A 509,743-nucleotide genomic window follows, 5' to 3' on the forward strand; every position below is an offset into this window, starting at 1 on the left:
CTATATAGATGTGGCCTAAAAAAATCCTTTCACAATGGATATGGTTGAGACTGGAGCATAGCATGACAAGACTCGATGTCAGATTATCCTCATGAAAGAACCATCACTGGCATTTTATAATGCCTTATTATCCTAATGTTATTTAAAGACATGGATCAGATACAGTTCCAATGAACATTTCCTCAGAAAGATCTCTTGTGTGCTGCTATCATTTTCATATAGTGTGTGCAAGAATGTAAGAATTTAGATTGTAATTTGATTTCAACTGAAAAAGTAAATCTGTGGTGGGGGCGGCTGTGTGTGGGTGGGTGGGGGGTCGGTGATGGGAGTCTGAAGTATGTATGGAAATATACCCCCCCAACCAATCCAAGTCCACCCTAGCCAATCATCATTAGCATCACAAAGCACACAATGCAGACAATGTATTCTCAACCAATAACTGTAAATGTGGCATTTTAGCATCATCATTGTCTGCTTTAAATTAGCACTGAGAACCATCCACCAGATTGAATACATTTGAATGCATACTCTTTATTGGGCTGCAAAATAGCCAATTAAATTCCTCTGTTGTGTGGGGTAAGTAAGCACAGACAGACACACACTTATGCAAACACATGCACACACGCAAGCACACACACACACACCCATAACCCTGCTAGGAGCGATTGTAACTTTGAAACCTGGATAATTGTCGCACAATACTGTCAAAAGTCATAAATCAAAATACTCTACAAAGATGAAGAGTAAGCACAGGGCATATACATTTGGGCTTCTATCTTTAAATCTACGAATGTTCATTTCATTATTCATCAGCATTCCTCTTTTCTACTTCTATACGTTTGCTGTTCTATTACTATAGATTCAGGCATAACGCAGAGGTCAAGGTGTTATAACACAGAGGTAAAGCTGTTATAACACAGATGAAAATGTGTTACAACAGAGATAAATGTGTTATAACACAGAGGTAAAAGTGTTATAACATGGAGGTAAAGGTGATATAACACAGAGATAAATGTGTTATAACTCATAGGAAAAGGTGTTATAACACAGAGGTAAATGTGTTATAGCATAGAGGAAAATGTGTTATAACAGAGATTAATGTGTTATAATACAGAGGTCAAGGTGTTATAACACAGAGGTAAAGGTGTTATAACACAGATATAAATGTGTTATAACACAAAGGAAAATGTTTTATAACAGAGGTAAAGGTGTTATAACACAGAGGTCAATGTGTTATAACACAGAGGTAAAGGTGTTATAACACAGATATAAATGTGTTATAACTCAGCAGAAAAGGTGTTATAACACAGAGGTAAAGGTGTTATATCACAGAGATAAATGTGTTATAACACAGAGTTTAATGTTTTATGACTCAGAGATAAATGTGTTATAAGACAGAGTAAAATGATTTATAAGACAGAGATAAATGTGTTATAACATAGAGGAAAATGTGTTATAACACAGAGGGAAAGGTGTTATAACAGTGATAAAGGTGTTACAACACAGAGGTACATTTGTTATAACACAGAGATAAATGTGTTATAACACATAGGTAAAGGTGCTATAACTCCTAAATAAAGGTTCTATTACTCAGAGATAAAGGTTCTATAACTCAGAGATAAAGGTTCTATTACTCAGAGATAAATGTTCTATAACTCAGAGATAAAGGTTCTATAACTCAGAGATAAAGGTTCTATAACTCAGAGATAAAGGTTCTATAACTCAGAGATAAAGGTTCTATTACTCAGAGGTAAAGGTTCTATAACTCAGAGATAAAGGTTCTATTACTCAGAGGTAAAGGTGTAACACAGAGGTGTAGAACAACAGTAATGGTGGAACATGAACCGATAAACAAAGCCAGTGGTTTATATGCTCCTTGAGTTTTGTCCCCCTCAACTTCTCTCTTCTCTCCTCAGGATGAAGAAGAATGAAGCCTGTTTTGCAGCTCTACCGCCACGTTAATCATCACTTGTTGAAACATTTAAATATACCCACATTACAGTTCAAACATAACACCAGTCAAAGCGAATACCTTTGTACCAGTATACCACAGAATCTGTAATGACAGTTTCAAGAGCAATACGTGGAATGTAGTTTGTTAACCAAACCCACCCTTTTGGGAATTTACCAGGCTCTTATTTTTCAGACGAGACCACTGTCATTGCCCTGAATGCCACCATATGACAAAGTTTGGCAAGAGAGTTTGACAGTTATGAATAAGACATATAATTGGCAGCCTTCTAGCAGCCTGAAAGCTGTGGGGTTAAGACAGTTTGTCTCTTTAACCCGAGGCTTAGCATGGATAAAGTGATAACATAAGCCTGGCTGGAGAGATAAAGTGGAACAGTCAACCTCTTGGTTGGACACTTCCCAGTTGTGCTGATGTTTTGATCATCGCTCCTGCCCTCTGTTGAGGTAAGCTAGACATCTACTGTTGGGTCTCAGGTCAATGACCTTTAAGCATTGGTACTTTTCTGATTGTCTAATTCTAAATGTACAGTGTATAAAATCTTTAGATACGCTGTCCCTCAAATTGGTTTATTTCAAAACGGGAGTATGACGAATTTGAGAGGATCCGAGCATGGCTGGGGAGATTTGGACAGTCCAGTCTTTCTTAATCCACAGAGAAGATCACTGTTATAAACCCTGCATAAAATCAGGAGACAATGCTAGGTTGTTTTCTGTGTTGGCTTGACTTTCCCTTTTTTTCAAGTCAAACTGAAGACCAGAGAGCAGCCAGCTAGTAAAGCCTTCCCTTCCCCAGCCCAGGCCTCTCAAAACAAGCCTCTTTCTGTTGGGAATCTCCATGGAAACCAAGCAACTTACTTGAGGAGGGATATAAAACCTGCTCTTTGAGGGACTGAAGGAACACCTGCCACCTCTACAGATGGGGGTCAAAATAGACTGACACACTGCCACCTCATAATGAACAGAGGGTTGTGTAACATTTAAATGAGTCCCCGTCCCGAACATCTGCTCATCGTCAATTACTTATTCACTGATAACTCCTATTTTATCTGTTAAAACAGACCCAATCTTTACCGGAAATCACTTGATGCAATAGTGTAGTCATTCATGAGTATTGGTTCAGATTGCAGATCGGTTAAAATGACAGTAATAACTGATATGGACTGTTCATCATTCTAAGATTGAAGATGTTAGGTGCGTAAGGGATTAGGGAATCTGCATCACTCTTGAAGTCCGAGAGCTCTGAAGGTTTTGAAAATAAGATATTTGGTTGTGTGGCCGTTAGTTTGTACATAAAATGGGTTCCATTGAAATCCAGCAACTGCATTTTTCTGATAGCGACACCACACTATCCCTTGGCTGTTACTGTCAAAGCAAAAACACCTGCAGAATAGCCTCGCTGTTGTTATTTTACTGCTGCTCTTTAATTGTTACTGTTTTTTTATTTTTTAAACTGCTGTCACGGCTGTTTAAATGATCGGACCAAAATGCAGCGTCTGTTTCGTTCCACATATTTATTAGATCGTGAAACTTAATGCAATATCAAAATAAACTTAAGGACAAAACAACAAACCGTGACGCAGGAGGAACAAACACACTCACAAAACACAAGTGGGACAAACATCAACTTAAATATGACCTCCAATTAGAGACAACGACAAACGGCTGCCTCTAATTAGAGGTCATGCCAAACAAAAACCAACCTAGAAATACAAAACTAGAAACTAAACATAGAAATACAAAAACGGACAAACACCCCCTGTCACGCCCTGACCTACTCTACCATAGAAAATAACAACTTACTATGGTCAGGACGTGACAACTGCATTGTTAGTTAAGTAAGCATTTCACTGTAAGGTCTACACCTGTTGTATTCAGCGCGTGTGACAAATAACATCTGATTTGATTTGATTTGATTTGAGAACCACGACATAAATAAAATAAAAGTACTGTTAACCACACCTACATTACTGGGATTGTTAGCCACTCCGTCTTTTTGTAACCTTGATTTTTAGGGCTAATTGCCCTGACTTTCCAGAGTTCAGGGGTCAAACAGTTTCCCAACAAGCATTAGGGAACAACAACAAACAAATACTGTGTGTAGTCACACAGGAATTCAATCAACTATTCAGATTTTGCGATTCAAAGGAATCTCCTTCAAGTGTTACAATCACTATAAACAAATCTTGTCCACCACCACTATCACTATCAATACAGTGAGTCCCTCACATTTCACAAGGCCCCATCAACAAGTAGCATGCAGGGGTCATCCATCCAGCCACCCAGCCTCATTTTAGCCTACACTGCCGGAAGCAATATGCTCTGGGATGCATCCCAAATGGTACCCTATTCCCTTTATAGTGCACTATATTAATTTGACCAGGGGCCAAAGGGATCTATATAGAGAATAGGGTACCAGTCCCTCCATGTTCCTCCCCAGGACTCCCCAGTTCTCCCGAGTCCTCCCCAGCACCCCCCCCTCCCCGCTCCTCCCCAGTCCTCCCCGTTCCTCCCCAGTCCTCCCCAGCCCTCCCCACTCCTCCCCAGCCCTCCCAGCCCTCCCCAGTCCCCCCCAGCCCTCCCCACTCCTCCCCAGCCCTCCCCAGTCCTCCCCAGTCCCCCCCAGCCCTCCCCAGTCCCCCCCAGCCCTCCCCAGTCCTCCCCACTCCTCCCCAGCCCTCCCCAGTCCCCCCCAGCCCTCCCCAGTCCTCCCCGCCCCTCCCCAGTCCTCCCCGCTCCTCCCCAGCCCTCCCCGCTCCTCCCCAGCCCTCCCCACTCCTCCCCAGCCCTCCCAGCCCTCCCCAGTCCTCCCCAGCCCTCCCCAGTCCTCCCCAGTCCTCCCCAGCCCTCCCAGCCCTCCCCAGTCCTCCCCAGTCCCCCCCAGCCCTCCCCAGTCCTCCCCACTGCTCCCCAGCCCTCCCCAGTTCTCCCCGCTCCTCCCCAGCCCTCCCCAGTTCTCCCCGCTCCTCCCCAGCCCTCCCCAGTCCTCCCCACTCCTCCCCAGCCCTCCCAGCCCTCCCCACTCCTCCCCGCTCCTCCCCAGCCCTCCCCACTCCTCCCCAGCCCTCCCAGCCCTCCCCAGTCCTCCCCAGCCCTCCCAGCCCTCCCCGCTCCTCCCCAGCCCTCCCCAGTCCTCCCTGCTCCTCCCCAGTCCTCCCCAGCCCTCCCCGCTCCTCCCCAGCCCTCCCAGCCCTCCCCAGTCCTCCCCAGCCCTCCCCAGTCCTCCCCAGCCCTCCCAGCCCTCCCCGCTCCTCCCCAGTCCTCCCCAGCCCTCCCCAGTCCTCCCCACTCCTCATGCTCCTCACTCTATTCATGTGTTAAAGTGATGGCTGCTCCTCACATTCCTCTGAAAATTAACCAGCAGGCCAGAAAAAAGGGAAAATAACAATTGAGAGATTTGTTAATATAAGGTGTGGAGTGTAGAGTAATCTGGGCACCAAGCACCAAATCAGCTACCTACACTCTTAGAAAAAAGGTGCTATCTAGAAGAACCCTTTTTGGTTCCAGGTAGAACCCGTTTGAGTTCCATGTGGAACACTTTACACAGAGTGTTCTACATGGTACCCAAAAGAGTTATACCTGGAACCAAAAAATGGTTCTACTTGGAACCAAAAAGGCTTGTCCTATGGGGATAGCCGAATAACCCTTTTGGAACCCTTTTTTCTAAGAGTGTATGTTAAGGCAGTAAAGAGAGTTGCTGGTTCTGTAAGGGTGATATGTATGTATAGTAAGAGGATTATTTATTTAATTAACAAGGTTATGCAACACCCAATTCCCCTGTGTGAATTTCACCCTTGCACTCAATAACTGGTTGTGCCACCTTTAGCTGCAATGACTGCAACCAAATGCTTCCTGTAGTTGTTGATCAGTCTCTAACATCACTGTGGAGGAATTTCACCCCACTCTTGCATGCAGAACTGCTTTAGCAACATTTATGGGGTTTCATTCATGAACTGCTCGTTTCAAGTCTTGCCATACCATCTCAATTGGGATTAGGTCTGGACTTTGACTAGTCTATTCCAAAACTTCAAATTTGTTGCTTTTTAGCCACTTTCATGTCGACTTGATTGTGTGTTTGGGATCATCTTGCTGCATGACCCAGCTGCACTTCAGCTTCAGCTCACAGATGGATGGCCTGACCTTCTCCTGTAGAATTCTCTGATACAGAGCATAATTAATGGTTCCTTCTATTAAGGCAAGTCGTGCAGGTACTAGGGCAGCAAAGCATCCCCAAACCATCACCCTATCACCAGCATGCTTGACTGTTTGTATGAGGTTCTTACTGTGGAATGCAGTGTTTGATTTTCGCCAAGTATAATGGGACCCATCTCATCCAAAAAGTTGACTCAAGTTTGCCAAAAAGCACCTGGATGATCATCAAGATTCTTGAAAGAATGTTCTATGGACAGGTGATTCAAAAGTATAACTTTGTTTTTGAAATAAATATGTCATTTTTGTGTTATTTGTTCCCTCAGGTTCCCTTTATCTAATATCAGGTTTTGGTTGAAGATCTGATAATATTCTGTATCAAAAATATGCAAAAGTGGAAAAATTTAGAAAGGGGCAAATACTTTTTCACAGTACTGTAGTTGATTTCACAACTAATTATTTTATTGGTGTCATTCACATAACAATAGATAGGACAACAAGGGAGTTGAGTTGGGCACTCTTTTCAATTGAATGTTGGATCAATATGGATGTTATACCGTTTCTGAGTCTAATCTGCTAGTTTGAATCCAGGGCTCAGTTTCCACTGGATTGTGTTATACTGTAAGAACAGTATAACATAGGGACTTTTCTTCAACATTATCATTACAAGAAAAACAAGCAGCTTCTTTTTCTCAGAGCGCAACCCAACACATGAAAGTTATCAAGATTGGTTGCATGGCAACCCTTTGTTGTTATGACATATTGTGAAGTTAAGTGTACCCATATTGGTAAGAAAAACATCACCTCGTCATTGTCTCACCCTAAAGTAATTGCTATGTCACTGTCTGTGGCAACCGTTTTAAAGTGAACATGTTTCATATTAACAAACCTTGTCCAATTGTAAAAGTCATCAATGAATGCTGGCGTGTTACTTTATATTAGTGGTAAAGGTGCAAAAGGTCATATTATCTTTCCGGAGAAAACTTTGATTGGGTCTTGAAAGGCACCGCCATCATTGCTTGGAATCTCAGGCTCATACATTTGCCATTCATTGAGGAGCTGGTATATTATTTTACCCGGGAATGATTATACAGCACCTGTAATCAGTCTACTGCTAGTCCTGTTTGACTAGCCTGTCCCACATCTCTATGTGCTTTAGCCAACTCCTCAGATAATCAATGTCATACAATACATCCATGCTGTATATACTGTTTGGCATGGCAACAATTGTCAGAGGGGTTAAGTAAAGGTACATACAGAACTAGCACCAGGCCAGTGGTGTTAGACAGCTCAATCATAGACATTCTCTTCAGAAGCTTACCCCTTGAGGTCTAAGGGCCCGGGCTGGATTTCTACTAAGCTAACATATGGAATTGTTTTAAGATGGTCATACCAAGGATAATTTAGCTATTTGACCCCTGTAGGTATACTTTTTTTTATAAAAACAATTTATTTGATGAAACATTGATGTTGGCCTTACTGCTACACACATTGAATAACAGATTATTACATGGAAAAACAGTAAAACATTTATCGAAAGGAAGATTGTTTTGAAGTGTCTATCCTATAGCTGAGATATATAATAAAGCTCAGGAAATTAATAATAACATGTTTACAGTGGAATTACCTGTATATGTTTTGAAGTGGAAATGCACTATTCACTTCCATAAATTCTTTCGGCCCGGTACCAGGTTACCTTCAGACGAGTCTCCTGACACTTGTGGGGGTCATAGAGCAAAAGGGAGAACACTCTCCTGTCCGTGAGAGTCTCTCATCTTTCCATAGAGGGGCCATATTAGTTTGTCTGACAAACACAGCTGTAGCTCTGCCACCTTCCACCGCAGATGCGGAAGACCAACATCGGCAGATGTGGTGGATTGAGACACAGCCCATGCAGAGAAATAGATATCTCCAGCTTAAAGATAGAATCTTTAATTGAAACATTAACCAAGTGGCCACCCCACATCTGTTTTGGTAAAAAGCTGAGGGATGGGCCTGGAGAAATGTAACCACTCAAATTCATAGACAGAGCTATCCATGAAATTCCATGAAATTTACATTTTGTCACACCCTGATCTGTTTCACGATCTGTTTCCTCGTTATTTTCTCCTCCAGGTGTCGCTTGTTTTCCCCAGTGTATTTATCCCTGTGTTTCCTGTCTCTCTGTGCCAGTTTGTCTTGTATGTCCAAGCCTACCAGCGGTTTTCTCGTTTTCCTGCTTTGCCTTTTTGCCTTTTTCTAGTCCTCCTGGTTTTGACCCTTGCCTGCTTCTGGACTCTTTACCCGCTGCCTGACCATTCTGCCTGCCCTGACCTCGAGCCTGCCTGCCACTCTGTACCTCCTGGACTCTGATCTGGTTATGACCTTTTGCCTGTCCACGACCATTCTCTTGCCTATTCCCTTTGGATTTATTAAACATCTTAAACTCTAACCATCTGCCTCCTGTGTCTGCATTTGGGTCTCATCTAGTGTCATGATTATTTTAGTTTTAACCATGTTTTAAACCTATATAGTATTCGTTTACATCTACATTGGAGTAAAACACGCTTATATTTGAGTTTCTGATGGGCTACGACAGTGGAACTAAGCTCATTAGGCATTTATAAGTTATATTCTTCAAGAATCATTGGGTATAAATTATTTATTTGTCCAAAAATAGATGTAGCAACTAAGGTTCTAGCTTTAAACAGACAGATTTTGATGGTGAATGTTTGATTATGTAATTAGATGTCAGCGGGGTGTGGACATCAACTCCAGGTGGAATAACTCTCTGTAAAGACTAGATTTCAGTTAGCATGGTGGTTGTGTTGTGCATACTGCGTAGGCCTACAGAATGTGTGAGTGTGCATATGAGTGTGCTAGTCATCACTGCTAGCTAGCCAACTTCTACCGACTAGCAGCACTGTAGAAACTATTACATTACAACGTAACGACTTGATTAGTGTGGTGTTAGTGTTAGTTAGCCAGCTACATAGTTGTCTTTGCTGTCTCTGTATCTAAGATAATTGTGTAGTTTGAGTAATTATCGAGGTGAGCTAGCCAGCCGCGACGCGGCGCCAGACTTAGTCAACACAGCTAGTCATCATTAACCCACTGCTAGCTAGCCAACCGTTACCGACTAGCAGCGCTGTAGATACTAATACTTTACAACGGAACGGTTTGACTAGTGCAGTGTTAGCTAGCTAGCTACTTAGTTGTCTTTGTCATAGCTTGATAATTGTGTAGTCTAGTAATTACCGAGGTTAGCTAGCCAGCCATCGAGGTTAGCTAGCCAGCTATTTCCGTCCCCCGCGACGCCATTTTTCCTAACCCAGCCAACTATTACCGACGAGCAGCATTGTAGAAACTAAATACATTACAAGGAACGTCTTGATTAGTGTTATGTTAGCTAGCTAGCTACAAAGTTGCTTTGTATCATGACAAGGTGTAGTACTGAAACTATCGAGGTTACCTAGCCAGCTACACGTTCAAAGTCAACAACGCAGCCACTGCTAGCTAGCCTACTCCACCAGCCAGCAGTACTGTATCATTTTAGTCAATAAGATTTTTGCAACGTAAGCTTAACTTTCTGAACATTCGAGACGTGTAGTCCACTTGTCATTCCAATCTCCTTTGCATTAGCGTAGCCTCTTCTGTAGCTTGTCTACTATGTGTCTGTCTATCCCTGTTCTCTCCCCTCTGCACAGGCCATACAAACGCTCCACACCGCGTGGCCGCTGCCACTCTAACCTGGTGGTCCCAGCGCGCACGACCCACGTGGAGTTCCAGGTCTCCGGCAGCCTCTGGAACTGCCGGTCTGCGGCCAACAAGGCTGAGTTCATCTCAGCCTATGCTACCCTCCAGTCCCTAGACTTCCTGGCGCTGACGGAAACATGGATTACCACAGATAACACTGCTACTCCTACTGCTCTCTCCTCGTCTGACTACATGTTCTCGCATACCCCTAGAGCATCGAGCCAGCGGGGTGGTGGCACTGGAATCCTCATCTCTCCCAAGTGGACATTCTCTCTTTCTCCCCTGACCCATCTGTCTATCTCCTCATTTGAATTCCATGCTGTCACAGTTACCAGCCCTTTCAAGCTTAACATCCTTATCATTTATCGCCCTCCAGGTTCCCTTGGAGAGTTCATCAATGAGCTTGACGCCTTGATAAGTTCCTTTCCTGAGGATGGCTCACCTCTCACAGTTCTGGGTGACTTTAACCTCCCCACGTCTACCTTTGACTCATTCCTCTCTGCCTCCTTCTTTCCACTCCTCTCCTCTTTCGACCTCACCCTCTCACCTCCCCCCCTACTCACAAGGCAGGCAATACGCTTGACCTCATCTTTACTAGATGCTGTTCTTCCACTAATCTCATTGCAACTCCCCTCCAAGTCTCCGACCACTACCTTGTATCCTTTTCCCTCTCGCTCTCATCCAACACTTCTCACTCTGCCCCTACTCGGATGGTATTGCGCCGTCCCAACCTTCGCTCTCTCTCTCCCGCTACTCTCTCCTCTTCCATCCTATCATCTCTTACCTCTGCTCAAACCTTCTCCAAACTATCTCCTGATTCTGCCTCCTCAACCCTCCTCTCCTCCCTCTCTGCATCCTTTGATTTCCTCTGTCCCCTATCCTCCAGGCCGGCTCGGTCCTCCCCTCCTGCTCCGTGGCTCGATGACTCACTGCGAGCTCACAGAACAGGGCTCCGGGCAGCCGAGCGGAAATGGAGGAAAACTCGCCTCCCTGCGGACCTGGCATCCTTTCACTCCCTCCTCTCTACATTTTCCTCTTCTGTCTCTGCTGCTAAAGCCACTTTCTACCACTCTAATCTCCAAGCATCTGCCTCTAACCCTAGGAAGCTCTTTGCTACCTTCTCCTCCCTCCTGAATCCTCCTCCCCCTCCCCCCCCTCCTCCCTCTCTGCGGATGACTTCGTCAACCATTTTGAAAAGAAGGTTGACGACATCCGATCCTCGTTTGCTAAGTCAAACGACACCGCTGGTCCTGCTCACACTGCCCTACCCTGTGCTTTGACCTCTTTCTCCCCTCTCTCTCCAGATGAAATCTCACGTCTTGTGACGGCCGGCCGCCCAACAACCTGCCCACTTGACCCTATCCCCTCCTCTCTTCTCCAGACCATTTCCGGAGACCTTCTCCCCTACCTCACCTCGCTCATCAACTCATCCTTGACCGCTGGCTACGTCCCTTCCGTCTTCAAGAGAGCGAGAGTTGCACCCCTTCTGAAAAAACCTACACTCGATCCCTCCGATGTCAACAACTACAGACCAGTATCCCTTCTCTCCTTTCTCTCCAAAACTCTTGAACGTGCCGTCCTTGGCCAGCTCTCTTGCTATCTCTCTCAGAATGACCTTCTTGATCCTAATTAGTCAGGTTTCAAGACTGGGCATTCAACTGAGACTGCTCTTCTCTGTGTCACGGAGGCTCTCCGCACTGCTAAAGCTAACTCTCTCTCCTCTGCTCTCATCCTTCTAGACCTATCTGCTGCCTTTGATACCGTTAACCATCAGATCCTCCTCTCCACCCTCTCCGAGCTGGGCATCTCCGGCGCGGCCCACGCTTGGATTGCGTCCTACCTGACAGGTCGCTCCTACCAGGTGGCGTGGCGAGAATCTGTCTCCGCACCACGTGCTCTCACCACTGGTGTCCCCCAGGGCTCTGTTCTAGGCCCACTCCTATTCTCGCTATACACCAAGTCACTTGGCTCTGTCATATCCTCACATGGTCTCTCATATCATTGCTATGCAGATGACACACAATTAATCTTCTCCTTTCCCCCTTCTGACAACCAGGTGGCGAATCGCATCTCTGCATGTCTGGCAGACATATCAGTGTGGATGACGGATCACCACCTCAAGCTGAACCTCGGCAAGACGGAGCTGCTCTTCCTCCCGGGGAAGGACTGCCCGTTCCATGATCTCGCCATCACGGTTGACAACTCCCTTGTGTCCTCCTCCCAGAGTGCTAAGAGCCTCGGCGTGACCCTGGACAACACCCTGTCGTTCTCCACTAACATCAAAGCGGTGACCCGATCATGTAGGTTCATGCTCTACAACATTCGCAGAGTACGACCCTGCCTCACACAGGAAGCGGCGCAGGTCCTAATCCAGGCACTTGTCATCTTCCGTCTGGATTACTGCAACTCGTTGTTGGCTGGGCTCCCTGCCTGTGCCATTAAACCCCTACAACTCATCCAGAACGCCGCAGCCCGTCTGGTGTTCAACCTTCCCAAGTTCTCTCACGTCACCCCGCTCCTCCGCTCTCTCCACTGGCTTCCAGTCGAAGCTCGAAAACGCTACAAGACCATGGTGCTTGCCTACGGAGCTGTGAGGGGAACGGCACCTCCGTACCTTCAGGCTCTGATCAGGCCCTACACCCAAACAAGGGCACTGCGTTCATCCACCTCTGGCCTGCTCGCCTCCCTACCTCTGAGGAAGGACAGTTCCCGCTCAGCCCAGTCAAAACTGTTCGCTGCTCTGGCACCCCAATGGTGGAACAAGCTCCCTCACGACGCCAGGACAGCGGAGTCAATCACCACCTTCCGGAGACACCTGAAACCCCACCTCTTTAAGGAATACCTGGGATAGGATAAAGTAATCCTTCTAACCCCCCCGTAAAATATTTAGATGTACTATTGTAAAGTGGTTGTTCCACTGGATATTATAAGGTGAATGCACCAATTTGTAAGTCGCTCTGGATAAGAGCGTCTGCTAAATGACTTAAATGTAAAATGTAAATGCATATGTGTGTGTGTTCATGTGTTCACGCACGTATATGCGTCTGTCAATCTGTCTGTGTGTCTACAGTATGTGTGTGTGTGTTGGTATAGAGACTAAACCAATCCCATCTGGCTTGTCTTGCTGAATAGTTTGGTGACAGAGCAGTTAGGCCTATGCCAAATGACTTCTGGCTGTCTCAAGTTGCATCCCAAATGGCACCATATTCCCTATATAGTGCCCTGTGGGTCCTGGTCAAAAGTAGTGCACTATGTAAGGAATAGGGTGCAATTGAGGATGCAAACCTTCAGTCTGGCGGGTGGCTAATGCTCAAATCTGTATGGGCCACTGTATAGCTGGAAAAACCTTCCTTTGTATTTCATCATCCCAGTGAAAACTTGGCCTGGACCCCCGGTGTGTTTCCCAACAACATGTTTCTTTCACTGTCAGGCCCTGTCCTCTGAGGAGACCAGGAGAGAGCCACGTGAGGGAGACCTGAGCTATGTGTCTGTGTCTGTGTGGGTGGATGGGTGGGTGGGTGTGTGTGTGTGTGGGTGGAAGTGTGGGCATATGTTTGTAAACATCCTGTAAATATTCGTGGCTTTTTCTGTTGTTTTCTATTTTAATATATGATTTTGTCAATGTAATTTTACTGCTGCAAAATCAATTGCCTCTTGAGGACTTTCAAGTTTTCTGAATCTGAATACAATTTGTGTGTCTACATGTCTGTACATGTGTGTGTGTAATTCTATGTTTCTGTGTGTTTCTCTGAATGCATTTTAAACTGTATTCTGTAGGTGTATGTACATGTATACATTCCATCAGTAGGGCTGCACTAATGACTTGCTTGTAACAGCACATGTAGCGGACAACAACCAACAAATCCAATGTTGACACGGCCTGTTTTCCTCACACCCCACTGTTGACACAGTCTGTTTTCCTCACACCCCACTGTTGACACAGTCTGTTTTCTCCACACCCCACTGTTGACACAGCCTGTTTTCTCCTCACACCCCACTGTTGACACTGCCTGTTTTCTCCTCACCCCAATGTTGACACGGCCTGTTTTCTCCTCACCCCACTGTTGACACGGCCTGTTTTCCTCACACCCCACTGTTGACACAGCCTGTTTTCTCCTCACCCCACTGTTGACATGGCCTGTTTTCTCTACACCCCACTGTTGACACAGCCTGTTTTCCTCACACCCCACTGTTGACACAGACTGTTTTCCTCACACCCCACTGTTGACACAGCCTGTTTTCTCCTCACCCCACTGTTGACACAGCCTGTTTTCCTCACACCCCACTGTTGACACAGCCTGTTTTCTCCACACCCCACTGTTTGACACAGCCTGTTTTCTGCACACGCCACTGTTGACACGGCCTGTTTTCCTCACACCCCACTGTTGACACAGCCTGTTTTCCTCACAGCCCACTGTTGACACAGCCTGTTTTCTCCTCATCCCACTGTTGACACGGCCTGTTTTCCTCACACCCCACTGTTGACAAAGCCTGTTTTCCTCACACCCCACTGTTTGACACAGCCTGTTTTCCTCACACCCCACTGTTGACACAGCCTGTTTTCTCAACACCCCAATGTTGACACGGCCTGTTTTCCTCACACCCCACTGTTGACACAGCCTGTTTTCCTCACAACCCACTGTTGACACAGCCTGTTTTCCTCACACCCCACTGTTGACACAGCCTGTTTTCCTCACACCCCACTGTTGACACAGTCTGTTTTCTCCTCACCCCACCGTTGACACAGCCTGTTTTCTCCTCACCCCACTGTTGACACGGCCTGTTTTCTCTACACCCCACTGTTGACACAGTCTGTTTTCTCCTCACCCCACTGTTGACACAGTCTGTTTTCTCCTCACCCCACCGTTGACACAGCCTGTTTTCTCCTCACCCCACTGTTGACACGGCCTGTTTTCTCTACACCCCACTGTTGACACAGCCTGTTTTCCTCACACCCCACTATTGACACAGACTGTTTTCTCCTCACCCCACTGTTGACACAGCCTGTTTTCCTCACACCCCACTGTTGACACAGCCTGTTTTCCTCACACCCCACTGTTGACATGGCCTGTTTTCCTCACACCCCACTGTTGACACGGCCTGTTTTCCTCACACCCCACTGTTGACACAGCCTGTTTTCTCCTCACCCCACTGTTGACATGGCCTGTTTTCTCTACACCCTACTGTTGACACGGCCTGTTTTCTCCACACCCCACTGTTGACACAGCCTATTTTCTCCTCACCCCACTGTTGACATGGCCTGTTTTCTCTACACCCACTGTTGACACAGCCTGTTTTCTCCACACCCCACTGTTTGACACAGCCTGTTTTCTCCACACCCCACTGTTGACACGGCCTGTTTTCCTCACACCCCACTGTGGACACAGCCTGTTTTCCTCACACCCCACTGTTGACACTTCCTGTTTTCTCCTCACCCCACTGTTGACACGGCCTGTTTTCCTCACACCCCACTGTTCACACAGCCTGTTTTCTCCTCACCCCACTGTTGACATGGCCTGTTTTCTCTACACCCCACTGTTGACACAGCCTGTTTTCCTCACACCCCACTGTTGACACAGCCTTATTTCCTCACACCCCACTGTTGACACAGCCTGTTTTCCTCACACCCCACTGTTGACACAGCCTGTTTTCCTCACACCCCACTGTTGACACAGTCTGTTTTCTCCTCACCCCACCGTTGACACAGCCTGTTTTCTCTACACCCCACTGTTGACACAGCCTGTTTTCCTCACACCCCACTGTTGACACAGCCTTATTTCCTCACACCCCACTGTTGACACAGCCTGTTTTCCTCACACCCCACTGTTGACACAGCCTGTTTTCCTCACACCCCACTGTTGACACAGTCTGTTTTCTCCTCACCCCACCGTTGACACAGCCTGTTTTCTCCTCACCCCACTGTTGACACGGCCTGTTTTCTCTACACCCCACTGTTGACACAGCCTGTTTTCCTCACACCCCACTATTGACACAGACTGTTTTCTCCTCACCCCACTGTTGACACAGCCTGTTTTCCTCACACCCCACTGTTGACACAGCCTGTTTTCCTCACACCCCACTGTTGACATGGCCTGTTTTCCTCACACCCCACTGTTGACACGGCCTGTTTTCCTCACACCCCACTGTTGACACAGCCTGTTTTCTCCTCACCCCACTGTTGACATGGCCTGTTTTCTCTACACCCCACTGTTGACACGGCCTGTTTTCTCCACACCCCACTGTTGACACAGCCTATTTTCTCCTCACCCCACTGTTGACATGGCCTGTTTTCTCTACACCCACTGTTGACACAGCCTGTTTTCTCCACACCCCACTGTTTGACACAGCCTGTTTTCTCCACACCCCACTGTTGACACGGCCTGTTTTCCTCACACCCCACTGTGGACACAGCCTGTTTTCCTCACACCCCACTGTTGACACTTCCTGTTTTCTCCTCACCCCACTGTTGACACGGCCTGTTTTCCTCACACCCCACTGTTCACACAGCCTGTTTTCCTCACACCCCACTGTTGACACAGCCTGTTTTCTCCTCATCCCACTGTTGACACGGCCTGTTTTCCTCACACCCCACTGTTGACACAGCCTGTTTTCCTCACACCCCACTGTTTGACACAGCCTGTTTTCCTCACACCCCACTGTTGATACAGCCTGTTTTCTCCTCACCCCACTGTTGACATGGCCTGTTTTCCTCACACCACACTGTTTGACACAGCCTGTTTTCTTCACACCCCACTGTTTACACGGCCTGTTTCTCTCACACCCCACTGTTGACACAGCCTGTTTTCCTCACACCCCACTGTTTGACACAGCCTGTTTTCTCCTCACCCCACTGTTGACACAGCCTGTTTTCTCCTCACCCCAATGTTGACACGGCCTGTTTTCCTCACACCCCACTGTTGACACGGTCTGTTTTCCTCACACCCCACTGTTGACACAGCCTGTTTTCTCCTCACCCCAATGTTGACACGGCCTGTTTTCCTCACACCCCACTGTTGACACAGCCTGTTTTCCTCACACCCCACTGTTGACACAGCCTGTTTTCTCCTCACCCCACTGTTGACATGGCCTGTTTTCTCTACACCCCACTGTTGACACAGCCTGTTTTCCTCACACCCCACTGTTGACACAGCCTGTTTTCTCCTCACCCCACTGTTGACACAGCCTGTTTTCCTCACACCCCACTGTTGACACAGCCTGTTTTCTCCTCACAGCCTGTTTTCTCCTCACCCCAATGTTGACACAGCCTGTTTTCCTCACACCCCACTGTTGACACGGCCTGTTTTCCTCACACCCCACTGTTGACACAGCCTGTTTTCCTCACACCCCACTGTAGGCACGGTCTGTTTTCCTCACACCCCACTGTTGACACGGCCTGTTTTCTCCTCATCCCACTGTTGACACGGCCTGTTTTCCTCACACCCCACTGTTGACACAGCCTGTTTTCCTCACACCCCACTGTTGACACAGCCTGTTTTCCTCACACCCCACTGTTTGACACAGCCTGTTTTCCTCACACCCCACTGTTGATACAGCCTGTTTTCTCCTCACCCCACTGTTGACATGGCCTGTTTTCTCTACACCCCACTGTTGACACAGCCTGTTTTCCTCACACCCCACTGTTGACACAGCCTGTTTTCTCCTCTCCCCACTGTTGACACAGCCTGTTTTCCTCACACCCCACTGTTGACACAGCCTGTTTTCCTCACACCCCACTGTTGACACAGCCTGTTTTCCTCACACCCCACTGTTGACACAGCCTGTTTTCTCCTCACCCCACTGTTGACACGGCCTGTTTTCCTCACACCCCACTGTTGACACGGCCTGTTTTCTCCTCACCCCACTGTTGACACAGCCTGTTTTCCTCACTCCCCACTGTTGACACAGCCTGTTTTCTCCACACCTTACTGTTTGACACAGCCTGTTTTCTCCTCACCCCACTGTTGACACAGCCTGTTTTCCTCACACCCCACTGTTGACACAGCCTGTTTTCTCCACACCCCACTGTTTGACACAGCCTGTTTTCTCCACACCCCACTGTTTACACGGCCTGTTTCTCTCACACCCCACTGTTGACAAAGCCTGTTTTCCTCACACCCCACTGTTTGACACAGCCTGTTTTCTCCTCACCCCACTGTTGACACAGCCTGTTTTCTCCACACCCCAATGTTGACACGGCCTGTTTTCCTCACACCCCACTGTTGACACAGCCTGTTTTCCTCACAACCCACTGTTGACACAGCCTGTTTTCCTCACACCCCACTGTTGACACAGCCTGTTTTCCTCACACCCCACTGTTGACACAGTCTGTTTTCTCCTCACCCCACCGTTGACACAGCCTGTTTTCTCCTCACCCCACTGTTGACATGGCCTGTTTTCTCTACACCCCACTGTTGACACAGCCTGTTTTCCTCACACCCCACTGTTGACACAGCCTTATTTCCTCACACCCCACTGTTGACACAGCCTGTTTTCCTCACACCCCACTGTTGACACAGCCTGTTTTCCTCACACCCCACTGTTGACACAGTCTGTTTTCTCCTCACCCCACCGTTGACACAGCCTGTTTTCTCCTCACCCCACTGTTGACATGGCCTGTTTTCTCTACACCCCACTGTTGACACAGCCTGTTTTCCTCACACCCCACTATTGACACAGACTGTTTTCTCCTCACCCCACTGTTGACACAGCCTGTTTTCCTCACACCCCACTGTTGACACAGCCTGTTTTCCTCACACCCCACTGTTGACATGGCCTGTTTTCCTCACACCCCACTGTTGACACGGCCTGTTTTCCTCACACCCCACTGTTGACACAGCCTGTTTTCTCCTCACCCCACTGTTGACATGGCCTGTTTTCTCTACACCCCACTGTTGACACGGCCTGTTTTCTCCTCACCCCACTGTTGACACGGCCTGTTTTCCTCACACCCCACTGTTCACACAGCCTGTTTTCCTCACACCCCACTGTTGACACAGCCTGTTTTCTCCTCATCCCACTGTTGACACGGCCTGTTTTCCTCACACCCCACTGTTGACACAGCCTGTTTTCCTCACACCCCACTGTTTGACACAGCCTGTTTTCCTCACACCCCACTGTTGATACAGCCTGTTTTCTCCTCACCCCACTGTTGACACGGCCTGTTTTCCTCACACCCCACTGTTTGACACATTCTGTTTTCTTCACACCCCACTGTTTACACGGCCTGTTTCTCTCACACCCCACTGTTGACACAGCCTGTTTTCCTCACACCCCACTGTTTGACACAGCCTGTTTTCTCCTCACCCCACTGTTGACACAGCCTGTTTTCTCCTCACCCCAATGTTGACACGGCCTGTTTTCTCTACACCCCACTGTTGACACAGCCTGTTTTCCTCACACCCCACTGTTGACACAGCCTGTTTTCTCCTCACCCCAATGTTGACACAGTCTGTTTTCCTCACACCCCACTGTTTACACGGCCTGTTTTCCTCACACCCCACTGTTGACACAGCCTGTTTTCCTCACACCCCACTGTAGGCACGGTCTGTTTTCCTCACACCCCACTGTTGACACAGCCTGTTTTCTCCTCATCCCACTGTTGACACGGCCTGTTTTCCTCACACCCCACAGTTGACACAGCCTGTTTTCCTCACACCCCACTGTTGACACAGCCTGTTTTCCTCACACCCCACTGTTTGACACAGCCTGTTTTCCTCACACCCCACTGTTGATACAGCCTGTTTTCTCCTCACCCCACTGTTGACATGGCCTGTTTTCCTCACACCCCACTGTTGACACAGCCTGTTTTCCTCACACCCCACTGTTGACACAGCCTGTTTTCTCCTCACCCCACTGTTGACACGGCCTGTTTTCCTCACACCCCACTGTTGACACGGCCTGTTTTCTCCTCACCCCACTGTTGACACAGCCTGTTTTCCTCACTCCTCACTGTTGACACAGCCTGTTTTCTCCACACCTTACTGTTTGACACAGCCTGTTTTCTCCTCACCCCACTGTTGACACAGCCTGTTTTCCTCACACCCCACTGTTGACACAGCCTGTTTTCTCCACACCCCACTGTTTGACACAGCCTGTTTTCTCCACACCCCACTGTTTACACGGCCTGTTTCTCTCACACCCCACTGTTGACAAAGCCTGTTTTCCTCACACCCCACTGTTTGACACAGCCTGTTTTCTCCTCACCCCACTGTTGACACAGCCTGTTTTCCTCACACCCCACTGTTGACACGGCCTGTTTTCCTCACACCCCACTGTTGACACAGCCTGTTTTCCTCACACCCCACTGTTGACACAGCCTGTTTTCCTCACACCCCACTGTTGACACGGCCTGTTTTCCTCACACCCCACTGTTGACACAGCCTGTTTTCTCCTCACCCCACTGTTGACATGGCCTGTTTTCTCTACACCCCACTGTTGACACAGCCTGTTTTCTCCACACCCCACTGTTTGACACAGCCTGTTTTCTCCACACCCCACTGTTGACACGGCCTGTTTTCCTCACACCCCACTGTTGAAACAGCCTGTTTTCCTCACACCCCACTGTTGACACGGCCTGTTTTCTCCTCACCCCACTGTTGACACGGCCTGTTTTCCTCACACCCCACTGTTCACACAGCCTGTTTTCCTCACACCCCACTGTTGACACAGCCTGTTTTCTCCTCATCCCACTGTTGACACGGCCTGTTTTCCTCACACCCCACTGTTGACACAGCCTGTTTTCCTCACACCCCACTGTTTGACACAGCCTGTTTTCCTCACACCCCACTGTTGATACAGCCTGTTTTCTCCTCACCCCACTGTTGACACGGCCTGTTTTCCTCACACCCCACTGTTTGACACAGCCTGTTTTCTTCACACCCCACTGTTTACACGGCCTGTTTCTCTCACACCCCACTGTTGACACAGCCTGTTTTCCTCACACCCCACTGTTTGACACAGCCTGTTTTCTCCTCACCCCACTGTTGACACAGCCTGTTTTCTCCTCACCCCAATGTTGACACGGCCTGTTTTCTCTACACCCCACTGTTGACACAGCCTGTTTTCCTCACACCCCACTGTTGACACAGCCTGTTTTCTCCTCACCCCAATGTTGACACAGTCTGTTTTCCTCACACCCCACTGTTTACACGGCCTGTTTTCCTCACACCCCACTGTTGACACAGCCTGTTTTCCTCACACCCCACTGTAGGCACGGTCTGTTTTCCTCACACCCCACTGTTGACACAGCCTGTTTTCTCCTCATCCCACTGTTGACACGGCCTGTTTTCCTCACACCCCACAGTTGACACAGCCTGTTTTCCTCACACCCCACTGTTGACACAGCCTGTTTTCCTCACACCCCACTGTTTGACACAGCCTGTTTTCCTCACACCCCACTGTTGATACAGCCTGTTTTCTCCTCACCCCACTGTTGACATGGCCTGTTTTCCTCACACCCCACTGTTGACACAGCCTGTTTTCCTCACACCCCACTGTTGACACAGCCTGTTTTCTCCTCACCCCACTGTTGACACGGCCTGTTTTCCTCACACCCCACTGTTGACACGGCCTGTTTTCTCCTCACCCCACTGTTGACACAGCCTGTTTTCCTCACTCCTCACTGTTGACACAGCCTGTTTTCTCCACACCTTACTGTTTGACACAGCCTGTTTTCTCCTCACCCCACTGTTGACACAGCCTGTTTTCCTCACACCCCACTGTTGACACAGCCTGTTTTCTCCACACCCCACTGTTTGACACAGCCTGTTTTCTCCACACCCCACTGTTTACACGGCCTGTTTCTCTCACACCCCACTGTTGACAAAGCCTGTTTTCCTCACACCCCACTGTTTGACACAGCCTGTTTTCTCCTCACCCCACTGTTGACACAGCCTGTTTTCCTCACACCCCACTGTTGACACGGCCTGTTTTCCTCACACCCCACTGTTGACACAGCCTGTTTTCCTCACACCCCACTGTTGACACAGCCTGTTTTCCTCACACCCCACTGTTGACACGGCCTGTTTTCCTCACACCCCACTGTTGACACAGCCTGTTTTCTCCTCACCCCACTGTTGACATGGCCTGTTTTCTCTACACCCCACTGTTGACACAGCCTGTTTTCTCCACACCCCACTGTTTGACACAGCCTGTTTTCTCCACACCCCACTGTTGACACGGCCTGTTTTCCTCACACCCCACTGTTGAAACAGCCTGTTTTCCTCACACCCCACTGTTGACACGGCCTGTTTTCTCCTCACCCCACTGTTGACACGGCCTGTTTTCCTCACACCCCACTGTTCACACAGCCTGTTTTCCTCACACCCCACTGTTGACACAGCCTGTTTTCTCCTCATCCCACTGTTGACACGGCCTGTTTTCCTCACACCCCACTGTTGACACAGCCTGTTTTCCTCACACCCCACTGTTTGACACAGCCTGTTTTCCTCACACCCCACTGTTGATACAGCCTGTTTTCTCCTCACCCCACTGTTGACACGGCCTGTTTTCCTCACACCCCACTGTTTGACACAGCCTGTTTTCTTCACACCCCACTGTTTACACGGCCTGTTTCTCTCACACCCCACTGTTGACACAGCCTGTTTTCCTCACACCCCACTGTTTGACACAGCCTGTTTTCTCCTCACCCCACTGTTGACACAGCCTGTTTTCTCCTCACCCCAATGTTGACACGGCCTGTTTTCTCTACACCCCACTGTTGACACAGCCTGTTTTCCTCACACCCCACTGTTGACACAGCCTGTTTTCTCCTCACCCCACTGTTGACACAGCCTGTTTTCCTCACACCCCACTGTTGACACAGCCTGTTTTCTCCTCACAGCCTGTTTTCTCCTCACCCCAATGTTGACACAGCCTGTTTTCCTCACACCCCACTGTTGACACGGCCTGTTTTCCTCACACCCCACTGTTGACACAGCCTGTTTTCCTCACACCCCACTGTAGGCACGGTCTGTTTTCCTCACACCCCACTGTTGACACAGCCTGTTTTCCTCACACCCCACTGTTGACACAGTCTGTTTTCCTCACACCCCACTGTTGACACAGTCTGTTTCCCTCACACCCCACTGTTGACACAGCCTGTTTTCCTCACACCCCACTGTTGACACGGCCTGTTTTCCTCACACCCCACTGTTGACACAGCCTGTTTTCTCCACACCCCACTGTTGAGACAGCCTGTTTTCCTCACACCCCACTGTTGACACAGCCTGTTTTCCTTACACCCCACTGTTGACACAGCCTGTTTTCCTCACACCCCACTGTTGACACGGTCTGTTTTCCTCAAATCAAATCAAATGTATTTATATAGCCCTTCGTACATCAGCTGATATCTCAAAGTGCTGTACAGAAACCCAGCCTAAAACCCCAAACAGCAAGCAATGCATGTGAAAGAAGCACGGTGGCTAGGAAAAACTCCCTAGGAAAAACTCCCTAGAAAGGCCAAAAACCTAGGAAGAAACCTAGAGAGGAACCAGGCTATGAGGGGTGGCCAGTCCTCTTCTGGCTGTGCAGGGTGGATATTATAACAGAACATGGTCAAGATGTTAAAATGTTCATAAATGACCAGCATGGTCAAATAGTAATAATCATAGTAGTTGTCGAGGGTGCAACAAGCACGTCCGGTGAACAGGTCAGGGTTCCATAGCCGCAGGCAGAACAGTTGAGACTGGAGCAGCAGCACGGCCAGGTGGACTGGGGACAGCAAGGAGTCATCATACCAGGTAGTCCTGAGGCATGGTCCTAGGGCTCAGGTCCTCCGAGAGAAAGACAGAAAGAGAGAAAGAGAGAATTAGAGAGAGCATATTTAAATTCACACAGGACACCGGATAAGACAAGAGAAATACTCCAGATGTAACAGACTGAGCCTAGCCCCCCCAACACATAAACTACTGCAGCATAAATAATGGAGGCTGAGACAGGAGTGATCAGAAGACACTGTGGCCCCATCCGATGATACCCCCGGACAGGGCCAAACAGGCAGGATATAACCCCACCCACTTTGCCAAAGCACAGCCCCCACACCACTAGAGGGATGTCTCCAACCACCAACTTACCGTCCTAAGACAAGGCCGAGTATAGCCCACAACGATCTCCGCCACGGCACAACCCAAGGGGGGGCGCCAACCCAGACATGAAGACCACGTCAGTGACTCAACCCACTCAAGTGACGCACCCCTCCCATGGACGGCATGGAAGAACACCAGTAAGCCAGTGACTCAGCCCCTGTAAAAGGGTTAGAGGCAGAGAATCCCAGTGGAAAGAGGGGAACCGGCAAGGCAGAGACAGCAAGGGCGGTTCGTTGCTCCAGCCTTTCCGTTCACCTTCACACTCCTGGGCCAGACTATACTTAATCATAGGACCTACTGAAGAGATAAGTCTTCAGTAAAGACTTAAAGGTTGAGACTGAGTCTGCGTCTCTCACATTGGTAGGCAGACCATTCCATAAAAATGGAGCTCTATAGGAGAAAGCCCTACCTCCAGCCGTTTGTTTAGAAATTCTAGGGACAATTAGGAGGCCTGCGTCTTGTGACCGTAGCGTACGTGTAGGTATGTACGGCAGGACCAAATCGGAAAGATAGGTAGGAGCAAGCCCATGTAATGCTTTGTAGGTTAGCAGTAAAACCTTGAAATCAGCCCTTGCCTTAACAGGAAGCCAGTGTAGGGAGGCTAGCACTGGAGTAATATGATCAAACTTTTTGGTTCTAGTCAGGATTCTAGCAGCCGTATTTAGCACTAACTGAAGTTTGTTTAGTGCTTTATCCGGGTAGCCGGAAAGTAGAGCATTGCAGTAGTCCAGCCTAGAAGTAACAAAAGCATGGATGAATTTTTCTGCGTCATTTTTGGACAGAAAGTTTCTGATTTTTGCAATGTTACGTAGATGGAAAAAAGCTGTCCTTAAAACAGTCTTGATATGTTCATCAAAAGAGAGATCAGGGTCCAGAGTAACGCCGAGGTCCTTCACAGTTTTATTTGAGACGACTGTACAACCATCCAGATTAATTGTCAGATTCAACAGAAGATCTCTTTGTTTCTTGGGACCTAGAACAAGCATCTCTGTTTTGTCCGAGTTTAAAAGTAGAAAGTTTGCAGCCATCCACTTCTTTATGTCTGAAACACAGGCTTCTAGCGAGGGCAATTTTGGGGCTTCACCATGTTTCATTGAAATGTACAGCTGTGTGTCGTCCGCATAGCAGTGAAATTTAACATTATGTTTTCGAATGACATCCCCAAGAGGTAAAATATATAGTGAAAACAATAGTGGTCCTAAAACGGAACCTTGAGCAACACCGAAATTTACAATTGATTTGTCAGAGGACAAACCACTGTTGACACAGCCTGTTTTCCTCACACCCCACTGTTTACACAGCCTGTTTTCCTCACACCCCACTGTTGACACGGTCTGTTTTCCTCACACCCCACTGTTGACACAGCCTGTTTTCCTCACACCCCTCTCTTGCTGTATGACATTACATCATTGGGGGGGTATGAGGGGTTGTGTGTGTGAGTCAATGTATGTGTGTGTATGTATGTGTGTGGGAGTGTATTACAGAGTCTGTAGTCCGCAGTGGCCGTCCGATAGAGTGTGTATCTCTAAGGAGATGGATGTGATCAAGCCTGGGGCCCACCACCTGTTGAACAGTAGAATGTCTTTAAACAGGAACTAGCTCATCGTTTCTGACGGCGTACATTCCCAGCACAGGGCAGATGTTCACCAAATCAGTGTGTGAGTGTTGACTATTACGTCAAGTGTTATGATAAGTGGCGGGGTCCTGTGTACATACAACCCAGCCACAGCTCTAGTTTCCAGGGAGTAAGTATTAGGACCCTCCATGGTGGGCTGCATGAACAGACAGGAGGCCAAGCAGCTAGTGATGTTGCATAACAGGAAGTGAATCCGTATCTAACATATTTCACAGGAGTAGAGAATATAGAATAGCATATGACAAGAAAGGAAACTGGAAGCATATAAACATTATGTAAAGTGACTGGGTCATTTCTTGTCTTTTTAGGTAAGCAAAAGCTAGAGTGCTCCTCTCTGAACAGAGCTGTTGTAGCATCGGCCAAACCAGACAGAATTCACTCAGTAGCACATTGAGTTGGTTCTGTCCTGTTCACTCCTTTCAGAGCCCCTGTGGAGTTTAAGATGTTTACACACGTTTCACAGTAATTCCTGCCTTCACAGCCTTTTAGTCAAGTCACAAGAGATAAAGTACTGACTTGTGAGATTTTGAGAAACAGGTCAGCGTATCTAGGATGGCAATTTCTATGTAATAGTGCAGGAAAAGTGATTATTCCTCAATGTGTGGGAGGAAAACCATGACATTATAATAAGGGTTTATTGGAATTATAATATGATCAATGACTGTACATACTGTAAATGGCCACTACGCCAGACAACATGGTCCCGATAGCATGCAGTAGTTATGCATATTTCTGACGGACATTGCTAGATGTGAGAAAACCAAGCTGAGACTCAGCGGTGTGATTCAGAACAGAAGAGGATCTGAGCTAGTTGGGAGCAGGATTTGACATCCTCTACTTCCTGTCATTGGCCCGGTCGTGGGTCACATGCTGAGTGCGTGGGCGAGATAGCTGAGTGAAAGTGGAATGCGTTAAAGAGGCGAGTGCAGACCCCACTGCTGCGGCACACTAACCCTGTATTAACACGGACATGCACACACCCACACACACACACACATACTCACGGAGACACACACACACGCACATGCACGCACCCACAAATGTAGTCACGAAGACATATGCACACATGCATGCATGTGCATACACACACACACACACACACACACACACACACACACACACACACACACACACACACACACACACACACACACACACACACACACACACACACACACACACACACACACACACACATGCCATGTCTTGCATCGGGTGTCCAGCACTCAACTCTTGCACACTGTTATACATCACCACTTGATGAATGAAAGTATGCCGCCCAATCAAAAGCTAGCGTAGAAACAGTGTGCCGCCCACTTCCTCTAGCATAGAAACAGCCAAGTGCTCCCTCTCCCTCGCTGTTCCACTTCTTCTCTCTTAAAGTCTACTGTATCTCTCTATGTATACCTTGGGTTTAGCTTGCTCTAATGTTTTTGGGCCAGACCGTGTGGAAAGCACCTAAACATTTTAAGAGTGTAATCGAAATCAAGACATCCTCTTACAGAAAGCCTCTAACAAACACTATATATACAAAAGTTTGTGGACACTCCTTCAAATGAGTGGATTTGGCTATGTCTGCCTCACCCGTTGCTGACAGGTGTATAAAATCAAGCACACAGTCATACATTCTCCATAGCCAAACAATGGCAGTAGAATGGCCTTACTGAAAAGCTCAGTGACTTACAATATGGCACCATCCTTTAATTTTTTTTTTTTTTTTAACTAGGCAAGTCAGTTAAGAACAAATTCTTATTTACAATGACGGCCTACACCAGCCAAACCCGGAGAACGCTGGACCAATTGTGTGCCGCCCTATGGGACTCCCAATCACAGCCGGTTGTGATACAGCCTGGATTTGAACCAAGGTGTCTGTAGTAACACCGCAAGCACTGAGATGCAGTGCCTTAGACCGCTGCGCCACTCGGGTCAGTTCGGCAAATTTCTGCCCGGGCTGTTATTGTGAAGTGGAAACGTCTAGGAGCAACAACGGCTCAACCGCGAAGTAGTAGGCCACACAAGCTCACAGAACGGGACCACCGAGTGTTGAAGCGCGTAGCGAGTAAAAATTGTCTGACCTCGGTTGCAACACTCACTACCGAGTTCCAAAGCGCCTTTCGAAGCAACGTCAGCACAAGAACTGTTTGTCGGGAGCTTCAGGAAATGGGTTTCCATGGCCGAGCAGCGACACACAAGCCTAAGATCACCATGTGCTATGCCAGCGAGTCAGCTAGTGTGGTCTAAAGTTTGCCGCCATTGAACTCTGGAGCAGTGGAAACGCGTTCTCTGGAGTGATGAATCACGCTTCACCATCTGGCAGTCCGACAGAATTATCTGCGATTGGGTCATGCCAGGAGAACGCTACCTGCCCGATTGCATAGTGCCAACTGTAAAGTTTGGTGGAGGAGGAATTATGATCTAGGGCTGTTTTTCATGGTTCGGGCTAGGTTGCTTAGTTCCAGTGAAGGGAAATCTTAATGCTACAGCATACAACGTCATTCTAGACAATTCTGTGCTTCCAATTTTGTGGCAACAGTTTGGGGAAGGCCCTACTTGTTTCGGTATGACAATCCCCCCCCCCCCCCCCTGCACCATGCGAGGTCCATACAGAAAGGGTTTGTCGAGATCAGTGTGGGAGAACTTGACTGGCCAACACAGAGCTTTGACCTCAACACCAGTGAACACCTTTGGGATGAATTTGAACGCAGACTGCGAGCCAGGCCATTTCTCCCAACATCAGTGCCCGACCTCACTAATGCTCTTGTTGCTGAATGGAAGCAAGTCCCCACAGCAATGTTCCAACATCTAGTGGAAAGCCTTCCCAAAAGAGTGGAGGCTGTTATAGCAGCAAAGGGGGAGACCAACTCCATATTAATGCCCATGATTTTGGAATGAGATGTTCAACGAGCAGGTGTCTAAATACTTTTGTTAATGTAGTGTAATTGTGAGAAACAACCTCTTCCCTTTTCCTCAGACAGTGAAAGAACCAGAGAGAGCAAGTGTGTGTGTGTGTGTGTGTGTGTGTGTGTGTGTGTGTGTGTGTGTGTGTGTGTGTGTGTGTGTGTGTGTGTGTGTGTGAAAGAGCTCTTCTCATCTCATGACCACTTTTACACATGACAGAGAGGTGTCTGTCCACCTCTGCTCCAGAATGGAGGGATAGGAGGCAGGACTATAAACTGTTTCCACTCTGACACTTCATCTGACAAGGGCTCTACTATAACAGTCAACGTTTACAAGCCTCCTGCTAGGATTTTTAAATGGAGAGAGAAAGGGAGAGTGTGGTAGTGTGTGTGCGTGCGTGCCTGTGTGAGTTTGTGTTAGTCTGTGTCCATGCGCCGAACACAACAGATGTAGACGTTACCGTGAAATGCTTACTTATGAACCCTTTCCCAACAATGCAGAGTTAAAAAGTAAGAACAATTTTGCTAATTAAAAAAGGAAATAGTAACACAATAAAATAACAATAACAAGGCCATCCACCACACAGTTACAGTTGAAGTCGGAAGTTTACAAACACCTTAGCTAAATACATTTAAACTTCCTGACATTTAAACCTAGTAAAAATTCCCTGTCTTAGGTCAGTTAGGATCACCACTTTATTTTAAGAATGTGAAATGTCAGAATAATAGTAGAGAGAATGATTTATTTCAGCTTTTATTTCTTTCATCACATTCCCAGTGGGTCAGAAATTAACATACACTCAATTAGTATTTGGTGGCACTGCCTTTAAATTGTTTAATTAACTTGAGTCAAACGTTTCAGGTAGCCTTCCACAAGCTTCCCACAATAAGTTGGGTGAATTTTAGCCCATTCCTCCTGACAGAGCTGGTGTAACTGAGTCAGGTTTGTAGGCCTCCTTGCTCGCACACGCTTTTTCAGCTCTGCCCACACATTTTCTATAGGGTTGCGGTCAGGGCTTTGTGATGGCTGCTCCAATACCTTGACTTTGTTGTCCTTAAGCCATTTTGCCACAACTTTGGAAGTATGGTTAAGGTCATTGTCCATTTGGAAGACCCATTTGCGACCAAGCTTTAACTTCCTGACTGATGTCTTGAGATGTTGCTTCAATATATCCACATAACTTTCCTTCCTCACGATGCCATCTATTTTATGATGTGCACCAGTCCCTCCTGCAGCAAAGCACCCCCACAGCATGATGCTGCCACCCCCGTGCTTCACGGTTGGGATGGTGCTCTTCGGCTTGCAAGCATCCCCCTTTTTCACCCAAACATAACGATGTTCATTACAGCCAAACAGTTCTATTTTTGTTTCATCAGACCAGAGGACATTTCTCCAAAAAGTACGATGTTTGTCCCCATGTGCAGTTGCAAACCGTAGTCTGACTGTTTTATGGCGGTTTTGGAGCAGTGGCTTCTTCCTTGCTGAGCGGCCTTTCAGGTTATGTCGATATAGGACTCGTTTAACTGTGGATATAGATACTTTGTACCTGTTTTCTCCACCATCTTCACAAGGTCCTTTGCTGTTGTTTTGGGATTGATTAGCACTTTTCACACCAAAGTACGTTAATTTCTAGGAGACAGAACGCGTCTCCTTCCTGAGCAGTATGACGGCTGCGTGGTCCCATGGTATTTATACTTGCGTGCTATTGTTTGTACAGATGAACATGGTACCTTCAGGCATTTGGAAATTTCTCCCAAGGATGAACCAGACATGTGGAGATCCACAATTTTTTTCTGAGGTCTTGGCTGATTTCTTTTGATTTTCCCATGATGTCAAGCAAAGAGGCATTGAGTTTGAAGGTAGGCCTTGAAATACATCCACAGGTACACCTCCAATTGACTCAAATTATGTCAATTAGCCTATCAGAAGCTTCTAAAGCCATGACATCATTTTCTGGAATTTTCCAAGCTGTTTAAAGGCACAGTCAACTTAGTGTTTGTAAACTTCTGACCCACTGAAATTGTGACACAGTGAATTATAAGTGAAATAATCTGTCTGTAAACAATTGTTGGAAAAATGACTTGTGTCATGCACAAAGTAGATGTCCTAACCAACTTGCCAAAACGATAGTTTGTTAACAAGAAATTTGTGAAGTGGTTTAAAAACGAGCTTTAATTACTCCAACCTAAGTGTATGTAAACTTCCGACTTCAACTGTACGTTTGTCAGGAAACGACATGTGCGATGGGGCTTGGTTATCTCTAGAAACCATATTTAATTTGGGTGCTTTAGTTTACAGGAGGATCTGTGCAGCACACGACTGACCCTTGTCACACTGATGATGAGGCCTCACTGTAATGACCTCTAGAAATACTAGAATGTGGTTTGAGGGTCTTTTTCCTGTTCTAGTAATTATATTTCTATTGCCTAGCCTTGCCTTCCTCCACACAAGGCTCAGGGGCCTCTCACTCTCTCTTCTCTTCTTCCAGAGTGGCCTTGATGTAGGATTCTGTGCTGCCTGTGTCTGGGCCTTGAGCTGAGTGGCTGCAGCCTCTCAGACTATCGGTCTGTCTGTTTCTGTAGCTCAGTGGGTAGAGCATGCCGCTTGCAACGCTAGGATTGTGGGTTGGATTCCCGGGACCACCCATATTTAAAATGTTTGGGAATTATAAGTGAAATAAAAAAAAGCATAATTTATTATACTATGTATGTACAGTGCCTTCAGAAAGTATTTATACCCCTTGACTTTTTCCACATTTTGTTGTGTTACAGCATGAATTCAAAATGGATTGTCTTTCTGACTAAGTCTCTAAGAGCTTTGCACACCTGGATTGTACAATATTTGCACATTATTCATTTTCAAATTCTTCAAGCTCAGTCAAGTTGGTTGTTGATCATTGCTAGACAGGCACTTTCAAGTCTTGCCATAGATTTTCAAGCCGATTTAAGTCAAAACTTTAACTAGGCCACTCAGGAACATTCAATGTCGTCTTGGTAAGCATCTCCATTGTATATTTGGCCTTATGTTTTAGGTTATTTTCCTACTGAAAGGTGAATTTGTCTCCCAGTGTCTGTTGGAAAGCAGACTGAACCAGGTTATCTAACAGGATTTACATAAAGTTGACTGTGCCTTAAAACTGCTTGGAATATTCCAGAAAATTATGTCATGGCTTTAAAAGCTTCTGATAGGCTAATTTACATATTTTGAGTCAATTGGAGGTGTACCTGTGGATATATTTCAAGCTCTGCCTACAAACTCAGTGCCTCTTTGCTCGACATCATGGGAAAATCAAAAGAAATCAGCCAAGTCCTCAGAAAAAAATTGTAGACTTCCACAGGTCTGGTTCATCCTTGGGAGCAAATTCCAAACGCCTGAAGGTACTACGTTCATCTGTACAAACAATAGTACGCAAGTATAAACACCATGGGACCACGCAGCTGTCATACCGCTCAGGAAGGAGACGCATTCTGTCTCCTAGAGATGAATGTACTTTTGCGCGAAAATTGCAAATCAATCCCAGAACAATAGCAAAGGACCTTGTGAAGATGCTGGAGGAAAAAGGTACAAAAGTATCTATATCCACAGTAAAACGTGTCCTATATCGACATAACCTGAAAGGCCGCTCAGCAAGGAAGAAGCCACTGCTCCAAAACCACCATAAAAAAGCCAGACTACATTTTGCAACTGCACATGGGGACAAAGATCGTACTTTTGGAGAAATGTCCTCTGGTCTGATGAAACAAAAATAGAACTGTTTGGCCATAATGATCATCGTTATGTTTGGGTGTAAAAGGGGGAGGCTTGCAAGCCGAAGAACACCATCCCAACCCGTGAAGCACAGGGGTGGCAGCATCATGTTGTGGGGGTGCTTTGCTGCAGGAGGGACTGGTGCACTTCACAAAATAGATGGCATCATGAGGAAAGGAAATTATGTGGATATATTGAAGCAACATCTCAAGACAACAGTCAGGAAATTAAAGCTTGGACGCAAATGGGTCTTCCAAATGGACAATGACCCCAAGCATACTTCCAAAGTTGTGGCAAAATGGCTTAAGGACAACAAAGTCAAGGTATTGGAGTTGCCATCACAAAGCCCTGACCGCAATCCTATAGAAAATGTGTGGGCAGAACTGAAAAAGCATGTGCGAGCAAGGAGGTTTACAAACCTGACTCAGTTACACCAGCTCTGTCAGTTGGAATGGGCCAAAATCCACCCTACCTATTGTGGGAAGCTTGTGGAAGGCTACCGGAAACGTTTGACCCAAGTTAACCAATTTAAAGGCAATGCTACCGAATACTAATTGAGTGTATGTAAACTTCTGACCCACTGGGAATGTGATGAAAGAAATAAAAGCTGAAATAAATCATTCTCTCTACTATTATTCTGACATTTCACATTCTTAAAATAAAGTTAGGATTAAATGTCAGGAATTGTGAAAAACTGAGTTTAAATGTATTTTGCTAAGGTGTATGTAAACTTCTGACTTCAACAGAAAGTGCTTTATTGCAAACAGGATGCATGTTATTAGAATATTTTTTATTCTGTACAAGCTTCCTTCTTTTCACTCTGTCATTTAGGTTAGTATTGTGGGGTAACTACAATGTTGTTGATCCATCCTAAGATTTCTCCTATCACAGCTATTAAACTCTGTAACGGTTTTAATAAAGTCACCATTGGTCTCATGGTGAAATCATGGTGAAATCCCTGAGCGATTTCCTTCCTCTCTGGTAACTGAGTTAGGAAGGAAGCCTGTATCTTTGTAGTGACTGGGTGTATTGATACACAATCCAAAGTGGGAGGATGAGAGGCTGGGTCTGGGAGGCTGGGAGGCTGTGGGTGGGTGGCTGGGGGTGGGAGCCTGGAGCTGGGATGCTGGGACGGGAGGCTGGGACTGGGAGGCTGGGTCTGGGAGGCTGGGGCTGGGAGGCTGGGACGGGAGGCTGGGGCTGGGAGGCTGGGTCTGGGAGGCTAGGGCTGGGAGGCTGGGACGGGAGGCTGGGGCTGGGAGGCTGAAGCTGGGAGGCTGAGAGTGGGAGGTTGGGGCTGGGAGGCTGGGGCTGGGAGGCTGAAGGTGGGAGGATGGGACGGGAGGCTGGGGCTGGGAGGCTGAGGGTGGGAGGATGGGACGGGAGGCTGGGGCTGGGAGGCTGGGGCTGGGAGGCTGGGGGTGGAAAAAGTGGGACAGGGAGAGCATGGAGAGCACCCGCATCAGAAGAACTGTGTGTGTGTGTATGAGTGTATGCATGCCTGTGTGTGTGTGTGTGTGTGTGTGTGTGTGTGTGTGTGTGTGTGTGTGTGTGTGTGTGTGTGTGTGTGTGTGTGTGTGTGTGTGTGTACTAGGAAGGCACCATAAGCACCGGAGGCATTCCAGCACTTCCCCCCAACTGTCTCAGCCCTCAGGCCTAGCTTAGCTTCCTGTGGTGAGACAGACCCACAGTAGCCAGACCAGATACCCCACACTGAAACACTGCTGATGAAACACTTAGGCTGAGTCACAAATGGCACCCTACAGTATTCCCTATAGTACACTACTTTTAACCAGGGCCCATAGGGATTTGGTCAAAATAAATACCCTATGTATGGAATAATGTGCCATTTGAGACTTTGTGATCATAACCCAACTGTTGGGTAAAAAGCCTTGCACCCAACCGCTGGGTAAAAACCCTCGCAGTAGAAGTCTAGAAGTTTTCATAAAGTGTCTCAGAGTTAGAGTGCTGATTTAGGATCAGTTTTGTCTTTTAGATCATAATGAATAAGATTACATGGACGGGGGGGGACTGATCCTAGATCAGCAGTCCTACTCTGAGATGCTTGATACATCCAGCAATTGGATCTCTTCAGGTCTAATGGAAAAGGCAAAGAATGTATCAACATAAACAATATACAGTTTCTTCTATATGAATTCAAAACTTGATTTACTTCTGTTAACACAGTTTCAGTCCTCAAGGACTTTAGCTGGAGAATAACGATACAAGGTCTCCATCTAGAGGGTCATATAACACTTGCAGGCACACTGGGGAAAGAGGCTGTTTTATTTGCAAAGGGGCACACTATTACAGCATTCCTAGAATAGGCCAATCAGCCCAACATATTATCAATGCTTGTTATTTTGATATTTACTGACGATTTTGAGCAACAAAGTGGGACAACTAGCATTACACTGGGATGATCTCTATGTATCTGTGGCTTCCAATTTGGGTCTTCATTAATTAGCTTCTATGAATGTAAAGAGATAGTATAGCTAATAAAATGTAATAAAATGAATGATTTGTTTGTTTGTCTTTCTGTTGCTCAACATTTTTATGAATGGGTCACAAATCACAATACTTTCATAGAACATTTCACTACATTCACTACGCTACATTCAGTTGTCACAATAGCGCCATCACTCAGCGACTCCACGGTGTGACACAATGATACTGTCTTTAAACAATGTCCTTTTTCGGGACATTGTCATGTGGTCTCTCTCTCTCTCCTGCTCTCTTTCTCTCTCTCTCTCTCTCCTGCTCTCTCTCTCTCTCTCCTGCTCTCTCTCTCTCCTGCTCTCTCTCTCTCTCTCTCTCTCTCTCTCTCTCTCTCCTGCTCTCTCTCTCTCTCTCTCTCTCCCTCTCTCTCTTTCTCTATCTCCTGCTCTCTCTCTCTCTCTCTCTCTCTCTCTCTCTCTCTCTCTCCTGCTCTCTCTCTCTCTCTCTCTCCTGCTCTCTCTGTGTGTGTGTGTGTGTGTGTGTGTGTGTGTGTGTGTGTGTGTGTGTGTGTGTGTGTGGTGTGTGTGTGTGTGTGTGTGTGTGTGTGTGTGTGTGTGTGTGTGTGTGTGTGTGTGTGTGTGTGTCATATTTCAGAGTGTATAAATGTCTGCCTATGAGTGCCTGTGACAGTATGTGTCTGTTGGCTATAAATTCTTATTTTGAGCATCCTTCTGCATTGTCCTCCCCTGTCTATATTGACATGTCTTCACAACCTAAATTACATTCTCAACCTTTACCAGTGTAGCTCCCTCTCTCTCTGTGTCTCTAAGCCTGTATCTAAGCTATCAGCCATATTTGTCTTTTACTAGCACTGATTTAGCTGATAGCCGGTTTTACTTGCAATGACTATGATATGTGGTTTTCTTACCTACTTTATTTTAAGTCCCGCTGGATAAGTGTCTGCTAAATGATTAAAATGAAATGCACTGTATCCCTGTGCCTGTATTTCACTGAGCCTGAGGACCACAGTGGACGGTGGAGGCCAAGCGTTTCCTGTGCCTGCCAGGTGTAGGCTACCTCTCCACACTCAAGTCATGTGGGAGGGGCCTGGGCTGCTGGCTGGCTTCTTTTATTTCCCTGGCAAATGTTGTCACCACCAGTTCAGTTCCCCTCCCTCCCTCCCTCCCTCATACCTCCCTCCCTTACTGTCACAGTCTCTTTCCAGAGCAGACTACTAACTCCTCAGAGGAAATAGGATACACTAATGGAGGGCCCTGGAAGAAGGACCTTTATCGCTCTGTGCCTCTACACTGCACTACTTACTCTCTCAGGTAAGAGGAAGAAGAAATATACGGTTGGTGTCTAGTGTTACTGTCACTGTGGTCCCCTTGTTGGGGATACCAGCGCAGTGGACAGCTGAAGAGCGGGGATCTTTAGTGGTGTGTCTGAGTATTGGGAATGTCAGATGAAACAGTTATGGTTCATGTTGTTGTCTGGGCATACCTGGTGATTGGTCCATTGCTGACATCTCAGCAATGTTAATTGAATGTCATTTCAAGAGAAATGCATTAAATGTTTTGTAAGTGCAACTAAAAGTAAAGGCCCACATCAACATTGCCCATTATCTTTCATTGGTTTAATCATGATCGAGCCATTAGACTGTATTTGATTTGATCAGTTATTACACGCATAATATAATGATACTTTTTAACCCTTGTGTAGTCTTAACATTCTTGTCCTAAGGGTAAAAAATGACCCGCCTTTACTAAACACCTAAAATAAAGCAGCTTAATTGAATTTTAAACCCCAAATCTATTTTGTATGAAGAAACAACCTGTCATTCATCACAAACTTTGTGAATATCTGGGTTTTCCCTCTTCACAATGCAGAAAGACTGCATTTAATCAGTGGACACCAATCCTTTTTATTATAACACACCTGTAATAATTGTTTTCTTTACTAAAGTAGAGGTTTATTATTATTATTATTATTGCTAAAGGTACTGCGTAGGTGTAAACATACATTTTTTAGCAAGAGATAGCACTTGTATAACCTAAGAAACTAGCAGAAATGTGCATAAAGTAGTTTTGAATGCATTTATTGAAGGAAAACAGTCTTGAACTTTTTTGGCAACATAGTGATATATTCTTATATACTGTACAATGAGGAATTCAACTACAAAATACTAGTCTTCTCCCATTTCCTTTAACCATTGCCCCCACCCACAAGGTGTATAAACAACAACATTAAATAAGAATAAAATAAGATAATAGATACAAAACAAAAATGTGAAGAACATAAATCAATCAACTCTAATTAGCACATGTATGACAGTATGCAAGTGTGTGTGCATGGACTTTGCAGATGTATTTCTCACATGTGCCGCACATAGTATTTATTTCGCAGTCCTTCTTTGGGGGCAGAATTGGCATCCTCCTCTTGCCTGCCCCAGAAACAAGCTTCATGTGGATCAGGACAAGATTCAGCCCCCTGAACAGCTTTCACAAGCGCTGCAGACGCTGCTGTGCGGGGGAGGCACTCCCTTCTTTGAATGTGTGGGGTTACAAGTGCCTTTCCCAGCTGCTCCAAGAACACCCACCTCTTGTTCCGCTTATCAGGCATCCAGGTAGGGTTGATCTTGTTCCATATCACAAAGGCATTGTATATGGACACATCAATGATGTTATGGAAGATGACCAGGGGACACGGGCAGTCATCCTCCTGCAGCTGTAAGTTCCAATCACCTTGTCCAGGTTGTCCATGCCTCCTTTGTTGTGGTTGTAGTCCAGGATGATGGCTGGCTTCCTGTTCTCATGATCCCTGATCTCAGCCGTTTTGTGCAGTGTGCTCAGGAGGACCACATTCTTGTTCCTCTTTGGGAGGTAAGAAACTAGAGTGGTGGTGGGGGTGAAGGCAAACTTTGATGAGAAGGCCTCTCTCCCCCTTGTTGCGAGGAGTGCAGGGGGGAGCTCAGGCTTGTTCTTTCTGACTGTGCCAACCATGGTGATCTTCCTCTTCAGGAGCTGCTGGCTGAGTTCAATCAGTAGCACACATAATCTACATTTCTCATTGTGTGCGTGTGTGTGTGTGTGTGTGTGTGTGTGTGTGTGTGTGTGTGTGTGTGTGTGTGTGTGTGTGTCTTTGTGGTTTTTGTGGTGTGTAAATTATTTTATAACTGCCGGGTCAAAAATGACCCTAAGACAATCTTTGTACTCTGGTGGTGTACAGCTTTCATGGAAATATGAATAAAGGCGATGTTTCACTTTTTCTAATGTTGGGGTCTCTCTAGGAAAAGTCATCAAAATGTAAGTAAAAATATATATAATTTAGGGCATTTTCTCTGCTCTTAAACATAATGGCGGGTCATTTTTGACCCTTAAGACAACACAAGTTAATCATAGTGTAATAGGACAGGAATACTCTTATGCATGTGTCTTCATGCATGTCAGTATTGGTCCATGATGAGTCTATGGAAATCAGACATCTACGTAAACATGTCTGACCAAATTACACGTGATTTCAGTTCTGGGTTAACTGAGATTAATTCTATGGTGGTTGACTAAGTTGTTGCTACGTTGTTATGTCACATTGCAGTAGCTACCGATATTTATGATCTGATTCCCATGTTTCATATACTATATGCTGTCTTTTACAGTTGTAATAAGGGTTTTTTAGCATTTTTATTTCTGGTTCAGTCAGACTTAAGACAGTCAGAAGATGGAGGAAAGACACACTGAAAAGAGTTAATCAACCAGGCCTCTGCTGACTCAGCTTGTCACGAGATGGGACCAGAAATAGGACCAGGCATTTCTATCACACTGACCCATTTCTTTCCTGAAGTCTCCCAAGATGGCAATTTTTTTTCTTCACTCTAGGCACCTGTTATTTGCCAAATAATTATTATAATGGGTCAGTCCATCTTGCATTTGCCAGTATTGCCCTATGGCCAATCCTTCCCTGCTGATGATAATAGATGTCCAACAAATCTCACATGACCAGATAAGCTCACCACCGATGTCCTAACACAACAATGGAGCTCACTTCTAAGAATGTGTTCGTATTGGAGCTCACTTCTAGGAATGTGTTTGTATTGGAGCTCACTTCTAGGAATGTGTTTGTATTGGAGCTCACTTCTAGGAATGTGTTCGTATTGGAGCTCACTTCTAAGAATGTGTTCGTATTGGAGCTCACTTCTAAGAATGTGTTTGTATTGGAGCTCACTTCTAGGAATGTGTTCGTATTGGAGCTCACTTCTAAGAATGTGTTCGTATTGGAGCTCACTTCTAAGAATGTGTTTGTATTGGAGCTCACTTCTAGGAATGTGTTTGTATTGGAGCTCACTTTTAAGAATGTGTTCGTATTGGAGCTCACTTTTAAGAATGTGTTTGTATTGGAGCTCACTTTTAAGAATGTGTTCGTATTGGAGCTCACTTCTAAGAATGTGTTTGTATTGGAGCTCACTTCTAAGAATGTGTTCGTATTGGAGCTCACTTTTAAGAATGTGTTTGTATTGGAGCTCACTTTTAAGAATGTGTTTGTATTGGAGCTCACTTCTAAGAATGTGTTTGTATTGGAGCTCACTTCTAGGAATGTGTTTGTATTGGAGCTCACTTTTAAGAATGTGTTCGTATTGGAGCTCACTTTTAAGAATGTGTTTGTATTGGAGCTCACTTTTAAGAATGTGTTTGTATTGGAGCTCACTTCTAAGAATGTGTTTGTATTGGAGCTCACTTCTAAGAATGTGTTCGTATTGGAGCTCACTTTTAAGAATGTGTTCGTATTGGAGCTCACTTTTAAGAATGTGTTCGTATTGGAGCTCACTTTTAAGAATGTGTTCGTATTGGAGCTCACTTCTAGGAATGTGTTCGTATTGGAGCTCACTTCTAAGAATGTGTTTGTATTGGAGCTCACTTCTAGGAATGTGTTCGTATTGGAGCTCACTTCTAAGAATGTGTTCGTATTGGAGCTCACTTTTAAGAATGTGTTCGTATTGGAGCTCACTTTTAAGAATGTGTTCGTATTGGAGCTCACTTTTAAGAATGTGTTCGTATTGGAGCTCACTTTTAAGAATGTGTTCGTATTGGAGCTCACTTTTAAGAATGTGTTCGTATTGGAGCTCACTTCTAGGAATGTGTTTGTATTGGAGCTCACTTTTAAGAATGTGTTTGTATTGGAGCTCACTTCTAGGAATGTGTTTGTATTGGAGCTCACTTCTAGGAATGTGTTTGTATTCACTTGAGGGGTCTTGTTTATGTAATCAAGAAAGGAGGAGGGGACACTTGAGGGTGGTGCATCAGTAGCATTCAGCTGGCCAATGGTGCTGGTGGCCTTTATTTGGGGTCCAAACAGAGGTGTCAACAGGCGGAGTGTGTGTGTGTGTTTATAATTGTGTGTTTATAAGTGTGTGTGTGTGTGTGTGTGTGTGTGTAGGTGCGTGCGTGCGTGCGTGCGTGCGTGCGTGCGTGTGACAGTGAAGACATCCCCTCACCTTCTCAGAGTCCATTGCCTCAGTTATCTCCACTGTCACTGTCTCTTATCACCACAACAATCCCAGGCTTGTTTAGTGACAACAGTGGCAGCAGCGGGTTCAGCACACTGTCCTGCTTATTTAACAGACCTTCCCCGGCCTTATGCTGGAATACACAGCCACGCTAGCAGGCCACTTGGAGTGTTACATGGATGGGGGAAGGTCGTTTGTATTATTTAGGACATAACACCAGCCACACAGTTCATCTATTGTGATGAACAACAGTGGCAGGGCCTGGACGTCCCCCGGAGAACTGGACTGACTGGGGAGGATGGAGGGAGAGAGAGAGAGGGAGGGAGGAGGGATTGGAGGAGCGGGATGGAGGATGGAAGAGGAAGAAGGAGGGAGGGAGGAAAGAGGGGGGATGCTTGGATAGAGAGAGAGAGAGAGGTAGGAGGAGGAGGGAGAGGGTGAGAAGGAGGAAGGAGAGAGGGGAGAGGATGCAGGGAGGGAGGGAGGGAGGGAGAGGAGAGGAGGAGGGAGATAGAAAATAGAGGGCATTGAAACAGAAAGGGAGAGAGAGTGATAGGGGAGTGGGGAGAGCGAGAGAGAAAGAGGTGGAGAGAGAAGGGCTGGGGGGGTTAACCTGTGGACAGACTACCTGCCTGCTGCTGTTTAATCTGAGCTGGCAACACAACACACCCATCACCTACACCCTTCCTAATTCTAATCCTAATTTAGCCGTTGAACATCAGTGTACCATTTTCAGCGGCTAAATCATTCAACTCAAAGATGTTTGCTTTAATACCTGTTAGTAGTATTATGATAGGCTTGTCAATGTCGAAAAGGAGCCTGCACATGCTGTAAAATAGACTGCTATGGCTTTCATTTTCATGAAAAGCTCATTCATTTGTACGTTCAGGGACTGTATTTATAAAGCATCTCAGAGTGCTGTAGGAGTCCTGATCCAGGTAGGAGTCCTGATCCAGGTAGTAGGAGTCCTGATCCAGGTAGTAGGAGTCCTGATCCAGGTAGTAGGAGTGCTGATCCAGGTAGTAGGAGTGCTGATCCAGGTAGTAGGAGTGCTGATCTAGGTAGTAGGAGTGCTGATCTAGGTAGTAGGAGTCCTGATCTAGGTAGTAGGAGTCCTGATCTAGGTAGTAGGAGTCCTGATCTAGGTAGTAGGAGTCCTGATCTAGGTAGTAGGAGTCCTGATCTAGGTAGTAGGAGTCCTGATCTAGGTAGTAGGAGTGCTGATCTAGGTAGTAGGAGTGCTGATCTAGGTAGTAGGAGTGCTGATCTAGGTAGTAGGAGTGCTGATCTAGGTAGTAGGAGTGCTGATTTGGGATCAGGTCCTCCTGTCCGTATCTCTTTCGTATCTCTTACCCTTAGATGAATACATGTGCGACGTGTTTACACAACTCTCAGCCCCCGAAACATATAGAGAATAGGTACATTTAGAATGGAATGCTAATCAGTCTGGCCCAACATTGCAGTATTTAAAAAAAAAAACTGACTTTATTGTCCCCATGGAGAAATGTTGTTGCAGTATCATGTACATGTTTAAATATAGTAGCCAACAAATTGAAAATTCAAAGTTCCCAACATACAGTATATACCAATGAAAGAGGCAAATCTGCTAGCCTTACCGGGTGGATAGGAACATTAGCCTGTTTAGGAGGGATTTCACTTCTGGTACAAATGATTGTCTAGTTGTGTTTTTCCTGCCGGGTAGTGCCCTAATACCTGCACCTGTCACAATTGTCGTAAGGAGTGGACCAAAACGCAGCGGGAAAATGTATACTCATCTTTTTTATTTGAAGAAGGAAAAACAAAATAAACACGTATACAAAAACAAACGACTCCAAACAGTCCTATCAGGTGCAACAAACACTAAACCAGGAAATAACTACCCACAAACCCCCATAGAACAAACACCCCTATAAATAGGACCATCAATCAGAGGCAACGAGAAGCAGCTGCCTCCAATTGAAAGTCAACCCAATAAACACCACATAGAAATAGACCAACTAGAAATAACATAGAAATACACTAACATAGAACATAACCCAAACAAACACCCCCTGCCACGCCCTGACCAAACTACAATAACAAACAGCCCCTTTACTGGTCAGGACGTGACAGTACCCCCCCCCCCCCAAAGGTGCAGACCCCGGATGCACCTTAAACAACAAAAAAACACAAAAATAAACCCCAACACAAAAATAATCCCCTAACTAAAGGGAGGGAAGGGAGGGTAGCCACCGTCACCGACGGTTCTTGTGCTACACCCCCCCTCCCCAACCTCCTACTACGGAGGTGGCTCAGGCTCCGGCCTTACTCCCCAACCTAACCTGTCCACCCCCGCTAACTGCTTATTATTATTTACCCTTCCCAAAGTCTCTGGACTAAGGCGCATCGCTGAAGACCTCGGGCTGAGGCGCGTCGCTTGGGAGCTCCGGACTGGAGGGCGACTCTGGGAACTCCGCACTGGAGGGCGACTCTGGGAACTCCGCACTGGAGGGCGACTCTGGGAACTCCGCACTGGAGGGCGACTCTGGGAACTCCGCACTGGAGGGCGACTCTGGGAACTCCGCACTGGAGGGCGACTCTGGGAACTCCGCACTGGAGGGCGTCTCTGCAGGCTCCGGACTGGAGGGCCGTCTATGCAGGCTCCGGACTGGAGGGCCGTCTCTGCAGGCTCCGGACTGTGGGCCGTCTCTAGACCGGGCACTGTCGCCGGAAGCTCTGGACGGGGCACTGTCGCCGGAAGCTCTGGACGGGGAACTGTCGCCGGAAGCTCTGGACGGGGAACTGTCGCCGGAAGCTCTGGACGGGGAACTGTCGCCGGAAGCTCTGGACGGGGAACTGTCGCCGGAAGCTCTGGACGGGGAACTGTCGCCGGAAGCTCTGGACGGGGACTGCGCACTGAAGGCCTGATGCGTGGGGCTGGCTTTGGAGGCGCCAGACTAGGGACACGCACCACAGGGCTAGTGCGAGGAGCAGGACGAACTGGACTGGGCTGACGCACTGGAGGCCTGGTGTGTGGGGCTGGTACTGGAGGCACCAGACTGGAGACACGCACCCCAAGGCTAGTGCGAGGAGCGGGAACAGGACGTGCTGGACTGGCCTGATGCACTGGAGGCCTGGTGCGTGGTGCTGGCTTTGGAGGCGCCAGACTGGAAACACGCACCTCAAGGCTAGTGCGAGGAGCGGGAACTGGATACACTGGGTCATGAATAGGCACCGGCGGTCTGGAGCGCACCGCCTGCACAACCCGTCCTGGCTGGATGGTAACAGTAGCCCTGCACAAGCGGAGTGCTGGCACAGGGCGAACTGGGCTGTGCAGAGGCCTGATGGCTGCCGTGCGTAGAGCAGGCGTAGGGTAGCCTGGGCCTAGGAGGCGCACTGGTGGCCAGATGTGCTGTGCAGGCATACTCCTACCCGGCTGGATGCCCACTCTACCACGACACTTGCGAGGGGCTGGGATCGCTCGCACCAGACTGTGCGTGTGCATGGGCGAGATCGTGTGCACTTCCGCATACACCGGTGCTCTCATGATCCGTTGCTCCCCATAATAAGCACGGGGAGTTGGCTTAGGTCTATTACCTGACCTAGCCACTCTCCCCGTGTGCCCCCCCCAAAAAAATTCTTGGGGCTGCCTCTCGCACTTGCCAATCGGCGCGTATAACGCCTCGTAATGGCGCCTTTCCGCCTTGGCTGCCTCCAGCTCCTCCTTAGGGCGCTGGTACTCCCCAGCCTGGTGCCATGGTCCTGCCCCGTCCAGGATCTCCTCCCATGTCCATGAATCCTTATATTCCTCCTGCTGCTCCTTCCTCCGCTGCTTGGTCCGTTTGTGGTGGGTAGTTCTGTCACGATTGTCGTAAGGAGTGGACCAAAACGCAGCGGGAAAATGTATACTCATCTTCTTTTTTTATTTGAAGAAGGAAAAACAAAATAAACACGTATACAAAACAAACGACTCCAAACAGTCCTGTCAGGTGCAACAAACACTAAACCAGGAAATAACTACCCACAAACCCCCACAGAACAAACACCCCTATAAATAGGACCTTCAATCACAGGCAACGAGAAGCAGCTGCCTCCAATTGAAGGTCAACCCAATAAACACCACATAGAAATAGACCAACTAGAAATAACATAGAAATACACTAACATAGACCATAACCCAAACAACCTCGAACCACACTAAACAAACACCCCCTGCCACGCCCTGACCAAACTACAATAACAAACAGCCCCTTTACTGGTTAGGACGTGACAGCACCCAGAGGGGAGTAGTTCAAAGTCTGAGTACAGGGGATAGTTTGGGTCTAAAACGATTTTGTGAGCCTGTTGAGGGCGCTGACCTTAAAGATCTGATCCAAGCCTGTCTGTTTGACTCCAAGTACCTTACTTGGTGTGGTGATAATCCCTCTCAGCATATTTTTCTGGCCGACAACAAACAATACAAAAAGTTCAAATACTCTCAATGAAAGATGTGTATAACTGAGTCAGAATAGTCGAGTCAACATTAAAAGATCCCAGCTTTCTGAGAAAGTACAGTCTCTGCTGATGCTTTGAGTAGATCAGGTCTGTACATTTACTCTACTGAAGTTTATTGTCCAAGAGGACACAAAGATATTTGTTGTCCTCTACAATCTCTATGTTCTGACCTCTGATAGATGTTGCAGAGGTAGGTGTTGTACACTTCCTGAAGTCTATGCACATCTCTTTGGTCTTGTTGGTATGGAGGACCAAGTGTGATTCAACACACCACTCTACAAAGTTATTTAGGACCGGGCCGTGGTGTTCCTCGTCATCATGCAGCAGGCTGATCAAGGCAGTGTCATCAGCGAACTCAACGAGGTGTCTGTCAGGATGGGAACTAGCACAACTATTAGTGTACAAGATGTACAGGAGTGGGGACAAAACACATCCCTGAGGAGAGCCTGTGTTGGTGGTGCGTATGTCTGACCCGTAGGGACCCACCTTGACCCGCTGTGACCTCTGTCCAACAGCCACAAAACCAGCCCCCCATCTAAGGAGAAGTCCCTCATGAGTCTCTGTGCCAGAATGTAGGGCTAGATTGTGTTGAAGGGATTTAGCACCCTCTAGATGTCAATAGACCATGTTGAGGAGAGTAAGAATGGCACCATTAACTCCTCTGCTGAGTTGATAGGTTACTGAAACGGGTTGAGGAACTTCTGGATGGCGCTGAGGATATGACTTAACGGGTAGGAAACACAGAGGCCCAAGACATGAACAGGTCAACTCTGAGATTATTTGTTAAAACGTTCTGTCTTTCTTTCTCTATATCTCACTCTATCTCTCCTTCCCTCCTCTATCATGCTCTGTCTCTCCCCTTCCTTCCCTCTATAATGCTCTGTTCCAACCCTACCTTCCCTCTATAATGCTCTCTCTCTATCTCACCCCTTCCTTCCCTCTATAATGCTCTGTCTCACCCCTTCCTCCCCTCTATAATGCTCTGTCTCACCCCTTCCTCCCCTCTATAATGCTCTGTCTCACACCTTCCTTCCCTCTATAATGCTCTGTCTCACACCTTCCTTCCCTCTATAATGCTCTGTCTCACACCTTCCTTCCCTCTATAATGCTCTATCTCTATCTCACCCCTTCCTTCCCTCTATCCTCAGAAGTAAACTCAGAGATCGTCCATGTTCCGTCCGTGCTCCATGGCGTCAAAGGGAAGTCCCTCCTCCTCTCCGTGGAGACTTACTTCCGATTGGAGGACGTTGAGATCCAGGGCAGCTGGTACCAGACCCGGCCAGGGGGCCCCAAAACCCTGATGGTGACATTCCACAACCACACTGTCATCATGCTGGCCTCAATGAGACACAGGAACCGTTACTTCTTCCAGCCCCCCAACGCCTCTCTCCTGATCCCCAGGCTGGACGAGGCGGCGGAGGGGGATTATCATCTGGACTTGGACATTCACTTCCCCCAGACACAGGAGCTCGTCAGGGCCGAGAGGACCGTCCATGTCACCGTCGATGGTGAGTTAGTGGACACCAGAGAATCTTATCTGTCAGACTGTATTGTCCTTTATAGATTTATTAAAGCAATATAAAATACATATTAAGAGGGTAAGAAATTTATTTTAGCCTTTTAAAAACAAATCAAATTGTATTCGTCACAAGCGCCGAATACAACAGGTGTAGACCTTACTGTGAAATGCTTACTTACAAGCCCATAACCAACAATGCAGTTCAAGAAATAGAGTTAAGAAAAGATTTACTAATTCAATTGAAGTAAAACATAAAATAAAAAGGAACACAATAAAATAACAAGAACCAGGCTATATACAGGGGGTACCGAGTCAATGTGGGTTAGTGGATTAGAATGCCTTATTGCATTCATGATGTCATAATGTGTAGTGCCCTAATATACAGTCGTGGCCAAAGGTTTTGAGAATGACACAAATATTAATTTTCACAGTCTGCTGCCTGTTTGTATGATGGCAATTTGCATATACTCCAGAATGTTATGAAGAGTGATCAGATGAATTGCAGTTAATTGCAAAGTCCCTCTTTGCCATGCAAATGAACTGAATCCCCCAAAAACATTTCCACTGCATTTCAACCCTGCCACAAAAGGACCAGCTGACATCATGTCAGTGATTCTCTTGTTAACACAGGTGTGAGTGTTGACGAGGACAAGGCTGGAGATCACTCTGTCATGCTGATTGAGTTCGAATAACAGACTGGAATCTTCAAAAGGAGGGTGGTGCTTGGAATCATTGTTCTTCCTCTGTCAATCATGGTTAACTGCAAGGAAACACGTGCCGTCATCATTGCTTTGCACAAAAAGGGCTTCACAGGCAAGGATATTGCTGCCAGTAAGATTGCACCTAAATCAACCATTTATCGGATCATCAAGAACTTCAACGTTCAATTGTTGTGAAGAAGGCTTCAGGGCGCCCAAGAAAGTCCAGCAAGCGCCAGGACCGTCTCCGACAAGTTGATTCAGCTGCGGGATCGGGGAACCACCAGTACAGAGCTTGCTCAGGAATGGCAGCAGGCAGGTGTGAGTGCATCTGCAGGCAAAGACTTTTGGAGGATGGCCTGGTGTCAAGAAGGGCAGCAAAGAAGCCACTTCTCTCCAGGAAAAACATCAGGGACAGACTGATATTCTGAAAAAGGTACAGGGATTGGACTGCTGAGGACTGGGGTAAAGTCATTTTCTCTGTTGAATCCCCTTTTCGATTGTTTGGGGCATCCGGAAAAAAGCTTGTCCGGAGAAGACAAGGTGAGCGCTACCATCAGTCCTGTGTCATGCCAACAGTAAAGCATCCTGAGACCATTCATGTGTGGGGTTGCTTCTCAGCCAAGGGAGTGGGCTCACTCACAATTTTGCCTAAGAACAGACCCATGAATAAAGAATGGTACCAGCACATCCTCCGAGCGCAACTTCTCCCAACCATCCAGGAACAGTTTGGTGACAAACAATGCCTTTTCCAGCATGATGGAGCACCTTGCCATAAGGCAAAAGTAATAACTAAGTGGCTCAATGAACAAAACTTAGATATTTTGGGCCCATGGCCAGGAAACTCCCCAGACCTTAATCCCATTGAGAACTTGTGGTCAATCCTCAAGAGGCGGTTGGACAAACAAAACCCCACAAATTCTGACAAACTCCAAGCATTGATTATGCAAAAATGGGCTGCCATCAGTCAGGATGTGGCCCAGAAGTTCATTGACAGCATGCCAGGGCGGATTGCAGAGTTCTTGAAAAAGAAGGGTCAACACTGCAAATATTGACTCTCTGTATCAACTTCATGTAATTGTTAATAAAAGCCTTTGACACTTATGAAATGCTTGTAATTATACTTCAGTATTCCATAGTAACATCTGACAAAAATATCTAAAGACACTGAAGCAGCAAACTTTGTGGAAATGTATATTTGTGTCATTCTCAAAACTTTTGGCCACGACTGTACTGTATGTACTCATTCAGTAACTAGGTTCATTCAGTAACTAGGTTCATTCAGTATCTAGGTTCCTTCAGAAACTAGGTTCCTTCAGAAACTAGGTTCCTTCAGTAACTAGGTTCCATCAGAAACTAGGTTCCTACAGTAGCTAGGTTCCTTCAGTAACTAGGTTCCTTCAGTAACTCGGATCCTTCAGTAACTATGTTCCTTCAGTAACTATGTTCCTTCAGTAACTAGGTTCCTTCAGTAACCAGGTTAATTAAGTGACTAGAAAGATATGTACTTTTTTGGCTTGCTTGGCTGCACTTAATATGTGCCTAACATTATCCTACTGTTTCATCTCTCCCCTTCTCCAGTACCTGTGTCCACTCCAGTTATCCAGAAGACACCATCGTCTACAGTTGTTGAGGACAAGGAGAACGTGACGTGGACCTGTAGGGTGGAGAACGGAACCAGGGTCCAGTACCAGTGGCTGAAGAACAACATGCCCTTAGATGTTAGTGATCGCCATCAGTTTTCCCAGGACAACTCTACTCTGGTGATAAGCCCTGTGAGGAAGAAAGACATTGGACAGTACCGCTGCCTGGCCAGGAACCACATCAGCCAGAGACAGAGCCACACCCTGGACCTCAGTGTCTTCTGTAAGTACTGAAGTTCTATCTAGAACAGAACATCGCTGTAGGTCTGTGTATAATAGCACATTACTGAAGTTCTGTCTATAACAGAACATCGCTGTAGGTCTGTCTAAAACAGAACATCGCTGTAGTTCTGTCTTTAACAACACATTACTGTAGTTCTGTCTATAACAGAACATTACTGTAGTTCTGTCTAAAACAGCACATTACTGTAGTTCTGTCTAAAACAGCACATTACTGTAGTTCTGTCTATAACAGAACATTACTGTAGTTCTGTCTAAAACAGCACATTACTGTAGTTCTGACTTTAACAACACATTACTGTAGTTCTGTCTATAACAGAACATCGCTGTAGGTCTGTCTAAAACAGAACATCGCTGTAGTTCTGTCTTTAACAACACATTACTGTAGTTCTGTCTATAACAGAACATTACTGTAGTTCTGTCTAAAACAGCACATTACTGTAGTTCTGTCTAAAACAGCACATTACTGTAGTTCTGTCTATAACAGAACATTACTGTAGTTCTGTCTAAAACAGCACATTACTGTAGTTCTGACTTTAACAACACATTACTGTAGTTCTGTCTAAAACAGCACATTACTGTAGTTCTGTCTTTAATAGCACATTACTGTAGTTCTGCCTATAATGGCACATTACTGTAGTTCTGTCTTTAATAGCACATTACTGTAGTTCTGCCTATAATGGCACATTACTGTAGTTCTGTCTATAACAGCACATTACTGTATTTCTGTCTATTACTGCACATTATACATTACATTTTTGGTCATTTAGCAGATACTCTTATCCAGAGCGACTTACAGGAGCAATTAGGGTTCAGTGCCATGCTCAAGGGCACAGCGAAAGACTTGTTTAACCTAGTCGGCTCGGGGATTCAAACTAGAAACCTTTCAATTACCTGCCCAACGGTCTTAAAACCTCTTACATCTAGATGTTCCGCTAGCGGAACACCGCTCCAATATCCAATGATAGGGCGCGGCGCGAATTACAAACACGTCAGAAATCCAAAAACGTCAATTTTTCAAACATATGACTATTTTACACCATTTTAAAGACAAGACTCTCCTTTATCTAACCACATTGTCCGATTTCAAAAAGGCTTTACAACTAAAGCAAAACATTAGATTATGTCAGCAGAGTACCAAGCCAGAAATAATCAGACACCCATTTTTCAAGCTAGCATATAATGTCACAAAAACCAAAACCACAGCTAAATGCAGCACTAACCTTTGATGATCTTCATCAGATGACACACCTAGGACATTATGTTATACAATACATGCATGTTTTGTTCAATCAAGTTCATATTTATATCAAAAAACAGCTTTTTACATTAGCATGTGACGTTCAGAACTAGCATACCCCCCGCAAACTTCCGGGGAATTTGCTAACAATTTACTAAATTACTCACGATAAACGTTCACAAAAAGCATAACTATTATTTTAAGAATTATAGATACATAACTCCTCTATTCACTCGATATGTCCGATTTTAAAATAGCTTTTTGGTGAAAGCACATTTTGCAATATTCTAAGTACATAGCCCAGGCATCACGGGCTAGCTATTTAGACACCCGGCAAGTTTAGCACTCACCAATATCAGATTTACTATTATAAAAGTTTGATTACCTTTTGTTGTCTTCGTCAGAATGCACTCCCAGGACTGCTACTTCAATAACAAATGTTGGTTTGGTCCAAAATAATCCATCGTTATATCCGAATAGCGGCGTTTTGTTCGTGCGTCCCAGACACTATCCGAATGGTAAAGAAGGGTCGTGCGCATGGCGCAATTCGTGACAAAAAAAATCTAAATATTCCATTACCGTACTTCGAAGCATGTCAACCGCTGTTTAAAATCCATTTTTACGCCATTTTTCTCGTAAAAAAGCGATAATATTCCGACCGGGAATGTCCATTTAGCTAAACAGAGGAATGAAAACAAACCTTTCGGTCGACGCGGGCACGAGCCTGAGTCTCACATTACTGTAACCAGCCACTACCCAAACGCGCTACTTTGTTTCAGCCAGAGCCTGCAAAGCCACGATTCCGCTTTTTGCCGCCTTCTGAGAACCTATGGCAGCCGTAGGAAGTGTCACAGGACAGCTAAGATCCTCACTCTTCAATAAACAGAGACAAGAAGAACGACACCTTGTCAGACAGGCCACTTCCTGAATGAAACCTTCTCAGATTTTGGCCTGCCATATGAGTTCTGTTATACTCACAGACACCATTCAAACAGTTTTAGAAACTTTAGGGTGTTTTCTATCCAAAGCCAATAATTATATGCATATTCTAGTTACTGGGCAGGAGTAGTAACCAGATTAAATCGGGTACGTTTTTTATCCAGCCGTGAAAATACTGCCCCCTAGCATAACAGGTTAAAATTAATTTTTATGCGGTTTTCTCGTAAAATAGCGATAATATTCCGACCGGGCGACGTTGTTTTCGTTCAAAGACTGAAAATGTAAAAGGACTCTTCACGTGTACGCGCGCACCCGTTTCATTGTTCTCAGATCGACCACTTTCCAAATGCGCAACTGTTTTTCAGCCAGGGACTGCAGAGTCATCATTCAACGTTCTGGCGCCTTCTGAGAGCCTATGAGAGTCTTAGAAAATGTCACGTTACAACAGAGATCCTCTGTTTTTGATAAAGAGGCTATAGAAGGCCAAGAAATGGTCAGAGAGGGCACTTCCTGTTTAGAATCTTCTCAGGTTTTGGCCTGCCATATGAGTTCTGTTATACTCACAGACACCATTAAAACAGTTTTAGAAACTTTAGGGTGTTTTCTATCCAAATCAAACAATTATATGCATATTCTAGTTTCTGGGAAGGAGTAATAACCAGATTAAATCGTAGCCCAGGCATCACGGGCTCGCTATTTAGACACCCGGCAAGTTTAGCACTCACCATAATCATATTTACTATTATAAAAGTTTCATTACCTTTTGTTGTCTTCGTCAGAATACACACCCAGGACTGCTACTTCAATAACAAATGTTGGTTTGGTCCAAAATAATCCATTGTTATATCCGAATAGCGGCGTTTTGTTCGTGCGTTCCAGACACTATCCGAAATAGTAAAGAAGTGTCACGCGCATGGCGCAATTCGTGACAATAAAATTCTAAGTATTCCATTACCGTACTTCGAAGCATGTCAACCGCTGTTTAAAATCAATTTTTACGACATTTTTCTCGTAGAAAAGCGATAATATTCCGACAGGGAATCTCCTTTTCGGCAAACAGAGGAAAAAATCCCAAATGCGGGGGCGGTCGGGGTCACGCGCATAAGCTAGTGTCTCTTGATCGGCCACTTGAGAAAGGCGATAATGTGTTTCAGCCTGGGGCTGGAATGACGTCATTCTGTTTTTTCCCGGGCTCTGAGCGCCTATGGACGACGTGGGAAGTGTCACGTTAGAGCAGAGATCCTTAGTAAATGATAGAGATGGAAAAGAAGTTCAACAAATGGTCAGACAGGCCACTTCCTGTAAAGGAATCTCTCAGGTTTTGACCTGCCATTTGAGTTCTGTTATACTCACAGACACCATTCAAACAGTTTTAGAAAATTTAGGGTGTTTTCTATCCATATGTAATAAGTATATGCATATTCTAGTTACTGGGTAGGAGTGGTAACCAGATTAAATCGGGTATGTTTTTTATCCAGCCGTGTCAATGCTGCCCCCTAGCCCTAACAGGTTAATGACTCAACTTCCCGCACTGTATTTTCCACAAGTGTAAAGACTTCCATCATTCCTGGCCTTCTATGAGTAATACCAGTATGTAAATTCAAACCATAAGAGGGCTCAGTGAGGTCTGAAAACAGAAGTGGCTGCAATTTGCATGGGAGTCTGAGAGGCCCACTGTTCTGTGGCGATACTATCATGTCAGTACTGCAGTATCGCTATCGGGACTCCGTTAGGTTAAGGAAACCAGGCTGGTTGTGGCAGGTTTGGAGGTTAGCCGACGTGGAAGGATACTGTTGACATATGTTCAGACATTAACCCATTCTACAGTTGAAAACAAGACAACAAATGTTGCAGTAGGCCAATTTGCAGTCCAATTATGCTAAACGCATTTGCTAATGGTTGTATGTTGAGATGCAGTCAGAGGAAAGGGATTTAATAGATGGAACTTCTTTGCCTTTGTAACGGCTGTCTTCGTCGTCAGATGAAACAGAGAAGTCATCGTCGGAAAAGGTGGACCAATACGCAGCGGAAGATGTGTTCATCATTAGTGTTTTAATGAAAAACGAGAACACTACAAAAATAAACAAAAGACGACAGCAAACAGTTCTGTTAGGAAAACACACTAACAAAATACAATTACCCACAAAACCCAAAGGAAAAACATGCTCCTTATGTGTGACTCCCAATCAACAACAACGAACTTCAGCTGTGCCTGATTGGGAGCCACACACGGCCCAAAACAAAGAAATACAAAAAACCTAGAAAAATAACATAGAACGCCCACCCAATGTAACACCCTGGCCTAACCAAAATAAAGAACAAAAAAACCCTCTCTATGGCCAGGGCGTTACAGCCTTAACATATTATCTTTTTTAGATAAATATATTTTATTTAGGTTTTTAGACAATAGACCATAGACATAGACAAAAGATAACAGACAACTGAACATATCACAGCCAGGGATCCACTAAAGTGGTGCAGCTGTCTAAGGCTGTCTCAGTGCTTGAGGCCTCATTACAGACACCCTGGTTCAAATCCAGGCTGTATCACAACTAGCTGTGATTGGGAATCCCATAGGGTGGTGTGCAGTTGTCCAGTGTAGGCTGTCATTGTAAATAAGACCTTGTTCTTAACTGACTTGCCTAGTTAAATATTGGTGGAGTGCTTCAGAGATGGTTGTCCTTCTGGAAGGTTTTCCCCCATCTCCACAAAGTAACTCTGGAGCTCTGTCAGAGTGACCATCGGATTCTTGGTCAAGGCCCTTCTCCCCCAATTGCTCAGTTTGGCCGGGCGGGCAGCTTTAGGAAGAGTCTTGGTGGTTCCAAACTTCTTCCATTTAAGAATGATGGAGGCCACTGTGTTCTTGGTGACCTTCAATGTTGCAGAAATGGGTTGGTACCCTTCCGTAGATCTGTGCCTCGTCCCAATCCTGTCTCAGAGCTCTACTGACAATTTCTTTGACCTCATGGCTTGGTTTTTGCTCTGACTTGCACTGTCAACTGTGGGACCTTATACTGTATAGACAGATGTGTGCCTTTCCAAATCATGTCCAATCAATTGAATTTACCACAGGTAGACTCCAGTCAAGTTGTAGAAACATCTCAATGATGATCAATGGAAACAGGAACACCTGAGCTCAATTTTCGAGTCTCAAAGCAAAAAGTCTGAGTACTTATGTAAATAAGGTATTTCTGTTTTTATATTTTGAATACATTTGCAAAAATTTTGAAAAACTTGTTTTTGCTTTGTCATTGTGCGGTATTGTGCGTAGATTGCTGAGGATTTGCATTTATTCAATCCATTTTAGAATAAGGCTGTAACATAACAAAATATGGAAAAAGTCAAGGGGTCTGAATACTTTCTGAAGGCACTGTATGTCTTTAACCTGATTTGTAGTGGTGAAGAGCCCAAAGCAGCCTCACAATAGGATGACATGTTTGGTCATTTAATGACATTCTGAATATATATGTATCTTTTTTATAATTATAATTTTTTTACCCCTTTTTCTCCCCAATTTCGTGGTATCCTATTGGTAGTTACAGTCTTGTCCCATCGCTGCAACTCCCGTATGGACTCGGAAGAGGCGAAGGTTGAGAGCTGCGCATCCTCCGAAACATGACCCTGCTAAGCCGCATTGCTTCTTGACACACTGTTCGCTCAATCCGGAAGCCAGCCGCACCAATGTGTCGGAGGAAACACTGTACAATTGGCAACGTACAATCAGCGTGCATGCCCCTGGCCCGCCACAGGAGTCGCTAGAGCGCGATGGGACAAGGACATCCCGGCCGGCCAAACTCTCCCCTAACCCGGACGACACTGTGCCAATTGTGCGCCACCTCATGGGTCGCGGCCAGATGCACACAGCCCGGGATCGAACCCGGGTCTGTAGTGACGCCTCAAGCACTGCTGCTCAAGCACTGCTCAGACTGCTGCGTCATTCAGGAGGCCCTGACATTCTGAATTATTGCTAATCAAACAATTTATCCTAGCTGCCAAAGGATCCTAGCTTTCCACAGTCCCAATAGAGCTTGAAGTCGATCCTAAAACTATGTTTGTGACAATATGAACCACTCTAATATCTCCTAGATGGCCCCTACAACCTGGCTGTGAAGTCTGACCATGGTCTGCGGACTGGGGAGGTCTTCACAGTGAACCCTGGTGAGCTGGTGTTCTTCGACTGTCAGGCCGACTCCAACCCTCCCAACAGCTGTATGTGGATCTCTAAGACCAACAACGCCACTGAGGTCATCACTGTGGGACTGCGCCTGGAGGTCACCTCCTACAAGCTGGCCCAGGCTGAGGAGTTCCTATGTAGGGCGTTTAACAATGTGACCCAGAAGCAGGATGAGACCCAGTTCACCCTGGTGGTGGCCAGCCTGGGGACAGGTGGGTAAAGCTGGGCTGGGCTGCTAGCCTGGGGTGCTGGAGGCAGCGTAGGAGGGACTGGGAACACACACACACACAGCCCTGGGGTGCTGGCATAGTGTAGGTGGAACTGGGAATCAGGTCTGAGTACACACTGTGCACATTATCATGCCAAAAGGTACCAAGGTGAAGATAACAAAGAAGAGAAGAAGAGACAAGCGTAATGTCAAAGGGACAAATGTAACCTACATTTGTAACCTACGTAGTTTATAAAGTATGACTTTTCTAAATATGAGCAGTAACCTTGCTTACAGAGAGTCCAAATTAAAGGTACATTTAAAACAGAGCCAGTTAATCCACCCACACAAGGGGAATCATAAATATTGTATTTCTCCTTAGTTGCCAAGTACCAGTCACTCTGGCCTGTGTAAAAGTCCACTGGCTCTATGGGAGAGTAAACAGAGAAAAACAACAGCTGGTCTCATTGTTGACCATGTTTTACTGCATGTGTGGAGTTTCTATGCGTAGGTGGTTTCAGTCTCCAAATTGAAAAAGATACACATAATCTTGGCTACTGTATAGCAAATAACGCTGTAAATATATATATCCTATTAAGAATGATCTAAAAGTCGATGAACAAACTAAACACACTAACTGTCCACCAGGTCTGGGTTGACAGGTTTACTCTCACATTGGACTCCTCTCAAATTTGTACAATTTAGTCACTAAACCATCAGGGCCGGTTTCCCAGTCACAGATTATGCCTATTCCGTGACTAACAACCATTCTCAATAGATATTCTCCATTGAAAGAGTTTCTTAGTCCAGGACTGGGCTTAATCTGTGTCTGGGAAACCGGCCCTGTTTAAAGTTTTGAAATTTGACTCTGAATGTAATAATACTAACTTTATTTATAGAGTGTTTTTCAATGACAGGTTAACAAAGTTCTTCTCAAAATGAATAAAAGTACTACAGAAGATACAGAGACAGAAAAATTGAGAAGAAAAACAAAATAGCTATATAAAATCATACATTAGAAGATAGTTTTAGAAAAGTGGGTTTTGAGGAGCGGTTTTAAAAGAGGCCTTGATTCTGCAGGAGTTTATTGGTTGTTCTCTTTCATTTGTAGGAAAGGAGAGATATGTCCAGGAGAGCAGATCATTCTCTCCTCTGGCTGCAATCACTCTGTCCTGTCTGTTCATTTGCTGTATGTTACTGGTCTACTTCAGAAGGAGCTGTCATCATCCCAAGAGAGGTAAATGTTATGGTTATCTTCATAATGACTTAGGGTGATAGCAGCAACTGTAAACACAGTAGAAACTAGACACTACTGTAGAAACTAGACACTACTGTAAAAACTAGACACTACTGTAGGCACTAGACACTACTGTAGGCACTAGACACTACTGTAGAAACTAGACACTACTGTAAAAACTAGACACTACTGTAGGCACTAGACACTACTGTAGGCACTAGACACTACTGTAGAAACTAGACACTACAGTAGACACTAGACACTACTGTAGGCACTAGACACTACTGTAGGCACTAGACACTACTGTAGAAACTAGACACTACAGTAGACACTATACACTACTGTAGGCACTAGACACTACTGTAGAAACTAGACACTACAGTAGACACTATACACTACTGTAGGCACTAGACACTACTGTAGGCACTAGACACTACTGTAGGCACTAGACACTACAGTAGACAGTAGACACTACTGTAGAAACTAGACACTACAGTAGACAGTAGACACTACTGTAGAAACTAGATACTACTGTAGAAACAAGACACTACTGTAGACACTAGACACTACAGTAGACACTACAAACACTACTGTAGACACTAGACACTACTATAGACACCAGACACGGCAGTAGACACTACAATAGACACTACAGACACTACTGTAGACACTAGACACTGCTGTAAACACTAGACACTACTGTTGACACTAGACATTACTGTAGACACTAGACACTGCTGTAAATACTAGACACTACTGTTGACACTAGACATTACTGTAGACACTAGACACTGCTGTAAATACTAGACACTACTGTTGACACTAGACATTACTGTAGACACTAGACACTGCTGTAAATACTAGACACTACGGTTGACACTAGACACTGCTGTAAATACTAGACACTACTGTTGACACTAGACATTACTGTAGACACTAGACACTGCTGTAAATACTAGATACTACGGTTGACACTAGACATTACTGTAGACACTAGACACTGCTGTAAATACTAGACACTGCTGTAAATACTAGACACTACTGTTGACAACAGACATTACTATAGACAGGTGTAGACCTTACAGGTCCCTAACCAACAGTGCGAATTTTAAGTAAAAAACAGGTATTAGGTGAACAATAGATAAGTAAAGAAATAAAAACAACAGTTAAAAGACAGTGAAAAATAACAGTATCAATCAATCAATCAAATGTATTTATAAAACCCTTCTTACATCAGCTGATGTCACAAAGTGTTGTACAGAAACCCAGCCTTAAACCCTAAACAGCAAGTGATGCAGGTGTAGAAGCACGGTGGCTAGGAAAAACTCCCTAGAAAGGCCAGAACCTAGGAAGAAACCTAGAACCAGACTATGAGGGGTGGCCAGTCCTCTTCTGGCTGTGCCGGGTGGAGATTATAACAGAACATGGCCAAGATGTTCAAATGTTCATAGATGACTAGCATGGTCAAATAATAATAATCACAGTGGTTGTAGAGGGTGCAACAGGTCAGCACCTCAGGAGTAAATGTCAGTTGGATTTTCATAGTCGATCATTCAACGATCTCTACCGCTCCTGCTGTCTCTAGAGAGTTGAAAACAGCAGGTCTGGGACAGGTAGCACGTCCGGTGAACAGGTCAGGGTTCCATAGCCGCAGGCAGAACAGTTGAAACTGGAGCAGCAGCACACCCAGGTGGACTGGGGACAGCAAGGAGTCATCAGGCCAGGTAGTCCTGAGGCATGGTCCTAGGGCTCAGGTCCTCCGAGAGAAAGAAAGAAAGATGGATAGAAAGAAAGAAAGAAGAGAAAGAAAGACAGAAAAAGAGAGAGAGAATTAGAGAGCATACTTAAATAGACACTACCGTAGACACTAGACACTACCGTAGACACTAGGCACTACCGTAGACACTACAGTAGACACTAGACACTACAGTAGACACGAGACACTACAGTAGACAGTAGACACTACAGTAGACACTAGACACTACAGTAAACACTACAGTAGACACTAAACACTATAGTAGAAACTAGACACTACAGTAGACACTACAGTAGAAACTAGGCACTACTGTAGACACTAGACACTACTGTAAATACTAGACACTGTAGTAGACACTAGACATTACAATAGACACTAGACCTTACTGTAGACACTAAACACTACTGTAGACACTACTGTAGACACTAGACACTACTGTAAACACTAGACACTATAGTAGACACTATACACTACAGTAGACACTAGACATTACTGTAGACACTAGACATTACAGTAGACATTACAGTAGACGCTAGACCTTACTGTAGACACTAGACACTACAGTAGACACTAGACATTACAGTAGACATTTAAGTAGACACTAGACAATACTGTAGACAATATACACTGCAGTTGACACTAGACACTACTGTAGACACTACAGACAATACAGTAGACACTTGACACTGCAGTAGACACTATGCACTACCTACTGTAGACACTATACACTACAGTAGACACTACAGTAGACACTAGGCACTACAGTAGACACTACAGCAGACACTAGACAATACAGTAGACACTTGACACTGCAGTAGACACTATGCACTACCTACTGTAGACACTATACACTACAATCGACACTACAGTAGACACTAGGCACTACAGTAGACACTACTGTAGATACTATACACTAGACACTACAGTAGACACTAGACACTACAGTAGACACTAGACACTATAGTAGACACTAGACACTACAGTAGACACTAAACACTACTGTAGACACTAGACACTACAGTAGACACTAGATTTTGAAGTTTGTTAACTGTAGAGTACATGCCAATCATCTGCCAATGTTACAGTATGTCAAACTCAAACAGCATCTGTGGCAAAATGACATGTTTTTCTGAGGAAAGGCATTCAACTTAAAAAAGCCTGAAAACTTGCCTGTAAGGTAAAGTACAAATAGTTGTTGTTATTAAAGAGTAAAATATGTAATATTAAAAGCTCTACTGTTTCTTTTACAGTTCTCATGAACATCTATAACAGGTAAGACCATTACTGATCAGTGCTTACACATGAATAAAGATAACCTCTGTCTAGATAGCCTACCTACAGTAAATGGGTTTAATTAAAATGACTTTGCCTCTCCCATGCAGACCTTTGACAGAACAGAGACGCCCACACCGTTCGGGTAAGTTTCCTCTCTGCACCTGCAATGTTTACCTTTTACCCTTACGTTCCTGCCTGTTGTTATGCAGTGTCGTGTACATAGCCCTAGACAAACAATACTCCTCATAAACCCTTCACTAACATAGAACAATTACAGTAATCATACTTGTTTGTCTTATGCAGGCGTATTAGCCCATAAACTCAGTTGCTGATCTCTTCAAGTTTCAGTTGGATCTGTCTGTGCTTTAGTGAACTGAGTTCAATACATTTAACTATGGTGGGACGGTATTCAGTTTTCCCCAAACCAAAAGTGACACGTCCTAAATAAAATAACCTACTAGGAAGGAACAAGAAACAGGATGTAAATAGAGAGGACACTACATTGACACCAAAAAGTCTATCAGGTGAACTACATTTTACTTGCAGGTCATGAGGATGCAACGGAAGACTTCGGCATCTATGAGTTTGTCTCTATACCTGGGAAAATGGAATCTACACAGGTATGTTGTATGTCTTGCAACAATGCAGCCTGGTACAATAGGCCTAGTTTTCTGTAGGAACACCTCTTTGATATTGTAGTGAGCCTCATTAATGAGCCCACACTAGGCTACCTAGCGTGTGACAGGGAGCCTAGCGATTAAGAGCGTTGGGCTAGTAACCAAAAATTTGCTGGTTCGAAACCACGAGCCGACTAGGCAAGGCACTTAACCCTAACTGCTCCTGTAAATCTCTATGGATATGAGTGTCTGCTAATGTAAATGTAAATGTGCAACCCCCCCATAAGGTTAACAGTATTGGAGGAATGCTTAAAGTGTTTTCCTTTCACACATGTGACCCGGGTTCTATTCCCTCTCCCTCCATTTGCTATAACATATAGTGTCCCTGAATGTGTTGTTTGTTTTCATTTCCCAGGCATCCAGCAGATCTCTGGCACACCTAGAGTCTGTCCAGGATTTGCATACCACCATCTATGATGTCATCAGGCACATCCCTGAAACTCCCACGCTGGCTACCCAGAGTCTGCTGGGAAAGCAGTGTGAAGGTTAACCAGAGACCAGAGCATCCCAAATTGCATCCCAAATTGAACTCTATTTCCCTATATAGGAATATATATATATCCCGAGTGTCGCATCGGTCTAAGGCACTGCATATCAGTGCTAGAGGCGTCACTACAGACCCTGGTTCGATCCTGGGCTGTATCACAACCGGCTGTGATCGGGAGTCCCATAGGGCGGCACACAATTGACCAAGCATTGTCCAGGTTAGGGGAGGGTTTGGCAGGGGTAGGCCGTCATTGTAAAATAAGAATTTGTTCTTAACCTACTTAGCCTAGTTAAATAAAGATTAAATAAAAATACAAAAATTAGTGCACTACTAGGGGCGGCAAGTAGTACACTATATAGTGACGCCTGTTAAGAGCATTGGGCCTATAACTGAAAGGTTGCTGGAGTGAATCCCCAAGCTAAATAATCTGCAAATGTGCCAATGAGCAAGGCACTTAAGCCTCTGGCACAGTTTCAACATCCTACTGAATATTTTCTAATAATTATTTACATTTAAAGAACAAGAGCTCATAAATATTTTTTTCTCTCTTCAAATTGTAGATTTATTCAATGTGCTATTTCAAGCTGCCTCTGGAAGTGGGTAAGAATATTTGGATGAAGGAATTATCACATTGCATGTGAGATACTGTCTGATGGAGGTGTTGTATAACATCATCTTTCACCATGTAAATACAACATCTGCTCTACACTGTACTTACTTAATTGTTTTGTTTTGAAAGAAATGACATTTTATTTTAGTGAATATGTTATGAGTCCTATCCTCCTGTCTTTCTGAATGTAGCAATTTTATTGATCAAGTACACTCCACCGGATTGTGAAATGCCAGATGTGTTGTTGCCTGGCTGCAGAGTATTGTACAGTTTCCACTTACAGATATGCACTTTTTGTATTTGAATAAAGATTTATAACAATTTGATTAGCTTGATTCAATAATGAACTATATGATAAATGTTTTCTGCCTCCCACAATGTCTTAAATGAATAACTTTAGTGATGTGAGATGTGTTGTGAACGGTTGTCCGTTATTCTGGTGGTGAATGCAGCGTTATTTAGTTGTGTCACTGGTCTGATCAGGTCTAGTCTGTTGTAGTTTGTTCTGGTCTAGTCTGTTCTGGTTTTGTGAGAGAGAGGGAACAACAGAAGGAGAGTTCAGCATGTGGTACTGTGCCTTCCACCTGCTCCTGCTGACTCCTAGTCACGAATAGTCTGTGTATGTGTGTGTGGGAGGGAGAGTGAGTGAATCTTAATTTAGATGCATGACACAAGCAAAAGCAGACCAATTGCAAGAATACCATCAGCTGTGTGAAATGTGTTAGTTTATTCCCAAAATATGCTGGAGAGTTGGTCCTAGATAAAACTGATACTACTTTCCTTATTGTAGAAAAACTGGGAGGATTTACATTTTGAGCCTGACCGTGGGCAAAATATTGACTAAATGCATTCAGCATTTAGAGTGTATTTTATGATGTCGGCTCCTGGTAGGGAGACCATCTGTCTCTCTCTATGTTTTACGGGAGGATCCACTCTATTCAGCTGCATGACAAACAACACTGGTGCCTGGAGGCAGCACCTCTCCGCGCCTTCATTTGACAGGGAAATAGCCAGTGGTGTCATTAAGCAGGAGCAGGAACTAGACTAGGTTACTCTCTGTGTTGTTTTAACCAGGCTGTACTCCACCAGGTAGTAGGCCCAGTGTTTGGTGCTTGAGATGTGTATGATGTGTATGATGTATGATGTGTTATAATACCCCCCTCAAGTAACCCCATGATTTTTTAAACATTAGGGGTCCTCGCTATGCACATAGCAATTAAATTGCTATTCTATTTAATTAATTGTAGGAAGATAGGCTACATGACCAACAATTTGCTGCATTATGTGATAGGCCACACACACACACACACCTATTTTTTGCCTTTTGACAAGTGCCTCTTTCCAAAGGACGGGACCACATCACTTACAGTAGTAGAGTATCCCACTACTGCCATCTATTGTTCTCAGATGAAGTTGCAGGAGACACCTTGAACTAAAACCGAAAACCTGCTTTACAATTTTGAAAAATAAAACCACAGGAAAGGGGAAGTGGAGATACCTAGTCAGTTGTCCAACTGAATGTATTCAACTGAAATGTGTCTTCTGCATTTAACCCAACCCCTCTGAATCAGAGAGGTGCGGGGGGCTGCCATAATCGACATCCACACCTTCGACGCCCGGGGAACAGGGATGGAGGCATGATAGTATAAGTGGCTTTCATAAATTTAAATGGTCTGATCCCAATAAAAGGTTTATTACATGTATATTTTTTTATGAATCTGTGGGTAGCATTAACTTTTACTCTGCTGGGACTACATTCAATAAACAACGCAATAGAAATGTTTTGGGGACAAACATTTCATTAGTAAAGGACAAGTGGAAAATGTAAAAAAATTGACAAAACTACATATTTTACTGTTTTTGACATGTGGTAAAAACAGGAACATGTAGTTTTAAATTGCCATCACGTCACGCTTTGTAGTTTTCACTAGTTACCACAGCAACAAAGTTAAATGGGGGTATATTGTAAAAATGTATTAAAACAAAAATGTGCTTTTTGGTCTTAATTTAATGTTAGGGTTAGGCATAAGGTTAGCGATGTGGTTAATTTTAGGGTTAAGGTTAGGTTTAAAATCCAATTTTAAGAATATACATTTTAGAAATAGGCTGGATTTATGACTTTGTGGCTGTGGTAACTAGTGACGATAGCTTTGTAGTACCCATTGAACTACACTTCCCAAATATAACAAATAATCACATGATAGATAAATAACATGGCCTCCCTCTCAGAGAGCCGGACCTGAATCGTTGACAGTAACTTTATAATCTAAAATTAACCAATAATCTTTTGGACAAAACAATTATTTCACGATGCAAAAGATAAAGTCACTTATGGCCCGGCAGGTAAGTCCCCGAAGTTTCACCTGTCGATCGCATCGCACTGGCTGTAGGCAGCATGCTAGCCAGGTAACGTTAGTTAGCTACCAGTAGCTGACAGTTGACATCTGATCCGATAACAATGTGCTTTGTAACGATGATCTTGGTCAATTTAAATAACAGAACAAGATCTCAGTTTAGATGGATATTGCTTTCTCATCGAAAGAGGAAACACGATAGCTGGCCCGCTACCAATGTGCATTCGTGCTCAGACGTTTCATTAGCCAGCAGCAATGAGAGGGCAAAACAACGGATAGGGAAGTGGGTAGATATGGAAGTTCTCACCTTGTAATGTTAGCGTGCTAGTACCCAGCATAACGTTACAAGGCCTATCAGTTACAGACATTCTTGAGATCTGTATCTTGTTACTCAATAGCTAGCTACAATGCATTCGGAAAGTATTCAGACACCTTGACTTTTTCCACATTTTGTTACGTTACAGCCTTATTCTAAAATGCAATGTACACGTAATAACCCACAATAACAAAACGAAAACAGGTTTTTAGAAATGTATTCAGACCCTTTGCTATGAGACTCGAAATTGAGTTCAGGTGCATCCTGTTTCCATTGATCAACCTTGAGATGTTTCTACCAATAAAGGACTCTCAGACCATGAGAAACAAGATTCTCTGGTCTGATGAAACCAAGATTGAACTCTTTGGACTGAATGCCAAGCGTCACATCTGGAGGAAACCTGGCACCATCCCTACGGTGAAGCATGGTGGTGGCAGCATCATGCTGTGGAGATGTTTTCTAGCAGCAGGGACTGGGAGACTAGTCAGGATTGAGGGAAAGATGAACGGAGCAAAGTACAGAGAGATCCTTGATGCAAACCTGCTCCAGAGCGCTCAGGACCTCAGACTGGGGCGAAGGTTCACCTTCCAACAGGACAACAACCCTAAGCACACAGCCAAGACAGCGCAGGACTGGCTTCGGGACATGTATCTGAATGTCCTTGAGTGGCAAAGCCAGAGCCCGGACTTGAACCCGATCAAACATCTCTGGAGAGACCTGAAAATACCTGTGCAGCGATGCTCCCCATCCAACCTGACAGAACTTGAGAGGATCTGCAGAGAAGAATGAGAGAAACTTCCCAAATACAGGTGTGCTAAGCTTGTAGCGTCATACCTAAGAAGACTCAATGCTGTAATCGCTGGCAAAGGTCCTTCAACAAAGTACTGAGTAAAGGGTCTGATACTTATGTAAATGTGATATTTCAGTTAATTGTTTTGCAAATGTATTAAAAATAAAAACTGTTTTTGCTTTGTCATTATGGGGTATTGTGTGTAGATTGATGCGGAAAAAACAATTTCATCAATTTTAGGATAAGATTCTAACGTAACAAAATGTGGAGAAAGTCAAAGGGTCTGAATACTTTCTGAATGCACTGTATGTGCAGAGTCAGATGCTGTGGCAATGTGTCAGTCTGGCATACACCTCATAAAAAACTACACCACACAGAGACTGTCTGTAGCAACTCATCACTGACTTCAGCCAAGGGGCATTTTGTCCATTGATTACTGCACATAGTATACAGTTAGCTAAACCTGCCTGTTGTAAAATACCAACTTCATCCTTATTGTTGATAACAGGGCCTGAAAAGCCCACAGGAGAGCATTGCAGACCTCAGCCCAGTGGAGGACATCAGGATCCCAAGCAAGGTAAGCCCTCTTCAGAGATATAGTATAATTCAATTTCTATGAAGTTCGATTTAGTGGTTGTCTCTGATGCTATTTAATTTCACTGCATTCAGACAGTTGTTCGCATTATTGTTAACCAATGACCACTAAACCAGAGTTCTCCCAACCTGTTCTTGGAGCGCTACTGTCATGTAGGTTTTCACTCCAACCGTAATCTAGCACGCCTGATTTCTAATAAATAGTTGGTTGATGAGCTGAATCAGGTTAGTTGCAACTGGGGTCGGATTGAAAACCTACTGAAGGGTAGCCCTTCAGGAACAGGGTTGCAGAGCCCTGCGCTAAACTGTTCAATTGTGTAAAATATACAGTGTTCCTTGCAGTTACCCACAAGTGAAACAGTTTCAGATTATTCAGATACTGCCTAAACCAACTAGCTCACCCCCAGTATGTTAACGAGGCCTATTTCCAATAAACTGTTTAATTTCCTGTACATTTCTACATGAAATCATAATTAGTTCGCCTAACTGTAATTATTAGCATTTTCATTTGTCTGTGTAGCCTAGTATCTTGTTGATAGCCCAGGACTGAATGACATACAATATGAGTGTTGCTCTGTGTCATAGCACATCCTTTGAATGAACAGCTTAGGTTTTGAGACCACTGAAAAGAGGTAGGCTATTACATTTCGGTCTTAGATTTAGCCAGGGTCTCCTCCTGACTGAAGGCAATTTGGTAAGAAACACTTTAGGAGACACATTCTTTATGTAACCACTGTATTTCAGCCCGACGTTACATTCACATTGCCTTATCTAGTCTCTCTAGTCCTTCAAGGGCTGTTGCATCATTATTCTACATCACACTACAAAGAAGCCATTTGTTGGAAAGATCGAAGTTGGTCATTCACCAAACAACACTCCTCACGTCAAGGATAACAATCCGGATAATGCCTAGCTGTACTGCCGAGGCAGTATTTCAGCAGTTTGGACGGGAGAGTGAGCCGTTGCTTAGAAAATGCAATCAGTCACAGTTAGCCATGAGGGGCTACATTTGTCATTAGCCACTAGTTCTGAGTGCGAATTCAAATTGTAAAGAGTGTTCGAAGCGAATAACAAAATGCCCTGTTTATAATGTTAGTCACTCTTTCGGAGACCTACAAGCCACTCTCCTTGACGTTTCTGTGTATTTTTGACCTTCTATGAGCTCCAGCTGAATAGAACTTGGAATGGGACTAACCCCATTATCCACCATGCAAGAAGACGTTTCATTTCCTCTGTTTGAAGCCTGTTATTGACGGCTGCAGCTTATTTTCTCCTACCTGTGTGGGCAGCAGACTCATAGTCTGGAAGTTGACTGCTGACCTCTAAAAGGTACAGATCCATTTTGGCTGTCAAGGTTTAGGCCTAGCCTACGTGGAAGATGTCACACTGAATAAAGGCAGTGACAGGGTCTGTCCAAAATGGCACCCTGTTCCTTTTATAGTGCCATATTTTTAACCATATTTACACAGTCATTTTTTATTATGTAATTCTTTTTCCCATTTGTCATTTTTTATTTAGCTTTTCGTGTCATACATTCATTCCTTTTTAAATTAATTAAAATAACATTGTTTGTCACATGCTTTGTAAACAACAGGTTTAGACTAACATTGAAATGCTTACTTATGGGTCCTTTTCAACAATGCAGAGTTAGATGGTAAAATAAATAAATAATTGAAATGGTGACACGAGGAAAAAATACACAGTGAATAGCGAATAAAAATGAGAATAACTAGCATGACTATATTTAGGGAGTAGAAAATAACATGGTTATATACAGTGAGGGGAAATAAGTATTTGATCCCCTGCTGAATTTGTACGTTTGCCCACTGACAAAGAAATGATCAGTCTATAATTTTAATGGTAGGTTTATTTGAACAGTGGGAGACAGTGTGCTCCTAATCTCATCTCGTTACCTGCATAAAAGACACCTGTCCACAGAAGCAATCAGAAGCACTGTTGTTATTCTGTCTCTCACTGTTCAAATAAACCTACCATTAATTATAAACTGATAATTTCTTTGTCAGTGGGCAAACGTACAAAATCAGCAGGGGATCAAATACTTTTTTCCCTCACTGTATTGTAAGTACCAGTACTGAGTCTATTTGCAGGGGTATGAGGTAATTGAGGCACAGTAGATATACTGTACATATAGGTAGGGATAAAGTGACTAGGCAACAGGATATATAATAGACAGTAGCAGCAGCGTAGGTGGTGTGTGTGTGTGGTGTATGTGTGTAATGCTGTAGATGGAGTGGAGATTTTCTTTTCTCCACCTCCCTTCATCCTAAACACACTTGCTCGTGATACGTTTGCATAGAAGGAAAACTACACCAAATCACCTGCTTGAAGAAAGAGTTTTTATCATCTTATTCTTGAGTTTTGTTGAAGGGTAGAGGATGACAGCACTGAAACAGATTATAGCTGGGACAATACCAGTGTCTCGTTACTTGTTAGTGTCGAGGCAAGAAAACAACTCAAAGCGGAGTAATTTTGGAAACAAACATCATTATGTTGTCGTTCAGAGTCACATTTATTTTCCAAGCTATAGAATGCAATTTGTTTTTACAAAAAGCAGGGTTTCAAAGTACCGACAAGTTTTGTTTGCTTCGTGTTTTAATTGATATACACTGCTCAAAAAAATAAAGGGAACACTTAAACAACACAATGTAACTCCAAGTCAATCACACTTCTGTGAAATCAAACTGTCCACTTAAGAAGCAACACTGATTGACAATAAATGTCACATGCTGATGTGCAAATGGAATAGACTACAGGTGGAAATTATAGGCAATTAGCAAGACACCCCCAATAAAGGAGTGGTTCTACAGGTGGGGACCACAGACCACTTCTCAGTTCCTATGCTTCCTGGCTGATGTTTTGGTCACTTTTGAATGCTGGCGGTGCTTTCATTCTAGTGGTAGCATGAGACGGAGTCTACAACCCACACAAGTGGCTCAGGTAGTGCAGCTCATCCAGGATGGTACATCAATGCGAGCTGTGGCAAGAAGGTTTGCTGTGTCTGTCAGCGTAGTGTCCAGAGCATGGAGGCGCTACCAGGAGACAGGCCAGTACATCAGGAGATGTGGAGGAGGCCGTAGGAGGGCAAGAACCCAGCAGCAGGACCGCTACCTCCGCCTTTGTGCAAGGAGGAGCAGGAGGAGCACTGCCAGAGCCCTGCAAAATGACCTCCAGCAGGCCACAAATGTGCATGTGTCTGCTCAAACGGTCAGAAACAGACTCCATGAGGGTGGTATGAGGGCCCGACGTCCACAGGTGGGGGTTGTGCTTACAGCCCAACACCGTGCAGGACGTTTGGCATTTGCCAGAGAACACCAAGATTGGCAAATTCGCCACTGGCGCCCTGTGCTCTTCACAGATGAAAGCAGGTTCACACTGAGCACGTGACAGACGTGACAGAGTCTGGAGACGCCGTGGAGAACGTTCTGCTGCCTGAAACATCCACCAGCATGACCGGTTTGGCTGTGGGTCAGTCGTGGTGTGGGGTGGCATTTCTTTGGGGGGCCGCACAGCCCTCCATGTGCTCGCCAGAGGTAGCCTGACTGCCATTAGATACCGAGATGAGATCCTCAGACCCCTTGTGAGACCATATGCTGGTGCGGTTGGCCCTGGGTTCCTCCTAATGCAAGACAATGCTAGACCTCATGTGGCTGGAGTGTGTCAGCAGTTCCTGCAAGAGGAAGGCATTGATGCTATGGACTGGCCCACCCGTTCCCCAGACCTGAATCCAATTGAGCACATCTGGGACATCATGTCTCGCTCCATCCACCAACGCCACGTTGCACCACAGACTGTCCAGGAGTTGGCGGATGCTTTAGTCCAGGTCTGGGAGGAGATCCCTTAGGAGACCATCCGCCACCTCATCAGGAGCATGCCCAGGCATTGTAGGGAGGTCATACAGGCATGTGCAGGCCACACACACTACTGAGCCTCATTTTGACTTGTTTTAAGGACATTACATCAAAGTTGGATCAGCCTGTAGTGTGGTTTTCCACTTTAATTTTGAGTGTGACTCCAAATCCAGACTTCCATGGGTTGATAAATTGGATTTCCATTGATTATTTTTGTGTGATTTTGTTGTCAGCACATTCAACTATGTAAAGAAAAAAGTATTTAATAAGATTATTTCTTTCATTCAGATCTAGTATGTGTTGTTTAAGTGTTCCCTTTATTTTTTTGAGCAGTATATTTTACATTTTTTTATGTATTTCGTGGTATCCAATTGGTAGTTAGTCTTGTCCCATCGCTGCAACTCCCGTACGGACTCGGGAGAGGCGAAGGTCGAGAGACATGTGTCCTCCGAAACACAACCCAGCCAAGCCGCACTGCTTCTTGACACAACGCCCGCTTAACCCTGAAGCCAGCCGCACCAATGTGTCGGAGGAAACACCGTACACCTGGTGACCGTGTCAGCGTGCATTGCGCCCGGCACGCCACAGGAGTCGCTAGTGAGTGCGCGATGGGACAAGAACATCCCTGCCGGCCAAATCCTCCCCTAACCCGGAGCACGCTAGGCCAATTGTCCGTCACCCCATAGGTCTCCCGGTCGCAGCCGGCTGCGACAGAGCCTGAACTTGTGGTACAGCTAGCACTGCGCCACTCTGGAGGCCCTCGTGTTAAAATTTTTGCCTTGGAAAAAACATTGCGATACTGGTATTGTCACAGGCCTTAAATAGATGCTTCAAACCGTCTGCTCTCTATCCCAAAGGATCCATGCTGTTCCTTCAAAACGATTAGCTATGGAAAGAAAATATCAATTAATTATGAGGAGTCTAGTCAGCCTAAACAGACACAAACAACACTTAGGCTAACCTAATTCACAAACAATACAATACAATACAACCGGAAAAGTGGTGTGCATATGTATTCACCCTCTTTGCTACGAAGCCCCTAAATAAGATCTGGTGCAACCAATTACCTTCAGAAGTCACATAATTAGTTAGATTGCACACAGGTGGACTTTATTTAAGTGTCACATGATCTCAGTAAATATACACCTGTTCTGAAAGGCCCCAGAGTCTGCATCACCTCTAAGCAAGGTGCACCACCAAGCAAGCAGCACCATGAAGACCAAGGAGCTCTCCAAACAGGTCAGGGACAAAGTTGTGGAGAAGTACAGATCAGGGTTGGGTTATAAAAAAATATCAGAAACTTTGAACATCCCATGGAGCACCATTAAATCCGTTATTAAAAAATGGAAAGAATATGGCACCACAACAAACCTGCCAAGAGAGGGCAGCCCACCAAAACTCACGGACCAAGCAAGGAGGGCATTAATCAGAGAGGCAACAAATAGACCAAAGATAACCCTGAAGGAGCTGCAAAGCTCCACAGCGGAGATTGGAGTATTTGTCCATAGGACCACTTTAAGCCGTACACTCAGTGGCCAGAAAAAATCCATTGCTTAAAGAAGAAAATAAGCAAACACTTTTGGTGTTTGCCAAAAGCAATGTGGGAGACTCCCCAAACATATGGAAGAAGGTACTCTGGTCAGATGAGACTAAAATTGAACTTTTTGGCTATCAAGGAAAATGCTAAGTCTGGTGCAAACCCAACACCTATCATCACCCCGAGAACACCATCCCCCACAGTGAAGCATGGTGGTGGCACCATGATGCTGTGGGGATGTTTTTCATCGGCAGGGACTGGGAAACTGGTCAGAATTGATGAAATGATGGTGCTAAATACAGGGAAGTTCTTGAGGGAAACCTGTTTCAGTCTTCCAAAGATTTGAGACTGGGACAGAGGTTCACCTTCCAGCAGGACAATGACCCTAAGCATACTGCTAAAGCAACACTCGATTGGTTTAAGGGGAAACATTTTAAATGTCTTGGAATGGCCTAGTCAAAGCCCAGACTTCAATCCAATTGGGAATCTGTGGTATGATTTAAAGATTGCTGTACACTAGCGGGACCCATCCAATTTGAAGGAACTGGAGCAGTTTTGCCTTGAAGAATGGGCAAAAATCACAGTGGCTAGATGTGCCAAGCTTATAGATACATACCCCAAGAGACTTCCAGCTGTAATTCCTGCATAAGGTGGCTCTAACCAAGTATTGACTCTGGGGGAGGGGGGTGAATAGTTATACACGCTCAAGTTTTCCTTTTTTTTTGTCTTATTTCTTGTTTGTTTCACAAGAAAAATGATTTTACCACTTTGAAGTGGTATGTTATGAAAATCAAATGATACAAACCCCCCAAATATCCATTTTAATTTCAGGTTGTAAGGCAACAAAATAGGAAAAATGCCAAGCGGGTGAATACTTTCGCAAGCCACTATTAAAAAAAAAAAATAATAATAAAAATGTTAATCTAATTTTACTGCTGGCATCAGTTACTTGATGTGGAATATTGTTCCATGTAGTCATGGCTCTATGTAGTACTGTGTGCCTCCCATAGTCTGTTTTGGACTTGGGGACTGTGAAGAGACCTCTTGTGGCATGTCTTGTAGGGTATGCATGGGTTTCCGAGCTGTGCGCCAGTAGTTCAGACAGACGGCTCAGTGCATTCAACATGTCAACACCTCTCATGAATAAATCTCTTCAAAATAAGTAGTGATGAAGTCAATGTCTCCTCCACTTTGAGCCAGGAGAGATTGACATGCATATTATTAATATATATTGGCTCTCTGTGTACATCCAAGGGCCGGTCATGCTGCCCTGTTCTGAACCAATTGCAATTTTCCTAAGTCCCTTTTTGTGGCACCTGACCACACGACTGAACAGTAGTCCAGGTGTGACAAAACTAGGCCCTGTAGGACCTGCCTTGTTGATAGTGCTATTAAGGTAGAGCAGAACTTTATTATGGACAGACTTCTCCCTATCTTAGCTACTGTTGTATCAATATGTTTTTTTTTATTCGTTTTTTTCCCCCTCACCTTTATTTAACCAGGTAGGCTAGTTGAGAACAAGTTCTCATTTACAACTGCGACCTGGCCAAGATGAAGCAAAGCAGTGTGACACAAACAACAACACAGAGTTACACATGGAATAAACAAACATACAGTCAATAATACAATAGAAAAAGTATATATACAGTGTGTGCAAATGAGGGAGGTAAGGCAATAAATAGGCCATAGTGGCGAAATAATTACAATATAGCAATTAAACACTGGAGTGATTGATGTGCAGAAGATGAATGTGCAAGTAGAGATACTGGGGTGCAAAGGAGTAAAATAAATAACAGTATGGGGATGAGGTAGTTGGATGGGCTATTTACAGATGTGCTATGTACAGATGTGCTATGTACAGGTGCAGTGATCTGTGAGCTGCTCTGACAGCTGGTAGGGAGAAGCTAAGATAGGGAGAAGTCTGTCCATAATAAAGTTCTGCTCTACCTTAATAAAGTTAGTGAGGGAGATATGAGTCTCCAGCTTCAGTAATTTTTTTTGTACAATTTTTGAAAATTATTTTTATTATTTTTGCAGTTCGTTCCAGTCATTGGCAGCAGAGAACTGGAAGGAAAGGTAGCCAAAAGAGGAATTGGCTTTGGGGGTGACCAGTGAAATTGACCATGACAGTTTACAATACAGGGTTACTCCAAGCAGTTTAGTCACCGAAACGTGCTCAATTTCCACATTTAGTTATTACAATGTTTAGGGTTTAGTGAATGATTTGTCCCAAATACAATGCTTTTAATTTGAGAAATATTTAGGACTAACTTATTCCTTGCCACCCACTCTAAAACTAACTAAAAGCTCTGTTAAGTGTTGCAGTCATTTCAGTCGCTATTGTAGCTGACATGTATAGGGTTGAGTCATCCGTATACATAGACACACTGGCTTTACTCAAAGCCAGTGGCATGTCATTAGTAAATCTTGAAAAAAGGGGCCTAGATAGCTGCCCTGGGGGACTCCTGATTCTACCTGGATTATATTGGAGAGATTTCCATTAAAGAACACCTTCTGTGTTCTATTAGACCGGTAACTCTTTATCCACAATATAGCAGGGGGTGTAAAGCCTTAACACACATGTTTTTTCCAGCAGCAGACTATGATCGATAATGTCAAAAGCCGCACTCAAGTCTAACAAAACAGCCCCCACAATCTTTTTGTCATCAATTTCTCTCAGCCAATCATCACTAATTTGTGTAGTTGCTGTGCTTGTTGAATGTCCTTTCCTATAGGCATGCTGAAAGTTTGACAATCCTATTTTACAGTTAACAAAATTGAATCTGGGCAAAAGTTTACTGAGCTTGAAGTTCCTTGGTGTCCAGATCACTAACAAACTAACATGGTCCAAGCACACCAAGACAGTTGTGAAGAGGGCACGACAAAACCTATTCCCCCTCAGGAGACTGAAAAGATTTGGCCTGGGTCCTCAGATCATCAAAAGGTTCTACAGCTGCACCATCGAGAGGATCCTGACTGGTTGCATCACTGCCTGGTATGGCAACTGCTCGGCCACCGACCGCAAGGCACTACAGAGGGTAGTGCGAACGGCCAGGACATCACTGGGGCCAATCTTCTTGCCATCCAGGACCTCTATACCAGGCGGTGTCAGAGGAAGGCCCTAAAATTTGTCAAACACTCCAGCCACCCTAGTCATAGAGTGTTCTCTCTGTTACCGCACGGCAAGCGGTACCGGAGCACCAAGTCTAGGTCCAAGAGGCTTCTAAACAGCTTCTACCCCCAAGCCATAAGACTCCTGAACATCTAGTCAAATTGCTGCCCAGACTATTTGCATTGCCCCTCTCCCCCTCTTTACACCACTGCTCCTCTCTGTTGTCATCTATGCATTGTCACTTTAATAACTCTACATGTACATATTACCTCAACTAACTGGTGCCCCTGCACATTGACTTTGTACTGGCACCCCCCTGTATATAGTCTCGCTATTGTTTTTTTTACTGCTGCTCTTTAATTACTTGTTAGTTTTATCTCTTATTCTTATCTGTATTTTTTTGAAACTGCATTGTTGGTTAGGGGCTCGTAAGTAAGCATTTCACTGTAGTGTCTACACCTGTTATATTCGGCGCATGTTTGAGTTTATTTAATTTTTTACAGGGACAGTGCACATTAATCAACGTTTCAGTAAAAGTGCCGGTTTTAGCCAGCCGGCTAATTTTCAACCAGGGCAGGTTATTAAAAGCAATTACAATACAGACAATCAATGAGCAGTGAGCACAATGTGACTAATACGATTTGATTTGATTTTGATTTGAAGTGTTTGTAATGGGCTGATTGGTTGGCTATTTGAGTCAGTAAAGGGGGCTTAGGTAGCGGAATGACCCTCCAAACCTGGGGGCACACTTTCTAGTAGGCTTAAATTGAAAATATGGCAAATAGGAGTGGCAATATTGTCTGCTATTATCCTCAGTAATTTTCCATCCACGTTGTCAGACCCCGGTGGCTTGTCATTGTTGATCGACAACAATAATTTTTTCACCTCTTCCACACTCACTTTACGCAATTCAAAATTACAATGCTTCTCTTTCGTAATTTGGTCAGATAAACTTGGATGTGTAGTGTCAGCGTTTGTTGCTGGCATGTCATGCCTAAGTTTTCTAATCTTGCCTATTAAAACAAATAATGAAGTAGTTTGCAATATCAGTTGGTTTTGTGATGAATGAGCCGTCTGATTCTATTAAGGATGGAGCTGAGTTTTCCTTTTTTCCTAAAATGTCATTTTTAGGTGCTCCAAAGCTTTTTACTGTCCTCCTTTGTCATTTATCTTTGTTTCATAATGTAGTTTCTTCTTCTTTTTATTCAGTTTAGTCACATGATTTCTCAATACGTTCTCCAATGGGTTGTACAGCTAGACTTATGCCTGAATACTTTTTATTTTCTATGGTTCTCATTTGATCTAGCTTGACCTTTAATGAGTTTGGACAGATGTGATACAAGGAGCAGAGAGAGGGAAAAGAGGTTCATATTTTTACTTTCTACCCCCTATCTACACACCTGTTCCAGGGACTACTGTATGATTTGGCATTGCTGCTTGGAGAAAAGATCAAACCAAGTGGGGTGGGGGGGGGTCAAACTAGAGCCATCCAGGCCTATATAAGGCTGTGGTTCAAACCATACTATTCACATAGCTCAAACTGGTTTGGGTGTGGTTCAAACCATACTATTCATATACGGTACCAGTCAAAAGTTTGGACACCTACTCAATTCAAGGGTTTTTCTTTTATTTGTACTATTTTCTTCATTGTAGAATAATAGTGAAGACATCAACACTATGAAATAACACATGGAATCATGTAGTAACTAAAAAAAAAAGTCTTAAACAAATCAAAATATATTTTAGATTCTTCAAAGTAGCCACCCTTTGACTTGATAACAGCTTTGCACACTCTTGGCATTCGCTCAATCAGCTTCATCTGGAATGCTTTTCCAACAGTCTTGAAGGAGTTTTCACATATATTGTATACTTGTTGGCTGCTTTTCCTTCACTCTGAGGTCCAACTCATCCCAAACCATCTCAATTGGGTTGAGGTCGGGTGATTGTGGAGGCCAGATCATCTGATGCAGCACTCCATCACTCCTTGGTCAAATAGCCCTTACACAGCCTGGAAGTCCTGTTGAAAAACAAATGATAGTCCCACTAAGCGCAAACCAGATGGGATGGCGTATCGCTGCAGAATGCTGTGGTTGTGTGCTGGTAACTGTAATGAACTTATCCTCTGCAGCAGAGGTAACTCTGGGTCTTCCTGTCTCGGTCCTCATGAGAGCCAGTTTCATCATAGCGCTTTTTGCGACTGCACTTTAAGAAACTTTCAAAGTTCTTTACGTTTTCCACATTGATTGACCTTCATGTCTTAAACTAATGATGAACTGTTGTTTCCCATTGCTTATTTGAGCTGTTCTTGCCATAACATGGACTTAGCCCTATCTGGTAAAAGTTCTGTATACCTCCCTTACCTTGTCACAACACAACTGAGCTGTCATCAAGGCAAAGCGTGGCTACTTTGAAGAATTTCAACTATAAAATATGTTTTAATTATTTTATTTTTTTATTTTTGTAATGTTTATTTTTTTAAACAATTTTTTGGGGGTTACTACATAATTCCATTTTTGTTATTTCATAGTTTTGTCTTCACTATTGTTCTACAATGTAGAAAATAGTGAAAGGAAAGAAAAACCCTTGAATGAGTAGGTGTGTCAACTTTTGACTGGTACTGCAGCTCAAACTGGTTTGGCTGTGGTTCAAACCATTCATCCTCAAGATATCTTTTCTAATTCTGCTGTGTTTGATCGACGCATGCTGCCATCCAATGTACACCCAGATAAGTCAGAGAATTGTCGATGGGCGGGTCTAAATTCATTTATCCAGTACCTGCTAGGTGCTGTGGGTCAGAAGACGGCCATCATAGGATTCATGTGACCTTGCAAGGCTGTGTTAGGCTGTTTCTGCTCTTTTGACGACTCATTTGGAATGCAGACCTATACTCATTCCTTAAAAGGAGGCCAGCTCTTTCTCCCTGACAGATAAGTGTTGTTGTGGGTGCCTCTTTGTAGCCCTGAGAGACTTTTCTCTCTTTCCTCTTTTGGGGCCCTTTAGTTGTACAAACCACATTTCATTTACTTCTCTGACTAAGCAGCAGATCACATATGGTAGAATTCCTTTGATATTTTTTTTTTTTTTACACTCAATCTTTTCTTCCCTAGAACATTTTAAGAGGCTTTTGTGGGCTCTTAATAATTCAGGCATTTAATCTAGTCTCCACAGTCCCTTGAAGCGACAGATGTTGCAATCCATTACAATTCACTTCTTTCAAGCCCACTGTGTATCGTGATAATCTCTCTTAAGTGTACACTCGTTCACTACTCAATGTAAATGCATCGAATTGGTGATGGCATATTACCATACACCATTAATTTCCTTTCAAATTCATGAAGGGAAGTGAACAATTGCACACTTCAGGAGTAAGGACAGATAATTAGGATGTACCCTCTAGTGGTGCGTGGGTCAGCTGTTTGTTCACACACACCAGCCCGCAATTTCTAATACCCTTCCGCAACCGCCAGACTAGACACTGAGTGTACAAAACATTAGGAACACCTACCTAATATTGGAGCTCAATTCGTCGGGGCATGGACTCTACAAGGTGTCAAGTGTTCCGCAGGGATGCTGGCTGATGTTGACTCCAATGCTTCCCACAGTTGTGTCAAGTTGGCTGGATGTCCTTTGGGTGGTGGACCATTGTTGATACACACTGGAAACTGTTGAGTGTGAGAAACCCAGCAGCGTTGCATTTCTTGACACAAACCGGTGCACCTGACACTTACTACCATACCCCGTTCAAAGGCACTTAAAGAATTTTCCTTGCCCATTCACCCTCTGAATGGCACACATACGCAATCCATGTTTTAAGGCTTAAAACTCCTTCTTTAACCTGTCTCTTCCCCTTCACCTACACTGATTGAAGTGGATTTCACAGGTGACATCAATAAGGGATCAAAGCTTTCACCTGGATTCACCTAGTCAGTCCGTCATAATGTTTTGTACATTCGGTGTATATGATATGCATTTGTCAGATATACACTGTGTACAAAGGTATGTAGACACCCCTTCAAATTAGTCAATTCGGCTATTTCAGACAAACCCGTTACTGACAGGTGTATAAAATCGAACACCGGAGCAGAAGGCAGACGTTTTACGTGCCCCCAACCAATTGTTTTTTTTGTTTGTTTATCTGCGTTGTTTAACTTCTTTTTGTACGTAATGTTGCCGCTACCGTCTCTTATGACCGAAAATAACATCTAGACATCAGGACTGCGATTACTCACTACGGACTAGCAGAATCCTTTTTCTTCTTTCACGACTCTGACGAGCCCGAGGTGGAGGATATACGGCTCCCTCGGGAACAGGCCCCGACCCCAGTGATCTGCGTGAAGAGGAGGCGGAGAAAGAGAGGCCGGAGAGCGGGCTGCCTTCTGAGAAGTCGGAGGCGATCGAATAAACCCCCGCTTCCCTCAATTCTGCTAGCAAACATGCAATCTTTGGACAATAAAATGGACGAGTTACTGGGAAGATTAAACAACCAACGGGACATTAAAAACTGTAACATCTTATGCTTCACGGAGTCATGGCTGAACGATGACAATATCAACATACAGCTGGCTTGGTTATGCAATGTACCGGCAGGATAGAACAGCAGCGTCTGGTAAGACAAGGAGCGGTGGTCTATGTATTTTTGTAAACAACAGCTGGTGCACTATATCTAAGGAAGTCTCGAGCTATTGCTCGCCTGAGGTAGAGTTTCTCATGATAAGCTGCAGACCACACTACCTACCGAGAGAGTTTATCTATATTCCTTGTAGCTGTTTACATACCACCACAGTCAGAGGCTGGCACTAAGACGGCATTGAATGAGCTGTATTCCGCCATAAGCAAACAAGAAAATGCTCACCCAGAGGCGGTGCTCCTAGTACCTGGGGATTTTAATGCAGGGAAACTTAAATCAGTTTTACCAAATTTCTATCAGCATGTTAAATGTGCAACCAGAGGGAAAAGAACTCTGGACCACCTATACTCCACATACAGAGATGCATAGAAAGCTCTCCCTCGCCCTCCATTTGGCAAATCTGACCATAATTCCATTCTCCTTTCCTGCTTACAAGCAAAAATTAAAGCAGGGGGCACCAGTGACTAGATCAATAAAAAAGTGGTCAGATGAAGCAGATGCTAAGCTACAGGACTGTTTTGCTAGCACAGACTATAATATGTTCCGGGATTCCTCCAATGGCATTGAGGAGTACACCACATCTGTCATTGGCTTCATCAATAAGTGCATCGATGTCGTCCCCACAGTGACTGTATGTATATACCCCAACCAGAAGCCATGGATTACAGGCAGCATCCACACTGAGCTAAAGGCTAGAGCTGCCACTTTCAAGGAGCGGGATTCTAACCCGGAAGCTTATAAGAAATCCCGCTATGCCCTCCGACGAACCATCAAACAGGCAAAGTGTCAATACAGGACTAAGAGTTGTTCTACTCCGGCTCTGACGCTCGTCGGATGTGGCAGGGCCTGCAAACCATTACAGACTACAAAGGGCAGCACAGCCGAGAGCTGCCCAGTGACACGAGCCTACCAGACGAGCTAAATAATTTCTATGCTCGCTTCGAGGCCAATAACACTGAAACATGCACCAGCTCTACCGGGAGACTGTGTGATCACGCTCTCTGCTGCCGATGTGACTAAGACCTTAAGACAGGTCAACATTCACAAGGCCGCAGGGCCAGACAGATTACAAGGATGTGTTCTCCGAACATGCGCTGACCAACTAGTAAGTGTCTTCACTGACATTTTCAACCTCTCCCTGTCCGAGTCTGTAATACCAACATGTTTTAAGCAGACCACCATAGCGCTTGTGCCCAAGAACACAAAGGTCACCTGCCTAAATGACTACCGACCTGTAGCATTCATGTCTGTAGCCATGAAGTGCTTTGAAAGGCTGGTCATGGCTCACATCAACACCCTCATCCCAGAAACCCTAGACCCACTCTAGTTTGCATACCGCCCCAACAGATCCACAGATGATGCAGTCTCCATTGCTCTCCACACTGCCCTTTCCCACCTGGACAAAAGGAACACCTATGTGAGAATGCTATTCATTGACTTCAGCTCAGCGTTCAACACCATAGTGCCCTCAAAGCTCAACAATAAGCTAAGGACCCTGGGACTAAACACCTCCCTCTGCAACTGGATCCTGGACTTCCTGACGGGCTTCCCCCAGGTGGTAAGCGTAGGTAACAGCACATCCGCCACTCAGATCCTCAACACAGGTGCCCCTCAGGGTTGCGTGATCAGCCCCCTCCTGTACTCCCTGTTCACGCATGACTGCACGGCCAGGCACTACTCCAACACCCTCATTAAATTTGCAGATGACACAAAAGCGGTAGGCCTGATCACTGACAACAATGAGACAGTCTATAGGGAGGAGGTCAAAGACCTGGCCAGGTGGTGCAAGGACAACAACCTCTCCCTCAACATGATCAAGACAAAGGAGATGATTGTGGACTACAGGAAAAGGAGGACTGAGCACGCCCCCATTCTCATCGACGGGGCTGTAGTGGAGCAGGTTGAGAGTGTCAAGTTCCTTGGCGTCCCCATCACCAACAAACTAACATGGTCCAAGCACACCAAGACAGTCGTGAAGAGGGCACAACAAAACCTATTCCCCTTCAGGAGACTGAAAAGATTTGGCATGGGTCCTCAGATCCTCAAAAGGTTATACTGCTGCACCATCAAGATCATCCTGATTGGTTGCATCACTGCCTGGTATGGCAACTGCTCGGCCTCTGACTGCAAGGCACTACAGAGGGTAGTGCGAACGGCCCAGTACGTCACTGGGGCCAAGCTTCCTGCCATTCAGGACCTCTATACCAGGCGGTGTCAGAGGAAGGCCCTAAAAATTGTCGAAGACTCCAGCCACCCCAGTCATAGACTGTTCTCTCTGCTATCATACGGCAAGCGGTACCGGAGCACCAAGTTTAGGTTCAAGAGGCTTCTAAACAGCTTCTACCCCAAAGCCATAAGACTCCGGAACAGCTAGCAAAATGGCTACCAAGACTATTTGCATTGCACCCCCCCCCCCCCCCCTTCTCCGCACCACTGCCACTCTCATCTATGCGTAGTCACTTTAATTAACTACTCTACCTACATGTACATGCTACCTCAACTATCCGGTTCCCCCGCACATTGACTCTGTACCAGCACCCCCCTGTATATATTATTTTTACTGCTGCTCTTTAATTGCTTGTTACTTTTATCTCTTATTCTTATCTGTATTTTTTTGAAACTGCATTTTTGGTTAAGGGCTTGTAAGTAAGCATTTCACTATAAGGTCTACACCTGTTGTATTTGGCGCATGTGACTAATACAATTTGATTTTTGATCTCCATATACAAACATTGGAAGTAGAATGGCCTTACTGAAGAGCTCAGTGATTTTGTGATTTTCAACGTGGCACCGCCATAGGATGCCACCTTTCCAACAAGTCAGTTCGTGAAATTTCTACACTGCTAGAACTGCCCTTGTCAGCTGTAATTGCTGTTATTGTGAAGTGGAAACATCTAGGAGCAACATTGGCTCAGCCGCAAAGTGGTAGGCCACACAAGCTCACAGAACGGGAACACCGCATGCTGAAGCGCTTAGCATGTCTGTCCTAGGTTGCAACACTCCCTACCGAGTTCCAAAACTGCCGCTGGAAGCAACTTCAGCACAAGAACTGTTCTTCGGGAGATTCATGAAATGGGTTTCTGTGGCCAAGCAGCCGCACACAAGTCTAAGATCACCATGTGCAATGCCAAGCGTCGGCTGGAGTGGTGTAATACTCACTGCCATTGGACTCTGGAGCAGTGGAAACGCGTTCTCTGGAGTGATGAATTACGCTTCACCATCTGGCAGTCCGACGGACGAATCTGGGTTTGGCGGATGCCAGGAGAACGCTACCTGCCCCAATGGATAGTGCCAACAGTGGAGTTTGATGGAGGAGGAATAATGGTCTGGGACTGTTTTTCATTGTTCGGGCTTGTGCTACAGCATTTAATGCTACAGCATAAAATGACATTCTAGACGATTCTGTGCTTCCAACTTTGTGGCAACAGTTTGGGGAAGGCCCTTTCCTGTTTCAGCATGACAATGCCCCTGTGCACAAAGCGAGGTCCATACAGAAATGGTTTGACAGGATTGGTGTGGAAGAACTTGTCAGGGCTCTGTGCAGCCCAGTCATCAACACCATCAAACACTTTTGGGATGAATTGGAACACGGACTGCGAGGCAGGCCTAATCGCCAAACAGCAGTGCCCGACCTCAAGAATGCTCTTTTGGCTGAATGGAGTCCCCGTAGCAATGTTCCAACATCTAGTGGAAAGCCTTGCCAGAAGAGTGGAGGCTGTTATAGCAGCAAAGTGGGGACCAACTCCATATGAATGCCAATGATTTTGGAATGAGATGTTCGGGGAGCACGTGCACACATATTTTTGGTAATGTATTGTACATCTAAACTCAGCAAAAAAAGAAACGTCCTCTCACTGTCAACTGCGTTTATTTTCAGCGAACATAACATGTATAAATATTTTTGGAACATAAGATTCAACAACTGAGAGACAAACTGAACAAGTTCCACAGACATGTGACTAACAGAATTTGCATAATGTGTCCCTGAACAAAGGGGGGGTCAAAATCAACAGTAACAGTCAGTATCTGGTGTGGCCACCAGCTGTATTAAGTACTGTAGTGCATCTTCTCCTCATGGACTGCACCAGATTGGCCAGTTCTTGCTGTGAGATGTTACCCCACTCTTCTACCAAGGCACCTGCAAGTTCCCGGACATTTCTGGGGGGAATGGCCCTAGCCCTCACCTTCCGATCCAACAGGTCCCAGACATGCTCAATGGGATTGAGATCCGGGCTCTTCGCTGGCCATGGCCAAACACTGACATTTCTGTCTTGCAGGAAATCATGCACAGAACGAACAGTATGGCTGGTGGCATTGTCATGCTGGAGGGTCATGTCAGGATGAGCCTGCAGGAAGGGTAGCACATGAGGGAGGAGGATGTCTTCCCTGTAACGCACAGTGTTGAGATTGCCTTCAATGACAACAAGCTCAGTCCGATGATGCTGTGACACACCGCCCCAGACCATGACGGACCCTCCAAATCGATCCCGCTCCACAGTACAGGCCTCGGTGTAACGCTCATTAGTTCGACGGTAAACGCAAATCCGACCATCACCCCTGGTGAGACAAAACCGCAACTCGTCAGTGAAGAGCACTTTTTGCCAGTCCTGTCTGGTCCAGCGACAGTGGGTTTGTGCCCATAGGCGACGTTGTTGCCGGTGATGTCTGGCGAGGACCTGCCTTAACAACAGGCCTACAAGCCCTCAGTCCAGGCTCTCTCAGCCTATTGCGGGCAGTCTGAGCACTGATGGAGGGATTGTGCGTTCCTGGTGTAACTCGGGCTGCTGTTGTTGCCATCCTGTACCTGTCCCGCAGGTGTGATGTTTGGCTGTACCAATCCTGTGCAGGTGTTGTTACATGTGGTCTGCCACTGCGAGGATGATCAGCTGTCCGTCCTGTCTCCCTGTAGCGCTGTCTTAGGCGTCTCACATTGTGGACACTGCAATTTATTGCCCTGGCCACATCTGCAGTCCTCATGCCTCTTTGCAGCATGCCTAAGGCACGTTCACACAGATGAGCAGGGACCCTGGGCATCTTTCTTTTTGTGTTTTTCAGAGTCAGTAGAAAGGCCTCTTTAGTGTCCTAAGTTTTCATAACTGTGACCTTAATTGCCTACCGTCTGTAAGCTGTTAGTGTCTTAACGGCCGTTCCACAGATGCATGTTCATTAATTGTTTATGGTTCATTGAACAAGCATGGGAAACAGTGTTTAAACCCTTTACAATGAAGATCTGTGAAGTTATTTGGATCTTTACAAGTTATCTTTGAAAGACCGGGTCCTGAAAAAGGGCGGTTTCTTTTTTTGCTGAGTTTATATAATGTCAGATATACAGTATCTGCCTCCTTGGGATGTAATGCAGAGTCTTATGGAGTTGTCTTATTGACATTTTCGGGATCTGATCTTTATTTTTCCTGATAGGTTTCTTCTTATAACTTCTGCCAATTTGGTAGTGTTTTTGTTAGTCAACTTGGCTATAATTAGATACATGCAGCTTCTCTTCTGTCATTATATGTTTTCCTAGAAGACTAAATAAACCCTTCTTCACCAGAATGTCATAAATGGATAGGATGAATGCTTCAATCTAGTTGACGACTGGAAAGTTTATTTTTTTCTCTCTGCTTCTTTCGCGGCGCAAAGATGTTTAGGGACCAGGGAGATAATGCAATGACTCTGAAGAAACTGAAGATTTTATTTGCAAAATGTCCAAATTTCATCAGTTAGATCGGTTGTAAGAAAATAGTATGCTGTTTCAACGACCCTATACGTTTCTGATAAGATTTCAGTTCTGCTTGGATGCATATTTTATGTGGTTGAAATACTATCAGCTTTTATGATGCTGATAAAGACAGATACCGTCTGTAGAGGTGCTAACTGCACATTCACATTCTCTCAAGATGCTGAAAGAAAGAAATCATGTTTCTCTACTCCTGTTCCCGAGTAAAAATGTAGCCATCGTATCTAGCCTACGTGTATCATTTTACTGCAAGAAATGCTTAATTCTGCAGGAATTAATAAAGGCTACCTGAGAGGTTACAGAGCTACAGTCAGTGTCCAGATTTCAGTTCCCGTTTAACCCATCTGAACAGTAGGCTACAGTTCCCTTGATGTGTCATAAGCCTATTTGAAGTTCCTGTCTTGTGACTGTCAAATTTGTATAGCACCTCAAAATGATCACATAGCCAGCACTGCCATCATCCTCTTTTATCACTTCACCTAATCTTTTCCAAACATTACCTTGCTTGCCCTCCCTTCTCTTTATTTTCAATTCTCCATTTAGCAGCTTTTCTTTTATTGAATTAAATTTCGACATGTCTTTTTGCCTCGGTAGATCGACATGAACTGTTTCTACAGGTTCTCTAAAGCATTTGGTGATTGGCATGTAGGCTATTTGGCAGGTGTACAGTTATAGGCCCTGAAGCTTAGGTTTACGCACTAATGCCAGGATATAAATTGCACAAGAATGATACATTTATGGATTTTTTTATGGCATTGTTTTCTCTTCATTCAACCTGCCCGCCACCCACCCGCCCTTCATCCACACTATTTAATGTCCCTAAACCCACACTCCCCGCAGATATAACTGCCGGGACTGCGAGTCAACCCCGTGCATCTATAGTACTGATTGTTCCATGTAGGTTAGTTCTCTGATTCACCACTAGGTGTCCCTCTGGCACCATGTGTACTGCAGAGCTGAACATCTTCACCATTTACCTCACCATCAAACTGACAAGGTGTTCCTCTGGCACCATGTGTACTGCAGAGCTGAACATCTTCACCATTTACCTCACCATCAAACAGACAAGGTGTTCCTCTGGCACCATGTGTACACCTGGCTTCTGACACTCACCAAGAAGGAACCCCTTTCTCTTCTGCTTGATTTTCTCTCTGCATTCAATGACCACTTCAGCCAAACAGCCTTTGGTTCTTTGATAAGGCTCATTAAACAGCCTACTTTTAGGTGCAAATGGCTTTTGAATTTTTGTTTCTGCCCATATTGAGAAAGAGGAACGGCACGATGATGAGACGTTTTAATTTGGACGGAGGAGGATCATTGTTTCATTTTAATCCATCAACGTGAACGTGATCAAAGCTTGATGTTCGATGGCTCTGCTCTGCAGGGTTTAGGGAGAGGCTAATGTTTAGATTGTGTTTGTGAAGCAGAGTGGAGGGAAGAGATGGAGCCCAGAAATGAGTCATTCACCTAGGTTGATTTTGTTGTCTTGAATATATTTTTAAAGTCATGGTGAGAAAGAGTGGGACAAACCGAAAGAGGAAAAGGCAGAGAGTTCAGAGAAGGGCACTATCAATTTGGGGTACCTGAGAGATGAATCTCTTCTGGCCTTTTTCTTATTTTCTCTTTACCAGTATCCCTCCCTCCATAATTTTCCACCCACCCCCTCACTAGGGATGCTGAGCTCCAATGCTCCGCTCACCCACACACTCCATGTTGGCTCCCGCTGTGTTCTCCCTACCCAGCCTCAAATGTGTCAGACCTGCACAGCACGCCTTCAAAACACACCAGGACGGGACGATACCAGGATCGCAATATTTTTTTCCATGGCAAAAAATGAAAACACGAAGCAGACCTCCCTGTTTGGTGCTTTAAAAACCTGCTGTATGTAAAATATTGTGTGCTATATCTTGGAAAATAAATAAATGTGACTCGATGACAACATGTTTGTTTCCAACATTAGGGCTGTTTTCCTAAAGAAGTTAAATCCGCTTCGTGAATTGTTTCCATACTCACGAGTATCGTGATACTGGTATAGTCCCGGCCCACACACACACACACACACACACACACACACACACACACACACACACACGGGTGGTACTCATTCCTCTGTAATATTCCTCTGTCATTTACCTCTGATTCATCTTTAATTTGTATTTATTATGGATCCCCATTAGCTGCTCCCAAGGCAGGATTAAGGCAGTTATACAATTTTAAATACATTACAATACATTCACAGATTTCACAACAAGCCTCTGATTCCTCTCTAATTCACCTCTCATTCCTCTCTAATTTGCCTCTCTTTCCTCTGCTTCGCACCTGCTTCTTCTGTGATTCGCCTCTGATCCCTCTCTGATTCCTCTGTAATTCGCCCCTGATTCTCTTGTAATTCGCCCCTGATTCTCTTGTAATTCGCCTCTGGTTCCTCTGTAATTCGCCCCTGATTCTCTTGTAATTCGCCCCTGATTCTCTTGTAATTCGCCTATGATTCCTCTGTAATTCGCCTCTGATTCCTCTGTAATTTACCCCTGATTCTCTTGTAATTCGCCCCTGATTCTCTTGTAATTCGCCTCTGATTCCTCTAATTCGCCTCTGATTCCTCTGTAATTCGCCTCTAATTTGCCTCTGATTCGCCTCTGATTCGCCTCTGATTCCTCTGTAATTCGCCCCTGATGTCCTTGTAATTCGCCTGTGATTCCTCTGTAATTCGCCTGTGATTCCCTTGTAATTCGCCTCTAATTTGCCTCTGATTCCTCACTTTTACTGGAAAAATCCGGTTTTGAAGCTATTTTCTCGACTAGGCAGGTGTGTTTTGATATTCAGTGCCTGAGATATATGCCCATCTGTCACACCCTATCTCTCTGGCATGGTCAAATGGATGCTGTGAAGGTTATTGAAGAATATCCTAGCATCTTTCTTCCTCGATCAGTCCTTTTGCCTGCCATTGGGATGATTTACCCCCATTCCTCCTGGATACATTTCAGCCTATTTCATAGCTGAATTGCTTTACTATAATGCATTATCTGTGTGTTGCACAGGCTTTGCCCACTCAAATTGGCCAGCGTATCAATCTTCAAAGAGAGGATTGACTGAGAGCGGTATCTATTGATAAGTGCCTATATTCAGGCTCATTAGGGGTCTGTGTAGAGTTCTCTCCAGGGAAACAGCCAGACAGGCTTAAATAAGAAGGTAATCTGTGGACTTCAGGAGCGATAAACCCAATGGACAGGCTCTGGTTCCTAGAGATATTCTGGAGAGTTGTTTTCTCTCACAGAGCCTCCGTTTCCTCCCTTCCCACGAGAGTGTCCCAGCAACCGGGTGCTTTGCAGTCTTACTGACCTAACTGATGCATCAATTTCTCTTTCTCACCTCTCTCTGGTATCTCAGGAGGAGATGAGGGAGATGAGGGAGCAGCCCATCGACCCCCAAGCGGAGCAGGAGATCATTAACAGCATCCAGGAGGTCTACTACTCCAACGACTCCTTTGACATGGTGCAGCACGAGCTGGAGGTGAGTTAGTTAGGCCCACTGTTCACTACAGACCCAGAGGACACAACAAGCTGGAGGTGAGTTAGTTAGTTAGTTAGTTAGTTAGGCCCACTGTTCACTACAGACCCAGAGGACACAACAAGCTGGAGGTGAGTTAGTTAGTTAGGCCCACTGTTCACTACAGACCCAGAGGACACAACAAGCTGGAGGTGAGTTAGTTAGTTAGACCCACTGTTCACTACAGACCCAGAGGACACAACAAGCTGGAGGTGAGTTAGTTAGTTAGGCCCACTGTTCACTACAGACCCAGAGGACACAACAAGCTGGAGGTGAGTTAGTTAGTTAGGCCCACTGTTCACTACAGACCCAGAGGACACAACAAGCTGGAGGTGAGTTAGTTAGTTAGTTAGTTAGGCCCACTGTTCACTACAGACCCAGAGGACACAACAAGCTGGAGGTGAGTTAGTCAGTTAGTTAGTTAGGCCCACTGTTCACTACAGACCCAGAGGACACAACAAGCTGGAGGTGAGTTAGTTAGTTAGTTAGTTAGTTAGTTAGTTAGTTAGGCCCACTGTTCACTACAGACCCAGAGGACACAACAAGCTGGAGGTGAGTTAGTTAGTTAGTTAGACCCACTGTTGACTACAGACCCAGAGGACACAACAAGCTGGAGGTGAGTTAGTTAGTTAGGCCCACTGTTCACTACAGACCCAGAGGACACAACAAGCTGGAGGTGAGTTAGTCAGTTAGTTAGTTAGGCCCACTGTTCACTACAGACCCATAGGACACAACAAGCTGGAGGTGAGTTAGTTAGTTAGTTAGTTAGTTAGGCCCACTGTTCACTACAGACCCAGAGGACACAACAAGCTGGAGGTGAGTTAGTTAGTTAGACCCACTGTTCACTACAGACCCAGAGGACACAACAAGCTGGAGGTGAGTTAGTTAGTTAGGCCCACTGTTCACTACAGACCCAGAGGACACAACAAGCTGGAGGTGAGTTAGTTAGTTAGTTAGGCCCACTGTTCACTACAGACCCAGAGGACACAACAAGCTGGAGGTGAGTTAGTCAGTTAGTTAGTTAGTTAGGCCCACTGTTCACTACAGACCCAGAGGACACAACAAGCTGGAGGTGAGTTAGTTAGTTAGTTAGACCCACTGTTGACTACAGACCCAGAGGACACAACAAGCTGGAGGTGAGTTAGTTAGTTAGGCCCACTGTTCACTACAGACCCAGAGGACACAACAAGCTGGAGGTGAGTTAGTCAGTTAGTTAGTTAGGCCCACTGTTCACTACAGACCCATAGGACACAACAAGCTGGAGGTGAGTTAGTTAGTTAGTTAGTTAGTTATTCCCACTGTTCACTACAGACCCAGAGGACACAACAAGCTGGAGGTGAGTTAGTTAGTTAGGCCCACTGTTCACTACAGACCCAGAGGACACAACAAGCTGGAGGTGAGTTAGTTAGTTAGTTAGACCCACTGTTCACTACAGACCCAGAGGACACAACAAGCTGGAGGTGAGTTAGTTAGTTAGGCCCACTGTTCACTACAGACCCAGAGGACACAACAAGCTGGAGGTGAGTTAGTTAGTTAGTTAGTTAGTTAGTTAGTTAGTTAGGCCCACTGTTCACTACAGACCCAGAGGACACAACAAGCTGGAGGTGAGTTAGTTAGTTAGGCCCACTGTTCACTACAGACCCAGAGGACACAACAAGCTGGAGGTGAGTTAGTTAGTTAGTTAGTTAGTTAGGCCCACTGTTCACTACAGACCCAGAGGACACAACAAGCTGGAGGTGAGTTAGTTAGTTAGTTAGTTAGGCCCACTGTTCACTACAGACCCAGAGGACACAACAAGCTGGAGGTGAGTTAGTTAGTTAGGCCCACTGTTCACTACAGACCCAGAGGACACAACAAGCTGGAGGTGAGTTAGTTAGTTAGTTAGACCCACTGTTCACTACAGACCCAGAGGACACAACAAGCTGGAGGTGAGTTAGTTAGTTAGGCCCACTGTTCACTACAGACCCAGAGGACACAACAAGCTGGAGGTGAGTTAGTCAGTTAGTTAGGCCCACTGTTCACTACAGACCCAGAGGACACAACAAGCTGGAGGTGAGTTAGTTAGTCCCACTGTTCACTACAGACCCAGAGGACACAACAAGCTGGAGGTGAGTTAGTTAGTTAGTTAGTTAGTTAGTTAGTTAGGCCCACTGTTCACTACAGACCCAGAGGACACAACAAGCTGGAGGTGAGTTAGTTAGTTAGTTAGGCCCACTGTTCACTACAGACCCAGAGGACACAACAAGCTGGAGGTGAGTGAGTTAGTTAGTTAGTTAGGCCCACTGTTCACTACAGACCCAGAGGACACAACAAGCTGGAGGTGAGTTAGTTAGTTAGTTAGGCCCACTGTTCACTACAGACCCAGAGGACACAACAAGCTGGAGGTGAGTTAGTTAGTTAGTTAGTTAGTTAGTTAGGCCCACTGTTCACTACAGACCCAGAGGACACAACAAGCTGGAGGTGAGTTAGTCAGTTAGTTAGTTAGGCCCACTGTTCACTACAGACCCAGAGGACACAACAAGCTGGAGGTGAGTTAGTTAGTTAGGCCCACTGTTCACTACAGACCCAGAGGACACAACAAGCTGGAGGTGAGTTAGTCAGTTAGGCCCACTGTTCACTACAGACCCAGAGGACACAACAAGCTGGAGGTGAGTTAGTTAGTTAGACCTACTGTTCACTACAGACCCAGAGGACACAACAAGCTGGAGGTGAGTTAGTTAGTTAGACCCACTGTTCACTACAGACCCAGAGGACACAACAAGCTGGAGGTGAGTGAGTGAGTGGAGTTAGTTAGTTAGTTAGTTAGTTAGTTAGTTAGGCCCACTGTTCACTACAGACCCAGAGGACACAACAAGCTGGAGGTGAGTTAGTTAGGCCCACTGTTCACTACAGACCCAGAGGACACAACAAGCTGGAGGTGAGTTAGTTAGTTAGTTAGACCCACTGTTCACTACAGACCCAGAGGACACAACAAGCTGGAGGTGAGTTAGTTAGTTAGTTAGGCCCACTGTTCACTACAGACCCAGAGGACACAACAAGCTGGAGGTGAGTTAGTTAGTTAGTTAGGCCCACTGTTCACTACAGACCCAGAGGACACAACAAGCTGGAGGTGAGTTAGTTAGTTAGTTAGTTAGACCCACTGTTCACTACAGACCCAGAGGACACAACAAGCTGGAGGTGAGTTAGTTAGTTAGTTAGTTAGACCCACTGTTCACTACAGACCCAGAGGACACAACAAGCTGGAGGTGAGTTAGTTAGTTAGTTAGTTAGACCCACTGTTCACTACAGACCCAGAGGACACAACAAGCTGGAGGTGAGTTAGTCAGTTAGGTCTACAGTTCAGTCCATGCTGCAGCCTAAACACATAAATGAACACTACATAAAGAGAGATCTAAGACCACAGCATGGTAGCAACATGACAACAACATGGTAGCAACACAACATGGCAGCAGCACAACACATGGTACAAACATTATTGGGCACAGACAGCAGCACAAAGGGCAAGAAGGTAGAGACAACAATACATCACACAAAGCAGTCACAACTGTCAGTAAGAGTGTCCATGATTGAGTCTTTGAATGAAGAGATGGAGGTAAAACTGTCCAGTTTGAGTGTTTTGTTGCAGCTCGTTCCAGTCGCTAGCTGCAGCGAACTGAAAAGACGAGCGACCCAGGGATGTGTGCTTTGGGGACCTTTAACAGAATGTAACAGGCAGAACGGGTGTTGTATGTGGAGGATTAGGACTGCAGTAGATATCTCAGATAGGGGGGAGTGAGGCCTAAGAGGGTTTTATAAATAAGTATCAACCAGTGGGTCTTGCGACAGGTATACAGAGATGCCCAGTTTACAGGTGAGTATAGAGCGCAGTGATGTTTCCAATAAGGAGCATTGGTGGCAAATCTGATGGCAGAATGGTAAAGAACATCTAGTCGCTCGAGAGCACCCTTACCTGCCGATCTATTAATGACGTCTCTGTAATCTAGCCTGGATAGGATAGTCATCTGAATCAGGGTTAGTTTGGCAGCTGGGGTGAAAGAGGAGCGATTGCAATAGAGGAAACCAAGTCTAGATTTAACTTTAGCCTGCGGCTTTGATATGTGCTGAGAGGAGGACAGTGTACCATCTAGCTGTACTCCCAAGTACTTGTATGAAGTGACTACCTCAAGTGCTAAATCCTCAGCAACAAGGGATATAAACAGCAACAAGGGAATTTCTACCCACTCTCCCCTTTGTTGCTGTTATTGTCACTGAGACAATATGTGAAGGACCTTCTTTCCACGCTCTTAAAAAGCTATAAGCTATTCTGTCTTTTATGATCTTATTATTTTACATGTTCCATTTAATTCTAAATCAACACTTGTATCTGGAGCTATATTTGTCCATGCAGTCCAATAGAGCCTAGTTTGTTTCGATGACTATCACCACTTAGCCCAGATACCAAGACACCCTACCAGCATACAAAAGCCTTATCCACCACAGGAAGACTGAGGCATATGCCATGTAACAGGCTTGGACCTCCCATAACAGTCCGATCGTCATGTACACTATACATTGTACAATATAGTACCAAACAGTGCAATCAGCGGGGTGTACACTGACTAGTTACAGTGACTTGGTCTACACTGACTAGTTACAGTGACTTGGTCTACACTGACTGGTTACAGTGACTTGGTCTACACTGACTAGTTACAGTGACTTGGTCTACGCTGACTAGTTACAGTGACTTGGTCTACGCTGACTAGTTACAGTGACTTGGTCTACGCTGACTAGTTACAGGGACTTGGTGTCTACGCTGACTAGTTACAGTGACTTGGTCTACGCTGACTAGTTACAGGGACTTGGTGTCTACGCTGACTAGTTACAGGGACTTGGTGTCTACGCTGACTAGTTACAGTGACTTGGTGTCTACGCTGACTAGTTACAGTGACTTGGTGTCTACGCTGACTAGTTACAGGGACTTGGTGTCTACGCTGACTAGTTACAGGGACTTGGTGTCTACGCTGACTAGTTACAGGGACTTGGTGTCTACGCTGACTAGTTACAGGGACTTGGTGTCTACGCTGACTAGTTACAGGGACTTGGTGTCTACGCTGACTAGTTACAGGGACTTGGTGTCTACGCTGACTAGTTACAGGGACTTGGTGTCTACGCTGACTAGTTACAGGGACTTGGTGTCTACGCTGACTAGTTACAGGGACTTGGTGTCTACGCTGACTAGTTACAGGGACTTGGTGTCTACGCTGACTAGTTACAGGGACTTGGTGTCTACGCTGACTAGTTACAGGGACTTGGTGTCTACGCTGACTAGTTACAGGGACTTGGGGCCTCTCTACCTACACCTCCCTCCCCCTGGTTCCCAAACTTGTTATGTGGGACACCTCTCCCCCCTTGATGGGTGTATCTACTCTAGCGTCACTGTGGCGTCTTCTCCTGCTCACACGCCGATGACTTCCAGATTGATGGATTAAACACTCGCGGAGGAAGGGTGTGAAATCTCATTAGATTTAGCAGTGTCGCAAGAACAACAACCTTCCAGATTACAAAATTAGACTTTCAGCCAAGTGGAAAGCAATTACCCATCATCCTCAGTGCTTAGTTTTTTGCTGCTGTCTTTCCCCTTGTTCGTTCTTCACCAATTAAGTAGTGCTCCTCCATTTTACATTTATTATACGTCTAAGCATGTGTGCTATACAATTCTGCCACTTTTTTTTCTTCTCTTTTTAAATGATGAAGACCGTGGAGGCTCTTTTGAAAAATGGTACTTAAACAAACTGGAACTCCAAAGAATTAAGATTAGTTTCTAAAAGAAACAAATCAAACGAAGTCCTGCCCGGCTCTAAGCTGCTGGCATTTGGATTTCAGTTCGGTGTCCATGATAAGTAATCTTTTGGCAGGTGGTTCACTCCACACACCAAAGCATTCCACAGAATAGCTCTATCTTCTAAGAAGTTATTGGGCATTGTATTCTCATTGTATAGTAACAATGCTTTTATTGTGTGTTTTTATGATAGAAACTCCCACCTGAGCTGAACTTGCAGGAGCTGGAGGAGTACAGAGACAAGCTGAAGAGACAACAAGCAGCGGTAAGTGAAGGAAATGACATGAGCAGCACTGGGTCACTCACTCCCACAGATACTTCTCCCTGATTGGTAATGGCTATGCCGTTTATACTGTATCCGTGCACTTCGAAGGCCAACATAACATTGTATGACAACATCTTTAGTGTTCAAAACAAGGACTTAAATAATTGAGTACAGTATATTGCTATGCAACACCTGAATACAGAGAACATAGAAGTGCAAAATCACCAATTTTATGTCATTTCTGTTAACCCTGAGCTTATTGCTTCAACCTGGGCATGTACATACAGTCGACTCCTGTATTGCACATTGGAGAAGTGCAGTCCCAGGTGGATATTGGCATGTTATATTCAGCAAGACTGCTTTACACCGCTACAGATATACTGTGATTAATAGTTAGTGTTAGTGTTTCTGCTGCAGGCCCAAAGTGTTATTAGTAATTATAAACTGGGTGGGTCGAGACCTGAATGCTGATTTGGCTGACAGCCGTGGTATATCAAACCGTATACCACAGGTATGACAAAACATTTATTTTTACCTCTCTAATTATGCTGCTAACCAGTTTATAATAGCAATAAGGCATCTTGGGGGTTTGTGGTATATTGCCAATATACCACGGCTAAGGGCTGTGTCCAGGGACAGCCCTTGCATCATTTTTATTTATTTATTTTTATTGAACCTTTATTTAACTAGGCAAGTCAGTTAACCTCTCTGGGGTAGGAGGGACGTGACCGTCAACAGCCAGTGGAACAGCGTGGCGCGAAATACAAAAACCTCAAAAATGCAATAATTTCAATTTTTCAAACATACAACTATTTTACACCGTTTTAAAGATAAGACTCTCGTTAATCTAACCACATTGTCCGATTTCAAAAAGGCTGTACAGCGAAAGCAAAACATTAGATTATGTTAGGAGAGTACATAGCCCAAAATAATCACACAGCCATTTTCCAAGCAAGCATATATGTCACAGAAACCCAAAACACAGCTAAATGAAGCACTAACCTTTGATGATCTTCATCAGATGACACTCCTAGGACATTATGTTATACAATACATGCATGTTTTGTTCAATCAAGTTCATATTTATATCAAAAAACAGCTTTTTACATTGGCGTGTGATGTTCAGAAAATGTATCCCCACTGAAAACTTCCGGTGAATTTACTAAATTACTCATAAACGTTGACAAAATACATAACAATTATTTAAAGAATTATAGATACAGAACTCCTTTATGCAATCGCTATGTCAGATTTTAAAATAGCTTTTCGGCGAAAGCACATTTTGCAATATTCTGAGTACATAGCTCAGCCATCACGGCTAGCTATTTTGACACCCGCCAACTGCGGGACACACTAAACTCAGAATTACTATTAGAAAAATTGTATTACCTTTGCTGATCTTCGTCAGAATGCACTCCCAGGACTGCTACTTCCACAAGAAATGTTTTTGTTCCAAATAATCCATAGTTATGTCCAAATACCTCCGTTTTGTTCATGCGTTCAGGTCACTATCCAAAGGGTAACTCGAGCGCATTTCGAGACAAAGAAATTCAAAATGTTCCATTACCGTACTTAGAAGCATGTCAAACGCTGTTTAAAATCAATTTTATGGTATTTTTCTCGTAAAATAGCGATAATATTCCAACCGGACAATAGTGTATTCATTCAAAGACGTAAAGAAAAAAAAACAGCGTGGTCTCGTGAACGCGCATATCCTATCTCTTTGTCACCAGGCAGACCACTGAGAAACTGAGCTACTATACTCTGCCCAGAGACAGGAGACGCCTCAATCCGCATTCTGAAGGCTTTAGAGAGTCAATGGAAGCCTTAGAAAGTGCTACGTAACCCCAGAGATACTGTAGTTTCGATAGAGAATCAAAAGAAGAACTACAAATTCTCACAGGCCACTTACTGCTTGGAATTTTCTCAGATTTTTGCCTGCCATATGAGTTCTGTTATACTCACAGACACCATTCAAACAGTTTTAGAAACTTCAGAGTGTTTTCTATCCAAATCTACTAATAATATGCATATTCTCGTTTCTGGGCAAGAGTAGTAACCAGTTTAAATCCGGTATGTTATTTATCCGGCCGTGAAAATACTGCCCCCTAGCCCAGACAGGTTAAGAACAAATTCTTATTTACAATGACTGCCTACTGGGGAACAGTGGGTTAACTTCCTTGTTCAGGGGCAGAACAGCAGATTTTTACCTTGTCAGCTCTGGGATTTGATCTAGCAACCTTTCAGTTACTGGCCCAACGCTCTAACCGCTAGGCTACCTGCCACCCCAAGAAGAACAGCCCTTAGCCATGGTATGTTGGCCATATACCACACCCCGTCGTGCCTTATTGCTTAAAAAGAGCATCATCACTATTGTAGAGGTTCTCTGCAGGTCACCCAGGCCTGGAGGGCAGAGAGCTAGCCAGCAGAGGAACTATATCGGAATCATTTTAGAAATATGCAACCCATATTCTCCCTCGATCCTCCTTCTCTTCCTGCATCCTCCTTTCCTCCCTGCCTCATCTTTCCCTCTGTACCTTCCTCTTCTCTCCCTGAATGTGCTACAATTCTCTACACTTCTCCTGAAGTGTGCACTTGCATACTCCCTGTCATAGATTGAACAATGTGGGAAACTCCCTCAAGCCAATGCTTACACCAATCAAATGCTTTTAAATTCATGATGTGGAGTGTGCAGCTGCACACTTTGGAAGAAGGGTAGAAAATCTGGATCCTTCCTCTCTCCCTTCTTTCTCATCCTTCACTGTGACTCCCTCCCTAGCCTCTTTCTCCTGCTCTGCATTCTGTCTCACACAGCAGAGCTGTCTTTTCAGGGAGCGAGGCAGGGCCAGAGCCATGATCCCTAGCGGTGGTAGGATGAAAGATGGAGGCCTCTGTGGACAGAACACTGACTGTCTGACAGAGCTCTTTAACAGAGCAGACAGCTGGCTGCCAGCCTGAGACCCCTAGGGGTCAATACCAGGACCAGGGGCCTTATCAAGTCTTCTGCCTTACCCAGGCTGTGAATGACTAACCCAGCCTCAGATCGCCTCGCCCCCACCCTGTAGGATGGAGTTCATCGTATGCTGAATTCCAAGTCATCCCCTAGTTAGCAAACGACTCCTAGACACTTCCTGTAGGTATGTACGGTAATAGCTCTATCTTGTCCTCTGATTGTTAAGGTGGAATTTTCACTGTATTGCTTACACACCTATCTGATCCTTTCAAACAAATGCATAGAAGGATGGTTTCTCCTCCATCACATATTCATAGCTTTGCATATAGACTTCCACTGTGCTACATTGTGTACATGCATAATGACATTCCCTATAGGATCTGAACTCTCTCTTTCTGATTGATAACTACCGTAATTTCCGGACTATAAGCCGCAACTTTTTTCCCACGCTTTGACCCTCGCGGCTTAATAAACAATGACGCGGCTAATATATGGATTTTTCCCGCTTTCACATTTTTTTTTTCTCCAAAAAAACACATTCTGTGACGTGCTCAGTTTTTTGGCGGCATGAAACTTTCATTTAGACCAATGAAATTGCCGAACGGGTTAAGGTCAAACAACTTTTTTTGTTTACTGTTTAGATTCAATCGAGCTCTCTCAAACTTCCCATAATTCTGATTACGGTAGTCATTTTGTCACCCTCATCATGGCAAAGACACGGAGAAATGCATATCATGCAGCTTTCAAGTTGAAGGCGATTGATCTGGCTGTTGGAAAAGGAAATGGAGCTGCTGCACGGGAGCTTGGTCTTAATGAGTCGATGATAAGACGTTGGAAACAGCAGCGTGAGGAATTGACTCCGTGCAAAAAGACAACTAAAGCTTACTGCTAATTATTCTTTTTTTGTTACAAGCCGTGTTTTGTTAAAGCCTGTGTAAAGTTCATTTGTTTCAATGTACCGGTAGGCACCTGCGGCTTATAGACATGTGCGGCTTATTTTTGTTCAAAATAAGATTTTTTTTTTTTAATTCAGGCTTATATTCAGGTGCGCTCAATAGTCCGGAAATTACGGTACCTATTGAGAGGGCCTCTCCATCCCTATGCGCTGATGTGAAATTGAATATTTCCCTCGCTGAGGCAGAGGAGTAGATACTGTACTGTAGATAGGAATGGTGCATTGATGCATTCTATAGAACTTCTCCCTTAAATGAGTTCCATCCAAAACAAATGGGTGATTTCTCTCCCCCCCCCCCCCCCCCCCCCCGTTTGGCAGAAGCTGTTGTTCTAGAGAATGGCTGCTATATAGGGAGGTGGTCGAGGTTCGCAGTGTAATTGGCAGCTTTGACACATCGTTGGCTGAGGCTCATCTCTCAGTTAATTACTTGTCTGCTGTATGATTGTCATCCACATTAGAGATGCCAGGGGCTCTGCTCTGACTGTAAGAGGGGGAGTCTCTCTATAACTTCTAGGATTCCTAGTATGTTGCCACCACTATGCTTCGCCATAGGGATGGTGCCAGGTTTCCTCCAAATGTGGCGCTTAGCATTTAGGCCAAATAGTTTAATCTTGGTGTCATCAGACCAGAGAAACTTGTTTCTCATGGTCCGAGTCCTTTAGGTGCCTTTTGGCAAACTCCAAGCAGGCTGTCATGTCTCTAACTGAGCAGTGGCTTCCGTCTGGCCACTCTACCATAAAAGCCTGATTGGTGGAGTGCTGCAGAGATGGTTGTCCTTCTGGAAGGTTCTCCCATCTCCACAGAGGAGCTCTGTCAGTGACCATCGGGTTCTTGGTCACCTCCCTGACCAAGGCCCTTCTCCCCCGATTGCTCAGTTTGGCCAGGCAGCCAGTTGTAGGAACTCTTGGTGGTTCCAAAACTCAACCATTTAAGAGTGATGGAGGCCACTGTGTTCTTGGGGACCTTCAATGCTGCAGAAATATTTATATATATACAATATACAATCCTGTCTCGGAGCTATACGGGCAATTCCTCCGACCTCATGGCTTGGTTTTTGCTCTGACATGTACTGCCAACTGTGAGACCTTTTATATAGACAGGTGTGTGCCTTTCCAAATCATGTCCAATCAATTGAATTTACCACAGGTGGACTCCAATCATGTTGTAGAAACATCTCAAGGAGGATCAATGGAAACAGGATGCACCTGAGCTTTTGAGTCTCATAGCAAAGGGTTTGATTACTTATGTAAATACAGTATTTCTTTTACATTTTTTACAAACATTTCTATAAACCTGTTTTCGCTTTGTCATTATGGTGTGTGTGTGTGTGTGTGTGTGTGTGTGTGTGTGTGTGTGTGTGTGTGTGTGTGTGTGTGTGTGTGTGTGTGAGAACAATATAGATTGCTGTACTCCACTACTACTTATTGTTCAAGTGATTAGCTGATTCATGATAAGTTGGCTACATGGACATGGGTACACACAATACAGCTCTTTCACACAAGCAGGCACACGCATGTGTATTGATCCAGGTGTATTAGGAGGAGGAAGGGGCCGGCGGTATGTATTGATCCAGGTGTATTAGGAGGAGGAAGGGGCTGGCGGTATGTATTGATCCAGGTGTATTAGGAGGAGGAAGGGGCAGGCCGTATGTTTTGATCCAGGTGTATTAGGAGGAGGAAGGGGCAGGCGTATGTATTGATCCAGGTGTATTAGGAGGAGGAAGGGGCCGGCGGTATGTATTGATCCAGGTGTATTAGGAGGAGGAAAGGGCCGGCGGTATGTATTGATCCAGGTGTATTAGGAGGAGGAAGGGGCCGGCGGTATGTATTGATCCGGATGTATTAGGAGGAGGAAGGGGCAGGCGGTATGTTTTGATCCAGGTGTATTAGGAGGAGGAAGGGGCAGGCGTATGTATTGATCCAGGTGTATTAGGAGGAGGAAGGGGCCGGCGGTATGTATTGATCCAGGTGTATTAGGAGGAGGAAGGGGCCGGCGGTGTGTATTGATCCAGGTGTATTAGGAGGAGGAAGGGGCAGGCAGTGTGTATTGATCCAGGTGTATTAGGAGGAGGAAGGGGCCGGCGGTGTGTATTGATCCAGGTGTATTAGGAGGAGGAAGGTGCCGGCAGTGTGTATTGATCCAGGTGTATTAGGAGGAGGAAGGGGCCGGCGGTGTGTATTGATCCAGGTGTATTAGGAGGAGGAAGGGGCCGGCGGTACGTATTGATCCAGGTGTATTAGGAGGAGGAAGGGGCCGGCGGTGTGTATTGATCCAGGTGTATTAGGAGGAGGAAGGGGCCGGCGGTGTGTATTGATCCAGGTGTATTAGGAGGAGGAAGGGGCCGGCGGTGTGTATTGATCCAGGTGTATTAGGAGGAGGAAGGGACCGGAGGTCTGTATTGATCCAGGTGTATTAGGAGGAGGAAGGGGCCGGCGGTGTGTATTGATCCAGGTGTATTAGGAGGAGGAAGGGGCCGGCGGTGTGTATTGATCCAAGTGTATTAGGAGGAGGAAGGGGCCGGCGGTATGTATTGATCCAGGTGTATTAGGAGGAGGAAAGGGCCGGCGGTATGTATTGATCCAGGTGTATTAGGAGGAGGAAGGGGCCGGCGGTATGTATTGATCCGGATGTATTAGGAGGAGGAAGGGGCAGGCAGTATGTTTTGATCCAGGTGTATTAGGAGGAGGAAGGGGCAGGCGTATGTATTGATCCAGGTGTATTAGGAGGAGGAAGGGACCGGAGGTCTGTATTGATCCAGGTGTATTAGGAGGAGGAAAGGGCCGGCGGTGTGTATTGATCCAAGTGTATTAGGAGGAGGAAGGGGCCGGCGGTATGTATTGATCCAGGTGTATTAGGAGGAGGAAGGGGCCGGTGGTGTGTATTGATCCAGGTGTATTAGGAGGAGGAAGGGGCCATCGGTGTGTATTGATCCAGGTGTATTAGGAGGAGGAAGGGGCCGGCGGTGTGTATTGATCCAGGTGTATTAGGAGGAGGAAGGGGCCGGAGGTGTGTATTGATCCAGGTGTATTAGGAGGAGGAAGGGGCCGGTGGTGTGTATTGATCCAGGTGTATTAGGAGGAGGAAGGGGCCGGTGGTGTGTATTGATCCAGGTGTATTAGGAGGAGGAAGGGGCCGGCGGGGGGGGAATTGATCCAGGTGTATTAGGAGGAGGAAGGGGCCGGCGGTGTGTATTGATCCAGGTGTATTAGGAGGAGGAAGGGGCAGGCGGTGTGTATTGATCCAGGTGTATTAGGAGGAGGAAGGGGCCGGCGGTGTGTATTGATCCAGGTGTATTAGGAGGAGGAAGGGGCCGGCGGTGTGTATTGATCCAGGTGTATTAGGAGGAGGAAGGGGCCGGCGGTGTGTATTGATCCAGGTGTATTAGGAGGAGGAAGGGGCCGGCGGTGTGTATTGATCCAGCTGTATTAGGAGGAGGAAGGGGCCGGCGGTGTGTATTGATCCAGGTGTATTAGGAGGAGGAAGGGGCCGGCGGTGTGTATTGATCCAGGTGTATTAGGAGGATGAAGGGGCTGGCGGTGTGTATTGATCCAGGTGTATTAGGAGGAGGAAGGGGCCGGCGGTATGTATTGATCCAGGTGTATTAGGAGGATGAAGCGGCCGGCGGTATGTATTGATCCAGGTGTATTAGGAGGAGGAAGGGGCCGGCGGTGTGTATTGATCCAGGTGTATTAGGAGGAGGAAGGGGCAGGCGGTATGTTTTGATCCAGGTGTATTAGGAGGAGGAAGGGGCAGGCGTATGTATTGATCCAGGTGTATTAGGAGGAGGAAGGGGCCGGCAGTATGTATTGATCCAGGTGTATTAGGAGGAGGAAAGGGCCGGCGGTATGTATTGATCCAGGTCTATTAGGAGGAGGAAGGGGCCGGCGGTATGTATTGATCCAGGTGTATTAGGAGGAGGAAGGGGCAGGCGGTATGTTTTGATCCAGGTGTATTAGGAGGAGGAAGGGGCAGGCGTATGTATTGATCCAGGTGTATTAGGAGGAGGAAGTGGCCGGCGGTGTGTATTGATCCAGGTGTATTAGGAGGAGGAAGGGGCCGGCGGTGTGTATTGATCCAGGTGTATTAGGAGGAGGAAGGGGCCGGCGGTACGTATTGATCCAGGTGTATTAGGAGGAGGAAGGGGCCGGCGGTACGTATTGATCCAGGTGTATTAGGAGGAGGAAGGGGCCGGCGGTGTGTATTGATCCAGGTGTATTAGGAGGAGGAAGGGGCCGGCGGTACGTATTGATCCAGGTGTATTAGGAGGAGGAAGGGGCCGGCGGTGTGTATTGATCCAGGTGTATTAGGAGGAGGAAGGGGCCGGCGGTATGTATTGATCCAGGTGTATTAGGAGGAGGAAGGGGCCGGCGGTATGTATTGATCCAGGTGTATTAGGAGGAGGAAGGGGCCGGCGGTGTGTATTGATCCAGGTGTATTAGGAGGAGGAAGGGGCAGGCGGTATGTATTGATCCAGGTGTATTAGGAGGAGGAAGGGGCAGGCTGTGTGTATTGATCCAGTGTATTAGGAGGAGGAAGGGGCCGGTGAGGTGTATAATCCAGGTGTATTAGGAGGAGGAAGTGGCCGGCGGTGTGTATTGATCCAGGTGTATTAGGAGGAGGAAGGGGCCGGTGGTGTGTATTGATCCAGGTGTATTAGGAGGAGGAAGGGGCCGGTGGTGTGTATTGATCCAGGTGTATTAGGAGGAGGAAGGGGCCGGCGGGGGGGGAATTGATCCAGGTGTATTAGGAGGAGGAAGGGGCCGGCGGTGTGTATTGATCCAGGTGTATTAGGAGGAGGAAGGGGCCGGCGGTGTGTATTGATCCAGGTGTATTAGGAGGAGGAAGGGGCCGGCGGTGTGTATTGATCCAGGTGTATTAGGAGGAGGAAGGGGCAGGCGGTGTGTATTGATCCAGGTGTATTAGGAGGAGGAAGGGGCCGGCGGTGTGTATTGATCCAGGTGTATTAGGAGGAGGAAGGGGCCGGCGGTGTGTATTGATCCAGGTGTATTAGGAGGAGGAAAGGGCCGGCGGTGTGTATTGATCCAGGTGTATTAGGAGGAGGAAAGGGCCGGCGGTATGTATTGATCCAGGTGTATAAGGAGGAGGAAGGGGCCGGCGGTGTGTATTGATCCAGGTGTATTAGGAGGAGGAAGGGGCCGGTGGTGTGTATTGATCCAGGTGTATTCGGAGGAGGAAGGGGCCGGCGGTGTGTATTGATCCAGGTGTATTAGGAGGAGGAAGGTACCGGTGGTGTGTATTGATCCAGGTGTATAAGGAGGAGGAAGGGGCCGGCGGTGTGTATTGATCCAGGTGTATTAGGAGGAGGAAGGGGCCGGTGGTGTGTATTGATCCAGGTGTATTCGGAGGAGGAAGGGGCCGGCGGTGTGTATTGATCCAGGTGTATTAGGAGGAGGAAGGGGCCGGCGGTGTGTATTGATCCAGCTGTATTAGGAGGAGGAAGGGGCTGGCGGTGTGTATTGATCCAGGTGTATTAGGAGGATGAAGGGGCTGGCGGTGTGTATTGATCCAGGTGTATTAGGAGGAGGAAGGGGCCGGCGGTATGTATTGATCCAGGTGTATTAGGAGGATGAAGCGGCCGGCGGTATGTATTGATCCAGGTGTATTAGGAGGAGGAAGGGGCCGGCGGTGTGTATTGATCCAGGTGTATTAGGAGGAGGAAGGGACAGGCGGTATGTATTGATCCAGGTATATTAGGAGGAGGAAGGGGCAGGCGGTATGTTTTGATCCAGGTGTATTAGGAGGAGGAAGGGGCAGGCGGTATGTTTTGATCCAGGTGTATTAGGAGGAGGAAGGGGCAGGCGGTATGTTTTGATCCAGGTGTATTAGGAGGAGGAAGGGGCAGGCGGTATGTTTTGATCCAGGTGTATTAGGAGGAGGAAGGGGCAGGCGTATGTATTGATCCAGGTGTATAAGGAGGAGGAAGGGGCCGGCGGTGTGTATTGATCCAGGTGTATTAGGAGGATGAAGGGGCTGGCGGTGTGTATTGATCCAGGTGTATTAGGAGGAGGAAGGGGCCGGCGGTGTGTATTGATCCAGGTGTATTAGGAGGAGGAAGGGGCCGGCGGTGTGTATTGATCCAGGTGTATTAGGAGGATGAAGGGGCTGGCGGTGTGTATTGATCCAGGTGTATTAGGAGGAGGAAGGGGCCGGCAGTATGTATTGATCCAGGTGTATTAGGAGGAGGAAAGGGCCGGTGGTGTGTATTGATCCAGGTGTATTAGGAGGAGGAAGGTGCCGGCAGTGTGTATTGATCCAGGTGTATTAGGAGGAGGAAGGGGTCGGCGGTACGTATTGATCCAGGTGTATTAGGAGGAGGAAGGGGCCGGCGGTGTGTATTGATCCAGGTGTATTAGGAGGAGGAAGGGGCCGGCGGTGTGTATTGATCCAGGTGTATTAGGAGGAGGAAGGGGCAGGCTGTGTGTATTGATCCAGGTGTGTTAGGAGGAGGAAGGGGCAGGCGTATGTATTGATCCAGGTGTATTAGGAGGAGGAAGGGGCCGGTGAGGTGTATAATCCAGGTGTATTAGGAGGAGGAAGGGGCCGGTGGTGTGTATTGATCCAGGTGTATTAGGAGAAGGAAGGGGCAGGCGGTGTGTATTGATCCAGGTGTATTAGGAGGAGGAAGGGGCCGGCGGTGTGTATTTATCCAGTTGTATTAGGAGGAGGAAGGGGCCGGCGGTGTGTATTGATCCAGGTGTATTAGGAGGAGGAAGGGGCCGGTGGTATGTATTGATCCAGGTGTATTAGGAGGAGGAAGGGGCCGGCGGTATGTATTGATCCAGGAAGGGGCCGGCGGTGTGTATTGATCCAGGTGTATTAGGAGGAGGAAGGGGCCGGCGGTGTGTATTGATCCAGGTGTATTAGGAGGAGGAAGGGGCCGGCGGTGTGTCTTGATCCAAGTGTATTAGGAGGAGGAAGGGGCCGGTAGTGTGTATTGATCCAGGTGTATTAGGAGGAGGAAGGGGCCGGCGGTGTGTATTGATCCAAGTGTATTAGGAGGAGGAAGGGGCCGGTAGTGTGTATTGATCCAGGTGTATAAGGAGGAGGAAGGGGCCGGCGGTATGTATTGATCCAGGTGTATTAGGAGGAGGAAGGGGCAGGCGGTGTGTATTGATCCAGGTGTATTAGGAGGAGGAAGGGGCCGGCGGTGTGTATTGATCCAGGTGTATTAGGAGGATGAAGGGGCCGGCGGTGTGTATTGATCCAGGTGTATTAGGAGGAGGAAGGGGCAGGCGTATGTATTGATACAGGTGTATTAGGAGGAGGAAGTGGCCGGCGGTGTGTATTGATCCAGGTGTATAAGGAGGAGGAAGGGGCCGGCGGGGGGGGGAATTGATCCAGGTGTATTAGGAGGAGGAAGGGGCCGGCGGTATGTATTGATCCAGGTGTATTAGGAGGAGGAAGGGGCCGGTGGTGTGTATTGATCCAGGTGTATTAGGAGGAGGAAGTGGCCGGCGGTATGTATTGATCAAGGTGTATTAGGAGGATGAAGGGGCTGGCGGTGTGTATTGATCCAGGTGTATTAGGAGGAGGAAGGGGCCGGCAGTGTGTATTGATCCAGGTGTATTAGGAGGAGGAAGGGACAGGCGGTATGTATTGATCCAGGTGTATTAGGAGGAGGAAGGTACAGGCGGTATGTTTTGATCCAGGTGTATTAGGAGGAGGAAGGGGCAGGCGTATGTATTGATCCAGGTGTATTAGGAGGAGGAAGGGGCCGGCGGTGTGTATTGATCCAGGTGTATTAGGAGGAGGAAGGGGCCGGCGGTGTGTATTGATCCAGGTGTATTAGGAGGAGGAAGGGGCCGGCGGTACGTATTGATACAGGTGTATTAGGAGGAGGAAGGGGCCGGCGGTGTGTATTGATCCAGGTGTATTAGGAGGAGGAAGGGGCCGGCGGTATGTATTGATCCAGGTGTATTAGGAGGAGGAAGGGGCCGGCGGTGTGTATTGATCCAGGTGTATTAGGAGGAGGAAGGGGCAGGCGGTATGTATTGATCCAGGTGTATTAGGAGGAGGAAGGGGCAGGCTGTGTGTATTGATCCAGTGTATTAGGAGGAGGAAGGGGCCGGTGAGGTGTATAATCCAGGTGTATTAGGAGGAGGAAGGGGCCGGTGGTGTGTATTGATCCAGGTGTATTAGGAGGAGGAAGGGGCCGGTGGTGTGTATTGATCCAGGTGTATTAGGAGGAGGAAGGGGCCGGCGGGGGGGGAATTGATCCAGGTGTATTAGGAGGAGGAAGGGGCCGGCGGTGTGTATTGATCCAGGTGTATTAGGAGGAGGAAGGGGCCGGCGGTGTGTATTGATCCAGGTGTATTAGGAGGAGGAAGGGGCCGGCGGTGTGTATTGATCCAGGTGTATTAGGAGGAGGAAGGGGCAGGCGGTGTGTATTGATCCAGGTGTATTAGGAGGAGGAAGGGGCCGGCGGTGTGTATTGATCCAAGTGTATTAGGAGGAGGAAGGGGCCGGCGGTGTGTATTGATCCAGGTGTATTAGGAGGAGGAAAGGGCCGGCGGTGTGTATTGATCCAGGTGTATTAGGAGGAGGAAAGGGCCGGCGGTATGTATTGATCCAGGTGTATAAGGAGGAGGAAGGGGCCGGCGGTGTGTATTGATCCAGGTGTATTAGGAGGAGGAAGGGGCCGGTGGTGTGTATTGATCCAGGTGTATTCGGAGGAGGAAGGGGCCGGCGGTGTGTATTGATCCAGGTGTATTAGGAGGAGGAAGGTACCGGTGGTGTGTATTGATCCAGGTGTATTAGGAGGAGGAAGGGGCAGGCGGTGTGTATTGATCCAGGTGTATTAGGAGGAGGAAGGGGCCGGCGGTGTGTATTGATCCAGGTGTATTAGGAGGAGGAAGGGGCAGGCGGTGTGTATTGATCCAGGTGTATTAGGAGGAGGAAGGGGCCGGCGGTGTGTATTGATCCAGCTGTATTAGGAGGAGGAAGGGGCTGGCGGTGTGTATTGATCCAGGTGTATTAGGAGGATGAAGGGGCTGGCGGTGTGTATTGATCCAGGTGTATTAGGAGGAGGAAGGGGCCGGCGGTATGTATTGATCCAGGTGTATTAGGAGGATGAAGCGGCCGGCGGTATGTATTGATCCAGCTGTATTAGGAGGAGGAAGGGGCCGGCGGTGTGTATTGATCCAGGTGTATTAGGAGGAGGAAGGGACAGGCGGTATGTATTGATCCAGGTATATTAGGAGGAGGAAGGGGCCGGTGAGGTGTATAATCCAGGTGTATTAGGAGGAGGAAGGGGCCGGTGGTGTGTATTGATCCAGGTGTATTAGGAGAAGGAAGGGGCAGGCGGTGTGTATTGATCCAGGTGTATTAGGAGGAGGAAGGGGCAGGCGGTGTGTATTGATCCAGTGTATTAGGAGGAGGAAGGGGCCGGCGGTGTGTATTTATCCAGTTGTATTAGGAGGAGGAAGGGGCCGGCGGTGTGTATTGATCCAGGTGTATTAGGAGGAGGAAGGGGCCGGTGGTATGTATTGATCCAGGTGTATTAGGAGGAGGAAGGGGCCGGCGGTATGTATTGATCCAGGAAGGGGCCGGCGGTGTGTATTGATCCAGGTGTATTAGGAGGAGGAAGGGGCCGGCGGTGTGTATTGATCCAGGTGTATTAGGAGGAGGAAGGGGCCGGCGGTGTGTATTGATCCAGGTGTATTAGGAGGAGGAAGGGGCCGGCGGTGTGTCTTGATCCAGGTGTATTAGGAGGAGGAAGGGGCCGGCGGTGTGTATTGATCCAAGTGTATTAGGAGGAGGAAGGGGCCGGTAGTGTGTATTGATCCAGGTGTATAAGGAGGAGGAAGGGGCCGGCGGTATGTATTGATCCAGGTGTATTAGGAGGAGGAAGGGGCAGGCGGTGTGTATTGATCCAGGTGTATTAGGAGGAGGAAGGGGCCGGCGGTGTGTATTGATCCAGGTGTATTAGGAGGATGAAGGGGCCGGCGGTGTGTATTGATCCAGGTGTATTAGGAGGAGGAAGGGGCAGGCGTATGTATTGATACAGGTGTATTAGGAGGAGGAAGTGGCCGGCGGTGTGTATTGATCCAGGTGTATAAGGAGGAGGAAGGGGCCGGCGGGGGGGGGAATTGATCCAGGTGTATTAGGAGGAGGAAGGGGCCGGCGGTATGTATTGATCCAGGTGTATTAGGAGGAGGAAGGGGCCGGCGGGGGGGGGAATTGATCCAGGTGTATTAGGAGGAGGAAGGGGCCGGCGGTATGTATTGATCCAGGTGTATTAGGAGGAGGAAGGGGCCGGCGGTGTGTATTGATCCAGGTGTATTAGGAGGAGGAAGTGGCCGGCGGTATGTATTGATCAAGGTGTATTAGGAGGATGAAGGGGCTGGCGGTGTGTATTGATCCAGGTGTATTAGGAGGAGGAAGGGGCCGGCGGTGTGTATTGATCCAGGTGTATTAGGAGGAGGAAGGGACAGGCGGTATGTATTGATCCAGGTGTATTAGGAGGAGGAAGGTACAGGCGGTATGTTTTGATCCAGGTGTATTAGGAGGAGGAAGGGGCCTGCAGTATTTATTGATCCAGGTGTATTAGGAGGAGGAAGGGGCCGGCGGTGTGTATTGATCCAGGTGTATTAGGAGGAGGAAGGGGCCGGCGGTGTGTATTGATCCAGGTGTATTAGGAGGAGTAAGGGGCCGGCGGTGTGTATTGATACAGGTGTATTAGGAGGAGGAAGGGGCCGGTGGTGTGTATTGATCCAGGTGTATTAGGAGGAGGAAGGGGCCGGCGGTGTGTATTGATCCAGGTGTATTAGGAGGAGGAAGGGGCCGGCGGTGTGTATTGATCCAGGTGTATTAGGAGGAGGAAGGGGCCGGCGGTGTGTATTGATACAGGTGTATTAGGAGGAGGAAGGGGCAGGCGGTATGTATTGATCCAGGTGTATTAGGAGGAGGAAGGGGCAGGCGTATGTATTGATACAGGTGTATTAGGAGGAGGAAGTGGCCGGCGGTGTGTATTGATCCAGGTGTATAAGGAGGAGGAAGGGGCCGGCGGGGGGGGGAATTGATCCAGGTGTATTAGGAGGAGGAAGGGGCCGGCGGTATGTATTGATCCAGGTGTATTAGGAGGAGGAAGGGGCCGGTGGTGTGTATTGATCCAGGTGTATTAGGAGGAGGAAGGGGCCGGTGGTGTGTATTGATCCAGGTGTATAAGGAGGAGGAAGGGGCCGGCGGTATGTATTGATCCAGGTGTATTAGGAGGAGGAAGGGGCAGGCGGTGTGTATTGATCCAGGTGTATTAGGAGGAGGAAGGGGCCGGCGGTGTGTATTGATCCAGGTGTATTAGGAGGATGAAGGGGCCGGCGGTGTGTATTGATCCAGGTGTATTAGGAGGAGGAAGGGGCAGGCGTATGTATTGATACAGGTGTATTAGGAGGAGGAAGTGGCCGGCGGTGTGTATTGATCCAGGTGTATAAGGAGGAGGAAGGGGCCGGCGGGGGGGGGAATTGATCCAGGTGTGTTAGGAGGAGGAAGGGGCCGGCGGTATGTATTGATCCAGGTGTATTAGGAGGAGGAAGGGGCCGGCGGGGGGGGGAATTGATCCAGGTGTATTAGGAGGAGGAAGGGGCCGGCGGTATGTATTGATCCAGGTGTATTAGGAGGAGGAAGGGGCCGGCGGTGTGTATTGATCCAGGTGTATTAGGAGGAGGAAGTGGCCGGCGGTATGTATTGATCAAGGTGTATTAGGAGGATGAAGGGGCTGGCGGTGTGTATTGATCCAGGTGTATTAGGAGGAGGAAGGGGCCGGCGGTGTGTATTGATCCAGGTGTATTAGGAGGAGGAAGGGACAGGCGGTATGTATTGATCCAGGTGTATTAGGAGGAGGAAGGTACAGGCGGTATGTTTTGATCCAGGTGTATTAGGAGGAGGAAGGGGCCTGCAGTATTTATTGATCCAGGTGTATTAGGAGGAGGAAGGGGCCGGCGGTGTGTATTGATCCAGGTGTATTAGGAGGAGGAAGGGGCCGGCGGTGTGTATTGATCCAGGTGTATTAGGAGGAGTAAGGGGCCGGCGGTGTGTATTGATACAGGTGTATTAGGAGGAGGAAGGGGCCGGTGGTGTGTATTGATCCAGGTGTATTAGGAGGAGGAAGGGGCCGGCGGTGTGTATTGATCCAGGTGTATTAGGAGGAGGAAGGGGCCGGCGGTGTGTATTGATCCAGGTGTATTAGGAGGAGGAAGGGGCCGGCGGTGTGTATTGATACAGGTGTATTAGGAGGAGGAAGGGGCAGGCGGTATGTATTGATCCAGGTGTATTAGGAGGAGGAAGGGGCAGGCGTATGTATTGATACAGGTGTATTAGGAGGAGGAAGTGGCCGGCGGTGTGTATTGATCCAGGTGTATAAGGAGGAGGAAGGGGCCGGCGGGGGGGGGAATTGATCCAGGTGTATTAGGAGGAGGAAGGGGCCGGCGGTATGTATTGATCCAGGTGTATTAGGAGGAGGAAGGGGCCGGTGGTGTGTATTGATCCAGGTGTATTAGGAGGAGGAAGTGGCCGGCGGTATGTATTGATCAAGGTGTATTAGGAGGAGGAAGGGGCCGGCGGTGTGTATTGATCCAGGTGTATTAGGAGGATGAAGGGGCTGGCGGTGTGTATTGATCCAGGTGTATTAGGAGGAGGAAGGGGCCGGCGGTGTGTATTGATCCAGGTGTATTAGGAGGATGAAGCGGCCGGCGGTATGTATTGATCCAGGTGTATTAGGAGGAGGAAGGGGCCGGCGGTGTGTATTGATCCAGGTGTATTAGGAGGAGGAAGGGACAGGCGGTATGTATTGATCCAGGTGTATTAGGAGGAGGAATGGGCAGGCGGTATGTTTTGATCCAGGTGTATTAGGAGGAGGAAGGGGCAGGCGTATGTATTGATCCAGGTGTATTAGGAGGAGGAAGGGGCCGGCAGTATGTATTGATCCAGGTGTATTAGGAGGAGGAAAGGGCCGGCGGTATGTATTGATCCAGGTGTATTAGGAGGAGGAAGGGGCCGGCAGTATGTATTGATCCAGGTGTATTAGGAGGAGGAAGGGGCAGGCGGTATGTTTTGATCCAGGTGTATTAGGAGGAGGAAGGGGCCGGCGGTATGTATTGATCCAGGTGTATTAGGAGGAGGAAGGGGCAGGCGGTATGTTTTGATCCAGGTGTATTAGGAGGAGGAAGTGGCCGGCGGTGTGTACTGATCCAGGTGTATTAGGAGGAGGAAAGGGCCGGCGGTATGTATTGATCCAGGTGTATTAGGAGGAGGAAGGGGCCGGCGGTGTGTATTGATCCAGGTGTATTAGGAGGAGGCAGGGGCCGGTGGTACGTATTGATCCAGGTGTATTAGGAGGAGGAAGGGGCCGGCGGTGTGTATTGATCCAGGTGTATTAGGAGGAGGAAGGGGCCGGCGGTGTGTATTGATCCAGTTGTATTAGGAGGAGGAAAGGGCCGGAGGTCTGTATTGATCCAGGTGTATAAGGAGCAGGAAGGGGCAGGCGGTATGTATTGATCCAGGTGTATTAGGAGGAGGAAGGGGCAGGCTGTGTGTATTGATCCAGGTGTATTAGGAGGAGGAAGGGGCAGGCTGTGTGTATTGATCCAGGTGTGTTAGGAGGAGGAAGGGGCAGGCGTATGTATTGATCCAGGTGTATTAGGAGGAGGAAGGGGCCGGTGAGGTGTATAATCCAGGTGTATTAGGAGGAGGAAGGGGCCGGTGGTGTGTATTGATCCAGGTGTATTAGGAGGAGGAAGGGGCAGGCGGTGTGTATTGATCCAGGTGTATTAGGAGGAGGAAGGGGCATGCTGTGTGTATTGATCCAGGTGTGTTAGGAGGAGGAAGGGGCCGGCGGTGTGTATTGATCCAGGTGTATTAGGAGGAGGAAGGGGCAGGCTGTGTGTATTGATCCAGGTGTGTTAGGAGGAGGAAGGGGCAGGCGTATGTATTGATCCAGGTGTATTAGGAGGAGGAAGGGGCCGGTGAGGTGTATAATCCAGGTGTATTAGGAGGAGGAAGGGGCCGGTGGTGTGTATTGATCCAGGTGTATTAGGAGGAGGAAGGGGCAGGCGGTGTGTATTGATCCAGGTGTATTAGGAGGAGGAAGGGGCAGGCGGTGTGTATTGATCCAGTGTATTAGGAGGAGGAAGGGGCCGGCGGTGTGTATTTATCCAGTTGTATTAGGAGGAGGAAGGGGCCGGCGGTGTGTATTGATCCAGGTGTATTAGGAGGAGGAAGGGACCGGAGGTCTGTATTGATCCAGGTGTATTAGGAGGAGGAAGGGGCCGGCGGTGTGTATTCATCCAGGTGTATTAGGAGGAGGAAGGGGCCGGCGGTGTGTCTTGATCCAGGTGTATTAGGAGGAGGAAGGGGCCGGTGGTATGTATTGATCCAGGTTTATTAGGAGGAGGAAGGGGCCGGCGGTATGTATTGATCCAGGAAGGGGCCGGCGGTGTGTATTGATCCAGGTGTATTAGGAGGAGGAAGGGGCCGGCGGTGTGTATTGATCCAGGTGTATTAGGAGGAGGAAGGGGCCGGCGGTGTGTATTGATCCAGGTGTATTAGGAGGAGGAAGGGACCGGAGGTCTGTATTGATCCAGGTGTATTAGGAGGAGGAAGGGGCCGGCGGTGTGTATTCATCCAGGTGTATTAGGAGGAGGAAGGGGCCGGCGGTGTGTCTTGATCCAGGTGTATTAGGAGGAGGAAGTGGCCGGCGGTGTGTATTGATCCAGGTGTATTAGGAGGAGGAAGGGGCAGGCGGTGTGTATTGATCCAGGTGTATTAGGAGGAGGAAGGGGCCGGCGGTATGTTTTGATCCAGGTGTATTAGGAGGAGGAAGGGGCAGGCGTATGTATTGATCCAGGTGTATTAGGAGGAGAAAGGGGCCGGCGGTGTGTATTGATCCAGGTGTATTAGGAGGAGGAAGGGACAGGCGCTATGTATTGATCCAGGTGTATTAGGAGGAGGAAGGGGCAGGCGGTGTGTATTGATCCAGGTGTATTAGGAGGAGGAAGGGGCAGGCGGTATGTTTTGATCCAGGTGTATTAGGAGGAGGAAGGGGCAGGCGTATGTATTGATCCAGGTGTATTAGGAGGAGGAAGGGGCCGGCAGTATGTATTGATCCAGGTGTATTAGGAGGAGGAAAGGGCCGGCGGTATGTATTGATCCAGGTGTATTAGGAGGAGGAAGGGGCCGACGGTATGTATTGATCCAGGTGTATTAGGAGGAGGAAGGGGCAGGCGGTGTGTATTGATCCAGGTGTATTAGGAGGAGGAAGTTGCAGGCGTATGTATTGATCCAGGTGTATTAGGAGGAGGAAGTGGCCGGCGGTGTGTCTTGATCCAGGTGTATTAGGAGGAGGAAGGGGCCGGCGGTGTGTATTGATCCAAGTGTATTAGGAGGAGGAAGGGGCCGGCAGTATGTATTGATCCAGGTGTATTAGGAGGAGGAAGGGGCCGGTAGTGTGTATTGATCCAGGTGTATAAGGAGGAGGAAGGGGCCGGCGGTGTGTATTGATCCAGGTGTATTAGGAGGAGGAAGGGGCCGGTGGTGTGTATTGATCCAGGTGTATTAGGAGGAGGAAGGGGCCGGTGGTGTCTATTGATCCAGGTGTATTAGGAGGAGGAAGGGGCAGGCGGTGTGTATTGATCCAGGTGTATTAGGAGGAGGAAGGGGCCGGCGGTGTGTATTGATCCAGGTGTATTAGGAGGAGGAAGGGACAGGCGGTATGTATTGATCCAGGTATATTAGGAGGAGGAAGGGGCCGGTGAGGTGTATAATCCAGGTGTATTAGGAGGAGGAAGGGGCCGGTGGTGTGTATTGATCCAGGTGTATTAGGAGAAGGAAGGGGCAGGCGGTGTGTATTGATCCAGGTGTATTAGGAGGAGGAAGGGGCAGGCGGTGTGTATTGATCCAGTGTATTAGGAGGAGGAAGGGGCCGGCGGTGTGTATTTATCCAGTTGTATTAGGAGGAGGAAGGGGCCGGCGGTGTGTATTGATCCAGGTGTATTAGGAGGAGGAAGGGGCCGGTGGTATGTATTGATCCAGGTGTATTAGGAGGAGGAAGGGGCCGGCGGTATGTATTGATCCAGGAAGGGGCCGGCGGTGTGTATTGATCCAGGTGTATTAGGAGGAGGAAGGGGCCGGCGGTGTGTATTGATCCAGGTGTATTAGGAGGAGGAAGGGGCCGGCGGTGTGTATTGATCCAGGTGTATTAGGAGGAGGAAGGGGCCGGCGGTGTGTCTTGATCCAGGTGTATTAGGAGGAGGAAGGGGCCGGCGGTGTGTATTGATCCAAGTGTATTAGGAGGAGGAAGGGGCCGGTAGTGTGTATTGATCCAGGTGTATAAGGAGGAGGAAGGGGCCGGCGGTATGTATTGATCCAGGTGTATTAGGAGGAGGAAGGGGCAGGCGGTGTGTATTGATCCAGGTGTATTAGGAGGAGGAAGGGGCCGGCGGTGTGTATTGATCCAGGTGTATTAGGAGGATGAAGGGGCCGGCGGTGTGTATTGATCCAGGTGTATTAGGAGGAGGAAGGGGCAGGCGTATGTATTGATACAGGTGTATTAGGAGGAGGAAGTGGCCGGCGGTGTGTATTGATCCAGGTGTATAAGGAGGAGGAAGGGGCCGGCGGGGGGGGGAATTGATCCAGGTGTATTAGGAGGAGGAAGGGGCCGGCGGTATGTATTGATCCAGGTGTATTAGGAGGAGGAAGGGGCCGGCGGGGGGGGGAATTGATCCAGGTGTATTAGGAGGAGGAAGGGGCCGGCGGTATGTATTGATCCAGGTGTATTAGGAGGAGGAAGGGGCCGGCGGTGTGTATTGATCCAGGTGTATTAGGAGGAGGAAGTGGCCGGCGGTATGTATTGATCAAGGTGTATTAGGAGGATGAAGGGGCTGGCGGTGTGTATTGATCCAGGTGTATTAGGAGGAGGAAGGGGCCGGCGGTGTGTATTGATCCAGGTGTATTAGGAGGAGGAAGGGACAGGCGGTATGTATTGATCCAGGTGTATTAGGAGGAGGAAGGTACAGGCGGTATGTTTTGATCCAGGTGTATTAGGAGGAGGAAGGGGCCTGCAGTATTTATTGATCCAGGTGTATTAGGAGGAGGAAGGGGCCGGCGGTGTGTATTGATCCAGGTGTATTAGGAGGAGGAAGGGGCCGGCGGTGTGTATTGATCCAGGTGTATTAGGAGGAGTAAGGGGCCGGCGGTGTGTATTGATACAGGTGTATTAGGAGGAGGAAGGGGCCGGTGGTGTGTATTGATCCAGGTGTATTAGGAGGAGGAAGGGGCTGGCGGTGTGTATTGATCCAGGTGTATTAGGAGGAGGAAGGGGCCGGCGGTGTGTATTGATACAGGTGTATTAGGAGGAGGAAGGGGCAGGCGGTATGTATTGATCCAGGTGTATTAGGAGGAGGAAGGGGCAGGCGTATGTATTGATACAGGTGTATTAGGAGGAGGAAGTGGCCGGCGGTGTGTATTGATCCAGGTGTATAAGGAGGAGGAAGGGGCCGGCGGGGGGGGGAATTGATCCAGGTGTATTAGGAGGAGGAAGGGGCCGGCGGTATGTATTGATCCAGGTGTATTAGGAGGAGGAAGGGGCCGGTGGTGTGTATTGATCCAGGTGTATTAGGAGGAGGAAGGGGCCGGTGGTGTGTATTGATCCAGGTGTATAAGGAGGAGGAAGGGGCCGGCGGTATGTATTGATCCAGGTGTATTAGGAGGAGGAAGGGGCAGGCGGTGTGTATTGATCCAGGTGTATTAGGAGGAGGAAGGGGCCGGCGGTGTGTATTGATCCAGGTGTATTAGGAGGATGAAGGGGCCGGCGGTGTGTATTGATCCAGGTGTATTAGGAGGAGGAAGGGGCAGGCGTATGTATTGATACAGGTGTATTAGGAGGAGGAAGTGGCCGGCGGTGTGTATTGATCCAGGTGTATAAGGAGGAGGAAGGGGCCGGCGGGGGGGGGAATTGATCCAGGTGTATTAGGAGGAGGAAGGGGCCGGCGGTATGTATTGATCCAGGTGTATTAGGAGGAGGAAGGGGCCGGCGGGGGGGGGAATTGATCCAGGTGTATTAGGAGGAGGAAGGGGCCGGCGGTATGTATTGATCCAGGTGTATTAGGAGGAGGAAGGGGCCGGCGGTGTGTATTGATCCAGGTGTATTAGGAGGAGGAAGTGGCCGGCGGTATGTATTGATCAAGGTGTATTAGGAGGATGAAGGGGCTGGCGGTGTGTATTGATCCAGGTGTATTAGGAGGAGGAAGGGGCCGGCGGTGTGTATTGATCCAGGTGTATTAGGAGGAGGAAGGGACAGGCGGTATGTATTGATCCAGGTGTATTAGGAGGAGGAAGGTACAGGCGGTATGTTTTGATCCAGGTGTATTAGGAGGAGGAAGGGGCCTGCAGTATTTATTGATCCAGGTGTATTAGGAGGAGGAAGGGGCCGGCGGTGTGTATTGATCCAGGTGTATTAGGAGGAGGAAGGGGCCGGCGGTGTGTATTGATCCAGGTGTATTAGGAGGAGTAAGGGGCCGGCGGTGTGTATTGATACAGGTGTATTAGGAGGAGGAAGGGGCCGGTGGTGTGTATTGATCCAGGTGTATTAGGAGGAGGAAGGGGCCGGCGGTGTGTATTGATCCAGGTGTATTAGGAGGAGGAAGGGGCCGGCGGTGTGTATTGATCCAGGTGTATTAGGAGGAGGAAGGGGCCGGCGGTGTGTATTGATACAGGTGTATTAGGAGGAGGAAGGGGCAGGCGGTATGTATTGATCCAGGTGTATTAGGAGGAGGAAGGGGCAGGCGTATGTATTGATACAGGTGTATTAGGAGGAGGAAGTGGCCGGCGGTGTGTATTGATCCAGGTGTATAAGGAGGAGGAAGGGGCCGGCGGGGGGGGGAATTGATCCAGGTGTATTAGGAGGAGGAAGGGGCCGGCGGTATGTATTGATCCAGGTGTATTAGGAGGAGGAAGGGGCCGGTGGTGTGTATTGATCCAGGTGTATTAGGAGGAGGAAGTGGCCGGCGGTATGTATTGATCAAGGTGTATTAGGAGGAGGAAGGGGCCGGCGGTGTGTATTGATCCAGGTGTATTAGGAGGATGAAGGGGCTGGCGGTGTGTATTGATCCAGGTGTATTAGGAGGAGGAAGGGGCCGGCGGTGTGTATTGATCCAGGTGTATTAGGAGGATGAAGCGGCCGGCGGTATGTATTGATCCAGGTGTATTAGGAGGAGGAAGGGGCCGGCGGTGTGTATTGATCCAGGTGTATTAGGAGGAGGAAGGGACAGGCGGTATGTATTGATCCAGGTGTATTAGGAGGAGGAATGGGCAGGCGGTATGTTTTGATCCAGGTGTATTAGGAGGAGGAAGGGGCAGGCGTATGTATTGATCCAGGTGTATTAGGAGGAGGAAGGGGCCGGCAGTATGTATTGATCCAGGTGTATTAGGAGGAGGAAAGGGCCGGCGGTATGTATTGATCCAGGTGTATTAGGAGGAGGAAGGGGCCGGCAGTATGTATTGATCCAGGTGTATTAGGAGGAGGAAGGGGCAGGCGGTATGTTTTGATCCAGGTGTATTAGGAGGAGGAAGGGGCCGGCGGTATGTATTGATCCAGGTGTATTAGGAGGAGGAAGGGGCAGGCGGTATGTTTTGATCCAGGTGTATTAGGAGGAGGAAGTGGCCGGCGGTGTGTACTGATCAAGGTGTATTAGGAGGAGGAAAGGGCCGGCGGTATGTATTGATCCAGGTGTATTAGGAGGAGGAAGGGGCCGGCGGTGTGTATTGATCCAGGTGTATTAGGAGGAGGCAGGGGCCGGTGGTACGTATTGATCCAGGTGTATTAGGAGGAGGAAGGGGCCGGCGGTGTGTATTGATCCAGGTGTATTAGGAGGAGGAAGGGGCCGGCGGTGTGTATTGATCCAGTTGTATTAGGAGGAGGAAAGGGCCGGAGGTCTGTATTGATCCAGGTGTATAAGGAGCAGGAAGGGGCAGGCGGTATGTATTGATCCAGGTGTATTAGGAGGAGGAAGGGGCAGGCTGTGTGTATTGATCCAGGTGTATTAGGAGGAGGAAGGGGCAGGCTGTGTGTATTGATCCAGGTGTGTTAGGAGGAGGAAGGGGCAGGCGTATGTATTGATCCAGGTGTATTAGGAGGAGGAAGGGGCCGGTGAGGTGTATAATCCAGGTGTATTAGGAGGAGGAAGGGGCCGGTGGTGTGTATTGATCCAGGTGTATTAGGAGGAGGAAGGGGCAGGCGGTGTGTATTGATCCAGGTGTATTAGGAGGAGGAAGGGGCATGCTGTGTGTATTGATCCAGGTGTGTTAGGAGGAGGAAGGGGCCGGCGGTGTGTATTGATCCAGGTGTATTAGGAGGAGGAAGGGGCAGGCTGTGTGTATTGATCCAGGTGTGTTAGGAGGAGGAAGGGGCAGGCGTATGTATTGATCCAGGTGTATTAGGAGGAGGAAGGGGCCGGTGAGGTGTATAATCCAGGTGTATTAGGAGGAGGAAGGGGCCGGTGGTGTGTATTGATCCAGGTGTATTAGGAGGAGGAAGGGGCAGGCGGTGTGTATTGATCCAGGTGTATTAGGAGGAGGAAGGGGCAGGCGGTGTGTATTGATCCAGTGTATTAGGAGGAGGAAGGGGCCGGCGGTGTGTATTTATCCAGTTGTATTAGGAGGAGGAAGGGGCCGGCGGTGTGTATTGATCCAGGTGTATTAGGAGGAGGAAGGGACCGGAGGTCTGTATTGATCCAGGTGTATTAGGAGGAGGAAGGGGCCGGCGGTGTGTATTCATCCAGGTGTATTAGGAGGAGGAAGGGGCCGGCGGTGTGTCTTGATCCAGGTGTATTAGGAGGAGGAAGGGGCCGGTGGTATGTATTGATCCAGGTTTATTAGGAGGAGGAAGGGGCCGGCGGTATGTATTGATCCAGGAAGGGGCCGGCGGTGTGTATTGATCCAGGTGTATTAGGAGGAGGAAGGGGCCGGCGGTGTGTATTGATCCAGGTGTATTAGGAGGAGGAAGGGGCCGGCGGTGTGTATTGATCCAGGTGTATTAGGAGGAGGAAGGGACCGGAGGTCTGTATTGATCCAGGTGTATTAGGAGGAGGAAGGGGCCGGCGGTGTGTATTCATCCAGGTGTATTAGGAGGAGGAAGGGGCCGGCGGTGTGTCTTGATCCAGGTGTATTAGGAGGAGGAAGTGGCCGGCGGTGTGTATTGATCCAGGTGTATTAGGAGGAGGAAGGGGCAGGCGGTGTGTATTGATCCAGGTGTATTAGGAGGAGGAAGGGGCCGGCGGTATGTTTTGATCCAGGTGTATTAGGAGGAGGAAGGGGCAGGCGTATGTATTGATCCAGGTGTATTAGGAGGAGAAAGGGGCCGGCGGTGTGTATTGATCCAGGTGTATTAGGAGGAGGAAGGGACAGGCGCTATGTATTGATCCAGGTGTATTAGGAGGAGGAAGGGGCAGGCGGTGTGTATTGATCCAGGTGTATTAGGAGGAGGAAGGGGCAGGCGGTATGTTTTGATCCAGGTGTATTAGGAGGAGGAAGGGGCAGGCGTATGTATTGATCCAGGTGTATTAGGAGGAGGAAGGGGCCGGCAGTATGTATTGATCCAGGTGTATTAGGAGGAGGAAAGGGCCGGCGGTATGTATTGATCCAGGTGTATTAGGAGGAGGAAGGGGCCGACGGTATGTATTGATCCAGGTGTATTAGGAGGAGGAAGGGGCAGGCGGTGTGTATTGATCCAGGTGTATTAGGAGGAGGAAGTTGCAGGCGTATGTATTGATCCAGGTGTATTAGGAGGAGGAAGTGGCCGGCGGTGTGTCTTGATCCAGGTGTATTAGGAGGAGGAAGGGGCCGGCGGTGTGTATTGATCCAAGTGTATTAGGAGGAGGAAGGGGCCGGCAGTATGTATTGATCCAGGTGTATTAGGAGGAGGAAGGGGCCGGTAGTGTGTATTGATCCAGGTGTATAAGGAGGAGGAAGGGGCCGGCGGTGTGTATTGATCCAGGTGTATTAGGAGGAGGAAGGGGCCGGTGGTGTGTATTGATCCAGGTGTATTAGGAGGAGGAAGGGGCCGGTGGTGTCTATTGATCCAGGTGTATTAGGAGGAGGAAGGGGCAGGCGGTGTGTATTGATCCAGGTGTATTAGGAGGAGGAAGGGGCCGGCGGTGTGTATTGATCCAGGTGTATTAGGAGGAGGAAGGGGCCGGCGGTGTGTATTGATACAGGTGTATTAGGAGGAGGAAGGGGCAGGCGGTATGTTTTGATCCAGGTGTATTAGGAGGAGGAAGGGGCAGGCGTATGTATTGATACAGCTGTATTAGGAGGAGGAAGTGGCCGGCGGTGTGTATTGATCCAGGTGTATAAGGAGGAGGAAGGGGCCGGCGGGGGGGGGGGAATTGATCCAGGTGTATTAGGAGGAGGAAGGGGCCGGCGGTATGTATTGATCCAGGTGTATTAGGAGGAGGAAGGGGCCGGTGGTGTGTATTGATCCAGGTGTATTAGGAGGAGGAAGTGGCCGGCGGTATGTATTGATCAAGGTGTATTAGGAGGAGGAAAGGGCCGGCGGTATGTATTGATCCAGGTGTATTAGGAGGAGGAAGGGGCCTGTGGTGTGTATTGATCCAGGTGTATTAGCAGGAGGAAAGGGCCGGTGGTGTGTATTGATCCAGGTGTATTAGGAGGAGGAAGGGGCCGGTGGTGTGTATTGATCCAGGTGTATTAGGAGGAGGAAGTGGCCGGCGGTATGTATTGATCAAGGTGTATTAGGAGGACGAAAGGGCCGGCGGTATGTATTGATCCAGGTGTATTAGGAGGAGGAAGGGGCCGTCGGTGTGCATTGATCCAGGTGTATTAGGAGGAGGAAGGGACCGGTGGTATGTATTGATCCAGGTGTATTAGGAGGAGGAAGGGGCCGGTGGTATGTATTGATCCAGGTGTATTAGGAGGAGGAAGGGGCCTGCAGTATTTATTGATCCAGGTGTATTAGGAGGAGGAAGGGGCCGGCAGGGGGGAAATTGATCCAGGTGTATTAGGAGGAGGAAGGGGCCGGAGGAATGTATTGATCCAGGTGTATTAGGAGGAGGAAGGGGCCGGCTGTGTGTATTGATCCAGGTGTATTAGGAGGAGGAAGGGGCCGGCGGTGTGTATTGATCCAGGTGTATTAGGAGGAGGAAGGGGCCGGCGGTGTGTATTGATCCAGGTGTATTAGGAGGAGGAAGGGGCCGGCGGTGTGTATTGATCCAGGTGTATTAGGAGGAGGAAGGGGCCGGAGGTCTGTATTGATCCAGGTGTATTAGGAGGAGGAAGGGGCCGGCGGTGTGTATTGATCCCGGTGTATTAGGAGGAGGAAGGGGCCGGCGGTGTGTATTGATCCAGGTGTATTAGGAGGAGGAAGGGGCCGGCGGTGTGTATTGATCCAAGTGTATTAGGAGGAGGAAGGGGCCGGCGGTGTGTATTGATCCAGGTGTATTAGGAGGAGGAAGGGGCAGGCGGTGTGTATTGATCCAGGTGTATTAGGAGGAGGAAGGGGCCGGCGGTGTGTATTGATCCAGGTGTATTAGGAGGAGGAAGGGGCCGGCGGTGTGTATTGATCCAGGTGTATTAGGAGGAGGAAGGGGCCGGCGGTGTGTATTGATCCAGGTGTATTAGGAGGAGGAAGGGGCAGGCGGTATGTATTGATCCAGGTGTATTAGGAGGAGGAAGGGGCCGGCGGTGTGTATTGATCCAGGTGTATTAGGAGGAGGAAGGGGCCGGCGGGGGGGGAATTGATCCAGGTGTATTAGGAGGAGGAAGGGGCCGGCGGTATGTATTGATCCAGGTGTATTAGGAGGAGGAAGGGGCCGGCGGTATGTATTGATCCAGGTGTATTAGGAGGAGGAAAGGGCCGGCGGGAGGGGAATTGATCTAGGTGTATTAGGAGGAGGAAGGGGCCGGCGGTATGTATTGATCCAGGTGTATTAGGAGGAGGAAGGGGCCGCGGTATGTATTGATCCAGGTGTATTAGAAGGAGGAAGGGGCCGGTGGTGTGTATTGATCCAGGTGTATTAGGAGGAGGAAGGGGCCGGCAGTGTGTATTGATCCAGGTGTATTAGGAGGAGGAAGGGGCCGGCGGTGTGTATTGATCCAGGTGTATTAGGAGGAGGAAGGGGCAGGCTGTGTGTATTGATCCAGGTGTGTTAGGAGGAGGAAGGGGCAGGCGTATGTATTGATCCAGGTGTATTAGGAGGAGGAAGGGGCCGGTGAGGTGTATAATCCAGGTGTATTAGGAGGAGGAAGGGGCCGGTGGTGTGTATTGATCCAGGTGTATTAGGAGAAGGAAGGGGCAGGCGGTGTGTATTGATCCAGGTGTATTAGGAGGAGGAAGGGGCAGGCGGTGTGTATTGATCCAGTGTATTAGGAGGAGGAAGGGGCCGGCGGTGTGTATTTATCCAGTTGTATTAGGAGGAGGAAGGGGCCGGCGGTGTGTATTGATCCAGGTGTATTAGGAGGAGGAAGGGGCCGGTGGTATGTATTGATCCAGGTGTATTAGGAGGAGGAAGGGGCCGGCGGTATGTATTGATCCAGGTGTATTAGGAGGAGGAAGGGGCCGGCGGTGTGTATTGATCCAGGTGTATTAGGAGGAGGAAGGGGCCGGCAAGGGGTATTCATCCAGGTGTTTTAGGAGGAGGAAGGGGCCGGCAGTGTGTATTGATCCAGGAAGGGGCCGGCGGTGTGTATTGATCCAGGTGTATTAGGAGGAGGAAGGGGCCGGCGGTGTGTATTGATCCAGGTGTATTAGGAGGAGGAAGGGGCCGCGGTATGTATTGATCCAGGTGTATTAGAAGGAGGAAGGGGCCGGTGGTGTGTATTGATCCAGGTGTATTAGGAGGAGGAAGGGGCCGGCGGTGTGTATTGATCCAGGTGTATTAGGAGGAGGAAGGGGCCGGCGGTGTGTATTGATCCAGGTGTATTAGGAGGAGGAAGGGGCAGGCTGTGTGTATTGATCCAGGTGTGTTAGGAGGAGGAAGGGGCAGGCGTATGTATTGATCCAGGTGTATTAGGAGGAGGAAGGGGCCGGTGGTGTGTATTGATCCAGGTGTATTAGGAGAAGGAAGGGGCAGGCGGTGTGTATTGATCCAGGTGTATTAGGAGGAGGAAGGGGCAGGCGGTGTGTATTGATCCAGTGTATTAGGAGGAGGAAGGTGCCGGCGGTGTGTATTTATCCAGTTGTATTAGGAGGAGGAAGGGGCCGGCGGTGTGTATTGATCCAGGTGTATTAGGAGGAGGAAGGGGCCGGTGGTATGTATTGATCCAGGTGTATTAGGAGGAGGAAGGGGCCGGCGGTATGTATTGATCCAGGAAGGGGCCGGCGGTGTGTATTGATCCAGGTGTATTAGGAGGAGGAAGGGGCCGGCGGTGTGTATTGATCCAGGTGTATTAGGAGGAGGAAGGGGCCGGCGGTGTGTATTGATCCAGGTGTATTAGGAGGAGGAAGGGACCGGAGGTCTGTATTGATCCAGGTGTATTAGGAGGAGGAAGGTGCCGGCAAGGGGTATTCATCCAGGTGTATTAGGAGGAGGAAGGGGCCGGCGGTGTGTATTGATCCAGGAAGGGGCCGGCGGTGTGTATTGATCCAGGTGTATTAGGAGGAGGAAGGGGCCGGCGGTGTGTATTGATCCAGGTGTATTAGGAGGAGGAAGGGGCCGGCGGTGTGTATTGATCCAGGTGTATTAGGAGGAGGAAGGGGCCGGCGGTGTGTCTTGATCCAGGTGTATTAGGAGGAGGAAGGGGCCGGCGGTGTGTATTGATCCAAGTGTATTAGGAGGAGGAAGGGGCCGGTAGTGTGTATTGATCCAGGTGTATAAGGAGGAGGAAGGGGCCGGCGGTATGTATTGATCCAGGTGTATTAGGAGGTGGAAGGGGCAGGCGGTGTGTATTGATCCAGGTGTATTAGGAGGAGGAAGGGGCCGGCGGTGTGTATTGATCCAGGTGTATTAGGAGGAGGAAGGGGCCGGCGGTGTGTATTGATCCAGGTGTATTAGGAGGAGGAAGGGGCAGGCGGTATGTATTGATCCAGGTGTATTAGGAGGAGGAAGGGGCCGGCGGTGTGTATTGATCCAGGTGTATTAGGAGGAGGAAGGGGCCGGCGGGGGGGGGAATTGATCCAGGTGTATTAGGAGGAGGAAGGGGCCGGCGGTATGTATTGATCCAGGTGTATTAGGAGGAGGAAGGGGCCGGCGGTATGTATTGATCCAGGTGTATTAGGAGGAGGAAAGGGCCGGCGGGAGGGGAATTGATCTAGGTGTATTAGGAGGAGGAAGGGGCCGGCGGTATGTATTGATCCAGGTGTATTAGGAGGAGGAAGGGGCCGCGGTATGTATTGATCCAGGTGTATTAGAAGGAGGAAGGGGCCGGTGGTGTGTATTGATCCAGGTGTATTAGGAGGAGGAAGGGGCCGGCGGTGTGTATTGATCCAGGTGTATTAGGAGGAGGAAGGGGCCGGCGGTGTGTATTGATCCAGGTGTATTAGGAGGAGGAAGGGGCAGGCTGTGTGTATTGATCCAGGTGTGTTAGGAGGAGGAAGGGGCAGGCGTATGTATTGATCCAGGTGTATTAGGAGGAGGAAGGGGCCGGTGAGGTGTATAATCCAGGTGTATTAGGAGGAGGAAGGGGCCGGTGGTGTGTATTGATCCAGGTGTATTAGGAGAAGGAAGGGGCAGGCGGTGTGTATTGATCCAGGTGTATTAGGAGGAGGAAGGGGCAGGCGGTGTGTATTGATCCAGTGTATTAGGAGGAGGAAGGGGCCGGCGGTGTGTATTTATCCAGTTGTATTAGGAGGAGGAAGGGGCCGGCGGTGTGTATTGATCCAGGTGTATTAGGAGGAGGAAGGGGCCGGTGGTATGTATTGATCCAGGTGTATTAGGAGGAGGAAGGGGCCGGCGGTATGTATTGATCCAGGAAGGGGCCGGCGGTGTGTATTGATCCAGGTGTATTAGGAGGAGGAAGGGGCCGGCGGTGTGTATTGATCCAGGTGTATTAGGAGGAGGAAGGGGCCGGCGGTGTGTATTGATCCAGGTGTATTAGGAGGAGGAAGGGGCCGGCGGTGTGTATTCATCCAGGTGTATTAGGAGGAGGAAGGGGCCGGCGGTGTGTATTGATCCAGGAAGGGGCCGGCGGTGTGTATTGATCCAGGTGTATTAGGAGGAGGAAGGGGCCGGCGGTGTGTATTGATCCAGGTGTATTAGGAGGAGGAAGGGGCCGGCGGTGTGTATTGATCCAGGTGTATTAGGAGGAGGAAGGGGCCGGCGGTGTGTCTTGATCCAGGTGTATTAGGAGGAGGAAGGGGCCGGCGGTGTGTATTGATCCAAGTGTATTAGGAGGAGGAAGGGGCCGGTAGTGTGTATTGATCCAGGTGTATAAGGAGGAGGAAGGGGCCGGCGGTATGTATTGATCCAGGTGTATTAGGAGGAGGAAGGGGCAGGCGGTGTGTATTGATCCAGGTGTATTAGGAGGAGGAAGGGGCCGGCGGTGTGTATTGATCCAGGTGTATTAGGAGGAGGAAGGGGCCGGCGGTGTGTATTGATCCAGGTGTATTAGGAGGAGGAAGGGGCAGGCGTATGTATTGATACAGGTGTATTAGGAGGAGGAAGTGGCCGGCGGTGTGTATTGATCCAGGTGTATAAGGAGGAGGAAGGGGCCGGCGGGGGGGGGAATTGATCCAGGTGTATTAGGAGGAGGAAGGGGCCGGCGGTATGTATTGATCCAGGTGTATTAGGAGGAGGAAGGGGCCGGTGGTGTGTATTGATCCAGGTGTATTAGGAGGAGGAAGTGGCCGGCGGTATGTATTGATCAAGGTGTATTAGGAGGATGAAGGGGCTGGCGGTGTGTATTGATCCAGGTGTATTAGGAGGAGGAAGGGGCCGGCGGTGTGTATTGATCCAGGTGTATTAGGAGGAGGAAGGGACAGGCGGTATGTATTGATCCAGGTGTATTAGGAGGAGGAAGGTACAGGCGGTATGTTTTGATCCAGGTGTATTAGGAGGAGGAAGGGGCAGGCGTATGTATTGATCCAGGTGTATTAGGAGGAGGAAGGGGCCGGCGGTGTGTATTGATCCAGGTGTATTAGGAGGAGGAAGGGGCCGGCGGTGTGTATTGATCCAGGTGTATTAGGAGGAGGAAGGGGCCGGCGGTGTGTATTGATACAGGTGTATTAGGAGGAGGAAGGGGCCGGTGGTGTGTATTGATCCAGGTGTATTAGGAGGAGGAAGGGGCCGGCGGTGTGTATTGATCCAGGTGTATTAGGAGGAGGAAGGGGCCGGCGGTGTGTATTGATCCAGGTGTATTAGGAGGAGGAAGGGGCCGGCGGTGTGTATTGATACAGGTGTATTAGGAGGAGGAAGGGGCAGGCGGTATGTATTGATCCAGGTGTATTAGGAGGAGGAAGGGGCAGGCGTATGTATTGATACAGGTGTATTAGGAGGAGGAAGTGGCCGGCGGTGTGTATTGATCCAGGTGTATAAGGAGGAGGAAGGGGCCGGCGGGGGGGGGAATTGATCCAGGTGTATTAGGAGGAGGAAGGGGCCGGCGGTATGTATTGATCCAGGTGTATTAGGAGGAGGAAGGGGCCGGTGGTGTGTATTGATCCAGGTGTATTAGGAGGAGGAAGTGGCCGGCGGTATGTATTGATCAAGGTGTATTAGGAGGAGGAAGGGGCCGGCGGTGTGTATTGATCCAGGTGTATTAGGAGGATGAAGGGGCTGGCGGTGTGTATTGATCCAGGTGTATTAGGAGGAGGAAGGGGCCGGCGGTGTGTATTGATCCAGGTGTATTAGGAGGATGAAGCGGCCGGCGGTATGTATTGATCCAGGTGTATTAGGAGGAGGAAGGGGCCGGCGGTGTGTATTGATCCAGGTGTATTAGGAGGAGGAAGGGACAGGCGGTATGTATTGATCCAGGTGTATTAGGAGGAGGAAGGGGCAGGCGGTATGTTTTGATCCAGGTGTATTAGGAGGAGGAAGGGGCAGGCGTATGTATTGATCCAGGTGTATTAGGAGGAGGAAGGGGCCGGCAGTATGTATTGATCCAGGTGTATTAGGAGGAGGAAAGGGCCGGCGGTATGTATTGATCCAGGTGTATTAGGAGGAGGAAGGGGCCGGCGGTATGTATTGATCCAGGTGTATTAGGAGGAGGAAGGGGCAGGCGGTATGTTTTGATCCAGGTGTATTAGGAGGAGGAAGGGGCCGGCGGTATGTATTGATCCAGGTGTATTAGGAGGAGGAAGGGGCAGGCGGTATGTTTTGATCCAGGTGTATTAGGAGGAGGAAGTGGCCGGCGGTGTGTACTGATCCAGGTGTATTAGGAGGAGGAAAGGGCCGGCGGTATGTATTGATCCAGGTGTATTAGGAGGAGGAAGGGGCCGGCGGTGTGTATTGATCCAGGTGTATTAGGAGGAGGCAGGGGCCGGCGGTACGTATTGATCCAGGTGTATTAGGAGGAGGAAGGGGCCGGCGGTGTGTATTGATCCAGGTGTATTAGGAGGAGGAAGGGGCCGGCGGTGTGTATTGATCCAGGTGTATTAGGAGGAGGAAGGGGCCGGCGGTGTGTATTGATCCAGGTGTATTAGGAGGAGGAAGGGGCCGGCGGTGTGTATTGATCCAGGTGTATTAGGAGGAGGAAAGGGCCGGAGGTCTGTATTGATCCAGGTGTATAAGGAGCAGGAAGGGGCAGGCGGTATGTATTGATCCAGGTGTATTAGGAGGAGGAAGGGGCAGGCTGTGTGTATTGATCCAGGTGTATTAGGAGGAGGAAGGGGCAGGCTGTGTGTATTGATCCAGGTGTGTTAGGAGGAGGAAGGGGCAGGCGTATGTATTGATCCAGGTGTATTAGGAGGAGGAAGGGGCCGGTGAGGTGTATAATCCAGGTGTATTAGGAGGAGGAAGGGGCCGGTGGTGTGTATTGATCCAGGTGTATTAGGAGGAGGAAGGGGCAGGCGGTGTGTATTGATCCAGGTGTATTAGGAGGAGGAAGGGGCAGGCTGTGTGTATTGATCCAGGTGTGTTAGGAGGAGGAAGGGGCCGGCGGTGTGTATTGATCCAGGTGTATTAGGAGGAGGAAGGGGCAGGCTGTGTGTATTGATCCAGGTGTGTTAGGAGGAGGAAGGGGCAGGCGTATGTATTGATCCAGGTGTATTAGGAGGAGGAAGGGGCCGGTGAGGTGTATAATCCAGGTGTATTAGGAGGAGGAAGGGGCCGGTGGTGTGTATTGATCCAGGTGTATTAGGAGGAGGAAGGGGCAGGCGGTGTGTATTGATCCAGGTGTATTAGGAGGAGGAAGGGGCAGGCGGTGTGTATTGATCCAGTGTATTAGGAGGAGGAAGGGGCCGGCGGTGTGTATTTATCCAGGTGTATTAGGAGGAGGAAGGGGCCGGCGGTGTGTCTTGATCCAGGTGTATTAGGAGGAGGAAGGGGCCGGTGGTATGTATTGATCCAGGTTTATTAGGAGGAGGAAGGGGCCGGCGGTATGTATTGATCCAGGAAGGGGCCGGCGGTGTGTATTGATCCAGGTGTATTAGGAGGAGGAAGGGGCCGGCGGTGTGTATTGATCCAGGTGTATTAGGAGGAGGAAGGGGCCGGCGGTGTGTATTGATCCAGGTGTATTAGGAGGAGGAAGGGACCGGAGGTCTGTATTGATCCAGGTGTATTAGGAGGAGGAAGGGGCCGGCGGTGTGTATTCATCCAGGTGTATTAGGAGGAGGAAGGGGCCGGCGGTGTGTCTTGATCCAGGTGTATTAGGAGGAGGAAGTGGCCGGCGGTGTGTATTGATCCAGGTGTATTAGGAGGAGGAAGGGGCAGGCGGTGTGTATTGATCCAGGTGTATTAGGAGGAGGAAGGGGCCGGCGGTATGTTTTGATCCAGGTGTATTAGGAGGAGGAAGGGGCAGGCGTATGTATTGATCCAGGTGTATTAGGAGGAGGAAGGGGCCGGCGGTGTGTATTGATCCAAGTGTATTAGGAGGAGGACGGGGCCGGCGGTATGTATTGATCCAGGTGTATTAGGAGGAGGAAGGGGCCGGTAGTGTGTATTGATCCAGGTGTATTAGGAGGAGGAAGGGGCCGGTGGTGTCTATTGATCCAGGTGTATTAGGAGGAGGAAGGGGCCGGTGGTGTCTATTGATCCAGGTGTATAAGGAGTAGGAAGGGGCCGGCGGTATGTATTGATCCAGGTGTATTAGGAGGAGGAAGGGGCCGGTGGTGTGTATTGATCCAGGTGTATTAGGAGGAGGAAGGGGCCGGTGGTGTCTATTGATCCAGGTGTATTAGGAGGAGGAAGGGGCAGGCGGTGTGTATTGATCCAGGTGTATTAGGAGGAGGAAGGGGCCGGCGGTGTGTATTGATCCAGGTGTATTAGGAGGAGGAAGGGGCCGGCGGTGTGTATTGATACAGGTGTATTAGGAGGAGGAAGGGGCAGGCGGTATGTTTTGATCCAGGTGTATTAGGAGGAGGAAGGGGCAGGCGTATGTATTGATACAGGTGTATTAGGAGGAGGAAGTGGCCGGCGGTGTGTATTGATCCAGGTGTATAAGGAGGAGGAAGGGGCCGGCGGGGGGGGAATTGATCCAGGTGTATTAGGAGGAGGAAGGGGCCGGCGGTATGTATTGATCCAGGTGTATTAGGAGGAGGAAGGGGCCGGTGGTGTGTATTGATCCAGGTGTATTAGGAGGAGGAAGTGGCCGGCGGTATGTATTGATCAAGGTGTATTAGGAGGAGGAAGGGGCCGGCGGTGTGTATTGATCCAGGTGTATTAGGAGGATGAAGGGGCTGGCGGTGTGTATTGATCCAGGTGTATTAGGAAGAGGAAGGGGCCGGCGGTATGTATTGATCCAGGTGTATTAGGAGGATGAAGCGGCCGGCGGTATGTATTGATCCAGGTGTATTAGGAGGAGAAAGGGGCCGGCGGTGTGTATTGATCCAGGTGTATTAGGAGGAGGAAGGGACAGGCGCTATGTATTGATCCAGGTGTATTAGGAGGAGGAAGGGGCAGGCGGTATGTTTTGATCCAGGTGTATTAGGAGGAGGAAGGGGCAGGCGTATGTATTGATCCAGGTGTATTAGGAGGAGGAAGGGGCCGGCAGTATGTATTGATCCAGGTGTATTAGGAGGAGGAAAGGGCCGGCGGTATGTATTGATCCAGGTGTATTAGGAGGAGGAAGGGGCCGGCGGTATGTATTGATCCAGGTGTATTAGGAGGAGGAAGGGGCAGGCGGTGTGTATTGATCCAGGTGTATTAGGAGGAGGAAGTTGCAGGCGTATGTATTGATCCAGGTGTATTAGGAGGAGGAAGTGGCCGGTGGTGTGTCTTGATCCAGGTGTATTAGGAGGAGGAAGGGGCAGGCGGTGTGTATTGATCCAGTGTATTAGGAGGAGGAAGGGGCCGGCGGTGTGTATTTATCCAGGTGTATTAGGAGGAGGAAGGGGCCGGCGGTGTGTCTTGATCCAGGTGTATTAGGAGGAGGAAGGGGCCGGTGGTATGTATTGATCCAGGTTTATTAGGAGGAGGAAGGGGCCGGCGGTATGTATTGATCCAGGAAGGGGCCGGCGGTGTGTATTGATCCAGGTGTATTAGGAGGAGGAAGGGGCCGGCGGTGTGTATTGATCCAGGTGTATTAGGAGGAGGAAGGGGCCGGCGGTGTGTATTGATCCAGGTGTATTAGGAGGAGGAAGGGACCGGAGGTCTGTATTGATCCAGGTGTATTAGGAGGAGGAAGGGGCCGGCGGTGTGTATTCATCCAGGTGTATTAGGAGGAGGAAGGGGCCGGCGGTGTGTCTTGATCCAGGTGTATTAGGAGGAGGAAGTGGCCGGCGGTGTGTATTGATCCAGGTGTATTAGGAGGAGGAAGGGGCAGGCGGTGTGTATTGATCCAGGTGTATTAGGAGGAGGAAGGGGCCGGCGGTATGTTTTGATCCAGGTGTATTAGGAGGAGGAAGGGGCAGGCGTATGTATTGATCCAGGTGTATTAGGAGGAGGAAGGGGCCGGCGGTGTGTATTGATCCAAGTGTATTAGGAGGAGGACGGGGCCGGCGGTATGTATTGATCCAGGTGTATTAGGAGGAGGAAGGGGCCGGTAGTGTGTATTGATCCAGGTGTATTAGGAGGAGGAAGGGGCCGGTGGTGTCTATTGATCCAGGTGTATTAGGAGGAGGAAGGGGCCGGTGGTGTCTATTGATCCAGGTGTATAAGGAGTAGGAAGGGGCCGGCGGTATGTATTGATCCAGGTGTATTAGGAGGAGGAAGGGGCCGGTGGTGTGTATTGATCCAGGTGTATTAGGAGGAGGAAGGGGCCGGTGGTGTCTATTGATCCAGGTGTATTAGGAGGAGGAAGGGGCAGGCGGTGTGTATTGATCCAGGTGTATTAGGAGGAGGAAGGGGCCGGCGGTGTGTATTGATCCAGGTGTATTAGGAGGAGGAAGGGGCCGGCGGTGTGTATTGATACAGGTGTATTAGGAGGAGGAAGGGGCAGGCGGTATGTTTTGATCCAGGTGTATTAGGAGGAGGAAGGGGCAGGCGTATGTATTGATACAGGTGTATTAGGAGGAGGAAGTGGCCGGCGGTGTGTATTGATCCAGGTGTATAAGGAGGAGGAAGGGGCCGGCGGGGGGGGAATTGATCCAGGTGTATTAGGAGGAGGAAGGGGCCGGCGGTATGTATTGATCCAGGTGTATTAGGAGGAGGAAGGGGCCGGTGGTGTGTATTGATCCAGGTGTATTAGGAGGAGGAAGTGGCCGGCGGTATGTATTGATCAAGGTGTATTAGGAGGAGGAAGGGGCCGGCGGTGTGTATTGATCCAGGTGTATTAGGAGGATGAAGGGGCTGGCGGTGTGTATTGATCCAGGTGTATTAGGAAGAGGAAGGGGCCGGCGGTATGTATTGATCCAGGTGTATTAGGAGGATGAAGCGGCCGGCGGTATGTATTGATCCAGGTGTATTAGGAGGAGAAAGGGGCCGGCGGTGTGTATTGATCCAGGTGTATTAGGAGGAGGAAGGGACAGGCGCTATGTATTGATCCAGGTGTATTAGGAGGAGGAAGGGGCAGGCGGTATGTTTTGATCCAGGTGTATTAGGAGGAGGAAGGGGCAGGCGTATGTATTGATCCAGGTGTATTAGGAGGAGGAAGGGGCCGGCAGTATGTATTGATCCAGGTGTATTAGGAGGAGGAAAGGGCCGGCGGTATGTATTGATCCAGGTGTATTAGGAGGAGGAAGGGGCCGGCGGTATGTATTGATCCAGGTGTATTAGGAGGAGGAAGGGGCCGGCGGTATGTATTGATCCAGGTGTATTAGGAGGAGGAAGGGGCAGGCGGTGTGTATTGATCCAGGTGTATTAGGAGGAGGAAGTTGCAGGCGTATGTATTGATCCAGGTGTATTAGGAGGAGGAAGTGGCCGGTGGTGTGTCTTGTTCCAGGTGTATTAGGAGGAGTAAGGGGCCGGCGGTGTGTATTGATCCAAGTGTATTAGGAGGAGGAAGGGGCCGGCAGTATGTATTGATCCAGGTGTATTAGGAGGAGGAAGGGGCCGGTAGTGTGTATTGATCCAGGTGTATAAGGAGGAGGAAGGGGCCGGCGGTGTGTATTGATCCAGGTGTATTAGGAGGAGGAAGGGGCCGGTGGTGTGTATTGATCCAGGTGTATTAGGAGGAGGAAGGGGCCGGTGGTGTCTATTGATCCAGGTGTATTAGGAGGAGGAAGGGGCAGGCGGTGTGTATTGATCCAGGTGTATTAGGAGGAGGAAGGGGCCGGCGGTGTGTATTGATCCAGGTGTATTAGGAGGAGGAAGGGGCCGGCGGTGTGTATTGATACAGGTGTATTAGGAGGAGGAAGGGGCAGGCGGTATGTTTTGATCCAGGTGTATTAGGAGGAGGAAGGGGTAGGCGTATGTATTGATACAGCTGTATTAGGAGGAGGAAGTGGCCGGCGGTGTGTATTGATCCAGGTGTATAAGGAGGAGGAAGGGGCCGGCGGGGGGGGGAATTGATCCAGGTGTATTAGGAGGAGGAAGGGGCCGGCGGTATGTATTGATCCAGGTGTATTAGGAGGAGGAAGGGGCCGGTGGTGTGTATTGATCCAGGTGTATTAGGAGGAGGAAGTGGCCGGCGGTATGTATTGATCAAGGTGTATTAGGAGGAGGAAAGGGCCGGCGGTATGTATTGATCCAGGTGTATTAGGAGGAGGAAGGGGCCTGTGGTGTGTATTGATCCAGGTGTATTAGCAGGAGGAAAGGGCCGGTGGTGTGTATTGATCCAGGTGTATTAGGAGGAGGAAGGGGCCGGTGGTGTGTATTGATCCAGGTGTATTAGGAGGAGGAAGTGGCCGGCGGTATGTATTGATCAAGGTGTATTAGGAGGAGGAAAGGGCCGGCGGTATGTATTGATCCAGGTGTATTAGGAGGAGGAAGGGGCCGTCGGTGTGCATTGATCCAGGTGTATTAGGAGGAGGAAGGGGCCGGTGGTATGTATTGATCCAGGTGTATTAGGAGGAGGAAGGGGCCGGCAGTGTGTATTGATCCAGGTGTATTAGGAGGAGGAAGGGGCCGGCGGTGTGTATTGATCCAGGTGTATTAGGAGGAGGAAGGGGCCGGCGGTATGTATTGATCCAGGTATATTAGGAGGAGGAAGGGGCCGGTGGTGTGTATTGATCCAGGTGTATTAGGAGGAGGAAGGGGCCGGTGGTATGTATTGATCCAGGTGTATTAGGAGGAGGAAGGGGCCTGCAGTATTTATTGATCCAGGTGTATTAGGAGGAGGAAGGGGCCGGCGGGGGGGAAATTGATCCAGGTGTATTAGGAGGAGGAAGGGGCCGGAGGAATGTATTGATCCAGGTGTATTAGGAGGAGGAAGGGGCCGGCTGTGTGTATTGATCCAGGTGTATTAGGAGGAGGAAGGGGCCGGCGGTGTGTATTGATCCAGGTGTATTAGGAGGAGGAAGGGGCCAGCGGTGTGTATTGATCCCGGTGTATTAGGAGGAGGAAGGGGCCGGCGGTGTGTATTGATCCAGGTGTATTAGGAGGAGGAAGGGGCCGGCGGTGTGTATTGATCCAAGTGTATTAGGAGGAGGAAGGGGCCGGCGGTGTGTATTGATCCAGGTGTATTAGGAGGAGGAAGGGGCAGGCGGTGTGTATTGATCCAGGTGTATTAGGAGGAGGAAGGGGCCGGCGGTGTGTATTGATCCAGGTGTATTAGGAGGAGGAAGGGGCCGGCGGTGTGTATTGATCCAGGTGTATTAGGAGGAGGAAGGGGCCGGCGGTGTGTATTGATCCAGGTGTATTAGGAGGAGGAAGGGGCAGGCGGTATGTATTGATCCAGGTGTATTAGGAGGAGGAAGGGGCCGGCGGTGTGTATTGATCCAGGTGTATTAGGAGGAGGAAGGGGCTGGCGGGGGGGGAATTGATCCAGGTGTATTAGGAGGAGGAAGGGGCCGGCGGTATGTATTGATCCAGGTGTATTAGGAGGAGGAAGGGGCCGGCAGTATGTATTGATCCAGGTGTATTAGGAGGAGGAAAGGGCCGGCGGGAGGGGAATTGATCTAGGTGTATTAGGAGGAGGAAGGGGCCGGCGGTATGTATTGATCCAGGTGTATTAGGAGGAGGAAGGGGCCGCGGTATGTATTGATCCAGGTGTATTAGAAGGAGGAAGGGGCCGGTGGTGTGTATTGATCCAGGTGTATTAGGAGGAGGAAGGGGCCGCGGTATGTATTGATCCAGGTTTATTAGGAGGAGGAAGGGGCCGGTGGTGTGTATTGATCCAGGTGTATTAGGAGGAGGAAGGGGCCGGTGGGAGGGGAATTGATCTAGGTGTATTAGGAGGAGGAAGGGGCCGGCGGTATGTATTGATCCAGGTGTATTAGGAGGAGGAAGGGGCCGGTGGTGTGTATTGATCCAGGTGTATTAGGAGGAGGAAGGGGCTGCGGTATGTATTGATCCAGGTTTATTAGGAGGAGGAAGGGGCCGGTGGTGTGTATTGATCCAGGTGTATTAGGAGGAGGAAGGGGCCGGTGGTGTGTATTGATCCAGGTGTATTAGGAGGAGGAAGGGGCCGGCGGTGTGTATTGATCCAGGTGTATTAGGAGGAGGAAGGGGCCGGCGGTATGTATTGATCCAGGTGTATTAGGAGGAGGAAGGGGCCGGCGGTGTGTATTGATCCAGGTGTATTAGGAGGAGGAAGGGGCCGGCGGTATGTATTGATCCAGGTGTATTAGGAGGAGGAAGGGGCAGGCGGTGTGTATTGATCCAGGTGTATTAGGAGGAGGAAGGGGCCGGCGGTGTGTATTGATCCAGGTGTATTAGGAGGAGGAAGGGGCAGGCGTATGTATTGATCCAGGTGTATTAGGAGGAGGAAGGGGCAGGCGGTGTGTATTGATCCAGGTGTATTAGGAGGAGGAAGGGGCCGGCGGTATGTATTGATCCAGGTGTATTAGGAGGAGGAAGGGGCCGGCGGTATGTATTGATCCAGGTGTATTAGGAGGAGGAAGGGGCAGGCGGTATGTTTTGATCCAGGTGTATTAGGAGGAGGAACGGGCCGGCGGTGTGTATTGATCCAGGTGTATTAGGAGGAGGAAGGGGCCGGCGGGGGGGAAATTGATCCAGGTGTATTAGGAGGAGGAAGGGGCCGGAGGAATGTATTGATCCAGGTGTATTAGGAGGAGGAAGGGGCCGGTGGTATGTATTGATCCAGGTGTATTAGGAGGAGGAAGGGGCAGGCGGTATGTATTGATCCAGGTGTATTAGGAGGAGGAAGGGGCCGGCGGTGTGTATTGATCCAGGTGTATTAGGAGGATGAAGGGGCCGGCGGTGTGTATTGATCCAGGTGTATTAGGAGGAGGAAGGGGCCGGCGGTGTGTATTGATCCAGGTGTATTAGGAGGAGGAAGGGACCGGAGGTCTGTATTGATCCAGGTGTATTAGGAGGAGGAAGGGGCCGGCGGTGTGTATTGATCCAGGTGTATTAGGAGGAGGAAGGGGCCGGTGGTGTGTATTGATCCAGGTGTATTAGGAGGAGGAAGGGGCCGGCGGGGGGTGGGGAATTGATCCAGGTGTATTAGGAGGAGGAAGGGGCCGGCGGTGTGTATTGATCCAGGTGTATTAGGCGGAGGAAGGGGCCGGCGGGGGGGGGGGGGGAGAATTGATCCAGGTGTGTTAGGAGGAGGAAGGGGCCGGCAGAATTGATCCAGGTGTATTAGGAGGAGGAAGGGGCCGGCGGTATGTTTTGATCCAGGTGTATTAGGAGGAGGAAGGGGCAGGCGTATGTATTATTCCAGGTGTATTAGGAGGAGGAAGGGGCCGGCGGTATGTATTGATCCAGGTTTATTAGGAGGAGGAAGGGGCCGGCGGTATGTATTGTTCCAGGTGTATTAGGAGGAGGAAGGGGCCGGCGGTATGTATTGTTCCAGGTGTATTAGGAGGAGGAAGGGGCCGGCGGTATGTATTGATCCAGGTGTATTAGGAGGAGGAAGGGGCAGGCGGTGTGTATTGATCCAGGTGTATTAGGAGGAGGAAGGGGCAGGCGGTGTGTATTGATCCAGGTGTATTAGGAGGAGGAAGGGGCCGGCGGTGTGTATTGATCCAGGTGTATTAGGAGGAGGAAGGGGCAGGCGGTGTGTATTGATCCAGGTGTATTAGGAGGAGGAAGGGGCCGGCGGTGTGTATTGATCCAGGTGTATTAGGAGGAGGAAGGGGCCGGAGGTGTGTATTGATCCAGGTGTATTAGGAGGAGAAAGGGGCCGGCGGTGTGTATTGATCCAGGTGTATTAGGAGGAGGAAGGGGCCGGCGGTATGTATTGATCCAGGTGTATTAGGAGGAGGAAGGGGCCGGCGGTGTGTATTGATCCAGGTGTATTAGGAGGAGGAAGGGGCAGGCGGTGTGTATTGATCCAGGTGTATTAGGAGGAGGAAGGGGCCGGCGGTGTGTATTGATCCAGGTGTATTAGGAGGAGGAAGGGGCCGGCGGTGTGTATTGATCCAGGTGTATTAGGAGGAGGAAGGGGCCGGCGGTGTGTATTGATCCAGGTGTATTAGGAGGAGGAAGGGGCCGGCGGTGTGTATTGATCCAGGTGTATTAGGAGGAGGAAGGGGCCGGCGGTGTGTATTGATCCAGGTGTATTAGGAGGAGGAAGGGACCGGAGGTCTGTATTGATCCAGGTGTATTAGGAGGAGGAAGGGGCCGGCGGTGTGTATTGATCCAGGTGTATTAGGAGGAGGAAGGGGCCGGTGGTGTGTATTGATCCAGGTGTATTAGGAGGAGGAAGGGGCCGGCGGTATGTATTGATCCAGGTGTATTAGGCGGAGGAAGGGGCCGGCGGGGGGGGGGGGGGGGGGGGGGGGGAGAATTGATCCAGGTGTGTTAGGAGGAGGAAGGGGCCGGCAGAATTGATCCAGGTGTATTAGGAGGAGGAAGGGGCCGGCGGTATGTTTTGATCCAGGTGTATTAGGAGGAGGAAGGGGCAGGCGTATGTATTATTCCAGGTGTATTAGGAGGAGGAAGGGGCCGGCGGTATGTATTGATCCAGGTTTATTAGGAGGAGGAAGGGGCCGGCGGTATGTATTGTTCCAGGTGTATTAGGAGGAGGAAGGGGCCGGCGGTATGTATTGTTCCAGGTGTATTAGGAGGAGGAAGGGGCCGGCGGTGTGTATTGATCCAGGTGTATTAGGAGGAGGAAGGGGCCGGCGGTGTGTATTGATCCAGGTGTATTAGGAGGAGGAAGGGGCAGGCGGTGTGTATTGATCCAGGTGTATTAGGAGGAGGAAGGGGCCGGCGGTGTGTATTGATCCAGGTGTATTAGGAGGAGGAAGGGGCCGGAGGTGTGTATTGATCCAGGTGTATTAGGAGGAGAAAGGGGCCGGCGGTGTGTATTGATCCAGGTGTATTAGGAGGAGGAAGGGGCCGGCGGTATGTATTGATCCAGGTGTATTAGGAGGAGGAAGGGGCCGGCGGTGTGTATTGATACAGGTGTATTAGGAGGAGGAAGGGGCAGGCGGTGTGTATTGATCCAGGTGTATTAGGAGGAGGAAGGGGCCGGCGGTGTGTATTGAGCCAGGTGTATTAGGAGGAGGAAGGGGCCGGAGGTGTGTATTGATCCAGGTGTATTAGGAGGAGAAAGGGGCCGGCGGTGTGTATTGATCCAGGTGTATTAGGAGGAGGAAGGGGCCGGCGGTATGTATTGATCCAGGTGTATTAGGAGGAGGAAGGGGCCGGCGGTATGTATTGATCCAGGTGTATTAGGAGGAGGAAAGGGCCGGCGGTGTGTATTGATCCAGGTGTATTAGGAGGAGGAAAGGGCCGGCGGTGTGTATTGATCCAGGTGTATTAGGAGGAGGAAGGGGCCGGCGGTATGTATTGATCCAGGTGTATTAGGCGGAGGAAGGGGCCGGCGGGGGGGGGGGGGGGGGGGGAGAATTGATCCAGGTGTGTTAGGAGGAGGAAGGGGCCGGCAGAATTGATCCAGGTGTATTAGGAGGAGGAAGGGGCCGGCGGTATGTTTTGATCCAGGTGTATTAGGAGGAGGAAGGGGCAGGCGTATGTATTATTCCAGGTGTATTAGGAGGAGGAAGGGGCCGGCGGTATGTATTGATCCAGGTTTATTAGGAGGAGGAAGGGGCCGGCAGTATGTATTGTTCCAGGTGTATTAGGAGGAGGAAGGGGCCGGCGGTATGTATTGTTCCAGGTGTATTAGGAGGAGGAAGGGGCCGGCGGTGTGTATTGATCCAGGTGTATTAGGAGGAGGAAGGGGCCGGCGGTGTGTATTGATCCAGGTGTATTAGGAGGAGGAAGGGGCAGGCGGTGTGTATTGATCCAGGTGTATTAGGAGGAGGAAGGGGCCGGCGGTGTGTATTGATCCAGGTGTATTAGGAGGAGGAAGGGGCCGGAGGTGTGTATTGATCCAGGTGTATTAGGAGGAGAAAGGGGCCGGCGGTGTGTATTGATCCAGGTGTATTAGGAGGAGGAAGGGGCCGGCGGTATGTATTGATCCAGGTGTATTAGGAGGAGGAAGGGGCCGGCGGTGTGTATTGATACAGGTGTATTAGGAGGAGGAAGGGGCAGGCGGTGTGTATTGATCCAGGTGTATTAGGAGGAGGAAGGGGCCGGCGGTGTGTATTGATCCAGGTGTATTAGGAGGAGGAAGGGGCCGGAGGTGTGTATTGATCCAGGTGTATTAGGAGGAGAAAGGGGCCGGCGGTGTGTATTGATCCAGGTGTATTAGGAGGAGGAAGGGGCCGGCGGTATGTATTGATCCAGGTGTATTAGGCGGAGGAAGGGGCCGGCGGGGGGGGGGGGGGGGGGGAAGAATTGATCCAGGTGTGTTAGGAGGAGGAAGGGGCCGGCAGAATTGATCCAGGTGTATTAGGAGGAGGAAGGGGCCGGCGGTATGTTTTGATCCAGGTGTATTAGGAGGAGGAAGGGGCAGGCGTATGTATTATTCCAGGTGTATTAGGAGGAGGAAGGGGCCGGCGGTATGTATTGATCCAGGTTTATTAGGAGGAGGAAGGGGCCGGCGGTATGTATTGTTCCAGGTGTATTAGGAGGAGGAAGGGGCCGGCGGTATGTATTGTTCCAGGTGTATTAGGAGGAGGAAGGGGCCGGCGGTATGTATTGTTCCAGGTGTATTAGGAGGAGGAAGGGGCCGGCGGTGTGTATTGATCCAGGTGTATTAGGAGGAGGAAGGGGCCGGCGGTGTGTATTGATCCAGGTGTATTAGGAGGAGGAAGGGGCAGGCGGTGTGTATTGATCCAGGTGTATTAGGAGGAGGAAGGGGCCGGCGGTGTGTATTGATCCAGGTGTATTAGGAGGAGGAAGGGGCCGGAGGTGTGTATTGATCCAGGTGTATTAGGAGGAGAAAGGGGCCGGCGGTGTGTATTGATCCAGGTGTATTAGGAGGAGGAAGGGGCCGGCGGTATGTATTGATCCAGGTGTATTAGGAGGAGGAAGGGGCCGGCGGTGTGTATTGATACAGGTGTATTAGGAGGAGGAAGGGGCCGGAGGTGTGTATTGATCCAGGTGTATTAGGAGGAGGAAGGGGCCGGCGGTGTGTATTGATACAGGTGTATTAGGAGGAGGAAGGGGCCGGAGGTGTGTATTGATCCAGGTGTATTAGGAGGAGAAAGGGGCCGGCGGTGTGTATTGATCCAGGTGTATTAGGAGGAGGAAAGGGCCGGCGGTGTGTATTGATCCAGGTGTATTAGGAGGAGGAAGGGGCCGGCGGTATGTATTGATCCAGGTGTATTAGGAGGAGGAAAGGGCCGGCGGTGTGTATTGATCCAGGTGTATTAGGAGGAGGAAGGGGCCGGCGGTATGTATTGATCTAGGTGTATTAGGAGGAGGAAGGGGCCGGCGGTATGTATTGATCCAGGTGTATTAGGAGGAGGAAGGGGCCGGCGGTATGTATTGATCCAGGTGTATTAGGAGGAGGAAAGGGCCGGCGGTGTGTATTGATCCAGGTGTATTAGGAGGAGGAAGGGGCCGGCGGTGTGTATTGATCCAGGTGTATTAGGAGGAGGAAGGGGCCGGTGGTGTGTATTGATCCAGGTGTATTAGGAGGAGGAAGGGGCCGGCGGTACGTATTGATCCAGGTGTATTAGGAGGAGGAAGGGGCCGGTGGTATGTATTGATCCAGGTGTATTAGGAGGAGGACGGGGCCGGTGGTGTGTATTGATCCAGGTGTATTAGGAGGAGGAAGGGGCCGGCGGTGTTTATTGATCCAGGTGTATTAGGAGGAGGAAGGGGCTGGCGGTGTGTATTGATCCCGGTGTATTAGGAGGAGGAAGGGGCCGGCGGGGGGGGGGGAATTGATCCAGCTCACTCATTGATATTGACAAGGACTCTTCCTGGGTTTCATGCTCTCCTGTGTCCTAAATGACATCCTATTCCCTACACAGTACACTACTTTTGCGGAATAGGCTATGATATTATTCACCATATAGTCCCGGGGTATTCAACTCTTACCTCTGAGGTCACCTAGTGTCCCAGGTCTAAATCAGTACTCGATTGCAGGGGAACAATAGCTGACTTTCAGGTCCAGAGTTGAGGGATTTAGGTGATATTATTCTATTTGGGATGTAGAAAGTATTTTTTTAGATGGCCACCGTGTTTACTTAGCTGCTTGATATACAGTACATCACCACTGTCTGTCTCCCCTTAACGAACTATAGAAACCTCATTTGGTGCAGTACTGGTAAAGTAGGCTGGCTATGAAATCACTAGGGCTGGTGTTGTGCCATTTAGGTAATAAGAGAAATTGAAATGATCCACTTCACTCCCTGCCTCTCTGACACTTAGCATCACAGACCTCAGATGGAACTCTCAAATTCTCAAAGAATGGATTTAGTACATGAGAGAAATCAACATTTAGTTTTATTCAGGCAGTAAGGAAATGAGATGGGGAGACAGGCAGGTAGGATAAGTAATGGAAAGGGTGGACATTGAGCCCCTGTCTCTGATTGTGGTGGGTAGTTGTATGTGACATGTACCGGGGAGTGTTACAACCACGGCTCTGCACGAAATCAACATGTTCCTTTACACCTTTTAGTGTGTCAAATTTGTTGACATAGAAACGTCTCACTCAGTGTATGATTGAGTTATGTTAGGATGCTGCAGTGGTATAGGCTAACGGGTATAGGCTAACTTAACGCCCACTGTTTCTGTCCAGCTTCACGGTCTATACCTTTGGGCTACAAACCGAGGGCGATGACTGGTTGATTGTCTTTCTGAATTCGATGTGATTGGCTGTTGGCTTTTAGACCCCTAACTGCAGCTGGTGAAGAACACTTACAGTAGACTGCGTCCAAAATGGCACCCTACGCCATATATATAGTGAACTACTTTTGATCAGGACTCATAGGGCTCTGGTCAAAAGTAGTGCACACTATATGGTGAATAGGGTGCCATTTCTTACTGCTACCTAGTAGTCTTTCTGATTGACAGCTCTTAGCTAAAATGCATGGGGCGTGAAGCCAGAAAATTGGGCTATTAACTCCGCTCTGCATCCCAGTCAATTACATGTGAATTATACCTCGCCGTTGGGCTCTGTCAGATCACAGGTGATGGGCGGGCTAATCTGTGTGGTGGTGTGGGCCCCTGCAGGTGATTGGGTCTTTTCCACACTGCTGCTTATTGATGATATGGATGTGTTTTTTGAGTGAATTGTGTTTGAGTGAAGAGAAGGGTCTCTGTACCAGGGATGAGCCCTTTCTCTGGATCCCAAATGGGACTGGTGTTGTGCTGTAAGTGCTGTGATTCCTCACACTGAACCACTGCTATGCGTCTAAATATTTTGCTGTGCGATCTGTAATTTTAATTTAGGAGCACCAGTGCGCCTAGAAAAATGAAGGATTCTAGCTTTATTACCTCAAATATTGTTCATTGTGCTCCTACATTTCTTTGGGTGTGCCAACATTTTTCCAATTTAGGCGCACACGTGCTCCTTGTAAAAAGCATAGACCCCTGGCACAGAACTTGTTTCCCAAGCATGTACACACGCATGTACTCATCTTACAAACAGTCATCTTTGCTTTTTATAACCTCATAAAGGTATTAGTATGGTTTCTAGTTTTTTTTATTTCAAAAAATATGGTTGATTTCAGAGGCTATCCCCTCCAACTCTCCATCTCACATTCATTATTTCTCTCTCTCTCTCCTCTCTCTCTCTCTCCTCTCTCTTCTCTCTCTCTCTCCTCTCTCTCTCCTCTCTCTCCTCTCTCTCCTCTCTCTCCTCTCTCTCCTCTCTCTCTCTCCTCTCTCTCCTCTCTCTCTCTTCTCTCTCTCTCCTCTCTCTCTCTCCTCTCTCTCTCTTCTCTCTCTCTCCTCTCTCTCTCCTCTCTCTTCTCTCTCTCTCCTCTCTCTCTTCTCTCTCTTCTCTCTCTCTCTCCTCTCTCTTCTCTCTCTCTCTCCTCTCTCTCTTCTCTCTCTCTCTCTCTTCTCTCTCTCTTCTCTCTCTTCTCTCTCTCTCTCTCTCACTCTCTCTCACACACACACACACACACACACACAGTTGAGCAAGCAAGTGTAGCAGCTGAACAATCCGACCATCTGTTCTGTTCAGGGCTCCAGTTAGCTCCCTTACACCCCCCCTCCGTCTCCGTACAGCAATATATCAGCTCCCCCTCACTGTGGAGCTGTGTACTGAGCATCGACAACGCTCTGGAACATTATGTTCCTAGCTGTGTGTGTCTGTGTGTGTTATCCCCACTACAGCCTTGCCCTAAATGTGTTATAAGTCGGATGCTATCCACAACGAACTAGGCTATGTGTAGCTAGGTGGCAAGTCTGTCCCTTGTGTATTTATTGTGAGTATGTCGTGTTGTGTAGGTGCACAATCATGGCTTCTTCTACTGAGTAAATACAGCATGCTGTGTGAGAGTGTTGGCATGATTTAGTCCAGGGTTAAATTAACCCAACCTGGTAGTTATTTCTACAACCTGGTAGTTAACCCAACCTGGTAGATATTTCTACAACCTGGTAGTTAACCCAACCTGGTAGTTATTTCTACAGGGGATGTTACATTTCTTATTTCATCAATGCAACATTGACCTTTTCTGTCCTTTAGGCCTTGCTTCTCAGAAAACACCAATGAAGACTATGATACACACAATATTTGAATAATGCCAATGTTACATAGAGTACAGCACATACTGTACAACACACAATAGGCTATTCTTAAGTAGCTAGTAGTAAATTATAGATTGAATTCAGTCTCGTAGTAAAGTATAGATATAATTCAGGCTCGTAGTAAAGTATAGATTTAATTCAGTCTAGTAGTAAAGTATAGATTTAATTCAGTCTAGTAGTAAAGTATAGATTTAATTCAGTCTAGTAGTAAAGTATAGATTTAATTCAGTCTAGTAGTAAAGTATAGATTTAATTCAGTCTAGTAGTAAAGTATAGATTTAATTCAGTCTAGTAGTAAAGTATAGATTTAATTCAGTCTCGTAGTAAAGTATAGATTTAATTCAGTCTAGTAGTAAAGTATAGATATAATTCAGTCTCGTAGTAAATTATAGATTTAATTCAGTCTAGTAGTATAGATTTAATTCAGTCTAGTAGTATAGATTTAATTCAGTCTAGTAGTATAGATTTAATTCAGTCTAGTAGTATAGATTTAATTCAGTCTAGTAGTATAGATTTAATTCAGTCTAGTAGTATAGATTTAATTCAGTCTAGTAGTAAAGTATAGATTTAATTCAGTCTCGTAGTAAAGTATAGATTTAATTCAGTCTCGTAGTAAAGTATAGATATAATTCAGTCTCGTAGTAAAGTATAGATTTAATTCAGTCTCGTAGTAAAGTATAGATTTAATTCAGTCTCGTAGTAAAGTATAGATTTAATTCAGTCTCGTAGTAAAGTATAGATTTAATTCAGTCTAGTAGTAAAGTATAGATTTAATTCAGTCTAGTAGTAAAGTATAGATTTAATTCAGTCTAGTAGTAAAGTATAGATATAATTCAGTCTCGTAGTAAATTATAGATTTAATTCAGTCTAGTAGTATAGATTTAATTCAGTCTAGTAGTATAGATTTAATTCAGTCTAGTAGTATAGATTTAATTCAGTCTAGTAGTATAGATTTAATTCAGTCTAGTAGTATAGATTTAATTCACTCTAGTAGTATAGATTTAATTCAGTCTAGTAGTATAGATTTAATTCAGTCTAGTAGTATAGATTTAATTCAGTCTAGTAGTATAGATTTAATTCAGTCTCGTAGTAAAGTATAGATTTAATTCAGTCTCGTAGTAAAGTATAGATTTAATTCAGTCTCGTAGTAAAGTATAGATTTAATTCAGTCTCGTAGTAAAGTATAGATTTAATTCAGTCTCGTAGTAAAGTATAGATTTAATTCAGTCTCGTAGTAAAGTATAGATTTAATTCAGTCTAGTAGTAAAGTATAGATTTAATTCAGTCTAGTAGTAAAGTATAGATTTAATTCAGTCTAGTAGTAAAGTATAGATTTAATTCAGTCTCGTAGTAAAGTATAGATTTAATTCAGTCTCGTAGTAAAGTATAGATTTAATTCAGTCTAGTAGTAAAGTATAGATTTAATTCAGTCTCGTAGTAAAGTATAGATTTAATTCAGTCTCGTAGTAAAGTATAGATTTAATTCAGTCTCGTAGTAAAGTGTAGATTTAATTCAGTCTCGTAGTAAAGTGAAGGCTAGTTCAGTCTCGTAGTAAAGTGAAGGCTAATTCAGTCTCGTAGTAAAGTGTAGGCTAATTCAGTCTCGGTTTGATCAACAATACAGATATTCCACATTGTGAGAATCCTCTTGGTTAAAGACTTATGTTTTAGATACAGGCACCAAAGCCAGCTATTCTTTCTCCATGCTCTACCATAGTATGATAACCGTTTTTCTCAGGTGGGATGGCATTTACAAGCATCTGACTGGGTTATTTTTTTTGTCCTCGCTCTGTAGGTTTCCAAAAAAGTTGCCGATCTTATCCTGGAAAAACAGCCGTCCTATGTCAAGGTATGCTTTCTTCATTCTTTTTCCTTCCTCCTTTCCTGACACTGTATACATTTTAAAGTCTCACCCAAACTCTTCCAGTGTTTATTTACGCTGATTGATATCAACTGTCAATCAGTCATGCCAAAGGAGGTAATGTGGAAAATACCGGCATTACCATTACGGGGCGGCAGGTAGCCTAGTGGTTAGAGCGTTGGGCAAGTAACCGAAAGGTTGTTGGATCGAATCCCCGAGCTGACAAGGTAAAAATCTGTCGTTCTTCCCCTGAACAAGGCAGTTAACCCACTTTTCCTGGGCCGTCATTGTAAATAAGAATTTGTTGTTAACTGACTTGCCTCGTTAAATAAATGTTAAATAAAAAAAATAGAAAAAGATATATGACATACTGCGTTTGCCTTATAGACAGGTTGGTTGTTTAGCAACAAAAACATGCTCAACTATGGGGCAAAACTGACAGTTGGCTTAGAATGCTGACAACATGTCAACTATTTCATCTCCAATTTCTATTGAAAACATAAATTAAGTTGCACTTTTTGTCTCTCAAATACATTCAGTTGTTGGTTAGCTAGTATGGGAGAGTAGCCAGACGGAACCCACTCCTGAGAAAAAGGCACATGACAGCATGACGTGAAAGACTCTGAGAGCATAAGATAAAAACGATGTGGTCTGATGAAACAAATTTTACTCTGGTCTGAATGCAAAGTGCAATGTCCTGGAGAAAGACAGGCACAGCTCATCTGTCATTGAATGGAGCCAAATCGTTTATGAGAACCTGCTTCGAGTGCAAACGACCTTAGACTGGGGCGAAGATTTACATTCCACCAAGGCAATGACTCCAATCATACAGCCAAAGCAACGCTTGAATTGCTTGAGAACTAATGGGAAGTCCTTGATAGAGGTCGACCGATTATGATTTTTCAACTCCGATACCGATTATTGGAGGTCCCCAAAAAAGCCGATACCAATTAATCGGGCAAATTTTTTTATTTTTTAAAAATTATTATTATTATTATTATTTGTATTTTTTAAAAATGTATATATTTGTAATAATGACAATTACAACAATACTGAAGGAACACTTATTTTAACTTAATATAATACATCAATAAAATCAATTTAGCCTCAAATAAATAATGAAACATGTTCAGTTTGGTTTAAATAATGCAAAAACAAAGTGTTAGAGAAGAAAGTAAAAGTGCAATATGTGCCATGTAAAAAAGCTAACGTTTAAGTTCCTTGCTCAGAACATGAGAACATATGAAAGCTTTTGGTTCCTTTTAACATGAGTCTTCAATATTCCCAGGTAAGAAGGTTTAGGTTGTAGTTATTATAGGAATTATAGGACTATTATAGGACTCTCTATACGATTTGTATTTCATATACCTTTGACTATTGGATGTTCTTATAGGCACTTTAGTATTGCCAGTGTAACAGTATAGCTTCCGTCCCTCTCCTCGCTCCTACCTGGGCTCAAACCGGGAACACATCGACAATAGCCACTCTCGAAGCAGCATTACCCATGTAGAGCAAGGGAAACAACTACTCCAAGTCTCAGAGCGAGTGACGTTTTGAAACGCTATTAGCGCGCACCCGGCTAACTAGCTAGCCATTTCACATCGGTTACACCAGCCTAATCTTGGGAGTTGATAGGCTTGAAGTCATAAACAGCGCAATGCATTGCGAAGGGCTGCTGGCAAACGCACGAAAGGGCTGTTTGAATGAACGCTTACGAGCTTGATGCTGCCTACCACCGCTCAGTCAGACTGCTCTATCAAATCATAGACTTAATTATAACATAATAACACACAGAAATACGAGCCTTAGGTCATTAATATGGTCGAATCTGGAAACTATCATCTCGAAAACAAAATGTTTTTCCTGTCAGTGAAATACGGAACCGTTCCGTATTTATCTAACGGGTGGCATCCCTAAGTCTAAATATTCCTGTTACATTGCACAACTTTCAATGTTATGTCATAATTACGTAAAATTCTGACAAATTAGTTCGCAACGAGCCAGGCGGCCCAAACTGTTGCAAAGATCCTGATTCTGCGTGCAATGAATGCAAAATGACACAATTTCACCTGGTTAATATTGCCTGCTAACCTGGATTTCTTTTAGCTAAATATGCAGGTTTAAAAATATATACTTCTGTGTATTGATTTTAAGGAAGGCATTGATGTTTATGGTTAGGTACAGTCGTGCCACGATTGTGCTTTTTTGGCAAATGCGCTTTTGTTAAATGATCCCCCGTTTGGCGAAGTCGGCTGTCTTTATCAGGAAGAAATAGTCTTCACAGTTCGCAACGAGCCAGGCGGCCCAAACTGCTGCATATACCCTGACACATTTTCCCTAGTTAAAAGAAATTCATGTTAGCAGACAATATTAACTAAATATGCAGGTTTAAAAATATATACTTGTGTATTGATTTTAAGAAATGCATTGATGTTTATGGTTGGAGCAACGTGTACCTAAGCGATTATATGCAACGCAGGACAAGCTAGATAAACTAATAATATCATCAACCATGTGTAGTTAACTACTGATTATGAATGATTGATTGTTTTTTATAAGATAAGTTTAATTCTAGCTAGCAACTTACCTTGGCTTCTTACTGCATTCGCGTAACAGGCAGGCTCCTCGTGGAGTGCAATGTAAAGCAGGTGGTTAGAGCGTTGGACTAGTTAACCGTAAGGTTGCAAGATTGAATCCCCGAGCTGACAAGGTAAAAATCTGTCGTTCTGCCCCTGAACAAGGCAGTTAACCCACCGTTCCTAGGCCGTCATTGAAAATAAGAATGTATTCTTAACTGACTTGCCTAGTTAAATAAAGGTAAAAAAATATATAAAAATCGGCCAAATCGGCTTCCAAAAATACCGATTTCAGATTGTTATGAAAACTTGAAATCCCCCTAATTAATCGGCCATTCCGATTAATCAGTCGACCTCTAGTCCTTGAGTGACCCAGCCAAAGCCCAGACTTGAATCCCACTGTAAATCTGTGGAAAGACTTGGTTGCTGTTCACCACTGCTCCCCATCTATCTTAAACAGAGCTTGAGAAAATCTGCCAGGAATAATGGGAGAAAATCCCCAAATACAGATGTGCAAAGCTGACACAGACATACCCAAGACGACTCAAAGCTGTTATCTCTGCCAAAGGTACTTCGGATGTGAATACTTATGTAAATAAAGATGTTTCTAACATTGATTTTCAAGAAATGTACTAACATTTCTATTACATTTTTTAAAACTTTTATATCGTTTTGATTGGCTATGTATAGCCTAGCTATGCTATAATATTATTAGTTTGTATGTCTATATATAGCCTAGCTATCCTAAAATATTATATGGTTATTATATAGATTCTATGGCTATATATTTTTATTTATTTTTTATTTTTATTTCACCTTTATTTAACCAGGTAGGCAAGTTGAGAACAAGTTCTCATTTACAATTGCGACCTGGCCAAGATAAAGCAAAGCAGTTCGACACATACAACAACACAGAGTTACACATGGAGTAAAACAAACATACAGTCAATAATACAGTAGAAAAATAAGTCTATATACAGTGTGAGCAAATGAGGTGAGATAAGGGAGGTAAAGGCAAAAAAGGCCAAGGCAAAGTAGATACAATATAGCAAGTAAAACACTGGAATTGTAGATTTGTAGTGGAAGAAAGTGCAAAGTAGAAATAGAAATAATGGGGTGCAAAGGAGCAAAATAAATAAATAAATACAGTAGGGGAAGGGGTAGTTGTATGGGCTAAATTATAGATGGGCTATGTACAGGTACAGTGATCTGTGAGCTGCTCTGACAGCTGGTGCTTAAAGCCAGTGAGGGAGATAAGTGTTTCCACTTATATACTCTAGCTCTGCTATTATATTATATACTTTGTTTGTATGGCTGTGTATAGCCTAGCTATGCTGTAATATTATATAGGTGTTATATACTTTGTATAGCGATTATGTAGCCTAGCTATGCTATAATATTATTTAGGTATTATATATTGTTTGTATGGTGATATATAGCCTACCTATGACAATATTATATCGGTATTATATCGTTTGTATGGCGATATGTAGTCTAGCTATAATATTTAGGTATATCGTTTGTATGGCGATATGTAGTATAGGTATTATGTTATATAATTTGTGTGGCGATATGTAGTCTAGCTATAATATTTAGGTTTTATATCATTTGTATGGTGATATGTAGTTTAGCTATATTGTTATGTAGGTATTATATATTGTTTGTATGGTGATATGTAGTCTAGCTATAATATTATGTAGGTATTATATATTGTTTGTATGGTGATATGTAGTCTAGCTATAATATTATGTAGGTATTATATATTGTTTGTATGGTGATATGTAGTCTAGCTATAATATTATGTAGGTATTATATATTGTTTGTATGGCGATATGTAGTCTAGCTATAATATTATGTAGGTATTATATATTGTTTGTATGGCGATATGTAGTCTAGCTATAATATTATGTAGGTATTATATATTGTTTGTATGGTGATATGTAGTCTAGCTATAATATTATGTAGGTATTATATATTGTTTGTATGGTGATATGTAGTCTAGCTATAATATTATGTAGGTATTATATATTGTTTGTATGGTGATATGTAGTCTAGCTATAATATTATGTAGGTATTATATATTGTTTGTATGGTGATATGTAGTCTAGCTATAATATTATGTAGGTATTATATACTGCTCAAAAAAATAAAGGGAACACTAAAATAACACATCATAGATCTGAATGAATGAAATAATCTTATTAAATACTTTTTTCTTTACATAGTTGAATGTGCTGACAACAAAATCACACACAAATAATCAATGGAAATCCAATTTATCAACCCATGGAGGTCTGGATTTGGAGTCACACTCAAAATTTAAGTGGAAAATCACACTACAGGCTGATCCAACTTTGATGTAATGTCCTTAAAACAAGTCAAAATGAGGCTCAGTAGTGTGTGTGGCCTCCACGTGCCTGTATGACCTCCCTACAACGCCTGGGCATGCTCCTGATGAGGTGGCGGATGGTCTCCTGAGGGATCTCCTCCCAGACCTGGACTAAAGCATCCGCCAACTCCTGGACAGTCTCTGGTGCAACGTGGCGTTGGTGGATGGAGCGAGACATGATGTCCCAGATGTGCTCAATTGGATTCAGGTCTGGGGAACGTGCGGGCCAGTCCATAGCATCAATGCCTTCCTCTTGCAGGAACTGCTGACACACTCCAGCCACATGAGGTCTAGCATTGTCTTGCATTAGGAGGAACCCAGGGCCAACCGCACCAGCATATGGTCTCACAAGGGGTCTGAGGATCTCATCTCGGTACCTAATGGCAGTCAGGCTACATCTGGCGAGCACATGGAGGGCTGTGCGGCCCCCCAAAGAAATGCCACCCCACACCATGACTGACCCACCGCCAAACCGGTCATGCTGGAGGATGTTGCAGGCAGCAGAACGTTCTCCACGGCGTCTCCAGACTCTGTCACGTCTGTCACGTGCTCAGTGTGAACCTGCTTTCTTCTGTGAAGAGCACAGGGCACCAGTGGCGAATTTGCCAATCTTGGTGTTCTCTAGGCAAATGCCAGACGTCCATGCACGGTGTTTAGCTGTAAGCACAACCCCCACCTGTGGACGTCGGGCCCTCATACCACCCTCATGGAGTCTGTTTCTGACCGTTTGAGCAGACACATGCACATTTGTGGCCTGCTGGAGGTCATTTTGCAGTGCTCCTCCTTGCACAAAGGCGGAGGTAGCGGTCCTGCTGCTGGGTTGTTGCCCTCCTACGGCCTCCTCCACGTCTCCTGATGTACTGGCCTGTCTCCTGGTAGCGCCTCCATGCTCTGGACACTACGCTGACAGACACAGCAAACCTTCTTGCCACAGCTCGCATTGATGTGCCATCCTGGATGAGCTGCACTACCTGAGCCACTTGTGTGGATTGTAGACTCCGTCTCATGCTACCACTAGAGTGAAAGCACCGCCAGCATTCAAAAGTGACCAAAACATCAGCCAGGAAGCATAGGAACTGAGAAGTGGTCTGTGGTTACCACCTGCAGAACCACTCCTTTATTGGGGGTGTCTTGCTAATTGCCTATAATTTGAAATTTATTGTCAATCAGTGTTGCTTCCTAAGTGGACAGTTTGATTTCACAGAAGTGTGATTGACTTGGAGTTACATTGTGTTGTTTAAGTGTTCCCTTTATTTTTTTGAGCTGTGTATATTGTTTGTATGGTGATATGTAGTCTAGCTATGCGTGATAGTAAGTAATGAGATATAGTCTAGATGTAGATAAATGGCATGCTGACTGTGGTGGACATGATGTCATGTGGTGAGAGCTGTTTGACCCCCACTGTCCTGCTGCTGTAGCTTGTCCTGAGTGGGTTCTGCTCTTCCCCCTGTGGGGATAGCCAGACACAAAGGTCAGGGTCGTGGTTAGGCCGACACCCCGGACACCTGCAGTCACACTGATACAGCGGGTGCCACATTTATCATGACAGGAACTGCCAGCCCATTCACCCGTGATGTGTTCTGTGTGTTTCAGCCTCTCCAGTCAATACTGAAGCAACAGTGTGATGTTAGGGGATCCATGGTAACTGTCAGTTTAAGTCTCAGGCAAGATTGCTTGACATGTCATTTCTCCCTCCTCGTCGCCCTTTGAGAGTGGCTAGGCGGGTCTGTTAAAGCCGTGAGGTGTTGGCTGAACCTTATCCTCGGCTCCAGATGTGATGGAGCCATCACAGCTTGATATATAGTTGAATGACCGGGATTGGTGATTTAAAATGGGAGCTGCCCTACCGCGATGCTTATCGGCCAACTTAAAACAGAAGCCCTATAATTGAGTGGCCAAACTAGCCAATGTCTGAGAAAGCGGGAGATTGTCAGGGAGAAAGAGATTGGTACCAGAGTCATAGCCTGCATTCTAATGAATTACCCCCCGATACGTTGTCAGGTAATACAATGCTGACAAAGGAATCAAATGGACTTGGACAGTTGTTTTTCATTATTTTTTCGGTGCGAGCACTTACCCGCCATAGATGTTGCTATTAGTGCTTTGTCTTCCCTGTTGGTGCTGTGGCCCTCACCAACAGGCTATCGGGCTCATGGGGAGTAATAGACTGCGTTGAGCCGATCACTGCACCTTTCCATCAATGACCTGTAATACTAATAACTGCACTATACTGCATTAGCACTATGTACACCTCTGAACAGCACTATGTGCTCTATTCCTCCCTCTGCATCTATAGATACAGGTAACTTCCAAAATAATGTTAACTGTTGAGTAAATGAGGGATACAAAGTGTATTAAAGCAGGTGCTTACACCCGTGTGGTTCCCGAGTTGATTAAGCAATTAACATCCCATCATGCTTAGGGTCATGTATAAAATATATATATTTTTTTAATGTTTACTGTATTTATATTGTGTATGTTGTCTGTGTGTCTGTAGATTGTCTACTGCTGGCAGCACCTGTGTAAATGTAATTGGCCAAAAAAGTGATTCTGATTCAGTTTGATGGCATTGGAGCAGTTTGGTAAATTGAGCAGCTAGCTACTTGGAACTGTAAATTAAACATGAACTCTCGCTCTTCTTTGATGGTAGATTGGAGAACGGAGTGTGTATGTGTGTGCATATTTTTGATTGCAGACACATTTTTCTGAGCAGTCACATTTCCCCCCATACACATACAACCATTTATTTGAATGGGACAGGATCCAGGGCAATGTGTAGGCAGTGTGTTGGGGGCGGTGGCATACATTTCTTTATTTTTAAAATTTTATTTCACCTTTATTTAACCAGGTAGGCAAGTTTAGAACAAGTTCTCATTTACAATTGCGACCTGGCCAAGATAAAGCAAAGCAGTTTGACACATACAACAACACAGAGTTACACATGGAGTAAAACGAACATACAGTCAATAATACAGTAGAAAAATAAGTCTATATACAATGTGAGCAAATGAGGTGAGATAAGGGAGGTAAAGGCAAAAAAGGCCATGGTGGCAAAGTAAAAACAATATAGCAAGTAAAACACTGGAGTGGTAGATTTGTAGTGGAAAAAAGTGCAAAGTAGAAATAATGGGGTGCAAAGGAGCAAAATAAATAAATAAATACAGCAGGGGAGGGGTAGTTGTTTGGGCTAAATTATAGATGGGCTATGTACAGGTGCAGTGATCTGTGAGCTGCTCTGACAGCTGTTGCTTAACCTCTTGGGGCTATGTGGGACGCTAGCGTGCCACCCGTGGTGCACCCTATCAACAGCAGGTGCATTTCAAGAGCGGCAAATTTGAAACCAAATAAATGTCAAAATTCAAATTTTTCAAACATACAACTATCTTACACCCTTTGAAAGATAATGTGGTGATTGACAGAGTCGAAAGCCTTGGCAAGGTCAATGAATACGGCAGCACAGTATTTTTTCTTATCGATGACGGTTACGATATTGTTTAGGACTTTGAGCGTGGCTGAGGTGCACCCATGACCAGCTCTGAAACCAGATTGCATAGCGGAGAAGGTGCGGTGGGATTCGAAATGGTCGGTAATCTGTTTGTTGACTTGGCTTTCGAAGACCTTAGAAAGGCAGGGTAGGATAGATATAGGTCTGTAGCAGTTTGGGTCAAGAGTGTTCCCCCCTTTGAAGAGGGGGATGACCGCAGCTGCTTTCCAATCTTTGGGAATCTCAGATGACACGAAAGAGAGGTTGAACAGGCTAGTAATAGGGGTTGCAACAATTTCGGCAGATAATTTTAGAAAGAAAGGCTCTAGGTTGTCTAGCCCGGCTGATTTGTAGGGGTCCAGATTTTTCAGCTCTTTCAGAACATCAGCTGACTGGATTTGGGAGAAGGAGAAATGGGGAAGGCTTGGGCGAGTAGCTGTGGGGGGTGCAGTGCTGTTGACCGGGGTAGGGGTAGCCAGGTGGAAAGCATGGCCAGCTGTAGAAAAATGCTTATTGAAATTCTCAATTATAGTGGATTTATAGGTGGCGACAGAGTTTCCTATCCTCAGTGCAGTGGGCAGCTTATTCTCCCTGGACTTTACAGTGTCCCAGAACTTTTTAGAGTTTGTGTTGCAGGAAGCAAATTTCTGCTTGAAAAAGCTAGCCTTGGCTTTTCTAACTGCCTGTGTATATTGGTTTCTAACTTCCCTGAAAATGTGCATATCACGGGTCTGTTCGATGCTAATGCAGAACGCCACAGGATGTTTTTGTGTTGGTTAAGGGCAGTCTGGTCTGGAGAGAACCAAGGGCTATATCTGTTCTTGGTTCTAAATTTCTTGAATGGGGCATGCTTATTTAAGATGGAGAGGAAGGCGTTTAAAAAAAATAACCAGGCATCCTCTACTGACGAGGTCAATATCCTTCCAGGATACCCGGGCCAGGTCGATTAGAAAGGCTTGCTCGCTGAAGTGTTTCAGGGAGCGTTTGACAGTGATGAGTGGAGGTCGTTTGACCGCTGACCCATTACAGATGCAGGCAATGAGGCAGTGATCGCTGAGATCTTGGTTGAAAACAGCAGAGGTGTATTTAGAGGGCAAGTTGAATGAATATACATGAATATAGAACAGTTACTATGTCCAAACATCTCAGAGGATGACCTTCATGTCTCCTGATTGTTGCCAAAAATGTCTCTAACAGCCCACCTGGCGTGGAAAACTGTATGAGAAACAGTGATATACACTCTGAATGACCTAAAATGATGTATCCCATATCAGTCTTTCACAGTCAGCCTACCCAAGCTGTACTGTGGCTAATAGTAGACCAACCCAAGCTGTACTGTGCAGTAGGCTAATAGTAGACCAACCCAAGCTGTACTGTGCAGTAGGCTAATAGTAGACCAACCCAAGCTGTACTGTGCAGCAGGCTAATAGTAGACCAACCCAAGCTGTACTGTGCAGTAGGCTAATAGTAGACCAACCCAAGCTGTACTGTGCAGTAGGCTAATAGTAGACCAACCCAAGTTGTACTGTGCAGTAGGCTAATAGTAGGCCTACTATTGAAATGTAATTTAGACTTTTAAGTGTTTTTTTTTTTTTTAATCATGTCTTTGCTCTCAAAGTCACCATTTTTATTGAAAAACAACAAAATCGTATGTTCTAACTCCACAACAATGCTTGAACCACATCAGGAGACCATTTTGAGGTCTGGGAAAAATCTAAGAAATTACTTTTTTACCCTTTTAATTCAAATGTGCAGACACCTAGCTCTGTTGTTTGGTTAGCAGTTTCTGTCACATGAGATGGAGTTTGCAAAAGAAATTACCTCTGGATTGATGCATATAATCATGATATCATTCTGACAGGTTGGGATAGGCTACTATGTAGCTAGTAAACATTTAATAGAGAAGGTTTTTGGGAAAGCCTTTCCATCTACCAGAAGACGGTTAGGCCTATCATCATTGCTATATTGTTCCTGTTCCTTAATTATTTGAAACCTGGACGTTTTTCTTCCTATTATGAAGTGTGTCTTAGCTTGCTTCATAGCAGCCTGTAGCCAAAATCCCACTATGAAAATGTAGGCCTACTGCCATGTGCACATTGCTGCGCCTAAAATGTGAAGAAATAATCAACATTTTTAAGCTGAACATTCTGATCTGTTCCATCTGTCTTATTAATTGATACGGCGTGTACTTCCACCACACTACTTTGATACATATCAGTGGGGATTAAGAAGTGAGTATACGCAATGCTCACTGAAAAATAAGTGGGTATGTGGCGTATGCCTGCGTATACCCTCCACTACACCAATGGGATGCAGTCCACCACTTTAGAAGTACAGCCAAATGGTGAACAGCCCGTCGAGTGTCATTTGCTTCCCATCAAATCTCATAATCTTCAATTTCCGCCCAGGTCCTGGGTCGCTTGAGAAATGTATTATTACCCCAGTCGTCCTTGTGGATGACTTCTACCTATATCATAGTATTTTGAGGGGTTGAATTGGCCTTTTGCACCACTGTGTTTTGAGAAGATACAGTATCTGCTTGGGGCAGTTAGAGCGTTGGGCCAGTAACTGAAAGGTTGCTAGGTCAAAGCTGACAAGGTAAAAATCTGTCGTTCTGCCCCTGAACAAGGCAGTTAACCCACTGTTCCTAGGCCGTCATTGTAAATTAGAATTTGTTCTTAACTGACTTGCCTAGTTAAAGGTTAAATAAATAAAATACAAAATCGCTGCTGTGGTTGTCAGCTCGCTAACGAACAGGTGTACTCCTGGGAAGGTGGGAGATAGGGCAGAGGTCATGTATTATTGCCCAGGCTGCTGTGTGTGTGTGTGTCTCTGTCTCTCTGTAACCTGATGGGGATGTTCTATCAGATCTGCTGGGTGAGCTAAATAGATCTGTCTCCATAGTATAAATGGTATAAATGGTTAACTCTATAGTAGAGACCCCTCGCCGGCCTGTGTGTCTCAGCCATTCTAGCGAAATGGGCTGTGATGTGACCGGGTGTTGGGCTACGGCTTCCATTTGCTCAGTCAGGAAGTACGGTATAGGTGTGTGCGATAAGTTTCTGATGTTTTTCTGTATTTAGCTTGCATTCCACACACGCTGCTTCTTTCACAGACACAAATTATACCACTGAAAACCTAATTGTCATGCTAGGAAGTTTTCTGATGATTCACTGGGATTAAGGCCTTAACCTTGGCTGCCATTGGGGTGCAGGCGAGACCCGAGAGCTGTAGCTAGCTTCAGGTTTTACAATGGGATTTAGGGCCACTGGCCTGGGTATTAGCGAGAAACTTGGCTTACTGGTCGGTCTCACTAATGATGTGACTGTGCCGCGGTGAGTCACTAGTTCTTAATTCTCAGTGACTCAGCAGGGCTGCCACTAGACCACTCCGCCCTTTGGGCAAGGGCACGTCCAAGGACACTATTTGTTCAACATTAGTAATGGAGGTTGTTGAATTTGCTCTGAAAATACTACATTCATACTGTTCAACTACAGGCAACGATATGTCGGTCCTTGCAACTCTATTGCTCATCATGTAAGGCCTACTCTACTGCATAAGGGTTATTTGATCTTGTACACATTTGCGGCTAAAAGCTGAATTGCAGTACAAACGTAAAAGACTTAGATGTCTAGTAAGCCTCAGAGACTGATTCTGCTGGCAACACGGATCTGCATTATGTTTGATGGTGTATGGTCATTCAGTTGGTCTGGGAGAGGTTAGTTTGGGTACAGCCTGAGTCGTGTCCACTTGCATGTAGTAGTAGGCCTAATATGTCCCTCACTTCATGAGGTTAACAGCATCCATGCCCTTAAACAAGGAGTTGTTTGTGACTTGTTTTATGTCAACTGATCCAGCCAGTCAGGAGGCTATTCTCTATCCAGTTTGAATGGGATTGTTTGTTTTAGACGTCTGTTCTGACGTAAGAGCCGTTGCTCTCTGTTTGTCCCTCCTTTATCTACTGCGCTGAATCAATTTTCCACCTCGTATTCCCTCACCAAATAGTTGTTTTTAACATGACAGTATTCTTTGTGAAAATACATACAAAAAAAAAACATAACAGGGTTGTGTTGTCTTTCTCTGAATGCTGCCTCTTTGAGTCGTTGACCAGCCCCAATTATGTTCGCCTAAGATAACGTCAGTTAGCGTGCGCTCTCACCTTAAGGCGATGACAGCTGGCTCTTCATAAAAGAAGTCAGAATATCACTGTTCAGTGAATCCACCAGTAGCTGAGGGCATGTTCATTCTTTGAGAGGTCGCTGTTTGGTTGGCCTTTTCCATGTAAAACCAAACCACTCATTTCCTCTTTCCTTTACAGAACTCTTCCATTTCTCTCGGAATGTTTGTGTTTTTGATATTATGACACACTCATGCACAAACACACACCGTAGGGTTGATATGTTGAAGCCTTTGCCAGTGAGGCACTGGTACTGAATAGAGACAATGTATGGAGGAGAATGTGGTGTGGTGTTTTCTCATGGGTCACAGTGGGGTACGCAAGAGAAACAGAAGAACGTTTGGTACCCTGTGTGGGGGAATGATTCTCCCTGATTCACCCCATTAGTGACAGATGGGGCTCACAGGAAACTGGAGCAGATGAGAGACAATTCAACTGGCTTTAAAAGTTACAGTAACCCTTTATTATACACAGTCCTATTCCAGCTAGCATTCAATTCAATTGTTATCTTCTGTACTGTACCGTAACATTTTACGATGTGCGGAGTGGACTGTTAAAGAAAGAGTTACTTTGGTTGCTGTGTGAATTGTGATTGGGTGGACCAGTACGGAGAAAAATGTATGAAATGTATGCATTCACTACTGTAAGTCGCTCTGGATAAGAGCGTCTGCTAAATGACTAAAATGTAAAATGTAAAAAAATGGTCACTCAATGTGAATGGATCGCTTGTTTTCTGCAGGAGTTGGAGAGGGTGACGTCATTACAAACCAATCTACAGCTGGCTGCAGTGATCTGCACCAATGCTAGGAGGTAAGTACTCAGATGTGACCCACCCTCCTTCTCAAAGCTTGTTCTCTTCCATTGGGGATGCTTAGGGTTGAATATTCCTCAGCATTGAGCCTGCTAATTAATATCATTCCCACTGTGTACATGTACAACAAGTTTACCTGTACTTCAATTCAGTCAGAGTTGCAAAGCATTTTGAGACTACTCTAACAGAACTGTGCCAGGATGGTAAATGTTTTTCATGATGTCACTTCCTGGTTCCAGGCAGCTGAGTATTTCAAAGGAGGACTTCACCGAGGCCAGCCTGGGGCTCCTAGCCAATCAGAGGAGGAGACACCTGCTCACAGGGCTGCTGAAGTCACTGAGGACCATCAAGACCCTGGTAACTGTCCAAGTCACCTTGTTGCTTTAAATCCTGATTCAGACATGGATATCTACATGCAACACAATTCAGTTGTGGGATGTTACTTATTTCGTAATTGAGCGTCAACATTTAGGTTGTGGTTCTTGATAAAGATGATCAATCTTAAAGGCATACTTAGGGATTTTGGCAATGAGGCCCTTCATTCGACTCTGAGGAAGTAGATAAACTTGTGGATACCATTTTTATGTCTCTGTCCAGTATGAAGGAAGTTAGAGGTAGTTGGTGAGCCAATACTAACTAACGTTAGCATAATCTTAACAAGACTTCCAGTCATTTCGCTAACGCTAGTTAGCAGTTGTGCTAGTTAACAACTTACTTCAAACTGCAGACAGAGACAAAAATAGTATCCACGAGTTCATTTGACTCTGGGTAAGTAGATAAAGGGCCTAATTGCCAAAATCCCGAAGTATCCCTTTAACTGTTTTGCTTGTTGTTTTACAGCAAAGGACTGATGTTCGCCTCAGTGAGATGCTGGAGGTAAGAGACTCACGCACGAGTGCTCTAGGAAGCTGAGTTTAGATGAAGCTCGGTTATTAAATCCAGATCGTCATGAATCCCTGAATCCCATTTGTAATGGCAGACCATCCTAGACTCATTCCTGCTGCTGTCACCATAGCCATAGATTTCAATATATTGTAAGGCTAGCGACAGATATACAAATGAGAAGTATTTAGTTGTGGCCCATAGGATTGAAAAGAGCTGACGCTCTGAGTTATCCCAACAAGACCAAGCTACATACTACATGTAGCCCATGTTAGAGTAATGGGTTTAGAGTAGTGGTTACAAAACTTTTTTTTCCACTCTGGCTTACTTCAACACAATATGTTTGTATATTGCTGTATACACCAAAATATGTACTAATCAGGAAGTTAGCCCTAGTCTTTAACCAACCAAATGATGTTTGACAGAGTCAGGTTAATATCTGATATTCTCGTTCTTGGTTTGTGTCTCTGTCCTGTAGGAGGAGGACTATCCTGGTGCTATCCAGTTGTGTCTGGAATGTCAGAAGGCTGCCAGCACATTCAAACACTACAGCTGCATAAGGTATGTAAAGATTCCAACTACTACAGCACATTCAAACACTACAGCTGCATAAGGTATGTAAAGATTCCAACTACTACAGCACATTCAAACACTACAGCTGCATAAGGTATGTAAATATTCCAACTACTACAGCACATTCAAACACTACAGCTGCATAAGGTATGTAAAGATTCCAACTACTACAGCACATTCAAACACTACAGCTGCATAAGGTATGTAAAGATTCCAACTACTACAGCACATTCAAACACTACAGCTGCATAAGGTATGTAAAGATTCCAACTACTACAGCACATTCAAACACTACAGCTGCATAAGGTATGTAAAGATTCCAACTACTACAGCACATTCAAACACTACAGCTGCATAAGGTATGTAAAGATTCCAACTACTACAGCACATTCAAACACTACAGCTGCATAAGGTATGTAAAGATTCCAACTACTACAGCACATTCAAACACTACAGCTGCATAAGGTATGTAAAGATTCCAACTACTACAGCACATTCAAACACTACAGCTGCATAAGGTATGTAAAGATTCCAACTACTACAGCACATTCAAACACTACAGCTGCATAAGGTATGTAAAGATTCCAACTACTACAGCACATTCAAACACTACAGCTGCATAAGGTATGTAAAGATTCCAACTACTACAGCACATTCAAACACTACAGCTGCATAAGGTATGTAAAGATTCCAACTACTACAGCACATTCAAACACTACAGCTGCATAAGGTATGTTAAGATTCCAACTACTACAGCACATTCAAACACTACAGCTGCATAAGGTATGTTAAAATTCCAACTACTACAGCACATTCAAACACTACAGCTGCATAAGGTATGTTAAGATTCCAACTGCGCCGAATACAGTGAAATGCTTACTTACAAGCCCTTAACCAACAATGCAGTTTCATGAAAATACCAAAAAAAGTAAGAGATGAATAATAATTAAAGAGCAGCAGTAAAATAACAATGTGGAGGCTATATACAGGGGGTACCGGTACAGAGTCAATGTGGAGGCTATATACAGGGGGTACCGGTACAGAGTCAATGTGGAGGGTATATACAGGGGGTACCGGTACAGAGTCAATGTGGAGGGTATATACAGGGGGTACCGGTACAGAGTCAATGTGGAGGCTATATACAGGGGGTACCGGTACAGAGTCAATGTGGAGGCTATATACAGGGGGTACCGGTACAGAGTCAATGTGGAGGCTATATACAGGGGGTACCGGTACAGAGTCAATGTGGAGGGTATATAGAGGGGGCACCGGTACAGAGTCAATGTGGAGGCTATATACAGGGGGTACTGGTACAGAGTCAATGTGGAGGCTATATACAGGGGGTACCGGTACAATGTGGAGGCTATATATAGGGGGTACCGGTACAGCGTCAATGTGCGGTAGCACCGGTGTCGAGGTAATTGAGGTAATATGTACATGTAGGTAGAGTTATTAAAGTGACTATGCATAGATAATAACAGAGAGTAGAGGGGGGGGGGGGGGCAATGCAAGTAGTCTGGGTAGCCATTTGATTAGATGTTCAGGAGTCTTATGGCTTGGGGGTAGAAGCTGTTTAGAAGCCTCTTGGACCTAGACTTGGCGCTCCGGTACTGCTTGCCGTGCGGTAGCAGAGAGAAGTCTATGACTAGGGTGGCTGGAGTGTTTTGCAATTAGGGCCTTCCTCTGACACCGCCTGGTGTAGGCACTTTCCTGCATTTGACATTTGCGAGATGCAGGCCGGGTACTTCTATGCGTGCTTCTATGCGTGTTCAGGCGAGCGCTCCGTCAACATTAACAGGACAGAGAAGCCAGACACATGCTCATTGCTCACATGGAGCTCGTAAATGATGGTAAGAAATAAACCTAAACTTGTTTCTCACAAGTGTAGCAGGTTGTGAACCCTGGAAACAACGTTTCCACTCCTAGAATGAGAACGGTAAATTACTATAATTAGTACATGCTTTAACAGAAATTAATGTAACCAACTGACAGGGATTGACTGTTTTACAAACAGTAGGCTACCACATGGGCATTCATAAAAGTGCAATCTGGGCCGACACTGTATAGCCTAGGCTACTATTCTACTTTGCAAGGCGGCATATTGGCCAGGACCAGTGTTGATTAGTCTGTAAATTAAGAAAAGGTTCTGTATCAAGTTATACCATGCCAGGTTGGCAAGGATTTGACACAACATTAGCGCATTATAGGCCTGAGAGTCAGAACAACCTTGTTGACTACTGTTGAATAATTGATGAATAGTCAGACACATCCAATTTTTTTTTTTTAAGAAAACCAATTAATTTATATACTACCAAGCAATGAAAACGTGCATTGTATAAAAGAAAATCCAAACATCAAAACATGTTTTACTGACGTGCCATAGCCTATAGCGCTCATTGATGCTTTAAAAGGTTTATGGTTGCTACTCAGAGAAAGTGCTGGAATTAAAGTAGGTTCCAACAGAATTTAACTGTACAGGCTTTTAACTGTGGATTATAAATTCAACCCCTTTTTCTATCCCAAAACCTTTGTGTTTTACGGACAGTAAATGGACATTTGCTAATGGGTTCAAACCTTCTCATATTGTGGGCTTTAAAACCATCAGTGTGATAATGTATGTTCTGTAATGTACTGAAGACCGCCAGGCAGTCGGACGGACAGGGTTCGTGTTCAGACTTGTGAAAAAACATTATATTAGGTTACTTAATGACCATTTTACCAGGGCCAGGCTCATCTCCCCCTCTCCACCCCTCTCCCCCCTCTCTCCCCCTTTCCAGTGTGCGTTGGTGTGCAACAACAAAAAAGCAGTGGTATTTGAATTAATGACAGACTGCTGTGTGTGATCAGCGAGGTTGCACGTACCAGCAGATGAAACTGGTGGTACTACCCTCAATCGATAAGCCACGGACATAGATAATGGCCTGTCATTATATAATTAGGCTGTCCCCTGTGGGTGGGGGCGGCAGCATGCATTCTCACTGTTTTTCTCTCTCTTTAATACCCTATCTGTCATTGTCTCTCACTCTCTCATCCTCTTTCTTTCTCTCTCTCATCCCCTCATCTCTTTCTCTCTCTCATTCCCTCACCTCTTTCTCTCTCTCATTCCCTCACCTCTTTCTCTCTCTCATTCCCTCACCTCTTTCTCTCTCTCATTCCCTCACCTCTTTCTCTCTTTCTTATTCAGAAACTATCCTATTGATCCTTGACCTCGGCAATGTCATTTACAAAATAGTCCCCAGCACTCTACTCAGCAAACTGGATGTAGTCTATCACGGTGCAATCCGTTTTATCACCAAAGCCCCATATAACAACCACCACTGCGGCCTGTATGCTCTCGTTGGCTGGCCCTCGCTTCATATTCGTCGTCAAACCCACTGGCTCCTGGTCATCTATAAATCTTTGCTAGGTAAAGCCCCACCTTATCTTAGCTCACTGGTCACCATAGCAGCACCCACCCGTAGCACATGCTCCAGCAGGTATATTTCACTGGTCATCCCCAAAGCCAACACTTCCTTTGGCCGCCTTTCCTTCCAGTTCTCTGCTGCCAATGACTGGAACGAATTGCAAAAATCACTGAAGCTGGAGTCTTATATCTCCCTCTCTAACTTTAAGCATCAGCTGTCAGAGCAGCTTACTGATCATTGTACCTGTACACAGCCAATCTGTAAATAGCACACCTAACTACCTCATCCCCATAGTATTACTTTCCCTCTTGCTCTTTTGCACCCCAGTGTCTCTACTTGCACATCATCATCTGCACATCTATCACTCTGGTATTAATGCTAAATTGTAATTATTTTCGCCTCTATTCACTATTTATTGCCTTACCTCCCTACTCTTCTACATTTGCACACACTGTACATAGATTTTTCTTATTTGTTTCTATTCTTCTTTTCTGTTATTGACTGTACATTTGTTTATGTGTAACTGTTGTTTTTGTCGCACTGCTTTTCTTTATCTTGGCCATGTCGCAGTTGTAAATGAGAACTTGTTCTCAACTGGCCTACCTGGTTAAATAAAGGTGAAATAGGTAATATTTTTTAAAATCTCTTTCTCATTCCCCCTCTTCCTTTCTTATTCCCCCTCTCCCTTTCTTATTCTCCCTTTCTTTCTTATTCTCCCTTTCTTTCTTATTCTCCCCCTCTCTTTCTTATTCTCCCCCTCTCTCTTTCTTATTCTCCCCTCTCTTTCTTATTCCCCCTCTCTCTCTTTCTTATTCCCCTTCCCTTAATTATTCTCCCTTTCTTATTACTCCTACCTTTTTTTTGCCCCTTTTTTCTCCCCATTTTTGTGGTATCCAATTGGTAGTACTTTGTCTTGTCTCATCGCTGCAACTCCCGTACGGACTCGGGAGAGGCGAAGGTCGAGAGCTTTGTGTCCTCCGAAACACAACCCAAACAAGCCACACTGCTTCTTGACACAATGCCCATCCTACCCAGAAGCCAGCCGCACCAATGTGTCGGAGGAAACACCGTACACCTGGCGACAGTGTCAGCGTGTACTGCACCCGGCCCGCCACAGGAGTCGCTAGTGCGTGATGAGACAAGGATATCCCTGCCAGCCAAACCCTCCTCTAACCCGGACGACACTGGGCCAATTGTGCACCGCCCCATGGGTCTCCTGGTTGCGGCCGGCTGCGACAGAGCCTGGACTCGAACCAAGATCTCTAGTGGCACTGCGATGCAGTCTCCCCTCTCTCTTTCTTATTCCCCCTCTCCCTTTCTTATTCCCCCTCTCCCTTTCTTATTCCCCCTCTCCCTTTCTTATTCCCCCTCTCCCTTTCTTATTCCCCTCTCCCTTTCTTATTCCCCCTGTCCCTTTCTTATTCCCCCTGTCCCTTTCTTATTCCCCCTGTCCCTTTCTTATTCCCCCTCTCCCTTTCTTATTCCCCCTGTCCCTTTATTATTCCCCCTCTTTCGTATGTTATTCCCCCTCTCTCTTTCTTATTCCCCTTCCCTTTCTTATTCTCTTTCTTATTCCCCCTCTCTCTTTCTTTTTTATTCTCCCTCTCTCTCTCTCTCTGATGCTTGCCGCTATGCCAGTCAACAATTTACAGAGCTCTCTTCCTCCTCTTCTAGTTACTGACTGGTGTGGCCCGTCTCTCATTTTATCAGCCTTCAACTAGCCATATCTGTTCAGCCAGATATTTGCTTCTCTGTTCTGCTCTGTGTGAGAGATTCACTCTCTGCCAGCTCATGGAAGCCACCTTCCAGTCTGTTTATCATGCCCCCTCTCCCTCCTCCTCTCCTCCTCATTAATTATCCTCCATTGTTGAGTTGTGTGTGCAGTGTTTCTGCTAGGAAAATTTGGCACCAGACAAAGTGACCGGGAAGATTGTAATTTATCGGACATTTGACCGGTCATCCATATGCATTGGGTGCGTATCCCATTAAGGCGTCCACACACTCAGCCAGCACCATAAATAAACAAGGGATAATGAGCCACATTTGCATGTCCTTTAAAAGCAGCCTATAACCAATTACATCGAAACACAAGGATAGTGTTTTGTATTGCATATGCAAAACTTTAGCTAATTCATTGGTTTTTACTTTCCTGAAACAATAATTGTCCACGGTTCAGCTGTTTGAGAATTGAGAACTAAATCGTCAGGGCATTGAATGCATGGGCCTACAGGCTTAGGAGTCCATTGTATGATGTTATTTGAAAATATGTCTAAAGGAAAAAGCTAAGGCCTAACCCCAGAGAGAGGGGGAGAGAGATGCCAGCGTCATGCTACGACACCGACATGCTTTTCTTTATCCTTGTCAGATAGGCTACTGTGTCTGCTATATAGATATAGGCGTACAGGAGGGTAAATCGTTCATTTTCGTAATCTTTTTTTATCTTCCGTTTAAAAAAGATTAAGATAAGCATTATATTGTTAGATTATATGGAGCACACAATTAAAAAGACAGATTGAACTTAATTTAGCCAAAAAATTGTTATCAACAGAATGAAACAAAACACGTGGTTGCATATTTAAAAAACGGGTTTGGATGAATAAATAGGCCTACAATAAAAATGATTATAAAACAAATGATTTATAAATTCATTACCGTCTCTAGTAAACACACACTATATCAAATAAATTCCATCCTACCCTAATAACAAGTTGCAGAGTAGCCTACATTTGTGACCGACCGGCTCGATTCGGTCTTATGTAGCAAAATTTGAAACGGTTTTTTATTTTTTACATTGGATAAAAGTAGAGACTCAAAGCTAGAAAATGGTATATCATACACTACAGTTGAGGAACAATGGGGAAAGTAATTCTGCTTTGAAATTTGATAAACTTGTAAACCCATTCTTTTGAAAATGTCCCTTAAATGTTTTGGTACACCTGCTGGAGAGCTCTTCTTTATCTACACCCATTCAGCATCGTTCACACCCTCTTAAGCCTTAGCCCCACCCACCTATTTAAGGATTCACATGTCGTCCGACATCAAACTTGTCTTTATGAAAAAGTATAAACACAAAAACGACAGGTTGCATGACATCAGCAGCCTGGTGGTCCAAAATAGCATAACTGGTGTATTTTAACACCAATAAACCCATCCGTTTAAACATGTATTTAGTATATGTCAATCTAGCAAACCAGGCAACTAAAAGCTACTTTCTAAACAATGTTTTGGTTCATTTCTTGCTTGTTAGCTGGCTAGCCAGTTCAAATAATGACCGTGTCATATAGCTGACAACGTCTTTAGCTAATTTGTTTTCACTATTACAGGAAAATAAACTCACAACAAAATTATTATTTACAAGTTAATGGCAAGCTAATTACAGAAAGTAACTTATGGTTGTGAGTGTGACGAAATAAAAGCAGGGCATCCTAGAACTTGGACACTCTCGTTGGCCTAACATTATATCCTAATTTGACTTTGGTGCAGGTCATGTTGTTCTTCACATTACCGTCTCTAGTAAACACACACTATATCAAATAAGATTGGAGTTTATTTGTCACATGCAAAGGATACAGAAGATGTAAACGATACAGTGAAATGGTTACTTGCATAGTGGAGTCTTGTTTACACATGTAGCTAGCTAGCTAAACAATGAACCATAATTCCAACTCATAACATTGCTACCCTGTATTAATCTGCAGGTAGCTAAGGCTAACCAACGAAGTTCAATGTTAGGTAGGTAGCTAACATTAGGCTATAACTAGCAATGCAAATGGTTCTGAGATACAAATAATATTACTATACAAATCATACACGTAATGTTAGCTAGCGAGCCATCCATCTAACGTTAGCTAGCCAGCTAACAGTACGCTTTAACTTGCAATGAAAATGACTTTGTAACAAAATTAGAAATGTATAATATCTGAAAATCTAGCTAGCTAGAATTGTTTACCTGTATATATGGATGAAGGCTTCTCCCTCTCGGTTGCCCTTAGTTTGAAGATGTGATCAGGTGTTTTATACAACAGCCTTCTGTTTGTTCTCTTTTCCACACTCCGCATATTTGCAATCAAACACCTGAATTTTCTCCTTCTCCTTAGCTATCATACTCTGCTTCCACCGGGCATTCCACTGATTTCAAAACTCGGTCCTCCAGAAAGTGGAGAGCATTAGCAACACTTTTGCAGTTCTTTGTGATATCTTTAAAAAAGAAGCACTAGAAAGGATTACCTACACATACTTAGCATCTCTTGGCATGTCCAGTCCATCCATTATCTCAGCCAATCAAGGCTAGCAGGAAGGTTCCTGTCTTTTTACGTGGCAGAACCAACTAGGCTTGTAAATGGCATACAAGTTTGTTATTAAGGCACATGAAAGTTCACATGTTCCCGAAGGCATTTCTGCCCAAAAACTAATTTTGATTGAAAAACATGTATGTTCAAATGCCTCTCCTGTGAAGTAGTGATGCATGACATACTCCTAGTATTCTGAAACAAGTCACATATGGCCACGCCAACGTTATCACCTTTGCCCAGTATAATATTAAAACTTGTCCATTAGGTGGACCTGTTGTAGGCTTTTCACTATAGCCATACTCTAACTTTCATTTTACTTTTAATGAAAAAGGTCTCAATTTTTGCAATCAACAGTAGCTCAAGGCCTCTCTCCCCCCCTCTCTCCGCTGCAGCATTCACAGGCAGCGTGCAAGGAGTTAGAGAGTGGTTCTGAAGCACACAATCGGGATGTGTGATATGCAGCCCCGGATAATTTGTCAGCATTTAATTTATTTAATCGGCCAAAAGCCGGCAATTACCGGCTAACGGAAACCTGTGTGTGTGTGTGTGTGTGTGTGTGTGTGTGTGTGTGTGGTATTTATTTGAAATGCAGAGTCCCTTCAGTTCACACAGTCGTCCTGATTGGTGGGCAGGCTCAGACTGGAGAGTTGCCTCTCCTCCTCTTAAGTAGTTAAGAGCAATTTCGTCCCTCCTTTCCCCTCCCTCCTTTTCTCCCCTTAGTGGAGGGATATGTTTGAGAGAAGCCCCTGGATGTGCGAGCAGGTTTTATCCAGGCTAGAGCTGAGGGGATTTGAGTGTCAGAAAGTCAGGAGTCAGGGAACCAACCTTTCTCTTCCCTCTTTGACCCCTTCTAAGGCCGTCCATAGGAAGAGTCTTCAACTCACTGACCGACCCCCACTGTCTATCTTCAAACACAACTGATATCCTGAAGGACAACAGAAAGAGAGCGAGAGGATCAGACATCTACATGCTCTTGAGGGAGTGGCGGGGTCACTGTTGTCACTGCATGTACTTCTAAGATGCTATAGTTAGGGCATACAACATGGTGTATAACAGAGTTCCTCATACTACCGTCTACTCTTAATGTCGGGGAATGACGATGCAACTGAATTACATTTACATTACATTTAAGTGAATCTATGGCATTGGATGATGTAGGACTGAGAACATGTTGAAAGAGGATGGTGTATGTGCTTGTGTGTCTGTGTCCACATGCAGGAGAAGAAGCTGAGAAAAGTTTCTGCGAGCCAATTATCCCACTTCCTTTGATATCCTAGATAGTTTTACTCGAACACTTTGACGGCGGTGGGAGAGAGAGTTAGCAGTACTCTAACATGTTGTAGTGGTTCAGAGAGAGTTAGCAGTACTCTAACATGTTGTAGGGGTTCAGAGAGAGTTAGCAGTACTCTAACATGTTGTAGGGGTTCAGAGAGGGTTAGCAGTACTCTAACATGTTGTAGGGGTTCAGAGAGAGTTAGCAGTACTCTAACATGTTGTAGGGGTTCAGAGAGAGTTAGCAGTACTCTAACATGTTGTAGGGGTTCAGAGAGAGTTAGCAGTACTCTAACATGTTGTAGGGGTTCCGAGAGAGTTAGCAGTACTCTAACATGTTGTAGGGGTTCAGAGAGAGTTAGCAGTACTCTAACATGTTGTAGGGGTTCAGAGAGAGTTAGCAGTACTCTAACATGTTGTAGGGGTTCAGAGAGTGTAGCAGTACTCTAACATGTTGTAGGGGTTCAGAGAGGTTTAGCAGTACTCTAACATGTTGTAGGGGTTCAGAGAGAGTTAGCAGTACTCTAACATGTTGTAGGGGTTCAGAGAGAGTTAGCAGTACTCTAACATGTTGTAGGGGTTCAGAGAGGGTAGCAGTACTCTAACATGTTGTAGGGGTTCAGAGAGGTTTAGCAGTACTCTAACATGTTGTAGGGGTTCAGAGAGAGTTAGCAGTACTCTAACATGTTGTAGGGGTTCAGAGAGAGTTAGCAGTACTCTAACATGTTGTAGGGGTTCAGAGAGAGTTAGCAGTACTCTAACATGTTGTAGGGGTTCAGAGAGAGTTAGCAGTACTCTAACATGTTGTAGGGGTTCAGAGAGAGTTAGCAGTACTCTAACATGTTGTAGGCGTTCAGAGAGAGTTAGCAGTACTCTAACATGTTGTAGGGGTTCAGAGAGAGTTAGCAGTACTCTAACATGTTGTAGGGGTTCAGAGAGAGTTAGCAGTACTCTAACATGTTGTAGGGGTTCAGAGAGAGTTAGCAGTACTCTAACATGTTGTAGGGGTTCAGAGAGAGTTAGCAGTACTCTAACATGTTGTAGGGGTTCAGAGAGAGTTAGCAGTACTCTAACATGTTGTAGGGGTTCAGAGAGGGTTAGCAGTACTCTAACATGTTGTAGGGGTTCAGAGAGAGTTAGCAGTACTCTAACATGTTGTAGGGGTTCAGAGAGAGTTAGCAGTACTCTAAGATGTTGTAGGGGTTCAGAGAGGGTAGCAGTACTCTAACATGTTGTAGGGGTTCAGAGAGGGTTAGCAGTACTCTAAGATGTTGTAGGGGTTCAGAGAGAGTTAGCAGTACTCTAACATGTTGTAGGGGTTCAGAGAGAGTTAGCAGTACTCTAACATGTTGTAGGGGTTCAGAGAGGGTAGCAGTACTCTAACATGTTGTAGGGGTTCAGAGAGGTTTAGCAGTACTCTAACATGTTGTAGGGGTTCAGAGAGAGTTAGCAGAGAGAGGGAGCAGCGCCCCTTTTTGTCTATTGATTATAGCCATCCACGTCAGATGGCATTTTCCCATAATCCCCTGACCTGCAGAAGACCACGAAATGGAAAGCCTGTGTGCAACTGCCTGGACAGTAAAGTCTTCTAAGCTGTGTCCCAAATGACACCCTGTTCCCTATATAATGCACTACTTTTAACCTGGGCACTCTGAAGAGTTGTAATGTTATTTGCTATCAGCCCTGGTGAAAAGTTGTGCACTATAAAGGTAATAGGTGTCTATTTGGGATACATCCTATCAACTCTAATCCTGACCAGCTAGATCCCAGCGGATGTATTTGTTTCTGGGGACACTTATTTTGGTGTATTACAGGTTAGGGCCTGGAGATCAGGAGTGCAGCAGGGATCAATAGAGATTAGAGATGCTCCAGAGCTCAGGGGAGCTGCTCTCCTCCACTCCCCCCACTGGGGTTCTGTCTTCCTGGCTGCGCCGCCTCCTAATGGGCACATTTCTGGGTTTGGATGGCTGCCAGCTCAAAACACCACTGCAGATTCTACCTCCACCCCTCTCTTAGCCACAGCTCTCTGGAGAGAATCTAAGAGTTCCCATTTAAATGAGCTTCTGAAAAATGATACTGTTAATGAAAGTCTAATTTCACCTTTTTCCTGACTACCTCCCAAGGCTGGTACCAACTGATTTAAATGTTTAATTTTCCAGAGTTGAGGATGAGGCATTGGGGGCGATGGACGTTGATGAGCTGGCAATCTGCAGTGTCAACCACCTTACCCCTGTTCCCTTGCCCCGGTCGTGCACTCCGTTCAACTGTAGAATCAATGTAATTCAAACAGGACATCCCAAGGCTGAGGTCACAGGGCCAGACTGTCTGACCTTTGATCCCTGAGAGTCCTTCCTGAACCAACCCTAACCTCTCCTACTTCATTTACATTTTAGTCATTTAGCAGAAGCTCTTATCCAGAACGACTTACAGTAGTGAATGCATACATTTCATACATTTTTTTTTTTTTTTCCCGTACTGGTCCCCCGTGGGAATCGAACCCACAACCTGGCGTTGCAAACACCATGCTCTACCAACTGAGCCACACGGGACTACACTATATATACAAAAGTATGTGGACACCCGTTCAAATTTATGGATTTGGCTATTTCAGCCCGTTGCTGACAGGTGTATACAATGGAGCACCCAGCAATGCAATCTCCATAGACAAACATTGGCAGTAGAATGGCCCGTACTGAAGACCTCAGTGACTTTCAATGTGGCACCCTCATACGATGCCACCTTTCCTACAAGTCAGTTCGTCAAATGTTTGCCCTGCTAGAGCAGCCCCGGTCAACTGTAAGTGCTGTTATTGTGAAGTGGAAACGTCTAGGAGCAACAACGGCTCAGCCGCAAAGTGGTAGGCCACACAAGCTCACAGAACGGGACCGCCAAGTGCCGAAACGACTAGGACGTAAAAATTGTCTGTTCTTGGTTGCAACACTCACTACCGAGTTCCAAACTGCCTCTGGAAGCAACGTCAGCACAATAACTGTTTGTCGGGAACTTCATGAAATGGGTTTCCATGGCTGAGCAGCCGCACACAAGCCTAAGATCACCATGCGCAATACCAAGCGTCAGCTGGAGTGGTGTAAAGCTCACCGCCATTGGACTCTGGAGCAGTGGAACACGTTCATTGGCGTGATGAATCACACTTCACCATGTCATATACAAAAAATGATCTCCTTCCTCGACGGGGATCGATCAACTTGACTCTTTTTGGCTTCGGCCCACCATCTAAACAAACTTTAAGCTTTTGAGCCTCGCTATTGACTCAGTCGATGTGGATGGGGGCGTGCTCCCTCTTCTGTCTCCTGTAGTCCGCGATCAGCTCCTTCGTTTTTGGGATGTTGAGGGAGAGGTTATTTTCCTGGCACCACTCCGCCAGGGCTCTAAACTTTTACCTGTAGGCTGTCTCATTGTTGGCCGACCGCTGTCGTGTCGTCAGCAAACTTGATGATTGAGTTGTCACAGCTTTGACACATGACATGTCAAAGCTGTTCCACACAAATGCATCACAATGACCTTGTCATGTAATGGAACATGACTGTCTGCTGGAGAAGTGACATGTTATCTGTGTTCTGGGATTTGCAGCCGTGATACAGACATCTCCATTTGTCAGATTCAACGGACACATTTCAGAGCTAGAATATATTATTTCGTTCCCTCAAACTCAACTCTGGACCTCGAAGCCAGTTCCACTGCTTTTTTGTCGTTGTTCCCCTCTAATCAGGGACTGATTTAGACCTGGGACACCAGGTGGGTGCAAGTAGAACAGAATACCAGCAGGCTCCAGACCTCATAGGGTCAGAGTTCAATACCCCTGCTTTAGTTCATATCCTAAGCAGCCTTCCACGGATGTTGACAGGAAGGCTGCAGATACCAGAACACAGACAACACACGACATTGTCTCCATTTGAGTGCTTGTCATCTTCTATGCTGTCCATAGTATAGCCGTCTGAACTACCACGCTTTCCCATGTCAAATAGTCCCTTGTTCTGAGAAAGGTCAGAGAATATAGAACCTACCCATCCAGGTATGTATATCTGGGATATTTCTTTCTCTATTTTTCATCTTCTAATGTCAGATGGGGACGAAGCCCTCCAATCAGATTCTTAAGATCCAGACACAATGGACCACTGAGGTGCTGGATACCCTAGTTTGGGTAGACCAACAACAAAAAAAGACTACAGTCACAGGTTTATGGTCTAGTTACATTCTAGTGGCTTAAGCCTGGGCGGTTCACTAGACAGACAAAAGGACTGCCAGTTCAGACTGTCTCACTCTGCTCTCCTAATAGCGTTGTTGGACTTATTAGGGAAGCGAGAGTTATTTGGTTGATGTGTTAGTGGCTTTGGGGAACGGAGTCTCATCTTGTCAATGAGTTCATTATGCATATGAGGAGAGGAGAATTAAAAACACCCCTGAGTCAAATGGGTCTCTCTCTCTCCCCCTCCCTGTCTGCCTGCCTCCCTTTTGCTTAGCGCTCCATGTTAAGATACTCTTCAATTACAGTATTCCCACTGACATCCTTGCCTTCTGTGGGTCCTTCCAACCCACCATAGGCGCCCACAGCCTGCCTGTCCCCTTCTGTTACGCTTTTCCCACAGCTCCTCTCCAACATATTACCAATGTTAATTGAAAAAGGGCCCCTCCCCCCTTTCATGCCCACAGCGCCTGACGAGGTAGAGGCATTTAGTTGAGTTTCTTTCTTCTCCTTTTTAATGCATTCCGTCTGATCATTAAAGTGGGGCAGCACACAGCAGGGGGTTGGTGCGTTCCTCCCTAGTCTCTACTCCCCCCTGTCAGAAGAGGTTTGCTCAGAGAGAGAAGCAGTACACTTCATGTTAATTAGCCCTCTCAGTGAGCGGGATAAAACCATAGGAACACAATTACTAGAATGGACTAAACATTGACTTGAATTGGAATGTCCATTCTAGTCATTTCTAATTCTATGATGAAAACAGCTGTACAGGGTCTCCTCTGCGTGCCCTGTCTCTGACACTACCATGGCTGAAGTCTCTGCCTGCCCTGTCTCTGACACTACCGTGGCTGAAGTCTCTGCCTGCCCTGTCTCTGACACTACCGTGGCTGTAGTCTCTGCCTGCCCCGTCTCTGACACTACCGTGGCTGAAGTCTCTGCCTGCCCTGTCTCTGACACTACCGTGGCTGAAGTCTCTGCCTGCCCTGTCTCTGACACTACCGTGGCTGAAGTCTCTGCCTGCCCCGTCTCTGACACTACCGTGGCTGAAGTCTCTGCCTGCCCTGTCTCTGACACTACCGTGGCTGAAGTCTCTGCCTGCCCTGTCTCTGACACTACCGTGGCTGAAGTCTCTGCCTGCCCTGTCTCTGACACTACCGTGGCTGAAGTCTCTGCCTGCCCCGTCTCTGACACTACCGTGGCTGAAGTCTCTGCCTGCCCTGTCTCTGACACTACCGTGGCTGAAGTCTCTGCCTGCCCTGTCTCTGACACTACCGTGGCTGAAGTCTCTGCCTGCCCTGTCTCTGACACTACCGTGGCTGAAGTCTCTGCCTGCCCTGTCTCTGACACTACCGTGGCTGAAGTCTCTGCCTGCCCTGTCTCTGACACTACCGTGGCTGAAGTCTCTGCCTGCCCCGTCTCTGACACTACCGTGGCTGAAGTCTCTGCCTGCCCTGTCTCTGACACTACCGTGGCTGAAGTCTCTGCCTGCCCTGTCTCTGACACTACCGTGGCTGAAGTCTCTGCCTGCCCTGTCTCTGACACTACCGTGGCTGAAGTCTCTGCCTGCCCTGTCTCTGACACTACCGTGGCTGAAGTCTCTGCCTGCCCCGTCTCTGACACTACCGTGGCTGAAGTCTCTGCCTGCCCTGTCTCTGACACTACCGTGGCTGAAGTCTCTGCCTGCCCTGTCTCTGACACTACCGTGGCTGAAGTCTCTGCCTGCCCTGTCTCTGACACTACCGTGGCTGAAGTCTCTGCCTGCCCTGTCTCTGACACTACCGTGGCTGAAGTCTCTGCCTGCCCTGTCTCTGACACTACCGTGGCTGAAGTCTCTGCCTGCCCCGTCTCTGACACTACCGTGGCTGAAGTCTCTGCCTGCCCTGTCTCTGACACTACCGTGGCTGAAGTCTCTGCCTGCCCTGTCTCTGACACTACCGTGGCTGAAGTCTCTGCCTGCCCTGTCTCTGACACTACCGTGGCTGAAGTCTCTGCCTGCCCTGTCTCTGACACTACCGTGGCTGAAGTCTCTGCCTGCCCTGTCTCTGACACTACCGTGGCTGAAGTCTCTGCCTGCCCCGTCTCTGACACTACCGTGGCTGAAGTCTCTGCCTGCCCTGTCTCTGACACTACCGTGGCTGAAGTCTCTGCCTGCCCTGTCTCTGACACTACCGTGGCTGAAGTGCTTTAGCAGCGATTCCTTAAGATTCGGCAACAAACGGCAAAAACATTCCCTATGGACACCGTGTCCTCATTGTAATCATCTGACGTGTTCTGTTTTTGACCCTCCCCATTTCCCTCAGAACACCCTCAATTCGTCGGGACATGGACTATAAGGTGTCGAAAGCATTCTACATGGATGCTGGCCCATGTTGACTCCAATGCTTCCCGCAGTTGTCAAATTGGCTGGATGTCATTTGGGTGGTAGACCATTTTATAGATTTTTTTTTTACCCATTTTTCTCCCCAATTTCGTGGTATCCAATTGGTAGTTAGTCTTGTCTCATCGCTGCAACTCCCGTACGGACTCGGGAGAGGCGAAGATCGAGAGCCGTGCGTCCTCCGAAACACAACCCAGCCAAGCCGCACTGCTTCTTGACACAATGCCCGCTTAACCCGGAAGCCAGCCGCACCAATGTGTCGGAGAAAACACTGTATGCCTGGCGACCTTGTCAGCGTGCACTGCGCCCGGCCTGCCACAGGAGTTGCTAGTGTGCGATGGGACAAGAACATCCCTGCCGGCCAAACCCTCCTCTAACCCGGACGACGCTGGGCCAATTGTGCGCCGCCCCATTGTTCTCCCGATCGTGGCCGGCTGCGACAGAGCCTGGACTCGAACCCAGAATCTCGGTGGACCATTATTGACACACACGGGAAACGGTTGAGTGTGAAATAAACAGCAGCATTGCAGTTCTAGACACACACAAATCAGTGTGCCTGGCCCCTACTACCGTACCCTGTTCAAAGGCACTTATATATTTTGTCTTGCACACATACACAATCCATGTCTCAAGGCTTATATCCTTCTTTAACCTGTCTCCTCCCCTTCATCCACACGGAGCGCCAAGTCTGGGACCAAAAGGTTCCTGAACAGCTTCTACCTCAAGGCCATAAGACTGCTGAGCAGTTAATTAAATGGCTACCCAGACTTTCTGCTTTTCACCCCCTACCTACAGTTGAAGTCGGAAGTTTACATACACCTTAGCCAACTACATTTAAACTCAGTTTTTTTTGAATTCCTGACATTTAATCCAAGAAAAAATTCCCTGTCTTAGGTCAGTTAGGATCATCACTTTATTTTATGAATGTTAAATGTCAGAATAATATTAGAGAGAATGATTTATTTCAGCTTTTATTTCTTTCATCACATTCCTAGTGGGTCAGAAGTTTACATACACTCAATTAGTATTTGGTAGCATTGCCTTTAAATTGTTTAACTTGGGTCAAACGTTTCGGGTAGCTTCCCATAGTAAGTTGAATTTTGGCCCATTCCTCCTGACAGAGCTGGTGTAACTGAGTCAGGTTTGCAGGCCTCCTTGCTTGCACATGCTTTTTCAGTTCTGCCCACAAATTTTCTATGGGACTGAGGTCAGGCTTTGTGATGGCCACTGTGGCTTTGTGATGGCCACTCCAATACCTTGACTTTGTTGTCCTTAAGCCATTTTGCCACAACTTTGGAAGTATGCTTGGGGTCATTGTCCATTTGGAAGACCCATTTGCGACCAAGCTTTAACTTCCTGACTGATGTCTTGAGATGTTGCTTCAATGTAGCCACATCATTTTCCATCCTCATGATGCCGTCTATTTTGTGAAGTGCACCAGTCCCTCCTGCAGCAATGCACCCCCGCAACATGATGCTCCCACCCCCGTGCTTCACGGTTGGGATGGTGTTCTTCGGCTTGCAAGCATCCCCCTTTTTCCTCCGAACATAATGATGGTCATTATGGCCAGAGTTCTATTTTTTGTTTCAGCAGACCAGAGGACATTTCTCCAAAAAGTATGATCTTTGTCCCCATGTGCAGTTGCAAACTGTAGTCTGGCCTTTTTTATGGCGGTTTTGGAGCAGTGGCTTCTTCCTTGCTGAGCGGCCTTTCAGGTTATATCGATATAGGACTCGTTTTACTGTGGATATAGACACTTTGTACCTGTTTCCTCCAGCATCTTCACAAGGTCCTTTGCTGTTGTTCTGGGATTGATTTGCACTTTTCGCAAGTACGTTCATCTCTAGGAGACAGAACGCGTCTACTTCCTGAGCGGTATGACGGCTGCGTGGTCCCATGGTGTTTATACTTGCGTACTATTGTTTGTTCAGCTTAACCTGGTACCTTCAGGCATTTAGAAATTGCTCCCAAGGATGAACCAGACTTCTGGAGGTCTACAACTTTTTTTTTTTAGGTCTTGGCTGATTTTCTTTTGATTTAACCATGTCAAGCAAAGACGCACTGACTTTGAAGGAAGGCCTTGAAATACATCCACAGGTACACCTCCAATTGACTCAAATGATGTCAATTAGCCTATCAGAAGCTTCTAAAGCCATGACATAATTTTCTGGAATTTTCCAAGCTGTTTAAAGGCACAGTCAACTTAGTGTATGTAAAACTTCTGACCCACTGGAATTGTGATACAGTGAATTATAAGTGAAATAATCTGTCTGCAAACAATTGTTAGAAACATTACTTGTGTCATGCACAAAGTAGATGTCCTCACCGACTTGCCAAAACTATAGTTTGTTAACACGAAATTTGTGGAGTGGTTGAAAAACGAGTTTTAGTGACTCCAACCTTTAGTGTATGTAAACTTCCGACTTCAAATGTACTTGTATATAGCTCAATCAATCACCCCAGTACACTGACTCGGTACTGGTAGTCCTACCGGTAGTCCTTGTATATAGCCTGTTTATAGACTCGGTATTTTATTGTGTTACTATTTTATTTTTATCTATTTGTTAATTTTCATACTTTTAACTGCATTGTTGGGAAAGTGCTCGTAAGTAAGCATTTCACTGTAAAGTCTGCACTTGTTGTATTCGGCGCATGTGACAAATAACATTTGATTTGATTGAAGTGGATCACATCAAGGTCACATCAATAAGGGATCATATAAGGGATCATGGCTTTCACCCGGATTCACCTGGTCCAGTCTTTGTCATGGAAAGAGCAGGTGTTCCTAATGTTTTGTACACTCACTGTACAGTATATTCAGTTTGTGCTTTGATGTTGCCAGCACGGTCCTCTAATCAACTAAGACTTTGAAACAACTGCCAGACAACAACCTATAAAGACTAGATCAAGCATTCAGCACAATGTTCTTTGTATCAGAAATGGCAAATCGAACTGAGAAAGTCAAGCACTTAGAGTACAATGACACACAGTTGTTCAAGGTGTTGCCGTTCACTAGGGAAACGGGTTAGGAAACACAATTTGTGAAATACCGTGTTGCTTTGTACAAAACAGACAATGGCTTTTTTCCTGTCTCTGTGTGTTAAAGTATGGTGACGACGTGTTTCTGCAGGTCAGGATGAGTGGTACCTTAGAGTTCTAGGTCACTGATGGAGGCCAAGTGAAGCCTTGTCTCGTGTCTAAGTGATCAGCAGGCAACTGACCTAACAATGTCCTTTCCTTCACAGTGAGTTGAATTCCAAGCTACAAGACACTCTGGAGCAAATAGAGGTACGGAGGAGCTTTTTTCCCCTTTCTTCTTTTTCTTTTAAAAAGAGAGGAAATCCACTCTACCTTTTTAGTGTTACGCTTTTATTAAGACCGTTGAGAACCAGATGGGGATATGGAGACACAGGAGCATGGCTAGAGATGGGGATCGATTATTTTATTAAGCCCGTTGAGAACCAGATGGGGATATGGAGACACAGGAGCATGGCTAGAGATGGGGATTGATTATTTTATTAAGCCCGTTGAGAACCAGATGGGGATATAGAGATATGGAGAGACAGGAGCATGGCTAGAGACGGGGATATGGAGAGACAGGAGCATGGCTAGAGACGGGGATATGGAGACACAGGAGCATGGCTAGAGACGGGGATATGGAGAGACAGGAGCATGGCTAGAGATGGGGATTGATTATTTTATTAAGCCTGTTGAGAACCAGATGGGGATATAGAGATATGGAGACACAGGAGCATGGCTAGAGACGGGGATATGGAGACACAGGAGCATGGCTAGAGACTGGGATATGGAGAGACATTAGCATGGCTAGAGACGGGGATATGGAGAGACAGGAGCATGGCTAGAGACGGGGATATGGAGAGACAGGAGCATGGCTAGAGACTGGGATATGGAGAGACAGGAGCATGGCTAGAGACGGGGATTGAACCATGGTCTCCGGTGCTTGTTAGCTGCACATAGGTTTTCTAACTATTTCTATTGGTTAAGAACACTGTGATTTATCATACATCTCATAGGTTGTTTGATACTAAACATATTAAATATGAACATCACCCTCCTTGTAATTGTTTAAAAGCCTACAGTTAAAAGAGAGACATAGTGTTTTGTCTTGACATTGACAGTTTTCTGTTTTTCCTGCTACATATTGACATATTTAAAAAGCCATTCCCACATCCACGCTTCGGGAGGTTCATTACCTGGATGCCATGTGAATGTGTGACACACCACCCCCACCACAGAAAGCGGTGTCTTGGTCTCTAAACTGATCCGCTGTGTGTCTCTGGTGGATGACGGGTGGTGGATGACGGGTGCTGCAGGAGAGATGTAATTGGGAGGTGGCCAGTCTGGCTTGAAGCCCTTCCTGCTAGCTTCGGTGAATCTGCAACACGTTTTCTCATCATGCTCTTTAATCCTGGTTTCTCTACCAAAAAGCGCAGGTGTCTATCTAAATGCAATGCAGAAATCTGAATGAAGCAATTTGTATGTTCATGTGCATACATATTCATAATTAAAGTATTTGGTAGGGGAAAAAATTATAAAATCTACAGTATTTTCATATAAAATTCATAACATTTGTAGAATGTACTGTACTTTGCTTTCTCAAATAAAACTGCCATGGTGTGATATAACTTCGAAGCACAATTTCTATGCTTTCCATTCTTAGCCAGAACTACAGTAACTCCATCGTCTGCTGTAAACAAAATGTTGTCTAATTCAACACCTACCCTCCCACCCTGTTTAAAAAAAATAAGAAAAAAATGTTTTTCTCCCCAATTTCGTGGTATCCAATTGTCTCATCGCTGCAACTCCCGTACGGACTCGGGAGAGGCGAAGGTCGAGAGCCTTGCGTCCTCTGAAACACAACCCAAACAAGCCACACTGCTTCTTGACACAATGCCCATCCTACCCGGAAGCCAGCCGCACCAATGTGTCGAAGCAAACACCGTACACCTGGCGACCGTGTCAGCGTGTACTGCACCCAGTCCCGCCACAGGAGTCGCTAGTGCGTGATAGGACAAGGACATCCGTGCTGGCCAAACCTTCCCCTAACCCGGATGACACTGGGCCATTTGTGCACCGCTCCATGGGTCTCCTGGTTGCGACAGAGCCTGGACTCAAACCCAGAATCTCTAGTGGCACAGCTAGCACTGCGATGCAGTGCCTTAGACCACTGCGCCACTCGGGAGGCCACCTGCCACTGTATTTCTCTCACCCAGCAGCTCTGTTTAATGTTAATGGTGGTGCTTCTTTGACCTTGAGGAGGCTGTGTGTGTATCTCTCTTCCCCTCCAGCAACATGGCTCTCCCTTGCTCTCTCTGACATGTAGGCTGTGTCCCAAATGGAACCCAATTCCCTACAGAGTCCACTGCTTTTGACCAGAGCCCTATATAGTAGTGCACTATATAGTGAATAATGTGCCATTTAGCACTCAGCCTTTAAAGACAGCAGCCTCAGCCCTCCATTATGGCAGCTGTTGCTAATTCTCTTGGCCCTAGGATCTGATTCATGACCGTATCCCTCCTCCATCCCCTCCTTCCCCTCTACCCACCCAACAGGAGCAGCTGGATGTGGCCTTGTCTAAAACCTGCAAGCACTTTGACGTCTCCCACTACACCAGAGTTCAGCTGGCGTACACCCTCCTGGAAAAGACCCAGGTGAGAGACCTCTAGCAACATCTCTGCTCTGTCGGCTTCCTTCCTGATCCTTTTGTCAGCCATTCCCCCCTTTTTCTCCCTCTTCCTTCTGTATTGTTCTCGATCTCTCTTTCTCTGTCTCTCTCTCTACCTACCTGTCTGACCTTACGTCTCTCCCTCTGATGTGGTGAGATGATTCATTCCTGGGTTGACGCCCGTGTTTGTATCCCCCTTTCCTCCCCCTTCCCTCTGTTGTTCTCCCTGTTTCTCCCTCCATCTCTCTCCCCGTGGTGTTGATCAGAGGTGATGATTCATACCGGTCTGTGTTTTTTTTACACCGTCTTATCCCCCCAATACTACCAGCAAATCACAGATCTGTCACTGGTAAAGCTTTCCACCACACACGCTCGAGCGAGATGGGGAAACATCCCCCTTTTCCTTGGGATTGATCTTGGGATGACGGAAGCACACAGTCGCGTAGACAGTTTGCGATAAGCTGTCACCATCCCAAAGATTGATTGTATTGCTTTGTTCAGGGGACTGTCAGGAGTTAGAACTGCTACCAAAAAACAACCCGGAGATGTGGCAGTGCATTGTGGTGTCAAATGATGTCTGTCAGCCTCAGTGTCCATCCGTCGCTGGAGAGCGAGAGTGAGCTTTGTGTACCTATGTTTTTTGTGGATGCTTGTTTTTCTGTGTTGTGCGTGCGCTCGTGTGTGTGAACTTTCATTAAAGAGTGGGTTGGTGTGTTATGTGGGTGTCTGTATTTTTACACGTGTGTCAGTGTTACTCTACTGAGATGGATGGTGTGTGAGGGCTGAGATGAGTCAGCTTTTATCAACTGTCAGTCTCTCTCACTCACACTCACACCCCACTTCACAGCGAAAATGAGCCAGACATCACCAGAAAAGTTTCCACCGCTTCCTTCCAGGCAAATTCATCACTTTTACTCACTAAGGCAGGAGGCTCACCTAGCGGTTGAGTGTTGGGCCAGTAAGCTTAAGGTCGCTGGTTCGAATCCCCAAGCCGACTAGGTGAAACATCTGTTGATGTACCCTTGAGCAAGACACTTAACCCCTTTTGCTCCTGTTAGTCGCTCTGGGTAAGAGCGTCTGCTAAATGACTAAAATGTAATGTAAATGTCTATTTATCAACTTTTCTGCACAGTGCGCTTTTAGTGTAGTGGTAAATGATAGGTGTTAGTTAGAGAAGACATAAGCTTTGTTCGAATACCCATACTAACATACTGTATACTACATACTTGATGAGTATATACTATTAGTTAATTTTAGTATACTGTAAACGAACGGTATCCTTTCAGTTGAGTGTACTAGCGCGTCGCCTGTCTACCAGAAGTTGATGCTGTTGCTATGAAACTTCTTGCTAGCTTGTTAGCATAACAAATGACTAGTTTAGACGTCTTACAACTTCATTAACAATGTTCACTGAGAACGCACAACGGTTCTACCACTTAGCTAAGCTAAGAATGACAAATGATCAAGTCATTAAACGTTGGTTAGATAAAATATAGCTTGTTAATATACTTGGCAATTTCGATGTATTGGTAGCCAACTAACATTAGGTAGCTAGCTAACATACCAGTACATACAAGCAACTGCTATAATGATATGCTATGCGGTTCGTAAGGCTAGCGTAGCTAATATATTGTCAGCTAACATAACATGTAAAATACTTTGTTTGAAAAGTCATAACTTTTTTATTACATTGCTTAACATGTTCTTAACATTTGTCATAATTAGTTAAAGCAATGAATATTTACTTTTTGTACTAACATTTTGTATCCACGTTCGTCAGACTCCGGCTGCATATTTTCCACCATTTTCTTCAAATCTGAAAATGTTGTGAAGCCATGTCCATTTTTGGAATATTTACGTTATTGGCCTTAAAAGCACGGAAATAGTGTCCACTGCTTGTATAGTTCGTATTTTGCCGAATGTAGTATGACATCCGGGAACTTTTGGCATACTAACTATATCCATACTACATACTCAATTTACGTCACAAATAGTATGGTTAGAAAGAGTATTCTAACACAGCTATAGAGATTGTCTTGTTACAAATCGTTCGTTTACCTGGTTGACAAACAGGTAAATAACTCATTACATGACCTGTATATTTGACAGCTATATTGACCTGTATATTTCTCCTATTGACGGAGCTACTTGTGTAGGAAACAAAAACATGCTGACGTGATGATTGGCGTATCTGTTTGATTGACATCATCAGCCATGAGACCTGAGTGGCCCTTGGCTCCAGAGACTACGTCATCAGCAGATCAGGAGCTTTTTGGAGTAGGCTATCCACAATCACAATGGTTGTGTTCTCCACAATGATAAAAGCCAGCAGGGTAGTAGTGTAGTGAGTGTAGTGCATGCTCTCAAACTCAAATACCTATTGTTGACTGGCTCAGGGCTCTTTCACTCTTTGTTGGGGCGCGTGACACACACACACTACACACACTATGTTCACTGTATCTATGTACACAGCAGATTGCTGACCTTCAGGCCCTGGTGACCTTCAGGCCCTGGTCTAAAGTATAGGGCTCTGGTCAAGAGTAATGCACATCAAATCATATCAAATGTTATTTGTCACATACACATGGTTAGTAGATGTTAATGCAAGTGCTTGTGCTTCTAGTTCGACTGTGCACTAATATCTAACAAGTAATCTAACAATTCCCCAACAACTACCTAATGCAAACAAATCTAAAGGGGTGAATGAGAATATGTACATGTAAGTATATGGATGAGCGATGGCCGAGCGGCAGAGGCAATGTGCAATAGATGGTATACAGTATATACATGTGATATGAGTAATGTAAGATATGTAAACATTATTAAAGTGGCATTGTATAAAGTGACTAGTGATCCATTTATTAAAGTGTCCAGTGATTGGGTCTCAATGTAGGCAGCAGCCTCTCTGAGTTAGTGATTGCTGTTTAGCAGTCTGATGGCCTTGAGATAGAAGCTGTTTTTCAGTCTCTCGCTCCCAGCTTTGATGCACCTGTACTGACCTCGCCTTCTGGATAATAGTGGGGTGAACACGCAGTGGCTCGGGTGGTTGTTGTCTTTGATGATCTTTATGGCCTTCCTGTGACATCGGGTGCTGTATGTGTCATGGAGGGCAGGTAGTTTGCCCCAGGGATGCGTTGTGCAGACCGCACCACCCTCTGGGGAGCCTTGGGATTGAGGGCGGTGCAGTTGCCGTACCAGGCTGTGATACAGCCCGACAGGATGCTCTCGATTGTGCATCTGTAAAAGTTTGTCAGCCAAATTGACAAGCCAAATTTCTTCAGCCTCCTGAGGTTGAAGAGGCGCTGTTGTGCCTTCTTCACTACACTGTCTGTGTGGGTGGACCATTTCAGTTTGTCTGTATGCAGAGGAAGTTAACTTTCCACCTTCTCCACTGCTGTCCCTTCAATGTGGATAGGGGAGTGCTCCCTCTGCTGTTTCCTGAAGTCCACGATCATCTCCTTTGTTTTTTTGACGCTGAGTGAGAGGTTGTTCTCCTGAAACCACACTCCGAGTGCCCTCACCTCCTCCCTGTAGGCTGTCGAGTCGTTGTTGGTAATCCAAGCCCACTACTGTTGTGTTGTCTGCAAACTTGATGATTGAGTTGAAGGCGTGCATGGCCACGCAGTCGTGGGTGAACAGGGAGTACAGGAGGGGGCTGAGCATGCACCCTTGTGGGGCCCCAGTGTTGAGGGTCAGCGAAGTGATGTTGTTTCCTACCTTCACCACCTGGGGGCGGCCCGTTGCAAAGTCCAGGACCCAGTTGCACTGGGCAGGGTTGAGACCCAGGGCCTCCAGCTTGATGATGAGCTTGGAGGGTACTATGGTGTTGAATGCTGAGCTGTAGTCAATGAACAACATTCTTACATAGGTATTCCTTTTGTCCAGATGGGATTGTGCAGTGTGATGGCGATTGCGTCATCTGTGGACCTGTTGGCGGTATGCAAACTGAAGTGGGTCTAGGGTGGCCGGTAAGTTGGAGGTGATATGATCCTTGACTAGTCTCTCATAGCACTTCATGATGACAGAAGTGAGTGCTACAGGGCGGTAGTCATTTCGTTCAGTTATCTTTGCCTTCTTTCTTACAAGAACAATGGTAGACATCTTGAAGCATGTGGGGACAACAGACTGGGATAGGGAGCGATTGAATATGTCCGTAAACACACCATCCAGCTGGGCTGCGCATGCTCTGAGGACGCGGCTAGGGAATGCAGTCTGGGCCAGCAGCCTTGCGAGGGTTAACGCATTTAAATGTTTTACTCACGTTGGCCATAGAGAAGGAGAGGGGGTGGGGGCTGCGACGGTGGCACTGTACTATCCTCAAAGCAGGCAAAGAAAGTGTTTTAGTTTGTCTGGAACGGTGTTGTCGGTGTCCATGACGTGGCTGGTTTTCTTTTTGTAGTCCGTGATTTCCTGTAGACCCTGCCACATACGTCTGAGCCGTTGAGTTGCGACTCTACCTTGTCCCTGTACTGGCATTTCATTTGTTTGATTGCCTTGCAGAGGGAATATCGACACTATTTATATTCAGTCGTATTCCCAGAACTCTTTCCATGGTTAAATCCGGTGGATTGGGCTTTCATTTTTGTGCAAATGCCACCATTCATCCACTGTTTCTGGTTAGGGTAGGTTTTAATATTCACAGTGGGTACAACATCTCCAATGCAATTCTTTATAAACACACTCACCGAGTCAGTGTATACGTTGATGTTGTTCTGAGGCTGACCGGAACATGTTAGCCTCTCTGGGACATGTGGGACGCTAGTCAACAGCGGGACACACTAGTCAACAGCCAGTGAAATAGCAGGGCGGCAAATTCAAAACAACAAAAATCTCATAATTCAAATTTCTCAAACATACAACTATTATATCCCATTTTAAAGATACACTTCTCGTTAATCCAACCACAGTGTCCGATTTCAAAAAGGCTTTACTGGGAAAGCATAACATTAGATTATGTTAGGACAGCGCCGAGACAAGAAAAACCACACAGCCATTTTCCAAGCAAGGAGAGGCGTCACAAAAACCAGAAATACAGCTAAAATGAATCACTAACCTTTGATGATCTTCATCAGATGACACTCCCAGGACTCAATGTTACACAATACATGTATGTTTTGTTCGATAAAGTTCATATTTATATCCATAAACCCCATTTTACATTGGCGCGTGATGTTCAGAAATGTTTTTCCTCCCAAAACCTCCGGTGAATGAGCACATCAATTTACAAAAATACTCATCATAAACGTTGATAAAATTTACAACAGTTATTGAAGGAATTATAGATACACTTCTCCTTAATGCAACCGCTGTGTCAGATTTCAAAATAGCTTTACGGCGAAAGCACTGTCACGTCCTGACCAGCAGATGGAGCTATTGTATTAGTTTTGGGGTCAGGACGTGGCAGTTTTGTGTGTGTGAATGTTTGTGTTGGTGATTGGGACTTCCAATTGAAGGCAGGTGTGTTGAGTTGCCTTTGATTGGGAGTCCTATATAGGTGTGTGTGTTTTTCTTTGGGGTTGTGGGTAGTTGTTCTTGCACTGCGTTTTTGTATGCCTGTAAGACTGTTCCTGCCGTGTGTATTGTTTTTCCAGTGGATGCTTTACTCCTTTTTTTAAAATTAAAATATGAGCATCCATATTCCCGCTGCAGTTTGGTCTATTCAACACGGCTCTTTTTGTGACAAGCACATTGTTCAATATTCAGAGTACAGAGCTCAGCCATCAAAGCAAGCTATACAGTTACCCGCCAAGTTCTGGAGTCAGCAAAATTCAGAAATAGTATTATAAATCTTCACTTACATTTGCTGATCTTCGTCGGAATGCACTCCCAGGACTCCCACTTCCACACGAAATGTTCGTTTTGTTCGATAAACTCCATATTTATGTCCAAATACCTCCGTTTTGTTCGCGCATTCAGATCACTATTCCAAAGGCATAATGCGCGAGTGCAAAACCCGAGACGAAAAGTCAAAAAGTTCCATTACTGACATAGAAATATGTCAAACAATGTTACCAATCAATCCTTAGGGTCTTTTTAACATAAATCTTCGATAATATTCCAACCGGACAATAGCGTATTCATTACAGAGGAAAAAGAAGGAACGGCGCGCCTGTGTGACTGCGCAGTAAACAACTCATAGGTCTCAGGCTTGAGTCAGCTCTTATTCTCTCCCCAGTAACAGTAGAAGCATAAAGACTGATGACATCTAATGGAATCCTTAGGAAGTGCAAAATGACCCCAAAGACACTGTAGTTTGGATAGGCAATCACTTGAAAAACTACAAACCACTTCCTGGTTGGATTTTTTCCCCAGGTTTTTGCCTGCCATATGAGTTCTGTTATACTCACAGACATAATTCAAACAGTTTTAGAAACTTCAGAGTGTTTTCTATCCAAATCTACTAATACTATGCATATCCTACCTTCTGGGCCCGAGTAGAAGGCAGTTTAATTTCGGCACGTTATTCATCTGAATTTCCGAATACTGCCCCCTGTCACCAAGAAGTTAAGTCCGTGTGATCAAAACAATCTTGAAGCGTGGCTTCCGATTGGTTGGACCAGCGTTGAATGGTTCTCGTCACTGGTACATCCTGTTTGAGTTTTTGCCTATAAGACGGTAGGAGCAAGATGTCGTTGTGGTCGGATTTGCTGAAGGGATGGCAGGGGATGCATCGGAAGTTAGAGTAACAGTGGTCAAGGGTATTGCGCATAGCGCAATCAATATGCTGATTAGAATTTAGGTAGCCTTGTTCTCAAATTTGCTTTGTTAAAATCCCCAGCTACACTAAATGCAGCCTCAGGATATATTGCTTCCAGTTTGCATATAGTCCAGTGAAGTTCCTTGGTGGCCGTCTTGGTGTCTGCTTGAGGGGGAATGTACACAGCTGTGACTATAACTGATGAGAATTCTCTTGGTAGTTAAAATGGCCGGCATTTGATTGTAAGGAATTCTAGGTTGGGTGAGCAGAAGGACTTGAGTTCCTGTATGTTGTTATGATTACACCATAAGTCGTTAATCATGATACATACACCTCCGCCCTTCCTCTTTCCAGAGAGGTGTTTATCTCTGTCGGTGCGATGCATGGAGAAGCCCGGTGGCTGAACCGATTCCGACAACTTATCTCGAGAGAGCCATGTTTCCGTGAAACAGAGAATGTTACAATCTCTGATGTCTCACTGGAAGGCAACCCTTGCTCGAATTTTGTCAAAATCTGTTCTCTCTGCTAACGCACAGCAAGCGGTAGCATGTACATATTACCTCAATTACCTCGACATCGGTGCCCCCACACATTGACTCTGTACCGGTACCCCATGTATTTTGCCTTGCTATTGTTATTTACTGCTGCTCTTTAATTATTTGTTATTCTTATCTCTTATTTTTGGGGGGTATTTTCTTAACTGCATTGTTGGTTAAGGGCTTGTAAGTAAGCATTTCACTGTAAGGTCTACACCTGTTGTATTCGGCGCATGTGACAAATACAATTTGATTTGAATGACCTGTTATTAGTAGCGCAAGGCGCAGCTCAAATGGCTCTTGCAGCACTTCATTTAGAAATGACCTCGCACCTCATGTAGGCCATTGGCAATGGCTGTATATCAACTGCAATTTCTGTAATCAGAGATTTTTTTCCCCAACTGTTAACCTCTCTGGGCAAGCGTCCCACCTACTCAACAGCCAGTGTAAACCCGTGGCGCGATATTCAAATACCTAAAAAATGCAAAAACTTACATTTTTCAAACATATGACTATTTTACACCATTTTAAAGACAAGACTCTCATTAATCTAACCACACTGTCCGATTTCAAAAAGGCTTTACAACGAAAGCAAAACATTAGATTATGTCAGCAGAGTACCCAGCCAGAAATAATCAGACACCCATTTTTCAAGCTAGCATATAATGTCACATAAACCCAAACCACAGCTAAATGCAGCACTAACCTTTGATGATCTTCATCAGATGACAGCCCTAGGACATTATGTTATACAATACATGCATGTTTTGTTCAATCAAGTTCATATTTATATCAAAAACCAGCTTTTTACATTACCATGTGACTAGCATTCCGACCGAACACTGCCGGTGAATTTACTAAATTACTCACGATAAACGTTCACAAAAAGCATAACAATTATTTTAAGAATTATAGATACAGAACTCCTCTATGCACTCCATATGTCCGATTTTAAAATAGCTTTTCGGTGAAAGCACATTTTGCAATATTCTAAATAGATAGCCCGGCATCACAGGGCTAGCTATTTAGACACCCAGCAAGTTTAGCACTCACCAAAGTCAGATTTAATATAAGAAAAATGTTATTACCTTTGCTGTTCTTCGTCAGAATGCACTCCCAGGACTTCTACTTAAATAACAAATGTTGGTTTGGTCCCAAATAATCCATTGTTATATCCAAATAGCGGCGTTTTGTTCGTGCGTTCAAGACACTATCCGAAAGGGTAAATAAGGGTGACGAGCATGGCGCATTTCGTGACTAAAAAATTCTAAATATGCCATTACCGTACTTCGGAGCATGTCAACTGCTGTTTAAAATCAATTTTTATGCAATTTTTCTCGTAAAAAAACGATAATATTCCCGACCGGGAAATCGTTTTTTATTACAAAGAGAGTGAAAGTAAAAGCATGCTATCCCCTCATGCACGAGCCTCAGTCTAATGGCCCTCTGATAGAGCACTTGCCAAACGCGCTAATGTGTTTCAGCCTGGGGATGGAATTACATCGTTCAGCCTTCTGAGAGCCCATGGGAGCCGTAGGAAGTGTCACGCCAGAGTCACGCCAGAGATCCCCTGTATTTGTTAGAGATGATCAAGGAGGGCAAGAAATGGTCAGACAGGCCACTTCCTGTAAGAAATCTTCTCAGGTTTTGGCCTGCCAAATGAGTTCTGTTATACTCACAGACACCATTCAAACAGTTTTCGAAACTTTAGGGTGTTTTCTATCCAAAGCCAATAATTATATGCATATTCTAGTTACTGGGCAGGAGTAGTTATATATCCGTCGCAAATAATTTGAAAGATGCATATGCCCGCTTACTAACGTAACAGCATTGTTGCGTTAAGTGGGTCTATTAGTAAAAAATTATCCCTTTATGATGATTATTGGAACCTGTTAGTGGTAGTTTTGTGGTAACTGCACTGTGATTTGAATTGTGTGGAGGGATTTTTTCTTAACGTTAATGATTTGAATTTCATTAGGCCATGGACCAGCTCCACATGTACTTCACCTAGACCATCCATAACACCGCCATGTCATGACACTATCTGCCCAACATAACAATGTTTCACTGTGTCTCCTTTCTCTATAGACGGCCATGGACATCTCCAACTGCACTTCAAACAGGTCTTACGACACTATCCGTCCCCCATAATAATCTGGGTCCCTGTGTCTCCTCTCTCCATAGACGGCCATGGACCAGCTCCACATGCACTTCACCCAGGCCATCCACAACACTGTGTTCCAGGTGGTTCTGGGATACGTGGAGCTCTGCGCAGGCAATGCCGACACCAAGTTTCAGAAGATGCAGTACAAGGACCTCTGCACGGTAAAGATGCTAGCGATCTACCTTCTCCTGTCGTCTTACGGTAGCAATGCCAACCAAGACCTTACCTAGGGTTTGTGTCTGCTTAGCAAGGCCAACCATGACCTTACCTAGGGTTTGTGTCTGCTTAGCAAGGCCAACCATGACCTTACCTAGGGTTTGTGTCTTCTTAGCATGGCCAACCTAGGGTTTAAGTGTTATGTTTTGTGTAGGGCCAGGAGTTTTTGATCACCATGTGTCTACCTGGCCAGGCTATGATTGGGGCCAGCGTTTGTCCTGGTCTTGTTCCATTAACACAATGAAAGGATATCCTCGTTTGACGTTCAGGGGATCAGGAAGAAAACGTCTGTCTCTATTATGTAGGTGACCATTAATTCTGTATCTTTAATGAGCCATCTGTCTGGTACAATGTCTGGTAAAGTTAAAAAAGACAGCTTTAATCTGTGGAGTACAGACTTGGAGAAGATCTTATAAGCTTGGCTAGATGCCCACTGAGGAATGACTATATATTTAGTTGTTTATTAAAGAGCTCAAAGGATTAGGCCACATCGGTAGAAATCCCTGCTACTCCGTTAACTTGATAAACACTCAGACAGACACACGACTCCCTGAACGCTCATATTGTTCTCTAGCCAAGCAGAAAATGCCCTTCTGTCTTCATGAGAGATGGCACTTATCACTCTATCCTCCTGAATGAGATGGAGAGAGAGATGAAGAGAATGAGACTTTCATTTTCTCAGTCCGGGAAGAGGCATTTTCAATCGTAGACCTTTTTCTGTGAGATAATTCATCTTATTTAAGTGGACGACGAATGGGCTCTTTTGAAAAGTAGTTCCTGAGTGGCGGTGGTGCTTTTATTGGGCCAAACGCTCCCTCTCTCTCTCTCTGCCCAGACCCAGAGCCTCGGTCGTATCCAGACCAATGGAAGCGGACGCTGTCACTCCCCACTGTGTCGTTTTTTTTAATACCTTGGCCACTAGATGGCATAGAAGCAGCTGTGGTTTGTATGAGAACTGGGACTCCTATAGGGAGATACACCATAAATGTGGGTTGGAGGCAAAGTCAAGGCAGGTTGAAGGCCTAGGGCATTTATTAATGGTGTTTCTGAGGAAAAGAATATCTAAATATCATTCCCTCCCGTGCCAGAAACCTCCTTCTGATTCAATGTTCTTTAAAACTATCTTCTATCTTCTAATCTACAAGGAGTACAAGTTATACTGCATAGTTTAAGTTTGTCTCACTAAGACAAGTACGGAAAGAAAACTTCTAGATGAGTCTCCTAAGTAGAAATAACTTTTCCTCCTCCCGGGCTCTTAATGACTTAGCAGAATAATTTGGTTAACTGTTAGGCCCTGTGGAATCTGTAATGTTTTGCAATTCGGGCTAGGAAGGGAGAGAAGGATTCCGGGTAGGACGGGAGAGAAGGATTCCGGGTAGGCAGGGAGAGAAGCATTCCGGGTAGGCAGGGAGAGAAGGATTCCGGGTAGGCAGGGAGAGAAGGATTCCGGGTAGGCAGGGAGAGAAGGATTCCGGGTAGGCAGGGAGAGAAGGATTCCGGGTAGGCAGGGAGAGAAGGATTCCGGGTAGGCAGGGAGAGAAGGATTCCGGGTAGGCAGGGAGAGAAGGATTCCGGGTAGGCAGGGAGAGGAGGATTCCGGGTAGGCAGGGAGAGGAGGATTCCGGGTAGGAAGGGAGAGGAGGAGTCGGGGTAGGCAGGGAGAGGAGGAGTCGGGGAAGGAAGGGAGAGGAGGAGTCGGGGTAGGAAGGGAGAGGAGGAGTCGGGGAAGGAAGGGAGAGGAGGAGTCGGGGAAGGAAGGGAGAGGAGGAGTCGGGGAAGGAAGGGAGAGGAGGAGTCGGGGAAGGAAGGGAGAGGAGGAGTCGGGGTAGGAAGGGAGTGGGGATTCATTAACGGATTCCAAGTCGCAACCTTGGAACAGGCTGCTGAGGCATTGAGCTGAGGTGTTTTGACGGCAAGATGTGCTTGTTTCACATAGTGGTCATTGGTATTGTCATTTCTCCAATGCTCTTATGAACCATAAGATACAAAAGAACCGGAAAGGGCCATACCTATCACCTTTAAATGTCACTCCATGTCCCCAATTTGCCTGTCTAGCAGTGACTCGCCAGTTTAGTCTGAAGTTGGATGCACAGAGTAGCACAGTATGCTGATTATGGGCAATTTCTCAGACGCACCGACTCGTCCTCCCCAACTTTGGATTGATGGGATGTGTCATGTTAGCATTTGGCTGCATGATGGATTGGCCTCCAAACAGGGTGAGCTAGAGTATGCGCTAGCTAGCCTTGCGTATGTTTATCACTGAAGCTCGAACCTGATGAAGATGAAGCTCGCAGACAGGCTGTGCCTCTGATGACACATGAAGCCAGATAGGGTGTTCTGTCTCTCTCCATCGCTCCACATTCAGTGACTGGAAACAGGTTTTAAGGAAGATATAATCTTTGTTTAACTTTGGCAGCAGTTCCACTGCTTTAAAAGAAAATGGAAAAAGACTATCCGTGTTCCTTTAAGAACAGGGGAGGACAGAGGAAAGCTGCTTTGTGAGAAATGTTTTGGTGCTTTCATCTTCTAAGTGTTTCGCGCTCATTCAGTAATAAAGTAGATCAACCCTTATCTAAATACGTGTGAGGGTATGAGATAAATGTGTAGTACCTACGCCGATCTGGGAGAGAAAGGACTACGCAACAAAGCATCGAGTCTGCTGAAAATTGACACGGAGAAGAAGTAGTAGATACAGTTGAAGTCAGAAGTTTACATACACTTAGGTTGGAGTCATTAAAACTTGTTTTTCAGCCACTCCACAAATTTGTTGTTAACAAACTATAGTTTTGGCAAGTCGGTTAGGACATCTACTTTGTGCATGACACAAGTAATGTTTCCAACAATTGTTTACAGACAGATTATTTCACTTATAATTCACTGTATCACAATTCCAGTGGGTCAGAAGTTTACATACACTAAGTTGACTGTGCCTTTAAACAGCTTGGAAAATTCCAGAAAATGATGTCATGGCTCCAGTACCTGTGGATGTATTTCAAGAACTACCTTCAAACACAGTGCCTCTTTGCTTGACATCATGGGAAAATCAAAAGAAATCAGCCAAGACCTCCAGAAGTCTGGTTCATCCTTGGGAGCAATTTCCAAATGCCTGAAGGTGAGTGAAGGTATCTGAAGGTGCCACGTTCATCTGTACAAACAATTGTACGCAAGTATAAACACCATGGGACCACGCAGCCGTCATACCGCTCAGGAAGGAGACGCCTTCTGTCTCCTAGAGATGAACGTACTTTGGTGCGAAAAGTGCAAATCAATCCCATAACAACAGCAAAGGACCTTTTGAAGATGCTAGAGGAAACAGGTACAAAAGTATCTATATCCACAGTAAAACGAGTCCTATATCGACATGACCTGAAAGGCCGCTCAGCAAGGAAGAAGCCATTGCTCCAAAACCGCCATAAAAAGCCAGACTTCGGTTTGCAATGCACATGGGGACAAAGATCGTACTTTTTGGAGAAATGTCCTCTGGTCTGATGAAACACAAATGGAACTGTTTGGCCATATAATGACCTCATTATGTTTGAAGGAAGAAGGGGGAGGCTTGCAAGCCGAAGAACACCATCCCAACCGTGAAGCACGGGGGTGGGAGCATCATGTTGTGGGGGTGCTTTGCTGCAGGAGGGACTGGTGCACTTCACAAAATAGATGGCATCATGAGGAAGGGAAATTATGTGGATATATTGAAGCAACATCTCAAGACATCAGTCAGGAAGTTAAAGCTTGGTCACAAATGGGTCTTCCAAATGGACAATGACCCCAAGCATACTTCCAAATTTGTGGCAAAATGGCTTAAGGACAACAGAGTCAAGGTATTGGAGTGGCCATCACAAAGCCCTGACCTCAATCCTATAGAACATTTGTGGGCAGAACTGAAAAAGCATGTGTGAGCAAGGAGGCCTACAAACCTGACTCAGTTACACCAGCTCTGTCAGGAGCAATGGGCCAAAATTCACCCAACTTATTGTGGGAAGCTTGTGGAAGGCTACCTGAAACATTTGACCCAAGTTAAACAATTTAAAGGCAATGCTACGAAATACTAATTGAGTTTATGTAAACTTCTGACCCACTGGGAATGTGATGAAAGAAATAAAAGCTGAAATAAATCGTTCTCTCTACTATTATTCTGACATATCACGTTCTTAAAATAAAGTGGTGATGCTAACTGACCTAAGACAGGGAATGCTTACTAGAATTAGATGTCAGGAATTGTGAAATACTGAGTTTAAATGTATTTGGCTAAGGTGATGTAAACTTCCGACTTCAACTGTAGGTTTTTCTCTTTAAAGCTAATTAAGTTTTGTCTTTCTGGGGGGGATTGATGACTGCTATACATTTAGGTGAGTCTTGTGACCAGTCGTCTTGTACTAAGCCTACAAAACTTCAGAAGAGACAAAAGGTTTGGTACTTTGGGACACACTCTCTGGTTTTCCACTCACTCCCTTGAGTCCCTCCCCTGTGTGGGTATGTCATAAAATATACACAGGACAGTATGTAAATCGCCCTCACTACTGTCCTGAACTTTGAACCAAGTCATGGGATCTGAGGTTCGCAGAAAGGTCTGATCATATTGTGAAAGAATTGTACATCATACCATTCTCTGTGTCTCTCTCTGTCTCTCTCTTTGTCCGTGTCTGTCCTGGACCCCATGGCTGAGTCCCAAATTGTACCACATAACTACTTTTTTAGCCCTATTAGCCTTGATCAAAAGTAGGGCACTATAAAGGGAATAGGGTGCCGTTGGGGATGCAAACCATGTCCCTGACTCACTGTTCTGACTGTAATAGATGAAGATTACAGCACTAACATACTCTCAAACAACACCATACTGTGAAATGACCATCAGTACCAGAGCATCCGTCAGAGCCACAGCAGAGCTGAAAGGTACACTCTTAGATTGTATGATTTTTATTGGACAGATAGTGAGAGGGGATGACAGTGGGGAAAGACAGAGGTTGTATGAAAGCTCAGTAGGCCAGTTTCAAACCTATACCTTCATTACCTCTAAACCAGTTAGGCCACATAAGGATAATCTCTTGTTGGTTACATCATAAAGTACATCACCATTCTATCGCCCCAAGATTCACTCACTGATAACAATCAGTATCTTGATTGTGTAATATGATCATTTTGACTGGACACTGTGAGTTATTTACATGGTCCATTGTTCATGTGAAGTACTGGCTCTTTAGTGAGACCCATAGTGGAGGTGAACCTTCCATGGCCTTTCAGCGTTCATATCAGCTTTCATATGAGGCACCACTGAAGTATATGAACTACGCTGAATGTCTCTCTCTCTCTCTCTCTCTCCCCTGCGTTTTGTGTTTTCTTCATTATTTAGTGAAAGTGGTCCTTTCTGAGAACACACAGAACCCCTCGTCTCCCTCCAGCTGTGAAAGAAAAGGTCTATCTTCTTGTGTAACAGCATCAATAAACAACTCTGTCTGTTTGTTGTGACCTCTCATTTATGAAGGACGTCTGCTTTCATTTGCATCAATGATCCCAGATTTCCAGGCTTGAACGCTCAAAGTTTTATTTCTTGCTTCCTCTAGTCACTTCTGGAAGTTTCATATACTTCCTTTCATTTATAGAGTTTCTATAGAACTCTGAGTTTATATTTCTTTGTGCTAGAACTGAATCAAAGGTAGATTTTCCCTGTGAATTAAAATAAAGACATTCAAATCATTTCTTTGCAGAAAATAGTAATTAATTAATCTCAGATTAAAAAGACTGTCTCTCCCAAATCATCCTTTGCATTAAGTTAATATGAGATGATTTCTTCTGGCATGGTATGTTAGCTCACCCATTCCAGCTCATAACTTCCACATTTCAACCTCTGTATGCCAAATAGGTCTCGCCACAATAGTGTTAGCCAGGGTTTCAATAGTTAATATATTTTTTAAATGTGCCAGATACAGTAGGTCTGCACTACACTCATCACCGTGGTAACACCGGCTGAGTTGATATTGTGCTTTGGTAGGTAGGCTATGAAGTCTGAGGAACATTTCCCTATACGTTACTGGAGGGAACTTTTAATTCCTCATGATAGAGGAAGAGAGATGTGGGAGAAAGAGCGTCAATGCTCATAAATACTTACTGTAGTGTGAAGGAGACCACTGTAATCAATGGTAAAAGCTGAGAATGAGAGGCATGGTGGCTGACAGTGATAAAGGGGCTGGGATAACATGCTTGGTACACTGGACATTACTGCTGTGCCATGCTGCCACATATGGTCACCCACTCTGCGCATGATATAAGGTCTCCCTATAATGTTCAATAGTGTACCCTCCTTGACAGTCTCAGGACAGCCAGGGAAGGACACATTTGGCAAATGACACAGCAGGTATTTCTGTCTTAGCGACATCGCTTTCTCAACAACCTATCCTAGTATTTATTGCAGTGCATTAGCCTGGTTTGGGCGCTCCCCACCTCAGGGCTTATTTCAGAATACATGATTGTGTTTTTTAAGCATTCTGCCAGACAACCGTGCATTCACAATTTGATCTGACAGCCACCAGAGAAACCCTTTCAAGTGTAACATGCTGCTCCAGTCCTAACTTTACTCTGCTGCTCCAAAGGCAAATAGGACTACACATTTCATCATGCCTATAGGGGAGGTGTTGCAGTATATGTTCAGAACCATATTCCTGTAAAGCTTAGAGAGGGTCTCATGTCAAATATTGTTGAGGTGTTGTGGTAGCAAGTTCACCTGCCTCATCTGAAGCCTCTTCTTTTGGGGTGCTGCTAACTGTCAGTATTTGGATAATGTGTGCAATGCTTGATCGTGTGTGTGATGTTAAGAGTTGTATTTTCTGGTTGACCTGACCATTGACTGGTTAGCAACTAGCTGTCCTCTCAAGAGGAACCTTCTAACTGTGACTAATGCCTGTAACATGACCGAGGTTATCACTGAACCAACTAGAGAGTATACCAATAGTGTTGGAACTTTGACATCCACTTGTACTGATCATATCTTCACTAATGCTACAGAGCTTTGCTCCAAAGTAATATCAGTTCCCATTGGCTGTAGTGACCATAACATTGTGGCAATAATAAGGAAAGCCAAAGGTTGGGCCTAAAGTTGTTTATAAGAGATAATACAAAATGTTTTCTCAGGATACTTGTACATTTTTTTTATGTTGGTCTAATGTGTATGAGGAAGTGAATCCAGATGCGGCACTGGAAGTATTTGTAAAAGTATTCATGTCAGTTGTTGACAAGCGTGCACCTGTTAAGAAACTAGCTGGGAGAACTGTTAGAGCCCTCTGGATTGATGATTCATTGAATAATTGTATGGTTCAAAGAAATGATGCGAAAGAGGTGCTAAACAAGTCAGGCTGCTCAGCTGATTGATTGACATACTGTAAATTGAGAAATGTTGTGACCTAAACTTAACAGAAAAACTAGAAATGTTATTACCAAACCATGATAAATGACATAAAACACAATGGAAAAAGACTTTGAGTACCTTAAATGATATGGGCAGAAAACCCAGTTCATCTCCATCGTTTATTGAAGTTGATGGGTGATTTATAACAACAGTGAGCCATCATATTTTAATATAAAAGATCCAATATTGAAAGTGAAGGATTGCCAATAATTTCAATGACTATTTCACAAGTGGAAGAACTCAGAAGTGAAATGACAGTATTGAACATTGAGGCATTATATTTTAGTATAAAATATCTAATATTGAAAGTGAATGATCGTTGTTTTGAATTTGGTCAAGTTAGTGTGGGAGAGGTGGAAAAACTATTGTTATCCATCAATAATGATGAGCCACCAGGTATAGACAACCTTGTTGGGAAACTACTGAGAATGGTAGCGACTTTATTGCCTATTTGCTGTATCTTTAACCAAATCCTAAAGGACTGTGTTAGGGCTGACCCCATTTAGTCGACTGGTTGATTGTTTGGTCGATTGGCTGTTGGTCGACCAAGATTATAATTTTTTTGAGAAGTCCCAAATATGTATATATTTTTTTGTGGCACACGATACTTGTCTGATTCACGCCTGTCTCAGTGGGCTAATCCATTTAGGAGGCTGCAGGGATGTCACGGTCCTAAAAAAAGGAGTGTGGCTAGAATGCACAAGGTACGTCTCTCTCCAGAATATGCGCTCTCTCCCGCCATTTTGTGCACATTCATAGTTTCATAACTTCATTGTGTGAATTGTTTGCCTTTTGATTGTTAGTGTCTATCAATTCCCCACTACATATATCCCCAGTAGTAACCTACATTTACCATTAATTCCCATAATTTGTAATCTACAGTGTTTGTTTGGTTATGGTAAATTCTGTTAATGCATTCAATTTATTATTATTATTGTTATTTAGTGTTCTTATTGTTGTTGTTTGCAGAGCTCACAATTTATGCTATATGGGAGAAATACATTTTAGTTTATTTCTTTCCATTTATCAGTTTTGGCAATTTCTACATTTTGGAGTGCTGCTGTCAATGTTGAGTAAGGACGTGCATCTGATTCGGCCTACGCATATAGAAGTAGGCCTAGGCTACCTGGCCTGTGTGCAAATGTAGCTCTGTCCATTTGGAGATGATAGTATTTCTGATTGTCTTAACTCACCGCCACGAATGAGCTGTGGAGTTTCTCAAAGTATTTTTTTCTTCACTTCAAAGAGCAAGTAAACAAAGTCTGTTTTTAGAATACATTAAGAATGACAATAGTTCCTCAATCAATACAATATATTTGCATATTTCCCTTTCGGTAACCACTCGAAAAATGTAATGCTCTGATCCAGTGGAAACATAAATGACCTGATTACTTCCTATCCCTTGCACCTATAGCTGTGTCTGTCCCGAGCTCACTGGCACAGGAAACTCTGAAGGCCCATACTATGTTATACAATGTTGCAAGTTTTCTAGTGCTAGCTTCAGTCCAGACATAGTTTATAGTTGATACAATGTTTTAAGTTCATTGGCTACTCATGGCCTGTCTTCAATGTGATTAATAGGATATTTACAGTATTTTTCTCAGTATATTTTCTACCTGCAGGCTGCCATGTTTTTATTTGTTGGCTTTATCTAGGCTGTTTTTACGTAGTTTGCAATATAAGTTACTTTTAGATTTCTATCATTTTCTTTCAGATAGAATTTAGATTAACCTCATGACAATGATTTGGAGATACAAAGACTATAATCAATTCAATGAAACTGTTCCATGAAAATCATAACAGACACGCAGATCGATAGAAATGGTAACAAATTGACACTCCTATTACTGGCAACTTGAGGAGCGTAACGACAGAATCTGTGAAGGCAGCAGCGGGAGGAGGGGGGTCGGGAACAGTATTTTTCCCTTCTGGTTAGGTTATCTTGATCTCTGGCTCCTTCTTGAGTCATTTGTATCTTATTTTTTTATCAAACAGCGTGCTTAAAGCATCAGACAAGCTCAGTACATACAGTTGAAGTCGGAAGTTTACATACACCTTAGCCAAATACATTTAAACTCAGTTTTTCTCAATTCCTGACATTTAATCCTAGTAAAGATCAGGTCAGTTCGGATCACCACTTTATTTTAAGAATGTGAAATGTCAGAATAATAGTAGAGAGAATGATTTATTTCAGCTTTTATTTCTTTCATCACATTCCCAGTGGGTCAGAAGTTTACATACACTAAATTAGTATTTGGTAGCATTAAATTGTTTAACTTGGGTCAAACGTTTCCGGTAGCCTCCTGACAGAGCTGGTGTAACTGAGTCAGGTTTGTAGGGCTCCTTGCAAATGTTCTATAGGATTGAGGTCAGGACTTTGTGAAGGCCACTCCAATACCTTGACTTTGTTGTCCTTAAGCCATTTTGCCACAACTTTGGAAGTATGCTTGGGGTCATTGTCCATTTGGAAGACCCATTTGTGACCAACCTTTAACTTCCTGACTGATGTCTTGAGATGTTGCTTCAATATATCCACATAATTTCCCTTCCTCATGATGACATCTATTTTGTGAAGTGCACCAGTCCCTCCTGCAGCAAAGCACCCCCACAACATGATGCTGCCACCCACGTGCTTCACGGTTGGGATGGTGAAGCGTCTCTCTTTTTCCTCCAAACATAACGATTGTCATTATGGCCAAACAGTTCTATTTTTGTTTCATCAGACCAGAGGACATTTCTCCAAAAAGTACGATGTTTGTCCCCATGTGCAGTTGCAAACCGTAGTCTGGCTTTTTTATGGCGGCTTTGGAGCAGTGGCTTCTTCCGTGCTGAGCGGCCTTTCAGGTTATGTCAATATAGGACTCGTTTTACTGTGGATATAGATACTTTTGTACCTGTTTCCTCCAGCATCTTCACAAGGTCCTTTGCTGTTTTTCTGGGATTTATTTGCACTTTTCACACCAAAGTACGTTCATCTCTAGGAGACACAACGCATCTCCTTCCTGAGCGGTATGACGGTTGCGTGGTCCCATGGTGTTTATACTTGCGTACTATTGTTTGTACAGATGAACATGGTACCTTCAGGCATTTGGAAATTGCTCCCAAGAATGAACCAGACTTGTGGAGGTCTACAAAAAAAAATTCTGAGGTCTTGGCTGATTTCGTTTGATTTTCCCATGATGTCAAGCACAGAGACACTGAGTTTGAAGGTATCAAAGCAGAGCAGAGCAGCACGCCTTGCCCTTAAATGCACATACAGAACTAACATCAACAGGTCTTTCCTGGTGGTTGAGGGTTGACGACCTATTCGTTTTTTAGTTTTTATCAGAAGCGTTACTTCAGAATTCCAGATTTTCTGCATAATCAAATAACATTCAGCTCAGACACCCATACAGTGCATTCAGAAAGTATTCAGCCTACTTAACTTTTTCCACAGTTAAGTTACATTACAGCCTTATTCTAAAATTTATTAAATAGTTTATACCCCTCAATCTACACACAATACCCCATAATGACAAAGAAAAAAAGTTTTTTAGACATTTTTGCAAATGTATTAAAAATAAAAAATGATCACATTTACATACGTTTTCAGACCCTTTACTCAGTACTTTGTTGACGCCCCTTTGGCAGTGATTGATCACAGCCTCGTCTTTTTGGGTATGACGCTACAAGCTTGGCGCACGTGTATTTGGGGAGTTTCTCCGAGTCTTCACTTCAGATCCTCTCAAGCTCTGTCAGGTTGGATGGGGAGCGTCGCTGCACAGCTATTTTCAGGTCTCTTCAGAGATGTTCGATCGGGTTAAATTCTGGGCTCTGGCTGGGCCACTCAAGGACGTTGAGACTTATCCTGAAGCCATGCACAGTATTGGGACGTGAAATCATCTCAACATTAGTCCACATTCCAGGTCTGAAAACTTCTGACAAAGTTTGATTTCGGAGTGAACCATCATGGTACCTTGCCCGAGGTGTGGGAAGTTGTAGTGGCTAGCCAGTGTTGCCACTGCTTGAGGAGTCTAGCTGCACTTTGATGGAGGAGGAGGACACCATGTTGTGCTTTTCTGGCTCGGCAGATCTGCAGATTGCTGACTAGCAGGCAGGGCGCTGTTTTTTTAATCCCGTGCAGTTTTGGGGAAAGCACTAGGATTACATCTGAAAATGGAAGTGTATATGCTAAAAACCATGTCCCCCCACGCAGCTCTCTGTCAGAAGAGTCCCTATGCTGCTGAGCGTAGATATACACTGCAAGCATCCATTAAAAAACTTTTTCCTAAAATAGATCCACTATGTATCCTATGGAGTGATTGGGGATGCCTCTCCATGCATCAAACCCTCCTGAAGTCTGAGATCCAACCTGCCCTATGGAGGTGTTGAGGAGTCACTTTGATCAGAGATAAAACATTCAGCTGTGACCTTACCCTGAGCAGGGGTAGAGTCTGTGTGTGTCCCTGTCTGTGTGTCCCCCTGGCACTTGCTCGGCTGAGGGTAACCCCCTGGGGGGGGGGGGCTTGGAAGGGGTTAGGCCGTGCCCCCTGAAGAAGCCAGGGAGGTGATTTCTTCTCATCAGACCTACTATAGATCACAGAGCCCCTACGGCCCCTTTCTCCTGCCAATTAGTCCCAGTTGCCTGGCAACCTGGTGTGATATTTCCTACCGTAGCAGGAGAGCATCACCATCAAATGGCAGGGCTGGACCATTGATTGTCCGCTTTGATGTGGATCACTAATTTATCACTGTTCACAGGTAGCCACTGGGGTTGGATGGGAAAGGGAGGCAATTTACACTGGAATATTGCATTGTCCTTGCATTTACCCATGACACTCCCCAATAATGGCAACATTCTCATCACATCCCACAGTAAAGGAATGCTTGATGCATCAGTGACTTGTTACGGTGGTATTAGAAAGACGTGGGAGGGGCTGAGATTAAATGGATCTTGCAATCAGCAGTGTGTGTGTGAGAAAGAAAGGTGTGATGGTTTCAGGCTGCTGGTCCTGTTCCTCTATTAGACTCCTGAGGGTACAGACAGCGATAACTCTGACTGATTGCATCCTATGATGCCATACTGGGCTTGTAAACGGAAACGGTAGGAGCTAACTTAATTAAACTAGTCCAATAAAAAAATGCTTGTTTTCAATGAAAAACGTTTTTCTACAGTGTGCGCAAATGAATACACCATGGGTTATATGGGTAGAGGAAACCAGGCCAGGGGTTGTTTTATACTGTACAGGTGACTTTTAAAGTCAATGTGTGAGACATAGTAATGTGACCGTTTTTCCCATGAAACCAGTGTCTGTGTCAATCCGAAAATCATTTTCCAATCTGAAGAATTCCAGGTGGTATTTGAGGAGATTCAGGGTGATCATGTTTTTAGGTGTGTGTTTATTCTACACTTCAAGAGGACTACAGTTTAGCAGCCTTGTCTGAATGTGCTTAACTACGCTAATTGTTCCAGTGACTGTTGTTGAATGTTAATGTGAGGTGTTTTACCAACTGAGTAACTCGTGACTAATGAGTATCCTGACGTGGGGGAAGTACTATAGGAGTGCATCCTAAATGCCACCCTAATCCCTATGGCTGTGGAAAAGCTACAATACATATTTTTGTTGTGGCCCCGGACAAGCACACCTGATTCTACTTGTCAACTAATCATCAAGCCCTTGACAAGTTGAATCATGGGAGTTTGTCCAGGGGTACAACACAAATATGTGCTGTTGGGAGTACTGGAGGACTGGAGTTGGGAACCACTGCCCTATAGAGTGCTCTACTTTTGAGTCGCTAAGTGCCAGTGTTCTCTCTCCAGACTGAGCTTGATGATTCATTTCTACCACACCCAGCAAAAGGTACTAAAACAATAGGTTGTATTATTATTCTGGAATGTTCCTATTACGTTCCCCTCAGGCTCTCTGTAAATGTTTGACATTTAACCAACCTCTTTCCTGTAACTCTTTTATGTTGGTTGCCGTGGGCTCTGTGGCATGGCGACGTTTAATTTGCACCATGTGGATATTGCAAAAATAAAGAACAGCACATGGGAAAGAAAGTTGCTCCTTTATTGTGATGTTTGTGTAATACAACCATAAACATTCATACACATGAACTGCCCAATGTTAATCAAAACCACTACAACTGTAACTCTAGCGATTCTTGTTACCCTTTAGCATTGGAGCTATGCAGCACTAGTGATGCCATGTCATGCTATTTTAGAGACGGGAGGTCACTGAATGATATCATTCACTCAACTCGCTATTTGCGATCATGAATTTTCTCCTGAAAGGTCTCACCCAGGCGCGCTTGGAGAAAGCATTTGGCAGCCGAGGGGCTCTGGCAGCCTGAACCCTGGCGTCCTCTAATTTCCAGGCTGGCGGTAAACTCTGAGAGGGGAAAGAGAGACGGCTGTGATACATAAATTGCTCTGGAACCCTTCGCTTCTGTTAGCTTTTCCACACCCGGGGTCCGTGTTGCTATGCACCGTTTCCCCCGCAGAAACCCCAGTGTTCGCGGCTCACTGTCGGTAATTTACACCTGCTTGGTAGAGGGAACAGGTCTCTCTCTCCACACACACACACACGCACGCGCATAGGCGCTTGCACGCACACACGTGCTATGTTTAAAACAAATGGCATCTGGGCTTCCGGTGAGAACAAGCTCTGCTGTCTCCAGAACCTTTTCAGAATGCAATGATGAATCTTTAGTCTCTGATGGTGTTGAAAACCATGTCTCTAGAAATGCCCTTGGTCTGTGTCAGGCCATGAGGTATGTACCTCAGAGTTCTGTGCACCGCTGGGTTTGACAGGGCATGCCTCTAACGCCAGCCGTAGAGAGTTAAACGATGCTGGAGTCTGTGGAGGTTGGCCAAATCCATTTGCCCTTTCCATAGAGTGCTGTTTTTTATATTTTTACCTGTCTTGAATGAAGTTGAGAAACCCCAAAAATGCTCCAACTGTCATCATGACTTCTGTATAATATATACAGCACCAGTCAACTGTTTGGACACACCTACTCATTCAAGGGTTTTTCTTTATCTTTACTATTTGGACTCAAACCAAAGGACAGATGTCCATTGCTCGTGTTTCTTGGCCCAAGCAAGTCTCTTCTTATTATTGGTGTCCTTTGGTTTCTTTGCAGCAATTAGACCATGAAGGCCTGATTCACAGTCTCCTCTGAACAGTTGATGTTGAGATGTGTCTGTTACTTGAACGCATTTATTTGGGCTGCAATTTCTGAGGCTGGTAACTCTAATGAACTTATCCTCTGCAGCAGAGGTAACTCTGGGTCTTGCTTTCTTGTGGTGGTCCTCATGAGAGCCAGTTTCATCATAGCGCTTGATGGTTTTTGCGACTGCACAGTAACCGAAAGGTTGCTAGATCGAATCCCCGAGCTGACAAGGTAAAAATCTGTCATTCTGCCCCTGAACCAGTTAACCCACTGTTCCTAGGCCGTCATTGTAAATAAGAATTTGTTCCTAAATGACTTGCCTAGTTAAAAAAAAATACATATTTTTTGTTATTTTTTTGGGCTCAAACGCGTTAATAAGAAAATAAATTCCACAAATTAACTTTTAACAAGGCACACCTGTTAATTGAAATGCATTCCAGGTGACTACCTCATGAAGCTGGTTGAGAGAATGCCAAGAGTGAGCAAAGCTGTCATCAGGGCAAAGGGTGGCTACTTTGAAGAATCTCAAATATAAAATATATTTAGATTTTGTTTAGCACTTTTTTGGTTACTACATGATTCCATATGTGTTTTTTCATAGTTTTGATGTCTTCACTATTATTCTACAATGTAGAAAATAGTAAAAATAACGAAAAACCCTTGAATGAGTAGGTGTGTCCAAACGTTTTGACTGGTAGTGTATATAATCGACAATAATTTGATATGCGCTATTATAACTGCAGGCTCTCCATCCCTCCACACCATTTACATAGGCCAATGTGTAAAGTACTAGCATTGTGTTGTGCCTGAAAATGTCCCACAAGAGGCGGGGAATGTTTTGAAGGGCCTAATAAAGGTCTATGTGCAATAGACATACATTTATGGAAATGTCGTTTTTGTTTACGTTCAGTCAGTCAGACACAGGGAATTCATTAGTGTTAGACATTGTGGTCGTTGTAATGGTTTCAGGCTCATTAGTGAACTGTTTGTGTCTGTGGGTCAGTCACTGTTCTGTCTCTCTGGCTGCAAGACCGTTTGAAGATCAGCGTCTGTCTTGCTGGTATCAGCCGTACCGCAACACATACAGCCCCATCCCCATTTTATCTTCTGCCACGACAGTCAGCTGTTCCGTCGTTGTCTTTATTGAGATGTGTTCATGATGTTATTGACTGATTTAAAGGAAGTCCGTCTCTGGACACTGAGATGAGATTTCTTCAGAATGTGAGTCTTTGAATGACACCTAGAAGGCTGTGTCCCAAATGGCACCTCATTCCCTATATAGTGCATTACTTTTGATCAGGGCCTATAGTGGATAGGGAACCATTTGGAATGTAACCTTGAACTCCGGCTTAACAGTATGGACAGAGAATAGGAGTGTTTCTGCCGGACATCAATATATTTCTGCCAAAATGCTTTTTAAATACTGTTATTTGGACTGTAGAAGTAGAATGGAGTGGCTATTTACTTTTAGAGGGACTGTTCGTCCTCCTCACTCACACCCACACTTAGTCTCCACTCCAAATCCAGTGTTCAGAAACAGCTCCAGAGTAATGGTGGTGGAAATACGTATCTTTAGGTGCTGGACTGATGATGGACGTCTGGCCTTCCTGTAACACCACATCATTTCTTCACCGTGACCTCACAGGGAAAAAAACACAGGAAGTGTATCTAACTGTCTGTCCCTCTGTCTGTCCCTCTGTCTGTCCATCTGCCTGTCTGTCCCTCTGCCTGTCTGTCTGTCTGTCTGTCTGTCTGTCTGTCTGTCTGTCTGTCTGTCTGTCTGTCTGTCTGTCTGTCTGTCTGTCTGTCTCTCTCTGTTCCTATGTCTTTCCGTCTGTCCCTCTGTCTGTCTGTCCCTCTGTCTGTCTCTCTCTCGCTGTCCCTCTGTGTGTCTGTCCCTGTCTGTCTGTCCCTGTCTCTGTCTGTCTGTCCCTTTCTGTCTGTCCCTGTCTCTCTGTCTATCTGTCCCTGTCTATCTTGTCTGTCTGTCCCTGTCTGTCTGTCTGTCCCTGTCTCTCTGTCTGTCCCTCTGTCTCTCTGTCTGTCTGTCCGTCTGTCTGTCTGTCCGTCTGTCTGTCTGTCCGTCTGTCTGTCTGTCTGTCTGTCTGTCCCTCGCCTCTGTGTGTCTGTCCCTCTGTGTGTCTGTCCCTCTGTGTGTCTGTCCCTCTGTGTGTCTGTCCCTCTGTGTGTGTCCCTGTCTCTCTGTCTGTCCCTGTCTCTCTGTCTGTCCCTGTCTCTCTGTCTGTCCCTGTCTCTCTGTCTGTCCCTGTCTCTCTGTCCCTCGCCTCTGTCTTTCTGTCTTTCTCTGTCTGTCCCTCTGTCTGTCCCTCTGTCTGTCCCTCTTTGTCTGTCTGTCTGTCTGTCTGTCTGTCCCTCTCTGTCTCTCTCTGTTCCTATGTCTTTCCGTCTGTCCCTGTCTGTCCCTCTGTCTGTCTCTCTCTCGCTGTCCCTCTGTGTGTCTGTCCCTGTCTGTCTGTCCCTGTCTGTCTGTGTCTGTCTGTCCCTGTCTGTCTGTCCCTGTCTCTCTGTCCCTGTCTCTCTGTCTGTCTGTCTGTCTGTCTGTCTGTCTGTCTGTCTGTCTGTCTGTCTGTCTGTCTGTCTGTCTGTCTGTCTGTCTGTCTGTCTGTCTGTCTCTGTCTGTCCCTCGCCTCTGTCTCTCTCTGTCTGTCCCTCTGTGTGTCTGTCCCTGTCTCTCTGTCTGTCCCTGTCTCTCTGTCTGTCCCTGTCTCTCTGTCTGTCCCTGTCTGTTTGTCCCTGTCTCTCTGTCCCTCGCCTCTGTCTTTCTCTGTCTGTCCCTCTGTCTGTCCCTCTGTCTGTCCCTCTGTCTGTCCCTCTGTCTGTCCCTCTGTCTGTCCGTCTGTCCCTCTGTCCGTCTGTCTGTCTGTCCCTCTTTGTCTGTCTGTCTGTCTGTCTGTCTCGCTCTCTGCCTCACTGTCCCTCCTTCTGTTCCCCTGTCTGTCCCTCTGTGCGTCTGTCTGTCCCTCTCTATTTCCCTGTCTGTCCCTCGGTTTGTCCCCCTCTCTGTCCCCCTCTGTCCGTCTGTCTGTCTGTTCCTTTCTGTCTGTCTTTCTGTCCCTCCCTCTGTCTGTCTGTCCCCCTCTGTCTGTCCCCGTCTGTCTGTCCTTCTCTGTATGTCCTTCTCTGTCTGTATGTCCTTCCCTCTCTCCCTCTGTCCCTCTGTCTGTTCCTCGCGTCTGCCCCTCTCTGTCTGTCCCTCGCCTCTGTCTCTCTCTGTCTGTCCCTCTGTGTGTCTGTCCCTCTGTGTGTCTGTCCCTGTTCCTCTGTGTGTCTGTCCCTGTCTCTCTGTCTGTCCCTGTCTCTCTGTCTGTCCCTGTCTGTTTGTCCCTGTCTCTCTGTCCCTCGCCTCTGTCTTTCTCTGTCTGTCCCTCTGTCTGTCCCTCTGTCTCTCCCTCTGTCTGTCCCTCTGTCTGTCCCTCTGTCTGTCCCTCTGTCTGTCTGTCCCTCTGTCTGTCTGTCCCTCTGTCCGTCTGTCTGTCTGTGCCTCTTTGTCTGTCTGTCTGTCTGTCTCGCTCTCTGCCTCACTGTCCCTCCTTCTGTTCCCCTGTCTGTCCCTCTGTGCGTCTGTCTGTCCCTCTCTATTTCCCTGTCTGTCCCTCGGTTTGTCCCCCTCTCTGTCCCCCTCTGTCCATCTGTCCGTCTGTCTGTCTGTCTGTTCCTTTCTGTCTGTCTTTCTGTCCCTCCCTCTGTCTGTCTGTCCCCCTCTGTCTGTCCCCGTCTGTCTGTCCTTCTCTGTACGTCCTTCTCTGTCTGTATGTCCTTCTCTGTCTGTATGTCCTTCCCTCTCTCCCTCTGTCCCTCTGTCTGTCCCTCGCGTCTGTCCCTCTCTGTCTGTCCCTCGCGTCTGTCCCTCTCTGTCTGTCCCTCGCATCTGTCTCTCCCTCTCTGTCCCTCTGTCTGTCCCTCTGTCTGTCTGTCCGTCCGTGTCTGTCTATCCCTGTCTGTCTCTTTGTCTCGCTCTCTGCCTCACTGTCCCTCCCTCTGTTCCCCTGTCTGTCCCTCTGTGCGTCTGTCTGTCCCTCTGTCTCTGTCTGTCTGTTCCTTTCTGTCTGTCTGTCTCTCTGTCCCTCCCTCTGTTCCTCTGTCCGCCTGTCCCCGTCTGTCTGTCCCTCTGTCTCTGTCTGTCTGTTCCTTTCTGTCTGTCTGTCTCTCTGTCCCTCCCTCTGTTCCTCTGTCCGCCTGTCCCCGTATGTCTGTCCCTCTGTCCCTGTCCATCTGTCCCTCTCTCTCTCTCTGTCCCTCTCTCTCTGTCTGTCCCCCTCGGTCTGTCCCTCTCGGTCTGTCTGTCCCTCTGGCAAGCTCTCTGTCTGTCTTTATCTTTATCTGTCTGTGTCTCACTCTCTTAAATTTGTGTCTCTCCCGTCTGGTCCACAGCACATCACTCAAGACAGCTACGTCCCCTGCCTGAGCGACCTGTGCAAGGCATTGTGGGAGGTGATGCTCAGCTACCACCGGACCATGCAGTGGCATGAGGAGCAAGACAAGGAGGAGGCCCCACCCACCACAGGTATGCTTGTCACACCAATATCTATCCCCTCAATATGTCCTACCTTAGTGGTGGAAAAAGTTCCCAATTGTCATACTTGAGTAAAGATGCCTTAATAGCAAATGACGGAAGTGAAAGTCACCTAGTAAAATCCTACTTGAGTAAAAGTCTGAAAGTATTTGGTTTTAAATATACTTAAGTATCAAAAGTAAAAGTATAAATTATTTCAAATTCCTTATATTAAGCAAACCAGATGGCACCATTTTCTTTCTTTATTTATAGATAGCAAGGGGCACACTCCAACACATCATTTAGAAACGAAGCATGTGTTTAGTGAGTCTAACAGATCAGAGGCAGTAGGGATGACCAGGGATGTTCTCTTTAGAAGTGTGGGAATTAGACCATTTTATTGTCCTGCTAAGGCATTCAAAATGTAACGAGTACTTTTGGGTGTAAGGGAAACTGTATGGAATAAAAAGTACATTATTTTCTTTAAGAATGTATAAATAATAAAGTATAGATACCTCCAAAAACTACTTAAGTAATACTTTCAAGTATTTTTACTTAATTACTTTACACCACTGCCCTTCCCTTTAATTCAGCACCCCGAAGCACTGTCCCCTCCCCTTTAATAAAGGCAACTGACCACTAAAACCCTTATGCATCATCGGTCATCCAAGGTAACCTCTCTTATTTCTAAAGCCCTGATTCCTATCCCCTCCACCTAAAGCGGAAGAGGAGGAGGCCGCTACAGGTACTGTAAGCATGCCCCACCAATACCCCCTCCCCTTCAATGCAGCATAGCACTGTCCCCTCCCCTTTCATTCAGGCAAACTTTTATAGCCCTGATTCCCTTATGCTTAATGCACCTACAGCCCCTTAAACATCCCGTATGGTAATAAACCCTTCTTCAGCTGCCCTCAGGTCAGTTCACCTTGTGTTTCTCCAGGCGTTTACTCCCCCTCGTCCTCTAGAAGTTCTTAGAAACCAGCGGTAGGGCTGTTGTAGTGTTCCTTCCATGCTGCTGGCTCTTTTTATCAGCAGCCCCTAAATCAATTTAAGCTGATTCAGCAAAAACAAAGGGGGGGTTGACTTTCTTTGAGGCCCCACAGAGTTAAGCCCAGAGATTGATGGACTTCTTCTAAGTATTGCATTTGCACTTGGAGGTGAGCTACTGCCCCGTTGTCTACCCCGCCCATATAACGAAAGTGGTTGTGAATGCGCAGCACCACATTTGCACAGCCCACATTGGCTTGCTAGTATGGATAATTGAGGTAGATCGCCACTGTTGATAGTCAAGTGGAATTTATTTTCTAGTGTTACTTCAGTGGCTGTCCCTCTCTCAGGCTGTCCATGTAGAATGTCATTGAGCCGACCAGGCCTGAAGGCACGTCGCTGGCTAAGTCACTGAGCCCTCTCCAAAGACGTCTTGTCCAAACATTACAATCTAATGATTCATTCTAATGATTAGTTGAATCAGTTAAAATAATCCATACGGTAAGCAATGGAGACAAACTGATATTTAACACTGAGTCTTAATTTCCATTCCATGATCATGTTCATTTCGGTATAAGCACCGTTTTGATTGATGTTTGTTTATTGACCTTCAATAGGAAATGACTGATTCCTTTTTCCTAATTACATGTAGACACCCTAATGTCCCTCAGTGCTCACCCCTCTGTGAGGAGTTATTTCTTGCATTTAGGATGTTTCAGTACAGCCAAGAGGGATGACACATTGCTTACGTGATAATCAGATTATATCGAATGAATGATGCATGTTGTGTTGATCTGCTTTTCTGGGAACCTCTTATTTCCCCCGTCACAATTGAAACAAGGTTACCAAGTGCAACACTGCTACGGTCTCCAAAACACGCCACAGTAAATCTCACAGGTAGTTAGAGATGTTATGATGAGGTAGCTAAGCTACTGGTCTATCTGCTGGGGCAGCAGCACTATTCTATACAGGGCTGAATGTACTGTTACCACTGTTTGGAGGCTGGTAGTAGTGTGAGTATGTTGTGAGTATGTTGTGGATGAATGTGCATGGGTAGCCTAGTAATGGAGCCTTTTTCAAGTGAAGTGTTTGACAATCAGACTGGTTCAAACATCATGACTGGCTGTGTTTATGCCGGCAATAAAAGGAAAACCATTTTTACAGTTAAATGACAATTCTTTACGACCATGCTCACAGAGATCCTATTGAATTAATAGGGATTCTATATGTAAGAACAAATTAAATGTACTTTCAGCCCTGACTCTATATACAGTTGAATTCGGAAGTTTGCATACACTAAGGTTGCAGTCATTAAAACTAATTTTTCAATCACTCCACATCTACTTTGTGCATGACGCAAGTTATTTTTCCAACAATTGTTTACAGACAGATTATTTAACTTACTATTCACTGTATCACAATTCCAGTGGGTCAGAAGTTTACATACACTAAGTTGACTGTGCCTTTAAACGGCTTAGAAAATTCCAGAAAATGTCATGGCTTTAGAAGCTTCTGATAGGCTAATTGACATAATTTTAGTCAATTGGAGGTGTACCTGTGGATGTATTTCAAGGCCTACCTTCAAACTCAGTGCCTCTTTGCTTGACATCATGGGAACGTCAAAAGAAATCAGCCAAGACCTCAGAAAAATAATTGTAGACCTCCACAAGTCTGGTTCATCCTTGGGAGCAATTTCCAAACGCCTGAAGGTACCACGTTCATCTGTACAAACAATAGTACGCAAGTATAAACACCATGGGACCACGCAGCCGTCATACCGCTCAGGAAGGAGACGTGTTCTGTCTCCTAGAGATGAACGTACTTTGGTGCGAAAAGTGCAAATCAATCTCAGAACAACAGCAAAGGACATTGGGAAGATGCTGGAGGAAACAGGTACAAAAGTATCTATATCCACAGCAAAACGAGTCCTATATATCGACATGACCTGAAAGGCTGCTCAGCACGGAAGAAGCCACTGCTCCAAAACCGCCATAAAAAAGCCAGAATACGGTTTTCAACTGCACATGGGGACAAAGATCGTACTTTTTAGAGAAATGTCCTCTGGTCTGATGGGGGAAAAAACATATAACTGTTTGGCCATAATGGCAATCGTTATGTTTGGAGGAAAAAGGGGGAGGCTTGCAAGCCGAAGAACACCATCCCAACCGTGAAGCACGGGGGTGGCAGCATCATGTTGTGGGGGTGCTTTGCTGCAGGAGGGACTGGTGCACGTCACAAAATAGATGGCATCACGAGGCAGGACAATTATGTGGATATATTGAAGCAACATTTCAAGACATCAGTCAGGAAGTTAAAGCTTGGTCGCAAATGGGTCTTCCAAATGGACAATGACCCCAAGCATACTTCCAAAGTTGTGGCAAAATGGCTTAAGGACAACAAAGTCAAGGTATTGGTTGCCATCACAAAGCCCTGACCTCAATCCCATTTAAAAATTGTGGACAGAACTGAAAAAGTGTGTGCGAGCAAGGAGGCCTACAAACCTGACTCAGTTCACCAGCTCTGTCAGGAGGAATGGGCCAAAATTCACCCAACTTATTGTGGGAAGCTTGTGGAAGGCTTCCTGAAACATTTGACCCAAGTTAAACAATTTAAAGGCAATGCTACCAATTACTAATTGAGTGTATGTAAACTTCTGACCCACTGGGAATGTGATGAAATAAATAAAAGTTGAAATAAATCATTCTCTCTACTATTATTCTGACATTTCACATTCTTAAAATAAAGTGATGATTCTATGTGACCTAAGACAGGGAATTTGTACTAGGATTAAATGTCAGGAATTGTGAAATGCTGAGTTTAAATGTATTTGGCTAAGGTGTATGTAAACTTCCGACTTCAACTGTAACTATAAGCCAGAGAGAGCTAGTAGCTAGATCATTTGAAACCACAGAGGCAGTCCAAGACGGGTTTATGTTGGGATTAACAAGACAACTCCAGCTTGTGTCATCACTAATGTCACATTCCTTTTGTATCCAAGCTTAGTAAACACAACTGGTGGCTCTGTTTCCATAGCGATAAAGTTTCAGGTTTCACGTTGAGTAGAGTTACTCTCTTCCAGGGGAGTGTTGGTTTCAAGGTAGCTCAATGGAGTTGTTTTCATTTGGTAAATTGTATTTGTTTGCCTTTTCAAAGACTAAACAGTAGCTTTGGATCAAATCCAGAACTTGTTCTTTCTCAGTGGAAAGGGAGTTCAATTTCCCCCTTCAGTACCATTAGCTTGATTAACCAAATGTACGGTGACGAGTAGGACCACAGTGATGCCCTTATCCCCTAAATCGTTGATGACAGTCACAAATGGCACACTCTTCCCTGTATAGTGCACTATGTGGTCAAAAGTTGTGCAATATATTGGGAATATGGTAGCATTAGAGACGTACCCTTCCAGCTTCCAAACCGTAGCTAAGCATATCCCGCTGTTCTGCGAGGTGAAAGGACATGTTCCATTTAGTTGTAAGGGGGGCAGGGCCATCACATCGAGAGTGGGTGTGATTGGCTTTCATCTACTTTACTGCCCTCTAAGTGAAGGTGACCTCACTCTGCACCAGCTTTACCTTTTTATATGATGTAAAGGGTGTGCGTGTTTAGTGTGCATGTTTAGTCTGTGTGCTTGGTGAGTGTGAGCGAGAGAGAGCGTGTGTGTGTGTTCGGTGTGCTTATAGGTGGTCGTGCATCTCTGTTTGTGTGTGCGTATACCAAAGCCTTAAGAGGAGAGATTTACATGCTGATCTTCATTTGTCAGACAGGCGTTGTGTCCTGGGACCCCACACGTTCTACCAGGTGCCCCGCAGGACCGCCAGGCTCCTCTGTCATTGGAAAAATAATGAAACGGTCCGTGGCTGGCTGCTGCAACACTGCAGATGCGTCCCAAATGGCACCCTATTCCCTATATAGTGCACTACCAGGACCCTGGTCAAAGCAAAGTACTGCACTATATAGGGAATAGGGTGCTATTTGGGATGCAGACTGAAACACCTACTGAGGGCCACCACAGCTGACGTAGTGAACCTGTCACCATGATGTATCAGTAATTAATGTCACCACTCAATAAAGGGAAGTTGTTTCTGGAATGATACGGGCGAAGGGTTCCCTCCCACCTTTCCAAATTGAATTATCAGCCAAACATGTAGCTCACCCACTGTGATGTTCAATCAGCTGGGACAGGTCCTAGGTGGTGAGAGGATAAATGGCCGTGGTCGGTGGATCGGTTACAAGCTCACAGCATGGACTGGAGCCCCTCGTATTGACTGTTCGCTTTGGAACAGCCACATTAAACATACAACCAATCCAGGACAGAGGGGGGAAGATGTTGGCCATGATATTTGCCTTCCCACGTGTACAGCTTCGCCTCAAGATGGATTAAGTAGTAACGTTCGTTTGCTGTTTGTGAATAAGTTGAGTTTTTTGACAATCGTTTTGATTGACTTATGATCTCATAGGAGCATGACATTTCTCTTAACATCTCCTGTTATTTAGTGTAATGTCTTGGGTGTGCCAATATGATATACTACAGTCTAACTTGGACTACTGTCTTTCTTGATTCAGTCCAAGAGAAATGGACACTCCATAGTTAGCTTAACATGACATCATTCATATGTAGCCACACCAGTTCCTTCTGATCATTTAGGCATTTTCATCTACAGTTGAAGTCGGAAGTTTACATACACCTTAGCCAAATTGTTTTTCACAATTCCTGACATTTAATCCTAGTAAAAATTCCCTGTCTTAGGTCAGTTAAGATCACCACTTTATTTTAAGAATGTGAAATGTCAGAATAATAGTAGAGTGATTTACTTCAGCTTTTATTTTTTTCATCACATTCCCAGTGGGTCAGAAATTTACATACACTCAATTAGTATTTGGTAGCAATGCCTTTAAATTGTTTAACTTGAGTCATATGTTTTGGGTATCCTTCCATAAGCTTCCCACAATAAGTTGGGTGAATTTTAGCCCATTCCTCCTGACAGAGCTGGTGTAACTGAGTCAGGTTTATAGGCCTCCTTGCTCGCACACGCTTTTTCAGTTCTGCCCACAACATTTCTATAAGATTGAGGTCAGGACTTTGTGATGGCCACTCCAATACCTTGACTTTGTTGTCCTTAAGTCATTTTGCCACAACTTTGGAAGTATGCTTGGGGTCATTGTCCATTTGGAAGACCCATTTGCGACCAAGCTTTAACTTCCTGACTGATGTCTTGAGATGTTGCTTCAATATATCCACATAATTGTCCTGCCTCGTGATGCCATCTATTTTGTGAAGTGCACCAGTCCCTCCTGCAGCAAAGCACCCCCATAACATGATGCTGCCACCCCCGTGCTTCACGATTGGGATGGTGTTCTTCGGCTTGCAAGCCTCCCCCTTTTTCCTCTAAACATAATGATTGTCATTATGGCCAAACAGTTCTATTTTTTTTTTTCATCAGACCAGAGGACATTTCTCCAAAAAGTACCATGTTGGTCCCCATGTGCAGTTGCAAAATGTAGTCTGGCTTTTTTATGGTGGCTTTGGAGCAGTACAAAAAAATAAAAAATAAATGAAATGTATGCATTCACTACTGTAAGTCGCTCTGGATCGTCTGCTAATCGTCTGCTAAATGACTAACATGCAAAATGCAGTGGCTTCTTCCGTGCTGAGCGGCCTTTCAGGTCATGTCAATATAGGACTCGTTTTACTGTGGATATGGATACTTTTGTACCTGTTTCCTCCAGCATCTTCACAATGTCCTTTGCTGTTGTTCTGGAATTGATTTGCACTTTTCGCACCAAAGTACGTTCATCTCTAGGAGACAGAACGCGTCTCCTTTCTGAGCGGTATGACTGCTGCGTGGTCCCATGGTGTTTATACTTGCATACTATCGTTTGTACAGATGAACGTGGTACCTTCAGGCATTTTGAAATTGCTCCCAAGGATGAACCAGACTTGTGGAGGTCTACCATTTTTTTTTCTGAGGTCTTGGCTGAGTTCTTTTGATTTCCCCATGATGTCAAACAAAGAGGCACTGAGTTTGAAGGTAGGCCTTGAAATAATTCCACAGGTACACCTCAAATTGACTCAAATTATGTCAATTAGCCTATCAGAAGCTTCTAAAGTCAGGAGTGGTTGAAAAACAAGTTTTAATGACTCCAACCTAAGTGTATGTAAACTTCCGACTTCAACTGTACATTGTACCTAGGCTAGTTATGTGTGTCTGGGACATTGAATAATGCTGCAATCCCCGTGCGGAAATTGACAATTACTCCTCCCATTGCCTTCCATTGCCTCTGCTACTTTCCTCCATCTTTGTTAAGGCAGCTTCTCTCTCCTTCATTTGCCAGGCCTGTCAGCAGGTAAATTGCTTTCCCTGGCCTGTGACCAGCTTGGAAAGTGTGTTTTCACACTCCAACATCATCTTCACTCGCAACGATAGGGCAGAATGCGATTGCCAGGTCAAAAGAGGAAATTACGGAAATTCATTACTTTCACATTGGGGTTTAGATAACGGTTTGGCCGGCTAGGATATGAATGGAGACCGTCCGGGTTTCTCAAGGCTCTTGTCTCGTTCTATTGCTTTGAGAAACTACGTCTTGGAGTTATGTGATGTAGTTTTTGAGGCGTTGGCCGGCTGTTTTCTGGCATCCTTCCTTTCGTCGTCAGGGGGAGGATATCTGTTAGCACAATGAAAGCCCTCTGGGTGCTGTTTCATCACTCCTCAGATTCTTTCCTGTCTGTGGCTTGCCTTGTTCAAGCTAAACTGCTTTCTGGTATTTTCTGAAGAACATTAGAATGATTTCAATTACTAGTTCAATTCACATTTTGCTGGTGTCAAACTGAGACCCAGTCTTGATACAAAGTAACCTAGAAATACTCTATAGCACCATTTAAGTCTTTGTCCTTTCATATCATCCTCTTCCTCAGGCTCCTCTTTCCTCCCTCCCTTGTTCCCATTAGTAGCATTAACAGTCCGTGTTCAGCTTCCGCTTTCTTTAGCAGACTGACCCCCCCTCCCCTCTTCTCTAATCTCCTCTCCAAGCCAGTCAGACGAGCTCATCTCCCTTCTCACTCCTTTGTTAAAGACCACTTTCCTCCTCTATTTCCTACTGTGATGTCACAATGGGCCTGGGCTTTCCTATTCTTTCTTTCCTTCCATTCTTTCTCTCAGGCAGTGACTCATGCAGTCGTTCTTGGCCCAGTCAGGAGAAATAACTGTGCAATTTGTTCACCTCTCTGTGACATGGTTAGGATGCACCGACAGGTCATTCTTAGCCTGCCAGGTGTTTTACATCACAGGAACTAAAAAGAAGCCTTGAACGCACAGCAAAGCTGATACTGTGAATGTCAAAACTTGTAAAACCTTTACTAGAGAGAGACTCAATGAATACAACAAAGAGCTGCTGTTTTTAAGTGTACGTTTATGTTTAAGTTGTTATTCAGCACTGTCAACACATTGGTCAACACTTTTATAAGCCATAAAATCTACTGCAGCTGCAATGAATGACTATAGCAAAGTGTTCCGATAAGCCGCTAATAATAACAACGCAAGCTTATCTTTTTTTAATATCGAGGAATATTTAACTTTATCTGGTCGTTGGAGTAACAACATGAATTGGTGCATGAGGGAGAAATAATGCAGTGTGACTTGAGTTTCATCATCAGCTGGAAGATTGTTTCCCCTCATCAGAGAGAGGGACAGTGAGTCGGGTGAGAGACAACCTCACCGCTGCTCCCTCCCTCCCCTGACCATCAGATGCAGGCCATCAGTCCAGTAAAAAAATAGTATTTTTTTTAATACTTAACTAAAATATAAACACAAGTAAAGTGTTGGTCCCATGTTTCATGAGCTGAAATAAAAGATCCCTGAAATGTTTAATACGCACAAAAAGCTTATTTCTCTCATATTTTGTCCACACATTCGTTTACATCCCTGTCGGTGAGTATTTCTCCTTTGTCAAGATAATCCATCCACCCGACAAGTGTGGCATATCAAGAAGCTGATTAAACAGCATGATCATTATACAGGTGCACCTTCTGCTGGGGACAATAAAAGGCCACTCTAAAATATACAGTTTTGTCACACAACACAATGCCACAGATGTCTCAAGTTTTGAGTGGGCTTGCAATTGGAATGCTGACTGCAGGAATGTCCACTAGGAATGTCCACTGTTGCCAGAGAATTTATTGTTCGTTTCTCTACCATAAGCCACCTCCACGTCGTTTTAGAGAATTTGGCAGTACTTCCAACCAGCTTCACAACCGCAGACCACGTGTAAACACTTCAGCCCAGGACCTCCACATATATTGTATATTCCTTAAAAAAAAATGTTTTACCCATTTTTCTCCCCAATTTTATGATATCCAATTGGTAGTTAGTCTTGTCCCATCGCTGCAACTCCCGTACGGACTCGGGAGAGGCAAAGGTCGAGAGCCGTGCGTCCTCCGAAACACGACCCTGCCAAGCCACACTGCTTCTTGACACTGCTCGCTTAACACAAAGCCAGCCGCACCAGTGTGTCAGCGTGCATGCGCCTGGCCCGCCACAGGAGTCGCTAGAGCGCGATGGGACAAGGACATCCCGGGCGGCCAAACCCTCCCCTAACCCGGACAACGCTGGGCCAATTGTGCGCTGTCTCCCGGCCGCGGCCAGCTACGACACAGACCGGGATCGAACCCGGATCTGTAGTGACGCTTCTAGCACTGCGATGCAGTGCCATAGACTGCCGTGCCACTCAGGAGGCCCCATATTGTATATCCCTAGCAACTAGCATGCAGTTGTCGTGTTGTCATTAGAGTAAAGGTAGGAAAGGTCGGTAATCAAACTGCAGTGACGCAGATTATGTACTGATCATTTTAAAGGGGGGTGGGGTATAGATTTTAGAACACTGTCGGGCCAGTCAAAGTGACAATTCCAATCAGACAAACCAAGATGTGACAAATTATGAGATTCATCTTACAAATCAGGAAATGCATTATTTAAAATGAGTAGCTATGATGAGCCGTCATATGTCTGACATCACATGCTCTTTACACTGATTGTGTCTATCTGTATTCATGATCAGTTAGAGAGTTGCCTACTTTCATCACTCAGCGCTGGAAATGCATTATGATAATAACAACAGCAAAATTCACTCTCAGCAGAGTTGTGACAAATCAGTATGACAACACCCCACCCTCCAAGGGTGTCTCGGGAGTTGGGATATGCCGAAACACATTTCTAATTCACACATGCGTATCAATACACACTTGTACATGTCTGAAATAGGCCAAACATAAGCACCCACCAAATGTTAGTATTCTAGTTAAGAGGGCTCTCCAGAGGGTGGTGCGGTCTGCTCAACGCACCACCTAGGGCAAACTACCTGCCCTCCAGGACAACAACCACCCGAGCCACTGCCTGTTCACACCGCTATCATCCAGAAGGCGAGGTCAGCACAGGTGCGTCAGAGCTGGGACCGAGAGACTGAAAAACAGCTTCCATCTCAAGGCCATCAGACTGTTAAATAGCCATCACTAGCACCTTAGAGGCTGCTGCCCTGTATACAGTGGGGGAGAAAAGTATTTGATCCCCTGCTGATTTTGTACGTTTGCCCACTGATAAAGAAAGGATCAGTCTATAATTTTAATGTTAGGTTTATTTGAACAGTGAGAGACAGAATAACAACAAAAATATCCAGAAAAACGCATGTCAAAAATGTTATAAATTGATTTGCATTTTAATGAGGGAAATAAGTATTTGACCCCCTCTCAATCAGAAAGATTTCTGGCTCCCAGGTGTCTTTTATACAGGTAACGAGCTGAGATTATGACCACACTCTTAAATGGAGTGCTCCTAACCGCAGCTTGTTACCTGTATAAAAGACACCTCTCCACAGAAGCAATCAATCAATCAGATTCCAAACTCTCCACCATGGCGAAGACCAAAGAGCTCTCCAAGGATGTCAGGGACAAGATTGTAGACCTACACAAGGCTGGAATGGGCTACAAGACCATCGCCAAGCAGCTTGGTGAGAAGGTGACAACATTTGGTGCGATTATTCGCAAATGGAAGAAACACAAAAGAACTGTCAATATCCCTCGGCCTGGGGTTCCATGCAAGATCTCACCTCGTGGAGTTGCAATGATCATGAGAACGGTGAGGAATCAGCCCAGAACTAAACGGGAGGATCTTGTCAATGATCTCAAGGCAGCTGGGACCATAGTCACCAAGAAAACAATTGGTAACACACTACGCCGTGAAGGATTTAAATCCTGCAGCGCCTGCAAGGTCCCCCTGCTCAACAATACATATACATGCCGTCTGAAGTTTGCCAATGAACATCTGAATGATTCAGAGGACAACTGGGTGAAAGTGTTGTGGTCAGATGAGACCAAAATGGAGCTCTTTGGCATCAACTCAACTCGCCGTGTTTGGAGGAGGAGGAATGCTGCCTATGACCCCAAGAACACCATCTCCACCATCAAACATGGATGTGGAAACATTATGCTTTGGGGGTGTTTTTCTGCTAAGGGGACAGGACAACTTCACCGCATCATTTGACGGGGCCATGTACTGTCAAATCTTGGTTGAGAACCTCCTTCCCTCAGCCAGGGCATTGAAAATGGGTCGTGGATGGGTATTCCAGCATGACAATGACCCAAAACACACGGCCAAGGCCACAAAGGAGTGGCTCAAGAAGAAGCACATTAAGGTCCTGGAGTGGCCTAGCCAGTCTCCAGACCTTAATCCCATAGAAAATCTGTGGAGGGAGCTGAAGGTTCGAGTTGCCAAACGTCAGCCTCGAAACAATGACTTGGAGAAGATCTGCAAAAGGAGTGGGACAAAATCCCTCCTGAGATGTGTGTAAACCTGGTGGCCAACTACAAGAAACGTCTGACCTCTGTGATTGCCAACAAGGGTTTTGCCACCAAGTACTAAGTCATGTTTTGCAGAGGGGTCAAATACTTATTTCCCTCATTAAAATGCAAATCCTTTTATAACATTTTTGACATGCGTTTTTCTGGATTTGTTCAAATAAACCTACCATTAAAATTATAGACTGATCCTTTCTTTGTCAGTGGGAAACGTACAAAATCAGCAGAGGATCAAATACTTTTTTCCCCCACTGTACATAGACTTGAAATCACTGGCCACTTTAATGTTTACATATTTTGCACTACACATCTGATATGTATATACTGTATTCTATTTTACTGTATCTTAGTCTCTGCCGCTCTGACATTGCTCGTCCAAATATTTATATATTCTTAATTCCATTCCTTTACTTAGATTTGTATGTATTGTTGTGAAATTGTTAGATATTGCTGCACTGTTGGAGCTAGAAACACAAGCATTTTGCTACACCTGCAATAACATCTGCTAAACACTCGTGTGTGACCAATATATTTTGATTTGAGATAAATATGGTCATTAGTATATCTGTAAAATCTAAGAAACAGCTCGAACATCTCATCTGAATTATGAACACTGTCCAAAGACACTTTCCTGCGTCTGTCTGGCTCTGTTCTGCTCTGTTGTCTTTTCTGCTTTACTCTGCTTCTGTTATTTTCTGCTCTGTTAGGCTCTGTTCTAATGACTTTCTCCATGTTTCTCTAATTCTGTCAGAGCTTTGGACACCATTTTGGTTGACCTGAGCGGGTGGGTGGGTGTGTGTGAGTCATGGGTGGGTGTAAAAAGTGAACTACATCTTGGGAGACAGTGTCTGTATAGCCTTCTGTGTCATTTGGCTGTCTGTCTCACCGTCACCTCTGAGTTTGACACTTCCAGAACTTCTGTCAGTATGGCTGCAGTGTTGATGCTGCACAGTTTTCCATTAACAATCAGTCAATAGGATATGTGGAGAGTAGGTTTGATATAAACATCCAGTTCACCTAGAAAATTGGAGGCCTCTCACTCTTCAGTGTTTTGATGGCAAAATATTAGTTAAATGCATAGCTTATATCGTATTAAACAGGTCTGCAATATAGTTAATATTGTGTATTTGATTTAAATAATGGAAGGAGTATTATTGATATAATACATATCAAGGGGATTAAAAGGAGAGTTTCGGATTAATTATTTTCAAATGAAGAGTCTCTCTTTCCGATTTTAAACTTCCCAGTTGGAATGGGTCAGTGCAGATGTCAGCTTCTGTCCACACTCTGACAGCAGTTCATGTCAAAAGACTAGTTGTCCAAGTCCTCTGGATGAAGCTCCAGTCTGCACAAAGACAGATAAAAATAACAATGTTTTGTGGGAAAATGTCAAGTGGAGCCAAAAGCCCTCACAAGGTGAAACTAGCCACGAATGGGCACCCGTTTATAGTACCTGAGTTTTCCAGTAGCTTGTTTATTTTTTCTGTTATGTCATATTGTTCTCGATCATTGTTCAGGTGAGATTAACTTCAGGGTTTTGTTCAGTAGAGCACACTTATTGGACAAATCCATTAAGTCCCTCCCTGTTTGTCTGTTTTCTTCCGTTTGGGGCATAATGAACACAACCCAATGTTCTATTCTGGGATGGTCTGGGAGATTATACAGACTGGCAGTTAGCACCTTTTCTGTAAGAACTAACCCCTTTTATACCCTGCTTCATATTCCCTGGATTATATTCCATAACTGTATCACATCCCTGAATATGTACCACTTTCTATAACTAGAGGTTTCATTAGGTAGGGATGTCACTCCAAAAGACCGAGCCTTTCCAACTGCTGTCTTTATTAGTGGAGGCTCCACAGAGGAGGAAGGGGAGGACCATCCTCCTCAGTAAATTTCATGTAAAAAAATAAAAAAAATAAATGTAACATTAAAAAAGGTAACATTTTTAGATAAAACTATACTAAACATATTCGTCACCAAATAATTGATTTAAACACACTGTTTTGCAATGGTCTACAGTAGCCTAAACAGCAGTCTCAGCTAGTTTCTGTCCTCCTCTGGGTACATTGACTTCAATACAAAACCTAGGAGGCTCATGGTTGTTACCTGCTTCCGTAGACGTACACAGTAATTATGACAACTTCCGGAGGACGTCCTCCAACCTGTCAGAGCTCTTGCAGCATGAACTGACATGTTGTCCACCCAATCAAAAGATCAGAGAATGAATATCATACCGAAAGCTACAGCTAGCTAGCACTGCAGTGCATAAAATGTGGTGAGTAGTTGATTCAAAGAGAGAAAGACAAAAGTTGAACAGTTTTGAACAAATTCATTTCTTCCAAAATTAAGGAGAAAGAAGAGCGAGAGCTATATTCGGTGAGAGCTATATATATATTATATATATTTTGCTTTCACTTAGATAGAAAATGCAGTCAGACAGTTTTGCCTACTCAACACCCGGCTCAAACAGAGAGGGATGCTATGTTAGCTAGCTGGCTATCGTTATCCAATACTGGAACTCTTCCAAGTCAAGGTAAGCTTTTGGTTTTATTAATTTATTGCCACCGGGCCCAGCCGGTGTAACTGCTTTCTGACTGTACACTGTACTGCATGATTGTAGTGGGTTTACTAACGTGTTAATTCTAGTAGCTATGTTGACTATGACATGACAACAATGTAGGCTGTGTGTAGTGGTTAGCGGTCATGATATGTAAGTTTGGCTTGTAAAGTTTTTTTTTTGCCTGGTCACAGACAGCTGATGTGTTGTGCACTGAAGTCCACAAGCGAAGGGAAAAGGTGAGAGGAGGAGAGTGTATAGATATTTGCGAGAAGGAAATATACACTGCTCAAAAAAATAAAGGGAACACTTAAACAACACAATGTAACTCCAAGTCAATCACACTTCTGTGAAATCAAACTGTCCACTTAGGAAGCAACACTGATTGACAATAAATTTCACATGCTGTTGTGCAAATGGAATAGACAACAGGTGTAAATTATAGGCAATTAGCAAGACACCCCCAATAAAGGAGTGGTTCTGCAGGTGGGGACCACAGACCACTTCTCAGTTCCTATGCTTCCTGGCTGATGTTTTGGTCACTTTTAAATGCTGGCGGTGCTTTCACTCTAGTGGTTGCATGAGACGGAGTCTACAACCCACACAAGTGGCTCAGGTAGTGCAGCTCATCCAGGATGGCACATCAATGCGAGCTGTGGCAAGAAGGTTTGCTGTGTCTGTCAGCGTAGTGTCCAGAGCATGGAGGCGCTACCAGGAGACAGGCCAGTACATCAGGAGACGTGGAGGAGGTCGTAGGAGGGCAACAACCCAGCAGCAGGACCGCTACCTCCGCCTTTGTGCAAGGAGGAGCAGGAGGAGCACTGCCAGAGCCCTGCAAAATGACCTCCAGCAGGCCACAAATGTGCATGTGTCTGCTCAAACGGTCAGAAACAGACTCCATGAGGGTGGTATGAGGGCCCGACGTCCACAGGTGGGGGTTGTGCTTACAGCCCAACACCGTGCAGGACGTTTGGCATTTGCCAGAGAACACCAAGATTGGCAAATTCGCCACTGGCGCCCTGTGCTCTTCACAGATGAAAGCAGGTTCACACTGAGCACGTGACAGAGTCTGGAGACGCTGTGGAGAACGTTCTGCTGCCTGCAACATCCTCCAGCATGACCGGTTTGGCGGTGGGTCAGTCATGGTGTAGGGTGGCATTTTTTTAGGGGGCCGCACCGCACAGCCAACTGCACCTCCATGTGCTCGCCAGAGGTAGCCTGATTGCCATTAGGTACTGAGATGAGATCCTCAGACCCCTTGTGAGACCATATGCTGGTGCAGTTGGCCCTGGGTTCCTCCTAATGCAAGACAATGCTAGACCTCATGTGGCTGGAGTGTGTCAGCAGTTCCTGCAAGAGGAAGGCATTGATGCTATGGACTGGCCCGCCCGTTCCCCAGACCTGAATCCAATTGAGCACATCTGGGACATCATGTCTCGCTCCATCACCAACGCCACGTTGCACCACAGACTGTCCAGGAGTTGGCGGATGCTTTAGTCCAGGTCTGGGAGGAGATCCCTCAGGAGACCATCCGTCACCTCATCAGGAGCATGCCCAGGCGTTGTAGGGAGGTCATACAGGCACGTGGAGGCCACACACACTACTGAGCCTCATTTTGACTTGTTTTAAGGACATTACATCAAAGTTGGATCAGCCTGTAGTGTGGTTTTCCACTTTAATTTTGAGTGTGACTCCAAATCCAGACCTCCATGGGTTGATAAATTGGATTTCCATTGATTATTTTTGTGTGATTTTGTTGTCAGCACATTCAACTATGTAAAGAATAAAGTATTTAATAAGATTATTTATTTCATTCAGATCTAGGATGTGTTGTTTAAGTGTTCCCTTTATTTTTTTGAGCAGTGTATATACAAGGAGCAAAGTGATCATGGTATTTTTGTGGCTGCTATGAAAGTGAACTGTGTTTGCGTGTGATCAGGGGTGTATTCATTCCGCCGATTCTGTTGAAAAACGTTTCTTGAACGGAAGCAAACAGAACGAAATGGGGATAAACATACCTACATTTGTCCAATTGAAACTCGTTTGCAACTGTTGGACTAATGATAACACCCTAGATCAGCTAGATGCAGGCAAGAGTGTGCAAGACGGTATTGAATTCTCTCGACCTGTGCACCTACTTTCATTCGTAGGCTAGGTTGTAGCAACCTCATGATTTGTACAGGGAAAATTCAAGTATCATGTAGTAGCCTAAGCCTATTGATGTCACATTGAGCTGGGTGAATGGAATATGAATGACTGTCATCCAATATGCTGTAATAGAAATATAATGCCACGCTGAATCAAAATAATCGTCCTCCCTCATCTTAAATGGCACCAACCACCACTGGTCATCATCTAGGTCACATCTTGAGTTTTTCTTCTCTTTTTTATTCAAGGTTAATGTAAGTGCTCTCAGAGGATGGTAGTGGTTTACCGTTTTCATCTTATGTGGCTGGTACAAAAAAAAGACAAGTGTAGTTTACCCACTTCAGCGTTACCTTGGCTCAGGTTGATATTAACTTCATGCCGGCAAGGTCTTTTTCTCCTTAATTTGTCCCGGCTTGCTGTGTCTGATTTGATGTCTGTGTCTGATATGGTGTGTATTGATGTCTGTGTCTGTTATGGTGTGTGTGTCTGGGTGCGCTTTTCCACTGCGGCGGTTCTGTGACGAAATTGCCCTTCAGAGCTGTAGGGTCTCTGTAGGGCCTCTCTCAGGCCCCTCCAACGAAGTTTAAAGGTCACCTCAAGCTCAACCGTTTTCTTTCAGTGGAATTCAATGTTTATTCTCCAAATACCCCATGTTTTATGGTTCCCCTTGAGATGTACTGTAGCCAGCCAGTGATTTCTACAACAGGTTACCTTCATCCTTCACTGCTTAATGTGCACTCACATCAATACACATCATATTAAACACGCAGACATCAATACAAATCATATTAAACATGTAGACATCAATACACATATTAAACATGTAGACATCAATACACATATTAAACATGTAGACATCAATACACATATTAAACATGTAGACATCAATACACATCATATTAAACACGCAGACATCAATACACATCATATTAAACACAAATACATCAATACACATCATACTAGACACACAGACATCAATACACATCATATTAGACACACAGACATCAATACACATCATATTAGACACACAGACATCAATACACATCATATTAGACACACAGACATCAATACACACCATATTAGACACACAGACATCAATACACACCATATTAGACTCGCAGACATCAATACACATCATATTAGCTACGCCGATATCAATACACATCATATTAGACACACAGACATCAATACACACCATATTAGACTCGCAGACATCAATACACATCATATTAGCTACGCCGATATCAATACACACCGTGTTAGACATTCAGACATCAATACACATCATATTAGCTACGCCGATATCAATACACACCGTGTTAGACATTCAGACATCAATACACAGCATATTAGACATTAAAACCTGTCTAGGAAATGTGGGACGCTAGATAGACTTCTCATTAATCCAACCACAGTGTCCGAACAGTGTTCAAAAAGGCTTTACGGCGAAAGCATAGCATTAGATTATGTTAGGACAGCACCTGGATAAGAAAAACCACAGACATTTTCCAAACAAGAAGAGGGGTCACAAAAACCAGAAATACAGCTAAAATGAATCACTAACCTTTGATGATCTTCATCAGATGGCACTCATAGGGCTTCATGTTACACAATACATGTATGTTTTGCTCGATAAAGTTCATATTTATATCCAAAAACCCCATTTTACATTGGCGTGAAATGTTTTGCCTCCAAAACTTCTGGTGAATGAGCACATAAATTTACAGAAATACTCATCATAAACTTTGATAAAAGATACAAGTGTTATGCACAGAATTATAGTTAAATTGCTCAATGCAACCGCTGTGTCAGATTTCAAAAAAAGCTTTACGGCGAAAGCAAACTTTGCAATAATCTGAGTACAGCGCTCAGACACCAAAACAAGCCATACAGATATCCGCCATGTTGTGGAGTCAACAAAAGTCAGAAATAGCATTATAAATATTCACTTACCTTTGATCTTCATCGGAATGCACTCCCAGGAATCCCAGTTCCACAATAAATGTTTGTTTTGTTTGATAAAATTCATCTTTATGTCCAAATACCTCCATCTTGTTCGCGCGTTTTAGTCCAGCACTTCAAATTCACTAAGCGCGCGAGTTTAGTCCAGATGAAATGTCAAAATAGTTGCATTACAGTTCGTAGAAACATGTCAAACGATGTATAGAATCAATCTTTAGGATGTTTTTATCATAAATCTTCAATAATATTCCAACCGGACAATTCCTTTGTCTTTAGAATTGAAAGGAAAGGCAGCTCGCTCTCACCGCCACGCGCATGATTGAGCTCATGCCAATTTTTCAGACACCTGATACAATCAGCTCTTATTCTCTCCCCCTTCACAGTAGAAGCCTGAAACAACGTTCTAAAGACTGTTGACATCTAGTGGAAGCCTTAGGAAGTGCAATATGACCCCACAGACACTGTATATTGGATAGACAATCACTTGAAAAACTACAAACCTCAGATTTCCCACTTCCTGGTTGGATTTTTTCTCAGGTTTTTGCCTGCCATATGAGTTCTGTTATACTCAGACATCATTCAAACAGTTTTAGAAACTTCAGAGTGTTTTCTATCCAAATCGACGAATTATATGCATACTCTAGCTTTTGGGCCTGAGTAGCAGGCATTTTACTTTGGGCATGCTTTGGGTTTGGGCAAGTTGCTTCAGAGGGTGCTGCAGAGGGTGCTGAGATGTTCGTCGGGTAGGGGTAGCCAGGTGGAAAGCATGGCCAGCCGTAGTAAATGCTTTTTGAAATTATCGATTATCGTAGATTTATCGGTGGTGACAGTGTTTCCTATCCTCAGTGCAGTGGGCAGCCTGGGAGGAGGTGCTCTTATTCTCCATGGACTTTACAGTGTCCCAAAACATTTTGGAATTAGTTGCCACAGGAAGAAAATTTCTGTTTGAAAAAGCTAGCCTTAGCTTTCCAAACTGATTGAGTATATTGGTTCTGACTTCCCTGAAAAGTTGCATATTGTGGGTGCTATTCGATGCTAATGCAGAACGCCACAGGATGTTTTTGTGCTGGTCAAGGGCAGTCAAGTCTTGGGTGAACCAAGGGCTATATCTGTTCTTAGTTCTACATTTTTTTGAATGGGGCATGCTTATTTAAGATAGAAAGGAAAGCACTTTGAAGAGCAACCAGGCATCCTCTACTGATGGGATGAGGTCAATATCCTTCCAGGATATCCGGTCTATTAGAAAGGCCTGCTCGCTGAAGTGTTTTAGGGAGCATTTGACAGTGATGAGGGGTGGTCGTTTGACCGTGGACCCATTACGCACGCAGGCAATGAGGCAGTGATCGCTGAGATCCTGGTTGAAGACAGCAGAGGTGTATTTAGAGGGCAAGTTGGTCAGGATGATATCTATGACGGTGCCCATGATTACAGATTTAGGGTTGCACCTGGTAGGTTCCTTGATAATTGTTGGTTAAGGGCTTGTAAGTAAGCAATTCACTAAGGTCTAGACCTGTTGTATTCGGCGCATGTGACAAATAACATTTGATTTGATACAGGGTTGACTGACGACAGCCTGGGACTGTTTGGATGCAAACAGGAGGTCGCCATCAATACGTTGTGTAAAATCGAGTAAGGTGTTGCTTTTCCGTCTGTGTGAGGGATAGTCCTGAGACTGATCTCTGCTGTCTCATCCAGAGTTTCCTCAATGTGTTGCTTCTTGTCTCAGAACTGTTGGGCTCTGTCATTTCATATGGAGGGAATGATGAAATGGAGAGAACTTCACCGGGTGTCACCGAGAAGAATTGTATTACTTCAATGGAATCTTCTCAATCGTATAAATTGCAGCTATTTGTTATTGACTGCAGAGGGTAGGCAACATTCCCCTACGCTCATATACAGGAAGTCTTCAGGTTTTAGCCAGTTTTCCTCCTCTCTCCTGCTCTTCTTCTCTCTCTGATGTGATGCCTGGCGAGGCTGGCTGGCAGAGAAAGGCGCTGTGACCTCTTTAGTGTCTGTCTGAATGACATGACAATGGCTGTAACGTATGTCTCTTTCCCGCTGTTCTGTTCCTGTCATCTCATCATCTACAGAGGAAACACTGAGCCTAATGAGGAGGGTATGGAAATGGGGCTCATCAGTAGCATGATGGCTAATGTGGACGGCTGCCAACATTACTGTTGGCGTGGGGGTTGTAAATTACGGTTAGTATAATGGGGTGGAGAAGGAAAGATGACACTGTTACTGCTGCGAGGATGGGGGTGGGAGATGTTACTCTTAAATTCAGTAACCCCAGGTGTAAAATAGTAAATAATGGCTACTTCTGAAAGTATTATACTGTCGAGGAGTAAAACAAGGTTTTCCACTATCTATTTATTATGAATATTGAAATGTCAGTTATTAAAATCAGATCCAATACTCCTCAGTTTCATCTGCTGTCCGGGTGGCTGGTCTCAGACCATCCCATAGGTGAAGCAGCTGGATGTAGAGTTCCTGGGCAGGCGTGGTTACACGTGGTCTGCGGTTTTGAGGCCGGTTGGATGTACCGCCAAATTCTCTAGAACGACGTTGGAAGCATTTTATGGTAGAGAAATGAACATTCAATTCTCTGGCAACAGCTCAGTTGGACATTCCTGCAGTCTGTATGCCAATTGCATGCTCTCTCCACTTGAGACATTTGTGGCACTGAGTTGTGTGACACAACTGCACATTTTAGAGTGGCCTTTTATTTCCCCAGCACAAGGTGCACCTGTGTAATGATCAGAGTTGGGGAGTAACGGATTACATGTAATCCGTCACATGTAAGGGATTACAAAAAAGTAACGAAATATTGTAATCAGATTACATATACCTATGAAAAACAGATTACTTCAAGGATTACTTTTAAATTCAGTAAGGGTGTTTGCGAAAAAATCTTTGTCACTTCTCTGTTCTCTCAATGACATTCAAATCAGCATTGAAAGAAGGCGCAAGTTTAAATTTATTCCATCTGAGCGAGTCTGATCACAAGTCAGTGTGATCAAATTTGTTTGATGGATAGCGGGAAAAGAGCAGGAATAGGTTTTTGTAGGCTACAGTCCAAGCTATGTCTTCCAATGTTGCGAATAATGTCGGCATCCAAAGATTATTCAACTTTAATAAACGCTTGGAGGTAAGGATGACAGCAGTGGTGTAGTCTACAGCGATACGGATATCACTTATTATTACTGCTGCTTTCTCATTCAGCTATTTGCACCTTATGGATTGTGGTTGTTGTGGATGGCTGTTCACAAATCTAAATGTGTGTTTGAACCCAATAATGGTTGAATTCAAGAAGTTTAAGCTGCCTATCAACCATTGTTTTTGAAATCAATGGACAGCAAGTGAAAAATGCGCTCTTGCAATAGCTGCATAGTGCAGATCCCAACCTATGGAATAATAGTGGGTCTTTCATTGCTCAATCTAATTCATGCTAATAAAATATATAAATCCATAGGCCTAATGGACACATGCTCACTTTTGATAAAGAGGCAATCTGTAGTTGCTACATCCATTTTTTTACTTATAAATTATATGTATAGTACCAGTCAAAAGTTTGGACACACCTATTCATTTGAGTTTTACTTTATTTTTACTATTTTCTACATTGTAGAATAATAGTGAATACATCAAAACTATGAAGTAACACATATGGAATCATGTAGTAACCAAAAAAGTGTTAAACAAATCAAAAATATATTTTATATTTGAGATTCTTCAAAGTAGCCACCCTTCACCTTATTGTCAGCTTTGCACACTCTTGGCATTTTCTCAACCAGCTTCATGAGGTAGACACCTGGAATGCATTTCAATTTAAAGGTGTGCCTTGTTAAGTTGTGGAATTTCTTTACTTCTGAATGTGTTTTGAGCTAATCAGTTGTTGTGGCAATTTTTTACATTTTTATTTAACCTTTATTTAACTAGACAAGTCAGTTAGGAACAAATTCTTATTTACAATGACGGCCTAGGAACAGTGGGTTAACTGCCTTGTTCAGGGGCAGAACAACAGATTTCTTCCTTGTCAGCTCGGGGATTCGATCTAGCTACCTTATGATTACTGGCCCAAGGCTCTAACCACTAGGCTACCTGCCGCCCCAAGGTTGGGGTCATACAGAAGATAGCCCTATTTGGTAAAATACCAAGTCCCTATTATGGCAAGAACAGCTCAAATAAGCAAAGATAAACATGAAGGTCAGTCAATCCGGAAAATGTAAAGAACTTTGAAAGTTTATTCAAGTACAGTCGCAAAAACCATCAAGCGGAATGATGAAACTGGCTCTCATGAGGACCGCCACAGGAAAGGAAGACCCAGAGTTACCTCTGCTGCAGAGGATAAGTTCGTTCGAGTTACCAGCCTCATAAATTGCAGCCCAAACAAATGCTTCTCAGAGTTCAAGTAGCAGACACGTCTCAACATTAACTGTTCAGAGGAGAATGCGTGAATCAGGCCTTCATGGTCGAATTGCTGCAAAGAAAAAAACACTACTAAAGGACACCAATAATAATAAGAAAAGACTTGCTTGGGCGAAGAAAAACGAGCAATGGATATTACACTGGTGGAAATATGTTATTTGGTCTGATGAGTCCAAATTTTAGGTTCAAACCGCCGTGTCTTTGTGAGATGCAGAGTAGGTGAACGGATGATCTTCACATGTGTGGTTCCCACCATGAAGCATGGAGGTGGTGGTGTCGGCGTGCTTTGCTGGTGACACTGTCTGTACTTTATTTAGAGTTCAAGGCACACTTAACCAGCATGGCTACCACAGCATTCTGTAGCGATACGACATCCCATCTGGTTTGCGTGTAGTGGGACTATCATTTGTTTTTCAACAGGACAATGACCCAAAACACCCCTCCAGCCTGTGTAAGGGCTATTTGACCAAGGAGAGGGATGGAGTGCTTCATCAGATGACCTGGCCTCCACAATCAACCCAATTGAGATGGTTTGGGTTGAGTTGGGCCGCAGAATGAAGGAAAAGCAGCCAACAATTGCTCAGCATATGTGGGAACTCCTTCAAGACTGTTGGAAAAGCATTCCAGGGGAAGTTGGTTGAGAGAATGCCAAGAGTGTGCAAAGCTGTCATCAAGACAAAGGGTGGCTACTTTGAAGAATCTAAAATGTATTTTGAGTTGTTTAACACTTTTTTGGTTACTACATGAATCCATATGTGTTATGTCATAGTTTTGATGTCTTCACTATTATTCTACAATGTTGAAAATAGTCAAAATAAAGAAAACCCTTAAATGATTAGGTGTGTCCAAAGTTTTGACTGGTATTGTATATGGGGGATACAACCATCCCAGATTTGCGGTTTTTGCTGCAAAGAGACAGAATCATTAGATCACTTGTTTTGTTACTGCCCATATGTAGCTTGTTTTTGGTCACAGGTTCAGGTTTGTATGAAGAATCGCAACATTTACTTGGAGCTAACTCTGCAAATGGCACTGGTGTTACCCCAGGAAATCTTCAGTTTTATTACGTACAGCCGGGAGGAACTATTGGATATAAGAGCAACGTCAACTTACCAACATTACGACCAGGAATAAGACTTTCCCGAAGTGGATCCTCTGTTTGGTCTACCACCCAGGACAATGGATCGGATCCCAGCTGGCGACCCAAAACACCGGCGCCACAGAAGGGGCAGAAGAAGTGGTCTTCTGGTCAGGCTCCGTAGACGGGCACACCGCTCCCGAGTTTACTACTCGCCAAAGTCCAGTCTCTTGACAACAAGGTAGATGAAATCCGAGCAAGGGTTGCCTTCCAGAGAGACATCAGAGATTGTAACGTTCATTGTTTAATTGAAACGTGGCTCACTCGAGACACGCTATCGGAGTATGTACAGCCACCTGGTTTCTTCACGCATCGCGCCGACAGAAACAAACATCTCTCTGGTAAGAAGAAGGGCGGGGGTGTATGCCTTATGGTTAACGAGACGTGGTGTGATCATAACAACATACAGGAACTCAAGTCCTTTTGCTCACATGACCTAGAATTCCTTACAATCAAATGCCGACCGCATTATCTACCAAGAGAATTCTCTTCGATCAAATCGCATACACATGGTTAGCAGATGTTAATGCGAGTGTAGCGAAATGCTTGTGCTTCTAGTTCCGACAATGCAGTAATAACCAACGAATAATCAAACCAACGAATAATCAAACCTAACAATTTCACAACAACTACCTTATACACACAAGTGTAAAGGAATGAAGAATATGTACATAAAAAAATATGAATGAGTGATGGTACAGAACGGCATAGGCAAGATGCAGTAGATGGTATCGAGTACAGTATATACATATGAGATGAGTGAATCAGGGTATGTAAACATATAAAAGTGGCATTGTTTAAAGTGGCTAGTGATACATGTATTACATCAAGATGCAGTAGATGGTATAGAGTACAGTATATACATATGAGATGAGTAATGTAGGGTATGTAAACATTATATGAAGGGCATTGTTTAAAGTGGCTAGTGATACATGTATTACATCAAGATGCAGTAGATGGTATAGAGTACAGTATATACATATGAGATGAGTAATGTAGGGTATGTAAACATTATATGAAGGGCATTGTTTACAGTGGCTAGTGATACATTTTTCATGAATCTTTACATTATTAAAGTGGCTGGAGTTGAGTCAGTATGTTGGCAGCAGCCACTCAATGTTAGTGGTGGCTGTTTAACAGTCTGATGGCCTTGAGATAGAAGCTGTTTTTCAGTCTCTCGGTCCCTGCTTTGATGCACCTGTACTGACCTCGCCTTCTGGATGATAGCGGTGTGAACAGGCAGTGGCTCGGGTGGTTGTTGTCTTTGATGATCTTTATGGCCTTCCTGTGACATCGGGTGGTGTAGGTGTCCTGGAGGGCAGGTAGTTTGCCCCCAGGGATGCGTTGTGCAGACCTCACTACCCTCTGGAGAGCCTTCCGGTTGTGGGCGGAGCAGTTGCCGTACCAGGCGGTGATACAGCCCGACAGGATGATCTCGATTGTGCATCTGTAAAAGTTTGTGAGTGCTTTTGGTGACAAGCCGAATTTCTTCAGCCTCCTGAGGTTGAAGGAGGCGCTGCTGCTCCTTTCGGAAAATCTGACCACGACTCCATTTTGTTGCTCCCAGCCTATAGACAGAAACTAAAACAGGAAATGCCTGTGCTCAGGTCTGTTCAACGCTGGTCCGACCAATCTGATTCCACGCTTCAAGATTGCTTCGATCATGTGGACTGGGATATGTTCCGCATAGCGTCGGATAATAACATTGATGAATACGCTGATTCGGTGAGCGAGTTTATTAGCAAGTGCATCGGTGATGTTGTACCCACAGCAACTAATAAAACCTTCCCCAACCAGAAACCATGGATTGATGGCAGCATTCATGCAAAACTGAAAGCGCGAACCACTGCTTTTAATCAGGGCAAGGCGACCGGAAACATGACCGAATATAAACAGTGTTGCTATTCCTTCCGCAAGGCAATCAAACAAGCTAAGCGTCAGTATAGAGACAAAGTATAGTCGCAGTTCAACGGTTCAGACACGAGAGGTATGTGGCAGGGTCTACAGTCAATCACGGACTACAAAAATAAATCCAACCCCGTCGCGGACCACGATGTCCTGCACCCTGACAAGCTAAACAACTTCTTTGCTCGCTTTGAGGACAGTACAGTGCCAACGACACAGCCCGCTACCAAAACCTGCGGGCTCTCCTTCACCGCAGCCAACGTGACTAAACGTGTTAACCCTCGCAAGGCTGCCGGCCCAGACGGCGTCCCTAGCCGTGTCCTCAGAGCACGCGCAGACCAGCTGGCTGGTGTGTTTACGGACATATTCAATCAATCCTTATCCCAGGCTGCTGTTCCCACATGCTTCAAGAGGGCCACCATTGTTCCAGTTCCCAAGAAAGCTAAGGTAACTGATCTAAATGACTATCGCCCCGTAGCACTCGCCTCCGTCATCATGAAGTGCTTTGAGAGACTAGTCAAGGATCATATCACCTCCACCCTACCTGACACCCTAGACCCACTCCAATTTGCCTACTGCCCCAATAGGTCCACAGACAATGCAATCGCAATCACACTGCACACTGCCCTAACCCATCTAGACAAGAGGAATACCTATGTAAGAATGCTGTTCATCGATGACAGCTCAGCATTTAACACCATAGTACCCTCAAACTCGTTATTAAGCTCGTTCTCAGCCCTCTCCTGTACTCCCTGTTCACCCATGATTGCGTGGCCATGCACGCCTCCAACTCAATCATCAAGTTTGCAGACGACACTACAGTGGTAGGCTTGATTACCAACAACGACGAGACGGCCTACAGGAAGCAGGTGAGGGCCCTCGGAGTGTGGTGTCAGGAAAATAACCTCACTGTACTGTACTCTATACCATCTACTGCATCTTGCCTATGCCATTTGCCCATCGCTCATCCATATATATTTTTATGTACATATTCTTATTCATTCCTTTACACTTGTGTGTATAAGGTAGTTGTGAAATTGTTAGATTACTTGTTAGATATTACTGCATGGTCGGAACTAGAAGCACAAGCATTTCGCTACAATCGCATTAACATCTGCTAATCATGTGTATGTGACAAATAGAATTTGATTTGATTTGGTGGGTGATTTTGAAAAGTCATAGTCAATTGATCGATATTATAATAAGACTGTTAGTAAAAATGTTCCTCTTTAATTTACAATCTGTAGAAACTATGAGAATAGAAATGTTCAGAACTTTTGTGAAACATTTCATTGCAGTTGAAAAATATATGGCAATTAGAATAAATAATATTTGTTTAAATATATGGAGGATTGGAAATGATTCAGACAATTACATTGATAGGACCCACAATCTATTGGCAATATTAAAGCTACTCTAACAAAACAGAAATGTTGAAAAGCAAAGGTATTACTGGTACTATTAAGATGGGGTTGAAACAGTCTGTTGCATTTCTAGTTTCAACTCTCCAATTGCAAGTACACCATATTTTCATTTGCCCCAATCTGGTCAGTCCAATCTTCAGTTCTAGATACATCTGAATGAGTAATTGACATCATGAGCACCTATTAACAAAACAACAACAGATGATAGAATAAGCCCTGGTACTTCGTTGTGATGTATTTATGAATCACTGTGTGTTTTGTGTCCCCAGATGAAGCAGGTGCTGCAGACACAGAGGAGGCGGTTGTGGACCACAGCTATGTAAAGAAGAAGCTGGAGCATGGACTCACTCGAATTTGGCAGGTCAGAACACAAGCTTTCTCCGCTCTCGCTCCTCTCTCGCTCCCTCCCTTTCTCCTCTGTCGCTCCCTCTCTCCTCTGTCGCTCCCTCTCTCCTCTGTCGCTCCCTCTCTCCTCTGTCGCTCCCTCTCTCCTCTGTTGCTCCCTCTCTCCTCTGTTTCTCCCTCTCTCCTCTCTCGCTCCCTCTCTCCTCTCTCGCTCTCTCTCCTCTCTTGCTCTCTCTCCTCTCTCTTGCTCTCTCCTCTCTCTCCTCTCTCTCCTCTCTCCTCTCTCGCTCTCTCTCCTCTCTCGCTCTCTCTCCTCTCTCGCTCTCTCTCCTCTCGCTCTCTCTCCTCTCTCGCTCTCTTGCTCTCTCGCTCTCTCGCTCACTCTCGCTCCACATCACTCTCTCTCTCGCCGCCCCACATCTCGCTCTCTCTCGCCCCCCCACATCTCGCTCTCTCTCGCCCCCCCACATCTCGCTCTCTCTCGCCCCCCCCACATCTCGCTCTCTCTCTCGCCCCCCACATCTCGCTCTCTCTCTCGCCCCCCACATCTCGCTCTCTCTCCCCCCCACATCTCGCTCTCTCTCGCCCCCCACATCTCGCTCTCTCTCGCCCCCCACATCTCGCTCTCTCTCGCCCCCCACATCTCGCTCTCTCTCGCCCCCCACATCTCGCTCTCTCTCGCCCCCCACATCTCGCTCTCTCTCGCCCCCCCACATCTCGCTCTCTCTCGCCCCCCCACATCTCGCTCTCTCTCGCCCCCCCACATCTCGCTCTCTCTCGCCCCCCCCCCACATCTCGCTCTCTCTCGCCCCCCCCCCCACATCTCGCTCTCTCTCGCCCCCCCCCACATCTCGCTCTCCTTCTACCCCCCACTAACAAGTATTCTCTTCACCCACAATAAAGTTTCTCTGGAGATGAGTCTAATCTTTAATATAGTCAAATCTTCCTCCCATTCTCTTCCTACAGGAAGTTCAGCTGAAAGTGAAAGCCTATCTACTTGGTACAGACATGTCTAACTTCAAATATGATGACTTCATCGTGGTCTTGGATGTTATCAGCAGGTAATGACGCCTAGCAGAGAAATATAATTATAGAATTGAATGGGGATACCCGTTCTAGTAATTATGTTTCTACGACCACATCCTCATTAGCACTAATTGGTTTGAAGGACATGGGACCGAAACCTCAAGCTTTCCCCCTGTCCCCCAGTCCATGTGAAACCCCTTGTTTTAAATGAACAACCACCAAAGCGGAGAGGGAGTTATGTGGGCATCAATGAATCGGCTTGTTCTGCCAACAGAACAGGGTCGTAATCAGGCTCTTTACAAGCTTGTCAATTAAGGAATCGGGTTTCTGGGTCGGCTGTGTCCTTATGGGTCAGTGGAGAGAGAGAATAGGGGTTCCTCAGGGATCAGTCTCAGGGCCACATGGCTGTGAAGTAACTCTATGGGGTTAATTAGGGAACTTGAACTATTCAGGAGCAACTGGCGAATGATTTTTCCCTCGCATTTGTGTTCTTTCGATCTCATTTGGCATTGTTCCTCCTTTCTCTCCCCATCCTTTCTGTTTCTCTGTCTCTGCAACACACACACACACACACACACACACACACACACACACACACACACACACACACACACACACAGGCTGATGCAAGTGGGGGAGGAGTTCTGCGGCAGTAAGTCAGAGTTGCTGCAGGAATCCATCAAACGTCAGAGCGTAAACTACTTCAAGAACTACCACAGGTGAGTTCCCTGCCTAGCCCTAGCTAGCGAATGTTTGCCGAAGTTATATGAATGTTTTCCTGGTTGGATACGTGTGTTCGCACCATCTGCACAGGAAAACAATGGTCTGTTTACATCATTATTGTTCTCCCCAACCTGAATATAAGTGGATATCATTATAAATGAATGCATTATATCAGAAGATGTCTGCACTGATCAGTTGTGTGATTACCTGTCAGGTGTTATAGATGATAAGTAGTAGTCTACTCACAGAAATAGTAATCAGAAAGAAAAATAACATGTAATAGGGGGTAGGTGGAGAGAGAATACGAGTGTGAGACAGAGGTTGAGAAAGACTGACAAGACAGCGAGATAAAGAGAGACAGAGAGAACATACAAGAGAGACAGAGATAAAACGCAAGACAAAGAGAGACTGAGATAGAGGGATGAGAGAGCAACACAGGAGAAGAGCCACATTGGCAGAGACAGTGGCCAACTCTGCTTTGATCCCATTTTCCCTGTTAGAAATACTATGACACTCTACCACCAAGCCCCTGCTCGCCCTCCGCTCCCTAAGCATCATTTTCACATTCTGTCTGAATCCCCAACAACTTAGGATGCAGCCACAAAGCCATTACTCGTCAGCAAACTGTGTGGGGCCTTCATTATGTCGCACTGGCTGCATTAACACATTTTGACATTAACATTTATATTGTGCCCCCTGGGCTTAGAGGTGCAAATTACATTGTAGCTAGTTTTTATCTCCACTGAATTGACCACAGAACTGTTATAATGATTCAACTGAAACTATGTCCAGATATCTGCTCTGTCACATGCACCAACTGCACTCCTCCTCTTCTGTGTGTGCTTGAATACCAAATCACTTATTCCGCTCGTTGGATGTGGCACGGCTTGCAAACCATTATAGACTACAAAGGGAAGCACAGCCAAGAGCTGCCCAGTGACACGAGCCTACCAGACGAGCTAAACTACTTCTAAGCTCGCTTCAAGGCAAATAACACTGAAACATGCATGAGAGCACCAGCTGTTCCGGACGACTGTGTGATCACGCTCTGCGCAGCCAATGTAAGACCTTTAAACAGGTCAACATTCACAAGGCCGCAGGGCCAGACGGATTACCAGGACGTGCACTGCGAGCATGCGCTAACCAACTGGCAAGTGTCTTCACAGACATTTTCAACCTCTCCCTGTCCAAGTCTGTAATACCAACAAATTTTAAGCAGCCCATCATAGTCCCTGTGCCCAAGAACACTAAGTTAACCTTCCTAAATGACTACCGACCCGTAGCACTCAAGTCTGTAGCCATGAAATGCTTTGAAAGGCTGGTCATGGCTCACATCAACACCATTATCCCAGAAACCCTAGACCCACTCCAATTTGCATACCGCCCTAACAGATCCACAGATGATGCGATTGCTATTGCACTCCACACTGGCCTTTCCCACCTGGACAAAAGGAACACCTATGTGAGAATGCTATTCATTGACTACAGCTCAACGTTCAACACCATAGTGCCCTCAAAGCTCATCACTAAGCTAAGGACCTGGGACTAAACACCTCACTTTGCATCTGGATACTGGACTTCCTGACGTGCTGCCCCCAGGTGGTAAGGGTAGGTAACAACACATCTGCAACGCTGATCCTCAACACATGGGCCACTCAGGGGGTGTGTGCTCAGTCCCCTCCTGTACTCAAATCAAATTCAAATCAAATGTATTTATATAGTCCTTCTTACTTCAGCTGATATATCAAAGTGCTCTACAGAAACCCAGCCTAAAACCCCAAACAGCAAGCAATGCAGGTGTAGAAGCACTCACTCATGACTGCATGGCCAGGCACGACTCCAACACCATCATTAAGTTTGCTGATGACACAACAGTGGTATCACCGACATCGATGAGACAGCCTTTAGGGAGGAGGTCAGCGACCTGGCAGTGCGGTACCAGGACAACCTCTCCCTCAACATGATCAAGACAAAGGAGATGATTGTGGACTACAGGAAAAGGAGGACTGAGCACACCCCCATTCTCATCGACAGGGCTGTAGTGGAGCAGGTTGAGAGCTTCAAGTTTCTTGGTGTCCACATCACTAACAAACTAACATGGTCCAAGCACACCAAGACAGTTGTGAAGAGGGCACGACAAAACCTATTCCCCCTCAGGAGACTGAAAAGATTTGGCATGGATCCTCAGATCCTCAAAAGGTTTTACAGCTGCACCATCGAGAGCATCCTAACTGGTTGCATCACTGCCTTGTATGGCAACTGCTCGGCCTCCGACTGCAAGGCACTACAGAGGGTAGTGCGAACAGCCCAGTACATCACTGGGGCCAAGCTTCCTGCCATCCAGGATCTCTATACCAGGCAGTGTCAGAGGAAGGAAAATTGTCAAAGACTCCAGCCACCCTAGTCATAGACTGTTCTCTCTGCTACTGAACGGCAAGCGGTACCGGAGCGCCAAGTCTAGGTCCAAGAGGCTTCTAAACAGCTTCTACCCCCAAGCCATAAGAATCCTGAACATCTAATCAAACTATTCAGACTATTTGCATTGCCCCCCTCTCTTATGCCACTGCTACTTTCTGTTATTATCTATTTATAGTCACTTTAACTCTACCTACATGTACATATTACCTTGACTAACCGGTGCCCCCGCACATTGACTCTGTACCAGTACCCCCTGTATATAGTCTCGCTATTGTTATTTTACTGCTGCTCCTTAACTACTTGTAACTGTTACTTCTTATTGGTATTTTTAAATTGCGGTGTTGGTTAAGGGCTTGTAAGTAAGCATTTCACCTGTTGCATTCGGCACATGTGACTAAGAACATTTGATTTGATTTGAAAGGTGTCACATATTATGACTATCTCTAGCTCATCACCTTCTTATAACAGCGATATGACTGGCCGGTGTTGTGACATACAGTGTGTTGTGACATTTATTCAAACACATGTAAGTTGGGGGACCAGGACTCTGTAATGTTTGATGTTTATACTGACATTTCCTGTGGATGAATTGATATTGACCCCCAAAAGAGAGGCGGCGAGTGTGGTGGTTCGCAAGCGGGGGGTGATGATCATAGCAGTGTATGGACGGTCCTTTCTCCCTCAACAAACAGCCCTCCATGCCTACCGTGACATATCTCTGTTTGTATCCACACATTTCATCTGGGACTCTGGGAGACCAGGAGCTCTTGTGCTTGAAAGTAAATGGCAACGGTCGTTAATCGGCAAACGCTGACTTCTTCTCTCTTCGTCTTTTCTTTTTCTTTTCTTTTCCTCCATCCCTTTCTTTCTCTATGCCCCCCAGGACACGCCTGGAGGAGTTGCGGATGTTTCTGGAGAATGAGACATGGGAACTGTGTCCTGTCAAGTCCAACTTCAACATCGCTCAGCTCCATGTGAGTAAGACAGTTAGGAGCCACAGAGCCAGGGAGACTCAGAGAAGTGATGTGATATAGACTCATCGTAGGCATGGCATTTACATATGGATATGAATCATAGTGGTCCTAGCTGTCAGCAGGGGGAGAGAAGACAGAGGTGTAACCAAAAGTTAAAGCTGTACAAACAATGTCCCTGGACGATATGTGTTCTTATCATATTCAAACAGGACATGAAGATGAAAACCTTGAATAAAGAATTGCAAAACAGGAATGTCTATTAAATAGAATGGAGAGATGACGTGAAGCGCTTTATTTCTTGATTGCCAGCAGACATCGAGGAGGGTTGTCACTGAACCTTTAAGAAACAATCTCTGATGTTGTGATATCGCCATCTCTCCCGGGCTAGCACCCTGTGGTGGAAGCAGATTCCCTCACAACCATCCTCCCAATGTACCCTCCAGCATTAGCATATTTTACTTCCCTCTCCATTATCGTATGAAGAATAGGCAGCTTAATGGCCTTCCCATGCTAAACTGTCATTTGAGAATAATTGAGGCTAAGCCTTTGTTTCGCTGTTGAAAAGGAAAGGAGAGATTTGTTAAAGGAACTCCAGCCAGAGGGAATGGTATTGTGACAGGATCCTCTAAACCATGGCTGAGACCCAAATGGCATCCTATTCCCTATGTAGTGCACTACATTTGACCAGAGCCTTATGTGCCCTGCTTAAAAGTAGTCCACTATATAGAGATGAGTGTGCCATTTGGGACGTAAGCCAATGTGATTGTGCTGTCTTGTGGGATATGAATCCAAGAAGTGGCATTAGCTCACGTATAGCCTAACCACCTTTCGCTAGAGATGTTATTACCAAGTGTTTTCAGCTGGAGAGGTTGAACTTATAAATGGGGAACTTCTGTCAAGCCTGTATCTAAATCTCAGGTTAGGTGAATGTATGAATATGTAGCCTAACCAATGCTTGTCTACCATATTCATGATTCTTTCAAACCTTGATACGGGAGTTTATTAATGTTGTAATCAATGCAGTTTAGGGTTTTTATGTACAGAGGAAAGTTGTACAGAAAACGTGTTCTATAATGTAATCTACATGTTTAAACCTGCAGTGTCAGCAGGCGTATGGGATTGTTTCATTGTCTATGCCGCTCCTATTCGCTCACAAGCAGTTTAGGATGTAATCCTTCTGTCAGCAACATCACAGGACTACCATGGAATGAATAATCTAGCCAGCCTCCTACCAGGTTCCCCTCAGGGCAGCCAGGGTCCCACTCGCATCTCATGAAAGATGCATGGCTTGGTTATCTAACAAACACAATAAGGAAGTGGTAGGTATAGTTCTGGCTGGGGAGTCTCTGTTGTGTGACTTATGTAGAGGCAGTACACTGGTTCAAGCCTCTGTTCTGCCCACGGCAAAGATGATGCTCAGGTTTCCATCTTTTCCTATATCCCAGTCTTTTATTTTTTCTCTTCGACAGTATCCAAGATCTTTTGTTATAGCAACGCGAGCAGTAACTCCATTATACCTGTACATTATAAAACATATGCTGGATAGTCATTTCTTGGTGTATTTTTTTTCTCCATTGACTCCTTCTTTGTGATCAATGGTAACTCATTGTAGCTAAGCCTCACCCTGTATTCACTCTTTGCGTGTCTCTCTATTCACTGTAAGCGTATCTCTCCCTCTGCTCTCTCTCTCTGCAGGAGTTTAAGTTCATGGGTCAGAGCCGGTCCCCCTCAGTGTCTCCCAGTAGACAGGTGTTGTCCAGTCAGGACCCGGTGTTGTCCAGCCAGGACCAGGAAGTCCTGTCTCTGTTTCAGCACTTCAGTCAGGAGGGGAACCCCTTTGAGAGGCACATCGACAACAAGGATGAGGAGACTGAGGACGTACTGGCCTCCAACGGGGTAGGCAGTGCCTTGCATTATATTACATGGTTGTTACAGATGTATTACAGGTTTATAGATACTACTCCTGTAGTCGGTGTTCAGATCATGAGATTCACGTGATAGGCCTCCAACGGGGTAGGCAGTGCCTCGGATTACACTCTTACCCACGTGCACTTTTTACATGCTTATAACAGAGGTGTTATATTGTACATATGTTATATTATAAGTAGTGCTGAGCAATTAACCAACGTTTCGGTATTTTTGATTTTTTTAAACAATTAAACAACAATTTGTTTTTTTAAACAATCAGTTCAGTTATTTTTGCTTTCTGTGAGCTCATTGCGCAGTTTCTCAAGAGATAAATTAGACCAAGCCCAAACTGTGCGATGTAGTAGGGAGTTGTAGTTTCCAACATGCCAATATTCTACGTAGTTTAGCGTAGAAAACGTGGTAATTAACTACAATGACCTTAATCCTTTGCGCGCCTACCTTGTCTGGTCTGTTTCTCTTACGCCTGCTATGTACAAGAGACTGAATAATGTGCTATTGAGGTATAGTTTGCATAGAGCATTTAATATTTTTTTAAATTATGAAAATTGGAAAAAATATATATAATTATAATCAAACTGAACCAACATCAAACTGCATGAATACGAGGCTTGTAGTCTATAAGTCTCGTAGTTGTTACCTATTATACAATACAGGAGAAGCACTAGGCCTATATTCTGTATACTTTTTGTCATGCGGAATATGTGAGCACCAGCAGTTGTGTTGATAGGGGTAAGTTAAGGTTACTTCAATCAAAGGTGACATACTCCATAGCTCTCTCTCTGCCACAATCATTGGTTAGTGTCCGTTGTCCATTATACTCAGTATGGATAGTCCAGTATGTACTTTAGAGTTCTGTTGCGTCTCTCCAGCAAAACGTTCTATCACCATCCACTGATCCTCCTTCATAACGCCTGCTGCCATTCCATCAGATCTCACCAGGCATTATAGCTGTGATTAAGTCGCACATAATCATTTGGGGACGTTAAGTGGTTTATAGTCGCCCTAACTGTCACACCTGAATTCACACCCGCTACAGTGGTTCTTTACGCTTTTATGCGCTTGACATTTAATGATATTTAATATGAGCTGATGCTGTAATGAAAAATAAAGGGTACATTTATATGGGCGTTGGGTGTTTGGAGAACTCTGTTGTCTTGAGTGGTAGCACACTGATATGAATGAAATAATAGGCTAGCTTTTATGAAGAGAAGCTTTTATGGTAATGTTCTTGCGTACAAGTGGACTGGAGTTGTTACATTTCAACACCAGTGTATAAAGCTATTATTTGTTGGGTTTCCGTTATCAGTTTGTTTTGTTCTGCCATTACAATCAGTTTGTTTTGTTCTGCCATTACAATCAGTTTGTTTTGTTCTGCCATTACAATCAGTTTGTTTTGTTCTGCCGTTACAATCAGTTTGTTTTGTTCTGCCGTTACAATCAGTTTGTTTTGTTCTGCCATTACAATCAGTTTGTTTTGTTCTGCCATTACAATCAGTTTGTTTTGTTCTGCCATTACAATCAGTTTGTTTTGTTCTGCCATTACAATCAGTTTGTTTTGTTCTGCCATTACAATCAGTTTGTTTTGTTCTGCCATTACAATCAGTTTATTTTTGTTCTGCCATTACAATCAGTTTGTTTTGTTCTGCCATTACAATCAGTTTATTTTTGTTCTGCCATTACAATCAGTTTGTTTTGTTCTGCCATTACAATCAGTTTATTTTTGTTCTGCCATTACAATCAGTTTGTTTTGTTCTGCCATTACAATCAGTTTATTTTTGTTCTGCCATTACAATCAGTTTGTTTTGTTCTGCCATTACAATCAGTTTATTTTTGTTCTGCCATTACAATCAGTTTGTTTTGTTCTGCCATTACAATCAGTTTATTTTTGTTCTGCCATTACAATCAGTTTGTTTTGTTTGTTTTTGTCTTAATTCTAATACCAATGTACCTTGAGGAGAAAAAAATATTATCAAAAGGGATTAGTCAAATCCAAAATGGTTATTTTCTTGTTAATACGTATTCATAGCCTGAAACTTGTTTTCATTATGAACTGATAAAGCTCAATCGAAGGAATTATTTCCCGCTAGATTGGGATCAAATTGAGAAAGTGAGTTTACACAAGCTGCTATATCTGCCTCACCACCGATTCTACTTGTTCTCTTTCAACTTCAGGTAGAACAGCAATATTGTGCCAACATGTTATTCCCACCATATAGAGAGAGAGCTGTATACCTTATAGGATTCACTCTCAGCTTTATATTTTCACAATGGCATTTCGATTACCTGACATTACCGGTTGCTGTTATTTCAGCTGAGGGAGGAGAACAATAAGAATATCTTCTCATCATGTTGTAATGAGGCCTTAACTAAACAGTTTATTAAGGGGAACTTGACTGAACTGTTTATTAAGGGGAACTTGACTGAACTGTTTATTAAGGGGAACTTGACTGAACTGTTTATTAAGGGGAACTTGACTGAACTGTTTCTTAAGGGGAACTTGACTGAACTGTTTCTTAAGGGGAACTTGACTGAACTGTTTATTAAGGGGAACTTGATTGAACTGTTTATTAAGGGGAACTTGACTGAACTGTTTATTAAGGGGAACTTGACTGAACAGTTTATTAAGGGGAACTTGACTGAACTGTTTCTTAAGGGGAACTTGACTGAACTGTTTATTAAGGGGAACTTGATTGAACTGTTTATTAAGGGGAACTTGATTGAACTGTTTATTAAGGGGAACTTGACTGAACTGTTTATTAAGGGGAACTTGACTGAACTGTTTCTTAAGGGGAACTTGACTGAACTGTTTATTAAGGGGAACTTGACTGAACTGTTTATTAAGGGGAACTTGACTGAACTGTTTATTAAGGGGAACTTGACTGAACTGTTTCTTAAGGGGAACTTGACTAAACTGTTTCTTAAGGGGAACTTGACTAAACTGTTTCTTAAGGGGAACTTGACTGAACTGTTTCTTAAGGGGAACTTGACTGAACTGTTTCTTAAGGGGAACTTGACTGAACTGTTTATTAAGGGGAACTTGACTGAACTGTTTATTAAGGGGAACTTGATTGAACTGTTTATTAAGGGGAACTTGACTGAACTGTTTCTTAAGGGGAACTTGACTGAACTGTTTCTTAAGGGGAACTTGACTAAACTGTTTTTTAAGGGGAACTTGACTGAACTGTTTCTTAAGGGGAACTTGACTGAACTGTTTCTTAAGGGGAACTTGACTGAACTGTTTCTTAAGGGGAACTTGACTGAACTGTTTCTTAAGGGGAACTTGACTGAACTGTTAAGGGGAACTTGACTGAACTGTTAAGGGGAACTTGACTGAACTGTTTCTTAAGGGGAACTTGACTGAACTGTTTCTTAAGGGGAACTTGACTGAACTGTTTCTTAAGGGGAACTTGACTGAACTGTTTCTTAAGGGAACTGAACTGTTTAAGGGAAAGGTATTGTTACTGGTAGAGTATTGTGGGTGTCTCTGGGAGTCCCCAAACCTTTCACTCTAGTCCCATTCTAAGCAGTTCACCCTTCCCTTTCAATGGCTCAGTTGGTTTGAGCATGGTGCTGGTTTGCAGTGCAACACCAGAGTTGTGGGTTTGATTTAAGCTCGGGTAAAGTGTGTTACTCTTACTATCACTTTGGATAAAAGCATCTAAAATGATCAACTTTTCATCATTTATAACTCTTTTCTGAATGACCATATTGTTACTGTTATTTCCCCTCTACGGTATGAGTCTGATGAGTTGGAGAAGTATACCAGGACTACGACAGTGATAAAAGCATCGAAATGATCATATTTTTATTATATATAAACCTTTTTCTAAATGGCCATATTTGAAGGATATTGTTACTATTCTTCCCCTCTGCAGTATGAGTCCGATGAGCTGGAGAAGTGTGTGTACCAGGACTATGACAGCGACAGTGATGTCCCTGATGAACTCAAGCAGGACTACGTGGACGAGCAGACCGGAGACGTCCCTCTCAAGAGGTTAGTTCAAAAGTCACGACGTGATGATGTCATACCCGTGACCTCACTGGTCAAGTTCTCAAGTGCTATGCCAGTAGTTAATGTATGATGAACAACTATAATTGGAAAGATGTGTACACTATTTACATAATGTAGGAGTGAGCAGCTACAAATATCTCTGAGGCAGTTATTCTAAATATGTAGGCAAAACATGAATTTTAATTGCAGCCGTTTCAACAATACACTGAGAAAAAAACACTTGTCGTTGTTTTTTTCTGTGTATTGTTGAAGCGGCTGCAATTCAAATGAATGTATTGGCTACATATTTAGAATAACAGCCTCAGAGGTATTTGTAGCTGCTCACTCCTACATAACCCATCAAAGTTGGCACAATTGCATGAAGTCTTTTTTCTACATAATGAACAATTATTTTACCCTCCCCTCACTGATTAACACTCAAATCCCATGATAAACACATAGGCAATCATTATCCCTCTTTGGTGGAGAAATGAATTAACACACTGAAGGAGGCAGTTTATACCCATGTGAATGTATTCTTAAATCTTCATCTTCTATAGTATTTCAAGTGTTTGGATGAAGCCGTTTTGTAACAGATCATTAAAATGCATTACTGTACCTCCCACTGGAAGAGCTACTCGTGGGCGCTTTAGTTTTATGTTATGCAAATTGTCACCATTTTAGTAGCGGCATTTTTGCGGTTGTTATTATTTAAGGCCTCTTCCTAAACTGGTGTGATGTGTGTCGTAAATCACAATCACAATTAGCAAGGCTCATCACGGTTTCATGGAGTTATTAATGTTTAATGCCCCTCCTCCCTTTCATTGTTCACGCACGCGCACACACACACATTGTTCTCCTGCTAACAGAGTGGAGGGGAGATTCTTTCTGCAGTAAATCAGTGTGCAGACTGTGTATGAGACTACGTGCTACGATACGGCAGCTAATTGTGTGATATTGCCAGATGTGCAGCAGAGTGCAAAAACCACATTGTTTACTTATTCAACAGCTCTTCATTAGGAACGGATGTAGGAAGTAATGAATTGATCATGTTCATAGACATGACACACTTATTGATTTCCATGCATGTTGTACAGATGTAGGATCTTAATTTGAGCCAGGTTGCTACAGCAGAGCAGGAGAATAATCCTGCAGCTACAGGAAATGTGAATTATGTGGATAAAAATGAATATACATTTTTGTGGGGGTTGATAGATTTTTCGTCAAACTTCAAAAGCCTTTTTAAACCTCAAATCCAAAGTTCTCCTGCAACAGGGTGATCGAATTTAGATCCTACATCTGTATGGTGAGAGCCTTGGGTTAACTTCATGCTGCAGCAGCTAATGGGGATCCTTAATAAATACAATACTGTACATGGTGCCTGCAGAGTCTGCATTCACCCTGTTGTGTTGTACTGAGCTAAGCCTCTAACACGCTCATTTCCCAATCTATCAGAAGGAATCGCTGGCTAATTGAAGGGCTGCTGGAAGTTGACATCCAGGTCCAGGAATTAGAGATGTACTAATGAATGGTGGTAGATGACGTTTAATCGTTAGCCGGAGGGAAGGTTCTGTAAGATTAGCGGTTCACCACCGCCCCAACCCTGGAGTCGTTTTAGCTGTGTCTTTGGCCCCTCTCTTGTGTCACGCCTCTTAATTGATCAATTAAAAATATTTTATGAATGAATGTCTGGGCTCAACCAACGAGCTTTAGGCTTATGAACCTGAACAACTGTCTTGAACATCACCATGTCATTTAGTTTCTTGTCTGGCCCGCCTGACCAGCAAGCATTGGCATTGTTATCCCGCCCACACGCCTCTCCTCTCTCCCTAATCAGTGCGTCAAGGGAGACTCTGCGCAGCAGGAAGAAGTCCGACTACAGCCTAAACAAAGGCTCCAACGCTCCCATCCTGACCAACACAACCCTCAACGTGATCCGACTGGTCGGTGAGTAATCTTTTCCTTCTGTTCCTCTCCTCTGTTCCTCTCCTTTCACCTCCCAGAAACATCCAATACAGTAAGTGATGACGGTGGTGACCCCTTTCTCGCCGCAGAGACCTTGATAACCTTGATAATGGCACCAATTAACAAGCTAAATGCATATTAAGAATGTGAGGATCCAGGACCCTGTTCCCAAGGCTACTTGCCATCATTAGCCTGTTGTTATCCCCTGCCTAATAACAGATATATTTTTTTTATGGTCCGGCCACCTTTTTGCATCACCTGCAGTTGAAGGCATTAACATTAATCAAATCACATTTTAATGGGAAAAAATATTAATTGCTACAGAATGCAGTAATTTTATGTCAAAACGCACATCAAATGAGATTTTGTTTTACTATAATGTAAAAACAATTTAAACTGAGCCATGTTGGTTTAAAAAGCTGACTCTTCCAAATGAAAAATTGATTACTTTTTCATTTGGAAGAGTCAGCTTTGTAAACCAACATGGCTCAGTTTAAATTGTTTTTACATGTGACATTTAATTTCTTAAGCGCAATTTAAACATCTGTTTGACATCAGTTGTGACGTGTCTGGGCCACGCCGTCAATTTGGCTTCCTTCGCAAATTGAAACCCCTCCTTTTGATTTATTTTAATCGGAGAAGAAGAAATGTAATTATGATAAGCAAGGTAGTTAAGGATCCTAGTTAAAGAAATCTCACATTTTTTAAAAGGTATTAAACGACTTTCTGAATGACCAGCGCAGTTCACTTACGATGTGGTACATTTTATTCAACCAACAGATGTTCTAGCATTTCAGATGCATAATAGTACATGTATAATTTAAAACATAGTAAGTCAAATAGAAAAGTTAGAGCACATGAAATCAAACTTTTTCCTCTTTACTCTATCTGGAAAAAATCCTCATCTGGGTTGTACTGTAGCGTTCACTGAAAGATAAAGTGAGAAAGTGCCGATCTAAGCTCAAAGTCGAGTGGCTATTTCATCAGTTCTGATTCGATGGTAACCTTGTTACAGCCCTGTGCTTTGTAGCTATTCGTTTTATAAAATTTTTCTCAAATGAAATTCCATCCCCTCAGAGTACATGTAAATGCTCCATTGGCAAGGCAAATTATTATGATAAACCCCCCACCCCTTCTCAAGGATACTATTCCATTATGATTGACTTAAAACATCAGAGATTACATTACTATGGGAGTCCGTGGGACCTAATGTTACCCCAGCTCCATTGTTGCCTGCTTGAGTTGGATATGATGAGCGGTTAATACCCTTTACGTTCCAGGAGATCTTATAGAGGTCGGAGAATAAAATAGAGTAAGTCAGTCGTTTCATCACATTCTACTTGTGTTTTCATTTGGTGCAGTGCTGATGTGAAACATCCTGTCAAATGTTTGGCATTCTGATCACATTTATATCAATCTGAACTAGGGATGCACGATATGTCGCTGAACATAGTGGAATCGGACGATATTAGCTAAAAATACCAACATCGGTATCTGACCGATGTATTGTTTAACGCCAATGTTAAAACCGATGTCATAGCTACCGTGCACACCTATATAACGTAGGTACAGGACGTAATGATGCCACGTAAAATGTTGCACTACACGTGCAACACAGCATTCCTAACTTAGCCCACAATGTCTGCTGTGTGGATCGAGCAGTCAACAAGTCGAGCAGTCATTTGAAAGAGTAAGAACATTTCAGCGAGACAACTCAAAGGTGAAATCCATTAAAGCCAAAATAATGGAATTCATTGCCCTTGACAATCAACCGTTCTCTGTCGTGGGTGATGTTGGCTTTAGCTGACTGGTCGAGCACCGGTACTGTCGTGGAAATATTCAGTCAATCATATTTCTCAAATATCGCAGCCTGTGAGTTCAAATAGACTTTTATTACAACATAATAAAAGCCGAGCTGGTTCATGAAAACTACTTTCCAGTCTTGGCACATACTTCTTATACATTTTTCCTCCTTACGTCACACCCCTGTAGCTCAGTTGGTAGAGCATGGTGTGTGCAACGCCAGGGTTGTGGGTTCGTTTCCCACGGGGGGCCAGCACAGAAGAAAAAAATATATATATATGAAATTGTATTAAATGTATGCATTCACTACTGTAAGTCGCTCTGGATAAGAGCGTCTGCTAAATGACTAAAATGTAAATGTAAATGTAACTCCTCTTAATGACTCATCCCCTCTGGCATTTAGCCACCGTTATCTTATTGCCTTGCACTGAGTTTAGTTTGGTTTCATATTAGGGCGTGGAAACTGTAGAGCCACACCGATAGTTAAAAAATACAGACAGGTACTCGCCTTAAGACAGGTGCATGCATGTAGGACCATAGCAACAGTCCTTGGCACTTTACAGAAATAACCATACATGTCATCCTGCTAACTCCTCTGAAAGGGACACCCATGTTCTGTAAATGTCCCAAAAGATGTAACCATAGCAACAGTACATATTAGGCCATAACACCGTTACAAATATAAACAGTCATGTCCACTCCCCAGACAGGTGCATGTCTAATGGTGTCTAATGATCCAGAGCACATATAGAGAGCACTAGTTTTGCTGACTATCCTGAAATGTGTAATGGCCACACATGTTCTGGAAAATTCTCAATAGTACACACTACCAAGTGCGCTATTTTTCAGACGTTGCCCTACCGGAGTTACTCAGTAATAGCGTCACTGATATTAGCTTCACGACATACAGTTGAAGTCAGAAGTTTACATACACCTTAGCCAAATACATTTAAACTCAGTTTTTCACAATTCCTGAGATTTCATTCCAGTAAGAATTCCCTGTCTTCGGTCAGTTAGGATCACCACTTTATTTTAAGAAAGTGAAATGTCAGAATAATAGTAGAGAGAATGATTTATTTCAGATTTTATTTCTTTCATCACATTCCCAGTGGGTCAGAAGTTTACATACACTCAATTAGTATTTGGTAGCATTGCCTTTAAATTGTTTAACTTGGGTCAAATGTTTTGGTTAGCCTTCCACAAGCTTCCCACAATAAGTTGGGTGAATTTTGGCCCATTCTTCCTAACAGAGCTGGTGCAACTGAGTCAGGTTTGTAAGCCTCCTTGCTCGCACACACTTTTTCAGTTCTGCCCACAAATGTTCTATGAGATTGAGGTCAGGGCTTTGTGATGGCCACTCCAATACCTTGACTTTGTTGTCCTTAAGCCATTTTGCCACAACTTTGGAAGTATGCTTGGGGTCATTGTCCATTTGGAAGACCCATTTGCGACCAAGCTTTAACTTCCTGACTGATGTCTTGAAATGTTGCTTCAATATATACACATCATTTTCTCTGCTCATGATGCCATCTATTTTGTGAAGTGCACCAGTCCCTCCTGCAGCAAAGCACCCCCACAACATGATGCTGCCACTCCCGTGCTTCACGGTTGGGATGGTGTTCTTCGACTTGCAAGCATCCCCCTTTTTCCTCCAAACATAAAGATTGTTATCATGGCCAAACAGTTTTATTTTTGTTTCATCAGACCAGAGGACATTTCTCTAAAAAGTATGATCTTTTTTCCCATGTGCAGTTGCAAACCGTAGTCTGGCTTTTTGGGGCGGTTTTGGAGCAGTGGCTTCTTCCTTGCTGAGCAGTCTTTCAGGTTATGTCGATATAGGACTCGTTTTACTGTGGATATAGATACTTTTGTACCTGTTTCCTCCAGCATCTTCACAAGGTCCTTTGCTGTTGTTCTGGGATTGATTTGCACTTTTCGCACCAAAGTACGTTCATCTCTAGGAGACAGAACGTGTCTCATTCCTGAGCGGTATGACAGCTGCGTGGTCCCATGGTGTTTCGACTTGCGTACTATTGTTTGTACAGATGAACGTGGTACCTTCAGGCGTTTGGAAATTGCTCCCAAGGATGAACCAGACTTGTGGAGGTCTAAGCTGATTTCTTTTAATTTTCCCATGATGTCAAGCAAAGAGGCACTGAGTTTGAAGGTAGGACTTGAAATACATCCTCAGGTACACCTCTGATAGGCTAATTGATATAATTTGAGTCAATCAGAAGCTTATAAAGCCATGACATAATTTTCTGGAATTTTCCAAGCTGTTTAAAGGCAGTCAACTTAGTGTATGTAAACTTCTGACCCACTGGAATTGTGATACGGTGAATTAAAAAGTGAAATAATCTGTCTGTTAACAATTGTTGGGAAAATTACTTTACAAACTATATTTTAACAAGAAATGTGTGGATTGTTTGAAAAATGAGTTTTAATGACTCCAACCTAAGTGCATGTAAACTTCCTACTTCAACTGTACATACTATGGAATGCTGTTTGGGTCTTTGAGTGTCAAAAAAGATACAGTAGCACTGTTAAAGCTGTAAAAAAAAAAAAAAAAGGTCTGCAAACAAGAAAACACCGGTCACAAATGATGTTTACACAATACTACGTTGGTAATAAAGCATATTTTGTTCGACCGCAACTTCTGGGGTAGCTAGCTTTGCTTTAGCATTTTTTTTCTAGGTTGCCACTTGTTGTTCGCCCGTTGAAATTGAACTTCAGTTCATGAAGATAAATAGCTAGCCAGCTACTTAACCCTGTTGCCCAAAACTAACATTATAAGCAGCCAGCTAGCTTCATCTGGCTTGTGAGGATCGACCAGACCGAATTAAGAATTAGGCACAATAGTGGAATTTGCGGTTTGCCTTCAAAATAAAAGTATGTCATTGACAGTGATGCAAATGAATACAAATAGTAGAATTATGCCATACTATTTTGAAGGCTAACTGCAAAGTCCACTATTGTGGCTAGTTTAACATGGATGGTCCGACCACCAAATCAAATCAAATTTTATTTGTCACATACACATGGTTAGCAGATGTTAATGCGAGTGTTGCGAAATGCCTGTGCTTCTAGTTCCGACCATGCAGTAATATCTAACAAGTAATCTAACCTAACAATTTCACAACAACTACCTTATACACACAAGTGTAAAGGAATGAATAAGAATATGTACATAAAAATATATGAATGAGTGATGACCGAACGGCAAAGGCAAAATGCAGTAGATGGTAAGAGTACAGTATATACATATGAGATGAGTAATGTACGGTATGTAAAGTGGCATTATATAAAGTGGCATTGTTTAAAGTGGCTAGTGATACATTTATTACATACATTTTTTTCATTATTAAAGTCGCTGGAGTTGAGTCAGTATGTTGGCGGCAGCCACTCAATGTTAGTGATGGCTGTTTAACAGTCTGATGGCCTTGAGATAGAAGCTGTTTTCCAGTCTCTTGGTCCCAGCTTTGATGCACCTGTACTGACCTCGCCTTCTGGATGATAGCGGTGTGAACAGGCAGTGGCTCGGGTGGTTCCATTTTTTCCCATTTTAGTCATTTAGCAGACGCTCTTATCCAGAGCGACTTACAGTAGTGAATGCATACATTTCATAGAATTATTTTCCTGTGCTGGCCCCCCGTGGGAATCGAACCCACAACCCCTGGCGTTGCAAACACCATGCTCTACCAACTGAGCTACAGGGAAGGCTTGTCCTTGATGATCTTTTTGGTCTTCCTGTGACATCAGGTGGTGTAGGTGTCCTGGAGGGCAGGTAGTTTGCCCCTGGTGATGCGTTGTGCAGACCTCACCACCCTCTGGAGAGCCTTCCGGTTGTGGGCGGAGCAGTTGCCGTACCAGGCGGTGATACAGCCCAACAGGATGCTCTCGATTGTGCATCTGTAAAGGTTTGTGAGTGTTTTTGGTGACGAGCTGAATTTCTTCAGCCTCCTGAGGTTGAAGAGGCGCTGCTGCCCCTTCTTCACCACGCTGTCTGTGTGGGTGGACCATTTCAGTGATGTGTACGCCGAGGAACTTAAAACTTTCCACCTTCTCCACTACTGTCCCGTCGATGTGGATAGGGGGCTGCTCCCTCTGCTGTTTCCTGAAGTCCACGATCATCTCCTTTGTTTTGTTGGCATTGAGTGTGAGGTTATTTTCCTGACACCACACTCCGAGGGCCATCACCTCCTTCCTGTCGGCCGTCTCGTCGTTGTTGGAAATCAAGCCTACCACTGTAGCGTCGTCTGCAAACTTGATGCTTGAGTTGGAGGCGTGCATGGCCATGCAGTCATGGGTGAATAGGGAGTACAGGAGAGTGATGAGAACGCACCCTTGTGGGGCCCCAGTGTTGAGGATCAGCAGGGAGGAGATGTTGTTACCTACCCTCACCACCTGGGCGCGGCCCGTCAGGAAGACCAGGACCCAGTTACTCTGGGTGGGGTCGAGACCCAGGGTCTCGAGCTTAATGATGAGTTTGGAGAGTACTATAGTGTTAAATGCTGAGCTGTAGTCGATGAACAGCATTCTTACATAGGTATTCCTCTTGTCCAGATGTGTTAGGGCAGGGTGATTGCGATTGCGTCGTCTGTGGACCTATTGGGGCGGTAAGCAAATTGGAGTGGGTCTAGGGTGTCAGGTAGGGTGGAGGTGATATGGTCCTTGACTAGTCTCTCAAAACACTTCATGATGACAGAAGTGAGTGCTACAGGGCGATAGTCATTTAGCTCAGTTACCTTCGCTTTCTTGGGAACAGGAACAATGGTGGCCCTCTTGAAGCATGTGGGAACAGCAGACTGGGATAAGGCTTGATTGAATATGTCCGTAAATTAATAAAATAATAAAATAAGAACTGTTTTATAAATTAGGGTTATTTTAGATGATGACACCTAGCTATATAGTTAGCTAGGTAAGTATAGCTACTGAAACAGTCATTTTGCTATGTTTGGGGAAGAACATTGTTTGCATCCATCAGCTAACTAGCTTTTTTTATGACCAGCACTGTAGGTGCGCGAGACAACTTTACCAGCATCATAGCAGACGTATCGATGAATCGTTGTGACATATGGAATACGAGTGATAGTGTAATCAATGTGTAATAACTACTTAAAAAATGTATGAACTCGTTAAATTATTATGTGACGTGCAGTCATATTCAGGTCTTGATTGGTTAAGAAGCTTATTTCACACGTCAAATAGTGTTATTTGACGTATATTTTTTGCCACTCAAAGACCCAAACGGCGTTCCGTAGAAATCCTGGTTGAGAATGAAACGACTGAACAAATTAACGAAACAGCACAGCGCGTGTGTGTGTGTGTGTGTGTGTGTGTGTGTGTGTGTGTGTGTGTGTGTGTGTGTGTGTGTGTGTGTGTGTGTGTGTGTGTGTGTGTGTGTGTGTGTGTGTGTAACCTTTATTTAACTAAGCAAGTCAGTTAAGAACATATTCTTATTTACAATGAAGGCCCGGACGACGCTGGGCCAATTGTGTGCCGCCCTATGGGACTCCCAATCACTGCCGGATGTGATACAGCCTGGATTCGAACCAGGGACTGTAGCGACGCCTCTTGCACTGAGATGCAGTGCTTTAGACCGCTGCGTCCGTGTGTTAACTATTTAACTGTAGTAGAATGCTTAAAAGGCCACAAAAATGTTTAATATCGTTATCGGGTTTTTTGGCAAGGAAAATATTGGATATCAGTATCGGCCAGAAATGTCATATCGCTGCATCACTAATCTGACCATGTACTGTTAATGGGCCAGAGGATATTTGATGAAATGTTAGATTCAAACATTTAGATTTGTTCTGTTCACATCCTAAAAAAAGATTTCACTATTGAATATGTTGCTTTTGTCACTTTTTCCGATCAGGGATATGAAAGAAAAACGCTGAATTTCCAAGTATCTAATATTCCATCCCCGGGAGTTTTTGAGCTTTGAGCATTTTTGTTTTGCATTTCTGTTGGTAATTGTTCAACTGATATAAACTGTTTTGTCATTTAACATATAATGACGTGTAATAATATAAATGGCATTTCTAATCTCTCCCATACAGGGAAGTACATACAGATGATGAACATTCTGAAACCAATAGCCTTTGATGTCATCCACTGTGTTTCCCAGCTGTTTGATTACTACCTGTATGCTGTCTACACCTTCTTCGGCCGCAATGATATGGTACGGAAAAGGACCTAATGGCGCCCAGATTAAGCCTTGACTATTAAGCTATTTCAATTGAGATTATTAATTGAGCATGCTTTTTAGTTCAGGACTAGGCTTAATCTGTGTCCGAGAAACCGGCCCAGGGGGGAGACATATTACTGAACTTGACAGGCTTACGTTATGTTCATTAGTGTCCACAATGTGTTCTATCATTCTCATATGCTATTTTATATATTATTTACCAATGAATTATCTCTATGTGGGCACTGCTTCTGGGTTCCACCTTTCGTACACACATCACTCATGGGAAATGGTCATGGGGCTGTTGCTGAAATGACCTGAGATTGCTTTTCCCTTCTGTTGATCCAATGTCTGAGAGCTGTTTTAGTGCTTCTAATGGAGTTGAAATGTATAAGGGTTTTCAGCACAAGTCACCCTCCTTGAAAACATTGCGTTGTTACAGATGTTTCCCAACTGTTCACTAAGATAAGGGACACTGAGGTGCTAACTGGTCGATTCACTAAGATAAGGGACACTGAGGTGCTAACTGGTCGATTCACTAAGATAAGGGACACTGAAGTGCTAACTGGTCGATTCACTAAGATAAGGGACACTGAAGTGCTAACTGGTCGATTCACTAAGATAAGGGACACTGAAGTGCTAACTGGTCGATTCACTAAGATAAGGGACACTGAGGTGCTAACTGGTCGATTCACTAAGATGAGGGACACTGAGGTGCTAACTGGTCGATTCACTAAGATAAGGGACACTGAAGTGCTAACTGGTCGATTCACTAAGATGAGGGACACTGAGGTGCTAACTGGTCGATTCACTAAGATAAGGGACACTGAGGTGCTAACTGGTCGATTCACTAAGATAAGGGACACTGAGGTGCTAACTGGTTGATTCACTAAGATGAGGGACACTGAAGTGCTAACTGGTCGATTCACTAAGATGAGGGACACTGAGGTGCTAACTGGTCGATTCACTAAGATGAGGGACACTGAAGTGCTAACTGGTCGATTCACTAAGATGAGGGACACTGAGGTGCTAACTGGTCGATTCACTAAGATGAGGGACACTGAGGTGCTAATTGGTCTGTATTAGGCTTCAGTACTGTATCCCTTCAGGTGACACTTCTCTTCCTCTCACCGTTAGTCTCTTCTAACGGACAGGGCCCGCAGAGTGACAGGGCCCGCAGAGTGACAGGGCGGGCAGAGTGACAGGGCGGGCAGAGTGACAGGGCGGGCAGAGTGACAGGGCGGGCAGAGTGACAGGGCGGGCAGAGTGACAGGGCGGGCAGAGTGACAGGGCGGGCAGAGTGACAGGGCGGGCAGAGTGACAGGGCGGGCAGAGTGACAGGGCGGGCAGAGTGACAGGGCCCGCAGAGTGACAGGGCCCGCAGAGTGACAGGGCGGGCAGAGTGACAGGGCGGGCAGAGTGACAGGGCGGGCAGAGTGACAGGGCGGGCAGAGTGACAGGGCGGGCAGAGTGACAGGGCGGGCAGAGTGACAGGGCGGGCAGAGTGACAGGGCGCGCAGAGTGACAGGACAAGTTTTCTTCAATGGGACTGGGACGAAACCAGTATTGCGATACCAGTTATTATAGGGGAAAAGAAACAAAACTTTCTTTAGGAAAACAGCCCTAATGTTGGAAACATTATAGTGTCATCCAGTCACGTGTTTATTTTCCAAGCTATAGCACACCATATTTTACATACACCATGTTTTTAAAGGACCAAAGAGTTTGGTCTGCTTTTTTTGCCATGGAAAAAATATTGTGATACTGGTATCATCACAAAACAACATTGTTTCGTTGTCACGTTAAAACTCTGAGGCTATTTTAGTGGCTAAACAAAGAGCTTGGTGTGCTTGCAACTGTGTGACTGGTAAACCCCAGGGGAGCTGCTAATGATGTCAACAAAATGGCTGTCACATGCCAGAGTGGATGAGGCTCTGCTGCTGCTCTGCTTCCTGGGTCCTGACTGGCTTCTCCACAGCCGGTCCAGGGAGCGTACTGGTGATTAGGACAGGAGAACAGTCGCATGGCACCTAGACAGGGCTCCGTTCCCTTTTTACCTTCTATTGGCCTGTCTGTCTTTCTCTTCTCCTCTCTCTTTCTCTTCTCTGTTTCTTTCTGTCTCCCCATCTTTCTTCCTTTCGTTTTCCTCTCTCCTTTTCGTTCCTCCTCTCTCTCTGTCTTTCCATCTCTGTTTCATCCTCCATTTCTCACTTTCTCTCCCACTGTCTCTCTTCCTGCCTCTCACTCTGCTCTGCCTCGTTAGTTTCCAGTTCAATATGGCTCTCATTTAAAGACACCCACACTCAAATGCTAATGCTTTATGAATATTTACAACCCCCCTCGAAAATTGCTATGCACGTATAGGCTGTTATTGTGACCTATGGATAGCTTATTATACCATGAGTTGATATAGCCCCCCATTCCTTGAGTAATGAGCGACCATTAGTATTCGAAGGGGTAAAAGTGCAATTTATATACTGCTGCGATATTGACTCTCACGCACATATGCTAAGATGCATTAGCTGCAGACATTCACGGTTTCTTGTCCAGAGTTCATAACTCAACGGGGGAAGAGGGGAAATACCTTATCCAGATGAAATGCTTTCCCTCCCCTCCTCCCTCCCTCCTTCACTCATTCCAGAGAGAGATAACTGATAACTGCCCAGGCAGCCAATCTATTATCTTAACAATAGGAGATTCTGTTTTTATTTTCCCCTCTACGGCCATCTGGCTACAGGGCTCAAAGAGGCTGATGATGTTTATACAATATGCAAACCTACTCTGCCTCTCTCTCTCTCTCTCTCTCACACACACACACACACACACACACACACACACCACACACACACACACACGTCATTCCCTTAAAATAAGTGAAGGAAGGACACTCAAACAGCTCTCTCAACCCTTTTTCCAACACTCAATCATCTGGTCCTCCAAATACAAAAAAAAAAAAAAAAAAAAAAACATTTTTGCTTTTGTTTGCTTTATGTTGCTCCTCTAGTTCATTGTTTAATTTGCACCGTTGGTTTTTGCTTTGTTTGTTTTCTGTTGTCCTTGCTGCTCCCAAGCCTGCCCCTAGCCTGTGTGTGCCCGGCGGCCAGGGGGGCAGGGAGGCTGGTCCGGCCAGGCCTGTTGCCCCTTTCTGCTGGGTAAGACTGGGGCTCCGGCCCCATCACTAGTAGAGTAGTGGACAGACTCATCCTTCATCAACTGCAGTGTGCTGCATAGATAGATCATCATCATGCTCCTCCTCACCCTCTGTTAGCCCCGCCTAGCTCTCTCTCTCTCTCTCTCTCTCTCTCTCTCTCTCTCTCTCTCTCTCTCTCTCTCTCGTCCTCTGCTCAGGCCTGGGTTCAGTAGTATTTCCTGACTACGTGACCTGACCTGGAGAAACTTTTGGCCTTTTTCACAATGCCACCAGTCACAGAACTCGAATTAGAAATTTGACCTTAAGCTTTAGATTCCAAAACCATGACCTTCCTTTGAATTGACTGTGAGTGCCTGGTGGAAAAACCAAGATCATTGCTGAGCCCAGGCTTCAATCATGAAGTGTGATGTGTCAACTGTTCTGTCTACAGACTGGGTTACTATAATAGAACTGCTTTTGAGAACCATTTTCTCTCCCTTGCCCTGGAAGTTTTTTGGGTGATGCAACCAATTTCCTTATCTATTGTTACTTTCGCCTCAGTTCATCAAAACAACACCTTTGCTGGTAATGTGGTTAGCTACCGGCCCCTACTCTGTCATGGTAATGGGGTTAGCAGCAGGCCCCTACTCTGTCATGGTAATGGGGTTAGCAGCAGGCCCCTACTCTGTCATGGTAATGTGGTTAGCAGCAGGCCCCTACTCTGTCATGGTAATGGGGTTAGCAGCAGGCCCCTACTCTGTCATGGTAATGTGGTTAGCTACCGGCCCCTACTCTGTCATGGTAATGTGGTTAGCTACCGGCCCCTACTCTGTCATGGTAATGGGGTTAGCAGCAGGCCCCTACTCTGTCATGGTAATGGGGTTAGCAGCAGGCCCCTACTCTGTCATGGTAATGTGGTTAGCTACCGGCCCCTACTCTGTCATGGTAATGGGGTTAGCTACCGGCCCCTACTCTGTCATGGTAATGTGGTTAGCTACCGGCCCCTACTCTGTCATGGTAATGGGGTTAGCAGCAGGCCCCTACTCTGTCATGGTAATGGGGTTAGCAGCAGGCCCCTACTCTGTCATAGTAATGTGGTTAGCTACCGGCCCCTACTCTGTCATGGTAATGGGGTTAGCAGCAGGCCCCTACTCTGTCATGGTAATGGGGTTAGCAGCAGGCCCCTACTCTGTCATGGTAATGTGGTTAGCTACCGGCCCCTACTCTGTCATGGTAATGGGGTTAGCAGCAGGCCCCTACTCTGTCATGGTAATGGGGTTAGCTACCGGCCCCTACTCTGTCATGGTAATGGGGTTAGCAGCAGGCCCCTACTCTGTCATGGTAATATGGTGAGTCTAGCTACAGGCCCCTACTCTGTCATGATAATGGGGTTAGCAGCAGGCCCCTACTCTGTCATGGTAATGTGGTTAGCTACCGGCCCCTACTCTGTCATGGTAATGGGGTTAGCAGCAGGCCCCTACTCTGTCATGGTAATGGGGTTAGCAGCAGGCCCCTACTCTGTCATGGTAATGTGGTTAGCTACCGGCCCCTACTCTGTCATGGTAATGGGGTTAGCAGCAGGCCCCTACTCTGTCATGGTAATGGGGTTAGCAGCAGGCCCCTACTCTGTCATGGTAATGGGGTTAGCTACCGGCCCCTACTCTGTCATGGTAATGGGGTTAGCAGCAGGCCCCTACTCTGTCATGGTAATATGGTGAGTCTAGCTACAGGCCCCTACTCTGTCATGATAATGGGGTTAGCAGCAGGCCCCTACTCTGTCATGGTAATGTGGTTAGCTACCGGCCCCTACTCTGTCATGATAATGGGGTTAGCAGCAGGCCCCTACTCTGTCATGGTAATGTGGTTAGCTACCGGCCCCTACTCTGTCATGGTAATGGGGTTAGCAGCAGGCCCCTACTCTGTCATGGTAATGTGGTTAGCTACCGGCCCCTACTCTGTCATGGTAATGTGGTTAACAGCAGGCCCCTACTCTGTCATGATAATGTGGTGAGTCTAGCTACAGGCCCCTACTCTGTCATGATAATGGGGTTAGCAGCAGGCCCCTACTCTGTCATGGTAATGTGGTTAGCTACCGGCCCCTACTCTGTCATGGTAATGGGGTTAGCAGCAGGCCCCTACTCTGTCATGGTAATGTGGTGAGTCTAGCTACAGGCCCCTACTCTGTCATGATGATGTGGTGAGTTAAGCTACAGGCCCCTACTCTGTCATGTTAATGGGGTTAGCAGCAGGCCCCTACTCTGTCATGACAATGTGGTGAGAGTAGCAGCAGGCCCCTGCTTTGTCATGATAATGTTGTGAGTCTAGCTACAGGCCCCTACTCTGTCATGATAATGTGGTGAGTCTAGCTACAGGCCCCTACTCTGTCATGATAATGGGGTTAGCAGCAGGCCCCTTCTCCGTCATGGTAATGTGGTGAGTCGAGCTACAGGCCCCTACTCTGTCATGATAATGGGGTTCGCAGCAGGCCCCTTCTCTGTCATGGTAATGTGGTGAGTCGAGCTACAGGCCCCTACTCTGTCATGATAATGTGGTGAGTCGAGCTACAGGCCCCTACTCTGTCACGGTAATGTGGTTAACAGCAGGCCCCTACTCTGTCATGATAATGTGGTGAGTCGAGCTACAGGCCCCTACTCTGTCACGATAATGGGGTTAGCAGCAGTCCCCTACTTTGTCATGATAATGCGGTTAGCAGCAGGCCCCTACTCTGTCATGGTAATGTGGTGAGTCTAGCTACTGGCCCCTACTCTGTCATGATAATGTGGTGAGTCTAGCTACAGGCCCCTACTCTGTCATGGTAATGGGGTTAGCAGCAGGCCCCTACTCTGTCATGGTAATGGAGTTAGCAGCAGGCCCCTACTCTGTCATGGTAATGTGGTGAGTCTAGCTACAGGCCCCTACTCTGTCATGGTAATGTGAGGAATGTGAGTCATCCACAATTCTCCCAAACTGACAAGAACCATATCTCTTTCTCTCTCTTTTTCTTTCTTTCTCTCTCTCTTTCTTTCTCTCTCTCTTTCTCTTTCTCTCTCAAACCTCTTGCCTAAATGTAGCTGCAGTTAAAAATTATACAATCTATGTCCAATAACGAGACTCCCAATTCTGTATAGCCTACTTATAGTACCCAATGCAGTGTACAGTGAGGGAAAAAGTATTTGATCCCCTGCTGATTTTGTGCGTTTGCCCACTGACAAAGAAATGATCAGTCTATAATTTTAATGGTAGGTTTATTTGAACAGTGAGAGACAGAATAACAACAACAAAAAATCCAGAAAAACGCATGTCAAAAATGTTATAAATTGATTTGCATTTTAATGAGGGAAATAAGAATTTGACCCCCTCTCAATCAGAAAGATTTCTGGCTCCCAGGTGTCTTTTATACAGGTAACGAGCTGAGATTAGGAGCTCACTCTTAAAGGGAGTGCTCCTAATCTCAGCTTGTTACCTGTATAAAAGACACCTCTCCACAGAAGCAATCAATCAATCAGATTCCAAACTCTCCACCATGGCCAAGACCAAAGAGCTCTCCAAGGATGTCAGGGACAAGATTGTAGACCTACACAAGGCTGGAATGGGCTACAAGACCATCGCCAAGCAGCTTGGTGAGAAGGTGACAACATTTGGTGCGATTATTCACAAATGGAAGAAACACAGAAGAACTGTCAATCTCCCTCGGCCTGGGGCTCCATGCAAGATCTCACCTCGTGGAGTTGCAATGATCATGAGAACGGTGAGGAATCAGCCCAGAACTACACGGGAGGATCTTGTCAATGATCTCAAGGCAGCTGGGACCATAGTCACCAAGAAAACAATTGGTAATCAGCCGTGAAGGACTGAAATCCTGCAGCGCCCGCAAGGTCCCTCTGCTCAAGAAAGCACATATGCATGCCCGTCTGAAGTTTGCCAATGAACATCTGAATGACTCAGAGGACAACTGGTGAAAGTGTTGTGGTCAGATGAGACCAAAATGGAGCTCTTTGGCATCAACTCAACTCGCTGTGTTTGGAGGAGGAGGAATGCTGCCTATGACCCCATGAACACCATCTCCACCGTCAAACATGGAGGTGGAAACATTATGCTTTGGGGTGTTTTTCTGCTAAGGGGACAGGACAACTTCACCGCATCAAAAGGACGATGGACGGGGCCATGTACCGTCAAATCTTGGGTGAGAACCTCCTTCCCTCAGCCAGGGCATTGAAAATGGGTCGTGGATGGGTATTCCAGCATGACAATGACCCAAAACACACGGCCAAGGCAACAAAGGAGTGGCTCAAGAAGAAGCACATTGGAGTGGAGTGGCCTAGCCAGTCTCCAGACCTTAATCCCATAGAAAATCTGTGGAGGGAGCTGAAGGTTTGAGTTGCCAAACGTCAGCCTCAAAGCCTTAATGTCTTCGAGAAGATCTGCAAAGAGGAGTGGGACAAAATCCCTCCTGCGATGTGTGCAAACCTGGTGGCCAACTACAAGAAACGTCTGACCTCTGTGATTGCCAACAAGGGTTTTGCCACCAAGTACTAAGTCATGTTTTGCAGAGGGGTCAAATACTTATTTCCCTCATTAAAATGCAAATCAATTTATAACATTTTTGACATGTGTTTTTCTGGATTTTTTGTTGTTGTTATTCTGTCTCTCACTGTTCAAATAAACCTACCATTAAAATTATAGACTGATCCTTTCTTTGTCAGTGGGCAAACGTACAAAATCAGCAGGGGATCAAATACTTTTCCCCCTCACTGTAGATCCCCTGGTGGGCCCCCTCCTGTGATTCTATCCCTCGGATTAGTTTGTGGTTAGATTGTAGAGTAGACAGGACGGTGCGTGTGTATTAACCGTGGTGTGTGTGTGTGTGTGTGTCTGTTCTGCAGTATGAATCATCAGGTCCGGGTCTGATCAGCAGCCGACTGAGAACAACACTGAACAGAATCCAGGAGAGCCTCATCCAAATGGTAGGAAAATAACTCTTTCTCTGTCTCTCTCTCTGTCTCTCTAACTCTTCCCCATCCGCTTTCTCTCTCTGTTCCCTCTACCTCGCCCCCCCTCCTCTCTTTCTCTCTCTCTGTTCCCTCTACCTCGCCCCCCCTCCTCTCTTTCTCTCTCTGTTCCCTCTACCTCGCCCCCCCTCCTCTCTTTCTCTCTCTCTGTTCCCTCTACCTCGCCCCCCCCCTCTCTTTCTCTCTCTCTGTTCCCTCTACCTCGCCCCCCCTCCTCTCTTTCTCTCTCTGTTCCCTCTACCTCGCCCCCCCTCCTCTCTTTCTCTCTCTCTGTTCCCTCTACCTCGCCCCCCCTCCTCTCTTTCTCTCTCTCTGTTCCCTCTACCTCGCCCCCCCTCCTCTCTTTCTCTCTCTCTGTTCCCTCTACCTCGCCCCCCCTCCTCTCTTTCTCTCTCTCTGTTCCCTCTACCTCGCCCCCCCTCCTCTCTTTCTCTCTCTCTGTTCCCTCTACCTCGCCCCCCCTCCTCTCTTTCTCTCTCTGTTCCCTCTACCTCGCCCCCCCTCCTCTCTTTCTCTCTCTCTGTTCCCTCTACCTCGCCCCCCCTCCTCTCTTTCTCTCTCTCTGTTCCCTCTACCTCGCCCCCCCTCCTCTCTTTCTCTCTCTCTGTTCCCTCTACCTCGCCCCCCCTCCTCTCTTTCTCTCTCTCTGTTCCCTCTACCTCGCCCCCCCTCCTCTCTTTCTCTCTCTCTGTTCCCTCTACCTCGCCCCCCCTCCTCTCTTTCTCTCTCTCTGTTCCCTCTACCTCGCCCCCCCTCCTCTCTTTCTCTCTCTCTGTTCCCTCTACCTCGCCCCCTCCTTTCTCTCTCTCTGTTCCCCATACCTCGCCCCCTCCTTTCTCTCTCTGTTCTCTCTCTCTCTCTCTCTCTCTCTCTCTCTACCTCTCTCTCTCTCTCTACCTCGCCCCCCCTCCTCTCTTTCTCTCTCTCTGTTCCCTCTACCTCGCCCCCCCTCCTCTCTTTCTCTCTCTTTTCCCTCTACCTCGCCCCCTCCTTTCTCTCTCTCTGTTCCCCATACCTCGCCCCCTCCTTTCTCTCTCTGTTCTCCTCTCTCTCTCTCTCTCTCTCTCTACCTCTCTCTCTCTCTACCTCGCCCCCTCCTCTCTCTTTCTCTCTCTGTTCACTCTTCCTCGCCCCCCCTCCTCTCTCTCTCTCTCTCTCTCTCTCTCTCTCTCTCTCTCTGTTCCCTCTACCTCGCAACCCCTGCTCTCTCTCTCTCTGTTCCCTCTACCTCGCACCCCCTCCTCTTTCTCTCTCTCTGCCTTGCCCCCCTCCTCTCTCTTTCTCTCTCTGCCTCGCCCCCCCTCTCTTTCTCTCTCTGTTCCCTCTACCTCGCCCCCCCTCCTCTCTCTTTCTCTCTCTGTTCCCTCTACCTCGCCCCCCTCCTCTTTCTCTCTCTCTGTTCCCTCTACCTCGCCCCCTCCTTTCTCTCTCTCTGTTCCCTCTACCTCGCCCCCTCCTTTCTCTCTCTCTGTTCCCCATACCTCGCCCCCTCCTTTCTCTCTCTGTTCTCTCTCTCTCTCTCTCTCTCTCTCTCTCTCTCTACCTCTCTCTCTCTCTCTACCTCGCCCCCCCTCCTCTCTTTCTCTCTCTCTGTTCCCTCTACCTCACCCCCCCTCCTCTCTTTCTCTCTCTCTGCCTTGCCCCCCTCCTCTCTCTTTCTCTCTCTCTGCCTCGCCCCCCCACTTCTCTCTTTCTCTCTCTGTTCCCTCTACCTCGCCCCCCCTCCTCTCTCTTTCTCTCTCTGTTCCCTCTACCTCGCCCCCCTCCTCTTTCTCTCTCTCTGTTCCCTCTACCTCGCCCCCCCCTTTCTCTCTCTGTTCCCTCTACCTCGCCACATCCTCTCCTTTTCTCTCTCTACCTCGCCCCCCCCTCTCTTTCTCTCTCTGTTCTCTCTGCCTCGCCCCTCCTCTTTTCCCTCTACCTCGCCCTCCTCCTCTCTCTTTCTCTCTCTCTACCTCGCCCCTCTCCTCTCTCTTTCTCTCTCTCTGCCTCGCCCCTCCTCTTTTTCCTCTGCCTCGCCCTGCCTCCTCTCTCTTTCTCTCTCTACCTCGCCCCCTCCTCTCTCTTTCTCTCTCTCTACCTCGCCTCCTCTCTCTTTCGCTCTCTGTTCTCTCTGCCTCGCCCCTCCTCTTTTTCCTCTACCTCGCCCTGCCTCCTCTCTCTATCTCTATCTTGCCCCCCTCCTCTCTTTCTCTCTCTACCTCGCCCCTCTCCTCTCTTTCTCTCTCTTCAACTCGCCCCCCCTCCTCTCTCTTTCTCTCTCTCTACCTCGCCCTGCCTCGTCCCTCCTCTTTTTCCTCTACCTCGCCCTGCCTCCTCTCTCTATCTCTCTCCACCTCTTCACTCACTTATTCTAGTGCACCTTTGTTTCTCTCTAGCCCATCTTTTTACTCTCTAAATCTCTCCCTCCATTCTGGCCCTGCCTATGTGTGTGGTCTAAGAAGAAATGGAGCAAGAGTGCTTGCTGCTCACCCCGTATGGCCTTGCCCCCCCCCCACCAACACCACACACATATTCTCCCTATCACGGCTTCCACGCCATGGGAGTGTGCTGTTTAGATAAGTGATCTGATCAGTCCCTTGCTACAGGCCTCCCTTCTCTGTCTGTGCCTCCATACCCATATTGGCCTCAATTTCACATATGGTACAATGTAATCCAGCCTTCAATTCAACCTTTAACTGAACCATTTGGGTTGACTGCTTCCTCAGAAAATATGAATTATGCTTTTATTCAATCTCTTTATGCTGCTCATTGTATGTGATAAAAGGCATCTGAAAAAGAGGAAGTGACCAGAAGATTATCAACATAAACCAGAAGCTTTTCACACATTGCTTCTAATGGTGAATGAGACTCAGTGGAGGCCATTTTTGTCTTTTATGTCGTGTAGCTGCGTGTTTCGATATTTCCATATCTTCTTCTCCCGTCGGAACACATCTTTGAAGCAGCCCTCACGGCTCTAAAGTAGCTCAGAGTTGTTCACTCATTGATGATCTTTCACTTTAAATAGATTCTCTGGTACTTTTGTATACTTAGCCAGTAGTTCTTAAAGTAGCTCAGAGTTGTTCACTCATTGATGATCTCTCACTTTAAATAGATTCTCTGGTACTTTTGCATACTTTAGCCAGTAGTTCTTAAAGTAGCGCTCATTAGCCAAATGTGGTACCCGAAAATTGCGTTCTATGTCACATATGTGCACCACGTCATTGCTCTCTCTTTCTCGCTCTGCTGTGTGTGCATCTTGCTAGCTGTCACTCAAATGGTGAAGGGCTGAAGCTTGTTGGCTAGAACTCAAATTGCTAGGGGGCTGACCCACGTGGGGGAAAATGTTGGGAAATGTGCGCCACAGATTTACATTTGTACATTTTAATCATTTAGCAGACTCTCTTATCCAGAGCGACTAACAGGAGCAATTAGGGTTAAGTGTCTTGCTCAAGGGCACATCAACAGATGTTTCACCTAGTCGGCTTGGGGATTCGAATCATCGACCTTTCGGCACAATGCTCTTTTAACCACTAGGCTACCTGCCACACAGCTTCCAGAAAACAGTCGCTTTCAAACTAGGGATTTCATGGGTAATTAAGGTAAGACAGTATTTCTGCTCATAGATTATGCATGTATGAAATACACATTGACACATCCAGCCCAAAGCAGGAGGTTTAAGAAAGACTTACTGGTCTCCAAAGTTCCGGAACATGTCTTATAAGAAGTCGTAGTGGAACCACTATGTCCTGTGGGGGGAACATTCTGAAAGGGGACAGTCACTTTGTGACAGGTTGTCAACGGTCACCAAAGCGTTATGGTGGAAGATCGGTCTGTATATCAGTTAGTCGATGGCTGTGAGCGGTCATGAAAGGTCACGGGTGAGTTCTCAGTCTTCATTCCGTGCGTCTCATACACCATGTTTCCATACACGGTAAAGTCATACCATATATAAAAATAAAAGTCACGACAGCTGTGATGGAAACGGTACAATTTTATAAATGCCAACAGATCATTTGTTCACTCGACCTGGTGGGATGTTTTTGTGTAAAATTAATTATGCGAGAAATGGTGGTGGCCTTTTTTGCGCAAATATTGATATAATAACCATGATATCAAAGTTAACTTGGAGTCATGCGATGATATAGTGTGTGGTCCTCCCACTACGACTCGTCAGGAAAGCATTCAGTTTATTAGTCTACAGATGTAATAAGTTATGATGAACTTCACAGGGTGGTGAAAGTGCATGGTCATGAACTTGATGCTCCTTTCCAGTAATATCGATATTATTCTGGTGACATGATGATCGATGTTTGGCTGCCATTTGACAAATAAAAAGTATCCCACTCTTATCCATAATAATCTCGTAAAACAGTCTACCTGTAGTAAAATAGTCTACCAGTAGTGAAAAAGTCTACCAGTAGTGAAAAAGTCTACCAGTAGTGAAATAGTCTACCAGCACAGCCTACCCACACTATCTGCGATCTGTCAGCAAGAGTGCATGTGCCAAAATCAGAGTAGGTACATTTGCTATTTAATGCAACAGATTGTGACCAAACCATCAGTAGAGTTGAAAATGCCATGGAAACACATTGAACTTTACTTTTTTTGTTGGTACATGAAAACTTGAGCTAAAAGTACTTGTTGTGTGCACTACGTCATCACGCACAGATTTTTATTCCCAACAAGTCTGTTGGTGGAAACCTACCACTGGTGGGAAAATTCAAATATTTTCATTATTTGGATATTAGAATATTCACGTAAACCTTGTCGCCACTTGGATGGAAACCTAGCTGTAGACACACTATGGGTGAGAAAAGGTGATCAGAAAGGAAAGTGAAGTAAATGCATATGAATTGTCATTATATTAATCTGTTGTAGCTGAGTAGTTTATCAGGCCTGAAGCTAGTATTGTTACTGTTAGCAGATGAAAACTGTCAGCCCTGAAAAACGTCTGTGAGAACACACGTTTTGGCACACACAGAAACGGTCCAGTACAGCCCAGTTCTCTGGTTACAGTGGGGAGGAGGGATGTCTCTGTCAGGGCTGTTAGATCACATGACCCTGGACAGAGGCGATAGTGGACATGGAGCGCTGAGAGGAACAGACAGATGGGTGATAAGGGCTGTGAAAACCGCATCAGTGCACAAACACATGTCAGATCAAGGGAGACGGAGAGAGACGGGGTGTGAGATCTGCTATTCTCGGGAGACCGAAGTGGTGTGAGGCCTTTTACACAGAGATAATTATATCACTTTGTGTCTAACCAGAGAGACTGGATATAATGACGAGATGCTCGAGTCTCTGCCCTAACAATGGGATTCGTTGTCCACAGAGCAGAACGGCGGGCTGTCAAACTCCCTTCTTCTCTTTTGGGTTGGTGGATACATTGCGTTATTTGAATAATAAATGTAAAAAATATTCAATGATGGGTGTTGACATCCAACCGCCAGTATTCAATGGAGAGTGAGATGCTATGCCTAGCCTTATGAATATGCATTGACTGTCTTGAATTTCTAAACTTCTTTTAGATCAAATAAGCCTCACGTATCAAAATAGCAAATAATTTTTATCTTGACTAAATTCGACACTATACTTGCCCCCCCCCATACAAAAACTCTTCACTTGCTTAATAATGAATGATCTGCTTAACTTGGGCAGATTTTGGGCTGTGTAAACTCTCTCGCTTCGCCTCTTCCTCTGATCGATGCTTGACTGCCGTTTGACAACCCAGTCCGCTTGATTAAGAGCTATTTAAAACATCCTCGCTTCAACGGGCGACAGAAACACAGAGTTCTCTGGTCTCTCTATCGACTCATTCTCTATCCATTCTCTCCAATACAACTCCCCTTTTCTTACTTTCAGAAATATTGGAAAAGGCTTTTAGTCATTCCCCGGAAATCTAACGTTATTTTAGTTCAGGTCAATTAATCATTCATTGCTTGAGATATGCTCTGCTTTATTTCCCCAAAAGTTCTCTCTCTCTCTCTCTCTCTCTCTCTCTCTCTCTCTCTCTCTCCCCCTCTCTCTACTTTAATCATTTTATGAAATGACTAATAATGTTTGCATGTGTACTGTGTACCGACATTGTGATAATTAAGAATCAAGGTCAGGGTTTGCATAAGCAGTGTCCATTCATTTACAGTGAGTCTTTTGACTTTATTACCATTCATTTACAATCTCCCCTGGCATAATTACAAAAAGGGACATTGAGATTTATAAACACACACACACACACACACACACACAAATGGATAAACACACAAACACACGTGCGCACACACATAGAGGGGGAGACCTCATTTGTAAACGCATTATAAAGTTAATTACGCGTCACATTTCAATTTGCAGAGAAATCATTGTGGTTTAGCTCTCATTTGCTTCCTTGACATGATTCTATTTAAAAATCCGTTCTCTCATAATGACTTTGATGCCAATATGAATGGCAGTCAGCCCGTTGAGACCTATCTCAATCTCCATGTCTAAAACACCAGACTGGCTGCTCTCCCACCAGCCTCTCAGGAGACCTAAGTCTGCCCCCTCTGTTTCTCTCCTTCTCTCCGTTTCATCACTTCTTTCTAAACCACCTTTTGCAAAACTCTTAGGCTCTAGGGAACTTTCTCCCAGACTCAGACTATGCCTATTCCTCGACTGAAAAGCACTCCATTGGGCATGCTTTTTAGTACGGGAGTAGACTTAATCTGGGTCCAGAAACCTGGCCCTAGGCCTTCCTACCATACCTCTATCCCCTCTATCCCTCCATCCCTCCTCCTTGTTCTACACAGCTTTTCCAAAGCCTTGACTCCCTTGTAAAACGATGGTCAAATTTCCAAACTGCCAGTCTGAGCACCAGGCTTCAAATTCAGCCATGCTGTTCCACTGACACTTTATAGAGCTCAATTTGTTTGACCCCAGTCCCCAGCCACCCATTATGCCTTCCAGCAAGGCTTGGATGCGGCTAACACTAGCTAGCATAGCATTTCAATCAAACCCCCCTCCCTCTGTCTCTCTCTCTCTCTCTCTCTCTCTCTCTCTCTCTCTCTCTCTCTCTCTCTCTCTCTCTCTAGTCTCTCTCTCTCTCTCTCTCTCTCTAGTCTCTCTCTCTCTCTCTCTCTCTCTCTCTCTCTCTCTCTCGAGTCTGTCTCTCGAGTCTGTCTCTCGAGTCTGTCTGGCAGCGATTATCCCTCTGTGATGATGCTGTCCAGCTCCTTAACCAACCTACTGAGCTGGCTTTGGACAGCTTTATTTGTGCTGCCGACAGAATAAACAGCAGCCGTGTGTGTGGTGCCGCAAATTGTGAAAGGTTTGTTAACCACCATATCAGGTGATTGAATCAGCCACTTCAAACATACACCTTTTTATGTCTTTACCAGGGTTAGATTTTTGAGGGGTGTTTTCCCAGACACAGATTAGTCCTGGACTAGGTTTCTTTTTGTGTCCAGGAAACCAGCCCATAAAGGTTTGAAGGTTAGGCTGTTACCCGTCAGCTCAGCACCAGGGTTGAATCAACAGGGAGGGGGTGTGGTATTGATATTCAGTGTTGGTGAATGGGGGCTCTGGGGCTGGTTGGAGGTTGTGGCAGTGACAGGAATCAGATCTATCCAAGGTTATTTCCCCTCCTTAGAGACCTGGAGAGACATCCCTATGGGCCCCAGGAATGTGGCAGCCAAATGCGTGCTGAGCTCTCCAAATCCCAGCTCGCGAGCGAGTGTACGAGCACGCACAAACACACAGACGTGCACATGCATAAACTCGAAGACACATGCGAACACACACACACACATTTTTCGATTCTCATCTCACTCACACATCTCTTTCCTTCGTCTGACAGCTCGGTGGTTAACTTAAGCATGTGGTGGGGTTGCGCTTCGCCACACTGAGGCTTGGCGCCGCCAGCTCCACGGCCCGGCCCTTCTCGGGGGGCACAGACTAACGGTTTCACCACGCCTCCTCAGTGCTGAGTTACTGCATTAGCGACTACATTTGCCTACCGCCTGTCTTCTCGCTTTCGGTTTGAATATGGCCGCCCAGGGTGTAGTCTCAGTGTATGGTGATTATGAGGTGGTTTGATGTGGAGTTCATTTAGCTGCCGTCATGCTGACAATGGACCCCAGGTCAGAGGGGCTAACTGTAGGAGCGCTGGGAAGGAGGATTTGAATTATAGTGCTGTCGTCGTAACAGTTATTTATGGAGGAGAAGTGTTTAGTTATGGTGGAGTAAGTAGAATTTTTGGTGGTCGCAGATATAGTAAGGATATAACAGGTTGCATTGGTATAGATGAGCCAGTCTGCAGTACACACACGCACACACTCTGTCCGTCTAAATGATGAGTTGAGAGTTTTGCTAGTTTGTCATACATATTGATAGCCGTTCACTAGGTCATAGAGTACAGACAGCCCTGAAACAGGGCAGCTAGTCCTCTAGGACCCGTGGCTCAACACCTCTGAGAGACTGTTGTCCTTAAGTTAACCCAGACTTCTGTTGAATGACTCACTGCTACAGTTGTGATGAGAAGATGATTTGCATTTCAGTGATTTAAATACTTTGTTCTTTCCCCCTATCCTCCTCATTAAAATAACAGCGTATTCCGTTCTCTTTTTTTAAATCCAGCTGATTTAAATTCTCCCTCTCCAGCAGAGCAGCAAATAGGCTCTGGCTCTGTGGGATTCCTGGAAAGTTCATCAGGCAGAATGGAATCTGGGTATTTTGTAATAAACAGTGAGACGATATCACACTAAAGGGTAAGCAGATCCATCCGCCACTTTCAGAGGACGAACTGCCAGTGATGATGGTGGGCTGTCTCACAGAGCAAATGATAGCTCTAATTCCTTTTGACATTCATCGAGTGATAAGTGAATTTGTGATATTACCAGCGGATGAAGGAACTGGTGGCGAGATACACTTGACATTAATTGCCAAGCTACCGGGCGTCCCCACACATTTTTTAATTCTCCACGGGTGGAATACGGAGGAGAATAGTTTCAGGGCCTCAAAGGGTTTCAGAGATGCTAAAAGATCACATTTCTTCCTCATACTAAACGTCCTTTGTCAAAAGGGTGATTAGGAAATTATGAAGCCCTAAATGTTGTTTAATTTTTGTTGTGGAGTGGAAGAACAGAGTCTACTTCTTACACTCCAAGGCTTTCTGGGAAACCTTTTTTTTTTACCAAGGCCTGAGACTGTTTCCTCAATTAGTTTCAACCAACAAGTTGAGTAATTTGTTTTTTTCCCCCTCAGTCCTCAGTTGCCTTTAGTGTTCATACTGTAGCCCCATAGCCGGTGGTGAAACTGAGACTCCATTTTGTGTTCTTTCTGGTTTGGCGTTCCACCTGGCTCAGTGATGGCTCCACTGCAGCGTGAATCCAGGAGAGTAATGCAGACGTCCCTCCCCTCTCCCCAGGTGTGGGCCAAGGGCCGTGGCATGAGCCAGGGATGGACAGCCGCTCCAATGCTCCATCCGTTCCAGCAACAAGCATGACAGATGGCTTTCAAACGGCTCGCCCCCAAAATTCCTCAGGCAGCGCCTCAAAGTCAACTGTTCACACAACAAATCATGACGCCTCCACTCAGACGGAGCCCCAAAATAATAGTTGTTTTCTTCAGCAGGGTTGGCCAGCCTGATTCAGCAAGCAGTTCAAAATAACTCCGCCCAGCACCGAGCCAAGGCCAAGACTCCGGGCCTGTTCTGCAGACCGTCGGTTGAATTGCGGCGGTGTAAATATAGATGATTAAATGATGCCACATGAGCCGTCCCAAGGCCAGTAATCATTGTCAGTGGGTGGGTCTGAGTCCATGTGTGTTTCCACACGTGCTGCGGTCTGATTTACAAAACAAAATGGGGGGGAATGTAAGCTTTTTACAAGCTACACCACAGGTATGTCTGGGTAGTGCCTATAGCAATACCAACCTACAGTGAGGGGGAAAAGTATTTGATCCCCTGCTGATTTTGTACGTTTGCCCACTGACAAAGAAATTATTAGTCTATAATTTTAATGGTAGGTTTATTTGAACAGTGAGAGACAGAATAAAAACAAAAAAATCCAGAAAAACGCATGTCAAAAATGTTATAAATTGATTTGCATTTTAATGAGGGAAATAAGTATTTGACCCCTCTGCAAAACATGACTTAGTACTTGGTGGCAAAACCCTTGTTGGCAATCACAGAGGTCAGACGTTTCTTGTAGTTGGCCACCAGGTTTGCACAGATCGCAGGAGGGATTTTGTCCCACTCCTCTTTGCAGATCTTCTCGAAGACATTAAGGCTTTGAGGCTGACGTTTGGCAACTCAAACCTTCAGCTCCCTCCACAGATTTTCTATGGGATTAAGGTCTGGAGACTGGCTAGGCCACTCCAGGACCTTAATGTGCTTCTTCTTGAGCCACTCCTTTGTTGCCTTGGCCATGTGTTTTGGGTCATTGTCATGCTGGAATGCCCATCCACGACCCATTTTCAATGCCCTGGCTGAGGCAAGGAGGTTCTCACCCAAGATTTGACGGTACATGGCCCCGTCCATTATCCCTTTGATGCGGTGAAGTTGTCCTGTCCCCTTAGCAGAAAATCACCCCCAAAGCATAATGTTTCCACCTCCATGTTTGACGGTGGGGAGGGTATTCTTGGGGTCATCGGCAGCATTCCTCCTCCTCCAAACACGGCGAGTTGAGTTGATGCCAAAGAGCTCCATTTTGGTCTCATCTGACCACAACACTTTCACCCAGTTGTCCTCTGAATCATTCAGATGTTCATTGGCAAACTTCAGACGGGCATGTATATGTATTCTTGAGCAGGGGGACCTTGCGGGCGCTGCAGGATTTCAGTCCTTCACTGCGTAGTGTGTTACCAATTGTTTTCTTGGTGACTATGGTCCCAGCTGCCTTGAGATCATTGACAAGATCCTCCCGTGTAGTTCTGGGCTGATTCCTCACCGTTCTCATGATCATTGCAACTCCATGAGGTGACACTCTCACTCTCACGCACTCTCACACGCTCGCTCTCTCACGCTCGCTCACATGCACTCTCACTCGCTCGCACGCTCTCTCTCGCTCACACGCTCTCTCGCTCACACGCTCTCTCACGCGCTCGCTCTCACACGCTCGCTCTCTCTCACACTCTCTCACACGCTCGCTCGCTCTCTCACACTCTCTTACACGCTCTCACGCTCTCGCTCTCTCACGCTCTCTCTCACACGCTCTCGCTCTCTCACACGCTCTCGCACACGCGCTCTCACACGCTCGCTCTCTCACACGCTCGCTCTCACGCTCGCTCTCACGCTCGCTCTCTCACGCTCGCTCTCTCGCTCGCTCTCGCTCACACGCTCTCTCTCGCGCTCGCTCTCTCACGCGCTCACTCTCTCTCACGCTCGCTCTCTCTCACACTCTCACACGCTCTCGCTCTCTCGCACGCTCTCTCACGCGCGCGCTCTCTCACGCGCTCGCTCTCTCACGCGCTCGCTCTCTCGCGCTCTCGCTCTCTCACACGCTCGCTCTATCACTCTCACACACACACTCACATTCTCACGCACTCTCACTCGCTCACACGCACTCTCACTCGCTCACACGCTCGCTCTCTCTCACACGCTCTCTCACACGCTCTCTCTCACACGCTCTCTCTCACACGCTCTCTCTCTCACGCTCTCTCACACGCTCTCGCTCACACGCTCTTGCTCACACGCTCTCGCTCACACGCTCTCGCTCACACGCTCGCTCTCTCACGCTCGCTCTCTCTCACACTCTCTTTCACGCTCTCACACGCTCTCTCTCACACGCTCTCTCTCTCTCTCACACGCTCTCTCTCTCTCTCACACGCTCTCTCTCTCTCTCACGCGCTCGCTCTCTCACGCGCTCTCGCTCTCTCACGCGCTCTCTCACGCGCTCTCGCTCTCTCACGCGCTCTCGCTCTCTCACGCGCTCTCTCACGCGCTCTCTCACGCGCTCTCGCTCTCTCACGCGCTCTCGCTCTCTCACTCGCGCTCTCTCACACGCGCACTCTCTCTCACGCGCTCTCTCTCACACGCACGCTCTCTCACACGCGCGCTCTCTCACACGCGCGCGCTCTCTCACACTCTCGCTCTCACGCACTCTCACACACTCACTCTCTCACGCTCGCTCACACACGCACTCTCACTCGCTCGCACGCTCTCTCTCGCTCACACGCTCTCTCACGCGCTCGCTCTCTCACGCGCTCGCTCTCTCACGCGCTCGCTCTCACGCGCTCGCTCTCACACGCTCGCTCTCTCACACTCTCTCACACGCTCGCTCTTTCACACGCTCGCTCTCTCACACGCTCGCTCTCTCACTCTCTTACACGCTCTCTCTCTCTTACACGCTCTCTCTCTCTTACACGCTCTCTCTCTCTCACACGCTCTCTCTCTCTCACACGCTCTCACACGCTCTCGCTCTCTCACACGCTCTCACTCTCTCACACGTGCTCTCTCACACGCTCGCTCTCTCACACGCTCGCTCTCTCACACGCTCGCTCTCTCACACGCTCGCTCTCTCACACGCTCGCTCGCTCACACGCTCGCTCTCTCACGCACCCGCTCTCTCGCGCTCTCGCTCTCTAATGCGCTCTCTCGCGCTCTCTCGCTCTCTCTCGCTCTCTCTCTCACGCGCTCTCTCGCTCGCTCTCTCATGCGCTCGCTCGCTCGCTCTCTCACGCGCTCTCTCGCTCGCTCTCTCACACGCTCACTCTCACGCTCTCTCACTCGCGCTCTCACTCGCGCTCTCACTCGCGCTCTCTCACACGCTCTCTCACACGCTCTTTCACACGCTCTCACATGCTCTCACTCTCTCACGCACTCACTCTCTCACACACTCACACTCGCTCACACGCTCTCTCTCACACGCTCTCTCTCTCTCACCCTCTCTCTCTCTCTCTCACCCGCTCTCTCTCTCACCCGCTCTCTCGCTCACCCGCTCTCTCTCTCACCCGCTCTCTCTCTCACCCGCTCTCTCTCTCACCCGCTCTCTCGCTCACCCGCTCTCTCTCGCTCACACGCTCTCTCTCGCGCTCGCTCTCTCTCACGCTCGCTCTCTCTCACACTCTCTCACACACTCGCTCTCTCACACGCTCGCTCTCTCACGCTCGCTCTCTCTCACACTCTCTCACACGCTCTCGCTCTCTCACGCGCTCTCTCTCACGCGCTCTCTCTCACGCGCTCTCTCACGCGCTCTCTCACACGCGCTCTCTCACACGCTCGCTCTCGCACACGCTCGCTCTCTCACACGCACTCGCTCTCGCGCTCTCGCTATCTAATGCGCTCTCTCGCTCGCTCTCTCACGCGCTCTCTCTCACGCGCTCGCTCTCTCACACGCTCACTCTTGCGCTCTCTCACTCGCGCTCTCTCACACGCGCTCTCTCTCACACTCACACGCTCTCACTCTTTCACACACTCACACTCTCACTCTCACACACTCACTCTCTCACACACTCTCACTCGCTCACACTCTCTCTCTCACACTCTCTCTCACACTCTCTCTCACGCGCTCGCTCTCACACGCTCGCTCTCACCCGCTCTCTCTCACCCGCTCTCTCTCACCCGCTCTCTCACACGCTCTCTCACCCGCTCTCTCTCTCTCACCCGCTCTCTCTCTCACCCGCTCTCTCTCTCTCACCCGCTCTCTCTCTCTCACACGCTCTCTCTCTCTCACACGCTCTCTCTCTCTCACACGCTCGCGTTCTCACACGCTCGCTCTCTCATACGCTCGCTCTCTCACACGCTCGCGTTCTCACACGCTCGCTCTCTCACACGCTCGCTCTCTCACACGCTCGCTCTCTCACACGCTCGCTCTCTCACACGCTCGCTCTCTCACACGCTCCCTCTCTCACACGCTCCCTCTCTCACACGCTCCCTCTCTCACACGCTCCCTCTCTCACACGCTCTCTCTTTCACACGCTCGCTCTCTCTCACGCTCGCTCTCTCTCACGCTCGCTCTCTCTCGCGCGCTCTCGCTCTCTCTCGCGCGCTCTCGCTCTCTCTCGCGCGCTCTCGCTCTCTCTCGCGCGCTCTCGCTCTCTCTCGCGCGCTCTCGCTCTCTCTCGCGCGCTCTCGCTCTCTCTCGCGCGCTCTCGCTCTCTCACACAGTCTCGCTCTCTCACACAGTCTCGCTCTCTCACACAGTCTCGCTCTCTCACACACTCTCACACACTCTCACTCTCTCTCGCACGCTCTCTCTCTCACACGTTCAAAGAAGCAGATTGAAAAACAAGATGTCCTGACTGTCAGGCTTTGATCTTACCATCGACAGCTACATTTGTGAGCTCAGCGGCTCCAGATACATATATAATCAGACTTGTTTTTTTACCTCCATTTATCTGAACAACCATTTATCAGTGCTATGGCAGCTAGTTTTCACTGGGAAGTTCATAGCGTCATTTCTAATTATCAAGTGCAGCTAGATAAGCTCCCCGGACTATGATGCTGATGGACACAGAACAATACCCTGAGTATGTCTCATCCACTTGGGAGAGCAGTTTGTGTCATAAAGCCTTCATGATAATACATCGCTTGTGGTTTCAAAGCATGAAGAATAATCTGTGGGCTCTCGGATTGCAAATGGTGGTTTCTATTTGTGTTTTCTGTATCCACGTCTGTGGATGGGAGACCATATGGCACTTCCTGTTTCGCAGTTACATAGACATTTCAGTTTGGCCTTCGATGATTAAAATGGAAACACAACATCAAACTAGCTTGTTCTCCAAAGATAATGGCCAGATCCATCGCTATTTTCAGCCTTACTCTGTTAATTGTCTACGATTATGAAGATAAATATTAGGATCGCAGGGTTAAGTACTTGCATCATTTTAAATTATAGTTTGGCCTCGTCTGAAATATGTTGGGAATTACAATGTCAGCCTGACTCACCACAAAGTACTGGAGGCTTAAGTCTTGATTCATTCCACTGTCCTTACTGATATCGGTTTGTGTCAACTCTGATCACTAAGTTTTCTATGTTAATGCTGTAGAATACTGTAGGCTCAGTAAGGACATGAGGAACCCTACAACCCTCTGTGGCAACAAATTCATGTTCATAATCCACTCCTACTCATAACGGCCGTGTCTGAAATCTGGCTAGCATTCTACTTTCTAAAACTCTATACTGTGTACTACATACTATTTACAATGTACTGTTTAGTAAAAATGAATGCAGTTGGCAACGAATAACAGCAATACTACTCATTCATACTGAGAAGCTATCATCTAATTGCCATGATTTCCACCATCCATTCATTTTGGTACAGCGTGTCCCCTCAGCTGATTATCAGCTCTTGTCAGACACACATGGGTCTCGAAATATGATTCTCTACTTCAATAGTGTGCAGCAAATTTTACTAGATGAAAAGCCAAATGAATCCAGGCATTTAAAGCAGAGTTAGGTAGGTTACTTTCTAAATGTAATCCGTTACAGTTGCTAGTTACCTGTCCAAAATTGTAATCAGTAACGTAACTTTTGGATTACCCAAACTCAGTAACGTAATCTGATTATTCAGTTACTTTTAGATTACTTTCCCCTTAAGAGGCATTAGAAGAAGACAAAAAGGTATGTTACCAATTAAATGACCTCTATTGCAGGATAAATCAATGTTAAAGTTGACATAGCTGGCAATATATGGATGTTAAATGTTACTTTATGGGTTGGTTATGTAGGCTTCTTCTAACCCATCGCTTTCTACTACATATAATAATACGATTAAATTATATCTTTACATTCAAAACCAAAGTCTATCAGAATTCCAGTCATTCCAATAAATGTTATACCCCTTGATCTTCAAGAACAGGACTTGGAATATGGAAGTATAGATTAGCCAAATTGTTTTACCTGAGCATGACCCCAGAACAAATGACTTATTAGATTAGCCAGCCCTACTCTGTTGTTAAATGGTTTTGTTGTCATGGAGGACTGATTGGGCTCATTGATTCGAGCTGAAAAATTCATTCTGTCTTCATGTAATGGCATGCTTTGAGAACTTCTGAAAAGTGCTATTTACATGTGAAAAATTAATGCCATATGCTGCATTTGCTATAGGCCTATTGTTTACCTTTTTGTTGGTGAGATCTTCATAATATGCAGCTGTTTAACAATAACAAAATGGTCGCCCCGCCTCTGTTTTGGTAAAAAGCTGAGGGATGGGCCAGGAGAAATATAACCACTCAAATTCATAGACAGAGCTATGGATGCAAGAATATCAAAATTATTGTTTTAACCATGTTATGAGGATATACAGTGTTTGTTTACACTTACAATGTTTACAAACATTAGAGAAAAACAAGCTTATATTTTGGGTTCTCAACAGTTGATTTTTTATGGAATATCTACATAGGCGTACAGAGGCCCATTATCAGCAACCACCACTCCTCTGTTCCAATGGCACGTTGTGTTAGCTAATCCAAGTTGATCATTTTAAAAGGCTAATTGATCATTAGAAAACCCTTTTGCAATTATGTTAGCACAGCTGAAAACTGTTGTCCTGATTTAAAGAATCAATAAAACTGGCCTTCTTTAGACTAGTTAAGTATCTGGAGCATCAGCATTTGTGGGTACGATTACAGGCTCAAAATGTCCAGAAACAAAGTACCTTCTTCTGAAACTCGTCAGTCTACTCTTGTTCTGAGAAATGAAGGCTATTACATGCGAGAAATTGCCAAGAAACTGAAGATCTCGTACAACGCTGTGTACTACTTACTCCCTTCACAGAGCAGGTGCATATTGAAGATGTTGGAAGAACTGTCCACATTTACTTTTCGTCAGCCAACAAGATGAGTAGGCCTAACGACCAGCAAAAGCACGAGCCTATGTCAATCTACTATCCCCCATAGTACAAAAATTGACCTATTCTATTGGTCAACTTGTCCTTCTGTGAAATAAATAAATATTCCAAACAACATACTCTGGGACAGTTGTAGGATGCGATAGATCCCAAATGAATACAACCACTAGCATCAAAAAACCTTTTAAAGGCAATGAGGCTGATGCAACATAGCAGAACGTTTAGCTTAAAATGTGGATAAACTGTTAGGCTATTTATTCACATTATAAGCACAGCAATGCGCACACGGCAGTAGGCTATTAGCGCGAATGTTCCAAAATGCAATCAATTAGCGGAAAAACACCATTCTCAAAAGTGACCCAACATGCGATTATGCATGTAATGCTTTATTATACAGGTGCATTTTTATGGGGAAAATTACCTTCCCCAAACTTGAAACTCACGCTCCACCTATGTATGCCAGGCTCTACACCAGTTGTAAAGCGGATTAATGTGCTTAACTTGAAGTCATTATTTGGCCACTTTAGTTGTGATATGGGCTAGGCTACATGAAGTGTGACACTATGACTTGAGAAAGTAAAAAATATAAAGGTATGCACTTTTTCCTGCCTAATGCACACAAGCTGGGCATCATTCACAAGTGAAAATACATCCTTCAGAAGTGAAAAAGCGTCCTTCACAAGTGAAAATACATCCTTCACAAGTGAAAAAGCGTCCTTCACAAGTGAAAATACATCCTTCACAAGTGAAAAAGCGTCCTTCACAAGTGAAAATACATCCTTCACAAGTGAAAATGCGTCCTTCACAAGTGAAAATGCGTCCTTCACAAGTGAAAAATGCATCTTTCACAAGCGAAAATGTGTCCTTCACAAGTGATAGTCTGATGGGTGACAATATTAGCCTATTCTTAGTTTACTGTTGTCTTTACATATACTAAATAATATATGTGTGAAATTAGTTTTGATTTAGAATGGACTGTTATCATGCCCCTGTCTCAGAACAGGAGCATAGGAAAAAAATACTGCTCACCTATGCACTTAAAAAATGGAGGATGCTTTTCCTATAGTTTATTTTCATGCCAGCCAGGTAGGCTATACTCCTTCTGTTAAGCAAAGCAATGTGTTTAATATTAGGAGTGGCAGGTAGCCTAGTGGTTAGAGCAGACTAGTAACCAAAAGGTTATACGGTCACCACAACAACCCTGATCAGAACAGCGTTAGTGGTGCTGTGATTACTCACTTCTCAGTAAAGTGAAATCAGGTTAACCAGTGAATTAGTGTGGAGATGTTGACACCACTTCAGTGACTCATTACAGTTGAGTTTAATGGGTTTTCTTACAAAAAAAGGCTGTTATAAGGTTGCTCAAAATGTCAGTCAGAAGTGGTTATTTGTCAAAAATGTGCTTACCATGAAGACATAGAAACTGCTCAGACACTTTTTTCAAATGTGCTGTCTTCCTTACTTTGAGTTATTGATATGGACCTGAATGTTCTGCTACTATGAAATCAGTATAATTCAAAACAGATTCTACCCCTTGAAGTGTATTCTCCCAGTGAAAGACCTATCGGTCTCCTCCTGAGATTCAGTCTCTCTTGAAATGATTCATTACCTCGAGCACCACTTTGATTCTACAACCAACATATAATTAAAGTGTGGTGCGTTCACAATGAAATTGATTATAATTTTTCTCTCTTCCATCCTCCCTTTTATTACTTGCGCTCAGATAAAACTGAGCATTCAATAGACTCCACAAAATATTATTTTTTTTCCCACTGGTGTGCATTTTTAAAACATTTTTTTTAAATAAAGTACTCTGGAGAACTTTCAGTTTATTCAGTGACATACAATTGAGTCAGTACATGAACATTTCTGTAGTGGAAGGGAAGCAGTATTGGATTAGGTATTGGTTTAATTGGTCTGGACTGAAAAAAACTGAACCCTGAGTGACCCAGCTTGCATTTGAAATAACTTAGCCTCATAGCTTTCACTCTTTATTTGGGGATTTTGTTATGGTTGAAAAATGAAGTAAGCTTTATGCAATCTTTTTGAGTGTGGACCCATCGCACCTTTTGTTCACAGGTTGTACGCATCAGCCAAACTTCTGGGAGAGCACAATGGTCCCCTTCTAATTTGTTGTTAAAATACAGTCATGTTTGTAAGGTGCATTAAGTGCAATCTCAAAGTTATTTCTGTTACACCAATACTTTATATAATGTATTTGAGCGTTTAACATACAGTAAGCTACTTCCGGCGGCAGGTAGCCTGGCGGGCAGGAGCATTGTGCCGGTAAAGATCTGTCATTCTGAGCCAGGCAATTAACAAACTGTTCCCCAGACGCCGAAGACATGGATGTCGATTAAGGCAGCCCTCCGCACCTCTCTGATTCAGAGGGGTTGGGTTAAATGCGGAAGACACATTTCAGTTGAATGCATTCAGTTGGACAACTGACTAGGTATCCCCTTTTTTTGTTTATATATACTGTACCTGAACAATGACTAAGGCTCGTATGGTATACATAAGAAAACTTATTTGATCCATTTAATATAGTAACTGTTCTAGATCTCTTGAAATGTAAGACATGTAAGTGACTGTTCAAAGATGGTCTCTGAACCTCCTTCTGACGGCAGTCTGCGTCAATAACACTCTCCTGTGTACTATTTCGTAGCTACTGTTTAAAAGCAGATTGCTTTTGATGCCACTGTCTGTCTTTAGGCACCCTTTACGAGTGGCTGCGTCCTAGAAGAGGCACAGTATCACTGTGACATTAAAGTTATCCCTTAGGGTTGTCTGGTTCCTCTCTCCCTAATGCCCTTGTTTTCTCTCTGCATAATGTTTACAATCTGGCAATCAAGCGGGCATCGTCCACTTTTTTGGAAAACATCCAAGGTATTTGGCTGAAGAAATGACACCACCATTACAATAATCACAAACAATGGAGTAAAACAAGCTTCTATTTTGTGCTTAATGGGGTAAGACCGTTGAACTAATCCCATAAGGCATTTATATGTTTTATATACAGTACCAGTCAAAAGTTTGGACACACATACTCATTCAAGGGTTTTTATTGTAGAATAATAGTGAAGATATCAAAACTATGAAATAACACATGGAATCATGTAGTAACCAAAAAAGTGTTAAACAAATCTAAATATATTTGAGATTCTTCAAATAGCCACCCTTTGTCTTGATGACAGCTTTGCACACTCTTGGCATTCTCTCAACCAGCTTCATGAGGTAGTCACCTGGAATGCATTTCAATTAACAGGTGTGCCTTGTTAAAAGTTCATTTGTGGAATTTCTTTCCTAAATGCGTTTGAGCCAATCAGTTGTGTTGTGACAAGGTAGGGGTGGTATACAGAAGATAGCCCTATTTGGTAAAAGACCAAGTCCATATTATGGCAAGAACAGTTCAAATAAGCAAAGAGAAACAACAGTCCATCATTACTTTAAGACATGAAGGTCAGTCAATACGGGAAATGTCAAGAACTTTGAAAGTTTCTTCATGTGCAGTTGCAAAAACCATCAAGCGCCGTCATGAAACTGGCTCTCATGAGGAACCCCACAGGAAAGGAAGACCAGAATTACCTCTGTTGCAGAGGATAAGTTCATTAGAGTTACCAGCCTCATAAATTGCAACCCAAATAAATGCTTCACAGAGTTCAAGTAACAGAAACATCTCAACATCAACTGTTCAGAGGAGACTGTGTGAATCGGGCCTTCATGGGCGAATGGCTGCAAAGAAACCACTACTAAAGGACACCAATAAGAAGAAGAGACTTGCTCGGGCCAAGAAACATGAACAATGGACATAGACCGGTGGAAATCTGTCCTTTGAGTCAAATTTGAGATTTTTGGTTCCAACTGCTGTGTCTTTGTGAGACGCGGAGTAGGTGAACGGATTAACTCCGCATGTGTGGTTCCCACTGTGAAGCATAGAGGAGGATGTGTGATGGTGTGGGGGTGCTTTGCTGGTGACACTGTGATTTATTTAGAATTCAAGGCATACTTAACCAGCATGGCTACCACAGCATTCTGCAGAGATACTCCATCCTGTCTGGTTTACGCTTAGTGGGTCTATCATTTGTTTTTCAACAGGACAATGACCCAACACACCTCCAGGCTTTGTAAGGGCTATGTGATGAAGGAGAGTGATGGAGTGCTGCATCAGATGACTTGGCCTCCACAATCACCCGACCTCAACCCGATTTGATGATCTGGGATGAGTTGGGCCGCAGATTGAAATAAAAGCAGCCAACAAGTACGCAGCATATGTGGGTACTCCTTCAAGACTGTTGGAAAAGCATTCCAAGTGAAGCTGGTTGAGAGAATGCCAAGTGTGTGCAAATACCTGAGTTTTGGCGACTGTACAGCTGACTAGCGCTAGCTAATGCTACCTAGCTAATGCTAAGTATTGATATATTATCGCCCAAAGTAATATTGTGATATGTAACTATCTATTTTTTGTCCACCATCACTAATGAGCTGTACTTTTGTCTCTTGAAGCATCTGTTGAACTTCATTCTTCAGAGGATATGCTTTTAGATATTGAATTATTCTTGCTGTAAGCGCCTCTGTGTTTAGCTACCGTTATAGGATTCCAACACCGGTTTGACAACTGGTTTGTAGCTTTTTATTGAATCTTCATTTCCCTCCTCTTGGATGCTCTGCTCCGTTTTGATGGAAGCTATAAATCACATATCTGTGTCATAATGGAATGGATGCAAAGCGTTCCCAAGCACTAACAATTTTGGTTCAGCCTATATATTTATTCAACAATCACAACTTATATTTTGTCTTTTCTTCCTCAGCTCAGGTTGTCTTTTGTGGATTCACCCCGACTTTAGAAATGTTTCAAATTACCCTTTTTAATCAAATCACCCAAACAATATCTCAACCATTGTGCATCTTGCATAATTGCACAGGCTTATGCAGGTTGAATGAACGCCTTCTGAGGGAACAGCAAGTGGAATTGCAACGCAGTGTTGTGTTAGCGTGTGTCTGGATAAATAGATTAGCAACTAGGATTAATATGTAGCAGACTTTGTGACGCTACAGTATAACTGCTCTGGCAAATGACTTTAACATTTAGGCTACTACTGTAGCCTACAGTTATTCCAATCTCCGCAAGAGTGCACTCTCATGGACAACGCACATTAAGTTGACTTGGTACCTCAAGAGAAATAAACAGAAATATCCATAATAATATGGTCTGTAAACTTCCTTATGGCCAATAACACAGTAGATCAAGCCGAGACAAATAGTTGCCAAAAGAGGTAATGTAATGTACATAAGGCCCTACAGTAGATGTACAGCCTCATCCAGGCCATTTTTGGATGTCTCTCAAACAGTAGAGTAATTGTGTAGCGGTATTAAGAAAGATTTTGGTTCTGGCGCCAAGCAGGTATTAACCCTGACGAAAGGAAGCGAGTAGGATAGATGGAGTACTGCTACCAGACACACACATCAGCAGAGGAGACGGCCTAGAGTTCCTTTGAACACAAACCAGTCTGGCAGGGCAATAATAGTCCAGCGACACAAAACATCAAAGGGTGCTCAGTGCAAAAAAGAGAAAGTCTGTTGCAGTGTGTAAAGCAATGCAGAGGGAAATGAGTGAGAGAGAGAGGGGGTCTTAGCTGTTGACTTCAGGCTCGTTTGTCTGTGCAATTCAACTGTTGGTTTGATTGTCAAAGTATTGCAAAACTGTTGCTACTAATCCATGCAATCAATGACAGGAGCGGTCCCATTAGATTCCAAACAGGACCTAGAGCGTTAACACTGGGGATCGATTTAAAAACGTTACAAACTAATCACGCTGAAAATAAACAAGACTTCTGCAAGGAGTAGCACACACGGTCAAAACTGCCGCACCAACCGAGTCCTCTCACAAAGAGCCAGAATGGCCATATTCATTTCCTCCTTCCTGACTACCGACGTGCTCTTGAAGTGGCAGCGCAGGTGAAGGGTCTCTGTAGGATTTCGCCACAATGGAAACTACTATATTTCTTTATTTAACCTTTATTTAACTAGGCAATGATGCCCTACACCGGCCAAACCCAGATGACGCAGGGCCAATTGTGCGCCGCCCTATGGGACTCCCAATCACGCCCGGTTGTGATACAGCCTGAATGTGAACCAAGGTGTCTGTGTGTCTGTCAATGAGATGCAGTGTCTTAGACCGCTGCGCCACTTGGGAGCCAAAGTATCAGATGCTCTACGAAAGTCTGTTCCCCCCCCCCCCCCAGTTTTCTGGCAAGAGAGAGCCTGATACACTAACGGAATACAACTATGTGGAGAATGTCTCAGGGATGGGGAGAAGTGGAGGATCCCTAAACTTAAGGCCATATGCTTGTTCTGTGGAACCATGTAGAATCTAGCCATTTAACAGCGTTGGACCAGTAACCGAAGGTCGCTGGTTCAAATCCCTGAGCCGGCAAGGTGGAAAATCTACCGTTCTGCCCTTGAACAAGGCAGTTAACCTGCTTTGCTGTCTAGTCAAAAAGAGTATGATATTTTTGCCGCCCGGAGCATTGAATTCAATATCAAGGGAAGCTAGCTAGCATTTGGCCTCTTGATCCAAAAATTATAAAAGAATAACCAATCAGCGTTGAGCTAAAATGAGTGAGCTCAACTGTGAATGGTCCTGGCGTGCCAAAACAAAGTATCAAAGGAAGCCAGTTAGGATTTGGCTTCTCACCAATAACATCAAAAGCAAAACATAATTGACAGAAAAAACATGAATTGTTGCATCTGGTTGTGTCGTTGTCCTGCAGTAGCTACCTAAAATCTTACCTTTTATTAGCCATGGAGGAAGATGGGGATTTGGACTTGGTTGTAATGGTGATTCTGAGCCAACCATGAATTCATACATTGTGACCGTGGCCTGAGTTCAGAATCTAGCTAGAAGTAGTAGGCTAAGGTTAACTCGCTAGCTAGCTGGCTCATTGTTGCCCATGAAAGTAAGTTAAGCTAGTTAGCAGGCCTTTTAGTCAGGTAGCCTAGTCTAGGACAACAAAAAGTAAAACAGTGTAGACTACTGTATGACAGAGTCATAGACCGTTTTGGCAACATGAAAGACAGGAGAGTGGTATTGGCGTTCCTCTACAAGAAGGGAAAGGGGATACCTTGTTAGTTTTACAACCGAATGCATTCAACGGAATCAGAGGGCTGCGGGGGACTGCCTTAATCGACATCCACGCCATCGGCGCTTGAGGAGCAGTTGTTGTTGGGGGTTGCTCAGGGACAGACTGACAAATTTTTACCTTGTCGGCTCGGGATTCGTTCCTACCCGCCAGGCTACATTTTTCTACTTGCCCACACACAGACACACACACAGCCAGACAGACGGCAATCAGTACCATGGAAAGCCACATGATATTTGGTTAGACTAAATCCCTTTTGGAATTTTGTTGTCACTATTAGTCTAAGCAGAGGTGATTTGATGATGTTGAAATGGTGCTGGAATGACGTTAGTTGTCACTTAGTCTCAGCAGAGGTGATTTGATGATGTTGAAATGGTGCTGGAATGACGTTAGTTGTCACTTAGTCTCAGCAGAGGTGATTTGATGATGTTGAAATGGTGCTGGAATGACGTTAGTTGTCACTTAGTCTCAGCAGAGGTGATTTGATGATGTTGAAATGGTGCTGGAATGACGTTAGTTGTCACTTAGTCTCAGCAGAGGTGATTTGATGATGTTGAGATAGTGCTGCAATGACATTAGTTGTCACTTAGTCTCAGCAGAGGTGATTTGATGATGTTGAAATGGTGCTGGAATGACGTTAGTTGTCACTTAGTCTCAGCAGAGGTGATTTGATGATGTTGAAATGGTGCTGGAATGACGTTAGTTGTCACTTAGTCTCAGCAGAGGTGATTTGATGATGCTGGAATGGCGTTAGTGGAGGCTGCTCTGGTTTTCTGAGACTTCCGGTAACTCTGTAGTTCCTAATCAATACCAGACAGATGTTGCTCTCTGGTTTTGTGATGAAAAAAACGTGTTTGTGGTTGAATTTATTCTGCCGCTGTGTTGCTATTATCTTCCTGTTGTGTCTGCCTTATATATCACAGTGGCGTATGAACTAATGGGTTATAGAGCAGCAAACAACGCAATTATCACCCACAGGTTGTAAAAATGCTTTTTTTCCCTGGCTTGGCTTCCCCAGGGATTTTACCCACTCACCGCTACTGTACAGTATGTGGCTTTTGTCTCAGACTTGGCTGATCAGAACATTGAAAGGCCTTTGTTCTCTTCCATGGGACACCACCATTCTATGCCTGGATTTCCCTGATAAAGCTCTGAATTCCAGAAACTGGATTGTTTTGTCTACTGAGGGGCCAGGAACCTATGATGATGTTAATGTGAATCATTACTTACTGCTGTCGGTTTAAGAACAACGCAATCAAGTAGGGAAGTGTAAAATTCTTCATTTATTAAAACAAATAAATAAAAGACTAAACCTTTAATCCAATTATCTTTTGTTTTTGTTGTGGAAATAGAACTAAATAAGATTTCAGTCTGCATGTACCTGATTAGTGTGTATCCAGCTGTGAATTCCTTTAATGCAAGCTGTTTTCTCAACAAGTATCTTCTTGATTTTATAGATTTTTTTCTGGCATGTTATCCGTGTAGGCCCTACGGTTACTGTAAATATTCAAGATGCCCAAAGGGCCCCGGTAGACGATTTATGTTAATGTTGTTTAATCTATTCAACAGCTAATGCATGTCCTTTTGAGCATGTAATAGTCATTTATTACGAATACATATTTATTGGATTGACAACAGCATGTATTATACTGTAGCAAAGATTGGGATATTAAAGTGAAAAAATTATTAACTTCAGAGTCACTTATTCACCTCAAGTTTTTACCATAGCAGGTCATTTTTTAATTCATGGGCTACAGTGTGAATCCCAAAACTTCCCATCATTAGGAAAGATATTCTGTACCTTTTCCATCGAAAACTGGAATTAAAACAAGGTAAGGGTTACGAACTGTTCCCTATTTTTATGGAGATCGTCAGGATTTTCATACCGTGTTAAATCCACAGGAGGAAACCATGTGGAGTTATGAGCAATGTGAAGAGAAACCTATTTTCTTTGTAGTCTTCAAGGGGGAACATTTTATTTTCTTCTTTGATTAAAGTGATTGTTTATGCCTGTGAAGCATTAATAAAAGGACACAGCGTGCTCTTTTTGTTGATTTAAATAGGAAACATTGTATATACACCGTAAATACATTTGATCTTGAAGACGTCATTGTTTTTTAGATACAGTGCCTTCAGAAAGTATTCATGCCTCTTGACTTATTCCATATTTTGTTGTAATTTTGTCATTCACCTACACACAATACCCCATAATGGCAAAGTGAAAACATATTTTTATTGAAAATGAAATACAGAAATATCTAATTTACGTAAGTATTCACACCCGAGTCAATACTTTGTAGAAACACCTTGGGCAGCGATTGCAGCTGTGAGTCTCTCAGAAATTTCCACACCTGGATTGTGCAACATTTGCCCATTTATTCTTTTCAAAACCATTTTCAGGTCTTGCCATAGATTTTCAAGTATATTTAAGTCAAAACTTTAACTGCAACTCAGGAACATTCACTGTCTTCTTGGTAACTTCTTGGTAAGCAACTCCAGTGTAGATTTGGCATTGTGTTTTAGGTTAATGTCCTGCTAAACTTAATCTCCCAGTGTCTGGTGGAAAGCAGACTGAACCAGGTTTTCCTCTAGGATGTTGCCTTTGCGTAGCTCCATTCCGTTTCTTTTTTATCATGAAACTCCCCAGTCCTTAAAGATTACAAGCATACCCATAACATGATGCAGCCACCACTATGCTTGAAAATATGGAGAGTGGTACTCCGTGATGTGTTGTATTAGATTTGCTCCAAACATAATACTTTGTATTCAGAACTAAAAGTGAATTGCTTTGCCACGTTCTTTGCAGTATTACTTCAGTGACTTATTGCAAACCGGATGCATGTTTTGGAATATTTTTTTCTATACAGGCTTCTTTCTTTTCAATCTATCATTTAGGTTAGTATTGTGGCGTAACTACAATGTTGTTGATCCATCCTCAGTTTTCTCCTATCACAGCCTTTAGACTCTAACTGTGTTAAAGTCACCATTGGCCTTATGGTGAAATCCCTGAGCGTTTTCCTTCCTCTCTGGAAAACGAATTAGGAAGGATGCCTGTATCTTTGTAGTGACTGGGTGCATTGATACACCATCCAAAGTGGTAATTAATAACTTCACCATGCTCAAAGGGATATTCAATGTCTGTTTTTTTATTTCTACCAATAGGTGCCCTCCTTTGCAAGGCATTGGAAAACCTCCCCACTTTGTGGTTGAATCTGTGTTTTGAAATTCAATGCTTGACTGAGGGACCTTACAGATAATTGTATGTGTGGGGTACAATGATGAGGCAGTCATTCAAAAAGCATGTTAAACACTTATTGCACACAGAGTGGGTCCATGTAACTTATTATGTGACTTTTTAAGCACAGTTTTACTTCTGAACTTATATATGCTTGTCATAACAGAGGGGTTAAATACTTATTGAGTCACGACATTTCAGCTTTTCATTTTTAATAAAATGTTTCCACTTTGACATCATGGGGTATTGTGTGTAGGCCAGTTACCAATTTTTTAACATTTATTTAATACATTTAAAATTCAGGCTGTAACACAACAAAATGTGGAAAAGTCAAGGGGTGTGAATACTTTCTGAAGGCCCTGTACCATGACCTAATGGCTTTAATCGGTCTGTTGTGATGGACTGATAGATTACTTTGCTTCCAGAGCAAGACAGCTTTGAAAAGCTTGACAAGATTTTAAAAATCAAATGCCAAAAAGTCTCAGTTGAGACCAAATCGATATTTCTTGTTAGCGTTCCGCAAAGAGAGGGTAAACGGTTTGGGCCTAGGTTTGGGGTAGTTGTCAGTTTCTTAATTACTTTTACTTTAGGGCTTATTTCATCATGAGTCATGTTCGGACTCAGAATAGAGTGTGGGGCTAATTGGTTTTCTAGATAAACTACACCAGTGCAGGATGTTAATCATGTTTATGCTGCAGAAAGGACCCATGATGCAGTTTACTGAACATCATTTCGTGGTTTTACTCCTGGAAGGTATTGCTCACCCAAATTAATAACTTGCATCATCTAATGGTTCCCTAGACAGGAGTAGGTGGGTTTTGGAAAGTTAGCATCCAAAGACATCAAACTGGTATTTGACTCACAACCCTGGGAAGACTGCAAGTGACCGAGCATTCTTCCATTGTCCCATTACAAAGCATCAGTTTAATGTTTTTGACATCTCGTTATGTCGAGAGGTGGCTACCACGAGGAGCTACACGCTGTGGGTACAGATCTAAGATCAGATTCCCCTCCCCCAGTTCGACCTTAATTTACTGGGGAAAATGCAAAACCTAAGATCACCGTCGAGGGGCAACTTCACCCTACCCCGAACTTCATCTGAATGGTCATATTCCCTCTGCAGTGATATGAACATCCTAATCTGTTTAATGCTGCATGTTGAATGCCAAAACATTCTCTGATTCTTTGATCTGACTCTTTGACATCCTTTAAACCTGCCCCTCTTATCATTGATTAAGGGTTTCTAAGGTAACTCACAGAACTCTTTATTGGTAATTAATTAGTCTCTAGTAGGCCCCAAAGTGGCTATTTCCTACCAATTAAAAGCCCATGCATGATTCATAATTTCTAATTAGCTACTTAACCAATGAATTAAAGGAAATTTAGCCATTTATGAGAAATGAATGAGGTTTAATTTCACATTTTACGTAATTCTTGAATGTTTCAATGTTTAGACTGATTCATATAGAGCTTGCCTTGCTACTTGATAGCAGTTCCTCATAATTAGAATTGCAAAATTCCAGTAAATTCCCAGGTTTTCCCGATATCCCGGTTGGAATATTCTCAGAATCGGGAAGGAATAAGCAGAATATCCGGGATCCTGCAGTCAGGATTGCTGGAAAACATGGGACTTTTGGGGAAAGTTACTGGACGGTTGCTATTTAGTATTAGGTAACCTGAGATAACAGGGTTGTTCTCCCCAGGAGAGTAATGTATGTATGTATGTATGTATGTCTGTCTGTCTGTCTGTCTGTCTGTCTGTCTGTCTGTCTGTCTGTCTGTCTGTCTGTCTGTCTGTCTCTGTCTCTGTCTCTGTCTAATTGCTTTCTATTACCCACTGCATATGATTGCTATTGATTTGGCTCTGCTTCTGTTGTTTTTGGGATATATATATAACACACACACAAAACTTGACAACCCGCATGATCCATTGTCAGGCCCAGATGGACCTTTATGAAAGATATTGTGATTTTTCTGCCTTCTGTAGAGAATTCTAATGACTTCTACTGTTTGGATTATATTGCGTTGTGATTAATGGATGTGGCCCGTGGGACCGGCTGCATTTCTTCTGTATTTCACAAATAAAGAAAAGCCAGAGAAGTGTGTGTGAGAGTGAAATGTGCTGGAACATGTCAAACAGTAGCAGAATCAATACAGACTATTCTAGAATACCGCTGAGAGCTTACTTTCTTTCTACTGTTAAAAATAGGCCGAGTGATTTCCATAAGACTACATAATATTGCATACATCAGAGATTGAGTGAGACCGGGAGTTTCTATCCCAGTGGATCAAAAGGAGAAAGATGAGAAGGATGTTTTTTGACTTCTTGACCTTTCTTGCTTTTATCTGTTTAATGCAATATGACCATGAGGTCAGAAAGAACTCTAGTATATAATCACATTTTATTTGTCACATGCGCCGAATACAACAGGTGTAGACTTTTGCGTGAAATGCTTACATACAAGCCCTTAACCAACAATCCAGTTCAAGAAATGGAATTAAGAAAATATTTACTAAATAAACTAAAGCAAAAAATCTAGGTAACACAATAAAATAACAATAACATGCTACATACAGGGGGTACCGGTACCGAGTCAATGTGTAGGGGTACAGGTTAGTCGAGGTAATTAGTACATGTATGTAGGGGTAAAGTGACTATGCATAGATGATAAACCGCGAGTAGCAGAACTGTGCCAATGTAAATAGTCCGGGTGGCCATTTGATTAATTGTTCAGCGGTTTTATAGCTTGGGGGTAGAAGCTGTTAAGGAGCCATTTGGACCTAGACTTGGCGCTCTGGTACCACTTGCCATGCGATAGCACAGAGAGCAGTCTATGACTTGGGTGACTGGAGTCTTTGACAATTTTTTGGGCCTTCCTCTGATACCGCCTAGTATATAGGTCCTGGATGGCAGGAAGCTTGGACCCAGTGATGTACTGGGTTGTACGCACTACCCTCTGTAGTGCCTTATGGCCGGATGCCGAGCAGTTTCCATACCAGGCGGTGATGCAACCAGTCAGGATGCTTTCGATGGTGCAGCTGTAGAATTTTTTGAGGATCTGGAGACCCATGCCAAATCTTTTCAGTCTTGAGGGGGGAAAGACAATGTTGTGCCCTCCTCACAACTTTCTTGGTGTGTTTGGACCATGACAGTTTGTTGGTGATGTGGACACCAAGGAACTTAAAGTTCTCGACCTGCTTCACTACAGAACGGTCAATGTTAATGGGGGCCTGTTTGACCCTCCTTTTCCTGTAGTCCACGATCATCTCCTTTGTCTTGCTCACGTTGAGGGAGAGGTTGTTGTCGTGGCACCACACTGCCAGGTCTCTGACCTCCTCCCTATAAGCTGTCTCATCGTTGTCGGTGATCAGGCCTACCACTGTTTTGTCGTCAGCAAACTTAATGATGGAGTTGGAGTCATGCTTGGCTACGCATTCGTGGATGAACAGGGAGTACAGTCGGGGACCGTGTTGAGGATCAGTATGACGGATGTGTTGTTACCTACCCTTACCACCTGGGGGCTGTAAGGGAAATCTGCCCTATGTTTATACAAGAGACCACAGGAAACTTCTTTGATCAGAGGTTAGTTTGTTTAATAAGGATCGCATGCCGAATTGCAACCTGGAGTATACACTTACAGTAATTTGCAAGTGTAACACTCGGTACAAAATATGGTATTTTCGCTTTTTATCCCCTACTGAGGATCACTCCGCCCAGGGTGATGTCCCTTAACTTTAATACCATTTAAGCTCATAGTTAATAGTTGCTAATACAAAGATGTCTCTGCTAGGCGGAGTTCAGCTTATTGTTATTTTCAGTTAGTTTCCCAATCCTTCTTCCTCCTATTGCTATCATGTGCTAGCAGAGGTAAGACTGGAACATCATATCAACACGAACTGAAAGTATAGTTTCAACACACAGACATCTGACTTTTGTACAGTTAATCTCTTCATGCACTTACAAAGTGTCTACCACTGATTCTTAATCTCAAGCTAAAGCAAAACATGAATCATTGTACTTTTGTAATTACTGGTAGAATCGCAATGTACAGATATTATAAAATTCCTTTCAGGGCGGCACGACAGGAAGTCCAGGATCCAGTTGCAGAAGGAGGTGTTTAGTCCAAAGGGTCCTTAGCTTAGTGATGAGCTTTGTGGGCACTATGGTGTTGAACACTGAGCTGTAGTCAATGAACAGCATTTTTTGTCCAGGTGGGAAAGGTCGGTGTGGAGTGCGATTGAGATTGCGTCGTCTGTGGATCTGTTGGGGTGATATGTGAATTGGAGTGGGTCTAGGGTTTCCAGGATGATGGTGTTGATGTGAGCCATGACCAGCCTTTCAAAGCACTTCATGGCTACCAACGTGAGTGTTACGGGGCGGTAGTCATTTAGGCAGGTTACCTTCGCTTTCTTGGGCACAGGGACTATGGTGGTCTGCTTGAAACATGTAAGTATAACAGACTTGATCAGGGAGAAGTTGAAAATGTCATTGAAGAAACTTGCCAGTTGGTCCACACATGCTCTGAGTACACGTCCTAGTAATCCATCTGGCCCCTCGGCCTTGTGAATGTTGACCTGTTTAAAGGTCTTGCTCCCATCGACTACGGAGAGCGTGATCACACAGTTGTCTAGAACAGCTGGTGCTCTCATGCATGCCTCAGTGTTGCTTGCCTCGAAGCGAGCATAAACGGCATTTATCCCGTCTGGTAGGCTCACGTCACAGGGCAGCTCGCGGCTGGGTTTCCCTTTGTAGTCCGTAATAGTTTGCAAGCCCTGCCACATCCGACGAATGTCAGAGTCGGTGTAATAGGATTCAATCTCTGCCCTGTATTGACGCTTTGTCTGTTTTATGGTTCATCTGAGGGGAAAGCTTGATTTCTTATAAGCGTCCAGATTAGTGTCCTGCTCCTTGTAAGTGGCAGCTCTAGCCTTTAGCTCGGGAGGATGGTGCCTGTAATCCATGGTTTCTGGTTGGGTTATGTACATTCGGTCACTGTGGGGACGATGTTGTCGATGCACTTATTGATGAAGCCTGTGACTGAGGTGGTAAACTCCTCAATGCTATTGGATGAATCCCGGAACATATTCTAGTCTGTGCTAACAAAACTGTAGCGTACTTTCCTCGTTACTTCCGTATTGAGCGAGTCGCTGGTACTTCCTGCTTTAGTTTTTGCTTGTAAGCAGGAATCAGGAGGATAGAGTTATGGTCAGATTTTCCAAATGGAGGGAGAGCTTTGTATCCATCTCTCTGTTTGGAGTAAAGGTGGTCTAGAGTTTATTTTATTTTATTTATTTTTTCTCTGGTTGCACATGACATGCTGGTGGTAAAACTGATTTAAGTTTGCCTGCATTAAGATCCCCGGCCACTAGGAGCACCGCTTCTGGATGTGCATTTTCTTGTTTTCTTATGGCCTTATTCAGCTTATTCAGCTCATCGAGTGCAGTCTTAGTGCCAGCATCGGTTTGTGGTAAATAGACTGCCACGAAAAATACAGATGAAAACTCTCTTGGTAGATAGTGAAGTCTACTGCTTATCATGAGGTATCATGAGCAATACCTCGAGACTTTGTTAATATTAGACATCGCGCACAAGCTGTTGTTGACAAATAGACACACACTACACCACCCCTCGTCTTGCCGGACGTAGCTGTTCTGTCCTGCCGATGCACAGAAAACCCAGCAAACTGTATATGATCCATGTTGTCATCCAGCTACGACTCGGTGAAACATAAGATATTACAGTTTTTAATATCCTGTTGGTAGGACAGTCTCGAACGGAGCTCATCCAGTTTAATCTCCAGTGATGGCACATTGGCCAATAGAACGGATGGTGGAGGCGGGTTACCCACTCGCCGACGAAGGCACCTGATCTCCGCCCGCTGTACCTCCGTCTTCATACGAATGACAGGGATTTGGGCCTGGTCTCGGAGAAACAGTATATCCTTGGCGTCGGTCAGAGACTCAGAGCCCTGGGCAAAAGTAGTGCACTAAATAGGGTAATAGGATGCCATTTGGAATCCAGATATAAATAGTTGTATTTCACTGCTGTAGCTCAGTGTTTGAGCTCTGTGTGGTACAGCCAACTCTCCTATCTGGCTGTTAGAGCCTTCAGTCATAGCGTGCTACTCTAGCTTTAAGTTGGACACTTGCCTAATGTCAGCAGTATTATTAGCATGTAATCCACAGTGTATCCAAAGAATTCCTCTCTCTACCCAGGTCTCCATCCAACCTATTAATGCAAGTACAGTGCATTCAGATAGTATTCAGACTTTTTCCACATTTTGTTACGTTACAGCCTTATTCTAAAATTGATTAAATTGTTTCTTTCCCTCATCAATCAACACACAATACCCCATAATGACAAAGCAAAAATAGTTTTTTTTTAATGTTTGCTCAGAGGACCTATTCCATATACGGAGCTGTCAGAGTATCTAACCTATATACTGAGCTAAAAATAAAAAACGTATTTCACATTTACATTAGTATTCAGACCCTTTACTTCGTACTTTGTTAAAGCACAAAGGGTCGTTGTCCTGTTAGAAGGCAAACCTTCGCCCCAGTCTGAGGTCCTAAGCGCTCTTGAGCAGGTTTTCATCAAGGATCTCTCTGTACTTTGCTCCGTTCATATTTCTTTCGATCCTGACTAGTCTCCCAGTCCCTGCTGCTGAAAAACATCCCCACAGCATGATGCTGCCTTCACCATGCTTCACTGTAGTAATGGTACCAGGTGTCCTCCAGACGTGATGCTTGGCATTAATGCCAAATAGTTAAATATTGGTTTCATCAGACTAGAGAATCTTGTTTCTCATGGTCTGAGAGTCTTTAGGTGGCTGTCATGTGCCTTTTACTGAGGAGTGGCTTCCGTCTACCCACTGTACCACAAAGGCCTGATTGGTGAAGTGCTGCAGAGATGGTTGTCTTTCTGGAAGGTTCTCCCATCTCCACAGCGGAACTCTGGAGCTCTGTCAGAGTGACCATCGGGTTCTTGGTCACCTCCCTGACCAAGGCCCTTCTCCCCCGATTGCTCAGTTTGGTCAGGCAGCAAGCTCTAGGAAGAGTCTCGGTGGTTCCAAACCTCTTCCATTTAAGAATGATGGAGGACACTGTGTTCTTGGGGACCTTAAATGCTGCAGAAATATTTTGGTGCCCTTCCCCAGATCTGTGCCTCGACACAATCCTGTCTCGTAGCTCTACGGACGATTCCATCGACCTCATGGCTTGGTTTTTGCTCTGACATGCACTGTCAACTGTGGGACCTTATATAGACAGGTGTCTGCCTGTCCAGTCAATTGAATTTACCACAGGTGGACTCCAAGTTGTAGAAACATCTCAAGGATGATCAATGGAAACAGGATGCACCTGAGCCCAATTTCGAGTCTCATATTAAAGGGTCTGAATAATTATGTAAATAAGGTATTTCTGTTTATTTTTAATACATTTGAAAAAATGTCTAAAAACCCTGTTTTCGCTCTGTCATTATGGGGTAGTGTGTGTAGATTGATATTATTTAATACATTTTAGAATAAGACTAACGTAAAAGTCGAGGAGTACTTTCTGAATGCAATGTTCATACAAAATACGCTCGACTCGGATAAGCATGCAGTTTATTAGGCTGCAGATGAAGTAAGTTCTGAAGAACTTCACAGGGTGGTGAAAGTGCAAGGTGATTGACGCTCCTTTCCAGTAACATCGAGGGTCTTATTCTGGTGACATGATGATCGAAGCTTGGCTGCCATTTAACAAATAAAAATAATTTAACTCTTTTGTCCATAATAATCTCATAATGTAGGTAGCCCACCCACACTGTATCTGCGAGTGGTTGACTAGAGCGCATATACCAGGACCAGAGTGGGCACATTCTCTATATAACGCAACATTTTTTGAGACAAAACCTTCAGTAGAGTTGAAAATGCAATGGAAACATTTTTATTCGATACATGGGAATTTAACCACAAAAGTCATTTTTATGTGCATTATGTCATCACACAGCCTTTTATGTGCAACAAGTCTATTTGATGGAAACACATCTCCGGTGGGAAAATGTGCATAGGGTTTTTATGCTTATTTTAGAATATTTGCATGAAAATCTTTCGAAGTTGGATGGAAATCTAGCTACTGTGACTCCCTGGTCTGTCATCCAGATCATCTATCCTCGTGTCTCTATCGCTGTCCTTTCACAGCTAACTGGTCCCTGTCTCTGTTGGTCTGACTCTCTCGCTCTCTCTCCGTCTCTGTTCCCCTGTTATAGGAGTCTCTGGGGGAAGGCAGCGCCAGCGTGCACGGTGGTCCGGGGGAGGACAGGAAGGAGAAGGTGCCCAGCCCCCACCTCAGCCAGCTTGTGGTCCTGACAGCCAGCGAGACCCTCTACGGCCTGGCCCAGAGGGTGGTCGCCACAGAGTCACTGTAAGAGAACCCTCCTTCAGTAACTCATTCTTACCTCTCTATGGTCCTTTAGAAGTCCCCTCTTTATACTTGATCCCTCTGTGTACCTGTAACGGGTGGCTGACACTGAGTCACTATAATCCTGAGAGTATCATCTTCAAATCATATTTTTGCAGGAATCTCCTTGCGAATGATTTTGCCGAGGATTGTATCTCCGCCGCCCTGGGCAACCTGAGAAAATACCTGCATGCTAAATTGTCCAAACTTTTGACTCGTTTTGTGTATCTAATATATCTCATTGCTTAAATGTATGCATGAATAAGACCTTATCGATGCCCAGTCTTGGTCATGATATGGTTTCAGTCAGGTCATGTTAACCCTTTCATTTGAAAGCAAACAGAACGAAACTGGGAGGGACCGCCCTGAATTTATCCATTAGAAATTCCAGTTCTCGTTGCAAAATGTTTTCCTTTTGGAGTAAATGGTTTCTGTTGCGAAACGTTTTTCAACAGAAGTCCATAGAGGGTGGTGGCCACAGAGTTACTTTAGGGTCAGGGTGACCGCTTTGCTCTTTGGAGACACTTTTATTGGATGCGATTACTAATACATTTAATGTTGGTAACGTTAAACATGTTTGTTAGCTAATTAAAGTACGTGATTCAGTGCAGCTCTGTTGGTGAAACAGTAGGTAGTGTGCTGTCTGCCACAGAACTGTGTGTGTCCCTGCCCTCCCTTTGCCTCTCCTTCTCTCTGCAGCCATGAGATCTAAAGACGACCGCTGTGGTAAGACGAGCAGTTTTCCTGATGAGTCAATAGAGGCTGTCTCACGACTGCATCCCCCGAGGAGTATTCATTGAATTAAGTGGTATGATGCAGGAGTCTCGGGAAGCTCGACGTGTCTCTGCTTGCGTTCCGAATGGCACCCTGTTCCCCAAGGGCTCTGGTCAAAAGTAGTGCACTATATAGTAAATATGGCGCCATTTGGAACGAACCCTCTTCCTTTTCTCTAATCTTCAGGATGCTGGCGCTGCAGGGAAACGGGCTGTTAGATCACTTTTTATTCCTAAATTGAGTTAGTGGATATTTCTCTCCCCAGTTTGCATTCTGCTGTTGTTTACAGTTCAGTACCAATCTCCCACTTTGTCTCTCCCTTCTCACTCGTTATCCTCTCTCTTTCCTGGTCTCTCTTTCCTGGTCTCTCTTTCCTGGTCTCTCTTTCCTGGTCTCTCTTTCCTGGTCTCCCGCTCTGCGTCTCTCTGGCCCCTCTGGCCCCCGTCTCTCTCCCGTTCTGTCTCTCTCTCTCTCTCTCTCTCTCTCTCTCTCTCCCGGTCGCTCTCCATCTCTCTCTCCCGGTCGCTCTCCGTCTTTCTCTCTCTCTCTCCGTCTCTCTCCCGGTCGCTCTCCGTCTCTCTCCCGGTCGCTCTCCGTCTCTCTCCCGGTCGCTCTCCGTCTCTCTCCCGGTCTCTCTCCGTCTCTCTCCCGGTCGCTCTCTCTCTCTGTCGCTTTCTCTCTCTGTCTGTCGCTCTCTCTCTCTGTCGCTCTCTCTCTCTCTGTCGCTCTCTCTCTCTCTGTCGCTCTCTCTCTCTCTGTCGCTCGCTCTGTCTCTCTCTGTCTCTCTCTCTCTCTCTCTGTCTCTCTCTCTCTCTCTCTCTCTCTCTCTGTCTCTCTCTCTCTCTCTCTGTCTCTCTCTCTCTCTCTCTGTCTCTCTCTCTGTCTCTCTCTCTGTCTCTGTCTCTCGCTCTCTCTGTTGCTCTCTCTCTCTCTGTCTCTCTGTTGCTCTCTCTCTGTCTCTCTCTCTGTCGCTGTCTCTCTCTCTGTCGCTGTCTCTCTCTCTGTCGCTGTCTCTCTCTCTGTCTCGCTCTCTCTGTCGCGCTCTCTCTGTCGCGCTCTCTCTCTCTCTGTTGCGCTCTCTTTCTCTCGCGCTCTCTCTCTCTCTGTCGCGCTCTCTCTCTCTCTGTCGCGCTCTCTCTCTCTCTGTCGCGCTCTCTCTCTCTCTGTCGCGCTCGCTCTCTCTGTCGCTCGCTCTCTCTGTCGCTCGCTCTCTCTGTCGCTCGCTCTCTCTGTCGCTCGCTCTCTCTGTCGCTCGCTCTCTCTGTCTCTCTCTCTCTGTCTCTCTCAAATTCAAGCTGCTTTATTGGCATGAAAAACATTGTGTTAATATTGCCAAAGCAACAATGTATACATTGTAATACAATTATAAACAATAACAAATAATAATATAAAATGGCAGTAAATAATAGTAAAATAGTAGAATGTAATAAATAAAAAATCTAAACATGGAAAATGAATCTATAACCAACTTATAACTAAATAACGGTCATCTTCACCATTACATCAGTACTACAACTACTATCATCATTACCACCACTACTACCACCACCATCCCTAAACTGCTATCATTACCATTACCACCCATACCACTACTATTTGGAATGATAAACAACAATAATAATAGAAATAACAGTAATAACAATAATAGTAATAATAAGTAAGTTACTGTTTACTATGCAGATGTTATTATTCAGTGTCCCTCAGGCTATGGCAGGCAAATACATATTTGGCTGCAAGAGGAGCCATTGCTCCTTCGCCCATGAGTATTTTTACTTTTTCCTCTGGGTTTAATAAGTTCAAATTTGGAATAAATGTAGTCATTTCTGTGAATAAGGAATCTCTTTGTGAGGAATATTTATCACAGTAAAGGAGAAAGTGCATCTCTGTCTCCACCTCCCCTGTCGTGCAGTGACCACATACACGCTCCTCTTTGGGTAGCCATGTCTTTTTATGTCTGCCGGTTTCTATTGCCAATCGGTGGTCACTCAGCCTGTACTTGGTAAGGATCTGTCTCTGCTTCGTATCTCTGACAGAGTAGAGATAATCAGCCAATTCATATTCTCTGTTTAGGGTCAGATAGCAATTTAGTCGGCTTTGGGATTTTGTTTCGTTTTTCCAATGTTGTAAATATGAGTCCTTTGATTGGTTCATGATTTTGTTTATTTGAATTCTTTCTTTTGAAGCAGTGCTGGTGTCAGCTTGGTTGGTGAGGTCCAACACCAGCTGACTGAGAGGGCTCGTTTCTGGGCTCAGCTCTTGTGTTTGGAGTGCTTTAAATTGCAGACTTGAATTTGGACTTGAATTTAGATGTAGCCAAAATATTAATGATCTTTTCTGTATTTTCATTATTACTGGGAAGCGGCCCAATTCTGCCCTACATGCATTAGTTGGTGTATTTCTCTGGACTTGTATGATTTTCCGACAGAATTCTGCATGTAGGGCTTCAATTGGATGTTTGTCCCACATTTTAAAGTCCAGTTTATTGAGTGGCCCCCAAACCTCACTTCCGTAAAGAGCTATTGGCAGGATTACACTGTCAAATATTTTGGTCCAAATTCTAATTGGGATGTTGATTTTGAATAATTTCATTTTTATTGCATACAATGCTCTGCGGGCTTTTTCTTTGATTGCATTCACTGCCATATTAAAGTTTCCCGATGCAGATATGGTCAGACCAAGGTAGGTGTACTTTTTAGTGTGTTCAATGATGGTGTTGTTCAGGGTGAATTTATATTTGTGTTTCTGACATCTGGTTTTCTTTTGGAAAATCATGATTTTCGTTTTTTGGAAATGTACTGCAAGGGCCCAATTATGGTAATATTGCTCTAGAATATTAATGTTCTGTTGAAGACCTTCTTTGGTTGGTGATAGAAGTACCAAGTCATCAGCATATAGCAGGTATTTCACCTCTGTGTCAAATAGTGTGAGTCCTGGGGCTGGAGAATGGTCCAACATGTCTGCTAATTCATTGATATAAATGTTGAAAAGGTTTGGACTCAAACTGCAGCCTTGTCTCACACCTCGACATTGTGAAAATAATTCTGTTCTTTGGTTTTTGATTTTTATTGCACACGTGTCTCATTTTATTAAGTTATACACCTTACCACCAAGCCCACTTTGGAGAATTTTGTAGAATAGCCCTTCATGCCAAATAGAATCAAATGCTTTTTTAAAGTCAATAAAGCAAGCAAAGATTTTGCCCTCTTTTTTTTGGTGGACGTGTTTATTAATTAGTGTGTGTAAGGTGTATATATGGTCAGTAGTGCGATGGTTAGAGAGAAAGCCAATTTGACATTTACTTATTACATTTTTTTCTTGAAGAAAGGTTTGAATTCTTGAATTCAAAATGCTACAGAAAACCTTTCCCAAGTTACTGTTTACGCAAATTCCCCTGTAATTATTGGGGTCTGATTTGTCTCCACTTTTGTGGATAGGGGAGATGAGCCCCTGGTTCCAGACATCAGGGAAGCAGCCAGAAGTTAAAACCATGTTGAATAATTTAAGCACAGCATTTTGCAACTCAGGTGTGCTGTTTTTCAGCATTTCATTTCTGATGTTGTCTAGACCACAAGCCTTCTTTGATTTAATAGATTTGAGCTTTTCATTTAGTTATTGTTGGGTTATTGGGTAATCTAATGGATTTTGGTTGTTTTTAATGACTGATTCAAGGATGTTCGATTTTTCTTTAATTTCTAATTGGTTCTGTTGTAAGTCTTTTTGTGGGATGTTTTTGAATAGATTATCAAAATACGTTTTCCAAATTCCTACATCTTGTATGGCTAATTCCTGTGGCTTTGTTGTGCTTAAATTGTTCCACATGTCCCAGAACTGATTTTGGTCAATTGCGTTTTCAATTTCATCAAGTGTCTTGTTGGTATAATTCAATTTCTTGCGTTTCAGTGTTTGTTTATAATGTTTCAGAGTTTCAAAATATTCATATCGTAGCTCTGGGTTGTTTTGCTGCTTATGTTTTTCATTTGACATTTGTCTTAGGTGTTTTCTAATTGTTTTACATTCATTATCAAACCATTTATCAGAAACATTTTGTTTTTTGTTTCTGATGTTGCATTTCTTTGATTTCTCAAATTTGCTTTCGATGCTGCTTTTTGGAATATGCAGTTGATGTTTTGAGTAGCCGAATTGACACCATCTTTATTGTTTTGGTATTGTGAGTTATTGAAAAACTGTATAGAGTTCATCATTTCATTTGAGTGCAACGTTTCAATGAATCTCTCTGCACTGTTTGGAGCCCATCTGTACGATGGGTTTATGTTGTAGAGTTTATTGGGCTGTTTTTCTGAATGAGTATTGCCGGTTAATTTCTTCAGAAACACGTTGATCTGACTGTGATCCCTGTCGGTCTCCCTGTTGCTCTCCCTGTCTCTCTCTGTCTCTCTCCCGGTCTCTCTCTGTCTCTCTCTCTGTCTCTCTCTGTCGCTCTCTCACTGTCTCTCTCTCTGTCTCTCCCGATCTCTCTGTCTCGCTCCTGGTCTCTCTCCTGGTGTCTCTGTCGCTCTCTAAGTCTCTGTCGCTCTCTCTGTCTCTGTCGCTCTCTCTGTCTCTCGCTCTCTCTGTCTCTCTGTTGCTCTCTGTCTCTCTGTTGCTCTCTCTGTCGCTCTCTCTGTCACTCTCTCTCTCTGTCGCTCTCCCGGTCTCTCTCTCTGTCGCTCTCTTCCAGTCTCTCTGTCTCTCTCCCAGTCTCCCTGTCGCTCTCTCCCTGTCGCTCTCTCCCTGTCGCTCTTTCCCTGTCGCTCTCTCTCTCTGTCTCTCACTCTGTCGCTCTCTCTCTCTGTCGCTCTCCCGGTCTCTCTCTTTGTCGCTCTCTCTGTCTCTCTGTCGCTCTCTTCCGGTCTCTCTGTCTCTCTCCCAGTCTCCCTGTCGCTCTCTCCCTGTCGCTCTCTCCCTGTCGCTCTCTCTCTCTGTCTCTCACTCTCTGTCGCTCTCTCTCTCTGTCGCTCTCTCTGTCGCTCTCTTCTGGTCTCTCTGTCTCTCTCTCTGTCGCTCTCTCCCGGTCTCTGTCGCTCTCTCCCGGTCTCTCTCTGTCTCTCTCCCGGTCTCTCTCTGTCTCTCTCTCGCTCTCTCTCTGTCTCTCTCTCGCTCTCTCTCTGTCGCTCTCCCGCTCTCTCTCTGTCACTCTCTCTCTCTGTGTCGCTCTCTCTGTCACTCTCTCTCTCTCTCTCTGTCGCTCTCTCTGTCACTCTCTCTCTCTGTCCCTCTCTCTCTCTCTCTCTCCCTCTCGCTCTCTCTCTCTGTCCCTCTCTCTGTCCCTGTCCCTCTCCCTGTCGCTCTCCCTGTCGCTCTCTGTCTCTCTCTCGCTCTCTCTCTCTCTCTCTGTCCCTCTCTCTCTCTCTCTCTCTCTGTGTGTCCCTCGCTCTCTCTCTCCCTGTCGCTCTCCCTGTTGCTCTCTCCCGGTCTTTCTGTTGCTCTCTCCCGGTCTTTCTGTTGCTCTCTCCCGGTCTTTCTGTTGCTCTCTCCCGGTCTTTCTGTCGCTCTCTCCCGGGCTCCCTGTCGGTCTCCCTGTTGCTCTCCCCTGTCTCTCTCTGTCTCTCTCCCGGTCTCTCTCTGTCTCTCTCTCTCTCTGTCTCTCTCTGTCGCTCTTTCTGTCACTCTTTCTGTCGCTCTTTCTGTCGCTCTCTCTGTCGCTCTCTCTGTCTCTCTCCCGATCTCTCTGTCTCTCTCCTGGTCTCTCTCCTGGTGTCTCTGTCTCTGTCGCTCTCTAAGTCTCTGTCGCTCTCCCTGTCGCTCTCTCTGTCTCTCTCTCACTGTCTCTCTCTCACGGTCTCTCTCTCACTATCGCTCTCTCTGTCTCTCTCCCGGTCTCTCTGTCTCTGTCTCTGTCGCTCTCTCTCTGTCGCTCTCTCTCTGTCGCTCTCTCTGTCTCTCTCTCACTGTCTCTCTCCCTCTGTCGCTCTCTCTTTCTGTTGCTCTCTCTTTCTATCGCTCTCTCTCTCTGTCGCTCTGTCGCTCTCTCTCTGTCGCTCTCTCTCTGTCGCTCTCTCTTTCTGTCGCTCTCTCTCTCTGTCGCTCTTTCTCGGTCTCTGTCGCTCGCTCTCTCGCTCTCACTCGCTCTCTCGATGTCGCTCTCTCGCTGTCTCTCGCTCTCTCGGTCTCTCTCGGTCTCTCTCGCTCTTGCTCGGTCTCTCTCGCTCTTGCTCTCTCTCGCTCTCTCTCGCTCTTTCTCGGTCTCTCTCGGTCGCTCTCGCTCTCTCTCGGTCTCTCTCGCTCTCTCTCGGTCTCTCCCGGTCGCTCTCGCTCTCACTCGGTCTCTCCCGGTCACTCTCGCTCTCTCTCGGTCTCTCCCGGTCGCTCTCGCTCTCTCTCGCTCTCTCCCGGTCGCTCTCGCTCTCTCCCGGTCGCTCTCGCTCTCTCTCGGTCGCTCCCGCTCTCTGTCGGTCTCTCTCCCGGTCTCTGTCGGTCTCTCTCCCGCTCTCTCTCGGTCTCTCTCCCGGTCTCGGTCTCTCGCTCTTTCTCGGTCTCTCGCTCTTTCTCGGTCTCTCGCTCTTTCTCGGTCTCTCGCTCTTTCTCGGTCTCTCGCTCTTTCTCGGTCTCTCGCTCTTTCTCGGTCTCTCTCTCTCACTCACTCGCCCACTCTCTCGGTCTCAGTCTCTCGCTCTCTCTCGGTCTCAGTCTCTCTCTCTCGGTCTCTCGCTCTCTTGCTCTCTCGCTCTTGGTCTCTCGCTCCCTCGGTCTCGTTCTCTCTGTCTCGGTCTCTTCTCTCGGTCTCTCTCGCTCTGTCTCCATCTCTCTCTTTCACTTCATTTCTCACTCCCTTTTCACTCTCTACACACCCACACACACACACACACACACACTTAGGCATTCACTATTCATTCTTAACAGTCTAACAATAGCCGATCCCTGACTTGGAGCGGTTTATGTGAAACTGCTTATGAATGCCCATATGCCAGCCAAGGACCCCGATTCCGAGGCACAAACAAGCTTATATTTTGGGTTCTGATGGGGAACAACAGTTGAGCTAAGCTCACAAGGCATTTATAAGTTATATTCTTCTAAAGTCAATGGGCACATACCATACATTTTTTGGTCCAAAACTTGATGTAGCATCTGCTGATTGCCCCTTTAATGGAAGTAAGAGAGGGTCCTTAGTAAGGGTGTAACGGTTCACCAAACCCACAGCTCGGTACATATTGCGGTTTTGGGGTCACGGTTCAGTTCAGCTTCAGTAAAGGGGGAAAATGAAATGCCAGCAGTTAGCTACTGTAGTAGAAAATACATAGTGTTGGTATTCCTGATTCCATATACACTGAGTGTACAAAACATTAAGAACACCTGCTCTTTCCATGACATAGACTGGCCAGGTGAATCCAGGTGAAAGCTATGATGCCTTATTGATGTCACCTGTTAAATCCACTTCAATTAGTGTAGATCAAGGGGAGAAGACAGGTTAAAGAAGGATTTTTAAGCCTTGAGACAATAGACTTGAATCGTGTATGTGTGCCGTTCAGAGGATGAATGCCAGGCACACTGGTTTGTGTCAAGAACTGCAACACTGCTGTTTTTTTCACACTCAACAGTTTACCGATTGTATCAAGAATGGTCCTCCACCCAAAGGACATCCAGCCAACTTGACACAACTGTGGGAAGCATTAGAGTCAACAAGGGCCAGCATCCCTGTGGAACGCTTTCCACACTTTGTAGAGTCCATGTCCCGATGAATTGAGGCTGTTCTGAGGACAAAAGAGGCATGCTAGTCAATGTTAGTAAGGTGTTCCTAATGTTTTGTACACTCAGTTTGTCCATCCGTCTGTAGAAAGCGCAACACAGGGTGCATTGGTCAATTCCTTGACAAATTTGGCTTTAGTTTGCTTATATAAAGCGGGTACTACCTGTTTGCTGAAATAGGTGCGAGAGATCGAAGTTCGTAACGTGCCTCAAGCCCTTTTGCAAGGTGCTAAACCCCCCTATTCTACTCAACTGACAAGAATGGGCGCATATCCGCGGCTATAAATATACCTATCACTCTTGAAATGCATTCCAGGTGACTACCTCATGAAGCTGGTTGAGAGAATGCCAAGAGTGTGCAAAGCTGTCATCAAGGCAAAGGGTGGCTATTTGAAGAATCTCAAATATATTTAGATTTGTTTAACACTTTTTTGGTTACTACATGATTCCATGTGTGTTATTTCATAGTTTTGTTGTCTTCACTATTATTCTACAATGTAGAAAACAGTAAAAATAAAGAAAAACCCTTGTATGAGTAGTTGTGTTCAAAATGTTGACTGGTACTGTATATTTTTGATGTGTTCATTCGGGTTCACCGTGCGGACAGAACCAAGGTCCCTGTACCGAACCGTTCAGTACCAATAAGTGTACCGTTACACCCGTCGTTCTTAGGGGATAAGACATAGAGCCATCTAGCCCTGTGTATAATTGCACTGAATTTGAGTTCCCCTCAGAGCAGGGTTATTGAAGCTGTGGAAGGGGCTAGGCACCACCTAACCCCTCTGTCGCAGCACCCAGACATGCTCAGCATACAATACACCATTTTTAATATAGCCATTACTGGCTGTTGGAGCCTCTAAAGGGCTTCTCTACCTGTAACACCTCATTTAGCATTTGCTTTAATGGAATAATCAATGAGGGCCGCCCTGGGGCCCTGAACAAAAATCAAGATTATAGGTGCGAGAGATGAGGGCCGGGGAAAATGCCTTTAGCCATTGTCTATTTATATAAGCATAACCCAATAAATGGCAGGTCTTCGCTCGTTTAGCCCTCGCGGCTTAGCGGCATATCTCTCCCCACAGTAAACATAAGCTTTGTGTTCACGGTGGCGGCTGGTGCATAATGAACATTTTCAGAGTCCAGAAAAACAAATGTAATTGCCAAGGCTCGTTTGTGGGGCTGTTGGTGTATTAAACGGTGGCAGGTGCTAGCTGTGTGTGTGTCTCATGGCGTCTTGGACACCACTTGTGCTTGTTAATGTTGGATGGTTGAGTGTAATGCACTCTGTCTGTTCTTTGGTGACTTTCTATTTGCTTCCCACTCATCTACTTGACCCAACATTTTGCAATTTATATCCGTTCCTGACACACAGATTTTCACAAAGTTTAAATTATTTTGTTTGTCATTGGTTAGCTAGCTGCTACTGCAACAAGCACTTGTTAATAAAGAATGTGTCCTCACAATGTCTTTATGTAACGCGCATCTTGGAAACGACACATTATGGACATAAACGTTTAATATCTTTCTCTGGTCTCTATCCTCAGTAATGACATTTGAATGGTTCGTGTTGCATCACCAAAAAACAAAAAAACAAGCTTCTAGTGCAACTGCTATTCAATGGCTAAACTATTTATATTTATATTGCCATGGCCTTGCTACGTGGTCAGTCATTAAAAACAAATCTCCTGCATTCTCTGTTGCCCTTCATAAATCTGTGGTTATTGTATAACACTCCAGGGTTCTATGCTACTCTAGTTCCCTGGCTGGCTGACTGACTCGCCTGAACTCCAACCCAGTTAGCTGAACTTATTTTCTTGAATTGTGTTTATGTAAGCAAAATGTAAACAAACTGAAAATAATGGCATCGATCACGCTGACACATTTAGAAAAACGTGCCCCGGTTTTTAGACTGGATAAGCTTTTGTTTTTGTTTCTATTGATTTTAGTTTTCCTCCCCCAAACTGTTCTGCTCAGTGTTTCCTAATATATAGCAGTGGTGATGAAAACCCAGTGAATGTAAAAACTCCTACTGAGTTTTAGGCTTGCGGGCCTGATATGGTGTTCATTTCTACCAACAAAGAAGGTGCGGTATGACTTGGCCGAAACTACCTCTCTAGCTACGTCCCATGCCATTCCACCTCCATCTGAAGTTAGGACTGAAACTACCTCTCTAGCTACGTCCCATGCCATTCCACCTCCATCTGAAGTTAGGACTGAAACTACCTCTCTAGCTACGTCCCATGCCATTCCACCTCCATCTGAAGTTAGGACTGAAACTACCTCTCTAGCTACGTCCCACCCCATTCTACCTCCATCTGAAGTTAGGACTGAAACTACCTCTCTAGCTACGTCCCACCCCATTCCACCTCCATCTGAAGTTAGGACTGAAACTACCTCTCTAGCTACGTCCCATGCCATTCCACCTCCATCTGAAGTTAGGACTGAAACTACCTCTCTAGCTACGTCCCATGCCATTCCACCTCCATCTGAAGTTAGGACTGAAACTACCTCTAGCTACGTCCCATGCCATTCCACCTCCATCTGAAGTTAGGACTGAAACTACCTCTCTAGCTACGTCCCATGCCATTCCACCTCCATCTAAAGTTAGGACTGAAACTACCTCTCTAGCTACGTCCCATGCCATTCCACCTCCATCTGAAGTTAGGACTGAAACTACCTCTCTAGCTACGTCCCATGCCATTCCACCTCCATCTGAAGTTAGGACTGAAACTACCTCTCTAGCTACGTCCCACCCCATTCCACCTCCATCTGAAGTTAGGACTGAAACTACCTCTAGCTACGTCCCATGCCATTCCACCTCCATCTGAAGTTAGGACTGAAACTACCTCTCTAGCTACGTCCCATGCCATTCCACCTCCATCTGAAGTAAGGTTTGAAACTACCTCTCTAGCTACGTCCCATGCCATTCCACCTCCATCTGAAGTTAGGACTGAAACTACCTCTCTAGCTACGTCCCATGCCATTCCACCTCCATCTGAAGTTAGGACTGAAACTACCTCTCTAGCTACGTCCCACCCCATTCCACCTCCATCTGAAGTTAGGTCTGAAACTACCTCTCTAGCTACGTCCCATGCCATTCCACCTCCATCTGAAGTTAGGACTGAAACTACCTCTCTAGCTACGTCCCACCCCATTCCACCTCCATCTGAAGTTAGGTCTGAAACTACCTCTCTAGCTACGTCCCATGCCATTCCACCTCCATCTGAAGTTAGGACTGAAACTACCTCTCTAGCTACGTCCCATGCCATTCCACCTCCATCTGAAGTTAGGACTGAAACTACCTCTAGCTACGTCCCATGCTATTCCACCTCCATCTGAAGTTAGGATTGAAACTACCTCTCTAGCTACATCCCACCCCATTCCACCTCCATCTGAAGTTAGGTCTGAAACTACCTCTCTAGCTACGTCCCATGCCATTCCACCTCCATCTGAAGTTAGGACTGAAACTACCTCTAGCTACGTCCCATGCCATTCCACCTCCATCTGAAGTTAGGTCTGAAATTGCCTCGGTAACAAGCACAGAGGGATCAAGAGAAGTTTCTAAAGCTCAGGGGGAGAGATGGATAATGGCAAACTTTTCTGTCTATAATATCCCAATCCATCCAGCCAAAGCCCATGCTTCCCTGTCCCCTCCTACCCCTTTCCATACTCCTTTAACCCAGCCTCCATCTCTGATCCACCTAGCTAAAAGCCTGTACTGATTTGACTGTCTCTCTCTCTCTCCAGGGTGTTTCTGGCCGAGCAGTTTGAGTTCTTGCAGTCTCACCTAGACACCATGATGCCTGCAGCTAAGAAGCCGTTCCTCCAGCAGTTCTACTCACAGGTCTGTCAGTCCACAACTCTATGGATGTATCTGAAATGGCACCTTATTCCCTGTTCACTGGGGCGTTGCACAGACCGAATAGCATCCGTTTAAACTGGTACGAACCCATGAGGGCTTTGTGAGATGTACCAAGGTGCATTCTATAGGGAGTAGGATGCCATTCACACGCGGCCTATATGGACTTCTGCCCTTTTCCTTACTGTGCGGAGGGCAATCTTTTTCTTTGACCATTTCTCTCTCTGATCACCCAGGATCATTCTGCAAAATCAGTTGTCTTGTTAGTTTGTGGTCCTGATATCCTCTGGCACACATGGCCTTATCAGTGAGGGTGTAAATGGCTGTTCACCACACATGGCTTTATCAGTGAGGGTGTAAATGGCTGTTGACCACACATGGCTTTATCAGTGAGGGTGTAAATGGCTGTTGACCACACATGGCTTTATCAGTGAGGGTGTAAATGGCTGTTGACTACACATGGCCTTATCAGTGAGGGTGTAAATGGCTGTTGACTACACATGGCCTTATCAGTGAGGGTGTAAATGGCTGTTCACCACACATGGCTTTATCAGTGAGGGTGTAAATGGCTGTTGACTACACATGGCCTTATCAGTGAGGGTGTAAATGGCTGTTCACCACACATGGCCTTATCAGTGAGGGTGTAAATGGCTGTTGACTACACATGGCCTTATCAGTGAGGGTGTAAATGGCTGTTCACCACACATGGCCTTATCAGTGAGGGTGTAAATGGCTGTTGACCACACATGGCTTTATCAGTGAGGGTGTAAATGGCTGTTGACTACACATGGCTTTATCAGTGAGGGTGTAAATGGCTGTTGACTACACATGGCCTTATCAGTGAGGGTGTAAATGGCTGTTGACCACACATGGCTTTATCAGTGAGGGTGTAAATGGCTGTTGACTACACATGGCTTTATCAGTGAGGGTGTAAATGGCTGTTGACTACACATGGCCTTATCAGTGAGGGTGTAAATGGCTGTTGACTACACATGGCCTTATCAGTGAGGGTGTAAATGGCTGTTGACCACAAACCCTTCGGTGTCAGCTTGTTTTTTCAATGTGTGTACCATTACAAAGTCGTGAAGGTTTCACATATTCTAAAGAACATCAAAATCAATAACTGTCTTTGTTTATTCCATTGTCCTTGTCATTCTCTTATAGACTGTCTCCACGGCCAGTGAGCTACGTAAACCCATATACTGGGTGGTGGCGGCCAAGGCTTTAGACTACGAACAGATGCTGCTGCTGATGGCTGGAGTTAAGTGGGACATTAGGGAGATAATGTCGCAGCACAACGTGTACGTGGACGTCCTGTTAAAGGTAATGTGGCATGTGTGACTTCTGACTGTGTTTTGAATATGTGTGGGTGTAATGAATGAAATGGTCAAGGACATTGTTAGCCTGCAGGTAAGTAGGTGTGTGTGGGAGGGGGTGTCTGTGTATTCCTGTAATGGATTATTTTGTAAGGTTATGTCCGTTAATCATGTCATTGCTGTAATAGTATAGTGATGGATCATGGTTCATGGCTGATTTTTCTCTGTACATATTTTCTGTAATAGCCCTAAGGAGCTATAAACTCTACATATAGAATGCTGGAACATAGTGGTGGTGCCACACAGTCATGTCCAATCAGTCTATGTGGAGACCTGACTTAGGGCTTGACCTGAAAAAGAGGCTGGTCTCTGTACCAAGACATATAAATATAATTATTTCTGTAACGTTTATTTGGAGATATATATATATACAGTACGTTTGGACACAACTACTCATTCAAGGGTTTCAAGTTCCCACATATGCTGAGCACTTGTTGGCTGCTTTTCTTTCACTCTGCTGTCCAACTCATCCTAAACCATCTCAATTGGGTTGAGGACGGGTGATTGTGGAAGCCAGGTCATCTGATGCAGCACTCCATCTTGGTCAAATAGCTCTTACACAGCCTGGAGGTGTGTTGGGTCATTGTGCTGTTGAAAAATAAATTATAGCCCCACTAAGGGCAAACCAGATGGCATGGCATATCTCTGCAGAATGCTGTGGTAGCCATGCTGGTTAAGTGTGCCTTAAATTCTAAATAAATCACAGACAGTGTCACCAGCAAAGCACCATCACACCTACTCTGCGTCTTACAAAGACAGCAGTTGGGACCAAAAATCTAAAATTTGGACTCATCAGACCAAAGGACAGATTTCTTCTGGTCTAATGTCCATTGCCTGTGTTTCTTAGGCCGAAGCAAGTCTCTTCTTATTATTGTTGTCCTTTTAGTAGTGGTTTCTTTAACAGAACAGCGCAAACTGTCTCTAACCAGATTAGAAAGAAGTGGGAAGCCCCGGTGCACAACTGAGTAAGGGGACAAGTACATTAGAATGTCTAGTTTGAGAAAACAGACGCCTCACAAGTCCTCAACTGGCAGCTTCATTAAATAGTACCCCCCAAAACACCAGTCTCAACGTCAATAGTGAAGAGGCGACTCCAGAATGCTGGCCTTCTAGGCAGACTTGCAAAGAAAAAGCCATATCTCAAAGAACACAGATACTAGACAGAGGAACTCTGTGTGTGTGTGTGTGTGTGTGTGTGTGTGTGTGTGTGTGTGTGTGTATATATATATATATATATATATATATATATATATATATATATATATATATATATATATATATATATATATATATATATACACACACACACTCAACCGGTGAAAAGTTTTAGAACACCAACTCATTAATTTTCTTTATTTTTACTATTTTCTACATTGTAGAATAATAGTGAAGACATCAAAACTAGGAAATAACACACATGGAATCATGTAGTAACCCCCAAAAATCTAAATATATTTGAGATTTGAGATTCTTCAAATAGCCACCCTTTGCCTTGATGACAGCTTTATACACTCTTGGCGTTCTCTCAACCAGCTTCATGAGGTAGTCACCTGGAATGCATTTCAATTAACAGGTGTGCCTAATTAAAAGTCAATTTGTGGAATTTCTTTCCTTAATGCATTTCAGCCCATCAGTTGTGTTGTGACAAGGTAGGGGGGTATACAGAAGATAGCCCTATTTGGTAAAAGACAAAGTCCATATTATGGCAAGAGAAATAAGCAAAGATAAATGACAGTCCATCATTACTTTAAGACATGAAGGTCAGTCAATACGGAACATTTCACTAACATTTTGCAGTCGCAAAAACTATCATGCGCTATGATGAAACTGGCTCTCATGAGCACCGCCACAGGAAAGGAAGACCAAGAGTTACCTCTGCTGCAGAGGATAAGTTCATTAGATTTACCAGCCTCAGAAATTGCAGCCAAAGTAAATGCTTCACAGAGTTCAAGTAACAGACACACCTCAACATCAACTGTTCAGAGGAGACTGTGTGAATCAGCCCTTCATGGTCGAATTGCTGCAAAGAAACCACTACTAAAGGTAACTAATAAGAAGAAGAGACTTGCTTGGGTCAAGAAACACAAGCAATGGACATTAGACAGGTGGAAATTTGTCCTTTGGTCTGGAGACCAAATTGGAGATTTTTGGTTCCAACAGCCTTGTCTTTGTGAGATGCAGTGTGGGTGAACAGATGATCTCTGCATGTGTATTTCCCACTGTAAATCATGGAGGAGGTGGTGTTATGGTGTGGGGGTGCTTTGCTGGTCACACTGAAGCACCCCCAAATCATCACTGATCCCCCACCAAATTTCACAGTGGGTGCGAGACCTGGAGAGGCCTACAAGCCACAGTGTCTCGCACCCACTGTGAAATTTGGTGGGGGATCGGTGATGATCTGGGGGGTGCTTTAGCAAGGCTGGAATTTTCTATAGGATTGATTTCAGGGCTTTGGGATGGCCACTCCAATACCTTGACTTTGTTGTCCTTAAGCCATTTTGCCAAAACTTTGGAAGTATGCTTGGGGTCATTGTCCAGTTGGGAGACTCATTTGCGACCAAGCTTTAACTTCCTGACTGATGTCTTGAGATGTTGCTTCAATATATCCACATAATTTTCCTGCCTCATGATGCCATCTATTTTGTTATGTGCACCAGTCCCTCCTGCAGCAAAGCACCCCCACAACATGATGTTGCCACCCCCATTCTTCACGGTTGGGATGGTGTTCTTCGGCTTGCAAGTCTCCCCATTTTTCCTCCAAACATAACAATGGTCATTATGGCCAAACAGTTATATTTTTGTTTCATCAGACCAGAGGACATTTCTCCAAAAAGTACGATCTTTGTCCCCATGTGCAGTTGCAAACCGTAGTCTGGCTTTTTTATATCGATATAGGACTCGTTTCACTGTGGATATAGTTTCCTCCAGCATCGTCATAAGGTCCTTTGCTGTTGTTCTGGGATTGATTTGCTCTTTTCGCACCAAAGTACGTTCATCTCTAGGAGACAGAACGCGTCTCCTTCCTGAGCGGTATGATGGTTGCGTGGTCCCATGGTGTTTATACTTGCGTACTATTGTTTGTACAGATGAACGTAGTACCTTCAGGCGTTTGGAAATTGCTCCCAAGGATGAACCAGACTTGTGGAGGTCTACAATCGTTTTTCTGAGGTCTTGGCTGATTTTCTTTTGATTTTCCCATAATGTCAAGCAAAGAGGCACTGAGTTTGAAGGTAGTCCTTGAAATAAATCCACAGGTACACCTCCAATTGACTCAAATGATGTCAATTAGCCTATCAGAAGCTTCTAAAGCCATGACATCATTTTCTGGAATTTTCCAAGCTGTTTAAAGGTCACGGTCAACTTTGTATGTAAACTTCTGACCCACTGGAATTGTGATACAGTGAATTATAAGTGAAATAATCTGTCTGTAAAATTTTTGGGAAAAGTGACTTTTTTTTTAGCACAATGTAGATGTCCTAACCGACTTGCCAAATCTATAGTTTGTTAACAAGAAATTTGTGGAGTGGTTGAAAAATGAGTTTTAATGACTCCAACCTAAGTGTATGTAAACTTCCCACTTCAACTGCTGCAAGCAGTGTACGGGCAGGATGCCCGGTTGGACAGCTGTATATCTGTACCAGAGTATTTCATATTTAGTAATGTTCTCCTGGGTCCCACAGTAGAGTACACATATAGTACCTCATGGGAAATCAGCTAGTCGCCACAAGACCGACACAGCTCTCTCCTTCTCCTTGTGAACATTTTAAATACACTGCAGGAAGAAAAATACCCAAAATACTTTAGGAGTGTGTTTGGCGATTTATTCTGCAAGAAGGTTAGATCCAAGATGCTATCTTTCTTTCAGAGTGCCTATTGGAAATGTATTTGACATGCGGGGGAGGTTTTTTAAATCGGGATACATTTTTTGAAACACATTTTTCCGGTGACTCCGGGAAGCACAACGTCCTCGACAACTTTCCATCTCTTTCAACATGTCAAGATCTTTGTCTTAGGTTTCCTCCTCTTTTTCTCAGACTTACTTCGAGAGGTCTTCCCATATCAATTATTTGCCAGCTAGTGTTTGAAAAATTCAAACAACGAAAGAGATTTGGGGAGTTTAATGGAGATTGGGGAAGCTAAGTTTGAGGTTTGTTAAGGAAAGGTGAGCCTCTTCATCCCTTACTCCATCTATCTTCAGGCTTAAAGGTTTCTCCTCAAATGAGTATTCATGCATTACGCTTATCCCATCATGCAATTTGCATGGGGACGCGTGCCATTTCGTGGCGTGATTAGCATGGAGCCAGAGCATACGGAGAGAAAGGGATCTAGTGTTGAGGTACAGATGGGTGTTTTACAGTGGAATTGTGACCGTGGCCCTTATTTGCGAGCCGGAAGCCAAGAAAATCCCTCAAATATGCATGAGCATGTCTGCCTGAGCAGCCATAGCTTTAAATCCTAAACCGTTCCGAGCAAACCACCTCACCACCGTCAATTCTTGGGAGTGTTCACTCAGGCTCACCTTTCTGGATCCGTGGGTCGGCTGGCTGGAAGACGGCTCTTTGGAAGCATTATTAAGCCGATCTAAGCCAATCTCATTTTGTTTAAGCCAAATAGTGAGACGAAAAGTGTCTGCCCCACTGGCTTGATTTAAATGTGTTCGCCATATCAAGGATCGCAGTAGACCTGAGAGCAACAACAAAAAAATGGTGTGTGTGACATGTATTTCAACAAGATATTAGGTAGGAAAGCGTTACTATTTTTATTTCAAGAGAATAAGTGTCAGGTTCAAACGTCTGCAGGTCATCCAATCTATTTCTGAGATAGACATTGTTCAGTATGGGTTATGATTGACAGGTTATTGATACAGGGTTGTATTGTATAGGAGATGATGTTGTATCGTGTAGAATGTTGTGTTCATGAGTTTCTGTTGAATATTACTGTCCAAAATTGGCTTATATTTGCATTCGATTGGCAATTGTTGCACAGGCACTGACATCGTCTCGTTTACCAACCAGGTTATTCAAATGTGATGGCACAACATTTTTGTTTGAGAAAACATTCGACATTCATTCATTACTTTCAAGCAGTCAACATAATGAGGGAGAAAACGTCTTTTTAGGTTTATGACATTGTCATTTTATTTATTCTTGGGAATTGTGCCAGTCAGATGCAATACCTTAGTGTGCACAACCTCTCTCCTGTGCTCTGCGTTTTGCTGTGTTTGGTTTAGGTGCACAGCGAATCAGTCACCCAAATTGAGAAGGCATCTGGCACAGTGAAGTGAATGAGGAAAATGTTTTGAAAGATTGCTGGCCTTTTTCTGACTTCCTAGTCTGTACGTTTGACTCGACAACAAACAAGGTGTAAGAACACAGTGATGTATGTAGGTTTTGGCGTGTGGAGAACATCGGAGCGATCCATCTTTGTCTAAAAAACATCTTGTCTCTTTTTGGGGTGAAATGAAAGAAAAGAGAAAAAGGCCTGACCAGCTGAATCAACAAGTCCTGATGTCTCCGCTGCTCATGTTGGAATGGAGCGTGGCCGGCAGCCATCTTCTATGGCAAGAGTTGCTGGGACATCTGTGGGGCAGGGGGAGAATGTGAGGGCTGAAAGGTTACATGGATGTCTGCTCTGCTGTGTTAATGAGAACGCATGTCGACCAACGTTATTCACCAGCTCTGCAGTAGAATCTGTGGAACTGGCCGTTAGCTCATCCACACACAAAATACATTTCAGCCACATCCATTGCTGACAGGTGTATAAAATCGAGCACACAGCCATGCAATCTCCATAGACAAACATTGGCAGTAGAATGGCCTTACTGAAGAGCTCAGTGACTTTCAACATGGCACCGTCATAGGAGGCCACCTTTCCAACAAGTCAGTTCAAATGTTTGCCTTCTAGAGCTGCACCGGTCAAGTGCTGTTATTGTGAAGTGGAAACGTCTAGGAGCAACAACGGTTCAGTTGCGAAGGCCACACAAGCTCACAGAACGAGAGTGCTGAAGTGCGTAGTGCGTAAGAATCGTCTGTCCTCGGTTGCCACACTCACTTACGAGTTCCAAAACTGCCTCTGGAAACAACGTCAGCACAAGAACTGTTCGTTGGGAGCTTCATGAAATGGGTTTCCATGGCTGAGCAGCTGCACATAAACCTAAGATCACCATGCGCAATGCCAAGCGTCGGCTGGAGTGGTGTAAAGCTCGCACATATTGGAATCTGGAGCAGTGGAAACTCGTTCTCTGGAGTGATGAATCACGCTTCAACATCTGGCAGTCTGACAGACAAATCTGGGTTTGGCGGATGACAGGAGAACGCTACCTGCCTGAAAGCATAGTGCCAACTGTAAAGTTTGGTGGAGGAGGAATAATGGTCTGAGGCTTTTTTTCATGATTCGGGCTAGGCCCATTAGTTCCAGTGAAGTGAAATCTTATCACTACAGCATACAATGACATTCTAGACGATTCTGTGCTTCCAACTTTGTGGAAACAGTTTGGGGAAGGCCCTTTCCTGTTTCAGCATGACAATGCCCCCATGCACAAAGTGAGGTCCATACTGAAATGGTTTCTTGAGACCCTGTGTGGAAGAACTTGATTGGCCTGCACAGAGTCCTGACCAAAAACCCCATCGAACACCTTTGGGATAAATTAGAATGCCGACTGCGAGCCAGGTCTAATCGCCCAACATCAGTGCCCAACCTCACTAATGTTCTTGTGGCTGAATGGAGTCCCCCGCAGCAATGTTCCAACATCTAGTGGAATGCCTTCTCAGAAGAGTGGAGGCTGTTATAGCACCAAAGGGGGGACCAACTCAATTTTAATTCTCAGGATTTTGGAATGAGATGTATTGTACCTCTGCTAAAACCATTTTTATAGCTAACATGACCCTTTGGGTATTTTGAGAAGTCTTGAAACCTCCAATAATTTATTTGTAAAATATGTATCACATGAATAAAAAAACGAACCAATGTTATGTTTTTTTGTTCCTCAGGAGTTTGAAGAGTTTAACAAGAGGCTGGGTGATGTGTCCAGGCACGTCCGGGTCCCTCTGCCTGTGTCTAATGTCCTGTGGGAACACTGCATCCGTCTGGCCAACAGGACTCTGGTGGAAGGGTAAATTATTTACTTGCATATACAAAATGCTTGGACGGATTTTGTAGTTAAAAATATGAATGTTTCTGCAGATATCATTGGAGAGATGAGTAGGCTTCAGAAGATAGAGAATCAACTCCTACCTGCTTGCTTTGATTTACAAAATACTTTTATTGGTTTCTATATTTTTCAGCAGATATATTTCAGCATTCATTGAGGGGCTGAGTGGTGCCTTATCTTTCATTGAGGGGCTGAGTGGGTGCCTTATCGTTCATTGAGGGGCTGAGGGGTGCATTATCGTTCATTGAGGGGCTGAGTGGTGCCTTATCGTTCATTGAGTGGCTGAGTGGTGCCTTATCGTTCATTGAGGGGCTGAGTGGTGCCTTATCGTTCATTGAGGGGCTGAGTGGTGCATTATCGTTCATTGATGGGCTGAGGGGTGCATTATCGTTCATTGAGGGGCTGAGGGGTGCATTATCGTTCATTGAGGGGTGCATTATCGTTCATTGATTGGCTGAGGGGTGCATTATCGTTCATTGATTGGCTGAGGGGTGCCTTACATTTACATTTAAGTCATTTAGCAGACGCTCTTATCCAGAGCGACTTACAAATTGGTGCATTCACCTTATGATATCCAGTGGAACAACCACTTTACAATAGTGCATCTAAATCTTTTAGGGGGGGGGGGGTTTAGAAGGATTACTTAATCCTATCCTAGGTATTCCTTAAAGAGGTGGGGTTTCAGGTGTCTCCGGAAGGTGGTGATTGACTCCGATTGACTTATCGTTCATTGAGGGGCTGAGTGGTGCCTTATCGTTCATTGAGGGGCTGAGTGGTGCCTTATCGTTCCTTGAGGGGCTGAGTGGTGCCTTATCGTTCATTGAGGGGCTGAGTGGTGCCTTATCGTTCCTTGAGGGGCTGAGTGGGTGCATTATCATTCCTTGAGGGGCTGAGTGGGTGCATTAGCATTCCTTGAGGGGCTGAGTGGGTGCATTAGCATTCCTTGAGGGGCTGAGTGGGTGCATTAGCATTCCTTGAGGGGCTGAGTGGGTGCATTAGCATTCTTCGAGGGGCTGAGTGGGTGCATTATCGTTCCTTGAGGGGCTGAGTGGGTGCATTATCGTTCCTTGAGGGGCTGAGTGGGTGCATTAGCATTCCTTGAGGGGCTGAGGGGGTGCATTATCGTTCATTGAGGGGCTGAGTGGTGCATTATCGTTCATATTATTCCAGTAAAATTGTCAATATGGCTCTCTGTATCCATATATAGTTTATGTGATTGTGCATTTTAAAAGTAAGAATTTTATTATACTTTTTTATTTTATTGTAATTTTTTTATGAGCAGCAAAAAGCTGCTGACTAGTTGTAATGCCAGCAAATATCTTATGATATCTTATGATGCACGGCAGGAAAAAGAAAATGTGTGAACACAAACCTACTGCTCATTCAATGATGATTTATAGTGATAGTTCATCACTCAGGGATATGCTAATATGCACCTGTGGATTTACTGCCGGTGGATTGGCGAGGTGTGGAAATTTTAGCTGCCTCGTTCATCTCTTATTTTGACGTCTTTTGCCTTTTTGGTTGATGGCCCTGTTCTCTCCTCCTGGGGTACACTCGTAAATATGAGCCCTGTTCGTGTGTCATATGCCAAATACCTCAGGTGAGTTATTAAATAAGGCCGGCTTGGAGCCCCTGTCCTCTCCCGCAGTAAGGCCCGACCACGAGCTGCTTCAAGCCTGACCTCTTTTCTTTACTTTTCCCTCTTTTTCTTCTCGGGCTTTGAACATCCTCTTGTTGGAACATCTGCTTGTTATAAATAAACACAAAACCAAATGTTAGTGCCGCAAAGAAACACGCAGATTGCCTACTAGATAAGCACTCGAGACGTGAGCGTTCCTAGCTTTTCTCCAGCTTTCTGTCATTCTCCTGAGACAACTCCTCTTCAGTCCTGTCATCCCTTCCATAAGGTAGCAACTAGCTAACTCTTTGTGCCTCCTTCTCCCCAACACTCCATCCCAGGTCTGTTCTAGAGACCCCACAGGGAACATGTCTGACACAAGGCTGGCCTGAGTCCCCTCTAAACACTTGACACATTCTAAATGGCTCCCATAACAACCATCTCCCTTGCTAGTCAGTCAAAGGTTTGGGGCCTGAAAGGGACTGATGCATTTTTTACTCAAATCAGCACTTGTACCCTCTTTCTCTGTCCAATGCATTATTTATGGTGTGTGTGTGCGTGACCATGCGTGTGTGCAAGCATGTGTGAAGTAGGAGTACTGGTAGGCAGGGTTTTATACGGCCAGGTGAGACATCCTCTTTAGGCCAGAGAGACATGGCATTAATGGGGGCGATGTGGGGAAATGAAAGCTTTCATAACGCCTCTGACCATCTTGTAATGAAGTGGGAAAAAGACGAGGGACAAGCACAACCTCTCTGAGAGTGTTACATAGTGGGGGACTAGTAGGGAACTGGGTAGTGTTTTTTGCATCCAGGTTGATTGTGCTGAGCTGAACTGTAAGGCAGCCCAATTCTGATCTTTTTGACAGTAATTGTTTTTTTGACCAATCACATCAGAACTTTTTCAGTGCAGATCTGATTAAAGACCAATTAGTGAAAAAAAAGATTAGAATTGGGCTGGATGTGTAAACACAGCCTATGTTTGGAAGTTGAGAAGGCCAGGGCTAGGGTTAGTTAAGGTTTTAAGTTCTAAATCCAGGGCCTGGGTTAGTTAGGGTTTTAAGTTCTAAATCCAGAGTTAGGGTTAGTTAGGGTTTTAAGTTCTAAGGCTAGGGTTAGTCAGGGTTTGATTTTCTAAATCCAGGGCTAGGGTTAGTTAAGGTTTTGAAAAATAATCGCAGTACAGGAAAGCCAGGGTTAGGGTTCTGAAAAGGAATTACAGTACAGGAAAGCCAGGGTTAGGGTTCTGAAAAGGAATCACAGTACAGGAAAGCCAGGGTTAGGGTTCTGAAAAGGAATCACAGTACAGGAAAGCCAGGGTTAGGGTTCTGAAAAGGAATCTTAGTACAGGAAAGCCAGGGTTAGGGTTCTGAAAAGGAATCACAGTACAGGAAAGCCAGGGTTAGGGTTCTGAAAAGGAATCTTAGTACAGGAAAGCCAGGGTTAGGGTTTTGGGAATAGATGCCCAATGGTGTACAACTAACATGTAATGAACTGTACAGGGTCCTCTTCATTCTCTGCTCGACACATCATCATAGACATGGCCTGTGTATCAGTATTAGACCTGTAGATCTCCTTCACACATCATCATAGACATGACCTGTGTATCAGTATTAGACCTGTAGATCTCCTTCACACATCATCATAGACATGGCCTGTGTATCAGTATTAGACCTGTAGATCTCCTTCACACATCATCATAGACATGACCTGTGTATCAGTATTAGACCTGTAGATCTCTTTCACACATCATCATAGACATGACCTGTGTATCAGTATTTGACCTGTGGAGCTCCTTCTGCCTCTCAGCTTTGTCTTTCCCTCTCAGCTGCCATCCCAGACTGGGTTTAGTCTCTGGGATTCCCCTTCCTGTTTATCCCCAAGTTCCTGGACTGACTGTGTGTGCATCCCAAATGGCACCCTATTACCTTAATAGTGCACTACTTTGGGCCCTACTTTGGGCCCTATTGGGCCCTATGGGTCAAAAGTAGTGCAGTATAATGAGAATAGGGTGCCATTTTGGGAGACAGCCTGAGAGTCACGCTACTGTGTCTCCCGTCACCTCCCTCCCTCCACCACTATGAGAGAGTGGCCAGGCTAGTCTGTCTGTTTGTTTTGCTCACTCACTTGTCTGCTGTATTTATCTTCATTTCCACTCCCATCTGGACTCCTCAGAGAGGAGATTGTTCTGCTTGACAGTCTGACTCACTGTCTCACCCCGGGGGACTGACAACCTCAGAGAGAGAGAGAGAGAGAGAGAGAGAGAGGGGAAAGATATGGAGGGTTAATGAAGATGAGAGAGGGAGAGGGAGAGAGAGAGAATGGAGGGTTAATGAAGATAGGAGGGAGGCAGGGAGAGAAGGATAGGGATGGAGAGGGAGAGGTGAAGATGGGGGGGTTAATGAAGATAGGAGGGAGGCAGGGAGAGAAGGATAGGGATGGAGAGAGAGAGAGGTGAAGAATGAGGGAGGAGCCACAGATAGTTAGATAAAAAGAGATAGGAAGGGGGAGAAGGATGGAGAGGGAAAGAAAGAAGGTGAGAAAGAGAGGGAGTGAGGAAGGTGGGGGAGGGAGACATGAGGAGAGGTCTCTCTGGTAGTATGTCTCTTTCCCAGAAAGCATTTGCGCCTCTGTCAAGACCAGAGCAAACATGGATGTCAGCAGCCACTGGTCTGGTGGACGTGATTCCGCTACACACACATCCACTCTCAAATCCAGACCCCCACACACTGCGAAGATAACGTTTGTAAGGTATATGAATATAAAAATGTTATTTGTTGACCTTTTTTTGGACTAAAACTGAGAACCCTTGAACTGTCTGGGACAAAAGATGCTTTGAAGAAAACTGTCTGAGCAGAATTAAGATTGAACCCTTATGGCTTATTTGCTCTCTGTCGATGTCAGATTTTCTGTTTGACATTTTTGTTCTTCGTTCATGTGCCTTGGGCACTAAGAATACAAATCCCATGTTTTTAGATCCTTGCTCTGGATTCTGAACTTCTCTCAACAAAAAGTAAACAAAAACTAAACGAATTCTGAACTACTGTCCGGCAGAAATAATGCAAAAGTCAACAAAGTCAACTTGTCTCCTGTTCTGTCCTGTAGCTATGGTAACGTGAAGAAGTGCAGTAACGAAGGACGGGCCCTGATGCAGCTGGACTTCCAGCAGTTCCTGATGAAGCTGGAGAAGCTGACGGACATGAGGCCCATCCCTGACAAGGACTTTGTGGAGACCTACATCAAGGCCTACTACCTGACTGAGAATGACATGGAGCAGTTCATCAAGAACCACAGGGTGAGGAACAGTATAATGCTAATTATTCACTCAGTCTGTTCAATGTGCTCATGGGATTTCTACTGGGGTAGCTCAACCTGTTTACCAGCAATGTGTAGCACAAATGTCATGATGTGCTTGCCTATGGCATCACTGGTATCCAAAACGTGTGCAGTGAAAACTTAACAATACTTAACCACAGTTAAATTAGCCAGTTGTTACAATAGGCAGACACTTTTTCCTCAGTCATGTGAAGCAAGCTGTGAGGTAAAACTAAATGCTGTCTGGGACTAAATGCTGTCTGTCCCACCAGGAGTACTCCATGAAGCAGCTGGCCAACCTGGTAAACGTGTGTCTGGGCTCTCACATCAACAAGAAGGCCCGGCAGAAACTCCTGGCGGCTATCGACGACATCGACAGACCAAAGAGATAGACAGACGTGGTTATTGTATTTAAGGTGGCTCCTAAACCTGAGGCTGTTGTAGAATTCCCTAGGGTTGTGCAATCCCACTAACTTTCCCAAAATACCCAGGGTTTTCAGAAATCCTCTTTGGACGATTACTGATATATCTTTATTAGTCCTGATTTTAGGAATCTTCCTAATGGATTTCTGGAAAACCTGGGAATTGTTTTAACGTTACTAGAATTTTGCAACCCTACAATGCTCATATACCCACCAGGAACAGAAAAGAAGCAATGAAACAAGAACTTCTGCTAACAAATACACTCATACAGGAATGTTAGTTATTTGACACTTAGTCAGAACATATATGCTACTCTTGTGTATGTCCCTCATTTTGATGTCCTATATGCTTACGGTTCCACTGCGTTTTCTAGGTTTCCACAGAGATGCTCCGTTTTTCTGTTCATCGTGAATACAGTATACATGTATATGAGGAAGGAATCTTGTTTTTACGATAAACGACTTGAAATGCTGAATGATACTCCATGACGTGTGAATCGACTGGCAGACAGTTATCTTTTTCTCCTAGTGTATGTCTATAGCATAATGTAGTTCTTTCTGCCCATCTGTAAACCACTCAGGAGCAGCGCCGGCCCTGGGGAAAAACTGAATCATTTACTATTTTCTTTTTGACTTGTATGACTATTAAGCGACTGAAATAGCGCTGAGTTGAGAAAACGTTCCATTTTCCATTGAAATCCAGGAAAGTTTCATTTTTCCTGGCATCACATATATGCAGAAACACGGTTTGTGAAAAAGCATGGGATGTTTGATGAGATACTTTCCTTTAGGGTTATGCCTATGGAGACATCCAGTCTCTAGTGCCCTTCAAGTATCCATTAATGAGGATTTACGGCACTATGTTTGTTCTGTTGTTCCAGTAGTGTAGGGTGAACACGCCACAGACGCTTATCTAGGGTCAGTTTTGCATTTCCACCACTAATGGTAAAGGTTAGGATTGGGGGGAGGGGAAGCTGATCCTAGAGCTGTGCCTAAGGGAACCTCGGAGCTTGTTCGTCCAGGACTATAACTACCTGTGCTTTGTTACGTCCTTAAATGATTTATCCTGATCTAATGTTGATTCTGAACATATTGAATGGTTAGTTATAGATGATGCACTAGGTCTAACGTGGGTTTAGATGATATCTTGCACGTCCTGCACTCGTATCTTTCCAAGTCATATATGTAAAAGGGTTTGTAGTGTCCAAACAAACAACGTCCATCATTGTCACTGCATCTGTAAAAATATACGTTTTTGATATCGCAATTGATTCCATTATGTTTTCATGCATAACTATCCCAAAATAATGCTGTTAATGTGTAAAATGTCGTTTTTATTTATTGTGAATTTGGATTCAGGATGTTTTCTATATGATAAGTACTGGAAGTGTTCTATCATCTGTTTTCTGGGGGTTTCCTGTATCTTGTTGTCAACTGTAAAAGAATATTTAAAAAGACACAATTAGACTACATATTATAAAACTCCAGTGCACTATTGTGAAAATAAATCGTTAAATGTTGGCGCTGTAGACTAAAGTAAGATGATTATACAGTAACACAATAAACACACTAACATTTAAACCCAGCCTTGCTCACTTTGTCTGACTTCTCCTTGTTCTGCAGACAGTTGGATGGATGGATGGATGGATGGATGGATGGATGGATGGATGGATGGATGGATGGATGGATAGATGGAGTGCTGTGAAAATAAGTATTTGCCCCCTTTCTGATTTGATCTGTTTTTGCATAATTTTGACTCTGAATGTTATCAGATCTTAAACCTAATATTAGATAAAGGAAATCTGAGTGAACATATAACCCAAAAAATATATACTTGTTTTATTTATTTATTAACCACGTTATGCAACACCCAATGCCCCTGTGTGAAAAAGTAATTGCCCCCTTACACTCAATAGCTGGTTGTGTGCCACCTTTAGCTACAATGACCATTGGGCTCCTGAGTGGCGCAGCAGTCTAAGGCACTGCATCTCAGTGCTGGAGGCGTCACTACAGACACCCTGGTTTGAATCCAGGCTGTATCACAACAGGCTGTGATTGGGAGTCCCATAGGGCAGCGCACAATTGGCCCAGCGTCGTCCAGGTTTGGCCGGTGTAGGCCGTCATTGTAAATAAGAATTTGTTCTTAACTGACTTGCCTACTTAAATAAAGGTTAAAAAAAAAGAATCAAAATGACTGTAACCTAAAGCTTCCTGTAGTTGTTGGTCAGTATCTCTATGCATTCATTTTGCCCACTCTTCCATGCAGAACTGCTTTAACTCGGCGACATTTGTGGGTTTTCGAGCATGAACTGCTCATTTAAGGTCCTGCCACAACATCTCATGGGGTTTAGGTCTGGACTTTGACTAGGCCATTCCAGAACTTTACATTTGTTGCTTTTCAGCCATTCTGTTGTAGACTTCCTTGTGTGTTTTGGATCATTGTCTTGCTGCATGACACAGCTGTTCTGCAGCTCACGGATGGATGGCCTGACATTCTCCTGTAGAATGTCCAGATGCAGCAAAGCACCCCCAAATCGTCATACTATCATCACCATTGTTAACGGTTTGTATGAGGTTCTTGCTGTGGAATGCAGTGTTTGGTTTTTGCCAGACATAACGGGACCCATGTCGTCCAAAATGTTCACTCAAAAGCACCTGGAAGGACCTGGATGATCGTCGAGACTCCTGGAAGACGCTTCTATGGACTGACAAGTCAAAATGTTTACAACAGCATTCCACAATAAGAACCTCATACAAACAGTCAAGCATGGTGGTAGTAGTGTGACAGTTTGGGGATGCTTTGCTGCCTCAGGACCTGGATGACTTGCCATCATTGAAGAAGCTGTGAATACTGCACTATATCAGAGAATTCTAAAGAAGAATGTCAGGCCATCCATCCATGAGCTGAGCTTCAAACGCCTGGCTATGTGGAGTAGCTGGCTGGCTGGTCATCTGACTAACCTGGCTCCACTTCACACACAGAGACCCTCTGGTCTGGCCCAGGCCTTCAGTGTGGATGTTAATGCTGGACTAACACTGGCCCTGGTCTTGTCCTTCACAGTGTGGGTGTTAGAGCTGGACTAACACTGGCCCTGGTCTGGTCCAGGACTTCAGTGTGGGTGTTAGAGCTGGACTAACACTGCCCCTGGGATCCTATCACAATGCTAGGAAATTACAGAGGGGGGGGGGGGTCCTTGAGAAAATGTGAAAGAGTAGGGTAGAGAGAAAGTTGGCCATGAAGGTGACATTTTGTAAAGATCTCTTATATAAAACACGTTCAATGACACTTTCTGTGTATATGTGGTTTCTTTAACCCTCCTTATGAGGTCAAATATGGTGTCTAGTTCAATATTAGCCTTCATTTAGGCATGTATCTCTTTTACAGTGTGTCTACAATACTTTACTGGGTGGCACCAGGGGACATTTTAGCTTAATTAATGAGCCTTTCTTCCTGCTGTCCTAGGCCCTTAACCTCCCTGTTTGAGATGTACAGGACTATCCGTTTGAGATGAGCCATAAGTGGGTTGTGGGTTGGGACCCTTGATTTTTTTATGCTCGTGCTGTGTGTGCATGAGGTCGTGTGTGTGTACCTCAGAGTATGTGACAGGGCACATTAAGTTCTCCATGTTACTGCAGCACTAATCAATGGCATTAAAACCTGCTTTAGTGTCAGGCTGGACATGCTGATTCACCACCAGGGTCGGTTCAAACTCAGTCGGGGTCTCAACTTACTTTTGAGAGTTAGAATAGTACAACACACAAGGTGCAAGTTTGAAACCTCATCAGCTGTTTTTCTTGTTATGTCTGTCACTGACAGTCACTCAATTACATTTATTTTTACATTTTAGTCATTTTAGCAGACGCTCTTATCCAGAGCGACTTACTTAGTGTGAGTGCATACATTCCATACATTTTTATTTTTATTTTTTCCCGTACTGGTCCCCCGTGGGAATCGAACCCACAACCCTGGCATTGCAAACACCATGCTCTACCAACTGAGCCACACGGGACCGTTAGCTATGTCAGCTAACAATTTTTAGAATGGCAAATTAATCTAGCCAAGGGGCCCACATTGATTTTGTTAGTCCCTCTCACTCACATATTAACATGGCATAAGTGTAGAATTTGAAGAAATTAGCTTTAAAACTGCAAAAATGTCTCCAACCAAATGTTGCTTATGGCCCCCAACCAAATCATTCTTAGGGCACCCAAAAGGCTAGAGCCAGCCCTGCTCACCACAGCTACTGTGGCCTCAGGAAAATACACATTCTATTGTGTTGTGTACACATGATCACTTACACCTTGTAAGCAACCTGTACAAACACAGATAGAAACAGATGTGCCTGCACACCCAAGCATGACGTGGAACAACTCCAACCAAACATAAATAACCAGACGCAGCATGAATCCACAAACATCGTCAGAGGCCGAAATACTGGTTCAGCTCCATCGACATGGTCATTCTGGTCCATTAGATAACTGTCATGATCTCTGACCCAAATGGCACCCTATTCCCTTGATAATGCACTACTTTTGACCAGGGCCCATAAGGACAAAAGTAGTGCAGTCTCTATGGTATAGGGTACCATCCCAAATGGTACCCTATACCATAGAGAGTGCACTACTTCTGACCTTACGGGCCCTGGTCAAAAGTGGTACGGCTCTGTTCAGTGTGAAAATACCCAGGAGGCTGGGGCTCTGATGAGGGTGAAAACACCCAGGAGGCTGGGGCTCTGTTCAGGGTGAAAACACCCAGGAGGCTGGGGCTCTGATGAGGGTGAAAACACCCAGGAGGCTGGGGCTCTGATGAGGGTGAAAACACCCAGGAGGCTGGGGCTCTGATGAGGGTGAAAACACCGAGGAGGCTTGGGCTCTGATGAGGATGAAAACACCCAGGAGGCTGGGGCTGAGATGAGGGTGAAAACACCCAGGAGGCTGGGGCTCTGATGAGGGTGAAAACACCCAGGAGGCTGGGGCTCTGATGAGGGTGAAAACACCCAGGAGGCTGGGGCTCTGATGAGGGTGAAAACACCCAGGAGGCTGGGGCTCTGATGAGGATAAAAACACCCAGGAGGCTGGGGCTCTGATGAGGATGAAAACAATAAGGATGGGGCTCTGATGAGGGTGAAAACACAGAGGAGGCTGGGGCTGTGATGAGTGTGAAAACAACCATGAGAATGGGGCTCTGATGAGGGTGAAAACACCCAGGAGGATGTGGCTCTGATGAGGATGAAAACACCCAGGAGGCTGGGGCTCTGATGAGGGTGAAAACACCCAGGAGGCTGGGGCTCTGTTCAGGGTGAAAACACGCAGGAGGCTTGGGCTCTGATGAGGATGAAAACACCCAGGAGGCTTCGGCTCTGATGAGGGTAAACACACCCAGGAGGCTGGGGCTGTGATGAGGGTGAAAACCATAAGGATGGGGCTCTGATGAGGGTGAAAACACCCAGGAGCCTGGGGCTCTAATGAGGATGAACACACGCAGGAGGCTTGGGCTCTGATGAGGATGAAAACACCCAGGAGGCTGGGGCTCTGTTCAGGTTGAAAACACCCAGGAGGCTGGGTCTCTGATGAGGGTGAAAACACCCAGGAGGCTGGGACTGTGATGAGGGTGAAAACAACCACGAGGATGGGGCTTTGATGAGGGTGAAAACACCCAGGAGGCTGGGGCTCTGATGAGGATGAGAACACCCAGGAGGCTAGGGCTCTGTTCAGGGTGAAAACACCCAGGAGGCTGGGGCTCTGATGAGGGTGAAAACAACCATGAGGATGGGGCTCTGTTCAGGGTGAAAACACCCAGGAGGCTGGGGCTCTGATGAGGGTGAAAACACCCAGGAGGCTGGGGCTCTGATGAGGGTGAAAACACCCAGCAGGCTGGGGCTGTGATGAGGGTTTCTCTACTGATGTGTACTGGCTTAGAGAGCTACGAAGGTAATACAATTTTGGGCGAATTCCATAGAAGCTTTGGGGCTTCATTCTTTTGTAACTCCCCAGCCTCATCCAGACTATTGATTTCTATGTGGTCGACACAATGCTATATCATGGCTCTGAATGTGCTCTCCCATTGGCACGAGGTCAGAGGAAGTTGGTACTTATTATGCTACGAAGTCATTTGTAGCATAATAAGAGTGTCTGCCGTCAGTGACCTGTCAGGCCCCTGTATGTCTGTATGTGTGGTACTCTTCTGACAGCAGGAAGGACTATGACTGGAAATTGTAATGCAACAGACAGAGGAGCTCCCCTGGTCAATCAGAAATGATCTAATGCCTCAGTGGTCATAAATCATAGAGGTTCCCTCAAATGACCTGGGGATAATGGATACTCTTAGCTCCTAGTTCTCTAGCTTGTATAACAGACCAGACAGAGAGTAGAGAGGGGTGAGAGCTGTATATCCTAAGGTGAACCCAGCTCACTGCCACCCCTATCTCATCCCCGTGAGTCACTCACAGTCAGGAGATGAGTTAGTCAACTTGTCAAGAGTTTGACAGACAGACAGGTAGGGTGGAGACAGGGTTGAGGAGGGCATTCAGAGGGAGTCTGACAGACAGAGAGACAGACAGACAGACAGACAGACAGACAGACAGACAGACAGACAGACAGACAGACAGACAGACAGACAGACAGACAGACAGACAGACAGACAGACAGGTAGGGTGGAGACTAAGGATGAGAAGGGACTTCAGATGGAGTTTGACAGACAGACAGGCAGGGTGGAGACTAAGGATGAGAAGGGACTTAAGAGGGAGTTTGACAGACAGACAGGCAGGGTGGAGACTAAGGATGAAAAGGGACTTAAGAGGGAGTTTGACAGACAGACAGGCAGGGTGGAGACTAAGGATGAGAAGGGACTTAAGAGGGAGTTTGACAGACAGACAGGCAGGGTGGAGACTAAGGATGAAAAGGGACTTAAGAGGGAGTTTGACAGACAGACAGGCAGGGTGGAGACTAAGGATGAGAAGGGACTTCAGAGGGAGTTTGACAGACAGACAGGCAGGGTGGAGACTAAGGATGAGAAGGGACTTCAGAGGGAGTTTGACAGACAGACAGGCAGGGTGGAGACTAAGGATGAGAAGGGACTTCAGAGGGAGTTTGACAGACAGACAGGCAGGGTGGAGACTAAGGATGAGAAGGGACTTCAGAGGGAGTTTGACAGACAGACAGGCAGGGTGGAGACTAAGGATGAGAAGGGACTTCAGAGGGAGTTTGACAGACAGACAGGCAGGGTGGAGACTAAGGATGAGAAGGGACTTCAGAGGGAGTTTGACAGACAGACAGGCAGGGTGGAGACTAAGGTGTGAGGAGGGAATCAGAGCCTTTTGGGAAGGAACACATCAGTCAATTGATCGGTCAAACACACACACATACACACACACACTCAAACCATTACGCTTGTGAAAGTGCATTGGTAGCCTTCAGACCAATCTATTTCCCCTCTGGTCATTGGAGAGTGTGTATTTTATTGAAAAGCTTTTATTGATCTTAGGCTTTCACAAATCAGACTTTCAAGGAAAGCAGAGTCTATTGTCAATGCTTTCTCAAGCCCAGGACTGTAGATGGGTTTAATAGTGCATGGCTTTCAGAGTTCTGTGAGATTTATGGAAATCAAAACTTGCAACTTCAGGAAGTCATTCAGGAAATGATATCCAATGACCTCGGACTCCAAGATTAAAATTCCATTTGTTCCTTTTTTTTAAGGGTGCACAGCTAGTGTACTTTACATTAAATTCTACATAGTAATTTATCTCAGAACCAACCAGGTAATAACACACAGCCGAGTGCAGTGTTATTGAGATTACTGCAGGTCAGGAGAAATGTTCCATTTGCAAATGAGGACTTTTTATTGTTCTGCATCGATTCATTCTGCAGTTTTTACGTAGATAAAGACTGTATCCTGCACTTTGTTAAACTTTCAGATTTCATTTTTTTGTATTTTATGTTAGCGAGGAGGATACAATTTGATTTTTAATTACATTTTTAGTAGATAGTTAGCTGAAATGTTACTGAGTCTGTAGATAGTCTGTTGAGCATCTACAGATGGACTATCCAAATAAAGTGTTTCCGACTTTGAAAACCTGAGCTTGTATATAAGAAACCAGACTGATCTCGTGATAGCTCACATTCTAAAGTGAAAGGAAACATGAGTGAAGCGGTCAGACTGGTTTCACAAGGCTGTAGAGTAGGGTCTCTGAGGGGAATGGTAGTGGGTGCTGGGAGGCAGGGTTTGTAGTCCACAGTGGAGTAATGCCAACAGAAGATCCATTACTGTAAAATGTGTCTTCAGGCAGATGGAACTATGGGGGGAATATGTTAAAGGTGACCCACTCCTGTCAAATGGACACCTTGTTGGGGAGTCCACACACACACACACACACACACACACACACACACACACACACACACACACACACACACACACACACACACACACACGACACGACACGACACGACAGGGGTAGTGGGGACCTTGTCAAGTGCTTTGTAAAGGTTAAAGGTCCAATGCAGACATTTTTATCTCAATATCAAATCATTTCTGGATAACAGTTAAGTACCATTCTGTGATTGTTTTCAATTAAAATGTACAAAAATAGTTTCTTAGCAAAGTGCAATTTCTCAAGCAATATTTTAGCTAGAACTGTCTGGGAGTGGTCTGACTGGGGAGGGGGAAACTGAAAACTCGTGTTTATTGGCAGAGAGGTTTAGAACTCTTTTTCTTATTGGTCTATTAACTAATTTAAAACTCCATCCCACCAAAACAGGCAAACATTTCAGGCGGTCTTGTCAAACAGCTCTGATACTAAAAGGGCATTATCCTAATTTTCACAATTTCACAGAACTATTCCAACCTCATAGTGTGGAAATATATATATAACACAGGGAAATCATGTTTTTAACTGCACTGGGCCTTTAAGAGGAAGAGCAGATGACGGATAAAGGCACAAACTGTTTCACTATGGTCTGGTTCATCACTTGTACCTGTAAACCTAGTCCTCCTCTAAGCATGATTGAAACTTAACACAGTCTAAATGGGTTAGTATTTTCTAAAGTTTTACTGAATAGGGTATCGATGATATGGTGGATCTTTTCTAAAGGATACTAATATACCAAGACACATGCTAGCCAAGTTGTACTTCTATGGGCCCTGGTCAAATGTACTGCACTATAGTCCGTGTGCTGTTGAGATTCTGGATGGCCAGAGAGATAGCAACAATTACAAGCATCTTGCATGTGTGGAATCGTAGGTGGCTCCTTTCAGCTAATTTTACCTTATTCTTGATACCATATCTGGTTTTGAGGTGTTTTGACTAATGTCATATCTTTGCTAATTCGCTAACATTCGCTAGCTAGCTAACCAACAGCTGTAATGATGTATTTGAGGGACTAGTGCTCATTATTTATGTTTTCAATAAACATTTGAGACGAAATAGGATTTACATGTTGTCAACAATCTGAGCCAACCCCGTCTGTTTTGCCCCATAGTTCCGCATGCGTCGGTTTTGTTGCTAAACAACCAACCCGTCTATAGGGAATAGGGTGTAATTTGGAACGCTCTCACAGGCCAATTTCCTCCCTCACAGGCCTTTGTCTAGCTCTCAATATCAATTTGTTGTCAGTTCTAAATGCAATCTTCACTATTGTAATAATTTTAGAATGAAGGACATTAAAATAACAAAAAGGTAAACTATTGTTCTGCATCTCATTTACGTTTTATCTGTTTCTTTGACTCCTTTGTCACATGGAACCAGTGAATGGATTGTATTCTGTTCTTTCTTTTTTATTATTAACTATTTTAATGATAGTCTTTATGCTGATTCCCACTTTGATATTGTTGTTTGCATGCGCTTAGTCACCCATTAAAAAGCTGTGTGCTAAAACAAATAAAACCAAATAAAAAGAACAAGTTCGATGCATGAACATAAATAATAATGGTTTCTCATTTTCATGCCATGAGACCATTTGCAGCATTATTTTATTCAGCTCCTATCCACCCCCGTCAAACCAACGGCCCATGCATAACCCTACAGCTAATCAGACATGATGTGTGCACAAGTTAAATGAATTGACTGAATATTCATGCTGCGATAAACAAACAAAAACACCCAAAAGGATGATCTTAGATACAGTTGAAGTCGGAAGTTTACATACACCTTAGCCAAATACATTTATACTCAGTTTTTCACAATTCCTGACATTTAATCCTAGTAAAAATTCCCTGTCTTAGGTCAGTTAGGATCACCACTTTATTTTAAGAATGTGAAATGTCAGAATAATAGTAGAAAGAATGTTTTATTTCAGCTTTTATTTCTTTCATCACATTCCCAGTGGGTCAGAAGTTTACATTCACTCAATTAGTATTTGGTAGCATTGCCTTTAAATTGTTTAACTTGGATCAAACGTTTCGGGTAGCCTTCCACAAGCTTCCCACAATAAGTTGGGTGAATTTTGGCCCATTCCTCCTGACAGAGCTGGTGTAACTGAGTCAGGTTTGTAGGCCTCCTTCATCGTACATGCTTTTTCAGTTCTGCCCACAAATGTTCTATGGAATTGAGGTCAGGGCTTTGTGATGGCCACTCCAATACCTTGACTTTGTTGTCCGTAAGCCATTTTGCCACAACTTTGGAAGTATGCTTGGGGTCATTGTCCATTTGGAAGACCCATTTGCAATCGAGTTTTAACTTCCTGACTGATGTCTTGAGATGTTGCTTCAATATAGCCACATAATTTTCCTGCCTCATCATGCCATCTATTTTGTGAAGTGCACCAGTCCCTCCTGCAGCAAAGCACCCCCACAACATGATGCTGCCACCCCCGTGCTTCACGGTTGGGATGGTGTTCTTCGGCTTGCAAGCTTCTGCCTTTTTCCTCCAAACATAACGATGGTCATTATGGCTAAACAGTTCTATTTTTGTTTCATCAGACCAAAGGACATTTTTCCAAAAAGTATGATCTTTGTCCCCATGTGCAGTTGCAAACCATAGTCTGTCTTTTTTATGGTGGTTTTGGAGCAGTGGCTTCTTTTCTGAGCGGCCTTTCAGGTTATGTCAATATAGGACTCATTTTACTGTGGATATAGATACTTTTGTACCTGTCTCCTCCAGCATCGTCACAAGGTCCTTTGCTGTTGTTCTGGGATTGATTTGCACTTTTCGCACCAAAGTACGTTTCTAAGAGACAGAATGCGTCTCCTTCCTGAGTGGTATAATGGCTGCGTGGTCCCATGGTGTTTGTACTTGCATACTATTGTTTGTACAGATGAACGTGGTACTTTCAGGCATTTGGAAATTGCTCCCAAGGATGAACCAGACTTGTGGAGGTCAACAATTTTTGGCTGATTTCTTTTGATTTTCCCATGATGTCAAGCACAGAGGCACTGAGTTTGAAGGTAGGCCATGAAATCCATCCACAGGTACACCTCCAATTGATTCAAATTATGTCAATTAGTCTATCAGAAGCTTCTAAAGCCATGACATCATTTTCTGGAATTTTCCAAGCTGTTTAATGGCACAGTCAACTTAGTGTATGTTAACTTCTGACCCACTGGAATTGTGATACAGTGGATTATAAGGGAAATAATCTGTCTGTAAACAATTGTTGGAAAAATTACTTGTGTCATGCAGAAAGTAGATGTCCTAACTCACTTGCCAAAACTATAGTTTGTTAACAAGAAATGTGTGGAGTGGTTGAAAAACGAGTTGTAATGACTCCAACCTAAGTGTATGTAAACTTCCCACTTCAACTGTAGTTGTTGTGTTGCATATCACAAAACTGCTCGGCGGAGGGATGTATTTTGGGCACTGGGACAACAAAAGTTTATCATGTACTGTATCTGGAAATCCAATTCAGATACTTTTCTCAGTCTTTAAAAAAGAGTATTACGTATTATCAACACAAATGTTCAAATCCTATGTAAGCAATACCATGGATTCAGAATGTAGACCAATATTTTATATTGTAGAATTATAGTTAAAACATAGAATATATTCAGTGCCTTCGGAATGTATTCAGACCCCTTGACTTTTTACACATTTTGTTAGGTTACAGCCTTATTCTAAAATATATTACATAGTTTTTTCCCTCATCAATCTACAAACAATACCCTATAATGACAATGCAAAAACGGTTGTTTTTTTAAACATTTTTGCAAATGTATACAAAATAAAAAACTGAAATATCACAGTTACATAAGTATTCAGACCCTTTACTCAGTACTTAGTTGAAGCACCTTTGGCAGCGATTACAGCATCAAGTATTATTGGGTACGATTCTACAAGTTTGGCACACCTGTATTTGGGGAGTTTCTCCCATTCCGCTCTGCAGATCCTCTCAAGCTCTGTCAGGTTGGATGGGGAACATCGCTACACAGCTATTTTCAGGTCTCTCCAGAGATGTTTGATCGGGTTCAAGTCCGGGCTCTGGCTGGGCAACTCAAGGACATTCAGAGACTTGTCTTGAAGCCGCTCCTGCGTTGTCTTGGCTGTGTGCTTAATGTGGCTGTGTGCTTAACGTCGTTGAAAGGTGAACCTTCGCCCCAGTCTGAGGTCCTGAGCGCTCTGGAAAGTGATTTTCATCAAGGATCTCTCTGTACTTTGCTCCGTTCATCTTTGCCTCGATCCTGAATAGTCTCCCAGTCCCTGCCGCTGAAAAAGATCCCCACAGCATGATGCTGCCACCACCATGCTTCACCGTAGGGATGGTGCCAGGTTTCCTCCAGACGTGACGCTTGGCATTCAGGCCGAAGAGTTCAATCTTGGTTTCATCAGACCAGAGAATCTTGTTTCTCATGGTCTGAGAGTCTTTAGGTGCCTTTTGGCAAACTCCACGAGGGCTGTCATGTGGCTTTTACTGAGGAGTGGCTTCTGTCTGGCCACTCTACCATAAAGGCCTGATTGGTGGAGTGTTGCAAAGATGGTTGTCTTTCTGGAAGGTTCACCCATCTCCACAGAGGAACTCTAGAGCTCTATCAGAGTGACTATCTGGTTCTTGGTCACCTCCCTGACCATGGCCCTTTTCCCCCGATTGCTTAGTTTGGCTGGGCGGCCAGCTCTAGGACGAGTCTTGGTGGTTCCAAACCTCTTCCATTTAAGAATGATGGACGCCACTGTGATTTTGGGGACCTTCAATGCTGCAGAAACTTTTGGTACCCTTCCCCAGATCTGTGCCTCCGACGCTATCCTGTCTCGGAGCTCTACGGATAATGCCAGCCTGATAATGGCTCCCTCACCTTTCTCCATTTGCAGGGTAAAAATACATTTGTTCTAGACAGAATTGTTTAAAATATGTTGATGTTGCCTATCAGTGTCCCTTTAAAAGAAAAAGTGATGCATGTGTCATCAAATCAAATCAAATCAAATGTATTTTTATATAGCCCTTCGTACATCAGCTGATATCTCAAAGTGCTGTACAGAAACCCAGCCTAAAACCCCAAACAGCAAGCAAAGCATGTGAAAGAAGCACGGTGGCTAGGAAAAACTCCCTAGAAAGGCCAAAAACCTAGGAAGAAACCTAGAGAGGAACCAGGCTATGAGGGGTGGCCAGTCCTCTTCTGGCTGTGCAGGGTGGATATTATAACAGAACATGGTCAAGATGTTAAAATGTTAAAATGTTCATAAATGACCAGCATGGTCAAATAATAATAATCATAGTAGTTGTCGAGGGTGCAACAAGCACGTCTGGTGAACAGGTCAGGGTTCCATAGCCGCAGGCAGAACAGTTGAAACTGGAGCAGCAGCACGGCCAGGTGGACTGGGGACAGCAAGGAGTCATCATACCAGGTAGTCCTGAGGCATGGTCCTAGGGCTCAGGTCCTCCGAGAGAAAGACAGAAAGAGAGAATTAGAGAGAGCATATTTAAATTCACACAGGACACCGGATAAGACAAGAGAAATACTCCAGATGTAACAGACTGACCCTAGCCCCCCGACACATAAACTACTGCAGCATAAATAATAGAGGCTGAGACAGGAGGGATCAGAAGACACTGTGGCCCCATCCGATGATACCCCCGGACAGGGCCAAACAGGCAGGATATAACCCCACCCACTTTGCCAAAGCACAGCCCCCACACCACTAGAGGGATGTCTCCAACCACCAACTTACCGTCCTAAGACAAGGCCGAGTATAGCCCACAACGATCTCCGCCATGGCACAACCCAAGGGGGGGGCGCCAACCCAGACAGGAAGACCACGTCAGTGACTCAACCCACTCAAGTGACGCACCCCTCCCATGGACGGCATGGAAGAACACCAGTAAGCCAGTGACTCAGCCCCTGTAAAAGGGTTAGAGGCAGAGAATCCCAGTGGAAAGAGGGGAACCGGCAAGGCAGAGACAGCAAGGGCGGTTCGTTGCTCCAGCCTTTCCGTTCACCTTCACACTCCTGGGCCAGACTATACTTAATCATAGGACCTACTGAAGAGATACGTCTTCAGTAAAGACTTAAAGGTTGAGACTGAGTCTGCGTCTCTCACATTGGTAGGCAGACCATTCCATAAAAATGGAGCTCTATAGGAGAAAGCCCTACATCCAGCCGTTTGCTTAGAAATTCTAGGGACAATTAGGAGGCCTGCGTCTTGTGACCGTAGCGTACGTGTAGGTATGTACGACAGGACCAAATCGGAAAGATAGGTAGGAGCAAGCCCATGTAATGCTTTGTAGGTTAGCAGTAAAACCTTGAAATCAGCCCTTGCCTTAACAGGAAGCCAGTGTAGGGAGGCTAGCACTGGAGTAATATGATCACATTTTTTGGTTCTAGTCAGGATTCTAGCAGCCGTAGTTTATTTAGTGCTTTATCCAGGTAGCCGGAAAGTAGAGCATTGCAGTAGTCCAGCCTAGAAGTAACAAAAGCATGGATAAATTTTTCTGCGTCATTTTTGGACAGAAAATTTCTGATTTTTGCAATGTTACGTAGATGGAAAAAAGCTGTCCTTGAAACAGTCTTGATATGTTCTTCAAAAGAGAGATCAGGGTCCAGAGTAACGCCGAGGTCCTTCACAGTTTTATTTGAGACGACTGTACAACCATCCAGATTAATTGTCAGATTCAACAGAAGATCTCTTTGTTTCTTGGGACCTAGAACAAGCATCTCTGTTTTGTCCGAGTTTAAAAGTAGAAAGTTTGCAGCCATCCACTTCTTTATGTCTGAAACACAGGCTTCTAGCGAGGGCAATTTTGGGGCTTCACCATGTTTCATTGAAATGTACAGCTGTGTGTCGTCCGCATAGCAGTGAAATTTAACATTATGTTTTCGAATGACATCCCCAAGAGGTAAAATATATAGTGAAAACAATAGTGGTCCTAAAACGGAACCTTGAGGAACACCGAAATTTACAATTGATTTGTCAGAGGACAAACTATTCACAGAGACAAACTGATATCTTTCCGACAGATAAGATCTAAACCAGGCCAGAACTTGTCCATGTAGACAATTTGTGGTGATCGATGGTATCAAAAGCGGCACTAAGATCTAGGAGCACGAGGACAGATGCAGAGCCTCGGTCTGACGTCATTAAAAGGTCATTTACCACCTTCACAAGTGCAGTCTCAGTGCTATGATGGGGTCTAAAACCAGACTGAAGCGTTTCGTATACATTGTTTGTCTTCAGGAAGGCAGTGAGTTGCTGTGCAACAGCTTTTTCAAAATTTTTTGAGAGGAATGGAAGATTCGATATAGGCCGATCGTTTTTTATAATTTCTGGATCAAGATTCGGCTTTTTCAAGAGAGGCTTTATTACTGCCACTTTTAGTGAGCTTGGTACACATCCGGTGGATAGAGAGCCGTTTATTATGTTCAACATAGGAGGGCCAAGCACAGGAAGCAGCTCTTTCAGTAGTTTAGTTGGAATAGGGTCCAGTATGCAGCTTGAGGGTTTGGAGGCCATGATTATTTTCATCATTGTGTCAAGAGATATAGTACTAAAACACTTTAGTATCTCCCTTGATCCTAGGTCCTGGCAGAGTTGTGTAGACTCAGGACAATGGAGCTTTGGAGGAATACCCAGATTTAAAGAGGAGTCTGTAATTTGCTTTCTAATGATCATGATCTTTTCCTCAAAGAAGTTCATAAATTTATTACTGCTGAAGTGAAAGCCATCCTCCATTTGCGAAGGCTGCTTTTTAGTTAGCTTTGCGACAGTATCAAAAAGAAATTTAGGATTGTTCTTATTTTCCTCAATTAAGTTGGAAAAATAGGATGATCGAGCAGCAGTGAGGGCTCTTCGATACTGCACGGTACTGTCTTTCCAAGCTAGTCGGAAGACTTCCAGTTTGGTGTGGCGCCATTTCCGTTCCAATTTTCTGGAAGCTTGCTTCAGAGCTCGTGTATTTTCTGTATACCAGGGAGCTAGTTTCTTATGACAGATGTTTTTAGTTTTTAGGGGTGCAACTGCATCTAGGGTATTGCGCAAGGTTAAATTGAGTTCCTCGGTTAGGTGGTTAACTGATTTTTGTCCTCTGACGTCATTGGGTAGGCAGAGGCAGTCTGGAAGGGCATCAAGGAATCTTTGGGTTGTCTGAGAATTTATAGCATGACTTTTAATGCTCCTTGGTTGGGGTCTGAGCAGATTATTTGTTGCAATTGCAAATGTAATAAAATGGTGGTCCGATAGTCCAGGATTATGAGGAAAAACATTAAGATCCACAACATTTATTCCATGGGACAAAACTAGGTCCAGAGTATGACTGTGGCAGTGAGTAGGTCCAGAGACATGTTGGACAAAACCCACTGAGTCGATGATGGCTCCGAAAGCCTTTTGGAGTGGGTCTGTGGACTTTTCCATGTGAATGTTAAAGTCACCAAAAATTAGAATATTATCTGCTATGACTACAAGATCCGATAGGAATTCAGGGAACTCAGTGAGGAAGACTGCATATGGCCCAGGAGGCCTGTAAACAGTAGCTATAAAAAGTGAGTGAGTAGGCTGCATAGATTTCATGACTAGAAGCTCAAAAGACGAAAACGTCATTGTTTTTTTTTTGCTATCGTAAATGTTAGCAACACCTCCGCCTTTGCCGGATGCACGGGGGGTATGGTCACTAGTATAACCAGGGGGTGAGGCCTCATTTAACACAGTAAATTCATCAGGCTTAAGCCATGTTTCAGTCAGGCCAATCACATCAAGATTATTATCAGTGATTAGTTCATTGACTATAACTGCCTTGGAAGTGAGGGATCTAACATTAAGTAACCCAATTTTGAGATGTGAGGTATCACAATCTCTTTCAATAATGGCAGGAATGGAGGAGGTCTTTATACTAGTGAGATTGCTAAAGCGAACACCACCATTTTTAATTTTGCCCAACCTAGATCGAGGCACAGACACGGTCTCAATGGGGAAAGCTGAGCTGACTACGCTGACTGTGCTAGTGGCAGACTCCACTAAGCTGGCAGGCTGGCTAACAGCCTGCTGCCTGGCCTGCACCCTATTTCATTGTGGAGCTAGAGGTTGTGTCAATTCGGTTTGATGTCCTTTAGTTGGTGGACCTTTCTTGATACACACAGGAAACTGTTGAGTGTGAAAAACCCAGCAGAGTTGCAGTTGGCACAAACTGGTGTGCCTGGCTCCTACTACCATACCCTGTTCAAAGGCACCCATTCACCCTCTGAATGGCACACATACACAATCCATGTCTGAATTGTCTCAAGGCTTAAAAATCCTTCTTTAACCTGTCTCCTCCCCTTCATCTACACTGGTTGAAGTGAATGTAACAAAGGACATCAATAAGGGATCATAGCTTTCACCTGGACTCACCTGGTCTGTCTATGTCATGGAAAGAGCAGGTGTTCATAATGTTTTTTGTACTGAACACAAGCCAATGTAAAGCCTGTGTTCTTTATAATCCATTATATAAGTAATTGACCTTGAGCCTGACCTTTAGTGTATAACAGACAAATACGACATTAACTGACAATTAGATTAGGTTTGCATGCCTTCCCATTGATTTTGGAGAAGGGAAATCAAAGGGACAAATCGGCATAAGAGTTTTGGGGCCTCAACTGACCTACCTAACAGGATACTGCCCTTCGAATGGTACAGAAATCCCAGGAGGAGATTTTGATTTTATTCAGATGTCTTTCAGTCCCCATTTGGACTAATCTTCCAAGAGTCCTTAAGAAGAGGGGTACATGTCCTATACTCTCTCTCTCTCTCGGGGGGGGGGTGTGTGTGTGTGTGTGTGTGTGTGTGTGTGTGTGTGTGTGTGTGTGTGTGTGTATGTGTGTGCGTGCGTGTGTGCGTGCGTGTGTGCGTGCGTGTGTGTGCGTGCATGCACAATGCCACACCTAGTAGATGGTAGATCCTGTCAGAAAGCAGTAGCCTACCAGTCGTCACGGAAACGGTTGCCTGCCTCTAGCTCCATTCCATCTGTGGATTAAAAGATGACAGCGAACTGTTTGTAGACTTATTACATCATCCACTGTCTGTCATGGACCACTTAGCATTGTTCAAAATCTGAATCTGACATCTCTTCATTTCTCTCCTCTATTTTCATGGCATTTGTATTCTATCCCATTCATTTCCATCAGTGTGTTGTCTTATAGCTCAATGTTTCCTTCCCACTCCACCCTTTTCCCATTTCCCCTACGGAAAGCCACAGCCTTCAGTTCACTGGAATGAGTCAACCTAGTCAGAGGGAAATCAACAGAAATTGAAGGTTTAACTTGACCTGAGCTAGCGTGAAACGGTGACAGTGTTTCTAGACACATTTCAGTTGAGGGAATTCAGTTGTACAACTGACTAGGTATCCCCCTTTCCCTTTCCCTTTTATAATGGCTATTACACAGTGTTCTGCTTTGCAGCTCTGACAACCTAGGTGTCCCTGTGTGTGTGTGTGTGTGTGTGTGTGTGTGTGTGTGTGTGTGTGTGTGTGTGTGTGTGTGTGTGTGTGTGTGTGTGTGTGTGTGTGTGTGTGTGTGTGTGTGTGTGTGTGTGTGTGTGTGTGTGTGTGTGTGTGTGTGTGTGTGTGTGTGTGTGTGTATGTGTGTGTGTATGTGTGTGTCCATACTGCTCTGAGTGTCCATACTGCTGTGAGTGTCTATACCGCTGTGTGTCCATATTGCTCTGAGTGTATATACTGCTGTGAGTGTCTATACCGCTGTGTGAGTCTATACCACTTTGTGTCCATATTGCTCTGAGTGTCTATACTGCTGTGAGTGTCTATACCGCTGTGTGTCCATATTGCTCTGAGTGTCTATACCACTGTGAGTGTCTATACCGCTGTGTGTGTCTATACCACTTTGTGTCCATACCACTGTGTGTGTCTATACCACTGTGTGTCTATACTGCTCTGAGTGTCTATACTGCTGTGTGTTTATACCGCTGTGAGTGTCTATACTGCTGTGAGTGTCTATATCACTGTGTGTCCATACTGCTCTGAGTGTCTATACCGCTGTGAGTGTTTATACCGCTGTGAGTGTCTTTACTGCTGTGTGTGTCTATACCACTGTGTGTCCATACTGCTCTGAGTGTCTATACTGCTGTGAGTGTCTATACCACTGTGTGTCCATACTGCTCTGAGTGTCTATACCGCTGTGAGTGTCTATACCACTGTGTCCATACTGCTCTGAGTGTCTATACCGCTGTGAGTGTCTATACCACTGTGAGTGTCCATCCTGCTGTGTGTCTATACTGCTGTGTGTGTCTGTACCACTGTGTGTGTCCATACCGCTGTGTGTGTCTATACCGCTGTGTGTCCATACTGCTGTGTGTGAATACTGCAGAGTGTCTATACCGCTGTGAGTGTCTATACTGCTGTGTGCATCTATGCCACTGTGTGTCCATACTGCTCTGAGTGTCTATACCACTGTGTGTCCATACTGCTGAGAGTGTCTATACCGCTGTGAGTGTCTATGCTGCTGTGTGTCTATACCACTGTGTGTCCATACCGCTGTGAGTGTCTATACCGCTGTGAGTGTCTATACCACTGTGTGTCCATACTGCTCTGAGTGTCTACATCTCTGTGAGTGTCTATACCACTGTGTGTCTATACTGCTGTGTGTGTCTATACCACTGTGTGTCTATACCACTGTGTGTGTCTATACTGCTGTGAGTGTCTATACTGCTGTGTGTGTCCATACCGCTGTGTGTCTATACTGCTGTGAGTGTCTATACCACTGTTTGTCCATACTGCTCTGAGTGTCTACACCTCTGTGAGTGTCTATACCACTGTGTGTCTATACTGCTGTGTGTGTCTATACCACTGTGTGTGTCTATACTGCTGTGAGTGTCTATACTTCTGTGTGTGTCCATACCGCTGTGTGTGTCCATACTGCTCTGAGTGTCTATACTGCTCTGAGTGTCCATACTGCTGTGAGTGTCTATACCGCTGTGTGTCCATATTGCTCTGAGTGTATATACTGCTGTGAGTGTCTATACCGCTGTGTGAGTCTATACCACTTTGTGTCCATATTGCTCTGAGTGTCTATACTGCTGTGAGTGTCTATACCGCTGTGTGTCCATATTGCTCTGAGTGTCTATACCACTGTGAGTGTCTATACCGCTGTGTGTGTCTATACCACTTTGTGTCCATACCACTGTGTGTGTCTATACCACTGTGTGTCTATACTGCTCTGAGTGTCTATACTGCTGTGAGTGTCTATACCACTGTGTGTCTATACTGCTCTGAGTGTCTATACTGCTGTGAGTGTCTATACCACTGTGTGTCTATACTGCTCTGAGTGTCTATACTGCTCTGAGTGTCTATACTGCTCTGAGTGTCTATACCGCTGTGAGTGTCTATACTGCTGTGAGTGTCTATACCACTGTGTGTCCATACTGCTCTGAGTGTCTATACTGCTCTGAGTGTCAATACCGCTGTGAGTGTCTATACTGCTCTGAGTGTCTATACCACTGTGTGTCCATACTGCTGTGAGTGTCTATACCACTGTGAGTGTCTATACCGCTGTGTGTGTCTATACCGCTGTGTGTCCATACTGCTGTGTGTCCGTACTGCTGTGTGTCTATACCGCTGTGAGTGTCTATACTGCTGTGTGCGTCTATGCCACTGTGTGTCCATACTGCTCTGAGTGTCTATACCACTGCGTGTCCATACTGCTGTGACTGTCTATACTGCTCTGAGTGTCTATACCACTGCGTGTCCATACTGCTGTGAGTGTCTATACCGCTGTGAGTGTTTATACCGCTGTGAGTGTCTATACTGCTGTGAGTGTTTATACCGCTGTGAGTGTCTATACCACTGTGTGTCCATACCGCTGTGAGTGTCTATACCGCTGTGAGTGTTTATACCGCTGTGAGTGTCTATACCACTGTGTGTCAATACTGCTCTGAGTGTCTACACCTCTGTGAGTGTCTATACCACTGTCTGTCCATACCGCTGTATGTCCATACTGCTGTGAGTGTCTATACTGCTGTGTGTCTATACCGCTGTGTGTGTCCATACCGCTGTGTGTCCATACTGCTGTGAGTGTCTATACCGCTGTGAGTGTCTATACTGCTGTGTGTGTCTATACCACTGTGTGTCCATACTGCTGTGAGTGTCTATACCGCTGTGAGTGTCTATACTGCTGTGTGTGTCTATACCGCTGTGTGTGTCTATAACGCTGTGTGTCCATACCACTGTGTGTCCATACTGCTGTGAGTGTCTATACTGCTGTGTGTCAATACCACTGTGTGTCCATACCGCTGTGAGTGTCTATACTGCTGTGAGTGTCTATACCGCTGTGTGACCATACTGCTGTGAGTGTCTATACTGCTGTGGGTGTCTATACCGCTGTGAGTGTCTATACTGCTGTGTGTGTCTATACCACTGTGTGTCCATACTGCTCTGAGTGTCTATACCGCTGTGAGTGTCTATACCACTGTGTGTCCATACTGCTCTGAGTGTCTATACCGCTGTGAGTGTTTATACCGCTGTGAGTGTCTATACTGCTGTGTGTGTCTATACCACTGTGTGTCCATACTGCTCTGAGTGTCTATACCGCTGTGAGTGTCTATACCACTGTGAGTGTCCATCCTGCTGTGTGTCCATACTGCTGTGTGTCTATACCGCTGTGAGTGTCTATACTGCTGTGTGCATCTATGCCACTGTGTCCATACTGCTCTGAGTGTCTATACCGCTGTGAGTGTCTATACCACTGTGAGTGTCCATCCTGCTGTGTGTCCATACTGCTGTGTGTTTATACCGCTGTGAGTGTCTATACTGCTGTGAGTGTCTATATCACTGTGTGTCCATACTGCTCTGAGTGTCTATACCGCTGTGAGTGTTTATACCGCTGTGAGTGTCTTTACTGCTGTGTGTGTCTATACCACTGTGTGTCCATACTGCTCTGAGTGTCTATACTGCTGTGAGTGTCTATACCACTGTGTGTCCATACTGCTCTGAGTGTCTATACCGCTGTGAGTGTCTATACCACTGTGTCCATACTGCTCTGAGTGTCTATACCGCTGTGAGTGTCTATACCACTGTGAGTGTCCATCCTGCTGTGTGTCTATACTGCTGTGTGTGTCTGTACCACTGTGTGTGTCCATACCGCTGTGTGTGTCTATACCGCTGTGTGTCCATACTGCTGTGTGTGAATACTGCAGAGTGTCTATACCGCTGTGAGTGTCTATACTGCTGTGTGCATCTATGCCACTGTGTGTCCATACTGCTCTGAGTGTCTATACCACTGTGTGTCCATACTGCTGAGAGTGTCTATACCGCTGTGAGTGTCTATGCTGCTGTGTGTCTATACCACTGTGTGTCCATACCGCTGTGAGTGTCTATACCGCTGTGAGTGTCTATACCACTGTGTGTCCATACTGCTCTGAGTGTCTACATCTCTGTGAGTGTCTATACCACTGTGTGTCTATACTGCTGTGTGTGTCTATACCACTGTGTGTCTATACCACTGTGTGTGTCTATACTGCTGTGAGTGTCTATACTGCTGTGTGTGTCCATACCGCTGTGTGTGTCTATACTGCTGTGAGTGTCTATACCACTGTTTGTCCATACTGCTCTGAGTGTCTACACCTCTGTGAGTGTCTATACCACTGTGTGTCTATACTGCTGTGTGTGTCTATACCACTGTGTGTGTCTATACTGCTGTGAGTGTCTATACTTCTGTGTGTGTCCATACCGCTGTGTGTGTCCATACCACTGTGTGTGTCTATACTGCTGTGAGTGTCTATACCACTGTGTGTCTATACCACTGTGTGTGTCTATACTGCTGTGAGTGTCTATACTGCTGTGTGTGTCCATACCGCTTTGTGTGTCTATACTGCTGTGAGTGTCTATACCGCTGTGTGACCATACTGCTGTGAGTGTCTATACTGCTGTGGGTGTCTATACCACTGTGTGTCCATACTGCTCTGAGTGTCCATACTGCTGTGAGTGTCTATACCACTGTGTGTGTCTATACCACTGTGTGTCCATACTGCTCTGAGTGTCTATACCACTGTATGTGTCCATACCGCTGTGTGTCCATACCGCTGTGTGTCCATACTGCTGTGAGTGTCTATACCGCTGTGTGTCCATACCGCTGTGTGTGTCTGTACCACTGTGTCCATACTGCTCTGAGTGTCTATACCGCTGTGAGTGTCTATACCACTGTGTCCATACTGCTCTGAGTGTCTATACCGCTGTGAGTGTCTATACCACTGTGAGTGTCCATCCTGCTGTGTGTCTATACTGCTGTGTGTGTCTGTACCACTGTGTGTGTCCATACCGCTGTGTGTGTCTATACCGCTGTGTGTCCATACTGCTGTGTGTGAATACTGCAGAGTGTCTATACCGCTGTGAGTGTCTATACTGCTGTGTGCATCTATGCCACTGTGTGTCCATACTGCTCTGAGTGTCTATACCACTGTGTGTCCATACTGCTGAGAGTGTCTATACCGCTGTGAGTGTCTATGCTGCTGTGTGTCTATACCACTGTGTGTCCATACCGCTGTGAGTGTCTATACCGCTGTGAGTGTCTATACCACTGTGTGTCCATACTGCTCTGAGTGTCTACATCTCTGTGAGTGTCTATACCACTGTGTGTCTATACTGCTGTGTGTGTCTATACCACTGTGTGTCTATACCACTGTGTGTGTCTATACTGCTGTGAGTGTCTATACTGCTGTGTGTGTCCATACCGCTGTGTGTGTCTATACTGCTGTGAGTGTCTATACCACTGTTTGTCCATACTGCTCTGAGTGTCTACACCTCTGTGAGTGTCTATACCACTGTGTGTCTATACTGCTGTGTGTGTCTATACCACTGTGTGTGTCTATACTGCTGTGAGTGTCTATACTGCTGTGTGTGTCCATACCGCTGTGTGTGTCCATACCACTGTGTGTCTATACCACTGTGTGTGTCTATACTGCTGTGAGTGTCTATACTGCTGTGTGTGTCCATACCGCTTTGTGTGTCTATACTGCTGTGAGTGTCTATACCGCTGTGTGACCATACTGCTGTGAGTGTCTATACTGCTGTGGGTGTCTATACCACTGTGTGTCCATACTGCTGTGAGTGTCTATACCACTGTGTGTGTCTATACCACTGTGTGTCCATACTGCTCTGAGTGTCTATACCACTGTATGTGTCCATACCGCTGTGTTTCCATACCGCTGTGTGTCCATACTGCTGTGAGTGTCTATACCGCTGTGTGTCCATACCGCTGTGTGTCCATACCGCTGTGTGTCCATACGGCTCTGAGTGTCTATACCGCTGTGAGTGTCTATACAACTGTATGTGTCTATACCGCTGTGAGTGTCTATACCACTGTATGTTTCCATACCGCTGTGTGTCCATACTGCTGTGAGTGTCTATACCGCTGTGAGTGTCTATACCACTGGTTGTCCATACCGCTGGTTGTCCATACTGCTGTGAGTGTCTATACCGCTGTGTGTGTCTATTCCACTGTGTGTCCATACTGATCTGAGTGTCTATACCGCTGTGAGTGTCTATACCACTGTATGTGTCTATACCACTGTGTGTGTCTATAATGCTGTGAGTGTCTATACTGCTGTGTGTGTCCATACCGCTGTGTGTGTCTATACTGCTGTGAGTGTCTATACCGCTGTGTGACCATACTGCTGTGAGTGTCTATACTGCTGTGGGTGTCTATACCACTGTGTGTCCATACTGCTCTGAGTGTCCATACTGCTGTGAGTGTCTATACCACTGTGTGTGTCTATAACACTGTGTGTCCATACTGCTCTGAGTGTCTATACCACTGTATGTGTCCATACCGCTGTGTGTCCATACCGCTGTGTGTCCATACTGCTGTGAGTGTCTATACCGCTGTGTGTCCATACCGCTGTGTGTCCATACGACTCTGAGTGTCTATACCGCTGTGAGTGTCTATTCCACTGTATGTGTCTATACCGCTGTGAGTGTCTATACCACTGTATGTGTCCATACCGCTGTGTGTCCATACTGCTGTGAGTGTCTATAACGCTGTGAGTGTCTATACCACTGGTTGTCCATACCACTGGTTGTCCATACTGCTGTGAGTGTCTATACCGCTGTGTGTGTCTATACCGCTGTGTGTCCATACCGCTGTGTGTCCATACTGCTGTGAGTGTCTATACCACTGTGTGTGTCCATACCACTGTGTGTCCATACTGCTGTGAGTGTCTATACCACTGTGTGTCCATACCGCTGTGAGTGTCTATACCGCTGTGTGTCCATACCGCTGTGTGTCCATACTGCTGTGAGTGTCTATACCACTGTGTGTGTCCATACCACTGTGTGTCCATACTGCTGTGAGTGTCTAGACCACGGTATGCCCATACTGCTCTGAGTGTCTATACTGCTCTGAGTGTCCATACTGCTGTGAGTGTCTATACCGCTGTGAGTGTCTATACCACTGTGTGCCCATACTGCTCTGAGTGTCTATACTGCTCTGAGTGTCCATACTGCTGTGAGTGTCTATACCGCTGTGTGTCCATACCGCTGTGAGTGTCTATACCACTGTGTGTGTCTATAACACTGTGTGTCCATACTGCTCTGAGTGTCTATACCACTGTATGTGTCCATACCGCTGTGTGTCCATACGGCTCTGAGTGTCTATACCGCTGTGAGTGTCTATTCCACTGTATGTGTCTATACCGCTGTGAGTGTCTATACCACTGTATGTGTCCATACCGCTGTGTGTCCATACTGCTGTGAGTGTCTATAACGCTGTGAGTGTCTATACCACTGGTTGTCCATACCACTGGTTGTCCATACTGCTGTGAGTGTCTATACCGCTGTGTGTGTCTATACCGCTGTGTGTCCATACCGCTGTGTGTCCATACTGCTGTGAGTGTCTATACCACTGTGTGTGTCCATACCACTGTGTGTCCATACTGCTGTGAGTGTCTATACCACTGTGTGTCCATACCGCTGTGAGTGTCTATACCGCTGTGTGTCCATACCGCTGTGTGTCCATACTGCTGTGAGTGTCTATACCACTGTGTGTGTCCATACCACTGTGTGTCCATACTGCTGTGAGTGTCTAGACCACGGTATGCCCATACTGCTCTGAGTGTCTCTACTGCTCTGAGTGTCCATACTGCTGTGAGTGTCTATACCGCTGTGAGTGTCTATACCACTGTGTGCCCATACTGCTCTGAGTGTCTATACTGCTCTGAGTGTCCATACTGCTGTGAGTGTCTATACCGCTGTGTGTCCATACCGCTGTGAGTGTCTATACTGCTGTGAGTGTCTATACCACTGTGTGTCCATACTGCTCTGAGTGTCTATACCGCTGTGAGTGTTTATACTGCTGTGAGTGTCTATACTGCTCTGAGTGTCTATGCCGCTGTGAGTGTCTATACTGCTCTGAGTGTCCATACTGCTGTGAGTGTCTATACCGCTGTGTGTCCATACCGCTCTGAGTGTCTATACTGCTGTGAGTGTCTATACCACTGTGTGTCTATACTGCTCTGAGTGTCTATACTGCTGTGAGTGTCTATACCACTGTGTGTCTATACTGCTCTGAGTGTCTATACTGCTCTGAGTGTCTATACTTCTCTGAGTGTCTATACTGCTCTGAGTGTCTATACCGCTGTGAGTGTCTATACTGCTGTTAGTGTCTATACCACTGTGTGTCCATACTGCTCTGAGTGTCTATACTGCTCTGAGTGTCAATACCGCTGTGAGTGTCTATACTGCTCTGAGTGTCTATACCACTGTGTGTCCATACTGCTGTGAGTGTCTATACCACTGTGAGTGTCTATACCGCTGTGTGTGTCTATACCGCTGTGTGTCCATACTGCTGTGTGTCCGTACTGCTGTGTGTCTATACCGCTGTGAGTGTCTATACTGCTGTGTGCGTCTTTGCCACTGTGTGTCCATACTGCTCTGAGTGTCTATACCACTGCGTGTCCATACTGCTGTGACTGTCTATACTGCTCTGAGTGTCTATACCACTGCGTGTCCATACTGCTGTGAGTGTCTATACCGCTGTGAGTGTTTATACCGCTGTGAGTGTCTATACTGCTGTGAGTGTTTATACCGTTGTGAGTGTCTATACCACTGTGTGTCCATACCGCTGTGAGTGTCTATACCGCTGTGAGTGTTTATACCGCTGTGAGTGTCTATACCACTGTGTGTCCATACTGCTCTGAGAGTCTACACCTCTGTGAGTGTCTATACCACTGTCTGTCCATACCGCTGTATGTCCATACTGCTGTGAGTGTCTATACTGCTATGTGTGTCTACACCGCTGTGTGTGTCCATACCGCTGTGTGTCCATACTGCTGTGAGTGTCTATACCGCTGTGAGTGTCTATACTGCTGTGTGTGTCTATACCACTGTGTGTCCATACTGCTGTGAGTGTCTATACCGCTGTGAGTGTCTATACTGCTGTGTGTGTCTATACCGCTGTGTGTGTCTATAACGCTGTGTGTCCATACCACTGTGTGTCCATACTGCTGTGAGTGTCTATACTGCTGTGTGTCAATACCACTGTGTGTCCATACCGCTGTGAGTGTCTATACTGCTGTGAGTGTCTATACCGCTGTGTGACCATACTGCTGTGAGTGTCTATACTGCTGTGGGTGTCTATACCGCTGTGAGTGTCTATACTGCTGTGTGTGTCTATACCACTGTGTGTCCATACTGCTCTGAGTGTCTATACCGCTGTGAGTGTCTATACCACTGTGTGTCCATACTGCTCTGAGTGTCTATACCGCTGTGAGTGTTTATACCACTGTGAGTGTCTATACTGCTGTGTGTGTCTATACCACTGTGTGTCCATACTGCTCTGAGTGTCTATACCGCTGTGAGTGTCTATACCACTGTGAGTGTCCATCCTGCTGTGTGTCCATACTGCTGTGTGTCTATACCGCTGTGAGTGTCTATACTGCTGTGTGCATCTATGCCACTGTGTCCATACTGCTCTGAGTGTCTATACCGCTGTGAGTGTCTATACCACTGTGAGTGTCCATCCTGCTGTGTGTCCATACTGCTGTGTGTTTATACCGCTGTGAGTGTCCATACTGCTGTGAGTGTCTATACCACTGTGTGTGTCTATAACACTGTGTGTCCATACTGCTCTGAGTGTCTATACCACTGTATGTGTCCATACCGCTGTGTGTCCATACCGCTGTGTGTCCATACTGCTGTGAGTGTCTATACCGCTGTGTGTCCATACCGCTGTGTGTCCATACGGCTCTGAGTGTCTATACCGCTGTGTGTGTCTATTCCACTGTATGTGTCTATACCGCTGTGAGTGTCTATACCACTGTATGTGTCCATACCGCTGTGTGTCCATACTGCTGTGAGTGTCTATAACGCTGTGAGTGTCTATACCACTGGTTGTCCATACCACTGGTTGTCCATACTGCTGTGAGTGTCTATACCGCTGTGTGTGTCTATACCGCTGTGTGTCCATACCGCTGTTAGTCCATACTGCTGTGAGTGTCTATACCACTGTGTGTGTCCATACCACTGTGTGTCCATACTGCTGTGAGTGTCTATACCACTGTGTGTCCATACCGCTGTGAGTGTCTATACCGCTGTGTGTCCATACCGCTGTGTGTCCATACTGCTGTGAGTGTCTATACCACTGTGTGTGTCCATACCACTGTGTGTCCATACTGCTGTGAGTGTCTAGACCACGGTATGCCCATACTGCTCTGAGTGTCTATACTGCTCTGAGTGTCCATACTGCTGTGAGTGTCTATACCGCTGTGAGTGTCTATACCACTGTGTGCCCATACTGCTCTGAGTGTCTATACTGCTCTGAGTGTCCATACTGCTGTGAGTGTCTATACCGCTGTGTGTCCATACCGCTGTGAGTGTCTATACTGCTGTGAGTGTCTATACCACTGTGTGTCCATACTGCTCTGAGTGTCTATACCGCTGTGAGTGTTTATACTGCTGTGAGTGTCTATACTGCTCTGAGTGTCTATGCCGCTGTGAGTGTCTATACTGCTCTGAGTGTCCATACTGCTGTGAGTGTCTATACCGCTGTGTGTCCATACCGCTCTGAGTGTCTATACTGCTGTGAGTGTCTATACCACTGTGTGTCTATACTGCTCTGAGTGTCTATACTGCTGTGAGTGTCTATACCACTGTGTGTCTATACTGCTCTGAGTGTCTATACTGCTCTGAGTGTCTATACTTCTCTGAGTGTCTATACTGCTCTGAGTGTCTATACCGCTGTGAGTGTCTATACTGCTGTGAGTGTCTATACCACTGTGTGTCCATACTGCTCTGAGTGTCTATACTGCTCTGAGTGTCAATACCGCTGTGAGTGTCTATACTGCTCTGAGTGTCTATACCACTGTGTGTCCATACTGCTGTGAGTGTCTATACCACTGTGAGTGTCTATACCGCTGTGTGTGTCTATACCGCTGTGTGTCCATACTGCTGTGTGTCCGTACTGCTGTGTGTCTATACTGCTGTGAGTGTCTATACTGCTGTGTGCGTCTATGCCACTGTGTGTCCATACTGCTCTGAGTGTCTATACCACTGCGTGTCCATACTGCTGTGACTGTCTATACTGCTCTGAGTGTCTATACCACTGCGTGTCCATACTGCTGTGAGTGTCTATACCGCTGTGAGTGTTTATACCGCTGTGAGTGTCTATACTGCTGTGAGTGTTTATACCGCTGTGAGTGTCTATACCACTGTGTGTCCATACCGCTGTGAGTGTCTATACCGCTGTGAGTGTTTATACCGCTGTGAGTGTCTATACCACTGTGTGTGTCCATACCGCTGTGTGTCCATACTGCTGTGAGTGTCTATACCGCTGTGAGTGTCTATACTGCTGTGTGTGTCTATACCACTGTGTGTCCATACTGCTGTGAGTGTCTATACCGCTGTGAGTGTCTATACTGCTGTGTGTGTCTATACCGCTGTGTGTGTCTATAACGCTGTGTGTCCATACCACTGTGTGTCCATACTGCTGTGAGTGTCTATACTGCTGTGTGTCAATACCACTGTGTGTCCATACCGCTGTGAGTGTCTATACTGCTGTGAGTGTCTATACCGCTGTGTGACCATACTGCTGTGAGTGTCTATACTGCTGTGGGTGTCTATACCGCTGTGAGTGTCTATACTGCTGTGTGTGTCTATACCACTGTGTGTCCATACTGCTCTGAGTGTCTATACCGCTGTGAGTGTCTATACCACTGTGTGTCCATACTGCTCTGAGTGTCTATACCGCTGTGAGTGTCTATACCACTGTGAGTGTCCATCCTGCTGTGTGTCCATACTGCTGTGTGTCTATACCGCTGTGAGTGTCTATACTGCTGTGTGCATCTATGCCACTGTGTCCATACTGCTCTGAGTGTCTATACCGCTGTGAGTGTCTATACCACTGTGAGTGTCCATCCTGCTGTGTTTCCATACTGCTGTGTGTTTATACCGCTGTGAGTGTCTATACTGCTGTGAGTGTCTATATCACTGTGTGTCCATACTGCTCTGAGTGTCTATACCGCTGTGAGTGTTTATACCGCTGTGAGTGTCTTTACTGCTGTGTGTGTCTATACCACTGTGTGTCCATACTGCTCTGAGTGTCTATACCGCTGTGAGTGTCTATACCACTGTGTGTCCATACTGCTCTGAGTGTCTATACCGCTGTGAGTGTCTATACCACTGTGAGTGTCCATCCTGCTGTGTGTCTATACTGCTGTGTGTGTCTGTACCACTGTGTGTGTCCATACCGCTGTGTGTGTCTATACCGCTGTGTGTCCATACTGCTGTGTGTCCATACTGCTGTGTGGCTATACCGCTTTGAGTGTCTATACTGCTGTGTGCATCTATGCCACTGTGTGTCCATACTGCTCTGAGTGTCTATACCACTGTGTGTCCATACTGCTGAGTGTCTATACCGCTGTGAGTGTCTATGCTGCTGTGTGTCTATACCACTGTGTGTCCATACCGCTGTGAGTGTCTATACCGCTGTGAGTGTCTATACCACTGTGTGTCCATACTGCTCTGAGTGTCTACATCTCTGTGAGTGTCTATACCACTGTGTGTCTATACTGCTGTGTGTGTCTATACCACTGTGTGTCTATACCACTGTGTGTGTCTATACTGCTGTGAGTGTCTATACCACTGTTTGTCCATACTGCTCTGAGTGTCTACACCTCTGTGAGTGTCTATACCACTGTGTGTCTATACTGCTGTGTGTGTCTATACCACTGTGTGTGTCTATACTGCAGTGAGTGTCTATACTGCTGTGTGTGTCCATACCGCTGTGTGTGTCCATACCACTGTGTGTGTCTATACTGCTGTGAGTGTCTATACCACTGTGTGTCTGTACCACTGTGTGTGTCTATACTGCTGTGAGTGTCTATACTGCTGTGGGTGTCTATACCACTGGTTGTCCATACCGCTGGTTGTCCATACTGCTGTGAGTGTCTATACCGCTGTGTGTGTCTATTCCACTGTGTGTCCATACTGATCTGAGTGTCTATACCGCTGTGAGTGTCTATACCACTGTATGTGTCTATACCACTGTGTGTGTCTATAATGCTGTGAGTGTCTATACTGCTGTGTGTGTCCATACCGCTGTGTGTGTCTATACTGCTGTGAGTGTCTATACCGCTGTGTGACCATACTGCTGTGAGTGTCTATACTGCTGTGGGTGTCTATACCACTGTGTGTCCATACTGCTCTGAGTGTCCATACTGCTGTGAGTGTCTATACCACTGTGTGTGTCTATAACACTGTGTGTCCATACTGCTCTGAGTGTCTATACCACTGTATGTGTCCATACCGCTGTGTGTCCATACTGCTGTGAGTGTCTATACCGCTGTGTGTCCATACCGCTGTGTGTCCATACGGCTCTGAGTGTCTATACCGCTGTGTGTGTCTATTCCACTGTATGTGTCTATACCGCTGTGAGTGTCTATACCACTGTATGTGTCCATACCGCTGTGTGTCCATACTGCTGTGAGTGTCTATAACGCTGTGAGTGTCTATACCACTGGTTGTCCATACCACTGGTTGTCCATACTGCTGTGAGTGTCTATACCGCTGTGTGTTTCTATACCGCTGTGTGTCCATACCGCTGTGTGTCCATACTGCTGTGAGTGTCTATACCACTGTGTGTGTCCATACCACTGTGTGTCCATACTGCTGTGAGTGTCTATACAACTGTGTGTCCATACCGCTGTGAGTGTCTATACCGCTGTGTGTCCATACCGCTGTGTGTCCATACTGCTGTGAAAGTCTATACCACTGTGTGTGTCCATACCACTGTGTGTCCATACTGCTGTGAGTGTCTAGACCACGGTATGCCCATACTGCTCTGAGTGTCTATACTGCTCTGAGTGTCCATACTGCTGTGAGTGTCTATACCGCTGTGAGTGTCTATACCACTGTGTGCCCATACTGCTCTGAGTGTCTATACTGCTCTGAGTGTCCATACTGCTGTGAGTGTCTATACCGCTGTGTGTCCATACCGCTGTGAGTGTCTATACTGCTGTGAGTGTCTATACCACTGTGTGTCCATACTGCTCTGAGTGTCTATACCGCTGTGAGTGTCTATACCACTGTGAGTGTCCATCCTGCTGTGTGTCCATACTGCTGTGTGTTTATACCGCTGTGAGTGTCTATACTGCTGTGAGTGTCTATATCACTGTGTGTCCATACTGCTCTGAGTGTCTATACCGCTGTGAGTGTTTATACCGCTGTGAGTGTCTTTACTGCTGTGTGTGTCTATACCACTGTGTGTCCATACTGCTCTGAGTGTCTATACCGCTGTGAGTGTCTATACCACTGTGTGTCCATACTGCTCTGAGTGTCTATACCGCTGTGAGTGTCTATACCACTGTGAGTGTCCATCCTGCTGTGTGTCTATACTGCTGTGTGTGTCTGTACCACTGTGTGTGTCCATACCGCTGTGTGTGTCTATACCGCTGTGTGTCCATACTGCTGTGTGTCCATACTGCTGTGTGGCTATACCGCTGTGAGTGTCTATACTGCTGTGTGCATCTATGCCACTGTGTGTCCATACTGCTCTGAGTGTCTATACCACTGTGTGTCCATACTGCTGAGTGTCTATACCGCTGTGAGTGTCTATGCTGCTGTGTGTCTATACCACTGTGTGTCCATACCGCTGTGAGTGTCTATACCGCTGTGAGTGTCTATACCACTGTGTGTCCATACTGCTCTGAGTGTCTACATCTCTGTGAGTGTCTATACCACTGTGTGTCTATACTGCTGTGTGTGTCTATACCACTGTGTGTCTATACCACTGTGTGTGTCTATACTGCTGTGAGTGTCTATACCACTGTTTGTCCATACTGCTCTGAGTGTCTACACCTCTGTGAGTGTCTATACCACTGTGTGTCTATACTGCTGTGTGTGTCTATACCACTGTGTGTGTCTATACTGCAGTGAGTGTCTATACTGCTGTGTGTGTCCATACCGCTGTGTGTGTCCATACCACTGTGTGTGTCTATACTGCTGTGAGTGTCTATACCACTGTGTGTCTGTACCACTGTGTGTGTCTATACTGCTGTGAGTGTCTATACTGCTGTGGGTGTCTATACCACTGGTTGTCCATACCGCTGGTTGTCCATACTGCTGTGAGTGTCTATACCGCTGTGTGTGTCTATTCCACTGTGTGTCCATACTGATCTGAGTGTCTATACCGCTGTGAGTGTCTATACCACTGTATGTGTCTATACCACTGTGTGTGTCTATAATGCTGTGAGTGTCTATACTGCTGTGTGTGTCCATACCGCTGTGTGTGTCTATACTGCTGTGAGTGTCTATACCGCTGTGTGACCATACTGCTGTGAGTGTCTATACTGCTGTGGGTGTCTATACCACTGTGTGTCCATACTGCTCTGAGTGTCTATACCACTGTATGTGTCCATACCGCTGTGTGTCCATACCGCTGTATGTCCATACTGCTGTGAGTGTCTATACCGCTGTGTGTCCATACCGCTGTGTGTCCATACGGCTCTGAGTGTCTATACCGCTGTGTGTGTCTATTCCACTGTATGTGTCTATACCGCTGTGAGTGTCTATACCACTGTATGTGTCCATACCGCTGTGTGTCCATACTGCTGTGAGTGTCTATAACGCTGTGAGTGTCTATACCACTGGTTGTCCATACCACTGGTTGTCCATACTGCTGTGAGTGTCTATACCGCTGTGTGTTTCTATACCGCTGTGTGTCCATACCGCTGTGTGTCCATACTGCTGTGAGTGTCTATACCACTGTGTGTGTCCATACCACTGTGTGTCCATACTGCTGTGAGTGTCTATACCACTGTGTGTCCATACCGCTGTGAGTGTCTATACCGCTGTGTGTCCATACCGCTGTGTGTCCATACTGCTGTGAAAGTCTATACCACTGTGTGTGTCCATACCACTGTGTGTCCATACTGCTGTGAGTGTCTAGACCACGGTATGCCCATACTGCTCTGAGTGTCTATACTGCTCTGAGTGTCCATACTGCTGTGAGTGTCTATACCGCTGTGAGTGTCTATACCACTGTGTGCCCATACTGCTCTGAGTGTCTATACTGCTCTGAGTGTCCATACTGCTGTGAGTGTCTATACCGCTGTGTGTCCATACCGCTGTGAGTGTCTATACTGCTGTGAGTGTCTATACCACTGTGTGTCCATACTGCTCTGAGTGTCTATACCGCTGTGAGTGTCTATACCACTGTGAGTGTCCATCCTGCTGTGTGTCCATACTGCTGTGTGTTTATACCGCTGTGAGTGTCTATACTGCTGTGAGTGTCTATATCACTGTGTGTCCATACTGCTCTGAGTGTCTATACCGCTGTGAGTGTTTATACCGCTGTGAGTGTCTTTACTGCTGTGTGTGTCTATACCACTGTGTGTCCATACTGCTCTGAGTGTCTATACCGCTGTGAGTGTCTATACCACTGTGTGTCCATACTGCTCTGAGTGTCTATACCGCTGTGAGTGTCTATACCACTGTGAGTGTCCATCCTGCTGTGTGTCTATACTGCTGTGTGTGTCTGTACCACTGTGTGTGTCCATACCGCTGTGTGTGTCTATACCGCTGTGTGTCCATACTGCTGTGTGTCCATACTGCTGTGTGGCTATACCGCTGTGAGTGTCTATACTGCTGTGTGCATCTATGCCACTGTGTGTCCATACTGCTCTGAGTGTCTATACCACTGTGTGTCCATACTGCTGAGTGTCTATACCGCTGTGAGTGTCTATGCTGCTGTGTGTCTATACCACTGTGTGTCCATACCGCTGTGAGTGTCTATACCGCTGTGAGTGTCTATACCACTGTGTGTCCATACTGCTCTGAGTGTCTACATCTCTGTGAGTGTCTATACCACTGTGTGTCTATACTGCTGTGTGTGTCTATACCACTGTGTGTCTATACCACTGTGTGTGTCTATACTGCTGTGAGTGTCTATACCACTGTTTGTCCATACTGCTCTGAGTGTCTACACCTCTGTGAGTGTCTATACCACTGTGTGTCTATACTGCTGTGTGTGTCTATACCACTGTGTGTGTCTATACTGCAGTGAGTGTCTATACTGCTGTGTGTGTCCATACCGCTGTGTGTGTCCATACCACTGTGTGTGTCTATACTGCTGTGAGTGTCTATACCACTGTGTGTCTGTACCACTGTGTGTGTCTATACTGCTGTGAGTGTCTATACTGCTGTGGGTGTCTATACCACTGGTTGTCCATACCGCTGGTTGTCCATACTGCTGTGAGTGTCTATACCGCTGTGTGTGTCTATTCCACTGTGTGTCCATACTGATCTGAGTGTCTATACCGCTGTGAGTGTCTATACCACTGTATGTGTCTATACCACTGTGTGTGTCTATAATGCTGTGAGTGTCTATACTGCTGTGTGTGTCCATACCGCTGTGTGTGTCTATACTGCTGTGAGTGTCTATACCGCTGTGTGACCATACTGCTGTGAGTGTCTATACTGCTGTGGGTGTCTATACCACTGTGTGTCCATACTGCTCTGAGTGTCCATACTGCTGTGAGTGTCTATACCACTGTGTGTGTCTATAACACTGTGTGTCCATACTGCTCTGAGTGTCTATACCACTGTATGTGTCCATACCGCTGTGTGTCCATACCGCTGTATGTCCATACTGCTGTGAGTGTCTATACCGCTGTGTGTCCATACCGCTGTGTGTCCATACGGCTCTGAGTGTCTATACCGCTGTGTGTGTCTATTCCACTGTATGTGTCTATACCGCTGTGAGTGTCTATACCACTGTATGTGTCCATACCGCTGTGTGTCCATACTGCTGTGAGTGTCTATAACGCTGTGAGTGTCTATACCACTGGTTGTCCATACCACTGGTTGTCCATACTGCTGTGAGTGTCTATACCGCTGTGTGTTTCTATACCGCTGTGTGTCCATACCGCTGTGTGTCCATACTGCTGTGAGTGTCTATACCACTGTGTGTGTCCATACCACTGTGTGTCCATACTGCTGTGAGTGTCTATACCACTGTGTGTCCATACCGCTGTGAGTGTCTATACCGCTGTGTGTCCATACCGCTGTGTGTCCATACTGCTGTGAAAGTCTATACCACTGTGTGTGTCCATACCACTGTGTGTCCATACTGCTGTGAGTGTCTAGACCACGGTATGCCCATACTGCTCTGAGTGTCTATACTGCTCTGAGTGTCCATACTGCTGTGAGTGTCTATACCGCTGTGAGTGTCTATACCACTGTGTGCCCATACTGCTCTGAGTGTCTATACTGCTCTGAGTGTCCATACTGCTGTGAGTGTCTATACCGCTGTGTGTCCATACCGCTGTGAGTGTCTATACTGCTGTGAGTGTCTATACCACTGTGTGTCCATACTGCTCTGAGTGTCTATACCGCTGTGAGTGTTTATACTGCTGTGAGTGTCTATACTGCTCTGAGTGTCTATGCCGCTGTGAGTGTCCATACTGCTCTGAGTGTCCATACTGCTGTGAGTGTCTATACCGCTGTGTGTCCATACCGCTGTGAGTGTCTATACTGCTGTGAGTGTCTATACCACTGTGTGTCCATACTGCTGTGAGTGTCTATACCGCTGTGAGTGTTTATACCACTGTGAGTGTCTATACTGCTGTTTGTGCCTACACATCTGTGTGTCCATACCGCTGTGAGTGTCTATACCACTGTGTGTCCATACTGCTGAGTGTCTATACCGCTGTGAGTGTCTATGCTGCTGTGTGTCTATACCACTGTGTGTCCATACCGCTGTGAGTGTCTATACCGCTGTGAGTGTCTATACCACTGTGTGTCCATACTGCTCTGAGTGTCTACATCTCTGTGAGTGTCTATACCACTGTGTGTCTATACTGCTGTGTGTGTCTATACCACTGTGTGTCTATACCACTGTGTGTGTCTATACTGCTGTGAGTGTCTATACCACTGTTTGTCCATACTGCTCTGAGTGTCTACACCTCTGTGAGTGTCTATACCACTGTGTGTCTATACTGCTGTGTGTGTCTATACCACTGTGTGTGTCTATACTGCTGTGAGTGTCTATACTGCTGTGTGTGTCCATACCGCTGTGTGTGTCCATACCACTGTGTGTGTCTATACTGCTGTGAGTGTCTATACCACTGTGTGTCTGTACCACTGTGTGTGTCTATACTGCTGTGAGTGTCTATACTGCTGTGTGTGTCCATACCGCTTTGTGTGTCTATACTGCTGTGAGTGTCTATACCGCTGTGTGACCATACTGCTGTGAGTGTCTATACTGCTGTGGGTGTCTATACCACTGTGTGTCCATACTGCTCTGAGTGTCCATACTGCTGTGAGTGTCTATACCACTGTGTGTGTCTATACCACTGTGTGTCCATACTGCTCTGGGTGTCTATACCACTGTATGTGTCCATACCGCTGTGTGTCCATACCGCTGTGTGTCCATACTGCTGTGAGTGTCTATACCGCTGTGTGTCCATACCGCTGTGTGTCCATACCGCTGTGTGTCCATACGGCTCTGAGTGTCTATACCGCTGTGAGTGTCTATACAACTGTATGTGTCTATACCGCTGTGAGTGTCTATACCACTGTATGTTTCCATACCGCTGTGTGTCCATACTGCTGTGAGTGTCTATACCGCTGTGAGTGTCTATACCACTGGTTGTCCATACCGCTGGTTGTCCATACTGCTGTGAGTGTCTATACCGCTGTGTGTGTCTATTCCACTGTGTGTCCATACTGATCTGAGTGTCTATACCGCTGTGAGTGTCTATACCACTGTATGTGTCTATACCACTGCGTGTGTCTATAATGCTGTGAGTGTCTATACTGCTGTGTGTGTCCATACCGCTGTGTGTGTCTATACTGCTGTGAGTGTCTATACCGCTGTGTGACCATACTGCTGTGAGTGTCTATACTGCTGTGGGTGTCTATACCACTGTGTGTCCATACTGCTCTGAGTGTCCATACTGCTGTGAGTGTCTATACCACTGTGTGTGTCTATAACACTGTGTGTCCATACTGCTCTGAGTGTCTATACCACTGTATGTGTCCATACCGCTGTGTGTCCATACCGCTGTGTGTCCATACTGCTGTGAGTGTCTATACCGCTGTGTGTCCATACCGCTGTGTGTCCATACGGCTCTGAGTGTCTATACCGCTGTGTGTGTCTATTCCACTGTATGTGTCTATACCGCTGTGAGTGTCTATACCACTGTATGTGTCCATACCGCTGTGTGTCCATACTGCTGTGAGTGTCTATAACGCTGTGAGTGTCTATACCACTGGTTGTCCATACCACTGGTTGTCCATACTGCTGTGAGTGTCTATACCGCTGTGTGTTTCTATACCGCTGTGTGTCCATACCGCTGTGTGTCCATACTGCTGTGAGTGTCTATACCACTGTGTGTGTCCATACCACTGTGTGTCCATACTGCTGTGAGTGTCTATACCACTGTGTGTCCATACCGCTGTGAGTGTCTATACCGCTGTGTGTCCATACCGCTGTGTGTCCATACTGCTGTGAAAGTCTATACCACTGTGTGTGTCCATACCACTGTGTGTCCATACTGCTGTGAGTGTCTAGACCACGGTATTCCCATACTGCTCTGAGTGTCTATACTGCTCTGAGTGTCCATACTGCTGTGAGTGTCTATACCGCTGTGAGTGTCTATACCACTGTGTGCCCATACTGCTCTGAGTGTCTATACTGCTCTGAGTGTCCATACTGCTGTGAGTGTCTATACCGCTGTGTGTCCATACCGCTGTGAGTGTCTATACTGCTGTGAGTGTCTATACCACTGTGTGTCCATACTGCTCTGAGTGTCTATACCGCTGTGAGTGTTTATACTGCTGTGAGTGTCTATACTGCTCTGAGTGTCTATGCCGCTGTGAGTGTCCATACTGCTCTGAGTGTCCATACTGCTGTGAGTGTCTATACCGCTGTGTGTGTCTATTCCACTGTGTGTCCATACTGATCTGAGTGTCTATACCGCTGTGAGTGTCTATACCACTGTATGTGTCTATACCACTGCGTGTGTCTATAATGCTGTGAGTGTCTATACTGCTGTGTGTGTCCATACCGCTGTGTGTGTCTATACTGCTGTGAGTGTCTATACCGCTGTGTGACCATACTGCTGTGAGTGTCTATACTGCTGTGGGTGTCTATACCACTGTGTGTCCATACTGCTCTGAGTGTCCATACTGCTGTGAGTGTCTATACCACTGTGTGTGTCTATAACACTGTGTGTCCATACTGCTCTGAGTGTCTATACCACTGTATGTGTCCATACCGCTGTGTGTCCATACCGCTGTGTGTCCATACTGCTGTGAGTGTCTATACCGCTGTGTGTCCATACCGCTGTGTGTCCATACGGCTCTGAGTGTCTATACCGCTGTGTGTGTCTATTCCACTGTATGTGTCTATACCGCTGTGAGTGTCTATACCACTGTATGTGTCCATACCGCTGTGTGTCCATACTGCTGTGAGTGTCTATAACGCTGTGAGTGTCTATACCACTGGTTGTCCATACCACTGGTTGTCCATACTGCTGTGAGTGTCTATACCGCTGTGTGTTTCTATACCGCTGTGTGTCCATACCGCTGTGTGTCCATACTGCTGTGAGTGTCTATACCACTGTGTGTGTCCATACCACTGTGTGTCCATACTGCTGTGAGTGTCTATACCACTGTGTGTCCATACCGCTGTGAGTGTCTATACCGCTGTGTGTCCATACCGCTGTGTGTCCATACTGCTGTGAAAGTCTATACCACTGTGTGTGTCCATACCACTGTGTGTCCATACTGCTGTGAGTGTCTAGACCACGGTATGCCCATACTGCTCTGAGTGTCTATACTGCTCTGAGTGTCCATACTGCTGTGAGTGTCTATACCGCTGTGAGTGTCTATACCACTGTGTGCCCATACTGCTCTGAGTGTCTATACTGCTCTGAGTGTCCATACTGCTGTGAGTGTCTATACCGCTGTGTGTCCATACCGCTGTGAGTGTCTATACTGCTGTGAGTGTCTATACCACTGTGTGTCCATACTGCTCTGAGTGTCTATACCGCTGTGAGTGTTTATACTGCTGTGAGTGTCTATACTGCTCTGAGTGTCTATGCCGCTGTGAGTGTCCATACTGCTCTGAGTGTCCATACTGCTGTGAGTGTCTATACCGCTGTGTGTCCATACCGCTGTGAGTGTCTATACTGCTGTGAGTGTCTATACCACTGTGTGTCCATACTGCTGTGAGTGTCTATACCGCTGTGAGTGTTTATACCGCTGTGAGTGTCTATACTGCTGTTTGTGCCTACACATCTGTGTGTCCATACCGCTGTGAGTGTCTATACAACTGTGTGTCCATACTGCTCTGAGTGTCTATACCGCTGTGAGTGTCTATACCACAGTATGTCCATACTGCTCTGAGTGTCTATACCGCTGTGAGTGTCTATACCACTGTGTGTCCATACTGCTCTGGGTGTCTATACCGCTGTGAGTCTTTATACCGCTGTGAGTGTCTATACTGCTGTGTGTCTATACCACTGTGTGTCCATACTGCTCTGAGTGTCTATACCGCTGTGAGTGTCTATACCACTGTGAGTGTCCATCCTGCTGTGTGTCTATACTGCTGTGTGTGTCTGTACCACTGTGTGTGTCCATACCGCTGTGTGTGTCTATACCGCTGTGTGTCCATACTGCTGTGTGTCCATACTGCTGTGTGTCTATACCGCTGTCAGTGTCTATACTGCTGTGTGCATCTATGCCACTGTGTGTCCATACTGCTCTGAGTGTCTATACCACTGTGTGTCCATACTGCTGAGAGTGTCTATACCGCTGTGAGTGTCTATGCTGCTGTGTGTCTATACCACTGTGTGTCCATACCGCTGTGAGTGTCTATACCGCTGTGAGTGTCTATACCACTGTGTGTCCATACTGCTCTGAGTGTCTACATCTCTGTGAGTGTCTATACCACTGTGTGTCTATACTGCTGTGTGTGTCTATACCACTGTGTGTCTATACCACTGTGTGTGTCTATACTGCTGTGAGTGTCTATACTGCTGTGTGTGTCCATACCGCTGTGTGTGTCTATACTGCTGTGAGTGTCTATACCACTGTTTGTCCATACTGCTCTGAGTGTCTACACCTCTGTGAGTGTCTATACCACTGTGTGTCTATACTGCTGTGTGTGTCTATACCACTGTGTGTGTCTATAATGCTGTGAGTGTCTATACTGCTGTGTGTGTCCATACCGCTGTGTGTGTCCATACCACTGTGTGTGTCTATACTGCTGTGAGTGTCTATACCACTGTGTGTCTGTACCACTGTGTGTGTCTATACTGCTGTGAGTGTCTATACTGCTGTGTGTGTCCATACCGCTTTGTGTGTCTATACTGCTGTGAGTGTCTATACCGCTGTGTGACCATACTGCTGTGAGTGTCTATACTGCTGTGGGTGTCTATACCACTGTGTGTCCATACTGCTCTGAGTGTCCATACTGCTGTGAGTGTCTATACCACTGTGTGTGTCTATACCACTGTGTGTCCATACTGCTCTGGGTGTCTATACCACTGTATGTGTCCATACCGCTGTGTGTCCATACCGCTGTGTGTCCATACTGCTGTGAGTGTCTATACCGCTGTGTGTCCATACCGCTGTGTGTCCATACCGCTGTGAGTGTCCATACGGCTCTGAGTGTCTATACCGCTGTGAGTGTCTATACAACTCTATGTGTCTATACCGCTGTGAGTGTCTATACCACTGTATGTTTCCATACCGCTGTGTGTCCATACTGCTGTGAGTGTCTATACCGCTGTGAGTGTCTATACCACTGGTTGTCCATACCGCTGGTTGTCCATACTGCTGTGAGTGTCTATACCGCTGTGTGTGTCTATTCCACTGTGTGTCCATACTGATCTGAGTGTCTATACCGCTGTGAGTGTCTATACCACTGTATGTGTCTATACCACTGTGTGTGTCTATAATGCTGTGAGTGTCTATACTGCTGTGTGTGTCCATACCGCTGTGTGTGTCTATACTGCTGTGAGTGTCTATACCGCTGTGTGACCATACTGCTGTGAGTGTCTATACTGCTGTGGGTGTCTATACCACTGTGTGTCCATACTGCTCTGAGTGTCCATACTGCTGTGAGTGTCTATACCACTGTGTGTGTCTATAACACTGTGTGTCCATACTGCTCTGAGTGTCTATACCACTGTATGTGTCCATACCGCTGTGTGTCCATACCGCTGTGTGTCCATACTGCTGTGAGTGTCTATACCGCTGTGTGTCCATACCGCTGTGTGTCCATACGGCTCTGAGTGTCTATACCGCTGTGTGTGTCTATTCCACTGTATGTGTCTATACCGCTGTGAGTGTCTATACCACTGTATGTGTCCATACCGCTGTGTGTCCATACTGCTGTGAGTGTCTATAACGCTGTGAGTGTCTATACCACTGGTTGTCCATACCACTGGTTGTCCATACTGCTGTGAGTGTCTATACCGCTGTGTGTGTCTATACCGCTGTGTGTCCATACCGCTGTGTGTCCATACTGCTGTGAGTGTCTATACCACTGTGTGTGTCCATACCACTGTGTGTCCATACTGCTGTGAGTGTCTATACCACTGTGTGTCCATACCGCTGTGAGTGTCTATACCGCTGTGTGTCCATACCGCTGTGTGTCCATACTGCTGTGAAAGTCTATACCACTGTGTGTGTCCATACCACTGTGTGTCCATACTGCTGTGAGTGTCTAGACCACGGTATGCCCATACTGCTCTGAGTGTCTATACTGCTCTGAGTGTCCATACTGCTGTGAGTGTCTATACCGCTGTGAGTGTCTATACCACTGTGTGCCCATACTGCTCTGAGTGTCTATACTGCTCTGAGTGTCCATACTGCTGTGAGTGTCTATACCGCTGTGTGTCCATACCGCTGTGAGTGTCTATACTGCTGTGAGTGTCTATACCACTGTGTGTCCATACTGCTCTGAGTGTCTATACCGCTGTGAGTGTTTATACTGCTGTGAGTGTCTATACTGCTCTGAGTGTCTATGCCGCTGTGAGTGTCTATACTGCTCTGAGTGTCCATACTGCTGTGAGTGTCTATACCGCTGTGTGTCCATACCGCTGTGAGTGTCTATACTGCTGTGAGTGTCTATACCACTGTGTGTCCATACTGCTGTGAGTGTCTATACCGCTGTGAGTGTTTATACCGCTGTGAGTGTCTATACTGCTGTTTGTGCCTACACATCTGTGTGTCCATACCGCTGTGAGTGTCTATACAACTGTGTGTCCATACTGCTCTGAGTGTCTATACCGCTGTGAGTGTCTATACCACAGTGTGTCCATACTGCTCTGAGTGTCTTTACCACTGTGAGTGTCCATCCTGCTGTGTGTCCATACTGCTGTGTGTTTATACCGCTGTGAGTGTCCATACTGCTGTGAGTGTCTATACCACTGTGTGTGTCTATAACACTGTGTGTCCATACTGCTCTGAGTGTCTATACCACTGTATGTGTCCATACCGCTGTGTGTCCATACCGCTGTGTGTCCATACTGCTGTGAGTGTCTATACCGCTGTGTGTCCATACCGCTGTGTGTCCATACGGCTCTGAGTGTCTATACCGCTGTGTGTGTCTATTCCACTGTATGTGTCTATACCGCTGTGAGTGTCTATACCACTGTATGTGTCCATACCGCTGTGTGTCCATACTGCTGTGAGTGTCTATACCGCTGTGAGTGTTTATACCGCTGTGAGTGTCTTTACTGCTGTGTGTGTCTATACCACTGTGTGTCCATACTGCTCTGAGTGTCTATACCGCTGTGAGTGTCTATACCACTGTGTGTCCATACTGCTCTGAGTGTCTATACCGCTGTGAGTGTCTATACCACTGTGAGTGTCCATCCTGCTGTGTGTCTATACTGCTGTGTGTGTCTGTACCACTGTGTGTGTCCATACCGCTGTGTGTGTCTATACCGCTGTGTGTCCATACTGCTGTGTGTCCATACTGCTGTGTGGCTATACCGCTGTGAGTGTCTATACTGCTGTGTGCATCTATGCCACTGTGTGTCCATACTGCTCTGAGTGTCTATACCACTGTGTGTCCATACTGCTGAGTGTCTATACCGCTGTGAGTGTCTATGCTGCTGTGTGTCTATACCACTGTGTGTCCATACCGCTGTGAGTGTCTATACCGCTGTGAGTGTCTATACCACTGTGTGTCCATACTGCTCTGAGTGTCTACATCTCTGTGAGTGTCTATACCACTGTGTGTCTATACTGCTGTGTGTGTCTATACCACTGTGTGTCTATACCACTGTGTGTGTCTATAATGCTGTGAGTGTCTATACCACTGTTTGTCCATACTGCTCTGAGTGTCTACACCTCTGTGAGTGTCTATACCACTGTGTGTCTATACTGCTGTGTGTGTCTATACCACTGTGTGTGTCTATACTGCTGTGAGTGTCTATACTGCTGTGTGTGTCCATACCGCTGTGTGTGTCCATACCACTGTGTGTGTCTATACTGCTGTGAGTGTCTATACCACTGTGTGTCTGTACCACTGTGTGTGTCTATACTGCTGTGAGTGTCTATACTGCTGTGTGTGTCCATACCGCTTTGTGTGTCTATACTGCTGTGAGTGTCTATACCGCTGTGTGACCATACTGCTGTGAGTGTCTATACTGCTGTGGGTGTCTATACCACTGTGTGTCCATACTGCTCTGAGTGTCCATACTGCTGTGAGTGTCTATACCACTGTGTGTGTCTATACCACTGTGTGTCCATACTGCTCTGGGTGTCTATACCACTGTATGTGTCCATACCGCTGTGTGTCCATACCGCTGTGTGTCCATACTGCTGTGAGTGTCTATACCGCTGTGTGTCCATACCGCTGTGTGTCCATACCGCTGTGTGTCCATACGGCTCTGAGTGTCTATACCGCTGTGAGTGTCTATACAACTGTATGTGTCTATACCGCTGTGAGTGTCTATACCACTGTATGTTTCCATACCGCTGTGTGTCCATACTGCTGTGAGTGTCTATACCGCTGTGAGTGTCTATACCACTGGTTGTCCATACCGCTGGTTGTCCATACTGCTGTGAGTGTCTATACCGCTGTGTGTCCATACCGCTGTGTGTCCATACCGCTGTGTGTCCATACTGCTCTGAGTGTCCATACTGCTGTGAGTGTCTATACCACTGTGTGTGTCTATAACACTGTGTGTCCAAACTGCTCTGAGTGTCTATACCACTGTATGTGTCCATACCGCTGTGTGTCCATACCGCTGTGTGTCCATACTGCTGTGAGTGTCTATACCGCTGTGTGTCCATACCGCTGTGTGTCCATACGGCTCTGAGTGTCTATACCGCTGTGTGTGTCTATTCCACTGTATGTGTCTATACCGCTGTGAGTGTCTATACCACTGTATGTGTCCATACCGCTGTGTGTCCATACTGCTGTGAGTGTCTATAACGCTGTGAGTGTCTATACCACTGGTTGTCCATACCACTGGTTGTCCATACTGCTGTGAGTGTCTATACCGCTGTGTGTTTCTATACCGCTGTGTGTCCATACCGCTGTGTGTCCATACTGCTGTGAGTGTCTATACCACTGTGTGTGTCCATACCACTGTGTGTCCATACTGCTGTGAGTGTCTATACCACTGTGTGTCCATACCGCTGTGAGTGTCTATACCGCTGTGTGTCCATACCGCTGTGTGTCCATACTGCTGTGAAAGTCTATACCACTGTGTGTGTCCATACCACTGTGTGTCCATACTGCTGTGAGTGTCTAGACCACGGTATGCCCATACTGCTCTGAGTGTCTATACTGCTCTGAGTGTCCATACTGCTGTGAGTGTCTATACCGCTGTGAGTGTCTATACCACTGTGTGCCCATACTGCTCTGAGTGTCTATACTGCTCTGAGTGTCCATACTGCTGTGAGTGTCTATACTGCTGTGTGTCCATACCGCTGTGAGTGTCTATACTGCTGTGAGTGTCTATACCACTGTGTGTCCATACTGCTCTGAGTGTCTATACCGCTGTGAGTGTTTATACTGCTGTGAGTGTCTATACTGCTCTGAGTGTCTATGCCGCTGTGAGTGTCCATACTGCTCTGAGTGTCCATACTGCTGTGAGTGTCTATACCGCTGTGTGTCCATACCGCTGTGAGTGTCTATACTGCTGTGAGTGTCTGTACCACTGTGTGTCCATACTGCTGTGAGTGTCTATACCGCTGTGAGTGTTTATACCGCTGTGAGTGTCTATACTGCTGTTTGTGCCTACACATCTGTGTGTCCATACCGCTGTGAGTGTCTATACAACTGTGTGTCCATACTGCTCTGAGTGTCTATACCGCTGTGAGTGTCTATACCACAGTGTGTCCATACTGCTCTGAGTGTCTATACCGCTGTGAGTGTCTATACCACTGTGTGTCCATACTGCTCTGGGTGTCTATACCGCTGTGAGTGTTTATACCGCTGTGAGTGTCTATACTGCTGTGTGTCTATACCACTGTGTGTCCATACTGCTCTGAGTGTCTATACCGCTGTGAGTGTCTATACCACTGTGAGTGTCCATCCTGCTGTGTGTCTATACTGCTGTGTGTGTCTGTACCACTGTGTGTGTCCATACCGCTGTGTGTGTCTATACCGCTGTGTGTCCATACTGCTGTGTGTCCATACTGCTGTGTGTCTATACCGCTGTGAGTGTCTATACTGCTGTGTGCATCTATGCCACTGTGTGTCCATACTGCTCTGAGTGTCTATACCACTGTGTGTCCATACTGCTGAGAGTGTCTATACCGCTGTGATTGTCTATGCTGCTGTGTGTCTATACCACTGTGTGTCCATACCGCTGTGAGTGTCTATACCGCTGTGAGTGTCTATACCACTGTGTGTCCATACTGCTCTGAGTGTCTACATCTCTGTGAGTGTCTATACCACTGTGTGTCTATACTGCTGTGTGTGTCTATACCACTGTGTGTCTATACCACTGTGTGTGTCTATACTGCTGTGAGTGTCTATACTGCTGTGTGTGTCCATACCGCTGTGTGTGTCTATACTGCTGTGAGTGTCTATACCACTGTTTGTCCATACTGCTCTGAGTGTCTACACCTCTGTGAGTGTCTATACCACTGTGTGTCTATACTGCTGTGTGTGTCTATACCACTGTGTGTGTCTATACTGCTGTGAGTGTCTATACTGCTGTGTGTGTCCATACCGCTGTGTGTGTCCATACCACTGTGTGTGTCTATACTGCTGTGAGTGTCTATACCACTGTGTGTCTGTACCACTGTGTGTGTCTATAATGCTGTGAGTGTCTATACTGCTGTGTGTGTCCATACCGCTTTGTGTGTCTATACTGCTGTGAGTGTCTATACCGCTGTGTGACCATACTGCTGTGAGTGTCTATACTGCTGTGGGTGTCTATACCACTGTGTGTCCATACTGCTCTGAGTGTCCATACTGCTGTGAGTGTCTATACCACTGTGTGTGTCTATACCACTGTGTGTCCATACTGCTGTGAGTGTCTATACCGCTGTGTGTCCATACCGCTGTGTGTCCATACCGCTGTGAGTGTCCATACGGCTCTGAGTGTCTATACCGCTGTGAGTGTCTATACAACTGTATGTGTCTATACCGCTGTGAGTGTCTATACCACTGTATGTTTCCATACCGCTGTGTGTCCATACTGCTGTGAGTGTCTATACCGCTGTGAGTGTCTATACCACTGGTTGTCCATACCGCTGGTTGTCCATACTGCTGTGAGTGTCTATACCGCTGTGTGTGTCTATTCCACTGTGTGTCCATACTGATCTGAGTGTCTATACCGCAGTGAGTGTCTATACCACTGTATGTGTCTATACCACTGTGTGTGTCTATAATGCTGTGAGTGTCTATACTGCTGTGTGTGTCCATACCGCTGTGTGTGTCTATACTGCTGTGAGTGTCTATACCGCTGTGTGACCATACTGCTGTGAGTGTCTATACTGCTGTGGGTGTCTATACCACTGTGTGTCCATACTGCTCTGAGTGTCCATACTGCTGTGAGTGTCTATACCACTGTGTGTGTCTATAACACTGTGTGTCCATACTGCTCTGAGTGTCTATACCACTGTATGTGTCCATACCGCTGTGTGTCCATACCGCTGTGTGTCCATACTGCTGTGAGTGTCTATACCGCTGTGTGTCCATACCGCTGTGTGTCCATACGGCTCTGAGTGTCTATACCGCTGTGTGTGTCTATTCCACTGTATGTGTCTATACCGCTGTGAGTGTCTATACCACTGTATGTGTCCATACCGCTGTGTGTCCATACTGCTGTGAGTGTCTATAACGCTGTGAGTGTCTATACCACTGGTTGTCCATACCACTGGTTGTCCATACTGCTGTGAGTGTCTATACCGCTGTGTGTGTCTATACCGCTGTGTGTCCATACCGCTGTGTGTCCATACTGCTGTGAGTGTCTATACCACTGTGTGTGTCCATACCACTGTGTGTCCATACTGCTGTGAGTGTCTATACCACTGTGTGTCCATACCGCTGTGAGTGTCTATACCGCTGTGTGTCCATACCGCTGTGTGTCCATACTGCTGTGAGTGTCTATACCACTGTGTGTGTCCATACCACTGTGTGTCCATACTGCTGTGAGTGTCTAGACCACGGTATGCCCATACTGCTCTGAGTGTCTATACTGCTCTGAGTGTCCATACTGCTGTGAGTGTCTATACCGCTGTGAGTGTCTATACCACTGTGTGCCCATACTGCTCTGAGTGTCTATACTGCTCTGAGTGTCCATACTGCTGTGAGTGTCTATACCGCTGTGTGTCCATACCGCTGTGAGTGTCTATACTGCTGTGAGTGTCTATACCACTGTGTGTCCATACTGCTCTGAGTGTCTATACCGCTGTGAGTGTTTATACTGCTGTGAGTGTCTATACTGCTCTGAGTGTCTATGCCGCTGTGAGTGTCTATACTGCTCTGAGTGTCCATACTGCTGTGAGTGTCTATACCGCTGTGTGTCCATACCGCTCTGAGTGTCTATACTGCTGTGAGTGTCTATACCACTGTGTGTCTATACTGCTCTGAGTGTCTATACTGCTGTGAGTGTCTATACCACTGTGTGTCTATACTGCTCTGAGTGTCTATACTGCTCTGAGTGTCTATACCGCTGTGAGTGTCTATACTGCTGTGAGTGTCTATACCACTGTGTGTCCATACTGCTCTGAGTGTCTATACTGCTCTGAGTGTCAATACCGCTGTGAGTGTCTATACTGCTCTGAGTGTCTATACCACTGTGTGTCCATACTGCTGTGAGTGTCTATACCACTGTGAGTGTCTATACCGCTGTGTGTGTCTATACCGCTGTGTGGCCATACTGCTGTGTGTCCGTACTGCTGTGTGTCTATACCGCTGTGAGTGTCTATACTGCTGTGTGCGTCTATGCCACTGTGTGTCCATACTGCTCTGAGTGTCTATACCACTGCGTGTCCATACTGCTGTGACTGTCTATACTGCTCTGAGTGTCTATACCACTGCGTGTCCATACTGCTGTGAGTGTCTATACCGCTGTGAGTGTTTATACCGCTGTGAGTGTCTATACTGCTGTGAGTGTTTATACCGCTGTGAGTGTCTATACCACTGTGTGTCCATACCGCTGTGAGTGTCTATACCGCTGTGAGTGTTTATACCGCTGTGAGTGTCTATACCACTGTGTGTCCATACTGCTCTGAGTGTCTACACCTCTGTGAGTGTCTATACCACTGTCTGTCCATACCGCTGTATGTCCATACTGCTGTGAGTGTCTATACTGCTGTGTGTGTCTACACCGCTGTGTGTGTCCATACCGCTGTGTGTCCATACTGCTGTGAGTGTCTATACCGCTGTGAGTGTCTATACTGCTGTGTGTGTCTATACCACTGTGTGTCCATACTGCTGTGAGTGTCTATACCGCTGTGAGTGTCTATACTGCTGTGTGTGTCTATACCGCTGTGTGTGTCTATAACGCTGTGTGTCCATACCACTGTGTGTCCATACTGCTGTGAGTGTCTATACTGCTGTGTGTCAATACCACTGTGTGTCCATACCGCTGTGAGTGTCTATACTGCTGTGAGTGTCTATACCGCTGTGTGACCATACTGCTGTGAGTGTCTATACTGCTGTGGGTGTCTATACCGCTGTGAGTGTCTATACTGCTGTGTGTGTCTATACCACTGTGTGTCCATACTGCTCTGAGTGTCTATACCGCTGTGAGTGTCTATACCACTGTGTGTCCATACTGCTCTGAGTGTCTATACCGCTGTGAGTGTCTATACCACTGTGAGTGTCCATCCTGCTGTGTGTCCATACTGCTGTGTGTCTATACCGCTGTGAGTGTCTATACTGCTGTGTGCATCTATGCCACTGTGTCCATACTGCTCTGAGTGTCTATACCGCTGTGAGTGTCTATACCACTGTGAGTGTCCATCCTGCTGTGTGTCCATACTGCTGTGTGTTTATACCGCTGTGAGTGTCTATACTGCTGTGAGTGTCTATATCACTGTGTGTCCATACTGCTCTGAGTGTCTATACCGCTGTGAGTGTTTATACCGCTGTGAGTGTCTTTACTGCTGTGTGTGTCTATACCACTGTGTGTCCATACTGCTCTGAGTGTCTATACCGCTGTGAGTGTCTATACCACTGTGTCCATACTGCTCTGAGTGTCTATACCGCTGTGAGTGTCTATACCACTGTGAGTGTCCATCCTGTTGTGTGTCTATACTGCTGTGTGTGTCTGTACCACTGTGTGTGTCCATACCGCTGTGTGTGTCTATACCGCTGTGTGTCCATACTGCTGTGTGTCCATACTGCTGTGTGTCTATACCGCTGTGAGTGTCTATACTGCTGTGTGCATCTATGCCACTGTGTGTCCATACTGCTCTGAGTGTCTATACCACTGTGTGTCCATACTGCTGAGTGTCTATACCGCTGTGAGTGTCTATGCTGCTGTGTGTCTATACCACTGTGTGTCCATACCGCTGTGAGTGTCTATACCGCTGTGAGTGTCTATACCACTGTGTGTCCATACTGCTCTGAGTGTCTACATCTCTGTGAGTGTCTATACCACTGTGTGTCTATACTGCTGTGTGTGTCTATACCACTGTGTGTCTATACCACTGTGTGTGTCTATACTGCTGTGAGTGTCTATACCACTGTTTGTCCATACTGCTCTGAGTGTCTACACCTCTGTGAGTGTCTATACCACTGTGTGTCTATACTGCTGTGTGTGTCTATACCACTGTGTGTGTCTATACTGCTGTGAGTGTCTATACTGCTGTGTGTGTCCATACCGCTGTGTGTGTCCATACCACTGTGTGTGTCTATACTGCTGTGAGTGTCTATACCACTGTGTGTCTGTACCACTGTGTGTGTCTATACTGCTGTGAGTGTCTATACTGCTGTGTGTGTCCATACCGCTTTGTGTGTCTATACTGCTGTGAGTGTCTATACCGCTGTGTGACCATACTGCTGTGAGTGTCTATACTGCTGTGGGTGTCTATACCACTGTGTGTCCATACTGCTCTGAGTGTCCATACTGCTGTGAGTGTCTATACCACTGTGTGTGTCTATACCACTGTGTGTCCATACTGCTCTGGGTGTCTATACCACTGTATGTGTCCATACCGCTGTGTGTCCATACCGCTGTGTGTCCATACTGCTGTGAGTGTCTATACCGCTGTGTGTCCATACCGCTGTGTGTCCATACCGCTGTGTGTCCATACGGCTCTGAGTGTCTATACCGCTGTGAGTGTCTATACAACTCTATGTGTCTATACCGCTGTGAGTGTCTATACCACTGTATGTTTCCATACCGCTGTGTGTCCATACTGCTGTGAGTGTCTATACCGCTGTGAGTGTCTATACCACTGGTTGTCCATACCGCTGGTTGTCCATACTGCTGTGAGTGTCTATACCGCTGTGTGTGTCTATTCCACTGTGTGTCCATACTGATCTGAGTGTCTATACCGCTGTGAGTGTCTATACCACTGTATGTGTCTATACCACTGTGTGTGTCTATAATGCTGTGAGTGTCTATACTGCTGTGTGTGTCCATACCGCTGTGTGTGTCTATACTGCTGTGAGTGTCTATACCGCTGTGTGACCATACTGCTGTGAGTGTCTATACTGCTGTGGGTGTCTATACCACTGTGTGTCCATACTGCTCTGAGTGTCCATACTGCTGTGAGTGTCTATACCACTGTGTGTGTCTATAACACTGTGTGTCCATACTGCTCTGAGTGTCTATACCACTGTATGTGTCCATACCGCTGTGTGTCCATACCGCTGTGTGTCCATACTGCTGTGAGTGTCTATACCGCTGTGTGTCCATACCGCTGTGTGTCCATACGGCTCTGAGTGTCTATACCGCTGTGTGTGTCTATTCCACTGTATGTGTCTATACCGCTGTGAGTGTCTATACCACTGTATGTGTCCATACCGCTGTGTGTCCATACTGCTGTGAGTGTCTATAACGCTGTGAGTGTCTATACCACTGGTTGTCCATACCACTGGTTGTCCATACTGCTGTGAGTGTCTATACCGCTGTGTGTTTCTATACCGCTGTGTGTCCATACCGCTGTGTGTCCATACTGCTGTGAGTGTCTATACCACTGTGTGTGTCCATACCACTGTGTGTCCATACTGCTGTGAGTGTCTATACCACTGTGTGTCCATACCGCTGTGAGTGTCTATACCGCTGTGTGTCCATACCGCTGTGTGTCCATACTGCTGTGAAAGTCTATACCACTGTGTGTGTCCATACCACTGTGTGTCCATACTGCTGTGAGTGTCTAGACCACGGTATGCCCATACTGCTCTGAGTGTCTATACTGCTCTGAGTGTCCATACTGCTGTGAGTGTCTATACCGCTGTGAGTGTCTATACCACTGTGTGCCCATACTGCTCTGAGTGTCTATACTGCTCTGAGTGTCCATACTGCTGTGAGTGTCTATACCGCTGTGTGTCCATACCGCTGTGAGTGTCTATACTGCTGTGAGTGTCTATACCACTGTGTGTCCATACTGCTCTGAGTGTCTATACCGCTGTGAGTGTTTATACTGCTGTGAGTGTCTATACTGCTCTGAGTGTCTATGCCGCTGTGAGTGTCTATACTGCTCTGAGTGTCCATACTGCTGTGAGTGTCTATACCGCTGTGTGTCCATACCGCTGTGAGTGTCTATACTGCTGTGAGTGTCTATACCACTGTGTGTCCATACTGCTGTGAGTGTCTATACCGCTGTGAGTGTTTATACCGCTGTGAGTGTCTATACTGCTGTTTGTGCCTACACATCTGTGTGTCCATACCGCTGTGAGTGTCTATACAACTGTGTGTCCATACTGCTCTGAGTGTCTATACCGCTGTGAGTGTCTATACCACAGTGTGTCCATACTGCTCTGAGTGTCTATACCGCTGTGAGTGTCTATACCACTGTGTGTCCATACTGCTCTGGGTGTCTATACCGCTGTGAGTGTTTATACCGCTGTGAGTGTCTATACTGCTGTGTGTCTATACCACTGTGTGTCCATACTGCTCTGAGTGTCTATACCGCTGTGAGTGTCTATACCACTGTGAGTGTCCATCCTGCTGTGTGTCTATACTGCTGTGTGTGTCTGTACCACTGTGTGTGTCCATACCGCTGTGTGTGTCTATACCGCTGTGTGTCCATACTGCTGTGTGTCCATACTGCTGTGTGTCTATACCGCTGTGAGTGTCTATACTGCTGTGTGCATCTATGCCACTGTGTGTCCATACTGCTCTGAGTGTCTATACCACTGTGTGTCCATACTGCTGAGAGTGTCTATACCGCTGTGAGTGTCTATGCTGCTGTGTGTCTATACCACTGTGTGTCCATACCGCTGTGAGTGTCTATACCGCTGTGAGTGTCTATACCACTGTGTGTCCATACTGCTCTGAGTGTCTACATCTCTGTGAGTGTCTATACCACTGTGTGTCTATACTGCTGTGTGTGTCTATACCACTGTGTGTCTATACCACTGTGTGTGTCTATACTGCTGTGAGTGTCTATACTGCTGTGTGTGTCCATACCGCTGTGTGTGTCTATACTGCTGTGAGTGTCTATACCACTGTTTGTCCATACTGCTCTGAGTGTCTACACCTCTGTGAGTGTCTATACCACTGTGTGTCTATACTGCTGTGTGTGTCTATACCACTGTGTGTGTCTATACTGCTGTGAGTGTCTATACTGCTGTGTGTGTCCATACCGCTGTGTGTGTCCATACCACTGTGTGTGTCTATACTGCTGTGAGTGTCTATACCACTGTGTGTCTGTACCACTGTGTGTGTCTATACTGCTGTGAGTGTCTATACTGCTGTGTGTGTCCATACCGCTTTGTGTGTCTATACTGCTGTGAGTGTCTATACCGCTGTGTGACCATACTGCTGTGAGTGTCTATACTGCTGTGGGTGTCTATACCACTGTGTGTCCATACTGCTCTGAGTGTCCATACTGCTGTGAGTGTCTATACCACTGTGTGTGTCTATACCACTGTGTGTCCATACTGCTCTGGGTGTCTATACCACTGTATGTGTCCATACCGCTGTGTGTCCATACCGCTGTGTGTCCATACTGCTGTGAGTGTCTATACCGCTGTGTGTCCATACCGCTGTGTGTCCATACCGCTGTGTGTCCATACGGCTCTGAGTGTCTATACCGCTGTGAGTGTCTATACAACTGTATGTGTCTATACCGCTGTGAGTGTCTATACCACTGTATGTTTCCATACCGCTGTGTGTCCATACTGCTGTGAGTGTCTATACCGCTGTGAGTGTCTATACCACTGGTTGTCCATACCGCTGGTTGTCCATACTGCTGTGAGTGTCTATACCGCTGTGTGTGTCTATTCCACTGTGTGTCCATACTGATCTGAGTGTCTATACCGCTGTGAGTGTCTATACCACTGTATGTGTCTATACCACTGTGTGTGTCTATAATGCTGTGAGTGTCTATACTGCTGTGTGTGTCCATACCGCTGTGTGTGTCTATACTGCTGTGAGTGTCTATACCGCTGTGTGACCATACTGCTGTGAGTGTCTATACTGCTGTGGGTGTCTATACCACTGTGTGTCCATACTGCTCTGAGTGTCCATACTGCTGTGAGTGTCTATACCACTGTGTGTGTCTATAACACTGTGTGTCCATACTGCTCTGAGTGTCTATACCGCTGTGTGTCCATACCGCTGTGTGTCCATACGGCTCTGAGTGTCTATACCGCTGTGTGTGTCTATTCCACTGTATGTGTCTATACCGCTGTGAGTGTCTATACCACTGTATGTGTCCATACCGCTGTGTGTCCATACTGCTGTGAGTGTCTATAACGCTGTGAGTGTCTATACCACTGGTTGTCCATACCACTGGTTGTCCATACTGCTGTGAGTGTCTATACCGCTGTGTGTTTCTATACCGCTGTGTGTCCATACCGCTGTGTGTCCATACTGCTGTGAGTGTCTATACCACTGTGTGTGTCCATACCACTGTGTGTCCATACTGCTGTGAGTGTCTATACCACTGTGTGTCCATACCGCTGTGAGTGTCTATACCGCTGTGTGTCCATACCGCTGTGTGTCCATACTGCTGTGAAAGTCTATACCACTGTGTGTGTCCATACCACTGTGTGTCCATACTGCTGTGAGTGTCTAGACCACGGTATGCCCATACTGCTCTGAGTGTCTATACTGCTCTGAGTGTCCATACTGCTGTGAGTGTCTATACCGCTGTGAGTGTCTATACCACTGTGTGCCCATACTGCTCTGAGTGTCTATACTGCTCTGAGTGTCCATACTGCTGTGAGTGTCTATACCGCTGTGTGTCCATACCGCTGTGAGTGTCTATACTGCTGTGAGTGTCTATACCACTGTGTGTCCATACTGCTCTGAGTGTCTATACCGCTGTGAGTGTTTATACTGCTGTGAGTGTCTATACTGCTCTGAGTGTCTATGCCGCTGTGATTGTCTATACTGCTCTGAGTGTCCATACTGCTGTGAGTGTCTATACCGCTGTGTGTCCATACCGCTGTGAGTGTCTATACTGCTGTGAGTGTCTATACCACTGTGTGTCCATACTGCTGTGAGTGTCTATACCGCTGTGAGTGTTTATACCGCTGTGAGTGTCTATACTGCTGTTTGTGCCTACACATCTGTGTGTCCATACCGCTGTGAGTGTCTATACAACTGTGTGTCCATACTGCTCTGAGTGTCTATACCGCTGTGAGTGTCTATACCACAGTGTGTCCATACTGCTCTGAGTGTCTATACCGCTGTGAGTGTCTATACCACTGTGTGTCCATACTGCTCTGGGTGTCTATACCGCTGTGAGTGTTTATACCGCTGTGAGTGTCTATACTGCTGTGTGTCTATACCACTGTGTGTCCATACTGCTCTGAGTGTCTATACCTCTGTGAGTGTCTATACCACTGTGAGTGTCCATCCTGCTGTGTGTCTATACTGCTGTGTGTGTCTGTACCACTGTGTGTGTCCATACCGCTGTGTGTGTCTATACCGCTGTGTGTCCATACTGCTGTGTGTCCATACTGCTGTGTGTCTATACCGCTGTGAGTGTCTATACTGCTGTGTGCATCTATGCCACTGTGTGTCCATACTGCTCTGAGTGTCTATACCACTGTGTGTCCATACTGCTGAGAGTGTCTATACCGCTGTGAGTGTCTATGCTGCTCTGTGTCTATACCACTGTGTGTCCATACCGCTGTGAGTGTCTATACCGCTGTGAGTGTCTATACCACTGTGTGTCCATACTGCTCTGAGTGTCTACATCTCTGTGAGTGTCTATACCACTGTGTGTCTATACTGCTGTGTGTGTCTATACCACTGTGTGTCTATACCACTGTGTGTGTCTATACTGCTGTGAGTGTCTATACTGCTGTGTGTGTCTATACCACTGTTTGTCCATACTGCTCTGAGTGTCTACACCTCTGTGAGTGTCTATACCACTGTGTGTCTATACTGCAGTGTGTGTCTATACCACTGTGTGTGTCTATACTGCTGTGAGTGTCTATACTGCTGTGTGTCCATACCGCTGTGTGTGTCCATACCACTGTGTGTGTCTATACTGCTGTGAGTGTCTATACCACTGTGTGTCTGTACCACTGTGTGTGTCTATACTGCTGTGAGTGTCTATACTGCTGTGTGTGTCCATACCGCTTTGTGTGTCTATACTGCTGTGAGTGTCTATACCGCTGTGTGACCATACTGCTGTGAGTGTCTATACTGCTGTGGGTGTCTATACCACTGTGTGTCCATACTGCTCTGAGTGTCCATACTGCTGTGAGTGTCTATACCACTGTGTGTGTCTATACCACTGTGTGTCCATACTGCTCTGGGTGTCTATACCACTGTATGTGTCCATACCGCTGTGTGTCCATACCGCTGTGTGTCCATACTGCTGTGAGTGTCTATACCGCTGTGTGTCCATACCGCTGTGTGTCCATACCGCTGTGAGTGTCCATACGGCTCTGAGTGTCTATACCGCTGTGAGTGTCTATACAACTGTATGTGTCTATACCGCTGTGAGTGTCTATACCACTGTATGTTTCCATACCGCTGTGTGTCCATACTGCTGTGAGTGTCTATACCGCTGTGAGTGTCTATACCACTGGTTGTCCATACCGCTGGTTGTCCATACTGCTGTGAGTGTCTATACCGCTGTGTGTGTCTATTCCACTGTGTGTCCATACTGATCTGAGTGTCTATACCGCTGTGAGTGTCTATACCACTGTATGTGTCTATACCACTGTGTGTGTCTATAATGCTGTGAGTGTCTATACTGCTGTGTGTGTCCATACCGCTGTGTGTGTCTATACTGCTGTGAGTGTCTATACCGCTGTGTGACCATACTGCTGTGAGTGTCTATACTGCTGTGGGTGTCTATACCACTGTGTGTCCATACTGCTCTGAGTGTCCATACTGCTGTGAGTGTCTATACCACTGTGTGTGTCTATAACACTGTGTGTCCATACTGCTCTGAGTGTCTATACCACTGTATGTGTCCATACCGCTGTGTGTCCATACCGCTGTGTGTCCATACTGCTGTGAGTGTCTATACCGCTGTGTGTCCATACCGCTGTGTGTCCATACGGCTCTGAGTGTCTATACCGCTGTGTGTGTCTATTCCACTGTATGTGTCTATACCGCTGTGAGTGTCTATACCACTGTATGTGTCCATACCGCTGTGTGTCCATACTGCTGTGAGTGTCTATAACGCTGTGAGTGTCTATACCACTGGTTGTCCATACCACTGGTTGTCCATACTGCTGTGAGTGTCTATACCGCTGTGTGTGTCTATACCGCTGTGTGTCCATACCACTGGTTGTCCATACTGCTGTGAGTGTCTATACCGCTGTGTGTGTCTATACCGCTGTGTGTCCATACCACTGTGTGTCCATACTGCTGTGAGTGTCTATACCACTGTGTGTCCATACCGCTGTGAGTGTCTATACCGCTGTGTGTCCCTACCGCTGTGTGTCCATACTGCTGTGAAAGTCTATACCACTGTGTGTGTCCATACCACTGTGTGTCCATACTGCTGTGAGTGTCTAGACCACGGTATGCCCATACTGCTCTGAGTGTCTATACTGCTCTGAGTGTCCATACTGCTGTGAGTGTCTATACCGCTGTGAGTGTCTATACCACTGTGTGCCCATACTGCTCTGAGTGTCTATACTGCTCTGAGTGTCCATACTGCTGTGAGTGTCTATACCGCTGTGTGTCCATACCGCTGTGAGTGTCTATACTGCTGTGAGTGTCTATACCACTGTGTGTCCATACTGCTCTGAGTGTCTATACCGCTGTGAGTGTTTATACTGCTGTGAGTGTCTATACTGCTCTGAGTGTCTATGCCGCTGTGATTGTCTATACTGCTCTGAGTGTCCATACTGCTGTGAGTGTCTATACCGCTGTGTGTCCATACCGCTGTGAGTGTCTATACTGCTGTGAGTGTCTATACCACTGTGTGTCCATACTGCTGTGAGTGTCTATACCGCTGTGAGTGTTTATACCGCTGTGAGTGTCTATACTGCTGTTTGTGCCTACACATCTGTGTGTCCATACCGCTGTGAGTGTCTATACAACTGTGTGTCCATACTGCTCTGAGTGTCTATACCGCTGTGAGTGTCTATACCACAGTGTGTCCATACTGCTCTGAGTGTCTATACCGCTGTGAGTGTCTATACCACTGTGTGTCCATACTGCTCTGGGTGTCTATACCGCTGTGAGTGTTTATACCGCTGTGAGTGTCTATACTGCTGTGTGTCTATACCACTGTGTGTCCATACTGCTCTGAGTGTCTATACCTCTGTGAGTGTCTATACCACTGTGAGTGTCCATCCTGCTGTGTGTCTATACTGCTGTGTGTGTCTGTACCACTGTGTGTGTCCATACCGCTGTGTGTGTCTATACCGCTGTGTGTCCATACTGCTGTGTGTCCATACTGCTGTGTGTCTATACCGCTGTGAGTGTCTATACTGCTGTGTGCATCTATGCCACTGTGTGTCCATACTGCTCTGAGTGTCTATACCACTGTGTGTCCATACTGCTGAGAGTGTCTATACCGCTGTGAGTGTCTATGCTGCTGTGTGTCTATACCACTGTGTGTCCATACCGCTGTGAGTGTCTATACCGCTGTGAGTGTCTATACCACTGTGTGTCCATACTGCTCTGAGTGTCTACATCTCTGTGAGTGTCTATACCACTGTGTGTCTATACTGCTGTGTGTGTCTATACCACTGTGTGTCTATACCACTGTGTGTGTCTATACTGCTGTGAGTGTCTATACTGCTGTGTGTGTCTATACCACTGTTTGTCCATACTGCTCTGAGTGTCTACACCTCTGTGAGTGTCTATACCACTGTGTGTCTATACTGCAGTGTGTGTCTATACCACTGTGTGTGTCTATACTGCTGTGAGTGTCTATACTGCTGTGTGTCCATACCGCTGTGTGTGTCCATACCACTGTGTGTGTCTATACTGCTGTGAGTGTCTATACCACTGTGTGTCTGTACCACTGTGTGTGTCTATACTGCTGTGAGTGTCTATACTGCTGTGTGTGTCCATACCGCTTTGTGTGTCTATACTGCTGTGAGTGTCTATACCGCTGTGTGACCATACTGCTGTGAGTGTCTATACTGCTGTGGGTGTCTATACCACTGTGTGTCCATACTGCTCTGAGTGTCCATACTGCTGTGAGTGTCTATACCACTGTGTGTGTCTATACCACTGTGTGTCCATACTGCTCTGGGTGTCTATACCACTGTATGTGTCCATACCGCTGTGTGTCCATACCGCTGTGTGTCCATACTGCTGTGAGTGTCTATACCGCTGTGTGTCCATACCGCTGTGTGTCCATACCGCTGTGAGTGTCCATACGGCTCTGAGTGTCTATACCGCTGTGAGTGTCTATACAACTGTATGTGTCTATACCGCTGTGAGTGTCTATACCACTGTATGTTTCCATACCGCTGTGTGTCCATACTGCTGTGAGTGTCTATACCGCTGTGAGTGTCTATACCACTGGTTGTCCATACCGCTGGTTGTCCATACTGCTGTGAGTGTCTATACCGCTGTGTGTGTCTATTCCACTGTGTGTCCATACTGATCTGAGTGTCTATACCGCTGTGAGTGTCTATACCACTGTATGTGTCTATACCACTGTGTGTGTCTATAATGCTGTGAGTGTCTATACTGCTGTGTGTGTCCATACCGCTGTGTGTGTCTATACTGCTGTGAGTGTCTATACCGCTGTGTGACCATACTGCTGTGAGTGTCTATACTGCTGTGGGTGTCTATACCACTGTGTGTCCATACTGCTCTGAGTGTCCATACTGCTGTGAGTGTCTATACCACTGTGTGTGTCTATAACACTGTGTGTCCATACTGCTCTGAGTGTCTATACCACTGTATGTGTCCATACCGCTGTGTGTCCATACCGCTGTGTGTCCATACTGCTGTGAGTGTCTATACCGCTGTGTGTCCATACCGCTGTGTGTCCATACGGCTCTGAGTGTCTATACCGCTGTGTGTGTCTATTCCACTGTATGTGTCTATACCGCTGTGAGTGTCTATACCACTGTATGTGTCCATACCGCTGTGTGTCCATACTGCTGTGAGTGTCTATAACGCTGTGAGTGTCTATACCACTGGTTGTCCATACCACTGGTTGTCCATACTGCTGTGAGTGTCTATACCGCTGTGTGTGTCTATACCGCTGTGTGTCCATACCACTGGTTGTCCATACTGCTGTGAGTGTCTATACCGCTGTGTGTGTCTATACCGCTGTGTGTCCATACCACTGTGTGTCCATACTGCTGTGAGTGTCTATACCACTGTGTGTCCATACCGCTGTGAGTGTCTATACCGCTGTGTGTCCCTACCGCTGTGTGTCCATACTGCTGTGAAAGTCTATACCACTGTGTGTGTCCATACCACTGTGTGTCCATACTGCTGTGAGTGTCTAGACCACGGTATGCCCATACTGCTCTGAGTGTCTATACTGCTCTGAGTGTCCATACTGCTGTGAGTGTCTATACCGCTGTGAGTGTCTATACCACTGTGTGCCCATACTGCTCTGAGTGTCTATACTGCTCTGAGTGTCCATACTGCTGTGAGTGTCTATACCGCTGTGTGTCCATACCGCTGTGAGTGTCTATACTGCTGTGAGTGTCTATACCACTGTGTGTCCATACTGCTCTGAGTGTCTATACCGCTGTGAGTGTTTATACTGCTGTGAGTGTCTATACTGCTCTGAGTGTCTATGCCGCTGTGAGTGTCTATACTGCTCTGAGTGTCCATACTGCTGTGAGTGTCTATACCGCTGTGTTTCCATACCGCTGTGAGTGTCTATACTGCTGTGAGTGTCTATACCACTGTGTGTCCATACTGCTGTGAGTGTCTATACCGCTGTGAGTGTTTATACCGCTGTGAGTGTCTATACTGCTGTTTGTGCCTACACATCTGTGTGTCCATACCGCTGTGAGTGTCTATACAACTGTGTGTCCATACTGCTCTGAGTGTCTATACCGCTGTGAGTGTCTATACCACAGTGTGTCCATACTGCTCTGAGTGTCTATACCGCTGTGAGTGTCTATACCACTGTGTGTCCATACTGCTCTGGGTGTCTATACCGCTGTGAGTGTTTATACCGCTGTGAGTGTCTATACTGCTGTGTGTCTATACCACTGTGTGTCCATACTGCTCTGAGTGTCTATACCGCTGTGATTGTCTATAACACTGTGAGTGTCCATCCTGCTGTGTGTCTATACTGCTGTGTGTGTCTGTACCACTGTGTGTGTCTATACCGCTGTGTGTCCATACTGCTGTGTGTCCATACTGCTGTGTGTCTATACCGCTGTGAGTGTCTATACTGCTGTGTGTCTATACCACTGTGTGTCCATACTGCTGTGAGTGTCTATACCGCTGTGAGTGTTTATACTGCTCTGAGTGTCTATACCACTGTGTGTCCATACCGCTGTGAGTGTCTATACCGCTGTGAGTGTCTATACCACTGTGTGTCCATACTGCTCTGAGTGTCTACACCTCTGTGAGTGTCTATACCACTGTGTGTCTATACTGCTGTGTGTGTCTATACCACTGTGTGTGTCTATACTGCTGTGAGTGTCTATACCACTGTGTGTCTATACTGCTCTGAGTGTCTATACTGCTGTGAGTGTCTATACCACTGTGTGTCTATACTGCTCTGAGTGTCTATACTGCTCTGAGTGTCTATACTTCTCTGAGTGTCTATACCGCTGTGAGTGTCTATACTGCTGTGAGTGTCTATACCACTGTGTGTCCATACTGCTCTGAGTGTCTATACTGCTCTGAGTGTCAATACCGCTGTGAGTGTCTATACTGCTCTGAGTGTCTATACCACTGTGTGTCCATACTGCTGTGAGTGTCTATACCACTGTGAGTGTCTATACCGCTGTGTGTGTCTATACCGCTGTGTGTCCATACTGCTGTGTGTCCGTACTGCTGTGTGTCTATACCGCTGTGAGTGTCTATACTGCTGTGTGCGTCTATGCCACTGTGTGTCCATACTGCTCTGAGTGTCTATACCACTGCGTGTCCATACTGCTGTGACTGTCTATACTGCTCTGAGTGTCAATACCACTGCGTGTCCATACTGCTGTGAGTGTCTATACCGCTGTGAGTGTTTATACCGCTGTGAGTGTCTATACTGCTGTGAGTGTTTATACCGCTGTGAGTGTCTATACCACTGTGTGTCCATACCGCTGTGAGTGTCTATACCGCTGTGAGTGTTTATACCGCTGTGAGTGTCTATACCACTGTGTGTCCATACTGCTCTGAGTGTCTACACCTCTGTGAGTGTCTATACCACTGTCTGTCCATACTGCTGTATGTCCATACTGCTGTGAGTGTCTATACTGCTGTGTGTGTCTATACCGCTGTGTGTGTCCATACCGCTGTGTGTCCATACTGCTGTGAGTGTCTATACCGCTGTGAGTGTCTATACTGCTGTGTGTGTCTATACCACTGTGTGTCCATACTGCTGTGAGTGTCTATACCGCTGTGAGTTTCTATACTGCTGTGTGTGTCTATACCGCTGTGTGTGTCTATAACGCTGTGTGTCCATACTGCTGTGAGTGTCTATACTGCTGTGTGTCAATACCACTGTGTGTCCATACCGCTGTGAGTGTCTATACTGCTGTGAGTGTCTATACCGCTGTGTGACCATACTGCTGTGAGTGTCTATACTGCTGTGGGTGTCTATACCGCTGTGAGTGTCTATACTGCTGTGTGTGTCTATACCACTGTGTGTCCATACTGCTCTGAGTGTCTATACCGCTGTGAGTGTCTATACCACTGTGTGTCCATACTGCTCTGAGTGTCTATACCGCTGTGAGTGTTTATACCACTGTGAGTGTCTATACTGCTGTGTGTGTCTATACCACTGTGTGTCCATACTGCTCTGAGTGTCTATACCTCTGTGAGTGTCTATACCACTGTGAGTGTCCATCCTGCTGTGTGTCCATACTGCTGTGTGTCTATACCACTGTGAGTGTCTATACTGCTGTGTGCATCTATGCCACTGTGTCCATACTGCTCTGAGTGTCTATACCGCTGTGAGTGTCTATACCACTGTGAGTGTCCATCCTGCTGTGTGTCCATACTGCTGTGTGTCTATACCACTGTGAGTGTCTATACTGCTGTGTGCATCTATGCCACTGTGTCCATACTGCTCTGAGTGTCTATACCGCTGTGAGTGTCTATACCACTGTGAGTGTCCATCCTGCTGTGTGTCCATACTGCTGTGTGTTTATACCGCTGTGAGTGTCTATACTGCTGTGAGTGTCTATATCACTGTGTGTCCATACTGCTCTGAGTGTCTATACCGCTGTGAGTGTTTATACCGCTGTGAGTGTCTTTACTGCTGTGTGTGTCTATACCACTGTGTGTCCATACTGCTCTGAGTGTCTATACCGCTGTGAGTGTCTATACCACTGTGTGTCCATACTGCTCTGAGTGTCTATACCGCTGTGAGTGTCTATACCACTGTGTCCATACTGCTCTGAGTGTCTATACCGCTGTGAGTGTCTATACCACTGTGAGTGTCCATCCTGCTGTGTGTCCATACCGCTGTGTGTGTCTATACCGCTGTGTGTCCATACTGCTGTGTGTCCATACTGCTGTGTGTCTATACCGCTGTGAGTGTCTATACTGCTGTGTGCATCTATTCCACTGTGTGTCCATACTGCTCTGAGTGTCTATACCACTGTGTGTCCATACTGCTGAGAGTGTCTATACCGCTGTGAGTGTCTATGCTGCTGTGTGTCTATACCACTGTGTGTCCATACCGCTGTGAGTGTCTATACCGCTGTGAGTGTCTATACCACTGTGTGTCCATACTGCTCTGAGTGTCTACATCTCTGTGAGTGTCTATACCACTGTGTGTCTATACTGCTGTGTGTGTCTATACCACTGTGTGTTTATACCACTGTGTGTGTCTATACTGCTGTGAGTGTCTATACTGCTGTGTGTGTCCATACCGCTGTGTGTGTCTATACTGCTGTGAGTGTCTATACCACTGTTTGTCCATACTGCTCTGAGTGTCTACACCTCTGTGAGTGTCTATACCACTGTGTGTCTATACTGCTGTGTGTGTCTATACCACTGTGTGTGTCTATACTGCTGTGAGTGTCTATACTGCTGTGTGTGTCCATACCGCTGTGTGTGTCCATACCACTGTGTGTGTCTATACTGCTGTGAGTGTCTATACCACTGTGTGTCTGTACCACTGTGTGTGTCTATACTGCTGTGAGTGTCTATACTGCTGTGTGTGTCCATACCGCTTTGTGTGTCTATACTGCTGTGAGTGTCTATACCGCTGTGTGACCATACTGCTGTGAGTGTCTATACTGCTGTGGGTGTCTATACCACTGTGTGTCCATACTGCTCTGAGTGTCCATACTGCTGTGAGTGTCTATACCACTGTGTGTGTCTATACCACTGTGTGTCCATACTGCTCTGGGTGTCTATACCACTGTATGTGTCCATACCGCTGTGTGTCCATACCGCTGTGTGTCCATACTGCTGTGAGTGTCTATACCGCTGTGTGTCCATACCGCTGTGTGTCCATACCGCTGTGAGTGTCCATACGGCTCTGAGTGTCTATACCGCTGTGAGTGTCTATACAACTGTATGTGTCTATACCGCTGTGAGTGTCTATACCACTGTATGTTTCCATACCGCTGTGTGTCCATACTGCTGTGAGTGTCTATACCGAAGTGAGTGTCTATACCACTGGTTGTCCATACCGCTGGTTGTCCATACTGCTGTGAGTGTCTATACCGCTGTGTGTGTCTATTCCACTGTGTGTCCATACTGATCTGAGTGTCTATACCGCTGTGAGTGTCTATACCACTGTATGTGTCTATACCACTGTGTGTGTCTATAATGCTGTGAGTGTCTATACTGCTGTGTGTGTCCATACCGCTGTGTGTGTCTATACTGCTGTGAGTGTCTATACCGCTGTGTGACCATACTGCTGTGAGTGTCTATACTGCTGTGGGTGTCTATACCACTGTGTGTCCATACTGCTCTGAGTGTCCATACTGCTGTGAGTGTCTATACCACTGTGTGTCTATAACACTGTGTGTCCATACTGCTCTGAGTGTCTATACCACTGTATGTGTCCATACCGCTGTGTGTCCATACCGCTGTGTGTCCATACTGCTGTGAGTGTCTATACCGCTGTGTGTCCATACCGCTGTGTGTCCATACGGCTCTGAGTGTCTATACCGCTGTGTGTGTCTATTCCACTGTATGTGTCTATACCGCTGTGAGTGTCTATACCACTGTATGTGTCCATACCGCTGTGTGTCCATACTGCTGTGAGTGTCTATAACGCTGTGAGTGTCTATACCACTGGTTGTCCATACCACTGGTTGTCCATACTGCTGTGAGTGTCTATACCGCTGTGTGTGTCTATACCGCTGTGTGTCCATACCGCTGTGTGTCCATACTGCTGTGAGTGTCTATACCACTGTGTGTGTCCATACCACTGTGTGTCCATACTGCTGTGAGTGTCTATACCACTGTGTGTCCATACCGCTGTGAGTGTCTATACCGCTGTGTGTCCATACCGCTGTGTGTCCATACTGCTGTGAAAGTCTATACCACTGTGTGTGTCCATACCACTGTGTGTCCATACTGCTGTGAGTGTCTAGACCACGGTATGCCCATACTGCTCTGAGTGTCTATACTGCTCTGAGTGTCCATACTGCTGTGAGTGTCTATACCGCTGTGAGTGTCTATACCACTGTGTGCCCATACTGCTCTGAGTGTCTATACTGCTCTGAGTGTCCATACTGCTGTGAGTGTCTATACCGCTGTGTGTCCATACCGCTGTGAGTGTCTATACTGCTGTGAGTGTCTATACCACTGTGTGTCCATACTGCTCTGAGTGTCTATACCGCTGTGAGTGTTTATACTGCTGTGAGTGTCTATACTGCTCTGAGTGTCTATGCCGCTGTGAGTGTCTATACTGCTCTGAGTGTCCATACTGCTGTGAGTGTCTATACCGCTGTGTGTCCATACCGCTGTGAGTGTCTATACTGCTGTGAGTGTCTATACCACTGTGTGTCCATACTGCTGTGAGTGTCTATACCGCTGTGAGTGTTTATACCGCTGTGAGTGTCTATACTGCTGTTTGTGCCTACATATCTGTGTGTCCATACCGCTGTGAGTGTCTATACAACTGTGTGTCCATACTGCTCTGAGTGTCTATACCGCTGTGAGTGTCTATACCACAGTGTGTCCATACTGCTCTGAGTGTCTATACCGCTGTGAGTGTCTATACCACTGTGTGTCCATACTGCTCTGGGTGTCTATACCGCTGTGAGTGTTTATACCGCTGTGAGTGTCTATACTGCTGTGTGTCTATACCACTGTGTGTCCATACTGCTCTGAGTGTCTATACCGCTGTGATTGTCTATAACACTGTGAGTGTCCATCCTGCTGTGTGTCTATACTGCTGTGTGTGTCTGTACCACTGTGTGTGTCTATACCGCTGTGTGTCCATACTGCTGTGTGTCCATACTGCTGTGTGTCTATACCGCTGTGAGTGTCTATACTGCTGTGTGTCTATACCACTGTGTGTCCATTCTGCTGTGAGTGTCTATACCGCTGTGAGTGTTTATACTGCTCTGAGTGTCTATACCACTGTGTGTCCATACCGCTGTGAGTGTCTATACCGCTGTGAGTGTCTATACCACTGTGTGTCCATACTGCTCTGAGTGTCTACACCTCTGTGAGTGTCTATACCACTGTGTGTCTATACTGCTGTGTGTGTCTATACCACTGTGTGTGTCTATACTGCTGTGAGTGTCTATACCACTGTGTGTCTATACTGCTCTGAGTGTCTATACTGCTGTGAGTGTCTATACCACTGTGTGTCTATACTGCTCTGAGTGTCTATACTGCTCTGAGTGTCTATACTTCTCTGAGTGTCTATACCGCTGTGAGTGTCTATACTGCTGTGAGTGTCTATACCACTGTGTGTCCATACTGCTCTGAGTGTCTATACTGCTCTGAGTGTCAATACCGCTGTGAGTGTCTATACTGCTCTGAGTGTCTATACCACTGTGTGTCTATACCACTGTGTGTGTCTATACTGCTGTGAGTGTCTATACTGCTGTGTGTGTCCATACCGCTGTGTGTGTCTATACTGCTGTGAGTGTCTATACCACTGTTTGTCCATACTGCTCTGAGTGTCTACACCTCTGTGAGTGTCTATACCACTGTGTGTCTATACTGCTGTGTGTGTCTATACCACTGTGTGTGTCTATACTGCTGTGAGTGTCTATACTGCTGTGTGTGTCCATACCGCTGTGTGTGTCCATACCACTGTGTGTGTCTATACTGCTGTGAGTGTCTATACCACTGTGTGTCTGTACCACTGTGTGTGTCTATACTGCTGTGAGTGTCTATACTGCTGTGTGTGTCCATACCGCTTTGTGTGTCTATACTGCTGTGAGTGTCTATACCGCTGTGTGACCATACTGCTGTGAGTGTCTATACTGCTGTGGGTGTCTATACCACTGTGTGTCCATACTGCTCTGAGTGTCCATACTGCTGTGAGTGTCTATACCACTGTGTGTGTCTATACCACTGTGTGTCCATACTGCTCTGGGTGTCTATACCACTGTATGTGTCCATACCGCTGTGTGTCCATACCGCTGTGTGTCCATACTGCTGTGAGTGTCTATACCGCTGTGTGTCCATACCGCTGTGTGTCCATACCGCTGTGAGTGTCCATACGGCTCTGAGTGTCTATACCGCTGTGAGTGTCTATACAACTGTATGTGTCTATACCGCTGTGAGTGTCTATACCACTGTATGTTTCCATACCGCTGTGTGTCCATACTGCTGTGAGTGTCTATACCGAAGTGAGTGTCTATACCACTGGTTGTCCATACCGCTGGTTGTCCATACTGCTGTGAGTGTCTATACCGCTGTGTGTGTCTATTCCACTGTGTGTCCATACTGATCTGAGTGTCTATACCGCTGTGAGTGTCTATACCACTGTATGTGTCTATACCACTGTGTGTGTCTATAATGCTGTGAGTGTCTATACTGCTGTGTGTGTCCATACCGCTGTGTGTGTCTATACTGCTGTGAGTGTCTATACCGCTGTGTGACCATACTGCTGTGAGTGTCTATACTGCTGTGGGTGTCTATACCACTGTGTGTCCATACTGCTCTGAGTGTCCATACTGCTGTGAGTGTCTATACCACTGTGTGTCTATAACACTGTGTGTCCATACTGCTCTGAGTGTCTATACCACTGTATGTGTCCATACCGCTGTGTGTCCATACCGCTGTGTGTCCATACTGCTGTGAGTGTCTATACCGCTGTGTGTCCATACCGCTGTGTGTCCATACGGCTCTGAGTGTCTATACCGCTGTGTGTGTCTATTCCACTGTATGTGTCTATACCGCTGTGAGTGTCTATACCACTGTATGTGTCCATACCGCTGTGTGTCCATACTGCTGTGAGTGTCTATAACGCTGTGAGTGTCTATACCACTGGTTGTCCATACCACTGGTTGTCCATACTGCTGTGAGTGTCTATACCGCTGTGTGTGTCTATACCGCTGTGTGTCCATACCGCTGTGTGTCCATACTGCTGTGAGTGTCTATACCACTGTGTGTGTCCATACCACTGTGTGTCCATACTGCTGTGAGTGTCTATACCACTGTGTGTCCATACCGCTGTGAGTGTCTATACCGCTGTGTGTCCATACCGCTGTGTGTCCATACTGCTGTGAAAGTCTATACCACTGTGTGTGTCCATACCACTGTGTGTCCATACTGCTGTGAGTGTCTAGACCACGGTATGCCCATACTGCTCTGAGTGTCTATACTGCTCTGAGTGTCCATACTGCTGTGAGTGTCTATACCGCTGTGAGTGTCTATACCACTGTGTGCCCATACTGCTCTGAGTGTCTATACTGCTCTGAGTGTCCATACTGCTGTGAGTGTCTATACCGCTGTGTGTCCATACCGCTGTGAGTGTCTATACTGCTGTGAGTGTCTATACCACTGTGTGTCCATACTGCTCTGAGTGTCTATACCGCTGTGAGTGTTTATACTGCTGTGAGTGTCTATACTGCTCTGAGTGTCTATGCCGCTGTGAGTGTCTATACTGCTCTGAGTGTCCATACTGCTGTGAGTGTCTATACCGCTGTGTGTCCATACCGCTGTGAGTGTCTATACTGCTGTGAGTGTCTATACCACTGTGTGTCCATACTGCTGTGAGTGTCTATACCGCTGTGAGTGTTTATACCGCTGTGAGTGTCTATACTGCTGTTTGTGCCTACATATCTGTGTGTCCATACCGCTGTGAGTGTCTATACAACTGTGTGTCCATACTGCTCTGAGTGTCTATACCGCTGTGAGTGTCTATACCACAGTGTGTCCATACTGCTCTGAGTGTCTATACCGCTGTGAGTGTCTATACCACTGTGTGTCCATACTGCTCTGGGTGTCTATACCGCTGTGAGTGTTTATACCGCTGTGAGTGTCTATACTGCTGTGTGTCTATACCACTGTGTGTCCATACTGCTCTGAGTGTCTATACCGCTGTGATTGTCTATAACACTGTGAGTGTCCATCCTGCTGTGTGTCTATACTGCTGTGTGTGTCTGTACCACTGTGTGTGTCTATACCGCTGTGTGTCCATACTGCTGTGTGTCCATACTGCTGTGTGTCTATACCGCTGTGAGTGTCTATACTGCTGTGTGTCTATACCACTGTGTGTCCATACTGCTGTGAGTGTCTATACCGCTGTGAGTGTTTATACTGCTCTGAGTGTCTATACCACTGTGTGTCCATACCGCTGTGAGTGTCTATACCGCTGTGAGTGTCTATACCACTGTGTGTCCATACTGCTCTGAGTGTCTACACCTCTGTGAGTGTCTATACCACTGTGTGTCTATACTGCTGTGTGTGTCTATACCACTGTGTGTGTCTATACTGCTGTGAGTGTCTATACCACTGTGTGTCTATACTGCTCTGAGTGTCTATACTGCTGTGAGTGTCTATACCACTGTGTGTCTATACTGCTCTGAGTGTCTATACTGCTCTGAGTGTCTATACTTCTCTGAGTGTCTATACCGCTGTGAGTGTCTATACTGCTGTGAGTGTCTATACCACTGTGTGTCCATACTGCTCTGAGTGTCTATACTGCTCTGAGTGTCAATACCGCTGTGAGTGTCTATACTGCTCTGAGTGTCTATACCACTGTGTGTCCATACTGCTGTGAGTGTCTATACCACTGTGAGTGTCTATACCGCTGTGTGTGTCTATACCGCTGTGTGTCCATACTGCTGTGTGTCCGTACTGCTGTGTGTCTATACCGCTGTGAGTGTCTATACTGCTGTGTGCGTCTATGCCACTGTGTGTCCATACTGCTCTGAGTGTCTATACCGCTGTGAGTGTCTATACCGCTGTGAGTGTCCATCCTGCTGTGTGTCCATACTGCTGTGTGTCTATACCACTGTGAGTGTCTATACTGCTGTGTGCATCTATGCCACTGTGTCCATACTGCTCTGAGTGTCTATACCGCTGTGAGTGTCTATACCACTGTGAGTGTCCATCCTGCTGTGTGTCCATACTGCTGTGTGTCTATACCACTGTGAGTGTCTATACTGCTGTGTGCATCTATGCCACTGTGTCCATACTGCTCTGAGTGTCTATACCGCTGTGAGTGTCTATACCACTGTGAGTGTCCATCCTGCTGTGTGTCCATACTGCTGTGTGTTTATACCGCTGTGAGTGTCTATACTGCTGTGAGTGTCTATATCACTGTGTGTCCATACTGCTCTGAGTGTCTATACCGCTGTGAGTGTTTATACTGCTGTGAGTGTCTATACCGCTGTGAGTTTCTATACTGCTGTGTGTGTCTATACCGCTGTGTGTGTCTATAACGCTGTGTGTCCATACCACTGTGTGTCCATACTGCTGTGAGTGTCTATACTGCTGTGTGTCAATACCACTGTGTGTCCATACCGCTGTGAGTGTCTATACTGCTGTGAGTGTCTATACCGCTGTGTGACCATACTGCTGTGAGTGTCTATACTGCTGTGGGTGTCTATACCGCTGTGAGTGTCTATACTGCTGTGTGTGTCTATACCACTGTGTGTCCATACTGCTCTGAGTGTCTATACCGCTGTGAGTGTCTATACCACTGTGTGTCCATACTGCTCTGAGTGTCTATACCGCTGTGAGTGTTTATACCGCTGTGAGTGTCTATACTGCTGTGTGTGTCTATACCACTGTGTGTCCATACTGCTCTGAGTGTCTATACCGCTGTGAGTGTCTATACCACTGTGAGTGTCCATCCTGCTGTGTGTCCATACTGCTGTGTGTCTATACCACTGTGAGTGTCTATACTGCTGTGTGCATCTATGCCACTGTGTCCATACTGCTCTGAGTGTCTATACCGCTGTGAGTGTCTATACCACTGTGAGTGTCCATCCTGCTGTGTGTCCATACTGCTGTGTGTCTATACCACTGTGAGTGTCTATACTGCTGTGTGCATCTATGCCACTGTGTCCATACTGCTCTGAGTGTCTATACCGCTGTGAGTGTCTATACCACTGTGAGTGTCCATCCTGCTGTGTGTCCATACTGCTGTGTGTTTATACCGCTGTGAGTGTCTATACTGCTGTGAGTGTCTATATCACTGTGTGTCCATACTGCTCTGAGTGTCTATACCGCTGTGAGTGTTTATACCGCTGTGAGTGTCTTTACTGCTGTGTGTGTCTATACCACTGTGTGTCCATACTGCTCTGAGTGTCTATACCGCTGTGAGTGTCTATACCACTGTGTGTCCATACTGCTCTGAGTGTCTATACCGCTGTGAGTGTCTATACCACTGTGTCCATACTGCTCTGAGTGTCTATACCGCTGTGAGTGTCTATACCACTGTGAGTGTCCATCCTGCTGTGTGTCTATACTGCTGTGTGTGTCTGTACCACTGTGTGTGTCCATACCGCTGTGTGTGTCTATACCGCTGTGTGTCCATACTGCTGTGTGTCCATACTGCTGTGTGTCTATACCGCTGTGAGTGTCTATACCACTGTGAGTGTCCATCCTGCTGTGTGTCCATACTGTTGTGTGTCTATACCACTGTGAGTGTCTATACTGCTGTGTGCATCTATGCCACTGTGTCCATACTGCTCTGAGTGTCTATACCGCTGTGAGTGTCTATACCACTGTGAGTGTCCATCCTGCTGTGTGTCCATACTGCTGTGTGTCTATACCACTGTGAGTGTCTATACTGCTGTGTGCATCTATGCCACTGTGTCCATACTGCTCTGAGTGTCTATACCGCTGTGAGTGTCTATACCACTGTGAGTGTCCATCCTGCTGTGTGTCCATACTGCTGTGTGTTTATACCGCTGTGAGTGTCTATACTGCTGTGAGTGTCTATATCACTGTGTGTCCATACTGCTCTGAGTGTCTATACCGCTGTGAGTGTTTATACCGCTGTGAGTGTCTTTACTGCTGTGTGTGTCTATACCACTGTGTGTCCATACTGCTCTGAGTGTCTATACCGCTGTGAGTGTCTATACCACTGTGTGTCCATACTGCTCTGAGTGTCTATACCGCTGTGAGTGTCTATACCACTGTGTCCATACTGCTCTGAGTGTCTATACCGCTGTGAGTGTCTATACCACTGTGAGTGTCCATCCTGCTGTGTGTCTATACTGCTGTGTGTGTCTGTACCACTGTGTGTGTCCATACCGCTGTGTGTGTCTATACCGCTGTGTGTCCATACTGCTGTGTGTCCATACTGCTGTGTGTCTATACCGCTGTGAGTGTCTATACTGCTGTGTGCATCTATGCCACTGTGTGTCCATACTGCTCTGAGTGTCTATACCACTGTGTGTCCATACTGCTGAGAGTGTCTATACCGCTGTGAGTGTCTATGCTGCTGTGTGTCTATACCACTGTGTGTCCATACCGCTGTGAGTGTCTATACCGCTGTGAGTGTCTATACCACTGTGTGTCCATACTGCTCTGAGTGTCTACATCTCTGTGAGTGTCTATACCACTGTGTGTCTATACTGCTGTGTGTGTCTATACCACTGTGTGTCTATACCACTGTGTGTGTCTATACTGCTGTGAGTGTCTATACTGCTGTGTGTGTCCATACCGCTGTGTGTGTCTATACTGCTGTGAGTGTCTATACCACTGTTTGTCCATACTGCTCTGAGTGTCTACACCTCTGTGAGTGTCTATACCACTGTGTGTCTATACTGCTGTGTGTGTCTATACCACTGTGTGTGTCTATACTGCTGTGAGTGTCTATACTGCTGTGTGTGTCCATACCGCTGTGTGTGTCCATACCACTGTGTGTGTCTATACTGCTGTGAGTGTCTATACCACTGTGTGTCTATACCACTGTGTGTGTCTATACTGCTGTGAGTGTCTATACTGCTGTGTGTGTCCATACCGCTTTGTGTGTCTATACTGCTGTGAGTGTCTATACCGCTGTGTGACCATACTGCTGTGAGTGTCTATACTGCTGTGGGTGTCTATACCACTGTGTGTCCATACTGCTCTGAGTGTCCATACTGCTGTGAGTGTCTATACCACTGTGTGTGTCTATACCATTGTGTGTCCATACTGCTCTGGGTGTCTATACCACTGTATGTGTCCATACCGCTGTGTGTCCATACCGCTGTGTCCATACTGCTGTGAGTGTCTATACCGCTGTGTGTCCATAGCGCTGTGTGTCCATACCGCTTTGTGTCCATATGTCTCTGAGTGTCTATACCGCTGTGAGTGTCTATACAACTGTATGTGTCTATACCGCTGTGAGTGTCTATACCACTGTATGTTTCCATACCGCTGTGTGTCCATACTGCTGTGAGTGTCTATACCGCTGTGAGTGTCTATACCACTGGTTGTCCATACCGCTGGTTGTCCATACTGCTGTGAGTGTCTATACCGCTGTGTGTGTCTATTCCACTGTGTGTCCATACTGATCTGAGTGTCTATACCGCTGTGAGTGTCTATACCACTGTATGTGTCTATACCACTGTGTGTGTCTATAATGCTGTGAGTGTCTATACTGCTGTGTGTGTCCATACCGCTGTGTGTGTCTATACTGCTGTGAGTGTCTATACCGCTGTGTGACCATACTGCTGTGAGTGTCTATACTGCTGTGGGTGTCTATACCACTGTGTGTCCATACTGCTCTGAGTGTCCATACTGCTGTGAGTGTCTATACCACTGTGTGTGTCTATAACACTGTGTGTCCATACTGCTCTGAGTGTCTATACCACTGTATGTGTCCATACCGCTGTGTGTCCATACCGCTGTGTGTCCATACTGCTGTGAGTGTCTATACCGCTGTGTGTCCATACCGCTGTGTGTCCATACGGCTCTGAGTGTCTATACCGCTGTGTGTGTCTATTCCACTGTATGTGTCTATACCGCTGTGAGTGTCTATACCACTGTATGTGTCCATACCGCTGTGTGTCCATACTGCTGTGAGTGTCTATAACGCTGTGAGTGTCTATACCACTGGTTGTCCATACCACTGGTTGTCCATACTACTGTGAGTGTCTATACCGCTGTGTGTGTCTATACCGCTGTGTGTCCATACCGCTGTGTGTCCATACTGCTGTGAGTGTCTATACCACTGTGTGTGTCCATACCACTGTGTGTCCATACTGCTGTGAGTGTCTATACCACTGTGTGTCCATACCGCTGTGAGTGTCTATACCGCTGTGTGTCCATACCGCTGTGTGTCCATACTGCTGTGAGTGTCTATACCACTGTGTGTGTCCATACCACTGTGTGTCCATACTGCTGTGAGTGTCTAGACCACGGTATGCCCATACTGCTCTGAGTGTCTATACTGCTCTGAGTGTCCATACTGCTGTGAGTGTCTATACCGCTGTGAGTGTCTATACCACTGTGTGCCCATACTGCTCTGAGTGTCTATACTGCTCTGAGTGTGCATACTGATGTGAGTGTCTATACCGCTGTGTGTCCATACCGCTGTGAGTGTCTATACTGCTGTGAGTGTCTATACCACTGTGTGTCCATACTGCTCTGAGTGTCTATACCGCTGTGAGTGTCTATACCGCTGTGAGTGTTTATACTGCTGTGAGTGTCTATACTGCTCTGAGTGTCTATGCCGCTGTGAGTGTCTATACTGCTCTGAGTGTCCATACTGCTGTGAGTGTCTATACCGCTGTGTGTCCATACCGCTCTGAATGTCTATACTGCTGTGAGTGTCTATACCACTGTGTGTCTATACTGCTCTGAGTGTCTATACTGCTGTGAGTGTCTATACCACTGTGTGTCTATACTGCTCTGAGTGTCTATACTGCTCTGAGTGTCTATACTTCTCTGAGTGTCTATACTGCTCTGAGTGTCTATACTGCTGTGAGTGTCTATACCGCTGTGAGTGTCTATACCACTGTGTGTCCATACTGCTCTGAGTGTCTATACTGCTCTGAGTGTCAATACCGCTGTGAGTGTCTATACTGCTCTGAGTGTCTATACCACTGTGTGTCCATACTGCTGTGAGTGTCTATACCACTGTGAGTGTCTATACCGCTGTGTGTGTCTATACCGCTGTGTGTCCATACTGCTGTGTGTCCGTACTGCTGTGTGTCTATACCGCTGTGAGTGTCTATACTGCTGTGTGCGTCTATGCCACTGTGTGTCCATACTGCTCTGAGTGTCTATACCACTGCGTGTCCATACTGCTGTGACTGTCTATACTGCTCTGAGTGTCTATACCACTGCGTGTCCATACTGCTGTGAGTGTCTATACCGCTGTGAGTGTTTATACCGCTGTGAGTGTCCATACTGCTGTGAGTGTCTATACCGCTGTGTGTCCATACCGCTGTGTGTCCATACGGCTCTGAGTGTCTATACCGCTGTGTGTGTCTATTCCACTGTATGTGTCTATACCGCTGTGAGTGTCTATACCACTGTATGTGTCCATACCGCTGTGTGTCCATACTGCTGTGAGTGTCTATAACGCTGTGAGTGTCTATACCACTGGTTGTCCATACCACTGGTTGTCCATACTGCTGTGAGTGTCTATACCGCTGTGTGTGTCTATACCGCTGTGTGTCCATACCGCTGTGTGTCCATACTGCTGTGAGTGTCTATACCACTGTGTGTGTCCATACCACTGTGTGTCCATACTGCTGTGAGTGTCTATACCACTGTGTGTCCATACCGCTGTGAGTGTCTATACCGCTGTGTGTCCATACCGCTGTGTGTCCATACTGCTGTGAGTGTCTATACCACTGTGTGTGTCCATACCACTGTGTGTCCATACTGCTGTGAGTGTCTAGACCACGGTATGCCCATACTGCTCTGAGTGTCTATACTGCTCTGAGTATCCATACTGCTGTGAGTGTCTATACCGCTGTGAGTGTCTATACCACTGTGTGCCCATACTGCTCTGAGTGTCTATACTGCTCTGAGTGTCCATACTGCTGTGAGTGTCTATACCGCTGTGTGTCCATACCGCTGTGAGTGTCTATACTGCTGTGAGTGTCTATACCACTGTGTGTCCATACTGCTCTGAGTGTCTATACCGCTGTGAGTGTTTATACTGGTCTGAGTGTCTATACTGCTCTGAGTGTCTATGCCGCTGTGAGTGTCTATACTGCTCTGAGTGTCCATACTGCTGTGAGTGTCTATACCGCTGTGTGTCCATACCGCTCTGAGTGTCTATACTGCTGTGAGTGTCTATACCACTGTGTGTCTATACTGCTCTGAGTGTCTATACTGCTGTGAGTGTCTATACCACTGTGTGTCTATACTGCTCTGAGTGTCTATACTGCTCTGAGTGTCTATACTTCTCTGAGTGTCTATACTGCTCTGAGTGTCTATACCGCTGTGAGTGTCTATACTGCTGTGAGTGTCTATACCACTGTGTGTCCATACTGCTCTGAGTGTCAATACCGCTGTGAGTGTCTATACTGCTCTGAGTGTCTATACCACTGTGTGTCCATACTGCTGTGAGTGTCTATACCACTGTGAGTGTCTATACCGCTGTGTGTGTCTATACCGCTGTGTGTCCATACTGCTGTGTGTCCGTACTGCTGTGTGTCTATACCGCTGTGAGTGTCTATACTGCTGTGTGCGTCTATGCCACTGTGTGTCCATACTGCTCTGAGTGTCTATACCACTGCGTGTCCATACTGCTGTGACTGTCTATACTGCTCTGAGTGTCTATACCACTGCGTGTCCATACTGCTGTGAGTGTCTATACCGCTGTGAGTGTTTATACCGCTGTGAGTGTCTATACTGCTGTGAGTGTTTATACCGCTGTGAGTGTCTATACCACTGTGTGTCCATACCGCTGTGAGTGTCTATACCGCTGTGAGTGTTTATACCGCTGTGAGTGTCTATACCACTGTGTGTCCATACTGCTCTGAGTGTCTACACCTCTGTGAGTGTCTATACCACTGTCTGTCCATACCGCTGTATGTCCATACTGCTGTGAGTGTCTATACTGCTGTGTGTGTCTATACCGCTGTGTGTGTCCATACAGCTGTGTGTCCATACTGCTGTGAGTGTCTATACCGCTGTGAGTGTCTATACTGCTGTGTGTGTCTATACCACTGTGTGTCCATACTGCTGTGAGTGTCTATACCGCTGTGAGTGTCTATACTGCTGTGTGTGTCTATACCGCTGTGTGTGTCTATAACGCTGTGTGTCCATACCACTGTGTGTCCATACTGCTGTGAGTGTCTATACTGCTGTGTGTCAATACCACTGTGTGTCCATACCGCTGTGAGTGTCTATACTGCTGTGAGTGTCTATACCGCTGTGTGACCATACTGCTGTGAGTGTCTATACTGCTGTGGGTGTCTATACCGCTGTGAGTGTCTATACTGCTGTGTGTGTCTATACCACTGTGTGTCCATACTGCTCTGAGTGTCTATACCGCTGTGAGTGTCTATACAACTGTGTGTCCATACTGCTCTGAGTGTCTATACCGCTGTGAGTGTTTATACCGCTGTGAGTGTCTATACTGCTGTGTGTGTCTATACCACTGTGTGTCCATACTGCTCTGAGTGTCTATACCGCTGTGAGTGTCTATACCACTGTGAGTGTCCATCCTGCTGTGTGTCCATACTGCTGTGTGTCTATACCGCTGTGAGTGTCTATACTGCTGTGTGCATCTATGCCACTGTGTCCATACTGCTCTGAGTGTCTATACCGCTGTGAGTGTCTATACCACTGTGAGTGTCCATCCTGCTGTGTGTCCATACTGCTGTGTGTTTATACCGCTGTGAGTGTCTATACTGCTGTGAGTGTCTATATCACTGTGTGTCCATACTGCTCTGAGTGTCTATACCGCTGTGAGTGTTTATACCGCTGTGAGTGTCTTTACTGCTGTGTGTGTCTATACTACTGTGTGTCCATACTGCTCTGAGTGTCTATATCGCTGTGAGTGTCTATACCACTGTGTGTCCATACTGCTCTGAGTGTATATACCGCTGTGAGTGTCTATACCACTGTGTCCATACTGCTCTGAGTGTCTATACCGCTGTGAGTGTCTATACCACTGTGAGTGTCCATCCTGCTGTGTGTCTATACTGCTGTGTGTGTCTGTACCACTGTGTGTGTCCATACCGCTGTGTGTGTCTATACCGCTGTGTGTCCATACTGCTGTGTGTCCATACTGCTGTGTGTCTATACCGCTGTGAGTGTCTATACTGCTGTGTGCATCTATGCCACTGTGTGTCCATACTGCTCTGAGTGTCTATACCACTGTGTGTCCATACTGCTGAGAGTGTCTATACCGCTGTGAGTGTCTATGCTGCTGTGTGTCTATACCACTGTGTGTCCATACCGCTGTGAGTGTCTATACCGCTGTGAGTGTCTATACCACTGTGTGTCCATACTGCTCTGAGTGTCTACATCTCTGTGAGTGTCTATACCACTGTGTGTCTATACTGCTGTGTGTGTCTATACCACTGTGTGTCTATACCACTGTGTGTGTCTATACTGCTGTGAGTGTCTATACTGCTGTGTGTGTCCATACCGCTGTGTGTGTCTATACTGCTGTGAGTGTCTATACCACTGTTTGTCCATACTGCTCTGAGTGTCTACACCTCTGTGAGTGTCTATACCACTGTGTGTCTATACTGCTGTGTGTGTCTATACCACTGTGTGTGTCTATACTGCTGTGAGTGTCTATACTGCTGTGTGTGTCCATACCGCTGTGTGTGTCCATACCACTGTGTGTGTCTATACTGCTGTGAGTGTCTATACCACTGTGTGTCTATACCACTGTGTGTGTCTATACTGCTGTGAGTGTCTATACTGCTGTGTGTGTCCATACCGCTTTGTGTGTCTATACTGCTGTGAGTGTCTATACCGCTGTGTGACCATACTGCTGTGAGTGTCTATACTGCTGTGGGTGTCTATACCACTGTGTGTCCATACTGCTCTGAGTGTCCATACTGCTGTGAGTGTCTATACCACTGTGTGTGTCTATACCACTGTGTGTCCATACTGCTCTGGGTGTCTATACCACTGTATGTGTCCATACCGCTGTGTGTCCATACCGCTGTGTGTCCATACTGCTGTGAGTGTCTATACCGCTGTGTGTCCATACCGCTGTGTGTCCATACTGCTGTGTGGCCATACGGCTCTGAGTGTCTATACCGCTGTGAGTGTCTATACAACTGTATGTGTCTATACCGCTGTGAGTGTCTATACCACTGTATGTTTCCATACCGCTGTGTGTCCATACTGCTGTGAGTGTCTATACCGCTGTGAGTGTCTATACCACTGGTTGTCCATACCGCTGGTTGTCCATACTGCTGTGAGTGTCTATACCGCTGTGTGTGTCTATTCCACTGTGTGTCCATACTGATCTGAGTGTCTATACCGCTGTGAGTGTCTATACCACTGTATGTGTCTATACCACTGTGTGTGTCTATAATGCTGTGAGTGTCTATACTGCTGTGTGTGTCCATACCGCTGTGTGTGTCTATACTGCTGTGAGTGTCTATACCGCTGTGTGACCATACTGCTGTGAGTGTCTATACTGCTGTGGGTGTCTATACCACTGTGTGTCCATACTGCTCTGAGTGTCCATACTGCTGTGAGTGTCTATACCACTGTGTGTGTCTATAACACTGTGTGTCCATACTGCTCTGAGTGTCTATACCACTGTATGTGTCCATACCGCTGTGTGTCCATACCGCTGTGTGTCCATACTGCTGTGAGTGTCTATACCGCTGTGTGTCCATACCGCTGTGTGTCCATACGGCTCTGAGTGTCTATACCGCTGTGTGTGTCTATACCGCTGTGTGTCCATACCGCTGTGTGTCCATACTGCTGTGAGTGTCTATACCACTGTGTGTGTCCATACCACTGTGTGTCCATACTGCTGTGAGTGTCTATACCACTGTGTGTCCATACCGCTGTGAGTGTCTATACCGCTGTGTGTCCATACCGCTGTGTGTCCATACTGCTGTGAGTGTCTATACCACTGTGTGTGTCCATACCACTGTGTGTCCATACTGCTGTGAGTGTCTAGACCACGGTATGCCCATACTGCTCTGAGTGTCTATACTGCTCTGAGTGTCCATACTGCTGTGAGTGTCTATACCGCTGTGAGTGTCTATACCACTGTGTGCCCATAATGCTCTGAGTGTCTATACTGCTCTGAGTGTCCATACTGCTGTGAGTGTCTATACCGCTGTGTGTCCATACCGCTGTGAGTGTCTATACTGCTGTGAGTGTCTATACCACTGTGTGTCCATACTGCTCTGAGTGTCTATACCGCTGTGAGTGTTTATACTGCTCTGAGTGTCTATACTGCTCTGAGTGTCTATGCCGCTGTGAGTGTCTATACTGCTCTGAGTGTCCATACTGCTGTGAGTGTCTATACCGCTGTGTGTCCATACCGCTCTGAGTGTCTATACTGCTGTGAGTGTCTATACCACTGTTTGTCTATACTGCTCTGAGTGTCTATACTGCTGTGAGTGTCTATACCACTGTGTGTCTATACTGCTCTGAGTGTCTATACTGCTCTGAGTGTCTATACTTCTCTGAGTGTCTATACTGCTCTGAGTGTCTATACCGCTGTGAGTGTCTATACTGCTGTGAGTGTCTATACCACTGTGTGTCCATACTGCTCTGAGTGTCAATACCGCTGTGAGTGTCTATACTGCTCTGAGTGTCTATACCACTGTGTGTCCATACTGCTGTGAGTGTCTATACCACTGTGAGTGTCTATACCGCTGTGTGTGTCTATACCGCTGTGTGTCCATACTGCTGTGTGTCCGTACTGCTGTGTGTCTATACCGCTGTGAGTGTCTATACTGCTGTGTGCGTCTATGCCACTGTGTGTCCATACTGCTCTGAGTGTCTATACCACTGCGTGTCCATACTGCTGTGACTGTCTATACTGCTCTGAGTGTCTATACCACTGCGTGTCCATACTGCTGTGAGTGTCTATACCGCTGTGAGTGTTTATACCGCTGTGAGTGTCTATACTGCTGTGAGTGTTTATACCGCTGTGAGTGTCTATACCACTGTGTGTCCATACCGCTGTGAGTGTCTATACCGCTGTGAGTGTTTATACCGCTGTGAGTGTCTATACCACTGTGTGTCCATACTGCTCTGAGTGTCTACACCTCTGTGAGTGTCTATACCACTGTCTGTCCATACCGCTGTATGTCCATACTGCTGTGAGTGTCTATACTGCTGTGTGTGTCTATACCGCTGTGTGTGTCCATACAGCTGTGTGTCCATACTGCTGTGAGTGTCTATACCGCTGTGAGTGTCTATACTGCTGTGTGTGTCTATACCACTGTGTGTCCATACTGCTGTGAGTGTCTATACCGCTGTGAGTGTCTATACTGCTGTGTGTGTCTATACCGCTGTGTGTGTCTATAACGCTGTGTGTCCATACCACTGTGTGTCCATACTGCTGTGAGTGTCTATACTGCTGTGTGTCAATACCACTGTGTGTCCATACCGCTGTGAGTGTCTATACTGCTGTGAGTGTCTATACCGCTGTGTGACCATACTGCTGTGAGTGTCTATACTGCTGTGGGTGTCTATACCGCTGTGAGTGTCTATACTGCTGTGTGTGTCTATACCACTGTGTGTCCATACTGCTCTGAGTGTCTATACCGCTGTGAGTGTCTATACAACTGTGTGTCCATACTGCTCTGAGTGTCTATACCGCTGTGAGTGTTTATACCGCTGTGAGTGTCTATACTGCTGTGTGTGTCTATACCACTGTGTGTCCATACTGCTCTGAGTGTCTATACCGCTGTGAGTGTCTATACCACTGTGAGTGTCCATCCTGCTGTGTGTCCATACTGCTGTGTGTCTATACCGCTGTGAGTGTCTATACTGCTGTGTGCATCTATGCCACTGTGTCCATACTGCTCTGAGTGTCTATACCGCTGTGAGTGTCTATACCACTGTGAGTGTCCATCCTGCTGTGTGTCCATACTGCTGTGTGTTTATACCGCTGTGAGTGTCTATACTGCTGTGAGTGTCTATATCACTGTGTGTCCATACTGCTCTGAGTGTCTATACCGCTGTGAGTGTTTATACCGCTGTGAGTGTCTTTACTGCTGTGTGTGTCTATACTACTGTGTGTCCATACTGCTCTGAGTGTCTATATCGCTGTGAGTGTCTATACCACTGTGTGTCCATACTGCTCTGAGTGTATATACCGCTGTGAGTGTCTATACCACTGTGTCCATACTGCTCTGAGTGTCTATACCGCTGTGAGTGTCTATACCACTGTGAGTGTCCATCCTGCTGTGTGTCTATACTGCTGTGTGTGTCTGTACCACTGTGTGTGTCCATACCGCTGTGTGTGTCTATACCGCTGTGTGTCCATACTGCTGTGTGTCCATACTGCTGTGTGTCTATACCGCTGTGAGTGTCTATACTGCTGTGTGCATCTATGCCACTGTGTGTCCATACTGCTCTGAGTGTCTATACCACTGTGTGTCCATACTGCTGAGAGTGTCTATACCGCTGTGAGTGTCTATGCTGCTGTGTGTCTATACCACTGTGTGTCCATACCGCTGTGAGTGTCTATACCGCTGTGAGTGTCTATACCACTGTGTGTCCATACTGCTCTGAGTGTCTACATCTCTGTGAGTGTCTATACCACTGTGTGTCTATACTGCTGTGTGTGTCTATACCACTGTGTGTCTATACCACTGTGTGTGTCTATACTGCTGTGAGTGTCTATACTGCTGTGTGTGTCCATACCGCTGTGTGTGTCTATACTGCTGTGAGTGTCTATACCACTGTTTGTCCATACTGCTCTGAGTGTCTACACCTCTGTGAGTGTCTATACCACTGTGTGTCTATACTGCTGTGTGTGTCTATACCACTGTGTGTGTCTATACTGCTGTGAGTGTCTATACTGCTGTGTGTGTCCATACCGCTGTGTGTGTCCATACCACTGTGTGTGTCTATACTGCTGTGAGTGTCTATACCACTGTGTGTCTATACCACTGTGTGTGTCTATACTGCTGTGAGTGTCTATACTGCTGTGTGTGTCCATACCGCTTTGTGTGTCTATACTGCTGTGAGTGTCTATACCGCTGTGTGACCATACTGCTGTGAGTGTCTATACTGCTGTGGGTGTCTATACCACTGTGTGTCCATACTGCTCTGAGTGTCCATACTGCTGTGAGTGTCTATACCACTGTGTGTGTCTATACCACTGTGTGTCCATACTGCTCTGGGTGTCTATACCACTGTATGTGTCCATACCGCTGTGTGTCCATACCGCTGTGTGTCCATACTGCTGTGAGTGTCTATACCGCTGTGTGTCCATACCGCTGTGTGTCCATACTGCTGTGTGTCCATACGGCTCTGAGTGTCTATACCGCTGTGAGTGTCTATACAACTGTATGTGTCTATACCGCTGTGAGTGTCTATACCACTGTATGTTTCCATACCGCTGTGTGTCCATACTGCTGTGAGTGTCTATACCGCTGTGAGTGTCTATACCACTGGTTGTCCATACCGCTGGTTGTCCATACTGCTGTGAGTGTCTATACCGCTGTGTGTGTCTATTCCACTGTGTGTCCATACTGATCTGAGTGTCTATACCGCTGTGAGTGTCTATACCACTGTATGTGTCTATACCACTGTGTGTGTCTATAATGCTGTGAGTGTCTATACTGCTGTGTGTGTCAATACCGCTATGTGTGTCTATACTGCTGTGAGTGTCTATACCGCTGTGTGACCATACTGCTGTGAGTGTCTATACTGCTGTGGGTGTCTATACCACTGTGTGTCCATACTGCTCTGAGTGTCCATACTGCTGTGAGTGTCTATACCACTGTGTGTGTCTATAACACTGTGTGTCCATACTGCTCTGAGTGTCTATACCACTGTATGTGTCCATACCGCTGTGTGTCCATACCGCTGTGTGTCCATACTGCTGTGAGTGTCTATACCGCTGTGTGTCCATACCGCTGTGTGTCCATACGGCTCTGAGTGTCTATACCGCTGTGTGTGTCTATTCCACTGTATGTGTCTATACCGCTGTGAGTGTCTATACCACTGTATGTGTCCATACCGCTGTGTGTCCATACTGCTGTGAGTGTCTATAACGCTGTGAGTGTCTATACCACTGGTTGTCCATACCACTGGTTGTCCATACTGCTGTGAGTGTCTATACCGCTGTGTGTGTCTATACCGCTGTGTGTCCATACCGCTGTGTGTCCATACTGCTGTGAGTGTCTATACCACTGTGTGTGTCCATACCACTGTGTGTCCATACTGCTGTGAGTGTCTATACCACTGTGTGTCCATACCGCTGTGAGTGTCTATACCGCTGTGTGTCCATACCGCTGTGTGTCCATACTGCTGTGAGTGTCTATACCACTGTGTGTGTCCATACCACTGTGTGTCCATACTGCTGTGAGTGTCTAGACCACGGTATGCCCATACTGCTCTGAGTGTCTATACTGCTCTGAGTGTCCATACTGCTGTGAGTGTCTATACCGCTGTGAGTGTCTATACCACTGTGTGCCCATACTGCTCTGAGTGTCTATACTGCTCTGAGTGTCCATACTGCTGTGAGTGTCTATACCGCTGTGTGTCCATACCGCTGTGAGTGTCTATACTGCTGTGAGTGTCTATACCACTGTGTGTCCATACTGCTCTGAGTGTCTATACCGCTGTGAGTGTTTATACTGCTGTGAGTGTCTATACTGCTCTGAGTGTCTATGCCGCTGTGAGTGTCTATACTGCTCTGAGTGTCCATGCTGCTGTGAGTGTCTATACCGCTGTGTGTCCATACCACTGTGAGTGTCTATACTGCTGTGAGTGTCTATACCACTGTGTGATCATACTGCTGTGAGTGTCTATACCGCTGTGAGTGTTTATACCGCTGTGAGTGTCTATACTGCTGTTTGTGCCTACACATCTGTGTGTCCATACCGCTGTGAGTGTCTATACTACTGTGTGTCCATACTGCTCTGAGTGTCTATACCGCTTTGAGTGTCTATACCACAGTGTGTCCATACTGCTCTGAGTGTCTATACCGCTGTGAGTGTCTATACCACTGTGTGTCCATACTGCTCTGGGTGTCTATACCGCTGTGAGTGTTTATACCGCTGTGAGTGTCTATACTGCTGTGTGTCTATACCACTGTGTGTCCATACTGCTCTGAGTGTCTATACCGCTGTGATTGTCTATACCACTGTGAGTGTCCATCCTGCTGTGTGTCTATACTGCTGTGTGTGTCTGTACCACTGTGTGTGTCTATACCGCTGTGTGTCCATACTGCTGTGTGTCCATACTGCTGTGTGTCTATACCGCTGTGAGTGTCTATACTGCTGTGTGTCTATACCACTGTGTGTCCATACTGCTGTGAGTGTCTATACCGCTGTGAGTGTTTATACTGCTCTGAGTGTCTATACCACTGTGTGTCCATACCGCTGTGAGTGTCTATACCGCTGTGAGTGTCTATACCACTGTGTGTCCATACTGCTCTGAGTGTCTACACCTCTGTGAGTGTCTATACCACTGTGTGTCTATACTGCTGTGTGTGTCTATACCACTGTGTGTGTCTATAATGCTGTGAGTGTCTATACTGCTGTGTGTGTCCATACCGCTGTGTGTGTCTATACTGCTGTGAGTGTCTATACCGCTGTGTGACCATACTGCTGTGAGTGTCTATACTGCTGTGGGTGTCTATACCACTGTGTGTCCATACTGCTCTGAGTGTCCATACTGCTGTGAGTGTCTATACCACTGTGTGTGTCTATAACACTGTGTGTCCATACTGCTCTGAGTGTCTATACCACTGTATGTGTCCATACCGCTGTGTGTCCATACCGCTGTGTGTCCATACTGCTGTGAGTGTCTATACCGCTGTGTGTCCATACCGCTGTGTGTCCATACGGCTCTGAGTGTCTATACCGCTGTGTGTGTCTATTCCACTGTATGTGTCTATACCGCTGTGAGTGTCTATACCACTGTATGTGTCCATACCGCTGTGTGTCCATACTGCTGTGAGTGTCTATAACGCTGTGAGTGTCTATACCACTGGTTGTCCATACCACTGGTTGTCCATACTGCTGTGAGTGTCTATACCGCTGTGTGTGTCTATACCGCTGTGTGTCCATACCGCTGTGTGTCCATACTGCTGTGAGTGTCTATACCACTGTGTGTGTCCATACCACTGTGTGTCCATACTGCTGTGAGTGTCTATACCACTGTGTGTCCATACCGCTGTGAGTGTCTATACCGCTGTGTGTCCATACCGCTGTGTGTCCATACTGCTGTGAGTGTCTATACCACTGTGTGTGTCCATACCACTGTGTGTCCATACTGCTGTGAGTGTCTAGACCACGGTATGCCCATACTGCTCTGAGTGTCTATACTGCTCTGAGTGTCCATACTGCTGTGAGTGTCTATACCGCTGTGAGTGTCTATACCACTGTGTGCCCATACTGCTCTGAGTGTCTATACTGCTCTGAGTGTCCATACTGCTGTGAGTGTCTATACCGCTGTGTGTCCATACCGCTGTGAGTGTCTATACTGCTGTGAGTGTCTATACCACTGTGTGTCCATACTGCTCTGAGTGTCTATACCGCTGTGAGTGTTTATACTGCTGTGAGTGTCTATACTGCTCTGAGTGTCTATGCCGCTGTGAGTGTCTATACTGCTCTGAGTGTCCATGCTGCTGTGAGTGTCTATACCGCTGTGTGTCCATACCGCTGTGAGTGTCTATACTGCTGTGAGTGTCTATACCACTGTGTGATCATACTGCTGTGAGTGTCTATACCGCTGTGAGTGTTTATACCGCTGTGAGTGTCTATACTGCTGTTTGTGCCTACACATCTGTGTGTCCATACCGCTGTGAGTGTCTATACCACAGTGTGTCCATACTGCTCTGAGTGTCTATACCGCTGTGAGTGTCTATACCACTGTGTGTCCATACTGCTCTGGGTGTCTATACCGCTGTGAGTGTTTATACCGCTGTGAGTGTCTATACTGCTGTGTGTCTATACCACTGTGTGTCCATACTGCTCTGAGTGTCTATACCGCTGTGATTGTCTATACCACTGTGAGTGTCCATCCTGCTGTGTGTCTATACTGCTGTGTGTGTCTGTACCACTGTGTGTGTCTATACCGCTGTGTGTCCATACTGCTGTGTGTCCATACTGCTGTGTGTCTATACCGCTGTGAGTGTCTATACTGCTGTGTGTCTATACCACTGTGTGTCCATACTGCTGTGAGTGTCTATACCGCTGTGAGCGTTTATACTGCTCTGAGTGTCTATACCACTGTGTGTCCATACCGCTGTGAGTGTCTATACCGCTGTGAGTGTCTATACCACTGTGTGTCCATACTGCTCTGAGTGTCTACACCTCTGTGAGTGTCTATACCACTGTGTGTCTATACTGCTGTGTGTGTCTATACCACTGTGTGTGTCTATACTGCTGTGAGTGTCTATACTGCTGTGTGTGTCCATACCGCTGTGTGTGTCTATACCGCTGTGAGTGTCTATACCACTGTGTGTCCATACTGCTCTGAGTGTCTACACCTCTGTGAGTGTCTATACCACTGTCTGTCCATACTGCTGTGTGTGTCTATACCGCTGTGTGTGTCCATACCGCTGTATGTCCATACTGCTGTGAGTGTCTATACTGCTGTGTGTGTCTATACCGCTGTGTGTGTCCATACCGCTGTGTGTCCATACCACTGTGTGTCCATACTGCTGTGAGTGTCTATACCGCTGTGAGTGTCTATACTGCTGTGTGTGTCTATACCGCTGTGTGTGTCTATACCGCTGTGTGTCCATACCACTGTGTGTCCATACTGCTGTGAGTGTCTATACTGCTGTGTGTCAATACCACTGTGTGTCCATACCGCTGTGAGTGTCTATACTGCTGTGAGTGTCTATACCGCTGTGTGACCATACTGCTGTGAGTGTCTATACTGCTGTGGGTGTCTATACCGCTGTGAGTGTCCATCCTGCTGTGTGTCCATACTGCTGTGTGTTTATACCGCTGTGAGTGTCTATACTGCTGTGAGTGTCTATACCACTGTGTGTCCATACTGCTCTGAGTGTCTATACCGCTGTGAGAGTTTATACCGCTGTGAGTGTCTTTACTGCTGTGTGTGTCTATACCACTGTGTGTCCATACTGCTCTGAGTGTCTATACCGCTGTGAGTGTCTATACCACTGTGTGTCCATAATGCTCTGAGTGTCTATACCGCTGTGAGTGTCTATACCACTGTGTGTCCATACTGCTCTGAGTGTCTATACCGCTGTGAGTGTCTATACCACTGTGAGTGTCCATCCTGCTGTGTGTCTATACTGCTGTGTGTGTCTGTACCACTGTGTGTGTCCATACCGCTGTGTGTGTCTATACCGCTGTGTGTCCATACTGCTGTGTGTCCATACTGCTGTGTGTCTATACCGCTGTGAGTGTCTATACTGCTGTGTGCATCTATGCCACTGTGTGTCCATACTGCTCTGAGTGTCTATACCACTGTGTGTCCATACTGCTGAGAGTGTCTATACCGCTGTGAGTGTCTATGCTGCTGTGTGTCTATACCACTGTGTGTCCATACCGCTGTGAGTGTCTATACCGCTGTGAGTGTCTATACAACTGTGTGTCCATACTGCTCTGAGTGTCTACATCTCTGTGAGTGTCTATACCACTGTGTGTCTATACTGCTTTGTGTGTCTATACCACTGTGTGTGTCTATACTGCTGTGAGTGTCTATACTGCTGTGTGTGTCTATACATCTGTGTGTCCATACCGCTGTAAGTGTCTATACCACTGTGTGTCCATACTGCTCTGAGTGTCTATACCTCTGTGAGTGTCTATACCACAGTGTGTCCATACTGCTCTGAGTGTCTATACCGCTGTGAGTGTCTATACCACTGTGTGTCCATACTGCTCTGAGTGTCTATACCGCTGTGAGTGTCTATACCACTGTGTGTCCATACTGCTCTGGGTGTCTATACCGCTGTGAGTGTTTATACCGCTGTGAGTGTCTATACTGCTGTGTGTCTATACCACTGTGTGTCCATACTGCTCTGAGTGTCTATACCACTGTGATTGTCTATACCACTGTGAGTGTCCATCCTGCTGTGTGTCTATACTGCTGTGTGTGTCTGTACCACTGTGTGTGTCTATACCGCTGTGTGTCTATAGTGCTGTGTGTCTATAACACTGTGTGTCCATACTGCTGTGAGTGTCTATACCGCTGTGAGTGTTTATACTGCTCTGAGTGTCTATACCACTGTGTGTCCATACCGCTGTGAGTGTCTATACCGCTGTGACTGTCTATACCACTGTGTGTCCATACTGCTCTGAGTGTCTACACCTCTGTGAGTGTCTATACCACTGTGTGTCTATACTGCTGTGTGTGTCTATACCACTGTGTGTGTCTATACTGCTGTGAGTGTCTATACTGCTGTGTGTGTCCATACCGCTGTGTGTGTCTATACCGCTGTGAGTGTCTATACCACTGTGTGTCCATACTGCTCTGAGTGTCTACACCTCTGTGAGTGTCTATACCACTGTCTGTCCATACTGCTGTGTGTGTCTATACCGCTGTGTGTGTCCATACCGCTGTATGTCCATACTGCTGTGAGTGTCTATACTGCTGTGTGTGTCTATACCGCTGTGTGTGTCCATACCGCTGTGTGTCCATACCACTGTGTGTCCATACTGCTGTGAGTGTCTATACCGCTGTGAGTGTCTATACTGCTTTGTGTGTCTGTACCACTGTGTGTGTCTATACCGCTGTGTGTCCATACTGCTGTGTGTCCATACTGCTGTGTGTCTATACCGCTGTGAGTGTCTATACTGCTGTGAGTGTCTATACCACTGTGTGTCCATACTGCTCTGAGTGTCTATACCACTGTGTGTCCATACTGCTCTGAGTGTCTACACCTCTGTGAGTGTCTATACCACTGTGTGTCTATACTGCTGTGTGTGTCTATACCACTGTGTGTGTCTATACTGCTGTGAGTGTCTATACTGCTGTGTGTGTCCATACCGCTGTGTGTGTCTATACCGCTGTGAGTGTCTATACCACTGTGTGTCCATACTGCTCTGAGTGTCTACACCTCTGTGAGTGTCTATACCACTGTCTGTCCATACTGCTGTGTGTGTCTATACCGCTGTGTGTGTCCATACCGCTGTATGTCCATACTGCTGTGAGTGTCTATACTGCTGTGTGTGTCTATACCGCTGTGTGTGTCCATACCGCTGTGTGTCCATACCACTGTGTGTCCATACTGCTGTGAGTGTCTATACCGCTGTGAGTGTCTATACTGCTGTGTGTGTCTATACCGCTGTGTGTGTCTATACCGCTGTGTGTCCATACCACTGTGTGTCCATACTGCTGTGAGTGTCTATACTGCTGTGTGTCAATACCACTGTGTGTCCATACCGCTGTGAGTGTCTATACTGCTGTGAGTGTCTATACCGCTGTGTGACCATACTGCTGTGAGTGTCTATACTGCTGTGGGTGTCTATACCGCTGTGAGTGTCCATCCTGCTGTGTGTCCATACTGCTGTGTGTTTATACCGCTGTGAGTGTCTATACTGCTGTGAGTGTCTATACCACTGTGTGTCCATACTGCTCTGAGTGTCTATACCGCTGTGAGAGTTTATACCGCTGTGAGTGTCTTTACTGCTGTGTGTGTCTATACCACTGTGTGTGTCTATACCATTGTGTGTCCATACTGCTCTGGGTGTCTATACCACTGTATGTGTCCATACCGCTGTGTGTCCATACCGCTGTGTCCATACTGCTCTGAGTGTCCATACTGCTGTGAGTGTCTATACCACTGTGTGTGTCTATACCATTGTGTGTCCATACTGCTCTGGGTGTCTATACCACTGTATGTGTCCATACCGCTGTGTGTCCATACCGCTGTGTCCATACTGCTGTGAGTGTCTATACCGCTGTGTGTCCATAGCGCTGTGTGTCCATACCGCTTTGTGTCCATATGTCTCTGAGTGTCTATACCGCTGTGAGTGTCTATACAACTGTATGTGTCTATACCGCTGTGAGTGTCTATACCACTGTATGTTTCCATACCGCTGTGTGTCCATACTGCTGTGAGTGTCTATACCGCTGTGAGTGTCTATACCACTGGTTGTCCATACCGCTGGTTGTCCATACTGCTGTGAGTGTCTATACCGCTGTGTGTGTCTATTCCACTGTGTGTCCATACTGATCTGAGTGTCTATACCGCTGTGAGTGTCTATACCACTGTATGTGTCTATACCACTGTGTGTGTCTATAATGCTGTGAGTGTCTATACTGCTGTGTGTGTCCATACCGCTGTGTGTGTCTATACTGCTGTGAGTGTCTATACCGCTGTGTGACCATACTGCTGTGAGTGTCTATACTGCTGTGGGTGTCTATACCACTGTGTGTCCATACTGCTCTGAGTGTCCATACTGCTGTGAGTGTCTATACCACTGTGTGTGTCTATAACACTGTGTGTCCATACTGCTCTGAGTGTCTATACCACTGTATGTGTCCATACCGCTGTGTGTCCATACCGCTGTGTGTCCATACTGCTGTGAGTGTCTATACCGCTGTGTGTCCATACCGCTGTGTGTCCATACGGCTCTGAGTGTCTATACCGCTGTGTGTGTCTATTCCACTGTATGTGTCTATACCGCTGTGAGTGTCTATACCACTGTATGTGTCCATACCGCTGTGTGTCCATACTGCTGTGAGTGTCTATAACGCTGTGAGTGTCTATACCACTGGTTGTCCATACCACTGGTTGTCCATACTACTGTGAGTGTCTATACCGCTGTGTGTGTCTATACCGCTGTGTGTCCATACCGCTGTGTGTCCATACTGCTGTGAGTGTCTATACCACTGTGTGTGTCCATACCACTGTGTGTCCATACTGCTGTGAGTGTCTATACCACTGTGTGTCCATACCGCTGTGAGTGTCTATACCGCTGTGTGTCCATACCGCTGTGTGTCCATACTGCTGTGAGTGTCTATACCACTGTGTGTGTCCATACCACTGTGTGTCCATACTGCTGTGAGTGTCTAGACCACGGTATGCCCATACTGCTCTGAGTGTCTATACTGCTCTGAGTGTCCATACTGCTGTGAGTGTCTATACCGCTGTGAGTGTCTATACCACTGTGTGCCCATACTGCTCTGAGTGTCTATACTGCTCTGAGTGTGCATACTGATGTGAGTGTCTATACCGCTGTGTGTCCATACCGCTGTGAGTGTCTATACTGCTGTGAGTGTCTATACCACTGTGTGTCCATACTGCTCTGAGTGTCTATACCGCTGTGAGTGTCTATACCGCTGTGAGTGTTTATACTGCTGTGAGTGTCTATACTGCTCTGAGTGTCTATGCCGCTGTGAGTGTCTATACTGCTCTGAGTGTCCATACTGCTGTGAGTGTCTATACCGCTGTGTGTCCATACCGCTCTGAATGTCTATACTGCTGTGAGTGTCTATACCACTGTGTGTCTATACTGCTCTGAGTGTCTATACTGCTGTGAGTGTCTATACCACTGTGTGTCTATACTGCTCTGAGTGTCTATACTGCTCTGAGTGTCTATACTTCTCTGAGTGTCTATACTGCTCTGAGTGTCTATACTGCTGTGAGTGTCTATACCGCTGTGAGTGTCTATACCACTGTGTGTCCATACTGCTCTGAGTGTCTATACTGCTCTGAGTGTCAATACCGCTGTGAGTGTCTATACTGCTCTGAGTGTCTATACCACTGTGTGTCCATACTGCTGTGAGTGTCTATACCACTGTGAGTGTCTATACCGCTGTGTGTGTCTATACCGCTGTGTGTCCATACTGCTGTGTGTCCGTACTGCTGTGTGTCTATACCGCTGTGAGTGTCTATACTGCTGTGTGCGTCTATGCCACTGTGTGTCCATACTGCTCTGAGTGTCTATACCACTGCGTGTCCATACTGCTGTGACTGTCTATACTGCTCTGAGTGTCTATACCACTGCGTGTCCATACTGCTGTGAGTGTCTATACCGCTGTGAGTGTTTATACCGCTGTGAGTGTCCATACTGCTGTGAGTGTCTATACCGCTGTGTGTCCATACCGCTGTGTGTCCATACGGCTCTGAGTGTCTATACCGCTGTGTGTGTCTATTCCACTGTATGTGTCTATACCGCTGTGAGTGTCTATACCACTGTATGTGTCCATACCGCTGTGTGTCCATACTGCTGTGAGTGTCTATAACGCTGTGAGTGTCTATACCACTGGTTGTCCATACCACTGGTTGTCCATACTGCTGTGAGTGTCTATACCGCTGTGTGTGTCTATACCGCTGTGTGTCCATACCGCTGTGTGTCCATACTGCTGTGAGTGTCTATACCACTGTGTGTGTCCATACCACTGTGTGTCCATACTGCTGTGAGTGTCTATACCACTGTGTGTCCATACCGCTGTGAGTGTCTATACCGCTGTGTGTCCATACCGCTGTGTGTCCATACTGCTGTGAGTGTCTATACCACTGTGTGTGTCCATACCACTGTGTGTCCATACTGCTGTGAGTGTCTAGACCACGGTATGCCCATACTGCTCTGAGTGTCTATACTGCTCTGAGTGTCCATACTGCTGTGAGTGTCTATACCGCTGTGAGTGTCTATACCACTGTGTGCCCATACTGCTCTGAGTGTCTATACTGCTCTGAGTGTCCATACTGCTGTGAGTGTCTATACCGCTGTGTGTCCATACCGCTGTGAGTGTCTATACTGCTGTGAGTGTCTATACCACTGTGTGTCCATACTGCTCTGAGTGTCTATACCGCTGTGAGTGTTTATACTGCTCTGAGTGTCTATACTGCTCTGAGTGTCTATGCCGCTGTGAGTGTCTATACTGCTCTGAGTGTCCATACTGCTGTGAGTGTCTATACCGCTGTGTGTCCATACCGCTCTGAGTGTCTATACTGCTGTGAGTGTCTATACCACTGTGTGTCTATACTGCTCTGAGTGTCTATACTGCTGTGAGTGTCTATACCACTGTGTGTCTATACTGCTCTGAGTGTCTATACTGCTCTGAGTGTCTATACTTCTCTGAGTGTCTATACTGCTCTGAGTGTCTATACCACTGTGAGTGTCTATACTGCTGTGAGTGTCTATACCACTGTGTGTCCATACTGCTCTGAGTGTCAATACCGCTGTGAGTGTCTATACTGCTCTGAGTGTCTATACCACTGTGTGTCCATACTGCTGTGAGTGTCTATACCACTGTGAGTGTCTATACCGCTGTGTGTGTCTATACCGCTGTGTGTCCATACTGCTGTGTGTCCGTACTGCTGTGTGTCTATACCGCTGTGAGTGTCTATACTGCTGTGTGCGTCTATGCCACTGTGTGTCCATACTGCTCTGAGTGTCTATACCACTGCGTGTCCATACTGCTGTGACTGTCTATACTGCTCTGAGTGTCTATACCACTGCGTGTCCATACTGCTGTGAGTGTCTATACCGCTGTGAGTGTTTATACCGCTGTGAGTGTCTATACTGCTGTGAGTGTTTATACCGCTGTGAGTGTCTATACCACTGTGTGTCCATACCGCTGTGAGTGTCTATACCGCTGTGAGTGTTTATACCGCTGTGAGTGTCTATACCACTGTGTGTCCATACTGCTCTGAGTGTCTACACCTCTGTGAGTGTCTATACCACTGTCTGTCCATACCGCTGTATGTCCATACTGCTGTGAGTGTCTATACTGCTGTGTGTGTCTATACCGCTGTGTGTGTCCATACAGCTGTGTGTCCATACTGCTGTGAGTGTCTATACCGCTGTGAGTGTCTATACTGCTGTGTGTGTCTATACCACTGTGTGTCCATACTGCTGTGAGTGTCTATACCGCTGTGAGTGTCTATACTGCTGTGTGTGTCTATACCGCTGTGTGTGTCTATAACGCTGTGTGTCCATACCACTGTGTGTCCATACTGCTGTGAGTGTCTATACTGCTGTGTGTCAATACCACTGTGTGTCCATACCGCTGTGAGTGTCTATACTGCTGTGAGTGTCTATACCGCTGTGTGACCATACTGCTGTGAGTGTCTATACTGCTGTGGGTGTCTATACCGCTGTGAGTGTCTATACTGCTGTGTGTGTCTATACCACTGTGTGTCCATACTGCTCTGAGTGTCTATACCGCTGTGAGTGTCTATACCACTGTGTGTCCATACTGCTCTGAGTGTCTATACCGCTGTGAGTGTTTATACCGCTGTGAGTGTCTATACTGCTGTGTGTGTCTATACCACTGTGTGTCTATACCGCTGTGAGTGTCTATACTGCTGTGTGCATCTATGCCACTGTGTGTCCATACTGCTCTGAGTGTCTATACCGCTGTGAGTGTCTATACCACTGTGAGTGTCCATCCTGCTGTGTGTCCATACTGCTGTGTGTTTATACCGCTGTGAGTGTCTATACTGCTGTGAGTGTCTATATCACTGTGTGTCCATACTGCTCTGAGTGTCTATACCGCTGTGAGTGTTTATACCGCTGTGAGTGTCTTTACTGCTGTGTGTGTCTATACCACTGTGTGTCCATACTGCTCTGAGTGTCTATACCGCTGTGAGTGTCTATACCACTGTGTGTCCATACTGCTCTGAGTGTATATACCGCTGTGAGTGTCTATACCACTGTGTCCATACTGCTCTGAGTGTCTATACCGCTGTGAGTGTCTATACCACTGTGAGTGTCCATCCTGCTGTGTGTCTATACTGCTGTGTGTGTCTGTACCACTGTGTGTGTCCATACCGCTGTGTGTGTCTATACCGCTGTGTGTCCATACTGCTGTGTGTCCATACTGCTGTGTGTCTATACCGCTGTGAGTGTCTATACTGCTGTGTGCATCTATGCCACTGTGTGTCCATACTGCTCTGAGTGTCTATACCACTGTGTGTCCATACTGCTGAGAGTGTCTATACCGCTGTGAGTGTCTATGCTGCTGTGTGTCTATACCACTGTGTGTCCATACCGCTGTGAGTGTCTATACCGCTGTGAGTGTCTATACCACTGTGTGTCCATACTGCTCTGAGTGTCTACATCTCTGTGAGTGTCTATACCACTGTGTGTCTATACTGCTGTGTGTGTCTATACCACTGTGTGTCTATACCACTGTGTGTGTCTATACTGCTGTGAGTGTCTATACTGCTGTGTGTGTCCATACCGCTGTGTGTGTCTATACTGCTGTGAGTGTCTATACCACTGTTTGTCCATACTGCTCTGAGTGTCTACACCTCTGTGAGTGTCTATACCACTGTGTGTCTATACTGCTGTGTGTGTCTATACCACTGTGTGTGTCTATACTGCTGTGAGTGTCTATACTGCTGTGTGTGTCCATACCGCTGTGTGTGTCCATACCACTGTGTGTGTCTATACTGCTGTGAGTGTCTATACCACTGTGTGTCTATACCACTGTGTGTGTCTATACTGCTGTGAGTGTCTATACTGCTGTGTGTGTCCATACCGCTTTGTGTGTCTATACTGCTGTGAGTGTCTATACCGCTGTGTGACCATACTGCTGTGAGTGTCTATACTGCTGTGGGTGTCTATACCACTGTGTGTCCATACTGCTCTGAGTGTCCATACTGCTGTGAGTGTCTATACCACTGTGTGTGTCTATACCACTGTGTGTCCATACTGCTCTGGGTGTCTATACCACTGTATGTGTCCATACCGCTGTGTGTCCATACCGCTGTGTGTCCATACTGCTGTGAGTGTCTATACCGCTGTGTGTCCATACCGCTGTGTGTCCATACCGCTGTGTGTCCATACGGCTCTGAGTGTCTATACCGCTGTGAGTGTCTATACAACTGTATGTGTCTATACCGCTGTGAGTGTCTATACCACTGTATGTTTCCATACCGCTGTGTGTCCATACTGCTGTGAGTGTCTATACCGCTGTGAGTGTCTATACCACTGGTTGTCCATACCGCTGGTTGTCCATACTGCTGTGAGTGTCTATACCGCTGTGTGTGTCTATTCCACTGTGTGTCCATACTGATCTGAGTGTCTATACCGCTGTGAGTGTCTATACCACTGTATGTGTCTATACCACTGTGTGTGTCTATAATGCTGTGAGTGTCTATACTGCTGTGTGTGTCCATACCGCTGTGTGTGTCTATACTGCTGTGAGTGTCTATACCGCTGTGTGACCATACTGCTGTGAGTGTCTATACTGCTGTGGGTGTCTATACCACTGTGTGTCCATACTGCTCTGAGTGTCCATACTGCTGTGAGTGTCTATACCACTGTGTGTGTCTATAACACTGTGTGTCCATACTGCTCTGAGTGTCTATACCACTGTATGTGTCCATACCGCTGTGTGTCCATACCGCTGTGTGTCCATACTGCTGTGAGTGTCTATACCGCTGTGTGTCCATACCGCTGTGTGTCCATACGGCTCTGAGTGTCTATACCGCTGTGTGTGTCTATACCGCTGTGTGTCCATACCGCTGTGTGTCCATACTGCTGTGAGTGTCTATACCACTGTGTGTGTCCATACCACTGTGTGTCCATACTGCTGTGAGTGTCTATACCACTGTGTGTCCATACCGCTGTGAGTGTCTATACCGCTGTGTGTCCATACCGCTGTGTGTCCATACTGCTGTGAGTGTCTATACCACTGTGTGTGTCCATACCACTGTGTGTCCATACTGCTGTGAGTGTCTAGACCACGGTATGCCCATACTGCTCTGAGTGTCTATACTGCTCTGAGTGTCCATACTGCTGTGAGTGTCTATACCGCTGTGAGTGTCTATACCACTGTGTGCCCATAATGCTCTGAGTGTCTATACTGCTCTGAGTGTCCATACTGCTGTGAGTGTCTATACCGCTGTGTGTCCATACCGCTGTGAGTGTCTATACTGCTGTGAGTGTCTATACCACTGTGTGTCCATACTGCTCTGAGTGTCTATACCGCTGTGAGTGTTTATACTGCTCTGAGTGTCTATACTGCTCTGAGTGTCTATGCCGCTGTGAGTGTCTATACTGCTCTGAGTGTCCATACTGCTGTGAGTGTCTATACCGCTGTGTGTCCATACCGCTCTGAGTGTCTATACTGCTGTGAGTGTCTATACCACTGTGTGTCTATACTGCTCTGAGTGTCTATACTGCTGTGAGTGTCTATACCACTGTGTGTCTATACTGCTCTGAGTGTCTATACTGCTCTGAGTGTCTATACTTCTCTGAGTGTCTATACTGCTCTGAGTGTCTATACCGCTGTGAGTGTCTATACTGCTGTGAGTGTCTATACCACTGTGTGTCCATACTGCTCTGAGTGTCAATACCGCTGTGAGTGTCTATACTGCTCTGAGTGTCTATACCACTGTGTGTCCATACTGCTGTGAGTGTCTATACCACTGTGAGTGTCTATACCGCTGTGTGTGTCTATACCGCTGTCTGCTGTGAGTGTCTATACCACTGTATGTTTCCATACCGCTGTGTGTCATACTGCTGTGGTGTCTATACCGCTGTGGTGTCTATACCTGGTGTCCATACCACTGTGTGTCCATACTGCTGTGAGTGTCTATACTGCTGTGTGTCAATACCACTGTGTGTCCATACCGCTGTGAGTGTCTATACTGCTGTGAGTGTCTATACCGCTGTGTGACCATACTGCTGTGAGTGTCTATACTGCTGTGGGTGTCTATACCGCTGTGAGTGTCTATACTGCTGTGTGTGTCTATACCACTGTGTGTCCATACTGCTCTGAGTGTCTATACCGCTGTGAGTGTCTATACCACTGTGTGTCCATACTGCTCTGAGTGTCTATACCGCTGTGAGTGTTTATACCGCTGTAAGTGTCTATACTGCTGTGTGTGTCTATACCACTCTGAGTGTCTATACCGCTGTGAGTGTCTATACCACTGTGAGTGTCCATCCTGCTGTGTGTCCATACTGCTGTGTGTCTATACCGCTGTGAGTGTCTATACTGCTGTGTGCATCTATGCCACTGTGTCCATACTGCTCTGAGTGTCTATACCGCTGTGAGTGTCTATACCACTGTGAGTGTCCATCCTGCTGTGTGTCCATACTGCTGTGTGTTTATACCGCTGTGAGTGTCTATACTGCTGTGAGTGTCTATATCACTGTGTGTCCATACTGCTCTGAGTGTCTATACCGCTGTGAGTGTTTATACCGCTGTGAGTGTCTTTACTGCTGTGTGTGTCTATACCACTGTGTGTCCATACTGCTCTGAGTGTCTATATCGCTGTGAGTGTCTATACCACTGTGTGTCCATACTGCTCTGAGTGTATATACCGCTGTGAGTGTCTATACCACTGTGTCCATACTGCTCTGAGTGTCTATACCGCTGTGAGTGTCTATACCACTGTGAGTGTCCATCCTGCTGTGTGTCTATACTGCTGTGTGTGTCTGTACCACTGTGTGTGTCCATACCGCTGTGTGTGTCTATACCGCTGTGTGTCCATACTGCTGTGTGTCCATACTGCTGTGTGTCTATACCGCTGTGAGTGTCTATACTGCTGTGTGCATCTATGCCACTGTGTGTCCATACTGCTCTGAGTGTCTATACCACTGTGTGTCCATACTGCTGAGAGTGTCTATACCGCTGTGAGTGTCTATGCTGCTGTGTGTCTATACCACTGTGTGTCCATACCGCTGTGAGTGTCTATACCGCTGTGAGTGTCTATACCACTGTGTGTCCATACTGCTCTGAGTGTCTACATCTCTGTGAGTGTCTATACCACTGTGTGTCTATACTGCTGTGTGTGTCTATACCACTGTGTGTCTATACCACTGTGTGTGTCTATACTGCTGTGAGTGTCTATACTGCTGTGTGTGTCCATACCGCTGTGTGTGTCTATACTGCTGTGAGTGTCTATACCACTGTTTGTCCATACTGCTCTGAGTGTTTACACCTCTGTGAGTGTCTATACCACTGTGTGTCTATACTGCTGTGTGTGTCTATACCACTGTGTGTGTCTATACTGCTGTGAGTGTCTATACTGCTGTGTGTGTCCATACCGCTGTGTGTGTCCATACCACTGTGTGTGTCTATACTGCTGTGAGTGTCTATACCACTGTGTGTCTATACCACTGTGTGTGTCTATACTGCTGTGAGTGTCTATACTGCTGTGTGTGTCCATACCGCTTTGTGTGTCTATACTGCTGTGAGTGTCTATACCGCTGTGTGACCATACTGCTGTGAGTGTCTATACTGCTGTGGGTGTCTATACCACTGTGTGTCCATACTGCTCTGAGTGTCCATACTGCTGTGAGTGTCTATACCACTGTGTGTGTCTATACCACTGTGTGTCCATACTGCTCTGGGTGTCTATACCACTGTATGTGTCCATACCGCTGTGTGTCCATACCGCTGTGTGTCCATACTGCTGTGAGTGTCTATACCGCTGTGTGTCCATACCGCTGTGTGTCCATACTGCTGTGTGTCCATACGGCTCTGAGTGTCTATACCGCTGTGAGTGTCTATACAACTGTATGTGTCTATACCGCTGTGAGTGTCTATACCACTGTATGTTTCCATACCGCTGTGTGTCCATACTGCTGTGAGTGTCTATACCGCTGTGAGTGTCTATACCACTGGTTGTCCATACCGCTGGTTGTCCATACTGCTGTGAGTGTCTATACCGCTGTGTGTGTCTATTCCACTGTGTGTCCATACTGATCTGAGTGTCTATACCGCTGTGAGTGTCTATACCACTGTATGTGTCTATACCACTGTGTGTGTCTATAATGCTGTGAGTGTCTATACTGCTGTGTGTGTCCATACCGCTGTGTGTGTCTATACTGCTGTGAGTGTCTATACCGCTGTGTGACCATACTGCTGTGAGTGTCTATACTGCTGTGGGTGTCTATACCACTGTGTGTCCATACTGCTCTGAGTGTCCATACTGCTGTGAGTGTCTATACCACTGTGTGTGTCTATAACACTGTGTGTCCATACTGCTCTGAGTGTCTATACCACTGTATGTGTCCATACCGCTGTGTGTCCATACCGCTGTGTGTCCATACTGCTGTGAGTGTCTATACCGCTGTGTGTCCATACCGCTGTGTGTCCATACGGCTCTGAGTGTCTATACCGCTGTGTGTGTCTATTCCACTGTATGTGTCTATACCGCTGTGAGTGTCTATACCACTGTATGTGTCCATACCGCTGTGTGTCCATACTGCTGTGAGTGTCTATAACGCTGTGAGTGTCTATACCACTGGTTGTCCATACCACTGGTTGTCCATACTGCTGTGAGTGTCTATACCGCTGTGTGTGTCTATACCGCTGTGTGTCCATACCGCTGTGTGTCCATACTGCTGTGAGTGTCTATACCACTGTGTGTGTCCATACCACTGTGTGTCCATACTGCTGTGAGTGTCTATACCACTGTGTGTCCATACCGCTGTGAGTGTCTATACCGCTGTGTGTCCATACCGCTGTGTGTCCATACTGCTGTGAGTGTCTATACCACTGTGTGTGTCCATACCACTGTGTGTCCATACTGCTGTGAGTGTCTAGACCACGGTATGCCCATACTGCTCTGAGTGTCTATACTGCTCTGAGTGTCCATACTGCTGTGAGTGTCTATACCGCTGTGAGTGTCTATACCACTGTGTGCCCATACTGCTCTGAGTGTCTATACTGCTCTGAGTGTCCATACTGCTGTGAGTGTCTATACCGCTGTGTGTCCATACCGCTGTGAGTGTCTATACTGCTGTGAGTGTCTATACCACTGTGTGTCCATACTGCTCTGAGTGTCTATACCGCTGTGAGTGTTTATACTGCTGTGAGTGTCTATACTGCTCTGAGTGTCTATGCCGCTGTGAGTGTCTATACTGCTCTGAGTGTCCATGCTGCTGTGAGTGTCTATACCGCTGTGTGTCCATACCACTGTGAGTGTCTATACTGCTGTGAGTGTCTATACCACTGTGTGATCATACTGCTGTGAGTGTCTATACCGCTGTGAGTGTTTATACCGCTGTGAGTGTCTATACTGCTGTTTGTGCCTACACATCTGTGTGTCCATACCGCTGTGAGTGTCTATACTACTGTGTGTCCATACTGCTCTGAGTGTCTATACCGCTTTGAGTGTCTATACCACAGTGTGTCCATACTGCTCTGAGTGTCTATACCGCTGTGAGTGTCTATACCACTGTGTGTCCATACTGCTCTGGGTGTCTATACCGCTGTGAGTGTTTATACCGCTGTGAGTGTCTATACTGCTGTGTGTCTATACCACTGTGTGTCCATACTGCTCTGAGTGTCTATACCGCTGTGATTGTCTATACCACTGTGAGTGTCCATCCTGCTGTGTGTCTATACTGCTGTGTGTGTCTGTACCACTGTGTGTGTCTATACCGCTGTGTGTCCATACTGCTGTGTGTCCATACTGCTGTGTGTCTATACCGCTGTGAGTGTCTATACTGCTGTGTGTCTATACCACTGTGTGTCCATACTGCTGTGAGTGTCTATACCGCTGTGAGTGTTTATACTGCTCTGAGTGTCTATACCACTGTGTGTCCATACCGCTGTGAGTGTCTATACCGCTGTGAGTGTCTATACCACTGTGTGTCCATACTGCTCTGAGTGTCTACACCTCTGTGAGTGTCTATACCACTGTGTGTCTATACTGCTGTGTGTGTCTATACCACTGTGTGTGTCTATAATGCTGTGAGTGTCTATACTGCTGTGTGTGTCCATACCGCTGTGTGTGTCTATACTGCTGTGAGTGTCTATACCGCTGTGTGACCATACTGCTGTGAGTGTCTATACTGCTGTGGGTGTCTATACCACTGTGTGTCCATACTGCTCTGAGTGTCCATACTGCTGTGAGTGTCTATACCACTGTGTGTGTCTATAACACTGTGTGTCCATACTGCTCTGAGTGTCTATACCACTGTATGTGTCCATACCGCTGTGTGTCCATACCGCTGTGTGTCCATACTGCTGTGAGTGTCTATACCGCTGTGTGTCCATACCGCTGTGTGTCCATACGGCTCTGAGTGTCTATACCGCTGTGTGTGTCTATTCCACTGTATGTGTCTATACCGCTGTGAGTGTCTATACCACTGTATGTGTCCATACCGCTGTGTGTCCATACTGCTGTGAGTGTCTATAACGCTGTGAGTGTCTATACCACTGGTTGTCCATACCACTGGTTGTCCATACTGCTGTGAGTGTCTATACCGCTGTGTGTGTCTATACCGCTGTGTGTCCATACCGCTGTGTGTCCATACTGCTGTGAGTGTCTATACCACTGTGTGTGTCCATACCACTGTGTGTCCATACTGCTGTGAGTGTCTATACCACTGTGTGTCCATACCGCTGTGAGTGTCTATACCGCTGTGTGTCCATACCGCTGTGTGTCCATACTGCTGTGAGTGTCTATACCACTGTGTGTGTCCATACCACTGTGTGTCCATACTGCTGTGAGTGTCTAGACCACGGTATGCCCATACTGCTCTGAGTGTCTATACTGCTCTGAGTGTCCATACTGCTGTGAGTGTCTATACCGCTGTGAGTGTCTATACCACTGTGTGCCCATACTGCTCTGAGTGTCTATACTGCTCTGAGTGTCCATACTGCTGTGAGTGTCTATACCGCTGTGTGTCCATACCGCTGTGAGTGTCTATACTGCTGTGAGTGTCTATACCACTGTGTGTCCATACTGCTCTGAGTGTCTATACCGCTGTGAGTGTTTATACTGCTGTGAGTGTCTATACTGCTCTGAGTGTCTATGCCGCTGTGAGTGTCTATACTGCTCTGAGTGTCCATGCTGCTGTGAGTGTCTATACCGCTGTGTGTCCATACCGCTGTGAGTGTCTATACTGCTGTGAGTGTCTATACCACTGTGTGATCATACTGCTGTGAGTGTCTATACCGCTGTGAGTGTTTATACCGCTGTGAGTGTCTATACTGCTGTTTGTGCCTACACATCTGTGTGTCCATACCGCTGTGAGTGTCTATACCACAGTGTGTCCATACTGCTCTGAGTGTCTATACCGCTGTGAGTGTCTATACCACTGTGTGTCCATACTGCTCTGGGTGTCTATACCGCTGTGAGTGTTTATACCGCTGTGAGTGTCTATACTGCTGTGTGTCTATACCACTGTGTGTCCATACTGCTCTGAGTGTCTATACCGCTGTGATTGTCTATACCACTGTGAGTGTCCATCCTGCTGTGTGTCTATACTGCTGTGTGTGTCTGTACCACTGTGTGTGTCTATACCGCTGTGTGTCCATACTGCTGTGTGTCCATACTGCTGTGTGTCTATACCGCTGTGAGTGTCTATACTGCTGTGTGTCTATACCACTGTGTGTCCATACTGCTGTGAGTGTCTATACCGCTGTGAGCGTTTATACTGCTCTGAGTGTCTATACCACTGTGTGTCCATACCGCTGTGAGTGTCTATACCGCTGTGAGTGTCTATACCACTGTGTGTCCATACTGCTCTGAGTGTCTACACCTCTGTGAGTGTCTATACCACTGTGTGTCTATACTGCTGTGTGTGTCTATACCACTGTGTGTGTCTATACTGCTGTGAGTGTCTATACTGCTGTGTGTGTCCATACCGCTGTGTGTGTCTATACCGCTGTGAGTGTCTATACCACTGTGTGTCCATACTGCTCTGAGTGTCTACACCTCTGTGAGTGTCTATACCACTGTCTGTCCATACTGCTGTGTGTGTCTATACCGCTGTGTGTGTCCATACCGCTGTATGTCCATACTGCTGTGAGTGTCTATACTGCTGTGTGTGTCTATACCGCTGTGTGTGTCCATACCGCTGTGTGTCCATACCACTGTGTGTCCATACTGCTGTGAGTGTCTATACCGCTGTGAGTGTCTATACTGCTGTGTGTGTCTATACCGCTGTGTGTGTCTATACCGCTGTGTGTCCATACCACTGTGTGTCCATACTGCTGTGAGTGTCTATACTGCTGTGTGTCAATACCACTGTGTGTCCATACCGCTGTGAGTGTCTATACTGCTGTGAGTGTCTATACCGCTGTGTGACCATACTGCTGTGAGTGTCTATACTGCTGTGGGTGTCTATACCGCTGTGAGTGTCCATCCTGCTGTGTGTCCATACTGCTGTGTGTTTATACCGCTGTGAGTGTCTATACTGCTGTGAGTGTCTATACCACTGTGTGTCCATACTGCTCTGAATGTCTATACCGCTGTGAGAGTTTATACCGCTGTGAGTGTCTTTACTGCTGTGTGTGTCTATACCACTGTGTGTCCATACTGCTCTGAGTGTCTATACCGCTGTGAGTGTCTATACCACTGTGTGTCCATAATGCTCTGAGTGTCTATACCGCTGTGAGTGTCTATACCACTGTGTGTCCATACTGCTCTGAGTGTCTATACCGCTGTGAGTGTCTATACCACTGTGAGTGTCCATCCTGCTGTGTGTCTATACTGCTGTGTGTGTCTGTACCACTGTGTGTGTCCATACCGCTGTGTGTGTCTATACCGCTGTGTGTCCATACTGCTGTGTGTCCATACTGCTGTGTGTCTATACCGCTGTGAGTGTCTATACTGCTGTGTGCATCTATGCCACTGTGTGTCCATACTGCTCTGAGTGTCTATACCACTGTGTGTCCATACTGCTGAGAGTGTCTATACCGCTGTGAGTGTCTATGCTGCTGTGTGTCTATACCACTGTGTGTCCATACCGCTGTGAGTGTCTATACCGCTGTGAGTGTCTATACAACTGTGTGTCCATACTGCTCTGAGTGTCTACATCTCTGTGAGTGTCTATACCACTGTGTGTCTATACTGCTTTGTGTGTCTATACCACTGTGTGTGTCTATACTGCTGTGAGTGTCTATACTGCTGTGTGTGTCTATACATCTGTGTGTCCATACCGCTGTAAGTGTCTATACCACTGTGTGTCCATACTGCTCTGAGTGTCTATACCTCTGTGAGTGTCTATACCACAGTGTGTCCATACTGCTCTGAGTGTCTATACCGCTGTGAGTGTCTATACCACTGTGTGTCCATACTGCTCTGGGTGTCTATACCGCTGTGAGTGTTTATACCGCTGTGAGTGTCTATACTGCTGTGTGTCTATACCACTGTGTGTCCATACTGCTCTGAGTGTCTATACCGCTGTGATTGTCTATACCACTGTGAGTGTCCATCCTGCTGTGTGTCTATACTGCTGTGTGTGTCTGTACCACTGTGTGTGTCTATACCGCTGTGTGTCTATACTGCTGTGTGTCTATAACACTGTGTGTCCATACTGCTGTGAGTGTCTATACCGCTGTGAGTGTTTATACTGCTCTGAGTGTCTATACCACTGTGTGTCCATACCGCTGTGAGTGTCTATACCGCTGTGACTGTCTATACCACTGTGTGTCCATACTGCTCTGAGTGTCTACACCTCTGTGAGTGTCTATACCACTGTGTGTCTATACTGCTGTGTGTGTCTATACCACTGTGTGTGTCTATACTGCTGTGAGTGTCTATACTGCTGTGTGTGTCCATACCGCTGTGTGTGTCTATACCGCTGTGAGTGTCTATACCACTGTGTGTCCATACTGCTCTGAGTGTCTACACCTCTGTGAGTGTCTATACCACTGTCTGTCCATACTGCTGTGTGTGTCTATACCGCTGTGTGTGTCCATACCGCTGTATGTCCATACTGCTGTGAGTGTCTATACTGCTGTGTGTGTCTATACCGCTGTGTGTGTCCATACCGCTGTGTGTCCATACCACTGTGTGTCCATACTGCTGTGAGTGTCTATACCGCTGTGAGTGTCTATACTGCTTTGTGTGTCTGTACCACTGTGTGTGTCTATACCGCTGTGTGTCCATACTGCTGTGTGTCCATACTGCTGTGTGTCTATACCGCTGTGAGTGTCTATACTGCTGTGAGTGTCTATACCACTGTGTGTCCATACTGCTCTGAGTGTCTATACCACTGTGTGTCCATACTGCTCTGAGTGTCTACACCTCTGTGAGTGTCTATACCACTGTGTGTCTATACTGCTGTGTGTGTCTATACCACTGTGTGTGTCTATACTGCTGTGAGTGTCTATACTGCTGTGTGTGTCCATACCGCTGTGTGTGTCTATACCGCTGTGAGTGTCTATACCACTGTGTGTCCATACTGCTCTGAGTGTCTACACCTCTGTGAGTGTCTATACCACTGTCTGTCCATACTGCTGTGTGTGTCTATACCGCTGTGTGTGTCCATACCGCTGTATGTCCATACTGCTGTGAGTGTCTATACTGCTGTGTGTGTCTATACCGCTGTGTGTGTCCATACCGCTGTGTGTCCATACCACTGTGTGTCCATACTGCTGTGAGTGTCTATACCGCTGTGAGTGTCTATACTGCTGTGTGTGTCTATACCGCTGTGTGTGTCTATACCGCTGTGTGTCCATACCACTGTGTGTCCATACTGCTGTGAGTGTCTATACTGCTGTGTGTCAATACCACTGTGTGTCCATACCGCTGTGAGTGTCTATACTGCTGTGAGTGTCTATACCGCTGTGTGACCATACTGCTGTGAGTGTCTATACTGCTGTGGGTGTCTATACCGCTGTGAGTGTCCATCCTGCTGTGTGTCCATACTGCTGTGTGTTTATACCGCTGTGAGTGTCTATACTGCTGTGAGTGTCTATACCACTGTGTGTCCATACTGCTCTGAGTGTCTATACCGCTGTGAGAGTTTATACCGCTGTGAGTGTCTTTACTGCTGTGTGTGTCTATACCACTGTGTGTCCATACTGCTCTGAGTGTCTATACCGCTGTGAGTGTCTATACCACTGTGTGTCCATAATGCTCTGAGTGTCTATACCGCTGTGAGTGTCTATACCACTGTGTGTCCATACTGCTCTGAGTGTCTATACCGCTGTGAGTGTCTATACCACTGTGAGTGTCCATCCTGCTGTGTGTCTATACTGCTGTGTGTGTCTGTACCACTGTGTGTGTCCATACCGCTGTGTGTGTCTATACCGCTGTGTGTCCATACTGCTGTGTGTCCATACTGCTGTGTGTCTATACCGCTGTGAGTGTCTATACTGCTGTGTGCATCTATGCCACTGTGTGTCCATACTGCTCTGAGTGTCTATACCACTGTGTGTCCATACTGCTGAGAGTGTCTATACCGCTGTGAGTGTCTATGCTGCTGTGTGTCTATACCACTGTGTGTCCATACCGCTGTGAGTGTCTATACCGCTGTGAGTGTCTATACAACTGTGTGTCCATACTGCTCTGAGTGTCTACATCTCTGTGAGTGTCTATACCACTGTGTGTCTATACTGCTGTGTGTGTCTATACCACTGTGTGTGTCTATACTGCTGTGAGTGTCTATACTGCTGTGTGTGTCTATACATCTGTGTGTCCATACCGCTGTAAGTGTCTATACCACTGTGTGTCCATACTGCTCTGAGTGTCTATACCTCTGTGAGTGTCTATACCACAGTGTGTCCATACTGCTCTGAGTGTCTATACCGCTGTGAGTGTCTATACCACTGTGTGTCCATACTGCTCTGAGTGTCTATACCGCTGTGAGTGTCTATACCACTGTGTGTCCATACTGCTCTGGGTGTCTATACCGCTGTGAGTGTTTATACCGCTGTGAGTGTCTATACTGCTGTGTGTCTATACCACTGTGTGTCCATACTGCTCTGAGTGTCTATACCGCTGTGATTGTCTATACCACTGTGAGTGTCCATCCTGCTGTGTGTCTATACTGCTGTGTGTGTCTGTACCACTGTGTGTGTCTATACCGCTGTGTGTCTATACTGCTGTGTGTCTATAACACTGTGTGTCCATACTGCTGTGAGTGTCTATACCGCTGTGAGTGTTTATACTGCTCTGAGTGTCTATACCACTGTGTGTCCATACCGCTGTGAGTGTCTATACCGCTGTGACTGTCTATACCACTGTGTGTCCATACTGCTCTGAGTGTCTACACCTCTGTGAGTGTCTATACCACTGTGTGTCTATACTGCTGTGTGTGTCTATACCACTGTGTGTGTCTATACTGCTGTGAGTGTCTATACTGCTGTGTGTGTCCATACCGCTGTGTGTGTCTATACCGCTGTGAGTGTCTATACCACTGTGTGTCCATACTGCTCTGAGTGTCTACACCTCTGTGAGTGTCTATACCACTGTCTGTCCATACTGCTGTGTGTGTCTATACCGCTGTGTGTGTCCATACCGCTGTGTGTCCATACCACTGTGTGTCCATACTGCTGTGAGTGTCTATACCGCTGTGAGTGTCTATACTGCTTTGTGTGTCTGTACCACTGTGTGTGTCTATACCGCTGTGTGTCCATACTGCTGTGTGTCCATACTGCTGTGTGTCTATACCGCTGTGAGTGTCTATACTGCTGTGAGTGTCTATACCACTGTGTGTCCATACTGCTCTGAGTGTCTATACCGCTGTGAGTGTTTATACTGCTGTGAGTGTCTATACTGCTCTGAGTGTCTATGCCGCTGTGAGTGTCTATACTGCTCTGAGTGTCCATACTGCTGTGAGTGTCTATACCGCTGTGTGTCCATACCGCTGTGAGTGTCTATACTGCTGTGAGTGTCTATACCACTGTGTGTCCATTCTGCTGTGAGTGTCTATACCGCTGTGAGTGTTTATACCGCTGTGAGTGTCTATACTGCTGTTTGTGCCTACACATCTGTGTGTCCATACCGCTGTGAGTGTCTATACTACTGTGTGTCCATACTGCTCTGAGTGTCTATACCGCTTTGAGTGTCTATACCACAGTGTGTCCATACTGCTCTGAGTGTCTATACCGCTGTGAGTGTCTATACCACTGTGTGTCCATACTGCTCTGGGTGTCTATACCGCTGTGAGTGTTTATACCGCTGTGAGTGTCTATACTGCTTTGTGTCTATACCACTGTGTGTCCATACTGCTCTGAGTGTCTATACCGCTGTGATTGTCTATACCACTGTGAGTGTCCATCCTGCTGTGTGTCTATACTGCTGTGTGTGTCTGTACCACTGTGTGTGTCTATACCGCTGTGTGTCCATACTGCTGTGTGTCCATACTGCTGTGTGTCTATACCGCTGTGAGTGTCTATACTGCTGTGTGTCTATACCACTGTGTGTCCATACTGCTGTGAGTGTCTATACCGCTGTGAGTGTTTATACTGCTCTGAGTGTCTATACCACTGTGTGTCCATACCGCTGTGAGTGTCTATACCACTGTGTGTCCATACTGCTCTGAGTGTCTACACCTCTGTGAGTGTCTATACCACTGTGTGTCTATACTGCTGTGTGTGTCTATACCACTGTGTGTGTCTATACTGCTGTGAGTGTCTATACTGCTGTGTGTGTCCATACCGCTGTGTGTGTCTATACAGCTGTGAGTGTCTATACCACTGTGTGTCCATACTGCTCTGAGTGTCTACACCTCTGTGAGTGTCTATACCACTGTCTGTCCATACTGCTGTGTGTGTCTATACCGCTGTGTGTGTCCATACCGCTGTATGTCCATACTGCTGTGAGTGTCTATACTGCTGTTTGTGTCTATACCGCTGTGTGTGTCCATACCGCTGTGTGTCCATACCACTGTGTGTCCATACTGCTGTGAGTGTCTATACCGCTGTGAGTGTCTATACTGCTGTGTGTGTCTATACCGCTGTGTGTGTCTATACCGCTGTGTGTCCATACCACTGTGTGTCCATACTGCTGTGAGTGTCTATACTGCTGTGTGTCAATACCACTGTGTGTCCATACCGCTGTGAGTGTCTATACTGCTGTGAGTGTCTATACCGCTGTGTGACCATACTGCTGTGAGTGTCTATACTGCTGTGGGTGTCTATACCGCTGTGAGTGTCCATCCTGCTGTGTGTCCATACTGCTGTGTGTTTATACCGCTGTGAGTGTCTATACTGCTGTGAGTGTCTATACCACTGTGTCCATACTGCTCTGAGTGTCTATACCGCTGTGAGAGTTTATACCGCTGTGAGTGTCTTTACTGCTGTGTGTGTCTATACCACTGTGTGTCCATACTGCTCTGAGTGTCTATACCACTGTATGTGTCCATACCGCTGTGTGTCCATACCGCTGTGTGTCCATACTGCTGTGAGTGTCTATACCGCTGTGTGTCCATACCGCTGTGTGTCCATACGGCTCTGAGTGTCTATACCGCTGTGTGTGTCTATTCCACTGTATGTGTCTATACCGCTGTGAGTGTCTATACCACTGTATGTGTCCATACCGCTGTGTGTCCATACTGCTGTGAGTGTCTATAACGCTGTGAGTGTCTATACCACTGGTTGTCCATACCACTGGTTGTCCATACTGCTGTGAGTGTCTATACCGCTGTGTGTGTCTATACCGCTGTGTGTCCATACCGCTGTGTGTCCATACTGCTGTGAGTGTCTATACCACTGTGTGTGTCCATACCACTGTGTGTCCATACTGCTGTGAGTGTCTATACCACTGTGTGTCCATACCGCTGTGAGTGTCTATACCGCTGTGTGTCCATACCGCTGTGTGTCCATACTGCTGTGAGTGTCTATACCACTGTGTGTGTCCATACCACTGTGTGTCCATACTGCTGTGAGTGTCTAGACCACGGTATGCCCATACTGCTCTGAGTGTCTATACTGCTCTGAGTGTCCATACTGCTGTGAGTGTCTATACCGCTGTGAGTGTCTATACCACTGTGTGCCCATACTGCTCTGAGTGTCTATACTGCTCTGAGTGTCCATACTGCTGTGAGTGTCTATACCGCTGTGTGTCCATACCGCTGTGAGTGTCTATACTGCTGTGAGTGTCTATACCACTGTGTGTCCATACTGCTCTGAGTGTCTATACCGCTGTGAGTGTTTATACTGCTGTGAGTGTCTATACTGCTCTGAGTGTCTATGCCGCTGTGAGTGTCTATACTGCTCTGAGTGTCCATGCTGCTGTGAGTGTCTATACCGCTGTGTGTCCATACCGCTGTGAGTGTCTATACTGCTGTGAGTGTCTATACCACTGTGTGATCATACTGCTGTGAGTGTCTATACCGCTGTGAGTGTTTATACCGCTGTGAGTGTCTATACTGCTGTTTGTGCCTACACATCTGTGTGTCCATACCGCTGTGAGTGTCTATACCACAGTGTGTCCATACTGCTCTGAGTGTCTATACCGCTGTGAGTGTCTATACCACTGTGTGTCCATACTGCTCTGGGTGTCTATACCGCTGTGAGTGTTTATACCGCTGTGAGTGTCTATACTGCTGTGTGTCTATACCACTGTGTGTCCATACTGCTCTGAGTGTCTATACCGCTGTGATTGTCTATACCACTGTGAGTGTCCATCCTGCTGTGTGTCTATACTGCTGTGTGTGTCTGTACCACTGTGTGTGTCTATACCGCTGTGTGTCCATACTGCTGTGTGTCCATACTGCTGTGTGTCTATACCGCTGTGAGTGTCTATACTGCTGTGTGTCTATACCACTGTGTGTCCATACTGCTGTGAGTGTCTATACCGCTGTGAGCGTTTATACTGCTCTGAGTGTCTATACCACTGTGTGTCCATACCGCTGTGAGTGTCTATACCGCTGTGAGTGTCTATACCACTGTGTGTCCATACTGCTCTGAGTGTCTACACCTCTGTGAGTGTCTATACCACTGTGTGTCTATACTGCTGTGTGTGTCTATACCACTGTGTGTGTCTATACTGCTGTGAGTGTCTATACTGCTGTGTGTGTCCATACCGCTGTGTGTGTCTATACCGCTGTGAGTGTCTATACCACTGTGTGTCCATACTGCTCTGAGTGTCTACACCTCTGTGAGTGTCTATACCACTGTCTGTCCATACTGCTGTGTGTGTCTATACCGCTGTGTGTGTCCATACCGCTGTATGTCCATACTGCTGTGAGTGTCTATACTGCTGTGTGTGTCTATACCGCTGTGTGTGTCCATACCGCTGTGTGTCCATACCACTGTGTGTCCATACTGCTGTGAGTGTCTATACCGCTGTGAGTGTCTATACTGCTGTGTGTGTCTATACCGCTGTGTGTGTCTATACCGCTGTGTGTCCATACCACTGTGTGTCCATACTGCTGTGAGTGTCTATACTGCTGTGTGTCAATACCACTGTGTGTCCATACCGCTGTGAGTGTCTATACTGCTGTGAGTGTCTATACCGCTGTGTGACCATACTGCTGTGAGTGTCTATACTGCTGTGGGTGTCTATACCGCTGTGAGTGTCCATCCTGCTGTGTGTCCATACTGCTGTGTGTTTATACCGCTGTGAGTGTCTATACTGCTGTGAGTGTCTATACCACTGTGTGTCCATACTGCTCTGAATGTCTATACCGCTGTGAGAGTTTATACCGCTGTGAGTGTCTTTACTGCTGTGTGTGTCTATACCACTGTGTGTCCATACTGCTCTGAGTGTCTATACCGCTGTGAGTGTCTATACCACTGTGTGTCCATAATGCTCTGAGTGTCTATACCGCTGTGAGTGTCTATACCACTGTGTGTCCATACTGCTCTGAGTGTCTATACCGCTGTGAGTGTCTATACCACTGTGAGTGTCCATCCTGCTGTGTGTCTATACTGCTGTGTGTGTCTGTACCACTGTGTGTGTCCATACCGCTGTGTGTGTCTATACCGCTGTGTGTCCATACTGCTGTGTGTCCATACTGCTGTGTGTCTATACCGCTGTGAGTGTCTATACTGCTGTGTGCATCTATGCCACTGTGTGTCCATACTGCTCTGAGTGTCTATACCACTGTGTGTCCATACTGCTGAGAGTGTCTATACCGCTGTGAGTGTCTATGCTGCTGTGTGTCTATACCACTGTGTGTCCATACCGCTGTGAGTGTCTATACCGCTGTGAGTGTCTATACAACTGTGTGTCCATACTGCTCTGAGTGTCTACATCTCTGTGAGTGTCTATACCACTGTGTGTCTATACTGCTTTGTGTGTCTATACCACTGTGTGTGTCTATACTGCTGTGAGTGTCTATACTGCTGTGTGTGTCTATACATCTGTGTGTCCATACCGCTGTAAGTGTCTATACCACTGTGTGTCCATACTGCTCTGAGTGTCTATACCTCTGTGAGTGTCTATACCACAGTGTGTCCATACTGCTCTGAGTGTCTATACCGCTGTGAGTGTCTATACCACTGTGTGTCCATACTGCTCTGAGTGTCTATACCGCTGTGAGTGTCTATACCACTGTGTGTCCATACTGCTCTGGGTGTCTATACCGCTGTGAGTGTTTATACCGCTGTGAGTGTCTATACTGCTGTGTGTCTATACCACTGTGTGTCCATACTGCTCTGAGTGTCTATACCGCTGTGATTGTCTATACCACTGTGAGTGTCCATCCTGCTGTGTGTCTATACTGCTGTGTGTGTCTGTACCACTGTGTGTGTCTATACCGCTGTGTGTCTATAGTGCTGTGTGTCTATAACACTGTGTGTCCATACTGCTGTGAGTGTCTATACCGCTGTGAGTGTTTATACTGCTCTGAGTGTCTATACCACTGTGTGTCCATACCGCTGTGAGTGTCTATACCGCTGTGACTGTCTATACCACTGTGTGTCCATACTGCTCTGAGTGTCTACACCTCTGTGAGTGTCTATACCACTGTGTGTCTATACTGCTGTGTGTGTCTATACCACTGTGTGTGTCTATACTGCTGTGAGTGTCTATACTGCTGTGTGTGTCCATACCGCTGTGTGTGTCTATACCGCTGTGAGTGTCTATACCACTGTGTGTCCATACTGCTCTGAGTGTCTACACCTCTGTGAGTGTCTATACCACTGTCTGTCCATACTGCTGTGTGTGTCTATACCGCTGTGTGTGTCCATACCGCTGTATGTCCATACTGCTGTGAGTGTCTATACTGCTGTGTGTGTCTATACCGCTGTGTGTGTCCATACCGCTGTGTGTCCATACCACTGTGTGTCCATACTGCTGTGAGTGTCTATACCGCTGTGAGTGTCTATACTGCTTTGTGTGTCTGTACCACTGTGTGTGTCTATACCGCTGTGTGTCCATACTGCTGTGTGTCCATACTGCTGTGTGTCTATACCGCTGTGAGTGTCTATACTGCTGTGAGTGTCTATACCACTGTGTGTCCATACTGCTCTGAGTGTCTATACCACTGTGTGTCCATACTGCTCTGAGTGTCTACACCTCTGTGAGTGTCTATACCACTGTGTGTCTATACTGCTGTGTGTGTCTATACCACTGTGTGTGTCTATACTGCTGTGAGTGTCTATACTGCTGTGTGTGTCCATACCGCTGTGTGTGTCTATACCGCTGTGAGTGTCTATACCACTGTGTGTCCATACTGCTCTGAGTGTCTACACCTCTGTGAGTGTCTATACCACTGTCTGTCCATACTGCTGTGTGTGTCTATACCGCTGTGTGTGTCCATACCGCTGTATGTCCATACTGCTGTGAGTGTCTATACTGCTGTGTGTGTCTATACCGCTGTGTGTGTCCATACCGCTGTGTGTCCATACCACTGTGTGTCCATACTGCTGTGAGTGTCTATACCGCTGTGAGTGTCTATACTGCTGTGTGTGTCTATACCGCTGTGTGTGTCTATACCGCTGTGTGTCCATACCACTGTGTGTCCATACTGCTGTGAGTGTCTATACTGCTGTGTGTCAATACCACTGTGTGTCCATACCGCTGTGAGTGTCTATACTGCTGTGAGTGTCTATACCGCTGTGTGACCATACTGCTGTGAGTGTCTATACTGCTGTGGGTGTCTATACCGCTGTGAGTGTCCATCCTGCTGTGTGTCCATACTGCTGTGTGTTTATACCGCTGTGAGTGTCTATACTGCTGTGAGTGTCTATACCACTGTGTGTCCATACTGCTCTGAGTGTCTATACCGCTGTGAGAGTTTATACCGCTGTGAGTGTCTTTACTGCTGTGTGTGTCTATACCACTGTGTGTCCATACTGCTCTGAGTGTCTATACCGCTGTGAGTGTCTATACCACTGTGTGTCCATAATGCTCTGAGTGTCTATACCGCTGTGAGTGTCTATACCACTGTGTGTCCATACTGCTCTGAGTGTCTATACCGCTGTGAGTGTCTATACCACTGTGAGTGTCCATCCTGCTGTGTGTCTATACTGCTGTGTGTGTCTGTACCACTGTGTGTGTCCATACCGCTGTGTGTGTCTATACCGCTGTGTGTCCATACTGCTGTGTGTCCATACTGCTGTGTGTCTATACCGCTGTGAGTGTCTATACTGCTGTGTGCATCTATGCCACTGTGTGTCCATACTGCTCTGAGTGTCTATACCACTGTGTGTCCATACTGCTGAGAGTGTCTATACCGCTGTGAGTGTCTATGCTGCTGTGTGTCTATACCACTGTGTGTCCATACCGCTGTGAGTGTCTATACCGCTGTGAGTGTCTATACAACTGTGTGTCCATACTGCTCTGAGTGTCTACATCTCTGTGAGTGTCTATACCACTGTGTGTCTATACTGCTGTGTGTGTCTATACCACTGTGTGTGTCTATACTGCTGTGAGTGTCTATACTGCTGTGTGTGTCTATACATCTGTGTGTCCATACCGCTGTAAGTGTCTATACCACTGTGTGTCCATACTGCTCTGAGTGTCTATACCTCTGTGAGTGTCTATACCACAGTGTGTCCATACTGCTCTGAGTGTCTATACCGCTGTGAGTGTCTATACCACTGTGTGTCCATACTGCTCTGAGTGTCTATACCGCTGTGAGTGTCTATACCACTGTGTGTCCATACTGCTCTGGGTGTCTATACCGCTGTGAGTGTTTATACCGCTGTGAGTGTCTATACTGCTGTGTGTCTATACCACTGTGTGTCCATACTGCTCTGAGTGTCTATACCGCTGTGATTGTCTATACCACTGTGAGTGTCCATCCTGCTGTGTGTCTATACTGCTGTGTGTGTCTGTACCACTGTGTGTGTCTATACCGCTGTGTGTCTATAGTGCTGTGTGTCTATAACACTGTGTGTCCATACTGCTGTGAGTGTCTATACCGCTGTGAGTGTTTATACTGCTCTGAGTGTCTATACCACTGTGTGTCCATACCGCTGTGAGTGTCTATACCGCTGTGACTGTCTATACCACTGTGTGTCCATACTGCTCTGAGTGTCTACACCTCTGTGAGTGTCTATACCACTGTGTGTCTATACTGCTGTGTGTGTCTATACCACTGTGTGTGTCTATACTGCTGTGAGTGTCTATACTGCTGTGTGTGTCCATACCGCTGTGTGTGTCTATACCGCTGTGAGTGTCTATACCACTGTGTGTCCATACTGCTCTGAGTGTCTACACCTCTGTGAGTGTCTATACCACTGTCTGTCCATACTGCTGTGTGTGTCTATACCGCTGTGTGTGTCCATACCGCTGTATGTCCATACTGCTGTGAGTGTCTATACTGCTGTGTGTGTCTATACCGCTGTGTGTGTCCATACCGCTGTGTGTCCATACCACTGTGTGTCCATACTGCTGTGAGTGTCTATACCGCTGTGAGTGTCTATACTGCTTTGTGTGTCTGTACCACTGTGTGTGTCTATACCGCTGTGTGTCCATACTGCTGTGTGTCCATACTGCTGTGTGTCTATACCGCTGTGAGTGTCTATACTGCTGTGAGTGTCTATACCACTGTGTGTCCATACTGCTCTGAGTGTCTATACCACTGTGTGTCCATACTGCTCTGAGTGTCTACACCTCTGTGAGTGTCTATACCACTGTGTGTCTATACTGCTGTGTGTGTCTATACCACTGTGTGTGTCTATACTGCTGTGAGTGTCTATACTGCTGTGTGTGTCCATACCGCTGTGTGTGTCTATACCGCTGTGAGTGTCTATACCACTGTGTGTCCATACTGCTCTGAGTGTCTACACCTCTGTGAGTGTCTATACCACTGTCTGTCCATACTGCTGTGTGTGTCTATACCGCTGTGTGTGTCCATACCGCTGTATGTCCATACTGCTGTGAGTGTCTATACTGCTGTGTGTGTCTATACCGCTGTGTGTGTCCATACCGCTGTGTGTCCATACCACTGTGTGTCCATACTGCTGTGAGTGTCTATACCGCTGTGAGTGTCTATACTGCTGTGTGTGTCTATACCGCTGTGTGTGTCTATACCGCTGTGTGTCCATACCACTGTGTGTCCATACTGCTGTGAGTGTCTATACTGCTGTGTGTCAATACCACTGTGTGTCCATACCGCTGTGAGTGTCTATACTGCTGTGAGTGTCTATACCGCTGTGTGACCATACTGCTGTGAGTGTCTATACTGCTGTGGGTGTCTATACCGCTGTGAGTGTCCATCCTGCTGTGTGTCCATACTGCTGTGTGTTTATACCGCTGTGAGTGTCTATACTGCTGTGAGTGTCTATACCACTGTGTGTCCATACTGCTCTGAGTGTCTATACCGCTGTGAGAGTTTATACCGCTGTGAGTGTCTTTACTGCTGTGTGTGTCTATACCACTGTGTGTCCATACTGCTCTGAGTGTCTATACCGCTGTGAGTGTCTATACCACTGTGTGTCCATAATGCTCTGAGTGTCTATACCGCTGTGAGTGTCTATACCACTGTGTGTCCATACTGCTCTGAGTGTCTATACCGCTGTGAGTGTCTATACCACTGTGAGTGTCCATCCTGCTGTGTGTCTATACTGCTGTGTGTGTCTGTACCACTGTGTGTGTCCATACCGCTGTGTGTGTCTATACCGCTGTGTGTCCATACTGCTGTGTGTCCATACTGCTGTGTGTCTATACCGCTGTGAGTGTCTATACTGCTGTGTGCATCTATGCCACTGTGTGTCCATACTGCTCTGAGTGTCTATACCACTGTGTGTCCATACTGCTGAGAGTGTCTATACCGCTGTGAGTGTCTATGCTGCTGTGTGTCTATACCACTGTGTGTCCATACCGCTGTGAGTGTCTATACCGCTGTGAGTGTCTATACAACTGTGTGTCCATACTGCTCTGAGTGTCTACATCTCTGTGAGTGTCTATACCACTGTGTGTCTATACTGCTGTGTGTGTCTATACCACTGTGTGTGTCTATACTGCTGTGAGTGTCTATACTGCTGTGTGTGTCTATACATCTGTGTGTCCATACCGCTGTAAGTGTCTATACCACTGTGTGTCCATACTGCTCTGAGTGTCTATACCTCTGTGAGTGTCTATACCACAGTGTGTCCATACTGCTCTGAGTGTCTATACCGCTGTGAGTGTCTATACCACTGTGTGTCCATACTGCTCTGAGTGTCTATACCGCTGTGAGTGTCTATACCACTGTGTGTCCATACTGCTCTGGGTGTCTATACCGCTGTGAGTGTTTATACCGCTGTGAGTGTCTATACTGCTGTGTGTCTATACCACTGTGTGTCCATACTGCTCTGAGTGTCTATACCGCTGTGATTGTCTATACCACTGTGAGTGTCCATCCTGCTGTGTGTCTATACTGCTGTGTGTGTCTGTACCACTGTGTGTGTCTATACCGCTGTGTGTCTATACTGCTGTGTGTCTATAACACTGTGTGTCCATACTGCTGTGAGTGTCTATACCGCTGTGAGTGTTTATACTGCTCTGAGTGTCTATACCACTGTGTGTCCATACCGCTGTGAGTGTCTATACCGCTGTGACTGTCTATACCACTGTGTGTCCATACTGCTCTGAGTGTCTACACCTCTGTGAGTGTCTATACCACTGTGTGTCTATACTGCTGTGTGTGTCTATACCACTGTGTGTGTCTATACTGCTGTGAGTGTCTATACTGCTGTGTGTGTCCATACCGCTGTGTGTGTCTATACCGCTGTGAGTGTCTATACCACTGTGTGTCCATACTGCTCTGAGTGTCTACACCTCTGTGAGTGTCTATACCACTGTCTGTCCATACTGCTGTGTGTGTCTATACCGCTGTGTGTGTCCATACCGCTGTGTGTCCATACCACTGTGTGTCCATACTGCTGTGAGTGTCTATACCGCTGTGAGTGTCTATACTGCTTTGTGTGTCTGTACCACTGTGTGTGTCTATACCGCTGTGTGTCCATACTGCTGTGTGTCCATACTGCTGTGTGTCTATACCGCTGTGAGTGTCTATACTGCTGTGAGTGTCTATACCACTGTGTGTCCATACTGCTCTGAGTGTCTATACCGCTGTGAGTGTTTATACTGCTGTGAGTGTCTATACTGCTCTGAGTGTCTATGCCGCTGTGAGTGTCTATACTGCTCTGAGTGTCCATACTGCTGTGAGTGTCTATACCGCTGTGTGTCCATACCGCTGTGAGTGTCTATACTGCTGTGAGTGTCTATACCACTGTGTGTCCATTCTGCTGTGAGTGTCTATACCGCTGTGAGTGTTTATACCGCTGTGAGTGTCTATACTGCTGTTTGTGCCTACACATCTGTGTGTCCATACCGCTGTGAGTGTCTATACTACTGTGTGTCCATACTGCTCTGAGTGTCTATACCGCTTTGAGTGTCTATACCACAGTGTGTCCATACTGCTCTGAGTGTCTATACCGCTGTGAGTGTCTATACCACTGTGTGTCCATACTGCTCTGGGTGTCTATACCGCTGTGAGTGTTTATACCGCTGTGAGTGTCTATACTGCTTTGTGTCTATACCACTGTGTGTCCATACTGCTCTGAGTGTCTATACCGCTGTGATTGTCTATACCACTGTGAGTGTCCATCCTGCTGTGTGTCTATACTGCTGTGTGTGTCTGTACCACTGTGTGTGTCTATACCGCTGTGTGTCCATACTGCTGTGTGTCCATACTGCTGTGTGTCTATACCGCTGTGAGTGTCTATACTGCTGTGTGTCTATACCACTGTGTGTCCATACTGCTGTGAGTGTCTATACCGCTGTGAGTGTTTATACTGCTCTGAGTGTCTATACCACTGTGTGTCCATACCGCTGTGAGTGTCTATACCACTGTGTGTCCATACTGCTCTGAGTGTCTACACCTCTGTGAGTGTCTATACCACTGTGTGTCTATACTGCTGTGTGTGTCTATACCACTGTGTGTGTCTATACTGCTGTGAGTGTCTATACTGCTGTGTGTGTCCATACCGCTGTGTGTGTCTATACAGCTGTGAGTGTCTATACCACTGTGTGTCCATACTGCTCTGAGTGTCTACACCTCTGTGAGTGTCTATACCACTGTCTGTCCATACTGCTGTGTGTGTCTATACCGCTGTGTGTGTCCATACCGCTGTATGTCCATACTGCTGTGAGTGTCTATACTGCTGTTTGTGTCTATACCGCTGTGTGTGTCCATACCGCTGTGTGTCCATACCACTGTGTGTCCATACTGCTGTGAGTGTCTATACCGCTGTGAGTGTCTATACTGCTGTGTGTGTCTATACCGCTGTGTGTGTCTATACCGCTGTGTGTCCATACCACTGTGTGTCCATACTGCTGTGAGTGTCTATACTGCTGTGGGTGTCTATACCGCTGTGAGTGTCCATCCTGCTGTGTGTCCATACTGCTGTGTGTTTATACCGCTGTGAGTGTCTATACTGCTGTGAGTGTCTATACCACTGTGTCCATACTGCTCTGAGTGTCTATACCGCTGTGAGAGTTTATACCGCTGTGAGTGTCTTTACTGCTGTGTGTGTCTATACCACTGTGTGTCCATACTGCTCTGAGTGTCTATACCGCTGTGAGTGTCTATACCACTGTGTGTCCATAATGCTCTGAGTGTCTATACCGCTGTGAGTGTCTATACCACTGTGTGTCCATACTGCTCTGAGTGTCTATACCGCTGTGAGTGTCTATACCACTGTGAGTGTCCATCCTGCTGTGTGTCTATACTGCTGTGTGTGTCTGTACCACTGTGTGTGTCCATACCGCTGTGTGTGTCTATACCGCTGTGTGTCCATACTGCTGTGTGTCCATACTGCTGTGTGTCTATACCGCTGTGAGTGTCTATACTGCTGTGTGCATCTATGCCACTGTGTGTCCATACTGCTCTGAGTGTCTATACCACTGTGTGTCCATACTGCTGATAGTGTCTATACCGCTGTGAGTGTCTATGCTGCTGTGTGTCTATACCACTGTGTGTCCATACCGCTGTGAGTGTCTATACCGCTGTGAGTGTCTATACAACTGTGTGTCCATACTGCTCTGAGTGTCTATACCGCTGTGAGTGTCTATACCACAGTGTGTCCATACTGCTCTGAGTGTCTATACCGCTGTGAGTGTCTATACCACTGTGTGTCCATACTGCTCTGGGTGTCTATACCGCTGTGAGTGTTTATACCGCTGTGAGTGTCTATACTGCTGTGTGTCTATACCACTGTGTGTCCATACTGCTCTGAGTGTCTATACCGCTGTGATTGTCTATACCACTGTGAGTGTCCATCCTGCTGTGTGTCTATACTGCTGTGTGTGTCTGTACCACTGTGTGTGTCTATACCGCTGTGTGTCTATACTGCTGTGTGTCTATACCACTGTGTGTCCATACTGCTGTGAGTGTCTATACCGCTGTGAGTGTTTATACTGCTCTGAGTGTCTATACCACTGTGTGTCCATACCGCTGTGAGTGTCTATACCGCTGTGACTGTCTATACCACTGTGTGTCCATACTGCTCTGAGTGTCTACACCTCCGTGAGTGTCTATACCACTGTGTGTCTATACTGCTGTGTGTGTCTATACCACTGTGTGTGTCTATACTGCTGTGAGTGTCTATACTGCTGTGTGTGTCCATACCGCTGTGTGTGTCTATACCGCTGTGAGTGTCTATACCACTGTGTGTCCATACTGCTCTGAGTGTCTACACCTCTGTGAGTGTCTATACCACTGTCTGTCCATACTGCTGTGTGTGTCTATACCGCTGTGTGTGTCCATACCGCTGTATGTCCATACTGCTGTGAGTGTCTATACTGCTGTGTGTGTCTATACCGCTGTGTGTGTCCATACCGCTGTGTGTCCATACCACTGTGTGTCCATACTGCTGTGAGTGTCTATACCGCTGTGAGTGTCTATACTGCTGTGTGTGTCTGTACCACTGTGTGTGTCTATACCGCTGTGTGTCCATACTGCTGTGTGTCCATACTGCTGTGTGTCTATACCGCTGTGAGTGTCTATACTGCTGTGTGTCTATACCACTGTGTGTCCATACTGCTCTGAGTGTCTACACCTCTGTGAGTGTCTATACCACTGTCTGTCCATACTGCTGTGTGTGTCTATACCGCTGTGTGTGTCCATACCGCTGTATGTCCATACTGCTGTGAGTGTCTATACTGCTGTGTGTGTCTATACCGCTGTGTGTGTCCATACCGCTGTGTGTCCATACCACTGTGTGTCCATACTGCTGTGAGTGTCTATACCGCTGTGAGTGTCTATACTGCTGTGTGTGTCTATACCGCTGTGTGTGTCTATACCGCTGTGTGTCCATACCACTGTGTGTCCATACTGCTGTGAGTGTCTATACTGCTGTGTGTCAATACCACTGTGTGTCCATACCGCTGTGAGTGTCTATACTGCTGTGAGTGTCTATACCGCTGTGTGACCATACTGCTGTGAGTGTCTATACTGCTGTGGGTGTCTATACCGCTGTGAGTGTCCATCCTGCTGTGTGTCCATACTGCTGTGTGTTTATACCGCTGTGAGTGTCTATACTGCTGTGAGTGTTTATACCACTGTGTGTCCATACTGCTCTGAGTGTCTATACCGCTGTGAGAGTTTATACCGCTGTGAGTGTCTTTACTGCTGTGTGTGTCTATACCACTGTGTGTCCATACTGCTCTGAGTGTCTATACCGCTGTGAGTGTCTATACCACTGTGTGTCCATAATGCTCTGAGTGTCTATACCGCTGTGAGTGTCTATACCACTGTGTGTCCATACTGCTCTGAGTGTCTATACCGCTGTGAGTGTCTATACCACTGTGAGTGTCCATCCTGCTGTGTGTCTATACTGCTGTGTGTGTCTGTACCACTGTGTGTGTACATACCGCTGTGTGTGTCTATACCGCTGTGTGTCCATACTGCTGTGTGTCCATACTGCTGTGTGTCTATACCGCTGTGAGTGTCTATACTGCTGTGTGCATCTATGCCACTGTGTGTCCATACTGCTCTGAGTGTCTATACCACTGTGTGTCCATACTGCTGAGAGTGTCTATACCGCTGTGAGTGTCTATGCTGCTGTGTGTCTATACCACTGTGTGTCCATACCGCTGTGAGTGTCTATACCGCTGTGAGTGTCTATACAACTGTGTGTCCATACTGCTCTGAGTGTCTACATCTCTGTGAGTGTCTATACCACTGTGTGTCTATACTGCTGTGTGTGTCTATACCACTGTGTGTGTCTATACTGCTGTGAGTGTCTATACTGCTGTGTGTGTCTATACATCTGTGTGTCCATACCGCTGTAAGTGTCTATACCACTGTGTGTCCATACTGCTCTGAGTGTCTATACCGCTGTGAGTGTCTATACCACAGTGTGTCCATACTGCTCTGAGTGTCTATACCGCTGTGAGTGTCTATACCACTGTGTGTCCATACTGCTCTGAGTGTCTATACCGCTGTGAGTGTCTATACCACTGTGTGTCCATACTGCTCTGGGTGTCTATACCGCTGTGAGTGTTTATACCGCTGTGAGTGTCTATACTGCTGTGTGTCTATACCACTGTGTGTCCATACTGCTCTGAGTGTCTATACCGCTGTGATTGTCTATACCACTGTGAGTGTCCATCCTGCTGTGTGTCTATACCGCTGTGTGTGTCTGTACCACTGTGTGTGTCTATACCGCTGTGTGTCTATACTGCTGTGTGTCTATACCACTGTGTGTCCATACTGCTGTGAGTGTCTATACCGCTGTGACTGTCTATACCACTGTGTGTCCACACTGCTCTGAGTGTCTACACCTCTGTGAGTGTCTATACCACTGTGTGTCTATACTGCTGTGTGTGTCTATACCACTGTGTGTGTCTATACTGCTGTGAGTGTCTATACTGCTGTGTGTGTCCATACCGCTGTGTGTGTCTATACCGCTGTGAGTGTCTATACCACTGTGTGTCCATACTGCTCTGAGTGTCTACACCTCTGTGAGTGTCTATACCACTGTCTGTCCATACTGCTGTGTGTGTCTATACCGCTGTGTGTGTCCATACCGCTGTATGTCCATACTGCTGTGAGTGTCTATACTGCTGTGTGTGTCTATACCGCTGTGTGTGTCCATACCGCTGTGTGTCCATACCACTGTGTGTCCATACTGCTGTGAGTGTCTATACCGCTGTGAGTGTCTATACTGCTGTGTGTGTCTGTACCACTGTGTGTGTCTATACCGCTGTGTGTCCATACTGCTGTGTGTCCATACTGCTGTGTGTCTATACCGCTGTGAGTGTCTATACCGCTGTGAGTGTTTATACTGCTCTGAGTGTCTATACCACTGTGTGTCCATACCGCTGTGAGTGTCTATACCGCTGTGAGTGTCTATACCGCTGTGAGTGTTTATACTGCTCTGAGTGTCTATACCACTGTGTGTCCATACCGCTGTGAGTGTCTATACCGCTGTGAGTGTCTATACCACTGTGTGTCCATACTGCTCTGCGTGTCTACACCTCTGTGAGTGTCTATACTGCTGTGTGTGTCCATACCGCTGTGAGTGTCTATACCACTGTCTGTCCATACTGCTGTGTGTGTCTATACCGCTGTGTGTGTCCATACCGCTGTATGTCCATACTGCTGTGAGTGTCTATACTGCTGTGTGTGTCTATACCGCTGTGTGTGTCCATACCGCTGTGTGTCCATACCACTGTGTGTCCATACTGCTGTGAGTGTCTATACCGCTGTGAGTGTCTATACTGCTGTGTGTCAATACCACTGTGTGTCCATACCGATGTGAGTGTCTATACTGCTGTGAGTGTCTATACCGCTGTGTGACCATACTGCTGTGAGTGTCTATACTGCTGTGGGTGTCTATACCGCTGTGAGTGTCCATCCTGCTGTGTGTCCATACTGCTGTGTGTTTATACCGCTGTGAGTGTCTATACTGCTGTGAGTGTCTATACCACTGTGTGTCCATACTGCTCTGAGTGTCTATACCGCTGTGAGAGTTTATACCGCTGTGAGTGTCTTTACTGCTGTGTGTGTCTATACCACTGTGTGTCCATACTGCTCTGAGTGTCTATACCGCTGTGAGTGTCTATACCACTGTGTGTCCATAATGCTCTGAGTGTCTATACCGCTGTGAGTGTCTATACCACTGTGTGTCCATACTGCTCTGAGTGTCTATACCGCTGTGAGTGTCTATACCACTGTGAGTGTCCATCCTGCTGTGTGTCTATACTGCTGTGTGTGTCTGTACCACTGTGTGTGTCCATACCGCTGTGTGTGTCTATACCGCTGTGTGTCCATACTGCTGTGTGTCCATACTGCTGTGTGTCTATACCGCTATGAGTGTCTATACTGCTGTGTGCATCTATGCCACTGTGTGTCCATACTGCTCTGAGTGTCTATACCACTGTGTGTCCATACTGCTGAGAGTGTCTATACCGCTGTGAGTGTCTATGCTGCTGTGTGTCTATACCACTGTGTGTCCATACCGCTGTGAGTGTCTATACCGCTGTGAGTGTCTATACCACTGTGTGTCCATACTGCTCTGAGTGTCTACATCTCTGTGAGTGTCTATACCACTGTGTGTCTATACTGCTGTGTGTGTCTATACCACTGTGTGTCTATACCACTTTGTGTGTCTATACTGCTGTGAGTGTCTATACTGCTGTGTGTGTCCATACCGCTGTATGTGTCCATACCACTGTGTGTGTCTTTACTGCTGTGAGTGTCTATACCACTGTGTGTCTATACCACTGTGTGTGTCTATACTGCTGTGTGTGTCCATACCGCTGTGTGTGTCTATACTGCTGTGAGTGTCTATACCGCTGTGTGACCATACTGCTGTGAGTGTCTATACTGCTGTGGGTGTCTATACCACTGTGTGTCCATACTGCTCTGAGTGTCCATACTGCTGTGAGTGTCTATACCACTGTGTGTGTCTATACCACTGTGTGTCCATACTGCTCTGAGTGTCTATACCACTGTATGTGTCCATACCGCTGTGTGTCCATACCGCTGTGAGTGTCTATACCGCTGTGTGTCCATACCGCTGTGTGTCCATACCGCTGTGTGTCCATACGGCTCTGAGTGTCTATACCGCTGTGAGTGTCTATACAACTGTATGTGTCTATACCGCTGTGAGTGTCTATACCACTGTATGTTTCCATACCGCTGTGTGTCCATACTGCTGTGAGTGTCTATACCGCTGTGAGTGTCTATACCATTGGTTGTCCATACCGCTGGTTGTCCATACTGCTGTGAGTGTCTATACCGCTGTGTGTGTCTATTCCACTGTGTGTCCATACTGATCTGAGTGTCTATACCGCTGTGAGTGTCTATACCACTGTATGTGTCTATACCACTGTGTGTGTGTCTATAATGCTGTGAGTGTCTATACTGCTGTGTGTGTCCATACCGCTGTGTGTCTATACTGCTGTGAGTGTCTATACTGCTGTGGGTGTCTATACCACTGTGTGTCCATACTGCTCTGAGTGTCCATACTGCTGTGAGTGTCTATACCACTGTGTGTGTCTATATCACTGTGTGTCCATACTGCTCTGAGTGTCTATACCACTGTATGTGTCCATACCGCTGTGTGTCCATACCGCTGTGTGTCCATACTGCTGTGAGTGTCTATACCGCTGTATGTCCATACCGCTGTGTGTCCATACGGCTCTGAGTGTCTATACCGCTGTGAGTGTCTATTCCACTGTATGTGTCTATACCGCTGTGAGTGTCTATACCACTGTATGTGTCCATACCACTGTGTGTCCATACTGCTCTAAGTGTCTATACCGCTGTGAGTGTCGATACCACTGCATGTGTCTATACTTCTGTGAGTGTCTATACCACTGTATGTGTCCATACCGCTGCATGTCCATACCGCTGTGTGTCCATACTGCTTTGAGTGTCTATACCGCTGTGAGTGTCTATACCGCTGTGTGTCCATACCGCTGTGTGTCCATACTGCTGTGAGTGTCTATACCACTGTGTGTGTCCATACCACTGTGTGTCCATACTGCTGTGAGTGTCTATACTGCTGTGGGTGTCTATACCACTGTGTGTCCATACTGCTCTGAGTGTCCATACTGCTGTGAGTGTCCATCCTGCTGTGTGTCTATACTGCTGTGTGTGTCTGTACCACTGTGTGTGTACATACCGCTGTGTGTGTCTATACCGCTGTGTGTCCATACTGCTGTGTGTCCATACTGCTGTGTGTCTATACCGCTGTGAGTGTCTATACTGCTGTGTGCATCTATGCCACTGTGTGTCCATACTGCTCTGAGTGTCTATACCACTGTGTGTCCATACTGCTGAGAGTGTCTATACCGCTGTGAGTGTCTATGCTGCTGTGTGTCTATACCACTGTGTGTCCATACCGCTGTGAGTGTCTATACCGCTGTGAGTGTCTATACAACTGTGTGTCCATACTGCTCTGAGTGTCTACATCTCTGTGAGTGTCTATACCACTGTGTGTCTATACTGCTGTGTGTGTCTATACCACTGTGTGTGTCTATACTGCTGTGAGTGTCTATACTGCTGTGTGTGTCTATACATCTGTGTGTCCATACCGCTGTAAGTGTCTATACCACTGTGTGTCCATACTGCTCTGAGTGTCTATACCGCTGTGAGTGTCTATACCACAGTGTGTCCATACTGCTCTGAGTGTCTATACCGCTGTGAGTGTCTATACCACTGTGTGTCCATACTGCTCTGAGTGTCTATACCGCTGTGAGTGTCTATACCACTGTGTGTCCATACTGCTCTGGGTGTCTATACCGCTGTGAGTGTTTATACCGCTGTGAGTGTCTATACTGCTGTGTGTCTATACCACTGTGTGTCCATACTGCTCTGAGTGTCTATACCGCTGTGATTGTCTATACCACTGTGAGTGTCCATCCTGCTGTGTGTCTATACCGCTGTGTGTGTCTGTACCACTGTGTGTGTCTATACCGCTGTGTGTCTATACTGCTGTGTGTCTATACCACTGTGTGTCCATACTGCTGTGAGTGTCTATACCGCTGTGACTGTCTATACCACTGTGTGTCCACACTGCTCTGAGTGTCTACACCTCTGTGAGTGTCTATACCACTGTGTGTCTATACTGCTGTGTGTGTCCATACCGCTGTGTGTGTCTATACCGCTGTGAGTGTCTATACCACTGTGTGTCCATACTGCTCTGAGTGTCTACACCTCTGTGAGTGTCTATACCACTGTCTGTCCATACTGCTGTGTGTGTCTATACCGCTGTGTGTGTCCATACCGCTGTATGTCCATACTGCTGTGAGTGTCTATACTGCTGTGTGTGTCTATACCGCTGTGTGTGTCCATACCGCTGTGTGTCCATACCACTGTGTGTCCATACTGCTGTGAGTGTCTATACCGCTGTGAGTGTCTATACTGCTGTGTGTGTCTGTACCACTGTGTGTGTCTATACCGCTGTGTGTCCATACTGCTGTGTGTCCATACTGCTGTGTGTCTATACCGCTGTGAGTGTCTATACCGCTGTGAGTGTTTATACTGCTCTGAGTGTCTATACCACTGTGTGTCCATACCGCTGTGAGTGTCTATACCGCTGTGAGTGTCTATACCGCTGTGAGTGTTTATACTGCTCTGAGTGTCTATACCACTGTGTGTCCATACCGCTGTGAGTGTCTATACCGCTGTGAGTGTCTATACCACTGTGTGTCCATACTGCTCTGCGTGTCTACACCTCTGTGAGTGTCTATACTGCTGTGTGTGTCCATACCGCTGTGAGTGTCTATACCACTGTCTGTCCATACTGCTGTGTGTGTCTATACCGCTGTGTGTGTCCATACCGCTGTATGTCCATACTGCTGTGAGTGTCTATACTGCTGTGTGTGTCTATACCGCTGTGTGTGTCCATACCGCTGTGTGTCCATACCACTGTGTGTCCATACTGCTGTGAGTGTCTATACCGCTGTGAGTGTCTATACTGCTGTGTGTCAATACCACTGTGTGTCCATACCGATGTGAGTGTCTATACTGCTGTGAGTGTCTATACCGCTGTGTGACCATACTGCTGTGAGTGTCTATACTGCTGTGGGTGTCTATACCGCTGTGAGTGTCCATCCTGCTGTGTGTCCATACTGCTGTGTGTTTATACCGCTGTGAGTGTCTATACTGCTGTGAGTGTCTATACCACTGTGTGTCCATACTGCTCTGAGTGTCTATACCGCTGTGAGAGTTTATACCGCTGTGAGTGTCTTTACTGCTGTGTGTGTCTATACCACTGTGTGTCCATACTGCTCTGAGTGTCTATACCGCTGTGAGTGTCTATACCACTGTGTGTCCATAATGCTCTGAGTGTCTATACCGCTGTGAGTGTCTATACCACTGTGTGTCCATACTGCTCTGAGTGTCTATACCGCTGTGAGTGTCTATACCACTGTGAGTGTCCATCCTGCTGTGTGTCTATACTGCTGTGTGTGTCTGTACCACTGTGTGTGTCCATACCGCTGTGTGTGTCTATACCGCTGTGTGTCCATACTGCTGTGTGTCCATACTGCTGTGTGTCTATACCGCTATGAGTGTCTATACTGCTGTGTGCATCTATGCCACTGTGTGTCCATACTGCTCTGAGTGTCTATACCACTGTGTGTCCATACTGCTGAGAGTGTCTATACCGCTGTGAGTGTCTATGCTGCTGTGTGTCTATACCACTGTGTGTCCATACCGCTGTGAGTGTCTATACCGCTGTGAGTGTCTATACCACTGTGTGTCCATACTGCTCTGAGTGTCTACATCTCTGTGAGTGTCTATACCACTGTGTGTCTATACTGCTGTGTGTGTCTATACCACTGTGTGTCTATACCACTGTGTGTGTCTATACTGCTGTGAGTGTCTATACTGCTGTGTGTGTCCATACCGCTGTATGTGTCCATACCACTGTGTGTGTCTTTACTGCTGTGAGTGTCTATACCACTGTGTGTCTATACCACTGTGTGTGTCTATACTGCTGTGTGTGTCCATACCGCTGTGTGTGTCTATACTGCTGTGAGTGTCTATACCGCTGTGTGACCATACTGCTGTGAGTGTCTATACTGCTGTGGGTGTCTATACCACTGTGTGTCCATACTGCTCTGAGTGTCCATACTGCTGTGAGTGTCTATACCACTGTGTGTGTCTATACCACTGTGTGTCCATACTGCTCTGAGTGTCTATACCACTGTATGTGTCCATACCGCTGTGTGTCCATACCGCTGTGAGTGTCTATACCGCTGTGTGTCCATACCGCTGTGTGTCCATACCGCTGTGTGTCCATACGGCTCTGAGTGTCTATACCGCTGTGAGTGTCTATACAACTGTATGTGTCTATACCGCTGTGAGTGTCTATACCACTGTATGTTTCCATACCGCTGTGTGTCCATACTGCTGTGAGTGTCTATACCGCTGTGAGTGTCTATACCACTGGTTGTCCATACCGCTGGTTGTCCATACTGCTGTGAGTGACTATACCGCTGTGTGTGTCTATTCCACTGTGTGTCCATACTGATCTGAGTGTCTATACCGCTGTGAGTGTCTATACCACTGTATGTGTCTATACCACTGTGTGTGTGTCTATAATGCTGTGAGTGTCTATACTGCTGTGTGTGTCCATACCGCTGTGTGTCTATACTGCTGTGAGTGTCTATACTGCTGTGGGTGTCTATACCACTGTGTGTCCATACTGCTCTGAGTGTCCATACTGCTGTGAGTGTCTATACCACTGTGTGTGTCTATATCACTGTGTGTCCATACTGCTCTGAGTGTCTATACCACTGTATGTGTCCATACCGCTGTGTGTCCATACCGCTGTGTGTCCATACTGCTGTGAGTGTCTATACCGCTGTATGTCCATACCGCTGTGTGTCCATACGGCTCTGAGTGTCTATACCGCTGTGAGTGTCTATTCCACTGTATGTGTCTATACCGCTGTGAGTGTCTATACCACTGTATGTGTCCATACCACTGTGTGTCCATACTGCTCTAAGTGTCTATACCGCTGTGAGTGTCGATACCACTGCATGTGTCTATACTTCTGTGAGTGTCTATACCACTGTATGTGTCCATACCGCTGCATGTCCATACCGCTGTGTGTCCATACTGCTTTGAGTGTCTATACCGCTGTGAGTGTCTATACCGCTGTGTGTCCATACCGCTGTGTGTCCATACTGCTGTGAGTGTCTATACCACTGTGTGTGTCCATACCACTGTGTGTCCATACTGCTGTGAGTGTCTATACTGCTGTGGGTGTCTATACCACTGTGTGTCCATACTGCTCTGAGTGTCCATACTGCTGTGAGTGTCTATACCACTGTGTGTGTCTATATCACTGTGTGTCCATACTGCTCTGAGTGTCTATACCACTGTATGTGTCCATACCGCTGTGTGTCCATACCGCTGTGTGTCCATACTGCTGTGAGTGTCTATACCGCTGTATGTCCATACCGCTGTGTGTCCATACGGCTCTGAGTGTCTATACCGCTGTGAGTGTCTATTCCACTGTATGTGTCTATACCGCTGTGAGTGTCTATACCACTGTATGTGTCCATACCACTGTGTGTCCATACTGCTCTAAGTGTCTATACCGCTGTGAGTGTCGATACCACTGCATGTGTCTATACTTCTGTGAGTGTCTATACCACTGTATGTGTCCATACCGCTGCATGTCCATACCGCTGTGTGTCCATACTGCTTTGAGTGTCTATACCGCTGTGAGTGTCTATACCGCTGTGTGTCCATACCGCTGTGTGTCCATACTGCTGTGAGTGTCTATACCACTGTGTGTGTCCATACCACTGTGTGTCCATACTGCTGTGAGTGTCTATACCACTGTGTGTCCATACCGCTGTGAGTGTCAATACCGCTGTGTGTCCATACCGCTGTGTGTCCATACTGCTGTGAGTGTCTATACCACTGTGTGTGTCCATACCACTGTGTGTCCATACTGCTGTGAGTGTCTATACCACGGTATGCCCATACTGCTCTGTGTGTCTATACCGCTGTGTGTCCATACCGCTGTGTGTCCATACGGCTCTGAGTGTCTATACCGCTGTGAGTGTCTATTCCACTGTATGTGTCTATACCGCTGTGAGTGTCTATACCACTGTATGTGTCCATACCACTGTGTGTCCATACTGCTCTAAGTGTCTATACCGCTGTGAGTGTCGATACCACTGCATGTGTCTATACTTCTGTGAGTGTCTATACCACTGTATGTGTCCATACCGCTGCATGTCCATACCGCTGTGTGTCCATACTGCTTTGAGTGTCTATACCGCTGTGAGTGTCTATACCGCTGTGTGTCCATACCGCTGTGTGTCCATACTGCTGTGAGTGTCTATACCACTGTGTGTGTCCATACCACTGTGTGTCCATACTGCTGTGAGTGTCTATACCACTGTGTGTCCATACCGCTGTGAGTGTCAATACCGCTGTGTGTCCATACCGCTGTGTGTCCATACTGCTGTGAGTGTCTATACCACTGTGTGTGTCCATACCACTGTGTGTCCATACTGCTGTGAGTGTCTATACCACTGTGTGACCATACTGCTGTGAGTGTCTATACCACGGTATGCCCATACTGGTCTGAGTGTCTATACTGCTCTGAGTGTCCATACTGCTGTGAGTGTCTATACCGCTGTGAGTGTCTATACCACTGTGTGCCCATACTGCTCTGAGTGTCTATACTGCTCTGAGTGTCCATACTGCTGTGAGTGTCTATACTGCTGTGTGTGTCTATACCACTGTGTGTCTATACCACTGTGTGTGTCTATACTGCTGTGAGTGTCTATACTGCTGTGTGTGTCCATACCGCTGTATGTGTCCATACCACTGTGTGTGTCTTTACTGCTGTGAGTGTCTATACCACTGTGTGTCTATACCACTGTGTGTGTCTATACTGCTGTGTGTGTCCATACCGCTGTGTGTGTCTATACTGCTGTGAGTGTCTATACCGCTGTGTGACCATACTGCTGTGAGTGTCTATACTGCTGTGGGTGTCTATACCACTGTGTGTCCATACTGCTCTGAGTGTCCATACTGCTGTGAGTGTCTATACCACTGTGTGTGTCTATACCACTGTGTGTCCATACTGCTCTGAGTGTCTATACCACTGTATGTGTCCATACCGCTGTGTGTCCATACCGCTGTGAGTGTCTATACCGCTGTGTGTCCATACCGCTGTGTGTCCATACCGCTGTGTGTCCATACGGCTCTGAGTGTCTATACCGCTGTGAGTGTCTATACAACTGTATGTGTCTATACCGCTGTGAGTGTCTATACCACTGTATGTTTCCATACCGCTGTGTGTCCATACTGCTGTGAGTGTCTATACCGCTGTGAGTGTCTATACCACTGGTTGTCCATACCGCTGGTTGTCCATACTGCTGTGAGTGTCTATACCGCTGTGTGTGTCTATTCCACTGTGTGTCCATACTGATCTGAGTGTCTATACCGCTGTGAGTGTCTATACCACTGTATGTGTCTATACCACTGTGTGTGTGTCTATAATGCTGTGAGTGTCTATACTGCTGTGTGTGTCCATACCGCTGTGTGTCTATACTGCTGTGAGTGTCTATACTGCTGTGGGTGTCTATACCACTGTGTGTCCATACTGCTCTGAGTGTCCATACTGCTGTGAGTGTCTATACCACTGTGTGTGTCTATATCACTGTGTGTCCATACTGCTCTGAGTGTCTATACCACTGTATGTGTCCATACCGCTGTGTGTCCATACCGCTGTGTGTCCATACTGCTGTGAGTGTCTATACCGCTGTATGTCCATACCGCTGTGTGTCCATACGGCTCTGAGTGTCTATACCGCTGTGAGTGTCTATTCCACTGTATGTGTCTATACCGCTGTGAGTGTCTATACCACTGTATGTGTCCATACCACTGTGTGTCCATACTGCTCTAAGTGTCTATACCGCTGTGAGTGTCGATACCACTGCATGTGTCTATACTTCTGTGAGTGTCTATACCACTGTATGTGTCCATACCGCTGCATGTCCATACCGCTGTGTGTCCATACTGCTTTGAGTGTCTATACCGCTGTGAGTGTCTATACCGCTGTGTGTCCATACCGCTGTGTGTCCATACTGCTGTGAGTGTCTATACCACTGTGTGTGTCCATACCACTGTGTGTCCATACTGCTGTGAGTGTCTATACTGCTGTGGGTGTCTATACCACTGTGTGTCCATACTGCTCTGAGTGTCCATACTGCTGTGAGTGTCTATACCACTGTGTGTGTCTATATCACTGTGTGTCCATACTGCTCTGAGTGTCTATACCACTGTATGTGTCCATACCGCTGTGTGTCCATACCGCTGTGTGTCCATACTGCTGTGAGTGTCTATACCGCTGTATGTCCATACCGCTGTGTGTCCATACGGCTCTGAGTGTCTATACCGCTGTGAGTGTCTATTCCACTGTATGTGTCTATACCGCTGTGAGTGTGTATACCACTGTATGTGTCCATACCACTGTGTGTCCATACTGCTCTAAGTGTCTATACCGCTGTGAGTGTCGATACCACTGCATGTGTCTATACTTCTGTGAGTGTCTATACCACTGTATGTGTCCATACCGCTGCATGTCCATACCGCTGTGTGTCCATACTGCTTTGAGTGTCTATACCGCTGTGAGTGTCTATACCGCTGTGTGTCCATACCGCTGTGTGTCCATACTGCTGTGAGTGTCTATACCACTGTGTGTGTCCATACCACTGTGTGTCCATACTGCTGTGAGTGTCTATACCACTGTGTGTCCATACCGCTGTGAGTGTCAATACCGCTGTGTGTCCATACCGCTGTGTGTCCATACTGCTGTGAGTGTCTATACCACTGTGTGTGTCCATACCACTGTGTGTCCATACTGCTGTGAGTGTCTATACCACGGTATGCCCATACTGCTCTGAGTGTCTATACCGCTGTGTGTCCATACCGCTGTGTGTCCATACGGCTCTGAGTGTCTATACCGCTGTGAGTGTCTATTCCACTGTATGTGTCTATACCGCTGTGAGTGTCTATACCACTGTATGTGTCCATACCACTGTGTGTCCATACTGCTCTAAGTGTCTATACCGCTGTGAGTGTCGATACCACTGCATGTGTCTATACTTCTGTGAGTGTCTATACCACTGTATGTGTCCATACCGCTGCATGTCCATACCGCTGTGTGTCCATACTGCTTTGAGTGTCTATACCGCTGTGAGTGTCTATACCGCTGTGTGTCCATACCGCTGTGTGTCCATACTGCTGTGAGTGTCTATACCACTGTGTGTGTCCATACCACTGTGTGTCCATACTGCTGTGAGTGTCTATACCACTGTGTGTCCATACCGCTGTGAGTGTCAATACCGCTGTGTGTCCATACCGCTGTGTGTCCATACTGCTGTGAGTGTCTATACCACTGTGTGTGTCCATACCACTGTGTGTCCATACTGCTGTGAGTGTCTATACCACGGTATGCCCATACTGCTCTGAGTGTCTATACTGCTCTGAGTGTCCATACTGCTGTGAGTGTCTATACCGCTGTGAGTGTCTATACCACTGTGTGCCCATACTGCTCTGAGTGTCTATACTGCTCTGAGTGTCCATACTGCTGTGAGTGTCTATACTGCTGTGTGCATCTATGCCACTGTGTGTCCATACTGCTCTGAGTGTCTATACCACTGTGTGTCCATACTGCTGAGAGTGTCTATACCGCTGTGAGTGTCTATGCTGCTGTGTGTCTATACCACTGTGTGTCCATACCGCTGTGAGTGTCTATACCGCTGTGAGTGTCTATACCACTGTGTGTCCATACTGCTCTGAGTGTCTACATCTCTGTGAGTGTCTATACCACTGTGTGTCTATACCACTGTGTGTGTCTATACTGCTGTGAGTGTCTATACTGCTGTGTGTGTCCATACCGCTGTGTGTGTCTATACTGCTGTGAGTGTCTATACCACTGTTTGTCCATACTGCTCTGAGTGTCTACACCTCTGTGAGTGTCTATACCACTGTGTGTCTATACTGCTGTGTGTGTCTATACCACTGTGTGTGTCTATACTGCTGTGAGTGTCTATACTGCTGTGTGTGTCCATACCGCTGTGTGTGTCCATACCACTGTGTGTGTCTATACTGCTGTGAGTGTCTATACCACTGTGTGTCTATACCACTGTGTGTGTCTATACTGCTGTGAGTGTCTATACTGCTGTGTGTGTCCATACCGCTTTGTGTGTCTATACTGCTGTGAGTGTCTATACCGCTGTGTGACCATACTGCTGTGAGTGTCTATACTGCTGTGGGTGTCTATACCACTGTGTGTCCATACTGCTCTGAGTGTCCATACTGCTGTGAGTGTCTATACCACTGTGTGTGTCTATACCACTGTGTGTCCATACTGCTCTGGGTGTCTATACCACTGTATGTGTCCATACCGCTGTGTGTCCCTACCGCTGTGTGTCCATACTGCTGTGAGTGTCTATACCGCTGTGTGTCCATACCGCTGTGTGTCCATACTGCTGTGTGTCCATACGGCTCTGAGTGTCTATACCGCTGTGAGTGTCTATACAACTGTATGTGTCTATACCGCTGTGAGTGTCTATACCACTGTATGTTTCCATACCGCTGTGTGTCCATACTGCTGTGAGTGTCTATACCGCTGTGAGTGTCTATACCACTGGTTGTCCATACCGCTGGTTGTCCATACTGCTGTGAGTGTCTATACCGCTGTGTGTGTCTATTCCACTGTGTGTCCATACTGATCTGAGTGTCTATACCGCTGTGAGTGTCTATACCACTGTATGTGTCTATACCACTGTGTGTGTCTATAATGCTGTGAGTGTCTATACTGCTGTGTGTGTCCATACCGCTGTGTGTGTCTATACTGCTGTGAGTGTCTATACCGCTGTGTGACCATACTGCTGTGAGTGTCTATACTGCTGTGGGTGTCTATACCACTGTGTGTCCATACTGCTCTGAGTGTCCATACTGCTGTGAGTGTCTATACCACTGTGTGTGTCTATAACACTGTGTGTCCATACTGCTCTGAGTGTCTATACCACTGTATGTGTCCATACCGCTGTGTGTCCATACCGCTGTATGTCCATACTGCTGTGAGTGTCTATACCGCTGTGTGTCCATACCGCTGTGTGTCCATACGGCTCTGAGTGTCTATACCGCAGTGTGTGTCTATTCCACTGTATGTGTCTATACCGCTGTGAGTGTCTATACCACTGTATGTGTCCATACCGCTGTGTGTCCATACTGCTGTGAGTGTCTATAACGCTGTGAGTGTCTATACCACTGGTTGTCCATACCACTGGTTGTCCATACTGCTGTGAGTGTCTATACCGCTGTGTGTGTCTATACCGCTGTGTGTCCATACCGCTGTGTGTCCATACTGCTGTGAGTGTCTATACCACTGTGTGTGTCCATACCACTGTGTGTCCATACTGCTGTGAGTGTCTATACCACTGTGTGTCCATACCGCTGTGAGTGTCTATACCGCTGTGTGTCCATACCGCTGTGTGTCCATACTGCTGTGAGTGTCTATACCACTGTGTGTGTCCATACCACTGTGTGTCCATACTGCTGTGAGTGTCTAGACCACGGTATGCCCATACTGCTCTGAGTGTCTATACTGCTCTGAGTGTCCATACTGCTGTGAGTGTCTATACCGCTGTGAGTGTCTATACCACTGTGTGTCCATACTGCTCTGCGTGTCTACACCTCTGTGAGTGTCTATACTGCTGTGTGTGTCCATACCGCTGTGAGTGTCTATACCACTGTCTGTCCATACTGCTGTGTGTGTCTATACCGCTGTGTGTGTCCATACCGCTGTATGTCCATACTGCTGTGAGTGTCTATACTGCTGTGTGTGTCTATACCGCTGTGTGTGTCCATACCGCTGTGTGTCCATACCACTGTGTGTCCATACTGCTGTGAGTGTCTATACCGCTGTGAGTGTCTATACTGCTGTGTGTCAATACCACTGTGTGTCCATACCGATGTGAGTGTCTATACAGCTGTGAGTGTCTATACCGCTGTGTGACCATACTGCTGTGAGTGTCTATACTGCTGTGGGTGTCTATACCGCTGTGAGTGTCCATCCTGCTGTGTGTCCATACTGCTGTGTGTTTATACCGCTGTGAGTGTCCATACTGCTCTGAGTGTCTATACCGCTGTGAGAGTTTATACCGCTGTGAGTGTCTTTACTGCTGTGTGTGTCTATACCACTGTGTGTCCATACTGCTCTGAGTGTCTATACCGCTGTGTGTCCATACTGCTGAGAGTGTCTATACCGCTGTGAGTGTCTATGCTGCTGTGTGTCTATACCACTGTGTGTCCATACTGCTGTGAGTGTCTATACTGCTGTGGGTGTCTATACCACTGTGTGTCCATACTGCTCTGAGTGTCCATACTGCTGTGAGTGTCTATACCACTGTGTGTGTCTATATCACTGTGTGTCCATACTGCTCTGAGTGTCTATACCACTGTATGTGTCCATACCGCTGTGTGTCCATACCGCTGTGTGTCCATACTGCTGTGAGTGTCTATACCGCTGTATGTCCATACCGCTGTGTGTCCATACGGCTCTGAGTGTCTATACCGCTGTGAGTGTCTATTCCACTGTATGTGTCTATACCGCTGTGAGTGTGTATACCACTGTATGTGTCCATACCACTGTGTGTCCATACTGCTCTAAGTGTCTATACCGCTGTGAGTGTCGATACCACTGCATGTGTCTATACTTCTGTGAGTGTCTATACCACTGTATGTGTCCATACCGCTGCATGTCCATACCGCTGTGTGTCCATACTGCTTTGAGTGTCTATACCGCTGTGAGTGTCTATACCGCTGTGTGTCCATACCGCTGTGTGTCCATACTGCTGTGAGTGTCTATACCACTGTGTGTGTCCATACCACTGTGTGTCCATACTGCTGTGAGTGTCTATACCACTGTGTGTCCATACCGCTGTGAGTGTCAATACCGCTGTGTGTCCATACCGCTGTGTGTCCATACTGCTGTGAGTGTCTATACCACTGTGTGTGTCCATACCACTGTGTGTCCATACTGCTGTGAGTGTCTATACCACGGTATGCCCATACTGCTCTGAGTGTCTATACCGCTGTGTGTCCATACCGCTGTGTGTCCATACGGCTCTGAGTGTCTATACCGCTGTGAGTGTCTATTCCACTGTATGTGTCTATACCGCTGTGAGTGTCTATACCACTGTATGTGTCCATACCACTGTGTGTCCATACTGCTCTAAGTGTCTATACCGCTGTGAGTGTCGATACCACTGCATGTGTCTATACTTCTGTGAGTGTCTATACCACTGTATGTGTCCATACCGCTGCATGTCCATACCGCTGTGTGTCCATACTGCTTTGAGTGTCTATACCGCTGTGAGTGTCTATACCGCTGTGTGTCCATACCGCTGTGTGTCCATACTGCTGTGAGTGTCTATACCACTGTGTGTGTCCATACCACTGTGTGTCCATACTGCTGTGAGTGTCTATACCACTGTGTGTCCATACCGCTGTGAGTGTCAATACCGCTGTGTGTCCATACCGCTGTGTGTCCATACTGCTGTGAGTGTCTATACCACTGTGTGTGTCCATACCACTGTGTGTCCATACTGCTGTGAGTGTCTATACCACGGTATGCCCATACTGCTCTGAGTGTCTATACTGCTCTGAGTGTCCATACTGCTGTGAGTGTCTATACCGCTGTGAGTGTCTATACCACTGTGTGCCCATACTGCTCTGAGTGTCTATACTGCTCTGAGTGTCCATACTGCTGTGAGTGTCTATACTGCTGTGTGCATCTATGCCACTGTGTGTCCATACTGCTCTGAGTGTCTATACCACTGTGTGTCCATACTGCTGAGAGTGTCTATACCGCTGTGAGTGTCTATGCTGCTGTGTGTCTATACCACTGTGTGTCCATACCGCTGTGAGTGTCTATACCGCTGTGAGTGTCTATACCACTGTGTGTCCATACTGCTCTGAGTGTCTACATCTCTGTGAGTGTCTATACCACTGTGTGTCTATACCACTGTGTGTGTCTATACTGCTGTGAGTGTCTATACTGCTGTGTGTGTCCATACCGCTGTGTGTGTCTATACTGCTGTGAGTGTCTATACCACTGTTTGTCCATACTGCTCTGAGTGTCTACACCTCTGTGAGTGTCTATACCACTGTGTGTCTATACTGCTGTGTGTGTCTATACCACTGTGTGTGTCTATACTGCTGTGAGTGTCTATACTGCTGTGTGTGTCCATACCGCTGTGTGTGTCCATACCACTGTGTGTGTCTATACTGCTGTGAGTGTCTATACCACTGTGTGTCTATACCACTGTGTGTGTCTATACTGCTGTGAGTGTCTATACTGCTGTGTGTGTCCATACCGCTTTGTGTGTCTATACTGCTGTGAGTGTCTATACCGCTGTGTGACCATACTGCTGTGAGTGTCTATACTGCTGTGGGTGTCTATACCACTGTGTGTCCATACTGCTCTGAGTGTCCATACTGCTGTGAGTGTCTATACCACTGTGTGTGTCTATACCACTGTGTGTCCATACTGCTCTGGGTGTCTATACCACTGTATGTGTCCATACCGCTGTGTGTCCCTACCGCTGTGTGTCCATACTGCTGTGAGTGTCTATACCGCTGTGTGTCCATACCGCTGTGTGTCCATACTGCTGTGTGTCCATACGGCTCTGAGTGTCTATACCGCTGTGAGTGTCTATACAACTGTATGTGTCTATACCGCTGTGAGTGTCTATACCACTGTATGTTTCCATACCGCTGTGTGTCCATACTGCTGTGAGTGTCTATACCGCTGTGAGTGTCTATACCACTGGTTGTCCATACCGCTGGTTGTCCATACTGCTGTGAGTGTCTATACCGCTGTGTGTGTCTATTCCACTGTGTGTCCATACTGATCTGAGTGTCTATACCGCTGTGAGTGTCTATACCACTGTATGTGTCTATACCACTGTGTGTGTCTATAATGCTGTGAGTGTCTATACTGCTGTGTGTGTCCATACCGCTGTGTGTGTCTATACTGCTGTGAGTGTCTATACCGCTGTGTGACCATACTGCTGTGAGTGTCTATACTGCTGTGGGTGTCTATACCACTGTGTGTCCATACTGCTCTGAGTGTCCATACTGCTGTGAGTGTCTATACCACTGTGTGTGTCTATAACACTGTGTGTCCATACTGCTCTGAGTGTCTATACCACTGTATGTGTCCATACCGCTGTGTGTCCATACCGCTGTATGTCCATACTGCTGTGAGTGTCTATACCGCTGTGTGTCCATACCGCTGTGTGTCCATACGGCTCTGAGTGTCTATACCGCAGTGTGTGTCTATTCCACTGTATGTGTCTATACCGCTGTGAGTGTCTATACCACTGTATGTGTCCATACCGCTGTGTGTCCATACTGCTGTGAGTGTCTATAACGCTGTGAGTGTCTATACCACTGGTTGTCCATACCACTGGTTGTCCATACTGCTGTGAGTGTCTATACCGCTGTGTGTGTCTATACCGCTGTGTGTCCATACCGCTGTGTGTCCATACTGCTGTGAGTGTCTATACCACTGTGTGTGTCCATACCACTGTGTGTCCATACTGCTGTGAGTGTCTATACCACTGTGTGTCCATACCGCTGTGAGTGTCTATACCGCTGTGTGTCCATACCGCTGTGTGTCCATACTGCTGTGAGTGTCTATACCACTGTGTGTGTCCATACCACTGTGTGTCCATACTGCTGTGAGTGTCTAGACCACGGTATGCCCATACTGCTCTGAGTGTCTATACTGCTCTGAGTGTCCATACTGCTGTGAGTGTCTATACCGCTGTGAGTGTCTATACCACTGTGTGTCCATACTGCTCTGCGTGTCTACACCTCTGTGAGTGTCTATACTGCTGTGTGTGTCCATACCGCTGTGAGTGTCTATACCACTGTCTGTCCATACTGCTGTGTGTGTCTATACCGCTGTGTGTGTCCATACCGCTGTATGTCCATACTGCTGTGAGTGTCTATACTGCTGTGTGTGTCTATACCGCTGTGTGTGTCCATACCGCTGTGTGTCCATACCACTGTGTGTCCATACTGCTGTGAGTGTCTATACCGCTGTGAGTGTCTATACTGCTGTGTGTCAATACCACTGTGTGTCCATACCGATGTGAGTGTCTATACAGCTGTGAGTGTCTATACCGCTGTGTGACCATACTGCTGTGAGTGTCTATACTGCTGTGGGTGTCTATACCGCTGTGAGTGTCCATCCTGCTGTGTGTCCATACTGCTGTGTGTTTATACCGCTGTGAGTGTCCATACTGCTCTGAGTGTCTATACCGCTGTGAGAGTTTATACCGCTGTGAGTGTCTTTACTGCTGTGTGTGTCTATACCACTGTGTGTCCATACTGCTCTGAGTGTCTATACCGCTGTGAGTGTCTATACCACTGTGTGTCCATAATGCTCTGAGTGTCTATACCGCTGTGAGTGTCTATACCACTGTGTGTCCATACTGCTCTGAGTGTCTATACCGCTGTGAGTGTCTATACCACTGTGAGTGTCCATCCTGCTGTGTGTCTATACTGCTGTGTGTGTCTGTACCACTGTGTGTGTCCATACCGCTGTGTGTGTCTATACCGCTGTGTGTCCATACTGCTGTGTGTCCATACTGCTGTGTGTCTATACCGCTATGAGTGTCTATACTGCTGTGTGCATCTATGCCACTGTGTGTCCATACTGCTCTGAGTGTCTATACCACTGTGTGTCCATACTGCTGAGAGTGTCTATACCGCTGTGAGTGTCTATGCTGCTGTGTGTCTATACCACTGTGTGTCCATACCGCTGTGAGTGTCTATACCGCTGTGAGTGTCTATACCACTGTGTGTCCATACTGCTCTGAGTGTCTACATCTCTGTGAGTGTCTATACCACTGTGTGTCTATACTGCTGTGTGTGTCTATACCACTGTGTGTCTATACCACTGTGTGTGTCTATACTGCTGTGAGTGTCTATACTGCTGTGTGTGTCCATACCGCTGTATGTGTCCATACCACTGTCTGTGTCTTTACTGCTGTGAGTGTCTATACCACTGTGTGTCTATACCACTGTGTGTGTCTATACTGCTGTGTGTGTCCATACCGCTGTGTGTGTCTATACTGCTGTGAGTGTCTATACCGCTGTGTGACCATACTGCTGTGAGTGTCTATACTGCTGTGGGTGTCTATACCACTGTGTGTCCATACTGCTCTGAGTGTCCATACTGCTGTGAGTGTCTATACCACTGTGTGTGTCTATACCACTGTGTGTCCATACTGCTCTGAGTGTCTATACCACTGTATGTGTCCATACCGCTGTGTGTCCATACCGCTGTGAGTGTCTATACCGCTGTGTGTCCATACCGCTGTGTGTCCATACCGCTGTGTGTCCATACGGCTCTGAGTGTCTATACCGCTGTGAGTGTCTATACAACTGTATGTGTCTATACCGCTGTGAGTGTCTATACCACTGTATGTTTCCATACCGCTGTGTGTCCATACTGCTGTGAGTGTCTATACCGCTGTGAGTGTCTATACCACTGGTTGTCCATACCGCTGGTTGTCCATACTGCTGTGAGTGTCTATACCGCTGTGTGTGTCTATTCCACTGTGTGTCCATACTGATCTGAGTGTCTATACCGCTGTGAGTGTCTATACCACTGTATGTGTCTATACCACTGTGTGTGTGTCTATAATGCTGTGAGTGTCTATACTGCTGTGTGTGTCCATACCGCTGTGTGTCTATACTGCTGTGAGTGTCTATACTGCTGTGGGTGTCTATACCACTGTGTGTCCATACTGCTCTGAGTGTCCATACTGCTGTGAGTGTCTATACCACTGTGTGTGTCTATATCACTGTGTGTCCATACTGCTCTGAGTGTCTATACCACTGTATGTGTCCATACCGCTGTGTGTCCATACCGCTGTGTGTCCATACTGCTGTGAGTGTCTATACCGCTGTATGTCCATACCGCTGTGTGTCCATACGGCTCTGAGTGTCTATACCGCTGTGAGTGTCTATTCCACTGTATGTGTCTATACCGCTGTGAGTGTCTATACCACTGTATGTGTCCATACCACTGTGTGTCCATACTGCTCTAAGTGTCTATACCGCTGTGAGTGTCGATACCACTGCATGTGTCTATACTTCTGTGAGTGTCTATACCACTGTATGTGTCCATACCGCTGCATGTCCATACCGCTGTGTGTCCATACTGCTTTGAGTGTCTATACCGCTGTGAGTGTCTATACCGCTGTGTGTCCATACCGCTGTGTGTCCATACTGCTGTGAGTGTCTATACCACTGTGTGTGTCCATACCACTGTGTGTCCATACTGCTGTGAGTGTCTATACCACTGTGTGTCCATACCGCTGTGAGTGTCAATACCGCTGTGTGTCCATACCGCTGTGTGTCCATACTGCTGTGAGTGTCTATACCACTGTGTGTGTCCATACCACTGTGTGTCCATACTGCTGTGAGTGTCTATACCACGGTATGCCCATACTGCTCTGAGTGTCTATACCGCTGTGTGTCCATACCGCTGTGTGTCCATACGGCTCTGAGTGTCTATACCGCTGTGAGTGTCTATTCCACTGTATGTGTCTATACCGCTGTGAGTGTCTATACCACTGTATGTGTCCATACCACTGTGTGTCCATACTGCTCTAAGTGTCTATACCGCTGTGAGTGTCGATACCACTGCATGTGTCTATACTTCTGTGAGTGTCTATACCACTGTATGTGTCCATACCGCTGCATGTCCATACCGCTGTGTGTCCATACTGCTTTGAGTGTCTATACCGCTGTGAGTGTCTATACCGCTGTGTGTCCATACCGCTGTGTGTCCATACTGCTGTGAGTGTCTATACCACTGTGTGTGTCCATACCACTGTGTGTCCATACTGCTGTGAGTGTCTATACCACTGTGTGTCCATACCGCTGTGAGTGTCAATACCGCTGTGTGTCCATACCGCTGTGTGTCCATACTGCTGTGAGTGTCTATACCACTGTGTGTGTCCATACCACTGTGTGTCCATACTGCTGTGAGTGTCTATACCACGGTATGCCCATACTGCTCTGAGTGTCTATACTGCTCTGAGTGTCCATACTGCTTTGAGTGTCTATACCGCTGTGAGTGTCTATACCACTGTGTGCCCATACTGCTCTGAGTGTCTATACTGCTCTGAGTGTCCATACTGCTGTGAGTGTCTATACTGCTGTGTGCATCTATGCCACTGTGTGTCCATACTGCTCTGAGTGTCTATACCACTGTGTGTCCATACTGCTGAGAGTGTCTATACCGCTGTGAGTGTCTATGCTGCTGTGTGTCTATACCACTGTGTGTCCATACCGCTGTGAGTGTCTATACCGCTGTGAGTGTCTATACCACTGTGTGTCCATACTGCTCTGAGTGTCTACATCTCTGTGAGTGTCTATACCACTGTGTGTCTATACTGCTGTGTGTGTCTATACCACTGTGTGTCTATACCACTGTGTGTGTCTATACTGCTGTGAGTGTCTATACTGCTGTGTGTGTCCATACCGCTGTGTGTGTCTATACTGCTGTGAGTGTCTATACCACTGTTTGTCCATACTGCTCTGAGTGTCTAAACCTCTGTGAGTGTCTATACCACTGTGTGTCTATACTGCTGTGTGTGTCTATACCACTGTGTGTGTCTATACTGCTGTGAGTGTCTATACTGCTGTGTGTGTCCATACCGCTGTGTGTGTCCATACCACTGTGTGTGTCTATACTGCTGTGAGTGTCTATACCACTGTGTGTCTATACCACTGTGTGTGTCTATACTGCTGTGAGTGTCTATACTGCTGTGTGTGTCCATACCGCTTTGTGTGTCTATACTGCTGTGAGTTTCTATACCGCTGTGTGACCATACTGCTGTGAGTGTCTATACTGCTGTGGGTGTCTATACCACTGTGTGTCCATACTGCTCTGAGTGTCCATACTGCTGTGAGTGTCTATACCACTGTGTGTGTCTATACCACTGTGTGTCCATACTGCTCTGGGTGTCTATACCACTGTATGTGTCCATACCGCTGTGTGTCCATACCGCTGTGTGTCCATACTGCTGTGAGTGTCTATACCGCTGTGTGTCCATACCGCTGTGTGTCCATACTGCTGTGTGTCCATACGGCTCTGAGTGTCTATACCGCTGTGAGTGTCTATACAACTGTATGTGTCTATACCGCTGTGAGTGTCTATACCACTGTATGTTTCCATACCGCTGTGTGTCCATACTGCTGTGAGTGTCTATACCGCTGTGAGTGTCTATACCACTGGTTGTCCATACCGCTGGTTGTCCATACTGCTGTGAGTGTCTATACCGCTGTGTGTGTCTATTCCACTGTGTGTCCATACTGATCTGAGTGTCTATACCGCTGTGAGTGTCTATACCACTGTATGTGTCTATACCACTGTGTGTGTCTATAATGCTGTGAGTGTCTATACTGCTGTGTGTGTCCATACCGCTGTGTGTGTCTATACTGCTGTGAGTGTCTATACCGCTGTGTGACCATACTGCTGTGAGTGTCTATACTGCTGTGGGTGTCTATACCACTGTGTGTCCATACTGCTCTGAGTGTCCATACTGCTGTGAGTGTCTATACCACTGTGTGTGTCTATAACACTGTGTGTCCATACTGCTCTGAGTGTCTATACCACTGTATGTGTCCATACCGCTGTGTGTCCATACCGCTGTATGTCCATACTGCTGTGAGTGTCTATACCGCTGTGTGTCCATACCGCTGTGTGTCCATACGGCTCTGAGTGTCTATACCGCTGTGTGTGTCTATTCCACTGTATGTGTCTATACCGCTGTGAGTGTCTATACCACTGTATGTGTCCATACCGCTGTGTGTCCATACTGCTGTGAGTGTCTATAACGCTGTGAGTGTCTATACCACTGGTTGTCCATACCACTGGTTGTCCATACTGCTGTGAGTGTCTATACCGCTGTGTGTGTCTATACCGCTGTGTGTCCATACCGCTGTGTGTCCATACTGCTGTGAGTGTCTATACCACTGTGTGTGTCCATACCACTGTGTGTCCATACTGCTGTGAGTGTCTATACCACTGTGTGTCCATACCGCTGTGAGTGTCTATACCGCTGTGTGTCCATACCGCTGTGTGTCCATACTGCTGTGAGTGTCTATACCACTGTGTGTGTCCATACCACTGTGTGTCCATACTGCTGTGAGTGTCTAGACCACGGTATGCCCATACTGCTCTGAGTGTCTATACTGCTCTGAGTGTCCATACTGCTGTGAGTGTCTATACCGCTGTGAGTGTCTATACCACTGTGTGCCCATACTGCTCTGAGTGTCTATACTGCTCTGAGTGTCCATACTGCTGTGAGTGTCTATACCGCTGTGTGTCCATACCGCTGTGAGTGTCTATACTGCTGTGAGTGTCTATACCACTGTGTGTCCATACTGCTCTGAGTGTCTATACCGCTGTGAGTGTTTATACTGCTGTGAGTGTCCATACTGCTCTGAGTGTCTACATCTCTGTGAGTGTCTATACCACTGTGTGTCTATACTGCTGTGTGTCTATACCACTGTGTGTGTCTATACTGCTGTGAGTGTCTATACTGCTGTGTGTGTCTATACATCTGTGTGTCCATACCGCTGTAAGTGTCTATACCACTGTGTGTCCATACTGCTCTGAGTGTCTATACCTCTGTGAGTGTCTATACCACAGTGTGTCCATACTGCTCTGAGTGTCTATACCGCTGTGAGTGTCTATACCACTGTGTGTCCATACTGCTCTGAGTGTCTATACCGCTGTGAGTGTCTATACCACTGTGTGTCCATACTGCTCTGGGTGTCTATACCGCTGTGAGTGTTTATACCGCTGTGAGTGTCTATACTGCTGTGTGTCTATACCACTGTGTGTCCATACTGCTCTGAGTGTCTATACCGCTGTGATTGTCTATACCACTGTGAGTGTCCATCCTGCTGTGTGTCTATACTGCTGTGTGTGTCTGTACCACTGTGTGTGTCTATACCGCTGTGTGTCTATACTGCTGTGTGTCTATAACACTGTGTGTCCATACTGCTGTGAGTGTCTATACCGCTGTGAGTGTTTATACTGCTCTGAGTGTCTATACCACTGTGTGTCCATACCGCTGTGAGTGTCTATACCGCTGTGACTGTCTATACCACTGTGTGTCCATAGTGCTCTGAGTGTCTACACCTCTGTGAGTGTCTATACCACTGTGTGTCTATACTGCTGTGTGTGTCTATACCACTGTGTGTGTCTATACTGCTGTGAGTGTCTATACTGCTGTGTGTGTCCATACCGCTGTGTGTGTCTATACCGCTGTGAGTGTCTATACCACTGTGTGTCCATACTGCTCTGTGTCTACACCTCTGTGAGTGTCTATACCACTGTCTGTCCATACTGCTGTGTGTGTCTATACCGCTGTGTGTGTCCATACCGCTGTATGTCCATACTGCTGTGAGTGTCTATACTGCTGTGTGTGTCTATACCGCTGTGTGTGTCCATACCGCTGTGTGTCCATACCACTGTGTGTCCATACTGCTGTGAGTGTCTATACCGCTGTGAGTGTCTATACTGCTTTGTGTGTCTGTACCACTGTGTGTGTCTATACCGCTGTGTGTCCATACTGCTGTGTGTCTATACCGCTGTGAGTGTCTATACTGCTGTGAGTGTCTATACCACTGTGTGTCCATACTGCTCTGAGTGTCTATACCGCTGTGAGTGTTTATACTGCTGTGAGTGTCTATACTGCTCTGAGTGTCTATGCCGCTGTGAGTGTCTATACTGCTCTGAGTGTCCATACTGCTGTGAGTGTCTATACCGCTGTGTGTCCATACCGCTGTGAGTGTCTATACTGCTGTGAGTGTCTATACCACTGTGTGTCCATACTGCTGTGAGTGTCTATACCGCTGTGAGTGTTTATACCGCTGTGAGTGTCTATACTGCTGTTTGTGCCTACACATCTGTGTGTCCATACCGCTGTGAGTGTCTATACTACTGTGTGTCCATACTGCTCTGAGTGTCTATACCGCTTTGAGTGTCTATACCACAGTGTGTCCATACTGCTCTGAGTGTCTATACCGCTGTGAGTGTCTATACCACTGTGTGTCCATACTGCTCTGGGTGTCTATACCGCTGTGAGTGTTTATACCGCTGTGAGTGTCTATACTGCTTTGTGTCTATACCACTGTGTGTCCATACTGCTCTGAGTGTCTATACCGCTGTGATTGTCTATACCACTGTGAGTGTCCATCCTGCTGTGTGTCTATACTGCTGTGTGTGTCTGTACCACTGTGTGTGTCTATACCGCTGTGTGTCCATACTGCTGTGTGTCCATACTGCTGTGTGTCTATACCGCTGTGAGTGTCTATACTGCTGTGTGTCTATACCACTGTGTGCCCATACTGCTGTGAGTGTCTATACCGCTGTGAGTGTTTATACTGCTCTGAGTGTCTATACCACTGTGTGTCCATACCGCTGTGAGTGTCTATACCGCTGTGAGTGTCTATACCACTGTGTGTCCATACTGCTCTGAGTGTCTACACCTCTGTGAGTGTCTATACCACTGTGTGTCTATACTGCTGTGTGTGTCTATACCACTGTGTGTGTCTATACTGCTGTGAGTGTCTATACTGCTGTGTGTGTCCATACCGCTGTGTGTGTCTATACAGCTGTGAGTGTCTATACCACTGTGTGTCCATACTGCTCTGAGTGTCTACACCTCTGTGAGTGTCTATACCACTGTCTGTCCATACTGCTGTGTGTGTCTATACCGCTGTGTGTGTCCATACCGCTGTATGTCCATACTGCTGTGAGTGTCTATACTGCTGTGTGTGTCTATACCGCTGTGTGTGTCCATACCGCTGTGTGTCCATACCACTGTGTGTCCATACTGCTGTGAGTGTCTATACCGCTGTGAGTGTCTATACTGCTGTGTGTGTCTATACCGCTGTGTGTGTCTATACCGCTGTGTGTCCATACCACTGTGTGTCCATACTGCTGTGAGTGTCTATACTGCTGTGTGTCAATACCACTGTGTGTCCATACCGCTGTGAGTGTCTATACTGCTGTGAGTGTCTATACCGCTGTGTGACCATACTGCTGTGAGTGTCTATACTGCTGTGGGTGTCTATACCGCTGTGAGTGTCCATCCTGCTGTGTGTCCATACTGCTGTGTGTTTATACCGCTGTGAGTGTCTATACTGCTGTGAGTGTCTATACCACTGTGTCCATACTGCTCTGAGTGTCTATACCGCTGTGAGAGTTTATACCGCTGTGAGTGTCTTTACTGCTGTGTGTGTCTATACCACTGTGTGTCCATACTGCTCTGAGTGTCTATACCGCTGTGAGTGTCTATACCACTGTGTGTCCATAATGCTCTGAGTGTCTATACCGCTGTAAGTGTCTATACCACTGTGTGTCCATACTGCTCTGAGTGTCTATACCGCTGTGAGTGTCTATACCACTGTGAGTGTCCATCCTGCTGTGTGTCTATACTGCTGTGTGTGTCTGTACCACTGTGTGTGTCCATACCGCTGTGTGTGTCTATACCGCTGTGTGTCCATACTGCTGTGTGTCCATACTGCTGTGTGTCTATACCGCTGTGAGTGTCTATACTGCTGTGTGCATCTATGCCACTGTGTGTCCATACTGCTCTGAGTGTCTATACCACTGTGTGTCCATACTGCTGATAGTGTCTATACCGCTGTGAGTGTCTATGCTGCTGTGTGTCTATACCACTGTGTGTCCATACCGCTGTGAGTGTCTATACCGCTGTGAGTGTCTATACAACTGTGTGTCCATACTGCTCTGAGTGTCTACATCTCTGTGAGTGTCTATACCACTGTGTGTCTATACTGCTGTGTGTGTCTATACCACTGTGTGTGTCTATACTGCTGTGAGTGTCTATACTGCTGTGTGTGTCTATACATCTGTGTGTCCATACCGCTGTAAGTGTCTATACCACTCTGTGTCCATACTGCTCTGAGTGTCTATACCGCTGTGAGTGTCTATACCACAGTGTGTCCATACTGCTCTGAGTGTCTATACCGCTGTGAGTGTCTATACCACAGTGTGTCCATACTGCTCTGAGTGTCTATACCGCTGTGAGTGTCTATACCACTGTGTGTCCATACTGCTCTGGGTGTCTATACCGCTGTGAGTGTTTATACCGCTGTGAGTGTCTATACTGCTGTGTGTCTATACCACTGTGTGTCCATACTGCTCTGAGTGTCTATACCGCTGTGATTGTCTATACCACTGTGAGTGTCCATCCTGCTGTGTGTCTATACTGCTGTGTGTGTCTGTACCACTGTGTGTGTCTATACCGCTGTGTGTCTATACTGCTGTGTGTCTATACCACTGTGTGTCCATACTGCTGTGAGTGTCTATACCGCTGTGAGTGTTTATACTGCTCTGAGTGTCTATACCACTGTGTGTCCATACCGCTGTGAGTGTCTATACCGCTGTGACTGTCTATACCACTGTGTGTCCATACTGCTCTGAGTGTCTACACCTCTGTGAGTGTCTATACCACTGTGTGTCTATACTGCTGTGTGTGTCTATACCACTGTGTGTGTCTATACTGCTGTGAGTGTCTATACTGCTGTGTGTGTCCATACCGCTGTGTGTGTCTATACCGCTGTGAGTGTCTATACCACTGTGTGTCCATACTGCTCTGAGTGTCTACACCTCTGTGAGTGTCTATACCACTGTCTGTCCATACTGCTGTGTGTGTCTATACCACTGTGTGTGTCCATACCGCTGTATGTCCATACTGCTGTGAGTGTCTATACTGCTGTGTGTGTCTATACCGCTGTGTGTGTCCATACCGCTGTGTGTCCATACCACTGTGTGTCCATACTGCTGTGAGTGTCTATACCGCTGTGAGTGTCTATACTGCTGTGTGTGTCTGTACCACTGTGTGTGTCTATACCGCTGTGTGTCCATACTGCTGTGTGTCCATACTGCTGTGTGTCTATACTGCTGTGAGTGTCTATACTGCTGTGTGTCTATACCACTGTGTGTCCATACTGGTCTGAGTGTCTACACCTCTGTGAGTGTCTATACCACTGTCTGTCCATACTGCTGTGTGTGTCTATACCGCTGTGTGTGTCCATACCGCTGTATGTCCATACTGCTGTGAGTGTCTATACTGCTGTGTGTGTCTATACCGCTGTGTGTGTCCATACCGCTGTGTGTCCATACCACTGTGTGTCCATACTGCTGTGAGTGTCTTTACCGCTGTGAGTGTCTATACTGCTGTGTGTGTCTATACCGCTGTGTGTGTCTATACCGCTGTGTGTCCATACCACTGTGTGTCCATACTGCTGTGAGTGTCTATACTGCTGTGTGTCAATACCACTGTGTGTCCATACCGCTATGAGTGTCTATACTGCTGTGAGTGTCTATACCGCTGTGTGACCATACTGCTGTGAGTGTCTATACTGCTGTGGGTGTCTATACCGCTGTGAGTGTCCATCCTGCTGTGTGTCCATACTGCTGTGTGTTTATACCGCTGTGAGTGTCTATACTGCTGTGAGTGTTTATACCACTGTGTGTCCATACTGCTCTGAGTGTCTATACCGCTGTGAGAGTTTATACCGCTGTGAGTGTCTTTACTGCTGTGTGTGTCTATACCACTGTGTGTCCATACTGCTCTGAGTGTCTATACCGCTGTGAGTGTCTATACCACTGTGTGTCCATAATGCTCTGAGTGTCTATACCGCTGTGAGTGTCTATACCACTGTGTGTCCATACTGCTCTGAGTGTCTATACCGCTGTGAGTGTCTATACCACTGTGAGTGTCCATCCTGCTGTGTGTCTATACTGCTGTGTGTGTCTGTACCACTGTGTGTGTCCATACCGCTGTGTGTGTCTATACCGCTGTGTGTCCATACTGCTGTGTGTCCATACTGCTGTGTGTCTATACCGCTGTGAGTGTCTATACTGCTGTGTGCATCTATGCCACTGTGTGTCCATACTGCTCTGAGTGTCTATACCACTGTGTGTCCATACTGCTGAGAGTGTCTATACCGCTGTGAGTGTCTATGCTGCTGTGTGTCTATACCACTGTGTGTCCATACCGCTGTGAGTGTCTATACCGCTGTGAGTGTCTATACAACTGTGTGTCCATACTGCTCTGAGTGTCTACATCTCTGTGAGTGTCTATACCACTGTGTGTCTATACTGCTGTGTGTGTCTATACCACTGTGTGTGTCTATACTGCTGTGAGTGTCTATACTGCTGTGTGTGTCTATACATCTGTCTGTCCATACCGCTGTAAGTGTCTATACCACTGTGTGTCCATACTGCTCTGAGTGTCTATACCGCTGTGAGTGTCTATACCACAGTGTGTCCATACTGCTCTGAGTGTCTATACCGCTGTGAGTGTCTATACCACTGTGTGTCCATACTGCTCTGAGTGTCTATACCGCTGTGAGTGTCTATACCACTGTGTGTCCATACTGCTCTGGGTGTCTATACCGCTGTGAGTGTTTATACCGCTGTGAGTGTCTATACTGCTGTGTGTCTATACCACTGTGTGTCCATACTGCTCTGAGTGTCTATACCGCTGTGATTGTCTATACCACTGTGAGTGTCCATCCTGCTGTGTGTCTATACTGCTGTGTGTGTCTGTACCACTGTGTGTGTCTATACCGCTGTGTGTATATACTGCTGTGTGTCTATACCACTGTGTGTCCATACTGCTGTGAGTGTCTATACCGCTGTGACTGTCTATACCACTGTGTGTCCATACTGCTCTGAGTGTCTACACCTCTGTGAGTGTCTATACCACTGTGTGTCTATACTGCTGTGTGTGTCTATACCACTGTGTGTGTCTATACTGCTGTGAGTGTCTATACTGCTGTGTGTGTCCATACCGCTGTGTGTGTCTATACCGCTGTGTGTGTCCATACCGCTGTGTGTCCATACCACTGTGTGTCCATACTGCTGTGAGTGTCTATACCGCTGTGAGTGTCTATACTGCTGTGTGTGTCTGTACCACTGTGTGTGTCTATACCGCTGTGTGTCCATACTGCTGTGTGTCCATACTGCTGTGTGTCTATACCGCTGTGAGTGTCTATACTGCTGTGTGTCTATACCACTGTGTGTCCATACTGCTGTGAGTGTCTATACCGCTGTGAGTGTTTATACTGCTCTGAGTGTCTATACCACTGTGTGTCCATACCGCTGTGAGTGTCTATACCGCTGTGAGTGTCTATACCACTGTGTGTCCATACTGCTCTGCGTGTCTACACCTCTGTGTGTGTCTATACCGCTGTGTGTGTCCATACCGCTGTATGTCCATACTGCTGTGAGTGTCTATACTGCTGTGTGTGTCTATACCGCTGTGTGTGTCCATACCGCTGTGTGTCCATACCACTGTGTGTCCATACTGCTGTGAGTGTCTTTACCGCTGTGAGTGTCTATACTGCTGTGTGTGTCTATACCGCTGTGTGTGTCTATACCGCTGTGTGTCCATACCACTGTGTGTCCATACTGCTGTGAGTGTCTATACTGCTGTGTGTCAATACCACTGTGTGTCCATACCGCTATGAGTGTCTATACTGCTGTGAGTGTCTATACCGCTGTGTGACCATACTGCTGTGAGTGTCTATACTGCTGTGGGTGTCTATACCGCTGTGAGTGTCCATCCTGCTGTGTGTCCATACTGCTGTGTGTTTATACCGCTGTGAGTGTCTATACTGCTGTGAGTGTTTATACCACTGTGTGTCCATACTGCTCTGAGTGTCTATACCGCTGTGAGAGTTTATACCGCTGTGAGTGTCTTTACTGCTGTGTGTGTCTATACCACTGTGTGTCCATACTGCTCTGAGTGTCTATACCGCTGTGAGTGTCTATACCACTGTGTGTCCATAATGCTCTGAGTGTCTATACCGCTGTGAGTGTCTATACCACTGTGTGTCCATACTGCTCTGAGTGTCTATACCGCTGTGAGTGTCTATACCACTGTGAGTGTCCATCCTGCTGTGTGTCTATACTGCTGTGTGTGTCTGTACCACTGTGTGTGTCCATACCGCTGTGTGTGTCTATACCGCTGTGTGTCCATACTGCTGTGTGTCCATACTGCTGTGTGTCTATACCGCTGTGAGTGTCTATACTGCTGTGTGCATCTATGCCACTGTGTGTCCATACTGCTCTGAGTGTCTATACCACTGTGTGTCCATACTGCTGAGAGTGTCTATACCGCTGTGAGTGTCTATGCTGCTGTGTGTCTATACCACTGTGTGTCCATACCGCTGTGAGTGTCTATACCGCTGTGAGTGTCTATACAACTGTGTGTCCATACTGCTCTGAGTGTCTACATCTCTGTGAGTGTCTATACCACTGTGTGTCTATACTGCTGTGTGTGTCTATACCACTGTGTGTGTCTATACTGCTGTGAGTGTCTATACTGCTGTGTGTGTCTATACATCTGTCTGTCCATACCGCTGTAAGTGTCTATACCACTGTGTGTCCATACTGCTCTGAGTGTCTATACCGCTGTGAGTGTCTATACCACAGTGTGTCCATACTGCTCTGAGTGTCTATACCGCTGTGAGTGTCTATACCACTGTGTGTCCATACTGCTCTGAGTGTCTATACCGCTGTGAGTGTCTATACCACTGTGTGTCCATACTGCTCTGGGTGTCTATACCGCTGTGAGTGTTTATACCGCTGTGAGTGTCTATACTGCTGTGTGTCTATACCACTGTGTGTCCATACTGCTCTGAGTGTCTATACCGCTGTGATTGTCTATACCACTGTGAGTGTCCATCCTGCTGTGTGTCTATACTGCTGTGTGTGTCTGTACCACTGTGTGTGTCTATACCGCTGTGTGTATATACTGCTGTGTGTCTATACCACTGTGTGTCCATACTGCTGTGAGTGTCTATACCGCTGTGACTGTCTATACCACTGTGTGTCCATACTGCTCTGAGTGTCTACACCTCTGTGAGTGTCTATACCACTGTGTGTCTATACTGCTGTGTGTGTCTATACCACTGTGTGTGTCTATACTGCTGTGAGTGTCTATACTGCTGTGTGTGTCCATACCGCTGTGTGTGTCTATACCGCTGTGTGTGTCCATACCGCTGTGTGTCCATACCACTGTGTGTCCATACTGCTGTGAGTGTCTATACCGCTGTGAGTGTCTATACTGCTGTGTGTGTCTGTACCACTGTGTGTGTCTATACCGCTGTGTGTCCATACTGCTGTGTGTCCATACTGCTGTGTGTCTATACCGCTGTGAGTGTCTATACTGCTGTGTGTCTATACCACTGTGTGTCCATACTGCTGTGAGTGTCTATACCGCTGTGAGTGTTTATACTGCTCTGAGTGTCTATACCACTGTGTGTCCATACCGCTGTGAGTGTCTATACCGCTGTGAGTGTCTATACCACTGTGTGTCCATACTGCTCTGCGTGTCTACACCTCTGTGAGTGTCTATACTGCTGTGTGTGTCCATACCGCTGTGAGTGTCTATACCACTGTCTGTCCATACTGCTGTGTGTGTCTATACCGCTGTGTGTGTCCATACCGCTGTATGTCCATACTGCTGTGAGTGTCTATACTGCTGTGTGTGTCTATACCGCTGTGTGTGTCCATACCGCTGTGTGTCCATACCACTGTGTGTCCATACTGCTGTGAGTGTCTATACCGCTGTGAGTGTCTATACTGCTGTGTGTCAATACCACTGTGTGTCCATACCGATGTGAGTGTCTATACTGCTGTGAGTGTCTATACCGCTGTGTGACCATACTGCTGTGAGTGTCTATACTGCTGTGGGTGTCTATACCGCTGTGAGTGTCCATCCTGCTGTGTGTCCATACTGCTGTGTGTTTATACCGCTGTGAGTGTCTATACTGCTGTGAGTGTCTATACCACTGTGTGTCCATACTGCTCTGAGTGTCTATACCGCTGTGAGAGTTTATACCGCTGTGAGTGTCTTTACTGCTGTGTGTGTCTATACCACTGTGTGTCCATAATGCTCTGAGTGTCTATACCGCTGTGAGTGTCTATACCACTGTGTGTCCATACTGCTCTGAGTGTCTATACCGCTGTGAGTGTCTATACCACTGTGAGTGTCCATCCTGCTGTGTGTCTATACTGCTGTGTGTGTCTGTACCACTGTGTGTGTCCATACCGCTGTGTGTGTCTATACCGCTGTGTGTCCATACTGCTGTGTGTCCATACTGCTGTGTGTCTATACCGCTATGAGTGTCTATACTGCTGTGTGCATCTATGCCACTGTGTGTCCATACTGCTCTGAGTGTCTATACCACTGTGTGTCCATACTGCTGAGAGTGTCTATACCGCTGTGAGTGTCTATGCTGCTGTGTGTCTATACCACTGTGTGTCCATACCGCTGTGAGTGTCTATACCGCTGTGAGTGTCTATACCACTGTGTGTCCATACTGCTCTGAGTGTCTACATCTCTGTGAGTGTCTATACCACTGTGTGTCTATACTGCTGTGTGTGTCTATACCACTGTGTGTCTATACCACTGTGTGTGTCTATACTGCTGTGAGTGTCTATACTGCTGTGTGTGTCCATACCGCTGTATGTGTCCATACAACTGTGTGTGTCTTTACTGCTGTGAGTGTCTATACCACTGTGTGTCTATACCACTGTGTGTGTCTATACTGCTGTGTGTGTCCATACCGCTGTGTGTGTCTATACTGCTGTGAGTGTCTATACCGCTGTGTGACCATACTGCTGTGAGTGTCTATACTGCTGTGGGTGTCTATACCACTGTGTGTCCATACTGCTCTGAGTGTCCATACTGCTGTGAGTGTCTATACCACTGTGTGTGTCTATACCACTGTGTGTCCATACTGCTCTGAGTGTCTATACCACTGTATGTGTCCATACCGCTGTGTGTCCATACCGCTGTGAGTGTCTATACCGCTGTGTGTCCATACCGCTGTGTGTCCATACCGCTGTGTGTCCATACGGCTCTGAGTGTCTATACCGCTGTGAGTGTCTATACAACTGTATGTGTCTATACCGCTGTGAGTGTCTATACCACTGTATGTTTCCATACCGCTGTGTGTCCATACTGCTGTGAGTGTCTATACCGCTGTGAGTGTCTATACCACTGGTTGTCCATACCGCTGGTTGTCCATACTGCTGTGAGTGTCTATACCGCTGTGTGTGTCTATTCCACTGTGTGTCCATACTGATCTGAGTGTCTATACCGCTGTGAGTGTCTATACCACTGTATGTGTCTATACCACTGTGTGTGTGTCTATAATGCTGTGAGTGTCTATACTGCTGTGTGTGTCCATACCGCTGTGTGTCTATACTGCTGTGAGTGTCTATACTGCTGTGGGTGTCTATACCACTGTGTGTCCATACTGCTCTGAGTGTCCATACTGCTGTGAGTGTCTATACCACTGTGTGTGTCTATATCACTGTGTGTCCATACTGCTCTGAGTGTCTATACCACTGTATGTGTCCATACCGCTGTGTGTCCATACCGCTGTGTGTCCATACTGCTGTGAGTGTCTATACCGCTGTGTGTCCATACCGCTGTGTGTCCATACGGCTCTGAGTGTCTATACCGCTGTGAGTGTCTATACCGCTGTGAGTGTTTATACTGCTCTGAGTGTCTATACCACTGTGTGTCCATACCGCTGTGAGTGTCTATACCGCTGTGAGTGTCTATACCACTGTGTGTCCATACTGCTCTGAGTGTCTACACCTCTGTGAGTGTCTATACCACTGTGTGTCTATACTGCTGTGTGTGTCTATACCACTGTGTGTGTCTATACTGCTGTGAGTGTCTATACTGCTGTGTGTGTCCATACCGCTGTGTGTGTCTATACAGCTGTGAGTGTCTATACCACTGTGTGTCCATACTGCTCTGAGTGTCTACACCTCTGTGAGTGTCTATACCACTGTCTGTCCATACTGCTGTGTGTGTCTATACCGCTGTGTGTGTCCATACCGCTGTATGTCCATACTGCTGTGAGTGTCTATACTGCTGTGTGTGTCTATACCGCTGTGTGTGTCCATACCGCTGTGTGTCCATACCACTGTGTGTCCATACTGCTGTGAGTGTCTATACCGCTGTGAGTGTCTATACTGCTGTGTGTGTCTATACCGCTGTGTGTGTCTATACCGCTGTGTGTCCATACCACTGTGTGTCCATACTGCTGTGAGTGTCTATACTGCTGTGTGTCAATACCACTGTGTGTCCATACCGCTGTGAGTGTCTATACTGCTGTGAGTGTCTATACCGCTGTGTGACCATACTGCTGTGAGTGTCTATACTGCTGTGGGTGTCTATACCGCTGTGAGTGTCCATCCTGCTGTGTGTCCATACTGCTGTGTGTTTATACCGCTGTGAGTGTCTATACTGCTGTGAGTGTCTATACCACTGTGTCCATACTGCTCTGAGTGTCTATACCGCTGTGAGAGTTTATACCGCTGTGAGTGTCTTTACTGCTGTGTGTGTCTATACCACTGTGTGTCCATACTGCTCTGAGTGTCTATACCGCTGTGAGTGTCTATACCACTGTGTGTCCATAATGCTCTGAGTGTCTATACCGCTGTAAGTGTCTATACCACTGTGTGTCCATACTGCTCTGAGTGTCTATACCGCTGTGAGTGTCTATACCACTGTGAGTGTCCATCCTGCTGTGTGTCTATACTGCTGTGTGTGTCTGTACCACTGTGTGTGTCCATACCGCTGTGTGTGTCTATACCGCTGTGTGTCCATACTGCTGTGTGTCCATACTGCTGTGTGTCTATACCGCTGTGAGTGTCTATACTGCTGTGTGCATCTATGCCACTGTGTGTCCATACTGCTCTGAGTGTCTATACCACTGTGTGTCCATACTGCTGATAGTGTCTATACCGCTGTGAGTGTCTATGCTGCTGTGTGTCTATACCACTGTGTGTCCATACCGCTGTGAGTGTCTATACCGCTGTGAGTGTCTATACAACTGTGTGTCCATACTGCTCTGAGTGTCTACATCTCTGTGAGTGTCTATACCACTGTGTGTCTATACTGCTGTGTGTGTCTATACCACTGTGTGTGTCTATACTGCTGTGAGTGTCTATACTGCTGTGTGTGTCTATACATCTGTGTGTCCATACCGCTGTAAGTGTCTATACCACTCTGTGTCCATACTGCTCTGAGTGTCTATACCGCTGTGAGTGTCTATACCACAGTGTGTCCATACTGCTCTGAGTGTCTATACCGCTGTGAGTGTCTATACCACAGTGTGTCCATACTGCTCTGAGTGTCTATACCGCTGTGAGTGTCTATACCACTGTGTGTCCATACTGCTCTGGGTGTCTATACCGCTGTGAGTGTTTATACCGCTGTGAGTGTCTATACTGCTGTGTGTCTATACCACTGTGTGTCCATACTGCTCTGAGTGTCTATACCGCTGTGATTGTCTATACCACTGTGAGTGTCCATCCTGCTGTGTGTCTATACTGCTGTGTGTGTCTGTACCACTGTGTGTGTCTATACCGCTGTGTGTCTATACTGCTGTGTGTCTATACCACTGTGTGTCCATACTGCTGTGAGTGTCTATACCGCTGTGAGTGTTTATACTGCTCTGAGTGTCTATACCACTGTGTGTCCATACCGCTGTGAGTGTCTATACCGCTGTGACTGTCTATACCACTGTGTGTCCATACTGCTCTGAGTGTCTACACCTCTGTGAGTGTCTATACCACTGTGTGTCTATACTGCTGTGTGTGTCTATACCACTGTGTGTGTCTATACTGCTGTGAGTGTCTATACTGCTGTGTGTGTCCATACCGCTGTGTGTGTCTATACCGCTGTGAGTGTCTATACCACTGTGTGTCCATACTGCTCTGAGTGTCTACACCTCTGTGAGTGTCTATACCACTGTCTGTCCATACTGCTGTGTGTGTCTATACCACTGTGTGTGTCCATACCGCTGTATGTCCATACTGCTGTGAGTGTCTATACTGCTGTGTGTGTCTATACCGCTGTGTGTGTCCATACCGCTGTGTGTCCATACCACTGTGTGTCCATACTGCTGTGAGTGTCTATACCGCTGTGAGTGTCTATACTGCTGTGTGTGTCTGTACCACTGTGTGTGTCTATACCGCTGTGTGTCCATACTGCTGTGTGTCCATACTGCTGTGTGTCTATACCGCTGTGAGTGTCTATACTGCTGTGTGTCTATACCACTGTGTGTCCATACTGCTCTGAGTGTCTATACTGCTGTGAGTGTCTATACCGCTGTGTGACCATACTGCTGTGAGTGTCTATACTGCTGTGGGTGTCTATACCGCTGTGAGTGTCCATCCTGCTGTGTGTCCATACTGCTGTGTGTTTATACCGCTGTGAGTGTCTATACTGCTGTGAGTGTTTATACCACTGTGTGTCCATACTGCTCTGAGTGTCTATACCGCTGTGAGAGTTTATACCGCTGTGAGTGTCTTTACTGCTGTGTGTGTCTATACCACTGTGTGTCCATACTGCTCTGAGTGTCTATACCGCTGTGAGTGTCTATACCACTGTGTGTCCATAATGCTCTGAGTGTCTATACCGCTGTGAGTGTCTATACCACTGTGTGTCCATACTGCTCTGAGTGTCTATACCGCTGTGAGTGTCTATACCACTGTGAGTGTCCATCCTGCTGTGTGTCTATACTGCTGTGTGTGTCTGTACCACTGTGTGTGTCCATACCGCTGTGTGTGTCTATACCGCTGTGTGTCCATACTGCTGTGTGTCCATACTGCTGTGTGTCTATACCGCTGTGAGTGTCTATACTGCTGTGTGCATCTATGCCACTGTGTGTCCATACTGCTCTGAGTGTCTATACCACTGTGTGTCCATACTGCTGAGAGTGTCTATACCGCTGTGAGTGTCTATGCTGCTGTGTGTCTATACCACTGTGTGTCCATACCGCTGTGAGTGTCTATACCGCTGTGAGTGTCTATACAACTGTGTGTCCATACTGCTCTGAGTGTCTACATCTCTGTGAGTGTCTATACCACTGTGTGTCTATACTGCTGTGTGTGTCTATACCACTGTGTGTGTCTATACTGCTGTGAGTGTCTATACTGCTGTGTGTGTCTATACATCTGTCTGTCCATACCGCTGTAAGTGTCTATACCACTGTGTGTCCATACTGCTCTGAGTGTCTATACCGCTGTGAGTGTCTATACCACAGTGTGTCCATACTGCTCTGAGTGTCTATACCGCTGTGAGTGTCTATACCACTGTGTGTCCATACTGCTCTGAGTGTCTATACCGCTGTGAGTGTCTATACCACTGTGTGTCCATACTGCTCTGGGTGTCTATACCGCTGTGAGTGTTTATACCGCTGTGAGTGTCTATACTGCTGTGTGTCTATACCACTGTGTGTCCATACTGCTCTGAGTGTCTATACCGCTGTGATTGTCTATACCACTGTGAGTGTCCATCCTGCTGTGTGTCTATACTGCTGTGTGTGTCTGTACCACTGTGTGTGTCTATACCGCTGTGTGTATATACTGCTGTGTGTCTATACCACTGTGTGTCCATACTGCTGTGAGTGTCTATACCGCTGTGACTGTCTATACCACTGTGTGTCCATACTGCTCTGAGTGTCTACACCTCTGTGAGTGTCTATACCACTGTGTGTCTATACTGCTGTGTGTGTCTATACCACTGTGTGTGTCTATACTGCTGTGAGTGTCTATACTGCTGTGTGTGTCCATACCGCTGTGTGTGTCTATACCGCTGTGTGTGTCCATACCGCTGTGTGTCCATACCACTGTGTGTCCATACTGCTGTGAGTGTCTATACCGCTGTGAGTGTCTATACTGCTGTGTGTGTCTGTACCACTGTGTGTGTCTATACCGCTGTGTGTCCATACTGCTGTGTGTCCATACTGCTGTGTGTCTATACCGCTGTGAGTGTCTATACTGCTGTGTGTCTATACCACTGTGTGTCCATACTGCTGTGAGTGTCTATACCGCTGTGAGTGTTTATACTGCTCTGAGTGTCTATACCACTGTGTGTCCATACCGCTGTGAGTGTCTATACCGCTGTGAGTGTCTATACCACTGTGTGTCCATACTGCTCTGCGTGTCTACACCTCTGTGAGTGTCTATACTGCTGTGTGTGTCCATACCGCTGTGAGTGTCTATACCACTGTCTGTCCATACTGCTGTGTGTGTCTATACCGCTGTGTGTGTCCATACCGCTGTATGTCCATACTGCTGTGAGTGTCTATACTGCTGTGTGTGTCTATACCGCTGTGTGTGTCCATACCGCTGTGTGTCCATACCACTGTGTGTCCATACTGCTGTGAGTGTCTATACCGCTGTGAGTGTCTATACTGCTGTGTGTCAATACCACTGTGTGTCCATACCGATGTGAGTGTCTATACTGCTGTGAGTGTCTATACCGCTGTGTGACCATACTGCTGTGAGTGTCTATACTGCTGTGGGTGTCTATACCGCTGTGAGTGTCCATCCTGCTGTGTGTCCATACTGCTGTGTGTTTATACCGCTGTGAGTGTCTATACTGCTGTGAGTGTCTATACCACTGTGTGTCCATACTGCTCTGAGTGTCTATACCGCTGTGAGAGTTTATACCGCTGTGAGTGTCTTTACTGCTGTGTGTGTCTATACCACTGTGTGTCCATAATGCTCTGAGTGTCTATACCGCTGTGAGTGTCTATACCACTGTGTGTCCATACTGCTCTGAGTGTCTATACCGCTGTGAGTGTCTATACCACTGTGAGTGTCCATCCTGCTGTGTGTCTATACTGCTGTGTGTGTCTGTACCACTGTGTGTGTCCATACCGCTGTGTGTGTCTATACCGCTGTGTGTCCATACTGCTGTGTGTCCATACTGCTGTGTGTCTATACCGCTATGAGTGTCTATACTGCTGTGTGCATCTATGCCACTGTGTGTCCATACTGCTCTGAGTGTCTATACCACTGTGTGTCCATACTGCTGAGAGTGTCTATACCGCTGTGAGTGTCTATGCTGCTGTGTGTCTATACCACTGTGTGTCCATACCGCTGTGAGTGTCTATACCGCTGTGAGTGTCTATACCACTGTGTGTCCATACTGCTCTGAGTGTCTACATCTCTGTGAGTGTCTATACCACTGTGTGTCTATACTGCTGTGTGTGTCTATACCACTGTGTGTCTATACCACTGTGTGTGTCTATACTGCTGTGAGTGTCTATACTGCTGTGTGTGTCCATACCGCTGTATGTGTCCATACCACTGTGTGTGTCTTTACTGCTGTGAGTGTCTATACCACTGTGTGTCTATACCACTGTGTGTGTCTATACTGCTGTGTGTGTCCATACCGCTGTGTGTGTCTATACTGCTGTGAGTGTCTATACCGCTGTGTGACCATACTGCTGTGAGTGTCTATACTGCTGTGGGTGTCTATACCACTGTGTGTCCATACTGCTCTGAGTGTCCATACTGCTGTGAGTGTCTATACCACTGTGTGTGTCTATACCACTGTGTGTCCATACTGCTCTGAGTGTCTATACCACTGTATGTGTCCATACCGCTGTGTGTCCATACCGCTGTGAGTGTCTATACCGCTGTGTGTCCATACCGCTGTGTGTCCATACCGCTGTGTGTCCATACGGCTCTGAGTGTCTATACCGCTGTGAGTGTCTATACAACTGTATGTGTCTATACCGCTGTGAGTGTCTATACCACTGTATGTTTCCATACCGCTGTGTGTCCATACTGCTGTGAGTGTCTATACCGCTGTGAGTGTCTATACCGCTGGTTGTCCATACCGCTGGTTGTCCATACTGCTGTGAGTGTCTATACCGCTGTGTGTGTCTATTCCACTGTGTGTCCATACTGATCTGAGTGTCTATACCGCTGTGAGTGTCTATACCACTGTATGTGTCTATACCACTGTGTGTGTGTCTATAATGCTGTGAGTGTCTATACTGCTGTGTGTGTCCATACCGCTGTGTGTCTATACTGCTGTGAGTGTCTATACTGCTGTGGGTGTCTATACCACTGTGTGTCCATACTGCTCTGAGTGTCCATACTGCTGTGAGTGTCTATACCACTGTGTGTGTCTATATCACTGTGTGTCCATACTGCTCTGAGTGTCTATACCACTGTATGTGTCCATACCGCTGTGTGTCCATACCGCTGTGTGTCCATACTGCTGTGAGTGTCTATACCGCTGTGTGTCCATACCGCTGTGTGTCCATACGGCTCTGAGTGTCTATACCGCTGTGAGTGTCTATTCCACTGTATGTGTCTATACCGCTGTGAGTGTCTATACCACTGTATGTGTCCATACCACTGTGTGTCCATACTGCTCTAAGTGTCTATACCGCTGTGAGTGTCGATACCACTGCATGTGTCTATACTTCTGTGAGTGTCTATACCACTGTATGTGTCCATACCGCTGCATGTCCATACCGCTGTGTGTCCATACTGCTTTGAGTGTCTATACCGCTGTGAGTGTCTATACCGCTGTGTGTCCATACCGCTGTGTGTCCATACTGCTGTGAGTGTCTATACCACTGTGTGTGTCCATACCACTGTGTGTCCATACTGCTGTGAGTGTCTATACCACTGTGTGTCCATACCGCTGTGAGTGTCAATACCGCTGTGTGTCCATACCGCTGTGTGTCCATACTGCTGTGAGTGTCTATACCACTGTGTGTGTCCATACCACTGTGTGTCCATACTGCTGTGAGTGTCTATACCACGGTATGCCCATACTGCTCTGAGTGTCTATACCGCTGTGTGTCCATACCGCTGTGTGTCCATACGGCTCTGAGTGTCTATACCGCTGTGAGTGTCTATTCCACTGTATGTGTCTATACCGCTGTGAGTGTCTATACCACTGTATGTGTCCATACCACTGTGTGTCCATACTGCTCTAAGTGTCTATACCGCTGTGAGTGTCGATACCACTGCATGTGTCTATACTTCTGTGAGTGTCTATACCACTGTATGTGTCCATACCGCTGCATGTCCATACCGCTGTGTGTCCATACTGCTTTGAGTGTCTATACCGCTGTGAGTGTCTATACCGCTGTGTGTCCATACCGCTGTGTGTCCATACTGCTGTGAGTGTCTATACCACTGTGTGTGTCCATACCACTGTGTGTCCATACTGCTGTGAGTGTCTATACCACTGTGTGTCCATACCGCTGTGAGTGTCAATACCGCTGTGTGTCCATACCGCTGTGTGTCCATACTGCTGTGAGTGTCTATACCACTGTGTGTGTCCATACCACTGTGTGTCCATACTGCTGTGAGTGTCTATACCACGGTATGCCCATACTGCTCTGAGTGTCTATACTGCTCTGAGTGTCCATACTGCTGTGAGTGTCTATACCGCTGTGAGTGTCTATACCACTGTGTGCCCATACTGCTCTGAGTGTCTATACTGCTCTGAGTGTCCATACTGCTGTGAGTGTCTATACCGCTGTGTGTCCATACCGCTGTGAGTGTCTATACTGCTGTGAGTGTCTATACCACTGTGTGTCCATACTGCTCTGAGTGTCTATACCGCTGTGAGTGTTTATACCGCTGTGAGTGTCTATACTGCTCTGAGTGTCTATGCCGCTGTGAGTGTCTATACTGCTCTGAGTGTCTATACCACTGTGTGCCCATACTGCTCTGAGTGTCTATACTGCTCTGAGTGTCCATACTGCTGTGAGTGTCTATACCGCTGTGTGTCCATACCGCTGTGAGTGTCTATACTGCTGTGAGTGTCTATACCACTGTGTGTCCATACTGCTGTGAGTGTCTATACCGCTGTGAGTGTTTATACCGCTGTGAGTGTCTATACCACAGTGTGTCCATACTGCTCTGAGTGTCTATACCGCTGTGAGTGTCTATACCACTGTGTGTCCATACTGCTCTGAGTGTCTATACCGCTGTGAGTGTTTATACCGCTGTGAGTGTCTATACTGCTGTGTGTGTCTATACCACTGTGTGTCCATACCGCTGTGAGTGTCTATACCACTGTGTGTCCATACTGCTCTGAGTGTCTATACCGCTGTGAGTGTCTATACCACTGTGTGTCCATACTGCTCTGGGTGTCTATACCGCTGTGAGTGTCTATACCACAGTGTGTCCATACTGCTCTGAGTGTCTATACCGCTGTGATTGTCTATACCACTGTGAGTGTCCATCCTGCTGTGTGTCTATACTGCTGTGTGTGTCTGTACCACTGTGTGTGTCTATACCGCTGTGTGTCCATACCGCTGTTTGTCCATACTGCTGTGTGTCTATACCGCTGTGAGTGTCTATACTGCTGTGAGTGTCTATACCACTGTGTCCATACCGCTGTGAGTGTCTATACCGCTGTGAGTGTCTATACCACTGTGTGTCCATACTGCTCTGAGTGTCTATACCGCTGTGAGTGTTTATACCGCTGTGAGTGTCTATACTGCTGTGTGTGTCTATACCACTGTGTGTCCATACCGCTGTGAGTGTCTATACCACTGTGTGTCCATACTGCTCTGAGTGTCTATACCGCTGTGAGTGTCTATACCACAGTGTGTCCATACTGCTCTGAGTGTCTATACCGCTGTGAGTGTCTATACCAATGTGTGTCCATACTGCTCTGGGTGTCTATACCGCTGTGAGTGTTTATACCGCTGTGAGTGTCTATACTGCTGTGTGTCTATACCACTGTGTGTCCATACTGCTGTGAGTGTCTATACCGCTGTGAGTGTTTATACTGCTCTGAGTGTCTATACCACTGTGTGTCCATACCGCTGTGAGTGTCTATACCGCTGTGAGTGTCTATACCACTGTGTGTCCATACTGCTCTGAGTGTCTACACCTCTGTGAGTGTCTATACCACTGTGTGGCTATACTGCTGTGTGTGTCTATACCACTGTGTGTGTCTATACTGCTGTGAGTGTCTATACTGCTGTGTGTGTCCATACCGCTGTGTGTGTCTATACCTCTGTGAGTGTCTATACCACTGTCTGTCCATACTGCTGTGTGTGTCTATACCGCTGTGTGTGTCCATACCGCTGTATGTCCATACTGCTGTGAGTGTCTATACTGCTGTGTGTGTCTATACCGCTGTGTGTGTCCATACCGCTGTGTGTCCATACCACTGTGTGTCCATACTGCTGTGAGTGTCTATACCGCTGTGAGTGTCTATACTGCTGTGTGTGTCTATACCGCTGTGTGTGTCTATACCGCTGTGTGTCCATACCACTGTGTGTCCATATTGCTGTGAGTGTCTATACCGCTGTGTGTCCATACCGCTGTGTGTCCATACTGCTGTGAGTATCTATACCGCTGTGTGTGTCTATACCACTGTGTGTCCATACTGCTCTGAGTGTCTATACCGCTGTGTGTGTCCATACCGCTGTATGTCCATACTGCTGTGAGTGTCTATACTGCTGTGTGTGTCTATACCGCTGTGTGTGTCCATACCGCTGTGTGTCCATACCACTGTGTGTCCATACTGCTGTGAGTGTCTATACCGCTGTGAGTGTCTATACCGCTGTGTGTCAATACCACTGTGTGTCCATACCGATGTGAGTGTCTATACTGCTGTGAGTGTCTATACCGCTGTGTGACCATACTGCTGTGAGTGTCTATACTGCTGTGGGTGTCTATACCGCTGTGAGTGTCCATCCTGCTGTGTGTCCATACTGCTGTGTGTTTATACCGCTGTGAGTGTCTATACTGCTGTGAGTGTCTATACCACTGTGTGTCCATACTGCTCTGAGTGTCTATACCGCTGTGAGAGTTTATACCGCTGTGAGTGTCTTTACTGCTGTGTGTGTCTATACCACTGTGTGTCCATACTGCTCTGAGTGTCTATACCACTGTGAGTGTCTATACCACTGTGTGTCCATAATGCTCTGAGTGTCTATACCGCTGTGAGTGTCTATACCACTGTGTGTCCATACTGCTCTGAGTGTCTATACCGCTGTGAGTGTCTATACCACTGTGAGTGTCCATCCTGCTGTGTGTCTATACTGCTGTGTGTGTCTGTACCACTGTGTGTGTCCATACCGCTGTGTGTGTCTATACCGCTGTGTGTCCATACTGCTGTGTGTCCATACTGCTGTGTGTCTATACCGCTATGAGTGTCTATACTGCTGTGTGCATCTATGCCACTGTGTGTCCATACTGCTCTGAGTGTCTATACCACTGTGTGTCCATACTGCTGAGAGTGTCTATACCGCTGTGAGTGTCTATGCTGCTGTGTGTCTATACCACTGTGTGTCCATACCGCTGTGAGTGTCTATACCACTGTGTGTCCATACTGCTCTGAGTGTCTACATCTCTGTGAGTGTCTATACCACTGTGTGTCTATACTGCTGTGTGTGTCTATACCACTGTGTGTCTATACCACTGTGTGTGTCTATACTGCTGTGAGTGTCTATACTGCTGTGTGTGTCCATACCGCTGTGTGTGTCTATACTGCTGTGAGTGTCTATACCACTGTTTGTCCATACTGTTCTGAGTGTCTACACCTCTGTGAGTGTCTATACCACTGTGTGTCTATACTGCTGTGTGTGTCTATACCACTGTGTGTCTATACCACTGTGTGTGTCTATACTGCTGTGAGTGTCTATACTGCTGTGTGTGTCCATACCGCTGTGTGTGTCCATACCACTGTGTGTGTCTATACTGCTGTGAGTGTCTATACCACTGTGTGTCTATACCACTGTGTGTGTCTATACTGCTGTGAGTGTCTATACTGCTGTGTGTGTCCATACCGCTGTGTGTGTCTATACTGCTGTGAGTGTCTATACCGCTGTGTGACCATACTGCTGTGAGTGTCTATACCGCTGTGGGTGTCTATACCACTGTGTGTCCATACTGCTCTGAGTGTCCATACTGCTGTGAGTGTCTATACCACTGTGTGTGTCTATACCGCTGTGTGTCCATACTGCTGTGAGTGTCTATACCGCTGTGTGTCCATACCGCTGTGTGTCCATACCGCTGTGAGTGTCTATACCACTGTGTGTGTCCATACCACTGTGTGTCCATACTGCTGTGATTGTCCATACCGCTGTATGTCCATACCGCTGTGTGTCCATACTGCTGTGAGTGTCTATACCGCAGTGAGTGTCTATACCGCTGTGTGTCCATACCGCTGTGTGTCCATACTGCTGTGAGTGTCTATACCACTGTGTGTGTCCATACCACTGTGTGTCCATACTGCTGTGAGTGTCCATACCGCTGTGTGTCCATACCGCTGTGTGTCCATACTGCTGTGAGTGTCTATACTGCTGTGTGTGTCTATACCACTGTTTGTCCATACTGCTCTGTGTGTCCATACCGCTGTGTGTCCATACTGCTGTGAGTGTCCATACCGCTGTGTGTCCATAGTGCTGTGAGTGTCCATACCGCTGTGTGTCCATACTGCTGTGAGTGTCTATACTGCTGTGTGTGTCTATACCACTGTGTGTCCATACTGCTCTGTGTGTCCATACCGCTGTGTGTCCATACTGCTGTGAGTGTCTATGCTGCTGTGTGTGTCTATACCGCTGTGTGTCCATACCGCTGTGTGTCCATACTGCTGTGAGTGTCTACACTGCTGTGTGTGTCTATACCGCTGTGTGTCCATACCACTGTGTATCCATACCACTGTGTGTCCATACTGCTGTGTGTCCATACCGCTGTGTGTCCATAGTGCTGTGAGTGTCCATACCGCTGTGTGTCCATACTGCTGTGAGTGTCTATACTGCTGTGTGTGTCTATACCACTGTGTGTCCATACTGCTCTGTGTGTCCATACCGCTGTGTGTCCATACTGCTGTGAGTGTCTATGCTGCTGTGTGTGTCTATACCGCTGTGTGTCCATACCGCTGTGTGTCCATACTGCTGTCAGTGTCTACACTGCTGTGTGTGTCTATACCGCTGTGTGTCCATACCACTGTGTATCCATACCACTGTGTGTCCATACTGCTGTGTGTCCATACCGCTGTGTGTCCATACCACTGTCTGTCCATACCGCTGTGTGTCCATACCAATGTGTGTCCATACCACTGTGTGTCCATACCACTGCTTTGTAATGGACGGTTTTAAAAGCAAAAATGCACGCAATTTCACATTCAGCACTTCTGCCGTCTACATTAAAAGACTGGTGCTTTAGTGAAATGCACAACTGAGGGATCCCTGCCAGTGAGGCAAATAAAGAGAAACATAAATCCTCCATTTCTCTCTACAAGTTACTCTCACTGGCCCTGGGCTGTAGAGGGATCTATCTAGTTCTACTCCTGTTTGTATGGTTCTGCCATCCCTAGAGGTTTCAAGTTGAATTCTGCCCTGAGCAGTTAGGATACTCGCCTGAATAAACAACGGTCTGTCTTGTAACTTTGTGATTTCTAGACATCCACAAACTGTTTGCTCATCAGGCTTTCTGAGAAGAGCTACCACTGCGTCTTGGCTGTTAGTGGTAGGTGTGTGCTGAGTGATTTGGGAGGAGGTTGAACCCTGTTTTTCCCCTTACGCGCTGAAGTACCACTAGTCAGAATCAGAACCCCTATCTATCTGTCTGTCTGTCTGTCTGTCTGTCTGTCTGTCTGTCTGTCTGTCTGTCTGTCTGTCTGTCTGTCTGTCTGTCTGTCTGTCTGTCTGTCTGTCTGTCTGTCTCCCTGTCTGTCTCTCTGTCTGTCTCTCTGTCTGTCTCCCTGTCTCTCTGTCTCTCTGTCTGTCTGTCTGTCTGTCTGTCTGTCTGTCTGTCTGTCTGTCTGTCTGTCTGTCTGTCTGTCTGTCTGTCTGTCTGTCTGTCTGTCTGTCTCCCTGTCTCTCTGTCTCTCTGTCTGTCTGTCTCTCTGTCTGTCTCTCTGTCTGTCTCCCTGTCTCTCTGTCTCTCTGTCTGTCTGTCTGTCTGTCTGTCTGTCTGTCTGTCTGTCTGTCTGTCTGTCTGTCTGTCTGTCTGTCTGTCTGTCTGTCTGTCTGTCTGTCTGTCTGTCTGTCTGTCTGTCTGTCTGTCTCTCTGTCTCTCTGTCTCTCTGTCTCTCTGTCTCTCTGTCTCCCTGTCTGTCTCTCTGTCTCCCTGTCTGTCCCCCAGCCCTGTGGTTTGTCTCTAACCACGTTTCCATCCACAGTTTTTAGGTAGTAAAGTCATACTGTATAAACAAAAAAATCCCAACCGCTGTGATGGAAACAGGAAGTATCGGTACAATTTTATAAATGCCGACAGATCATTTGTTTGTTCGACATGGTGGGATCTTTTTGTGTCTGTAAAATTAATTACGTGAGAAATAGCTGTGGAAACGCCTTTATGCGCAAATATTGAAATATTGATATAATGTTATATTAAAGTAAACTTGGAGTCACGCGATGATATGGAGTGTGGTCCTCCCACTACGACTCGTCAGGAAAGCATGCAGTTTATTAGGCTACAGATGTAATAAGTTATGATGAACTTCACAGGGTAATGAAAGTGCACGGTGATGAACTTGATGCTCCTTTCCAATAAATATTGATGGTTTGTGTTTGACCGCCGTTTGACAATTAAAAATATTCTCGCACTTATCCATAATAATCTCACAATGTAGACTTAAGTGAAAAAGTACATTGTGTGTGCACTACATCGGTTTGGTGGAAACATCACTGGTGGGAAAACGCACATATTTTCTTTATGCAGATTTTTGAATATTTGCATGAAAATCTGTCACCAATTGGATGGAAACTTAGCTATTGTGAAATTGTTGATGATTTCCCTTCTGCAGAGGCACAGCGGTCAACGCTGATGATTATTAGGATTTATACATGTTTTACTGAGCAAAGGTTTATGGTTGGGTTAGACCGACACAACAAATGACCAAATGGCACACGGTTTATGTGGTCTTGGACTTTAGGCCTACTTTTTGTGCAGTAAGGCTTTGTTAAGATTAGTTTATCTTCCCACTCTTTGAAAAAGTGGTGACCACTTTTTCTCACTGTAGCCTGGTCCCAGATCTGTTTGTGCTGTGTTTCGAAGACCATGGAAGTTTTCTATACAGTATAAACAGATCTGGAATCAGGCTATACTCCCTGATCCTGATCTTGTCATACCGAAATTGATAAATCTTTCTGACACATAAGCAATCCTAAGAATTCAGACTTAGTTTTCCAGTTCACTATTTATACAGATGTAATCTTCAGTTCACTATTTATACAGATGTCATCTCCAGTTCACTATTTATACAGATGTAATCTCCAGTTCACTATTTATACATATGTCATCTCCAGTTCACTATTTATACAGATGTCATCTCTAGTTCACTATTTATACAGATGTCATCTCTAGTTCACTATTTATACAGATGTCATCTCTAGTTCACTATTTATACAGATGTAATCTCTAGTTCACTATTTATACAGATGTCATCTCCAGTTCACTATTTATACAGATGTCATCTCAGTTCACTATTTATACAGATGCCATCTCCAGTTCACTATTTATACAGATGCCATCTCCAGTTCACTATTTATACAGATGTAATCTCTAGTTCACTATGTATACAGATGTAATCTCCAGTTCACTATTTATACAGATGTAATCTCCAGTTCACTATTTATACAGATGTCTTCTCTAGTTCACTATTTATACAGATGTCATCTCTAGTTCACTATTTATACAGATGTCATCTCTAGTTCACTATTTATACAGATGTAATCTCTAGTTCACTATTTATACAGATGTCATCTCCAGTTCACTATTTATACAGATGTCATCTCCAGTTCACTATTTATACAGATGTCATCTCTAGTTCACTATTTATACAGATGTAATCTCTAGTTCACTATTTATACAGATGTAATCTCCAGTTCACTATTTATACAGATGTAATCTCTAGTTCACTATTTATACAGATGTCATCCCTAGTTCACTATTTATACAGATGTTATCTCCAGTTCACTATTTATACAGATGTAATCTCTAGTTCACTATTTATACAGATGTAATCTCCAGTTCACTATTTATACATATGTCATCTCCAGTTCACTATTTATACAGATGCCATCTCCAGTTCACTATTTATACAGATGTAATCTCTAGTTCACTATTTATACAGATGTTATCTCCAGTTCACTATTTATACAGATGTAATCTCTAGTTCACTATTTATACAGATGCCATCTCAGTTCACTATTTATACAGATGCCATCTCCAGTTCACTATTTATACAGATGTCATCTCCAGTTCACTATTTATACAGATGCCATCTCCAGTTCACTATTTATACGAGACTCCCGTCCAATCGGTCTCCAGTTCACTATTTATACAGATGTAATCTCCAGTTCACTATTTATACGAGCCACTCCGCCTCGGATCTCTAGTTCACTATTTATACAGATGTAATCTCCAGTTCACTATTTATACAGATGTAATCTCCAGTTCACTATTTATACAGATGTCTTCTCTAGTTCACTATTTATACAGATGTAATCTCTAGTTCACTATTTATACAGATGTCATCTCTAGTTCACTATTTATACAGATGTAATCTCCAGTTCACTATTTATACAGATGCCATCTCCAGTTCACTATAGGGTGTCTCTGACCACAGCTACCTGACTGAAACTTCACAGCCCATATATTCCTTAAACTAGACTCCCTTTGTATTTCTTAAAACCAGTACACCACAACAGTCTTAAGAATGAAGTTATTTACCTATTTATGCAGATCTTATCTTCCCTACTAGCATTACCTGACTGAAGCTTCACTGGGAGCAAAATGAGGGTGTCTAATACCACTAGTGATTACAGGAACACAGTAGCTTTGATCTACGACAGGAGGTAGAAATGCAAGTCGTGTTTACATTTCGCACCAACAAATCCTCTACCGCCCCCTCCCTCCCCTCCTCCCTCCTCCCTCTCTCCTCCACTGCCTCACAATCCTGTCATCTCATTCATCATGGAGATGATAATGTGCCTTCAGGGTGTACGTGTCTGGGAACAGATTGGCAGCAGATCGCAGCATCACACCATCTGAGTGGGAGACAATAGAGGGAGGAGCTGAGGATTAGTAAATGATTTCCAACCTGTCTGTCGAGTTCTGAGATACCGTTAAAACCATCTGTGTGTGTGTAAAAATGACATTTTAGTTTGACTTTCCACTGTTCAGTTGAGAAATGACTATCTATCCCCACTCTTCCAAATATTTTCCTTTAACTATGCTGTGCTGTAGGAGCAGAAAGCCCTCCGAACTCCATCATCCATAACGAGTGATCCTGAAGATATCTGGAGTCGTTTGGCCTGAACCAGATGATTACAGAATCTCCACTCAGGCTTGACAGGGGATAAAGTGACGTTTTAGATCTTGGTGCCTGAGTCAGGCCTGAATGGCTGTCAACAACAAGGCCAATCTCTGGGTGCTGAGCAGCTACCCTGGTCTATAGCCCTAGGGAAAAACACTTCCTTTAGAGTGTAGAGTGCCTGCCACTTTTAGTCCACACACGCGCACACACACACACACACACACACACACACACACACACACACACACACACACACACACACACACACACACACACACACACACACACACACACACACACACACACACACACACACACACACACACACACACACACACACACACACACACACACACACAGAGAGAGAGAGATAGTAGCTCTCGCTACCTTCCATCAAAGTTGCCGACTTGCCTCCAGACATCTTTCAACCTGGTTTTCATTAGAGCCAGCAGACGAAGAATTTACACCCGTGGAATAACAAATGGAAACAAGTTATCGCTGCTCCCACTGTGACTGGGACACCTCATAAAACAGTGTTAGCACCGTGGAGGATGAGGGATGTGGAACTTGGATTGAAATATTTCAATCCGTACCCTTCTAGAATCTAACCACTGCTTTACAAGGCTCTACGTTCCCATCAGACTAAGCCTCAAACATGTGATCTGATTTCATCATAGCCTGCACCCAAATGGCACCCTATTCCCTTTATTGTGCACTACTTTTTGACCAGGGCCCATAGGGCTCATGTCAAAAGTAGTGTATAGTGTAGGGAATAGGATGCCATTTGGGCGCAGACATAGCTTAAAGTCAGATGAAATACAGCCAACGTTGAGTTAAATAAAACACACCCCTCTGTCTGATTGAGCTGTCTAATGTGTGTCCATGTTTAATAATGGTATGATACTCTAAATAAATGGCAAAACAATTGGCTTTATGATTCTCAGCCATGAGGGAACAGTCAATTCTTTACCCATCTCCTGCTGCCTGGTGTGTGTGTGTGGTGTGTGTGTGTGTGTGTGTGTGTGTGTGTGTGTGTGTGTGTGTGTGTGTGTGTGTGTGTGTGTGTGTGTGTGTGTGTGTGTGTGTGTGTGTGTGTGTGTGTGTGTGTGTGTGTGTGTGTGTGTGTGTGTGTGTGTGTGTGTGTGTGTGTGTGTGTGTACCTCAGCTTTGTATTTTAGCTTTGTATCCTCTTTATAACAGAAGAATGTTCCACAGACTATAAACTAATGAACTAATTTGTTAAAACAATATATAACATAATCTTTAGTAGCATGTTGTGATCAGAGCTTTTTTAACTAAGTGTTAGGACAATGTAATTATTTGCAAAGTTACGTTCCCTCTCCCAGTGAAAGTGGCTTCTTCTAGTAAAGCTGCAATTAGTGACACTGTTAAAATGTCTTCCTCCAAACAAAAACACAGGGATACAATTGTCCCTGTCATAACCATTTAACATTAACGAGTCTAATCAGCTCATCTCTGGCAGATTGGTGGTTTTACATGGTAAGAGATAGGACAGGTCTTTCATAACACACGCACAAACACACACATGGACGCATGCATGGACAAGCTCAGATGCACAGACACTCACAAGCACATGCACATACACACATACACAAAAGGACAAGAAATTATTTGTTCTGAGAAGCTACTCACCAGAACAGACCATCCTTTGAGTACCTTCTGAAAATGAATTATTTGCCTTGAAAATCTGGTAATGACATAATGCACAAGTACTATTAGGGGGCTAAGGGGAGGGGAGTTATGTGGAACATAAATCCACAATCCACTGCCAGATAGAAATCTGACTTTGCTCATGGTACACAGAGCATAAAGAGAGTGATTTGTTTCCATCCATAGTATATCATCATAGTACTGGAACATTCAGCATCTCTAAATAGTGTATCATCAGTGTGCTGGAACATTCAGCATCTCTAAATAGTATATCATCATAGTACTGGAACATTCAGAATCTCTATATAGTGTTTCATCGTAGTACCAGAACATTCATAATCTCTAAATAGTGTATAGTCGTTGTACTGGAACATTCCGATTCTCTAAATAGTGTATCACCGTAGTACTGGAGCATTCAGCATCTCTAAATAATATATCTTTGTAGTACTGGAACGTTCAGAATTTCTAAATAGAGTATCAGCGTAGTGCCGGAACATTCAACATCTCAAAATAGTGTATCATCGGTGTACTGGAACATTCAACATCTCTAAATAGTGTATCATCAGTGTACTGGAACATTCAACATCTCTAAATAGTGTATCATCGGTGTACTGGAACATTCAACATCTCTAAATAGTGTATCATCGGTGTACTGGAACATTCAACA

General features: G+C 46.2%; 2 protein-coding genes across 4 annotated transcripts; both read left to right on the forward strand.

Moving 5' to 3' along the window:
- The first annotated feature begins 35,832 nt into the window (after positions 1 to 35,832).
- LOC106570489 (HEPACAM family member 2) lies at positions 35,833 to 61,658 on the forward strand. 2 transcript variants are annotated; one of them, XM_045694893.1, is made up of 9 exons: positions 35,833 to 35,987; positions 45,778 to 46,137; positions 48,428 to 48,712; positions 54,995 to 55,294; positions 56,402 to 56,527; positions 59,534 to 59,555; positions 59,666 to 59,700; positions 60,105 to 60,178; positions 60,591 to 61,658. In XM_045694893.1, the coding sequence occupies exons 1-9, from the start codon at positions 35,921 to 35,923 to the stop codon at positions 60,723 to 60,725; spliced, it is 1,404 nt and encodes a 467-aa protein (XP_045550849.1). In that variant the 5' UTR covers positions 35,833 to 35,920; the 3' UTR covers positions 60,726 to 61,658. The 2 variants fall into 2 exon arrangements, with proteins under 2 accessions (XP_045550849.1, XP_045550850.1); XM_045694894.1 differs by having other exon boundaries at positions 45,781 to 46,137.
- A 1,869-nt stretch (positions 61,659 to 63,527) lies between these two features.
- On the forward strand, positions 63,528 to 330,328 carry LOC106570454 (VPS50 EARP/GARPII complex subunit). Of its 2 annotated transcripts, XM_045694895.2 has the most exons (29): positions 63,528 to 63,675; positions 65,301 to 65,369; positions 87,653 to 87,775; positions 93,823 to 93,894; positions 145,218 to 145,271; positions 158,649 to 158,719; positions 158,960 to 159,077; positions 159,561 to 159,596; positions 160,081 to 160,163; positions 178,967 to 179,009; positions 181,295 to 181,393; positions 190,825 to 190,965; positions 209,970 to 210,102; positions 237,755 to 237,846; positions 238,797 to 238,891; positions 239,477 to 239,575; positions 242,881 to 242,971; positions 244,667 to 244,867; positions 248,776 to 248,894; positions 250,729 to 250,838; positions 258,722 to 258,843; positions 261,921 to 262,001; positions 266,863 to 266,943; positions 302,354 to 302,508; positions 314,749 to 314,845; positions 316,025 to 316,183; positions 323,226 to 323,347; positions 328,112 to 328,301; positions 328,594 to 330,328. In XM_045694895.2, the coding sequence occupies exons 1-29, from the start codon at positions 63,643 to 63,645 to the stop codon at positions 328,711 to 328,713; spliced, it is 3,009 nt and encodes a 1,002-aa protein (XP_045550851.1). In that variant the 5' UTR covers positions 63,528 to 63,642; the 3' UTR covers positions 328,714 to 330,328. The 2 variants fall into 2 exon arrangements, with proteins under 2 accessions (XP_045550851.1, XP_045550852.1); XM_045694896.2 differs by lacking the exon at positions 261,921 to 262,001.
- The last annotated feature ends 179,415 nt before the right edge of the window (positions 330,329 to 509,743 follow it).

The sequence above is a fragment of the Salmo salar genome, chromosome 14 (genome assembly GCF_965601325.2).
Source record: "Salmo salar chromosome 14, fSalSal1, whole genome shotgun sequence".
NCBI classification, from domain to species: domain Eukaryota; kingdom Metazoa; phylum Chordata; class Actinopteri; order Salmoniformes; family Salmonidae; genus Salmo; species Salmo salar.

Coding starts and splice junctions, on each gene's coding strand:
- LOC106570489 (XM_045694893.1), top strand. CDS start 35,921: ATGGAGGGCCCTGGAAGAAGGACCTTTATCGCTCTGTGCCTCTACACT. Junction 48,713..54,994: donor CCTGGACCTCAGTGTCTTCT/GTAAGTACTGAA, acceptor AATATCTCCTAG/ATGGCCCCTACAACCTGGCT. Junction 59,556..59,665: donor CTCATGAACATCTATAACAG/GTAAGACCATTA, acceptor TCTCCCATGCAG/ACCTTTGACAGAACAGAGAC.
- LOC106570454 (XM_045694895.2), top strand. CDS start 63,643: ATGCAAAAGATAAAGTCACTTATGGCCCGGCAG. Junction 159,597..160,080: donor GCCTCAGTGAGATGCTGGAG/GTAAGAGACTCA, acceptor TCTGTCCTGTAG/GAGGAGGACTATCCTGGTGC. Junction 238,892..239,476: donor GTCTTGGATGTTATCAGCAG/GTAATGACGCCT, acceptor ACACACACACAG/GCTGATGCAAGTGGGGGAGG.